The sequence below is a fragment of the Microcaecilia unicolor genome, chromosome 9, assembly GCF_901765095.1.
Source record: "Microcaecilia unicolor chromosome 9, aMicUni1.1, whole genome shotgun sequence".
NCBI lineage: Eukaryota > Metazoa > Chordata > Amphibia > Gymnophiona > Siphonopidae > Microcaecilia > Microcaecilia unicolor.
Genome location: NC_044039.1, coordinates 88632834 through 89209549, shown reverse-complemented (window position 1 = coordinate 89209549; position 576716 = coordinate 88632834). Strand labels below are relative to the sequence as shown.

Below are 576716 nucleotides of genomic sequence, written 5' to 3'. Positions count from 1 at the left end.
GATAGTGAACGGTTTCTGTGTCAGGTTTTTTCAGTTAAAGCAATGAATAAATAACTAGATTCACAGCTTCATTCAAATTGGATGTTTATTTAAATTCAAACTAAACTGTGTTATAATGTATAATTAAAATTAAATTTAGAATCATATGGAAGGGCATAATCGAAAGGGACGTCCAAGTTTTGTTGAGGATGTCCGCGCAAAACGTCTTGATGGAGGGGCGGGGAAACCCGTATTATCAAAACAAGATGGATGTCCATCTTTCGTTTCAATAATATGGTCGTCCTCAGAGATAGTCGTCCCCAGACTTGGACGTTTCTGATTTTTGGCGATAATGTTAACCAAGGACACCCGTCTCAGAAACGCCAAAATGCAAGCCCTTTAGTGCTGGGAAGAACCAGTATTTCTAGTGCACTGGTCCCCCTGACGTGCCAGGACACCAACTGGGCACCCTAGGGGGCACTGCAGTGGACTTCATAAAATTCTCCGAGAAACATAGCTCCCTTACCTTGAGTGCTGAGCCCCCCAAACCCCCCTAAAACCCACTCCCCACAACTGTACACCACTACCATAGCCCTTACAGGTGAAGGGGGCACCTAGATGTGGTTACAGTGGGTTTCTGGTGGGTTTTGGAGGGCTCACTGTTTCTTCCACAAACATAATGGGTAGGGCCTGGGCCCGCCTGCCTGAAGTGCCCTGCACCCACTAAAACTGCTCCAGGGACCTGCATACTGCTGTGATGGACCTGAGTATGACATCTGAGGCTGGCATAGAGGCTGGCAGGACATATATTTAAAGATTTCTTTGAGGGTGGGAGGGGGTTAGTGACCACTGGGGGGGAGTAAGGGGAGGTCATCCCCAATTCTCTCCGGTGGTCATCTGGTCATTTCGGCCATCTTTTTGTGCCTTGGTCGTAAGAAAAACAGGACTAGGTAAAGTCATCCAAGTGCTCATCAGGGACGCCCTTTTTTTTCCATTATGGGTCAAGGACGTCCATGTGTTAGGCACACCCAAGTCCCGCCTTCGCTACGCCTCCAATACGCCCCCTTGAACTTTGGCTGTCCCTGCGACGGAAAGCAGTTGGGGACGTCCAAAATCAGCTTTCGATTATACCGATTTGAACGACCCTGTGAGAAGGATGCCCATCTTCCTATTTGTGTTGAAAGATGGGCGTCCTTCTCTTTCGAAAATGAGCCTGATGGTATCAAGTGTGCGCAGTTGGTAAATTATAGAAATTAGCACATTATTGTGTACTGGATTCCCAGATAGTTTGGAGTTAAAATTTAGTGCCAAGAAGCAAAGAGTAATGCACTTTGGGTGCAGAAATCCAAAGGAGATGTACCAGATAGGAGGAGAGAGTTGATAAGCACAGCTCAGGAGACGAACCTTGGAGTGATAGTGTCTGAGGATCTCAAGGTAATAAAACAATGTGACAAAGCAATGGCCACAGCCACAAGGATGCTAGGCTACAAAGAGAGTGGTAATGTAGAACTTTCACAGTATAACCAGCAGAAAAAAAAATAGGTGTTGATGCCCCTGTACAAGTCATTGGTGAGGCCCCACATGGAGTACTGTGTTCAGTTTTGGAGGCCGTATCTTGCTAAGGACATAAAATGACTTGAAGTGGTGTAGAGAAACGTGACAAAAATGGAAGGGGGTTTGCAACACAAGACGTATGAAGAGAATCTTGATGACCTGAAGATATACACCCTGGAGGAAAGGGGAGATGAGACAGGGGTGATATGATACAGACTTTCAAATATTTGAAAGGTATTAATATACAAACAAGTCTTTTCCAGAGGAGGGTAGGTGGTAGAACTAGAAAACAATTGAGCTTGCAAGGAGGGCCGACTCAGGAATAACATCAGGAAGTACTTTTTCACGGACAGGGTGGTAGATGCCTGGAATGCAGTCCTCCTCCAGGGTGGCAGGGATAACTGGCATCTGTGGGTCTGTGGGGTCCTGAAACTAGGGTGTCAGCCATGTAGAGCCAGCTTGTCAAAAATTGATTCCCAAAACAATCTCTGGTAAAAATCTCAATAATGACTTGCAAGAACCAGAGTATAATCTAAAGGAGACAAAACAGTGAAAGGATTGACCCAGAAAACCTGTGCAAAAAATATATGAAAACATTTTTGAAAATAAAATTTTTGAAAGTGATAGGGAAGTTCTAAGAGTATTAACTCACCCAAATGAGGCTACACCAAAGTGAATTACGCCTCTAAGGGTGGACAAGTTTCTCAATCATAGAACCTCTCCATAAATACACACCAGTGCTCTTGAAATGTTTATTATTATTTAAAATAAAAAATTTAATTACTAGGTCAATCCTGTCACTTACTCCATAAAACCTCATGCACACAATTTTCAAAAAAGTTGAAAATATACTTCTTTCAAACGTTCTTAATCATATTTGTGTGCTATCTCTATATCTAATAAACCTTTCCTTTCACTAATTACAACTATAAACAATAATGATAATTCTAGGCACTTAACGTAATGTGGTCTGGTGTGTGCATACACCCGAACGATATTCAGTTCGTATTTGCAGCTTTTTGCTTCATCAAGCAGCACTCCAGTGCTGCGTTTCTCACTCTGGAGTTATTCCTGTTGTTTCTGTGTCTCAGCGTTCCAACATTCCTAAGCTTTAATGTGTTGCCTTCATTAGTAGAATCATAATGAGTCCGACTCTGCAGGGTTTCGTAAAACTTCTTCAGGAACTCAAGATATGATTAATTTTCACTAACGAAAAGAAAAGTGCCCCTACTCTGATGGTGCACAGCTCAAACCAATCAAAGGTTTTTAAATGTTCCCTGGCAGGAAATGATGTCATCACACGCTCCCCCCCCCCCCCCCCCCCCCCGCTACATTTGAGTTAATACGCAAGGAAATATACAAACATCTAACTACTAACTGATTACTTTTTCCAGAGATTTAAATGACAGTATTCCATTCAATGAAGTCATTGAGTCCATTAGGAACTATCGTATCCAATTCAAAAATCCAGAATTGTTCTTTCCTGTTTAAAACTTGATCTGTATCTCCGCCCCTGATAGAACAATACTACCTGATCTGCCTCCACATTCCTTAGCCCTCTCTTGAAACCAGATGTCCACCTTGATGCATAGGAAAATCAGGTCATCCAAACTGAAAATCAGTTCATCCTTATTGTGCCCCATCAGACCCTGCCAAAAGTCAGCCACTTGGGCTTCCTGATTCCACTGCAGGTCTGAAATCAGGGTCCAGAACAGACCACAGATAGTGTCCCTTCTGGTAGGCACAGGAGCTTGGAAGCCGAGGAAAGACGCCCTGACTCATCAAATACCTGCCATAAGCATGTAAGGAAGGTTGCCAGGTTGGTCATAAGTGGGTCATTCTGCTCCCACAGGGGAGATGCCCAAGCCAGCTCTTGCCCAGAAATGAGAGAGACAATAAAGGTAATCTTGACCCGATCAGATGGAAAGCTAGAGGGCTGTAGTTCAAAGTTCATCAAGCACTGATTAACAAACCCTCGGCACACCTTGGGGTTCCCAAAGTGCAGCAGTTCCAAGACTCGAGGCTGAGGCACCGAGTAAGCCAGAGTCGGCATCACTGGAGTGGGCCCCGGAGGCAGGTTCAGGACTGGAGGACCTGTGGTTTGCATTGCAGCAAGCTGAACGCAGACCCCCTGAAGGGTTTCTGTAAACTATTGAAGTTGAGTCCGTTGTAGCTGGACCTCCTGAGTGAGGTCCTGGAGGAGGCCCAAATGGAGTTACAGAGCCAGTTTCTGGAGCAGCTGCAAAGCGGGTGACTTGCCCAAGCTCATGGCCTTTTGCAATCTGTCACGGCTCAGGGTGGGTTTATGCTGTCTATCCAACCTGAAGCTCAGCGGGCCCTGACAAAGTCAAAGACCAGATCAGAGAGTGGCTCTTAAAAGAGCCTTTGGGGGGCACCACAAGTCAGGGTGGAGGGTGGCTCTTAAGAGAACTCATTGGAGGCTGGCCCGATGAAGTTGAGGCCAAGGAGTAGCTGAAACAAAGCTGGAGGCACAGACTTGAACAAGACTAGAACAGGGCTGGAACAAGGCTGCAACACACACTAGATCAGGCTAGACGACCTGTTGCAAAGGCACTGGTTAGAATCAGGAACTTCCTTATATACCAATAGACAGGAAGTGTTAACATCAGTCATCACCCTCTTACAGGGCTATAAAGGAAGTGCAGAATTTCTAGGAAGTAAATCAGACACTTTTGGCATGTAATGCTGCTGGAGAACACAGAAAACAGGTAAGGGTCATGATGTAAGCTAACTGCTTTTACCATATTCTCTGGCTATGAATTACGTGTTGAGTGAAAAAATATTTTCTCCATTTTAAAGGAATGCAAGAAGATGAACTATTTTTTTTAATGCAAAAACACCCATGAGATGGAGAATAATCCATGAGTGGTTTACATCTTTTGACTATCCTGAGGGAAGGAGTGGTTTAGGCTAGGCTACTCCAAGCTATATTTCATATAAAGCCAGCTTTTAAGCACTAAAGCACTGTATAAAGGATTAATTCAAGAATTGTTTAGTAAATATTACTAAATGAATAGATAGATAATCTATGGACTAAAAAGTGAGATATTACCTAACCAAAGGTTAGAGAATATTATTGAACTTGAAAGAACTGTGTCTCAAAAGGTTTTAGCAGTTTTGTCTTGTAGATTTCCTTAAAGAACCTATGTAACCTATTTTCAGAGTCCTGGTTTTGAACCTACATTCCAAAGCAGTTTGGGATTTGTAGTGCCTGATCTTGGTCATTGAAATCAGTGCAGCAGATCCTGTAATGCACTAGGATGGGTTGGTGAGAAATCTAGGACTGTCCCAAAATTTCCAGCTTGGAACTGGACAACTTGGCATCTCTATATTTCCCATGCAGAAGCAGAGAGGCAGAATTTTTGGCCCTATTAGGACATTAATTGTGAAGACTTCACAATTAATGTCCCAATAGACTTGAAGTGGCTAGTGGAACTAATTTGCATATGTGTTTACCTATACGAATCCGCTCTTTTTTCTATTCTTTATGAGAGAAAAGACACTCTGAAAAATACTGAGAAGTATCCTGAAATCTTTTCAACAGTTAATTTCTTATTCTATATTTGAATGCTTGAAGTTGAACTGACTTTCACCCTGAGAAGAAAAATGAATGAAATTAAAGACTACTGCAGCTAAAGAGACTTGCTTTGGGAATTCTTCTGAGTGTCTACAATGGAGCTGAGTCACTAACACTTTGTTCTGCATGCCTGTGGTTGGTACAAATGACAATATAAATACAGTTTTCTACTTGTTAGCTTCATTCATGGGTATTTACTAATACAAAACACATTTCTTTAGTATTGCCTTTTTAACCTTAGAATAAAATGACTAGCCTCAAGGAGCAATGAGTCCTGATAAATTTCTACATACGTGAGGTGATGTTCAAAGTTTGATTTGTGTCAACTCTGTCTGTATTCTGAGTTTGGTTAAGGGATGAGTCTTGAATGAATGCATATTAAGTCCTATTTAAATTATGGAGTTAATTTCCCACTTTTAGTTTTATACTTTTAGAATGTGTAAATAGCTTTGCTGTACCCATATGAAGGCCGGGGAGCGGACGGAGTCTCCATGCACAGGAGCACCGAACTGTGAGTAGCTCGTGGGCGGTTGACAATAGAGGGAAGCGCCGGGAGTGGAAGACCTCGGGTGCCTTTGGTACCACAAGCGCTGCTAGATATGCACAGCGCTGCGTACTTGAACATGGGAAGATGGTCCCAACTGGGACAGAGCTTACAATCTAACTACATCCCCGCAGCCAAATTGTCTTGCACTGGCAGTGAGGCAAGGAGCTGAAACCCCTCCGATCACCTTCCCACATGTGTATTGTTGACTAGCTCTCATAGTCCTCGCATATGTGTGCATGCATGTGAGTATGTGTTTGCACCTAAATTATACAAGTGTTGGTCCTGCTTTCACCCTACCTGCAGTCAGAGGGATGAAACCTGGCTCCCCTCTGGCTCCCAGCCAAAGCCTAAAGCGAGCTTGAAGACCCCCTGGGCAAAGAGGGAGGAGGGCAATCATTTGCTGAGAGACGGACTGAGGGAGGACCAATCTCGGAGCAGCCCCCCTCATCTCCAGGGTCCACTGAACCCCACACTAACCTCAATACTGCTCTCAACAGCTGGAAGGCAAAAAAAAATAACACACAAGACCAGAACACCAGCCTCCACACCTAAGAACAAAGATCTCAAACGCAACCAATCATCAGAACACGGTCTTACTAGCAGCTACTACTACTACTTAACATTTCTAAAGCGCTACTAGGGTTACGCAGCGCTGTACAATTTAACATAAAAGGACAGGCCCTGCTCAAAGAGCTTACAATCTAAAGGACAAGTGAGTAGTCAATAGGATAGGGGCAGTCAAATTGGGGCAGTCTGGATATCCTGAAGGTAAGAGTTAGGTGCCGAAGGCAGCATTGAAGAGGTGGGCTTTAAGCAGAGACTTGAAGCTGGACAGGGAGGGGGCTTGACGTAAGGGCTCAGGAAGGTTGTTCCAGGCATAGGGTGAGGCGAGGCAGAATGGGCGGAGCCTGGAGTTGGCAGTGGTGGAGAAGGGTACTGAGAGGAGGGATTTGTCCTGTGAACGGAGGTTTCGGGTGGGAACATAAGGGGAGATGAGGGTAGAGAGGTAGTGAGGGGCAGCAGATTGAGTACATTTGTAGGTAAGAAGGAGAAGCTTGAACTGAATGCGGTATCGGATTGGAAGCCAGTCAAGTGACCTGAGAAGAGGGGTGATATGAGTATATCGGTTCTGGCGGAATATAAGACGTGCAGCAGCATACTGAACAGATTGAAGGGGGGATAGATGGCTAAGTGGGAGTCCGGTGAGGAGTAAGTTGCAGTAGTCAAGGCGAGAGGTAATGAGAGCGTGGACGAGAGTTTGGGTGGTGTGTTCAGAGAGGAAAGGGCGAATTTTGCTGATGTTGAAGAGGAAGAAGCGACAGGTCTTAGCTATCTGCTGGATGTGTGCCGAGAAGGAGAGGGAGGAGTCGAAGATGACTCCGAGGTTGCGGGCAGATGAGACGGGGAGGATGAGGGTGTTATCAACTGAGATAGAAAGTGGAGGAAGAGGAGAAGTGGGTTTTGGTGGAAAGACGATGAGCTCAGTCTTGGACATGTTCAGTTTCAGGTGGCGGTTGGACATCCATGTAGCAATGTCGGTTAAGCAGGCCGATACCTTTGCCTGGGTCTCCGCGGTGATGTCTGGTGTGGAGAGATACAGCTGAGTGTCGTCCGCATAGAGATGATACTGGAAGCCATGAGATGAGATGAGGGAGCCCAGGGAAGAGGTATAGATTGAGAAGAGAAGGGGTCCAAGGACAGATCCCTGGGGAACACCAACAGATAGCGGAATGGGGGTGGAGGAAGATCCATGAGAGTGAACTCTGAAGGTGCGGTGGGAGAGATAGGAGGAGAACCAGGAGAGGAGAGAGCCCTGGAACCCGAATGAGGACAGTGTGGCAAGGAGTAGATCATGATTGACAGTGTCAAAAGCGGCAGATAGATCGAGGAGGATGAGGATGGAGTAGTGGCATCTGGATTTGGCAAGGAACAGGTCATTACAGACTTTAGAGAGTGCTGTTTCTGTCGAGTGTAGAGGGCGAAAACCGGATTGAAGTGGATCGAGGATGGCATGAGAGGAGAGAAAATCAAGGCAGCGGCTGTGAACGGCACGCTCAAGTATTTTGGAGAGGAAGGGTAGGAGGGAGATGGGGTGGTAGTTGGAGGGACAGGTAGGGTCAAGTGATGGTTTTTTGAGGAGAGGTGTGACTACGGCGTGCTTGAAGGTGTCAGGGACAGTTGCAGTGGAGAGAGAGAGGTTGAGGATATGACAGATGGAGGGGGTGACAGTATGAGAGATGGTGTTAAGTAAGTTGGTGGGGATGGGATCAGAGGAACAGGTGGTACTTTCGAGGAGGAAAGAAGGTGAGCGGTTTCCTCCTCGGTGATGTCAGGAAAGGAGGAGAAAGAGGCCTGGGTTGGTTGGTCGAGGGTTGAAGGGTGAAAAGGAGGAGATGGTTTGGTAGTGAACTCAAGGTTGATCTTTTGCACCTTGTCGCGGAAGTAATCGGCCAGTGAGTAGAAACCAAAATGAAAGTCCACTCCTTAACACTGATTCACTTAACATTAACCACCTCACTATCAGAAAGCAACATTATACCAATACTACAAAATCATCAAAGGCTGATTAGAGACACCACACCTCATCGAATTGACAACCGCCTAAACAAAGGAAGAACACCAACATCCGAACAATCACAACAGAAAGGAAAGAAGGGCCCTAATAAACTCACCTTAACAAAGACACGACAACTAATAAAAATCCACACAACATCAAACACAGGAACTCCATTCCAAACAATCCAATTGGGCTACATCAACGCCAGATCCACTGTAAATAAAACATAAATACTAACAGACTGGATCATGTCAGAAAACCTTGACCTACTCTTCATCATTGAAACCTGGATCCATGACCAAACGGACTGTCATGTCTGTGGCCGTGACCACCCTCATACTTACCCTGTTTCTGGGAGTCAGTGGCTGTGCTGGCTTCTGCTTGTCTCTGTGTCTGTCTCTGTCTTAGTTTCTCTCTGGCTCTGTGTGCTGATTGCCTTACTGGACCTCATCTGTGTGGGCTATGCCTCTTCCAAGATGGCTGCCGCCTCCTCTATGCCAGTATCCAAGATGGCTCCTGCTTGTCCTTCCTGTGGGCTCTCTTTCTCTGTGTGTCAAGCATCTCTTTGGAGGCAAGGAACTTCCTTCTTCTGTCCTGCTGACAGTGACTCATCAGTGAGAGCCTTCATAAGGAAGTGCTAGGCTTGCAGTCAGGGCCTTTGCATGAAGTGTTATGCTCTTAGGCCAGGGCAGGTTAGTGGGTGTCTGCTGCACTACTGCGTAGCCTCTCTCTGGGTTCCAGCCCAGCTTCTTTCTCTGTCTGTGTCTGTTGTCTTTCCGTGGGGGGCTTTCCTGCCTCTGTTCCTGGCATACTCTGTGTTTGGGGTGTTGCCTCTGTTCCTGGCTTACTCTGTGTTTGGGGTGAAGCCTCTGTTCCTGGCTTACTCTGTGTTTGGGGTGAAGCCTCTGCTCCTGGCTTACTCTGTGTTTGGGGTGAAGCCTATGTTCCTGGCTTACTCTGTGTTTGGGGGTGAAGCCTCTGTCTGTGTTTGTTCTCTGTCTGCATGTGAAGCCTCAGCCTTTGTGAGTTCCCACTAGGTGTGTGGAGCGGCTGTGGCTTCAGACCCTTGGCTTGATATTCCTGGTTTACTCTGTTCGCTCTGTTGCCTATCTTGAACCCTGCTTATATTTCCTGAGTGTATATCCTGAATCCTGCCTTGCCTAGTCTGTGTGCTTCCCCTGCTTGTATTTCCTGTGTGTATATCCTGAATCCTGTCTCTCTGTCTAGCTAGTGTTTATTGCCAGGGCGTGGTCCCTGTTTCCTGCTGCTTCCTAGCTAGTGGGTTTACCCGCTGGGTATTCCCTGATCCCCAGTCTGCCTTGCTGGCATGTTGCCCTAGTCCTTGTTCCTATGTCTTGTCTCCTTGGTCTGCCTTCTGGTTCTTGCTAGTGGCGGTGCAGCTGCTCCCTGTCTGAGTTTAGTTCCTAGTCTAGTTTCCCTCGTGTTTCCTAGACCCGGGGGAGTCCTCTGGGTCTCCGGTTCCGGCCCTGTCCTTCAAGTCCTGCCGGCCACCTGCACGCTAGAGCTCAACTCTAGCGGAACGGTGGCCAAGCGCAGGTGAAGCGGATCCTGTCCTGCCAGTTCCAGTTGCCTACTTCCGATCCCGAGTTCCAGTCCTGTTCTTCCATATGTCCGATTCCAAGATGGTCTTGCCTGCCTCTGCCGCTCCTCGGCAGGGGCCCAAGGGCTCACGATTCCCAGTGCGGCCCCGAGGACCTGACAGCATACCAAGGGCCTCGAGAACGCGACACGGACCCTATAATCCTAGACCTGTGCCCACCAGGATATAAAATCACACACTGGACCAGGAAGGAAAAGAGAGGTGGTGGCATAGCACTAATCTATCAATCCCACTTCACCACTGAAACCACTGCCGAGTCCATAACACCTCAACTCGAAATTGCCTCAATCAGAATTCACAACAAAACTCTACGTGATCATTTGAATTGTGTCCTGTTCTACAGACCTCCAGGTAACTGGAATGAAGGCCAGATAAACTTCATGGACTTCATCTCAAACACATGTGTAACCAACTTAAATATACTAATATTAGGAGATATCAACCTTCACTTAGAAGACACAAACTCGACTAACGCACGAGAATGTAAGGAACTCTTCCACCTATGGGATCTCGACTGGCCACAAATGCAAGAGACCTGTGTCAAAGGGCACACACTCAATCTCATTTCACATAAACTTTCAACAGATCTGAACTTAACTGTTACAGATACTAAATGGACAGAAACACCCTGGTCCGATCACTACAAACTAAACTTATCCTTACACTGGCAGAAGAAAGATCTACAGCGAATACAAGAACACACATCCTACAGCACAAGAGGTCAAGTAGACTTGAAAACGTTCTGGCAACTGATGTACAATAACGAATGGACAGCACAAACGGACTCCATATACTACCTCACAGATTGGGACAAAAGATGCAAAAGCATATTAGATGAAATAGCACCCTTACGAACAAAAACCTTGCATAAGCACAACTCGATACCATGGTTCAACAGGAACTAAAAAAAAATTAAAACACAATACAGGAAACTCAAACGAGCATGGAGAAAAGCAAAAGATGATCATACACACAACGCTTGGAAACAAATACAAAGAAAATACAAATACGCAATAAGATGGACCAAAAGATCATACTATAAAACTAAAATAGGAACAGATTACAAAGACACGAAGAAACTATACCAACTTGTGAATAAACTCCTAGATACCAACTTGGTCACTACAACGAATACAGACATCCCATCTGCAGATGAACTTGCCTAGTACTTTAAGGAAAAGATTATAAACCTACGCAACACGCTACCTCAAGACAACACTGACATCGAAAACTTCCTTGATGAGTTGGACCCAACCTCTGGTGAATACCCAGCTGACCGAACATGGTCAAACTTTGACCTCCTGAAACAGTTAACCAGGTGATCACCAAGTTCTCCAACACCCACTGCAAACTAGATACCTGTCCTAACTACCTAATGAAATCCGCCCCTAATCGCTTCATAGCAGACCTTACATCCCACCTAAATTACATGCTCCAACAAGGTCTCTTCTCCAAGGAATATGGCAATATCCTACTTACCCCAATACCAAAAGACATCAAGAAAAAAACTATTGAAATTACTAACTACCACCCAGTAGCATCTATCCCGTTGGTAATCAAACTGATGAAAAGCATAGTAACCAAACAACTTACAGATTATATAAGCAAATTCTCAATATTACACGAATCACAATCAGGATTTCGTCCCCTCCACAGCACCAAAACAGTACTAATCACCCTCCTAGCCAAATTCAAACAAGAAATTGCAACAGGCAAAAACATCCTACTCCTACAATTCGACATGTCAAGCGCATTCGACATGGTAAACCACAATATATTAATAAGACTACTAGACAAGTTCGGGATCGGTGGAAACATACTCAAATGGATCAAGGGTTTCCTAACCATGAGAACACATCAAGTAAACATATCACCATGGAGGGCAGACTGTGGAGTACCACAGGGATCACCGCTATCTCCAACCCTCTTCAACCTAATGATGACCCCACTAGCCAAGTCCTTATCCAACCAAGGCCTTAACCCTTCCATCTACACAGACGATGTCATAATATACATTCCTTACAAAAATAAACTGACAGATATCACCAACGAAATCAAACTAAGCTTAAACATCATAGACTCGTGGGCAAATTCATTTCAGCTAAAACTCAATAAAGAAAGACACACTGTCTCATCCTCTCATCCCACCACAGCATGGACAACCCAAGTATCGACATCCCAAATTACACCCACCCTATCTCAGACAGCCTGAAAATCCTCGGCGTTATAATGGACCGTAACCTAACACTGGAGAGCCAAGTGAAATCTACTGCAAAGAAAATGTTCCACTCAATGAGGAAACTCAAACGCGTGAAACAATTCTTCCCGAGGGAAACTTTTTGCAACCTGATACAATCAATGGTAATAAGCCAATTAGACTACTGCAAAAGAATCTATGCAGGATGCAAAGAACAAACCTTAAAGAAACTTCAGACCACTCAAAACACGGCAGCTAGGCTTATATTTGGAAAAACGTGATTTGAAAGTGCAAAACCCCTCCGCAAAAAATTACACTGGCTCCCAATCAAAGAATGCATTGCCTTCAAAATCTGCACACTGGTTCACAAAATCATCTACGGCGAAGCCCCTGGATATGACAGACCTAATTGACTTACCAACCAGAAACACATCTGAATTAACACAACATATCTAAATCTGCACTACCCAAGCTGTAAAGGACTTAAATACAGATCTACCAACGCATCCAGCTTTTCCTACATAAGCACACAACTGTGGAACGCACTACCAAAAGCTTTGAAAATGACGTACGACCACCTTTACTTCCGGAAAACACTAAAAACCACCGTGTTTAAAAAGGCATACCCTACCGATCCAACTTAAATGCCTGATCTCGGCTACACAAGAAAACTAAAGCACGTAATGAACATAACACAACTCTTCCACTCTACAATTCCTATTGTGGCTTCTGCCACATGAACTCCTATCTTACCACAAATCACATTGTATTTGTTTACACCGGAGTCGGCTAACGCCTCTCCATTACTATGTAAGCCACATTGACCCTGCAAATAGGTTGGAAAATGTGGGATACAAATGTAACAAATAAATAAAATACTAAAACAATAAATATAAACAATTCCCACTAGGTAGGTCCAAAATGAAGAACCAATTAATTCCATTTAGAGAATCAAGGACATCTTCAGTTTGGGTACTGGTTCGATGTAGTCCTGAAGTGTAATAATTAACACGTGGAGGGGCATAATCGAACGGGGTGCCCAAGTTTTCCTGAGGGCGTCCTCATAGGACATCCCCACAAAGGGACGGGGAAACCCGTATTATCGAAACAAGATGGGCGTCCATCTTTCGTTTTGATAATACAGTCGGGGACGCCCAAATCTCAACATTTAGGTCGACCTTAGAGATGGTCATCCTTAGAGATGGTCGTCCCCAGTTTTCGGCAATAATGGAAACCGAGGATGCCCATCTCAGAAACAACCAAATCCTAGCTATTTGATCGTGGGAGGAGCCAGCATTCATAGTGAACTGGTCCCCCTCACATGCCAAGACACCAACCGGGCACCCTAGGGGGCACTGCAGTGGACTTCAGAAATTGCTCCCAGGTGCATTGCTCCCTTACCTTGTGTGCTGAGCCCCCCAAAACCCACTCCCCACAACTGTACAACACTACCATAGCCCTAAGGGGAGAAAGAGGGTACCTACATGTGGGTACAGTGGGTTTGTGGTGGGTTTTGAAGGGCTCACATTTACCACCACAAGTATAACAGGTGGGGGGGATGGGCCTGGGTCCACCTGCCTGAAGTGCACTGCAGTACACACTAAAACTGCTCCAGGGACCTGCATGCTGCTGTCAGGGAGCTGGGTATGACATTTGAGGCTGGCATAGAGGCTGGCAAAAAATATTTTTAAAGTTTTTTTTAGGGTGGGAGGGGGTTAGTGACCACTGGGGGAAGTAAGGGGAGGTCATCCCCGATTTCCTCCAGTGGTCATCTGGTCAGTCCGTGCACCTTTTTGAAGATTGATCGCAAGAAAAAATGGACCAAGTCGGCCAAGTGTTCATCAGGGACGCCCTTCTTTTTTCCATTATCGGCCAAGGACGCCCATGTGTTAAGCACGCCCCAGTCCCGTCTTCACTACGCTTCCGACATGCCCCCAGGAACTTTGGTCGTCCCCGTGATGGAAAGCAGTTGGGGATGCCCAAAATCGGCTTTCGATTATGCCGATTTGGGCGACCCTGGGAGAAGGACGTCCATCTTCCAATTTGCGTCGAAAGACGAGTGTCCTTCTCTTTCGAAAATAAGCCTGAAAGTCTCACTGACCCATTCTTTTCCATACAACTACAATAGGGAAGCATATAATTCAGAGATATTGTAAATCCCTATCATAAATCCTTCACATTCCTTCTCATAATCAGCCCAGTCACCTGCAGCTAGCCTTCACCTTTTCTAGAATGAGGTGTCATCTATAAGGCATATGTAATACTCTACACCTTTTGTATATCCTATATTCCATTCCGACAATGAAAACACGCTGGTTCATTGTGCCTTTTGCTGCAATCAGGCTTTCCAATATAAAGGCACTGGGGTGTCCCCAAACTGGAAAACATTGGGGTCAACTCTCTGTGCCCACCACCTTTTTTGTCTTAACTTTCTGCACAGCTTCCACCTTGCTTATTATTGCCACTTTATCCCGTCAGATATATGACTAGGATGGTCAGATTCATTTTTCAGTCTAACAAGCACCCTTGTCCAGTGAAAGTGCACTATGCTGCACTAGTAAGCCTGGTGACAATCATCTGTGGAGTCCTCAATAATTGCAATTTTATGTGTGAATTGCATCAAAGGTCAAGAAATTACTTAACTCCTTGATTATTCCAGGGGGTATTTCCATAGGGTATCTACTCCATTGCCTTATTTCCCCAGCCTGGTCTAACCTCCTATCTCTGTTTCTCCCATCTGTAAAATAGGCCTGTAACAACATAATGCCTGGGGAAAGATACCAGTTTTGTCTTCTCATGGTTTTCTGGTACGCTTGTACCAGTTGGCAAAACATATTTGAATTTGTTCCTAACAATACCAGTGTCTTGGATCCAAGCTGGGAATTTGGGCACACTAACATCAGTGTCCTTAGTCACTGAGTTTGCCCAATATAATACTGGGGGAATTCCACAGTTACCACAATATATCCCTTGTAGGGGCAACTATGATTTTTATTCCCCTCAGAGTTAATCCCTTCAATGGTTAAATGAGAATGTGAGGCAAAAAAAAAGTATACAGGCCTCAAGAATGGTTATGAAGAACAACCTTTATTTTTCTTCGTGCCCATTCTTGAGGCCTATGTAAATGTTAGCATCCAGTTTAAATGAGGGTTAAATGAAAAGTAATGCCTCCACCTCCATAATTCATCAACAGATGGCAGCACTATACCTGTTCACTTGTTCTTTGAAATCTCTTCCTTCACTTCAGCTGGCGAGAAGTCTGTGTGATGAGGCTGTTTTATTATTGCTTCTGAAATGGAAGCAAGCAGTCGGTGCCATTTAAGCAGCATGCCATGATAGAATTTCTGATTGTTGAAGGAGTCCCCTCCAATTGAAATTCACCACTACATGCAGGTTGTTTATGGAGATTACCACATTGATCTGAGTATTGTGCATCTCTGGCCCAAAATATATAAATTGTGGATCAGGAAAAACTGATTTGTGTTATCAAAAATGAAATGGTCAACCCATGACAGCAGCAGATGAGTATCATACAAGAAAGGATGATGAACTTGTAAAGGACAATAGGAGGATGATTCAAAGCATTATGTTGCAACTCTGAACACTTTGAAAGAACTGAGAAGAGTTTGAAAGCATAAGAAGGAAATTTTGTTGCAACATGACAACGCTAGGCCTCACACAGCATGAAATACCACAGAGGCACTTGCAAAGATGGGTTTACAGTCTTATCCCATCTGTCATACAGCCCAAACTTAGTGCCTTGCAATTTCCATATTCCAAAATTGAAGGAACACCTTTGGGGGCATTCTGTTCAACTGGAATGAAGAGGTGGAAAGGACTGTGAACAACTAGTTGAAGAGAAAAGATGTGCAGTTCATTCATGACAGTTTTCAAAAACTTGTCCATTGTTGGCACAAATGTGTGGTGAATGGTGGCAACTATGTAGAAAGGTAAATACATGTAATAGAAGCAAATTTCAAGCATTATTTTCATTTTTTTATTCATTACAATATTTTCATTGAAACAAGTTATGGAGGTGAAGGCATTATTTTTTATTTAACCCTCATAGAATTGCCATTCACACCGCCAGAGCACCGGGAACCCAAAGTTGCCACATACATATATAAAGGTTCATCACCCATCATCTACTGCCACCTAAGGTGCCAGGTTTCGCACCCATTACATGCCCAACCCCCCACAATATACAATTACTGAGTAATATGCCGTTACACACACAGGCTGCATCACCATTTTGGTATACACAAGACAGTATCTCAAAGCCAACCATTCCATTATGAACTCACCTACTGTAACCCCCACTCTTCTGGGATGAGGACACTCAGTCTTACTTTACCAATTTATTTATTTATTTGGATATTGCTCACAATTTTTTCAGTAGTAGCTCAAGGTGAGTTACATTCAGGTACACTGGGTATTTCCGTGACCCTGGAGGGCTCACAATCTAAGTTTGTACCTGAGACAATACCGTGTTAAGTGACTTATGTTACTACCCCTCTGGGCTGGACTTTAGTGGTGTGCTCCCAGATACCTGCTGTTGTAGTTGTGGCAAATATCCAGGAAACACACCGTTACAGCAAACAAATAGACTAACCTCGCCCTTTACTCTCAAAGAATAAAGGAGGAAAAGAAGGTAAAATTTAGGATTTGTTCCTGATATGGAAGAACCAAACTTTCAGATTTGCAAATTATCTTTTTCTTTATTGCATATAAATGCAAGCAAATTTTCATTTAAATAATCTCAAATTCAAAGTTAGTTTGTGGCTTAATAGAACTGCAATAACATATTCAACATTCAAATGTGGAACTACATTTATACCCTTTACTTTTTAGGTTTCTTTCAACAGAATCACCTCAAAAGGCAGAAAGGAATCCTTTCAGATGAGTATTTAAATTGTCTTTTATCAAAATCAGATGTTTGTTGTTATTCTACTTTCCTTGCTATTGATTTAAGAATTTGAGTCTTTGTGTATATTATTGATGTTTTTGCAGGGATCTCACTGGAACCAGAACACTTAGCCCAGGTCAGATAAGTATGGATTTTTGGGTATTTGAAGTTGTTCTTTTCCCACTTTTCCCTTAAAATGTTGTAAAAAAAAAATATATATATATATATATATATATATTTCTTTCAACACTCTTTGCAAATGTCACTTAGCTGTAGTTGAATTGATTTGGGTGATTTCTTTCTTGCTAAACCTAAAGTCCTAAACCACACTTTAAAGAAATCAAATAGGTGGCAAAACCCTGACTACCTAATGATTCCGCTCCTTCCTTTAGGACTTTTAAGGAATAATAATACTGTGGCTTAATTACTAATCAAAATAAACTTAACAAAATATCCTTTTCTCTCAAACCTGCGCTTCACTGTTTCTTCCTATTCTAAAAAGAGTAGGCAGCCGTGTGTCCACATAGTACCTTAGCATACAGACTCTCATTCAACCTTCCATGACCTTAAATTCCCTATAACTTAACCATTCCATTCACTGTATGCAGGGACATACCTTTTTTCCACTCAAAACCAAATTAAATTCGGTTTAAAATTTCTCACTGCTTTCTCTTAGGACAGCTCTCACTCACCCAAAACACATCAGTTTTCCACAAATGGATTCAGTAATACAGCTATGTCAAGGGGCTGTTTATTTAATTACTCACTTTTCAGCCCAAATCACCTCATTATCAGTACCAAGGTTCATTTATTCCTTTCTCCCCAAAATGGTAACTCACTTTTTATCTCTTGAAATCCAGTTCTATCACTGGAACATCATTAACACTCACCTCAGCTCACTTTCAATATCAAAGTACCCTCTTTCAAACTGGCACACATAAGCCTGTGTCTTAATTGCTCTTCCTGTCACTTATATCACTTTAAACCAATAAAATCTATACTTTTTCTCCTTTATGTCCCAGACACCCAGCATACGCTTCCTCTCACTCTCAGTGCTTCAGCCTTCTCTCCTCTCCCAGCTCAGAAGTCTCCCAGGCAACTCCCCCCTCCCCCCAGAGAGGAACATCTGACGTCCCTCAACCAATCAGACTGTCAGTTAAAGGCTGTTTCCCTCCCCCCTTTTTTTTCTACAATCTTGACTGTCCTAACTGAATCTCCATTTTGGATTTCCCTTTCTCCATAGAAATTAATATAAAACTTACTATATAGAGAGTTTTAAAGTCAATTTTAACCTAAACTGTACCCAAAACACCCAGAAACATTTTATATTACAATCCCCTCCTAATCATGGTTTTATTTTTCTAAAAAAACAATTTTTAAGAAATGTCTCACAATTCCTTCACCTAACTCTATTAAAAATTCCCAAACTAAATTTAAACCTTTCAAAAATCAAATTAACCACTCCTGCACCTGCTCCGTTGAACTTAGAATTTTAAACCTCAAACTTGGACCCTTATTTAAGCCCCTCCTTTAAAACTCCCACTTTAAGCCATAAAACTAAATTTTAAACCCCCAGTAATTATCATTAAATTCTCCAGAACCCATAATTACCAAAAAAAAAAAAAACGCACAAAATTTCAATTAACCCCTTGCTTTCCAAAGCCTAAACATCCCAAACACACAATTTAAAAATAAACTAAATAAAATCCTGGACCACAAGACCCCTTATCATGTTCCTGAGAATCTTCTAACCTGAAGACCACCAACAAATCCGGTCCCACGACGACTCAAAAAAAAATGGAGCTAAAACAAAAAAACACCCCAAAAATCGCCGAATTCTCTGGAGCTCCGGCTAGGCCTCAAAAATCGAGCCCCCGTCTTCTGCCTAACTGGACCCAGAGACTACCCCAAGTGGGCACGCCCCCCACGCTGACGCACCGCCAGCGACTAACCCTGCCACAACAGCGCCTCTCCTACGCGCTTCTATTAAACCTGGACCCGAACAGCTGGCCACCGATAGTGGCCCCCTCATGATCCCAGGTCCGACCATCGCCCGCAATCACACACTCCCACGGCCCCCCAACAACAGCGCCTCCTCCCACAGTGCACCGAACTTCAAGCCACCTCACAGGCAGCCAGCACCAGCCACCAAAAACCCCGGAACGGCCTCCCCAGAACCCCAAGTAAGTAGAAAGAATTTTTTATATATATCTTACCATATATTACACTTTCCCAAGATCAAAAGGAGCAGCAGTGGGAATTGAACCAGGCACCTCTGGATATCAAGACCAGTCATCTGACCACAAAGCTACTCCTCCACAATTTATGTAGTCTGTACCTACTGGTATACCTCAGACTAAGCCCCTATTTCAGAGAGGAAGGAAACAGATAAGAAATGGATCGACAAAATTATGTATGGAGAATCAGAAAGGTGTTGCATGATTCTCTTGAATGTGTTACAGGTGTTTGTCATAAATAAATGTAACACTAAAGTAAACTTGTTCAAAATGGCTGTTTTTATTGCACGTTGATTAAGTTAAAAAAGAACTCTGTATAACAATTTATAACCTTAAGTTAAAATCATTAAAATCTTTTAAAACCTTTAGAAACTGGATCAAGTGAAATTTAAAATTTCTATTGCTGCAGTAGCAACCACTTACACTTACACATTTCTTCACTGAAGTGACTTTTGTTAACAAAAATATGTCATCAGATTAGTACAGAATCTTTATTTTCAATATTTAAATATTAATAGTGCCAAGAATTTGACACTTTTTCTTAAAATATTTTTTCTCTTTACAGGTACCCTTACAGAACATAAACATTGCCATACTGGAACAGACTGAAGGTCCAACAAGCCCAGTATCTTACTTCCATCAGTGGTCAATCCAGGTCACAAGTACCTGGCAAGATCCCAAAAGAATAAAACAGATTTTATGCTGCTTATTGTAGAAATAAGAAGTGGATTTTCCCACATCCATCTTATTAATGACATAGACTTTTCTTTCAGGAAATTAGCCAAACCTTTTTAAAACCCTGCTAAGCTAACTGCTTTTACCACATTCTCTGGCAATGAATTCCAGAGTTTAATTACATATTGAGTGAAGAAATATTTTCTCTGGTTTGTTTTAAATTTACTACTTAGTAACTTCATTGCGTGCCCCCCAGGCCTTGTGTTTTTGGAAATAGTAAACATGTGATTCATGTCTACCCATTCCACTCATCTTACCTCCCTGTTTACTAAGCCATGCACTAATGCCGACACAGCCCATTCACTTTAAGTGGGCCGTATTGGCATTGCCGCACAGCAGCCAGTAGCATGGCTTAGTAAACAGGGTTAGTATTTTATAGACCTCTATCATATCTCCCTTCAGCTCTCTTCTCCAAGCTGAAGAGCTCTAGCCTCTTTAGCCTTTCCTCATATGGAACTCGTTCCATCCGCTTTATCATTTTTGTCGCCCTTTTCTGTACTTTTTCTAATTCCGCTATATCTTTTTTTGAGATGTGGTGACCAAAATTGCACACAGTCTTTGCGGTGTGGTCGCACCATGGCATTATAATATTCTCAATTTTGTTTTCCATTCCTTTCCTAGCAATTCCTAACATTCTATTTGCTTTCTTAGCCACCACTGAAAACTGAACGCGGGTTTCAATGTATCAATGATGACACCTAGATCCTTTCCTTGCTCAATGACTCCTAATGTGGAACTTTGCATCATGTAGTTATAGTTTGGTTTCCTCTTTCCTACGTGCATCACTTCGCACTTGCTCACCTTAGATGTCATCTGCTATTCAGACTCTCTACAAGGCCTCTGCTAGCATTGCTTGCATTCTTTTTAACAAGTCAATGGCTTCTTCAGCGGTTGGTAAGGATTTCAAACCATCTTTCACATAAAAGTCTCTTTCTACAAAATGCCTGTCATCTGTGCCATACTCTTTTTCTCCTTCTTGGTCTGTCCTTCTGAGCCCATAATTAGCTACTGCCAGAGATGAACTGTTACCAAAGACGTGGACTCGCATTCTGTAATCCATAATCTCTTAGCTGATATTGTCATCGTGGTACCACAGGAATCTCAAGTAATTTCTGTAGTCTGGATGTATAAAAAAACAGTAGTACACATAAACTATGGAGTAAGGAAGACTGGCTCCTCCGAAGAATGCAAGATGTAATTCACCAAAGACTTGACACAGCAGCCATGTTTCGGCGCAGAAGTGTCTGCCCCAGGAGTCTATAAAATATGTAAATACACATGTATTCAATAACCACAATGGAAACTTAATCTTTAACCTCAAAATCATAAAATAAATGTAAAAACCAAAAGAGATAAAAATGAGAACATATGAAAATGTATAAACATTAATACTTTGGCAGGATACAAATTGAATAAAATCAAACTATAAACATCTTTAACATGAATATATGAAATGGCAAATAACATAACATAGTTTAGTTACTTCCAATAGAGATATAAATTAACTCTGGTACCAGGTCTTTTTTAAGTTTCTCATAAAAAGCATTATCACTCAATTGTCTATTGATTTCTGCTATGTAGTCTGATTTATTTATGAGCACCACAGCACCCCCCCCCCCCCCCCGCCTTGTCTGCCTGCTTGATGACAATAGTAGAATCATTCTTAAGGAAATTCATAGCCAATCTCTCATTCTTAGATATATTGATAAACAGTTTCTTATCCTGAGTTTCCAAATTCTCAATATCTTTAAGCATCAATGTTTCATATGTTACTATAAGGGGATTACTACTACTACTTAACATTTCTATAGCACCACTAGACGTACGCAGTGCTGTACACTTGAACATGAAGAGACAGTCCCTGCTCGAAAGAGCTTACAATATCAGGTCAGACAAACAGGACAAATAAGGGATAAGTGGGATTAATGGCACATAGGGGGTTTCTTATCAGTATTACATGTATTCCTGCCTGAAAAATAATCTGAAATCTTCAATTTTCTTGTAAATTTAAACAATTCAACCGATGTATTGAAAGTGTTATAGGATGGGGTGAGGACAGAAGAAAGTCCTTTCTCCAACAGTGATATCTCATTCAATATTCTGCTTGAGAGATTCACCACTTTTGATTTCTGTTCCATCCATCATTCTCATACCTCACTTTCTCCCCCTTTCTCTTCCCGTTCCTCTGTACGTTGAATAATTGCTGGCTTGTTGTAGATGTGTATCTGTCGTAGACCCTCTTCTCCACATTTTTCCTAGTCGAAAAACCTAGTGGAGTGGTATAAAGTGAAGCAGAGGGGTCAAACACGTCATCAGAATTTCTCCTAACCCTCTTATTTGTTCTTTCAGCTGGAGGGCTTTTAGCAGTTTCATGACTATTCAAGGGTTCCTGGGGAGGGGCTCTGGGTTTATTAAAAGTAACCTGCCTATAACCCCCAGAGGTTTTTCTTTTATTATGCCATGGCTAAATTGTCTTATATCTATAATCCGTTTCATCATGTTTTAATTTATTCAATTTTATTTTTATAATTTCACTCCTAAAGGTATCCGTTTGTTATAGTCTCTAATAAACTTAGGAGGTCTTTTACTAAGACATGCTAGCATTTTTAGTGCATGCTAAAAATAGGTGTGCGCGAAACGCTAAAGATGCTAATGTATTCCTATGGGCATCTTTAGCATTTAGTGCACACCTATTTTTAACACGCGCTAAAATCACCAGTGCGCCTTTAGTAAAAGACCCTCTTAATTCTTTACTAATTCTTCCTTAACTTGTTCTAACTTTTATTAGAAGTCTGAATCAATAATATCATGAGATCTAGCTAACATTTGTTTAAAATCGCTTCCTTTGTCATTAAAAATTCTTTGTGTTCATTATACATACAAAATACACTATACTTTGAATAGCAATACCTATGCCACCATAAATGGATATTTCCTATACCACATAATCTGATAAAATGTTTTGGATTAAATATATAAACTCTTTTCCATTATATCTATGTAATGATAAAATGCAAGTGAAACAGTGATGAATAAATAACAGTAATATAATAGTTTCAAAAATAATTTTTAATTTGATCTCTGGCAAGATAGCGTTGTGAGGAGACACACTACTGAATACTGTTCACCTCTCTTTTGGAATCTGTCTCTCTACATGATCTCAACATTCTTTCCTGATAGGGAAGAAGAAGAAGGGGACCTTCTACCAAGTCCCCTCATTGCTGGGTGGTGTTCCAAAATTGAGTCAGCCTACCTTGGAGTGGTTTGGGCTTTCAGAGGTTACCAGTTCACTGTTTTCTTGGGCTATGCTGCTGGAGTGTTCCCTCGGCAGCAGTGGAAACGAGGTTTCTTTAAGCCCCGTGCAGCAGGAGACTCTACCGCAACCTGGAACAGTTTCTTGATTAAAGGAGTTTGAATTAGGGGAAGCAGCGGATCTTGCATCCCCACCACAATTTGAGGGGTCTCCTCCATCAGTGTCCTCTCCTGTTGTGATCTATTCCCAGCCGAGGCACAAGATTTGCAGCATGATTCCAAGTCGGCAGTGGTGAGTCAGGGTGAAGGAAGATCTGGGCAGGCAGTGAGAAAGCTGCAAAAACCCACTAAAGTCACTTTGGACTCTCTTTGGGATGCCATTCAGGCACTGAATATTTCTTTAAATCAACTAAGTCTGTGGGTGATTATGAGAGGGTATACAGAACACTGCCCCTCACCCTTAAAAAGGATCCCTCAGGCACTGCGAGCCACCTTAAAACTCTTAGCCCCACCCAGGGAGGAAGTGAGATGGAAGGGGTGGAGCCAAATCCTGGAACTATAAAAAGAAGGGTCAGAGTGGGGTTAAGAGGTCCCAGAGGGAAGGGGCAAAGACCTACTGCATACGCCCCATCAGGTACCTGAAAGGAACCGCAACAGTCAGGTAGGCCAAGTTAAACTTGGACCTGGTAGCCTGAGGCAGGTTGGCTGATGAAGTACTAAGAACTGTACTGATAACTCTTGGAATCAGTCCAGAGTCAAAAGAAAGTATAGACTTACCAAGAGAAAAAAAGCAGATCAAAAAAGACAAAAAAATAGAACAGGAGGGTAACAGAAGAAGTGGTTTATTACAAGTTACCCGACGTGGCCACGTTTCGCCCTCAGGCTGCGTCAGGGGTAAAAAAACTAATAAGGGTAAAAAGCAAAGTGAACCCCTAAAAGTAGTCATACAACCACCTTACATAAGTGCTTCCCAAGCTTATTCAGCAAACTTCACAATGCTATGTTGACTGGCAGTCCAGAGTCAAAAGAAAGTATAGACTTACCAAGAGACTGTATTGCATGCAGTGGTCCTGCAGGAGCAGGCCAAGGAGGACATTCAAAGACTGGTTTTGCATTTGATTTCTCCTTCCTGTGTGAGTTGAACAGGACCCCCTTCCAAATGCCCTTAATAAATATTAATTTTGCTCACTCTAACCAGCTGCGTGGTGTTACTTTATCTGGGCCTCAAGCCCTCACTCACGGGTATTGCAGAGATATTGAGACTATCAGACAGAATGCAGAGGCTCAGGCTTTTAAGTTGGAACAACATACTGGTATTTTGAGTTCTTTGGAAACTATGGTTTTGAATATTCAGTCTGTGACTGAGTTGCTGAATAAAGATAAGAACTTTATAAATAAGAGACTGGAGTATAAGGAGACTCAATTCAGGAAGAATACATTGAGATTCTTAAACTTCTCCAAGTTACCAATAATATTTCCTTTGGATATGGTAATATTAAAGCTACCATCTGAGTCTTTGCCACCTATAATCAGGGCTCAGTATTTATCGTTGGTGAAACATTCTGAACCTGAGGGTCAGCGGAATGATAATTCTTCAGTGATGAACCTTATAGATGTTTTGGAGCCATCTTTCGAAGTTATAACCCAGAGAACCACTGTATTTATTTGTAACCTCTGCATTTGAGAATGATAGGAATGCTGTGTTATGTTTATATTTCCGTACTATTAATTCTCTGTTTTTGGGATCTAAGGTTAGAGGGTCCTGTGAAAGAGCTTCTGTTCAGTCTAAAGTAGAGAGACAGAAATGTTCGTCAGTTTTTCTATATGTCATGTGACACATATCCCTGTGTCATTTGACCTTGATTGAAGTCTGGTCCCCCATCCACCACCATCTTTGGTTAAGAGCATCACCATCTAGGCATGCATGAGGCACAGTAATGGGCACTGAGCCCTATCTAATAGTTGATAAGTCCCATCACATATGCCTTAATTGGTATGGGATGAGGACAGGATGTGATCATGCAGCACAGGACCCAGCATTTGGTTATCATGGATGCGCATGGAAGCCAGTTCTAAAATTCCCATGACATGTGCAAATAATATAACCATAGCCAATCCCCTTCTAAAACAGAAACATGACGGCAGAAAAGGGCCAAGTGGACCATCCAGTCTGCCCATCCTCAGTAACTCTACTTTTCCTAAGGGAGCTCATGCCTGTCCCATGCTTTCTTAAATTCTGACACAATCCTCATCTCCACGACCTCCACCGGGAGGCCATTCCACACATCCACCACCTTTTCCATGAAAGAATATTTTAGATTCCTCCTAAGTCTATTTCCTCTTAACTTCATCATATGACCCCTCATTCCAGAGTTTTCCTTCATTTGAAAAAGGCTCAACTCCTGTACATTAAGGCTACTGAGGTACCATATCCCCTCTCTCCCACCTCTCTTCCAGCGTATCCATGTTGAGGTTCCTAAGCCTGTCCCTACATGTTTTATGACTGAGATCACTTACCAATTTTGTAGCCGCCCTCTGGACTGACTCCATCCTGTTTATATCCTTCTATAGGTGCGGTCTCCAGAATTGCACACAGTACTCTAAATGGGACCTCACCAGAGACTTAAATAAGGGCACTATCACCTCTTTTTTCCTGCTGGTCATTCCCCTCCTTATGCATCCAAGCATCCTTCTAGCTTTGACTGTCACTTTTTCTACCTGTTTGGAGACCTTAAGGTCATCAGACACTATCACCCCCAAGTCCTGCTCTTCTTTCGTACACAGAAGCACTTCACCCCCTATATTGTACTGCTCCCATGGATTCTTGTAACCCAAGTGCATGACCCTGCATTTCTTAGCAAACATTCCTAGTTGCCAATTATTGGACAATTCTTCCAACTTTGCTAGATCCTTCCTCATGCCATCCACACCTCTAGGGTATCCACCCTATTACAGAATTTAGTATAATCTGCAAAGAGACAAACCTTACGACAGCCCTTTTATAATATCAATCACAAAGACATTAAAAAGAGCCATCCCAAGGACTGACCCCTGCAGTACGCCACTGATATCATCCCTTTCCTCAGAGCAAGCTCCATTTACCACTACCCTCTGTCTCCTTTCATTTAACCAGTTTTTAACACAGTCAGTCACTTTAGGTCCCATACTGAGGACACTCAGTTTATTTATCAGTTGCTTGTGCAGAACCATGTCAAAAGCTTTGCTAAAATCCAAATATACCATGTCTAATGAACCTCCCATCTGTTTGGTCACCCAGCCAAAAAAATCAATCAGGTTTGTCTGACACGACCTGCCTCTAGTGAAGCCATGCTGCTTCGGGTCCTGCAGTCCATTTGATTCTAGAAACCTCAGAATCCTCCACTTTAGAAGCATTTCCATTAGTTTGCTTACCATCAACTAACAGGTTTGCAATTTCCAACCTCCTCCTTATTTCCACTCTTATGCAGAAGGGCCACATCTGCCCTTCTCCAGGACCATTCCAGACTCTAAGGAAGCATTGAAGATATCAGATAGCGGAGCTGCCAGAACCTCTCTGAGTTCCTTGAGCACCCTCAGATGTATCCCATCAGGTCCCATCGCTTTGTCTACTTTTAGTTTAGTTAGCGCCTCACGAATACAGTCTTCTGAGAATCGGCCCTAATCTACCATCCATCCACCCCCATTTGCATTTGTTTTCTGCGGTCCTAACTCTGGCCTTTCATCCATGGACACAGAACAGAAATAACTGTTAAGCAGTTCAGCTTTATCCTTATCAGCGTCTACATATTCCTCCCCTTCAGCTCTGAGCCTCACAATGCTATTATGGCACTTTCTCCTGTCATTTATATATCTGAAAAATGTCTTGTCCCTCATATCAGCTATCTTTTCTTCCATTTGCCTCTTCACATTCCTGACAGCTTTTCCAGCTTCTCTTAGCTTTTACAGGTATTTTTACCTGTCCTTCTCTTTCTGAGTCATCTTGTAATATATGATGGCTGACCTACTTTACCTTTTCAGCTACTACATTCGAGAACCAGAGTGGCCTTCTTTTCCTCTTACTTTTATGTAATTTTCTTACATAAAGGTTTGTTGCCTTTAAAATAGATCCTTTCAGTTTCACCCACTGCTGTTCTACTTCCTTTAGTTGTTCCCATCTGACTCTTTCCTGAGAAATTCCCCCATCCCAGCAAAGTTAGTTCCTTTGAAATCTAGGACCTTCAATCTCAAATAAGCCCTCTCCTCCTTTGTCTTAATATTGAACCACATCATTTGATGACCACTAGATGCCAAATGATCTCCCACTGTAACATCAGAAACATTCTCCCCATTTGTGAGCACCAGGTCTAGGATAGCTCCATCCTACATTGGTTCCATTACCCACTGCTGAAACTGCTTCCTGTAGAAAATCCAATATCTCTTTGCTTCTAGATGACTATGCAGCAGGGATGCCCCAATCAATGTCCAACATGTTAAAATCACCTATCAGTAGTACTTCCCCTTTCCTAGCTATTTTGTGGGTGTCTTCAATTAAGTCTCTGGCCATTTCTTCTGACTGTGAAGGTGACCTGTATATTATTCCAACGTTTTCCTTTCTCTCTTACCAGTTTAACCCACAGTGCTTCTTCCTTACCTCATACATCCTGCAGTTCTGTCACTTTAATATTATTCTTAACATATAATGCTAGTGGAGGAGTAGCCTAGTGGTTAGTGCAGTGGATTTTAATACTGGGAAACTGAGTTCAATTCCCACTGCAGCTCCTTGAGACTCTGGGCAAGTCACTTAACCTTCCATTGCCCCTGGTACAAAATAAGTACCTGAATATATGTAAACCACTTTGAATGTAGTTGCAAAAAACCTCAGAAAGGTGGTTTATCAAGTCCCATTTCCCCTTTTCCTACCCTGTCCTTCCGGAATAGATTATAGCCAGATATAACTACATCTCAGTTGTGGCTCTCTGTGAACCACATCTCCATGACTGCCACTAAATCCAAGTCAACGTCTATCATGTCTAGATCTAGAAATTTGTTTCCCATACTTCGGGCATTGATATACAAGGCTCTACAGATGTTGCTATTTTTACCCTTTTCTATAAGGATATTTGATGTCTTACCTTCCTGAGGGTTATTATTTACTTTTGGGGCTTTTCTCACCCTTCCCCAGTAAATTTAGTTTAAAGTCTTCTTAGTACCTTGGCCAGTCTGTTACTGAAGATACTTCGTCCCTTCCTTGAAAGATGGACACCATCACTGCTCAGTCACTCTTGGAAAATCCTCCCATGGTCTAGGAAACCGAAGCACTCGAATTGGCACCATTCATGCAGCCACACATTTATCTCCAGGATGCGAGCTTCCCTCATTCAGTCTTTTCCTTCAACAGGAAGGATCAATGAGAACACTGTCTGTGCACCTAGGAGCTTTACCCTCTGACCCAGAGCCATGAAGTCACGTTTGATATGTTCAGTAGAATACCTAGCAGTATCATTTGTGCCAACATGGATAAGAGGCATAGTAGGCTTGATGAGTCTTGACAATCTTTCCACTATATCTCGAATCTTGGCACCAGACAGACAGCACACCTCCCTGGACAATATGTCTGGTCGGCAGATGGGCGCCTCATTACCCCTCAGAAGAGAATCACCAACAACCACTACCTTTTATTTCTTATTGGTCACCAATCCAGCAGCACTGGGATTATTGATGTTTTCAGCTCCTCTGCCTCCAGGGTTGCAAGCCAATTCTTCAGTTCAACAGAAGATGGAGTGGGGGGTTGATTTTGCAGGATCTGGTGACTTGTGTCAGCTGTCCTCTTGTTGCTCAAGATCTTCTCTTCCTTTGCTAGAGATCCCCAATGTTTCAACATGCATCTCCGGGATGAATTTCTGGTTGTCACAGATGCTTCTTACTCTTGCCACCTCCTCTCTTATTTCTTGTACTTCTTTCATGAGGGATTCAATGTGTAGACATTTATCACATGAAACCAGAACCTTGCCTTGGATCAAGCATTCAGTCTGGACAGAGGCAATAACTGTAATGGGAGCTGCAGCTTTAGGGGCATGGTATTGCTTTGCAATATTTCAAGTGTAGGAGTTTTTTGTGCCTGTGGATCAAAGGAAATGAAAGGGCTACAATTTTTTTCTTACACCAGTTCTGAGGGATATGGGAAGCAGATAGATTTATTGTGAGATAGCTAGGAAGTTGTTCAGATTTAATCTGTGGGTGTAGTTCAATGTACTTCCTTGAGAACAATTTTAAGGGAAGGAGAAGGTAAATTAATATCCTTGATATATAAAAGAGCAACAAACTAGCGTATATGTTAAATGAGATCCTTTTAATCTAAAAAGAGGAAAGGCTGCTGATCCAAAGCAGAAGGCTTGAGAGTTACTGCAATCAAAACTAATTTGCTTTGAAAAGACAGATGCAATTAGGATAGAATTAACTGCTAGAGATAAACAGTGGATTAGGCAAACTATATAAGCACGTGTTACACTTTGGGTGGGTGGGCTAAGGGGTAGGGTGGAAGGGGCTAAATAACATAGTAACTGTAGAATGTGTTAGTTATGAAATCTATTTCCAATGCTGTATCAACCACCTTACTACACTGCTGTTTGGGCTGAGGGGTAGGGTGGGAGGGCTTAAGAAGATCTGTGGTGTGTGCTAGCTCTGAAGTTATAAAATAGTTTCTAAAAACAGAAAACAGAAACTCAACAGAATTGTCCAAGCCACAGTGCAGAGGTAAGAATTAGCCAGGTAGAAATTAGGAGAGGGAATGGCTGAGATACTGTAGATATGTGTTAGATATCAACATGCATAGCTGCCATTGATTTCAGAAGAAAAGTGCAAAATCATGCCATACAAACTCTGCCTTTAGGATATCCAGAAAGACTCTATATACAAGTCTATCCAATCATTTTAGGAGAACAGACAGCTGTGCAGGCACAGTATTCAAGAAGCATACCTTTTTCAGACAGGTCAACTTCAGTACAGCAGAAGTAGATGTCATGGTGCGAGAGGTGATCAAGCATTGCAGGATTTTCTTTGGCCAGCCTGGTCAGCAAATAAGCACTTACACAAATCAGAAGCTGTGGGATGATCTGCCACAAGGTCAACTCCATCTGAGAAGTTTGAAAGTGGCCAGTTCACTGACAACTGGCTTCTCAGTAAGCCACTCACACCTCTGCTTGCAAAAGTGATGAAGTTTCTCTGCCCTCAAAAACCTCCCAATGTATACCCTCAGACATCTTTGTAGTGCCCACACACCACAGCTCATAGCATCTTACTCACCTTAAGACTGTTGTCTGCTTCTTTCCACCCAACACAAGTGACAAGGGGTATCCCCAAAGGATGCTAATGATGAGGAGCCTTACAATAGGGCCCACTGCCAAACCAGGGCAATCATCAAGAGGACCTTTGGCCTGCTTAAAAGCCGCTTCCAGTGCCTGGAATGATCAAGGGGAAAACAGCTCTATAGGCTGGACAAAGTCTTTCACATTTTCATGGCCTGCTGCATGTTCCACAATTTCACACTAAGCCATAGACAGCCCCTTCCAGAGGAAGTGGAGGTACCACACCAAGACACAGAGGAGGATGCTGAACCATCCACACAGAAGCTATTCTGTCCCTACCATCTAGGCCAGGCAGCAAGAAATCAACTCTTAAATAGGCATTTTCAATGATGGTAAATGAGTATATTTCAACAAACCATTCCCATCCCCCCAATAATGACGGCAGTTCAATATCCTCATCGTCCCATCTTCCACATGTGGCATTAATACCTCTTTCCCCTTCCCTTCTTGACAGTTCCACCCTCTGCAAACCCTGGCTCTCACCACATTCTGGGGAGCTGGATAGGGTGGCACTGCTCTCAGAGGAGCTTGATGACACATCATCTATCATCCCAGCTTGTAGGAAAATCCAAATCGTGCACAAAACAGATGGCAAACACAATGCAGGAATTCAGTAACAGACTGTTTGCAATCCCTTTACAGCAAAAAAGATGGAATGTAGGAAGAAGTGACATGCAGGGCATAATCTGTACGGAGACAGTGGGTCCAGTCCTAAGCAAAGACTTAAGAATGTAATATGCGTGGTCAGCACGGCACAGAAGGCACAACCACATCTATCCCTCTGGCCAGCTAGTTCTTCATCTGCCATCTGTCAATATGGCAGAATGTTGCCATGTGTGGTAATGACAAACATGTAAAACCTGTACATAGGAAAAAAGAATTCATGTGTTCATTTGGATACTGTGTAAAATAGGATCTTGTTCAATACAATACAGAGAAATAATAGAGATCACTAGATGAAACCACAGCCTGAGGAAGCATCATATTGATTGAATGGTTTATCACTGTGACATAGGAGGCATTTGGTTAGAAAATTATACTCATATCCTTGACCTATGTGTACCAAATTAACTAATCAACAGATAAAATTATCAAGGGATTACAGTTGCACTAGAATGAGAACAGATATTAATGGGTGTACCAAGGTAATGGTGTTTCTTTCAGCCACAGACATCATCAACCACCACCTGAGGAAGAATCATATTGATTGCATGGTTTCTCTGTGCAACATAGGAGGCATTTGGTTAGGGTCTTCTAGTTCCCAGTCTCCTGCTTTAACCATTAGGCTACTCCTCTGCTCTGATTATATTCCTAACCTTAACCCCTAGGGGACAAATTAAATAATGAATAGGCAAACTCTATATTTAGGACTATGTAGCTTATTTTTCATGGCGTACTAAAAGTCAGGGATTATGGTAATTTGTGCAGACCTTTAAAATGAAAATATCAATAAATGAAGGATGGTCTTTAAGCTGGTGAGTTGTCTAAAGATGAAATACATTATAATTTAACCAGCTTAACACGTTTCATGGGAAAGTAAAGTTAGGAAATAAAAACGTTTCCCACACCACAGCTGAAACATCCGACAAAAGCAATAGGTTGTGGTATATGCAGCTAGAATGGGACATGGTGTCCTCTCAAGAGTGGTTGCTGAATCAGAAGGAGCCATCCCCAATGTGGCCACCACCAGCACAAGGACCCTATCGGCAGGGGCGTATCTGCGTGGGGCCACAGGGGCCTGGGCCCCCGCAGATTTCGCCCTGGCCCCCCTCCCGCCGCCAACCTTCCCCCACTAATGTTGTTTACCTTTGCTGGCGGGGGACCCCCAACCCCCGCCAGCCGCCGAGGTCTTCAAAGTTCTTGTTCGTCGTCCTCCTCCGTGGCCATGCTGTACCCTGTTGATTCGGAGTCTGTCTGACGTCGCACCACGTTGTACACGCGTACAACGTGGTGCGACGTCAGACAGACTCCAAATCAGCAGCGTACAGCATGGCCACGGAGGAGGATGACGAACAAGAACTTTGAAGACCTCGGCGGCTGGCGGGGGTTGGGGTCCCCCGCCAGCTGAAGAATTATTTTTAAAAGCAGGCAGAAGCGGACCTCGGCTGGCGGGGGTTGGGGTCCCCGCCAGCAAAGGTAAACAGCGTCAGCGGGGGAGGGTTGGCGGCGGGAGAGGAGGTGGAGAGAGTCGTTGGTGGCAGGGGGGGGCTCTGGCAATGGCGGGGGAGGAGTCGTTGGTGGCAGGGGGGGCTCTGGCAAAGGCGGGGGGGTCGGTGGTGCCGGGGGGGGGCTAAATGTGCCCCCTCCCTCTGGCCCTGGCCCCCCTACTGCCAGAGTCCAGATACGCCCCTGCCTATCGGGCTCATTTTCGAAAGAGAAGGACGCCCATCTTTCACCACAAATCGGAAGATGGGTGTCCTTATCACAGGGTCGTCCACATCGGTATAATCGAAAGCCGATTTTGGATGTCCCCAATTGCTTTCCGTCACAGGGGCGGCCAAAGTTCAAGGGGGCGTATCGGAGGCATAGCGAAGGCGGGACTTGAGCGTGTCTAACACATGGACGTCCTTGACCCATAATGGAAAAAAAGGGCATCCCTGATGAGCACTTGGACAACTTTACCTGATCATGTTTGTCTTTCGACCAAGGTACAAAAATGTGGCCAAAATGACCAGATGACCACCGGAGAGAATCGGGGATGACCTCCCCTTACTCCCCCAGTGGTCACTAACCCCCCTCCCACCCTCAAAAAATATCTTTCAAAATATTTTTTGCCAGCCTCTATGCCAGCCTCAGATGTCATGCTCAGGTCCATCACAGCAGTATGCAGGTCCCTGAGCAGTTTTAGTGGGTGCAGCGCATTTCAGACAGGCGGACCCAGGCCCATCCACCTCCCTACCTGTTACATTTGTGGAGGAAACAGCGACCTCCAAAACCCACCAGAAACCCACTGTACCCACATCTAGATGCCCCCCTTCACCCATAAGGGCTATGGTAGTGGTGTACAGTTGTGGGTAGTGGGTTTTAGGGGGGTTTGGGGGGCTCAGCAGACAAGGTAAGGGAGCTATGTTCCTGGGAGCATTTTATGAAGTCCCCTGCAGTGCCCCCTAGGGTGCCCGGTTGGTGTCCTGGCATGTCAGGGGGACCAGTGCACTACAAATGCTGGCTCCTCCCACAACCAAAGGGCTTGCATTTGGTCATTTCTGAGATGGGCGTCCATGGTTTCCATTATCGCCGAAAATCTGAAACGACCAAGTCTGAGGACGACCATCTCTAAGGACGACCAAAATTTCAAGATTTGGATGTCCCCGACCGTATTATCGAAACGAAAGATGAACGTCCATCTTGTTTCAATAATACGGGTTTCCCCGCTTCTCCATCGGGACGTATTGCGAGGACGTCCTGAAGAAAACTTAGGCTTCCCTTTCGATTATGCCCCTCCATATGTTCAAATCCTGTTGCCCTTTACCCCTTACCCTTTAAAACATTAAAATATTGCAATTATTTCAAGGGAGACAGCTAACACATAACTGGTGAGAAAAACCCAGGCAAATTGGAATTCCATGCCCCTACAATAACCAGCATTAAATGCAGCAGAACAAGCACAACTGCACAGCAGGGGCAGAGCTGGGAGATTGAAAATACAGTCATGTTACCTCACAGCCCTCTTGTGTACCCTGGACTGCCAAAAACAATTTTTCAGTATGAGTAATAGCCTCAACATACACACCCCTCAAGGACCATGCTGCCCCTTCCCTCATAATGGAGCAAGAAGTAGTTTACTGGCATACCTAGAGCCCTAAGCAAACACATATCTGCCTGGTTTAACAGCAAACTCATCATAGGAAGCCTATACAATGGTGTGAATCCACAAGGCGACTGACAACCAGACACAAACAGTACTGACACAACACTCTTATGCCAAGCCTGTGGAGCCCAGAATCTCTGGAAGGCAGCAATGAACCTGCTGTCTGAAGCTAATGGGGGCACACAATTCAGGACTGACCTGAAAAAATGAAAGGTAAGAAGGAAAAATACAAAGCCAGTGATGCAGTGGCCCAAAAGCAACCACAAAGGCAGGAAAAAAGAGGGACCAACATTAGCAAACACACTCTTTATGCCAGGCCCTAGCTGGTGATCAAGCTCTGCCCCCTCTCCAATGAACCTCCACCAATCATCACCCGGGATCCCCCTTGACATCACAGCATCAGGCTCAGTGATGTCATAGGAAGGAGGGAGACCAAATCAGGCACAAGAGTGGGCAGAATGAGTCGCTGGCACTGAGCGTTGTTGCCACCATGTTACAAACAGCCATGCTCACCATATGGTTTCACAGCCCTTCACTTAGTATATCCTTCAGTACACAAAGACGAGCTCAAAGCTATCTCCGTGTTTTCTTTGAGCAAAAGTCTACCACAGGAGTCCAGATTTTAAGTAGAGACAAACACCCTCTTTTTCCTGCTACAATTGATTCATACTTTTGGATATGACAGATTGACCTTACTATATACACAGATTTAAGTTAGCATTTATATAGTGTATCTAGATTTTCAGAAAGCTTTTGACAAAGTTCCTCATGAGAGATTCCTGAGAAATTTTAAAAAGTCATGGGATAGGAGGCAATGTTCTGTTGATTGGGAATTGGTTATTAGGCATGGAAATGGACAGAAAACAGAGGGTAGGGTTAAATGGCCGTTTATCTCAATAGAGCAGGGTGAATAGTGGAATGCCACAGGGATCTGTATTGGGACTGGTGCTATGTAACATATTTATAAATGATCTGGAAATCAGAACGACGAGTGAGGTGATTAAATTTGCAGATGACACAAAGTTGTCAAAAACTGTGCAGATTGTGAAAAATTGCAGGAAAACTTTAGGAAACTGGAAGACGGGGGCATCCAAATGGCAGATGAAATTTAATGTGGATAAATGCAAAGCAATACACATTGGGAAGAATAATCCAAATCATAGTTACCTGATCACCATATGTCAAAAAAGATATAGTGGAATTAGAAAAGGTTCAAAGAAGAGCAACCAAAATGATAAACGGGATAGAACGGCTAAAGAGGTTAGGGCTTTTCAGCTTGGAAAAGAGATAGCTGAGGGGGGATATGATTGAGATCTACAAAATCCTGAGTGATGTAGAATGGGTAAAAGTGATTTCACTCTTTCAAAAAGTACAAAGACCAGGGGATACCCAATGAAACTACATAGAAATATTTTTAAAACAACTAGGAAGAAATATTTTTCCACTCAAAGAATAGTTAAGCCCTGGAAATCATTGCTAGAGGATGTGGTAACAGCGGTTGGTGTATCTGGGTTTAAATAAGGTTTGGATCCTGGAGGAAAAGTCTGTTATTGAGATGGACATGAGGGAAGGCACTGCTTGCTCTGGGATTGGTAGCATGGAATGTTGCTACTAATTGGGTATCTGCCAGGTACTTGTGACCTGGATTGGCCACTGCTGAAAGCAGGATACTGGGCTAGGTGGACCATTGGTCTGACCCAGTATGGCCATTTTTATGTTCTTATTTTCCTTCCAGTTGTTCAGTATTTGCTTAATAGTCCAAAAAGAAGCACAAAGGGCTCTCAAGAATGGAACAAGTACACTTTTATTAATGACCCACCCTAAAGACAGAATCAGTTCCTGGTATGCCTGCTCTCCAGAAACTGATTCTGTCTTTAGTGCGGATTATCATCATGATGAGTTACTGCTTTATGAGCAACTATTCAAGCATTTAATGTTCCTTGATTGAATTGACCCCTGAGGCAGGCGTTAGGTTATACCGAAACACAGCCCATGTCGGCTCATTAATAAAAGTGTTCCATTCTTAAGAGCCCTTTGTGCTTCTTTTTGGACTACTTGTGCCTGTGTATTTGGTCCTCTCTGTTGCATGCTGAAGTATTTGCTTAATGCCATTACAATCACAACATCCACTAATCTGGCCTCATTGCTTGATAATAGAAACAAAGAAAATGATGGCAGATAAAGACTATATGGCCTATACAGTCTGCCCATCCATACCAACTGCTAATCTCTACTATCCCTTCCTCTTCCTTAGAGATCCTATGACCTTGTCCCATGCTTTCTGGAAGTCAGATACAGTCTGCATCTCTACCACCTGCAATGGAAAGCTGTTCCACACTTCCACCAGGTTTCAGGTTTATTTCAGCTTAATATATTTCCCATGAAAAGAACTTTCAGAGCAGTTTACAATTACAAAATATAATGAAAGAGGAAAGGGAAGAAAGAGGAACGACATCTTTGGCTAAGACAGAGAGAGAGAGAGAGAGAGAGACAGGAGTTCTGTAAAGCAGGCATTCACGCCGTTCGCCCAAGATCTCTCCAAAGTTAAGAAACTTGAAGCGGGATTAGTCAAGGAATGCATCTCTAAATAAGAATATATTTAGGCTAGATTCAAATTTCAGCAGGGAGTGTTCCAGACATAAGTGTGGCAGGAGGACATTCCATAGAGAGGGGCCTATTACATAAAAAATCTTAGCCCTAACAAACTCATAACACATATGTTGAAAGGACAGTACAAAAAGATTGTTAGATTTGGAGGTTTGGAGGGTTCTGGATGGTGTGCAGGGGATCAAGAGGTGAAAGAGGTATGGGGTGAGCCCGAGTATTGCACTTTATGCATGATGGTCAGAATTTTAAAGGAGATCCGGTGGGTTATTGGTAGCCATGTTCATCACGTAAGAGAGAGGTTACATGATTCACCACCCTTTTCATAAGGCAGTATTTCCTTAGATTACTCCTGAGATTATCAGGCTCATTTTCAAAAGAGAAAAACGTCTAAAAAGTGGCAAAAGCAGCATTTGGACGTTTTTCTCACAAAAACGTCCAAATCAGTATTTTCGAAACCTATTTTTAGATGTTTTTCTATGAAGCCCGTCAGAAGTATTTCCAATTTTCAAGGGGCATGTTCAGGGCGGGACTTGGGCATTCCCAAGACTTAGATGTTTTTCAACCATAATGGAACAAAACAAAAATGTCCAGGACTAAAACTTAGACGTTTTGAACTAGACCTGTTTTTATAACGAATAAGGCACAAAAAAGTGCCCTAAATAACCAAGATGACCGCTGGAGGGAATCAGGGGTGACCTCCCCTTACTCCCCCAGTGGTCACTAACCTCCTCCCAACCCCAAAAAATGTGATTAAAAATATCATCATTCACCTACACTGCTCTATGTCTCCTGATATTCATCATTCACCGGCACTGCTCTATGGCTCCTGATATTTCTACTGTACTGCTCTGTCTTTGCCGCTCTTTCACATTTAAATGTCTTCTTTTGCACAGCTCACTTGCCATTTTCTCCTGCTTGTTGTAACCAGGTACCTCTCTTGTGCAGCCAAGGATAGAACAATCTCCTCCAGCCACAGGCTCCCGGTACAGTGAAGAAACAGATGTCCACCAGCAACTTCAATCTTAAGAACTTTTATTCCATGCAGGTTTCTAGTACACAGTTCCAATAGCAGCATAGCACATACCAGGATTCAATACAGGCTTACAGGCTCCAGTCTGGGGCTCTTTATCCAGTGCACACTAAACAGTAATTCAATTCCCAAGACAAACAGTTCTTTCAGTTCATCATCACAGTTCAGTCACCCAGTAGCAGTTTCTACCTTCTATCCTTTTTACCTTCAGGAGAGTTCAATATTTTAGGGACTCCTTCTACCCAAGGGTTTTCCCCTGCATCAGCTTCACAGTAAATTCAATCCTTTTGGGACTTCCTCTCACCCAAGGAATCTCAGCCTGCTTCAGTACTTTAGGGACCTCCCTGCCCAAGGATTTTCAGCCTGCAAATACTTCTCTCCTTCTGCTTCTCTCTCCTGAACTGAACTCCTCTCCTGGGACTCCTTCCCACCTGCCTAATCAATCCCTGGCTTCAGCTACCACCACCAATCATTCTCCTTCCATTAGCTTCCTCACACCCCAAACCAGCTGAGTTGAGCATTAAACCAATGAGACCAATGATGAGCTCCTGCACACAGGGTTTCCTAACTCTCTTTCCCCCTAGTGGCAGCCAATCTACACCTCCTGTTAGCTTACACCCATGTCCTCCCTGATTGCAGCTAGGAGTCCAGTCCGGGTTCTTCATCTCACCCCCTGGCTCCTGGCCTGCAATGTCTTCTGAGACTTGTAGTTCAGACTGAAGCTGCCTTAACCCAACTATCCTGGATGTGACTTTATCACATTGTTAAACTCGCATTCCTCTCAGTGATTACTTTCTCTTCAGTATCCACTGCCCTTATCTACATATTAATCTCCTGCACTGTTTCACAGCACCTGAGATTTTTACTTCACCACACTGCTTCTATTCTCACACCTTCTTCAGCCCTTGCTCACTCTGTTGTGACCTTTTTCTTTGCTCCTGTGCATTCTGTTTAGATATTATATTGGTCTTCCTCTTAGCCATCTCTCTCCTCTCCAGTCTGTCCAAACTTCTGCAGCACGACTTATTTTCCGTCAAAATCGTTATACCCACACTAGCCCACTCCTCAAGACACTTCACTGACTTCCTGTCCGCTTCCGCATACAGTTCAAACTTCTCTTACTGACCTTTAAATGCATCCACTCTGCAGCCCCCCATTACCTCTCCACTCTCATCTCTCCCTACATTCCTCCCCGTGAACTCCGCTCACTGGACAAATCCCTCTTGTTGTCCCCCTTCTCCTCCACTGCTAACTCCAGGCTTCGTTCCTTTTCCCTCGCGGCACCTAATGCCTGGAATAGACTTCCTGAGCCTGTACGTCTAGCTCCACCTCTACCTATTTTCAAATCTATGCTGAAAACCCACCTTTTCACCACTGCTTTTGGCTCCTAGCCACTACTCAATTGCCACCCCCCCTGTTCCTTCTCACCCAGTACTTCCCTCACCCCTAATTGTCTTGTCTGTCTATATTACTTTTAGATTGTAAGCTCTATTGAGCAGGGACTGTCTCTCTCTGTGTCAGGTGTTCAGCACTGCGTGCGTCTGGTAGCGCTATAGAAATGTAAGTAATAATAATATTACATAAGTACTTAAGTAGTGCCATACTGGGAAAGACCAAAGGTCCATCTAGCCCAGCATCCTGTCACCGACAGTGGCCAATCCAGGTCAAGGGCACCTGGCACGCTCCCCAAACGTAAAAACATTCCAGACAAGTTATACCTAAAAATGCGGAATTTTTCCAAGTCCATTTAATAGCGGTCTATGGACTTGTCCTTTAGGAATCTATCTAACCCCTTTTTAAACTCCGTCAAGCTAACCGCCCGTACCACGTTCTCCGGCAACGAATTCCAGAGTCTAATTACACGTTGGGTGAAGAAAAATTTTCTCCGATTCGTTTTAAATTTACCACACTGTAGCTTCAACTCATGCCCTCTAGTCCTAGTATTTTTGGATAGCGTGAACAGTCGCTTCACATCCACCCGATCCATTCCACTCATTATTTTATACACTTCTATCATATCTCCCCTCAGCCGTCTCTTCTCCAAGCTGAAAAGCCCTAGCCTTCTCAGCCTCTCTTCATAGGAAAGTCGTCCCATCCCCACTATCATTTTCGTCGCCCTTCGCTGTACCTTTTCCAATTCTACTATATCTTTTTTGAGATACGGAGACCAGTACTGAACACAATACTCCAGGTGCGGTCGCACCATGGAGCGATACAACGGCATTATAACATCCGCACACCTGGACTCCATACCCCCTTCCTAATAACACCCAACATTCTATTCGCTTTCCTAGCCGCAGCAGCACACTGAGCAGAAGGTTTCAGCGTATCATCGACGACGACACCCAGATCCCTTTCTTGATCCGTAACTCCTAACGCGGAACCTTGCAAGACGTAGCTATAATTCGGGTTCCTCTTACCCACATGCATCACTTTGCACTTGTCAACATTGAACTTCATCTGCCACTTGCACGCCCATTCTCCCAGTCTCGCAAGGTCCTCCTGTAATTGTTCACATTCCTCCTGCGACTTGACGACCCTGAATAATTTTGTGTCATCGGCGAATTTAATTACCTCACTAGTTATTCCCATCTCTAGGTCATTTATAAATACATTAAAAAGCAACGGACCCAGCACAGACCCCTGCGGGACCCCACTAACTACCCTCCTCCACTGAGAATACTGGCCACGCAATCCTACTCTCTGCTTCCTATCTTTCAACCAGTTCTTAATCCATAATAATACCCTACCTCCGATTCCATGACTCTGCAATTTCTTCAGGAGTCTTTCGTGCGGCACTTTGTCAAACGCCTTCTGAAAATCCAGATATACAATATCAACCGGCTCCCCATTGTCCACATGTTTGCTTACCCCCTCAAAAAAATGCATTAGATTGGTGCGGCAAGACTTCCCTTCACTAAATCCGTGCTGACTTTGTCTCATCAGTCCATGTTTTTGTATATGCTCTGCAATTTTATTCTTAATAATAGCCTCCACCATCTTGCCCGGCACCGACGTCAGACTCACCGGTCTATAATTTCCCGGATCTCCTCTGGAACCCTTCTTAAAAATCGGAGTAACATTGGCTACCCTCCAGTCTTCCGGTACTACACTCGATTTTAGGGACAGATTGCATATTTCTAACAGTAGCTCCGCAAGTTCATTTTTTAGTTCTATTAATACTCTGGGATGAATACCATCAGGTCCCGGTGATTTACTACTCTTCAGCTTGCTGAACTGACCCATTACATCCTCCAAGGTTACAGAGAATTTGTTTAGTTTCTCCGACTCCCCCGCTTCAAATATTCTTTCCAGCACCGGTGTCCCCCCCAAATCCTCCTCGGTGAAGACCGAAGCAAAGAATTCATTTAATTTCTCCGCTACGGCTTTGTCCTCCTTGATCGCCCCTTTAACACCATTTTCGTCCAGCGGCCCAACCGACTCTTTGGCCGGTTTCCTGCTTTTAATGTATCTAAAAAAATTTTTACTATGTATTTTTGCTTCCAACGCTAATTTCTTCTCAAAGTCCTTTTTTGCCCTCCTTATCTCCGCTTTGCATTTGGCTTGGCATTCCTTATGATCTATCCTGTTACTTTCAGTTGGTTCTCTTCTCCACTTTCTGAAGGATTGTTTTTTGGCTCTAATGTTAGTACTCTCCACACCGTTCTATCATCTCACTATGTCTTCACATTCACACCCCTCCTGCACTGTACCACGGCTCCTCACATTTTCACTTCATATCTATGTTACATTTAAATATCTCCCTCAGTCCTTACCCACGTGCTAGGGAGTTGATCTTTCACTCCTGTGTATCCAGTTTAGATGCTACCACTTTATCTACACTGCTTCTGTATATTTCTTTCTCCTTCCTTCGGCACCCTGGCGTTCACTCTCACACCTGGTTGGACTCCGGTCTAGGTATTACTGATGTCTATTCGGTCCTTATCTGTACCTTATGGTTTTATGAAATCCAGTGCAGTGCCCCCTAGGGTGCCCTATTGCTGTGTTAGGATGTCAGGGGGAACAGTTTACTAAAAATGTTGGCTCCTCCTACATCCCAGTGGCTTGATTTTGTACGTTTTGCTCTAGGACGTTGTTTTTTTCCAAAATGGACCAAAAAATAAGTCCAAATCACAAAACATCCAAAATACAAAACGTCCATAGTATTAAAAAAAAAAAAAGATAGACGTTTTTTCTTTTTCGAAAATGACCTTCTTTCCTGTTCAGAATTTGGACGTTTTGTGTAAAATGTCCAAATTCAGATTTAGACGTCATATCGAAAATACCCCTCTGTCTTTTCACCTTCATCCTCTTATTCCAGAGCTTCTTTTCAATTGAAAAAGACTTGCCTCCTCTAAGCCAAGCAATGCTGACTTCCATATTATATAATTTTGTAAGTTAATGGAGTATCAAGGTTCATGACCACACTTACACAGTCCCATATTTTTGGCAAAACCTGAAAAGGCTATCACAAAAAAATATCATGTAAAGGGATAAGGTTCTGTTTACAGGGGTACAAGACCAACACATATTAGTAGTTTCTGTAAAAATTACTGATACGTTTGCAGAGGCCCATATTGCTCTATGAAATACAAAGTGTGAGGACTGTGTTACTGCCATAGAAAGTGAGTTCCTCAAGGACTCAGACCAAAATTTATGCCAATATCCGGGGACCTTTTACTAAGAGGTGGCAAGCACTAACGTGTGCTCCCCAAAGGAGGCTCTTGAATAAACTTGACAGGCTGAAGAAAGGACCTGACGTGGTGAACTGGATTAGGAACTAGTTGATGGATAGACGCCAGAGGGTGGTGATTAATGGAATTCACTCGGATGAGGAAAAGGTGAACAGTGGAGTGCCTCAGGGATCGGTGCTAGGGCCGATTCTGTTCAATATATTTGTGAGTGACATTGCCGAAGGGTTAGAAGGTAAAGTTTGCCTTTTGCGGATGATACTAAGATTTGTAACAGAGTAGACATCCAGGAGGGAGTGGAAAACATGAAAAGGATCTGCAGAAGCTAGAAGAATGGTCTAAGGTTTGGCAATTAAAATTCAATGCGAAGAAATGCAAAGTGATGCACTTAAGGAGTAGAAATCCACAGGAGAGTCTGATATGTACAGACGGGGAGAGGGATCTTGGGGTGATAGTATCTGAGGATCTGAAGGCGACGAAACAGTGTGACAAGGCGGTGGCCGTAGCTAGAAGGTTGCTAGGCTGTGTAGAGAGAGGTGTGACCAGCAGAAGAAAGGAAGTGTTGATGCCCCTGTATAAGTCATTGGTGAGGCCCCACCTGGAGTATTGTGTTCAGTTTTGGAGGCCGTGTCTTGCTAAGGATGTAAAAAGAATTGAAGCGGTGCAAAGAAAAGTTACAAAAATGGTATGGGATTTGCGTTACAAGACATATGAGGAGAGACTTGCTGACCTGAACATGTATACCCTGGAGGAAAGGAGAAACAGGGGTGATATGATACAGATGTTCAAATATTTGAAAGGTATTAATCCGCAAATGAACCTTTTCCATAGATGGGAAGGTGCTAGAACTAGAGAGGACATGAAATGAGATTGAAGGGGGGCAGACTCAAGAAAACTGTCAGGAAGTATTTTTTCACGGAGAGAGTGGTGGATACTTGGAATGCCCTCCTGCGGGAGGTGGTGGAGATGAAAAAGGTAACGGAATTCAAAAATGCGTGGGATAAACATAAAGGAATCCTGTTCAGAAGGAATGGATCCTCAGAAGCTTAGCGGAGATTGGGTGGCAGAGCCGGTGGTGGGAGGCAGGGCTAGTGGTTGGGAGGTGGGACTAGTGCTGGGCAGACTTCTACGGTCTGTGCCCTGAAAATGGCAGATACAAATCAAAGTCAGGTATACACATAAAGTAGCACATATGAGTTTATCTTGTTGAGCAGACTGGATGGACAGTACAGGTCTTTCTCTGATGTCATCTAGTATGTGTGTTGACCACGCTAAACAATTCACTACTGCTGGGCATCTCATAGCAGTTTTGGCATCTTTGCACACTTCCCATGCTCTAAAAAATACTTTTTTAGCACTGGGGGTGTTTGGGGGCGCAGAGAATAGGCATACCCAGCTACATCACCGTGCGCCAACCAATTTGTGCATGATTATTAGCATGGGAGCCCTTAGCGCCTTGTAAATAGGTGTCAGTAAGGGCTCCCGCACTAATGGTCAAGCGGTAATTGGGAAATTAGCATGTGGACATTAATTGAAGAAATGAAAAATTGGCCATTTTACAGACATGCTAAAAGTTGCCTCAGTACGTGAGGAAACCCACGTGCTAGTCATAGCACAGGCCACCTTTTAGCGCAGCTCAGTAAAAGGGCCGCTCTGTGTGTTAAACTAAAATTAAGATCATTCTCCCTCATATCACTTTCTAATCATCAAATATCTACTGTATCTGTTCATTTATTATCTTACAGAACTAGGAGGCCATCTTGTGGAAGCTAGCAGCTGTGTACAAATTGTTCCCAGGTCAAAATCATTCCAAGGATATATAGCAAAGAAGGGGTAAATACAAGCAAATCTATATATGTAAAACTCACCCTCAACGTTCTATTGTCTGACGTCACTGAAGCCAAGGTTCGTAAGTTCGAAGCTCTGAAGCCACGAAAAACACAGTCTTGGGGCCCCGCCCTCGCGTCAAACGTTATGACATTGAGGGCGGAGCAATTCACTCACATCGACGGCGGCCAGGGCGGCACAATGGCGTCACTGACGACGAAGGTGTGTTGGGTGGGGGGGGCAGAGTCACACATCAACGGCGACCACGGCGGCACAATGGTGTCACTAACAACGAAGGTGCGTTGGGTGGGGGGGTCAGAGGAAAGCCTTGCTAGCGCCCGTTTCATTGGCTCCAGAAATGGGCCTTTTTTTACTATCATATAATGAAAAATAATAAAAGATTTTAGGGGCCCTTTTACTAAGCTGAGTTAGTAAAAGGGCCCCTAAAATCACACACCTGACACAGCTAAAAATGGAGTACCACGGGACGCACTCAGTAACTCTGAAATGTGCGTGCACTAAAAAATATTTCAATTTTTTTTTTAGATGTGGAATGGGCGGAAAGTGAGCATTCTTGTACTAACTAGTTAGAACATCTAACCAGTTAGCACTAACTCAGGAATACTGTGTGAGACCTTACTGCCTACAAAATGGTTGACAGTAAGTGCTCACATAGTAATTTTTTTAAATGGCCATGCTGACCTTTAATACAAAAAATAGAAACTCAGCCATTTTATGGCTATGGTAAAAATGGCCTTAGCATGCAGGAAAGATCCTTGTAAAGGTGCAGTAAGGTCACATTTTGCTGCTACTTAGTAATGAGAACCTAAAAATCAACAAACGTTATGAAAAAAAATGAAGGAAAGAATGAAACCTCTGGTTGTTACCAAGTGCTCGAAGCACAACCCCTGAGGAAGCTGTTAAAGTGAAACGGGTCTGGCTGCTGTCAGGTGTCAGTTAAGTGCTCGCTTTTTTAATTCATTTGAGATGCTCAAAAGGAGTATGCTGTATTGAAGATTGTGCATTCAAATCAAGTCAATGACTGAATTTCAAATATGATAAGTAAATAAACCAGATTTTGTTAAAAAATAGAATAAAAAGAAAATAATTACAAGGTTTTTCTGACCAATGATAAGTATAAAACACGAAAATAAAAGTAAGCGTTTGGGTGTTTGAGGTCTTTTCCTCATCCTATCCTATCCTATATAATAAAAAGCACCTCCAACGTTCTGAGGCTGGCAGCGTGGACAAAAACCTTGAAGCGTTCGTGCTCCTGTATACAACTCCTTACATGATGACGTCTCCCACTCCCCGAAATGTCAACAACGACTGTGCCCAATCACAGCACAGCAACGCGAGCCAACGTGACCTCCAACATTTAAAAAATAAACCCGGCAAAAGCGCAATACATTCAACACACGAAGAAGAAAGAAGAAGGGCATCAAGTTCCCACCGCTAAAGATGCTCCCCCCGCCTGATAGCGTGCTGCAACTGGCCCCAAAGTTCCCCGATACGCCACCGCCACTTACCACACCTCCATCCTTAAGCACCACCCGCGAGACACTCGCATCCCATCATGGTGTCTACGAATTTACCATTCACAGGCACGAGATAGAAAACTCCAAGCGAACTACAGCGGGGAAAGGGAGCAGAATCAAACAAACAACTCCACTCCTCATTTGAGTGTCCATTAACGCAATGCACACAAAAACTTTGTTTGTCAGGGCTCATGTGGTCTGATCTATGAAATGCTAATGTAATATATGGTTTACACTAAACAGTTTTGCGCTGTCAAGGAACCAGTTTGCACTGCCGGATAAATTCTAAAAGAATTTTCTCAGACAGTGTGCTTAAAGCTTCCTGTTATGCAAGTTATAGTGTTAGTCTGTGTTATGACAGAGTGTGGTCATCTGCTTTGGCAGAAGTTGGAAATATTGCACAAAAATCCTCTTTCTGCTATCTAATGGATGCAATTCGACGAGCAAATTTTCTGCTCAAGTGATAAAACAATTGCATTGGATTTCGGATTTAACTCAGACCTTTCCAGTTGTACCTGAAGTCGAGTTACCTTACAGACAGTCGATCACAGTGGCAAATACAGAGTCGTAGTGGCCAAGGAGGTAGCAGAAAAAACAATGAGACATCATGATAACTCGGAGCCTCTCATTCTCTCTCACATACACACTCCATCTCTTACCCATACACACTCTGAGGAAAGGGGGGCATGCAACACGCTGGGGAAGAGAGGGAGGGGGCATGGAACTCCGAGGGAAGGAGGGGGCAACAATTCGGAGAGGAGGAAAGAGAGGGAGAGTGGGAGGGAGGGGGGCCTGGACCTCAGAGGAGAGGGAGGAAGGGAAGGAAGGGGTCATGGAACTCCAAACCTCACACACACACACTCACTCTCTGTCTCTCACATACACTCTCTCTCACACACTCTCACACACACACACAGTCTCTCTGTCACTCTCACACACACATACACTCTGTCTCTCACACACTTTCAGACACAAACACACACTCTGTCTGTCTCTCACTCATTCTCTCTGTCTGTCACTCACACACACACACTCCATCTATCACACACACTTTATCTCTCACACACTCTCTCTCTCTCTCTCTCTCTCAAACATACACACTCCGAGGAAAACCTTGCTAGCGCCCGTTTCATTTGTGTCAGAAACGGGCCTTTTTTACTAGTGCTTTAATAAAGCAATTGAAACAAATATTATGACTTAAATCATTGGGTTCTTCAATTTATGTGCCTTAAGAAACTCACTCCCCAGTTTACTAAGCCACGCTAGCATTTGCCATGCGGCAATGCTGACACAGTCCATTCAAAGTGAATGGGCTGTGTCAGCATTAGCACACGGAAACTGCTAGTGCAGCTTAGTAAACACGGGGGTCTATCTCTTTTTGGGTGAGAAATTGTCCATCCTTTGCTAGCTCTGGTAGAGAACTGATCTCTTCCTTGATGATAGGAATGGGATCTTTTTTCTATTTCTTAAAGAATGTCTGATCACTTAACTATCTTTTGATCTTGGATATGTATGCATCTTTGCAGTGACAATCCTACGTCGGCTGCCACCCGGGGCGGATTGCCGCTGCGCACCCCCCCCCCGGGTGCAGCGGCGTCCGTCCCCCCAAGGTGCAGCAGGACACACACCCCCACACCCCCCGCCCAGGGTGCATTCTTAGCTGCTGGGAGCAGCCGCGCGGCTGTCAGCTCCGCTGGCTCCCTGCTCCCTCTGCCCCGGAACAGGAAGTAACCTGTTCCGGGTCAGAGGGAGCAGGGAACCAGCGGAGCCGACAGACACGCGACTGCTCTCTGTACCCCTCCAGCAGCATGCATCCGGGGCGGACCGCCCCGCCCTCGGTACGCCACTGCTGGTTTTATAACTATAACTATAACTATTATTCTTTGTTCAAGCTTTAAGTGTCCTTCAGGACCAAACTTTCGTACGCCTGAATTAGATGATTACTAGCCCCTGGAGGTAGCCATCTACTATCATTCTTAATGATAGATATATCAATTTTGCTAGCTGTGTGGAAAAATGACGAGTAATTCTCAATTGTCTCACAAATTTGAACAGATCCACCCTGATGTTTTCAATTTTTTTTTACGTGTTTGTATGAAGTTTATGGCTTATGGTTTTGATTATTCTATTTCTTATTTATTGATTTGAACTAACAAATTTTATGGTTTATACTAACTTACTTTTTAAGTGTCTATTACAGCCCTTGTGAGGGTGAAATGTGGCCTTTATGTGGTGAATAAATGTGGACCTTTTTGTTATCATTGATCTGCTGTTTTGCAGCATACATTGGATCTTGTAGATTGCCTGCCTGCTTGTTTCTTGGGACCAGCAGGAACTGATACAGGATCAAGGAGCTTTGAATCAGAATCTAGAGAGTAACAGGCAACCAAAGCACAGGGCAACACCAGGAAGTACAGAATAATGACTGATGGAGATGGGATGGGAATGGTACTTGATATACTGCCTTTCTGTGGTTTTTGCAACTACATTCAAAGCGGTTTACATAGTATATACAGGTACTTATTTGTACCTGGGGCAATGGAGGGTTAAGTGACTTGTCCATAGTCACAAGGAGCTGCAGTGGGAATTAAACCCAGTTCCCCAGGATCAGAGTCCAGTGCACTAACCACGGCTACTCCTCCACTTCTGATAAAGGGCTACGAGTAGGACTGCAAAAGACTAACACAAATAGGAATGGAAATGTGATAGACCTTCAACAATTTTCAGAAGACTAGTTAAACTAAATCTAGACAAAGTGGTGAGGCCAGATAAGATACAACCGAGGATACTGAAGGAACTTAGGGGAGTTCTGGTGACTCTGCTGTCTGACCTTTTCAGTGCTTCTCTAGAGTCAGGAGTGGTTCTGGTCGATCTGGTCCCTCTCCACAAAAGCAGAAATAAGGAGGAGGTTGGGAACTACACGCCTCTTAGTCTATGATGAGTAAATTAATTGGAATGCTTCTAAAACAGAGAATAGTGACATTTCTAGAATCCAATAAAATGCAGGCACTGAGGCAGCATGGTTTTACAAAAGATAGATGTTTTCAGACAATTCTAATTAATTTCTATGATTGGGTGACCAAACAATAGGATCAAGGGAGATGTGGTTTACTTAGATTTTAGCAAAGGCATTTGGCTTGGTTTCACATAGGCAACTTCCAAATAAACTGAGTGCCCAAGTAGTTCAGCACTCATTCTACAAACTCCACTTGATCAGATCCATTCAACACTTGCTACATCCTCCTGCACCAAGGCGAGGCGCTGCGCTGCCAATCTAGAGATTTTTTTTTTAAAGCAGGGGCCCCGGTGGCAGACAGAAGGAGGCTGTCGAGGGAGCTAAGGGCAGGCAGGTGGAGACTGGGGATTGCGGCGCCGGCGGCCTGGGAGCAGGTGAAGGAGGGAGACCCTGGTGCCGGGCCCCCCTTGGAGACCCGAGAAATTTTGCCCCCCCCTCTCGGCGGCCCTGGGTACAGGGTCCCGAACTCTGCAATTCTCTTCCCATACATTTACGCCAGCTCTCTTCCTTAGCACAATTCAAATCTGACCTCAAAGCTTTCCTGATTCAAGATGCATACTCCTAAAGTTAAGATTATTTCCACCATTTTGATTACCCTCCTCATTAAGGACCTGATGGACCTCTGGCGGAGCCCCGCAACAGGGGCAGCCTTTTGTTTTATCCCTCCCCTCTGTCCTATCGAAGATTGTAGTTCTCCCTTCTTACCTATCATATGTTGTTTAGTTCAACAGTTCAACTTCTTCATATTTAGAATGTACATCACCTAGATAGTATCCACTCTAGTGCGGGATAGGACATTTTTAATAAACTTGAAACTATAGAACCTTAAGTGACGGACTGGGTTAAGAACTGGTTGAGTGGAAGGTGACAAAGGTTAGTGATAGATGGAGTTCACTCTGAGGAAAGGAATGTTACCAGTGATGTGCTGCAAGGATCAGTTCTTGCTCTAGTTCTTGTTAACATTTTTGTAAGCGATATTGTAGAATGGCTAAATGGTAAGGTAAATATGTCTGATGGTGTGAAGCTTGAAGAATGGTCCAGAATATGGCAACTAAGATTTAATCATTTTAAAACAAGGTCATGCATTTGGGCTGCAAAAGCCCAACAAAGAGGTACAGTATAGGGGTGAAGTACTTCTGTGCACTAAAGAAGAGTGGGACTTGGGGGTGATCATATACAGTGATCTTAAGGAGACCAAAGAAGTAGAAAAGGTGATGGCAAAAGCCATAAGGATGCTTGGGTGCCTAGGAAGAGGATTAAATCCAATAGATTGGACCAAAACTACATACAGTGGGGGAAATAAGTATTTGATCCCTTGCTGATTTTGTAAGTTTGCCCACTGACAAAGACATGAGCAGCCCATAATTGAAGGGTAGGTTATTGGTAACAGTGAGAGATAGCACATCACAAATTAAATCCGGAAAATCACATTGTGGAAAGTATATGAATTTATTTGCATTCTGCAGAGGGAAATAAGTATTTGATCCCCCACCAACCAGTAAGAGATCTGGCCCCTACAGACCAGGTAGATGCTCCAAATCAACTCGTTACCTGCATGACAGACAGCTGTCGGCAATGGTCACCTGTATGAAAGACACCTGTCCACAGACTCAGTGAATCAGTCAGACTCTAACCTCTACAAAATGGCCAAGAGCAAGGAGCTGTCTAAGGATGTCAGGGACAAGATCATACACCTGCACAAGGCTGGAATGGGCTACAAAACCATCAGTAAGACGCTGGGCGAGAAGGAGACAACTGTTGGTGCCATAGTAAGAAAATGGAAGAAGTACAAAATGACTGTCAATCGACAAAGATCTGGGGCTCCACGCAAAATCTCACCTCGTGGGGTATCCTTGATCATGAGGAAGGTTAGAAATCAGCCTACAACTACAAGGGGGGAACTTGTCAATGATCTCAAGGCAGCTGGGACCACTGTCACCACGAAAACCATTGGTAACACATTACGACATAACGGATTGCAATCCTGCAGTGCCCGCAAGGTCCCCCTGCTCCGGAAGGCACATGTGACGGCCCGTCTGAAGTTTGCCAGTGAACACCTGGATGATGCCGAGAGTGATTGGGAGAAGGTGCTGTGGTCAGATGAGACAAAAATTGAGCTCTTTGGCATGAACTCAACTCGCCGTGTTTGGAGGAAGAGAAATGCTGCCTATGACCCAAAGAACACCGTCCCCACTGTCAAGCATGGAGGTGGAAATGTTATGTTTTGGGGGTGTTTCTCTGCTAAGGGCACAGGACTACTTCACCGCATCAATGGGAGAATGGATGGGGCCATGTACCGTACAATTCTGAGTGACAACCTCCTTCCCTCCGCCAGGGCCTTAAAAATGGGTCGTGGCTGGGTCTTCCAGCACGACAATGACCCAAAACATACAGCCAAGGCAACAAAGGAGTGGCTCAGGAAGAAGCACATTAGGGTCATGGAGTGGCCTAGCCAGTCACCAGACCTTAATCCCATTGAAAACTTATGGAGGGAGCTGAAGCTGCGAGTTGCCAAGCGACAGCCCAGAACTCTTAATGATTTAGAGATGATCTGCAAAGAGGAGTGGACCAAAATTCCTCCTGACATGTGTGCAAACCTCATCATCAACTACAGAAGACATCTGACCGCTGTGCTTGCCAACAAGGGTTTTGCCACCAAGTATTAGGTCTTGTTTGCCAGAAGGATTAAATACTTATTTCCCTCTGCAGAATGCAAATAAATTCATATACTTTCCACAATGTGATTTTCCGGATTTAATTTGTGATGTGCTATATCTCACTGTTACCAATAACCTACCCTTCAATTATGGGCTGCTCATGTCTTTGTCAGTGGGCAAACTTACAAAATCAGCAAGGGATCAAATACTTATTTCCCCCACTGTATGCGGGGATCCAAGGCACAAATCTAGATAAATTCTCCCAGCATTCAATACTCTCATCCAGCAGATCAGGTGTCACCAAAATTCTTCAGGTGTCAATCAAAATTCTTCAGCAATTCTTCAGACTTATATTTAAATACATTTTTAAATAAAATTTTTATGTGCAGCACTGCATAATCCTTATTGATCCCAAATTTTAATTGAACATTTTTGTTTCAAAAATTCAAAAGCCACTTAGTTTAGAAAAAAAACTGGAGCCTCTGCCAACATGACCAGGTTTCAAAATCTCTTTCAGGGTATAAGTCCAAAATAGCGCAGTCTCTCACACTGGGAGAACTGATCTAGATTAGGGAGAGGAATAGACAACAGGAAAAGGAGACCTCATTTGGAGTACTGTATAAAATTCTGGAGACCTCACCTTTAAAATATATAAACAGGAAAGAGTCAAGCCAGAAGGCAGCTACTAAAATGATCAGACGTCTTTGTTTTAGAGCATATTGGGACAGGTTTAAAGATCTCCATATGTATACTTTGAAAGAAAGGCGGGAGAGGAGAGACATGATAGAGACATTTAAATATCTCCATTGTATAAATGCACATTAGGTGAGTCTCTTTCAGTTGAAAGGAAGCTCTGGAATGAGGGGATACAGGATGAAGGTGAAAATTAATAGGCTCAGGAATCTAAGGAATTACTTTTTTTATGGAAAGGGTGATAGATGCATAGAATGGCCTCCTGGTGGAGATGGTGAAGATGAAAACTATCTGAAATCAAGAAAGCTTGGGACAGGCACATAAGATCACTAAGGGAGAGAAAGGGATAGTAGACAGTATGAACAGGCAGACTTGACGGACCATATGGCCTTTATCTTCCATCATTTCTCTCTGTTTCTTTGGGGCTCATTTTCAAAGTACTTAGACTTACAAAGTTCCACATTACAATGTAACTTTTGTAAGTCTAAGTGCTTTGAAAATACACCTCCACGTAACTTTGTAAGTGCTTCGAAAATATGCCTCTTTGTACTCTTTGACAAAGAGGCCTAGTCAGGGCTGGGTTTTTATATGGATCCAGGCAGGAAAAAGATGGCCTCTGAAAGAAACTTAGTGTGTGTTAAAAATTAGTATGTGCTAATGCTAGAGACACCCAGAGGAATATAATGGGTGTCTCTATTGTTAATACGTGCTAAAACATTTGCACACCTATAGTGTGACTTAGTAAACAGGGCCCATAGACAGGGCTGCCCCCGGGCCCTCGGCCCCGCCCCCACTGCCACCCCTCCAGGTTGTCGCCGCCCCCCCTGAGGGGGGCCCAGCGCCACAGTCCCACCCGCCTCCGCCACCGGGCCAGGCCCCTTCCACCAGAACCCCAGCCAGCAGAAGTGCTGTACTTTGCAGGGTTTCTGTGCATCTGACGTCCTGCACTTGCAGGAAGTCAGATGCACAGAAGCCCTGCAGAGTACAGCGAAGATCAGTTGAGAGGAGCGCGTCTGTGTGGGCCGTGCACGCCGGAGTCAGAAGACAGCACTTCTGCTGGCGGGGGTTCAGGTGGAAGGGGCCCGGTGGCGGGTGAGACTGCGGTGCCAGGCCCCCCTTGGAGGCCCGGGCCCCGGGAATTTTGTCCCCCCTGTCCCCCCCTCTCGGCGGCCCTGCCCATAGATAGATAGATTCAATGTGGGGCCATTTCCAGTGACCAGCACTGAATATCCATGGGGTTTTTTGGCCAGTTTAAACTTAACCGGCCAAGTCAACATTCAGTGCTGGCAGGTTAAGTTTATAGCAGCCAAAGATAGGACTTGGCCACCCAACTTAGCCAGCCAAGCGCTGTATATTCACAGCTTGCCAATTATATCGCATGACATAACCGGTTAGCTGCTAATCCTGGGATTCTATATATGGTGCCTTAATTTCCGTGAGAAAATCGAAGCATATTCTACAACAATGTGTATAACTTAATTGGTTTACTAGCTAATCAGTGCTCTTAGTTGGATGTTAACAAGCAATTATCAGCACTAATTGGCATTAATTAAAATGTAAACGCACAACTCACTAAACGAATTCTGTAATGTGGTGCACCTAAATTCTAAGTCGCACACTTGAAAAGGAGGCGTTGCCGTGGGCAGGGTGTGGGCGATTCTAAAATCTATGTGCACTGTTATAGAATACACCTGCTCTGTGCCTAATTTAGGTGTTGGATTTACACCATGGCATACATGGCCACGACTACATTTGATCACGTGGAGAGGTGTCATGTTTGTGGCCGTTTCCTTGTCTGTGCTCACCTCGCCCTCTGGTGGCCACACCTGGTGTATGCAATGGACTGTCTGTTTACTGTCACCCGTTCCAGACTTCAGCCCAGTTCAGTCCAGATCTTCCGGGCTGCCAGAATTGCTTTCCTTGTTTGTACCTGAACAGCACCCGTAGTTGCTTTGTGAATGCTGCAGTGAGCTTCAGCAGCTGATGGGCTTTATTAATCACCTAGAAACTTCTGTGTTTGCCTTGGAATCATCTAAGGTCCCTGGTATGTGGGTGTGCTCTGTGCACTTCTGCCTAGTCCAGTTTTATTCTGAGTTCTTGCCTGGTTCTTGTTTGTTTGTGTGTAGTTAGCTTTGGTTTTATTGTTTAGTTCCTAGTCTTGTTTCTGGTCAGTATTTCCTTGTCTTGTGTCTGTGTTCTTTATTAGTGGCTGCTTGGCAGCTTTTAGTCCTGACTCCCTCCTGTCTGTGTTTCTGTCTTAGTGGCTGCCTGGCAGCTTGTAGTCTTGAATCTGTTGTGTGTTTCCTGCTGGTATTCAGTTCCTGCCCAGTCCGATAAGTCCTGCCGGCCGCCTGCACCCAGGGGCTCAACTCCTGGGGAAGGGTGATCAAGTGCAGGTGAAGCCTTGCTCCAGTCCTGTGTTCCAGTCCAAGTGTTCTTGTCCAGTGTGTTTCTGCTTTGCTTATCCCTATCTGCAGTCCCTTCTTTGTGTGTGTGTTAGCCCAGTGCTGGTTAGGGTGGTTTTGCCTGCCACTGCCGCTCCTTGGCAGCGGCCCAAGGGCTCACAAACCTAGTTGCTGCTTTGAGACCTAACAGAGAGGCATTCGGCGTTATTCTATATACCACGTGGAAATTTAAGCCTATTCTATAAAATTTAGGCATACTTTACAGACTACTCCTAGGCATATTTTGTTTTCCGCATGGAATTTTCAGGCACTATATATAGAATTTAGCTAGTGTTCAGTGGAGATAACTGGCTATCTTGCTCTGAATATTAGCACTTAGCCAGTTTAGCGTTATTTAACCGGCCAGGAGCCATTCCTGGCCAGTTAAATATCGCTGAATATCGGCCAGACTGGGACCAGTGTGGCTTTTCTCTTTCAAGCACTGGCTTCCAGTGTTTGGGGGGAGCACTGCTCGCCTATCCTTCCAAAACTACATCCATGCTTAGGTGACTCAATTTCTGGGATGCTTTGGATTGAAAGCTAAATGACCCTTTCCTCCTTTTATGTATATTTATATCAAACATTTTTGTAGTGCACTTGAAAAACTGAATAGGACCTATGATTATATTAATGGCGGATTGGAGGCATGAGTGATTAGAATCTCTGAAGGCCAAAGATATGATGGTCCTCAAAAATAACTAAAAGGAATTGAAATTAATATATTTATTATTTGGACCTCTTAGCACAATGAAACATTTTTGTTTTCTTAGTTATATTTTTGTATTGGCCTTTATAGCATAGGTACCCTTCTGGACTTCTCACATAAACAAATCAAACTCTATATGTAGCCTCACTAAGTGTATTTCTCCTTTTACTAAGGTGCGCTGAAAAACGGCCTGCGCTGGTGTAACTGCGTGTATTGGACGCAAGCAAGTCCATTTTTCAGAACACCTGCAAAAAGGCCTTTTTTGGCTGAAAATGGACGTGTGGCAAAATAAAAATTGGTGCATGTCAATTTTGGGCCTGAGACCTTACCACCATCCATTGACATAGCAGTAAGGTGTCATGCGTTAACTGGACGGTAATGGTCTATGTGCGTAGAATGATGATTATCGCCCGGTTTCCACCATGCAGACACACGTAAAAATCAAAATTACCACTCAGGCCACACGGTAGCCAGGTGGTAATTCCGAATTGACGCGTGTTGGGTGTGCGTAGGCGCCTACGCGGCTTAAAGGGCCTCTAAGTGAAGAAGCAGCTACTATTTTAGGTTTGTCTTATTTTATGAGATTTTCACTATATTAAGACAAAAAGAAGAGATGCCAGATGGATACTGTTTTTTTCAAAATTCCCCTCTGCCTGTATAAGAATTAACAAGAGGCACTGCTGTAGTTACGTTAGCACACTCTCTTCTGTATTTTCAACCTAAAAGATATTTTGCCACTTTTGTTTGCGAAGAAAAGGATCCTATTCCTATACCCCTACTTTTTCCTCCCTCCTAAATACCTACCCCCACTTAACTGTCTTCCTAGAAGTCATTATTGTAGCAAATGTGATCTGCCTGAGATTCTGTACCAGCATTCATAGTTTGCAAGTCTGAGAAGAGAATAGAAACTACTATGTGTTGAAGCTTTAGAAAATCTATTTGCTTTTTTTCTGTTTTCTCATAAAAGTGAATTTATTTTCTGAAGCGTAATGTCTGCAAAAAAAGAGTCCTCTTTGATTAAAGAGCAACAGTTGGCTAAACAGGAGTTCCACCCTTTCAAGTTCCTGTGGTCTCCTAACATTAATCTAAGCCTGACCAGTGGTGGTGGTGAAGTTTGTTTTCAGAATGGTTTTCTCTGTTGGGTTGTTTTTTGGTTTTTTTTTACAGTTGCTGTAGGGCAGAGTGATTCATCAGAGCTTAGGAAAACCCTACAGTGGGCACCAAGCCCAGGAAGGCAGCCTCACAGCAATCTCACAGACATCCTGGCAATGTGAGGGGCTATTTACTAATCTTAATGACAGACATGTTCATAAACTTTCAGTTTGAATACACCATAAAATTCACACAAAAGAGGAAAAAAGAGGAAATGTGACCTTTTCAGCTTTATGCCAAATAAAAAAGAGGGAATATGGAAGTAAAGATAAAAGCAATGGAAAGGAAACTTTCTTCTGTTTCATCTGTAGAAATAGAAATAAGGGTCAATACTTAGCAGCGATAAGGGTTACTAAGCAGCGATAAGCTCACCACATGCTTGCCATGCGGCAATCTGGAACTACCGCAAGCCCAACGCATAGAGGGGTCCTTTTACTAAGGTGCGCTGAAAATGGCCTGCGGTAGTTTAGACGCTGTTTTGGACACACACAGAATCATTTTTCAGCGCACCTGCAAAAAATGTCTTTATTTTTGCCAAAAATGGACGTGTGGCTAAATGAAAATTGCTGCGCATCCATTTTCGGTCTGAGTCTTTACCACCAGCAATTAACCTAGCGATAAAGACTCATGTGGTAACTGGGCGGTAATGACCTACGCATGTCAAATGCCACTTGGCGCACACCCAACATGCACATCTGAAAATAAAGATTATTTTCCACATGCGTGTATCGGATGCACGCCAAAACTGGAATTACCACAAGAGCCACACAGTAGCCGGGCAGTACCTCCATTTTGGTGCACGTTGGATGAGTGTAGACGCTTACGCGGCTTCGTAAAAGGGCCCCACATTCACTTACATCCATTACTAACAGTATGGGGTATTATGATGCCCCTTTTCCATCCACGTTGACACTTTATTTTAAGGCCAAAGGTAGATAAAATTAGAGATTCATTGAGTGGTAAGGGAGATATTTATTAATATCTTTTTATTGATTCCTCTGAAATTCCAGCAGATAGGCTTTGGGATGTTCTTAAGTTTATTACACCAAATGAAACCTGAAGAAATATCTAGTTCTCATTGTTCACTGGATATATGTTCTGCTTATTTGTTAAGATCACCTAGTTTACCGTTTGTGAATTTATTAACAGACTGACTTAATTTACAACTTCAGGCTGGTTGTTTTCCGGTATCAAAGTCTGAGATAGTGCTTACTCTTATTTTGAAAAACCCAAAGGGATATATGCAAGAACTGTCTAATTAAAGGTTAGACTGATGGAGGGTTGGGTCATGGAACAACTGGTTAATTATTTGGAAAAATTTTAAATATTGCACCAGTCAAAGTCTGGCTTTCGGTAATCAGGCAGTGGTTACCACCGGGTTAGCGTGGGAGCCCTTACCACCACCTCAATGGGTGGTGGTAAGGGCTCCCCCCCCCCCCCCCCGAAATAGCCATACAGCAAGTGCTTTAATTGCCACATGGTCATTTCCTGCAAGAAAGAGAGGCTTCCTTTTTACCCGCTGCGGTAAAAAGGGGCCTCAGCATGCATGAAAAACATGCACTGACGCCAGCGCAGCCCCCTTTTGCCGCAGCTTGGTAAAAGGGGTCCAGTGTGTTTTAAGCATGTAAAATGTATTGGATATTTTCCTGCATTATGTTACATGGAGGGGCACTTTCGAAAGAAAAGTCCAAGTTGCGATTTGGACATCCTTGCAAAACGTCCAAATCCAGGGGCGGGGAAAACCGTATTTTCAAAAAAAGATGGACGTCCATCTTTCATTTCGAAAATACCGTCAGAGATGTCCAAATCCTTAAATTTGGACTGCCCTAGATTTGGACGGCCTAGACATGGATGTTTCTGACTTTCGGCGATTTTCGAAACCAAAGACGTCCATGTCAAAAACAACCAAATGCAAGCCATTTAGAGGTGGGAGGAGCCAGCATTCGTAGTGCACTGGTCCCCCTGCCATGCCAGGACACCAACCGGGCACCCTAGGGGGCACTGCAGTGGACTTCATAAAATGCTCCCAGGAACATAGCTCCCTTACCTTGTCTGCTGAGCCCCCCAAAACCCACTCCCCACAACTGTACACCACTACCATAGCCCTTACGGGTGAAAGAGGGCACTTATATATGGGTACAGTGGGTTTGTGGTGAGTTTTGGAGAGCTTGCTGTTTCCTCCACAAATGTAACAGGTAGGAGGGGTATGGGCAGTGCTTTTTTTTGTGCCAGTACGCACCGGTACGGTGTACTGGCACCTTTTTTGCTGGTCCCTCCCTCCCCCCGAGCTAGCCTACAGGGTCCTCCGCGCCGCCAGACGACCCTTCTGCCACCCAACCTGGCCGGCACCTGACCCAGCATTTTAAAAAAATCTACAAAGTGGCGGCGTGGTGCCTCACGTCTGAGAGTAAAAGAAGGAAAATCGCTTCATCGGCCGGCCTTCCCTCACTGTGTCCCGCCCTTGCGGAAGTTACATCAGAGGGTGGGACACATTGAGGGAAGGCTGGCCGACGAAGCAATTCTCCTTCTTTTACTCTCAGACGCGAGGCACCACGCCGCCGCTTCGTAGATTTTTTTTTAATGCTGGGTCAGGTGCCGGCCGGGTCGGGTTTGCAGAAGAGGGTCGTCTGGCGGCACGGAGCTGGTATGCAGGTGGGGACTGGGTCGGGGAGGGGGGGCTCAGACGGGAGGGAGGCTCAGATGGATATGGGTGGCTGGAGGGAGGGGGAGCAGGGGAACGAGGAGAGTCGCTGGACATGGGTGGAGGGCAGGGGGACGGGGGGTTGCTGGACATGGGAGGATGGCAGGGGAGGGCAGGGGGGACAGGAGGGTCGCTGGACATGGGTGGATGGAGGGGAGGGGGGTTTCTGGACATAGGTGGATGGCAGGGGAGGGCAGAGGGGGGCAGGAGGGTCGCTGGACATGGGTGGATGGAGGGGAGGGGGGTTTCTGGACATAGGTTGATGGCAGGGGAGGGCAGGGGGACAGGAGGGTCGCTGGACATGGGTGGATGGAGGGGAGGGGGGTTTCTGGACATAGGTGGATGGCAGGGGAGGGCAGAGGCAGGTTGCTGGACATGGGTGGATGGAGGAGAGGGCAGGGGGGAGAGGAGGGTTGCTGGACATGCATGGATGGAGGAGAGGGCAAGAAATAAAGAAGAAAGGCGGAAAGTAAAGAAATAAATTGAAAGGCAGCCCTGGAAACGGAGTTAAGAGGACAGATAGCAGCATAATCGGATACTGAGCCACCAGACAACAAAGGTAGAAAAAATCCTTTTATTTTCATTTTAGTGTCTGGAATATGTCCAATTTGAGAATTTATATCTGCTGTCTTATTTTGCACTGGGTATACTGGAGCTGTAACAGCTTACAGAAATTATTTATAATGAAAAAAAGATCACATTATTTTTTCTCCTATACTAGTATAATATTTTCAATGATGTCTGTTTATATGCGCTATGGCTGGTATAAGGGGTGTGGCTAACATGGGTGTGGATATAATAGGGGTGGAGTCATATGTGGTGACTCTGCCCACAATGAGTACCGGCACCTTTTTTTCTACAAAAAAAGCACTGGGTATGGGCCTGGGTCCGCCTGTCTGAAGTGCACTGCAGTACCCACTAAAACTGCTCCTGGCACCTGCATGCGCTGTCATGGTCCTGAGTATGACATCTGAGGCTGGCATAGAGGCTGGCACGACATATTTTTAAAGATATTTTTTGAGGGTGGGAGGGGGTTAGTGACCACTGGGGGGAGTAACGGGAGGTCATCCTCAATTCTCTCCGGTGGTCATCAAGTCATTTCGGGCACCTTTTTGTGCCTTATTTGTAATAAAAACACATCCAGGTGAAAACGTTACGTGTTTGTCAGGAACGTCCTTGTTTTTTTTTATTATGGGTCAAAGACGTCCAAGTGTTAAGCACGCCCAAGTCCCACCTTCGCTACACCTCCAACACACCCCCTTGAAATTTGGACGTCCTTACGACGGACTGCAGTTGGAGACGTCCAAAATCGGGTTTTGATTATACCGATTTCGACGTCTCTGGGAGAAGGACGCCCATCTTCTGATTTATGTTGAAAGATGGACATCCTTCTCTTTCAAAAATAAGCCCGATAGTAACATAGTAAATGACGGCAGATAAATACCTGTACAGTCCATCCAGTCTGCCCAACAAGATAAACTCATTTTACATGGTATGTAATACTTTATATGTGTACCCGAGTTTGATTTGTCCCTGCCTTTCTCAGGGCACAAACCGTAAAAGTCTGCCCAGCACTGTTCCTGTACTAAAAGTTCTGAAGCTTATGTCAAAGCCCCTTAAAATTTACACTCCAGCCCATCCATATCTATTCAGTCATGATCAGGGCACAGACCGTAGAAGTCCGCCCTGCACTGGTTTTACTCTTCAAATACCAGCATTGCCACCCAATCTCCGCTAAGATTCCGTAGATCCATTCCTTCTAAACAGGATTCCTTTGTGTTTATCCCACGCATGTTTGAATTCTATTACCGTTTTCATCTCCACCACCTCCTGCGGGAGGGCACTCCACATATCTACCACCTTCTCTGTGAAAAAATAGTTCCTGACATTATTCCTGAGTCTGCCCCCCTTCAACCTCAATTTATGTCCTCTGGTTCTACCACCTTCCCATCTCCGGAAAAGGTTCATTTGCGGATTAATACCTTTCAAATATTTGAATGTCTGTATCATGTCACCCCTGTTTCTCCTTTCCTCCAAAGTATACATGTTCAGGTCGGCAAGTCTCTCCTCATACGGTTTGCAACGCAAATCCCATATCATTTTTGTAGCTTTTCTTTGCACCACTTCCAGTATTTTTACATCTTTAGCAAGATATGGCCTCCAAAACTGAACACAATACTCCAAATGGGGCCTCACCAATGACTTGTAGAGAGGCATCAACACCTCCTTTCTTCTGCTGGTTATACCCCTCTCTATGCAGCCTAGCATCTTTCTGGCCACGCCTGTCGCCTTGTCACATTGTTTCTTCACCTTCATATCCTCTGACATCAATACTCCAAGGTCTCTCTCCTGAGGAGAGATTAGTAAGCTCCATGCACCATCTGCTGGCCAAAAAGGAGAAGTGTATTTCTCCTATTTGGCCAACAGGTGGTGCATGTTTATGCTTAAAGCTGTTACAGAGGACTGACTTATCTTTCTTTATTTGGCATACAGATAATAGGAAGTACCTGTAGTGATGTAACCAGTTTTTATTAGAAACTTGACTGTTCTGGGCTTTGATTGGCCTGGAGTTTGAAAAATTACCCAGTAGTGCTAGCTGTTGCTTCAGTCTTAGCCAGGAAGAAAGAGAGACCGATCTCTTTGCAGAGGCTTGGTGAATTATATGTGCTGATCTTCCCAGGTACTGTTTAGATAGTATATAGATGTTTAGATATTGTTATAATTGATCCATATTTCAGTTACCTGTTACTGTTTGCCAATTGCACATTTTTGTCCACTGTTCCAAGCTCTGAGAATAAACACATTTGTTTGTTCATTCTGCCTGCCTGGACTGATAAAGAATCCTGGTGGTTTGTGTGTTGGGTCTGTGACTGCTTTCTGGGAACTGTTGGACACTGGGAGTGTGGCTCCAGTAACCTAGAAATCACAATCCTTATGAATAGCTTTGTTTAAAATCAAAAAACTTCCAAAACAATCACAAGAAAAAGAAAGCAGAGGCTTTCTAGTCTGCCTAGCACTATCTTCATATCTCCTGGAGTCTATTCCTCATTCCAGAGATACATCCTCCCACTGGTAGATAGTTAGCAAAACAAAAAAAAAAAAGACGTTTCCAGTTTATAAATATTGAGATTTTTAAGTCTGTCCCCATACATTTTATAACGAAAACCACTGACCATTTTAGTAGCTGCTCTCTGGACCAACTCCATCCTGTTTAGATCTTTTTGAAGGTGTGGTCTCCTGAATTGTACACAGTGTTCTAAATTAAGTTTTGCCAGAGAATTCCCTGATGTCTGGTAGCACCTCTCCCTCCCTCTCCTCAGCCTAACTCCCTTCCCCACAACTTAAAAAAATGACTTCTCTGGTGTCTAGGTTACCCTACCACCTCTCTCCACTGCGAATCCCAGGCCATCCAAAGCCTCTCTCCCCCAAGCATACTTTAAAAGAAGCAGGAGTGATTCCCACTCACTCCTGCCTCGATGCTGCCATGTTGAAAAATTATAGTGCCTGGCTCCACGCAATGCATCCTGTGATGTGCCAAACAGGATCAGTCTGCCATATAGAGGAATTTTTCCATTATTTGGAAGTACAGGCAGAGACTATCAAATAAGGGGAAAAAAATCCATTTCTATGGCAGACTCACCCCACTCGATACATCCCATTTTTTTGTTGCCACCATTTTTCAAGATGGTGGTGCCGGACACAGGAATCAGTGGGCACCGCTTTGCTCTTCTAAGATACATGTTAGTTGGGGGGGGGAGAAGGAAACTTGGGAAAAGCCTGGAGAAGTTGCAAGGGGGTGGGAGGGTAACTTAGACACCAGGGATTTCATTTTTTTAAGTCGGGAGTTGGGTCTGGGAGGGGGAGGGGCCGACACCAGGGGAAGGGGGATCAAGTCAGGGGGAGGGAGGGAGGGAGCTAGTAGACTATGAGGGATTTTTATTATTAATTCCTTGTCAATGCATGAACCAATCACTGCTAATGCACTGACAGGAATGGGAACATTTTGTAATGAGTTGCATTACTGCCATGATTTTAACGCAGCAGTAATTTGCATGCTCGCTGCTCGCAGCACAGGGTGGAAAGTTTTCATCAGTAATTTCGCATTAGAAGCCATAGGCTGATCTGGTTCTACTGCAGGACTTTCTGCATTGGTCTCAGTATAATTGTGGTGTTATCTCACTGACCTGAAAATTCTCTAAATCTAGCCACAGATATATAAACTAATCCAATTAAAAGATACAACCTATGGCACGCCATTTGTTATGCAGACTTTTGAAAGACCATATAATTCTGTCCCCTCCCACCAGAGGTTCTGCCCATGTAAAATTAATACTTAATCATAAAAGGCAAGTAGCATTGTGTGAATAAACAATCACTGATTGTTACATCAGGTTTGACACATCTTAGACATCTAAGTGATGAACCAAAGCTGAATCAAATGCTGAAGGACACAGGTGAGTCGGAAGGGAGTGGAAAGATTTGGTTACAGAACTGGTTAGGATACAGAAGAACAAAAATCAGTTGAGTCTAATTGTTTGTTAATTTGCTCTCAGGGCCTGAACTAAACTTTAGATGGAGCAATAAAGAAATGAGCTGTAGCAGCAAAGAAAGCAAATAGAATGTTAGGAATTATTAGGAAAGGAATAGAAAACAAAACTGAGAATGTTATAATGCTTTTCTATCGCTCCATGGTGCGACTGCACCTCGAAAAATGTATGCAATTCTGGTCACTGCATCTCAAAAAAGATATAGCAGAATTTAAAAAGGTACAGAGAAGGGCGACCAAAATGATAAAGGGAATGGAATGACTTCCCTATGAGGAAAGGCTAAAGCGGCTAGGGCTCTTCAGCTTGGAGAAGACATGGCTGAGGGGAGATATGATAGAGAGCTATAAATACTAAGTGGAGAGGAACGAGTAGACGTGAATTGCTTGTTTACTCTTTCCAAAAAACCTATGACTAGGGGGCACGCAATGAAGCTACTAAGCAGTGAATTTAAAACAAACTGGAGAAAATATTTCTCCATTCAATGTGTATTAAACTCTGGAATTCATTGTCAGAGAATGTGGTAAAAGCAGTTAGCTTAGCAGTTTTTTAAAAAGGTTTGGATAATTTCCTGAAAGAATAACCCATAAGCCATTATTAAGATGATCATGGGAAAATACATTACTTATTTCTAGGATAAGCAGCATAAAAGCTGTTTTACTATTCTGGGATCTTGCCAGGTATTTGTGATACTGATAAACACTGATATTTTGTACACTATCCAGCTTATTTTTGAAAGAGAAGGGCGCCCATCTTTCGACACAAATCGGGAGACGGGCGCCCTTTTCTCTGGGGCTCCCAAATCGGCATAATCGAAAGCCGATTTTGGGCGCCCTCAAATGCAGTCCATCGCAGGGACAACGAAAGTTCCCGGGGGCATGTCGGAAGCGTAGGGAAGGCAGGACAAGGGCGTGCTGGGGCATGCTTAAGAGATGGGCGCCCTCGGCCGATAATGGAAAAAAAGAAGGGCGTCCCTGGCAAGAATTTGGTCCACTTTATTTGGTCCCTTTTTTTTCAGGTCCAAGTCCCAAACAAGTGCCCGAACTGACCAGATGACCTCCCCTGACTCCCCTAGTGGTCACTAACCCCCTCCCACCCTTTTTTTGCCAGCCTCTATGCCAGCCTCAAATGTCATACCCAGGTCCATCGCAGAAATATACAGGTCCCTGGAGCAGTTTTAGTGGGTGCAGTGGACTTCAGGCAGGCGGACCCAGGCCCACCCCCCCCCCTTCCTGTTACACTTGTGGTGGAAAATGGGATCCCTTCAAAACCCACCCGAAACCCACTGTACCCACATGGAGGTGCCCCCCTTAACCCCTTAGGGCTATGGTAGTGGTGTACAGTTGTGGGGAGTGGGTTTTGGGGGGGTTGGGGGGCTCAGCACCCAAGGTAAGGGAGCTATGCATCTGGAACCAATTTGCGAAGTCCACTGTAGTGCCCCCTAGGGTGCCCGGTTAGTGCCCTGGCATGTGAGGGGGACCAGTGCACTATGAATCCTGGCCCATCCCATGACCAAATGCCTTGAATTTGTTCATTTTTGAGATGGGTGCCATCGGTTTCCATTATCGGCGAAAACCGAGGGCACCCATCTCTAAATCCGGCGATCTAAGCATTTAGGTTGACTAATTGTTGAGATTTGGGTGCCCCCAACCGTATTTTGAAACAAAAGATGGACGCCCATCTCGTTTTGAAAATACAGTTGGCCCTGCCCCTTCGCGGCACCGTCCTCGAAGATGGGCGCCCTTAGAGATGGGCGTCCCCGATTGAAAATGCCCCTCCACATGAACCTCTAAAATAATCATTAATATTCATTTATAAATTCATAAAACCTGACAATAGAAGGCCTAAATATATTCTACCCTATGATTTCTTAATGAATCTTATCTGATTCTTTCTTTATCATATGACTGAAAATAGAGAACGATGGAAGATTTGCTGGATGCTGAGGAAACGAGATCTGAGCAACGGATCCAGGAACTCAGAACACTGAGACGGCAACTAGTAAGAAGATATTTTCTACATTATAAGGAGTGTAATTTTATACCAGGGCACCCAGGCATCTATTTTACAAAAGCAACATATGCACTTATAGTCACTGTTCCCTCTAAGCTGAGCGGGATTCCTCCAACTACAGTTCTGCCAGTGGGTGGCACTGTTTCACTATTACATTTTCAGTAGTAAGAGACAGGCAAGTTCTGCAGGAGTCCAGGGAACTTGCCACTCCCTAGTGATTGAAAACACAATTTCGAAGCACTACCCCCCACTGACAGCAATGCAGTTGGAGGATTCCCGCTCAGCTTAGAAGGCTTACAGTATGTGCTAATAAAAAATAGCCTATCTGAAAGCTCCCACACAAAATTATACCTGCTCAGTTCATGACATTTAGGTGTCATCGTTTACACACCATTGTTTAGGCACCAGGATGTTTAAGCACCAAAGAGCAGTGCCTAAAGGTCACATTCCCCTATAGCAGGTTGCCAAACAATTGGGACCGGGACCGAGGCAGAGCCAATCTATTTGCAGCCGTACCCCTTCAAGCATGTCAGATGCCTTCCTCTGCTCCCTTTCCTGGCTCTTGCTCACCTCGTCACTGTGCCACTACTCTAGCTGCCACAAGTTTTGCCCAGTTGCCACCCCTACCACTACCACTACCTCTTCTACTTCTATCCCTCTGCCTGTCGGCGTACCTCAGGGTTCTGTTCTTGGTCCCCTCCTCTTTTCTATCTACACTTCTTCCCTTGGTTCATTAATCTCATCCCATGGCTTTTCCTACCATCTCTATGCTGATGACTCCCAAATCTACCTTTCTACCCCTGATATCTCACCTTGCATCCAAACCAAAGTTTCAGCGTGATTGTCTGACATTGCTGTCTGGATGTCTCAACGCCACCTGAAATTAAATATGACCAAAACCGAGTTTCTCATTTCCCCCCCAAACCCACCTCCCCGCTCCCCCCGTTTTCTATTTCTGTTGATGGCTCTCTCATTCTCCCTGTCTCCTCAGCTCGAACCTTGGGGTCATCTTTGACTCTTCTCTCTCCTTCTCTGCTCATATCCAGCAGATTGCCAAGACCTGTCGTTTCTTTCTTTACAACATCCGTAAAATCCGCCCCTTTCTTTCCGAGCACTCTACCAAAACCCTCATCCACACCCTTGTCACCTCTCGTTTAGACTACTGCAATCTGCTTCTTGCTGGCCTCCCACTTAGTCACCTCTCCCCTCTCCAGTCGGTTCAAAACTCTGCTGCCCGTCTCGTCTTCCGCCAGGGTCGCTTTACTCATACTACCCCTCTCCTCAAGACCCTTCACTGGCTCCCTATCCGTTTTCGCATCCTGTTCAAACTTCTTCTACTAACCTATAAATGTACTCACTCTGCTGCTCCCCAGTATCTCTCCACACTCGTCCTTCCCTACACCCCTTCCCGTGCACTCCGCTCCATGGATAAATCCTTCTTATCTGTTCCCTTCTCCACTACTGCCAACTCCAGACTTCGCGCCTTCTGTTCTGTCTCGCTGCACCCTACGCCTGGAATAAACTTCCTGAGCCCCTACGTCTTGCCCCATCCTTGGCCACCTTTAAATCTAGACTGAAAGCCCACCTCTTTAACATTGCTTTTGACTCGTAACCACTTGTAACCACTTGCCTCCACCTACCCTCCTCTCTTCCTTCCCGTTCACATTAATTGATTTGATTTGCTTACTTTATTTATTTTTTGTCTATTAGATTGTAAGCTCTTTGAGCAGGGACTGTCTTTCTTCTATGTTTGTGCAGCGCTGCGTACGCCTTGTAGCGCTATAGAAATGCTAAATAGTAGTAGTAGTAGTAGTATTAAGCATCTAGCGCAGAATTTTTACCCCACAGGCTGTTTTAGCATTCAGTAGATATTAGCATGAGTGCGCGCTAGCATCTACTGAGCAGTAAAACCCATATTATCTGCTTAATACAGCTTAGTAAAAGACCCTCCTAATATCTGATGGATAATTAACTAATGTAGTTTAGAGGGGAAAGGAGCTGAAGCATCAATAACCTAATTAAAACTCATTTATTACTATGCTTTGAAATTAACCCCCTCCCCTGTTTACAAAGCCACACTAGCGGTGCGGTACTGCCGACATGTCAGCAATGTCGTGCTGCAGCCGCTAGCGCAGCTTTGAAAACAAGGGAGAGGGTAAAAAAATTAAAATGTCATAAATGTTCGAACAAGTTTGGGTTAAAGAGGTGTTTAATATACAAGAAAAGTTTTGTTATTTAACTGGAAATACTTTTTGTACGGTTTTTAAAGTGTTTATTAAAGCTGGTATATGCGTAGTTTAGCTGCAAAACCTTTCTGTTCAGTGTTTGATTACCTACCCCCCTCCTCACAACTTTCACCCATCACAGGCTCAATCTTTGGTTTATAGGCTGTTGAGCTAATTAAGAGGATAGGAGGAAACATTTTTTTAATTCACAATTTCATTGGGTATCTTCATTAGCAAGTTATTGTCCTTAGGAATAGATTAGTTTTGGGGTCTTGCAGTTCAACTTGAACCATACAAAAAATATACAGCATACAATATACCTACTAAGCTTAAGAGTCTATATATTAGTTTAAGTATTCCTATTCCCTTATCAACTTTAAATAAGTAACCAATTCCCAACACCAATATGCAGACAGAAATCCAGCAGCAAGATAGGGGCTGTCCAGTCCTATGCAGCGAGTGCTAATCTAATCTAAAACAATGCTTATATTTTGCAAATACCTATATAAATTATATACATAAAAAGATTTGAGGAATGCCTGGGAATTACACATATACCCCCAGATTCTATATATGGCGACTAGAATTCTGCGCACAAATTGTCATACGTAGCCAATCTGTGCGCAGAACGTAATTGGTTAACAAGACAATCATTGCTGATAATTGGATGCTAACAAGCAATTATCAGTACTAACTGGCACTGATTAGGATTTACACTCATAGTTCACCACGGGCCCTGTTTAAGCCTCGCTGTAGGCGCGCTAGCGTTTTTAGCGCACACTAAAAATGATCACAGACTAACACTAGAGACACCCATATATTCCTATGGATGTCTCTAGCGTTAGTGCAGGCTAAAAATTAGTGCATGCTAAAAACACTAGTGCACCTTAGTAAACAGGGTCCTAAATGTATTCTATAAAGCAATGCACATAAATCAGACCATGTGGATCTCAAAAGGGGGCATGTCCATAGGAGGGGCATGGGTGGGTCATCGGCGTTCCTAAACATTACGCGCAGTGTTAGAGAATATACCCAATCCGCATCTAAATTAGTTGTCTAGTTTTATACCAGGTTTTAGTTGGGGTAAATGGCCACAACTTAAATTTAGTTGCAGGAATAGGCTCTATGTGTATTCTATAAACTGCGCCTAACTTTAGGCGAGGTTTATAAAATAGCGCTAAACACATTTTTTTCAGCGCCGATTTTTTTTTTAGGCATCATGTATAGAATCTAGTCCATAACTTTTACATTATATATAAAATCTTAAAGGTTTCAAATATATAAAAGACCTTTAAAAATCCATATAACATATTATTCACTGAAGCAAATATCTATTAAACAGCATAGTTTTTAAAAATTTTCTGGAACAAAAGATGACTATTAAAATATCTAATATCCACCGGAAGATCATTCCACATTTTTGCTGCCACAAAGAAAAAAGAGGACTGAAACATCTTTTTAAATCTAACTCTTAAATGACAGGAGGTGCAAACCCCCAAAAAAATTTCTTAACCTTATGACAGAATCATGAATTGGAAAAATTATCAACGAAAGCACGTAATGAGGAGCCAAACCATGTAATATGTTGAAAATCATGACACAAACTTTAAAGTAAATTCTAGTCTTAATAGGCAGCCAATGGGTCTTACTCAACAGTGGTGTTACTCTGTCAAATTTATCAGCAGAGTAGACCAGCCTAACCGCCATATTTTGCAATGTCTGCAACTTCTTTAAAAGTGTGTTAGTACATCCCACAAATAGCAGATTACAGTAATCCAGCTAATTTAGTATTAATGCTTGTACAATCAATTTAAATTGAACATACTCGAAACAATACCGAATTCTTCTTAATCATCTCAAATAAAGAAAACTGGGTGAAGACGTGGAACTTAAATTAAGGGTGAGTACACATGTGCCTCATCATTTTGCTTACTGCTCTGGCCGTTCTCCCATCCCACCTACCCCAGAGAGATTGCTAGGAGAGATAGGAACACCATGTCGGTAGCATAGGGGTCTATCCAAATAGAGCACACAGTATTTATTTATTTATTTATTTATTCATTCATTCATGTATTTAGCCCACTCTACTGATAATGCCCAGAACAGGTTACAAATATGCATACATGTTAACACACATTTAATTAAAACATCATGATATAAATCAAAAATATCAAATAACAAAATAGAACACACACAAACTAGCTTATAATTTTTGGAATCTCTAGCTAGTTAAACAGCCAATGTTAATACACCTACGGAACTCTAAAACATTATCGATGCTCCTACTGAATACAGGAAGATGATTCCACAGAGATATCAACGAACAAGCATAAGCACACCTATAAAAATTCTGTTTTAGCTGTATTCTATTGGAACTTATTCATAGTCACCCATTCCTTTATAGCTGTCAAACAATATAGTAACTTATCAAGCTGTCACAAGAAGCACCCAAAGAACATATAATTGTATGTTATCAGCAAAGGAATGAACTTGAAAACTACAATCAAAAACAATATCCACAACCAGCTTAACATACAGATTAAACCGTAATGGCGATAAAAGGGTGCCTTGAGGAACTCCAAACAACAATGGCTTAGGGTTGGTTAAATCTGAGCCTACAAGAACCTGCTGAGTTCTACCTTCCAAATAAGATTTAAATCAGCGCAAGGCTGTACCACAAATATCAAATTTAGCCAACCGCAGTAACATAACCGAATGATACAAAGTATCAAATGCTGCGCTCATAACAGCACCAAAAGAACATCTGTTCCATTATCAATATATCTCCAACACTAGTAAAACCTCTTCAAAAGACTGCAAAGAAGCAATCAACTTATCTTCAATAGCCTGTTCAGATGGAAAAACAAAGGAACTAGAAACAGATTCATTACATTGTACATCCAACCCAGCTCGAATTTTAACAATTTTCTCATGGAAAAGTCTGATAGCACTTCACAACTCAATGGAGAAGAGGACAAAGTACTTTGAGAAGAAGAAAACAATTACTTTGTTGAAGAGAAAACAATCCTAGATGTATCAGGGACCTTTGACAATAAGCTGGAATAATAACCTTTTTAGCCTCTAAAATTGCAGTCATATATTCATCAGCTAAAGTTCTCCAAATTGCCCTATTACAGAAATTTTTCTCTCTACTCCAAACCCTCTCAGCTTTCCTCATAGATCTCTTCAGAGATCTAAGCTAGTCATTAAACCAATGGGGAAGAAGGTGCTGAGACCAATTTTGAAAAAGCCTGTTCCATTTTCATGTCATTTTGATGATTTGTATTGGTGATTGTTTAATAAAGATAAATATGTAGGCAGGTTGCTGAAACATGGACGATGTTGGGTCTTTTAATAAAGTCACATCTTGATGCCAAAAAAAAAGATAAGTATGTATTGATTGATTGATTGGGATTTATTAACCACCTTTATTAAGAGATTCGCCCAAGGCGGTGTACAGCAGGTACAGTTTAACATAAAATTTACAATTTTGTCAACAGCATAACATTAGTAAAATAACCAAGTATAAATATAAATACAATGAATGAGGTAAACCTGAAAACAGTAAATTGAAACCTAATAATAAGACTACCATGAAACAGGATCAAAAATATACATATTTAACAGCGCTGAAATTCAAACAACAGAGAGATATAATATGATGTCAGCATAATACTAACGAAATATCTAATAAGCACACAATTAGAACATTCAAATAACATTGCTATGGTACTAATGCTTTTCTACAATACATCTTACCATATAGCTGAGGGGACAAGTGCAGATATATAGATGGGGACAAGATGGGTGGTACAGTGTCAGTTGGGATAAATATGAGTGACTAAACTAAAGGCAAGTTCTTTGTACAGTTAAACAAATATAAGGAACTGATCTAAGTTACAGTGTGTGTATCAAGCTAGTTTAGGTGCAGAGTGAGTGTATAATCTATTTCCCTATGTATTAAAGGCTTGGGAGAAGAGCCAGGCTTTTACCTGCTTCCTGAAGTACAGGTAGTCTCGAGTTATACATAGCTCCTCTGGGAGTAAATTCCAAAGCATGGGGGCTACTCCTGAGAAGACTCGCTGGCAGGTATCACACGGTACAATTTCTTTTGATGAGGGGACAGATAGTGATGCTCCTTGAAAGGAGCTTAGAGGTCTCAAAGGTGTATAAATGGCTAACTTATTTTTTAAGTACACTGGCCCATTTTGTCTGAGGGCCTTGAAAATCAAGCATAGAGTTTTAAATGTAGCTCTGTAAGGTACTGGTAACCAGTGTAGTTTTTGCAGGAAGGGTGTGATATGGCAGCAGTTGTGCTGCAGCATTCTGAATTAGTTGGAGCTGAAGCAAACTCTTTTTGGTTGACCAATGTACAGGGCATTACAGTAGTCTAGTCGTGATGTTATCATGGCATGGACCACTGTGGTCAGACTCTTCAATATATTGAGAGAGATTTCTTAGCTGCTCTAGGTGATAGAGATCATTTTTAAAGGTTGTTTGAATTTGCGGGATCAGAGTGAGTGATGGATCTACCAGTATCCCAAGATTCCTGACCTGTGATTATAGGGTGAGTTCATACTTCCCAAAAGATATTTTAAAGTCAGGTATTTGTCCACTTGTGTTAGGTACCCAAAGAATCTCTGTTTTGCTTGGGTTCAGGCAGAGCTTGTTGTTGTTTGCCCATTCCTGAGTTGGTAAGGCAGACACTTTACTCAGAGCTGTGAGTAGATCTGGTTCAATGTGTATGACTAGTTGCACATCATCAGCATAGGTGTAGAACTGGTCATAAGTACATAAGTAATGCCATACTGGGAAAAGACCAAGGGTCCATCGAGCCCAGCATCTTGTCCACGACAGCAGCCAATCCAGGCCAAGGGCACCTGGCAAGCTTCCCAAACGTACAAACATTTTATACATGTTATTCCTGGGATTTTGGATTTTTCCAAGTCCGTTTAGTAGCGGTTTATGGACTTGTCATTTAGGAAACCGTCCAACCCCTTTTTAAACTCTGCTAAGCTAACCGCCTTCACCACATTTTCCGGCAATGAATTCCAGAGTTTAATTACACGTTGGGTGAAGAAAAATTTTCTACGATTTGTTTTAAATTTACTACACCGTAGTTTAATCGCATGCCCCCTAGTCCTAGTATTTTTGGAAAGCTTGAACAGACGCTTCACATCCACCTGTTCCACTCCACTCATTATTTTATATACCTCTATCATGTCTCCCCTCAGCCGTCTCTTCTCCAAGCTGAATAGCCCTAGCCTCCTTAGTCTTTCTTCATAGGGAAGTTGTCCCATCCCCGCTATCATTTTAGTCGCCCTTCGCTGCACCTTTTCCAATTCTACTATATCTTTCTTGAGATGCGGCGACCAGAATTGAACACAATACTCAAGGTGCGGTCGCACCATGGAGCGATACAATGGCATTATAACATCCTCACACCTGTTTTCCATACCTTTCCTAATAATACCCAACATTCTATTCGCTTTCCTAGCCGCAGCAGCACACTGAGCAGAAGGTTTCAGCGTGTTATCGACGACGACACCCAGATCCCTTTCTTGGTCCGTAACTCCTATCGTGGAACCTTGCAGTAGTACAGTTGTTGCCAGGTTTTAATGATAAGACTCGATAGCACACACTATATCTAGAAATCTAGAACTTCTTATTAATTGGACTGGCAAATCCTGTGCCAAGAGTGAAGGAGAGCATCGTCAATGTCAACACTGTATTTACTGCCAATATGCACTAGTTACTAAATCTGTAGTTAATCCTCATACTGAAAAATAATTTTTCTTACAATATTACTGACTGTAAGTCGTCAGGTGATTTATGCTATTAGATTCCCTTGTCCTCTCTGGTATACAGGTCAAACCAAACTGAAGATAAAACAAAGAATAGCGAAATTAGGAGCATAAAGGTGGAATCAAGATGGTGGCATGGTAGCTCTGGCGTTCTTACCTTTCCTTATGCGTTACAGATTTCTATGGCCTTTTGACTCAAAATGCCTTATACCAAGCAGAAGGGAGTTCTCAAGGCTATCCAATCACTGGCCTTGACCTCTTCTCCACTGCAACAGACAATGGAGCGGTACGTCACCAGGCTTCCCCCTAATGTTCCGTGAGAAGAGAGCCCTGCTACAAGGGTGGACAAGGGAGCGCCACTCTTCTGGGGTACAAAACATCTCTGTCCCCTCCGGATTCCAGCGCCCCGCCATGTCCAGCAGCCTCAAGGTCTCTTCCAGTGAGAAGTGTGGGAGTGACAGACGCCGCACAAATCTCTCTCATTGAGGGGGGAATGACCGATGAAGTAGCTGCTGAATTGGAACAATTAGGAACTACTACTGCAGTAGAAGCTCCCACAGCGGTATCCCTGGAGAGTATTTGACAGATCCTAAAGAAGTTCGATGGAATAGTTTTTAAGGCAATGGGTGAGATTTCAACTCTTGTTAGTAAGCTGGATTTGCTATCTCTTGGTATGGATAAGGTTAGACAAGACTGCATGGGACAGGTGCAACAAGTAAAGGTAGAAATTGAAGAACTTAAAAAGACTGTGAATGTTACAGCTACTGAGAGAACTGTGATTCAGCATAAATTTGAACAGCTGGAAAACTATAATAGAAGACTGAATTTAAAAGTATTAAATTTCCCCCAAAGTTTTGTTCTGAGTCCTGCAGAATCTTTTCAAAAATGTCTTATTGAAAACACAAGTAGCTAAAGATAATGAACTTAGAGGTCTCTCTACAATTCCAGGGCTACCAAGGAGGTGGGGGGGGGGCAAAATTCCCCCAGGCCTGGCCTCCAAGGGGGCTGGGTGCAAGGGTCCTTCTCTCTCCTGCTCCTGACAGGACCCGGGTGATAGTATTAACACAATCACTCGGGTCCCGACAGGAGCAGGAGATAGACCCCAGCACCATGCCCCCCTTAGAGGCCTGGTAGGGGAAGACACAGTTGGATTTGGGGTCCATGGTTTGGCTGGCAGGGGTTCCCAAGCCCGACAGCAGAAGCCTTCCCTACAGCGCTGTTCGCTGTATTGCGCCTGCCCTGCTTCCACTCACATTGCACATGCTCAGTTTTGATGAAACTGAGCATGAGCGACATGAGGAGAAGCAGTTGCACTGGGCAGTCAATGCGGTGGAGAACAGCACTGGAGGGAAGGTTTCTGCTGGTGGGAATTGGGGACCCCAGCCAGCCATGGTATGTGGAGTTGCGGCAGGGAGGTGGGGCAAAATGTGCCCCCTCCCACATACACACACACTTTGGGCTGTGGGCCCCCCAATCTGGCCTGGCTATGCGACGTCCAGGGGGCAACAGGAGCGGCATCCTGGGGTGGGGCGGTATCCTAGGGGGGTGGCGGTCCTGCCCCATGCCCAGCTCAGTCTCTCAATTCTAGAAAATTTGTTATCAGATATTCAGGATAGAGCAACTTTACTAGTCTCTTTCATATTCAAATAAGATTTAAGTGTTGTTTTGAAGTTGTTCTTTAAATATTCACAAATGACTTTTTGTGAACAAAAATTATGGATGTATCCTGATGTGACAAAGTTAGCACAAGCCAGACGGAAGTAATTTTTGACAATGTGAGCAGAGACTAAAAGTTTGGGAGCTACCTTCTTGTTGGCATACCCATGCAAATACTTGGTTTGTTATTTGTGGGAATAAATGCACCTTTTTTGTTCTGGCACAATTGAGGGCTTTTTTGGATCCTAAAAAGATCTCCAGATGATAAAGAAGTATCTAGGCTGGATAGTTAAAGTGATATGGGAGGATAATACTGTTTCTTTTTATATATATTTTTTTTATTTATTGAATTTCATATATTTCAAACGCATATCAGTTTGTAAGGCAATACAGAGAAATATAAAGAAAAGAAGAAAAAATAATGGAATATAAACATAAACATCTTTTTACTCTTCCTTAGACCGCCAATTATTAAAGAAGGGGGGAGTGGTCTATAAAAATTAAGGAGAATTATTATTAAAGAAAAGTTCTCTATTTCAAATTGGCATAGTCCTGTTCTTCTTCTCATTGGTTTAACTTATCGCTGATTCAGTTGCTCCACTTAATCAGCTAGATGGATTTTTAGCGTCCAGGAAAATCCTTAACTGAGTTGGCTCAAAAAATACACATTAAGTTCCCGACATTCAAATCAAACATTTGCACGGGTATGCCAATTAAAAGTTGCCCCCAAATTCCTCACTTCATCTCTCAGAATCAAAAATTGTTTTTGTCTCTGCTGAGTTATTTTAGTCACATCGGGATAAACCCATATTTTTTGACCACAAAATAAAGCAGAGGAGTATTTGAAGTATAACTTCATGATCATATTCAAATCTTGTTCAAAAACCAGAGATACTATCAGAGTCGCTCTAGATGATATTTCTATCATTGAGTCCTCTAATAGTGCCGTCAAATTCTGTATATCAATACCTGCGGATTCGGAGACTTCTCCACGTTTTTGAATATTAGGCAAATAGTAAATTTTATTACAAGGAGGAATATCTGATGGAGATAGTTTCAAAATCTCTTGTAAATATTTTTTAAGAAAATCTTGAGGCATCAAGGCTGGTGATATAGGAAAATTCAACATTCTAAGAGTGAGACGTCGGTTGTAATTTTCTATTTGCTCTATTTTGCGGGCAGTAAAAGTCTTATCTTTCACTAAAGAATCCACAGTTGTTTTAACAGTATTAACTTCTTCTTTCAATATAGTTAATTGATTTGCAGATTCTCTTTTAACTTCTTCCAAAGATTCAGACATTATAGTCAGTTTACTTACAATTGTAGACATTTCTCTAGTAGATTTGGCCACCTCAGTAGTTAATCTCTGAAGCGCGCTCCAAATAGCTTTCATGGAGGGGCATAATCGAACAGAAACGCCTATCTCCATGGGCGTTTATCTCCGAGAACGGGTCCGTGAAGGGGCGGGGCGGATCGTATTTTTTAAAAGAAAAAGACGCCCATGTTTTATTCGTCAAGGTGTGAGCTGGGCGTTTTTGCTTTTCAGCGATAATGGAAAATGAAATCGCCCAGCTCAAAAACGAATAAATCCAAGACATTTATTCGTGGGAGGGGCCAGGATTCATAGTGCACTGGTCCCCCTCACATGCCAGGACACCAACCGGGCACCCTAGGGGGCACTTTTACAAAACCAAAAAAAACAGGTAAAAGAGCTCCCAGGTGCATAGCACCCTTCCCTTGGGTGTTGAGCCCCCCAAATCCCCCTCAAAACCCACTGCCCACAAGTCTACACCATTACTATAGCCCTAAGAGGTGAAGGGGGGCACCTACATGTGGGTACAGTGGGTTTGGGGGGGTTGGACGACTAGTAGCATTAAGCAGCACAATTGTAACAGGTAGGGGGGGGATGGGCCTGGGTCCACCTGCCTGACGTCCACTGCACCCCCTAACAACTGCTCCAGGGACCTGCATACTGCTGCTTGGGAGGAGGGTATGACATTTGAGGGTGAAAGTAAAAAGTTGTGAAACATCATTTGTTGTGGTGGGAGGGGGTTAGTGACCACTGGGGGAGTCAGGGGAGGTCATCCCCGACTCCCTCTGGGGGTCATCTGGTCATTTAGGGCACTTTTGGGGGCCTTATTCGTGAAAAAACAGGGTCCAGGAAAAGTGTCCTAAATTCTAGCTCAAAACTGTTCCATTATCGGCGAAGGGCGCCCATCTCTGTTCGCCCGATAACCACGCCCCAGTTCCGCCTTCACCACGCCTCCGACACGCCCCCGTCAACTTTGTCCGCACCCGCGACGGAGTGCAGTTGAAAGCGTCCAAAGTTCGGCTTTCGATTATACCGCTTTATTTGTTTTTGTGAGAAGAACGCCCATCTCCCGATTTAGGTCGGAACTTGGGCGTTATTCTCGTTCGATTATAAGCTGGATAGTCACCTCTTGGGGCATTTCTTGCACCAGAGTATTCTCGACCGCTTGTCCAGGGGAAAGACCGCCAAACGGGGGCAAACCAACGACCTCTTCGGACCCAGTTTGAACCCTTGACTCCACTCTAGCTCCGGCGGGACAAGGAGGTGGATTCAACGCCGGTGGCTATAGTGTGGTATCTAGGCCCTGGATTGGCGTCGCTCCTTCAACGTCAATCAGTGAGGGACTTGCCAATCCGGTCTCCAACGGTGAGCTTCTCATGAAGCGGTCTAATGTTTGCTGGATTGGGGACAACGTTAGTGCTGTTGGTCGTCCCCTTTCTTTTCGTATGAGGCATATCAAATTAGCGGAGAAATCTTAGGAATTACCAGCAAGCAGTTAGAGAGCATTCGCGGATTCAGTTAGGACTCCATCTTGCCACGCCCCTTATTTCTTTATTGATTCTTCTTTTTATATTTTTATTCTCTGTTATAATCTCCATATGATTTCTTAACTCTTCCCCCTGAATATGGTGGTCTAAGAAAGTTTGTTTCCTAATATCTTATTAAGATTTTTTTTTCTTTATTGTTTTTGCTATGTTTCTCAACAAGTATTCATTGCTTATATAAATGTTGCAAAAATTATAAATAAAGAAAAAAAAACAAAGAATTAGTTGGTCATTTAAGTAATATTTGAGTTCAAAGATTAGAAGCGTCCCTAGTGGACCACTGGTTAAAGGCAGGGCACAGCCTAAAAGACCTAAGGTTTGTAGTTTTTATATAAGTGATGCTCTCTAGAGGTAGGAACATATCTGATATTTTGGAGAGGAAGAAGAGATGCTTTATTTTTCAATGGAACACTATGGATTAGAGACACTGATAGGTAAGGTATATCTTTAAGGGCATAGGTAGCAGATGGGCATTATAGGCTTCTTTTACAAAGCCACGCCAACGATTCCCATGCGGCACATGAGAGGAAACCCAAAGGAACTGAATGGGATTCCTCTAATTTGCCAAACCAAGAATTGGGTTGTTTTGAGCATGTGCTGGCATTTTTTGGTGACCTTCACTGGGGACTGGTATAGATTTTCCTCTGTAGCTCTGTTGTTTCAACATTGGAAGTATTGGAAGCATTTTCGTAAAGTTGTAATGCTGTATTTTTTCATTTGATTTTGTTCTGTGAGATATTTATATGGAGATTGGGTTTTAGAGTGTGTTTTTATGTTTTTTTTTTCAGTTTAACTCTGCTGATTCACAAGAGGGCCCTTTTACAGAGTGGTGGTAAGCCCAATATGGGCTTATCGCTCACTCTTTTGGGACTACCGCCGGTACAACACTGCCATCTGTGGTAGTCCCACCCTGAGTGCATGCCATTTCCAAGGGAAAAAGAAAACTTCCCTGTCACGAAATGCCTAGCCACCCACCTAAGGTTACCACTTAGAGGATCTATCCCCAACACAACTCAGGTCCACCTGCACCTGCTGCTTGTGCTCTACACTAGCACCCTCCTCCCAATGACTGGGTCACAACCGCCTCTGGGCAACTCTCCTTCTCTCCAATTATCCCCAGTGATTTCTATGTTACTGAAGCCACACTCCCAGTGATCCCACAGTTCCCAGAAAGCATTCACAGACCCAACACGCAAACCACCAGGATTCTTTATCAGTCCAGACAGGCAGAATGAACAAACAAATGTGTTTATTCTCAGAACTTGGAATAGTGGCCATAAAAATGTGCAAATAGTAACAAGTAACTGAAAAACCAGACCAATTAGAAAACTAACTAAACATTTGCATACTTCCTAGAAAGTATCTGGGGAGATCAGGGCATATATCTGTTCACAGAGCTTCAGCAAAGAGATCTTTCTTTCTCTTCTCCCAGGCTGAAACTGAAGCAACCACCAGCATCTGCTGGGTAATTTCAAACTCCAGACCAATCAGAGCCCAGAGCAGTGAAGCTTCATATAAAAACTACTTATATCTCTACAGGCACATCCTATTATCTGTGTGCCAACTAAAAGAAAGAGAAGTCAGTCCTCTGTACCAGCTTTAAGCATAAACATGCACCATCTGCTGGCCAGACAGAAGAAATAAACTTCAGACATATTTAAGACAGGAAAATATCCAATACATTTTACAGGCTTAAAACACACTGTTTCTTCACACTCTAGAAATGGCTTGTGCAGGGTAACCCGGCAGTAATCAGGCATCATTGCGTGCTGCCCAGTTACCGCCGGGTTAGCACGGGAGCCCTTATCGCCACCTCAGTGGGTGGCGGTAAGGGATCCCCATCGCATGTCCTATGTTTGGAGCAGACAGTGAAATAGTGAGGAAACATGAGTTAAGATAAATTAGCTCCTGTCTGCTTGTTTACATTCTAGTGATTTTTTTAGTATTTTGTATGGACTTACAATTTTTGATCAGATTACTTTTGGATTGGTTTTTCAGCAACAAATATTTTGAGGGAAGGGTGTATAGTATAATATTTCTATTGAAGTGTTCACACTCCTGTTTGGAATTTTATGTTTAGCACGAGTTTGGTAGATATATATATATATATAGAGAGAGAGAGAGATAAAATTAAGGGATAATATTACAGAGCATAAATGATGAATAGAGCGTTCAAGTGAGCCGTTTTTCAGCTAAACTCACTGAAATTAAAGCTCAGCTGTGGGTGCAGCCTATACTGAATTCTCCTTTTGTACCTTTTTCAATCAAGATTGGATTGTGCATTTCTCTAGATATTTCTATTTTGTTTTTGCATTAGGATTGACTATTTTTGAATTTGGATTTTCACTGTTTGTCTCTCCCTTGGGATTTATTTTATGTTTTATTTCAAGCTGAAGGAGACATAGGATGAAGATCAACTTTTGGGCCCCCTCCCTGGTTTCTGCCTTGGACCCCTGAATGCCTAACACCAGCCCTGGTTGGGCCCACAGTCTAAGGATTAGAAATTGTCTCCTCCTTCATTACATGGCCCTAACCACATCCAGAAATACCCACAGCTTTGCATTATAAAAACATTTTATATGTGCCTGAAAAACATTCTCAAATTTAAATCTTGATCTGATACCATAGCTAATGAAACAATCAAAGTAGCTACTTGAACATGATCTCTATGCATATTAAACAATCCAATACTATTTAAACTATCTGAAAATTCCAATGTTGCTACAACGTGGTCATCTAACTGTTATTCTCAGAAGACAGGAACATAATAAGCCCAAGCTATCAAAGGCAAAAAATTTACAGATAAACCTAAAATCTCCCGCATATACGTTTTTAACATTTCCTTTGGAACACTAATAAACCTCAAATTTTACTTCTGAAAATATTCTCCATAGTTTTGATCTATTTCTATATGATCCCAGTATCTTTAATAAGTAGAGCATCAATTCTAATTTAGCAATTCTGGATTCCAAAGTTTCCAAGTTCTTCCCATGATCTGCTAAAGTAATCACATGCTCAGAGGTTATATCAGAAAGTTTAGGCAATTGAGATTGCTTAGTCTGAACAGAGGTTATCAATTGCTAACCATAGTGATTCCAAGGTCACCATGTGATGGTACAAGGCAGGGTTTCCTTGACACTCCCTCACTGAGGCTGGAACTGAGCTACTTTCAAACAGGGACTAGCTTAGGTAGTTGCTGAGTGAGGGAGTGGAGGAGTGGCCTAGTGGTTAGGGTGGTGGACTTTGGTCCTGGGGAACTGAGGAACTGAGTTCAATTCCAGGCACAGGCAGCTCCTTGTGACTCTGGGCAAGTCACTTAACCCTCCATTGCCTGCCGCATTGAGCCTGCCATGAGTGGGAAAGCGCGGGGTACAAATGTAACAAAAAAAAAGGGGGCAGGACTCAAAGGGACTAGGAAGTAGAGAGCTGCATGGGAATAGGGACTGCGGGAATCCCACAGAACTCACAGGATTCCCATGGGTATAGAAGAAGTTACCATGGGTTTTCCGTAGGGATAGAAATTGCCATGTGAGAGTGTAGTGAAAATCTCTGGTGACTCCAGAATGAAGCTTGGAATGCAGAGGCAACTGGAACACCAGCATGAGACCTGAAACATACAGACAGATGCCATTGGAGCACCAGAATGAAACTTGGAATACCCAGAAAGACAGCAGTGAATACCACTAAAAAAACATGGGAGGCTGTTGGAGTTGGGAGGAAATAGAGGGCTACAAGCAAGTAGATAATAGTGTTGACTCCTGCAGGTACAGATGGGGATGAAAGCGGTTAATTGTGAGGATGGAATGGATCTTAGCAGGTATGGGTTAGATTCCATTGGGGATGGGTGAAATTTCTGTCCCGTGTAACTCTCTAGTAGGAAATTAAAAGCCCTGTGGCAGGACAGAACAAGGAGGCCCTGAAGAGAAAAGAGAAGTCCTCCACCACAGAAGTGTAAGCTGCAGAAGCTCTAATAAAGTAGGGCAAGTTTATCATGGAATCCTGCTGAGAAGTTTAACTTTGGATTTTAGGACTAAGTAAGACCCAACTGTTTGAATACTGAAGCACAGAACGTTAACTCTGAACTCCAGGCCAGAGACATGGTGTTTGTTTTGAGTGACCGACTAGTGCAGGATTGCTAAATTGATAAATTTTGTCTATATAACTTAATTATGCACTAAAGGTATCAATTTAATTTGAGAAGGGACCAGGGGCATCCTAGGGATGAGGCCTAAATTTATGCTGATGGCAGCAATATTTAGCTGCTCTCCAGATAAATCTATTCATGTAAGTAGACCATATAAATAGCAGTCCTAGCTTTTTAAAGATAACTCATTTGGATAATTTTAGGACCACATATTCAGCGGTCCAACTTATATGAACAAATTGGCTAAATATTAGCATAAAAATATCTGTATAACTTATACTGATATCTTTATGCAGTGATTGTCCCCTGAATATTGCTCCAAAGGGTCTAGAATTGAAACTCCCCCCCCCCCCCCCCCCCCCCCCCCCCGCCATTCCTACAGCTTCCTTTTACAATGAGGAAACAGGAAAGGGTCTACAAGATCAAAAGTCTGTAATTTGTGCCTGTGATGTTTCTGGCCAAAATGTACACGTTAATTGTATTGAAACCAAGAAAAGTTTTTGTGTGTGAGTTTAGATGCAGAGTAAGGAAGTTATCAATGTGGGCTATCATTAAGACATGTTATTTTACTGTTAACCCCAGTTATTAGTAACTAGGTCTCATCATTACATCAAATGGGACCTGTGCTAAAGTAGCATGTCTTAAGGGTCACCCCTAAGAGCTTGTGTTTGTATAAAATACTAACAATGTTAAAAGGCTTCAAAGAACTGCTTGTTAGGTTTTTTTGAGACTATTTTCCAGATTTTGTTGAAATCCCAGCCTGACCATGGTCTGAAACGCAGATCTTTCTATTTTACAGGCTAAAACTCTGAAAAATGATAAAAAACGTCTGCAGCATCTGACAGAGGAGGTATGTGGGGTACATTGCCCTAGTTCACCACATGACACAAACAAACACACACAAAAAAAGAACCACTGAATGGTACCCAACAACATTAGAAACTGGAATGTTTGATCGCATTATAATTCAAATTTTAATTTTAAAGCTCCTTGCACCTTCTTTTATAACCATGAACTAGTTTGATTAGTTCCAACAGTCTGACCTGGGAAAGTGAAAGAAGGGGTCAGAAGAGAAAAAGCAATGTCTTTAACTTTAGACAGCAGAGAGGGCTGGCAGAGGAAGCAGAAAGGAGCCAGGGCATGAATGAGGTCTGTAGTTGAAGCAGCAGTGAACCTCCTTTGGGCTAGAAGGGCTCAGAAGAATGAGCAGGGTCAGTAGAGAAGAACACAGTGGTCTGCCTGGAGCCTGTAGGAAAAACAGCAGTCACCCCAGCACTGAGAACAATGTGAGATATGGGAAAAAGAATGAGATTGGGGGAGGGGGGAGGATTGGGTGATATAAAGGAAATGATAAGGAAGAGAAAGAGGGGGGAAAAAAGAAAGGGAGATGGAAGAGAAACAAAGGGGAAGATGGAAGGACAGAAAGAGGAGTTTATATTTTTATAATTTGTTTTACGATGGGAAAGTGAGTTGTCTTATATATGAGTCCATTCTTTATATTCTGGCCAATACAGTTCTATTTAAAAAAAAAAAAGAAATGCTCCCTAGAAGTCATTTGGTTATACAACAGTTCTCACACCCACAGACTCATATAGATTGACTTCCAGAGATACAGCATACCACACGCATCTGTTGATTCCCAAAGTCAGTACTCTTACATGCTCTATCTTAACCCAAACCACAAATATCACTGACTCACCATGCCAATATGGTCACACATTCCACCGTCCTTGCCGCATCACACATGCATATCCACTTACTTCCTGGGTCTGACAGTTGCACACATTATCTCACCCAAATAAGACCCGCTTCACTAAGAAGCAGGAACTCTACTGCCATCTACTGGGTGATGTTAGTAAATACATATTTGTGCAAATGAAGAGACCTATTGAACTTGAAAGAAGAATCAATAAACTACGCTTTAAGGAACAGGTTTGGTCTCTGGACCCTAAAAATAGGTGATATTAGGAAGGAATTGTTCCCAGAAAATTGAAAGCTGTTCAGCATTTGGGGGGCTGCCTAGCCCCAGGCTACAGCAGAGCAAAGCTGACTAACCCCAAGCTAAAAAGCCTAACCTGAAAGTGAATATTCTGACTCAAACTACTTAACTTAAAACTGACTGCTTTGAACTGAATTGGACTTGTTACTTTTCTGTTTGATTTTTATTTTTCAACTTAAGAAGCTGAGCATAATCCTGGCTCCATGTCCTAAGGAAGCCCGTATTTCAGCTTGGGACTGTACACCGCCTTGACTGAATTCCTTCAAAAAAGCAGTAAATAAATGCTAATAAATAAATAAATAATTGCCTTGGTGAAGGAATGTGTTAGTTATTTGTCATTTTTATGATTTGAAAATTAATCCTAATTGGAATTGGACAATAAATTCTTCAGTTTAAACTTGCACTTGAAACCATGCATTTTACTGGGAACCTAATACTCCACCTTCTCCAATGATTACATAGAGGCGTATTTTCAAAGCAATTAGACTTACGAAGTTCCATAGTAACCTATGGAACTTTGTAAGTCTAAGGGCTTTGAAAATGAGCCCCATAGTAACAACAAAAACCAGCCTGCCCAGTCAAAACTGAACTGCAATGATTATGCTGCATACTTTGCCAACAAAATTAAAAGTCTCCACCAGGATTTGCAGGCAGTCCCTCCCAGCCTCCAATCAGTTAACCAGGAGTGCACAAACTCACCCCCTCCTGACAGAGACATATGAGACGCTCTTAACCCAATAACAGAGGAGAGCCTTGACAAAATACTAAGAGATCTTCAACCAACTACTTGCTCCCTCAACCCCTGCCCATCAAAGATAGTGCAGCAGGCAGTATGGGCCTCATAGAAGGTGCCACTAAAACTGTGAACTCCTCTCTTTCTAATGGGCAACAACCAACAGCACTGAAAAGGGCAGTGGTTCACCCTTTGCTAAAGAACAACCTTGACCATGACAAACTTGAAAGTTACTGGCCAGTATCCAACATCTCATTTCTAGAAAAACTTCTATGTTCAACTCATTGATTGGCTAGAAGTGAGAAACTGGCTAGATCCATGTCAATCTGGATTCAGACCTGGTTATGGAACAGAAACATTCTTCATATCCCTACTAGATGATCTTCACAGAAACCGAGACGGGGGTTTGCCTTGGTGTTAGTACTACTAGATTTCTCAGCAGCTTTTGACACTGTGGATCATGATATCATGCTAGCATGACTGGCAGAAACAGGTATCAACAGTACTTGCGTGGTTCAGATCCTATCTATCAGAAAGGCAACAATCCATAATATTTGGCAGCACCTCATCGCCACCATGGGCATTTAACTGTGGGGTACCACCAGTGCTTTTTTTGTGCCGATGCACACCGGTACAGCATACCGGCACCTTTTTCGTGAGGCCCCGCTCCCATCCGTTCCTGCCCCACGCTCCGTTTAAATAACATTACCCGTCGCGATTCTCCGTCCCCTCCTCTTCCCTCCCCTCACCTACCCTCCATCAGCACATCGCCTCTCTCCACTGCCCTCCCCTCTGCAAGTCGCGCGAACTGGTCCGGAAGTGAAGGCAGCAAGGCAGGCACGCAGCAGACAGGTTCCTCTCCTCTTGTGTCGCTTCCCTTTAGCGCCTTCGTAGGCGGGACGCACTGAGAGGGAAGCAACGCGAGAAGAGAGGAACCTGTCTGCTGCGTGCCTGCCTTGCTGCTTTCACTTCCGGACCGGTTCGCACAACTTGCAGAGGGGAGGGCAGGGCAGTGGAGAGAGGCGACGTGCTGGACATGGAGGGTAGGTGAGGGGAGGGGAGAGAGAATCGCTGGACTTGCAGAGGAGAGGGCAGGGGAGAGAGGAGAAGTGCTGGGCATAGCTGAGGGGAGGGAGGAGAAGTGCTGGACATGGATGAGGGGAGGGAGGCGACATGCTGGGCATGGAGAGGAGGGGAGAGAGAATCGCTGGACAAGGAGGGGAGGGCAGAGGAGAGATGAGAAGTGCTGGGCATAGCTGAGGGGAGGGCAGGGGAGGGAGGAGAAGTGCTGGACATGGATGAGGGGAGGGAGGCGACATGTTGGGCATGGAGGGGAGGGGAGAGAGAATCGCTGGACAAGGAGGGGAGGGCAGAGGAGAGATGAGAAGTGCTGGGCATGGATGAGGGGAGGGCAGGAGGGAGAGGAGACATGCTGGACATGGGCAGGGGAGGGAGGCGATGTGCTGGGCATGGAGGGGAGGGGAGAGAGAATCGCTGGACATGGAGGGGAGGGCAGGGGGGAGAGGAGAGATGAGAAGTGCTGGGCATGGCTGAGGGGAGGGCAAGGGAGGGAGGAGAAGTGCTGGACATGGATTAGGGGAGGGAGGCGACATGTTGGGCATGGAGGGGAGGGGAGAGAGAATCGCTGGACAAGGAGGGGAGGGCAGAGGGGAGATGAGAAGTGCTGGGCATGGATGAGGGGAGGGCAGGGGAGGGAGGCGACATGCTGGGCATGGAGGGGAGGGCAGGGGGAGAGGAGACATGCTGGACATGGGCAGGGGAGGGCAGGGGAGAGAGGAGAATTGCTGGGCATGGATGAGGGAAGCAACATGCTGGGCATGGAGGGCAGAAGATGGAGGCGACATGCTGGGCATGGAGGGGAGAGGAGAGAGAATCACTGGACATGGAGGGGAGGGCAGGGGAGAGAGGAGAATCACTGGGCATGGGTGGCTGGAGGGGGCAGAGGGAGAGGAGGGTTGCTGGACATGGGTGGATGGAGGGGAGGGAAGAGTGAGGAAGGAGATGAGATGAGGGAAAAGGAAGAGAGGAGAAAAACTGCACATGGATGAAGAAAATAGGCAGAAGCTGGATCCACTGGACAGTCAAGTCTGCGGAGTAGGACCCAGCTTTTACTTACGGATGTAGGGCAAGAAATGATGAAGAAAAGTGGAAAGTAAAGAAATAAATGCAAAGGAAGCCCTGGAAACAGAGTTAAGAGGACAGATAGCAGCAGAATCGGATACTGGGCTAGCATGATCAGAAAAACAGTCACCAGACAACAAAGGTAGAAAAAATCATTTTATTTTCATTTTAGTGTCTGGAATATGTCCAATTTGAGAATTTACATCTGCTGTTACAGGTCTAGTATCCCACTGGGGATACTGGACCTGTAACAGCTTACAGAAATTATTTATAATAAAAATCACATTATTTTTTTCTCCTATACTACTATAATATTTTCAATGTCTGTTTATATGTGCCATGGCTGGTATAAGGGGTGTGGCTAATGTGGGTGTGGCTATAACAGGGGTGGAGCCATATGTGGTGACCCCGCCCACAATGAGTACCGGCACCTTTTTTTCTACAAAAAAAGCACTGGGTACCACAAACATCGATACTGTCACTTATTCTGTTCAATATCTAACTCAAGCCACTAGCCAAGCTGATTAGATCAATGTATACTCAGTTCTACATCTAAGCGGACGATGTGCAGCTACTCATATCCTTTGAACCTGACTTACCTATAGCCCTGAATAAACTGATTGCCTGTCTGACATCAATTCAATAATGGGCTAAACACAACAAACTTTGCCTGAACCCAAGTAAAGCCAAGATTCTCTGGGTCCCTAACACAAGTGGACGCGTACCTGACATCAAAATCTCTTTTGGGAAGTATGAACTCCCCCTCAAATCACAAGTCAGGAACCTCGGAATACAGTTAGATTCAACACTTACTCTGATTCCCCAAATCCAAGCAACCTTCAAGAACTGCTTCTACTGTTTATGACAACTATGCTGCCTCTCTCCTTACACTGAGAAGGAAAATCTTATCCCAGTTGTGCATGCTGTGATAACATCAAGACTAGATTACTGTAGTGCACTCTACAATTGTCTGACTACAAAGGGTCTGCACCAGCTCCAATTGATTCAGAATGCTGCAGCAAGACTCATAGAAGGTTGCAAGCAACGTGACCACATCACACCATTTTGCAAAAACTTCATTGTCTACCAGTACAATAGAGGGCTAAATTTAAAACTCTATGTCTGATCTTCAGGGCCCTTAAAGAGAATGGCCCCAAGTACTTGAAGGACAGAATGACCCTCTACACACCTCCAAGGACACTAAAGCCCTCCCAACGGGTATCCCTAACCACACCCTCTCCAAAAGACATTACACGATGTGATTCCCGCAAGCAAGCCTTCTCCAGAGTAGCCTCCACATTCTGGAATGCATTCCCTGAAAGGCTCCGCTTAACACAAGACTATCTCTGCTTCAGGAAGCAGGTGAAAGCTTAGCTCTTCAATCAGGTCTTTAATGGAAGAAGTAACTAACTTATTAGTCTCACACACAAACAAGGAGTGACACAGGCTACACATATTGCAGCAGGACATGTTTATCCACTCCCCTAGCTGAGATAACATTTAATCATCTCTCTGACCTCATGAGTAACTTTCTTTAAATTAGTCACCTTATTTTCTAACTCCTTTTACTCTCTTACCTATCTATATGTTCCATCTTTCCTTATACCCTACACTGTCTATTACAATGTTCTATTACATGTTGTGTTGACATTGTAAGTAGTATACTATACCATATTTTGTATTGTTATTTAAATACTTTTACTGCTGTAATTGTCTATTGCTTATGTTTGATTTATTCTTACTGTACACCGCTTTGAGTGAATTCTTTCAAAAAGACGGTAAATAAATCCTAATAAATACATAAATATAGAAAATGATGCAGATAGTAACATAGTAAATGTCGTCAGATAAAGACCTGCAACGGTCCATTCAGTCTGTCCATCAAGGTGGCCAGAGTTGAATCTGGGGCACAGACCATAGAAGTCTACCCGGCACCAACCCTATTTCTCAACTACTGGAGTTGCCGTCGAAGCCCACTCCAGCCTCGATCCATATGGCCTATCTAGTCTGCCGAACTACTATGCTATACTATCCCTTTCTTTTCCTAAGAGAACTTTTGTACTTGGTCCTTACTTTCTTAAATTCAAATATTGTCCTCATCTCTAGCACCTCCACTGGAAGGTTGTTCCATGCATCTACCATCCTTTCTGTAAAGAAATGTTTCCTTAGACTATTCCTGGTTCTTCTCCCTTTCACCATGGCCAGAGCATTTGCAAATCAAATTCCAGCTTCAGCTTTTACCCTGCAGCCAGCTGAACACATTGCAAGTTATTTTTACTGGTAGCTCCAATGCCCCGTGTTTTTGCTGCCCTTCAATGCTACTATTAAGAGACGTTTCCTATGTTTCTGACTCCAGTTCAGTTCTCCTATCACTGTAAGATCTTATACTCTTGTTACAAGTATGTACAGTGCTTCTGGATTGGTTTATGGTTCTGTTTGGCAGTAATTATCATGTGTTTTCTGCAGTTTAGTCTGTCTTCGTCAAGGCAAGATTTACACCATGTACTTTCCAGTTTTCTTCCATAATGCTTAAGAATCTGTAGTTGTAATTGCTGCTCTGTGCAGAGAGTGAATTGGCTGATATGGTGTTTCTGGATTTTCAGATGGTATTTGACAAAGTTTCACATGATTGACACCTCAGGAATTTAAAAAGTCATAGGATAAGGGTCAAGGCCCTGCTGTGACTTGGCAGCTTCTTAAAGGCGAGTGTTTGTTTATCATGCTTATAGCTTTTTTCATCTTTTGAACTCCATTGAGATAGTCTAGTGCCTCTAAGAAATTCTCAGATTTCTCTTCCTTTTGATCTCCTTCCAAACTCTGGAAGGACCCATATGTTTTAGGTTGTCAATTAGAGAAACTCTGATTAGAAAGTGGTCTGTTCATGCTGAGAGGGAAGATACCCAGTAAGGGAAGGTAGGGATGCCGCTAGGACAGATTTAGGGGCCCTTTTACTAAGCCATGTCGGTGCCTATGTGCACCGAACGCGTGCCAAATTGGAGTTACCGCCCGGTTACCACATGGCCCTTGCAGTAATTTCAACTTTGGCACTACGTGTGTCTGAAAAATATTTTTTATTTTCTGGTGCACGGAATGGACGCGCACAAAGTGGCATTTGATGCGTGTAGGTCATTACCGCCCAGATTCTTTACCGCTACATCAATGGCCGGTGGTAAGGTCTCAGACCCAAAATGAACGCACATCCATTTTGATTTTGCCGCACGTCCATTTTCGGCAAAAAAGAGGCCTTTTTTACAGGCGCGCTAAAAAATGGATCGGCGTGCACCCAAAACCTGAGCCTACACTACCGCAAGCCATTTTTCAGCACTCCATTGTAAAAGGACCCCTTATTGTTCTAAATGCACAGCTCTAACTGTATGTTTCTATGTTATGCTGCCACCTATTGGTCATATCAAATATTGCATTTGCCTATGTTAGAAGACATTTGCCCTACCGCAGGAGCCCAGCAGTAGTTCCAGTGTACGCTGCACGCCATTTCCAGCGCTGAAAAAAAACTTTTTAGCGCTAGGTGCTTACCCAGTGCTGGTTACCGCTGGGTTAGTGTGGAAGCCCTTACTGCCTCCTAAATAGGAGGCAATAAGGGCTCCCCTAGGAAATGGCCGCACAGCAAGTGCTTAACTTACCGCACGGTCATTTCCTTCATTCAAAAAAAAACCTTCTTTACCTCCTTTTCCCCACTATGATAAAAAGGGGCCTTGGCGCATGGCAAACTTGCACACTGATGCCACCGCAGGGGTCATTTTACCACAGCTTGGTAAAAGGACCCCTTGATTTGCTCAGTTAACTCTAGCATGTGCCATCGTGCATTTTGGGAGTCCTGGCTTCACTACGTAAGAACCCCTCCATTTTCTGTCAATAACTTTTAGCTAAGCCTGCAGCTCTTATGGCTTCTATTTTTTATGAGACCCTGCAGAAAGCGCTGCTTTTTCACCAGATTCCACTGAATATTTCAAGAATACCTCAAGCCGTTTGTGACACAGATCAGAGCTTTTTTTTAAGTTAGTTCTGTTTCCATTTCATTTTATTGTAAACTGCAAGCTTCCAGTTGTATTTACAATTGTATTCACAATAAATATATATGGAGTTTAAGAACTGGAGGGGCACTTTTACAAAGGAGCGTTAGGCGCTATGCGCATGCAGCATGCGCTAAAATGAGACTACCACCAGGCTACCATGCCCCCTGGTGGTAATTTCAGATTTGGTGTGCGCCCATACCGCCTGGATGATTTATTTATTTATTTATTTCCTCCCATGCGCATCGTTTCCAGCGGTAATCGCCACTTGACATGCACTGACCAGTCACCGCACATGTAACGCATGAGCCCTTACCACTAGAACAATGGGTGGTGTTAAGGGCTTAGGCTGGGTTTGTGTATGCGCTGGTTTCAGTTTTACCACAGGCCCTTTTCCCATCCCATTAAAAAAAGGCCTTTTTTGCAGACGGGGTAAAAACTGACCTGGCGCACACTAAATACAGGCACCTACACTACTTCAGGCCACTTTTTACCACAGCTTAGTAAAAGGACCCCTGAATGTCTTTATGTGTGAAGCTGAATTAAAATAAATCTATTTGTATTGTTGTGCAGAGTGAAGTGCTAGTCAAGATAGAATACTTTTGCTTGAAGATGTTTCCTCTAATTTTTAGTAGGCTGGGTGCACAAAAATTTCATTTGTGCAGCTTTTTGGAATCAGAGTTCAAATGTTCTCTATACCATGAGACAAGCGCACCCAAGCAACTATAATGTCAATAATATATAGATGTTTTAAACAATTTTCTGAGGGGCCCTTTTTCTAAGCAGTGCTAAAAAGTGGCCTGTGCTATTACTAGCGTGTGGGTCTGCTGCACACTAAGGCCACATTTAGCCAGTGGCGGCCCTACCATTAGGTCACCTGAGGCGGGGGCCTCCGGTTGCACTCTTTTGGAACGGCATCCAACCCCATGCCCGCTGCACACTGACATCGCCCTCCCCTTCCCCAAATTTACCTTCTTTTCTTGCTTTCCAGAAGTCATGGCAGCAGCGGTTGCCATATGCTGCCCTGCCACCGACTCTTTCTCTCTTACAGCCCGCCTCTCTGATGTACTTCCTGTTTCCTCAGAAGCAGGGTGGGTCGCAGTAGAGAGAAGGGACCAAGGCCGGTGACAGGGCAGCATATGGGAACCGCTGCCAACCTGACTGTTGGAAAGCCAGAAAAGAAGGTAAATTCATGGAAGGATGGGGAAGATGTCAGACTGGGGGGGAGGGGGGGAGTCAGGGCGGCAGACCATCCCCTTGCCTCAGGCGACAGACTGTCTTGGGCTGCCCCTGCACTTAGCGTGGCATAGTGGCATAGCTACGGAGGGCCTTGGGGGCCTGGACCCCCCAAATTAGATCCGTGGCCCCTGGTTTGGCTGGCGGGGGTCCCCAACCCACACCAGCTGAAGCCTTTCTCCAGCCCTTTTCTCTCTGCATTGCCTGCCCTGCTTCCTCTCATGTCATGTGCATGCTCGGTTTTAATGAAACTAAGCATGCTCGACACTTCGTGCAAGCTCAGTTTCACTAAAACCAAGCATGCACGCAATGTGAGGGGAAGCAAAGCAAGCAATGCACAGAGAACAGTGCTGGAGAAAGGCTTCAGCTGGCAGGATTGGGGACCCCCACCAGCTAAGGTATGTGGGGTTGCAGCGGGGCGGGGGTTTGCTGCAGGTAGGCGGGCCAAACTATGCCCCTCCACTTTGGTCTCCGAACCCCCCACCCCCCCAAACATTGAGTTCTGACTACACCCCTGGTGTGTCAGTAAAATGGCCACATTTTCTATTTCCCCCATTCATGGTCATGCGCTAATTTCCCAGTTAGCACATGAGCCATTGCTAACCATGCGCTAATTGGTTAGTGTGCAGGGGTGCAGCTGCGCTAACTGATTAGCGCTGGGCATGCTTACTCTCTGCCCCCAAATACACCCCCAGCACTAAAAAATATTTTATATACCTGTGCCAAACACAAAACTACCACGGGATGCCTGAGTGCGCCTCACAGTGGTGGATTCTAATGTGTAGTAAGCACACATTAGTGCTTACCGCAATATATTACGTTATGTTACGTTATGTTACTTTATGTTAACAGGGACTTATTACTCACCAAGTCTCTTAAATTAGATTGAAGGCGAGTTACAATATACAAAAATTCAAAACTGATAACTATCAGGAATTACAAATAAAACAAATTCAAAAGCTGAATACAATAATACTAAAACCCCCAAGTCTTTAGGACTTTATGGAACAAGAAATAATTATCTATTAGTCGAAGATCAGAAGGAAGTTTATTCCAGTATTGAACTGCAACAAAAAAGAAAGCTTTAGAAAAAATAGTTTTAAACCATATACCCTTGACAGACTGGAGAGCTAACAGCAAGTAGTTGCAACTCCTAGTAGTCTCTCTAAATTTTAACAAGTTCACCAACTGGGAGCCATCTTCAGGGCAGGTATCATCTAAAATTTAAATACAAAGCAAAGTGCTTTAAAAACAACCCTGCTTTTGGAAGGCAGTTCAAAATAGACTCCAGAAATGGCTTTCAAAATCTATTAAGTGGTCCCCAGAATTTTTCTTGTTTCCGGGTACTCCTCCAGGTCTAACCACATCCCAGGGTGTTTTGGTTCATCATGCTATGTCAGCTGCTAGAGTTACGCTCGCTGCTCAGTGGAAGTCTCCACAAGTTCCTTCCTTGATTTCCTGGTTGAATAAGTTGTGGTATATTTGTGAAATGGAGAGGTTGTGGGCTATAAGATATCAAACTTTGATACAGTGGGAGGTTACTCGGATGCCTTTTATAACTCACTGTTCGGTTTGAGTTTTTGAAAATTGAATGGGATGAGAGGGAGAGGAGGTTTTTTTTTTCCTTTGGGGGGGAAGGGTTAGAGGGTGTTTTAATAAAATTAAATTACAAAGTGTAGAAGTTGTTTTTAAGGTGTACTTGGATACTTATCAGAGATTTATTACTGATGTTCTGTAATGCGAGTGCATGAAGATGTATTTCTTTGGACGTCTTTGTGATATTCTGAATACTTAATAAATATTTCTTTAAATTTAAAAAAAAACCCGAGCCTGCACAGGCAACCAGTGTAGAGTACTCAATAAAAGTGTTATATGATCCCACCAAGACTTCTAAAATATCAGCCGTGCAGCTGAATTCTGAATCATCTGAATTCTAGAAAATTGTTTAGAAGACAGACCCATGTAGAGAGAGATCCCATAATCCAATAAAGATAAAATAGTCAACTGAACAATAATCCTAAAATGATCAGGTAAAAAATATGATTGCAACAAGCGTAGTTGTATCAGTTTAAAATATGCTTTTCTAATTAGACTATTAATTTGTGGTTCCATACTCAGGGGTCCTTTTACTAAGCCACATAAGCCTGCCAGAATGAAGTTACCACCCAGCTACAGCATGGCTGTTGAGGTCATTTCATTTTTATTTTTGGACGCGCATATCGGACGCGCCAAGCGGCATTTGACACACTTAGGTCATTACTGCCTAGTTACTGTGTGAGACTTTAACACTAGGTCAATGGCTGGCGGTAAGATCTCAGATCCAAAATGAACGCGCGCCGATTTCCATTTTGCCGCATGTCCATTTTCAGCAAAAATTTTAAAAAGGCCTTTTTTCCAGGCGCTCTGAAAAATGGACCGGCTCATGCCCAAAACCCGTGCCTACAATAACGCAAGTCATTTTTCAGCGCACTTTAGTAAAAGGAACCCTTAATAAGGAGTCCAAACCACTCCCAAAACTCTGGAAGTTTTCTCAGTCTTAAAATGAGACCCATCAGCACCTAAAATTATCTATGGAACCATAGCTAAATTCACAGAGAACCATAACAATTTAGTCTTGTCAGTATTTAAGTTTAACCTTTGTAGACTATTCTTTTATCCTAAATATATAATTATTTATACAGGAAAATAAAGAATTCATGCCTTGAGTAATAGGAATCAGAAAGAAAATGTCATCTGCATGTGATAAAAAGAGTTTAGTAGAAGGACCCCTTAATTTGTATTGAAAATCAATTTTGCAACATGTTGTTTTAAACATGTCATTTGTTTTAAATAAATACATGGGAACAACACCAAGAAACTCACAATTATTTCCAAAAATATAGAGATCTCTAATCTACTCATCCACAGTTAATATTTTACGCCAAGGCCAAGATCATTCTGCTCACTTTGTATTAGTAGGTTTGGATATTGCTGCAACATTTGATACTATTTTCTATTATATTCTTTCAAAACAAATAGAGAGGGTAATACAGCATACATAGAAGGTATACAGACAAAAAAAGAAAAGCCGATAAAGAACTCCTGTTGTCCCAGTCTTGAAGGCCCAGTGTTGCTTTTTTTGTCTATTATTTTCTTTTGCAGAAATTGAAAATTGCTGGTGTTACTGGTATTGTTCTGAAATGGTTTCATTCTTATTTTTCTAAGAGATCTTTTTAAGCCAGATTGGATGAAATGCTCATCTTTGTGTCTGATGACTTTTAGGGTATCTCAAGGATCTGCTGTGTCGACCTTGTTGTTTAATATATATCTGAGGCCCATCTGTCAGATTTTCCAAAATCTTGATTCACGTGGAGGGGCATAATCGAACGTCGCCGGCGAAATAGGTCGCTGGCGATCTATTTTGCCAGCGGCGCAACAGCTGGCCGGAACTGTATTTTCGAAAGAGATGGCCGGCCATCTTTTTTTTCAATAATACGGTTTAGCCTGGCCAAATGCCAGAGTTCACCGTGTTTGAGTTAGCCGGTTTTGTTTTTCAGCGATAATGGAAAAAACTGCCGGCCATCTCAAACCCGGCGAAATCCAAGGCATTTGGTCATGGGAGGAGCCAGCATTTGTAGTGCACTGGTCCCTCTGACATGCCAGGACACCAACCGGGCACCCTAGGGAGCACTTCTAAAAATGTTCAAAAAATACACAAATAGCTCCCAGGTGCATAGCACCCTTCCCTTGGGTGCTGAGCCCCCCAAATCCCCCCAAACCCACAACTCTACACCATTACCATAGCCCTTATGGGTGAAGGGGGCACCTACATGTGGGTACAGTGGGTTTTAGGGGCGGGGGTTGGAGGGCTAAACACTTAGCACCACAAGTGTAACAGGTGGGGGGGATGGACCTGGGTCTGCCTGCCTGAAGTGCACTGCACCCATTAAAAACTGCTCCAGGGACCTGCATACTGCTGTCAGGGAGCTGGGTATGACATTTGAGGCTGGCATACAGTGTGGGAGGGGGTTGGTGACCACTGGGGGACTATGTGGAGGTCATCCCCCATTCCCTCCGGTGGTCATCTGGTCAGTTGGGGCACCTTTTTGAGGCTTGGTCGTGAAAATAAAAGGACCAAGTAAACCCAGTGAAATACTGATGAACGCTGCTTTTTTTTTTCCATTATCCGCGAAAGCCGGCTATCTGGTAGCCACGCCTTCACTACACTGCCGACACGCCCCCTTGAACTTTCGTCGGCGCAGCGATGGGAAAGCGGCGATGGTGTCAAAAACGCCAATTTCGATTATACCGATTTCGCCGCTTTTGAGAGATCACCGACGATCTCCCGATTTGTGTCGGAAGATCGCCGCAATCACTTTTGAAAATAAGCCTGAATTATCACCTATATATGGACGATATTCAATTCTTTTTTTCCTTTTCATGGTGAAATAACTATTGCATTTACAAGGTTACAATCAAACACGTGTACTATCGTGAAATGAATTTGAATATGCGAAAAACAAAGAGTATTTGTCAGTCATTTTGCTTTGCCTGAAATAGCAACTAGTTCTTCCTTTCAAGGAACAGAGATAAGGATTTCACATCAGATCTCTGCCTTAGGAGTGATTCTTGATCAGAATCTTTCAGTGAACCACAAGATAGATCTGTCGTTTGCTAGGTAAATTAAAACCAATGCTCTCTTGTGATGACTTTAGAACAGTTTTTCAGTCTGCCTGCCTGAGTAAACTATTTTGAGTAAACTATTACACTAGCTTTGATCTCATTACATTGGTTACCAGTGGAGTTTAGAATCTAATATAAGATTTTGTTGCTAGTCTTCAAAGTTTTGACTAGTAAGTTTTCTCCTGTTATTGCTTCTAGTCTTCATGTGCTTCAGCCTGTAAGAATCTAATAATGTTTTAGATGTTCCCTCATTTAAATTGATTTATCTGGATGAGTATAGGAACTCGATTTTTTATGTAGCTGAGGCAAAAATTTGGAACACCTTGCCTTTAGAGGTAAGGTCTGTGAAAAGCCTGTCTGACTTTAAGAAAGTCTTGAAAACTGTTTTGTTTCAGAGGGCATTTTTTATTCCCTAAATGGTCCTTTTACTAAGGTACGCTGAAAAATGGCCTTTGCTAGTGTAGGCGCGTGTTTTTGGCGCGTGCAGATCCATTTTTCAGCACTCCTGTAAAAAAAGGCATTTTTAAAATTTTTGCCCAAAATGGACATGCGGCAAAATAAAAATTAGCGCATGTCCATTTTGGGTCTGAGACCTTACTGCCAGCCATTGACTTAGCGGTAAGGTCTTTCACATTAACTGTGCAGTAATCACCTACGCGTGTTAAGTCAAAGTTACTGCTCAATTTTCACCATGTGCCAGAAAATATATCTTCCGGCGCGTGTAGCGGACACCCGTCAAAAATGAAATTACCACACAGGCTATGCTGTAGCCGGGTAGTAACTCCGAATTGATGTGCATTGGGTACACGTGGGCACCTACGCAGCTTAGTAAAAGGGCCCCTCAGTTAGAAATTTTGAAGTAGGATTGCTGCTATGATAGATTTTAGATGATCTTGATGATATATTTGTTGTGTATTTGTTTTATGTTTATAGCTATGATTGTTCTTTGTGGCCTGCTCAGAATTGTAGATGATGCAGGCTAAAAATGTTATAAATAAATAAAAATGATTGTAATGCTTTGCTCCTGCATTCACCTACATATTTCTTGGGAGCACGTCACAAAGTAATATTGCAACAGAATTTTGCACTAACTGTAAAATTAAAAATCAGCAAATAATACCAATTCTTTTTAAATTACATTGGCCCCCCCCCTGTAGTCCAGAGAGTCAAATGTAAAAGGCTTGGCAATATAAGAAATATATTAATAAATATTAGATATAAACATAAAACTGTATTGTTGATTCACAAAAACATTACAAAGCAATACTCCTTCTTATCTATGCTAAAAATATATCAACCCACAAGGACACTTTGTTCATAAGGAATACAATTGTCAACCTTTCCCGCTATATATAAATCTTATTTGGTAGTAAAAAAGTTATTTAAAGTTGTTAAATCACAAGAGGATTGTGAAAAATTGCAAGACAACCTTACAAGACTGGGAGACTGGACATCCAAATGGCAGATGATGTTTAATATGAGCAAGTGCAAAGTGATGCATGTGGAAAAGAGGAACCCAAACTATAGCTACGTGATGGAAGGTTCCACATTAGAAGTCACTGACCAGGAAAAGGATCTAGGAATCATCATTGACGATACTTTGAAACCCTCTGCTCAGTGAGCTGTAGCAGCAAAGAAAGCAAATAGAATGTTAGGTATTATTAGGAAAGGAATGGAAAATAAAATCGAGAATGCTATAATGCCTTTGTATCGCTTCATGGTGCAACCGCACCTTGAACACTGTGTTGAATTCTGGTCGCTGCATCTCAAAAAAGATATAGTGGAATTAGAAAAGGTACAGAGAAGGGTGACGAAAATGATAGAGGAGATGGGACAACTTCCCTAAGAGGAAAGGCTGAAACTGCTTGGGCTCTTCAGATTGGAGAAAACACACTTGAGGGGAGATATGATAGAGATATATAAAATACTGAGTGGAGTGGAACAGATAGACGTGAATCGCTTGTTTATTCTTTCCAAAAATACTAGGACTAGGGGGCACGCAATGAAGCTTCAAAGTAGTAAATTTAAAACAAATCAGAGAAAATATTTCTTCACTCAATGTACGATTAAACTCTGGAATTCGTTGCTAGAGAATGTGGTAAATGCAGTTAGCTTGGCGGGGTTTTAAAAAGATTTGAATGGCTTCCTAAAAGAAAAGTCCATAAGCCATTATTAAAATGGACTTCGGAAACTCCACTGCTTATTTCTGAGATAAGCAGCATAAAATGTATTGAACTGTTTTGGGATCTTGCCAGTTACTTGTGACCTGGATTGGCCACTGTTGGAAACAGGATACTGGGCTTAATGGACCTTCGGTCTGTCCCAGTATGGTAATACTTATGTACTTTTTCAATTGCTGGACCCATGTTATGGAATCAACTTCCTGTGACATTAAGAGGTCCTATTAATTAGTTGCACACAGATTTATCACTCGCAAAGGGACCCTTATACTAAAGAGTTGGCATGCAGCAATGGGCTTGCTGCATGCCATTCCGGAACTACCGCTGGGCTACCACAGGAGCCCAGCAGTAGTTCCCACTCCCAGCACGCACCATTTCCGGCGCTATAAAAATATTTTTTATTTTTGTAGTGCTGGTGCTTACCCGGTAGTAATCAGTTTACCAGCAGGTTAGCACGGGTGCCCTTACCACCACCACTTCAATGGGTGGCGATAATTGCTTCCCCCTGAAATGGCCATACAGTGAGTGGTTCACTTACCACATGGCCATTTTTCTTCAAAAAAGTAAAAAAAAACAGACAGCCTTTCACCTGCTGTGGTAAAAGGGGTCCAACAAACAAACCACACACTGCCCAGCCACACCTACCTGCAAATCCATTGAATCAACAGTACTCCACACTCAGGAGTGCTTTTTGCCATTGGTTGCTCTTCGCTGGCAGTGAGCAGAGACCAGTGGCATAGCTAGGGGGGGTGCAAGGGGAGTGGCTGTTCCCCCAATCAGATTTCACATGAAAACAGTGCCTACCTCTGCTGGTGCTGGGCCACCACACAGTAGTATGGACTAAACACCGCTTCGGCGCTTTCACTTTCACTACCCCCTCCCCCTCGGTCCCTCAAACCTGCTTTATTTAGCGGCGCCCCTCCCTGCTGCCATGTAGCGATCACAGGCTGCCTGAGCCGGCGCCGAATGCTTCCTTCTGCTCCGCCCCTCTGACACAACTTCCTGTGTACGCGAGGTGGGACGGAGCAGAGGGAAGGATTTGGGACTGGCTCAGGCAGCTTGTTATCGCCGCAGGGGCTCCCTGCTAAAGAAAATCAGGTTTGAGGAGGGATGGATGGGGAGGAACAAGGAGGTTAGATTGAGAACAGGAGTAGGTATCAGCCAAGGAGGTTGGACGGAAACAGAAGACAGGGTGAGCTCTCTAGCCCATTATTTGAAATAAAAATTGAATATCGCTACATCTTTAAAAAAAAAAAAGTGTAGCTGATAGAAACAGCAGTTAAAAACTTTGTATTTTGTGCTCATTTTTCTACACTATTCTATATAATATAGGTTGTAATCTGCCTTGGGAAGCCTGGTGTTATAAAGATAATGGAATATATTGAAACTAAATGGAAGTAAAATTAAACTCTCCTTTCATTGGGGCTCATGGAATCACCATCTTCAGGTTTTGTAGAAGGTTATAGTTTAGATACACAGATTATTCTGTTTTGAGCAAATTTCACAGACAAGTGGTTTTATAACTCCAAATATTTTGTTTTATGCAAATTTCTTTTGTTTAAACATAACTAAATGAGCTATAAGCCCCTAATTCAGCCCACCGGTTTTCTTATATTTTGTTCTTGTGATGACTTATACTGTGCCAAAACTGAAAACTCATTATCTCTTCTATTAACTCAATAATAAAAGGAGCTCATTGTGAACACTATCCACCCTAAAAGGTTGTTTTGTGGCTGTACATGAGGAATTGTGATATTGAATAAATAAGTTTGTTTTTGTTCCTAGTCATGCATCCAAATGTTATATAATCCTTTCAAGAAAGCCAGTTAATAATTTATTAGTGGAACATAACCATAGAGGCATGGTATGGTCGCATTTTCAATATACTAGAGCCCAGCTAAGGAACAGGTTATTTTGAGTTAGTCTTCACTGGACCAAACTTGCTTTTCTTGTGCCATCACCATCCTGCTGGATAGGCAGTGTCTTAAAAGGTGGAGGATAAAGGATTTTTTTTTAATATTTATATCCCACATTATCCCAAGCAAACTTGGGTTACCACCCTTTGGATTTGCCTAAAGCAAATGACCTTAATATGTAATACTTGGTAGCAGTAATGAAACAGTGATGGAATATTCACATAGCAAGCAGCCTGAGCAAATAGATTTATTTTCCACTGATCACACATATGCCTATGAGGATTTTAACCGTTCCCTCTCTCTCGGCCCTTCAAGCCTCGCACTGGCGCCTATTTTACAAAAGTCTGCTCCCCCTGATGTCAAAACCTGGCTATGCCTCTGGCAGGGACTCCTACCCACTGTTCATGTCATCCCCAAGCCTTCACGCTGATGCAACTTTCTGTTCACTGGACCAGGAAGTTACATCAGAGGGAAGGCACAGGGCCGGTACGAGCAGCAGGTAGGAGTTGCTATTTGCTGCCAGTAAAAAACAGAAGGCTTTAAAAAGTACCAAGTAGCCTCAATTTTTACAAAAACAAATCGACTAGAATCAATTCACCAAAAATGAATCGGTGAATCAATTTGAATCATGAATAGGACACTAGTCCCATGTGCTGCAGCAAGGAAAAAGAAAAATGCAAGTAGGGAGAGCTCAGCAGTTGTTAGAAAACTGGCACATACACTGGCAGGATTTTTTTATCCTGCTGGCTGCCAACCTTCCTTCAGAAAACCAGCCAGGTCTGCCATATACAGGACATTTAGGGATATTAGAGAATGAATCTTAAACTACTTTTACTATTCTTATCAGAATTTGAGATGGATGAGCTGCTCTTGGAAAGAAAATAGGAAGAAAGAACTTGAAGAAGTTTTGCGGGAGCTTGAGGTGAGTTGAATTACAATCCCCTTCTATGAACACACAGAAAAATAGCAGTCAATCCAATTAGTCCACATTTAGAAGGAAAACCCTGACCTAAACAGTATATTCTATGAAGAAAGTCAATGTCTAAACAGCAATTTATGGTGGAATTCTAACAAACAAATGACATTCTTTATCTGAGTAATTGAATATAAAAACTGTAAATTATAGGATTAACTAATATATATATAGGTTGATATTCAGACAAATCAGATACAAATAAAAGAATTCTAGAAACTTGCATGTGAAGGAGCATATTAACATCCTCAGGAGCTTAGTCAAGATCGGGAAGCGGGACTGGTGGTTGAGAGGCGGGGATAGTGCTGGGCAGACTTGTACGGTCTGTGCCAGAGCCGGTGGTTGGGAGGCAGGGATGGTGGTTGGGAGGCGGGGATAGTGCTTTGATTTATACCTGAAGAGCACAGGTATAAATCAAAGTAGGGTATACACAAAAAGTAGCAAATATGAGTTATCTTGTTGGGCAGACTGGATAGACCGTGCAGGTCTTTTTCTGCCATCATCTACTATGTTACTATGTTAAAACACAATCAAATATTGGTAAGAATAGCAGTATCTTAGCCAGACCATGGAATCATGTACTAAATTGCTAGTGGTATATGAACAACATGATAATTAAATAGTTCCCTAATACAAATGAGTCATAACAAATAAGAAGACATGTTAAGAGATCCAAGTCAAAAAATGCACGTCTAACAATGAAGAACCAAACAAATCGCCCAATAACTGAAATAGAGCAATGGGCGTTGTTCACACTGTTCTAAAATAATCTAGTGAGAACAGCCAAGGGCAGAAGAGGTCGTCCACTGGTTAGGCTGCATAGGCCGTGACAAGGTGGGACATCCAGTTCCTGTGCACGTGGAACAGAGTCCTCTATAGAGCACAAGAATGTCTAAAAGGAGTGAGTTGAACTTAAGTGAGGAAGACAGCAACCTCCTAGCAGTTCTGTGCATTATACATAGGAACAGCTCTTCAGGCACTACAGAAGGCTGCCATTCCATGCACCGAGCCATGTGTGCCTGAAGGAACATCAAGTTTCAGGTTTATTATATACATTTTATCCCGCTCTACAGACGTTCCATCTAGGCGGTTTACAAGCTAAAAATAGGGGAAAGTATAAACGTGAATATGACAAGAGAAGGGCGACAAAGATGATACACGGGATGGGACGACTTCCCTGTGAGGAAAGGCTGAAGATGCTGGGGCTCTTCAGCTTGGAGAAAAGGCGGCTGAGGGGAGATATGATAGAGGTCTATAAGATAATGAGTGGAATGGAACGGGTAGATGTGGAGCGTCTGTTTACACTTTCCAAAAACACTAGGACAAGGGGGCATGCGATGACGCTGCAGTGTGGTACATTTAAAACAAATCAGAGGCAATTTTTCTTCACTCAACGCGTAATTAAACTCTGGAATTTGCTGCCGGAAAAAGTGGTTAAGGCGGTTAACTTAGCGGACTTCAAAAAAAGGTTGGACGGCTTCCTGGAGGAAAAGGCCATAAAATGTTACTGAATGGATGAGGGAATAATACACTATTTCTAGGATGGGCGGGACAAATTGTTCTTTTGGCCACTGTCGGTGACAGGGTGCTGGGCTCGATGGACCCTTGGTCCGTCCCAGCATGGTGATGCTTATGTACTTATGTAGTTAAGAGAACACAAGGAAGGAGTGAAGAGTAGAACTACAATATTGGACAGGAAAGTGTGGAAGGTTCACATATAAGGTGGCACTGGTATCCTCAGGGCACACTCAGTCAGGTAATTTCAAGCCCAGAGCTGTTAATGAAGAAATAAAAGCAAAGTTCTCACCAGTACCTCCTGTAAAGAAGAAACACCTCCTGACTCTTCTTTGGTTAACTTGCCTTCTCCAACGCTGGATAACTTTGCTGCAGACCCCTCAGGAAACCCTGTATGACAAGGTTCCCTGTATCGCCAGCTCGCTGAACTGCAACCTCTCATAAATTGGTGTACTGAGCACTTCCTGGTAAGGATGTCACCACTGCCCTAAGAATCAAACTACTGCTTTGCAGCTGTGAAGAATGGGCTGTCCAGTCAGAGCTTAATAAGACATCAAGCCCAAAAGACATCAATGACTCTCCACTTTCCACCTGCATTCCAGGCAGGTCACTCTATAACCAAATTGATGAAGACCTGGTTCTCCTCACAAAACAATCCATCGGACCAGGCTCAGGCACTTGCCTCTGCTGAGAGTCCCGAGCAGAGGACTCGCCTCTATGATTGAACATGGTCAGGAAAAGCCAAGAAGGAAGTGAGCAGAATTGCACAGCATGTCAAGCAGTGCAGCCATCTTGGCTCCCCCTGGCCAGCCCCATATCCATTCTTTCACTCTCCCCATCTCACACAGGTGATCAGGACTACCCATAAAGGAGGTGGCTAATGATTCCTATTCTCAGACCCCACAATGAGGCTGAGGAATGCTACAACAGGGCACACTGACCAGAGCTATCATAGAACACACCTTTGGACTGCTCAAGACCCAAATCAGGTGCCTAGACGGATCCAGAGGGGAGGTGCTCTACAAACCAGAAAAGGTCTGCAAGACATTCATGGGCAGCAGTACCTTTACAACCTGATATTAAAGCACAGAATACCACTCCCTGAGGGACTGGAGCCACAGGACGAGGACACAAAGGACGAGGACCCTGTACCACCAGCAGGGTACTGCAGCAAGGAATGAACTCATGCACTGCTAATTTCTGTAAAGGTATCTTTTTTTTAGTAACTGAACAAGTGAGGTATGTGTACAAAATGTGTCCCACATCAACTAAGCTTTTCTGATTTCTCATCCCATCAGTGCTAGCCCCCACCACCAACACCCCACAAGCGCTACCTTCTCCCTCGCCGCATTTAAGTATATTCTTTATTTCAGTTTGGAAGTTAGATACCTTTCAAAAGTTGTTTGAATACGCTTCATAATCAAGTGCTATTATTTTAATATGCATTTTAGTATGGAACTTAGGTGTTTTTAATTTTGAATATATTTTATTATTAAGTAAATCTGAAATGATATTTATGTTTTTCTACATTGTTCACTAGTATGACCATTTTCCTTATAATCAATTTGATATTTTTGTTGTAAATTTGTCATGTCTGTTTTGATTTTAGAAATCAAACTCCTGATACAGCCATTTTCCAAAACATGGCTGCGACAGGTTTTGAATTATTCAACAAACTTTAATGTGCCATAATAGCGTTTTCACTGTTATTGCCACTACCCTGTTGACTAGGTGGTAATCCCCATGCCTGCCTAGTTAATAAATATTGATAGGAATCTTCTCCAGAAACTTACACAGATCTTTTTAATACCTAGCAATGCTATTAATTTTGGCACATCTTCTGGCAACAGAGCCCAAAGTTTAATTGAGAATGGAGTGAAAAATAGTCTTAAATTTCTTTTACATAAGCTACCAAAGTAAAAGAAAAGGGAATCTGGGTATGAGGACATTTCAAAAGGAAACAATTTCTGGCATATTTGTTGATATGTGTTTCAACTAATATATGTAAAATTCTATGTGACAACTCAGAGTTTAATCAGGAACTCACAAGTGTGAAAGAGGTTCTTATACTAGTATCTAGGAATGGTAAGACAACATACCGTACAGATTTTGGACTATTTCAATAAGTATTCCACAGTGGTGTTATTCAGTTATTGCTCTTCTACTACCTTGTTGACTACTGTTCATCTTTTGCCTCTCTTTTGGACCAGGGGGATTGCCACTTCCTGTTTCTGGGAAAGAGCAACAAGGATCCTCTGAGTGCTTCTGTGGAAACAAATTCTACCTTAGAAATATACTTAATATAGTATTAATAGTAGGTTAGAATATAGTAAGTATGACCACTTTCTGAATGTGTATTACTTCACTGTTTAACTATAAAGAACAGAGTGATCAGAGTGTTAAGTGGCCTAGGGACCTTTAGGAATGGAAAAACATTGTAAGTCATTTGTATCAACTTGGGAGCAATTTAGGACTCCAATATATTATGGATAATATAATGATCAAGGTGTGAAGGTGACTATCATGGAAACGATAAACCTTAGTAAACTAGCCAATGCTCCTGTAATAATGAATCTTTTTATGTATTCTTTTGATCCTTTTGTGTTCAAGATGCCAAATTCCCTAAATAAGGAACTGGCCTCTGTCCAGAATTTAGAACATACCTTGTCTGCCATTAAGACTTGTATGTTCTCATATATGACTCCAATTGGCCATGTTTGGAGGAAGCTGCTGGCTGAGCTTGCTTATTATCAATCTATCTATTTATTTTAAAACTTATAACCCACTCAATCCACAATGTTCTAGGCAGCTGACAATTAAACATTTACAGTATTAACAAAAAAAAATATATATATATATACAAACAGACCAAACAAACAATAGATGTCCACATATCTCAAAATTACATATCATCTCCATCATGTTATACAGCTCCAAAATTCAACCCAGGAGTTCTCTCAATATCTTTTAATTATCAGATGCTTATGAAATAACAAGGTTTTTAAACCTCTTTTAAACTGATCTGATCTGTTCAGGTAACTCATTCCATAGTTCTAATTACTCTAAATGATGGTACATCACATAAATTGACTTTAGTAGATCTCAAAGCTCTCGCAGGCTGGTACAATCTCAATGTTGTTGAGATAACAGGAGATACCAAATTGTTCCTAACTTTAAAAATTAACAACAAGATTTTAAATACAATTCGCTGCCTAATCAGAAGCCAATGCAAAGACTTCAAAATTGGAGTAATGTGCATGCAGTGGGGTTACCCACAAAGCACCCGAACTGCTGCATTTTGAGCAACCTGCAAGGCTTTGAGAAAACAACCATGCAAACCTAACAGCAAACCATTGCAATAATCAAAGCAAGGGATAACTGTACTCTGAATAATCATCCGAAAGTTCAAAAATGTAAGAAACCTACACAGACATCTGATCAAGTGTAATCTGAAAAATACATGTTTAATAATTTTTTGAACTTGTATATTCATGGTCAAACTAGAATCCTGCATTGCCCCTAAATTTCTAGCTTTCTATACAATGGGCATTGTCAATATTACACTCCACAGGAACACCCTCAAAGGAAGAACTAGATAAAATAAAAATTTGCATCTTAGCCATATTTAATTAAAGATGATTATCCTATAACCACTGATAAACATAATTCAAATAGAGAGTGAGCGAATTAAATGTCTCCTTCACTGAATCACCCACTTGAATCAAAAATTGAATATCATCTACATAAAGTTTAAACTTCAATTGAATATCATTCAACAACCTACAAAGAGGTAATAAAAAATGTTAAATAACATAGCAGATCCTTGTGGTACTCCAGAATGACATTTAAACTCAACTGATGTTTCTGAATTAGCTGAATCACAAATAGTCCTATTCTTCACAAATGATTCAAACCAATTGAGCCCTTCACCACTCACACCTATAGAATGAAATCTAGTAATCAAAATAGTATGATCTATTTTGTTGTGTCAAAGAAGTTTGATGAAATATCCAAATTTACCAAAAAAACACTGAGTGTCCTTATCAAAACCTTCTTTAATGGTATCTAACATAGAAATCAGCAATGTTTCAGTGTCATGTAATGACCTGAAACCAAACTGTCTCATATCAAGAATATTATTCTTCTCAATGAAATCAGACAATTGGTCAGACTGAGCCTGACATTTCTTATATCTTATGTTTTTCGTATCAGGAAGAGGGTAAAGCAACCCGGATAGTGGCAGAAGAAATAGCAGATGTCATTGAAGAGGTAAGAACATTTCTTAATCCGGCTATAAACACATGGAGACTGGCATGTGAACAAGTGTTTCCTGAAATTTAGACAAGAGAAGAAGATTTGATAAAACATGGCAAACATGACTAGTTGAGAAACCCCCTGACATCTCCTGAAAATATATTGTAAATCAGATGTAAAATGGATGCAAAAAAAATAATAAAGTTCAGGAGCCAACATTTACACACATGTATTAATAGTATATATGGAATCACCAAAAATACTGCATGGATCTCGTTATCATAATGGACCCCATGACATCTAGAAATTTTGTGTGGATAAGATGTAAAACCGAAAATGTATTAATAGATAAAAATTTGCATGCATATTCACAGAATTTGGCTTAAACAAGTACCCTTATCAGGAATCCTCATTGCTTCTCAATGTATCCCAAAATTTTGGTGTAAATTGGATAGAAAATAAAAAAATGTAGTTGCAAATTATTTATTAAGTGGCATAATTGCACGCATGTAGTCATAAAATGTGTAGGTACCCCACCCCCCCAAAAAAATACCCTTATCATGATCTTCATGTAGCCACCTCCCTGATACCACTGAAAATCTAGTATGGGTCAGATGCAAAATGGGTGCAAAACAAAAAAATTATTAGAGTCCAACAATTGCACAGAATCAGCCTTGTTAGAAGCAAGGAGTTTATTCCAAAATAAAGGTTATCAATAGAAATCAAACAAAATAAAACATGGAAAAGAAAATAAGATGATACCTTTTTTATTGACCATAACTTAATACATTTCTTGATTAGCTTTCGAAGGTTGCCCTTCTTCGTCAGATCGGAAATAAGCAAATGTGGTAGATGACAGTATATTTATAAGTGAAACATCCAAGCATTTCATTGACAGTCTAACAGGGTGGGGGTGGGTAAGAGGTATGCATGGGAACATCAAAGCATTGCATTGATAGTCTAACAGGATGGGTGTGGATAGGAGAGAGGAGGGTGATAAACAGAGAAATACAACTTTATGGTCTATAATGGGCTAGAAAACCCAGATCCTTGTTAATTCCTGTCTGTTGGGTGTCAAAATATTCAATCATTCTGACTTCAAAGGTCTTACGTTCCTGTATTGTTTTAAAGTTATCTTTCAGGATTCTTACTATGAAATCACTGGTACAGTGTCCTGGTCTTGTAAAGTGTTGGCCCATAGGGGTCAGCGTCTGACTGGCACCAGCGTTCTTCAAGTGATGTCTATGTAAATTAAATCTTGTCTTAAGCATCTGGCCTGTTTCCCCAATATAGCATCCTTCGTTACATTTTTTACATTGAATGATATATACCACATTGGAAGATGCGCAAGTGAAAGATTCCTTTATGTTGAATATTTTTCCTTTGTGAATGACTGTGGGGTCCTGTGAGATGTTTTGGCATAGCTTGCAGCTGGATATATTACAGGGGAATGTGCCTTTGTCTTCCTTTTCAGTCTGTGTTGGGAGTTAACTTCTGATTAGTTTGTGTTTTAAGTTGGGTGGCTGTCGGAAGGCCAGCACTGATGGGGATGGGAATATCTCTTTCAGTAATTCATCCTCCTGGAGTAGAGGCTGTAGGTCTCTTATGATTTTTCTCAGATCCATTATTTACAGCCAAGCCACAAGATACCACCGTATCTGCTCTGACCCAGGGGACAGAGACAGACACCTAGAAATCCTGACTGCATCCTTCAAACAGAAAGGCTACAACCCCAAAATAATCTCCAAGAATATTGCCTCCTCCCTCAAAGCACCCAGGGAAAACCTGCTACAGTACAAGGGAAAAAAAGCCACAGACAGAATCCCTCTGGTAGTGACATACATCCCAGAGCTGGAAAAACTGAGGAAAATCATAAGAGATCTACAGCCTCTACTCCAGGAGGATGAATTACTGAAAGAGATATTCCCATCCCCATCAGTGCTGGCCTTCCGACAGCCACCCAACTTAAAACACAAACTAATCAGAAGTAGACTCCCAACACAGACTGAAAAGAAAGACAAAGGCACATTCCCCTGTAATATATCCAGCTGCAAGCTATGCCAAAACATCTCACAGGACCCCACAGTCATTCACAAAGGAAAAATATTCAACATAAAAGGAATCTTTCACTTGCGCATCTTCCAATGTGGTATATATCATTCAGTGTAAAAAATGTAACGAAGGATGCTATATTGGGGAAACAGGCCAGATGCTTAAGACAAGATTTAATTTACATAGACATCACATGAAGAACGCTGGTGCCAGTCAGACCCTGACCCCTGTGGGCCAACACTTTACAAGACCAGGACACTGTACCAGTGATTTCATAGTAAGAATCCTGAAAGGTAACTTTAAAACAATACAGGAACATAAGACCATTGAAATCAGAATGATTGAATATTTTGACACCCAACAGACAGGACTTAACATGGATTTGGGTTTTCTAGCCCATTATAGACCATAAAGTTGTATTGCTCTGTTTGTCACCCTCCTCTCACCTATCCACCCCCATCCTGTTAGACTATCAATGCAATGCTTTGATGTTCCCATGCATACCTCTTACCCACCCCCACCCTGTTAGACTGTCAATGAAATGCTTGGATGTTTCACTTATAAATATACTGTCATCTACCACATTTGCTTATTTCCGATCTGACGAAGAAGGGCAACCTTTGAAAGCTAATCAAGAAATGTATTAAGTTATGTCCAATAAAAAAGGTATCATCTTATTTTCTTTTCCATGTTTTATTTTGTTTGATTTCTATTGATAACCTTTAAGAGTACACTAACACGGCTACCACACCTCTCTTCCAAAATAAAATAACTTTAGGACAAATACAGTCTAGCCAATATTCAAAAGAAGAGTCCATCTTCTTCCCATACTTTACCTGACCACTGTCTCCCAACCTATCCTGGATTCCATCAAGCAACTTGGATCTTCTCTGCCAGAACCAGCCAATACCTTCTCCCCTCTGCCTGTCATCAGAGGCATCACCGGTTCATACATCTCTCCCCCGCCTTAGTGATTCCCCAGAAACCAATTAATAAAGCAAGTAATCTACCAGCGCTCAATGAATATGCAGCAAACTAGAAGAGATGGCAAGGTAGTGGAGGTCTGAGAGGTACTCAATTGCCCTGGAGTGGTCTGGCTGCTCCTGAACTGGAAGGCAATTGGGACAGGAAGTGATCTGGCACTGGTGGCAGGCAAGGACAATGGACCAAATTGGTGTTACAAAAGAAGCCATTCAGGGAAGAAGCTATTAAAGCACCCACTCCATTGCTGCCCTGTTCCTTTTTTTTCAGAGCTTCTTTTAATTTTGATTCTTTCCCTTGAGAATCAGGAAATGGAAGATAAAAATACATGGAAATCTATTCTGAATTAAAGGGAACAGGCCAATGACATGGATCAAAGAAGCAGAGTAGTGAGCAGATCTCTTGTGGGGCAGAAGAGAAAGGGTAGAGGAAAAGCTTCTCTCTGCTTTATAGCCCTGTCACTTCTGTCCCTTACCCCTTCATGACCACCCAACAGAGAATATGCTGGTTGACTACAAGGGTGCATGCACAGCACAGCATGCCAGGACAAAACTTGGAATTTGACATGCAGCCACATGGTTTCAGCCACCACGTGGCAAGCTTTAATGGTAGATGGGCCATCATTTGGCATGCACATTGAGACACTGAAACAATTCTAACCATGTCACCTGAAGTGGGATATAGGGCAATGCTGCCCTGTTATCGATGATGATGCCCATGCACCACAAGGGGTTAGAGAGGAATAGAGCGTTGCCCATTTTCCCCAGCTTTCTCAAGCAAAGAGAAACCATGGTATGAAAAACTGGCTCAAAAAAAAGATCAAGGACAATCTCTGTGAATCCTATTCTCCTTTGTAGTGGGCTGTATTACATTTATTTCTGTTATTTGTACCATCAGTTCTTTTTCTTTGGGTTTTGAACTCTCTCCATTTTTCAGATCAGATGTGATATGTTGCCATTGTATATTATTTCTTGGCTGGTTGACATAATTATTATCTTTATTATTCTATTCCGAATATATATATAATGTTGAATTCATAAAGACTTAGAGTAAAGATTTGCAGAAATTAATTGTGTTGGCATTATATTTTTTTGTGCTCTTTCAGAAGAAAGATTATATCGAGAGGGACTGCTGGGCCATTAAGAACTATATGACTGAAAGAGAGGTGATTAAAATATTCTACTTAATGAGACATTGGTTAGTAGATTTGAAGGAGAGACGCTGTGCCCTGGTGCTCCTAAGTGTCTCAGGATTCTGCATATATATGAGATCATGCACATATATATGTGCCTATGTTGTCTTCTGGAGGAGTGGCCTAATGGTTAGTGCAGCGACCTGGGAACTAGGTTCAATTCCCACTGGAGTTCCTTGTGACTCCAGGCAAGTCACTGCCCCAGGTACAAAATAAGTGCCTGTATATAATATGTAAACCACCTTGATTGTAACCACAGAAAGGCAATATATCAAATCCCATCCCTTTTCCCTTTACAGCTTTACAGTGCTAGCAACATGCATGTCTAATAATTCCCAATCTCACAATAAATCAGCACTCAGTCAAAAATACCAACATGGATAAGCAACATGGAGAAGTAGTTAGAGCCTGAGTCTTAGAAATCTTTACATTACATCTCAGATTTGGGCTCCTGACAAACAATTTGCCTCTCTCGGCAACAGGTTTGCTCAGTGGAAGAGTTCCTCTGTCCACAATAATAAATCATCCCATATTTCCCAGCTTCTGGCTGAACCTTTTTACTAGAAAAAACAGGAAAAGGTGGAAACAGTACATCTGCTTTTTAATTAATTTGGCATTTGGCGTGCTATAGCGTTCAGATTTTGGAGGCTTGGTGTCTTGCAAGGTTATACTTTGTTATACATTCTGTGTACTGGAGGTATGTGCCCTTCATTTAGGGGCCCTTTTACAATGCGGCAGTAGGGCTACCACGCGTGTAGAGCTACCACGCATGTAGAGTGTGCCAAATCGACACTACCGCTCAGTTAGCGGACCCACATACAGTAATTTTAGTTGGCATGTGCTGTTTCCTGCAGTAGAAAATATTTTTCTATTTCCTACTGAGGGGGAATTCCTGATGGTAATCAGCAGCAAGGCTACATTGGCGCAAGCTGAATGAGTATCATGCATGTAGCGTGTGAGCACTTACCACTAGGTCAATGGGTGGCAGTAAGAGCTCAGGCAGTAAATAGTCGTGCACTACCTTTAAGTGTAGCACACGCCATTTACTGTCCCCATTAAACAAGGCCTTTTTTCCTAGCCGCAGTAAAAAAATGGCCCAGCGCGTACCAAAAACACGTGCCCATACTACCACAGGTCACTTTTTACCATGGCTTAGTAAAAGGAGCTCTTATTGTTTTTGTTCATGGTACAGCACTTTTTTCTGACACTTTCTCTTCATTATATGCATTTACTTGTATGTTTCTTAGGTATCATCTTTCTGTATTACACTTTGGGGCTTATTTTCGAAAGAGAAAAACATCTAAAAAGTGGTAAAAAGCAGCATTTGGACGTTTTTCTCTACTAAAAATGCTGGCTCCTCCTACATCCCAATGGCACGAATCTCTACATTTTGCACTTATTCAGTTTTTACTTTTTTTGAAAATGGACCAAAAAACAAAACATTCAAAGTACAAAACCTTGTTCGAAACAGTATTTAAAAAGAAAAATAGATGTTTTTCTTTTTTGAAAATGAACTTCTTTCCTTTGGACAAATTGTCCAAAGTCGGACTTAAACGTCATATCAAAACTGCCCCTCTTTGTATCCCTGTATATACGTTAGCTTAAGCATGGATGTTTTTTACTTCTTCCGTTTTATTTATTTAGACTTTGCTCACACCTTTTTCAGTAGTAGCACAAGGTGAATTACATTTAGGTACTCTGGGTATTTTGCTGTTGCTAGAGGCCTAACAATCTCATTTTGTACCTGAGACAATGAAGGGTTAAGTAACTTTCCAAAAATCACAAGGAGTAGCATTGTAAGCTCTGTCGAGCAGGGACTGTCTCTTCATGTTCAAGTGTACAGCAGTGCATACATCTAGTAGCGCTATAGAAATGATAAGTAGTAGTGGGATTTGAACTGGCCATCTTGGGATGTCAAGACCAGTGCTCTAGCCAATAGGCCACTCCTCCACTTGTGTTGTTTTGCTCATTATATGTATCTTTTGCTGTTTGGTGTTCAAGACGTAATTGTTAGTATATTCATACTGATGAATATCCAACACTTGCTTTATAATACTTTGGAACCCAGTTTGTTTCTGGATGCATCGGAAGCAAAGTTTTTTGTTCATGCCACCAGATCGACAATACTTTGTACTATTGAATGTTTTTTCACTTTTCATCGCATTATATCCAGGTTTTGGCAATTTAAGTTGGCTAAACCCCTATTATTTTTAATAGACTGCTTGGTTGTAGCACTTTGCACTATACGTCAATTTCGTTAACAGTTTGACATGGTGGGAACCTGTTTTTTATGACTAGTACCATTGATGCTGCAAGTTCAGTTTGCTTTTATACATCATAGCACTTTTATCTTTCAATGTTTGACGCCCTTCTGGGATATGAATTGGAGGAGTTTTTCATACATGTATTTTCACTTTGCAATGCAATTTTTGTTTCTTTTTTGTGGTCTGCATGACGCATTTAGTATTTTACATACTTTGGAGCCTTTTACTAAGCTGCAGTAGGCTCTAAGCGTGTGCAGCGTGCACCCAAATGAGACTACCGCCAGGCCAGCATGCCCCCCGGTAGTAATTTCAGATTTGGCGCAAACCCGTAACACCTGGATGATTTATTTATTTCCTCCCACGCAGGTCATTTCCGGCAGTAATCAGCACTTGCCACTTGCTGACCAGTCACCGTATGTGTAGCTAGTGAGCCCTTACTGCTAGATCAATGGGTGGCGTTAAGGGCTCAGGCCGGTTTTGGGCATGCGCTGGTTTCAGTTTTACTGCAGAGCCTTTTCCCATCCCATTAAAAAAAAGCCCTTTTCTGCAGACGCAGTAAAAACTGGACCGGTGAGCGCCCGATACACATGCCTACACTACCGCAGGCCACTTTTTACTGCAGCTTAGTAAATGGACCTCTTTATTAGGTGTTTTCTTCAATAGTGACAAAGGCTTTGCATTTGTTTACACACTAATATATTTAATAGTTGTTTTTCCCTTTTTGTATAACACATCTCCATGATTGTCACCTTCACTTTTGCACTGCATGGTTTTCACTGTTTTTCTATTTTTATTATTCCTTTTTTCTAAGCATTTTACAACATGTCGCTTTTATGGCTAAGACATGGGGCTGTTTACATATTTCTCTTTTGTTCTTGACAGTTTAACTATTTGGTGCTAGGAGCACTACCTTTCAATTAATTTGTTTCCTTTCTAGCATTTGTGGAAGGTAAAAAGTTTTTAGTTACTTTTTTATGCACTTTTTTCATTTCTTGCTTTTAATTTCTTATCTCTTTTTCTTTTTACATACGGTATATCTCTTCTATATACCTTTTCCTTATCATTTAATCTACTATTATTATTATTTCATTGTTGTTTCTATGTATAATATGTTGTTCTGATGTCATTGATAGACCCCTGAAGAACGCTTTTTATGTCGAATCATGGCCCATGTTAGGTCAAGACTTTATACGCTTTTTTATACACTTTTGATGGGTCAAGATTGTATGCACGTTGGAAAATTGTTGGCGAATAAAGAATTTTTAGAAGCTTTAAACTTCACATTTTAGACTGGTTTCCTGGAACATGACTCTTCCACCTTTTCCTGTTTCTCTTTGAGGACTGTGGAAGTTTGCTCTTCCTGTTTTTTTTCCGTTGAACTATTTTTACTATAATTTTCTATTTTAAAAGTGTATTGACCTAGAGGAAATTGCCTTCTTTTTCTTGTTCTGTTTGTTGTCAACCTCTCTAGCTATTCATAGTAGTGAAAGTCTATAGTTACATCTTATCAGTAAACTCCTTATGCTCTGGGTTGCTTCTATTCTGCGCTCCACCTTCTTCCAATCCTTATCTGTTCCCTGGCGGACACCACCTGCAATGAATACTCTCCATATACTAACTGTCCTTGGTTGGAATAAAAGGGCTTTACAGTTAGCTTCAGCATAGGTCTCAGAGCTGTAGGATCAAGAACTGTTAACAGAGGTGATAGTTTGAGCAATCTGGCCATTATTTTCCCTCCATTACATAGAAAAAGCAGGTTATAGGTCAGAAATGTTCATATTGTGTTCTTTTTTTACTGTATAGATATTAATGAAAAACAAGAGATGCCTCCAGAAGGATACAGAAGGACTACAAGAAAATATAGCTTTGTAAGCTTCAAAGAAAAACTTGTTGTTTGCATGTAAGGAGGGGGGCGGGGTGACAGTTTCCACAGTGGTATAACCAAATAAATAACAGCTTGTCTGGGTAAAAGGGCTTGGCTAAACATTGTCTTGCTTTAATGGCTACATGAACTTTCAATTTTCCATGGTGCGTGTTTCATACTGTTAGTGTGTTCTCAGAAGAGTCAGATCAAGGGAGGAAAATAACACAGATGCATATTTTCACAAGTACATGAAGTGTTTTACCCATCTCAGTCACACATACAAGATCGTGTGCCAAGTATATGGCCAATTTCAGTGCACAGGCTATATACTAATTTTTCACAGAAACCCTACCTGCTTTAGCATAACATATGCATGCTGAAAGCAATTAGGGGCCCTTTTTCTTACCACGTGGTAATCCGGAATTATCATTGACCCAACGCAGGTGCCGGTGGTAGTTCTACCACCAGCATGGACTTAACACGTGGGAAAGTCTATGTTAAAACATGCTAAGCCCATTTCTTAATTCTTTTTAGAAAAAGGGCCCCTAAAATACTTATATACCACCTATACAACATTTCACCTCTTGGGAGATGCCTTCTCAAATTATAGGTAGAGCTATGTGTATACAAGCCATTTTTATGAGAGACCATTTCTTTTGGTAAAGCAGTACTTTCACAGAAAAATGGCTTTGAAAATTGCTATGTGGGCAGTTTGAAAATTATCACTCTGTAACTTTTCTCTGAAATTCCAGTTCAGGAGACTTTGGGTAATCAACCATTGGGTTACTCATTTTGTACTGGAGATATTTCATTAGTGGTCAAGAGCAATATTCAACAAAAAGTGATTGTAATTGCTTAGCCCATATCAGAGGTAACTTCAAGCAGCAGTTAGATCAGTGCCAGAAAGTCTATGAACCACCGAGAAGAGGCCCTTTGAGCGAGCCTGTTTTAAACTGAAAGAGGGATGGGCTGATAAGTGCTCTATAGCTGATTCAGGGATTAGTCTTTTATAATTAGCTATGATTGGGAGGATCTGATTTAACTACTGTGTTCAGCACATTTTTAGTCCTGTAAGATATCATGGAGTGGCCCAATCTGATAGTTTTTAACTTGCTTCTCTATCCTATTCACAGGCTAGAAATGGAGGTTCGTACAGGCTTCCTCCGGCCCCCGGTCCCAGCTACAGACAGTGTAATGTATGAGATTATTAAAGCAGAATGGGTAAATAAATCTCTGTTAGATTCCCTCATGAGTATTTGACATTCACTATAGTACTATAGAATACTGTAACATATTACTCCACTGATGACTTCAGAACTTGCAATGTTCTGATTCTGAGCCAGAAACTATAGCACCTAAAAAAAGGAACAACTCCCCAGAGTCCATAAAAGAATCTTATCAACTTTAGTCTAACTGCTAAATTCCCTCCACTTGTTAATCAGCTAGAGTTTTTTTTAGACATAAAACATAAGAATTGCCAAACTGGGATAGACCAAAGGTCCATCTAGCCCAATATCCTCCTTCTAATAGTGGCCATTCCAAGTCACAAGTACCTGGAAGAATCCCAAAGAGGAGCAAGATTCCATGTTACCTATCCTCAGGGATAAGCAATGGCTTTTCCCAGGTCTACCTCAAAAATGGTTTATGAACTTTACCTAAAGGAATGTATCTAAGCATAGAAGAAGCATATAGCTAGGTAAGAGAGTAAGAGAAGTTAGAAAATAAGGTGACTAATTTGAAGAAAGTTGCATATGAGGTCAGAGAAATGATAAAAGTAGATAAACATGTCCTGCTGCAGTACGTGCAGCCCGTGTCACTCCTTGTATGTGTGAGTGAGACTAACCAGTTACTTCTTACATTAAAGGCCTGGTTGAAGAACTCAGCTTTCATCTATTTCCTGAAGTAGAGATAGTCTTGTGTTAAGCGGAGTCTTTCAGGGAATGCATTCCAGAGTGTGGGGGCTACTCAGGAGAAGGCTCGCTTGCGGGTATCACGTGTAATATCTTTTGGAGAGGGTGTAGTTAGGGATACCCCTTGGGAGAACCATAGAGCCTCTTAACCAGATAGTGCCAATATTTACTGCTATCTCTAAAAGTAACCTGTTAGGTCAGGCTATTATAATAGCAGATACAAACATAACTGGAAAAGTTATATGGTTAACGTTAGTTTGAAAGTGTACCATTGAAGACCGACCATACAGACTCTGGGACAAGTTAAAGAGATATAAGGCATAAATGAAAAGTAAACCCTCAAGGAGGGCACCAACCAAATTTAATATTGAATACATGGGCGTACTTTGACTGTTTCATTTGGAGGGGGAACAAAGGATGGGGCGGGGCATATTAGCATATATATATATATATATATATATATATATATATACAGTGCAATCCGCTTAACTGGAGCGTGCAAACCGTTGTGACCCAAAGAAGCTTGACATCTGATAAACATATGTACAGTACTGTTTATTATATGTACAGTATACAGTCTCCGTTAACTGACGTTAGGCTTACTTGAAGTAATCAGTCATAGTCCTCTGTACACTCTTGTGTCTGAGTTCCATAGACTATGTCTGCCAGACGGTAAAAACTGTCATAGCACTGACATTCAGTGGCCTCCAGAAAGGCCTGCACGGTGTTGGGACTCTCCAGCGCTCTTGCATGTTGTAGAAAAGAACCTGCTGGTCCTCAGCTCCGAGCCCTTTTCCTCTGTTGTCCCACTTCCTTAGGGATCTTTCCACTCAAAACCCGGCTCCCTGGGGAGACAGGCTGTTTCCAGCACCTTTCAATTTACAGCAAGGCTTTTAAACACAGTTCCACTTGCAGCAGGGCCTTTCCAAACACAGCCCTAAATGTAGCCTGGCCTTCCAAACACAGTCTCAAAAAGTAGCAAGGCTTTTAAACACAGTTCCACTTGCAGCAGGGCTTTTCCAAACACAGCCCTAAAGGTAGCCAGGCTTTTCAAATACAGTATCACAAAGTAGCAAGGCTTTTAAACACAGTTCCACTTGCAGCAGGGCCTTTCCAAACACAGCCCTAAATGTAGCCTGGCTTTTCAAACACAGTCTCAAAAAGTAGCAAGGCCTTTAAACACAGTTCCACTTGCAGCAGGGCTTTTCCAAACCCAGCCCTAAATGTAGCCTGGCTTTTCAAACACAGTCTCAAAAAGTAGCAAGGCCTTTAAACACAGTTCCACTTGCAGCAGGGCTTTTCCAAACACAGCCCTAAATGTAGCCTGGCTTTTCAAACCCAGTCTCAAAAAGTAGCAAGGCCTTTAAACACAGTTCCACTTGCAGCAGGGCTTTTCCAAACACAGCCCTAAATGTAGCCAGGCTTTTCAAACACAGTATCACAAAGTAGCAAGGTTTTTAAACACCGTTCCACTTGCAGCAGGGCCTTTCCAAACACAGCCCTAAATGTAGCCTGGCTTTTCAAACACAGTATCACTAAGTAGCAAGGCTTTGCGCGGGCTCAAAGCCTCCGGGTCCCACCCTCTTGGTCAGCCTTTTCTCCTGACCTCCTCCCGCTTGACCCGGACAGCCCCCTATACCTCCTGCTCTGACTGAGTCAGAGCCAACAGCTCCATCGGTTCCTCAGGGACCTCCTCTGGCTCTCCTTGTTCCATTGCCTCTGGCTCCTCTCCTCCTCTCTCTTCTGGAGCCCAGTCCATTTTCTCCTCTTCCCTCCCCCCCTCCAGCTGATTCCCTTTTTCCTCATTAACCGGGTTCTGGGGTTGTTCTTTCTCCGCCCCTTTTTTCCACCACCACCTTTTCCACCAGGGTAGAGCTTCAGCTTTCTCCCTTTTTGGTTGGCCCCCTTTTGGAGCCTCTGGGAGGTGCACCCTATTTCTCCCCCTTACCAGGTGCTCTCCTGGGGCTTTCTGGGACTTGTAGTGTGCTACTCTTATGTCCCTTTTTGGCAGGATCGGAACCCCCACCGTGTCATCTTTCCCTTTTTGGTAGCTGGGGTTCCTCCCCACCCCCTTTCTTTCTCCAAACTCCTTACCATACTCCTTACATACCCCCCCCCCTTAAGCTTTCACTCCCCCCCCCCCCCCGTTTTCCTTTTTCCTCTGTATCGTCCCCTACCCGGGATAGGGCGTCCACATTCGCCAGACACCTCCCCGGACGATGCTCCACTGTGTACTGGAAGGGTTGCAAGGCTAAATACCAGCGCATCAGCCTTCCATTGTTGTTTTTCATTAAATTAAGCCACTTCAGTGGAGCATGATCCGTCACCAACTTGAAGGGTCGCCCTTCCAGATAGACTGTACATTCCTGCACCGCCCATCTTATGGCTAGACACTCCTTCTCTATGGTGGAATAATGGGTCTCATGTGGTAGGAGTTTTCTGCTCAGATACAGAACAGGGTGCTCTGCCTCTTCGTGTTCTTGAGACAGCACCGCCCCTAGCCCCCTACCCGAAGCATCAGTTTGCAGGATAAAATGTTTTCTGAAATCTACTGCCTTCAACACCGGTTCCTGGCACAGGGCATTCTGCATCTGCTCTAGGGCCCGCAACTCCTCCTCCCCCCATCTCAGCTGATCGGGGTTCTTACCCTTCAACATATCTGTTAAGGGAGTAGCGATTTCGGAAAAGTGAGGGATGAATCGCCTGTAATAGCCCACCATACCTAGGAATCGCCGCAACTGTTTTTTCCAGCTAGGCCGAGGAAATTCTTGGATGCTTTGAACTTTGTTCAATAAAGGCCGCACCTCTCCCCGGCCTACGTTATAGCCTAAGTACTTGACCCTATATTGGGCAAAGCAGCACTTTTTAGGGTTAAGGGTAAGACCCGCCTCCCGTAAAGCTTGCAGCACTGCCCCTACCTGCTTTAAATGGGTGTCCCAGTCCTCACTGTGGATTACCACATCATCCATATACGCTGCAGCATAGGTCTGATGTGGTCTGAGGACTTGGTCAAGCAAGCGTTGGCAGCTGGCCGCAGCTGAATTGAGGCCAAAAGGCAGCCTTTTAAATTGGTATAAGCCCATGGGGGTACTAAAAGCGGTCTTCGCTTGGGCCTCGTGAGACAGGGGGATTTGCCAGTACCCTTTTGTTAAATCTAGAGTAGTCAAATACTGGGCCGCTCCCAACCGGTCCACTAGCTCTTCTATATACGGCATAGGATAAGCATCCGTTTGGGAGATCGTATTAAGCTGCCTGAAATCAATACAAAATCTCCATTCGCCTTCAGGCTTAGGTACTAACACTACCGGGCTGGACCAAGGACTATGGGACTCCTCAATTACCCCAAAGTCTAACATTTCTTGTACTTAGGTAATGACTTCCCTCCTCTTCATCGGGGAGAGTCTATAGGGCCTTTGCCTTACGATCTTCCCCGGCTCGGTGATTATCTCGTGCTCTATTAAGTGGGTACTCCCCGGACAGGCCGTCAACACATCCTTAAAGCGCTCTAAGAGCCTTCCTATTTCCTTCCTTTTCTCCTGGGGTAACTGGGGATTAACCCCGGGCTCGCCGTGCTTAAAAATCTCCCTTATTTGAGGCCCTAACTCCTCGCCCCCCCTTTCTTCCTCATAGGTTTGATACCCTACCCTAGCTACCCAGGGCTTCATTAGATTAACGTGAAATGTTTGTACTCTACCCCTCTCATTCGCCACCTCATATGTGAGGGGACCGAGTCTCCTCCTTACCACCCAAGGTCCTTTCCACCGGGAGGAGAACCTATGTGGATCTTCCGAAATTAATATCAAGACCTTATCCCCTGGGGAAAACTCCCTTCCCCGGGTCCCTTTGTCATAATACCCCTTCTGTTGTTCTTGGCTATGTTCTAGTTGGTCTTGGGCATATTCTTGTATCCTGTCTAACCGGCCCCTTAGATCCTGTAAATACTCCACCACGGTTTTATCGGTTGTTTCGGGGGGCACCCAGTGCTCCTGCACTATATCTAACATACCCCTGGGGCGCCTCCCAAACATTAATTCAAAAGGAGAAACCCCTAAGGAGGCTTGCACCTTTTCCCGGTAGGCGTACAACACGAATGGTAAAAGCTGGTCCCACCCGGTCCTATCCGCCCCCAAGGCTTTTTTTAGCATACCCTTTAAGGTCCGGTTAAAGCGTTCCACCATCCCATTTGTTTGGGGGTGGTAAGCCGCCGTGCGTATATGTTTTATTCCAAAGGCTTCCCATACCTGCCTCAATGTCTGCGACATAAAATTGGACCCCCGGTCGGTCAATACTTCTTGGGGGAACCCTACCTCGCAGAAAATTTTTATAAGCTCCCTAGCGATATTCCTCGCCGAAATATTCCTTAAGGGCAGGGCCCATGGATATCGGGTGGCCATGTCCATCACCACTAACACGTAGAGGAACCCTCTCTGTGACCTTGTCACCGGCCCCACGATATCCATGGCCATTCTCCTCCCAGGTTGGTCTACCCTAGGCAGCGGCATTAAAGGGGCTTTTGGAGGGAATCTGTCTGATACCTTTTGACAGTTGGGACAGGATTTACAGTATCTTTCCACCTCCCCATAAACCCCTGGCCAATAAAATCGGGCCAATATTTGGTTTAGTGTAGCTTGGGAGCCCTTATGCCCCCCCAGGGGATGATCATGGGCCAGTCTTACCACCAGCGAACGGAACGCCCGGGGTACCACTAGCTGTTTCCCTCCCCCCGAGTTCTCCCAGCTAGGCACCTTCCTATACAATATATTCCCGTCCACCATGAACCCGGAGGCTGCCTGGCCTTCCCCCTGGTGGGCCCTCTCCCACGCATACTCCAGAGTAGGGTCTGTGGCCTGCTCTCGGTGAAATTGGGGAAACTGTTCCCTCAATTCCTCCGGGGCCACCGGCAGGTAACTTTCCCTCTGTACCCTCTGAAGAGCCTCCCTTCTATCCTTCTGTTCCTTTCTTTTCAAGGATTTTCCTTTCCTTTCTCGGCCTGGATCCCCCAGGACCTCGCCTTGAAAAGGAAAACCCCCCCCCCGAGGTCCTCCCCGCCCCTATCTGCCTCACGGCTAGACTGAGCTCTGGTGGTAACCAACACTTTTTTTTCTCCCATACATTCCCTAAACTGGGGCCAATCCCTTCCTAGGATCATATCTTGGGGTAATCTGGGCAGAATAGCCACCGCAAGCTTTATGTCCCCCAGGAGTCCCTGTAAGTTGACCCTGTGGAGGGCATACGGCATCTTAGCCCCATGAATACATTGTATGGCCACTTTTCCTTCATAGATCTCCCTCCCCGGGTGTCTCCTCCTCCGTATCTGTTCCCAGAGCCCTCTGGAGATCATGGACTGATCTGCGCCTGAGTCTAACATGGCCGTAACGGGTACCCCCTCTACCTTAACCTGAGTCAGGTACCGGGGCATACCCCCTTTTTCCAGACGCGAGATCCATCCCTCCCGCCACTGGCAATCCTTTTTTAAATGTCCAGCGCTACCACACTTAAAACACCCCCTGTTCCCAAAAGGGGCAGCCTTTTTACTCGGGCCTGCAACTACCTCGGGCTTCCTACCCCAAGTCGGGGTCTCTGGCTTGATGAGGGAAACTTTGGGGGACCCCTCTTTCTCTACCACCCGGGCTTTTCCTCCTTCCAGCCCTGGGGTACCCCACTGCTGGGCCTCTAGGTAGCACTCCAACCCAGCCGTCACCCCCTCCACCGTCTTACCTCCCCTCTTTATTAATTCAGCCCTAATTCCTTCGGGAAGCCCCTGAAGGAATTGCTCCACCACCAACTCCTGCAATACCTCTTGCAGGCTATGTTGCTCGGGCTCCAGCCATTTTTTTACTAAATCCATAAGTTTATTTGCTACGGCTCTAGGGGGGGTACCCTTTTCCCACTTTGTGGCTCTAAACTTGCGTCTGTAAGCTTGGGTACTGAGGCCATATCGATCTTTAATAGCCTCTTTCAGTCTTGCATAATTGGCAGCATCTACAGGAGATAAATCCCTAAAGGCTGCCAATGCCTCCCCTGACAAAGAAGGCACTAACCTCATAGCCCATTGCTCTCCTGGCCACCCCGCCGCCCCAGCCACCCTCTCAAATGCCGTTAAAAAATCGTCTACATTATCTTGTTCTGACAATTTTCCCCAGTTAAGTGAATGTAGGGATACAGGTCCTACCGCTCCTCCTGCTCCGATCCCTTGTCCATTAGTTCCAGCTCCCTCCTCCCGGGGAGTAGCAGCTCCTCTCTGAAAAAAATCCTGCAGCATGTTCAGTACGGGTTGCTGTTGATCGCGAGCGGCGGTCAGGGAGTCTTCGACTATTTTGGCGGTCAGCTCCTGTTGTTTTTGAAATTGCAGAGTCATCCATCCGAAGATCTCCTTGGGGTCCATCTCGAGGCCGGCACCACCACCTGGGGAAAAACAACAGAGAAAACTCCTCCAAGGGCGATTACCCCTTTTTATGTTGGGCTCTTTTCCTGACCCCTTTTTTATCTCCCCTCCCCCGTCCGGCCCGCTTACCGGAACCCCAGATGGGTCTGCTCCTTTCTCCGCGTTGGCCCTCCCGAGGGGCTTCTCCCTCCGTCTGATTCCAGTCTCTTCGGAGGCGTGGGTTCGTATCCCACCACTGCCACCATTTGTAGAAAAGAACCTGCTGGTCCTCAGCTCCGAGCCCTTTTCCTCTGTTGTCCCACTTCCTTAGGGATCTTTCCACTCAAAACCCGGCTCCCTGGGGAGACAGGCTGTTTCCAGCACCTTTCAATTTACAGCAAGGCTTTTAAACACAGTTCCACTTGCAGCAGGGCCTTTCCAAACACAGCCCTAAATGTAGCCTGGCCTTCCAAACACAGTCTCAAAAAGTAGCAAGGCTTTTCAACACAGTTCCACTTGCAGCAGGGCCTTTCCAAACACAGCCCTAAATGTAGCCTGGCTTTTCAAACACAGTCTCAAAAAGTAGCAAGGCCTTTAAACACAGTTCCACTTGCAGCAGGGCTTTTCCAAACCCAGCCCTAAATGTAGCCTGGCTTTTCAAACACAGTCTCAAAAAGTAGCAAGGCCTTTAAACACAGTTCCACTTGCAGCAGGGCTTTTCCAAACACCGCCCAAAATGTAGCCAGGCTTTTCAAACACAGTCTCAAAAAGTAGCAAGGCCTTTAAACACAGTTCCACTTGCAGTAGGGCTTTTCCAAACACCACCCTAAATGTAGCCAGGCTTTTCAAACACAGTATCACAAAGTAGCAAGGTTTTTAAACACAGTTCCACTTGCAGCAGGGCCTTTCCAAACACAGCCCTAAATGTAGCCTGGCTTTTCAAACCCAGTCTCAAAAAGTAGCAAGGCCTTTAAACACAGTTCCACTTGCAGCAGGGCTTTTCCAAACACAGCCCTAAATGTAGCCAGGCTTTTCAAACACAGTATCACAAAGTAGCAAGGTTTTTAAACACCGTTCCACTTGCAGCAGGGCCTTTCCAAACACAGCCCTAAATGTAGCCTGGCTTTTCAAACACAGTATCACTAAGTAGCAAGGCTTTGCGCGGGCTCAAAGCCTCCGGGTCCCACCCTCTTGGTCAGCCTTTTCTCCTGACCTCCTCCCGCTTGACCCGGACAGCCCCCTATACCTCCTGCTCTGACTGAGTCAGAGCCAACAGCTCCATCGGTTCCTCAGGGACCTCCTCTGGCTCTCCTTGTTCCATTGCCTCTGGCTCCTCTCCTCCTCTCTCTTCTGGAGCCCAGTCCATTTTCTCCTCTTCCCTCCCCCCCTCCAGCTGATTCCCTTTTTCCTCATTAACCGGGTTCTGGGGTTGTTCTTTCTCCGCCCCTTTTTTCCACCACCACCTTTTCCACCAGGGTAGAGCTTCAGCTTTCTCCCTTTTTGGTTGGCCCCCTTTTGGAGCCTCTGGGAGGTGCACCCTATTTCTCCCCCTTACCAGGTGCTCTCCTGGGGCTTTCTGGGACTTGTAGTGTGCTACTCTTATGTCCCTTTTTGGCAGGATCGGAACCCCCACCGTGTCATCTTTCCCTTTTTGGTAGCTGGGGTTCCTCCCCACCCCCTTTCTTTCTCCAAACTCCTTACCATACTCCTTACAATGTACCTCGCTGCTCATTTCATCATCTGTTTCATCATCAGCCGTTGCCTGCGTGTAGGCACATATCTCCACATCAGTGCTGTCATCAGCTGTTTGTAGATTGTAATCAACAGCTACGTAGTGATGAAACTCCTCTTCAGTAACACCGGCTGGGATGTCAATAGATGTTCTTCTGACGCATTTGCAACAGCTGCATCTGTTTTGTCCCTCTCCACTTCCCTAACAAAGCTTGCCCGCTTGTAGCAGTTCACAATGGTTGCCTGTGTAACATGATTCCAGGCTTCTTTCTGCATATGTAGGGAATCCAACAGTGATAGATTACGTGCCAGTTCAACAGCACGTTTATCCTTGCCAGTCTGGTCATCCATAACGCTCATCAGACGACGTAGCACAAGAGCCCGATAATATTGTTTGGATCAGAGAGGTAGTGTTTGGTGGCAGGAAAACCACCTTGACATTAGACAGCCTGACATCATCACTGTGTGCAGCACAATTATCACAAAGCAACAAAATCTGACGCTTTTGTGCCCGCATTCTAGTGTCTAACTTCTTTAGCCACTGCTTCCAAATTTCCCCAGTCATCCATGAATTTGCATTAGCCTCTTATGACACAGGAAGTCGCTTAACATTCTTGAGGCAATGGGGCTGTTTGCTCTTTCCAATGACGAGGGGTTCCAACTTCTCACTCCCATCCATATTGCAGCAAAGGAGGATCGTCAGTCGGTGCTTCGACGTTTTACCTCCTGTAGTTTCGGCTTGTTTGAATGCAAGTGTTCCATCAGGACTCGCTCGCCAGTAGAGACCGTTTTTGTCAGCACTGAAAATGTCACGAGGTGCAAACTCGTTCAAGATGGTAGGAAGAACTGAAACAACCCAATTTTCAGCACCAACGTCATCAGCTTCTTCACCATGCTGTTTCTTGAATTTTATGTTGTTCCTCTCCTTCCATCTTTCCAACCATCCAACAGTGGCTTTGAATTCAGTTAGCCCAAGACTTTCAGCTAGCTGATTAGCTTTCTCCATAAGCAGTGGACCACTGACAGGAAACTGTCTACTCCTGACTTGAGAAAACCACCGAAGAAGAGCATCTTCTACCTCCTCAGCTTTTCCCGCCCGGTTTCGTTTCCAATGTGGATTTGTATTGTTTTGCCAGTCTTACAGAAGCTGGTCTTTCTGCTTCAAGATACATGAAATTTGACTGGGATTGACACCATATTCTTTAGCAATAGATGCTTGACTTTGTTTTCTAATTTTTTAAGAACTTCTATTCGTTCAGCCAGTGTTAAAGTCTTACAGTTGCGCGACGACGATGACGACTCCAGTGTACATTCTAACAACATTCTTTTGCTTATTCTGCCTGTGGCAGTTAAAGGGGTGGTAAATTTGAAATCTCGTTGGTTGTCATGCGCCAATCGGCTTCCATATTCCGTGCATGCGCTTATGCGGAGTCTTTCCTGCAGAGGAGTGGTCTTAAACCATGCATATAAGCGAATCTTGCACTTATCAGTGGTGCGCTAAACCGAAGTTTGTCCCCATAGAAATTGATGGCGCCAAAAACGGGACTAAAGTACGGCATGCAGTTAAACAGAGCATGCGCTTATCCGACGTGCAGTTAAATGGAGTGCACTATATATATGCAAATGTATATGTTAATATGGAGGAAGGAAGGGAGAAAGAGCTGGCTTTTTTGGGAATAACTATAATGAAAGCCAGCTCTTTCTCCCTTCCTTCCTTCCTTCCTTCCTTCCTTCCTTCCTTCCTTCCTTCCTTCCTTCCTTCCTTCCTTCCTTCCTCCTTATCCAGAACTCTCTCTTCCTCTCCAGTAGTATTTCCCCACCCCCTTTCCCATATCATGCCAGTGTAGACCTTCGAAATGCATACGCTCTATATGTGGATCCTTCAATAGGTAGTGTGTCATGATTTAGGCTCTAAAACTCTTTCTGATGTTTTGGTGCCACCTCAGTAAGGCCAACACACAGTCTCTCCACTGCAAAACACTATACACAAACTTGTGCAAAAACACAATCATAACCTTACCAAACCATAACAGCACTAATTCGAAGGACAGGACGAGCTACAACCTTATGCGTGGAAAGGCAGCACTGTAATTACACCGAGCTCTAAAACACTAGTACACTACCTAGTGAAAAAACAAAACAAAAAGGGCTGCAAATACTACACGCTAGCAGAATACTTCACCATGATCACACATGAAAAACACATGACACAACAGATATGACACAAGGAACTAGAAATAAAAAAAAATATGAAGTCAAAACACTGATCTGGAAAGTTACCTCAAGAAGTCAGGCTCAGCATGCAGCAATACTCGAAAAATTGAAACTTACATGCAAAATGTCACAGATGCACATTTCCAAAAGCTGACATATTCCAATTAATGCATTCCGAATAAAATACTTTTTCTGCCTTTGTTGTCTGATCATTTAGTTTTTCCATTCGCCTTGGTCCCAGTGTCTTCTTTCCATTTGACAATTTTTTCACTCATCATGTCCACCATCCTCCTGTGTACAAAATAAGTACCTGAATATATGTAAACCGCTTTGAATGTAATTGCAAAAACCTCAGAAAGGCGGTATATCAAGTCCCATTTCCCTTCCCCCCTTCCCCTTATGCATCCTGTCTACCATCTGTAGCCCTGTCCCTATCCTTCCTCCAGTTTCAGCATCTGCCCTCAAAGTGTTCCGATCCAGCCCTTAAATCCAGCAGTTTTCCCTCCATCCATATCTAGCATTTCTCCTCACTCCCCTCCCCTCCATCCATGTGCATCTACTTCCTCTGTCTTCCCTCCCCTCCATCCATGTCCAGCATTTCTCCTCTCTCCCCTTCCCCTCCATCCGTGTGCATCTCCTTCCTGACTTTCCTCCCCTCCATCCATCCATGTCCGGCAACTCTCCATTCTCTCCTGCCCTCCCCTCCATCCATGTGCATCTCCTTCCTGTCTTCCCTCCCCTCCATCCATGTCCAGCAACTCTCCTGTCTCCCCTGCCCTCCCCTACATCCATCCATGTCCAGCAACTCTCCATTCTCCCCTGCCCTCTCCTCCATCCATATCCAGCAAATTTCCTCTCTCCTGTTTTGTTACTGTTTTGTTTGACCTCGTTTTCGTCCTCCTTGGGCTATTCCATATGGAGGATTGAACGTACTAAGTTCATCCAGAAGATTCTGAATTGTTTTTCTTACTTCCATTGTCACCCAGTCCCATGGGGGTCTGGTCTGGGCAGGCATCAGCAGGCGTAATTCAAAACTGATTCCCATGACCACTGCTTTCTGTCTCTCTAGGTCTAGGTGTATTCTGGGCCATTTATGTTCCCACATATAGTCTATTAGAATCTATCAGTAGTTTGTGCACAAAATGAGTGTCTAGTGTGTGTTTAGTTTAGTTTGTAAAATAAGTGACAGGTAAGGAATACTTGAAAATGAAGACAGAGATAGGTTTCAGATAGAAAGCATTTATTCTTACCAAAGTTTCAAAGTAGTACAGACATCGGACAGATTCTGGGTTCAATGGCACAGCGCTCTGCCGTCTGAGATGCGTTGGGGACGACTCCGAACTTAAGCCAAAATCACCCTTCTTTTATACTCTCATCTCTCTATTGAAGTCTATGGCAGCACCTATTTTGGGACCTGTTTTTTTCAAATATTTCTCAATTTCTGCGGTTAAACTGTCGCGTCCTGCCATCTGTGCATTTTGTACCCAGCTCTTCCGTTCCATGTATTTCACAAGGTTGCAACATTTTCCGGTAATATCAACATGTTTTTTGGAACAAACTGTTTTTGCGGTTACTAACATTTTTTTCTGTTGAGATACCAGTTTCACATATTTCATCAACACCTTTCACAACACCTTCTGATCTCTGTATCAGTATCATTTTATACAAAAATATACTTAAAATAGGCCCCATTTTGAGAACCACATTTTATTCATTTTATCCATCATTCTTTCATTTCAGGTGCTATATATTATTTGAATATTGTACCTGTACCTGTTTGTGTCAAGACTCATTGTTTAGACCTGCTTTCTGCAGATTATCTAATATTATTTCATTCGTTAGTTATTTGGCCTAGTCAGTTCTTTTTCTGATGTTTTAGGCCCTGTGGCCCTGTCCATCACTATTCCAGTGGTAGATCTAAAACCAGGCCATATATTAACATTCCCCTCTTCACCCTATCCCATAGGGTGACACCAGGGTAAATATACCATGGTACCATCCATTCCAGAAGGTATCCTACAAGGCCATAAAATTTTCTGAGTCTCAGTGCAAACTGGCACAGTCTGAGTTATTTGGTTTCTGATTACCATTCTGGCACCACTTCAATTATTTCAATCATTTCTACTTATCAATATCTATGGTTATACAAAAACTACTATACTTCTACCCTTTAACATGCAAATTCTATCTTATTCTTACCTATTTTATCATTAATTCTTTGGTTATATACTGATTATATCTTATCTTATAAAGCTTTATATGGTTATATTGTATCCCTGTGTGTGCTATTGCCTGATTATACAGATGCAGACATCTCTCTAGTGTCTCTAGCAGTTGCATAGCGATTGGTCCTTCTCAGAGGGAGATAGTCCAATGTGTCATCTCCTGTGGTGTTGGGAAGGAGATTTTCGTACAGGACATATTGTCCTGCTGTTGTCTTTTTCGTGATTGCGGTTTCAATTAAGCGTTCTACTAAGCCTCTAGCACAAGGGATTATGCAACACCCTACTAGCACAAAAATTGCTACCACTATGATTATAGTTGTGGCTGCTGAAATGATAAATGTCTTCCATTTACCAAAAGCTTTATCCATCCAACCAGTCCAGGATGTATCAACGCCAGAGTTTTCTGCCAATTCTTGTGACAGTGAGGTTAAGCCTTCCAAAGCTCTGGTGATTGATCCATCTGGAGCTGTATTGTTGGGGATAAAGGTGCAACACTGTGTACCTATCTTTTGGCACACCCCGCCATCCGCTGCTAGAAGTTGGTCAAGAACTAATCTATTTTCCAACGTCATCCTGCTGGTGGCGTCTAATTGTGTTGCAATTCCTTTAACTGCGTCCCTAGTGTAGTTCACAAATCTCTGCTGGTTGTAATATATATAATTAATCCAGTCTACGTTCTTATTGATAGTAGCCCACCAAAAGAAGGTAGATTCGAATCCTGCAGCTATTTGGTTTCTGGCTTTGAACTCATCAGGGACCCCTCTTGGCACACCAATAGCATCTATATAGACCCGATCATCAAAAGATCCAGGCATTGCATTTCTCTTCACTCGTGAGGAAGAGCTGCTGTGAGGAGGGAGTAAGGATGCTATTATGATTGGAATTACCAATTTTACCAAGGCACATCTGCCTGTCCAACTGTTAGGAAGTGTATGGCGAATAGTACGGGTTCCACAGTACCACCATATGTCTGCTCTACCTTGTGAGAACTGGGTTAGGTTCAGATTTTTCAGAGTCCCATTTCCTAAGGTTGTATTACAATTGGTTAAGTTTCCTAAAAACCGTGTCTTTTTCACCCCATATCGCTCCAGACATGTATGATATCTGGTAGCAGGATTTGGAATCCTGAATACAGGTGGAACCCTCATCCGAGGGGGTAAGTAGGGGTGGTGCTCGTCAAGATATTGACAAGACTGATTTATGTCCTCTTTAACCTGCAATAACTGCAACATACACCAAAAACCATCTGGATCATTGTGGAGATCTAAAGGGAAAGGAACTACCGTTGGTTCTGCTCTTGCATGGGAACAAAAATAGCAATTAGAGACATTCAAGCTCTTTGTAGTATAATGTGCCCATTCGAGCCATAGGTTTGTTTCTCCAAATCCTGTTTCTAATGCTATTAAATCTTTGGAATTATTAATTGGCACGATCTGGTAAGGAATTTTTACTTCTGGGATCTTTGTTGGCATCAAAGGATTGGTCGCTGTAGGTTGGGCTGGGGGTGGAATAATCTTGAACGTTCCAACTGGATCTCTACCTGTGGCATCAATTCCTATGGAATAAGTTCTGTATGTAGTGGATGTTACTCCTCTGAAAGTGATAGCCACTTGGTTACATTTGGTCATTGGACAGAGGCCATTCACTCGCACTTTCATGATAGAAATGCTCTTCTTGAGATCTGGAATCTCACTACCTGAGTAGGGGACCCACGAACCTGTATACCACCATACTTGTGCCCAACTCCCGCAATTGGAGAAGGGACACAGGTATACCTCAAAAGCAGACAAATACTGCTGTACTGGATGTTCCCCACACATAGTATAAGAACATACATCAAGGGTTATTGTGGTTGTGTCCTTGGTAGTGGGTAATGTTATTTCGTAAGTGGTCATGAATTGTTGCAGAAAACTTGCTAGATATTGTGTTCCTTGTATCATGGGCATGGTGAGCATACATAACAGGAGGAAGACTAAGGACTTCATGTTGGTAGTTTTCATGGTTAAATGTAAGATCTGGATTGTAGCAAAGGTAATTGGCGGTTAATGAAAATGAGTTACACAATAAATCCTAGGGTCTTAACCAGAACTGTAATTGCTATAATTACTATTCCTAGGTATACCAAAGCTCGATATATCATTAGGAAGTATTTGGGTTGGGTTGGTACATTCTAATAACTGGGTAGGGTGGGTAAATTCTAATAGCTCCTCTTTCAGGAGTGTCGGGGATAACAAAAAGACTGTATACTTCCAAAGGTCCCAATCCAACCTCTCTAATGAACACAAAGGGTATCCAATCAGTGCCCAGTACGGCGTATGTGATAATCCAAAAATCTACAACGTCACCAGTTTCTGGTCTTATTAGGAGGTCGTCGGTTTGTTCTATTTGTAAACCTAAGGTTCCTCCAAACAGTATCACAGTGTCTGTGACCGTTCGGCTAGGACCTAGTGTCCAATTCTCAAACAAAGGTTCACACAATGTCAGATAGCGGGTGAAGGGGTCCCAATTGGGATCGTCTTCTGGAGCTGGGTCCCAATGAGGATGTATTAACTCTCTTAAATCAAAAAGGTACTCTGGGGGTTCAGGGATTAAGTGTACACCTATACTAAAAGGCGATGGTGGGGGAGAATCAGGTGGAGAGGGCGGGTTATCTGGTAAATTCTGGGACATATATTGATGGTTACTTAAGGATGATGAGCTATCTGGGAGGTCGAGTGGCTGGGACGGTGATGTTTGAAGTGGCTAAAGTAGTATTCGTGGGAGGAGGAGCGTCACTAGGAGGAACCAGAGAATAAGGAGGAGGGGTGGGTCGTAATTCAAGCAAGGTAATATTATCCTCAAAAGTAGTTGTAAGATTGGGGACAATATGGACCGAGCTACTGATATTATTGGGAACAGTTGTAGAATGCAAAACAGGAGAATCAGTGAGGACAGGAGTAGTCGCAGAGGTTTCAATAGGCTCTGGAGGATAGCCAGTCGAAAAGTCTGTCGTGGCAGATGTATCTGCCCAGGGGGTGGGATGACTGGTGGCAATGGGACCTATCTTTGAGGTCGTCTGGAGGGATCTGTATCCAAACAGGCGGGTAAATGCGGTGTATTGTTGGGGCTCTGTGTAGGCTGCTGTAGTAGGTGATGGAGCAGGAGTAGATGTAAGTACCGAAGTAGTTACAAGTACTGCTGGAGTAGTTGCAAGTACAGAAGTAGTTGCAAGTACCGTGGCGTTTCCGGCTGGCAAGGTAACGTTGCCAGTGGGAAAGGCAGTAAGTGTGATCCAAAGATCCAGGAGGTTACTGTCAGCAGTATAGGTAAACAGGGTAGTGAAAAACAAAACCAAACCTATACAAAGTAGGATGATGCACACGAGTCCAACAGCAAACAATCGAGCAGATGGGAAGCAGAAGAAGAGGGTGTACTGATGTAACACCGTTACTGCTGCTGAGACAACACTTGGGCGGGTACTGGTTCCGTCCGTGTCGTCAGGATTGGTGTCGCCTTCCAAATAAGTGTCGTCGAAGTCGTTCGACCAATGGGAATTGGTTTCAGATACCTGCTCAGAGTTACACTTATCAACAGGGTAAAGTCCAATGTCCAGTGGGTCTGGTGGATCAGGTTCCTTGATATTGTCGAGGGCAGCAAGGTTCTCAGCAGTTGGTTCCCTGCGGAGACTCTTGCCAGCGGGGGAGGGTGGTGGTATCAACACTTTCACAGGAGTGGTTGGGAAAGGTGGTATTGGAATAGGAACTTTATGTAGAGAAATAGTCTGTAAGGGAATGAGTTCTTCTGGAGTGAAAATCGGCGGAAATTGCTGTGGCATTTATCTGGCTTGATTCGGGAAGTACAAATGTAGAATGTCAAGCAGCTCACAGATGTTGCTGTGCAGATTCTGTACTGTGGAAACCGCAACAGACTCTCGTTCTTCCGGATTCAATTGTCCTGCTAAGTTGCGGATTTGGGTGAGATCTTCTGCAAGGTTACGGATTCGGATGAGACGGATGTGAAGATCTACATATGGAAGTGGGAGTGCTGGAACAGTTGGAGGAAGAGGTGATGACGGCAACTCAAAAGCAGGTTCCAATACAGGTGGTTGTTCAGATGGTGACTCTGGAGAATCAGCGAAGGTTTGGATGACAATGTCAGCCAGATCAAGGAGGTGGGATTCAGGAGATGGATGGTCTAAGTTGATTAAGTGGTTAAGTCTTTGGTCGAGTTGGTCAAGATGGTTCAAGAGTGTTGGATGTGGGGTCGGTGGTCTTGGGCTCAGTGGTGGTGGAGATGGAGTTTGTGGTGGGACTGGTCTCTCCAGTGACTGTTGTGCTGGAAACATCAATGGAAACATCCAGGAGGCCTGATTGGGTATTTGGATAGGCGCGGATATCTTTCAGATGGACCCAGGATGTGTGGTCCTCAAGCTTGGCAGCTGTGGCTGACAGAGCTTCTATCTTGAAGGGCCCAACGTAGATGGGATCTCGCCAGGTCTTGTGCGTGTAATAACGCCGGTGCACTAGATCGCCCACTTTATAAGGGGGGGATCTATTGGCATCACAATCCCCTCTTCTGTCCGAAATGGCCTGTGGAATTGAGGACAGAGAACTTACAATAGTCTGCAAGATATCCCAATATACTGAGTATTGATCGGGTACTTGAGTGTCTGGATTGCCAGGTAGGAGTCGCATCTGGCGACCTGTACATAATTGGAACGGCGTCAGTTTAAGGGAAGAGGATGGAGTGGCACGGAGAGATAACAGTGCCAAAGGGAGGGCATCAAGCCAATTCTTTATCCCATTTGCCATAAGCTGACGCATTTTTGTTTTGAGCAACCCATTGTATCTTTCAACCAAACCATTACTGGTGGGTTTGTAAACACAGACAGTTCTATGTGTAATGCCAAGTGCTGGAAGGAGGTTCTGCAAGAGTTCATTCACAAAGTGTGTACCATTATCTGTGGTAATTTTGCCAGGAATACCAAATCGAGGAATAATTTCGTTACACAGTGACTGTGCCATGGTTTGTGCGGTTTCTCTAGTGCAAGGGAAAGCTTCCACCCACTTAGAGAAACTGTCCACGCAGACAAGCAGATACCGTTTACCACGAACGGGTGTCTGCATATCTGTGAAATCAATATACCAGTGTTGGCCAGGTCCCTGGACAACAGGCAAATGACCGGAAGGGATGACAGGTCCTCGTTTAGGTGTATACAGAAAACATTTGTAGCAATTATGAACTACGGTGTGACACATGGGCATCATTTGGGGAGCCCATAGCTTGGAAGACAATTGATCATACAGTGTATTAGCATTTAAATGTAAAGGATAATGGAGGGCATGCAAAAGAAGGGATAAAACATGCTGTGAAACACATAATTGACCATTAGGATGGGTCCAAAGACCATTTGGATTAAGAAAACATCCAGCTTGCTTCCACAAAGTGAGTTCTGCTTGTGAAAGAGAGGAAGTGAGGGTAGTAGAGAAGTCTGAGGTTAGGGATTCAGGGGGAGGGGACGTAACAGGGGGCTCTGATTCAGGAGATAGTAAAGAGGTTATGACAGGAGGTACAGGGAAATTAGGTGGGGTGTTTGGAGAGGAGGATTCAGAGTGTGTGGAGTCCGAAGGAGTAGAAGGAGGTGTGTCAAGGGGAGGTACTTCGGTTGCAATTACCGGAAGCGCCACATCAGTAGGGGACACGGAAGGAAGGCAGGAAAAGGAAGTGACCTCACGGGCTAGTTCATCAGCAGCATGGTTACCATTAATGGCGAAAGAAAAAACTGTCTCCTGATGAGCTTTAATCCAAGAGATACTGGTGCGGAGGCCTTTTTGATGGCGCTTCTCCAACGCATCAAAAAGTGCAGTCCACAAAGGTAAGTGACTGAGAGGTTGTCCCGTAGAGGAAATCATACCCCTCTGGTTCCATTTGCGAACATGGGAATGCAAGGAAGCAAAAACATAGTCTGAGTCGGTGACAATGCTCAAATCAGAGTGTAATGCTTTATACAGTAGGACGTATAAAACCGCTGCAAGTTCTGCGGTTTGGGCTGTAAATGCATCTGGTAACCTGAATTGTATAGGATCCAGTATATGTTCTTCCGGTGTATAATGGAGGGCGGCAAAACCAGCAACTCCGTTTTGCTGAGAACCATCTGTAAACCAAACCTCACCACTCTGCAAGATTTCTGAATGCAGATGGAGGGATTCGGGAACAGACAATTGGGTAGTGCACTCATGGGGAAAGATGGCATTCTGTGCTGTCTCTGTTACCGTGAGTAATGGATCTAGGCGTTGAAGGTCAGTTAAAGTTAATGGGTGAATAGAGTGCACTACACTGAACAAAAGTACTTGATACTTTTGCAATCGGCAGACAGTCATGTGACTAATCTGTTTGTCCAACAGATATTTTACATCATGGGACGTGTGAAGAATCACCGGAAGGTGAGGAATGTAGCTGTATAATTTCGTGACAGCTGTGCTGGCGGCAACAAGGCCTTTCTCACAAGTGGCAAAGGCTCTTTCAACAGGGGAAAAAGTACCTGAAAGGTAACCACAGGCAAGATCATCATGTTCTTGAGTGATTAGGCAAGACCAAGTAGTTTCAGTATGCACGACCCAAAGGTGTACATCCTGAGAAACATCAATGGTGGCCAATGGTGAGGAAAGCATAACATCTTTTACAAGAGCCATAAGATCAGTTGTTTCTTGAGTTGTGAAGTTTAAGGGTTCTCGTTTAACTTTCTGTTTACCCTGTAGTTTCATATAAAATGGCTGTGTTCGAGCAGAATAATTGGGTATCCAAAGGCGACAAAAATTCAACATGCCAAGGACACCTCTGAGATCAGAAACAGTAGTGGGCATCCGCAAGGAGGATACATGTTGGAGAGTATCGGGACCTAGGCCCTTCTGACGGGGGCCTATGTGGTGTCCAAGGAAGGTAACATGTGTCTGAGCTACTTTCAATTTCTTTCTGTTAACTTTATAGCCTTTCGTAGCAAGAAAGCCAAGACAGTCACAGGTGACCTGAACGCATGTGTCAAATTCAGGGCAGGTAATGAGCATATCGTCTACATATTGAACGATAGAGGTTTGTGGTGGGAGATCATATCTATACTGTTTGAATTCCTGTATGTGTGCTGCTAAAGTTTGGGAAAAGACTGTAGGACTATCTGTAAATCCCTGGGGAAGACGGGTCCATTGGTAGGTTGTATTGTTGAATTGGAAAGCCGTTAGCGGGCGGCTTACAGGGTCAAGGGTGATGGAAAAGAAGGCATTGGATAGGTCAATGGTGGAATGATATGTCTGCAAGGAAATACTGTTGAGGAGTGTAGTTGGGTTTTCCACGTTTGGAAATACCGCGTAAGTGAGGTCATTTAACGCGCGTAAGTCCTGTACTATACGGAAGGCGCCAGGTTCCTTCTTTGGAACAGGGAATAAAGGGGTATTGTATGGTGAATTACACTTTTCAATGATACCTTGCTGTAATAAGGAATCAATTTGTTCCTGAGCTCCAGCAATAACTTCAGGTTTTAGCGGATACTGGGCAATTTTAGGGCCTTTGCAACCCGGTAGCAGCTGAATACGATGGGGAGGGCCTTTAACCTCACCATAGGGTTTCTCAGGTGTGGCCCAAAGAAAACTTGGTAGGTCATTCAGAGCGACCTCTATTTGTTTCTCCACCATAGAGGTGACAGCCATCATGAGTGAAGTGGTTTCATTAGGGGAAGGATCAAAATGAATTTCAAAGTGAAACAATGTCAACAGGTCTCTCCCAAGTAAGTTGACAGGGCACAACGGAGCATACAAAAAGGGAGCAGATAGTTGTTGATCCGCATAGGTAATTGGCAAGGGCTCAAGCAGGGGTGTGTCTGTAGGGACACCATCAAAGCCTGTGGTGGTAATATTGTTAGGGGAAACTTTAAGAAGTTTCTGCAATTTGTGCGGGACATGGGCTAGCACAGAGCGAGAGGCGCCCGTGTCTATTAAAAAGGGAACGGGGACATCACAGATTAACAAGGTGATCATGGGATCATCCAATCCTGCAGCAGTGTGGACCACGCCTAGTCACTGTGGGCGGCGTTGATCCGGGTTCCATAATGGGAATGACTGTCGTTCTGGAGACCTCTGCCGCGTGCGACGAGGCATAAGTCGTTGGGGGTGAGAGCATTGAGCAGCATAGTGCCCATACTGCTGGCAGCGATAACACTGGACATCAGGATAGCGATCAGGACTGGGTCGGGAACGATAGTCTCTGGATCGTCTGTTATCATCCAGAGGACCCCTTGGGGGACCTCGCTGAGGTTGGGAGCTACGACCTCTTTCTTCTGGGTAATCAGTTCTACGGTCTGGGCGGTAGGGCCGTGGGCCCTGATTTCGGGTGTTATTGTCATAGCGTTGGTCAGCATACATAACAATAACAGGGGGAGAGGTCTCGGGGGTATTGGGTTCTGTGTCAGTGTTCTTAGAGGCTCTCTTTTCTTTGAGATCTTCAGTCTGTAGCACCTCCAGGTTAGTGTGTACTGTCTTACGATGTTGGGCTTCATCTTGCTTGTTTTTAATAAGCTTTCTGCAATGATGAAGGATGTGTTCACGAATCTTTGGCCATTTTTCTAGTTGGAGACCAACTGTGTCCTCTAGTTTGTTTTTGATCTGTGAAGGTAGGGTTCCCTTAAGTAAATGATAGAACACCGGAAGAGCATTATCGGAGTCAAATTTTTCCTCCGTCTCTTCTTTATAGAGATCTTGGAGTCTGAGTAAGTAAGCCTCAATAGGCTCTGAATCCATTTCCCATCTCTGAGAAGTGATAACTGAAAAATCTTTAAGGGTCGGATACATGGTCCGGATTTCCTGGAATACTTTGGTCTGAATCTCTGTTAAAGGATTGCCATCATACTCGGTATCTGTTACAAATTTGGCATAGCCCGATTGAGTGAATATGTCAGTGACACTGGCGTGTGGGGTTCTGCCCAAAAGCGCTTTCATGTCTCCAACTGACAGAGTGGTACCTAGTGTGATGTCCTGAAATTTCTTCAACCATCGGTTACCTCCTAATGTAATATCCGGGAGTTGCAGTATGAGGCTATTTAATTCAACTGCTGAAAGTGGAGTGTACTCCGTATGAGGAACACCACCTGACATCTTATTCAGCAGGGGAAAGAGTTTTACTTTCTCAAAGGGTTTTGCCAATGAAGATGTAAGAAGATCGATCGCAGCGGTTGGGGGAAATTGATTCTCGTACTTTTTCCAAACCTGAAGACCTTGGATTAGGTAGAGGGTCGTTTTCTGATCCCAATGGGGGTCAGGGTGGTCATAAATAAGATCTCTCACTAGTGAGAGCTTATCAGACCGCAAGGATCCTTCACGTGGGAAGAGGGCGGACTGGGGCTGAAGCGCCTCAGACCATCCTGCAAGATTATCAATCCATGGTTGAACATAATACCATGAATTTTCATGTAATGCTACATATTGGGCGGGTGTGCTAGGTGGACCAGATAAGCCAGGTTCTGTATCAATGTTCAGACCTGTAGGGTGACGGGGACCGTCAATGACTGCAAGGCAGCGACTAGATCCCTCATCAGTAAGATAACTTTGAGGGTGGCGCTGTCTGGTATGATGTGAAATAACATCATGTTGTTGGGGCATTTTGGATTTTGATGCAGCAGATGCAATAGTATCCGGGAGTTCTGAAATGGACTTACGTAAGGAACGAAGTCCTTCTGAAACGAATGCGAGGTCATCTCCCATACTGGCCAATGTGGTGCCATGTTGTGGTATACAACATGCCCCTGAAGGAATGTGAGTGTCAGGGGGACGGGTCTTGGGTAGTTCCAGGTGCGATGAATCTCCTTCCACCGAGGAGGAGAAATTTAGCACTGGGGGAGGTTCATTTCGAATATCCTCCAGGTCAGATTTAGCTGGGAGTTGTTGTTGTAAAACTTCCCATGCTGCGTCTAATGGGGAGGATATTATTTTTGGTAGATCCCCAGTACCTGGTTTGGCTGGAAGTATGAGAGGACGGCGGAGACGAGCCAGTTCCTCTGCTAATTGGGGAATTTTACCCTTGGGGCGTGCACCCAATTGCTCCCATCTAGGGGGAGTAGAACACTCAGGTTCTAGAGTCGGCATGGAAGGGTTCATTGGAACAGGGGGCGCTGTAATAAAACCCCGATCACAGAGTTCCTGACAAATAGCCCGTGTCTGTGTAGCAGGACTACATGGAATGAAGCCCATCTGTCGTAACTGAGACAGAATAGGGTAATGCAGGGATGCGGGAGGCAAGAAACCAGTTTGGACAGAGGAGTCCAAATGTGGCGGTGGAGGTGATGTCTGAGTTGAATGTCCCATGTATGGGTAGGTAGCCGTTTGAGTAGTCATGTGTGAGGTCAATCCTGATCCTGGCACAGGACAGGTGGAGGTCTGGGCAGCCGCATCAATCTGACTGATGGTTGGGTGGTGAATGGTGACCGGAACCAAAGGGTCCTGGACACAAGGGCAATGTTCAATAATGGGGGGGGTATGTCAATCTCATAACCACCAATAGTACGATAGACATGAGGTTGTGGAGTTAGCGTTTGGGTAGTTGCTTGCATCGTTGGGGCAGTCGTGACCGTGGGCGACTGAGCAACAGTCTGAGCCACTGGCATTGTTGAAGGGGTTAAGGGCGTCTGAGTTTGTGCTGACCCCTGAGATATTGGGTTTGAGTTTTGTTGTGATGAGGGAAGAGATAGATCAACAACACCGGCAATGCGCACGGTAGTGGGTGGGTCAAATACCATAGGAGCGGGAGATACCGCAGGTAGCGGGGGTGTCACTGTCTGAGATCCTTGAGAATTCTGCAGCAGAGGACTTGTGACCGGTTTATCACAATATCCTGGGGGTATCGGGGTATATCCCACTGCACATGGTAGAAGCTTTGTCGTACCTGCAGCGGTAGCAGCATCATAAGGTGGTGGGGCAGTAGGTATTACTGCCTCCTGGTAGGGGGCTTGGTCGGTATCTGACTTACCTAAACTCCTATCGTGTTGATTTCGTGCAATAAGTATGAACTTATTAATAGCAGCTAAATGTTTATCCCTAGATTTTCCTGTTTTGTGGGACTCATTGTAGCAGACCAAAGCTTGGAGTTTGCCCTGATCAAAGGAGCCCTTTGATGGCCATTCCAGTCCTTGATCCTTAGCGGACCAACCGGTATGCCAGGTTTGACATAAGCGGGTAAGTTCTTTTCTATCAGCGGGAAAGAAATTAAGGACTCTTTCCAGGGGACTAGGGGATGAGGAGGGGGACATAGTGGGATCTGAAATAGGGGGAAGACAATCCACATAGGAACTCATAAAAGAGTGTATTCTATATAATGCAATATCTTTAAGTAAGACGGTTCAAGTCAAAAATCTGAGGTCTATAACAGGGGCAACTAAACAAAACCATGCACGGGAAAATTATCTAAACAAAAACATGCATCATGCATATACAAAACACAGTTATACTCACGCGTCTTCAAGAGCGTCCCGGTGGCGGAACCTAGAACATAAATTACTAATTGGCGGAAAGCTCAATGCTTTTGCCGCAGGTTACATGAACAGAGAAATGGAAGTAACAGGATAAAAGCAGTGTAATAAATAAATAAAAAAAAAATATAGTGTCAGCCTTTATATATTTATACTACTCTATCCCAAATTACTTATCCTCCAGGGTAGACTGCAAATGTTAGAACCCAAAAAAACAAATGGGGGTTGCTACTACCCTTAAAGAATATGGGAGACGCGGAAGAAAGGCTCCCATAGTCGGAGGACACGGGTCTCAGGGGTCTCCGCTGGTTAGGAGTTCATCTACAACTAAAACCTCCCCTGGATCCTGGTTAGGAGTTCATCTACAACTAACCTTTAATAAATTTAAATCAGTCAGGAGTTCGTCTACAACTAACTGTCCTAAAAGCCCTGGTTAGGAGTTCATCTACAACTAACCTTTATAAGATTTTTAGATGCCCGAGTCAACCTGTATACAATCTCAACCAATGTCGTTAGGCGTCCCTGTATTGTCACGGTGATCATCTATACAGGTAACCCATATGTGGGCAATATTGCCGAATCCGCAGGCCACTCTGAAAATAGAATGGAGATCTGCTTTAAATCTGGAATTTATGATACCGTCATCCATTGAAGGTTTTGTGGCCCTCAAATGGGTGTGAGTCGCAGACATCAGACATCGGTATCTAGTCCAATAGTTATAGCGTGACACTGGTATATAAGGGGAGAAAAAACAAACAAAAAAATAAAATCTTAAAGTAGAATAAAAGGTATAGCCCATCCCAGGGAAGAGCCCCTGTAACAAACTACAAGATAAAATAGTAGAAATAAAGTAAATCTTGTTCAAAGAAAATGGTAAGAAAGATTTAACACTGAACACATGTAAGCTCTCGGGGGAAGGTACCTTAAAAGAGTAACAAGACAAGATTTGCTTATCAAATAATAATTCAATAAGAAATCATGAAGAGGAACTAAAAAGCAATGAAATAAGGCCGCCGACAGTGAAGAGGGCCGCAAAACCAGGACAATACAAAATAAAAGCTGTTTGTGGGAGAGGGTACATTCAAAGAAGCTAAGGTAATTTAAAGGAATATGTACCATGACATGGAATTATCATGACGCATACAGAGACTATGAACCATAAAACAGGATTAAACTTTTAAATATATGATAGGACTGAGAACATTGCCGCACACTACCTATTTATAGAACGCAGGCACAGTATCGTAAGCCTAAATCACTTGTATGCAGGAAAGTAACGGGCAAGCATTTCTACAGGAAATGAGTGCACATTAATCATGCCGGGCAGAAATCATGCCAGAAGCTCAGTCCCAAGGTGCATGCATCAGTGGCCAATAAAAACAAAGCAAGTGTTTGAAAAGGACCGTAGAAAAAGGTTGATTACTAAATATGTTTAAGTTAGGCTCCAAGGTCAAACAGATGCAGGTCTAAAATTCTTAGTATGCAAACTGTGGCGTACGATAGCAATTAGAGAATAGCATTGTCCATTTCAAATACGATAATAGCCAGGTGGCAGGCAATACCCCTAATGGGAGTTTTAGCAGAAAAAGAAAAATAATTAACAGCACGGACGACGGTAGCAGTCTGTCAAAAGTGATGACACACAATCTCTACAACGTACGACCTGACAATAAGCTCTCAAAGACAAAAAAATTAAAACGACGGGCTGACAATACTTAAACTTGCAACAGACCTGTCACCGGGTATATGTATAGTTAAAGCAATAAATAACAAAATGATATAGCAAAGAAATCACAGACAGAGATAAGAACGTCACCTTGCTGACATAAGGGCGGGGAATATAGGCAAGAGAAAAAGTAGATTCCAATGCGGGAAACACCGGAAGCGGTACCAAGTGCAGGGCAAGAAGTTATAACAGAAATTATTTTGAAACAAAATGTTACAAGAGATGCCCAAGCTAAAGATTAGCAGAGTCAAGAAAGAGAGAATATTGAGGAAGTGGCCACCGCCCAAAAAGGAGAAGTGGAGCATCTACGCACTTTTAATGTGAAAGGAAAAAGGAGAAAAAACTGAAAGACAGGACTTATAAATAATTGATTTATGAACAAGGTTCCATACAGAAAGAGTGAACAATATGTAGATATGTTAGGCCAAAGAAAGAAATATTTTAAAGCCAAGTAAGCATATATAAGCTCTTTGGAAAAGGTACGTTCACTATACTCTGGATTACAGGCTTGCCACATGACACACAATGAAACCACTAAACACACAATGAAATGGAAACTCTAAAGCAATAGAGCGGAACAGCTGACAGGAAGGGAGCTAGGGCAAGCAGTACGAAATCCAAAACGAGCCAGGCAGAGATAAGGCTGAGAAATACTGTAACATTGTAGAACCTTTAAATAAGCAACTTAGTGTTTTTCCTTTATGGCTGACATCATACAAAGGTATCTGTACAGGGCAAAGGAATCATGAAGTATAAATCATAGGAAGGGGCCATACAGATAAGTTGAAACGGCAAGGTAAATGGGGTTTTATTTTTGTCAAAAAAGTAATACTACGATGCAGTGCCATAACTTTAAAAGTGAAAGCAAAGATACATCCGCATATTCTTACATGCTCAGAAGTGCGCGTAGAACGGACTTGGCAGCATGAGGCAAGAAAAGATAAGTAATTTAACAACTTTAATACCAAAAATTCATATAAAGCAGTTTAGGCTTGTGTAAAGCATGCTTTTTGTAACCGGAAGCAACAAAAACTGTGTTGCATGAGTCTGTCAGCAAAAAAGAATAGCTTTGAAAGGCATGAAAGGTGATCTTTTTAGGCATGCGAACGAAGTGAAGGGGAGTGTATGTAAGGTGTGAGGTTAATCCAATAGGCACTATAATGTTCACTATAATGGGAGACTAGGAGAAAGAGGATTATCTAGAGGAAAGGTGGTTATCAAAGGGGAGGACAATAGGGAACGGGATACAGAGGATGTACAAACAGAGATATTTGTTGAAGTCCGATTCTAGCAGAAAAACGGACAACGCCCAAAAAGTAACAAAATGTAAAGCATAGCAGCTGTAAAAAAGAGAAGTCAGATTGACTACGCAGTTAAAGAACAGGAAATGGGCTTTATAGTGAGAAGACAAGCAATGTAGGGAGATTTTACTGCAATACAGTTTGAGAGAAGGGGAAAACCCAAATCAGAGGTTTCAGCGAAGCCGAAGTATTTTGAGATGACAGGCAAGGGCAACAAAAAGTAAAGAAACAGAAGTGTTTGGGCAGGAAGGGGGGGCCATGGGCTGTCAGAAGGACAGAAGATAGGACATAAAATACACAGGGGTTCAGGGAAAAAGAAGGAGGAAAACAAATGTTGGACAGAGACTTAAGACACGAAATGTCAAGGCGTTAGGCAAAGAACAGCCCGCATAAGACCGCTTACTGACAATCGTGCTGAAAAAGAAAATACAGTCACCATCTGCTAAGTATGGTCTCCCAAAACTCAGAATCGAGATGGCATACATATTCTTTCATACAGCAAACACTCAAAAGGAACAGTATATAGGTGATGAATACAAGATAAAGTATACGGACAGTCAGAAAGAAGAACCAAGATACAGATGTATTAGTTCAGTATAGAAAGCCAGCAAAATAGGAGAAAATGGGGAGAGAGGTGAGAGGTAAGAAAGGAACGGACAGAATAATAGTGCCCAATACCCCTCAAGTGGGCAATGCCCGTAAGAGGCAGAAGTAAGGAGGGAAATAAAGGAATGCAGGAGATTAAGACATGCAGGAGACAAAGGAAGAAGGCAGAAACATAGGAGAGTATTTAATGCAGGGGTGAGAAAAAGAAACGGACAGAACATAAGTGCCCATTACCCCGCAATAGGGCCATGTCCGTAGGAGGCAGAAGGAGAGAGAGGAAGAGGGAAAAAACGAAGGAATGACAGAGGGGGGACACGAAAGAGATAATGGCCACGGGGAGAAAGAAAAAATAGGACATTGAACGCACAGATTAAACATCCCCTCTTGCGTTCAAATGGGGGGGGGGAAGGTCAGCGAGTACGCTCAGCGACCGGGGCTCACCACTGTTTTGTTACTGTTTTGTTTGACCTCGTTTTCGTCCTCCTTGGGCTATTCCATATGGAGGATTGAACGTACTAAGTTCATCCAGAAGATTCTGAATTGTTTTTCTTACTTCCATTGTCACCCAGTCCCATGGGGGTCTGGTCTGGGCAGGCATCAGCAGGCGTAATTCAAAACTGATTCCCATGACCACTGCTTTCTGTCTCTCTAGGTCTAGGTGTATTCTGGGCCATTTATGTTCCCACATATAGTCTATTAGAATCTATCAGTAGTTTGTGCACAAAATGAGTGTCTAGTGTGTGTTTAGTTTAGTTTGTAAAATAAGTGACAGGTAAGGAATACTTGAAAATGAAGACAGAGATAGGTTTCAGATAGAAAGCATTTATTCTTACCAAAGTTTCAAAGTAGTACAGACATCGGACAGATTCTGGGTTCAATGGCACAGCGCTCTGCCGTCTGAGATGCGTTGGGGACGACTCCGAACTTAAGCCAAAATCACCCTTCTTTTATACTCTCATCTCTCTATTGAAGTCTATGGCAGCACCTATTTTGGGACCTGTTTTTTTCAAATATTTCTCAATTTCTGCGGTTAAACTGTCGCGTCCTGCCATCTGTGCATTTTGTACCCAGCTCTTCCGTTCCATGTATTTCACAAGGTTGCAACATTTTCCGGTAATATCAACATGTTTTTTGGAACAAACTGTTTTTGCGGTTACTAACATTTTTTTCTGTTGAGATACCAGTTTCACATATTTCATCAACACCTTTCACAACACCTTCTGATCTCTGTATCAGTATCATTTTATACAAAAATATACTTAAAATAGGCCCCATTTTGAGAACCACATTTTATTCATTTTATCCATCATTCTTTCATTTCAGGTGCTATATATTATTTGAATATTGTACCTGTACCTGTTTGTGTCAAGACTCATTGTTTAGACCTGCTTTCTGCAGATTATCTAATATTATTTCATTCGTTAGTTATTTGGCCTAGTCAGTTCTTTTTCTGATGTTTTAGGCCCTGTGGCCCTGTCCATCACTATTCCAGTGGTAGATCTAAAACCAGGCCATATATTAACACTCCCCTGCCCCCACCATCCATCCATGTCCAGCAATTCTCATCTCTCCCCTGAAGTTTTCTTTTTGTTCTTCCATACAGAAACTGGGCAAATGATCTTCACAGATGCTACAAATTAAAGGTTTAAGCCAAAAAGTGCACAAATTAAACAATGCAGCGAATACTGCCAAACTCACACCCAGTGCCGTAGCAAGGGCGGCTGCCACCCGGGGCAGTTCGCCACTGAGCACCCCCCCCTTGGCGCATCGACACCCCCCCCCCTCGGTGCATCGACACCCCCCTCCTCGGCACACATTCTTACCTAGTGGCGTAGGAAGGGGAGGCCGGGAGGGCCGGTCCGCCCCGAGTACACGCTGCTGGGAGCTGCGGCGGCTCCGCTGGTTCCCTGCTCTCTCTGCCCAGGAACAGGAAGTAACCTGTTCCGGGGCAGAGGGAGCAGGGAACCAGCGGAGCCGACACTCTCCCAGCAGCGTGCACCCGGGGCGGACCGCCCCTCCCACCCACCCCTTCCTACGCCACTGCTCACACCAGCTTGATATATGATCCTCGATGTTACCCAAACATTATTGTAAATGGATAGTTACCAGTCAATATTCAGTCCATGGTGGTCAGTGTTTTTTAAATGCCTGGTCATGTCCGGGCACCAGCACTGAATATCTGGGGCTAATTAAGCATGTGCTGGCTACTGGAGTATATGTGAGTCCCAGCCAATATTCAGCCAGGACCTGCATGACACTTATGCAGGCCCAGACTGAATATTGGCCAGGACATGCATAAGAGATGCAAGTGCCCTTACCACCTACAATTTTCTCTTCCTTCCCCTGGGATCCCAATCTTCCTTCCTCCCACCCTCAACATCATGAAGGCCTGACCGAGCAACCCCCATATACCCCAAAGGCCCCTCCCCTCCCCAAGACCTACCTTGTACATTTCTGGTGGTCTAGTGGGGTCCTAAGGGCAGAAGCAATGTCCACTCGCTCCTGACTGTCATGGATCCATTCACAAAATAAGCCGAGTAGAAGCTGAACACAAAAGTCCCACAGAGAAACAGCAGGAGACAAAGAAGTGGGAGACAGAAGAAGACTGATAGGCAATGGGACTTGCAACGACACAATACTTTATTTACAAAAAAAGTTCTAAAGTTGTGAAAAGTACTCTTCTTTCATAAGAGACTCGACACGGCACCATGTTTCAGCTAGTGTCTGCCTCAGGACTCTTACAGTAATGGATAAAAGCATAAACGATAGACAGCTACCAAAAGAGTAGACTGGAGGTCTTTAACAAGACCATTGTGAATTTGTAAAATATAGTAACACTCAGTTCTTTTCTACAACAGCAAAAAAAAAAAAGCTTTAGACGAGAAGTCACATAGATCATGGAATGACAATGCACTCCCTTCTAATCTCTACAAACTGCTCCATTTTTGGTAGCTGTCTATTGCTTATGCTTGTATCCATTACTGTAAGATTCCTGAGGCAGGAACTAGCCGAAACATGGTGCCTTGTCAAGTCTCTTATGATAGAAGTGTGTTTTTCACAACAAGAACTTTTTGTGCCAAAGTATTGTGTCATCGCAAGTCCCATTGCCTGCTGAATCTTCTTCCATTGCCCACTTCTTTGTCTCCATTCTCAAGAATGGCCAGCGCGATCTCTAGTGGTTGCCTCATGGTACTAGCCTTTTTGCTGTCCTAACATTAGTCACTTACTTAACCAGTTAGCGGTCTAAATATAGCTGCTAACCAATTAAGTACTGGTTCTGCCCAAGCACCGCCTTTGGACCGCCCCAGCATTAATCAGACAGTAGAGAGGCGGTTAGTGCTGATTTTCAGTGGCATTTTCTGGTTAAGTGCATCTGAATATCAGTGGTTAGGCAAGAATAAGTGATTTAGGGGGTCTTTTACTAGAGTTATCTGCAGCAGGGTCCATTTTATTCCTATGGGCCCTGCTGCAGATAACTCAAGCTAAGTTTTAGTAAAGGACCCCCTTAACTGGGTAGGATGCTCACCTGCCTGGTTAAATTGCTTTGAAAATTGACTGGTTAAGTTTTAAAGTTGATGTTGCAGCATTGACCTTTCCATCTACAGCCCTTCTGAGCATAGGCACTGACTCCGTGGGTGCTGTGGGTGCTCGAGCACCCCCAATATTTCATCCACCGGAAGTTCGTTCACCCACCAGAAGTTCGTTCCCTCCCTCCCTCCCTCCTCCCTTCGAGTTCCAGGCCCCCTCCCTCTGAATTTTAAAAGTCATCTATTTTACCTCGTTGGGGTTAGGGCGGCAGCAGCAGTAAAAAGCATGCAGGCTCGGCTCGGTGCTTAGTTCCGTTTTCCCTTCTCTCTCTCTCAGCTCTGGTCCCGCCCTCATTTCCTGTTTCCGCAAAGGGCGGGGCCAGAGCTGAGAGAGAGAGAAGGGAAAACGGAACTAAGCATCGAGCCAAGCCTGCATGATTTTTACCGCTGCTGCCGCCCTAACCCCGACGAAGTAAGATAGATGGCTTTTAAAATTTGGAGGGAAGGGGCCTGGAATTCAAAGGGAGGGAGGGACGATGACTCTGGAACTGGGAGAGAGGGAGGGGGACCCTGGAACTTAGAGGGAGGGAGGGGGGCCTGGAACTGGGAGGGACTGAAACTCGGAGGGAGGTGGAGGGGGGAGAGTGGGAGGGGTCAAGGGGGAGGGGAGGGGGACAGGGGGAGGGGGAATGCACCACCTGTAAAAAAAAAAAATTAGCACCCCCAATCATTTTGAAAAGTTGGCTCCTATGCTCCTGAGCCTAGGGATACTGTTCTTTCATTTCTAATGCTTTCTTAATCTGCAGGATGAGGAGATGAGGAAAGAGGCACAAAGAGAAAGACAAGAAGAACAGCAAAGTCAAAGACACAAGTAGGTGAAAGGGATCATAAAAAGGCTGTTCAGAGCCTGTGGAACAGTGGTTCCAAAACCAGTTATATTGGCCCAATGTGCAGTTTTCAGGATATCCACATTGAATATATACATATTGCATTTAGGAGCAAATCAGATGTACACTGACTGCCTCCTATGGGACAGTGCACTTAGGGACGTTAGCACTCTGGATTGATAGGATCATAGTGTGACGTCCCCTGATTGAGCAATCTAAGGGCTCTTTTTACTAAGCGGCGGTAAGGGCTACCCCCTGAAATGGCCACACGGGAAGTACTTTACTTGCCGCCCGGCCATTTCCTGTCGGAAAGCAAGAGTTCCCTTTTACCATCTGCGGTAAAAGGGGGCTTTGGCGTGCATGTAAAACATGCACCAGCGCCAGCAGTAGCCCCCTGAATAATAGTTTATAGAATTGCACTAAGTGCATGGCTTTTCAGCGCCAATTTTTAAGGTGCCATTTATAGAATTTGGCCCAATATCCATAAGACAAGGACAGGACTTCTAGGGTAAGCTCAGCAATCATCATGGATATGAAAAAAATTTCTTCTAAGTACCGCCTTAGTAAAAGGGGGTAATTTAGACAACCTTAGTAAAAACTTAGTAAAAAAACTTTTAATTTAGACCCCCTTTCACTAAGGCACGCTCACGTTTTTGGCAAGTACTAAAATTGGGCGCGCGCTAAACGTTAGACACGCCAATGCATTCCTATGGACATCTCTAATGTTTAGCACATGCCAAAAACGTGAGCATGCCTTAGTAAAAGACCCCCTTAGTATCTTCAATTATAGTCAAGTAAGTTCAAATCTTTAACTTTTCACTTTGCTCACAAATAATTCTATCATGTTTATACCTTTTATAACTTATCTTTTCTGCGTCAAGCCAGGACACAAAAATACCAACCCAAAACTGCAACAACAGCTATAACTCATATCACACCTCCTCCAATTTTCCCTATACTTACCCCGACCTTTTCTCTGATTATCTCTATCTAGCTTAAAACTAGTTCTTAATAATATTACTACTATTATTAATAATAATATTACCTATCCACACACCTCCATTATTCTGCATCTCCATTACTCTGCTAAGATTTACCTGTTTTTCTCTACACTTTGCTTTGTAATCCTTTTATTATGTAAGCCGCATTGAACCTGCCATGAGTGGGAAAGTGCGGGGTACAAATGTAACAAATAAATAAATAAAACATGATATCGTGTCTGTATTTTTGTGCTTGTCTTACAACCATAGTCCACAGGAATGATAACAAAATAAAACAGATCAAAAAACTGTGGGGCCCTTTTACAAAGCCGCGGGAGGGCTAACGCACAGGTAGCATGTGCCAAATCAGCAATACCACCAAGTTAGTCCATGTGCCTGGCGGTAATTTAGAGTTTGGCACATGCTGAATCCTGTGGTAGAAAATATTTTTCTATTTTCTACCGTGGGGTGTGTTCCCGGTGGTAATCATAAGCGTGGCCACATTAGTGTATGCTGCATGGTTACTGCACGGGTAGCACATGAACCCTTCCCGCTAAGTCAATGGCTGCCGGTAAGGGCTCAGGCCCTAAATAGGCATGTGCTAGTTTTAATTTTTGTACATGTCCATTTTCCGGCCCATTAAATAATGGCTTAGCGCGTGCCCAAAAGATGTGCCCACATTACCACAGGCCACTTTTTACCGCAGCTTTGTAAAAGGACCCTGTATTTTTTATAAGGCATATGTTTTCTGCAATCCATAATAAGAGATCATTTGGTTCTTTTTGAACATTGGACTGTGTGTGGTCCAGAGACTGTAGGAAGCATTGCACAAGAGGATTCTGTCACCTGATAACCTTTCTTAAATAGGCATCATACCAAAACACAGCTCGGGTCAGGTCCCCAATACACTTGCTTCCATTATTTCATCTTGTGGCTGACTTCACTTAGTTGTGCTTTCAATGCTGTGTTGCTGATTCTCTCTGATTTGGTGTGTGAAAAAAATTAAATTAAAAAAATTAAAAAATCATTTCTGTTTTTGAAGAATTGATGAAAAACAATAGCAGAACTGGACCAGGTCTTTTTCTTCTTCTTAGGGATTTCTTCTTAGGGAGTGAATTGTTTATTCTTAATTATTCCTTCCAAGTTTTATGGGGTCCTAGGTATTGAGGGCCTGATGGGGTGGGGGGGGGGAAGAGTGTCCCTCTATCCTTTTTTTTCTTCTATGAATGATGTAATTTTTATTAGTTTCTGTAATTATTCCTTTCCTGATTTCTGAGCAAGTGTATTTCTTGTATTATTTTGTTAAATTTACTACAAATAAAAATAAAAATAGCAATATCAGAAAAATATAGGAGAGCTTTTTGAGTCCATTTGGCAGATCACAACAAGCAAAACAGCAGAATGAGGAGATCACAGCACACAGGAAGAGCCTAGTGTGCTCAGAACTTTACACTAATTCCAGGACAGGTGTTCCACCTGGCACCTTATGATGACATGACCCACTTGTGCGCTGATTATATCCTGCTTGTCAACAGAAATGCCTTCATTATTGCCTAAGGAAAAATTAGCTACAAGAATGTGCTCATACTTTCTCTATAAGTTATTTTTCCAGCTAAAAGTACCCAAATCCAAAATTATGGAGCCCTTTTACTAAAGCTTAGTACGCGCTAATTGACATTAGCATGTACTATACCCCTAATTCCAGGGCCACCAAAAGACAAAGCCAGGCCTAGAGCAAATACTCCCTGGCCCCCACGCCCTGTGCAGGCCCCCCATGCCGGTACCCCACCCCCATGCAGCCCCCCCCCCCCCCACACCAACCCTCCACCCACCAGGCTTCCTTACTTACTTAATATTTGGCTCCTGTGTGCCAGGACTCACTTTAACTCTGCTCTGCCAAGTCAGGTCCTTCATGCTACCGCATTCCCTCCTGTCTATGTGGAAACAGGAACTACTTGAGGCGGGATGAAGCAGGAAGAAGGACCTGTGGCCAGCAGATCAGAGTTAACGTGATAACGTGATAACCCAGCACTGCGGCACACTGGAGCAGAATACCAATCAGCTTTACCGGTGCTGGGTAGGCCCCCCCTTGGAAGCCAGGCCCAGGGGAATCTTGCTCCCCTGACCCCCCTCTCAGCGACTCTGCCTAATTCTATAAAAGTCGCTAAAAATTGCACATGTAATTTAATTGAATAACAAGCTAATTGGTGTCAATAATTGGCTTGATAGCAGGCAATTATTGGCACTAATTAGTTAATTGGAATATACACACGTAAATTTAGGTGCAAGATCCATGCCTACATTTCATGAAGAAGTCCAAAAAGGAGGTGTGGAAACGGGAGGGTCATAGGCAGAACGGGATGTTTCTAAAATTAACACGCATAGTTATAGAATAAGAGGGAAACATGCCTAATTTAGTCACAAAGATTTGCACCACGTTTCAGCTTGTGCAGATGGCCACGCAAAAAGTTAGATGCAATTCCCAGGCATTAGCGCTATTCTATAAACCATGCCTAACTTTAAGCACGGCTTATAGAATAGCGATGTTTTAGGCACCATATAATAGAATTCACCCCTATATGTGTTGTTTCCCTACCCAACATAACCCCAGTCTCAGAAATGCTTCATTGCTGATTGAACAACATGTGTAATTTTACCTGCATTGACTGGTAGACACTATTGCTCTCCATTTGTGAATATCCCGAAAACTCACTGGCTGTAGGATCAATGGGACATATTTTGAAATCACTGCTTTTAAAGGAAAGTCCTATGTTCAGGAGTGTTAACGGAATTTAAGACAGAGAATAATGTAATGTAATGTCTGTGGAATAAGTTATAACTAAGATCGAGGATTATAGAGTCACTATCATTGAACAAGGTCTATGGGAAAAGTAGGACAGTAAGGCTAGAGATACAGAGTATTCATTTTTTTTTTCATATGTGTGCAAGCATATCATGAAACTTTCATTATCCTGATATAAGAGAGAATTTTCAATTTTGTTATGCAATAAGGTAGGCCTGCTGCAATTATATTGACTCTTACCTCACACCTTTGTCAGAATATTGAACAGTCTTTGTGATTACTAATAGAAGTATTATGTGGAGTCCATGTGAGGTTTTGTAATTTTGTAGTTTTTTGCTCTAATGAGATAGAACAGATACCAGACAATCCTCGGTTCTAGTAAGAGTTTTCTTTGGTTTTCTAAAATGATAGCAAAAATCTTCAATAACATATTTTCTCAGTTCTTTTCTTTGTGTCGTAGTCTTTTGTAATTTAATTGCTTAACGTAGAGAGTGAAGATTATGAATATGAAGCATGAATTATTTTATTCCTCTTGTTCTGTTGTTCTCTATATTGTTGAAGGGCTATCCATTTCATCTTTTTCTCTTTAATTTTCAGATTCCTGAACTTTATTTTGACACGGCTGTTAAGGTGCCTTGGGAACATTACATTAACCTTTGTCTCCTATATGGTTCTCTGGCTGGCTGTGGATAGTTGCAAATTTCAGGACCAAAGTTTCTGGGCAGTCTTTTTTGAAGATTTTATCCCCCTACATGCCAGCGGTCTGAAGCCCATTTAAACCTTAATGAAGAAATGCCAAGGGGCAGGGGCAGCACACAAAAGTCATGCACTCGTTTACTCACTCCATGAGGAATGAAAATGAATATATTAAATTATAAAGTATATTAAATTGAGCCACTTCTTGTTCTGGAGTGTTTGGTTTAATTACTGCAATGAATACAATTTTCAAATAAGTTTACTTAGATAAAGAAGCAGGCACCTTACAAAAATGGGGGTATCATAATTGTCTTTCTCCTCTGTGGGAATATCTGTATTTGAAAAAGAAGTAATAAAAAAAATCAAGTGCATTTTTAAAATATACCACTGCATTCCACAAAACAAAAGGAACAAGTTCCCACATACCCTCTTTCTCTTTTGATATACACACAAGAAAAAAATATTTTAAATGCTCCCGGGTTTCAACCTAATTTACATTTTTAAAAAAACGGGGGGGGGGGGGGGGGGCTGCTGAACAGCATGAGTGATGGCAGCTTAGACACTGAGCTCTCACTGACCAGTTTTATAATCTAAAGGCATCCATTAACATTGAGCTGAAATCTTGCTTTGCAAACTTTCTACATGCTTTATAGGCATCATAGCATCAAGCAAATCCAAAAAAAGGTACCGAATGATTACACATTGCCAAAAAAGATACAGCTAACAAAGCAGAGGATGCTTCCTTCTTGATCATACTGACAGACACCAAAGAAGACATAAATGAAATTAAGGAGGACATTTTGTTGATTGAGATGTTCCAATATCAACACCACATTGAGAAGATAGAGAATAAACAAAGTGCAACTGAAGAAAATATTAAATACCTACAAAAACAGTGCAATAGTATCAATATCCTGGAGAGAGAACTTGAAGACAGTAATAATCGATCACGAATGAATAACATCACGATTTTGGGTATACCTGAAGCTGCAGAGGACAACAACATGGTGAAGTATTTAGAGGATTTAATACCTTCACATTTGGATCTTAAATTCAATCAAGCGTTTGAAATAGAACATGCACATCACGTCTCATCATAGTGTTCTCCTCATGGCAAGTATCCTCACCCTATTGTGCTACGTGTACTTCCCCGCAATCATGTGGTGGATATAATGCAAAGAGCTAGACTTAGAGCTCCGGTGAAGTTGGAAAGTAATATTATCACAATTTTTCCCAGATCTACGTAAAAACACTGCTAAGCTATGTTAACAATTGCTGGAGTTTAGACCAAAGCTCAAGGAACTCAATGCCCGCTTTGGGATTTTCTACCCGGCACAAATGCGTATTACCCTTAATAATCTCACTAAAGTCTTAATCAAGCCATATGCTCTAGCAGCCTTCCTAATAGAAATCTCTCTATCACCTATAGATGCAGTATGACTGTGAGAACCCCATATATTTACATTTGCATTAACTGTCTTGAGAAGCATTTGTCCTTGCGATGTGTACTTAATGCGTGCAATTTGTGGTTATGCTGTGTTGTTCAGTAGTCCTATTCCTTGCAAACCTAAGGATATCAGTTATAATGCCTTTCTTTATTATTTTTTGTATGCTTACAATGGCTCTTTTCTATTTGGTTAGTATTGCCATGGCGATAAAAACTGGTTTCTTTTAGCCTTATGTGTCAACTGTTTTAGATATATTTTTCAATGTGATCACCTTCCTCGGTACCCCATTTTTCACATTTGTTCTGCGTTGTTTGTTTTGTAAAATGGATATGTTTTTAGCTCATGGGCATCCTCACTTTTGTCTATTTTCACTAATTTACATATCAAGGTACTTTTTGTTACTAGGGGGCCCCTTTACTAAGCCATGGTAAAAAGTGGACTGTGGTAGTGTGAGTGCATCTTTTGGGCACGTACCGGGCCATTTTTTACTGTGTCTAGGAAAAAGGACCTTTTTTTTAAAGGACTGGAAAATGGACTCCCACTAAAATTGAAACCAGTGGGCATCCATTTTTGGCCTGAGACCTTACCGCCACCCAGTGACCTAACGGTAAGGTCTCACACGCTACCCACGCTGTAAGCATGCAGCATGTGCCAACTGCTGTTTACCACTGGGTAAAATAGAAAATTATTTTCTACCACGGGATTCAGTGTGCGCCGAATTCAGAATTACTGCCCAGCTCATGCGCTAGCCGGGCGATAGTGACAATTTGGCGCATGCTGTATGCATATAGGCCCTCCCGCACTTTTGTAAAAGGACCCCTGGGTAAGGTATTTTACTCCAGTAATGGTATTAATACATATATAATTCAACATAAATCTTCATATTGTGTCCCTTAATGTAAAGGAATTAAACAACCTTATCAAAAGGAAAAAATAATAACCACATTAGCCAAAGACTCGCCTGATATCCATTTTTTTCAAGAGACTCATTCTGTATACTTCTCACCTGCTGATGACAAAAAGAATGGGGTAGCTATTTTGATTAGAGAAAGAACAGATAATACTATACTGTCTCATTCAGCTGATAAAAATGGGAGCTGGATAATGGTTGATCTATTAGTGAATGACCTTCATCTTACTTTAATTAATATGTATGTCCCCAACTCTGACAACCTTGAATTTTTTTACAATTAGCTGATAAGATTGCACAGATTGGTCTGCATCAATGTTTCATTGGAGGAGATTTTTTTTTTTTTTTATATATATATTTTTATTCACACAATAACAAGTTGTAAATGCAAAATACAAGCAACACTGCTCATTGTACAGTCCAAACGCTCTGTGCTGATCGCTGCTCCGCCATCTTGCTGGGCCCGTGCTTCATAGAAGTCGTCGCTTTCTTGTGTGATCTCGGGGGCATACCGCCCCAGCAGCTCCCTCAACTTTCGCCCGCGATTTCTCGCTATTTAGGCAGTTTTTTTTTGTGCTGTTTGTTGTTGGGTTTTAACCCGTAATATAGCAGATTTGGGGTGGTTAGGGGCGGAGCCTCGTCTTCCCGTGTCCTCTCAAGTAGCAGGCATCACGTGACCCCCCATTGGAGGAGATTTTAATATGATGTTGACTCCTTCCCTTTAGAGAAAATTCATATTTCCTTTTATGTCAACTAAGGCATGGCATGCCTTAATTGATCAAAAAAACTCTGAGCAACACTCTTTTATTCAATCTATAGTTGGACGTGGGGCTTTGATCAAACATAAATTGTATTATATAAATAAAAATAGCCTCAACAGCCCAGGGAACCTAACATCATAGGCTCCTCTCGCCTTCCGAAAAAAATCACAGAAATCCAAAAAACTCCCGAACACTACTTACTCAGGGAGAAAAAGATTCTGTGAACAAAAAACGGAAAGCGGAGTGTTTTTCAATATCAAAAAATGATCAAAGTCTACACCCCCCTCTATATTAAATATAAATGGATCTGAAAAACCCCAGTATCCACTGTTAAACCTTCTTAAATGAAAATAAACTGAAAAATATCAAAATGCAATTGCAATATTAGTCACTCATCACATAATAACCACTGCAGAACTCAAAAAATAGATGACTTAACTTAAATCGTTGTTCAATAACTCTTCTGGAGTACTTTGTCTTGACTCAGAATAGCAAGAAATGATGACTGGAGTTCCTGCCTCGATCTTTCCAGTCTCATTTACAAGAAAGTCTTGAAATCAAATGTGATTTGTCATGTCAGTCTTTCAAGTGGGTGTAAGCTTTCAATTTCTCACACTCGCAATGCCTTATAACTTTTCTCCACAGCAAGGGACCCCACTGTTTCGCAACCTTCATCAGGAGAAATGCAAAAAACAAAAACTGTTTTTCTTTTCTTTTCAATCCATTGATATCATGACTTAGTTGTCTCTCATTGATAATTGGAGAACACAACATAACATGGAAAGAGAATATACATTTTTCTCCAACCCACACAATACTTATTCACGCATTGATTTTTTCCTCAAAAGTCATTCCTTAATTGATAAAACTGACTTTTTTACAGAATAACTCCATAGTTCATAACAAATCCTGGATGTTCAATGCCTCCGTCCTTGAAAATCCAGATTTTCATCCTGCAATAACAAAGGCCTTGAAGAATTCTTTCAATTTAACTCCACACAAGAAATAAATTGGATTACTTTATGGGGCACCTTTAAATCTTATATAAGAGGTATGATTATTTCTTATTCTGCAACTATAAATAAAAAATTGCACAAAACAATTGTAGATTATTGGGCTCATTTTCGAAAGAGAAGGACGCCCATCTTTCGACATAAATCGGAAGATGGGTGTCCTTCTCACAGGGTCGTCCAAATCGGTATAATCAAAAGCTGATTTTGGAAGTCCGCAACTGCTTTCCGTCACAGGGATGGCCAACGTTCAAGGGGCGTGTCCATAGACGCCCCATATAAGAGGCTTGGGGAGGCTAAGCCTCCCCAACCTGAACCGCAACCTTCCCTGCCCGTCGGACCCACGAACCGCAACTTTCCCTGCCTGTCAGACCCACTGCCTTTCTCCTCCCATCCACCCCTATTCTGGGCAAAAGGTAAAAAACAGATACAGCGGGATCCTCAGAGTTTGGCTCCCTCCCATTGCACTGCTGCTACCGGACCCTCCGCGCTCATAATCAATGATGGAAAAGCGTAGGACCCGGCTCTCTGCAACGCCGCTAGCACTTCTTGTGCTGGTCCCGGAAGTTTATATCGGAAGAGGCAGAACCGTCACAGGAAGTGCTAGCATCGCTGTAGAATCTGGTCCCGCGCTCTTCTATCATTGCTTATTAGTGCAGGACCGGTGGCAGCTGGCAGAGGCAGAACAAGGCTCCCCCCCCCCCCCCAGCCTGCGCGCGCCCCCTTGAATTCTGGAGACTCGGGCCCGGCTCTCTGCTGCCTAATCCCGCCGCCCGCTGGGACCGCTGAAAACTTTTCCTCCTCTTCGATGCACACTATGAGAGCAGATGGCTGTGTTCAGGGGATACCTGCGCCTGGCGCTTCCCTGTCTGTTGCTCTCAATGGGGTCGTGCGCTTCTGGGTCCAGGAGAACCATCCCACGAGAACCAGGTGGTGAGAAAGAAAGAGACAAGAGAGGGGATGCAGGATGGCAGGTGTGGGGAGTAGAGGAGAGAGAGAGAGTGAGAGAATGGGCATTGCTGCATGCTGGGGGAGAGAGACAGGCACTGCTGGATGACAGGGGTATGGTGGTAGGGGCAGAGAGACAAGAAGGGATGCTAGCTGGCGGGAGGGGGTGAGAAAGAGAGGAGAGGGGATGCAAGATGGCAGGTGGGAGAGAAAGATGAGAGGTAATGCTAGATGGTGGTGGGAGAGAAGATACTGGATTGCAGGTGATAGAAACAGAAAGGGAGGAGTTGCTGGATGAAAGGGGTAGAGAGAGGAGATGCAATGCTGGGTGGTGGTGGTGGGAGAGAGACAGAGAAATGCTGGATGGCAGTTGATAGATACAGAAAAGGAGGAGATGCTAGATGGCAGAGGTACAGAGAGAGGAGGTGCTGAATGGCAGTGGGGAGAGGAAAGTCTAGTGAAAGACTGGGGAATAACAGAAAGGAGAATCAGAGGGCCAGAGTGAGGAAAAGAGATGAAAAGCTATAGGTAGATGCAGTAAAAAGAGGGAGATGGAAGACTAGATAATATGAATGAAATCTGAGTGGCTAGGTAACAAAAAAAAATGGAAGAAAGCTGAAAGGAACAGATTAGTGTTGATGATAGTTGTTATGGAAGAGGTGAAGAAGACAGAAGAAGAGAAAAAAATGAAACATGGACAGGAGACCCATGGAAAGAGAGTTAAAAGAAAACATGGAAGCAGTAACCGGAGACCAGGACCAACACAATTAGAAACATTAAATGGGCAGACAGCAAAGGTAGAAAAAATAATTTTATTTTTAATTTAGGATGAAGTAATGTGGCAGTCCACTTTAAAAGTTAATAAATAGTTATAAAATTAAAAAAATTAAAAAACTAAATACATTGTTGTGACTTGCTTTAGGAGACCAAAACCTAATTCTCCAGGTCAGGACAGTATACTGCTATAACAGTATGCTCATCCTGACTTTAAGAAGGAGTTTTTGGCCTCTGAAAACGAGCCAAAAATGTTGTTAGTTGAATAAGAAGATATCACCTTATTTTTTTGGTTTTGTTTTATTTGCTAATTTTTAATGTAGCAATTGAAATGTGTTAGTTTTTTGAAATTTACATCTGCTCTCTAGATTTTCCACAGTACAAAGGGATGTGTCACTGTTTCTATTTCTTTGGTTTTGCATTGTATGCAGAGTATGGCTTCTTGGGGTTCAGTTTAATTTTTGTCTACATATTTCTATTTTTAGTTTGTGGTTACTTATTCTATACTTGATTAGGGTCTACTTGTGATCATGTATGAAAAAGGCTGGGTATTCTGTTAGCACTGAGTGTCTGTGTAGGACTGATCTGTACTAATCCAGCTTGTTTAGCTTTCTAATGGGTATATTGATGATGTTCTGCCCACTGCAATTTTCCTATCTCTGGAGGACTTACAAATCTGTGCTAAATAATTGTATATATTTCCAGAATACTGCAAGTATTGTCCTGTTTAATAGGTTGTATTGTTTTGGTTCACTATATTCATTTTTTTTGGGACATAATTCCTGGATTGTATTCAGTGTGCATATTACAGAGGTACTGGGGAGACAGCTGATAGAGCTGCACCAGAACCACACAGTGAAGGATTAATTCTTAGCAGTGTTCAAATGTTCTCCACTATCGTTTTACTGCTGACATAGGTGTTTCCCCCCACTGCAAGCATTTTAACGTACTCTGTTCTATTCCATCTGTCCCATACCCTGATCTTAGCCCCACCCTATAATTTAATCTAGCCCCATCCACTTTAGCCTCCCCAAACAGCTGAGTCACCGACCACCTATGGGCGTGTCGGAGGTATAGCGAAGGTGGGACTTGGGTGTGCCTAACACATGGACATCCTCGACCCATAATGAAAAAAAAAGGGCGTCCCTGATGAGCACTTGGACGACTTTACCTGGTCCTGTCTTTCTTATGACCAAGGCACAAAAAGGTGCCCAAAATGACCAGATGACCATCGGAGAGAATCGGGGATGACCTCCCCTTACTCCACCAGTGGTCACTAACCCCCCTCCCACCCTCAAAAAATATCTTTCAAAATATTTTTTGCCAGCCTCAGATGTCATACTCAGCTCCATCACAGCAGTATGCAGGTCCCTGGAGCAGTTTGTGGAGGAAACAGCGAGCCCTCAAAAACCCACCACAAACCCACTGTACCCGCATCTAGGTGCCCACCTTCACTTGTAAGGGCTATTGTAGTGGTGTACAGTTGTGGGTAGTGGGTTTTGGGGGGTTGGGGGGCTCAGCACACAAAGTAAGGGAGCTATGTACCTGGGAGCAATTTATGAAGTCCACTGCAGTGCCCCCTAGGGTGACCGGTTGGTGTCCTAGCATGTCAGGGGGACCAGTGCACTACAAATGCTGGTTTCTCCCATGACCAAAGGGCTTGCATTCGGTCATTTCTGAGATGAACATCCTTGGTTTCCATTATCACCGAAAATCGGAAACGACCAAGTCTAGGGACGACCATCTCTAGGGACAACCTAAATTTCAAGATTTGGACATCCCTGACCGTATTATCGAAAAGAAAGATGGACGTCCATCTTGTTTTGATAATATTTAAAATCTCATGTGAAATGGAACAATACAGCTGCTATTAAGGATGACACTAAAAATATTTTACTAACTGATCACACCACCATTACAAAATGTTTTCATGAATTCTGTACTACCTTATACAGATCAGAATTTGTTGAATTGAATGACACTGTGCCTTTCTCGATGCAAAAGCACACCCTACTCTGAACTCTACTGATAATTTAGCACTCATTAAACCAATCATAGAAAAGGAAATTGATCTAACTTTGAAGGGTATGGCACCACTGAGGCAAACGATATAGATCTATATCTTGGTATCTTTTGACAAGATTGGTGATCTGCACAATATTACTTGATATCTGGTTGACACTAGATCATCTGAAGTATGCCTGAATTTGAATGGTTTTGTACAATTGAAACATTGCATTTCTACTAAATTAAGTATTGCAGCTATTACTTCAACAGAACCAAGCTCGTGGTCTCTTTGGAAATTTACTTCTGCAACCAACATCAAAGAAGCTTGATCACAAGATTTAGAACAACTCATCTCGGATGACCAATGGAAAACCTTATGGCCATCTTTGACAAATCTTCTCACTCTGCTACCATGACACAATCTATATATTTTCTGATGCACAGGGCATATTGGACCCCCACCAAGATTGCAAAAGTAAGCAAATCTGAAGATGATTATTGCTGGTCACCCCAAACTAAAACTGGCACTTTAAGACATATACTTTTTAAGTGCACTCACCTGCACCATTTCTGGGCTACTGTTTGGAAATCATGCAAATTATTACAGATCATCAAACCTACTGTTTGGAAATCTATAAGCAAATTATTACAGATCATCAAACCTTTAACATATAAAATTCTTACATGTCAGCTGGATTGCATACTACTCTAGATAACTTTCAAGACATATTTCTACTCATCTTACTCCATGCGGCAATAAAGTTAATACTTTTGGGCTCAAGAGAAGGACGCCCATCTTTCGACATAAATCGGAAGATGGACGTCCTTCTCTCAGAAACATCCAAATTAGTATAATCGAAAGCCGATTTTGGACGTCCCCAACTGCACTCCGTCGCAGGGATGGCCAAAGTTCAAGGGGGCATGGTGAAGGCATAGCAAAGGCAGAACTTGGGCGTGCCTAACACTTGGATGTCCTTGACCCATAATGGAAAAAAAGAAGGACGTCCCTGATGAACACTTGGACATTTTCACCCGGACATGTTTTTATTATGACTAAGGCACAAAAAGGTGCCCAAACTGACCAGATGACCACCAGAGAGAATCGGGGATGACCTCCCGTTACTCCCCCAGTGGTCACTAACCCCCTCTCACCCTCAAAAACATCTTTAAAAATATGTCGTGCCAGCCTCTATGCCAGCCTCAGATGTCATACTCAGGTCCATCACAGCAGTATGCAGGTCCCTGGCGCAGTTTTAGTGGGTGAATGCACTTCAGACAGGCAGACCCAGCACCACCACCCCATACCTGTTATGTGTGTGTAGGAAACAGCGAGCCCTCCAAAACCCACCACAAACCCCCTGTACCCACATCTAGTTGCCCCCCCCCCCATTCACCCTTAAGGGCTATGGTAGTGGTGTACAGTTGGGGGTAGTGGGTTTTGGGGAAATTTGGGGGGGGGCTCAGTACACAAGGTAAGGGAGCAATTTATGAAGTCCACTGCAGTGCCCCCTAGGGTGCACAGTTGGTGTCCTGGCATGTCAGGGGGACCAGTGCACTACAAATGCTAGTTTCTCCCACGACCAAATGGCTTGCATTTGGTCGTTTCTGAGATGGACATCCTTGGTTTCGAAAATAGCCGAAAATCAGAAATGTCCATGTCTAGGAACGACCAAATTTAAGGATTTGGATGTCCCTGACGGTATTTTCAAAACAAAAGATGGACGTCCATCTTGTTTCGAAAATACGGGTTTCTCCGCCCCTGGATCAGGATGTTTTGCGAGGACATCCAAATCAAAACTTGGATGTCCCTTTCGAAAATGCCCCTCCGCATCACTGGAAAGATTTTACTAAATTAGAATTTTTTCAATGGTGTAACTTCATTTGTTTAACAGTTAAGTATGAACGTGTTGCTGCAGAGAAAAAGTGGAGTACTTAAGTCCTTTGATAGGATTTGGTCCCCTTTACAAGAGTTTGCTCTGTTACCTGATTAAGGGGCATGTTTACTAAGGTGCATTAGCGTTTTTAACGTGCCTGTAAATTTATGGCGTGTTAAACGCTAACACGCCTATACATTTCTATGGGCGCATTATCATTTAACGTGCGAACACCATTTACGTGCATTTAAAATGCTAATGTGCCCATAGCGCTGCTTAGTTAACATAGGTGTAAAATTGCTGTTCATCATATGTACCTAATATGTGAATAGATTATGGACATTCATGAGCTGTCATTTCCTGTTTTGTGTTGTTTTCAATTGGTCACCTTGTGACTGCAATGTAAATTTTCATGTTCATATATTTTATATAACCTTTTCACTTATAAAACCGATAAAACATGTGAACTTAAAAAAAAGTTTTAAAAAGCCTTTGTACTTAAAAGTATATATTTATTTATTTATTGTTTGCATTTGTATCCCACATTTTCCCACCTCTTTGCGGGCTCAGTGTGGCTTACAATAAGATATGAATAATGAGAATACAGTTGTTACAAATTGGTTATGGGTTACATTGTACAAGTTATGCGAGATAATCAAATTATCATTAGGAATATCACAATGTCACAATGGGACATCAACATTGAGTCTTTGGGAGGAGACAATGGGAAGCTTAAGGGCAGTGTTAAGACACAGAGGCACATGGTGTACATATTTCTGTAAGTATATGTATGAGTAATGTGGAATTAGGGGGGATGAGAGATCATAAGTGGATGTGTGATGCATTGATGTAAGTGAGTTTGGACTCTATGTGTTTTGTTTTGTGAATGTTGAGCACCTGATTCTCATAAGATGATGTCTGTTTTGGTGGTCCTTTACTACATGAAAAAATCTCAGGAACAATAAAACGTCTACTAGGGTTGTACAGTATCCCTATAACCAGCCCCTCCAAATGACATAATGATTATGATTTAGGAGAAATTACTACTCTAAACCAATGAAAGGTTATTCCGTTGTGTTAGTTCATCTGTGTACATCCGTATGCTACACAAGCCAGCATGTTTCTAAATATAACTGAGATAAAATAATAATGAACAATGATAGCGTGGATACAGCAGCTTATAACCCAAGGAGGTTTAATAAACATGAATGGACGTGAGCCTATCTAGTCCATTGTAAACAAGGAAGCCAATTAGGACAATCTGAGTTTCTCCTTCTCAGCACAGCCATCATTCCCATTTACTCAAAACAAAGCAAGCAAACAAACCTATGAGCTGCTGCATCCACATTGTCGTTTTTTTTTATTGCTGGTCCATCTGTAACTAGTCTAAAACTGTTTCAATTGGGTAGGCAGTGCCTTAAAAGGTGGAGGACAAAAGTTTTTTTGTTTTTTTTTTTACTTATTGGACAGCTTTTTAATTTATTTGAAAGCTTCCCATATGTAGATATAAATATCATAGAAAAAACTCTAATTTTTTAAAGGAGAAGGCAAACCCAATATAAAATATATCAACCTAATAAGAGGAATTTGACTATTATATGTAGCGATAGTATGGAGGTGTCCCTTCAAATTGGTGAAAAAACAAATTAATTCACCCCTTGAAACAATTAAGTTTTAACAAAAGGAACCTCAAATCTCCTAGCAAGGAACCATACAAAAGTATTCACAATCACTTGCATAAATAGGAGTAGGATAATATCATAGGTTCTGTTTGAGAGAGGAAAGAGAAAAAAACCCCAACGCAAAAACTCATGCTACATGAGAAAACCGTATGGGATAAAAAACTCACTACCTCTCTCAAACTGTATTGTAATTATAAATTCAAACGGACACCACAAACCAAACTACCCCTAAAAAAACTGACCTAAGTCAGTAAAGGACTATCTAGATGAGCCCCCTAATGGAAAGGGCACCTGAAGTTCAATTGTCATACAGCTTTAAATAGATTAAGTAGATTTTAAACAGTGTTGAGGAAAACCCTCTGCAATATACTTAACTTAATCCAGATAAATCCCCCTCAGGAAAACTCTCGATCGAAAAAGTACCCCCCACGTTGGGACTCCGGAGTCCTGTGAAAATGCTATAGTGGCGAAAAAAACCGCCAACCCTTCAACAAGAGCGCCTTGTTTCGCCAACTTCGTGGCTGCTTCAGGAAGGGCGCTAAATAACCATCTTAAAAGACCAGATTCACACTGAAAATTAAACTGTCAGTCGCATGGATCACAAAGATGGCGCAGAAACTGGAACTCTGAGTAGTTTGGTTTGTGGTGTCCGTTTGAATTTATACTTACAATACAGTTTGAGAGAGGTAGTGAGTTTTTTATCCCATACGGTTTTCTCATGTAGCATGAGTTTTTGCGTTGGGTTTTTTTTCTCTTTCATCTCTCAAACAGAACCTATGATATTATCCTACTCCTATTTATGCAAGTGATTGTGAATACTTTTGTATGGTTCCTTGCTAGGAGATTTGAGGTTCCTTTTGTTAAAACTTAATTGTTTCAAGGGGTGAATTAATTTGTTTTTTCACCAATTTGAAGGGACACCTCCATACTATCGCTACATATAATAGTCAAATTCCTCTTATTAGGTTGATATAAATATCATGAAATAATAATTGAATATCACTAAAACAGCTTAAAAATTATTATAGCTGCTAGAAACAGCAATTTTAAACTCTGTATTTTGTGTTCATTGTTCTACACTAAAAACTAAACAAATACACTGTATACAATACAGATGGCCAAATTTCAGTGAGGATATCCTGTTCCTGATGGGTTCATCTTAAATGTTGTTGTAATCTACTTTAGGAAGCATGGTGTTATAAAGATGATGGAACATATTGAAATTAAATGGAAGTAGAATTAAACTCTCCTTTCATTGGGACACATGTAATCACATCTTCATCTGTTTTGTAGAACTTAATCTTTTAGATACACAAATGGATTATTCTGTTGTTTGAGCATGTTTCAGGGACAAGTGGTTTATAAGTCAAAATAATAAAAAAAATTTCTGTCAAACAGATCTCTCATTTGTGGAAACATAACTAAATGGGCTATAAGCCCCTAATGCAGCCCATTGGTTTTCTTATATTTTGTTCTTCTGATGGCTCATACTGTGCCAAAACTGGAAATACAGTGAGACAGAATAATAGAATTCAGTAACATCCAAAACTTATCTTTTATGTTTTAATCATCTTTATTAAAAGCGAAACATGTTGGTTGATACGTTTCATACAGAACAAGAAAAAACAGTAAACCATCCAACGTGGCACAATAAAATCTTTTACTTTTACCCCAAGAACCTTTCCCCTCCGGTACTCCCCTCCCTCCCTATAAGCCCACCTGATTGTTTCCACTCGCCAAAATAACATAACAGATGTACAGATCAGTAGGACTCAAAGCATTTCATAACAAGTCATAAACAACACAGTTTATACCAAATTGTTTAACCACACTTTGGTTTTGCCTTCTGGTTTAATAATACCATGTGCATGTTAGGTCTAGATAAACAAATGTAAACAATCTATGTTTAAAGCACATACCCTAAATATGTAATACTTGGTAGCAATAATTAAACAGTGATGGAATATTCATATAGCAGGCAGCCAACAGATTTATTTTCCACTGAAAATAACCAACTTTGTATAAACTTTGCGACTAATACTGTGCTGCTTGTTATTTTGTATTTTGGCGGTGCATAAGAATGTAAGAACATGAGTAGCCATACTGGATAAGACCAATGGTCCATCTAGCCCAGTATTCTGTTTTCCAAACAGTGGCCAAGCCAGGTCACAAGTACCTGGTAGAAACCCAAATCATGGCAACACTCTATACTACAAATCCCAGGGCAAGCAGTTGATTCTCATGTCTGTCTCTATAACAGACTATGGACTTTTCCTCCAAGAATCTGTCCAAACCTTTTTTAAACCCAGATACGCTAACCGCTGTTACCACGTCCTCCGGCAAAGAGTTCCAGAGCATAACTATTCGTTGAGTGAAAAAACATTTTCTCCTATTTGTTTAACAAGTATTTCCATGTAACTTCCTTGAGTGTCCCCTAGTCTTTGTACTTTTGGAATGAGTAAAAAATGAATTTACTCCACTTGTTCTACACCACTCAGGATTTTGTGGACCTCAATCAAATCTCCCCTCAGCCATCTCTTTTCCAAACGGAAGAGCCCTAACCTCTTTAGCCTTTCCTCATACAAGAGGAGTTCCATCCCCTTTATCATTTTAGACCATTATTAAATGGACTTGGGGAAAATCCACTATTTCTGGGATAAGCAGTATAAAATGTTTTGTACATTTTGGGATCTTGCCGGGTATTTGTGACCTGGATTGGCCACTGTTAGAAACAGGATGCTGGGCTCGATGGACCTTTGGTCTTTCCTAGTATGGCAATACTTATATACTTATGTACTTAGTCGCTCTTCTTTGAACCTTTTCTAATTGCGCTATATCTTTTTTGAGATACGGTGACCAGAACTGAATGCGATACTCAAGGTGCGGATGCACCATGGAGCGATACAGAGGCATTATAGTTTTTTTGGTCTTATTCATCATCCCTTTCCTAACAATTCCTAGCATCCTGTTTGCTTTTTTGGCTGCCGCCACACACTGAGCAAAAGATTTCAGCATATTATCTAGAACAACTAGATCTTTTTCTTGAGTGCTGACCCCTAAGGTGGACCCTAGCATCAGGTAACTATGATTTGGATTATTCTTTCCAATGTGCATCACCTTGCATTTGTCCACATTAAATTTCATCTGCCATTTGGACGCCCAGTCTTCCAATTTTCTAAGGTCTTCCTGCAATATTTCACAGTCCGCATGTGTTTTAACAACCGTGAATAGTTTTGTATCAGCTGCAAATTTGATCACCTCACTCGTTGTTCCGATTTCCATATCATGTACAATATGTTAAATAGCACCGGTCCCAATTCAGATCCCTGCAGCACTGCACTGTTCACTCTTCTCCATTGAGAGAAATGACCATTTAACCCTACCTTCTGTTTTCTGTCCAATAACCAATTCCTAATGCACACCAGAACCTTGCCTCCTATCCCTTGACTCTTTAATTTTCTCAGGAGTCTCTCATGAGGAACTTGTCAAAAGCTTTCTGAAAATCTAGATACACTACATCAACTGGCTCACCTTTATCCACATGTTTATTCATGCCTTCAAAGAAAAGAAGCAAATTGGTGAGGCACGACTTCCCTTGGCTCTTCATATATTGATTCATTCTCTGGTAATCAGTTGCTTAGACTATTGCAATTCCTTGTTTCATGGTCTTTGTGATCAGGATTTGAATCGCCTTCAATTGTTGCAGAATACGGCAGTTAAGCTTATCCATACTCCCTTGTTCCAGAAGGAACACTAGCTGCCTATTAGTCATAGAATCCCTTTCAAAATTCTTTCGCTTGTACATCAAGTTAGTTCATCTGTTTTTCCATTATTCTTATCGGAATATTTGTTCTCTTACATACCAGGCAGAAACATATGCTCTGCTTACCAAAATCAATTAATAGTTCCTACTTTTTGCAAGATTTGCTATGAGCATATTATGGAATTTTTGTTTTCAGTAGTAGGTCCCTTGCTTTGGAATTCCCTACCCCTCACCCTGCACATGGAGAGCTTTTCTTGTGATTTAAAGCACAGCTGAAAGCATCTTTTTTTTAATGAAGAAACATATGTGTCCAGATGCTGGTTTAGTGCTTTTGGGTCCTGTATGATGCCCTGCTTTGTGGCATACAGACTCCTCACTTTTTCTCTTGTTTTTCTCTACTGACTATGGATATGTAACTGTTTTTTTTTTTCAATCTAATATTATTGTTTGTATTTGTAAACCGTTAGCTGTATTTATGACAGTGTATCAAGAATAAAGTGATATTCGATACTAGGTGAGACTTTGGGTAGTTGACCGTGAACCCCTAGTAGCTCCAGCACCCAAATAGTCTTCCATATGGACTCAAGAGGACACTCCTTCAACGTGCTCTTGACCAGTCAATCATCCAAGTAGGGAAACACATGCACTCCCACTCTGTGCAGTAACGCTGTGACAGCACTAGACATTTAGCGAAGACCCTGGGAGCTGACGTGAGGTCAAAGGGCAGTATGCAGGAAGTGGCATTTTTCAGTGTGAATTCTGAGAGGCTCATCCACACTGGCCTTTAGTAAGGTGGAGAGTTCCTTTGCAAATACCTACTTGTGCAGAGAGCTGAGATAAGAAGCTCTCAGTGGGCAATTTGGAGGACGTCTGAAACCAATGGAGGGCATAACCGTGGTGGACAATTTGAAGAACCCACTGGTTGGAGGTTACAAGGGACCTCCTTCCCTGGAAAAAGTTCAGTCTGCCCCCTGCCAGTTGGTCATCCAGAACGGCTACTTGGATGGTGGCTACTTGGATGGTGGAGTATTGTTTGCCTGCATAATAAAATTGCACTTGCAAATATTTTTCTGACACTGCTTTAATTAACAAAAGCTACCATAAGAGGCAGACACGGTCGAATAATTAACATTACAATTTTATCTGTACTTGGATAATGACTGAGAAAAATGCTATTAAAAATTATATTACAAAATATGAAGTTGACTTAGTTCTGCTATATATCAATCAGTAGTAAATCATAGTAATAATATTAAGTGCATTTTTATAAAATACCACTGCATTCTTCAAAACAGGAGAAAGTTCTCACAAACCATCTAGGCACAGGTTGTCCCGTTCCCCAGTCCTACCTGTGCTCCAGGGGGAGGGGGCGCTGTTCAGCGACCCCCGCGACGCCCGGGGTGGCGAGGGGGGACCTCCGGGAAGACCGACGCGGTCGCGGGGACCGGCGACCCGCTTGAGCGAGCGCCGGCCTCAGAGAGCGGGGCGTTGCGCCAACGAAGATGGCGGCGCCAGCATCGACGCCTCCAAGGGCGGACCAGCGCACAGGCTCCGCCCATCTCACGCGAGATTGGTGCGCCGGTCCAGAGGCCCCGCCTGGAGAGCGGGCCGACCAATCCCGAGGCCCATTGCCTCCTGGGGTCGGGTTGGTTGGTTCCTCTCCCGGGGAGGGGGCGGGACGGCGCGATATTTAAACCTGGAGACAGGGGAACTCACTGCTTCCGGTTCGTTGGTTGCTGAAGCCGTCACAGTGGTTCCCTGTGCTAACTTGCTAGCTGTCCTGCTAGCCCTCCTCCAGAGACTGTGACTTTTGCTAGCTGTCCTGCTAGCCCTCCTGCGGAGATTGTGCTTTTGGCTAGCCGTCCTGCTAGCCCCTCCTTCAGAGATTGTGCCTTCGGCTAGCTGTCCTGCTAGCCCTCCTCCAGAGACTGTGACTTCTACTAGCTGTCCTGCTAGCCCTCCTGCGGAGATTGTGCTTTGGCTAGCCGTCCTGCTAGCCCCTCCTTCAGAGATTGTGCCTTCGGCTAGCCGTCCTGCTAGCCCTCCTCCAGAGACTGTGACTTCTACTAGCTGTCCTGCTAGCCCTCCTGCGGAGATTGTGCTTTGGCTAGCCGTCCTGCTAGCCCCTCCTTCAGAGATTGTGCCTTCGGCTAGCCGTCCTGCTAGCCCTCCTTCAGAGACTGTGACTTTTGCTAGCCGTCCTGCTAGCCCTCCTACAGAGACTGTACTTTTGGCTAGCCGTCCTGCTAGCCTCTCCTTCAGAGATTGTGTCTTTGGCTAGCCGTCCTGCTAGCCCTCTTCCAAAGACTGTGCTACTTGCTGGCCGCCCTTGCCAGCTATCCTCCAGAGACTGTGCTTGGGCTAGCCGTCCGCTAGCCCTCATTCTGAGACAGTGCTTTTCCCTCTCGGAGTGCTAGCCGCCCTTGCTAGTCCTCCCTTAAAGACTGCGTTACTGACTACCAGCCAGGTCAGCCATCACCCCGCGGTTCCAGCAGTCCTGCTGGCCACCTGCAGCTGAGGGCTCAACCCTCGGTGAACGGCGGTCGCCGCGGGTGAAGATTCGGGGTGCTCGGCTGTCCTCTGGGGCCTTGCGGGGCCTTAGGGAACCTAAGGGCTCACCAATAGAAACAGGACAGGAACCGGAAGCCATGAGCTCGCCGACGCAGCCTGATCTACGGGACCTGGCCAAGGTACTTCAGCAGCAGCAGGAGCAGCTGAACGCCCTGTCCGGGGCGCTCCAGAACGTATGCTCTCAACTTTCAACGCTTCAGGTACAGAACCAGGCCGCTGCGGTCCAGGGGGCCGCAGCAGCTCCCCGTTTGGGAGGGTTCCGCACGGGACCTCGGTTCCCTGAACCGGCACGATATGATGGGGCCCCCGGAGGTTGTCGGGGGTTCCTCAACCAGTGCAACTTGGCCTTCCGGATGCAACCGGAGGCATTTGCTTCGGACCAAAGTAAAGTGGGCTACATTATGGGCCTCTGTGAAGGGAAAGCCCTGGCCTGGGTGGCCCCACTAAACGAACAACAGGACCCCATCTTGGATGACTACAGTGAATTTCAGCGCCGGTTCCGGATGGTGTTCGACCTTCCTGGCAGACCATCTTCTGTGGCGTCGGAACTGCTGCAGATCCATCAGGGTGAAGGGACGGTGGCCGATTATGCCATTCGCTTTCGGACCCTAGCCACGGAGCTGCGTTGGAATCCGGAGTCCTTGATGGCCATTTTTATGGAAGGGTTACAAGAACGGATCAAGGACGAATTGGCAGGACGAGAGGTCCCAGGACAATTGGATGCCCTGATTTCGCTCTGTATACGAGTAGATACCCGGTTCCAGGAGCGAGCTAGAGCCTGGGCGGAGCGGCAAAAGTGGGCGTGGGGGACGTCCCGGATGGGCAAAGGGACGTCTCCTCGCCGTGGGAACCGGGACTCCAAGGAGAATGGGGAGGAGCCGATGGTAATGGGCCGTCAACGGCTGGCTCCCTCCGACAGGAAGAAACGCTTGTCGAACGGATTATGCCTCTATTGTGGTGAGGCTGGACATTTCATCCGGACCTGTCCCGCCCGGGCGGGAAACGCCTCCCCCAAGGCACCTTGAGGGGAGGGGTCTTGGGGCACTCCGCTCCCCTACCGGACTACCTGATAACACTGCCGGTAATCTTACGATGGCACGAGACCACAATCCAGACCCGGGCCCTGGTGGACTCTGGGTCAGGGGGTAACTTCATCGGGCACAAACTGCTGCAACAAATGGGCTGGCCTACGCTCCCGCGGAGGCCGGCGCTGCAAATAACCTCCATCCAGGGAACTACTCTACCGCAGCCGGTCACGGAGATCACCCCCTTTTTGGGATTGCAGGTGGGGGAGGATCACCGGGAGGAAGTGCAATTCCTGGTACTATCCCGGACCATTCACCCAGTGGTCCTAGGATTGCCGTGGCTACGGTGTCACAGTCCTGTTATTGACTGGACCGGGGGAAGTATCCAGGCTTGGGGTAGTTCCTGTCAGGAGAACTGTTGTAAGGGCCGGACCGGCAGCTGCCCTGCATTAAATATTGTGCCCGGTGGGGGACGGGTAGAGCTGGGCTCCCTGCCTATGGATTATAGAGACTTTGCAGATGTGTTTAGTCCAAGGGAAGCGGAGGTGCTACCGCCTCATCGGTCCTTCGACTGTGCCATTAATCTGATGGCAGATACCATGCCACCTCGGGGCCGACTGTATACCCTATCCCGGGGAGAGTCCAAGGTAATGCAGGAATACATCCGGGAGAACCTGCGGAGAGGGTTCATCCGGCCCTCTACGTCCCCTGCCGGGGCGGGATTCTTTTTTGTCACCAAGAAGGATGGATCCTTGAGGCCCTGTATTGACTATCGAGGGTTAAATGCCATCACAGTGAAGGATCGCTTTCCTCTACCGCTCATTCCCGAACTCTTTGACAGGCTGCAAGGAGCCCAGATGTTTACTAAGTTGGACTTGCGGGGGGCCTACAATTTAGTTCGAATCCGGCAAGGGGACGAATGGAAGACGGCCTTCAACACCCACGAGGGACATTTCGAGTACCGGGTGATGCCGTTCGGCCTATGTAATGCCCCTGCGGTGTTTCAGCGACTTATCAACTATGTGCTTGAGGATTTGCTGAACTCCACGGTGATTGTATACCTGGACGACATCCTGGTTTTTTCCAAAGACCCCGCTGAGCATACGGGCCACGTCCGCGCAGTGCTGCAACGGTTACGACAAGCCCGTCTATTCGCTAAACTCAGTAAGTGCGCCTTTCATCAGCGGTCGCTACCCTTTTTAGGACACATTCTGTTACCCGGGGGGCTACAGATGGAGCCGGACAAACTCCGTGCAATTCGGGAGTGGCCACAACCGCTGGGATTGAAAGCACTACAACGTTTCCTGGGATTCGCGAACTATTATCGCCAGTTTATCCCTCAGTATTCTCAACTGACAGCTCCGCTGACGGCGCTCACCAAAAAGAACGCGAAAGTCCGGGATTGGCCGCTAGAGGCGCAAGCGGCCTTTCGTCAGGTAAAGGAGGCGTTCAATTCAGCGTCCATCCTGTTGGCTCCAGATCCCGAGAAACCTTTTATTGTGGAAGTGGACGCGTCCGCCTTAGGGGCCGGGGCAGTCATCTCTCAAGTCAACCCCGAAGGCCGGCGTCAACTTTGCTCCTCCTTCTCGCGTAAATTCTCCACGGCAGAACGTAATTATACGGTAGGGGATAGAGAACTCTTGGCATTGAAACTAGCCCTGCAGGAATGGAGGCATCTGCTGGAGGGGGCGGAACACCGATTTACGGTGATCACTGATCACAAGAATCTCCTGTATCTTCAAGAGGCTCAGCGGTTAAATCCCCGACAGGCCCGATGGTCGTTATTTTTTGCCAGATTTCACTTTCAGTTAGTGTTTCGGGCGGCTACTCAGAATACCCCGGCAGACTCTCTCTCCCGAGCATTTGAGGTTCCTGAGGAGACCAAGGAGGTCCACCCTATATTAAATCCGGCATGTCTCAGTGCGGCTACGGGGGAGGTCGCGCCGACAAAGGAGTTAGTGCCGGCCGCCGACCGAGAAAGAATAATGCAATGGGGACATTCATCTAGATGGGCCGGGCATTTCGGGTATCAAAAGACCCTCCGGTTCATTGCTAGACAGTATCAATGGTCTCATATGAGGCGGGATATTCTCCAATTCGTTACTACGTGCCCTGTGTGTGCACGGACTAAGCCCTCCCGTGGGGGACCTGCAACCACTGTCCGTACCGACCGCCCCCTGGACGGAGTTATCCATGGATTTTATCACCGACCTCCCCAGCTCCCGGGGTCACACCGTGATTTGGGTGGTGGTGGACCGTTTCTCCAAAATGGCTCATTTTGTTCCATTACCAAGCCTTCCATCGGCGGCATCTTTAGCACAGTACTTCATTCAACACATTTTTCGGTTACATGGGCTGCCCATTCGGATCGTCAGTGACCGAGGACCCCAATTCACCTCACGCTTCTGGAGAGCCTTGTGCATGGCTTTAGGGGTAGAGACTCACTTTTCATCCGCCTACCACCCCCAAACCAACGGCATGGTCGAAAGGATTAACCAAACATTGAAAGGATTCTTGCGGGCATTTGTCAACAAACGTCAAGATAACTGGGCCTCTCTGCTTCCATGGGCCGAGTTTGCATATAACCAGAGTGACCACTCATCCTCAGGACACTCTCCGTTGTTCTTGGTATACGGACGACATCCTCGGCTTCCAGCCCCGTTCCCTTCTACAGCTCTAACCCCCGTGGGGAACCAAACTCTAGCAGATCTGCAGAAGGTCTGGGAGATGGCCCGGGAACAACTACAAAAAACAGCTGCCAAATATAAAGTCTTTGCAGATCGCCGCCGGCGACCCGCCCCAGTGTTCCAGCCGGGGCAGAAGGTTTGGTTAAGCACAAGGTACCTGAGACTCCGGGTGCCCTCCCGGAGGTTGGGACCTCGGTACATTGGACCTTTTGCTATCCAAGCACGAATTGGAACAGTAACGTACCGGTTGCGGTTACCGAGGACCCTACGGGTACACAACGCCTTCCACATTTCCTTATTGAAGAAATTTCGTGGGTCCCGATGGCACCCTCACCAACACGAGGATGAAGCTCTCGAGGTTACTCCTGATCCGGAGTATAAAGTGGAGGAGGTGCTAGATTCAAAGAAGCGGCGGGGAAGGCTGTATTATTTGTTATCCTAGAAGCATTTTGGTCCCGAAGACAACTCCTGGGAGCCCGCGGCGAACGTCCATGCGCCAGACCTGATCAGAGCTTTCCACGCCCGGTTTCCGTCTAAACCCGGCCCCGGGGGAAAGGGGGCATCCGGGGAGGATACTGTCCCGTTCCCCGGTCCTACCTGTGCTCCAGGGGGAGGGGGCGCTGTTCAGCGACCCCCGCGACGCCCGGGCTGGCGAGGGGGGACCTCCGGGAAGACCGACGCGGTCGCGGGGACCGGCGACCCGCTTGAGCGAGCGCCGGCCTCGGAGAGCGGGGCATTGCGCCAACGAAGATGGCGGCGCCAGCATCGACGCCTCCAAGGGCGGACCAGCGCACAGGCTCCGCCCATCTCACGCGGGATTGGTGCGCCGGTCCAGAGGCCCCGCCTGGAGAGCGGGCCGACCAATCCCGAGGCCCATTGCCTCCTGGGGTCGGGTTGGTTGGTTCCTCTCCCGGGGAGGGGGCGGGACGGCGCGATATTTAAACCTGGAGACAGGGGAACTCACTGCTTCCAGTTCGTTGGTTGCTGAAGCTGTCACAGTGGTTCCCTGTGCTAACTTGCTAGCTGTCCTGCTAGCCCTCCTCCAGAGACTGTGACTTTTGCTAGCTGTCCTGCTAGCCCTCCTGCGGAGATTGTGCTTTTGGCTAGCCGTCCTGCTAGCCTCTCCTTCAGAGATTGTGCCTTCGGCTAGCCGTCCTGCTAGCCCTCCTCCAGAGACTGTGACTTCTACTAGCTGTCCTGCTAGCCCTCCTGCGGAGATTGTGCTTTGGCTAGCCGTCCTGCTAGCCCCTCCTTCAGAGATTGTGCCTTCGGCTAGCCGTCCTGCTAGCCCTCCTCCAGAGACTGTGACTTTTGCTAGCTGTCCTGCTAGCCCTCCTGCGGAGATTGTGCTTTTGGCTAGCCGTCCTGCTAGCCCCTCCTTCAGAGATTGTGCCTTCGGCTAGCCGTCCTGCTAGCCCTCCTCCAGAGACTGTGACTTCTACTAGCTGTCCTGCTAGCCCTCCTGCGGAGATTGTGCTTTGGCTAGCCGTCCTGCTAGCCCCTCCTTCAGAGATTGTGCCTTCGGCTAGCCGTCCTGCTAGCCCTCCTCCAGAGACTGTGACTTCTACTAGCTGTCCTGCTAGCCCTCCTGCGGAGATTGTGCTTTGGCTAGCCGTCCTGCTAGCCCCTCCTTCAGAGATTGTGCCTTCGGCTAGCCGTCCTGCTAGCCCTCCTTCAGAGACTGTGACTTTTGCTAGCCGTCCTGCTAGCCCTCCTACAGAGACTGTACTTTTGGCTAGCCGTCCTGCTAGCCTCTCCTTCAAAGATTGTGTCTTTGGCTAGCCGTCCTGCTAGCCCTCTTCCAAAGACTGTGCTACTTGCTGGCCGCCCTTGCCAGCTATCCTCCAGAGACTGTGCTACTTGCTGGCCGCCCTTGCCAGCTATCCTCCAGAGACTGTGCTTGGGCTAGCCGTCCGCTAGCCCTCATTCTGAGACAGTGCTTTTCCCTCTCGGAGTGCTAGCCGCCCTTGCTAGTCCTCCCTTAAAGACTGCGTTACTGACTACCAGCCAGGTCAGCCGTCACCCCGCGGTTCCAGCAGTCCTGCTGGCCACCTGCAGCTGAGGGCTCAACCCTCGGTGAACGGCGGTCGCCGCGGGTGAAGATTCGGGGTGCTCGGCTGTCCTCTGGGGCCTTGCGGGGCCTTAGAGAACCTAAGGGCTCACCAATAGAAACAGGACACAGGTTAAAAAAAAAAAAAAAGCTTTCAAATGCTCCCAGATTTCAACCTAATGCATGTTAAATGTGGGATATGAATGTCATAAATAAATAGAAACTCTGAATGTTAAAACACCTGATTCTCATAACATGATGTCTGTTTTAGTGGTCCATTACCAGCTCTGGGCACATCCACAATTTCCACAGGGAAGGGGATGGCCTCAGACATCTCCCGAACAAAAGATGAGAAAGACAAGCTCTCGGGAGGAGAAAGCTGTCTTTGGGGCGAGGGAGTAGAATCAGATGGGCTGCCTTGAGAGTCCTCACCAGAGAACTCCTCATGCATTTCATCATCATCCTAAAAGCTCAGACAGAGCCGCCCGGATCTGAGCCCGTCTCGATGAAGAGGCTTGACGGCCTTTATGATGGTGTCGAGAAGTTGACGGTCCCTGAGACTCCGGCGAAGCTTCCTGCCCCGATGTCTCGGGAGAGCCAACCCGGGAAGTCAAAGACACCGGCGCCGGAGGCGGCACCGTTGAGACAGACCTCACCACAGGCTGAAGGCCTGATGCATAAACATCCGGCACCGGCAATGTCGATACCTCCGACGCCGTCGGCACCGGTGCCTCTGAAATCATCGACACCGGCACCACCGGCACCGTCGGCACTGAGGTTGCCACTGCTGCATCATTTCCATAAAAAAAGGAAATAGGGCCTGCATACGCTCATCAAGAGCTGCTGCCGGAAGATGCTGAGGGGTCGGTTGAGGCATTGGAGGCAAAGTCTGCTGAGGTTGGGGAGTGGGGACTCGGCTGTCAGTGACCCCACGCGTCGGTACCTCAGTAATAGAGGGGGAGCGATCCTCTTGGCACCGACGCTTCTCGGGTATCGAATGTATCGATGACCCGGAGCTCCCGGTGCCGTGACGCGAAGGAGAATGACGACGGTGCCTCTTAGCCTTCGCCCGACGCCCGTCGTCGAGACTCCTCGGCACCGGAGAAGAGGACGTGGAATCCACATATCTCTTCGGGGCCGGGTCCGATGCAGGACGGTCCCGGGGGGTCTGCAAAGCAGGAGGCGCCGAGGCGGGCGGAGACCCACTCGATGCATCACTGCTCCCAGTGTGCATCGGTCGAATGGCAGCCTGTCCCCGGTCTCCCGGTGCCGACGCCTCCTTCGACGTCGACCTCGACGACGCCGGCTTCGAAGGCATCGTCCTCGACGGCACCGACTTCACCGGCACTGACTTCAGTGGCACCGATTTGGATGGCGCCGACTTAGACGACGTCGACGGAGCCGACGCCGAAGCACCGGGCCCAAAAATCTTCTCCCTCTGGGCATCTCGGGAGAGCAGTGTCCGCTTCTTCATAGCGAGACACAGTTTGCAGCCCTCCGAGTGGTGGTCCGGCCCAAGGCACTGTAAACACCACGAGTGTGGGTCAGTGCTGGAGATGGCCCGATGACAGCGGGCACAAGGCTTAAAGCTGCTGGGCGTCTTCGATGACATATCGGGAAAAACAGCCCCTGCCAAATCAAAAGACGCGATTGTGTCGTTAAAAGAAAAGGACACAAAAAAAAAGGGAAAAAAAGCCCCGGACGAGCGATTTAAATAAAATCGCAGGCTAAAAGAAAGAAAACTTAAATAATGAAAAAATATACTAATATACACTAAAAAAGGATACTTTTTGAAGTTCTTCTTCACCTCCGGGCACAGCAACACGAAGACGATATCAATCACCGTGTCACCTCTGACGCGGAGAAGAAAAAACTGAGGAATGTGTCCTCGCGGCGGGCGGGAAAACGGACGCGCGCATGTGCACTGCATCCGCCCTCGCGACGAGGGACATTTTTTTATTTTGATGTAGACTTTGCTAGAAAGTCCTCCGGGCTGACGTGACGTCACCCAATTGTGAGAATATTGGCCTGCTTGTCTTTGGAGAACCTTGCGGTACAAATTATTGTAGTAGATTACTACTCTTCATATGAAAAGTTATCCCGTTTTTATGCTTCCTCTGTGTACATCCGTATGCTGCAGAAGCTGGCATGTTTGAAAACATAAGTGAGATTAAATAAAAATGCTACCACCACCACGACAACGTAGATGTAGCAGCTCATAGATTTTTGCTTGCTTTGTTTTGAGTATATGTCGGGGACGACGGCTGCGCGGGGAAGGGAAAACTCAGATTTACTTAATTGGTTTCAGCGTTTTGACGTCACTTCATCTCCTGTCTAATAAAACGCCTTGTGATAACCTCCTTTCTTTGTTTTAGGTGTACGAACATGGCGGCTGCGGGGCAACCAACTTCAACATTTTGACGTCATGCCGGCTCCTGTGTTTTTCCAATCTCCTGATCCCACCCTCTTCTGACGCGTTTTCCTGTTTCTCTGACAGGGTGGGACGCGCCCCAGGAAGAGAGAGAAGTTGCGACAAAGGGGGCGGGGTCCCGGAGAAGGAAATCATTGAGGCCGGTGTGGTGGGTGACCCAAAGCATGAGTTTGAAGGTAGGATGGTGGGAGTGGGAAGTTTCAGATTGAGGGAGTGGTGCTGGATTGCTGATGAGGAGAGAGATAGGAAGAGATGACAGGTTGTTGGGAACGGAACGGGACCGGACCGGACCGGACCTTGGTTCCGGGATGCTTATAGAGAGGGGTTCTTGGTGTGTGAGTGCTGTCAAATGTGAGTGATTTGGTATCTTTATTTCGGTTTTGAAAAGGAGTTCAGTTTTTCTGCATATATTTTGTCTTGTAGACTGACAGTTGGACCCTCTTAAAAAGTTACACATGACAACACTGCTGCAGAAGGAGAGGGCCCCTGCAGACCTGCAAGTAGCTGCTGAGAAGTGGAACTTGTGGCATGGCCAATAAAGAGAATGAACTGGCTTGTGCAGCAAACTTGCAGGAAAAACTAGTAAACTCCAATAACTCTAGTTCCTCCCAGACTGAAGAGCCATCCTTTAAGTACAGTGGTTTCTTTACAGAGGTGAGCAATGTTTTCCTCAATCCATTTTTCCTTGTATATGTAAAGTTTGAATAATTTCTCTGACTGCAGGTGGGTCACAAATGCTTTAATTTTGAGACTTTTTAGTAAGGAGGACAGCAGTTCTTATTCTTCCCTCAGTTACTTTTACCATGAAGCTAATAGTATGTGTAGGGCATGTGGAATTTATACAACACAAGTCCATTTGGTCATTAAAAATGATATGTATTAAACTGGTGCACATAAATTGAGCTGCACTTTTCTAGCTGCACTGAGCTAAAAGACAAGAAGAGCAGGGAGACGACTAGTGGTGTACAGATGAGATGGATAGGAAGAACAAGAAGGAAGAGGATATAAGGAGTAGAAAAGAGGAGGGAACATAGAGAGGGCAGAAGGGATTTGCCTTATAATCGGCCTATGGAACAGAACAGACCTTGAGCTTTATTGTTTCCATAATTTTGTTGTTGCTTGTATATTCTGGGCCCTGTTCCAATACCTGCTTCTGGCTGAGATTGGTTCATGTGCTTTTTTTTTTTTTGGGGGGGGGGGGGGGGCATATCATGACATTTGGAGTCCCAAACTTGCAGCAATGGCAATTGAGTTAAATAATTGATTTTGCAGTGAGGGCACCCTTGATATTACCTTGCAGAAGCTGACTGTGTATCAGACAAACCAGGTCTGTAAAAATAAATATATATACAGTATTGGTGACTTTCATATCCAAAGGGTCTTCATCATTGTAGATAGAAAAAAGATACCACAGCCTACAAACACTACATATGTTAACTTTGAAGACCCCCTACATCCTTTTTCATTGATTTTTTAACTATGTCTGCAGATGATGCTTAGATTTTTCTCTTCTCTCCTATCATTCCCTCCTTTTTCGGAGTGGAAAAATAGCAGAAATCAAGGGTTCAGCTCTCACTGACACTCCTTGTGACCTTGGGCAAGCCATTTTACCCTCTTTTACTTCAGGTACCTACTTAAATTTTAAGCACTCTGGGGCAGGGAAATACGTTTTAAACCTGAATGAGACTTGCCTTGAGCTACTAATGAAAACTGAGCTAAATCTAAATTTGATATCGGACCAGTTGCTTGTTTTGACGTAGACAGTGAGTTGGGACTTGGTGGTCTAGGTAATGTAATAATTTATTTAGCATTTATTTATTGGGATTTATTAACTGCCTTTATGAAGAGATTCACCCAAATTGGTGTACAGCAGGTACAGTTTAACATAAAACTTACAATAGTTTTATATTACATAACAGTAGTAAAATGACCAAGTATAAACATACAGTAAATGAGGTAAACTTGAAAACAGAAAATTGAAAACCTAATAAAAGGATTACCATGAAACAGGATCAAAAATATATACATTTAACAGCATTGAAATTCAAATAAAGAGAAATGTATTTATTTTGACATTTATATCCCACATCAATCCTAAACAATGTTTAGGTTCAATGTGGCTTACAGATACAAATACATAAAAGTACATAATGTAAAGTACAATTAGTAGTGTAATTCTACAATAAGTCGTAAAGTTCATTTTAGAAAAACAAGCAAAAATTGTTTCCTAAAGTTACAGAGTGGTTAAATTTCAACTTAATGTACAGGAAGGTTGACAGAAATGTCCAAAGACCATATAGGAATGAATTAGGATTCATCATTATTTAGTAAAAAAAAAAAAAAATGAGCACACAATTAGAACGTTTAAATAACATAGCTATGATACAAATGCTTTTCTACAGTGCAACTTACCATATAGCTGAGGGTTCTAGTGCAGATGTATAGGTGGGGACAAAGATGGTTGTACATAGATGGGATAAATGTATGGCTAAACTAAAAGCAAGTTCTTTGTACAGTTAAACAAGATATAAGGAATTATGATACTGTGTTCTGTCTTTATCTGATTTCATTTCATGTTTACTGTGAGTGCAGGCTTTGCATGTGTTGTATGATACAGAAAAGCACATACTTTTAAATTGTCATCTTGTCTTTTTTGTTATATGGATGTATCCTTAGTTCTGGTTTTTACCGGTGGGAGATTGTGTCATACAAATCTGATGTCTTGGACTGGGTGACTAGAGAACTAGGTCAGAGGCATGTACCCAATGTGGTCTACTTGCGTTTCAGCAAAGTATTTGATATTGTTTCTCATAGGAAGCTCGTTAATAGAGTGAGCAGCCTGGGGGGTTGTCTCAAGGTGTTGAACTGGATCTAAAATTGATTAACAGACAACAGAGGGTACTGAAACATAGAAAGACCACCTGATTGAGGTTGATGCTAGCTTCAGGATTCACTCTGTTTGTTTTCCATTCTTCTGTGGTCTTCCTTCAATCCAGTTAAACTTTGCTTAGTTACTAAAGCTGCTACTGCTTCCAGAGCTGCAATATACTTTTTGGATCCTTTTCCTAATGCATGTGTCAAAGTTCCTGAGCGTGGTTCATTGCCATTCATCCTATAGATCTTTAACGATAGTTTCAAGTTTAACTTAGTGGTATAGCAAATACTAAATAGTGTGTTTATTGTAATCCGCTCAGAAAGTCCATCAGGCACTTTTCTAGCTGCATATAAACAGGCTTATGTTTGTCTGTTCTTGAAGAGTCCAAACTTAAATGCTTCTGTTTGTGTAAATTATTAGTCTCTATTTTAGTTAGTATTCTTATCCAAAGTACTTGAGAAACTGGTTTTTAACAGCTTTCTCAATTTTCAGAAAACTTAGTTCTGCATCCACATCAGTTGGTCTTTAGGCTGGGACATATCAATCATATTAACCTCCCTCTTGAGCGAGGTCCACAGTGCTCTCAACCAGAACAAAGTAGCTCTGATAGTATTACTGGACTTCTCTGCTGCTTTTGACTTGGTCAATCATGAGCTTCTTATAGCTAGGCTTGCGTCCATCAGTTTATCAGGTTGTGTATTGGAGTGGTTCTCATCTTTTCTTTTTGACCATTTTCTTTCATGTTGCTTCTCATCACTCTGTTTCTTCAGCTATTAAATTGTCCTGCAGGGTTTCTCAGGGCCCTGTGCTTTCTCTACTGTTGTTCAACATATTCCTAAGCCAATTAGCCCGCTTAGTTCAATCTTTAGGCAGAAGTGTTTACTATTATGCTGATGACATTCTTGTACACTGTGCAGATTGTTAACCCTGACCTTACACTCCACTTGCGGCTTGTCTGGACCAAGTTTCTCCTTGGCTACAAGAAAATTGGCATGTATTGAATGTGTCTAAAACAGTGGCTGCTTGGATGATTAGCTGGCCTTCACCATCAACTCTTGTTCCTTTAATACTAGGTTATACTATTTAAATTGTTGAATCCTTTAGATATTTAGGGTTCCTTATAGACCAGCAATTACAATTTGATCTTCATGTTTCTTCAGTGATCAGATGTTGCTTATTTGCTGTTTTTCAGTTCTGAATTGTCCAGATTTTTCTGGACAAAAATAACCAGCAGCATTCTTCAGTCCCTCGTTAAATCATGTTTAGACAATATTCTGTTAAACATTTGCAATCCATTCAAAATATGGCAATCAGAGTTCTATGCTGGGTGTGTGTTTGACCATATTTTACCTTTAATTTGTTTTATTGGCTTCCCATCGGTTATTGTTTTCAGTTCAAGATTTTTGAGTGGTATGGTCTACTGGGTCCAGCAGTGTGGAGCCAGCATCTAATCCTGCTCTTATTTACTGGTGAAGTTTTCCCTCATGTCTGACCTGAACTATTAATTGTCTTTTCTTTCTCTAACTTTGAGGATCTTAGATTATAAACTGCATAGTAAATACCAAGTAAGCAATACATAATAGAATGTTAGCAGAAAAGGCTCATTTTGGCACACGCAGTCAAATCATTTTTAACTGCCTGCTATTTGATTGCAGGTGTTATTAGTTTTGCTGTCAAACCCCATGCTTTGCCATTATGGTCCCTCTAAGGGCAATTCTATAATTTTAACATAAGAACATAAGCGTTGCCATATTGGGACAGACCAAAGGTCTATCCAGCCCAGCATCCTGTTTTCAACAGTAGCCAATCTAGGTCACAAGTACCTGGCAAGATCGCAAAACAGTACAATCCATTTTATGCTGCTTATCCTAGAAATAAGCAGTGGATTTTCCCATGTCCATCTTGATAATGGCTTATGGAGTTTTCTTTTAGGAAATTATCCAAACCTTTTTTAAACACTGCTAAGCTAACTGCTTTTACCATATTCTCTGGTATCAAATTCCACAGTTTGATTACATGTTGAATGAAGAAATATTTTCTCCGATTTGTTTTAAAGTTTAAAGAGTAAACAAGTGATTCATGTCTACCTGTTCCACTCCATTCATTGTTTTATACACCTCTATCATCTCCCCTCAGCCGTCTTTTCTCCAAGCTGAAGAATCCTATCTGCTTTAGCCTTTCCTCATAGAAAAGTCATCCCATCCCCCTTATTTTCATTGCCCTTCTCTGTACCTTTTCTAATTCCACTGTTGGACTCATTTTCAAAAGAGAAAAATGTCTAAAAAGTGGCATAAAGCAGCATTTGGACGTTTTTCTCACAAAAACATCCAAATTGATGTTTTCGAAACAAACTTTTAGACGTTTTTCTATGAAGTCTGTCAGATGTGCGTTCAAAACACAAGGGGGCGTGTCAGGGCGTGTTAAGGGCGGGATTTGAGCGTTCCTAAGACTTGGATGTTTTTCAGCCATAATGGAACAAAGCAAAACCGTCCAGGACTAATTATAACGAATAAGGCACAAAAGGGTACCCTAAATTACCAGATGACCACTGGAGGGAATCAGGGATGAACCCCCCCCCCCAATAACCTCCTGTGGTCATTGACCCCCTCCCACCCCCCCTCAAAATATGTAAATACAAATATGACTTACAAGCCTCTATGACAGACTCAGAGGCAGGTCTATTAGAGCAGCATGCAGGTCCCTGGACTAGTGTAGTGGTCAGTGCTGTGTATCATGGAGTGGGGAACTCGAGTCTATCTCCCTCTACTTGATACATATGTGGTGAAAACTGTGACCCCCTCCCCTCCAAAACTCACCAGAAACCCACTGTACACACATATAAGTACCCCCTTCACCCATAAGGTCTATTGTAGTGGTTTATAGTTGTGGAAAGTGGGTTTTGGGTAGGTTCTGGGGGGGCTCAGCAGACAAGATAAAGGAGCAACGGTGAGATGTGTACCTGGGAGCATGTTTTTGAAGTCCTTTAGGGTGCCCCATTTATCTCCTGGGATGTTTTGGGGGACCAGTCTACTAAAATTGCTGGCCCCTCCTACAACCCAATGGCTTGATTTTCTACGTTTTTCACTTCAGCATTTTTTTTTTTGAAAATGGACCAAAAAACAAAATGTCCAAAGCACAAAACAGTATTTAAAAAAAAATTGTTTTTGAAAACGACCTCCTTTCCTATTCAAATTTTGGATGCTTTTTGCAAAACGTCCAAAGTCAGACTTAGACGTCATATCAAAAATGCCCCTCGAAATTCAGTGACCAGAATTGCAAACAGGTGGTGTCGCACCATGGAGTGATGCAAAGGCATTGTAATGTCATTTTTGTTTTTCAATCCTTTCCTAATAATACCTAACATTCCATTTGCTTTCTTAGCTGCCCCTGCACATGGAGTAGAGGGTTTCAATGTATTATCAACAATGACACCTAAATCTCTTTCCTGGTCGATGACTCCTAATGTGGAACCTTGCATCATGTAGTTATAGTTTGGGTTCCTCTTTCCCACATGCATCACTTTGCACTCGCTCACATTAAACATGTGCCATTTGGATTCCCAGTCTCCCAATCTGATAAGATCCTCTTGTAATTTTTCACAATCCTCTTGCGATGTAACAACTTTTAATAACTTTTGGGCTCATTTTCAAAACAGAAAAATGTCTAAAAAGTGGCATAAAGCAGCATTTAAACGTTTTTCTCACAAAAACATCCAAATCAGTATTTTCAAAATCTATTTTTAGATATTTTTCTATGAAGTCTGTCAGAAGTGCGTCCAAATCTCAAGGGGCGTGTCAGGGGCGTGTTCAGGCCAGGACTTGGGCATTCCTAAGATTTAGACATTTTTCAGCCATAATGGAACAAAACAAAATCGTCCAGGACTAAAACTTAGACGTTTTGAGCTAGACCTGTTTTTATAACGAATAAGGCACAAACAGGTGCCCTAAATACCCAGATGACCACTGGAGGGAATCAGGGATGACCACCCCTTATTCTCCCAGTGGTCACTAACACCCTCCTACTCCCTAAAAATGTGATGAAAAACATTACTTGCTAGTCTCTGTGCCAGCTTCAGATGTTATGCTGAGGTCCATTAGAACAGCATTCAGGTCCTTAGAGTAGTCTAGTGGTGGGTACAGTGCACTGCAGACAGGTGGACCCAGGCTCCTACCTCCCCCTACCTGTTACAATTGTGAACAAAATTGTAAGCCCTCCAAAACTCACCAGAAACCCACTGTACCCACATATAGGTGCCCCCTTCACCCGTAAGGGCTATGGTAGTGGTGTACAGTTGGGGGTGGTGGGTTTTGTGGGGCTCAGCAGACAAGATAAGGGAGCAATGGTGAAATATGTACCTGGGAGATTTTATGAAGTCCACTTCAGTGCCCCCCTAGGGTGCCCTATTGCTTTCCTGGGATATCAGGGGGACCAGTCTACTAAAAATGCTGGCTCCTCCTACATCCCAATGGCTTGATTTTGTGCGTTTTGCACTTGGACGTTGATTTTTTTTTTTTTTTTTTGTCGAAAATGGACCAAGAAACCAAATGTCCAAATCACAAAACCTTGTGGCCTAGTGGTTAGGGTGGTGGACTTTGGTCCTGGGGAACTGAGGGAACTGAGTTCAATTACCACTTCAGGCACAGGCAGCTCCTTGTGACTCTGGGCAAGTCACTTAACCCTCCATTGCCCCATGTAAGCCGCATTGAGCCTGCCATGAGTGGGAAAGCGCAGGGTACAAATGTAACAACAACAAAAAAACAGTATTTAAAAAAAAAAAGACAGACGTTTTTCTTTTTTGAAAATGGCCTTCTTTCCTATTCAGAATGTGGACATTATTTTGCAAAACGTCCAAAGTCGGACTTAGACATATCAAAAATGCCCCTCTTTGTGTCATCAGTAAATTTAATTACCCTCTCTAGATCATTTATAAATATGTTAAAAAGCAGCGGTCCCAGCATAGACCCCTGGGGAACCCTACTATCTACCCTTCTCCATTGAGAATACTGACCATTTAACCCTACTCTCTGTTTTCTATCTTTAAATTAGTTTTAATTAACAATAGAACACTACCTCCTTTCATGTGACTCGCCAATTTCCTCTGGAGTCTTTTATGAGGTACTTTTTGTCAAAGGCCTTTTGAAAATCCAGATACACAGTATCAACTGGCTCACCTTTATCCAAATGTTCACTCCTTCAAAGAAATGTAATGTATTGGTGAGACAAGATTTCCCTCCACTAAATCCATGTTGGCTTTGTCTCATTAATTTATGCTTTTGAGTATGATTTGTAATTTTGTTCTTTATAATAGTCCCTACCATTTTGCCTGGCACCGACATCAGGCATACCTTTCAGTGCTTCCATATTAGAAATCATTCTTCCTGATTGCGTGTAGGATCAAATTTTCCTTCTCACTTTTAATAGCAGAATTTGCAGCACTATTTAGTTCATGTAGGTGCACATTTTGATATATTCCTTTCAAGGATGTGTTTGCAATAAATCTTGTCTTAATGTTGCCCCAGTGCTGCAGGTGGTGTTATTGTGTTCTTATGTGCAAGTCCACTGTGCTGAGAAAAATTTCTTCCCTTTGAAAGGCGAGAGGTTTTTATATTGTTCCAAGATAGTTACATAGAAAAATGTAGATAGATAAAGATCATATGGCCCATCCATGTCATCTCCTCTCCCTATCACTCCCTTCGAAATCTTGTGTACTTATCTCAAGCTCTTTTGAATTCAGATACTGTTTTTTCTCCACTGCTTCTACCGGGAAGCTGTTCCACCTTTTACCTTCATCTTATGCCCCCTTATTCCAGATATTCCTTTCAATTGAACGAGACTTGCCTCCTGTGCATTTATGCCGCATAGTTATTTAAAGGTCTTTATCACATCTCCCCTCTTCTTCCTTTCTTCAAAAGAATACATATTGAGATCTTTGTCCCCATATGCTTTTTGATGAAGACCACTGGCCATTTTAGTAGCCACCTTCTGGACTGATTCCATCCTGTTTAAATCTTTTTGAAGGTGCGATCTCCAGAATTGTACACAATATTCTACATTTATGAGTTATTTAAAAAATGTATACCCTGCTTACAACCTAAATGACTCTGATGAGGTTTCACAAGAGTCTTATACAGGGGCATCATCGTCTCCTTTTCCCTACTGGCCATTCCTCTCCCTATGCACCCAAGCATCCTAGCTTTCACTGCCTTTTCTATCTGTTTGGCCACCTTAAGATCATCACATACGATCACACCCAAATTCAAGAGAAGATAGTGCATATGGACAAAGGTGAAATCTGTTTTAGCTTTCTCTGCAAACCCTTTGCAACTGCAGAAATCTTGTCTCTTTCTGATGTCTTTCCAGTCTGTTACAAATGCAGAGAGAACACCTACTTCCTTTTTCGTCATACCAGACCAGTCCAGACAAATGGGTTATGTTCATCAACCAGCTGATGAAAGGGAAAGTGTCACGGTTGTACCCATGTTTCGTGCTCTCCTTCCTCTCGCCACCTGGTGGCTGCAATGGACTGTCTGGTTATTGTCACCCGTTCCAGATTTTAGTCCGGTCCGGATCTTTCGGGCTGCCAGACTTGCTTGCTTGGATTGAACCTACACAGCACCCGTAGTTGCCTGGTGATTGCTGCAGCTTGAGCCTCAGCTGCTGCGGGGCTTATTAGTCAGTTGGAAATTCTCTGTCTTTGCCTTTGCATTGCCTTAGGCCCTGGTATGTTGGTGCTTGTTGCACTTCTGTTTAAGTTCTTGCCTGAGTTTCTTGGTTGTTTCTAGTTAGGCTGTGTGTAGTTTAGATTAGGTTGTTGTTTGTTTGCTAGTCCTGTCTCTGGGTTATAGTTTTGTGTTTAGTCTTTGTCTGTTTGTGTCTTTGTGGCTGCTCTGCAGCTTTCAGTTCTGTGTCTTGTTATCAGTGTTTTGTTCCCTGTTTTAGTGGCTGCTTGCAGCTTTCAGTCCTGCCCTTTAGCTTTCCCTTCCTTGCCCTGCTGCCCCTGTATGTTCCTTTCCCCTCTGACCCTCAGTCCTGGTTCAGCCTAGTGGGTATCCAGTCCTGCCTTGCCCAGTAAGTCCTGCCAGCCACCTGCAGTCAGGGGCTCAACTCCTGGTGAAAGGCGGCCAAGTGCAGGTGAAGTTTAAGTGTGCCTGCTTTGCTTATTCCTGCTTGTTTGCCTTTGCTGCAACTCCAGTCCGGGGTTCCAGTCCTGTTCTGCCTAGTCTCCGGTGTGGGGTGGTTTTGCCTGCCACTGCCGCTCCTCAGCAGTGGCCCAAGGGCTCACAAACCTAGTTTCAGCTTTGAAAATGTGACAGAAAGGGACTTGATATACAGCCTTTCTGTGGTTTTTACAACTACAATCAAAGTGGTTTATATAGTACTAGTAAAAAAGGCCTTTTTCTGACACAAATGAAATGGGCGCTAGCAAGGTTTTCCTCGGAGTTTGTATGTTTGAGAGAGTGTATGTGAGAGTGACTGTGTGTGAGAGAGAGAGTGACTGTGCGAGTGTGTGTGAGAGAGAGTGAGTCTGGGTGCGAGTGTGTCCTTGAGAGAGTGTGTGTGAGAAAATGAGTGTGTGCAAGTGAGTATGTGAGACACAGTGTGAGAGAGAGAGAGTGTGTTTCACACAGATACAGTGTGTGCGAGAGAGAGAGATTGTGTGTGAGACACAGACTCTGTGAGACTGAGTGTATGAGACCAAGAGAGTGTGTGAGTGACTGTGTGACACATAGAGAGTGAATGTGATACAGTGTGAGACATAGAGTGTGTGAGAGAGAGTGTATGAGAGTGAGAGCGAGAAAGACATTGACTGTGAGAGAGAGAGAGTGTGTGTGACAGAGATACCTCCCCCCCCCCCCCCCCCCACCCTTTCTGGTGTCAGGCCCCCCTCTCTCTCTGGTGTCTGAGCGTTACTGTGCAGGACGCTGAGCTCTGGCTGTGCTTCAAGGAACTGACCAATCCTATTTAATAGAATGCACCTCCAACATTCTGAAGCCAAGAAACCTCATGTGGTTGGTCATTTCTGCTTGTGACGAACCCAGAAGTACGTGATGTCAATTCAGGAGATGGATACAGACAGCAGGAATGCCTCAGCCATGCAGTCAGCTTCAGAATGTTGGAGATGCGTTTTATTATATAGGATATACAGGTACTTATTTGTACCTGGGGCAATGGAAGGTTAAGTGACTTGCCCAGAGCCACAAGGAGCAGCACTTGAGAATCGAACCTAGTCTCCCAGGATCAAAGTCTGCTGCCCTAATCACTAGGCAACTCCTCTACAGAGAAAAAATTATTCTTGTGATTCGCCCCTTAAGGGTGTTGTACAGCCTGGAATGTTCAGTATTTTCTCTGTCTCCAAGCGGATGGTTGAAGCATAATGCAGCCCCTTTGTGGTGCTTTTCAGCCAGCTCCTGCCCCAGTTGAAACTGGGTGTCATTTGAGCAGGGGGCATCTTCTTGGAGGATGTATGCTGCTTTACTTTATGAGGTAATTCTGGATGGAGCTGGGTGACAACCGGTAGTTTAAACAACCAATCAACCGCTAGACATCTACGTATGTAAGGATAGGTGCTTTAAACGGACGAAAAAGCCTCAAACGAACCGCTAAGGTACTCCTTATGTTAACGAATCAACTTTAGGGAGACCTGTGGACTCATCACAGGCAAAAAACTTCCTGACTTTATTTTACAGCTCTTCAATTCTCTAGTTGAAATACTTAAAGTAGTTATGAGGAAACTTAGCTCTCCAGCTGTCCAGTCATTCATTGAAGCTCTTTTCAGCTACCACTGCCCGACTTTGGCCAAGGTTTCGATCTCTGCTTCAGGGTTACCGTGGACTGAAGCTGGTCAGTTCTGAAAGAGAGCAATACAATTGAGATTCTACAAGCTTCACCACGATGTTTAGCTAGTGACAACCGGTAGTGCCAGGTCCCTTCCCCTCTCCTCCCCTCCCCTTGCTTTTAAGCTGTTGCTGAGAGTTTTCAGCAGGCTGTAGGCTAATATTAAAAACTTACTTATGTGAGTTGGATAACAATTTCATGCTCTTTTTATGGGCTCCTGCTCAACCAGTGAGTACTTTCACTGGCTGCTCTTACTGTCGTGTTCCTGTGTTTAAGGGAAGGCCTATGTGCTTTTTCCTTTACTTCCTCACTTGTTTAGCTGAGCAGTCGTATGGTTTCTGCTTTGGCCTTCCCGTGTGCCTCTCAAAGCAGCTGATTATCCCATGCAACTTTTGCAACTGCTATATACGGTAGCATCGGCCTTGGTGCTCTTTATTTGGGCTCAAGTCTCTGCGGATTCTCTTTGGCTACGATTTTGATGATTATTTGGAGCCTTCAGTCAGAAAGGGCTAAGGAGGTGTGCGGAGCCACTGCTCCCTGTGATGCCTTAAGTCATTAGTTCCTCGTCAGTCCCTGGTTGGTGTCATTTTTTGTTTTGGGGCTCTGCCGACTTGTTTGTTAGCAGACTTGTTTCTTATCGGGTTGGACACTACTCTTTTGGTGGTTGGCGTTTGAGCCCTTTCTCTGCAGACTTTGCTACCTTTACTGTGGCAACTTTTTTTTTAAGTCTGGTTTACGCCAGTACATTTTCTCTCTAATGCCAAATTGCAGAGTGTGTCTGAGTCTGCCACAGTTTGTGGCTTATTGTCTTCAGCCCTGGGCGCAATGTTTTTGGGTTTTTTTTTCCATCTAGCATGCATGCAACATGTTTAGCCCATCACAACTATGGGACAGCGACCTTAATGGCATCTTTCTTCTGGAACTTTCCCTAGCTCTCTGTCTCAGATTATCTTGACACCTATATTAATTTTTAAAATATTGCAGTCACCAAGGAAGATACATAGTAACATAGTAGATGACGGCAGAAAAAGACCTGCACGGTCCATCCAGTCTGCCCAAGAAGATAAATTCATATGTGCTACTTTTTATTATTTGTACTGTCCTCTTCAGTGCACAGACCGTATAAGTCTGGCCAGCCCTATCCCCGCCTCCCAACCACCAGCTCTGGCACAGACCGTATAAGTCTGCCCAGCACTATCCCTGCCACCCACCACCGGCTCTGACACAGACCGTATAAGTCTGCCCAGCACTATCCCCGCCTCCCAACCACCAGCTCTGGCACAGACCGTATAAGTCTGCCCAGCACTATCCCTGCCACCCACCACCGGCTCTGGCACAGACCGTATAAGTCTGCCCAGCACTAGTCCCGCCTCCCAACCACCAGCCCCAGCACAGACCGTATATGTCTGCCCACACTAGCCCCACCTCCCAACCACCAGCTCTGCCACCCATTCTAGGCTAAGCTCCTGAGGATCCCTTTCTTCTGCACAGGATTCTTTTATGTTTATCCCACGCATGTTTGAATTCCATTACCGTTTTCATCTCCACCACCTCCCGCGGGAGGGCATTCCAAGCATCCACCACCCTCTCCGTGAAAAAATACTTCCTGACATTCTTCTTGAGTCTGCCCCCCTTCAATCTCATTTCATGCCCTCTCGTTCTACCGCCTTCCCATCTCCGGAAAAGGTTCGTTTGCGGATTAATACCTTTCAAATATTTGAACATCTGTATCATATCACCCCTGTTCCTCCTTTCCTCCAGGGTATACATGTTCAGGTCCGCAAGTCTCTCCTCATACGTCTTGTAACACAAATCCCATACCATCCTCGTAGCTTTTCTTTGCACCGCTTCAATTCTTTTTAGCAAGATACGGCCTCCAAAACTGAACACAATACTCCAGGTGGGGCCTCACCAACGACTTGTACAGGGGCATCAACACCTCTTTTCTTCTGCTGGTCACACCTCTCTCTATACAGCCTAGTAACCTTCTAGCTACGGCCACCGCCTTGTCACACTGTTTCATCGCCTTCAGATCCTCAGATACTATCACCCCAAGATCCCTCTCCCCATCCGTACCTAGCAGACTCTCACCGCCTAACACATACGCCTCTCTTGGATTTCTACTCCCTAAGTGTATCACTTTGCATTTCTTCGCATTGAATTTTAATTGCCAAACCTTAGACCATTCTTCTAGCTTTTTCAGATCCTTTTTCATGTTTTCCACTCCCTCCGGGGTGTCCACTGTGTTACAAATCTTAGTATCATCCGCAAATAGGCAAACTTTACCTTCTAACCCTTCGGCAATGTCACTCACAAATATATTGAACAGAATCGGCCCCAGCACCGATCCCTGAGGCACTCCACTACTCACCTTTCCCTCCTCCGAGCGAACTCCATTCACCACCACCCTCTGGCGCCTGTCCGTCAACCAGTTCCTAATCCAGTTCACCACTTTGGGTCCTATCTTCAGCCCATCCAGTTTATTTAAGAGCCTCCTGTGGGGAACCGTGTCAAAAGCCTTGCTGAAATCCAAGTAGATTACGTCTACAGCACTTCCACGGTTCAATTCTCCGGTCACCCAATCAAAGAATTCAATGAGATTCGTTTGGCACGATTTCCCTTTGGTAAAATCTTGTCTCGGATCTTGCAACTCATTTTCTTCCAGGAAATTCACTATCCTTTCCTACAGCATCGCTTCCATTACTTTTCCAATAATCAAAGTGAGGCTTACCGGCCTGTAGTTTCCAGCTTCTTCCCTATCACCACTTTTGTGAAGAGGGACCACCTGCGCCGTTCTCCAATCCCTCGGAACCTCTCCCATTTCTAAGGATTTATTAAACAAATCTTTAAGAGGACCCGCCAGAACCTCTCTGAGCTCCCTCAATATCCTGGAGTGGATCCCATCCGGTCCCATGGCTTTGTCCACCTTTAGTTTTTCTAGTTGTTGATACACACTCTCTTTCGTGAACGGTGCTATATCCACTCCATTCTCAAATGAACTTTTGCCAGTCCATCATGGTCCTTCTCCCGGATTTTCTTCAGTAAAAACAGAACAAAAGTATCTATTTAGCAAATTTGCCTTTTCTTCATCATTATCTACGTAGCGGTTTGCAGTATCTTTTAGTCTCACAATTCCCTTTTAAGTCATTCTCCTTTCACTAATATACCTGAAGAAATTTTTGTCACCCCTCCTTGCCTTTCTAGCCATTTGTTCTTCCGCTTTCGCCAGACGTACCTCTCTCTTGGCTTCTTTCAGTTTCCTCCGGTATTCCTCCCCGTGTTTCTCGTGTTGAGTTTTTTTTGTATTTCTGGAATGCGAACTCTTTAGCCTTTATTTTCTCAGCCACTTGCTTGGAGAACCATAGCGGTTTCCTTTTTCTCTTGCTTTTATTTACTTTCCTTACATAAAGGTTTGTGGCCCTATTTATAGCTTCTTTCAGCCTGGACACTTCCACTTCTCGTACGTCCTCCCAGCCCATCAGCTCCCTCCTTAGGTATTCCCCCATTTTACTAAAATCAGCACACTTGAAATCCAGGACTTTGAGTTTTGAGTGGCCACCCTCCTCTTCAGCCGTCATATCAAACCAAACTGTTTGATGGTCACTGCCGCCCAGGTGGGCACCCACTCGGATATTTGACACGCTATCCGCATTTGTGAGCACCAGATCCAGCGTTGCTCCCTCCCTCGTGGGTTCCATGACCATTTGTCTGAGCAGAGCACTTTGGAAAGCATCCACAATCTCTCTACTTCTTTCCGATTCCGCAGACGGAACCTTCCAATCTACATCTGGCAGATTGAAATCTCCTAGCAACAGCACCTCTCTCTTCTTTCCCAACTTTTGAATATCTGCGATCAGGTCTTTATCTAATTCTTCCAATTGTGTTGGAGGTCTGTAGACAACACCCACGTGGACAGAGGTTCTATCATCTCTTTTTAAGGTGATCCATATCGCTTCTTCCTTACCCCAGGTCCCTGTCATTTCGGTTGCTGTGATATCATTTCTCACATATAGAGCTACTCCTCCACCTTTACGACCCTCTCTATCCTTCCTAAATAGATTATAGCCTGGTATGTTTGCATCCCATTCATGGGAACCATTGAGCCATGTCTCTGTGATTGCAACAACGTCCAAGTCTGCCTCCAACATCAGGGCTTGAAGGTCATGAACTTTGTTACCAAGACTGTGAGCATTTGTGGTCATCACTTTCCATTTACATTTCCATTTCCTGGTATGTGTTTCAACATTTGATATTTTGGTGTGTTTTCTGTCTTTGGGTCCCTCCATATCTTTTTGTTCCACCTTAATTTCTTTTGGTGTTTCTTCTGGCTCAGTTCTATTTTTAGGAACCTCACAGAGCTCTAATGGAGTAAAAGAATTCTGTAGGGGTAACACTTTTGAGGGTGTATGCCTCTGTGTCACATGACGAAGTCTGCCTGAGCCTACTATGAACCATCTATTCTTAGGCGGTTTTATCCTTTGAGGCAGTGGTGTGAATTTGGTTTGATTTTGTGCAGTCTTAGAAGTTGCTTTAAGTGCATCTAATTCCTGCTTTAATTTACTGACCTCTTGTTTTAAACTAGCGAGCTGATTACAGATAGGACAAGCCTTAAGTTTCCAGATGATTGGCCTTGAAACTAAAGCTCCACAATTATTACAGAGAATAAAAGTCATCTTGATTTGTTGAATGGGTATGAATAGGTATTTTATGATGAGGCTTGACAGTGTACAAGATTAACTTTACTCCTCAGCAATTTGAGACAGTTGTAATTCGGGTGGAGTTAAGTTGTGATAAGTAGTATAGTTAGAATAGGGATTTAGGAAGTGTCAGTCTTGGGGTGGGTGGGTATAAACCTAAACTTGTGGAATGTGATTGCTGTAAAACCTCTCTTAGGCCTGTATTAAGCCTCTTTTCTACAAAGCTGATTGGGACAAGGGGAGGACAAGGATAGTAGGTAGAGATGTGCAAAAAAAAACCACAGTTCTAGGGTAGGAAAAGCCACAAATATAGCCAGCACAGATCTTATCTGAGTTTCTCCCAGCCAGAGACCAGCAACACAGCTCTCCACAGAAAACACACTTGTGCTTTTAAAATGGCTGCAGAAAAAAAAAACCAGGTGAACTGAGATAGATGGGGTGGGGGAAGGAAGGAGCTCAGAAACTTGGCAAAAGAAAGATTTCTAATACTTGCTGGCAGTTTGAAAGCAGAAATCTAGTTTTCAGATTCACAGATATCAATAAACCAGTTTGAAACACAGTTTGAAACACAGTCAGATTATACAATCAGATCAAACAGGGCTTTTTTTTTTTTTAATCTTTTTAGGAAAATATATCTGCAGGGACACAGACAGACAAGGATAGTAGGTAGAGATGTGCAAAAAAAACCACAGTTCTAGGGTAGGAAAAGCCACAAATATAGCCAGCACAAATCTTATCTGAGTTTCTCCCAGCCAGAGACCAGCAACACAGCTCTCCACAGAAAACACACGGCTAACTATAGACCGGTGGTGTCTATTCCTTATTTTGTTTAGGTAATGGAGTCCATAGTAACAAGACCATTAGTGGCTTACTTAGACCAGTTTAATCTGTTACACTCATCACAATCAGGATTCTGTGCACGGAAACCTCATTAATTTCATCATTGGATTATATCAGGTCTTTTTAAAATCCTAGTCGTAGAGCTGTTATTATGCATTTGGATTTATCAAGCGCTTTTGATGTGGTTGATCATAAGGTTTTATTAGAAATTCTTGGTAACTTTGGTGTTACAGGCAATGTTATAGTTTAAGGGTTTCCTAACTACCAGATCGTACTGTGTTAAATTTCAGGATCAAATATCTGGAAATCGGTCATTACCTTCAGGTGTCCCATAGGGATCCCAACTGTCCCCGGTATTGTTTAATGTCCTTTTTTCATATCTGGGAAAGCACTTAGAGAAGGAAGGTTTTGCAAGTTATATCTATGCTGATGACATTACCATAGTTTTCTGTTTTAAATCTAGCTTACAAGACCTGTATGATTCAACAGCCCATTGTCTCTCTATTGTAACCAAGTGGATGTCACCTCACTATTTAAAAATAAATAGAAAAAAAAAAACAAATTCATGTTAGTAGACACAAAGAAAAAACAAACAGTGAGTTTGATTTGGATTATCAATGGTGAATGTTTTCCATTAGACCAATCAATACACATTTTAGGCATGGTTGTAGACAATAAGCTATCTATGGAACATCAGGTTAATGCTGTTGTTAGAAGTTCATTTTTTATTTTGTGAAAGCAAAGCGCAGTTTGTAAATATCTAGCTGAAGATATGTTTAGACTTGTTCAATCATTGATACTTAGCAAACTAGATTACTGTAATATTGTATATTTGGGATCAACACAAAACCTCTTAAAGAAGATGCAGACAATACAAAATGTAACGGTTCACCTAATTTATTGCCTTAAAAAATCAGAAAGGATTACACTCTATTTTGTTAAGCCTAATAAGTAGAGGCAAGAATACTTTTTAAATTGGGTAATTTGCTTTGGAAAACTACGAATGGGAACCACAATATATGATACACATGCTTTATTACTCATCAGCAAGACATTTGTATGGTCTACGAATCTCTCTTGTAATTTGGTTTCCTTAATCCTCGGGGAATTATATCTAAAAAGCTTTTTACCCATTTATTTATGGCATTTCTATCTTACATTAGCCTAAGTGGAACTCAGGTTCAACTTGGCTTACAATATAAACTTAAAAGAAATCTTCAGCACTGACTTCTAACATTGTTGAAGATTGAGCTAAAAAAGTAAGTTTTCAATAAATTACAAAATAACCCATAATCACTAGTATATCTAATTTGTTTAGGAAAAGAGTTCCAGATTTTTGTACATAAGTTAGCATTGTGGATTGTAAGATACGTTTCTGCAACTGGGGGAATGTAAAATGAGAGATTCTCTGGATGACACGGAAGCACTGCATGGAGGTAATTCAATTAGTTCATTCATTTAGGACGGTGACGTACCAAATAAAATTTAATGGACCAATGCACATAGCTTGAACAAAATTCTGCTCTTTATAGGTAACCAGTGGGGTACAAATGTAACAATAAATAAATAAAATAAGATTATGAAGGAGTGGGGTAGCTTTAGCAAAGAACGGTGATTTACAAATTAGACAGGCAGCCAGTCGTGTTTTGAACAATTTGTAGTTTTTTAAGAAGACTGCATTTAATTCTAGCATAGATGGAATTATAATAGTCGATTTTTGTTAGAACAAGATATTGGGTTAAGGTACGGAAGACTGGTCTTGTGAAAAATAATCACAACCTCTTTAGATTCCAAAGCATATGGAAGGGACCAAAGACAACATTTGAGACTTGACTTTCTAAGGATAAAAACTGATCAACTATAACCTCTAAGATTTTCATTGAGGATACAAGAGGATAGGTTATATTATCAATTGTAAAATCTTTGAGATAAGGATTTATTAATAAAAATTTAGTCTTCTCAGTATTAAGTTTCAGTTTAAAATTAGAAGCCCAGGATTCAGTTAATGTGATACCTAATCTGATTTTGTTAATGATATCATATAAAAGAGTTTTGGAAAATGAGATGTAAGTAGTGATGTCATCAGCATCAATAAAAATAGAAAGACCATTGCTCTCAAGTAGATTACCAAGATTATCATGATGTTAAATAAGATGGGAGACAAGGGAGAACCCTGTGGTACTCCACAACTAGAAATCCAGGATGAAGAGAGAGTGCATAATTGTTTAACTTGGTATGATCTAGATTTCAGAAATCCTGAGAACCAATCATGGACAGCACCACAAATACTATAACGGTCAAGAATATTTAAGAGAATATTGTGGTCGACTTTATCAAATGCGCTAGACATATCGAATTGGAGTACTATAATTTTATTACCAATATTGAGCTGGCTAAGAGTGGTAAGAACAGTTTCGGTGCTGTAGGAAGGTCTAAATCCAGATTGTGATTTGTGCAGTTGGAGATATTCCATTAGTTGTTGCAAGACCAGTTTTTCCATGACCTTGACAAATAAAGGGATTGAAGCTACAGGTCTGTAATTGGAAACAATGCTTTGGCTTGTTTGGGAATTTTTAGGGATAGAAGTCGGTAATATTGCCACTTCTTAAAGGAAATAGACCCAGGGAGAACATTAAAGTAAGACAGAAGTGTAGATAATAAAAAAACAGTGTGGGGGCTGACCTAAGCAGATAGTTGGGACAAATGTCAAGCAGGCATTGCGTTTAATCCACTGAAAAAGAATGAAATGCAGACTGACGACTGATCATGTTGATTAGGAAATGCTCAATTGAAGAGGAGGAACTATATAGTTCATCTGATTTTAATTATTTTCTTTTCAAGTTTGCCAATAGATCTGCTGAAGGCAAGGATTCATTAATTTTAGAAATACACTGTGAGTTAAATAAGTTGTTAACCAAAGAATATAATTTCCTAGGGTTGACTTTTATTTCACCTTTAAACTGCTACCCATTCCTGCACTTAATTGTGCACAGCAAGTGCAAAATTTCCCCAAGAGTAATACTGTGATAGCTAAGAGGGAAAGAATGTAAAGTCCCCACAGAAACACAAATGAAGAATAACAGTGATGACCAAGGGGAGGAAACGATAAACAAATCAGGAGACCACCTTGGTTCTAATATTTATTGTATTGTTCATTAAAGCTTCGTGATCACCTGACACGGCCTGCGTTATGGTCAACACAATATATAATGCATATAAAACAATCAAAATGCTAATAATTATATAACATAAAAAATAATTAAAATTGACCAGAAACAAATACCAATTGAGAATTACCAAATATGTTTCATGAAAACATTCATAGATTACAAATAAAAGCATATGGTATAATACAACCTATAAATTGCCAGATCCTATACACTTAGTGGTTCATAGGATACTCCACGCTGTAACAGGAAAAAAAATGACAAGACAGATTATGGTGGGCTTTGAGGACAACACTGGTTTTCCCCATTTGTTTCCAGTTAAGTTTAAAGCTGAATTTAAATGTCCTGATTTCAAACCTCTAAAGGAGTCATTTTATATAAATATATATATTTTTTAGTGTATAAAAGGCCTAATAAAAGTTTTTGTGATGACAAGATACGTACATTTCCGCGACCTAAGGGTAGGTGTATTTGAAGGAAGAATTTGGGAAGAGTGCAGGAAAAGTCAGAAAGTACTCATGTAGATTATAAAATGCTTGCCTATACAGTTGAGGTAAATGTATGTGGCTACATATTAACAGCAATTTTTGGCTGATTTTTGTGATGCCATTTTGTAGACACAGATGTTTATATGTCTGTAATAGATTCAAAATAGGCTACTACTTTGCCTTCCAAATTAGGCAACCTATTATGTATGCATTTTACAGGGCTGACTAGACCACCTCTATCTTTCAGATCTCATAGCTGATCGCTTACGTGCATTTCCCAATCATTTACTCTCCGCACTGTCTCATTTACCAACCAGTTGAATCTCCTTTCTATACCCTTTTGTTTTTTGTGAATTCACTTTATTAAGTAAGGGGCCCTTTTACTAAGCCATGTAAGCGTCTATGTACACCCAATGCGCTCCAAAATGGGGTTAGCGCGTGACTGTTGTGGTAATTTCATTTTTGGCGCATGCCGAGTCTGAAAATAATTTTTATTTTCGGACGCACGTAGGTCATTACTGCCCGGTTACCGCATGAGTCTTTATCACTAGATCAGTGGTTGGCAGTAAAGTCTCAGGCTCAAAATGGACACACGGCAAATTTAATTTTGCTGCATTTCCATTTTTGGGAAAATTTTTTACAGGTGCACTGAAGAATGATTCTGCGTGTGCCCAAAACACGCATCTACACTACCGCATGCCATTTTGTAAAAGGGCCCCTAAATTTCCTATCCATGCAAAACATTAATACTGTACTAGTTGAAACTTTACTTTTTCAAACTGGAATTTCCCCTAACATTCTTTTGCTCCTTGCAGTCTTGATTCTTATCATTTGAACCAAGTATTGGGTAGAATACAAATAGTATGGAGTATACAGTTTCTTGGCAGGGCTCAAATTAAATATCAGTTTAATTGAACATGGAGAAGGCAATTTTGAAAGCAGATTTTTATGCATGAAAATCACTTTTTGAAAACTGCACATCCCCACTGTCATCAAAAATATAATAAATATTGGTCCCAGAGTGATTGCTCAGTTCTACCAAGGCTCAAGAGCTAAATCTGGAGTTCTCCGAAAACTAAACTATTTACCATAGATTTAAGGCAGTCTGGGTTTGTAGAGGTGTCCTCCTTGCCCCTCTCAGCTTTGGGGGGGGGGGGGAGAATGCGATGCCCCCTCCTCCCCCTAAAATTTGTCTTTGTTCCCAGGCTTTGCGAAAAGCTATAAAGAAATGGTTTGGTGCCCAAAATGAAAGCTAGTTGCTCCCCCAAATAATGAGTGCTTTTAAAAAAGTTAAAAATTTGATTTTATTCACTGAAATTTGTATAAAAATAAAATTGCCGGGCAATTTTTGCCTTGTTTTAATAATTACTGGATTCTTTACAAGATGTGTGAGCTTTATTAGACCAGTGTAAGAATTTCTACATAGGCTACTGCTTTGCCTTTAAAAATAACAGAACAAAAACCCTTTACACATACATAACATTTTTGGATAACTATTTTCTTCCAATGAAAGGTTTTGCTGTCTACAATGAATCACTTTTCTTTAAAGTTGATATGGCTGCTAGAAGTCTGCACAGGGCAAAATTAGAAAACAAACATTTATTTCCACCCTCTCCCCAAATCCACTTGCCCTGCCTCATTAATTTGTTAAGTGAGATGTGAATCAAAGTGGTGTACTAGTTTGAATTTCAAGGCTACTTCATCTGGCCTAGAGATCTTCAACTTAATTTTGTGTATGTAGAATTGTGATTAGAAATAAGGCCATTTAATTGAAGTAGTATATTTAGCATAATGTGTTTCCTGAAAGATATGTCACGAGGTTAAAAAGTTAAGGTTGAGTCAATTTATGTGACTTGTTGGGGGTGGGAAGGGGATAGGAGAGCATTGAAGCAGTTTTATTTACTGCACCCTGTGCTTTTCTGTTGCAGGTATCAAAGGACCATGAGACTATGTCACAGGTGCTTTTTAGCCGAAACCTCAGACTTAGTGTTGCATTGACTTTCTGGAGAAAGAGGCGCACAAGTGAACTCATTGCCTACCTGGTCAGGTAAATACAGTTCCCTGTCATTTTACTAGACCAATCAACACCAGCAGGTTATGTCCTTTCCCAACCAGGAGATAGAGGTAGAGAAACTGAACATTTCCAGTGACATCACCAGTATAAGGAGATGGTGCAGGCTGGAATCCTTCAATATTTCTCTATCTCCAGTAGATGCTAGGATTTATTTTATTTTTGTTATTTTTGTTACATTTGTACCCCGCGCTTTCCCACTCATGGCAGGCTCAATGGGCTGGTGCAATAGCTGTTACCACATCCTCTGGCAAATAGGTGCAATAGGGTAATAGGATAAGTGAGGCTTCCTGGTTCATAAACCACAATGTGCATTTCTTGGGCTAGTCCTTGGGTCTTATTGCGGTCCTTACCCAGTTAAGGTGGGAGAACTGTCGTGAATCTCATAAGAACATAAGAGTAGCCATACTAGGTCAGACGTCCATGTAGCCCAGTATTCCATTTCCAACAGTGACTAAGCCAGGTCACAAGTACCTAGCAGAAACCCAAATTGTGGCAACATTCTACAAATCCAGGGCAAGCAGTTGCTTCCCCATGTCTGTCTCAATAGCAAACTATGGCCTTTTCCTTCAGGAACGTGTCCAAACCTTTTTTTTTAACCCAGATATGCTAACTGCTGTTACCACATCCTCTGGCAAAGAGTTACAGAGCTTAACTATTCGTTGAGTGAAAAAATATTTCCTCCTAAGTATTTCCATGTAACTTCCTTGAGTGTTCCCTAGTCTTTGTTCTTTTGGAACAAGCAAAAAATCGATTTACCTCTACTCATTCTTCACCACTCAGGATTTTGTAGACCTCAGTCATCTGTCTCTTTTCCAAGCTGAAGAGCACTAACCTCTTTTAACCTTTCCTCCTTTATCATTCTGGTCACTCTTCTTTGAACCTTTTCTAACTCCATTATATCTCTTTTGAGATACGGCGACCAGAACTGAACACAGTACTCAAGGTGCAATCGTACTATGGAGTGATGCAGAGGCATTATAGTATTTTTTGTCTTATTCACCATCCCTTTCCTAATAATTCCTAGCATCCTGTTTGGTTTTTTGGCCGCCGTCACACACTGAGAAGAAATTTTCAGCGTATTATCTACAACAACACCTGTATCTTTTTCTTGAGTGCTAATCCCCTAGGTAGACCCTAGCATCAGGTAACTATGATTCAGATTATTCTTTCCAATGTGCATCACCTTGCATTTGTCCACATTAAATTTCATCTGCCATTTGGATGCCCAGTCTTCCAATTTCCTAAGGTCTTCCTTCAATATTTCACAGTCCACACGTGTTTTAACAACCTTGAATAGTTTTGAGTCATCTGCAAATTTAATCACCTCACTCATCGTTTTGATTTCCAGATCATTTATAAATATGTTAAATAGCACCAGTCCCAATACTGATCTCAGTGGCATGCCACTGTTCACCCTCCTCCATTGAGAGAAATGACCTTTTAACCCTACACTCTGTTTTCTGTCCAATTACCAGTTTCTTATCCACACCAGAACCTTGCCTCCTATCCTATCTGATGACTCTTTAATTTTCTCAGGAGCCTCTCATGAGGAATATCTCCTTGCCCTGAGCTTCAGCTTGCAGGGTGGGCTGGCACAGGTTCCTCTGGGGCCCCTATCAGTAGTGGGGTGGGGGGGGGGGGCTGTGTTATTCTCCTATCCCCTTTTAAATGCCTCCACAAACAAAAATGAAAAAGGTATTTGTAAGCTTGTCTAGGAGAATAAAGTCGTGGGGGGGGGGGGGACAAAAAGCAGCAGTCAAAAGTATTTGGGCCCTGTGGACTGCCTGCTTGGTCTGCTCTTCCCCCATATCAGCCAATCCTAGCAGCAGGTAAGTGCAAGGCTGGGATTTTGAGGGAGTGGGGAGGGACCAAGTGCACACAAGGGGAGAATTGTACACAGCCACGTCTCTTGATGCTATAGGCCCAATGCTTGGGTAGCAAGTGTGACTGCTAAGGCAGATGCTTTTCATGGGTAGCTGCTCTTCATAGAGGATCTTGAAAAGCTTGTCAAGGATCTGGGGTAGGCTAGCCCAATGGTTCCTGGAGCACCACCTGCAGGAGTCCTCTAGAGCTTCTAGCTCAAAAGCACACCTTGGGACTGGGGGTCGTTTTGTTATAGCATGCAAGGCCCAGGGGCACCAGGTTTCATTCCGGAACTTCAGCCCACAAAGAATCACAATGTGAGTGCACCAGGCCCCTCAGAGATGGAGATGGGTGGCAGACTGTCCTACAACAAGTGGGCTCTAATCACCTCACATCACTGGGTTCTGAAGGTTGCACAACAAGGATATACTCCGCAGATTGCAAAACCCATTTTCTATGCCTTTATGGTATCCCCTTGTGGGTCACCAGTCAAGGCCCAGGTGGTGCAGGTTATGTTAGACTGACTAATTTGCTTAGGATTGGCAGACCTAGTCCGTTTTCCAAATACTTTGTGATCTCAAAGGAGGGAGCTTCCTTCTGGCTCATCTTGAACCTGAAGGGGTCAGTGCCTCTCTTTGAGTTCCCCCAGTTCTGCATGGAAACCCTTCACTCTGTGATCACATATCCATTCGGTAGCACCACAAGAGTTTTTTTTTTCCGGGGTTCTGTGTCTTCAGGTCCCACTTTCAATTCAAGTCGCTGCCCTTTGGACTTGCAACAGCAACTGAACTAGCACCCTGCACATAAGCAAGGTATTCGAGTGCGCCCCAACCTGGACAATTAGCTGATCCAAGCCAACTCAAAAGCAGACTGTAGGACTGTCTCCTGATTGTTCAAATTGAAATGATTTCTTTTTTTTTCAAGAGAAGTGAGCTCTTTCATCACAATGTTCTCATAAGCAATAATCAAAGGATTCACACTACCGGGTGGCATCCATCTGCAGTCATGCTTCGTGATAGACATATCAGTCTCATTTGTAGTTTGTTTGGCAAAATCTATATATATAAAACTCACCCTCAACGTTCTATTGGCTTCTGACATCACTGAAGCCAAGGTTCGTATGTTCGAAGCTCTGAAGCCTCGAAAAACACAGTCTCTGGGCCCCGTCCTCGCTTCAAACGTTATGACGTTGAGGGCGGAGGCGGAGCAATTCACCAACATCGACGACGGGTTGCGGGGGGGGGGGGGGGCACAGGAAAGCCTTACTAGCGCCCGTTTCATTGGCTCCAGAAACGGGCCTTTTTGAGCCACATTGAACTTTTGTGGTAACTGTGGAATACAAGTGTCATGTATTGTTGTTTTTATTATTAATAAAAGAAAGATCTTTATTCAAAACCGCAACTTCATCTTTATTTAGCTGTCTCTCAGAAAGCTTGTACACCTTATTTACTGTTCCTCTTGTGCGAATGGTAGGAAACGATCATAAAAACTGTCTATTTTTGTTTTGAAAATTGGTAACTCTCCCTTGTTCTGTGCCTGTCCTTCCCCCCCCCCCCCCCCCCCCTCCCTTTCTATATACACATTATTTGGATATGCCCTTTCGATCCTCTCTGACACTGAATCTCTTTTTTCCAACCTTTTCCTAATTGAAAACCTGTTCAATATTCTGCTTGGGAGGAGTTGTATATAGGGTGGCTGATGGTCAAATACTTTGTCTGATTCTTTCCTACTCCTTTTTGTACTGTTTTCATAATTCTGCCTATCCACAATTCTATTGTAATCTCTTCTCATCTCATTACTGTTTCTTTATTCTCATCCCTTCTAGGTTCATTATTCTTCTATTATCAAAACTAGGGTATTTTCTATGACCTTGATACCTTCTAGGTTTTTGCCATTAATAAACATTACCATATCTATAGTCCAAGTCCTCTCTATTAAATTCTTCTTAAAATATTCTACCTGTACATTAGAATGCAGTAACAGCTCAAAGTAAGCATCATGTTCTTTTAAAAATATAAGCTCTTTATCTAACTTCTCTTTTGCAGTTTCCACTTTATTTATTAGACGTCTGTATTATCAAGATCATAAGATCTAGAAAACCTTTATTGAGGATAGCCTCCCACTTAATTTGGGTACTTTAGCAATTCTGAAACATCAAGGGATCCTCTTAAATCTACAATAGTCCAACAAAGTGGAGGCGTGTAACTCACTGCTTATCTTCTTACTTAACTTAATCATCTCCTCTCAATGATTAGGTAGTCATTATCAATCCTCGTATCTTGGAAGAACACTTCTTTTGGGAGAAGATTTTGCAGAACTTCTTCATTGATGCTTAGTATGTTCTTTCCTGGAGAAGAATACATCTCAGCCTCAAACAAACGTTCACAAAACACCTGAGAGGCACTTCAGATTTGCACCAGTAGAAATACAGGAAACTACAGATCCCAATATAAGCCAAATAGCAATTTTATTAAAACAGAACCCGATGTGGTCCACACCTGTGCAATATTACCTAAAAAAACATTTGAGAGGAACCAATATGCCAGAAAAGCAATTGTGAGATGTGCTTGCCAAACCAAAAGAGGTGACATTCTTAATCGGTGTACTAATGGTGGGTCTGATAGTCCTTTAAATTAAAAAGATTACAATACTCAAAACTGGGGTAAATGATCTTTTTACTCCCAACTCCACTGTGATAAAAACTCAGCAGCACTACAAGATCACACAAACTTGTTTGTTCTTTTTATTTTTCTTATATATTTTTTTGTTTTTATACACAAGTTAATGTTTCATTTGTTTCTTCTTCTTATATTGTGAATGTTATTTGTATGGGAATCCTTATACTTTGTATATTTTAAAATTTAGGTTATGTATTTATAATTATGTTTTGGTTATTCTTTTAGTATTGTACCCTGAGGCAGCCCTTGAAAGGGCAAAACATGGACCACGTCAGGTTCTGATTAATAAAATTGCTGTTTAGATCTTACATTTGGATCCACTTTTTCCTGCAAATCAAGAGAAAATGCCAGGGTTATATGACCTTTATCCAAATGAGAGTGGCCATCACTATGAACAGACGTAATAATGGTCTCTGTACTATATTGTAGCCCAAAACCAGATCGATTAAGGGTGAAGGGCTAAATCTTTTTCCATGAATTGGAAGAGTTGAGCAAATACCACTTTTTCAACCATTTTAGATAAATAGCAAGGTTAGACTGTATATCATTCACATTTAAAATAAAATGGGGGTAATACCCCAATTCAAGAATTAGAGACCAAAGGCACAAAATAGAAATTAAACAATGTTAGGGAAAGAGAGGGACCCTGAGAGACCCCTATTTGCATAGTCCTTAAAGCAGAAAGCCCATCCTGTCCTAATACCTGAAAACTATGATCAGTTAAAGATTCAAACCAACACCAAGCTGTACCCCTAACTCCAGCCTCCCACAACCTTTTCAACAAATACCCATTCTTCAAGGTATCATGCCAAAGAGATGTCCAATAACACCAACACCCCAGTTCCCTTCTTATCCAAACATTGGTGCATTTCATGTAATAAAGCCACCAACACAGTTTCTGTACTAAATCTGGTTCTAAAACAGAAAACAACCATACCAAACAACCATCCACTGTACTCCTCCCCCCCCCCACCCCCCCCCCCCCCCCCACCCCCAGCCAATTTAGCAGCCAACCCTCACAAAGCCTTCTTAGGTGGAGCCACCAACTTCAATAAACTACCCTGACCCTCCCCTTCCCAAGAATTCTGTTTTCTCCAAACAGTGGCCACTAACTGCTTCTAACCCCTCTCTCAACCATACAGAGGCCTGGAGTAAGTTTAGATCAAAGCAAAAAAAGCAGGAGCAAAACCTCTACATGTGCAGAACAAAGTCTAAGAAAGAGTAGAGGATGAAACAAATGACGATCAACCATGGGGATGTAGTCTTCAAATCTTTATTGAAAAACATCATTGAAATCGGACCCATCAAGGGCCGTGTTTCGGTGGGCACAACCACTTGCCTCAGGGGTCACAAATATAACTCTGAGCTAGAGACAAGTAGAAAAATGTCTCTGGTGCTCTAAAGCAAACAAGACTGGCCATTACTGTGAGCTCTGTGCACAGTGTAACAGGAGTGAAAGTGCTGAAAACGCCATCACAGAACCTGAAACAATTGTGCTTTCGCTCCTGTTGCACTGAGCTCATAGTAATGCCCAGTCTTGTTTGCTTTTGAGTACTAGAGACATTATTTTTCTGCTTGATTCAAGCTCAGAGTTATATTTGTGATCTCTGAGGCAGGTGGCTGTGCACACTGAAACATGGCCCATGTCAGGTCTGATTTTACTGATGCTTTGCAATAAAGATTTGAAGACTGATTGTCATTTGTTTCATCTTCTACTCTTTCTTGGACTTTCACATTCTATGGCCCAGATGCACAAAACTTTAACGACCCTTTAACGAAGAAAATTTCAACCATAGCATGCATTAAAGCACATTTTCCGACCACGCTAGCAGCTAACGAAAACGGAATGCAAACGAGTCACTTCCAATTGAAATGTGAACAATTCGCAATGCACTAACCATACCGACGATTGCAATGAATCATTTACCATGATATATTTAACGTGAAGTCAGACCTGTCGTTAAGGCCTGAGCTGTCATACAGACACTGCTCCCCGCTTCTCCCTGCAGCATAAAAATCCAAGCTGGCATGTTTGAAAATAAAAAAAAATCCACATAAACACGTGGCTCCCCGCTTAAAATTGAAAAAAAACCCCAAAAAGCAAAAAAGGATCGGGAGGGGGCAAAGGCGCTCGTCAAGAGCGTCCTGTATGGATGCCCTTGCCCCCCCCCCCCCCCCGCCCGAGGTCAGTGCTGCTCCCTGCTTCCCCCTGTATTAAATTAAAAAAAAATTAAAAGGAAACTCCAAACTGTAGCAGCCATGGCCCCCCTCCCTTCCTCTCTCTCTATTTCTCCTTCTCCCACACAGGTCCGCCCCCCTGAGGTCGTCGCCGTCGCTCCTCTCCTCCACCGGACCCTCCCCCCCCGCCTTAGCGGGCCCGCGCAGCGCCTCTCACCTCTGTGTGAAGGCGCTGCATGGGCAAGAACAGCTGATCCGTGATCAGTGATGCCTCCTCCGACGTCCCTCCGTTCTTCCTGGGCCCATGTACACGGTTAACGCATGTACATGGTTAACCCACGTTAAAAACGCTAACACGCTTATAACACGGCTTGGTAAACAGGGACCTAAGTTTTAAAATCATGACTCCCATGTCTTTCTACTGCTTTTAAAGATTTATTCCCCCCCTCCCCCCCCCCCCCCCCCCCCACACACACACACACACTGGTTCCTTGAGGTCACAGAGTCAGAGTTTGTTTGAAGTTCCATCATTCAGACAAAGGAAACCGAATGAATATAGAGAAGCAACCTTTTATAGTCGCAGCTCCCAAATTGTGGAATTTCCTGCCATTAAATCTACAAGTCCAGTCAGTACTTTCTTTTAGGAAACAGCTAAAAGCTCTTTTTTATTTTTTTCAGCAAGCCATTGATTAATTTTAAATTTTGTATTGCTACATGTATTTTTCTTATCTCAATTTTGTAAAGTTTTTAGGGATGTTATTATGTAAGCCGCCTAGAATACTAGTTAAGGTGGATTATAAATTTAAAAATAAAGTAAGTTAGAGTTTTCTAAACGGGGTGGGATAGTGATTAAAGAAAGTTGTTATTGTATTTTAATTTGTATTTTGTATATATATAATATATATATTTAAATTGTACATCACATGGAGTTTGTTTTAGTGTATGGTATGTATAAGTTAAATGAATTGAGTAGTAGAGTATAAATGATCTTAACACATAGTAGGAGTTATTTTGTTTATGAGTAATAGCACCTCTGCAGGTAAAGTGTTTTCTTAATTTCATGATTTAATTTAACTTTGAAGGACCCCACCCTTGTTTTGTTGCTTTAACAATGAGGACTGTGTGATCTTTGTAATTTAAGTTGCTATTCATCCAAGGTTTTACATATGCTAGTGTTTTTTGCATTAGAAAAGGATATATGAGTGTGCTTTCTGCACACTTACTCATAGCACACTATCAACTAATATAATCAGATCAGTAACTTCAGGTACTGTCTTATTTTTTTTTTTTTGTAAGTGCATTACACTGCAATTCAAAACATTAAGGGGCCCTTTTACTAAACCATGGTAACATTTGCAGTTACTGTGGCTTAATGCAGGTCTTTACCATTCTGTGGCTGCAGATGAAACGTACCACCTATTAGGGGCATTCCCTGTATTTTCAATTGCAAGTTGTGCGTCCGTATTCACATGAACACACGGTACCTCTTTCCATTTATCACAGAAGCACTTGGCCTCTCCTATTTAAGGAGGTAGTAAGTGGCTCTGCCTTAACTCCATGTTAGTCAATTTAACAAGCGGTAAGTGCAGCGCTTCAACCAGTTTTATGCCTACTCTCTGCCTATGCCTCCCCCCTCCCCCCCCCCTCCGATACAAAAAGCACTTAACAGAAGGACTACCATGCAATAACTGCCAATTTACCACAAAGCCCCTTAACGCAGTTTAGTAAAAGAGCTTCTCTGCCACTTGTCGATCCACATGTCTGAGATAATTGTTTTCAGCAGTTTGTTTATATATGTTTTTTGTAAAGCACTCCACCTGTCATATTGTTCTAGTTGGAGTATGCTCCATCAATTTTGTCTTATTGATGTCCTCCTTACGCTAATTACTTAACCATTCATATATGATATGCCTATTGCACTTGGGGTGAAAAAGTAGGCCATGTTTTTCATGGCTGTTGGGATGGACTCTGGGCAGTTTTCCGAAATGACGATTTTGGAATCTCTGTTACTAGCAATTATGAGCCATATTTGCATAACTAAAAAAAAAAGTGATATTTTGGGCTGTTAAGAGCAGCAGGCACAAGGAGATGAGGGCGGCAGGCCAAAGGTGCTAGATTTGTGTCAGCTACTCATAGCCCATGGCAGGTGATTTCCATAGGATTAGATAGTACTTGCTCACACAGTTTTGTGTATTTCCAGGATGCAGGACCTGGGTGTAGTTGCTGACTGCCTCCCTGTACTTATGAATAGGTAAGATAAAAATATTTATCTTCTAATGAATCTGATAGCTTATTATCTTCCCCCATATTTCCATGATCTTTCTTTCCTAGTTTGCAGGAAGAAAAACCTTGCATCTCCGTGGGATGCTGTGTAGATTTATTGCCATTAATAAAGTCCTTGCTGAAAAGTAAATATGAAGAGTGAGTATCAACATCATTCAGATTTAAGAGAATTTCATGGGAAACTCTTATGTAGAATATATTTTACTTCAGTCATGCTTCTGACCACCAGTCTAAAAGTAAGACCTGATAAAATGTTTACATTATTAGAATATTTTTGTACAGTACTGTTGTGTTCTGGTGCTCTGCAAGTAAGGGACTTTAAGCTGGCAGGAGAGGCTCCTGACTGTTTAAATTGCACTTAGCAGGCCAGCTGCTGATATTCAGCAGCATTTAACCTGGCAGTGCCTCTAAATATCAGCACTGACTGGCTATCTTGGAACCAGACAGAAGAGGGCTGTTAACAGGGTGGAGTCAGGGAGGAGCCAGTAATTATGTGGGTACCTGCAATATTCAGTGTCTGCTTGCTAAGCAAGGAGATAGGCCTACACAAAAAGCAGTTCTAACTATATACCCAATTAGCTGTGCAGGTGCCGGCACTTAATATCAACTGCCACCTGTTTTACTTTTGGTTTGCCAAGCTGATGTCCCCCTCCCCCACCTTTCCATGCTTCCCCGATTACTCCGCACTGCTTATCCAACCCCTCCCCATTCAGATGTTGCCACTGATCCCCTTAATATCAACCCTCCTCTGATCCCCAACTCCCCCTCTGATCCTTCTCCAAACTGGAGGCCCTTCCACAATCACAAACCTTCTCCCCGACCTCTCCAGAACCCCCTTTACCCCAGGACTTACCCAAGGTAGATCCCTGGTGTCTAGTAGGACAGTGGTGCAGTCCCCTTTCCGCTCCTGGTCTAAAAATGGTGGCGCCCCTGGTAGTAGTCTTAGCATTTAACATTTAATGAAAAATCAGATTTCTCCAGATAAAAAGTGTAATACAGTTCCATAGACCTGGGACTAGGAACACAGTCCTTGATGAAGAGTAAAACTCAAGTCATTTTGTCCTTTTCCCCTCCCCCTTCTTAATGTCTCACAGTTCTCTCCTGCAGTAACAATTTAAAAAAAACAAACGTTATTGCTTAACAAAACTTCGGGTCACCCACTTGCCAGAATTTTCACTCTAAGTAGCTGGAAATCATTCGCTGGGCTGTTTGTTAAATTGTATCCAACTGAAATTCAGTTGTCACAGTTCAAGAATAATCTCATTCTGTTTTGATCTCCATTGGTTCCTCAGGGCATACCTCCCATTCCTCCAACTGCTCAGGAGTAGTGCTACTAGTCTGCCTTTCTTCTTCCCTGAAGACTTTTTACCATGGTGTAGTGATCTGCCCCTCCCCTTTCCAGCCTCTCTCTCTTTGATTTTAATGCATACTGTTTGATAACCCAAGAAAACTGAACCTTCTCTTTGCTCCTTCCGTTGCCTGCAGACTGACACTTGCCCTTGTGGGGGAGCTACTGAGTGCTGCAAGCCACTCCCTTCCTGAGGCCAAGCCAAATCTTCCTTATTCCCCTGGGTTCCATCCGATCCTGAGACAGCCTGGAGAGTTCTTTCGCCAGGAAATGCTTTGCTCTCTGAGAGCCTCTGTCCTGACCACTATAATATTCTCTGTCAGAAACAGAGAAGTAGAGAGAAATGACGTTATCATGTTGTGTAGGATAGCTCCTTATATTCTAAGACCATAGTGTAAACTGTGGGTTTAATAGTTGTGCAAGCTGCTTCATCACTCAACCCCCCTCCCCTATCTGCCATGCCTTCAAAGGCGTTCAGAGTGAAGTCAGATTTACTGCCTTGCTCTCCTTGGTGACCCACTTCCATTTGAGGATTTCTTTCTATTGAGTGGTGCTTAATGTCGGTGAGAGATCCTAGAATTCTATAGCTCCTGCCTCTTGTGCTCTCAGTGCTTCCTCCAAAGTGATGACATGCCTACTGATTCCACTCAGTGAAAGAGTTAACCAAGGGAAAGGTTCAGCAGTATTGAACGTTCTTAGCTTTTAACTTCGTACTAAAGTCTTGGAATTCACATCTGTGTGTCAGTCACTGGTGGCAGGTGCGAGAAATCCTCACTCCCTATTAAAGTGTAAAACCTTATTAAGTATTCTCTTTCAGCATGAAATCAGGAGATAGTATCCTTAAGTAAGTTTCTACATGCTGCACCAAGACCATGATAGGCATGCTTAATCTTAAATTTTCCAATTTCAGAGACCGCTTTCAATTATTGCATGTGGGGACTGTACATAACATATATCCTAACACTGTCCCAAACACCATGTATTCCTGATTACGTGCAAATTTAATAGTAAAGATCAAGCAGTAAACATTCCATACCGAATGAAATTACTTGCCATTATGTGTCATATATTTGCTTCATATTTTGCTACATATTACTTTGAGTGCTTTTAAATTTTCTTAGGGGGATCATCAGAATATCCTGCAACTCACACTGTTAGAAAACATTTTTTTTCTCCAAAAGCAGTATGGTGCAAATCGTCATTGATCCACAGAACTTTTTCTTTTCTATTATGTTTGCTCTTATGCTCAATATTATATCAATGTATAAGACAATTTTCTTTATACAGCTATTTTATCCATGCTTTCTGTGATCGAATAATAAGCTCTAGTATAGGTTGTATATCACTTAACTGGCAGCTCTTTCACCAAGAGAGGTTAACAGTGTGAGTTGCAGGACATTCTGATGATCCCCCTTAGAAAATGTAAAAACACTGAAAGTAATATGAAGCAAATATTACAGATAATGGCAAGTAATTTCATTGGATTTGGCATGTTTACTGCTTGATCTTTACTTTTAAATTTGCACGTAATCAGGAATACATGGTGTTTGGGACAGTGTTATCAGGATAATCTTAAATTTTGGCATTGTCACCATATCTTATTATTGGGCAGGGACTGTGGTGCTGCAGGTTTTTTATTTTGTTTTGCACTGCAGCAGTAGTCCATATTTTATTTATTTATTAGGATTTATTTACTGCTTTTTTTTAAAGAAATCCACCCAAGGAGGTGTGCAACGGATATAACTTAGACATAAGCAATAATTACAAATGGTAAAATATTCCAATAACAGTACTCATTATAGTATGGTATGCTACTTACAATGCCAACACAATACACATTAAAACATTCTAATAGAGAGGAAAGGGGACAAGTGGAAGTGGAACATATAGGTGGAGTAAAAGAAGTTTACGTAAATAAGGGTGACTAACTTGACAAATTTAGGGCCTCTTTTACAAAGTCGTTCTAGCAATTCCTGCATGGTAAATGAGAGGAAGCCTATTCAATTCCTATGGGCTTCCACTCATTTGCCATTTGGGAATCGCTAGCATGGTGTTGTAAAAGATGCCCTTAATGTGCAGCCAGAAAAAGTACATACAGGGATCTCAACTAGGGTACATGTGGCAAGCAAGTCTTTCTGCAGTATTATGTGCAGCTGTGTTGAACCTTGTGTAGGTGACTAGATAATTTGTTGCTTCTTCCATTAATGACTTGGTAGAACTGCCTCTTGAAGTAGAGATAGGCTTATGTTATGCCAAGCCTTTCTGGAAGTGCGTTAAAGAGTGTGGGGGCTAATCCTGAGAAGGCTTGCTGGTAGGTGTTGCATCACACAGTTTCCTTTGGAGGAGCATAGAAAGAGATCCTGTCTTCTTCAAGTACTCTGGCCCATTTACTATGTGGGTCTTGAAGATCAGTCAAATATCTGCATTCTCTCATTTTATCTATTTGGCTAATCTTTACTGTTCTGAGATTTCTGGCTTTTTGCTCTGTTGCTTTAAATTCTTTCTGTGCTTACTAAAAAAAACAAAAACAAAAAAAAAGTAACATAAGAATAACCATACTGGGTCAGACCAATGGTCCATCTAGTCCATTATCCTGTTTCCAACAGTGGCCCGTCCAGGTCACAAGTACCTGGCAGAAACCCAAATAGTAGGGACATTCCATACTACCAATCCCAGGTCAAGCTGTGGCTTCCCCATGTCTGTCTCAGTGCAGACTATGGATTTTCCTCCAGGAACTTGTCCAAACCTTCTTTAACTCCAGATACACTAACTACTGTTGCCACATTCTCCAGCAATGAGTTCCAGAGCTTAACTGTTCATTGAGTGAACAAATATTTCCTCCTATTTGTTTTAAAAGTATTTCCATGTAACCTTTTGAGTGTCCCCTAGTCTTTTTATTTTTTGAAAGAGTAAAAAATCGATTCACTTCTACTCGTTCTACACCACTCAGTATTTTGTAGGCCTCAATCTCCCCTCAGCCATCTCTTTTCAAAGCTGAAGAGCCCTAACCTCCATTAACCTTTCAGATGCCTTCCGCCTTCATTGGGGGACTGGTCTTCTGAATGTGTATCCTCCTATCCCTCTTGTGGGGAAGACTTTGCTGAAACTCAAGCAAGACCGAGGAACCATGATCCTCATTTCTCCATACTGTCCCAGGCAGATCTGGTTCCCACTTCTTCTGGAGTTGTCCTCTGAAGAATCTTGGCGATTGGAGTGTTGTCCAACTGTCATTACGCAGCATGAAGGATCTCTTCTACATCCCAACCTCCAGTCTCTGGCCCTCACAGCCTGGATGTTGAGAGCTTAGAATTTTCTTCCTTGCATCTTTCCAGCAAAGTCTTGCTGGCTTCCAGCAAAGATTCCATTAAGAGGTGTTGCTTTTTCAAATGGAGGAGGTTTACCGTCTGCTGTGAGGGCAGGGCCCTAGATTCTCTTTCTTACCCAACACAAACCCTGCTTTGAATACCTTCTATACTTCTCTGAGTCTGATGTCAATACCAACTCTGTAAGGGTTCGCCTCAGAGCAGTTAGTGCTTATCACCGTGTAGAGGATACATTTGTACCCCACACTTTCCCACTCATGGCAGGCTCAATGTGGCTTACATGGGGCAATGGAGGGTTAAGTGACTTGCCCAGAGTCACAAGGAGCTGCCTGTGCCTGAGGTGGGAATTGAACTCAGTTCCTCAGTTTCCCAGGACCAAAGTCCACCACCCTAACCACTAGGCCACTCCTCCACTCCACTTTTGACAAAGCCCTCTGTTAAACCTCCACCTGTGTCATGGGACCTCAACAGTCATCCTAACCCAGCTGCTGAAAGCTCCTTTTGAGCCACTGGATTCCTGTCATCTGAAGTACTTGACCTGGAAGGTCTTGTTTTTGGTGGATATTACTTTACCTGGCAGGGTCAGTGAGCTTCAGGCTCTAGTGGTGGATCTACCTTACACTAAGTTTCATCGCAACAGAGTAGTTCTCTGCATGCACCCTAAGTAGCCTAAGGTTGTTTCGGAGTTCCTTCTGAACAAGTTGATTGTTCTGCCAACGTTCTTTCCCAATCCCCATGTCCATTCTGGTTAAAACGCACTGCACACTTTGGACTGCAAGCAAGCATTGGTCTTTTACTTGGACTAAGCCCTAAAGACAGTCCACCCAGCTTTTTGTTTCTTTTGATCCCAACTGGATAGGAGTTACAATTGGAAAAATACACAGTCTCCAATTGGCTGGTAGATTTCGTTTCTTTCACTTATGTCCAGGCTGGGCTGAGTCTTGAGGATTATGACAAGGCTCATGATGTTGGAGGTATGGTGGCATTGGTAGCCCACTTGAGGTCAGCCTCCATTGTAGAGATTTGCAAGGCTGCAACGTGGTCTTCAATCCACACATTCATATCCCACTACTGCCTTGAGCAGGATACCTGATGCGATAGTCAGTTTGGACAGACAGCGCTTGTAGAAGTTTTGTGGGTCTAGAATCCAGCTCCGCCCTCCTAGGTCCATTTTGTTCTGTTCCAGGCTGCATTCTTACACAGTTCTATATAGTTTGAGGTTAATCAGTATTTTGGCCTCCCTGTTGCAAGGTTCAGTTGACCATTGGTTGTTGTTTACATGACCCTGGTAGCTGGGGATTCCCACATGTGAGAATATGGCCTTCTTGTCCTCGTAAAAAGTGAAGATACTTACCTGTAGCAGGTATTCTCTGAGGACAGCGGGTCATGCATTCTCACATACCCTCCCTGCTCCCCTTGAAGCTGATTCCATGCTTTAGTATTGTACTGATGGTCCCGTGCTCTTGCGGTAGGCAAGAAGGCATTCACTCAACGCATGCTCATAAGAGCATACTAACTTTTTAATGCTCTGTACTGGTTGATGTGGATGACATCACCTACATGTGAGAGAGAGAATGTTCTGCTGTCCTCTGAGCATATCTGCTAAAGGTAGATATCATTGCTTTACTGTGAATTTTTGTCTTTTAGGAAAGATTCTCTTCATAATTCTCTTTTAGCCTTCTTTATCAATGCTTTGCATCTAACTCACCAGTGCTTTTATTGCTTTAGGTCCTTTTTCCATTCTTTGAAGGACATTCTTTGGCTCTGATAGCCTCTTTCATTTCACCTTTTAACCATGCTGGCTGTTCTTTTCTCTTCTTTCTACCATTGTAAATATGTGGAATGCATCTGGTCTGGGCTTCCAAGATGGTATTTTTAAACAATGTCCATGCCTGATTGAAAGTCCTGACAGATGTAATGAAAGTTTGTAACCACATTAATAGCCGGGCTTTAAATGTTGGAGAGGCAGCTTTCATTATACTAGGAGGACAAGGGTCAAGTGAACCATGTGAAACTGTAGTAGCTATGGACAGCTGTGTGCCGAGCTCCTGTTCCATCTCAAACTAATCTGCAACCTGAAACTTTGCTTACAGATATGTGCTAGTTGGCTTGAACTGGCTTCAAGCTGTCATCAAAAGATGGTGGTCACAGCTGTCTAAAAATACAGATGACCTGGAGGATGAGTAAGTACTTAATACTTTGCACTAAAGTGATAATGAATTTGTGAGTCTGTGGGTAGGAACTGTCACTGAGAGGCAGAAAAATGAGCATAGAGCAAAGTATTAGGGTGCCTGAGTAAGTGCCAAGAATTAGGGTTATTATGGGGAGACAGGGCAATTGGTTATGACTTTATCTCTTTTTACTGTGTGATAATTTGAAATGCCACCCTTGTTTTTAATCTGTACGGATTACTTTTACAAAGAATGGATGTGGTTTGGTCTTTGTTCTTTTTCTCACAGTAATTCTGTGGGCTTCTAGCTCAAATAGAGCTGTTATCTATTGGAATTACAGCACCAGGAATCTTTGTTTTCCATGCACAGGATTTCACCACATTTTTCACTCATACTCCATCTTTCCTCATGTCTAGCCCAGCCATTGTAGAGATTGTCATTGACTGTCTCTGTCTCCAAAATTTGGTGCCTGTCTTGAAGCTGGCTAGTAGATGTCACTGTTATTTGCTGGCTAAGACTCTCCACCCCCGTGAGCCTTAAACACGTCCACTTCCGAACCCCCCGCCCATTTAAGGAGCAGAATCTGGACTTGGAAACTAAACTTGATTTTCCCACATAGTGTTGAAAGGAGAAATGAGAAATCCTTGGGAAGAGTTTAGAATGGATATGTTGAGTGCTGTGGATCTGGAGAGATTGCAAGAGTGGATTAAGATCAACTTGTTGCAGAGAAGATTCGTGCCCTTCTTAGCTGCTTAAAGGAGTAGGGATGATAGTCTTGAAATGACTAGAGATGATTTTGAGTACCTACCTACATACATACAAGAGGAAATATGTCCCACAGATTTGAACAACATGAATCTTCTTTTTCTGGGGAAGGAATTGAAGAATGTAAGCATTGCCATACTAGGAGAGACTGAAGGCCCATCAAACCCAGTGTTCTGATCCTTTCAGTGGCTAATCCAGGTCACAAGTACCTGGCAAGATCCCAAAAGAGTAAAATAGATTTTATGCTGCTTGTCCTGGAAATAAGCAGTGGATTTTCCCAATCCCATCTTAATAATGGCTTATGAACTTTTCTGTTAGGAAATAATCCAAACCTTTTTTTAAACCCTGCTCAGCTTACTGCTTTTATCATATTCTCTGGCAACTTCCAGAGTTTTAATTACGTGTTGAGCAAAGAAATATTTTTCCAATTTGTTTTAAATTTACTACTTAGTAGCTTCATTGCATTTCCACTAGTCCTTCTGTTTTTGGCAAGAGTAAACAAGTTATTCACGTCTAACCTTTCTACTCCACTCAGTATTTTATAGACCTCAATAGTATCTCCCCTCAGCCGTCTCAAGCTGAAGAGCCCTAGCCTTTTTTGTCTTTCCTAATAGGTAAGTTGCCTCATGCCTTTATGATTTTTGTTTCCCTTCTCTGTATCTTTTCTAATTCCATTTATAAGATGCAGTGACGAGAATTGCAGAAAGTATTTGAGTTGCTGTCAGACCATGCATTGATACAAAGGAACAATTAGTGGAATACTTTGATGCAGAAAGTGTGTGAGATGATTGTGTCAGCCCATGGTACAGGAACTATAGCGTTAGCAACCTTGGATCATTTGTAATGCTATTTATTTATTTAGATTTGCTCATACCTTTATCTATATATCTATATCTATCTATATATATATATCTATCTATATCTATCTATCTATATAGATAGATAGATAGATAGATATAGATATATATTGGTTTCAGATTTTTCCTCTGCATTCAGGACTATGAGCCATCAGTTATTGTTTTGGTAGTTAGACACTTTAGGACTGATAGGGTAGTCCGGAAATGGATGTTATTTTTGAAGAGTACAGGGTATAGTACGAGAGGTAACAGCGTTGATTCTGCTGGGAAACAGTGATCATAACATGATCAAGTTTGAACTACTTTCTGGAATGAAGCCACAAAGAAAATCTACTGTAGCAACATTTAATTTTCAAAAGGGCAACTATAATAAAATGAGAAAAATGGTTAAAAAGAAGCTAAAAGGATCGGCTTCAAAGGTTAGGACATTAAATCAGGCATGGATATTGTTTAAAAATACCCAGACTATGTCAGAATTAAGGGGTGGGAGAAGGTAGGGGGGGTAGTGAACTACATGACTGATGAGGGAGAGAGGGGAGGGATGAGACTGTAAAAATGTTTCATAAGGTTTGGGATGTTTTCATATAATTTATTAACCACGGTTCTATGGGTGGTACACAGGAGGGTTCTGGGTAAGTAAAGGGGATACCCCTTATAAAAGTTTGCTGACGGATCTTACTATTCTGCTGTTATGCAATAAGATACAATTTTTGCAATGATGTACATTCATCTGGCTTCATATATTGTTGTTATTGGTTAGTCATCAATAAAAATGTTGAACTATAAAAATACCCAGACTAAATGCAATCCATGCATTAACAAAGGTGGACAGAAGAGCAAATGACAGCCAGCATGGTTAAAAGTTAAATTGAATGAGGCTATTAGAGCCAAAAGAATGTCCTTCAAAGAATGGAAAAAGGACCAAATAAAGAAAATAAGAAGCAGCATAAGCACTGTTAAGTTAGATGCAAAGCATTGATAAAGAAGGCTAAAAGAGAATATGAAGAGAAACTTGCCACAGAGGCAAAACTCACAGGAACAACTTTTTCAGGTATTAGTATTGTACAGAAAACAGAGGGTAGGATTCAGTGGCCATTTCTCTCAATGGAGGAGATGAATAGTGGAGTGCCGCGGGGATCTGTACTGGGACTGATGCTATTTAACATATCTCTCTATATAAAACACACCTCCAACGTTCTGAAGCCTCACTTTCTCAACGTTCTAAAAGTGAGGCGCCAGAGATCAATTTTACACCATGAGTGTCTGCCCCGCCCACGCGTCGAACATGATGACGTCTAGGGCAGGACACCGACACAGAAGGAATGGCACCGACAACCCCTTACTACGCGACCGCCAAACCGTTGCCACGCAACGAAATGCATTGTAAAGGAACCAATGAAAACAAGCAGAAAAAGAGAAGAGAAAGAACAGCGCAAACGAGCAGATTCTGTGGAGCTGGGACACAAGGAATATCACTGACGCCCGTGCTCCTTCTCCAGGTATGTAATGCCTACAGCACAAATGCCTCTCACAGCGCTCTGGCCCCAAAAAAAGCCTCAACCAGCTGCCACAGCCACTCCATCGGTGGAATGGGATGCAAGCAACAGACGCTCAGCAGCACAACATGTTGCCACAACTCCACCCCTCCACCCACACCCCGAAAACACTGCACCCGCTCGCTGCAGCACTTCACTCCCAGGGACGTGCCCAATCGTCCCCGGGAGTACAAAAACTACACGCTGGCTATCGCAGCACTCCTCAAAGAACCGGCCCTCACCACTGCCTCACCTGTCGAAAAAATGCAAACGGAACATCCAGCCCCGCTCGGGGACCTACACAATCGTCCCCGAGTACAAAAAAAAAAAAAAAAACGCCCCAGGAAAAAAGATCCACCCAACAAAATATCGGCACAGCAGCAGCAAAACAAAAGGAAACTTTCCACAGCGTTTCAGCAACTCTATCTAACCTTCTCCGAGGACAAGCAGGCTGCTTGTTCTCACTGATGGGTGACGTCCACGGCAGCCCCTCCAATCGGAAACTTCACTAGCAAAGTCCTTTGCTAGCCCTCGCGCGCCCGCGCGCACCGCGCATGCGCGGCCGTCTTCCCGCCCGAAACCGGCTCGAGCCGGCCAGTCTTCTTTTGTCCGCACTCGGTACGGTCGTGTTTTCGCCGTGTCGAGCCCCGGAAAGTCGACCTCGCGCGTCCAATTTATTTTGAGCGTGTTTTTTTCCTTCGGGAAAGTTTTCTCTTAGTCGGGAAGTGCTCCGGAAACCCCCCGCCGGGTTTCGTGTAAATCCTCCCCGTACTTCCAGCTTTTTGCCCCGGTAAGTTTTCTTTCGTCGTCGGGGTAGGCCTCTTTTTGGCCTCGGTCGAGATTTTTCTCCCTCTAAATTTTGGTGCTTCAAATTTCGCCATTTCGGCTTTTGATTTCGCCGGCGTGATTTTTCCGCCCATGACATCGAAGCCTTCCAGCGGCTTCAAGAAGTGCACCCAGTGCGCCCGGGTTATCTCGCTCACTGATCGACACTCGTCGTGTCTTCAGTGTCTGGGGGCCGAGCACCGCCCTCAGAACTGCAGTCTGTGTTCCCTGCTTCAAAGGCGGACTCAGGTAGCGAGACTAGCCCAGTGGAACGTGTTGTTCTCGGGCTCTTCGTCGGCATCGGCACCGGGATCTTCGAGTGCATCGACGTCGTCAGCGTCCAGACCATCTTCCTCGGCCGCCCCTGCATCGAGTGCATCGAGGCATCGGGCCTCTGCATCGGCGCCGAGACATCGGATAGCTGCATCGACGTCGGTGGTACCAGGACCTCGTCTGCTGATGTCGTCGGACGGTGGTGCATCGGGTGGAGTGCAGGTGAGGGCTGTCCATTCCCCTGCTGGTGGCGGTGAGCCCTCGGGTGGGTCTCCGCCTACCCTGAGGGCTCCTGCGGTTCAGCCCCCCCGAGATCGACCTTCTTCAGTCTCGGCCCCGAGGAAGCGACGGATGGATTCGACGTCCTCCTCGTCGGTGCCGGGGAGCTCCGGTGACATGCTTCGGAAGAAATCGAAGAAGCATCGACACCGGTCTCCTCCCCGTGTCGGCACCGAGAGCTCTGGGTCGCCGAAGGATTCGGCACCCAGCAGGCATCGGCACCGAGAGGACCGCTCACCCTCTGTTCAAGAGGTGTCGATGCGCTCCGCTCTGGACAGCCCGGAACAGCCTCCACGCCCGGAACAGGTACTGACGTCGACGCCTGCATCGACCTCTCAGCCTTTCTCTGCAGCCACTCTAAACGAGAGCCTCCGGGCCGTTCTCCAAGAGATTCTGGGAGAGCTGTTGCGCCCTACCCCTCCGGTACCGGCGGTGCTTGCGCCTCCGGTACCGTCGAGCGTGGCGCCGGCTGGCCCATCGCCCAGGTTGAGGTCCCCGACGTCGGTACCACGTGCGGTGCCGACCGCGGCCACCTCCCAGGAAGGCTCCCCGACCACGTCGGCGGAGGGAGCTTCGCCGATGCGGGCAAGGGAGTCTACCTCTCGACGCCCCCATCGTGGACGGGGTTCCACGGAGTCGAGCAGGGCGAGGTTGCAGACACAGGTCCGGGAACTCGTGTCTGACACCGAGGGTGAGGCCTCGTGGGAGGAAGAGGAAGATCCCAGATATTTCTCTGACGAGGAGTCTGAGGGTCTTCCGTCTGATCCCACTCCCTCTCCTGAGAGACAGCTTTCTCCTCCCGAGAGTCTGTCTTTCGCTTCCTTTGTCCGGGAGATGTCTACGGCCATCCCCTTCCCGGTGGTTGTGGAGGACGAGCCCAGGGCTGAAATGTTTGAGCTCCTGGACTATCCTTCTCCACCTAAGGAAGCGTCCACTGTTCCCTTGCACCATGTCCTGAAGAAGACATTGCTTGCGAACTGGACCAAGCCATTAACTAATCCCCACATTCCCAAGAAGATCGAGTCCCAGTACCGGATCCATGGGGACCCAGAGCTGATGCGCACTCAGTTGCCTCATGACTCTGGAGTTGTGGATTTGGCCCTAAAGAAGGCTAAGAGTTCTAGGGAACATGCTTCGGCGCCCCCGGGCAAGGACGCTAGAACCTTAGACTCCTTTGGGAGGAAGGCCTACCATTCCTCTATGCTCGTGTCCAAGATCCAGTCCTACCAGCTCTACACGAGCATACACATGCGGAACAATGGGCGGCAGTTGGCGGGCTTGGTTGATGCTCTTCCCCCTGAGCAAGCCAAGCCTTTTCAGGAGGTGGTCAGGCAGCTGAAGGCGTGCAGAAAATTCCTGGCCAGAGGAGTTTATGACACTTTTGATGTTGCGTCCAGGGCCGCTGCTCAAGGTGTGGTGATGCGCAGGCTCTCATGGCTGCGTGCCGCCGACCTGGAGAATAGAATCCAGCAGCGGATTGCGGACTCGCCTTGCCGTGCGGATAACATTTTTGGCGAAAAAGTCGAACAGGTGGTAGAGTCTCTCCACCAGCGGGACACCGCATTCGACAAGTTCGCCCGCCGGCAGCCTTCAGCTTCTACCTCTACAGGTAGACGATTTTTCGGGGGAAGGAAGACTGTTCCCTATACTTCTGGCAAGCGTAGGTACAATCCTCCTTCCCGACAGCCTGCGGCCCAGGCTAAGCCCCAGCGCGCTCGCTCTCGTCAGCAGCGTGCGACTCAGCAAGGCCCCGCGGCTCCCCAGCAAAAGCAAGGGGCGAGCTTTTGACTGGCTCCAGCAGAGCATAGCCGACATCCAAGTGTCAGTGCCGGGCGACCTGCCTGTCGGAGGGAGGTTGAAAGCTTTTCACCAAAGGTGGCCTCTCATAACCTCCGATCAGTGGGTTCTCCAAATAGTCCGGCAAGGATACACCCTCAATTTGGCCTCAAAACCTCCAAATTGTCCTCCGGGAGCTCAGTCCTACAGCTTCCAGCACAAGCAGGTACTTGCAGAGGAACTCTCCGCCCTTCTCAGCGCCAATGCGGTCGAGCCCGTGCCATCCGGGCAAGAAGGGCTGGGATTCTATTCCAGGTACTTCCTTGTGGAAAAGAAAACAGGGGGGATGCGTCCCATCCTAGACCTAAGGGCCCTGAACAAATATCTCGTAAAAGAAAAGTTCAGGATGCTTTCCCTGGGCACCCTTCTCCCCATGATTCAGCAAAACGATTGGCTATGCTCTCTGGACTTGAAGGATGCCTACACACACATCCCGATACTGCCAGCTCACAGACAGTATCTGCGATTTCAGCTGGGCACACGCCACTTCCAGTACTGTGTGCTACCCTTTGGGCTCGCCTCCGCGCCCAGGGTGTTCACAAAGTGCCTAGCTGTGGTAGCAGCGGCGCTTCGCAGGCTGGGGGTGCACGTGTTCCCATATCTCGACGATTGGCTGGTGAAGAACACATCCGAGGCAGGAGCCCTGCAGTCCATGCAGATGACTATTCGCCTCCTGGAGCTACTGGGGTTTGTGATAAATTACCCAAAGTCCCATCTTCTCCCAGTGCAGAAACTCGAATTCATCGGAGCCCTGCTGGATTCTCGGACGGCTCGCGCCTATCTCCCAGAGACGAGAGCCAACAACTTGTTGTCCCTCGTCTCGCGGGTGCGAGCGTCCCAGCAGATCACAGCTCGGCAGATGTTGAGATTGCTGGGCCACATGGCCTCCACAGTTCATGTGACTCCCATGGCCCGCCTTCACATGAGATCTGCTCAATGGACCCTAGCCTCCCAGTGGTATCAGGCCGCTGGGGGTCTAGAGGACGTGATCCACCTGTCCACGAGTTTTCTCGAATCCCTGTTTTGGTGGACGATTTGCTCCAATTTGACTCTGGGACGTCCCTTCCAAATTCCTCAGCCACAAAAAGTGCTGACCACGGATGCGTCTCTCCTGGGATGGGGAGCTCATGTCGATGGGCTTCACACCCAAGGAAGTTGGTCCCTCCAAGAACGCGATCTACAGATCAATCTTCTGGAGTTGCGAGCGATCTGGAACGCTCTGAAGGCTTTCAGAGATCGGCTGTCCCACCAAATTATCCAAATTCAGACAGACAATCAGGTTGCCATGTACTATGTCAACAAGCAGGGGGGCACCGGATCTCGCCCCCTGTGTCAGGAAGCCGTCAGCATGTGGCTCTGGGCTCGCCGTCAGGGCATGGTGCTCCAAGCCACATATCTGGCAGGCGTAAACAACAGTCTGGCCGACAGGTTGAGCAGGATTATGCAACCTCACGAGTGGTCGCTCAATTCCCGTGTGGTGCGACAGATCTTCCAGGCGTGGGGCACCCCCCTGGTGGATCTCTTCGCATCTCAAGTGAACCACAAGGTCCCTCAGTTCTGTTGCAGGCTTCAGGCCCACGGCAGACTGGCGTCGGATGCCTTCCTCCTGGATTGGGGGGAAGGTCTGCTGTATGCTTATCCTCCCATACCTCTGGTGGGGAAGACTTTGTTGAAACTCAAGCAAGACCGAGGCACCATGATTCTGATTGCTCCCTTTTGGCCGCGTCAGATCTGGTTCCCTCTTCTTCTGGAGTTATCCTCCGAAGAACCGTGGAGATTGGAGTGTTTTCCGACCCTCATCACGCAGGACGACGGGGCTCTTCTGCATCCCAACCTCCAGTCCCTGGCTCTCACGGCCTGGATGTTGAGGGCGTAGACTTTGCCTCTTTGGGTCTGCCAGAGGGTGTCTCCCGCATCTTGCTTGCTTCCAGGAAAGACTCCACTAAGAGAAGTTACTTCTTTCATTGGAGGAGGTTTGCCGTCTGGTGTGACAGCAAGGCCCTAGATCCTCGCTCTTGTCCTACACAGACCCTGCTTGAATACCTTCTGCACTTGTCTGAGTCTGGTCTCAAGACCAACTCCGTAAGGGTTCACCTTAGTGCAATCAGTGCATACCATTACCAAGTGGAAGGTAAGCCGATCTCAGGACAGCCTTTAGTTGTTCGCTTCATGAGAGGTTTGCTTTTGTCAAAGCCCCCTGTCAAGCCTCCTACAGTGTCATGGGATCTCAATGTCGTTCTCACCCAGCTGATGAAACCTCCTTTTGAGCCACTGAATTCCTGCCATCCGAAGTACTTGACCTGGAAGGTCATTTTCTTGGTGGCAGTTACTTCGGCTCGTAGAGTCAGTGAGCTTCAGGCCCTGGTAGCCCAGGCTCCTTACACCAAATTTCATCACAACAGAGTAGTCCTCCGCACTCACCCTAAGTTTCTGCCAAAGGTCGTGTCGGAGTTCCATCTGAACCAGTCAATTGTCTTGCCAACATTTTTTCCCCGTCCTCATTCCTGCCCTGCTGAACGTCAGCTGCACACATTGGACTGCAAGAGAGCATTGGCCTTCTATCTGGAGCGGACACAGCCCCACAGACAGTCCGCCCAATTGTTTGTTTCTTTTGACCCCAATAGGAGGGGAGTGGCTGTAGGGAAACGCACCATATCCAATTGGCTAGCAGATTGCATTTCCTTCACTTACGCCCAGGCGGGGCTGGCTCTTGAGGGTCATGTCACGGCTCATAATGTTAGAGCCATGGCTGCGTCGGTAGCCCACTTGAAGTCAGCCTCCATTGAAGAAATTTGCAAAGCTGCGACGTGGTCATCTGTCCACACATTCACATCTCATTACTGCCTGCAGCAGGATACCCGACGCGACAGTCGGTTCGGGCAGTCAGTTCTTCAGAACCTGTTTGGGCTTTAGGATCCAACTCCACCCCCCGAGGGCCCTGTTTGTTCTGTTCCAGGCTGCACTCTCAGTTAGTTGGTAAATTTTTTAGGTCAATCTCAGTTATGTCCTCGCCGTTGCGAGGTCCAATTGACCATGGTTGTTGTTTTGAGTGAGCCTGGGGGCTAGGGATACCCCATCAGTGAGAACAAGCAGCCTGCTTGTCCTCGGAGAAAGCGAATGCTACATACCTGTAGAAGGTATTCTCCGAGGACAGCAGGCTGATTGTTCTCACAAACCCGCCCGCCTCCCCTTTGGAGTTGTGTCTTCCCTTGAAGTGTATTGTCTTGCTACATACTGGACTGGCCGGCTCGAGCCGGTTTCGGGCGGGAAGACGGCCGCGCATGCGCGGTGCGCGCGGGCGCGCGAGGGCTAGCAAAGGACTTTGCTAGTGAAGTTTCCGATTGGAGGGGCTGCCGTGGACGTCACCCATCAGTGAGAACAATCAGCCTGCTGTCCTCGGAGAATACCTTCTACAGGTATGTAGCATTCACTACCCAGCAACAACTTTAAACGAACCCCCTTCAAAATATCGGCACAGCAGCAGCCAAATAAAAGGGAAATGCACAGACCCTTTCAGCAAATACATCTAACCACCCAGCAACAACTTTAAACGAACCCCCCTTCAAAATATCAGCACAGCAGCAGCCAAATAAAAGGGAAATGCACAGACCCTTTCAGCAAATACATCTAACCACCCAGCAACTTTAAAAGAAACCCCCTTCGAAATATAGGCATAGCAGCAGAAACACAAAAGGGAAATGCCCAGAGTGAACCCCCCTTCAAAATATCAGCCAAGCAGCAGCAACAACCAACACTCCTGCCCACAAAAGGAGGGGGGTCATGGAACTTAAAACTACACACATACACTCACTGACACACTGTATCTCTCTGACAAACACTCTTTCATACACTCAGTCACTCTTACACACACAATATGTTTCCCATACACTCTGTAACACACACTCTGACACAGTCACACTCTCTCACTATCCACACATAACAGCAATAGGAAAAAAAAAACCCTGCAAACTCCTGTAACACAATAAAGGCTAACTTCCCTTCAAACAAACAAGGTACAGCTTTATTTAACCAAACAAAAAAAAACCCCACTTCAATCAAAAACTGCCTCACACACACAGACACTCATGCACAGTCACAGTTCCCCAACCCCAAAAAACCACAACTGTGACTCTCACACCCATATACAATTACTGATGTCTCGCACACACACTCGTGCACTCTGACTCATCGCCCACCATGGTGGTCCTGCCCACACCAGGGGCGTATCTGCGTGGGGCCACAGGGGCCTGGGCCACCGCAGATTTCACCCTGGACCCCCCTACCATCGACCCTCACCACCACCCCCTCCCTCCCGCACACCCGCCACCAACCCGTCGCCGATCTTTGCTGGCGGGGGACCCTAAGCCCCCGCCAGCCGAAGTCCTCTCTTCCGTGCAGGATGCAAGTTGCAACGCTTCCTGTTCTTCTGAGTCTGACGTCGTGCAGGATGTCAGACTCAGAATTTGGAACTCAGTCTGACGTCCTGCGCGTTGTACGTGCAGGACGTCAGACTCAGAAGAACAGGAAGCATTGCAACTTGCAGCCTGCATGGAAGAGAGGACCTCGGCTGGCGGGGGGTTGGGGTCCCCCGCCAGCAAAGGTAAGTGACAGCAGCGGGGGAGGGTTGGCGGCGGCGGGAGGGGGTGGAGAGTGTCATTGGTGGCGAGGGGGGGGTCCAGAAATGGCGGGGGGAATCGGTGGCGCCGGGGGGGGGGGCTAAAATGTGCCCCCTCCCTCTGGCTCTGGCCCCACCTACCGCCAGAGTCCAGATACGCCCCTGGCCCACACACTCTCTCTCATCAGACAGAAGGAGTGGAAGGGAAGAAAAGGAGGGGGTCATGGAACTTAGAACTACACACACACACACTCTCTGACAAACACACTTTCATACACTCAGTCACTCTTACACACACAATATGTCTCCCAAACACTCTGTGACACACACTCTGACACAGACACACTCTCTCACTCTCCACACATAACAGCAATAGGAAAAAAAAAACCATGCAAACTCCTGTAACACAATAAAGGCTGACTTCCCTACAAACAAACAAGGTACAGCTTTATTTAACCAAACAAAAAAAAACAAAACACTTCAATCTAAAACTGCCCCCCACACACAGACACTCATGCACAGTCACAGTTCCCCAACCCCAAAAAAACCCTACTGTGACTCTCACACCCATATACAATTACTGATGTCTCGCACACACACTCATGCACTCTGACTCATCGCCCACCACTGTGGACATCTGTATGTTTTTTCAACAGTAAATAACTCTTCTAATGCATTTGAAAAACAGATTAATACAACTCAACAAACACACCTTTTACCTGATTGTAACAAAAATTATACAAAACATATTGTTGACAATGAAATGTTCATAATGTAAGAAACAATTACAATACAAATACAACTGTTAAAAAAAAAGTGGGCTTTTTTAAAAACACTTATATCCCTTAATCTCAAACAGAAAAAAAAAAACAAAAATAAAAACCACATGCTAGCGCCCGTTTCATTTGTTTTGGAAACGGGCCTTTTTTACTAGTTTATAAATAAACTGGAAATCAGAACGACGAGGTGATTAAATTTGCAGATGACACAAAACTATTTAAGGTTGTTAAAACACGTGCGGACTGTGAAAAATTGCAGGAAGGCTGGGCATCCAAATTGCAGATGAAATTTAATGTGGACAAATGAAAAGTGATGAACATTGGCTAGAATAATCTGAATCATAGTTACCTAATGCTAGATTTCACATTTTAGTGCACCAATGTTGCTACTGACAAATGTATCAGAGCAATATCTTGTAAATACCACTGTAAAGGAAGCTTGGTCTTGTTACTGTGACAGTTAAATGGCTCCCTTATGATATTTTGTTTTCTTGCTATTTGCTATGTTTTTTTCAAAATTTGGAAGATGTGTTCTTTGCGATCATAGCCAAGTTTTTCAGCATTGTTGTTTCCTTTATCAGCACATCTTACACTGACTAAAGCTCCAGACTCCTGATGAAGGCATAGGCTGAAACACGGACTGTTGAGTCCATCTTTAAGTGAAGCTTGCTGTTCTCCAATGATGTGTTGTCTTCAAGCAAATGCTAGTGTATAATCTCAATAAAGACTTGTACTTTTGCATTGACTCATTGCATTGGCCATTCCTACCCCTTTTTTGTCTACTGTGACTTGTTAGTCATCAGTAGCAATTGGTTTTGTTTTAATTTGGTTAGTTCAAATATCAAATTTATTAGTAGATGTTTAAGATTTCTTAAATTTTACATTTAAAATCTCTATCATTACTGTCTGATTTTGGCTCAGTAAGCAAGTCTTTATTTTACATTAATTGTACTTCTGTATTGTGTGGGGTTTTTTAAATCACCAGTATCATTGCAGATGTTCATGGTCAATTGCTAGTTCGCCCCTTATTTTTCTTGCAGACACATGGCACTCATTTTTCAACACACATTTTAGTAAGTGGGTGGTGGTTGACAAAAGGAAGGAGCTTGACTTTGTCACAGCAGTTGGCGCATATTCTTACAGTGATTTACTTTTGTGATAACCCTGATGTCTGTGTTGTCTTCAGTTGTGTTTTAATTGCTGGATGGTGTTATTGCTAAGAAAGTCTCCCAGGGTTATAACATGGATTCTTCTTATGCTACCCATTTAGCAAAGTGATGCTGAAATACAGAGTGGTTTTGCAATATTAAAACCATATTAACCCATCTCCAAGAAGAGAGGTGTATCACAAAAGTACTTCAACACATGTATCAACTGGACTGAAATGCTGCTCCTTTGAGAGTGGATATAAAAAAGAATAAGCACTAAAAATTCAGGATTGAGGGTGTCGATGCATAGTATCCTGCAGCCTTGTGTGTGAGTGCGCATTTTGGGGATTGTATCCAAATGAGACTTCTGTTTGGCTCTTTATAAAAATCACAGGTTGTGTAGAAAACCCAGAAAACAGAACTAGGGTTGCCAGCACCAAGAACTGTACTAGAATTCTAACCATTCATCAGAATAAAGAATCGGACTTCAGTGATAGCCATAAACCAGTTGAAATAAATACACAGGCAAGTTATCACAAGCCAAACTTTCCTAAACTTTGAATTTATTTTACAGGAATATTCAGGTTTTAAAATGGCAATTGATTGACCTATGGAAAAAAGAAAAGCAACTAATTCAAGTTCCAGGATACACTGGGAATATAGCTAAGGTAATGCACTGGGATTATTGTATATTATTATTTGGAATTGATGAAGTAAAGCATTCTTGCACAATTGTGTAACAGTATGATATGAAAAATTGATGCGGTTACAGAAGAATGTAACTGGGGGTAAGATGGATGTGAAAATATTCTGGCACAATGTTAAAGCATAAATCCACTCTCTGGGTTCTCTGCATGATTTCTGTTTTTGAACTTCTGCAGTAAACTACAAATATATGCCAAAGGGTAAGTTAGAAAAAGCTACCAGACCTCCCATTTCACTAAAGGACATCCATTTTTAATTTTTAAGAACTTAAAATTAACTGCTCTAAAAAAACAAAAACTCCAGTGGTTTGCTTCTGTTACTCCCTTAGGGGGGGGGGGGGGGGGTCTTTTACAGTTGTGCTAGCTTTTTTAGCTCATGCTAAAAATTCATGTGTGCTAAATGCTAAGATGCCCATAGGAATATAATGGGCATCTTAGCATTTAATGCACATGAATTCTTAGCACGAGCTAAAAACACTAGAGCACCTTTGTAAAAAGATCCCCCTTCCTTGATTCCAAATTTAAATTCAAAATGAAATTTTAAAAAGTCTGTTCTTCAGGTCTATGCAGACTCTGACTCTTAAAACATTAACAAAAATGTATTATTCCATGAAGCACTGAAAAATGAAGAAAGTGACATGCAGCTCAGCATGTTGAGATGAGTCTGATATTAAATACATTATTGTGATTGACTAATTGTCTGCAATAATAATAATTTATTTATTTATCTGTATTTGAGGCCTTTATCTGAGGTATTTATCCAGAGTACAGAATTAATGGGAAGATTAGTTTGTGAAAACTAGAGGGTATTTAAAAGCAAAATTGTATAACTGGGATTTGAGTTTGCATTGAAGGGAAGACTGTTTAGAAATATGCACATGGAAGAGAAATGCAAAAACAATAAATGGTGCAGATGGAAAATCAAATGATAAAACACAAAACCATTCAAAAATCCAATAATGAAAAGGGAACCAGATACCAATCATAGGGCCCTATTTACTAAGGTGCGCTATCGTTTTTAGCGCACGCTAAACACTAGAGACACGCATATATTCCTATGGGTGTGTCTAGCATTTAGCAAGTGCTAAAATTGCTAGTGCACCTATAGCATGGCTTAGTAAACAGGGCCCATAATTTCTTAAAAATATTAAAGGAGGTAAACCACTAAAATCGTGCCCAGCACCACTGTACAAAATAGACCAATAAATTTGAAAAGTCCATATCTTTTTAATATTTTATACATTTTTCTTCCATAAGGTTTAATTATTTTCCAGGTTTTTCAAAATCCTATAGGTTTTCTTTTCAGATATGGAGAAATTCCTAGAGGGGGCCCAAATAACAAAACAACAATTCAAATATATCTTTTCATAATCTCTTCATTTTCTTCCAGGAATGTTCAACAAACTTCACCTTCGAAAATCCAGTGTTGACCAGCACTCTGCTAAAAAGTTGTGTCAAGGGTTCTAAATCCAAACATGGCAGTAAACAGTACCTTAGACTTCAAGATTTATAAATCATTGTCAAAATTCTTCTTAGCACCTCAATAAAAACAAAATAGCGAGCAGAAGTCAAAAAAGATGATAACCTGGGGTTTTGGGTTTGTTTGTTTTTTTTTTTTTTGGGGGGGGGGGGTTGAGATTTACTTGAAACAATTTTTATTGATGGCAGTGGAAACAACCAACAGCAGACCTAGACAATAAGAGCAATAAGCAAAAACAGAAAATTATGCACAATTGAAAATAGGAACATAAGACATCTCATCATCAGGCCTTTTACATTAAAGTGAACCCACCCCCATCCCTACCCTCCAAACATGCGTGGGATATGCATAAAGGAATCCTGTGCAGTAGGAATGGATCCTCAGAAGCTTAGCCAAAATTGGGTGGCAGAGCAGGTGGGGGAAGAGAGGTTGGTGGTTGGGAGGCGAGGATAGTGGAGGGCAGACTTATACGGTCCGTGCCAGAGCCGATGATGGGAGGCGGGACTGGCGGTTGGGAGGTGGGAAATAATGCTGGGCAGACTTGTACGGTCTGTGCCCTGAAAGAGGCAGGTACAAATCAAGGTAAGGTATACACACATGAGTTTATCTTGTTGGGCAGACTGGATGGACCATGCAGGTCTTTTTCTGCCGTCATCTACTATGTTACTATGTTACTATATTGTAAAACTAGCAGAGCATAGAACAAAACAGAAATACACAACCAAAAGTAAGACTCAACCAGATGCCAGAATAACCGCAATCCAGCAAGATCCCACAATACTCATACATAACCAAAACACCCACCATGGAGGGTCTGGATTCTTATAACGCTCCACCAGACAAAATAATGAGTATCAGCAAGACAGGAACCACTTCTGACTGTCTGAAAGAGAAGGGAAAAAATGGGAAGACTTCACCCTATGGCACCTGAGAGAGCACTCAGTTGATTTAAAATATGACTTAAGGGCACGGGGAGCCAAAGACTGTACATATAGTACCAAGCAGAATAAAGTTGACATTGAGGTTTAAAAGTTAACTGCGTGGCTCTAAGCTCTATCAAGAGCAGCCCATGGGACCTATTCCTCCAGTGCCAATTTCATATGGTGAATACATTTGTTTTTTAAGTAAGCTTTGTGGCAATTTCCTTTTTTTTTTTTTCTTTGCTGCATGCTGGATCTTGTAAGTCGCCTGCATGCTTGTCTTGGGCCAATTCTGCAAAATAGATTTCTTCCTCCCTGTGCAAGCCTTCATTACCCAAGCTGTCAGATGTTTAGCTGTAACATCTAAGGAGGAGACCTGGCACAATAGGATACCACCAGGAAGAAATGAAATAGTGTGGTGTCAAATTCACTCCAGATATCAGATCAAAGACCTCCAAAAGAACTTATTAAACATACATTCCCAAAAAGCGTGATGAAAAAGTATTAAGAAGCTCTCCACATTTAAGGCAAAGGGATGTATCGGTGTATCCCATGACATGTAATGTAGATTGCGAAACATAAGCCCAAAGGATCACCTGGTATTGGCACTTTCTAAGTTCTGCACTGTGTACCCATAAGGAAATATAACGGATACAATGCAGGAGGTCCTGAGAACAAATCGGAAGATGTAAGTCTTCCAACCAACGACCTGCTAAATCCCCAAGATCTCGCAGAGGGCAAGTAACAAGCAACCATTTATAAAACAATGAAATAGAAACAGGGTTTCCTAATGGCACATCAAAAAATTTCTGAAATCTAGAAGCCAAATAAATGCTAAAATGTGAGGGATCCAAAGAGGAAATAATGGGTGAGTTGCCAAATGCACGTTGAGCAGCAAAATCCAACCCATCTGGGAATAAAGCAGTTGATGTTTGCATGGAGCAGTCTGGTAAAGGAAAATGACACACACACACACACACCCTCCCAAATTAACAACCTAGGTGTCCCGGAACGTCTGTACCTGGAGGGAAATCCAAGTTACCTCATAAAGGCAACAAACCACTACAGTGAGGATTAAACTTCCACGATCTAGTGGTATCCCACCAGACCACCTGAACAAGTTTAATCAACACGTTGTTGCGCAGATGATACGGTAAAACAGAAGCTTGAGCATACAATACATAAAGAAGATGTAGGGGAAAACAGAAAGCAGATTCCATGTCCCATGGCATATAGACGCTTCCCTGAGAAATCCAATCACAAAGATGTTGCAGCATGCAAGCCATATTATATAACTTAACATCTGGAAGACCTAAATCCCCCCCCCCCCCCCCCCCCCGGCACACACACCAATTACCCATTTGGTTTCTTGCCTCCCCAGCAAAAATTAGAAACTAAACTCAAGAGAGCCTTCGAATCCATGGAGGTCAAATACAAAGGTACGGTTTGCAAATCATACAACCATTTAGGAAAAATAATCATGTTGAAGAGACTAATGCACCCCAACAAAGACTAAGGAAGGCCAACCCATTGCCACAATTTGTGTTTAGTTAAAAAAACAAAACAATTGAGACAAATTGATATTATATAATTGTAAAGGGTCCACTCACAGCTGAATCCCTAAATAGGTAAAAGAATCAGAAGCTCTAAGCAAAGGACAGCCCAGGGCCTCCCATGCCACTTTATCATGAGAACCTCAGACTTTGTATAATTGATACGAAATCCAGAGAAGTCTCCAAATTCCTTAAGAATGTCTAGCAAGGCTGGCAAATAGGACTTGGGTTCACTAAGAAGAATGAAAAGATCATCTGCAAAAGCAGGTAACTTCGCTAATCTGACCCCCTTCCCCCCCCCCCCCCCCCCCGAACATCTCCAGCCCCCAAGATGTCCCAAATTAAGGGGTCTAGAATAAGAATGAAAAGCGTGGCAAGAGGAAGCACCCCTGTTGCTTCCCACGACCTGTAGGGAAAGAAAAGACGGCACCCCATTCATCCAATGTCCACCCTGGGGTTCTTATGAAGCTCGAACCACTGCAAAAAAAAATATTCCAAAAAACTATAAAAACATAAAACCTCAAACATAAAGGACCAATGTACCCTATCAAATGCCTTCTCTGCATCAAAACTAATAAGCAGAAAAGGCAACAAGTGATGACGCACCACCTCCGAAGACGCCAAGATCTCTCGTATGTTCTTCACTGCTGATCGGAATCTCTCAAATACCACCTAAGGGCTGCCACCAATCCTTTATGGTATTCCCGGGGTGAACTCCTGTATTCTCCCATGGATATATTTACAGATGCTTTTCAGCTGGACTTTGTACACTTTTTTACAGACTCCTGTCCATGCCTATCCCAGAGAATAGTGTCTGAAAAGCTGTGCTCCTCTCAGTTTCACAGGTCCAGACCCCCTATGGCTTGATCTCCCTCCAGGGTGACCTTTACTTCAGATCTACCCTGGTCTTGGGATAGCTCACTCTCCCCATTGACTCTCCATAGGAACTTACTCTCTTAGTAATCCCCAACCTAACAGGGTATTATGTATGTAATAAAGGCTTGGGGAAGAGCCAGGCTTTCACCTGATTCCAGAAGTAGAGGTAGTCTCGAGTTAGACATAGGCCCTCTGGGAGTAAGTTCTAGAGTGTGGGAGTTACTGCTGAGAAGGCTGACTGGTAGGTATCACATCATACAATTTCTTTTGATGAGGATACAGATAGTGATGTAGCCTAGTGGTTAGTGCAGTGGACTTTGATCCTGGGGAACTGAGTTCGATTCCCACTGCAGCTCCTTGTGACTCTGGGCAAGTCACTTAACCCTCCATTGCCCCTGGTACAAAATATGTACCTGAATATATGTAAACCGCTTTGAATGTAGTTGCAAAAACCTCAAAAAGGCAGTATATCAAGTCCAATTTCCATTCCCCTTTCCCCTTGTGAGAACTTTAGAGGTCTCAATGGTGTATAAAGGGCTAACTTATTCTTTAAGTACTCTGGCCCATTTTGGCTCAGGACCTTGAAAATCAAACAGAGTTTTAAATTTAGCCCTGTAAGATAGGAACATAGGAAAATAAGTGTTGCCATACTGGGACAGAGCAAAGGTCCATCATGCCCAGTCACAAGTACCTGGCAAGATACCAGAACAGTAAAACAGATTTTATGCTGCATAGCTTAGAAATAAGCAGTGTATTTTCCCACGTCCATCTTAATAATGGCTTATGGCCTTTTCTTTTAGGAAATTATCCAAACCTTTTTTAAACCCCACTAAGCTAACTACTTTTACCACATTCTCTGGCAACGAATTCCAGAGTTTAACTACACGTTGCGTGAAGAAATATTTTCTCCGGTTTTAAATTTACTTAGTAGCTTCAGTGTGTGCCCCCTAGTCCTAACATTTTGGAAAAAGTAAAGCAATTCACGTCTACCCATCCCACTCCACTCAGTATTTTATAGATCTCTACTAGCCGTTGAGCCCGTGAGAATGGGCTACTTTTGGAATGGGGGGGGGTATCCGAGCCCCCCCCCCCCGAAGTTGGCGCCACCCCGCCTCCCCCGGAGTCGCCGCCGCCGCCCCTCCACCCGGCCCGAGCAGCACTGTAAACTTACCATGCAGCAGCAGGCACATCAGCAAAGCTGCCGTCAGGGCGGGCTTCCTTCTCTGTGTCCCGCCCTCGTGTGACGTAACGTCGGCGAGGGCGGGACAAAGGCAGAGAAGGAAGCCCGACGGCAGCTTTGCTGATGTGCCTGCTGCTGCGTGGTGATGTAAGTTCACAGTGCTCGGGCCAGATGGAGGGGCGGCAGCGATCCTGGGGGAGGGGGAGTGGTTCCGACGTCTGCAGCATGCCAGTAGAGACTTCCCTCTCTGTCCCGCCCCCGTCAGCACGTATTGACGCGGGGGCGGGGCAGAGAGGGAAGTCTCTACTGCGTATTTGCGAGTGAGTACGGTCACTCGCTGTTTATATGTTTGATGATATCTCCCCTCAGCTGTTGCTTCTCCAAACTGAAGAGCCCTAGCCACTTTTACCTTTTCTCACAGAGAAATCAGCCCATCCCCTTTAGAATTTTCATCACCCTTCTCTATACCTTTTCTGATTTTTATATATCTTTTTTGAGATGCAGTGACCAAAATTGCACACAGTATTCGAGGTGTGGTCACACCATGGAGCAATACAAAGGCATTATAACATTCTCATTTTTGTTTTCCATTCCTTACCTAATAATTCCTAACATTTTATTTGCTTTTTTAGCTGCCACTACACATTGAGCAGAGGGTTTCGGCATATCATCAACGATGGCACCTAGATTCTTTTCCTGGGCAATGATTCCTAATGTGGGACCTTGCAGCGCTTAGCAATAGTTTGGGTTCCTCTTTCCCACATGCATCACTTTACACTTGCTTACATTAAACATCATCTGACATTTGGATGCCCAGTCTCATAAGGTTCTCTTGCAATTTTTCACGCTCCTCTTGTGATTTAACAACTTAGAATAACTGTGCGTCAACAGCAAATTTAATTATCTGACCAGTTATTCCCATCTCTAGATCATTTATAAATATGTTAAAAGCATCAGTCCCAGCACAGACCCCTGGGGAACCCCAACTATCTATCCTCCTCCATTGAGAATACTGACCATTTAACCCTACTCTCTTTTTTTCTATCTTTTAACCATTTTTTAATCCACAGTAGGACATTTTTTTTTAGTTACATTTGTACCCCGCGCTTTCCCACTCTTGGCAGGCTCAATGCGATTTACATGGGGCAATGGAGGGTTAAGTGACTTGCCCAGAGTCACAAGGAGCTGCCTGTGCCTGAAGTGGGAATCGAACTCAGTTCCTCAGTTCCCCAGGACCAAAGTCCACCACCCTAACCACTAGGCCACTCCTCCACTCCATTACCTCTTGTCCACATGACTTTCTGATTTCCTCGGGAGTCTTTCATGAGGTAATTTGTAAAATGCCTTTTGAAAATCTAGATACACAATATTGACCGGCTCGCCTTTATCCATATGTTTATTCACCCCTTCACAGAAATGTAGTAGACTGGTGAGGCAAGATTTCCTTAACTGAATCCATGTTGACATTGTCTCATTAATCCATGCTTACGTATATGCTCTGTAATTTTGTTTTTTACAATAGTTTCTACCATTTTGCCTAGCACCGATGTAATGTAAATGTTGTGCTGCTTATACTTCTGCCAGCCTTGTAAGCATAATATGATCCACTGTGTTGAAGGCTGCTGAGAAATCCAGCAACACACTAGTATCTAGGCAGATCCCCTGTCACTGTTTTTGTACAGTTAATCAAGAAGGGACACAAGAATGGTATCTGGTCACTACCCAGGTCTGAAGCCAGATTGACATGGGTCTGGCCAGTCACTTTCATTTAGCCTTTCATTGATTGAATGCATCTTGTCTGTCTATAAGTTTTGTCAGGAAAAGAATGTTAGAGACTGATTGTTAGTTTTCAAGCTTCTCCTGGTCAAGGGAGCTCTTTTTCAGCAGGGGGCACAGTACATCTCTCTTTAGTGTTGCTGGCAACTGCCCTTCTACAAGAGAGGAATTAATTTTAATGGCCCCTTCAATGAGGTCTGTTCTTGCTTATTGTACTGTCTTTGCTGGGCAGGGAGTCAGGATTTTTTCAAGAGCTTCCTCGGTGACCTGGTTGAATGAGTCCCAGATGGCTGTGCATGGGGGAGGAGAGTACTTTTGCTGGTAGGAGCTTTGATAGGACTTTCTATCGGTCCTGATGGGCACCTTCAATTTTGTTGGCAAAAGTATGTAGCAAAATAATTGCTGGTTAGTTGTGACTGGGAAGGCTGGTTGTGTTGTGAGGTTTTGCAGTAGGCCACTTACTATTTTGTATTGTTGCTTGGTTGAATTTGCAGCTTCTTTGATGGGTTGAGAGAAATATTTGTTTTTTTGGCTATTAAGGCCTGGTGGTACACTGCCATGTGTTTCTTACAGTTGAGCCTGTCTTCATCTAGGTGAGATTTTCACTATTTTCTTTCAAGTTGACATCCTTGAGCTTAAGGACTTTAGAGGTAATATAAGTTAAAGGTGTGAACATCCTGATGTCCTTTGATTCAATTGATGCAGATCACTGGAGGCTTTTTTTGTTGTAGATTGCTCAGATCATAAGCAAAGAGAAAGATTGCTTGAAAAGTTCAGGAAGGGAGAATTTCCTTTATTCAAACAAAATAAATTAACAAATCTCAGTAAATAAACTCCTGCACCCCCTAGTCGCTATAGCGATAATTCATACCTGTCCAACATCTCTCCAAACATTCTTGCAACCCTAATACTGAAGATATTTCTTCATATTCTTTAAAATGCTGGAGGTCCCGAGGTAAAGATTCCTGGGGGTCTCTCAACATCATCAATAGATCATCTGCACAAAAGTACCTCTTTCAGCTCATAGGTTCCCATCTCTGTCCCATGTACTTGTTCATCATACACCAGTTTCTGGGCTAGTGGTTCCAAACAAAAAACAAGGTGTTATAGCAATTACCAAAGAGTTCAGCACTTTTGATAAGAAGCTTTTATCAATTAAAATATTTCTCTGTGTGTTTCCTTGTTTGTTATTTACATTATCAGATGTCCCTGTAATACATTTTTAATGAACATAATGTGGAACCTGTGCAGAGTTCCAGATTCAACTCTGACCACCTTGTTGGGCAAACTGGATGGACCATGCTGGTTTTTATCTGCTAAGATGTACTAAGTTACTATCTTATATCTATTAGATTTTTTAACACTATGGGCCTCTTTTACCAAACCACGCTAGTGATTCCCGGTACGGCAATGCGAACAAAACCTATTCACTTTGAATGGGTTTCATCAGCATTGCTGCACAGGATTCGCTAGAGCGGTTTAGTAAAATAGGTCCTGTAATAGGTAAACATAGAAGTGCCTTTACAAATCTATATATATATAAAAGGCAAGACCAACGTTCTATGAAGCCTCCAGCCGGAAGTGTGAAGCGCCAGAGATATCCGGTTTCCCCATGAGTGAAGGAAAACAGCACAGCACGAAATCTCACACAGTGAAGGACTCAGAGGGTGGGGGGGGAGAGAGATGCCCTCACTCTCTCTGTAACAAAAACACAGAACAGCAGGAAACTTAACACTGAAGGACTGGATTGGGAGGGGGGAGGGAGAGAGGGCAGGGACACACACTCCCACATGCACACTCTGAAGAAAACCTTGCTAGCCCCCGTTTCATTTGCATCAGAAACGGGGCTTTTTTACTAGTAGTTAAATAAGCCCCCTGAGTGGGTCATTATTTGAAGGCACAGAATTGATTTGAAAATTCATGATGCTTTGAAATTGATATGGTTCAGAGAAATTTCCAAGGAGGAGACTGAGTTAAGATATTACTACTACTACTACTATTTAGCATTTCTATAGCGCTACAAGGCATACGCAGCGCTGCACAAACATAGAAGAAAGACAGTCCCTGCTCAAAGAGCTTACAATCTAATAGACAAAAAATAAATAAAGTAAGCAAATCAAATCAATTAATGTGAACGGGAAGGAAGAGAGGAGGGTAGGTGGAGGCGAGTGGTTACGAGTCAAAAGCAATGTTAAAGAGGTGGGCTTTCAGTCTAGATTTAAAGGTGGCCAAGGATGGGGCAAGACGTAGGGGCAGAAATGAATTTTTTGATTGCACAGTTTAGATCCACAAGGTTTGAGTACTTCAGTTGAATGGAGGTGTTTCTTCTGATTGGTTTGAAGATCTGATCTGTGATTGGCTAATGTGCTGTTGGCATCTTTTTAGACTTCTACTCGTCATTTTGTTTTTATTGAGGCATTGTGAATGATCTACCTGTTTTTTTAGAACGTTAACTTTTGAAGGTAAGATTATTAAATCTTGAAGTTTATCCGAGGTGCTGTTTTCTGCCAAGTTAGGTTGATTATTTTTTTATATAGAAATTTTGACACAGATTCTTAGCGAAATGCTGCCCAACATTGAGTTTTCAAAGAGGAAGTTCAAGATTATTCTAAAATGGTTAGATTCTTGGAAGAAATTGGAGAGATTATTAACTGAAGTTTGTTATTATTTTGTGATTCTAGCTTCCTCTAGGAATTTCTCCATATCTAAAAAGGTTGTAGTATTTTGAAAAATCTGGGAAGAAATTAAATCTTATGAAAAAAAAATATATAAAATGTTAAAGAAGATGAGATATGGGCCTTTCAGTTTTTGGAAGATTTATCATTTTAAGGCGTGTTTTAGGTTTTTGTTTGAGTCATCTTCGACTCCTCCCTCTCCTTCTCTGCACATATCCAGCAGACAGCCAAGACCTGTCGCTTCTTTCTCTTTAACATCAGCAAAATTCGCCCTTTCCTCTCTGAGCACACCACCCGAACTCTCATCCACGCTCTCATCACCTCTCGCCTCGACTACTGCAACCTACTCCTCACTGGCCTCCCAGTTAACCATCTATCCCCCCTTCAATCCATTCAGAACTCTGCTGCACGTCTTATATTCCGCCTGAACCGATATACTCATATCACCCCTCTCCTCAGGTCACTTCACTGGCTTCTGATCAAATACCGCATACAGTTCAAGCTTCTCCTTCTTACCTACAAATGCATTCAGTCTGCAGCCCCTCATTACCTCTCCACCCTCATCTCCCCTTACGTTCCCGCCCGAAACCTCCGCTCACAGGACAAATCCCTCCTCTCAGTACCCTTCTCCACCACCGCCAACTCCAGGCTCCGCTCATTCTGCCTCGCCTCTCCCTATGCTTGGAATAAACTTCCTGAGCCCTTACGCCAAGCCCCCTCCCTACCCATCTTCAAATCCTTACTCAAAGCCCACCTCTTCAATGTTGCTTTCGGCACCTAACCTTTATACCTTTCACAAAATCTAGACCGCCCCAATTTGACTACCCCTACTTGACTGACTGTACATTTGTCCTTTAGATTGTAAGCTCTTTGAGCAGGGACTGTCCTTCTATGTTAAATTGTACAGTGCTGCGTAACCCTAGTAGCGCTTTATAAACGTCAAATAGTAGTAGTAGTAGTTTGTTTTTGACTGGTGAAATAACCCAGTGGATTAGTTTATAGTTTTCTACACCAGTGCTGACTGTAATTTTAGTGGTTTATCTCTGAGGTCTTTTTCCTCCTCTAATATTTTTAAGAAAGTGAGGATGATATCTGGTTCCCTTTTCACCAAGCAGCGGTAAAAGGTGACCCTCAGTGGTGACAACTCACGGGATTGCCATATGCCAAAGCCACTTTTTACCGCAATGGGTAAAAAGGCATTTTTTGAATAAAGGCAGTAAATGGCCGTGTATTACATTAAAAAAGTGGCACGTGGCCATTTACTGCCGGAGCCCTTACTACCTCCTACTCCCTGCCCACCAGTGCTAGAAACTAAAACTATTTTCTAGCACCAAAAATGGAACTACCATCGGATTCCTGGGCGAGCCCGATAGTAGGACCGATTTACCAAGCGGTAGCCCTACCACTGGTTGATAAAAAGGGCCCTTTAGTGTTATAGTTGGTTTTGAGTTTTGTTACTAGCTAGAACAGAAAATGAGAGTTGGACAGTGCCTCTTTGACAAGAGATTTAACCTCTTCCAGTCTGTTGCTACTTACAGTTAAGGGTAGAGGAATAGTGTAAGACTTTCTATAGCTGTCCCGAGGAACCCACATCCTTTCGCATTTTCAAGTTATTTACATGACTATAAATGAAATTAATTTGTTTTCATTGGAGACTTGGTAAATTTATAAGCTGCCTTTCAATTAAAACATTCTCAAAATTGATTTACAAATCAGCCATATGAAACCATATGAAACAGTTATATAGTGATACAGCATCATAGCATGAATGAGAGAGACAGTTGCTATATTTCTATCAACCCTGCCAGCTGCAAGGCTGATTGTTGCTGCTTTCATTGGATTTTAGCTCTGTTTTGTGTATGTGCCCTTCAGGACTGCAATAGCTATTTTACCCCTGATGTAGCCTCTAGTGAGGCAAAACAAGGCCACATCAGGACATTTTGCAGAGTGGCACAAATGAAGTTTTTTAACAGATTAGATGTGTATTCTGCTCTTCTTTGGACTGCTTTCTGCACTGCAAAACATTTTGTTCCTCTTCTGGTGTTTACAGTTATATAGTGATACAGGACATAAATGTATAAAGCTAACGATTGCAAATAGAACATTGTAAGAACTTTAAAAATAGAAGTAAACAAACAGGTGAAATAATATATTGTACAGTGTATATAAAACAAATCATGAAAATGAAGTATAAACAAGGTCTAGCTGAAAGCAGACTGAAATAACCTAGCTTTTTGCTAACTTGCAAAATCACAAGTGAAATGATCATTTTAGGTTTGGAAGCAAGCATAAAGGGATTTGGATTTTAGCTCATGCCTTTCTCAATAGTTCACAGTGAGTTACATTTATCAGAGGGCTTACAATTTACTGTAAGTTTGTGCATGAGGCAATGGACTGTTAAGTATTTACCTAAGGTCACAAGGAGCCTACTGGAACCCATATCTTAAACGTACACAAAGATGACCCGGCGTCTGGGCTCTGATAACCCCAGGCCATCTATGAGAAGCTAATGTGTAATATTCCCAAGCCACCCTCCCCTACCCAGGCAGAAAACCCCAAAATAACCCCTAATATTTATTTATTTAGATCATTTATACCCCACCTATTACCACATAAAGCAGCCCCTAAACGGCTTACAATGAACTAATGAAGCAGTTACAATGACAGTAGAGAGGGACTGGAGGAAGAAGGGAATATTAATACAATATTTTATCAAATAAGTAGGCAAGGAATAGAAAACAAAAAGAAGAGAAAGTAGGAGTCCAAAATCAGATCCAAAATCTAATAGTACCAACTTAGGAAACGCTCTGAAACTTATTCAGTACTACACTTCTTGCTTTATGGGAGATAGTTTGCAAATAACAATTCCAGGTAGACATGAAAGCCCGTCTTTCCTTTGGGGAATTCCTAACAGCCCTTGCCTCCCATAACATAAAAGCATGCCATCTATTTCTCCAGTACCAAAAAGAGGGAGGCTCCTCCTGCATCCAGTGCTTAAGTATGCACTTCAGGGGCGTAGCTATGGGTGGGCCTGGATGGGCCCAGGCCCACCCAGTTTTGTCTCAGGCCCATCCTCACCTTCTCCCACCCCCCGTCGTAGCGCTGCCTCCTCTCCTGCACTTCACGGTCTCTGTCTCCCACCCTCGCGGCAGCGCTTTCAATTTGCTATCAGCGCTGCCTGCCTGACAGCTGACAGACGCGGCACGACGTCCTCCTGCTCCGGGGCCTTCCCTCTGCCGCGTTGATTCAAATTCCTGTTTACGCAGGGCGGATTGCATGCGGCAGAGGGAAGGTCCCGGAGCAGGACGTCGTCGCGCCGCGTCTGTCAGCTGTCAGGCAGGCAGCGCCGATAGAGCGCTGCCGCGGGGGTGGGAGACGGAGACCATGAAGTGCAGGAGAGGAGGCAGCGCCACGGTGGGAGAAGGTGAGTGGAGGCAGCGCCGATAACTTTAAATGTGCTGGACAGACGCTGGCGTGTGGGGGGGGGGTTGTAGTGCCCACCCATCCAACCCACTGGCCCACCCAAAAATTGTCTTCTGGCTACGCCACTGATGCACTTGTTCCCCAATGCATAAGCTTTACTCAGTAATAAGCGCAAAATTTTATCAGAGATCCCATGTGCCTCCCATTTATTTAGCAGAACTCCCTTCTAGGAAAAAAATACACAATGACCGAAAAGAATCCCTAAGTATCGATGGAGCAACCTCCCAAATGCTTGAATGCCACTACATTGCCAAAAGGCAAGAAAAAAGGTATTGTCCCCCCCCCCCCCCCCCCCCCCGCTAACATTTGGGGCATTGATCAGTAGGCATCCAACCTGCTCTAGCTGCCTCATATTGTGATATATATGCCCTGTGGAGTAAGTTCAGCATTTCCAACCTGCTTTGGAACCTGCTTTAATCAGTTTTAGAAAATCACATGATTTGTTATAATTTCACTACAATATGTGCTATATAATTTTGAATCAACTTCTATCCATGAGTTGCCTTGACAGTAGTCAGTCCTTAAAGTAATTAAAGCATAAGTTTAAAGGTGGTATGTGAAATATAAATTTCTAATGCATAATCATGTTGGATATCCTAAAACCCATCAAGTTATGTGGTCACCAGATAGATTTAGAAAACCCTGTGAAATAATAGTGGACAGAGGGAGTCGCAAAATTGTGAATACATTGAGCCTCTGTCTCAGATGCATGTAGAGAGAGTGAATGAAGACATATTTAAAATTAGGCTGGGAGACCAGGAAGGAATCACTGTAGAGGTGGAAAACTTTAAATGTCATCAACAAAACAATGGTATTGGTAGCCATATGAGAAGATGAAAGAACAGAGCTTCTGAAGATAGATCTAGAAAAGTAAGAGCTCCTTTTTCCAAGCTGTGGGAAAAAGGGCCCTGCAGTGGCTGCAGGGGCCGTTTTTCCCTCTTTCCAGGGCCATTTATTTTGCAGCTGGTAAAAACCTCCTCCCCCCCCCCCCCCATAAACAAACATGGCCACATGGTGGAGATAACTCTTACCATGTGGCCATATCATGGGGAGCCCTTACCACCACCCATTAATGTGGCAATAAGGGCTCCCGCAGTAACCAGGCAGCGCGCATCGATGCTCAGTTACCTCCAGGTTATCACCATGCAAGCCATTTCCAGGGATTTTGTTTTTAACCAGAAATGGTGCTTGTTGGGTCAGCGGTAGTCCCGGAAGAGCTGCTCTGTAAAAGGGCCCCTAAGAGACTGAAGACAAGGACTTGGAGTAACTCTATCAGAAAGAAATGAAATATTTGAAGCAATATTAGCATAACTTGTATGTACATGCACTTATGTGGATGGGTGTGACAGGAATGAGTGTATGTGGGGAGGGTAAGCATGATACCGGAGGAGGAGGTAGAGAGATGTCCACATCAGCTATAAAAAGGAAGTAAGGGAAGACCAACAAAAAATTGGAAAAAGGGAACCCTGGAGTCAAATGTCAAGTTCATTGTAAAATATAATTTAAAAAATAGGCCAACAGGTCCACATAAAACAAATCCCCAAAGACCGTGAGAATTCAGAAGACGGACTTGACACAGTGCCATGTTTCGGCATAACCGCCTGCCTCAGGAGTCATAACATTCTGACAACTTCTAAACATAAGTGTCTGTAGTTTGAGAGCTAAATATTCCTCAAAGGAAATCAGTTTAAATGCTTTTACTACTAAATGCTCTGAAAAGGTTTAGTAGATGGCACCCAGATTCCACTATAGAATACAGGCATAAACCCACATTGGCGCACCTAAAGTTAGGGGGATGGGTCTGTTTTCCACCTGTGCCTGTAACATACAGAATAATGTAAGTTATGCATGTTGCATTTAGGTGCGCCCAGTTACGCCTGCCATTGGCCTGGTGTAAATGGGTGTACCCCTTATAAAATAGCATAGTTCATTTAACACATGTAAGTACCACTTTTCTGTATACTTGCACATGCAGTTGTAGCATTGCCTTTCATGTGTGTCCATGTATTCTAATAATTTTCATAATTTCTCTCGTAGGATGTAGATGCATATTTACTACAGCTGCATTGAATGAGATACTGGATTTACCCACACATACAGCTTTAAAAAAATCCTTTCAAGTGTCTCCTGAAAGATGTCATTTCTAAAAATGTCAGTTGAGGAGGCAGAATGAAGGCCTTTCATATAACAAGTGATGTGAAACTACTAGTGAGAAGAAGGAAGACCATTGGCCCTTCATATGTCATGAGGTATAAATCCAGTAGCAAAAATATGAAAAAAGGTGGGGCCTTCATGAACTACATGGTATAAAAGCACTACTGAAAAGTGGAGGAATGTGGGCCCAATATGCACTACTGAGAGACTGTACTCCCCCATCCCTTCAAGGAGAGGAAGGGAATGTGTCATAACACCTCAGTGATGGTTCTTGAAAGACTGAACTTTTGTAACATTTAGAAGTGGACTGGAGTCCTTTGCTGATAGATGTTCAACTGCCAAAGTGATTCCTTGATACTGTCAAGCAGACGATAATATTTAGCTGTATCAGGAAAAGACTGAATTGGAAACCTTGGTGCTGAGAGACATTATGTATAGCTGATAATTGACTATCTCAGCTTATCCCTGGTAGAATGTTGAGAATCTTGCAGCTGTTATCAGATCACGTCAAAACGTTTTGCTGTATTTTATTCAAATGTTTTGTTAGCACTGTTACTGTACATAGTGTACAATCAAGTGCCTTATTTTTTTAGTGCTATTAAATGCAGCAGTGTATTAAGCTGTCGTCAAATCAGTCAAGAATGTGTAAAAATGCCTTTTAAAAAATTTTTTTTGTACATGTAGAATATTCTGAGGTCAATGTTCAAAGGATCAGGCTGGCTAAATTATTTAGGGGCCCTTTTACAGAGCCGCAAGAGGGCTAAGGCATGAGTAGCGCACGCTAAATCGGCACTTCTGCCAGGGTGCACCCAGCAGTAATTCCGAGTTTGGTGACGAATCCTGCGATAGAAAATATCTTTCTATTTTCTATCACGGGGGCGTTCCCGGTGATAATCAGCGCAGCCACGTTGGCACGCAGTGCATGGTTATGCGCGGGTAGTGTGAGCCCTTTCTGTTAGGTCAGTGGCTGGCACTAAGGGCTCAAACCGTAAACAGACACGTGCTAGTTTTAATTTTTGCACACCCATTTCCCGACCCATAAAATAATGGCCGTTTTCTCAGCCATGGTAAAAAGTGGTCTGACGCGCCCACTCTACTGCGGTCCACTTTTTACTGCGGCTTTTTAAAAGGACCCCTTAACCAGTTATATCAAAGCTTTTGAAAACTGACTGAGCTGACCCAGCTAAATTTTAGCTTCAGAAAATTCACAAGGGGGTTGAATCTAACTGGTCAAATTCTGGGCAAGATGCTATATGATGCAGGTGCCAGGACTAATTTGGCTAGCCAGCTTGTTTTCCCATATACTTCCCTCTATTCTCCCAGTGGTTCTTTAGAAAATCAGAAAAAGACCCCCATCCCATTCCCTTCCTCTTTTCTCCTCCCTATCATTCTTTAACAAAAATCCCAGTGACTCCATCTGTGTGGATTTTCAAAGCATGGGTGCGGTGCATCTGCATTTGTTTTTTGCTTTATTTTATTTATATATTTATTTTATATACCATCTTTGCTCCAGGACTACAAAGTGCTTTACAACAAATAAAATTACATTCAAAATCAGTGCATCAGTGTCATATGAATAGATAAAGTGTTAATCATAAGTAGCCTCAAACAAAAAGGATAAGATTGCAGAGACCAGTTTTCGTCTTTATTTGAGCTTGTTATTAACATTTAGTAAAACATCAGTTGAGGTTTTTCTGTTCGGATTCTGCATTTCAGCATTAATGAAATTTAGATATTAATATACTCCACTAGAAATTTTCATTTATCCACAGAATAATTATGCAATCTTCTGCCACAGTAGGGCTTATTTGTTTATTTCTGTTCTCTGTTCCACTAATGAAGTTACAGAGCAGGTGTACAACAGCTTGATCTGAAAGTTCAATCCACAGGGGCAAGAGAGATGTTCTGCCTTCAAAAGTATATGCCCCCTCATTCTATAACATGAGCGCCTAAATTTAAGTGCCATTTGTGCACTGAGGGTTCCTTTTCTATGCTGTGGTAAAAAATGACCTTAACGCATCCTCATGCACAGTATTTGTTTTATTAATGGCCATGCGTTAATGTTGAAACTCAAACAGTGGAAGAAGGTTCACTCAAACAAATGTACCTCAGCAATCATAAGGATTCACAGGCTATAGGGCAGGAGGAAAAAGACCTCAGAAATTGCAGAGTGTTTAACCACGAACTCAAGTGCGGTCCACAAATAACTACTTTTAGCGAAACTTTGTGCTTTCAATTGAAGTTGATTGACTATAGAGATTTAAAAAGTTAAAATGGAAAATACAAATGAAAAAATAAATTTATTAAGATATTAGTTACCCAGCGTGATTAAAGTTTAAAAGGCTGGCAAGAAGGAGGTTTATTCAGACCAGTGATTGATTTATCGCTAAAAGTAATTATTTGTGGACCATGCTTGAGTTCATGGTTAAAAGCTCTGTGATTTTTGAGGTCTTTTTCCTCCTGCCCTGTAGCCTGTGAATCCTTAATGATTGCTGAGGTACATGTTTTGAGTGGATCTTCTTCCACTGTTTGAGTTTCAGTATAGCACTATAGAAATGATAAGTAGTAGTAGTTTTTGAGTCACTGTGGAAGGTTTTTTGCCTGTTTTTTTGTGTCATGCGTTAATGTTGCCAATAGCGCACGGCAATTTTAAAAAATACCGAATGTGCACTGACCGCCACCCATTTTGTAAGCAGTAGGGGCTCATACACTATCCTTATACTAACCAGTTAGTGTGGGAACACCCAGTCTCCACCACCCTGCCTCGCCCCCTCAAACAACATTTTTTTTAAGCCCATGGTTAGCATGCGCACATTTGGCAGTTACCACAGGACACCTAAGCACATCCCATGGTACACCATTTTAAGCTGCATTAGGCATGCGTAAGTGCCTAACGCAGCTTAGTAAAAGGGATCCTAAAATTTTAACAGACTAGCACTTAAGCACGCAGGTGCTGTGTGTGCGTTTGGTGCTATTTTACAAATGATGTGGACAAATTGCTTATTTCATAAATGCAAGGGGGTGTTCTCACGGGAGGAAGGACAGGACCAACATTTGCATGCACAGCTTGCAGAATACTGTAGGTTAGTGCTAAAGGGCCACATTTAGGTGCATGCATTTAAGCCTGTTGTTAACATGGCATAAGTGAGGATACCTAAAGCTAGCATTCTATAATGAAATCTTGGTGCACAGATGCTGTTAAAGATGTGCTGCATCTAGGTGCTAACTTGTGGTACTCAGTTATAGAATTGCCCCCATAGAGGGCAATAATTTGTCGCCTCCATTTAGGTACTCTGAGGGCACATGGTAGGGACCTATTCTGTGGCGGAACCTAGGTTTTGTTATGGAATACTAGTATAACCTGGTATCAATGTGCTTAACCTTTTTATTTAAGATTTTATAATTAAATAAAAGTTGAAAGAAATAAAACAAGCTCAATATCAACCATGACCCTTTGACACACATCCTTAGATACATACACTCTATATTAAACACCCTACCCATCCCATTACATATTAACCAAGGAGTGTATGGTCCATATAATAAAGGTAGGGGCCATCCTGCTAGAGATGATAAAGAGGAAGAAAGTGAGTATAGGGACAACATAAAATCAGACCCCGCTGATGTTTCTTCCATTTACCATAAACATCCCATGTCTTCACAAAGTTCAAGAGTCTTTTCCTTCGCAAGGCTGTTAATTTAATCATTAAGTAGACAAAATCTATTTTATTGACTACTTGCTGAATGGTCAGCATCTCAGGTTTCTTCCGAGTTGAGGCCAGCACCAATCTGCTAGCCGTATTTATAGGCCCCACAAGTTGTAATCTGGCTGGGAGGCCCTGTGGGCCTCTATTAAACAAGCAACAATCTTTGGTTTTTATCAGTGGAGTCCTCAAAATATGTGTTATAAGTTCAAATACCGAGTCCCAGAAGCATTGCATCTTGGGAAAGGTCCACCAAATGTATAAGAAAGTACCCATTCACCACATGATTACCAGCACAGATCACCGCCTGCCACATACATGCATTTCGGTCTTCAGGAATATAGTACCATCAATAAATAATCTTGTACCAGTTCTCCACCATAATACTCACTACAGACACCTTAAGCAATTTTTGAAATATTTTGTCCCATTCTCTGATTTCAAAGGTATGCCTCAACAATTTCTTCTAGATAGCCACATATTTTAGGGACGAGTGAGTATCTTGCAGGAGCAGGGCCTGATAAAATCTCATTCTCCAAGCAGGACATTGATTCTCACATATAGGTGTTGTCATTCAACGGAGCCCCAGTGCAGACAGTGCCCAGCATAATATCTGTTTTTAAGAGGCTTTTGGCAGCATCCAACTGCGCATGCACAAGTGCCTTCCCGCCCAGCATGAGTACACAGGACCAACAGTTTTCCACAGAGCTCAGAAGGTTGCATTTTCTCAGTCTCTTCTCAGCGTGTCAAACTTTTGCAATTTTTCTCTTCTACAATGCCTTCCCTTTTAGTACATTTTCTGATTTTCTCTTTTTTGAGCTCCTTAACCCTTTTTTTTTTTTTTTTTTTAATTTTCATCCTAGGAGTTTGTGGCAGCTTTAATTTTTTTTTCTTTTCCATAAGAACATAAACATACATAAGCGTTGCCATACTGGGACAGACCAAAGGTCTATCAAGCCCAGTATCCTGTTTCCAACAGTAGCCAATCCAGGTCACAAGTACCTGGCAACTTCCCAAAACAGTAAAAGAGATTTTATGCTGCTTATACTATCTCTACTAGCAATGGCAATATTCTACTAAAATGTGGTAAACATACCTCTTGTTACTTAGTAGAATTGTTATACGTATGCAATCAACATAGCATTTTTGAAAGTAGGGGAGTCTCATAAGTCGCTGGGGTTTAAATTGCAATTCTTATATACCCCTATTTTGCGACAGTTGTAATCATTGACTCACCCTACCAACCTCCTAAGTTATTATTTTTTATATAAATTTTTATCTTTTTCTTCTATCAATGCCTAATGTGCGGCTATACTTGGTGTTGCATACACATCAGGAGCTTCACAGTGAAACAGTCTGACAATATGACAAGGCTGTAAATGTGCTCAAAAAACAGCTCAACTTAGCTTTTGTTTTGAAGTGTGGAACTCTCCCCGGCAGGTGCCTGTTTCGCACAACCACCACCTATGGTTAAGAATTGTGACTTGGCTGAGGATTGGTGCGACAACAACCCCTTGAGAAAGCCAAGTTGTGCGAAACAGGCTACTCCTCCACTACTTGTATATACTATGTAAACCACTTTGAATGTACAGTAGTTGCAAAAAATCACAGAAAGGCGGTATATAAAGTCCCATTTCCCCTAAAGGTACATTGCTGAAAATATTTGCAATTGTCAAATACTTTCACCAAAGTTTGTTGACACCGCTTTTTACCTGTTTAACTCTCTATCTTGTCTCTCACTTTGACACTCTTTTGAGTCACTGTCAAATAAAAGTTTTTAACTACACATCAAGAGTATGATCTGTTTTGAAGAGCTTGAACTCGTTCCCATTTTCCTGCTTGTTTAGGGTCCAAGGCCATATGTACTCATTTAGTCACTAGCAGGGAACACCACCACTGGCTCCGCTGCCAACATAAATTTGACATACTGTAAGCATAATCTCCATGGTGTTTTGCTCCTTCTGAGCTTCTGGTACACCATGCATGCACGCAAGTTGTTTCTGCACTCATGGTTCTCTCCATCTTCTAGTTTCAATAAAGGCTCTTCCTGATTGCTCTCTAATTCAGCATGTCTTATCTGTAAATTGGCAAAGTCATTATATTCAATAAATGTATTTTCAAAATCATTCAGTTGTAGACCCATGTCTTCCATCTACCAAAGGAGGCTCTCAGTATCCACATACTGAGTATTATACAAGATTTGCCTCTCTGTTTTTAACTCTGCCAACCAGCTTCACAGGCCCTCATGGCTCGCCAGATGTGATGTTTCCTTTTGCTGGCTGCTCAAGTAGGCGCCTGATCTGCTCGCTCTCCTGCTCCACGTGCATGACTGCCATAGTGATTGTTGGTGGCGCCCCGCTGTGTCTGAAGGGCTGTTATGCAAAGGCTTTGAGGTCATGCCAGGCCAAGGTAACCACATAAATAGGACTGACTTTTATGTAGTCCTATCTTTATGCAGTGCCCCATAGCCAGTTAAGCGTTGAGTATCACACTTAATTGGCTATGGTGCAGATGGCTCTAGAAACCTGGAAATTCAGGGGCCCTTTACAAAGGCGTGTCAAAATGAGACTACTGCCAGGTGGTAATTTTGGATTTGGCACGCGCCCTTACCGCCAGGACAAATTATTTTTTTATTTCATACTGCACGTGGCATTTCCTCCATTAATTGACAAGTTGGCACACACTGAGCAGTCACTACGTGTGTAGCGCATGAGCCCTTACCGCTAGATCACTGGTTTCAGTTTTACCGCAGGCCCTTTTCCTGGACCATTGAAAAAAAAATCTTTTTCCCAGACGCAGTAAAAACTGGCCCAGCATTCATCAAAAACATGCGCCCACACTACTGCAGGCCACATTTTGCCACGGCTTAGTAAAAGGATCCCTCAGTGCCAAAGCTGGAACATGGTCCAGCATTAATTTTCCAAGCATAACGCCGGTGGTGGTTAGCACACACTGAGTGCCACTGGCTGAATATTGACCCCTTAGCTTTTATATGCTTGTCCAAAAATATATTGAGGATAAACCTCTCTTAAGAATTAATGAAACAGATTTCTGACTTTATTTCAAATCTTCCATATACTTGTACATCTAATGATAAGTTGACATGCATGCTTCTTTACTTAAATATGTCCCATTCTTTGGTTAGCTATATATTTTTAAACATCGGCACATATAGGCATTGCAGGAGGAATTTGTGGAATATCCAGTTGTTTTTCATCAACGTAGTAAAAATCTCATAGAATATATTTCATGCAAGTCTGAGATGGGGGGAAAAAAGAATGGAATCATTTCAGCCACTCTTTCTATGGTCTGTGCCAGTGGTGTGCCTAGTGCCAGTGGTGTGCCTGTAAGATTGCGCGTACCTCTTGGTATCATCCAACTACTTAAAAAAAGGTTGGACGACTGAATATGCTACTAATTGTAAGTTGGTATATGTGGTAACATATTCTTTTGTCCAAGTGATTTGATGTACTTTGTGAGGAACAAGCACTACATGCATTTATGACTGAATAAGACTGCAGCGTTAGGGGGTCATGGGTTACAGAGTCAACGCAAAATTGATTCTAAAATAGGTACTCTCAGTCATACTAAAAATGATTGGAGAAGAGCTGACAGGAATAGTCATTCAACTCTCAGGAACAGTTCTGGATTTATAAATCTCAAACAATGTACCCAGGTGGATTAAATGTTGAAATACAGCATGTCTTGATTATCAGGTGTAAACGGAACCGGCCCGGTGTCAGATAAATGAAAAGTCGGATAATACGGAAAACATACTTTATGCACGAAGAACAGATATAGGGTATCTTTAATTGAAATACTGCTTATTAACACTAATCTACAATGAATAAGAATTGTACAGCAGGCAACTTGAGCACAAATACAGAGCAGTATACACATCACAGCAATTATACAGCAGGCAATGTGAACAGAAATACTCTATAGGTACAGAACCGAGCAAGAGAAATTATATTTATCAATTGCATATATAGAACCAAGCAGAGCCTCATTCCTCAAGATCACTGCATGTTCAGCCTCACTTGAGTTTGTTTATTTATTGATGGCATTTCTCTCCTACATTAGCCCAAGTGGAACTCCGGTTTAATGTGGCTTACAATATAAACATAAAAGAAAATAAATAAATTAGAGTTACATATAAAGAATACATCACAAAAAATATTATATAGGAAGTGATAGGGGCAAATTCAGTGGGGCGTCAGGAAGAAGTGAAATATAAGGAACTAAATAATATTCAACGCTGAGTTCTAACATTGTTGAAAACTGAGCTAAAAAAGTAAGTTTTCAATAAATTAAGAAATAACCCATAATCATTAATATAGGAAGAGAAGTCCAGATTTTGATGCATTGATAAGAAAAGTTAGCATTGTGGATTGTTTTCTAAGATACATTTCTGCAACAGGGGAAATGTAAAATGAGATATTCTCTGGATGACACAGAAGCATTGTGTGGAGGTAAATCAATTAATTCATTCATATAGGATGGTGACATACCAAATAAAATTTAATGGACCAATGCATATAACTTGAATGAAATTCTTTTCTTTATAGGTAACCAGTGTAGATTATGAAGGAGTGGGGTAGCTTTAGCAAAGCGTGGTGATTTACAAATTAGACAGGCAGCCGTGTTTTGAACAGTTTGTAGTTTAAGAAGGCCGCATTTAATTCCAGCATAGATGGAATTACAGTAGTCAATTTTTGTTAGAACAAGAGATAGGGTTAAAGTATGGAAGACTGGTCTTATGAAAAATGATCGCAATCTCTCTAGTTTCAAAAGCATATGGAAGGAACTAGAGACAGCATTCGATACTTGGCTTTCTAAGGATAAAAAAGTCAGATGATAAAGATTTGTTATTAATAAAAATGTAGTCTTCTCAGTATTCAGTTTCAATTTAAAATTAGAAGCCCAGGATTCAGTTAATGTGATACCTAATCTGATTTTGTTAATAATATCATAAAGAGTTTTGGAAAATGGGATGTAAATAGTGATGTCATCAGCATAAATTAGAAAGACCATTGCTGTCAAGTAGATTACCAAGATTACCATTATCTTAAATAAGGGAAACAAGGGAGAACCCTGTGGTACTCCACAACTAGAAAGCCAGGATGAAGAGACAGTGCCTAATTATTTAACTAGGTATGATCTAGATTTCAAAAACCCTGAAAATCTATCATGGACAACACCACAAATACCATAATGGTCAAGAATATGTAAGAGAATATTGTGATCAACGGTATCGAATGCACTAGACATATCAAATTGGCGTACTATAATTTTATTACCAATACTGAGCTCCCATCTGAAGCTGGCTAAGAGAGTCTTAAGAAGAGTTTCGGTGCTGTAGGAAGGTCTAAATCCAGTTGTGATTTGTGCAGAATGGAATGGAGTTGGAGATAGTCCATTAGTTGTTGTGAGACCAGTTCTTCTATGACCTTGACAAATGAAGGGATTCAGACTACAGATCTGTAATTGGAAACAACACTTCGGCTTCTTTGGGAAATTTTAGGGATAGAAGCCAGGTTAATATTGCCTTTTCATAGAGGAAATAGACCCAGGGATACCATTAAAGTTGTTTTGGTTGGCCTCTGCTCTACCTACATAAGAAAGTGACTTTGAAAACAAATTTATTAAACCTTCAAACCAAAAGATATAGTCTACTTATGGTTTCACCATTAGATCATAGACACATTAACTTCAATTCATATTCATAGTCCATCAATTCTTGAAAGACATTAAATTTATCTCCATCTGAGCTTCATAAATATAAGTTTCTCATCAAGTTCTGACATGATCGTGTTTCAAAAACACATCATTTCTTCTGGTGGTCTTTTCATAACATCTTTAATCCTACAAAGAATATGGCATCAAAGTCTTTTCACCATTCCATGATTCAGCATAATCAATCTAGCCCCATCTACTCCAGACGTTTTGCAAATTATCTTGGAATATTCTTACTCATTGATTCATGTCAAGGTCATTTATACTACAGTACAGTCTTGATTATCCGACCTTTGCAAATCTGACCATCCGGCATATCCAACAAACCCCCTCCCCCTTGACATCATTGTATCGCCGTTAAGAAGTGCATGGCTTCTCTTCATGTTTTCCAGCTTCATATGCTGCAAGGAAGCCATTTTTGAGCTGAGACCATGCTTCTCTGCAGGGGAACTATGCATTGCAGCTAATAATCCTTCATGCATCCTTCATCCAAATTAAGAAGTTTATAGCTTCTCTTCCTGTCTGTGATTTGAACCCATGCTTCTATGCATGAAGTTTTGGATCTAAGACCCCACATTTACAGCAAAGGAACCATTTTTTTCTTTCTTTCTTTTTTTTTTTTACCATGGTTCTACGCAAGGGAGCCATAATTTTTGGATCTGGGACCCTGCTTGTGCAGCTGAAACCTTGCTTTTACAGTACGGCATTAAATTTTGTCCAGTTGAAAGAAGAAAAAAGTTGTTTTAATCTATAGAGCAGAAACTTTTGCAGAAAGGAAGTGCTAAAGAAAGTGCATATCAAAGATGTTTTGAGCTGAAACTTTGCTTTCCTGCCAGGGGAGCCATTTTTGAGCTGAGACTGTGCTTTTGCAGAAATATTTGGACCTGCACTATGTGACCCAGGAGCCTGTTTTTCTTGCCAGGGATCCATTTTTCATCTGAGGCTGTGCTTTTGCAGGAATGGACACACAGAAAAGAGTAGAGGCTGGCCAAAGGATGATCCACCACAGAAAACGTTGTTTAGACGCACTTATTCACAGCACCAGTAAAAGGACCAGGCACGGTCTGCATTTCAGAAAACAACAAAACATCTGGTTTTAGGCTGCTCTGTTTGCCCAGTACAAAGTTTTCTCGTGCTTACCTGTGTTTTCACAAGCATTTGTGCAAAAGCATTTTATACACCTTTCTTTGCCTTTAGAGAGTTTAATTATGACCCCTGAGACAGGCAGATTGTTCCGCCGAAACACAGACTGTGTCAGGTCCTTTTATTGGTGCTAAGAATAAGGTATGTCTTAGCAACATTTTCTGTGGATCATTCTTTGTCCAGCCTCTACAATTTTCTGCATGTGCTGTTTCCTGTAGAGCTTCCTCCTGTTTTCCTGCATTTGGTTTGCAGGAATGGAACTATGGTAGGATTCTTGTGCACGAGTTGTATTCAGTACTATATTTACACCTACTGTATTCCTGTTCATTTACATTTACTGCACATTCTTTATTCTTACTATCATTCTTAGATCCAGAGGGTTTCCAGTTGCATTTCTGCTGTCTTGAGATATGGGGCTCTGCTTGGATCTCCTGTCTAGATTTCTGCTTTATATAGTACTGTCATTGACTATATAGCTCCCCCTCTTCAGTTGAGCATTTCCTTAATCAACATGATCAGTCATCCTCTTGCTTGCAAGCTGACAGAGTTTGGTCTACATTTCATTCTTTTTCAGTGGATCGTCAGACAGTTATTATACAAATATGCCACATGACAATGTCTACTTGATATTTGTCCCATCTGCTTAGGTCAGCCCCCACACTGTTTTATTATCTACACTCCTTGCAGTCTGTAGCCCTCTGCTAAACCCATAGGACATTATTATCCTCCAGTCCCAGGAACTGAAAGCACAGGCTGACAACTGGGAGAACTGTTTTAACAAGGACTTCACAACTTGTACTTGAAAACAATCACTTCTGCATGTCATAAGTTTGATTAAAATGCTGCATCTTCATCATACCCAACAGTCTGGAAATTCTTTAGAATCACCCAAATAGTATCCATGCCAGAATATATATAATTTAAATAATGAAAGACCACATGTGCTTTTACAATGGCTGACTTGTGCCACATTTGGTGTGACAGCTGATGTCATATCTCCACAAACAGGTTAGTTTCTAAGAAGTTTATCATCCCAAATTTAGGGGCTCTTTTACAAAGCTGGGTAAGCACTAACATGTGCTTACCATAGCAAAAAATGGCTTACTGTGGGGCGTGCTGAGATATCTCACAGTAATTTGAGGATGTGTGCACTACCCATGTACAAAAAATTGCATTTATTTTTTAGTACTGGGGGTGGAGAATGGGCGTGGTTTGTGTTAATCAGCACGTGGACATTGCTGCATGCTACTCGATTAACGCAGGTTTAGCGCATGGCTCTCTATTGTCTACAAAATAGGTGGCACTAGGGGCTCACGTGCTAATGGGAAAATTCATGCGTGGCCATTAGTAGGAAAAATAGGAAAATTGTCTATTTTACTCCAGTGGTAAAACTGGCCTTAGCATGTAGGAATAACCCGTATAAAGGCGCACTAAGACCACTTTTTACTGCTGTTTAGTTAAAGGGCCCCTTACAGACTTAAATTCCTGCTAAACTTTTATATCAAAATCATTTATTTGGAGCACTGTTTACCATATAAACTACTGTGCAAGATCATAACTGCATTACTTGCAATTGCATTATACAAAAAAGAAGAATGCAAAGAGTAGTTCCCCCTCCCCCCCAACTACTTTACAATCTCTGGTGGTCTAGTGGTATATTCAGGGTAGAAGTGATCACCAGTCACACTTGCCCATGTCAGCTGTGCTCTCAAAATGGCTGCGATCACCTCTTGAAGCAGTCTCGCAAGATTGCCACTAGTAGTCATGGCAGCCATTTTGAGAGCAGAGCAGCATGGGCAGGAGCAACTGGGGACCACTCTGCCCTGACTACACCCATACACCACCAGGGATTGTAAGATAGGCCTTAAGGGAGCACCTACAGGTGGTCATGGGGTGAGACAACTCCTGTTCGGAGGGGAGAGGGAGGGGAGACAAACAGGATAAAGCACAAATTTTTGGCTTCCACTGAAACAATATGGTCAGTTTCAGCTGAAACCATGGCCATAGCCTTTCGGCTGAAACTGGGCAGAAAAAGGATTTTGGGCCAGTTTCAGCACCGTAACCAAAACTGAAATTCAGTCAGCCTCTAAAGTGGAGACTGATAATTGGCCTTTATAAAATAAGAATGCAATAGGCACTTTTTTCTTACTTTGACATAGTTATCATCTTATAAAATTACCTCCTCCGGTATCTGTCAAAAATTCATTTTTGCTTGTCATTATTATGGGTTTTGATTATTTAAATACATGTCCTTTGAGAAACAGACTGACTTTTTAATAAATATGGTCACCAGAATGTAGTGGTTAAAGAAGCTGTTGTACATCTTGCTGTGCCTTTATTCCTTCACATTCCATTTCTAAATATTTGATAAATGGTAAATTGTGATTAATAAAATTCAGACTTATGTATATAGATTTCCATTTACTGTTTGGTATACACAGTTCCTCAGTGATTGGAGGAGTAGCCTAATGGTTACTGCAGTGGGCTTTGAGTCTGGCAAACTGGGTTCAATTCCCACCGCACCTCCTTGTGAACTTGGGCAAGTCACTTAACCCTCCATTGCCCCAGGTACAAAAATTTAGATTGTGAGCCCTCTGTGGACAGAGAAAATACCTGCATATGATGTGTACAGTGCTGTGTATGTCTTGTAGCGTTATAGAAATGATTAGTAGTAGTAAAATATATGAGCATACATTTCAGATTAAACATATACATGCCAAGTGTATGTCTGACCATACTATCCCTCCCCTGCATATCAGATGTACTGTGGGCTTTACTTGTGGAAATACCTTTGAAAATGTTCCTATTAGAGAGCAAGCTAATATAGTGGGTTAGTATGTGAAGGCCCATAGGTGCATATGTTACACCTGTGTTAGAAAGGCAACACATGTACCTTTGTGCTTTAGCGTGCAGATACCTATACCTGCTGTAAGGTAGGCGCACATTTTCCACATAAGTTTGTGCAGATAACATGCATATTGTTTATTTACATTTACATAAATTTGCATTGCATGCCTTATTATTGTGAAAGATCCGTGCTGCTCTACCTTGGAGACTCCAGCTAGGGACCAGTATTCATGTCCAGTCTCATAGCCCCATTGTAATCCACAGGGCCGGACTTCAGGTAATCAAAGCTCCAAAAGACAATCAGCAAGTTTTTATTTCCTTGGAGTTCACAGTTCAGCAGTTCCAAACAAAACAGGAATCCAAAACACAGCCCCACTGTTTTCCCTTCTCAGGGCATAAGCACAGCAGGGGTGCAAGCAACACAAACCCCAGGGCTTCCAGACCTCAGTTTGTTCCACCTTAAACAGTCCTACAGTTCAGTGCTCCCCTCCCCCCTCTGAGGGAAGAGCGTCTGCAGGCTGCAGTCAAAAAAAAAACACAAAGAAAGACACCACTGCTACCTGTCTTCTCCAGGTGCACTGGCAAACAGTTCCAAAAAAAACCAGCTTCCTTTTTGCTGTGCACAGTTCACACAGGGGGAAACAATAATCCCTCCTCAAAACAACACACTTTTTTACTCTGAACAGTTCAGTAATCCACAGTTCAAAAAACAGCCTGAACTCTCTCTGGGGAGATGCAAAGGGTCCCACCCTTTCTGGGTCACACCTGCAATATCACTGACCCTTCTCCCGCATGACCCTTCTTCTTTCCCTTTCAGTCCAGCTGCCATACCACGAGGTTACCTGCTTTCTCAGCTTTTTCCCCAATGATTGGGGAAGTAGCAAGGGGGCAAGGCTCTGTTCTGTCTCCCTTTTCTCTTGACCCTCCTCACTTCTTCCTCTTCCACTTCCATTTTATCCACCCCCTCGCCCTCCTCTTCACATTATACAAGCTTCAAGTAAGTTACAGACAATAAAAAATATAGGTACTCTCACTGTAAACTAAGTCCTATTTCTAATCCCTCTCCCCCATTCCCTGCACTTAAATATATGCAACCCTCCCAATCCATTACACCAAGGCTACTCAACTCTTCCTTTCTCCTTTATACCTTAAAACTAGGACTGACATAGACAGTGAAAACTGTAAGGCTGTTTATAGCTATTCTGCATGTTGTTTTAGATTCTTTAATTTGTAAACTTTCAGTTTGTCTTTTGTATTTCTTATCTTTTTATTCTTTAATGTTTTTAGGGCTGCATTTTGATTACAATTTGTAGTTGCGATTAATCACGCAATTAACAGTCTATTATGTATTTATTTTTTATTCCCACTGCAGCTCCTTTTGACTCTGGCAATGGAGGGTTAAGTGACTTGCTTGGAATCACAAGGAGCTGCAGTGGGAACAAAACTAAGGGCCCTGTTTACTAAGCTGTGCTATAGGCACGCTAATGTTTTCAGTGCACACTAAAAATTAGCATGTGCTAACACTGGAGACACCCAAAGGAATATATGGTTGTCTCTAGCATTAGCGCACTAATTTTTAGCATGCGCTAAAAACTAGTACGTCTTAGTAAACAGGGCCCTAAATAAATAACATACCTTTAATTGAACAATTAATCATTACATTTTTAATCAAAATGCAATCCGACTTAAAACTAGCCCAAAAACAGATCTAGACTACTGAAACCTTGAGTTGAAAAGACTTAGCAGGTCAAGAGCAACTGCAACTACGTAAGGGCCTCTTTTATCAAACCGCATTAGCGGTCCTCGGTGCGGTAATGCCAACAAAGCCCGGTATTACCACATAGGAACCACTAGCGCAGCTTGATAAAAGAGGCCTTAAGTCTTATGCTGTTTTGTTTTTGACAAATGCTTTTTTTTTTTTTCTAAACAGAAGATAACTTCCTTCATGTTGGAATTCATTTGGCAGTGAGGTCCAGAGTTTAAGGCCAAAGTAAGCAAAGGTTGTCTATCTTGTTATAAAAACTTATGAATATTTTTCACAGTGCTGCCCCAGCTCCATCCAATCTCCACCCCTGGGAATAGCTATCCTCATTCCATGGGAAAATACTCATTACTCTTCAGTAGCACACATTTTTATGCACCTCGGACGTAATTTTGTAAATGTTGTTTATCAAATATGCCTATAGAAATGGCATGGATGCCTGTATTTAGAGGACTATGCATTGCACACCATTTTATAAACGGGAATGATATGCTCATACATTGGGAGAAATGTGGAAATGTCAACACCTATAAAGGATCAAAAAATGAAGTACACAATCAAAAATGAACTAAACCACAGGGGAAAAACACACATTATCCAAATTAAATGTTTTTTAGATAAAAAGGAAAAAATTGTATTAACATCTGCATTTGATATCCCAGATGAAATGCAGAATAGCATTAAGAGTATTCTGTTTATCCAATAATAGCCCTGATATGAGCATGTTATGTCTTTTTCAGATGTTGATGTAAATTAAATTTGTTTTCTTTCTGTCTGGATAACGTATGGTACTTTTGGCAACTGCAGTTTTTTTCCTTTGCTAAGGGCACCTATAAAAGAGGTATGTTCTGGGAGGGGATGGAATGTGTACTGGATAGGACACATATGTGCAGTCAATACCACTCAAGCATACATCTATATCATCAGCCATGTGTGTTAAACTTGCTATAAATAACACTGGAACAGCTTGGCTTTTCGGATCCAGGGCATAGATTACTTGTTGGAGCTACAGATTTGCTTCAGTGTTAGTGGCCAGTCAGTCTTGTCCTTCATATTTGTTCTCGTCTTCCTCTCACCCTCCTTTTTACTGTAATAGTACTTCTGCTGTCTGCCCATCTGTTTTTGCTCTGTGAATACTTTATTTGGATTTAGCTCACACCTTTTTTATAGTATTTCAAAGCAAGCTACATCAGGTACAGTAGGTATTTCCCAGTCCACAGGAGACATACAATCTAATTTTGTACCTGAGACAAGGGAGGATTAAATTTATTATTAGGATCAGGATTTATTTAACTGCCTTTTGAAAGAATTCAAGGCGGTGTACAGTAAGAATAAATCAAACATGAGCAATAGACAATTACAACAGTAAAATATTCAAATAATACAAAGTATGGCATAGTATACTACTTACAATGTCAACACAATACGTAATAGAACAATAGAACATTTTAATTGGCAGTGAAGGGTAAAGCAAAGATGGAACATATAGCTAGGTAAGACAGTAAGAGAAAATAAGGTGACTAATTTAAAGCAAGGTGCACATGAGGTCAGAGAGATGGTTAAATATTATGTCAGCTAGGGTAGGAATGGATAAACATGATGTGTGAGACACCTAGCTTGCATGGCCAAACTGTCCATGTCTCATGGCTTCAGGTGCATGCAAAAATGATGAGGGATATATCGGACCAGGTTTGCTGCATCCAGTCCTTTCATGTATAAATAAAATGCTTTCTTTTTTTAAACTGCTGTGTAAACAGCTCTTGTATGTCCCGAGGTCAAAAGGAGCAGTAGTAGGTTTGAACCTAGCTTCCCTAGCTGTCAATTTGCTGCTCTATCGTTACACTATGCTACTTCTCCACTTCTCTGACCACCTGTTGCTTATCTCCCTACCCTTCCTCTGTGTGCTTGTCCATATGATTATGATAACAGTGGAAGATATGGTGGTGTTGGTATGCACTTGGTACACCACAATGAGTGACATGTACTAGTGGTTCATGTATGTTCTGGCTCAGAGGAAGGAGGGGCAACAGGATAGGGAGGTGCCTGTGCAGATTCTACAGCAGGCATGTGGGAGTGCAATCATGGAGGACTGCAAGCCAGTCAGGTTTTTCAGGATATCCCTAATGAATATTCATGAGATATATTTGCATGCATCACTCCCATTGTTTGCAAATATATCTCATGAATATTTATTATAGGAGTCTTGAAAACCTGAATGGTTTGCAGTTCTCCACAATTGTACTTTGACACCCCTGGTCTATAGGCCCAGAACCCCCGTTTCTAGACTTTTCCGAGGAACAATACATATGCAAGTTTAGTTTTAGTGAAAAGACCATTCTCCCCCTATGCCATCAGCTAGAAGCTCAGCTCTAGCCTGCTGTTTGGAGAGGACACACCATGTCATTGCAACTGAAGGCATAGCCCTCCCCTTCTTGGTCACTGCAAGCTTCCAGACAATGTTGGGGGCCACAGAGGGCATAAGCTAGTTAGTCAGCTTCTTCTACATTGCTCAGATACTGAATGGTTGGTTTTTGTTTATTGTTTTCAGGCAAGCCTACCAAATATATTTATTTATTGGGATTTATTAACATACTTTATGAAGAGATTCACCCAAGGCGGTTGTCACGTCTATGGCCGTGACCACTCTCAGCCTTACCTTCTTTCTGGGGGTCAGCAGCTCTGCTGGCTTCTGTCTGTGTTTGTGTTTGTCTTGTCTCTAGTCTCTGGCCTGATTGCTTCACTAGACCTCACCTGTGTGGGCTATGCCTCTCTAGGGAGCCAGCATCTAAGATGGCTGCCACCGGCTCTGTGTCAGCTTCCAAGATGGCTCCTGCTTGTCTTTCCTGTGGGCTCACTTCCTATGTGTGTCAAGCCTCTCTTTGGGGTCAGTGTACTTCCTGCTTCTGTCCTGTTGCTGGTGACTCATCAGTGAGAGCCTTCATAAGGAAGTGCTGTGCTTGCAGTCAGGGCCTTTGCATAAGTGTTATGCTCTTAGGCCAGGTCAGGTTAGTAAGTGTCTGCTGCACTACTGCTTAGCCCCTCTCTGGGTTCCTGCCCAGTTTCTTTCTGTGTCTCTGTTGTCCTTCCGTGGGGGGTCTTCCCTGCCACTGTCTGTCTGTGGACTGCGGGTTCTTCCTGGCTTACCCTGTGTTTGGGGTGAAGCCTCTGTTCCTGGCTTACCCTGTGTTTGGGGTGAAGCCTCTGTTCCTGGCTTACCCTGTGTTTGGGGTGAAGCCTCTGCTCCAGGCTTACCCTGTGTTGGGGTGAAGCCTCTGTTCCTGGCTTACCCTGGGTTGGGGTGAAGCCTTTCTCCGGGTTTGTTCTCTGTCTGTATGCGAAGCCTCAGCCTTTATGGGTTCCCCAGTCAGTGTGTGGAACGGCTTTGGCTTCAGACCCTTGGCCTGTTCTTCCTGGTTACTCTGTTTGCTGTGCTGCCTGCCCAAGACTCTTGGCCTGTTATTCCTGGTTTGCTGTCTTTACCCTGAACCCTGCCTTGCCTAGCCTGTGTGCCTTCCCTGCTTGTATATCCTGAGGGTATATCCTGAATCCTGTATCTGTCTGGCTAGTGTGTTTTCCTGGGTGATTTCCTGTATCCTGTCTCCACCTAGCTAGAGGGTGTACCCTGTGGGTATTCCCGGATCCCCGTTCTGCCTAGTGTGTTGCTGCCCTAGTCCTTGCTCCTGCTTGCTTCTGTACGCCTTGTGTTCCTTGGTCTGTCTTCTGGGTCTTGCTAGTGGCTGTGCAGCAGCACACTGTCTGAGTCTAGTTCCGTGCCCTGTTGCCCTCGTGTATCCTAGACCCAGGGTGGGTCCTCTGGATCTTCAGTTCCTGCCTTATCCTGCAAGTCCTGCCAGCCGCCTGCACTTCGGAGCTCAACTCCGGAGGAACGGTGGCTAGGTGCAGGTGAAGCTGTTCCTGTCTCATCTGTTCTAGTTGCTTGCCTTGTACTACTCCAGTCCAGAGTTCCAGTACTGTTCTTCTGTGTTTCCAGTCCCGAGGTGGTCTTGCCTGCCGCTGCCGCTCCTCGGCAGTGGCTCAAGGGCTCACGAACTGCAGGCCTGCCTCGAGGACCTGACAGAATGCCAAGGCCCTCGAGAACGCAACAGCGGTGTATACCTTCACATAAAACTTACAATTTTGTTACCAGCCCTCCAAGGACAGAGAAATACCTAGTGTACCTGAATTTAACTCACCTTGAGCTACTACAGAAAAGGTGTGAGCAAAATCCAAATGCATATGTACATAAATAATGCCACACTGGGAAAAGACCAAGGGTCCATCAAGCCCAGCATCCTGTCCATTACAGTGGCCAATCCAGGCCAAGGGCACCTGGCGAGCTTCCCAAACGTACAAACATTCTACACGTTATTCCTGGAATTGTGGATTTTTCCCAAGTCACCACGTTCTCCGGCAACGAATTCCAGAGTTTAATTACGCATAGATATTAACATATAGCATTGGAAATATACACAGCTAAACAGAATAGTAAAACAGTCATATAATAAAAATAAGTGTCAACAGAGTGCAAATGATACATCAGAATAGGCAGCACAGAAGGCACATTTATGTAACATAGATATGATATGATGTCTGCACAATACAAATGATACAACTGAACAGAAATGCATTAGAACATTCAAATGGAAAAATTAGTTAATTACCTGATAGTTTTCTTTCCTTTAGTCCCAAAGGATTAGTCCAGTCAAATGGGTTGTGACCATCCACCAGCAGGTGGAGATAAAGAAATCTAACAAATTGTGCCTCATAAGCTCCTGCACTTAGCAAACAAGCCAGTATTCAATAACAAAGCAGTGAAAGAGTGTGACTTCCAGAGGAAAAAACTCCAGCCTCTAGATAGAAAAAGAATTATGAAATAAAGGGCAAAACTCATGCCTTAGAAAAAATGGAACTAGAACAATACAAATTCCCGAAATTACATAGAACCTGGAAAAACCAAAACTATCACAGAAGGATGAGTTCTGGACTGATTATTTGGGACTAAAGGAAAGAAAATTATCAGGTCTGTTGATGTAAGATACGGCTGTGACATTGTCCAAGAGCACGTGCACCGGCCTCCCTTGAAGAAGAGGCACAAAGGCTAGTAGAGCTTTCCAGACAGCCAATCTGTTGATGGACCAGAAAGCCTCCACTCTCAACCAGCGGCCCTGAGGCACTGAAAAAGGCATCTGAAGAGGTTGGCATCGCAGGTGAGAACACACCAACTGTGAGTTTGTAAGGGCAACCCTGAATGTGCACAGGGAGAAGCCACCAAGTCAGACTCCATCTGGCTTGAGGCATCCACAGCACCAGTTGATCGTAAGTCCCTGAGACCACCAGCTCAACAGGGACAACTGTAGAGGGCTGCATGTGGAACGTCACCCAAGGCAGAACATCCAAAGTTGTCACCATAGAACTGAGAACCTGAGCATAATCCCATGCCCACGGGCAGGGAAGAGAGAGAAGCTTGAGAATTTGCTGTTTGAACTTGAGCTGACGATGCCGAGACAGGAAAACCTTCCCCGCCCGGGTACTGAAACACATTCACAAACTGGGTGAGATGACTTTTGCTGTAATTCACCACCCAACCTAGCGCAGAAAGAAAAGATAGGACTGTGTAAATACTTTCCAAATTTGTACTTTGTTACAGGGGCGTAGCCACGGGTGGGCCTGGATGGGCCTGGGCCCACCCACCCAACATCCCTCAGTGCTGGTGCGGCAATGGAGGTTCCGTTCCGGCGGGCGTCCCCTCCCTCCAACTAGTGGGATGTATCGTTCTCCCTTTTCGCTCCACCTTCGCCCGCCCGCCCCGCTCTGCTCTCGCTCCTCGCTCTGCAGGCCTTTAACTACCAGACCTTCGGGAGTGTACCTCAGCAATACAAGCGCTGCCTTTGGCCAACCCCGGAAGCTGTACAGAGAACACTTCCGAGGCAGGCTAAAGGCAGCTTTTACATTGCTGATGCTGCCGATGGGCCTGGAAAGCTTGGAGGTCTGCAGAGCGCGATAGGGGTGGAGAGAGCCGAGGTAGAAGCGCGATGCCAAGTCAACCTGACTGCACGGAAAGGATACGGGGGAGTGAAGAGAGGAGGAAGATCACCTGGCGAGTTTGAAGGGGAAGAAGGGGTGGAAAGAAGAGGAAGAGCAATGCCAGACCTCAGGGGAATGGAAAAGGAGGGTGGAGAGAGAAGGAAAAGCAATGCCAAACCGAGGGGGTGGAGAGGCAGAGAGCGATCCCAGACCTCAGGGGAAGGGGAAATAAGGGTGGAAAGAGGAGGGAAAGTGATACCAGACCACAGGGGAAGGAGAAAAGTAAAATATTCAGGAGATACTGGAAAGCAGAAGATGGATGGGGAGAGGAGAGATAAAGATGGAGAGAGGGGGAGATGCTGGAGTGCATCATGTAAAAAGGAGAGGGGGCACAGGCTGAAAGAAAGGGCAGGCAGTGGATGGAAAGGGCAGAGAAAGCAGGCAGACACCACGTGGAAAGGGGGATATGGCAGACACAGGATAGAAGAGAGGGCAACAGTGGATGGACGGGTCAGAGAAAGCAGGCAAACGCTGGATGGAAGGGAGAAAGAAAGAAAGAGGGCAGACGCTGTATGGAAGGGAGCGAGAAAGAGGGTAGACGCTGGGTGGAAGGGGCAGAGAAAGTGGTCAAATGCTGGATAGAAGCGAGGGAGCAGATTCTGGATAGAAGGGAGAGAGTGAAGAGAAGATGAGGAAAGCAGAAACCAGAGACAACAAAGGTAGAAAAAAGATTTATTATTATTATATTTTATTTTTTGCTTTAGGATAAAGTAGTATTACAGTTGTGGTGATAAATAGAAAATGAAAATAAGGTGATCTTTCTATTAGACTACTTTAATACATTATTGACTAACTTTCAGACCAAAAACCCATCCTCAGATCAGGACAGGATAACATAACAGCAGTACACTGTACTGACCTGAGGAAGGAGGTTTTGGCCTCTGAAAGCTAATTGAAAAATGTATTAGTCCAATATCATGGTATCATCTTATTTTCCATTTTTTTGTTTTATTTCTGTTTGTTAATTTGTAAAGTGGTGATTGGTATTTGTCAGTTTTTTCACATTTACATGAGCTATCTTTATATTGCACAGTACTAGGGGACATGCATCACTGTTTCTGTGGTGTTGCATCTGACTTATTGGGGGTTCAGTTTAACTTTTGCCTACATATTTCTGTTTTTAGTTTGTGGTTACTTATTCTATACTTGGTGAGGATGTATCTGGACATGGTTTTGTGTTGGCAGGATCATTTTTACTAATGTCTTGTGTTGTTTTACAATTGGTGTTTTGATGTTCTAGTGCTCACTGCAACATTTAAGATGCTGCCTTTTCCTAGGTGTTCTTCTGTATTTTGGTTGTTTTCGTAGGTACACCCTTGTTGTGTGAGTCGTGGATTATTATTAAAAATATTTTTTTCATACAGAGGAGGGGGTGTTTTTTTCGCCTTTCGCCAGCAGTGCTCTGCTGCCATTCACACAGGCAGCTCCGCTCCCCCCACCGCTTCCATCTGGCCCTGCATAAACAGGAAGTGCACCAGAGAGGGCCGTATAGATGCAGCAAAGGGGAGTGGAGTGCCTGTGTGAATTGCAGCGCTGCCGAGGAACGAAAAAAGCAAACCTTTCTACAAGTAAAAGTTGATTTGTTTTAGTTTTGCTGGTGGTGGGGGTTTGTGTTTTATTTGTTTTACACTTTCTGCATCCAGGATGGCAACTCTGACCCAGTATGGTTACCTTTATGTTTTTGCTGAAAACAGCTGCAAAGGAAAAGTGACTTGTTACTGGAGAATAATGAGGCAGCATTGTATTTTATTATGGTGACTTATTTTGGCTTATCGTGTGTTGTGTGTGTGGGTGGGTTTTTTTTTTCTCCTGGGGCTTTAGCTACTTTTAAGAGAGCCTGAAAACTGTGCCTATTTGAATTAGTTATTCACTCACAGATTTGTAAGTTATTGGGAGTGGGGTAGGTGTGCGGCAGGAGTAGGGGCGTGGGCAGGGCATATCAGGTGCCCATCCATCCAACCTGTTGTCCCACCCAAAAATTGCCTTCTGGCTATGCCACTGCTTTGTTACTAAGTACAAAAGTACTTTGTTACTACCCAGCTCTGGTGATAATTGTCCACAATCTTGCAGAGTGAAGGTTGAAGGGAGAGGTAAGCTGTCAAAAAAGGAACCAATTGTATATTTTACAGCAGCAGAACATGCATAATAAATTTTGTTGATAATCCCCAACTTCAATGATATTTATTAATTAGGTTTTATGTTAGGAGGAGGAGAATAAATACCTTTCCTTTGCCCTGTAGGTTCTCAAAGATGTGTAAAACATTTTGCTTTAAACTTATATATTTTGGAAACAATCCAAGTCTCAAAAATAAAAATGGGAGTACTTTGAAAAAAAAATCTTATGTGTACCAAGGGGAATAACATCAAACCATGGGGTCCTTTACAAAGCTGCGGTTGAAAGGGCCCTGCTGGTGGCAGCAGTGCCCGTTTTTGTTGGGCTCTGAGGCCCCTTTTACCACAGAGAGAAAAAGGAAGAATGCTGCACAATAAGTCCACACCTGCCTTGCAACCATTTTGAAGGAAGCAATTACTGCCACCCATTTTTTCGTATGCTAAAGATCGAGAGGTGTTCTCCACCTTATGATTTTTAGGAAAAATAAATAAAATTTGTACATCTGTGGAATACATCTTCCAGAGGGATCACTTTTCTGTTAAAGATATACAGGTGTTAGGAAAAGCATTGGCTTGCTACTTATTGCCAAGTTCTGCATGGCAGAGAAATAGAAAGACATTGTTTTACACACCAAGTGATCCTGGTTTTGGATAATTGCTAGAATGGAAAGATTAATCAGATTCACAAAGACTAGATATACTCTCTTTTTGAGCCCCTCTTTTCCAGGCTTCTACAGCGCTTAAATTAGCATGTTGACAGGTTAAACTGTTATGGCTTGCATACAATTTTTCCAACAGAGTATATCATTTATTATATCTACCTGCAGTGTTTGGTGGATTGTGCTTCCCTTCCTGATCCTCTACCTCTAGCATTTACAGCAGGCTTGTACAACTTTTTCTATCTGGAGCCAGAAATTCAGAGGATAAAAACATGCACCATCCTCTTTTGCCACGTTTTGTGAAATTTATTTTATTTTATTTATTGCATTTGTATCCCACATTTTCCCACCTTTTTGCAGGCTCAATGTGGCTTACAATGTATTGTGCTTGGTGGTACTAGATTAGAACGTAATCAGTTATTATTACATAGAGGTTTTGAGTAACATGGTAGAAGTTTAAAGCAAGTAGATATTATAAAAATAATTACACATTATTACATAGAGATTTAGAATAACATAGTAGAAGTTTAAAACAAGCAGATCTTATAAAATAGTTCTGTGTAAAGGTATAGGAGATGCATGTATTTATGTTTGTTGTTCTGTGTAGTATGCCTTATTAAAAAGATGGGTCTTCAATGATATTCGAAAGTTTGTTAGTTCGAAGATCTTTCTCAGGTTGTGTGGCAGTGCGTTCCATAGCTTGGCACTCAAGTAGGTAAAGTTTGCTGCGTGCATAAGTTTGTATTTTAGATCTTTGCAGCTTGGGAGATGTAGGTTAAGGAATGTGCGGGCTGATCTTTTGGCATTCCTAGTCGGTAAGTCTATCAGGTCTGACATATAGGCTGGAGCATCTCCATGGATGATTTTATGAACTAGGGTACAGATCTTGAACGTGATGCGTTCTTTGAGTGGGAGCCAGTGTAACGTTTCTCGTAGTGGTTTGGCACTTTCATATTTTGCTTTTCCGAATATAAGTCTGGCTGCTGTGTTTTGGGCTGTGAAGTTTCTTGATTGTCTGCTCTTTACATCCAGCGTAGAGTGCATTACAGGTGACTGAGCACCATTGATTGTACCAGGTTGTGGAAGATTGTCATTGGGAAGAAATGTTTTACTCATTTTAATTTCCACATTGAGTGGAACATCTTCTTGGTTGTGTTTTTCGTATGACTCTCTAGTGTAAGATGACGATCGATAGTCACTCCAAGAATTTTTAGGGTGTCCGAGATAGGGAGTGTCAAGTTTGGTGTGTTTATGGTGGTGAATTTACTCGTATTGTGTTGAGAGGTAAGTATTAAGCATTGGGTTTTTTCTGCATTAAGTTTCAGCTTGAATGCATCCGCCCATGATTGCATGATGTAAAGACTTTGGTTAATATCGCTGGAGATTTCCTGTATATCTTGTTTGAATGGGATGTAGATCGTTACGTCATCTGCGTATATGTATGGGTTGAGGTGTTGGTTGGTTAGTAGTTTAGCCAAGGGTATCATGATTAAGTTGAATAGAGTCAGTGAGAGGGGGGATCCCTGTGGAACTCCACATTCAGGTGTCCATGTGGCAGATGTAGTCGATTTAGTTGTCACTTGGTAAGATCTTGTGGTTAGGAATCCCTTGAACCAGTTAAGAACGTTGCCTCCAATTCCAAAGTATTCAAGGAGATGTAGTAGAATACTGTGATCAACCATATTGAAAGCGCTGGACAAGTCAAACTGTAGAAATAGTATGTTTTTGCCAGTTGCGATCAATTGTCTAAATTTGGACATGAGAGTAACTAGTACTGTTTCAGTGCTGTGGTTAGAACGAAATCCTGATTGGGAATCATGGAGTATTGAGAACTTATTTAAATAGTCAGTAAGTTGTTTGGTTACCATTCCCTCCGTTAGTTTGGTTATTAGGGGGATAGATGCTACTGGTCTGTAGTTAGTTATTTCGCTAGCATTTTTCTTTGTGTCTTTGGGTATGGGGGTGAGTAGAATATTTCCTTTCTCCTTTGGGAAGAGACCATTTTCTAGCATATAGTTCAGATGATCCGTGAGGTCTGTTATAAATTGTTGAGGGGCAAATGTTATAAGGTTGTTGGGACATATGTCTAATTTACAGTGAGATTTAGCAAATCTTTTGAGCGTTTGGGAGACGATGCCTTCTGATAGTGTCTCGAAGTTTGTCCAGGTTCTGTCCGCTGGGTATACGCCATGGTCTGGGTCTAGACAGTCGAGGATTGTAACTTAGTCGGTGGTGCTGATAGGTATCTGAAGTCGTAGTTTTACGATTTTCTCATTGAAGTGTTTCGCAAAGCTGTCTGCTGTTGGTGCATCTGTACTGTTAGAAGTGACCGGTATGGTGTGTAGCAATTTGTTCGCTAGTTAGAAGAGTTTGTGTGTGTCCTTGTAATTTGGTCCAATTATGGTTTTGTCCAATTATGGTGTTGTCCCCCTTCCCCAGTCTTCATCCAGTCTCTCTCTCTCTCTCTCATTTACCCCCCCCCCCAAAAAAAAATCTTCACCTAGCCTCTTTGCACTCACCTGACTTCAGCTGCAGAAGAAGCAGCAGGATTCCTGCTTCTCCACCACAACATGGCTCTCTGCAAGCTTGAAACTGCAAGACCTAGCCGAACTTCCAGTACTATATGGCTCAGACTTAAAGAAAGCAGAGTTATGGTGAGGACACAGGGATCCTGATGCAAGCACCAAAAAAACTGCCAAGTTTCCGAGGGCCACAAAAAACTACTTGGTGGGCCACATTCTGACCCAAGGGCCATAGGTTGGACAAGCTTGATTTAGAATATGGAGGAGTGGCCTAGTAGTTAGGGTGGTGGACTTTGGTCCTGGGGAACTGAGTTCAATTCCCACTTCAGGCACAGGCAGCTCCTTGTGACTCTGGGCAAGTCACTTAACCCTCCATTGCCTCATGTAAGCCACATTGAGCCTGCCATGAGTGGGAAAGCACAGGGTACAAATGTAACAAAAAAAATATCTCCCCTTTTAGCTCTCAGTTTGTCTCTGTTACTCTTGGTTCCCATATGTACAGAATTGGTTATTTGTTATATCTTGCAGCCTTTCTGAAAACATTTATACAATTTATAATGTCCTATATCGGGTGTATTTTTGATTAGTTGCATTGTTATTGTTCTGGTTTTTAGTAACAGACATAAACATTATTGATTACAAGAAAATAAGCCATTTGCTTTGATAAACATTTCTGGGGGTTGTAGCATTTCCTTTATCACTGAGGCTGCACACACTACGAGTTAGTTTGGTGCTATTCTCAGATGGGAAACAATCACATCAGTGGCTCCCCTGGAGTACAAGCCTGACTTTCAATTATCAGGTTTTTAGGTGTGGAAATGGTTGATGGTTAGGTGTGGAAAAGATTTTGTTTATTGAATGGATAATGCCTAACCCATCACCTGCATGTTTATTATGCAATCCATTCATTGTTTGTTCTTTTAATGCTTTGGATCCTTTTAATGTACATATATATCATAGGTTACTGAAATAGTAGGTGACCCCATGTCTACGTTTCTTTTGCTTGACTTTGGGGCTCATTTTCAAAAGAGAAAAATGTCCAAAAAGTGACAAGTCTGCATTCGGACGTTTATCTCACAGAAACATCCTACTCAGTATTTTCAAAACCTCTTTTTAGATGTTTTTCTCTGTCCATCAGAAAGACGTCTAAATCTCAAGGGGGTGTGTTCAAGATGGGACTTGGGTATTCCGATGTTTTTCAACCATAATGGAACAAAACAAAAAATGTTTTGAGCTATATGAGCTAGACCTGTTTTTTAACCCACTGCCCCAGGATCAAGGTCCACTGCACTAGCCACTGGGCTACTCCTCCACTCCCCCAGTGGTCACTAACCCCCTCCCAACCCCCAAAAATGTGATTAAAATATTACTAACTCAGATCCATTAGAATAGCAGCAGGTCCCTGGAGTAGTCTGTAGTGGTGCAGTGCACTGCAGACAGGTGGACCCAAGCTTCTACCTCTCCTTACCTGTTACACTTGTGGAGGAAACTGCGAGTCCTCCGAAACCCACTGTACCCACATATTGATGCTCCCTTCACCTGTAAGGGCTATGGTAGTGGTGTGCAGTTGGGGGTAGTGGGTTTTGGTTGGACTTTGGGGGGGGGGGGGGGGCTCAGCAGACAAGGTAAAGGAGCAGTGGTGAGGTGTGTACCTGGGAGCATTTTATAAAGTCCACTGCAGTGCCAAGGATGTCCTATTGCTTTCCTGGGATGTCACTTTTCCACTATTCTACCTGATGCCAAGCTTTCTATTTTTTTTTTATAACATCTGTGCCTTTTGTCTATTGTTTATCAGTAGATTTGGGCTTTGAATTCAGATCTATAGATAAAAAAAAGAGGTCTCATATATATCTAAATACCAGAGTGCTATTTTTCTACACTTCATAGCAAGAGTGTACATTTCCTAATTATCTGTCCCAATACAACTGAAGCTTTTACCTCCTCAGTGCATGCAAATGCTGTGTGAAGCTTTCTTTCCAACCAAAGCTTTAACCACACTCAGTACATGTAAATGGTTTCACTCCTGTATTCTCCAGTGCATTGTGAGGTTTACTTCTGACCAAAGCTTTTACCAGACTCTATACATGCAAATGGTTTCTCTTCCGTGTGGACTTTCTGATGCACTTTGAGATTTACATTACAACCAAAGATTTTACCACAGAACATGTGAATGGTTTCACTCTATTGTAGATTTTCTTGTATATTTTGTACGTTTTGCATTTGGACGTTTTTTGTTTGAAAATGGACCAAACAATAAAACGTCCAAACACAAAATGTTTTTCCAAACAGTATTTTCAAAAGGAAAATACTTTTTTTTGTAGAAAATGACCTTTCCTGTTCTGATTTTGGATGTTTTACAAAAACCGCCCAAATTCAGACTTACATGCCATATCAAAAATGCCCCTTGTGCATTTGACTTGCCCAAAGTTACAAGGAGCAGCAGTGGGAATTGAACCCATGTTGACAGGATTAAAGCCCACTGCACTAACCATTAAGCCACTCCTCCTCTGTTTTGGATGTTTTTTGTTCGAATATGGACCAAAAAAAAGTCCAAATCACAAGACATCCATAGTATTTTCGAACACAAAGGATAGACGTCTATCTTTTTCGAAAATGACTTTTTTCCTGTTCAGAAATTGGAAATTTTTGTAAAACATCCAAATTCTGATTTAGACGTTCTATCGAAAATGCCCCTCTTTGTGAATTATTTAAGTTTTCTCTATTGCTCCTGTGATTCAATGATTATGAAATGGAGATAAATGAAGCATGGCACATCAGGGATAGTGTTAAAGAAGTACCTCTGCTGCTATATGGAGTTATATTTTTTCACACTGCTTTTGGCACATTTTCCTAGGCTTCCATGCTCCCCCCCCCAAACTGATTTTCAATATTATCAATGAAAATATTTGATGGCAGGAGGGGAATTTTCTGCCAATAGACAGTAGTACTCTTCTGTGATGCATGATGCTCGTAGCATTGTTGTCTTGTTGCACGGTTGTTATAATTTCCAAAGGATGAATGAAATACATTGAATACTATTTATTTTTTTACTCAATCCTTTTTATTGTATCAAAGCACCTGTAAATGCAGGATTTGTTGTATAGATTTCCTTTGATGTTACAATTAGTTTGTTATAACTTGCACTTTTCCACAAAGCCTAAAGCAGTTATTTTTAACGTGTATATGGTATAAAAAAAAGAAGGTATAAGGTATAAAAAAGAAGCATGTTTGTACTTCTTATACCTAGTAATGTTCTATCTATTGCTGCAACATTTTCGGTTTCCGTATCTCTACATTCAAAAAAAACACTGCAATGTATAACTGTTGTGCTTTGCAGGATAAATTTAAAAAAAATGTAGTGTTTGTCTCTTCTTTAAAAAAAAAAAATATATATATATATAGGTTCAATGCACACTTTGGCAGCAAGTTTAACAGGATATTGCTTACTTATATGTATGATTTCAAATTTCATACATTAGGCAATATATGAAAATGTAGGTCATACATGGTTTTGGGGAGTATGTGTTAACCCTGACTTGCAAAGTATGTCCTAAGTATTTGTACAAAACCACACAGTCATTCGTATATGTATCTATCTTATCTACATTTCTTTTACATCTATCTGAAACTCTCTCTCCTCAGTATGAATCATCGCAGATCCATCACTTCTAGTAATCTGGTATGCAAATTATGTGTATATATATAGATAGATAGCCACGATATATCAATAACCATCTCTGTCTCTGGTAGGAATTGGTACTGGATCCATGATGGTCCATCACTTATGGAATGCAATTGCTTTATATATATATATATCTGTATCTGTGGAGCTCTCTCTCTGGTAGGAATCAGTACTGCATCCACGTGAGTATATATATATATATATATATATATATATATATATATATATATATATATATATATATATATATATATATATATATATATATACACACACACACACACATACTCCAGTAGGAATCAGTCCTGGAACCATGAGGGTCCATCACTAATAGTATTAGAAAGTGCAGGATACATCACTTAATGGTGGAAAAAAAAGAGGGAATATTTTCCAGTTTAAGCCACATTGAGCCAGAGTGTGCATGGGATAATGTGGGACACAAATTTAAATTGGAAAAAAAAGTACATATTTTATCCTCCACATTTTAAGACACTGCCTATCCAACTGGATAGTGATGACACAAGGAAGGGAAGTTCAATCCAGTGAAGACTAACTCAAAATAACCTGTTCTTTACCTGGGCTCCAGACTAACCATATTGTAAATGCAATCATGCAATGGATTTGTGGTTATGTCCCACTAATAAATGGAAAAACTAACTGGCTTTCTTGAAAGGATTATATAACCTTTGAATGCATAACTAGGACCCCCCCCCCACACACACACACTTATTAATGCAGTATCACAGTTCCTCATGTACAGACACAAAACAAAACTTTTAGGATGGATAGATTACAATGGCCTCTTTTTAAAACAGAATATTAAAAAAAAGAGATGAGAATTTTCAGTTTTTGGCACAGTATAAGTCATCCCAAAAGCAAAATATAAGAGTCTGATGTACCACAAAGTAAATGGAGTAATGACCTCGGCCACACTCCTCCAGGTTATGGGCTGCAATGCCCCTAGGTGCAGCAATTCCACCAGTGTCTCTTGTACTGCTGCTACCTTGGTCACTGCTTTGCATGAAGATTCCAGAAAAAAATCTGACAAGGGCCAGACAAACTGTAGCTTGTTTACCTGTCTCGTATTACCTCCAAGACCCATTCATCTGAAGTTACCCTGGCCCATTCCCCCAGAAAATGGGACAGCCGACCCCCTACCACTGGAAAGGAATGAGCCAGGGCCCCATCACTGCGGACAGAGGCAGAGGGCCGGCACTCGCTCCAAAAGGACTGCATCTTCTGCTGGAACCTAGCCCTCTGAAAGGACCCCATGCACCCTGGGTGGTAATGTCTTGCTTCCCAGAATCGAGAACGGGGAGGCCCTGATGAAGATCCGGTCTTCGATCTGAAGTGCTGACCCTTAGAGTCACCCAATGCTTTTACGATCTTTGCCAAAGAAAAGCTTCCTCTGAAGGGCAACTTCACCAGTCTTGACTTTTGAGGCCACATCCATTGCCCAATGGTGCAACCATATCCAGTAACAAGCAGATCCGCCAGGTAGGCTAGCCCGAATTCCGGGGCCAGGAGATCCTGAATAAGATCCTCTGCCAAGGAAGCTCTTTGCACCCACGAAAGGCAGGCTCTTGCCATGTAGGAGCTACAGATGGATGACTGCAGACTTACCACCACCACCACCTTGAATGCATTTTGAGGGCTAACTCCAACTCGTGCTCCTGAGGATCCTTAAGGGCTGTCCCACCCTCCACTGATACAGTGGTCTTTTTTGGTCACTGCAGTGATCAAAGACTCAATGGTAAGAAGCCGCAAGGACTCCAAATCTGACACTGGCAGGGTGTAGAGACGTGCCATCGCCCTCGCCACCCTCAGTCCCACATCCGGTGTATCCTATTTCGCCGAGATCAGGACCTTCATAGCTTCATGGATATGGAAAGACTTTGCGGGACTATTGGTTCCTGACATGATAGAGAGGGCGTGAGGTGGACGAGCCTCAGAATCAGGCAAGGAAATATTCAATACCTCAAGCGCTCTTAGAATCGGGGGGGGGGGGGGGGCATAAGAAGCACAAATTTTGGGGAGAAAGGGGCCTCCCTTTTAACCTCATGGCCCCCTAAGGCTTGCCCTGGGCCTTTTGCCCGATCGGCATCCAACCCACACAAGGTTGATCAGGCTGTGCCTCTCCTGCCGCCAAGTGTGGAGCCGAGTGCGGTAGAGCCGAAAAAATGGCGCCCGCAGCAGAGCGCTTCACAATTCTGTCAAAACTAAGACTGGGTTATCAGCGCTGTTAGATAACTCTGGGCTCCCTGTAATCGACAGTCCCACCTCAGGCGCACTTTGCTGCGCACAGGCATCACATCCACCGGTCGCTGCTCTCCGGTTTCAACACTGGGAGCAGCACTTTGCGGCTTCCAACGGCGCCAACATCCATGCTCCAAAACCAGTAGCAGATGACTTCCCTACACAGAGATTGCAACGCTGTTAAGCGCTCCTCCGTTTGGTTCTCTTCCCGCTGTTTTTTTTTTTTTACTGCAAAGCAGTGCTTACCTCAGCTGACCGAAGTAGAGATCTCCAGCTCTGTTTCTTTTTTTAATGAGGCAGGAAAGAAGAGCCGAGGCCAAGGTGAGCAGGGTACTGATGACCGGGGGAACCAAGAGGTCATCAGGGGGAGAAACCTGGCACAACCAGATATACCCCCAAACAAGAATCCCAAGCACCAGGACCTCAACGCCGATCCAGGCTCAATAGAAACCCGTGGGCCGGGCTAGGAGCCAGATCAATCCAGAGCTGCAATGTTATGATCCTCCACCTGAAAGATAGAATACTAAAGAGAAGCCAGCTGCACATGACCACATATAGCTATCTCTGAAGTTCTCTATCTCCATCTGCTGGTAGAGGGACATAACGACAAGTCTCTGGATTGATCTGTGGGACACCATGGAATAAGGTTGAGTTTTGTTTAAACCAATGAGAGATCAGCATGAAATGTTTATTTGTAATATTTTGATTTATAAAACTACTTGTTCCAGGAACATGCTCAAAACAGAATAATCCATTTGTGTACGCAAAATGTATACTACAAATGAGATGAACTGAAGATGCGATTCCATGTGTCACAACTAAAGGAGAGTTTAATTTTGCTTCCATTTCATTTCAATATATTCCATCTTTATAACACCTGGCTTCCCAAAGGAAGATTACAACAGTTAAGAGGAACCTATCAAGAAACGGGATATCATCATTAAGATTTAGCCATTTATTACTATACACTATCAAACACTAGGGGGGGGGGGGGGGGGAAGCACAAAATACAGACAGCACCAATGCCAAGCTTTCAATTAAGTTAAAAAAGCTGTCAAATAAAAAAAATATAACCCACACATTAGAAGTCATATGAGTTTGCTATTCTTTTTATATATAAATATCTTTTACTGTCATAATAAGCAAAAATTAAGGCATATAGGGCAGGACTACAAACCACAATACAACATTTTATATAAAGCAGAGAACACTGCCAAAAAAGCATTTTGAATATAATCCTGCTTATTTTCGAACGAGAAGGGCGCTCATCTTCCGACACAAATCGGGAGATGGGTGCCATTCTCTCAGGTGCGGCCAAATTGGCATAATCGAAGGCCGATTTTGGCCGCCCTCAACTGCAGTCCGTCGCAGGAGCGGCCAAAGTTTAAAGGAGCGTAGCGAAGGCGGGGGCATGGTTAACACATGGGTGCCCTCGGCCGATAATGGAAAAAAGGCTGGCCCTGACGAGCATTTGGCTGACTTTACTTGGTCTTTATTTTCAGGACCAAGCCTCAAAAAGATGGTCAAACTGACCAGATGACCACCGGAGGGAATCGGGGATCATCTCCCCGTACTCCCCCAGTGGTCACCACCCCCCTACCACCCAAAAAACCCCCACTTTTTTGCCAGCCTCTATGCCAGCCTGAAATGTCATACCCAGCTCCATGACAGCAGTATGCAGGTCCCTGGAGCAGTTTTAGTGGGTGCAGTGCACTTCAGGTAGGCGGACCCAGGCCCATCCCCCCCCTACATGTTACACTTGTGCTGGTAAATGGGAGCCCTTTAAAACCCACCCGAAACCCACTGTACCCACATGTAGGTGCCCCCCTTCACCCATAAGCGCTATGGTAGTGGTGTATAGTTGTGGGGAGTGGGTTTTGGGGGGGGGATTTGGGGGGCTCAGCACCCAAGGGAAGGGAGCTATGTACCTGGGAGCAATTAATGAAGTCCACTGCAGTGCCCCCTAGGGTGCCCAGTTGGTGTCCTGGCATGCGAGGGGGACCAGTGCACTACAAATGCTGGCTCCTCCCACGACCAAATGGCTTGGATTTGGCCGGATTTGAGATGGCTGGCCTCAGTTTCCATTAGCGGCAAAAACAGAGGCCGGTGATCTCAACATTTAGGTCGACCACCTCTCTAAGGTTGACCTAAATGTTGAGATTTGGTTGGCCTCGACCTATTATCGAAACGAAAGATGGCTGCCCATCTTCTTGTTGATATGGTTGGCTCCGCCCCTTCTCAGGGCCGTCCCTGGAGATGGGCGCCCACGTTCGATTATGCCCCTCCCTCTCTGCCACAACCAGATGAATATATATCCCTGGACTCCCCCAGTGTTGCCAGGTGGGCGGTTTTACCGCCCAATTGGGCGGTTTTCCGCAACCCGCCGCGGGAAATTTTTGCCCGCGGCGGGTTGCGGTTTTTTTGGGCTCCTTTTTGGCTTCGGGGCGGTTTTTTCGCCGGCTTTTTTCGGCCGCGGTGGGCGGGGTTAATGACGTTTCTGGGCGGGGTTAGTGACGTGGAGGCGGGGTTAGTGACGGGGAGGCGGGGCCGATGACGGGGGAGGCGGGGCCGATGACGGCGGGGGTGTCAGGGGCGGGGTTTGAGTTTGGGCGGGTTTTGGGCTGGATTTTGGGCTCCTTTAGGCTGGAAAAAAATTTTACACCTGGCAACCCTGCTCCCCCACAACATGCCACACGTGATCCACTCAAGAAAGAATGACAATCCAGGGAAGTTTGATAAAATAGAAAGTGCAAAAGTTTCCCATCGTTTTTCAATAGCATCCGCAGTGCCAGAAGCTCCGTCCTCTTCCTGGTGTCTTTTTAAGGCCGTTAACGGCTGATGACGTCTCCTATTATCAAAGCTCCTTGTTTCGGTGCCGGCCGTCGGACCGGGACTGATTTGCTCTCGTTCTTTGACGGGCACACTCTCGGACTCCAAGAACTGCCGGCAAAGATTTTTAAGGCCGTGCCGTTTAGATCCGTGGGGTCCACAGGATTCACGTTTTACCCAAACCCACGATTAATTACTGTGTTAAATTCTGAAAATATATTTGAATATGATTATGTCCCTTGCTCTATCTGTCCCATTAAAAAAAAAAATCAGTTCCTCTATATTACATTGGATTTGTTTGAGCATTTTTCTTACCACTTTCCTTTCCCCCGTGCGCTGTTATTGATACTATTTTCCTTCTCTTTTTTTCGGTCTTAAAACACGGAGGGGTGGGAGGCGCTTTTACTAAGCTTAGAACGAGTTATCTGCAGCAGTGCCCATTTTATTCCTATGGGCCCTGCTGATGATAACTGGAGCTAAGCTTTAGTAAAAAGACCACCTACAGCAACTACGCTAGCTAAATTCTATCAGGAAAAAACACCCTTCACGCTAGCGCTGTGCGCAACAGGTTCCACATGGGTCGCCACAATCCAGAGAGCCACGTATCTGTCACTCAAACACCGCATCTTTCGTGGCAAATAATGATTGTTAATGCAGAATAGGGTCTTCCAAACCGTACGAGGCCTGACTCTCACTGCCAGTCTTCTGAATACAGACTCTGAAGATTGCTAAGCCTGGCTGCAATTGGTGGATGACAGTGAGGTTTGTCACCTTCTTCCGCATTGGCTCAAAGCAACCTGCTACGCGGAGGGGCGGGACCGTACAAGGAAGATGTCCGGTGGGGATGGGGATTTTGCTGCCTGCCTTGCGGTTACCGATAATTTATTTTCGGAATGTGATCCTGAGACGTATGGCCAGCGGCAACACAACGAGCTGCAAGTGTTGGAGTCTATTTATGGGCGCGACTTTACTAATCTGCGATGCAGCAACACTCCCTGGAAGGTATGTTCACCTTTCTGATAGTCCCATCTCTCTTCCAAAGTATTTCTAATTCTTTACACAACACTGTTTGCTCCTGTACGTCCTCGTTTATTCTTCCACGAGACCCGCAGGTGAAGGGGAGAGAAATAAAAAGATGACAGTGAGGGAGTAGTGGGGAAACGACAAGACTGGTGTGCATCGTTATTCAGGATAGTGCGAGGATCCCGGAGGCAGTGGAGCAACCAATTCAGACAGTTCCCGAAAGTAATTTAAACCACCCCCATCATGTTGTATTATGGGACCAGCACCAGGGATTTTTCAGTGGGTAGAATCGGGGACTTCAAATACTATGCTGCTTTGGGATTTACATTGAAACTCACAACTGGCCAAAAGATCTTCCTCCAGGAACTGGGTAGCTTTGGCAACTTTGGATAGGTTGAGTTCAGAGTCTCAGGCCCTAGATGAGTTGGTGGTCTAGGGCAGTGTTTCCCAAGTCTAGTCCTGGAGTACCCCTTGCCAATCAGGTTTTCAGGATATCTACAATAAATATGCATGAACTTGATTTGCATACAGCACCTCCATTATATGCAAATGTATTTCATGCATATTCATTGTGGATATCCTGAAATCCTGACTGGCAAGGGGCATGCCAGGACCGGGCTTTGGAAACACTGATGTAGGGGAAAAGAGTTTAAGATGTCTACATTGATAGATGTCAAGATAGAGAGATAGATAGATGTCTAGCTGTCTACGTATAGATGTCTACATTGATAGATGTCTGGCAGGCCAGTATTCAGACAATGGGAGTTTACCTATTTTGTAATTCTTATGTGTCTTGATTGACAAGAGAAATAACATTTCAGGAGCTTTTCACAGGGACAGAACTACTCAAACGTTGAACAAGCCTTGGGCAGTAGATGTCTAAATAGATGTCTACATAAATATCTAGATAGATAGATAGTGTCTAGATATCAACATAGATGTCTAGCTAGATAAATGTCTAGAAGTCTGCATAGATGTCTATATAGATTTCTTGATATCTGCATAGATGTCCAGATGTATATATAGATCATTTATGCAGATCATTAATGCAGGTGCCCCACTCTATATGCTAAACCTAGTGGACCTACCGCCCAGGAATGCCAAAAGATCGGCCCGCAAATTCCTCAACCTGAACTTCCCCAGCTGTAAAGGAATGAAATACAAACAGGCGTATGCTACTACCTTTGCGTACAAAAGCACACAATATTGGAACGCACTACCCATGGCCCTGAAAACCATAACCAATCTAACAAGCTATCGCAAAGCTCTGAAAACACATCTGTTCAACAGAGCCTACAAAAGTCACCCTCAATGAAACATATCATTCCGTAAACTACATAAGGCACCTACAACACCTCTCACACGACCTTACCTAACACCTTTCCATCTGAATTCCTCTTTCACCTCAGCTTATGATTGACTGTTTTTTGTTCTTTCAAATCATGTAACGACGTTTTCATTTCCATACTCTGTAAGCCACATTGAGCCTGCAAAAAGGTGGGAAAATGTGGGGTATAAATAAAATAGATGATAGCTCTCTACACAGATGTCTAGAAGACTACATAGTTATCTATATAAATGTCTACATAGATTTTAGATATCTAGATAGATGTCTTGATACATGTTTAGATAAATAAGTGTCGAGATAGATAGATGTCTAGCAGGAATCTATTCAGACCACAGGAGTTTACCCGTTTTCTAATGCTTATGGCTCTTGATTGACAAAAGAAATAACATTTCAAGAGCCCTTCACAGGGACAGAAATGTTCATACGGTGAAAGGGACTCCGGCGTAGATGTATACATACATGACTAGATTGATGTCCTACAATTCGACATGTCCAGTGCCTTCGACATGGTTAATCATGGAATACTATTACATATACTAGAATACTTCGGAGTAGGAGGTACAGTTCTCAAATGGTTCAAAGGATTCCTGATCACTAGATCATACCAAGTAACAATGAATGTGGACATATCACCCCCATGGATACCGGAATGTGGAGTTCCCCAAGGATCCCCCCTATCACCAACTCTCTTCAACCTAATGATGATACCTTTAGCCAAACTTCTAGCCGATCAAAACCTCAACCCCTACATATATGCAGACGATGTCACGATTTACATCCCATTCAAACATGATCTAAACGAAATCACCAACAAAATCAACTAAAGCCTCCAAATCATGCACTCCTGGGCGGATGCATTCCAGCTGAAACTCAACGCAGAGAAAACTCAATGTCTTGTACTCACCTCACAACACAACAAAAACAACTACTCCACCATAATCACACCATACTGTTCTCTCCCAGTTGCACAACATCTAAAAATTCTTGGAGTTACCATTGACCGAAACCTCACACCCGATGCTCACGTGAAGAACACAACGAAAAAGATGTTCCACTCCATGTGGAAACTCAAAAGAGTAAAACCTTTCTTCCCGAGACATATCTTCTGCACCCTGGTACAGTCAATGGTAATAAGTCACCTGGACTACTGTAACACACTGTACGTTGGCTGCAAAGAACAGACTATCAAAAAACTCCAAACAGCCCAGAACACCGCCGCCAGACTCATATTTGGAAAAACTAAATATGAAAGTGCAAAACCCCTAAGAGAGAAACTTCACTGGCTCTCACTCAAGGAACGCGTTGCATTCAAGATCTGCACGATTGTACAGAAAATAATTCACCCAGACGCCCCAATCTACATGCTAAACCTTGTGGACTTGCCTCCCAGAAATGCCATAAGATCATCCCGCAAATTTCTCAATCTGCACTTCCCCAACTGTAAAGGACTAAAATACAAGCAGATACATGCCACCACCTTCTCTTACATGAGCACGCAGTTGTGGAATGCGTTACCAACAGCCCTGAAAGCGAGTGACGAAATAACTAACTTCCGCAAATCCTTGAAGACACCTCTTGAACAAAGCCTACAAAGAGAACCCATAGCCTTACAAAAATACCTCACCAATCCACCCAGGTATTAAAGTCCACCTTCTATCCTGCCTAACACCTTCCTTCTCGCTTCCCTTACTTAATCTTTGTACATTACTAATTGTATCTGAGATCATGGAATGATTATGTCATAACCAAATTCTGTAAGCCACATTGAGCCTGCAAATAGGTGGGAAAATGTGGGATACAAATGCAATAAATAAATAAATAAATAAATAAATATCTACATAGATGGAAGTCCACATAAATAGAATTCTACATAGATATCTACATAGGTAGATGTCTTGATTGTCACGAGAAATAATATTTCAGGAGCTCTTGTCCAGTTAAATAGTGCTCAATATCGGGCTGTAGATGTCTAGCTAGATAGACGTCTAGAAAGATATCTAGACGACCACATTGATAGGTGTCTAGATGTCTTCAAAGATAGATGTCTAGGTAGATAGAAGTCTAGATGTCAACAATTCCTTCAAAAAGGCAGTAAATAAATCCTAATAAATAAATAAATAGATGTCTAAATAGATGTTTGGATGTCTACATAAATAACGTCTAGATAGGTTTAATGGAGTACAAATTGTATCACAATGATAGGATCAGATTGTTGGGGGGTTGCATTATATCTTAAAAGAGTTGGGAATTGGGTCAAATAAAATAAACATTCCACATGAAACAGATAGCAGTGTGGGATTACTATGGATAGAAATTCCATGTGTGAAGGGAAGGAGATTTTTGTAGGGCTGTACTACCGTCCACCGGGACAGAACGAACAGACAGATGAAGAAATTTTTAAGAGATTAGGAAAGATATCTAGATAGATGTATAGACGTCTACATTGATGGATGTCTAGATTGATGTCTATGTAGGTAGATATCTATATAGATAGATATGTATATAAATAGATGTCTTGATTGACAAGAGAAATAACATTTCAGGAGTTCAATACTGGGTGGTAGATGTCTAGGTAGATAGATGTCTAGAAAGATGTCTACATTGATACATGTCTAGGTAGATTGGTGTTTAGATGTCTACATACAGTGGTGGAAATAAGTATTTGATCCCTTGCTGATTTTGTAAGTTTGCCCACTGACAAAGACATGAGCAGCCCATAATTGAAGGGTAGGTTATTGGTAACAGTGAGAGATAGCACATCACAAATTAAATCCGGAAAATCACATTGTGGAAAGTATATGAATTTATTTGCATTCTGCAGAGGGAAATAAGTATTTAATCCCTGTGGCAAACAAGACCTAATACTTGGTGGCAAAACCCTTGTTGGCAAGCACAGCGGTCAGACGTCTTCTGTAGTTGATGATGAGGTTTGCACACATGTCAGGAGGAATTTTGGTCCACTCCTCTTTGCAGATCATCTCTAAATCATTAAGAGTTCTGGGCTGTCGCTTGGCAACTCGCAGCTTCAGCTCCCTCCATAAGTTTTCAATGGGATTAAGGTCTGGTGACTGGCTAGGCCACTCCATGACCCTAATGTGCTTCTTCCTGAGCCACTCCTTTGTTGCCTTGGCTGTATGTTTTGGGTCATTGTCGTGCTGGAAGACCCAGCCACGACCCATTTTTAAGGCCCTGGCGGAGGGAAGGAGGTTGTCACTCAGAATTGTACGGTATATGGCCCCATCCATTCTCCCATTGATGCGGTGAAGTAGTCCTGTGCCCTTAGCAGAGAAACACCCCCAAAACATAACATTTCCACCTCCATGCTTGACAGTGGGGACGGTGTTCTTTGGGTCATAGGCAGCATTTCTCTTCCTCCAAACACGGCGAGTTGAGTTCATGCCAAAGAGCTCAATTTTTGTCTCATCTGACTACAGCACCTTCTCCCAATCACTCTCGGCATCATCCAGGTGTTCACTGGCAAACTTCAGACGGGCCGTCACATGTGCCTTCCGGAGCAGGGGGACCTTGCGGGCACTGCAGGATTGCAATCCGTTATGTCGTAATGTGTTACCAATGGTTTTCGTGGTGACAGTGGTCCCAGCTGCCTTGAGATCATTGACAAGTTCCCCCCTTGTAGTTGTAGGCTGATTTCTAACCTTCCTCATGATCAAGGATACCCCACGAGGTGAGATTTTGCGTGGAGCCCCAGATCTTTGTCGATTGACAGTCATTTTGTACTTCTTCCATTTTCTTACTATGGCACCAACAGTTGTCTCCTTCTCGCCCAGCGTCTTACTGATGGTTTTGTAGCCCATTCCAGCCTTGTGCAGGTGTATGATCTTGTCCCTGACATCCTTAGACAGCTCCTTGCTCTTGGCCATTTTGTAGAGGTTAGAGTCTGACTGATTCACTGAGTCTGTGGACAGGTGTCTTTCATACAGGTGACCATTGCCGACAGCTGTCTGTCATGCAGGTAACGAGTTGATTTGGAGCATCTACCTAGTCTGTAGGGGCCAGATCTCTTACTGGTTGGTGGGGGATCAAATACTTATTTCCCTCTGCAGAATGCAAATAAATTCATATACTTTCCACAATGTGATTTTCCGGATTTAATTTGTGATGTGCTATCTCTCACTGTTACCAATAACCTACCCTTCAATTATGGGCTGCTCATGTCTTTGTCAGTGGGCAAACTTACAAAATCAGCAAGGGATCAAATACTTATTTCCACCACTGTAGATAGATGTCTTAGATGTCTACTAGGATAGATGTCTGAATGGATATCTAGATGTTTAGATAGATTTATACAAATTCAAGAGACCTATCAATTCTAGTGTGGGGATTTTCTCTGTATGTTTATAATAATATCCCAAACACTATCAGATATATTGAATTCATAGATAGTAATTTCTTTCACAGTCTAACACCAGTGTCAACTTATTAACAGCACATTAATTAGTTATTAAACGGGGATCTTCAGAGTTGTTGACAGCATACATCATCAGGGAACAACACACCACTATAGTCATGGCGCTGCACACATCATCATTGATCTGCCCATATCTGCCATATCTCTTCTATTATAACAGTTTTTCAATTTTTTTTAGTTTTCTATAGTTTTTATATTGTTCTCCTTAATAAACATCTTCCAGGTTTATTTCAAAATTTAGCATTCGAGATGCGTTTATAGTAACACTTAACTTTAAGCAGCTTCAAGCAGCAGTTTTTCACCCGACTCAAACCTCTGCCGACATGGCCATGTTTCGAAATCCTTCTTCAGGGAAGAGGTTCATATCACTATACTTGCTCCTGCATATAGAAAAATGGCTGCCATAGGTTGAAAGAGCCTCTGGCGGTAGATGTCTACATAGATAGATATTTAGATAAATAGATGTCTAGATGGATGTCTAGAGACTGGACATCCAAATCACAGATGGCATTTAATATGAGCAAGTGCAAAGTGATGCATGTAGGGAAGAGTAATCCAAACTATAGCAATGGATGTAGGGTTCCACATTAGGATTCGGCATCCAGGAAAAAGTCAACAAAATCCTGAGTGGTGTAGAATGAGTAGAAGTAAATTGATTATTTACTTGTTCCAAAAGTACAAAGACTAGGGGACACTCAAGAAAGTTACATGGAAATACTTTTAAAACAAATAGGAGGAAATATTTTTTCACTCAATGAATACTTAAGCTCTGGAACTCTTTGCCAGAGGATGTAGTAACAGCGGTTAGCCTATCTGGGTTTAAAAAAGGTTTGGACAAGTTCCTGGAGGAAAAGTCCATAGTCTGCTATTGAGACAGACATGGGGAAGCAACTGCTTGCCCTGGGATTTGTAGCATGGAATGTTGCCACGACTTGTGACCTGGCTTGGCCACTGTTGGAAACAGGATACTAGGCTAGATGGACCATTGGTCTGACCCAGTGTGGCTACTCTTATGTTCTTATTGTTGATATGTTGAAACCCTCTGGTCAGTATACAGCAGTGGCTAAGAAAGCAAATAGAATATTAGGAGTTATTAAAGGAATGGAGAACAAAACTGAGAATATTATAATGCTACACATCTAATATTGTGTGCAATTTTGATCATTGCATCTCAAAAAAGGCATAGCAGAATTATAAAAGGTACAGAGAAGAGAGTTGAAAATGATAAAGATAATGGGATGACTTCCTCAAGAGGAAAGGCTAAAGAGGATAGAGCTCTTTAGCTTAGGGACGAGATGATTGAGGGGAGATACGATTGAGGTGTATAAAATCATGATTGTAGTGAAATGGGTATCTATATTTTTGGAAAGAGTAAATAAGCAACTCACAAGAACTAGGCAGCACACAATGAAGCTACTAGGTAGTAAATTTAAAACAAATTGGAGAAAATATTTCTTCACTCAGTGTGTAAAAGAAAAAAAATGCAGTAGGTATAATTTCCCACGTTAAATATTGAAATACTTCTATGCAGGTTATCACTGAATGCAACTTAAGGCTGCAAACTCTGGTGACGGATATTTGTGTGGTGCCAGCAGGCATGATTATTTCACTCCATTGCTTACTGAATTGTATTGGATCTGGTTTAAAATGTTGTGCTTGGGCCTATAAGACTTCTAAATATAGGTAAACACTTGTCCACATTGTTTGTTCCATGTACATAGTCACTCCATTAAATCAATTTAACAGTTGTTTTTGTTGTCCTGGCTCCAGCGTACGCATACTATGAATTTACCAGGCATTCTTTTTCTTTGTAGCTCCAATAGTATGGAATGGCTACTAGGCCATCTTACTGAACAATCTTTGTCTAGATTCTAGACACTTCTTAAAACCTTTGGTTGTCAATTGCTGGATGCAAGGGTGTGAATGTGGTGTCTGCTTGTGAGGCACAGATTTTTGCTTTTATATATCTTCTGAATATTTGTTCTCTGTTCTGTTCACTTATGGCATTCCTTTCCCTGACTTTATTTTGACCTGTGCACAAGATAAGGAATATATCAAGTACTGATAACAAACATGAACATAGGTAGTAGGATTTCTCATAATCATTACTGAAATGTTTTAAGCTGATTTAAAATTGAAAAAAGTGGTCAAAGATGTTTGTCCAAAAACCTGATGGTCTGTAGTGGAACATGGTCTCTACGGAACGAGCGTCTATCTCCTACAGTATTTCTAGAACCTGGATATGTGTGTATGGAGGGGGGGAGGGGCATCTTGTGGGAAGCAGGCTAATATTTCTTATTGATAGATATGAAGTAATGAGTAATGTGGTCTGTCCTGTTTTTCCAGATAAAAGAGCTAACTGAAATAATCTTAAATCTGCGTCCCCAAGGAGAAGAAGTATATGTTACAGCGGATTTGTGGGTCAGGTGCCCCCAGACATATCCAGATGTGTAAGTAGCTATTAGAATGGAGTCCTTCTTCTACCCCTTAAGCAAAATCTTCTACCCCTGCCAGAGTATTAAGATCACTTAGGGCTCCTTTTACAAAGCTGTGCTAGCGATTTTAGTGTGGCAAATGCAGCGAAGCCCATTCTGTTCCTATGGGCTTCGGCACAAGTGTTGCACAGAAATTGCTAGCACAGCTTTGTAAAAGGAGCTCTTAATGATCACCGTTTAGCTCTTCTCCCCCCCCCCCCCCATCCCAGTCAGTGGGCGTGGCTTGATATTATGAGTGGAAGTGGCTTTTTTTTCTAGCTCCCTCCTTGTGGAATAGCTTGCCTCATTATTTGAGAGTAAAGCCCCGCTTGAAATCCTTCAAGACAGCCTTAAAAACTAACTTTTTTCAGCAAGCTTCAGGGCAGGATGTCTTAGGTTTTGTGATGATAACCTGCTTGTATTTTGCGTAATCTCTCTCTCTGTTTCTCTGATTTTCTGTTCCTTAGTTTTTCTTTACTTTTAGAGTTTGGATTGCGTGTATACCTATCCTGTTGCATACTATAGTTCCTTTCCATTTCTATAAATATTTTATTTTCTCTTTTGTAAACCGCTTCGATCTGTTTATCAGCTGAGATGGTATATTAAATCCAACTAAACTAAACAACTGCTGTGCTAAGAGAGTACATATAGAGGCGTATTTTCAAAGCACATAGACTTACAAGGTAACTTTGTAAATCTATGTGTTTTGGAAATGAGCACCTTGGTGTGGGGGTGATGGCTACACTACCTTCCTTTTTTTTTTTTTAATTAGAAATTTTTATTGAGAAACAAGAATTCTACATAACAGCAGAATATTAAAGCCTGATGTAATCTTCCTTTAATTATGTTTTCTTCCCAAATGCTCATTTTTTTTCCAGCCCTCCTGATGTGGATTTAAAGAATGTGAAAGGTCTCTCAAATGAAAATGTAAATTTGTTGAAGTCAAGACTGCAGCAGTTGGCCAAAGAGCTGTGTGGTGAGGTAAGAGGTGCACCAACAGAGGCCTCAGTGGGTGGTGAAGTGAGAAGTACATGGATAGGTCATCCTGTCTTCCACTGATGTCCTAACACAAAGCTAGCTAACCTTTTCATACATCAAGAGCCAAGGAATCAGAATACACCGTATTGGGACCTTACATTTTGAAAAGATGGGGAGGGGCTTCAGTGCAGACCTATTCATCCCCTTTAGGTTCTATACACCAGTGAGACCTACACGACAGGAAGAGTCTGTCTTAAGTCTTTTTCCAGGTCACATAGTTGTGCGCTGGCTGTGGTGACAGTCTAATTCTGGCTTTAGTGATATTAGGCTGGTGGAGAGCTTTGAAGCTTAAAGCTTCTGCACATCATAATACTCCCTATTTCTCAGCAGCCAAAGTGCAGTCCTAAGTAGTAAGTCCCATTTTCCTTTGACAAGCAGGATGTGGTAGTCTGGCTGATGGTTGACGTCACTAACAGAGCCCTGACATGGAGATACTTCCCAGTGTTCTAGTTCTGGAAGCAATCCACCACGTATGTGTGTGTTCCTGCCTACCATAATTGCTTGGAACCAGGTATCTTTCTGTGGAGCATAGAGGTTGCATCCAGCTGATTTTCTCAGCTTGCATGTCACCATTTTCATCATGGTAATTGAGGTTTGTTTTCAGTGAATTGTCCAGTAATGTAAGTGTTCATTTGAGGCAGGGAGAGAAGTATTAGAGGTCTTGAGAAGCAGCACAAACTTATTTTTGCCGCTGAGTAGTCTAGTCCATTGACTTTGGTGTCAACAGCATTGGTCCCAATGGCTCTGGAGTTGCATCGGACACTGAGGATGCATCGACATCAAGAAGGTCTCCACCTGCCTTGACATTGAACATTGGTAGTAGCCACCGGGATTGTGCATTGTCCAGTCCTACCCCAAGGACAAGGAAGGATTCAACTTCATCCTCATTGATGCTGAGGAATCCCAATGCCTTACATCAGGTGGAGGCCAGGAAAGACTGACACAGACTTCCTGGATACCCGAGAACCACCTGCACTGTGAGGGTTGCTCAGTCTCTAAGGATTTCGAGTGGACACAACAGCCTCCATTGAGCTGGGTCCAGGCCTTCAATTCAACTCCAGTGACTGACAACCTGACTGCACCGGCTAAACACCTCCCTTTGCGGATGGCTCCCATTGAGGAGCGGATCCGAGCCATTCTCCAGGAGGAGATGAGGGTGCCTGCTGGCTCGATGCAATGGCCATGCATTCAAAGCTTTGATTTTGGAGTCACTGGAGCTTCAGCCTATCTTAGAGGCCCATCCTGGAGGGCCATGCAGTACCTGTTGATATACATTGAGATGGTGTCGGTCCCCAGTCCATTGGGAGAGAAAACTTTCTCGGGGCACTGGAGATCACCTGTACGACCATATGTATATTTTTTGTTTGTTTGTTTCATTGGACTTACATGGTTGTCATTATTATTTTCATCACATGTTTTTAATTGTTTTACTTCTAAAGCTTGTTAATTTTAAATAACATGTTAAACCCTCTTTTGTTATAACTTTTTTAATCATGTATACAGTATTGTTTGTATGTTTTGTTATTTATTGTTCATTATTCTTAATCAGTGAATTTTTTTTTTGTTACATTTGTACCCCGCGCTTTCCCACTCATAGCCGGTTCAATGTGGCTTGCATATTATATACAGGTACTTATTTGTACCTGGGGCAATGGAGGGTTAAGTGACTTGCCCAGAGTCACAAGGAGCTGCCTGTGCCTATTCTAACACATTGAGGGGCATAATCGAAAGGGGCGCCCAAGTTTTCCTGAGGACGTCCTCGCAGGACGTCCCGGCGAAGGGGCGGGAAAACCTGTATTATCAAAACAAGATGGGCGTCCATCTTTCGTTTTGATAATACGGTCGGGGACGCCCAAATCACGAAATTTAGGTCTACCTTAGAGATGGTCGTCCCCGATTTTCGGCGATAATGGAAACCAAGGATGCCCATCTCAGAAACGACCAAATGCAAGCCCTTTGGTCGTGGGAGGAGCCAGCATTCGTAGTGCACTGGTCCCCCTGACGTGCCAGGACACCAACCGGGCACCCTAGGGGGCACTGCAGTGGACTTCATAAATTGCTCCCAGGTACATAGCTCCCTTACCTTGTGTGCTGAGCCCCCCAAAACCCACTCCCCACAACTGTACACCACTACCATAGCCCTTATGGGTGAAGGGGGGCGCCTAGATATGGGTACAGTGGGTTTGTGGTGGGTTTTGAAGGGCTCGCATTTACCACCACAAGTGTAACAGGTAGGGGGGATAGGCCTGGGTCCACCTGCCTGAAGTGCATTGCACCCACTAAAACTGCTCCAGGGACCTGCATACTGCTGTCATGGAGCTGGGTATGATATTTGAGGCTGGCATGGAGGCTGGAAAAAATATTTAAAAAACATTTTTTTAGTGTGGGAAGGGGTTAGTGACCACTGGGGGAGTAAGGGGAGGTCATCCCCGATTCCCTCCGGTGGTCATCTGGTCATTTAGGGCACATTTTTGTGGCTTGGTCGTAAGAAAAAAAGGACCAGGTAAAGTTGTCCAACTGTTCGTCAGGGATGCCCTTCTTTTTTCCATTATGGGTCTAGGACGCCCATGTTTTAGGCACGCCCAAGTCCTGCCTTTGCTACGCCTCTGACATGCCCCCGTGAACTTTGGTTGTCCCCGCGACGGAAAGCAGTTGGCAATGCCCAAAATCGGCTTTTGATTATGCTGATTTGGGTGACCCTGGGAGAAGGACACCCATCGTCCGATTTGTGTCGAAAGATGGGCGCCCTTCTCTTTCAAAATAAGCCTGATGGTCATCTCTCTGAAGATACATGGTCATTCAGCCTGTTTTTAGTAATATTGTATCATAGTTTATGTTTTTAAGTCACTTGGGGCCCTGCTTACTAAGGTGCGCTAGCGTTTTTTACTTGTGCTAAAATTTAGCATGCATTAATGCTAGAGTAGGGTTACTAAATTTGCCATAAGGAAAAAGAGGAAACATGCCCCACTCCCTGTTAAACCCCCACCCCGTCCCATCACGTCACACCCTGCCACGCCCCTGTCACACTCCTGCCCTGTCACTTTGACCCCCCAAAGAAAGCCAGATTCCCTCTCCCCCCATATATTATTCCCTCCCCAGTTTTCCAGGTTCCCTCCAGCCACATGACTCCATTCACTACCTCTCCCCTTCTATACCTTATTGTAGTGCCCTGGTGGTCTAGTGGCCTCTTCAGGGCAGGAAAGAGCCCCTCTTTCCTGTTTGGTGCGCCTGTAGATCTCTCTTGCTCCTGGCGCTGATTCAAAATGGCTACCCGGCCGTGCCCTCAAAAATAGGACATGTCCAGATAAAACCGGACGTACGATAACCCTACACTAGAGACACCCATATATTCCTATGGGTGTCTCTAGCATTTGTACGTTCTAATTTTTACCATGTGCTAAAAATGATAACACACCTACAGCACAGCTTAGTAAACAGGGCCCTTGGCTTTTATATCGGCCCTCATTTTACTGCGTTTGCATCATTGGAACGGAACACGAAGCTGGCTGCCAGTACGTATACATTTTTTAAATTTAATCATGATTTTTGAACATTTTTGTAGCATTTTTTGTTAAAAATTAGCAATTCTAGGAGGGCACAACTAATTTTATCGAATCCCACCCTTCTTTTTTGAATTAAAAGATCTTATAATGATTATTTTTTTTAATGAAGTTTGTGGCATTTTAAAACAGATTTTTGTGTTTAAAATTACTTTTAAGAAGCTTTTCATCCATTCACTTTTGGTATCAACACATAGTAAGAACATATTGCAAAGGATTGAATTTTTGCTTGTTTTTATGAGTATGGTGAACTTTGACCTGTAGAGGAGCATATAAAGTCAGCTGCTGAAACAGGATGGCACTGTGCTGGTAGGAATGCTGTCCCTCTGAAGCCTGAAGTGCTGATTTGTAAGTACGTGTTATTATGTTTGCAGCCTTTTTTGCTTTCAGTCTGACTAGCAAGTGATTTCTTTTCAGTATTTTTCTTTTTAGCTACAGGAAAAGTATTTTGTGTTTTTTGTATTTTTTCAGGCTGTTTGGAATGCATCTGACTATTTGTTAGATTCCCCATTAAGTATCAGGCTTATTTTCGAAAGAGATCGCCGGTGATCTCCCGACATAAATCGGGAGATCGCCGGCGATCTCTCAAAAGCGGCAAAATTTGGTATAATCGAAAGCTGCTTTTTTGACACCATCACCGCTTTCCCGTCACCGAGCCGGCGAAAGTTCAAGGGGCGTGTTGGCGGCGTAGCGAAGGCGGGACATGGACGGGCATGGGCGTGGCTACCAGATGGCTGGCTTCAGCGCATAATGGAAAAAACAAAAGCGGCGTTAATCAGTATTTCGCCGGTTTTACTTGGTCCTTTTATTTTCACGACCAAGCCTCAAAAAGGTGCCCCAACTCACCAGATGACCACCGGAGGGAATGGGGGATGACCTCCCCGTACTCCCCCAGTGGTCACCAACCCTCCCCCCCACACTAAAAAAATAAAAACCTTTTTTGCCAGCCTGTATGCCAGCCTCAAATGTCATACCCAGCTCCCTGACAGCAGTATGCCTTCACTGGCTGTGACACAAACAATTTATTTTCAAATTTATAGGAATATTTCCGAAATAGTGCTGGCTTGATGTTTAACTGAATACATTCTCCCTGGAAATTCCACTAGTACTTTGAGGTCTTCTTTTAACCTATGCTCCATCTGAGGCTTATTACGTTGTATTAGTGTGTATGTGCATCCCGTTGATTACTTGGAAATAGCTTTGGTTGTTAGTTAGAAGCTATGGGGAGTTTTAGGAATATAGAAGATGACCAGACTTTTGCTTTTGTACAGTGAGCTACTGTGGGGTATTTTTACTTTTTAAACTGGTGCATGGCACATTGAAGTCTGCAGAGTGACAAACAGTGAGATCAGTTTTAACACTGAAACAGAAGAATAAATACAACACTATGTTCAGAGTGTTAGACCTTCTACTTGTTTGAAGAAACCCTTGGCTTCTTGGGGTTGATTCAGATAATTCATCCACCTCCTATCTGAGTTACTACTACTACTACTTAACATTTCTAGAGCACTACTAGGGTTACGCAGCGCTGTACAGTTTAACAAAGAAGGACAGTCCCTGCTCGAAGGAGCTTACAATCTAAAGGACGAAATGTCAAGTTTCCTGAATAGAGGTGTAGTGGTTAGTTCTTACTATAGTTTAAAAATCATCAGTTTATTTGATGAGCAGAAGGTTTGGTGGTAGAACTGTGATGTGCCTGTGCACATGGAAGCTCTGTATCCTGTTAAATAGATCGTGATGTGCTGAACTATATGGTTATGCTTTACTTTTTCAGTATTCAGTGTCATATGAATTTCTCATTTTCATATTGTGGGATATTATATATATTTCTTTCCTTTTCTGAAACCAAGTGTTTCTGATTTGCAGGTAATGATTTATGAACTTGCTGATTGTGTGCAATCATTTCTTGCTGAGTGCAATAAGCCACCATCCAAGTCCTTCCATGATGAAATGCTGCAGAACCTTCAAAAGCAGCAAGAGAAGCAGGCTCAGGAGGAGCAGCGCCGTGTTCAGGAAATCAAGCAAAAAGAAGAACAAATGGTAAGGAACTTCCTTATTTATTTCTTTCTCTGCTCTCCACTGTTTTGGGGAAATTGCATGAGGTTTGTGGATTGGGGTTGAAAAGACTTGTGGGACAGATAGGTGCATATGTGTCCAGGGGTATGTATGCAACTATCCCTTATGCACTCTGCTGACAATAAGGACCGCTCATAAAGATTCTGTAAATACGATAATTTTAGAATGGCAGCATAAAAAATAAAGCATGAAGTCAATTTCTAGCAGTAGTTCCATTACAAAATCCTATTTGAATGACAACGACTAGATTTTCTAATCTCTCTATATAAAAGGCACCTCCAGCGTTCTAATTGAAGCCTCCAGCCGGAAACTTGAGGTGGCATAGATATCCGGTTTAGCAAGTACACAAAGGAAACAAGCTGAGGGAGATAATTGTTTTCTCAGGCACCTGGAGTGGTTGCCCTGGGTGATTAACAAGGTCAGCTGGGGTCCAGACCTTCTTGCAAGTAAAGCAATTAACTCCTCCCAGACTCTTAGGTGCTTTCCTTCACTCAGCCAGGCTGCAGTCATTGCCATACACTCTAAACCAAACAAACCTAGCAGCTGCTGCTCCACATTGTCGTTTTTAAATTGTTGCTCCATCAGAAACAAGTCTACAGCTGTTTCAACTGGGAGGGAAGGTGGCCCTAGAACTGGGAGGGTGGGGACTCAAACTCTGAGGGACGGAGGGTGGGGGGACCCTGAAACTCGGACGGACCCTGGGGCTGGGAGGTGGGACGACCCTGGAACTGGGAGGGAGGGAGGGAGGGGATGGCCCTGGAACTCGGAGGGAGGGAGGGGGACCCTGCAACTGGGAGGGAGGAGGGAGTGATGGGCCCCTGGCACACACTCTGATTCTCATTCCCTGTCTCTCACATAGTCAATCTCACACACACTCTCTCAAACATACACACTCCAAGGAAAACCTTGCTAGCGCCCGTTTCATTTGTCAGAAACGGGCCTTTTTTACTAGTAAAATATAACCCAGGTATCAATTTGGTCTGATCCACGCTTTTAGACTAAAGAACCTTTTCTAAATAACCCCTGATTTCTAGGAGTTTACATTATGCAGCCATACAGCTTTTTAGTGGCAGGCTCCAGGTCCAGTAACATTTTTATTTGCACAATGGTGGGCTGAAATATGTCCAACTCATCTTGTATTAGTCTGTTCACCTCAGCTCACTGACAGGAAAATACAATGACTAGTGAAATTGATGAGTCACAGGTGTGCTTTCATGGATGGCAGCTCAGAAATAAGATCACTTTAATGTCTTGGTCAATGCCTGTAGAAATAGCAATGGCAAGGTACAAAAGCAGCCCAAGCAAAATTCTTAATGAACTTGTCTTTGTCAAGTAATCTGTAGTTAATCAATTTTGTTTTAATGATGTAATTTAATCCTTTCTGTAAAGCACTTGCAGGTAGTATATAAGTGCTGAATGTACTATACTGTATGTATTAGCATAAAGGATTAAATTACATCATTAAAACAAAATTGATTAACTACAGATTTGTTATATTATGTAAACTTGAGAGACCCTTCCAAATATTTAGCAAACAACCACGTTTTCAGCATCTTAAGAAATTTAAAACAATTTCCTTTAGAACACAATACTGCAGGTAGAATATTCCAGTATTCTGTAATTTGATGAAGTATTACTGTAATATATCAATTTAAGTTAAATCCAGTAAATATATTGATTACATTTATGCAACCTAAAGTTTAAATTTATATAAGTAATGATATGAGTTGTAAGTGCAAACTTTATATTTAATTGATATAAGTAATAAAACCAGTAAGGCTTAATGATATCTGGTAGATAAACAACTTAATAAACCAATATAAATCAGTGTAAAATTTATGAGTAACTCTAAATGGAGTCATAATTGGTTATGATGGTACTTAATAAAATCATTCAGCATCATGAACAAAGTCATGTAATTCATGGACAGATGTGTAGGTCCACTGGGAGAAATATGTTCTGTATCACACTCTGGTAGGTGGTAATCACAAATTTGGACAGTAAATAAATGCATGACAAATGTGATAACTTTATCATGTAAATCAAAATTGTAGTCAGAAATCTGTATATTGTCTTAGTTTACAGACAACCCAAAATATAACGGTCCTTATACTTCAACTAGTAATTCAGTTTTTATGTAAACTAATCTCATGTCCATGAAAATGTCCAAAATCTCTGTGTAGACAGGATCTAGTTCAAGGTAAACAATGATACTCACCAGCATTAACAATAGGATGTCTGAAAACAGTAGTATAACAAACATTATTGGGTGGACTTCATAAAAAGCTCCCAGCTACACATCTCACCATTACTCCCTTTCTGCTGAGCCCCCTAAACCTACCCCCAACTGTACACCACTACCATAGCCCTTATGGGTGGGTACAGTGGGTTTCTGGTGAGTTTTGGAGAGCTCACAGTTTCGTCCACAAGTGTAACAGGTAGGGTGAGGTAGGAGCCTGGGTCCATCTGTCTGCAGTGCACTGCACCCAACACTAGACTACTCTAGGAACCTGCATGCTGTTCTAATGGACCTGAGGATAACATCTGAGGTTGGCTTAGAGGCTGGCAAGTAATGTTCTGCGTCACATTTTTTGGGAGTGGGAGGGGTTTAGTGTCCACTGAGGGAATAAGGGGAGGTCATCCCTGATTCCCTCTAGTGGTCATCTGGTTATTTAGGGCACCTTTTGTGCCTTATTTATTATAAAAACAGGTCTAGCTCAAAACGTCTTAGTTTTAGTCCTGGACGTTTTGTTTTGTTCCATTATGGCTGAAAAACGTCTAAGTCTTAGGAATGCCCAAGTCCCACCCTGAACATGCCCCTGATGGACTTCGTAGAAAAATGTCCAAAAAGAGGTTTCGAAAATACTGATTTGGACGTTTTTGTGAGAAAAACGTCCAAATGCTGCTTTATGCCATTTTTTAGATTTCTGTTTTGAAAATGAGCCCAACATCAATATAGTAGGTGATGGTAGATAAAGACCTATATGATCCATCTAGTCTGGCCAACAAGATAACCTCATTGTAAAAGGTGTGATACGTACACTTGATTTTGATTTGTCCTTACCATTTTCAGGGCACAGACAGTAGAAGTCTGCCCAGCACTGGCCTTGTTCTCCAGTTATAGAAGCTGATTCTGTCCAGCCACGATCAGGGCACAGACCAAAGAAGTCTGCCCAGCACTGGCTTCACTTCCTAATTACTGGTGTGGACATCTAATCACTGCTTATCTTGTTTGGTTCCATGCCTTCTGTACAGGATTCCTTTTTGTTTATCCCATTCATTTTTGAATTCTGTTACCATTTTCATCTCCATCACCTCATGCGGAGGCATTCCATGTATCTGCCACAGTCTCTGTGAACGAGGATGGGTAGATACTATGCTATGTTAGGGGACTTCGGTTTACACACTCCCACTCCATTAGCAACTTAATTAACATATCACCAATACTAAGATACAGGTCACAGTCCAGCACCAAGATGGGGGATATCCAGTCTTTTGCACTTTGTCATATTGTAACTCTTGGTTTGTATAAGGATATAATAGAGTGAGCCCTGTGTAGCAGGTCATTAGGGGAGTGACTGGAGGATCCAGAAGGAGCTCAGAGGTTATGAAAGGAGTACCTCAGAGAAAAGATTTGTCTCTGGTTTTGCCTCTTGATAGAGTAACTACGTCCTTGGCTGCCTGAGTTCTGAGGTACCTATAGCCTCCGCCAGGTGACCCATTGAAATTAAGGGGGGTCTTGTAGTGCTGTATAACCAGCAGATTGAAGCCATGGACAGTGAGCTGTTACATTGTATCTGCCATTTGAGGAATCAGTAACTGGGTCTGGGGTGGAGTGTGGTCTACCCCTGGCTGAGGTGAGACCTTCAGGGTGGCAGCCCAAAGGGAAAAGACAGTTACATCGAGTCTGGCTCAGATGGTATTGAAGTATATCGGGAGAGTGAAATCCGTTTTGGGTTCCAGTTAGACTGCAGGACAGGCATACGAGTTGTGCACGTGTGTTTACCCAGAAATGTATTATTACTTGTGACCACCTTGAAAGCAATTATGATTTACATCTGAACTGTATGAAGGTCAATGCAGTGGTACCATCAGTTAAATAAATATTCCAGTTACTTTTTAATCCTCTGAGTGTCATGGTTCCTGATTGAATGAGCTGATGGGATCTGGACCTAAGTAATAATGGGTGATTTCAATTACCCCAATATTGACTAGGTAAATGTAACATTGGGGCACGCTAGGCAGGTAAAATTCCTTGATGAAATCAAGGACAGCTATATGGAGCAGCTGGTACAGGAGCCAACGAGAGAAGGAAAAATTCTAGACCTAGTCCTTAGTGGAGAGCATGATCTGGTGCGGGATGTAATGGTGGCCAAGCCAGGTCACAGGTACCTGGCAGAAACCCAAATTGTGGCAGCATTCTATGCTATAAATCCCAGGATAAGCAGTTGATTCCCCATGTCTGTCTCAATAGCAGACCACTTTTACCACATCCTCCAGCAAAGAGTTTGAGAGCTTAACTATTCGTTGAGTGAAAAAATATCTTGAGTGTCCCCTAGTCTTTGTACTTTTGTAATGAGAAACAGAGAACATAGAAACATGATGGCAGATAAAGGCCATATGGCCCATCCAGTCTGCCCATCCTCGGTAACCCCTAACTCTTCCTTTTCCTAAGGGATCCCACATGCTTATCCCATGCCTTTTTAAATTCTGACACAGTCCTCAACTCCACAACCTCCACCGGGAGGCCATTCCATGCCTCCACCACCCTTTTGTGTAAAATAATACTTTCTTAGATTGCTCCTAAGCCTGTTCCCTCTTACCTTCATTGTATGCCCCCTCGTTCTAGTGCTCTTCTTCAGTTGAAAAAGGCTCACTTCCTGTACATAAATGCCCTTGAGATATTTAAAATTCTCTATCATGTCTCCTCTCTCCCTCCTCTCTTCCAGCGTATGCATATTGAGGTTCATAAGCCTGTCCCTATATTTTTTGTGTTCAAGACCGCTTACTAATTTTGTAGCCACCCTCTGGACCGACTCCATCCTTCATATCTTTTCGTAGGTGCGGTCTCCAGAACTGCACATAGTACTCTAAATGGGGCCTCACCAGAGACTTGTACAATGGCACTATCACCTCCTTTTTCCTGCTGGTCATCCCTCTTTTTATGCACCCTCAGACCCTGCTATTTGTTCTGGGTCTTGGCAGGTCGAATGGTCCTGCCTTCCCCCGGTGTAGAATTCTTCACTATAGACCTCATGTAAGTCTGGGCTAGGTCCCAGCTGCTTACATCACGGCTGAGCACCATGGTGTAATGTCCTCTTTATGGGACTCTGATATGCCTTTCTTTTGGAGGGCTCATGCTTTCACAGTTTTGTCACAGAGGTCAGTTGCTTCTACCATGAATTTCTCTTATTTCCCTGGTGGAATTTTTCATTTATTTTGGGGGTGCAACTGTTTCTTCTTCTTCAGTCCCCTTGCAGGAAGTTGGAGCCAGTGTTACCCTTAGGGCTCTGGTATGCTGTGGGAGTTTTAACAACTCCCTTCCTTTTCTGGGCATTGTACCCTGTCTCTCTTTCTCTGCTGAGCTCCGTGATACCCTGGTTGGCTTGACATGGATTGCCATGGATTGTCCTACTTGGATTTTCTCCAGTGGCAGTCTGTTCAGGGTTGCTCAGCAGCATGGATTTCTGTCTGGTGGCTGGCCTTTACCCTATAGGTCTCACGTTCTAGGCTGGCCTGTTCGGGTGGATTCCATAGAGCTCTGCTCTTTTTCTGTTGGGGCTTATTTTCTTTTCGCTCCTAGGTTGCTTCCATTGGAGGCTGGGCATCGCATGGCTGGACCAGTTATCCCTTTGTTCACTGCTGTTCAGTGGCTGGGTGAGTTTTTTTCATTGTCCCTGATATTCTGTAGTACATGCTGGCATTCTCATGTCAGGTATTAGTGGCTACTCTGGCTGGATACGGTGGTGTCCTTAAATGCTTTGCAGCACCTTGTCATCTAAGAACATAAGGATAGCTAGCCATTCTGGGTCAGACCTATTAGCCTTCTAGCCCAGTATCCTGTTTCCAGCAGGGGCCAAGCCAGGTCACCATTGCCTGACAGGAACCCAAATAGTGCTGACATTTCATGCTGCCAGTTCCAGGGCAAGCAGTAACTTTCCCATGTCTGTCCCTAGCAGACTATGAACTTTTCTTGCAGGAATGAATCCAGGTATTCTAATCCCTGTTTATTTGGATGCCTTCCAAGGTGGCACATTTCCTCTATGGTAGCATTTTGCCTTTCTGATGGTAGCACCTATAAAAGGATGGACACGGGGTTCCAATGATGTTAATTCAGTCCTTCTGCAGATTGCCTTCCATAGTGCCTTCTGTGACCTACTCTCCTCTTCTACAGCTCTGTCTATCTCCGCCCCTAAGCCTAGCTGGCTTCACCTCCAATACCCAACCTGCAGCCAGTTCTACTGCAACGGCCATGTAGGTGATTTTTTTTTTTGGCATCTCGGTGACATGATAGTTCGGTTTCTGTGTTGGGCAACTGTTTAGTCTTCTGGGTAACTTTTCACATACTGCCTTTTTAGAGGGCCCTGGTTTGGGGCTTGGGTGCTTGGTTGCAGAACTGGAGGACTCCGCGTCTCGGCTCTGCCAAGGCCAAGCATTCAGATTAGGTTCCATCCTGTTCGTCCGTCTTGGTTTTTGGTGGCCAGGTGGCACAGTTCATGCAGGTCTCCTGTGACTTTTCCTACCACATGACAGGCACCTCTGTCTTGTGTCACTCCTCGGGTGCAGGAGAGCAGAACACCTAAGCATCCACGTATTGGATTCACCACTTTGCCTCTGTCCGCTGTCTTCCTCAGGGTTCAACTCTGCTCTTCTCCTGTTCCATTGCGATTTTTTATGGGCACCTTATGTAGGGTTTAGTTCTGCTTTCCAGCAGTGTTGGCCTCCTGGCCATGCTTCTGCATTTACGCACAGTAACCCCACTTCCCAGCTTTGCTTGGGGTCTGGACCATGTTTCCTCCAATTTGCTCTATCTTCAGCTAATGAGGTTTGTAACTAACATAGATTAAAGTTCAGGAGAAGGATTTGAACGGTTTGCTTCAAGAGGAGGAATGGGAGGAAATCTATACATCAGTAGCAAAACTGAATATATCTGCTAGTCTGCCTCCCCCCCCCCCCCCCCCCCAAAAAGAAAAAAATTGAGGTTTTATATCATATGTACATAACCCAAGTGAATTATGAAGTGGAGGAATGGCAGATATGGTTTGTTCTGGGTAAGGCATGGTCTGGAGGGGAGTTCCTTTCATGGTTAGAAGTGTATTAAGGTCTAGCTATTTTGGGAAGATGTGTTGGATTTGGTGCAAATGATAATGGGGATAGAAATTTTTAAAAAGACCTGAAAATATGCTTGCTGATGAAGATTCCAACTGAGGGGAAGGACCCCAAAGTGGGTACATTTTGTAGCATGTAGCATATTGCCTAGTTGCAGCACGAAGTTTAATTATAGCAAGGTGGAAACAGGAGGAGAATCCCTGCAAAAGAGTTGGAATGACTAAAAGATAAGTGTGCTGTGTAGGATAACAGTATAGAGGTATCACTCAGCTACTGCTGAATAATTTGGAAGGGGTGTGTTTTATGTATATATAACAGTGCTGTAAGATTGTAATGTGGGAAGATGGAGATTCTGTAGAGGGTGGGTGGTGTGGGAGGGAAGTAAGAGGAAAGATCCTAGAAAGTAGAATGGGCGATTGCTTTTTTTAAAGTACTTAATATTGGAAGACTGAGGGAAATGCTAGCTAGATTGTTAAAGAAGTCTTGTATTGTAGTGTTGCTCATTGGATCTCATAAAATTAAAGTGTCAAAAAAACCCAAACTAACCAAAAACCCAGACGAAATTGATAGGGCTGCATCAGTAAAAAGGTTTAAGTGTTGGTTTTTAAAGGCCTGGGGGTATGTTTACTGAGGCATGTTAACATTTTAAGGCACGTTAAACGCTAACACTCCAATACATTCCTATGGGTGCATTGTAGTAGTTTATATTGTACCTGGGGCAATTATCATTTGCACCAAATCCAACACATCTTCCCAATGACTTTAAATGGAAATGTGCAAAACTGGTTCCTGAATTCCCAAGCTTTCTATATGTAGCTCAGTTTCTTTGTATTCCACAAGCAGTTTTACTTTATGAATGTGTAACCCAGAGGTGTTCAACCTTGATCCTCGATGGCCGCAATCCAGTCGGGCTTTAAGGATTTCTGCAATGAATATGCATGAGATCTGTTTGCATGCACTGCCTCCATTGTATGCAAATATTCATTGTGGAAATCTTGAAATCCTGACCTGGTGAGGGCCAAGGTTGGACACCTCGGTATAATTTGTTTTGCCAATATCTGTGAATCATATTATAGCAGTACCAACCCCTAAATAATTCCAAAAACATTTTTTTCAGAAATGGGAAATCTTGAATGAGATTCATAAAAGGGAAGAAGAGAAGAGAGAAGAAAGAAAAAAGAAAGAGATGGCAAAACAGGTAAGAGGATTGGAGCCATGTATGTAGTTGTTAGCTGAGGATAGTAAATCCACTTGGGAGGATGAACAACTAAATCCCACGTAACCAACAAACAGAAAAGAAAAGTGGGAAGTGGACCAGTGACTCTAGAGACTGGGACAGCTGGGTCAAACTGTAGTTATTAGCTGGTCATTTGCCTCTGTGATGTCTTTAGGAAAAGGTCTTAGGACTTCTAACAATTAAGATTTGCAAAATACGGGTTAATATTTGTTACTTCAAATATTTCTCAGAGGGAATGCTTTTTAGAATGTTTAATGAATTTATTTAAGAATTAGGATTTAGTTTATGCTTTATCAGGAGTAGTTCGACATAAGTCACACTCCGGTACAGTAGCATTTTCTTATCAGTTGTAGGGCTTACAGACTAGGCTTGAACCTGAGGCTATGGAGGGTTAAGTGATTTATCCAAGGCCACAAGGAATATTGCTAGGATCTGAAAACCTGGTTTCTCTGGTTCTCAGCCGCTAGGCTACACTTGACCACTTTGTTGCAAAACAGCTTCATGCATTTATTGATTTGCTTTTAGTAACAAAAGTTTGATTTATTCTTACTGTACACCGCCTTGAGTGAATTTCTTCAAAAAGGTGATAAATAAATCCTAATAAAATAAATAAATATTAACTGGTTAGGTAGTTCATGCTGCCCACTACACTATTGCAACTAATGAACAGAACACTTTCATTAATACACTCTCACTCTTCCCATGGCTGTTTATTTTGGATCGTCTATCTTGACATTTCCCAACTGATGCAAACATATATATATACCCTACCCCCCCGCCGAAAAGATACCCAGCATTAGTACCAGTGCTGCAAAACCACAGATTTTTTTGTACCCTCAAAGAACTCTTAATGAGCTAGAAAATAAACACCTACAATTACAATTCGTTAACACCTAAGAATAGAAGCTTTTAAATTATATTTATACTTTTACCCTATAGTTGGATAAACTAAGACATAGAGAGATAGTGACTTCTTCACAGTGACAGAGATCTGTTTCGTTCCTTGTCCAATACTCTTAACTGCCAGCGCCATTTGACAGCAATTCATTTTCCCAGGAACGGCTGGAGAGTGCCAGTTTTTCAAACCAGGAGGATTTACCTTGTGCTGGATTGAAGCCCTACACGGTCATCAGTGGAACCTCCGAAAGCAATGGAGACAGACATCGAATGAATTCCACAGGACGCTCCAGGTGTGGCAATGTTCGTTTTTGTATTATGGAGAAGTGCACATTAAGATCAAGAAAGAATATTGTGTCAAGAAGCTTCTCTATTAAACATAAAAATTAGTTTTGCCATTATAGTTGCATGTTTTTAACCAATACCATATGTAGTGCAACAAGTATCGGTGGAAAATGCACAGAAAAACAAGGGTGCAAGAAAGCAAGGAGAACTAGTAAGTTTTGAGCTTCTTTTTAAAATACAGATGAGAAGACAAAAGTCTAGTGGTCGGTGCAGTGGATTTGGGGCAGAGGCTGACAGGCTGCTGACTGATAAACCGTCTGTCAAATGGGTACCACGGTTTTGCTGCCCTAGGATAGGGTTGGGCAAGCGACAGTGGAGGTGTGGCGGAGCCCTCATGCCTCAAACCCAAGTACAATGGTTGTGCCGTTGTTTGGGGGAATGGTCGGCTGAGGCTCACAAAGAATCAAACAGAGAACTGCTGCTTCCTAGGATGGCTGTAGTGGATCACAGCTGAGCTGCACGACTGTCTGGGCTCACACTCAGCCACAGTCTTTTTTTCACATGGCTGAGACGAGTTACCGATCATAAGTGCAGCTCGGCTGTGATTGATCAGGGAGCCTGTCTGTCACCTAAAAAGGCGCTCCTTATTGGCCCTGTCAGGAATTGACTCAGAGGTTGGTTCGCAGCACTGTCAGCAACTGCAGGAGTAGACATCAAAGAGTGAAGTCTGGGCCTGCACAGGTTAGAGGGAACATTGCGGTGAGGGGCCACGGCCCCCCAACTCACAATGTTCCCTCTAACCTGTGCGGGCCTGGGCCATACTCCTTGCTTCCCACTCCGTGTCAGCAGCAGTTGCTTTCTGTGTGGGGAGGGAGGGGGTGTTCTTAGACAGTGGACTCTGGACATGCTGGGGCCACGGAGCCCGTAGGAGTACGAGGCCCTGTGTGGCCACCGTCCCTGTCATCCCTTCCTAAGACCGGCCCAGTTTCTGTCTCTCAAACCGGTTTCTTCTTCTTTCACTTACTAAACACCACAGTTGCTTTTGATTATTTAGTGCAGAATGAAACTAAAAAAACAGATAAAATTGTTTTCTTGCCTAACCTGATGTTACTAGAAAATAGTTCATTCCAATTCTGCATCTGACTTGTGCTTTGATCTTTGTTCATTTTGTACAGTAGCTATAAATTGAAGCTAATGATTTGTTACTAATAGATGTGTTTTAAAAAATTTTTAAGGCGAGAACGTCAGCTCTCTATACATGGTAATGAAGACTCTTGCACATCCTATAAATGTCTACATTTTCAGATAGGTGGCTCTGGTCAGCACACTGTGCACAGAGGAAAATGTATAGGTAAGTAGACAATGGGAATGTTCTTAGTGTAGAGATATGGACAGAATGTAAGTAGGTAATGTGTCCATAAAATCCAATTGCCTAATGTAGGAGAGACTCAACATGGCCATGTTTCGGCAGATGTGCCTGCATCAGGAGTCATAATACCTGTACATTCAGTGATTCAATATATAATCTGTACATATACTGGAACAGGAGTAAAGCGACAAGCACTTGGCAGCGCTAGCATGAAAAATCTGGATTTTCTCATACTGGTGCCGTGACTGTATGTGATATTCCTGTGCTACCAGTGAGAGGCTCCATTAGTTGCTTACACTGCTCATTTTTTCCTTTTTTTATTCAATTACATATGTGAATTTTCTGTTTGATTTTATTTGCTTATGAATTCTATCTGCCTGCTCAGGAGTATTTAAAAAAAAAAAAAAAAAGAATGAGACTGGCAGGTACCACCTTACCAATTAACCAGTTTATTCAGGCATGAGCTTTTGAGGGCCAGAATCCACTTAAGCGAAGTTTAGGAGGAGGGTAAATATACATGAAGAGGCCTGGATGGGGATGGGATAAAGAGGGGCCTATGCAGACAACTTTCCACGCGGTTACAGTGAGTTTAACATAGATTTACCACGAGATAGCAATACAGAAAGGGTTTCAATGGGGGTGTTAACAGTCAGAAATCCTTACCACGGACTATATTAAAATACATTAAAATGCATGTCAATGTGATGATTAACTATCTTGTGGCCGTATAGAAAAGAAAAGAAAAGTGTTTCCAACGCGTTGTGTGTGGGAAACTTTGCATCAGGTCCAGGGCAGGGTGGAAGGGTTCCTGAAGATAGGAGCGATGCCCACTTGCTCCTGCCTCCAGCAGAGCCATCTTCAAAATGGAATGTGCCCTGCCCCACCTCGCCCTGCGTGGGGCATCCTAGAATGCACTGGGTAGGGCCAGTGTATTATATAAAGGAATTTCTCCCTTATATGATAAACTGGCCCTGCCCAGTGCATGCCAGCGTGCACCCTGTAGGACAGGGTGCGCCACCATTTTGAGGGTGGTGGCGCTTGGGGCAGGAGAAAGTGCACATCGCTTCTGCCTTCATGCATAGGGGAGGGGGTGATAGTCTGGGAAGCTTGCAAAAGGGGGGCAGGGGTTAGAGGGTGCTACTAGACACTAGAGAGGTTTATTTTACAATTGGATCTCTTTTGGCTTACAATCTGGCTATTGAAAGGAGGCATTTAGAGAAGCACGGGATTTCACCCATGGTGGTTTCTATATTAATCCAATCCAGGAAGTTCTCTACATCCTTGGTTTACATTAGAGTCTGGCATGTTTTTGAGTCCTGGTATGGGGAGCAGCCTCTATCTCCCTGGAGGGCTCAGATCCTGGATATTTTGGGATTTCTGAAGCAAGGTCTGAATCAGGGGCTGGCTTTGAGCTCCCTGAGTGTCCAGGTGGCTGCTCTATCCAGCTTTCGGGGGAAAGTGAAGGGCATTTCTCTGGCCTTGCATAGAGAAGTGGCTTGGTTCCCGAAGGGAGTAGTACATCTGTGCTCCCCCATTTTGCTCTTCCTTTTTTGGGACCTCGACCTAGTTCTGGGTGCTGTCCAAGGCTTTGTTTGAGCCTCTGTGCTCGGCCTCTATCAGGGCCATAACTGTCAAGGTGGTATTTTTGGTGGCCATCACTTCTGTTCATAGGGTCTCGCAGTTGCAGGCCTTGTTGTATTGGGACCTGTAACCTGTCCTTCTTGGAGGATTCGGTGTCCTTGCATACAATTCTCTTCTTTCTGCCTAAAGTGGTGTCTTCATTCCATGTGAATCAGGAAGTCTGCTTCTCTCTTTTGGGGCGGAAGCCTCATCTTCTGTGGACTGGAGGCTTCACAAATATGGATGTCTGGAGGTTGCTTCTCTGGTACCTGGAGGAGACAAATGATTTTCATCTCTGACAACCTGTTTGTGCTTTTTTATGGCTCTAGGAAGGGCCAGGCAGCCTCTAAATCCTCAGTTGCGAAGTGGATTAAGATGGTTATTGAGTTTGCCTACATCTGTAAGAATCGTCTGATGCCTCAGAGGCTTAAGGCCCACTCTGCTAGGGCTCAGGTTGCTTCTTGGGTAGAGGCCCGGGTGGTGTCCCTTGAGGAGATTTTCAGGGTGGCGACTTGGTCGTCACTCCATTCCTTTGCTAGATCTTACAGATTGGACGTGTTGGCCATTGTCCATTTGGATTTTGGCAGAGCGAAGGAAGGACAAATTCTTAACTGATAGTTTTCTTTCCTTTAGTCTGTGACACTGTTCTGCAGTCCTGCCCTTGAAAGACCTTGGCCCGGGGTTCTGGGTATGCTCTGTGGTTCTTTTTTCAGTTCATGCAAAAAAAAAAAATTCTTATTGCAATTGCAGCAATATGGGGTTCCCATGATATTGCTATATCCTGGTATATGCTGGTAGCGAGTACCATTCTGTGGTGTTTTGCTCGCTTGGTTATCATTGCAGCTGCAGTGGTTGGTGGGGCATGGGTGCATTAGAAAGGGACCTTTTGCTGCTTGGGAAGATGCATACTGGATTGTTCCAGGGAGCACACCAGCTTATACCAGTGATGTCACTGATTGAGTTCAATTTTCTCTACCTCCACCTGCTGATAGGAAGGGATAACACTCATTAGTACAGAACAGGCAATGAAATCTGGTAAGACATAGTTTCTCCTTCATTGTCTCCTGCATATTGCTCAGGTACATGTAATTTATCGTAATACTCCCTGTATCTCCTCCTCTTTAGTTAGCAACTCATCCCCTTACCCCTAATTGACAAAATATTCAATTTAGTTTGCTGAATTTTCAGTCTCTTTGCTAAGAGCTTGCCCGCTTTATCCCCAGCCTCGGAGTATTTTTGGTTTACTTGCTCCAGTTTAAAGCTTATTTCCTTATCATACAATTCCCCCCAAAGCTGCCCTGATATTTTGAATCTGTCTCAACATCTCATTATCCCCCTATCCTCATTTGTGATGCTTTGTCATCTTCTCAAGGTCTTCCCTCAAATTCCCTCTCTATTTGTACCTTCCTTAGCTGCTGTGATGGCTATCAGTTCACCTGTAAGTACTGCATTTAGTCATTTCCATAGTGTTTGAGCAGAAGATTCCTCCATGTTGTTAAATGTTAAATACTCTCTAATTTTCCCTTCTATATACTGGATGAGTTGTGGATCCTTAAGGACACTGTCATTCAGATACCAGTACTTGGTGCATTCTCCTGCCTGACCTATCCTTAGGTCCATCCGTACTGGCACATGGTCAGACCAAATAATGGGTTCAATTGATGTAGGATGATAGGGGATGCGTGTGCATTTGTGTATTGGGAAGGTGTGCATGCATGTGGACACATGGAGAAATACATTTCCTTAGCTTCAACAGCAGATGAATCCAGGAACTGGTGGGTTGTATCCGTCTACCAGCAGGTGGAGATAGAGAACACTGAAAGAAGGCAGTGACCCAGAGAGCCCAGATCCTTCCCTCTTTAGTTTATCTCTATCTCCAGCAAGTGTTAGGCGGATCTTCAGAGCTCCTGGATTCTGGTGGGAAGAAGTAGGCTTCTGGTCTACCCAGTTGAGCTTGGGTTGTGTGGCTGGTGGTGCCCACTTTAAAGGCATAACGTTTTGCAAGTCCCTGCCTTACCCTTGTATTCTTTCTCCTCTGTTGCCTGTCTGTGCTGTCCTTGCTGTTTGATCGGACCTTCCTCACAGCAAAAAAAAAAAAAAAAAAGGACACAGCATGTTGCCAGACCCAAGCTCCCATGTGCTTTTTGGCGGTGGGGTGAGTCACGCGATCTCGTTCCCTTCAGTGCTAGCGCCGTTCCGACGGGGTTATGACAGCAGAGACTATTAAGCGCTGCTCGTGCTGTGGCAAGCGGCGCAATGCGGTGTGAGTTTGCAGTTCGGCCTGCCTGGAAGGCTTGGGGGCTCCGGGTGTGGCGGCAACTGTAGAGGCTGAATTTTCCCGCGCACCCGCTTTTGGTGCGGGCGCCATCTTGGACACGCCGGAGCAGACCAACCATGCGGCTCCTCAAGTGGAGCCCTTCGGGAGGACGGCGGTCACAGTAACTGAGGGAGGTTTTGTGCCCAGGGATCCTCGAGGGGCTGCAGCTGCCACTGTTTCTGGTATGGGGGAGCAGGGGAATCCTTTTTCCCTTGAGTTCATTTTATTAATGCACCAGGCCTTTTTAATGAGACAGGCCTCTCCCTTGGCTGTCCAACTGCCTTTGCAGTCTACTGTTTCTGCAGCCCATGATGTTCCTGCTCCTGATGATGAGGTCTTTTCCTCCCTTGCGGGAGATGTTCCTGCGCTGAAGCGTATGCGGGTCCACTCTGTTTCGGCGGCAGACTCACTAAGAGCGCGTTTTCCTTCTCAGTCCCTTGGTGGGGGCGCGGAAGGTTCCTCCAGACCGTCTTGGATGGAGGATCTGGAAGAGGGAGAGATTCTGCAGGATGAGCAGGACAACAAATCTGCGGTGCAGATTTTTCCTAGGGAAGAACTTCCCTCACTTATTTCAGATGCCTTACAGACTCTGAATATTGAAGACCCAGAGGGGGCAGCAGCCACATCTGTTAACGTTAAGATGGCCAGCACTAGAAAGCCTTCCCAGGCTTTTCCCTTGCATGAGGCTGTTCAGGACCTCATTACAGCACAGTGGACGGAGCCGGATGGGGCCCTGAAAGTTTCTCGGGCTATGTCCCAGCTCTACCCAGTGGGGGAGCCTCATCTTTCTCGATTTACCTTTCTGCGCTTAGATGCGCTTGTGACGGCTGTCACGAAGAAGACCACCCTCCCGGTAGAAGGAGGGGTGGCAGTGAAGGATATGCAGGATCGTCGATTAGAAGCTTCTTTAAAGCATTCCTTTGAGGTTTCAGCCCTTGCTCTGCATGCTTCTATTTGCAGTTCGTATGCAGCCAGAGCTTCCCTGGCCTGGCTGCAGCAGGCAGTGCAATCCAGTTTGGATTCCGCAGACGCTCTGGCGGACGTGGCCCCTCACATGGAATCAGGGCTGGCGTTTTTTTGGCTGATGCCCTGTATGATTTGGCGAGGGCCTCCGCCAAACAGATGTCGTTGGCGGTGATAGCGCGATGCTTGCTATGGCTGCGTCATTGGTTAGCGGATATAGCTTCTAAACAACGTCTTACCAAGTTACCCTTTCGGGGAAAGCTTTTATTTGGTGAAGATTTGAAGAAGCTGGTGTGAGATTTGGGAGATTCCAAATCTCAATGGCTGCCTGAGGATCGAGCACGGGCGACTTTCATGGGTTCCTCCTCGAAACCTAGGTTTTGTGACGCTTGTCCCTCTTTTTCGAGGAGTGGGCCAAAATCACCACGGACCAATGGGTTCTCAATGTGGTCAGAACAGGGTACAAGTTGGAGTTTGCAGCTCCGTTTGGAGACGTCTTTTTGGAATCCCGTTGCGCTATGACCGCCAAACGGGTGGCGGTGCGTGAAACGTTGGCATCAGTACTGCAATTTGGAGTGGTAGGGCCCGTTTCCCAGGCCGAGTAGGGTACAGGCTGTTACTCCATTTATTTTGTGGTGCCTTGGAAGGGAGGGTCTTTCAGACTGGTGCTCCACTTGCGCAAAGTAAACGAGTGCTTGACAGTGAGGCATTTCCGCATGGAGACTCTGCGTTCAGTGATTGCGGCAGTGCAACCAGGGGAGTTTCTTACTTCGCTGGATCTCAAAGAGGCATATTTGCATATTCCAATTTGGCCTCCTCATCACCGATTCCTGCGCTTCACAATTCTAGGTCAGCATTTTCGGTTTCAGGCTCTGCCGTTTGGGCTGGCCACAGCACCCCGCACCTTTTCGAAGGTGATGGTGGTGGTGGCTGCGTTTCTTCGGAAATAGGGGAGAGTCGGTTGGCCACAGCCCGGGTTATCAAGGTTCTTCAGGCCCTCGGTTGGGTCGTCAGTTTCACCAAGAGTCGGCTGATCCTCTCTCAGTCACTCGATTATTTGGGAGTGTCTTTCAACACAGCACTGGGCTGCATTTTCCTTCCCGACGACAGGCGGTTCAAGTTGCAGTCTCACATTCTTCATTTGCTCAGGGTGCCTCACCCCCAGGCTTGGGATTATGTTCAGGTGCTCGGTTTGATGGTAGCCACCTTGGAAGTGGATCTGTGGGTGAGATTTCACATGAGGCCCCTGCAGCATGCCTTGCTCAGTCGGTGGTCTCTGATGTCTCAGGAATATTAGTGACGTCTTCCTTGGAGGCCGCAGGCCAGGGACAGCTTGTCTTGGTGGCTCTCCGAGGCCAATCTGTGGTGGGGGATGCCGTTTGCTACCCCACAATGAATTCTGATGACTACTGATGCCAATCTGTCGGGATGGGGGGCGCACTGCCTGCACCACTGTGCTCAGGGTCTTTGGACAGTGCTGGAGTCAAGTTGGTCCATCAACCGTTTGGAGTTGAGGGCTGTTCGGCAAGCCTTTCTGGCGTTCCACACAATTCTGGAGGGGCGCGCTGTGCAAGTGCTGTCAGACAATATGACAGAGGTGGCTTATATCAACCGTCAAGGCAGCACTCAAAACCGACACTTGGCCGCAGAAGCAGCAGCCATTCTCTCTTGGGCAGAGCGACATCTTCTGTTTGTGTCGGCGGCGCACATTGCCAGGGCAAGCAATGTACAGGCCGATTTTCTCAATCGCCATTCTCTAGATTCAGCGGAATGGGAACTGGCGACGGAAGTGTTTCAGCAGATTTGCCTCAAGTGGGGCACTCCTCAGATCGATCTCATGGCATCCAGCAAGAATGCCAAGGTGAAGCTGTTCTTCAGCAGACGAAGGGAGCCCGGCTCCATAGGGTTAGACGCCGTAGCGCAACAGTGGCCATTGTCCCCGCTTCTCTATGAGTTTCATCTGTGGCTCTTGATCGGACAGGTTCTTCATTGAATTCGACGCCACCCAGGTCGTCTTGACGCGAGGGCGGGACAGTGAGAAGAATGGAACATTGGAGGCTGGCTGACGTCAGGAGATGTTACGAACCCAGGCAGCCAGACATGGAACGTTGGAGGTGCAAATTATTATATAGGCTAACTAAGCTAAAAATAATAATGACGGTAAAACATACTCTAATTTTTTAACTATTAAAAGAACATTTGAAAAACAGAGTAGTCATGGCACTTTTATGTTTTATTTGTCAACTTGCCCAAAACTTCTCTGAGTCCTTCATACAGAGAAGCCTGAGCCTGCTGAAAGAGGAAAGGTATGCATATCAGTGTGTCCCACTGTAAGTGTGCATTTTATAACTTACTAAAAATTAGTGTTAAATTGCTCATCATTCTGCAGGCATAGTATATCATCTACTTAAGTTATTTTTTTCAGGATAATTCTAGGTAGAGTGCTGTTGAGATAGTCATGATTGCAGAGGTTAAAATCTCATGGGGTAAGGAGGGTGGGGTGAGTCATGATTGCAGAGGTTAAAATCTCATGGGGTAAGGAGGGTGGGGTGGGAGCCAGAAGCCCAAAAGTTAATTGGGATATTTACCTAGGGCAGCAATTATGTTCAAATCCTGGACCACTTCGGGAGGAATTTGCTCTAGAGTGCTATGCTCATATCCATTATGACTCTAGCATTCAAGAAAGGACGTGATAAACCCATTTTTTTACTGTATCTTAGTAAATTGGCCCCTTAGTAAAATGGCCCACTCCTGGAAGAGTGGCCTAGTGGTTAGAGTGGTGGACTTTGGTCCTGGGGAACTGGGTTCGATTCCCACTGCAGGCACAGGCAGCTCCTTGTGACTCTGGGCAAGTCACTTAACCCTCCATTGCCCCAGGTACAAATAAGTACCTGTATATGTAAGCCGCATTGAGCCTATTATGAGTGGGAAAGCATGGGGTACAAATTTAAATTAAAAAAAAAAAAGTATCTTATTTTGAAGGGGGTGTTACAGTGGAATATACTGAGATTCCTCCTCACTTCTAATTTAGTGTTTGACATATAATTCTTCTTGGTGCAACTAGATGTTCCAGACAATAGTAAGCAAAATGCTCAGGCTGTTAGATTTTATGGCTCGGTGTCAAGCCAGTAATGCAATTATCTATAGTATTTGCAGGTATGTGAATATTATAGAAATCTATATATTTTACACAGGCAAGAATGAGCAGCTTGGAAAAACAGTTTACAATGCCCTGGAAGTTTCTACGGGAAACTTTGTTGTTGTACATGAGTGGATACTTCAGTGGCGGAAGAAGATGGGAAAGTTTCTTACCAGCCAGGAAATGGAAAAGGTTGAAAAATGTAAAAAGCAGGTAATGTATTTTATGTGTCTGTGGTTAAGGATTTCTGGCTGAGTCATAGTCTTTGCTCTATTTTCTGATTCAGAATCCTGGGACTGATAAATAGGGACTAGTTGGTTGATGTACTGTAGAAGAATTTGAGCAGGAGATTTATAAATGTTTTCATTAGTTTTATAACAAGCATGTTTTGTTTCTTAGAAGTATAACAAGGTGCACTAATTGGCATTGCACACTTATACTTTTCAGCCTCTGAAAACTTGATTTGCAGATGTAGAAACCTCTAAGGCAGGGGTTTTCAACCCAGTCCTTGGGGCACACCCAGTCAGTCAGGATTTTCAGGATATCCCCTTTACTTCAATGGGTATATGCGGGGAAAACACTGACTGGCTGGGTGTGCCCCAAGGGCTGGGTTGAAAACCTCTGATGCATTGAGAGAATGACATAGAACTCAAGTGGCTCTATGAAAATACTAGACTGTTACTTGTAAATACACCCACCATTTCCAGACTAAGGAGGGGGGGGGGGGGCTCTTTTGACTGAGGTAATGGAGGAGGAGACCCCTTTTGAAGGGCTACTGTGATTAGTATAAAACCTTAGCCAGTTTGATTTTTTTTGTTTTTGACTCCTTCTTCCCTAGCCATTGTACCAAAGAGTGAGGGGAAGGGTTGTTGGTAGTGATACCCCAGCCATTGCACCAAGTTTTTTTTTTGTTACATTTGTACCCCGCGCTTTCCCTTCTGGAGGGAATCAAAGACTTTGGCTAGCCTAGCCATATGCCATAAGGATTAAAGAAGTGGTAAGCAGTGATAGGGTTGCTGAGGCTTCTGCACCTGCTCAGAAGTATAAGCTAAAATGGAGAACTAGCCTACCCTTACTTCCGAGGAAATGGAGAAAGGAGAGAAGCAGCTGGAGAAATAGGGATCCTGGTCCGGAGATATAGAAGGGTACACAGAGGGACCTATGAAGTAGTACAGGAATAAAAGAAATAGACTGTCTAAAGAGTAGACAGTCCTGAAGGAACAAATAAGTGACTGTAGTTGTTGCTGTTATTTTTGCTTTCTGCCTCTGCCTGTAGTTTTGCTATTGTTGTGACTTTTGTCCAGATTGTTTAGTCTCTGTTTTAAGTAAACCCGGATATAAGTTCTGGCCTGGACTGAGTTATTGTGAGCTAGAGGAGAGTGATTACTGGTCCTGACCTGGTCCCACCAACAAAATAAACAAAAAATATAAGTGACCCGCTTAGGATTGATCTAGGCAGGAAGGGATTATACCAATATAGGTTCCTTGAGTTCATTATTTTTGAATGTTGGATTGTCCTCTGGAGACAAATAGAATCACCAAGCCAAATAGCAACACTTTTTGCCAAATAGATGATTTTTTTCACAGCTTTCTAGAAAAGCAAAAGACACTTACTACTCATGCTTGGGAGTCCCTTGATCTCACAGCATCTCTTAGTTTCTCTTTGTCTTCTGAAAGACATTCTAAGTGATTCTTCAATAGCGTTTTTATCTTTTCTGTTCATTTGCCTATATTTTAGGCTTTTATTCTTAAAAAAAAAAAAAAAAAAGGACCCTCCCCCCCCCCCCCCCCCCCCCAAACATGGATTTGTTTTTTTTTAATTTTGGCATTTTTTGTTGTCTGCAGTCAGTCTGTGAAATATATTTTATTTCTTCATTGTAGCAATGCTGAGCTGTTTATCTGGGCTATTCTACATAGAAATATAGAACACGTTTGTAGAAAAAGACCATATGGCCTATCCAGTCTGCCTACTCAGTGGGAACATTTAAACCTACAGGTGTCACTGTTTGCGAGCGAGAAATCCATCATTGTTCACACTGATGCAATAACTTTGAAATATCACCACCACGGTGATTGTCCAAGATGTGATCTATTCCCATACATTTAAGTTCAATTTAATGCCACTAACAAAGTACCCATTTGAATCCTGGTGTAATAAGTTTGTATACTTTCAAGGTGAGCCAGAAACAAATTAGCCACAGACGGAGCGAATGACACCCCTAGGGCTACACCCCTCAGTTGTTGAAACAATTTATCATCAAATAAGAAAGTTGGGTCAGCGTGAACAATGATGGATTTATAGCTTGCAAACAGTGACACCTGTAGATTTAAATGTTCCATTGAGTGAGACACCTTTTTCTAAAATGAGCAGCTGTCCCTTTAAGTTTTTTATTTTGTTTGATTGGAGGCTTTGACAGTGTTTTTAATACTGGTTGCCATTTTCAAGTCATTTTGCATTAGTGAAGTGACTCCTGAAGCAGACTACAAAACAATGTGGCCCTTGTTGGGGTTATGGATTTGAACTGTGGCAGCCTTTATGTGCATGGAGTGGCTTGAAGAAATTTGAAATCCAGAAAATGAACATTCATGCTACTGGATAAGTGGTATTGTTGGCATGCCTTTTCTATCCAGTGGAACTGTTTTTTGTCAGAGTTTATAAGATTAAATAAAGAGGACATTTCCATTTTGTCTATTTAATTGTGGTGTGGGTCTGCTTTTTTTTCGGCAGTGGTTTTTTTTTCTCCAGTTTTTTTGGAGTTGTTTTCCATTACTGTTTTTGCTGCTTACCACACTGAGCCGATGAGAGAAGCCCTTGAGTAAAGGTAAAGTAAAGGTCAGTGACTTGTACCAGACAGTTGAGGGTCATTTGTTCAAAGTTATTTAGAGCGTGGTATATGCCCTCTTTCTTAATCTTTAAAGCAAACAATTATATTTTGTTTAAGTAGTCATGATAAAAGCTGTAATTTTACAGATCTTATTGCGACACTGGTCCTGCGGCAGTAGGAGATGATGTCTCATTAAGCTTTTCTGCGTCTAGTGGGAGGGGAAGGAGGCTACACGGTGGGTAGAGGGAACAGATTAAGATGATAGAGTGGCTGAGTAATGGGGAGAGGGATCCTGTGGGTTAATAGAAAGACTGCTGATTCCACCCAATGAATTAGAGCTTTTCTAGGTCCCACTGGTTCTTATTGTTAGGAAGTATAATAGGAATTTACTGGCATACTTGTGGCTGTCCTGTCCAAATTGTATCTGCTGATTATATTTTGAAATACTGTGTTTCTAATCTCAGGATTGTGGGAGTAGTGCTTAGACTAGACAATAAAATAAAAATACCTCCTATGGTTGCCGGTCTGCTATGTTTCCTGAGATGCAGTATCTAGTGGTATTTACTATTGAAGGAATGAATAGAAAGGAATTTGCAGTGAGAATTCCTGTGTTTCTGTGTGGCAAGTTAACTTTATAGTCTTGTCATATTCTCACAGACATTTTGTGATGGGGCTGTAGACCAGGCTACAGCTTCTTATTGGCTGTGATACTACTACTACTACTACTATTTAGCATTTCTATAGCGCTACAAGGCATACGCAGCGCTGCACAAACATAGAAGAAAGACAGTCCCTGCTCAAAGAGCTTACAATCTAATAGACAAAAAATAAAGTAAGCAAATTAAATCAATTAATGTGAACGGGAAGGAAGAGAGGAGGGTAGGTGGAGGCGAGTGGTTACAAGTGGTTACGAGTCAAAAGCAATGTTAAAGAGGTGGGCTTTCAGTCTAGATTTAAAGGTGGCCAAGGATGGGGCAAGATGTAGGGGCTCAGGAAGTTTATTCCAGGCGTAGGGTGCAGCGAGACAGAAGGCGCGAAGTCTGGAGTTGGCAGTAGTGGAGAAGGGAACAGATAAGAAGGATTTATCCATGGAGCGGAGTGCACGGGAAGGGGTGTAGGGAAGGACGAGTGTGGAGAGATACTGGGGAGCAGCAGAGTGAATAGAAGACAACTCAAGAGGAAGATCTTACTTTTATCCATCTTTTAAGTCTCTTTCATAAAATCTGAGTTTCTTTTGATTTGTGTTTTTATCGCAAACAGATTTGGGGAGCAGAAACGGAGTTTGGATCCCTGCTGAAACTTAAGCACCCTGGACTGGTACAGTACATTGCCATGAACTTCCAGGATCAAGAAGACTGCTTCCTGGTACATGTGGTAGTAGAGCATGTGAATGGATCCAGTCTCAAATCTTGTTATCTCAACCAACAGCTGCTGGTCCCCATGGATCAGCTTCGCTCCTATGCCTCCCAGCTGCTGTCCGCCCTGGATTATTTGCATACTAATTCTGTGGTACACAAGATGTTAACTGCTTCCAGTGTCCTCTTAGATAGTGTGGGGAACATAAAGCTAACGGATTATAGCCTTTCCAAACGCTTGGCGGATATTTGCAAGGAAGATGTTTTTGAGCAGACAAAAGTTCGGTTTAGTGAAGATCCTTTGCCTAGTAAATCGGGAAAAAAAGGAGATATATGGCAGCTGGGCCTTTTGCTGCTGTCTCTTAGCCAGAGCAAAGTAGTTGCTGAGTATCCTGTTGTCATTCCTAATGATTTGCCCTCAGACTTCCAAGACTTCTTGAAAAAGTAAGTAAAAGGTTTTTATAACATCTTTATTGTAATTAATGTTAATTAATATCCTAATATGGATCAGAAACAGATATAGAACCAGGCTAGCCTGGTGGCTCAGATGTGTATTACCATGTGGAAGTTCCCCTTGTAATTCATGGATGAGAATTTCTGCTCCCTGGGTTTGCTGGAGATACAGTGATGGCAGCGTTCACAGCTCTTAGAGAGGGGAAGTTGTGGTTATTGCAAGGGAGTAACAAATTGGTGGTTGTATGGAATGATTGCTATAAGCTGAATATTTTTTTTTCAATTTTTGCTAATTTTATATGTCATGTTCAACAACAGTGCACTACACTGCTCACAGTTCAACATGCATAAATAATAAACTCTACAATACCATAAGACAAATTACTGTAATAGAAAAAAAATACAAACCCAATTGATAAAACAATACAGCTAAAACATAAAACCAAGTCAGGTAGATAACTCACCCAATCCTCCCGCCCCCCAAAAAAACCCTCACATCTTAAAATTAACTCTCAAAACAGTGCAATGAAATCCATCCTGCCTATCATGTTTGATAAGATAGGAATGTAAATAATGGAAAATATTCCCAGGTAGTTTGAATGACACCAGACTACAGCCTGGTTCCAATGTTTGTAGAGAGAAAAGGAGCAGGAGAGACCTGGGTCAAAAATGAAGCCAGTTCAGTGATAGAAGCCTGCTAGCATATTTCTGTTATCAATCATTTTGCCTTTTCTGTTTCAAAACAGGTTTTTAGATGCTTATTTTTCTCTTGTTTCTGGCTTCTGACATACCTCTGGTGTTTTTCTTTTCTTCTGGTTGTCTTCGAAAGTTTTGTTTAGCCTACTTTGTATGTGTTTGTACCTGTCTTTGTCCCCTACTAAGGGCCCTGTTTGCTAAGCTGCGTTGTAGGCATGCAAACTTTTTAGCGCACTATTAGAGACACCCATAGGAATATAATGGGTGTCTCTATCATTATCGTGCTCTAAAATGTTAGCATGCCTACAATGCAGCTTAGTAAATAGGGTCCTAATATTATTACTAATCTGTGTCCTTTCCCAGGCCTTGATAGATCTTCTTTAGATCTAAGAGCTAGCTCAAAAATCTGGTTTCAAGTGGCTAGAAGCTCTCTCAGCCCCATGTTGGAAAAGAGACAGATGAGGTGAGATATGATTGAGGTCTACAAAATCATGATTGAGGTCTAGAATATCCTGAGTGGTGTAGAACGAGTAGAAGTAAATCAATTTTTTACTCGTTCCAAAAGTACAAAGACAAGGGGACACTCGAGGAAGTTACATGGAAATACTTTTAAAACAAATAGAAATATTTTTTCATTCAACGAATAGTTAAGCTCTGGAACTCTGTGCCAGAGGATGTGGTAACAGCAGTTAGTGTATCTGGGTTTAAAAAAAGTTTGGACAAATTCCTGAAGGAAAAATCCGTAGTTTGCTATTGAGACAGACATGGGGAAGCAACTTCTTGCCCTGGGATTTGTAGTGTGGAGTGTTGCCAAGATTTGGGTTTCTGCTAGGTACCTGTGACCTGGCTTGACCCCACTGTTTGGATAGCAGGATGCTTGGCTAGATGGACCATTGGTCTGACCCAGTATGGCTACTCTTATGTTCTTGTGTTCGTCAGTGTTAAGTTGTAGTTGGCAGGGAGGGAAATGGAGGCAACATGTCCATTCCCATTTTTATTTATTCAGTTTTCTTAATCACCCATTCTTCTAAAGCTCAGAGCAACATAAGAATTTTTCAAAAAAGCACACAACAATAAATGAGCCACAAACTAATTACAAGTAATACAATTTAAAAAAAAAAACCTTACAGGAAATGTTCAAAATGCTAACCTAATGAGTTAAATCTACCAGAAAAAAAATTATCAAATCAGAACACTCTGAATAGACTGAAATAACCAAGTCTTACACTTTTACCAAAATCAAGCCAAGGTGCACAGAGTATGATTTCAGTCTCATATTTTCTGCTAACATTTACATAGTACTTGCATCGTGCCAAAGAGAACTCCCTTCTGAAGTTCATAATATATAAGATGCATAGGTTTGAGTATTCATTTAATCAAGCCTATGGCACACTAAAATGATTGGAAATATGTCTGTATCTTTCTGCCAGAGTTGGCATCTTATGGAAAATGCTGCCAAATAAAATGAAGCACCGCTGACTTTGAGTAAAGAATACCCAGGAATCTTTAATGTTCAGAGTTAAATTTTGATTAGTCATAGTTCTTGGACTCGTGGAGGGGCATAATCAAAAGGAACGTCCAAGTTTTGTTGAGGGCGTCCATCTTGTTTCAATATTACACGTTACCCCGCCCCTTCGCGGCACCGTCCTTAGAGTTGGGCGCCCTTAGAGATGGTCGTCCCCGTTCGAAAATGCCCCTCTATGTGCTTCAAATAAAGACTGCATATTTTGACAAGACATCTTCCATAGCCTGTGTTGTCCTTTCTTTTCATCTGTCCTATATTACATAGAATAATATTCAAAATTCTTATGTCAGTACATTAAGTACATTCTCTGAGGACAAGCAGGCTCTCATATTCTCACGTGTGGGTAGTCGCCAATCCGCGTCGTCCGGTCTGGCATTTATGCCAAAGTAAAAAAACAGAGCTTTGTGAAGCGCGAGCTGTATGTCACTGCACATGCGGGAGTGCCTTCCCGCCCGCCGAGATAACACGGTTCTCTCAGTTTAGTTTTTTCCGTGTGAAGAGAAGCTGCTCTTTTTGGTCTCTCTTCACATGTCTGGTAAAGAGCTTTCATGAGTGCCTTCGGCCTTTCTTTAGTTTTGTTTCTTTAAAAAAAACAAAAAAACAACTCTTATTAGTCTAGTTTTGCCCGCATTTAAGTCTTCTTTTATTTTCAACGTGGGCTACTTTTAGGCCCTGACTCTGGTTGGGTACTTCATTTTATTCCTGCCTTCGCCCCTTCTTCAGGCACCATCGAGTTCTTTGATTTGGCTGGCAAGGTCTTCCTGTCCATGTCCACGAAGACTCCAAATGGCCTCAAGCATTGTACCCGGTGCAACCGGACCATCTCGGGGAAGGACACCCATTCTTGGTGTCTGCAGTGTCTTGGGCCCGACCATAGTCCTGCTGTGTTCTCTGTCTTCATAAGAAGAGGACCCAGGTTTCCTGGGAGGCTCAACGCAAAGATTTTGGAGCCAGGTCCGGTTCCCCAATGTCTGTTTCGGCATCGAGGTTGGAGGTGTCATCATCAATGTTGAGTGTCACACCAGCATCGGGAGCATCGGTAAGCATGGCTGCTTCGAGACCTCAAGACACTGGGAGCAGTGAGGCTGACAGGCTGGCTTTGGTGTTGGTCATCCTGGCTGCTAGGGTGGGGAGCTGCTGCATCACTGGCCCAGCCCCCTTGCAGGTGGAATAACCACATCCTCCTGCTCTTGGCTAGTTTATGTTTTGCTGCTTTCCACTCCCAGCTGCTGGTTATAACACACTGGTTGAGAATCGCTGCTCTAAGATAAAGCTGGTAAACTGATTACATAGGTGAACATTTATTTTCACTGAACTTGTTTCAGATACTCCTGGAGCATCCTCATTTTCCAGGACAGAGAAGGTATTACTCAAGGGTATGCTTTGGGGGACTGGATGTTTCTGTGTAACAGTTCTAACCGTGCCAGAACCCACAGTAATTCATTTATTTAGGAGTTGTTTGATCTTTGTGGAAGTGGGATTGGAAAGGCTTCACTTTAAGACAATAGTTGACCGTTGACTGAATAAAGGTGGCCAGACCCAACTGAGAATTTTGAACCAGTTGAGAAGGAAGTGGGTCCAAGGAAGGGAAAGGTAATGGGACTTGATATACTGCCTTTCTGTGTTTTTTTTGCAACTACATTCAAACAGTTTACATAGTATATACAGGTACGTATTTGTACCTGGGGCAACAGAGGGTTAAGTGACTTGCCCAGAGTCACAAGGAGCTGCAGTGAGACTCGAACCCAGTTCCCCAGGATCATAGTCCGCTGCATTAACCACTAGACTGCTAGAAGAGATAGAAAGTCTCATTGAAGTAAGAATCTTTGACAATACAGTAAGATCAAAAGAATGCCAAGAAACTTAAGATCTGGACTCAAAAGCCTGCATTAGTGGAGACTGAGAGAATGATGAGCAATTAGTGCTTACCAAAGATAGTGAAGGCAAAAGAGCTTTGATAAGACAGCATCTTAGTGTGGAAAAAAAAAATCTGCCAGTTGTTCAGCTGTCAGTTAAGTCAAATGTGATGTCTGCAAATGTGTAGGAGGACCAGAGAGCCTAGCAAGAGTATTAAATAGGTTTTTAGAACAGTTGTTCTGAGAAATGGATAAGGAAAGAAAAATATATTCTTTTTACGAAAGCCACTTCAGATTCATAGCTACAGAGGTGTTCTCTATAGAGTGTAAGATAAGCATGAGTCCTAGTTTTTCTCAATTTCCTTTCATCCCTATGAAATTGTCTCTTGAGTAAAGAGAGATCAGGATGATACCATGACAGTTAAGGAGTAGCATGGCCAAGAACCTCTTTAGAGGCAGCAACATGGTCAGAAGCAGTCTGGAGTGTGTTGTTCTAACAATTGGCGTGACACTTCAGAGGCACTGCCATAAAATTAGGAGGAAGAGAATTACATGTCTTCTGTAGTAGCTCCATATTCAAGTTTTTAAAATTACAGGAAGCGTCTGTGCTTTAGGGGAGCAGAATAGGTATAAAACAGTAGAGGAAGTTAACTTAAACCACACAAGATAGCGATCTAATGAAGAGAACTATTAAGAGGATAAGCTAGACAAAAGAATTGGAAGTAAAAAACAAAACGGTAACGATAGCGAGACTGATTCAAGATGGCGTCAGGTTAGGACGTGGCGATCCTACCTCGGATGGTCTTTTTTCTAATCTGTTTATTTTCTTCTCAAACTATGCCCAAAAGGAAGGGAAAGACGAGGGGAGGTAAAAGCTCCTTACCCTCCACGATACCTCCTCGAGGGCAAATTCCGATTACGGACTTCACTGTCTCCGTCGCTAATTTGGGCGATCCGTTAGCCGAGGCAGAGAGGAGCCTTGGCCAGGAGAGTGAATTATCACTCAGCCCAAGAAGCCCGCGTTTGCCTCGTGTAGCAGGAAGTGACGCTGGAGGAAGTCCCGTCCAGCAGCCCGAACTCGAAGCTGCGGTCTTGGGGAAGGAGCACTCCTCCGACGCTACGCTGTTCCCGCTGAGTTTTTCCAGCGAAGACCCGAGCCAAACATCCACCCCCAGGAGTAGGGGTAACATGGATAACATCCAGGTGGAAGCCCGAACCGCACAGGAGATGGCGGATCGACAGCTGGGACCTGCACTGCAACTCCTACCCCTGGAGAAGCCACCTAAGGTGACGTTGGAGTCTTTGTGGGGGGCGATGGAATCTTTACACAAAATATGTTTAACTTTTGTCTCTAGTTCTCAAGCTAACACTTTAAAGATAGAATCTCTTCAGACTAATTTGGCTTCTCAAGCTAGTAATTTAAAGCAATATGAGATAACTATTTCCTCACTGAAAGAACAAGAGTGTAAACTGTTCCAAAATGTGGACTTGATGCATAGGAAGATTGAAAATCTAGAAAATGGGGCTAGAAATCTAAACTTGAGGTTTTTGAACTTCCCCTTTGTTAAATACACCCCATTAAGAGACATGTTTCATAAACTGTTGAAGGAAATTTTCAACTATTCTGAGACGAGCTTTCCCCCAATACAAAAACTTTATATGATACCTGCTCGAGCACCTAAGGAAAAGGATAAAGAGCTCACTGAAAAAGTTTTGGAAGAATTGGATGTATCCGCGCTGCTCGAGCAGTCACAAGAGGTGGTTGAATATAGATCCACTTTGGTGGTATCTTTTGTCTTTTTGGCGGATAAGGAAGCTATCCTGAGGCAATATCTGAGACAAACCTCCTCTATCTTTTTTTGGGGGGAACGATTTCAACTATTTCCAGACGTATCGAGAACCACACAGGAACGGAGGAAAAAATTTCTGACGATGAAACAAGAGACAGTACAGATGGGAGCTAAGTTCCAGCTTCGATTTCCTTGCAAATGTGTAGTTTTTTATGAAAATAAGACTTATTTCTTTGAGCCTTTGCAACTTCGTTCATTTTTGAATGCAAAGCCACCTAACCCGCCATAAGGACCCAACAGAACGGACTTAATATTTGTTTATTAGTGACAACCTGATGCCATACTTGTATTATATTTTTATATTTCTTCGTTAAATATCCTTATCCTCTTGTAAGGTTTCATTTCAGTCTCCCTAAGTAGAGGACTATGAAGATTAATAGTTTCCTATGGGACTTTTGCCAAATAATGATTATTGTCATTGATATTATTGTGTTGTTTCTTGACAAAGCTTTGCTTTGGTATGTAATTTAAAAGTTATAAATAAATAAAAAAACAACAACAAAAAAAAACAAAACGGTAACAACAATGAAGGAAAAACAAAGTCAAGTATGTGGCCACCAGCATGAGCAGGGAAAAACATGCCATGAAAGACCAGGTCATTCATGAATTTTAAAAAGTCCAACTAAAAGGCACTAGAAGGATGATTAACCTGAATATTCAGATCATCCAAAACTACATTCTGCAACTTAGCACAAACATCAGAAACTACTGACTTCAGGTAATCTGAAATGGCAGTAGTGGAATGTGGGGGGAAGTAAACAAGAAGAAGGAAAAGTGATTGGTGAGTAGTCATACCAAAATTGAGCTTCATTAGCAAGACCTCAAGCATACAAATTGGACCCAGAGGCAGCTTCCTAACGTTAAGCTGCAGCAAGCAGAAACAAGCAACTCCTCCCCCCTTCTTTCGACATGACCCTTATGAAAATAAGTAAGAGGGCAGGAAGGCCTAATTTAAATAGACCTCTTCCTCTCCCAGCCATTCTAAGGTCTCCTTTGGTACTCACATCTCACATTTGGTACGGGTCACCTTTGGTTGCTTCCCACTGCCTCTGGTTATTGATTCTGTGTATCAATAGCAACCACTCCATGGTGACTACCAGAATAAACTACAACTCTTTTTACCAGGGTCTCACTGGATGGTGCATACACCAGATGTATTGTTGCAGAATATGGCTGCTGGATTGTTGAGGGGGGCAGAGCAAGGGGCTACATGCACTAATCATAGCTCATGACCTTTTTTAGTGCCGGTTAGTAAAAGGGCCCCATATAGAGAGAAGGCAACCAAACTGATAAAAGTGATGAAATGACTCTTCTGTGAAGAAAGGCTAAGCAGGTTAGAGCTCAAACACGGAGACGAGAAGACTGAGAGGTAATATAATAAAGATCTGCAGAATCATGAGTGAGGTAAAATGGGTAAATAAGAAACAATAATCTAACCTTTCAGTTTGTACTAGGATTAAGGAATGCACCATGAAACTAATAGAAAATAATTTTTCACTCAATGCACAGATAGATGTGGAATTTGTTGCCAGAGGATGTGGTAAAAGCAGTAAGCATAGCTAGGTTTTTAAAAATGGTGTAGACAAGTTCCTGGACGAAGAGTCTGCAAACCTACTATTAGCCATGTAGTTTTGGGAAAGCCACCACTTACCTCTTGAGTGTGGGGTGGGGGAAAGGGAATGGATTTATTGATGAGATTTCTTCCAGGTACTTGTGACAGACAAAATGTTGACCTTGATGAGTCACCAGTTTTTCTTAGTGTAGCAGATCTTATGTACAATATTATCAGTATATTTTTCAAGTTCAATTGCTGTGCCCAATACTATAAATTAAAAATTTCCAAATATTTATTGAATACATATTTTGGAATACAAATTTTAAATATAATCACAGGTTAAATATACAGTAAAGTAATTTATAAAGTGATTCCTAGATAATGCCACAATTAACAAACCGTATATGGCAAGTATATTAGTAGGACGTCTTCCAGAAGGTCAGTAGAGGCATGGAATCCTGAAAGTGTGGCTTCAAATGAAGTGATGATAAAAGTTGATTTAGGTAAAGAATAAATAATAAGAAATCACTAGAGCAAGGTGGCATTTCTCTCAAATTCTAAAGTTGCTTATATATGAAATTACAGAGCTACTCACAATAGCCTTTGAATTTTGAATTTGCATGTAACTTATCACTATAAGTCAGCTTAGGCCCAGAGAACTAGAGAGCAGCCAATATAAAACAGTCTATGAAAGGGCTCCTGTATTGCCTGTAAGAACTACAGACCGGTATTACTGACTTCTAGTCTGTGTGTATAGCACTGTTTAAAATGAAAAGCTTGCCAGTTCTAGTATTTGAGAAAATTCATACCTCTGCAATGTCTTTTTCTCCAGATGTGTCTGCCTGGAAGACAGGGAGAGGTGGAACACACAACAGCTGCTGAAGCACAGCTTCATTAACCCCCCTGTTCAGAGTCCTATTGTGGAAGAGAGTCCTGAAGGTAATTTTGATGTATTTTGTGTGTTCTTCAACACAAGTTTTGAGAGAGGATATATTGGCTAGTTGGCTGGCCTCATAACAATAAACAGATACCCCCAGATCCCATAAACAGCGACTAAAGTTGCATGCACAAATCTGCATGTGTTTCCGATTTATGCGTGCAACTTAATTGTTTAACAAGCTAATCAATGCTGATAATTGGCCACTAGCAATTTTATTTGTTTTATTTATTTGGATTTTGCTCACACCTTTTTTAGTAGTAGCTTAAGCTGAGTTACATTCACTACTAGTAGCGATTATTGGCACTAATTAGAATTTACGTGCACAACTGTCTAAGCTTATTCTGTAAAGTGGTGCGCATAAATTTAATGCACAGATCACAAAGGGGGCGTGGTCATGGGAGGGGCATAGGCGGGTCATGGGCATTCCTAAAAATTACATGCACTGTTACAGAATATGCCCAGTCTGCACCTAAATAAGACATGGGCATTCACGCCAGGTTTTAGTTGGTGTAAATGGCGGCACCTAAATTATAGTTGTGGGCCAGCTGCTATATGTATTCTACAAACCGCGCCTAACTAGATGAGGTTTACAGAATAGTGCTAAGTGCTGGGTTTTTTCAGCACCAATTGTTTTGGCACCATATATAGAATCCGGCCCATAATTCTATAAGTGTACCAATAAATAAGTATCCAGACGATGTCTGCTAGGAGCCTACTTTCCTTTATAGAATACTAGTAAAAAAGGCCCGTTTCTGACACAAATGAAACGGGCGCTAGCAAGGTTTTCCTCGGAGTGTGTATGTTTGGGAGAGTGTATGTGAGAGTGACTGTTTGAGAGTCAGAGTGAAAGTGTGATTGTGTGAGAGAGAGCGTGAGTCTGGGTGTGAGTGTGTTTGTGAGAGAGTGTGTGTGTGAGAATGAGAGTGTGTGCAAGTGTGTATGTGAGACACAGTGTGAGTGAGAGTGTGTGTGTGTGGGCGAGAGAGAGAGTGTGTGTGAGACACAGATTCTCTGTTTGAGTGAGTGTATGAGACCAAGCGAGTGTGTGAGTGACTGTGTGGCACATAGAGAGTGAATGTGATACAGTGTGAGACAGAGTGTGTGAGAGTGAGAGTCAGAAAGACATTGTATATGAGAGAGAGAGTGTGAGCCGTGCCCTCCCAATCCATGGCCATCTGTCCCCTGCCCCCTCCATTCATCCTTTTCCAGCAATTCCCCTCTGTCCCTGAGCCCTGCCCTCCCAATCCATGGCCATCCATGTTTGTCTGTCACCTGCCCCCTCCATTCATCCCTATCCAGCATTTCCCCTCTCTGCCTGAGGCCTGCCCTGCAATCCATATCCATCCATGCCCATCTGTCCCCTCCATTCATCCCTATGCAGCAATTCCCCTCTCCCTGAGTCCTGCCCTTCCAATCCATTACCATCCATGCTCCTCTGTCACCTGGCCCCTCCATTTTTCCCTATCCAGCATTTCCCCTCTCTGCCTGAGGCCTGCTCTGCAATCCATATCCATCCATGCCCATCTGTCCCCTCCATTCATCCCTATCCAGCAATTCCCCTCTCCCTGAGTCCTGCCCTTCCAATCCATGCCCATCCATGCTCCTCTGTCACCTGGCCCCTCCATTTTTCCCTATCTAGCATTTTCCCTCTCTGCCTGAGGCCTGCTCTGCAATCCATATCCATCCATGCCCATCTGTCCCCTCCATTCATCCCTATCCAGCAATTCCCCTCTCCCTGAGTCCTGCCCTTCCAATCCATGCCCATCCATGCTCCTCTGTCACCTGGCCCCTCCATTTTTCCCTATCCAGCATTTCCCCTCTCTGCCTGAGGCCTGCTCTGCAATCCATATCCATCCATGCCCATCTGTCCCCTCCATTCATCCCTATCCAGCAATTCCCCTCTCCCTGAGTCCTGCCCTTCCAATCCATGCCCATCCATGCTCCTCTGTCACCTGGTCCCTCCATTTTTCCCTATCCAGCATTTCCCCTCTCTGCCTGAGGCCTGCTCTGCAATCCATATCCATCCATGCCCATCTGTCCCCTCCATTCATCCCTATCCAGCAATTCCCCTCTCCCTGAGTCCTGCCCTTCCAATCCATGCCCATCCATGCTCCTCTGTCACCTGGTCCCTCCATTTTTCCCTATCCAGCATTTCCCCTCTCTGCCTGAGGCCTGCTCTGCAATCCATATCCATCCATGCCCATCTGTCCCCTCCATTCATCCCTATCCAGCAATTCCCCTCTCCCTGAGTCCTGCCCTTGCAATCCATGCCCATCCATGCTCATCTGTCACCTGGCCCCTCCATTTTTCCCTATCCAGCAATTTCCCTCTCTCCCTGAGTCCTGCCCTCCCAATCCATGCCCATCCATGCTCCTCTGTCCCCTGCCGCCTCCATTCATCCTTTTCCAGCAAGTCCCCTCTCGCCCTTCCATGTTCCCCCCCACCCCCTCGCATCCATGCTACGCTCTCTCCCATGTCCCAGCCTGGCCCGCCCTCTTCTCCCCCCCCCCCCCTTCGCATCCATGCCCCCCCCCCCTTCGCATCCATGCATCCTTTTTTTTTTTTTTATTCTTTTTAACTTTACCTCCGTGGCGGTTCGTGCAGCGAAGCGTCAGGGAAGGAGGCGGCGCTCCCGACGTCTAGCTTTCCCTTCGCTGTGTTCCGCCTTGTTTTGAAGGCGGAACACAGCGAAGGGAAGGCTAGACGTCGGGAGCGCCGCCTCCTTCCCTGACGTTTCGCTTCCGGATTTGTTTGTTTTGTCGCGAGGGCGGGGCAGAGACGGCAGGCTGAACCCTTCAGCCTCAGCCTGGGAGTGACGTCAGATGGCTTCAAGGCTTCAGGCTTCAAGGCTTCAGGCTTCCGGCTTCAAGTTTCCGGCTTCACAGAACTCAGGCTTCCGGCTTCAAGTTTCCGGCTTCACAGAACGTTGGCTTCAGAACGTTCACGGTGCGTTTTATTATATTAGATTAGCATTAAAAGATACAATTCTCCTTAACCCCTATCATAAAGAGCTGACATAAATGTTCATGCCTAAATGCTGGAGATACATGCATATAACTTACAGTATTCTATAATATATAATTGTAAATATATATTACAAACAGACTTGGCCTATGTGTTTGCCTACCTCAAATATATGCCAGAATAGTGCTGAGGTGGAATTTTTGGCATTTATATGCATATATAAACAACTGCAAGGAGTAAAAAATATCTAAAGAAACTGCTACTATCACTCCTTATACATAATAATGCTAGTGTAGTGTTATGATCAAAAAATGAATAAAATATAATTGAAAAACTTAGCCTCAGATGTCCAGGGAACCTGTACATAGGACTCCACTGTATTGGCTAACATCACAGGCCCTACCACCTTCCGAAAAAAAAAACACAGTAATAAAAAAAAACTCCTCTATAGACCAAAGTTGGGGAGAAAAAATATTGTGGTCAAAAAAACGGAACGTGGAAAATATATCAGTTATCAAAATTCTGATCAAACCACCCACACCAAACATCTATGAATAGTGATGGATCTGTGAAATACACAACAATCCACTCACTTAGCTCATACACTCTAACTGACCCTAAACAATCAGAAGTTCAATAACTACACCGTTCTTAATTCTCAACAGTCTAATAACCAGTGTAAAACGTCACTGATAACACTGTGAATGACAACTGTTGTCTTCAAACTTATCTGAGTAGTTCTTTGTAGCACCTTCCGTCTCATGCAGTCTCTAGTACATGAATGAGCATAGTCTGTACTTCGATGGTGGATTATATTCAATCACCCAATTCAATCGTTGTATATCCTCAAATAAATATTTTGAGGGTTTAATACTTCCAAACTCGCAATGTCTCTTTAATTTCTCGACAGCAAGGGACCCAACTGTTTCACTAATTCATCAGGAGAAATACAATGAAACAAAAAATTGCTTTTCATTGCAATCCATCACGAACATCACTTCTCAAAATGGCGGACATTTAAGTAGGACGCCATCAGCAGAGCTCCTCCCATAGAAGGATACGTAAAAAGCAGACGCATCCAATCACATGCTCCTAATCAGAGACGCTAACAAATTAGAACTCAAGCAGAAACGTCCAAATAGACAGATAGTCTTAACAGAAATACATCCAAATGTTCATTTCCAAATATTATACATGTGTATATATTTCTTGAGAATACAATTTCAACCAGAATTGCTAATGGCACTAATAGAACGCTTCCCATTCCATTGGGCTATTCAATCCATTAGGACTCACAGTACGTAAATAGTAAATCCACTTCTGCTCTTTTTGATGGAGAATACGAGAAACATCTACTCTTCTACCATTGTCCTTTAATTGTTCAATGACTAAACATCGCAGTTCCGTAAAGGAATGGTTCTTATCCATACAGTGTTTTGCCAAAGGCATGTGCATTTTTTTACACTGAATACAATGTTTATGTTCAGATAATCTCACTTTGACCATGCGCTTAGTTTGTCCTATATAACACAATCCACAAGGACATGTGATCATATATATCACTGCTTTGGAATTACAAGAAGTCTTGCTTCGTAACAAAATCCATTTCTTCTTGACCGGATCCCAAAATCTGTCCGTTACTTCCTTTATATCGCACATTACACATTTCCCACATTTTCCATGTCCAATCAGCTCAACTTCTCTGGACTGCCTTGTGCCTGCATTGATGCATCTGCTGCCTGTTTTCCGGTTATTCAAGCCTCACTCTGGGGTTCCTGCATCCAAGCATCACTCCACAGTCCATCCAAGCCTTACTTTGGTGTTCTTGCATCCAAGCCTCACTCTGCTCTAAGCGTCTAAACCTTTTCAGGACACCAGGGGTTCTGACATCATCAGTGAGGACTTTTATAAGGAACTCTAGGACTTTCATTCTTTTGCCGTTGCAAAGAGGCCTCTTAGCCTTGTCTTTGTGTTTCTTGCTTGCTTTGTTTCCTGCCTAGATTTGTTCCTGTGAGTCTTGTCCCTGAATCCTTGTTCCTGTGTGTCGTGTTTCTGAATCCTTGTTCCTGAAAATCCTGCTCCTGGTTTCTGTTACAATTTGACCCTGCTTCTGGCTCCTGTTAAAGTCTAACCGTCCTTTTGACTCTTGCTACAATCTGACCCTGCTCCTAGCTCTTGCTACAGTTAAACCTTGTTATTGGCTTCTGCTACAGTCTAGCTCTGTTCCTGGCTCCTAATTTAGCCTAACCCTGCTCTTGGCTCCTGCTACAGCCAAACCCCATTCCTAGTTCTTTCTGCAACCAAGCTCTGCTCCTGGTTCCTGCTACAGCCAAGTTCTGTTCCTGGTTCCTGCTACAGCCAAGTTCCGTTCCTGGTTCCTGCTACAGCCAAGTTCTGTTCCTGCCTTGCCTTTAGTCTTGCTTCTGTTTGTTCCTGTTGCCTAGCTCCAGCCCTGCCTTGTTTCTGCCGTGTCTTGTGCCATGTCTTGTTCTGCTGTTTCTTGTGGCTGGATCCAGTTCGTGTCTGAACCTAGTTCTAACCTTTGTTTCTGTGTCTTGCCTTGTTTCTGTCTGGGTTCAGTTCTAGCCCTGTTGTCTTGCTCTCCTTTCTTCGTCTGGATCCAGCTTCTGTCTTGCCTGTCTGCTTTGTTCAGCCCTGTTTGGATCCAGTTCTTTCCTTGTCCTTGTTTAACCTAGTTCTGTGTCTTGCCTTTTCTGGTCCCAGTTTTAACCTAGTTCTGTGTCTTGCCTTGTTCTGCCTGGGGTTCAGTTCTGTCTTGCCTGTTCTGAATCTACTAATGGACTTACAGGGATTAAATCCTGATGTTAATACAAATCTGTAAATATATCCCTAACTATAAAAAAAATAATCAAATAATAAAAATTTGTTTACACATATTTTTTTAGTGAAGGGAAAAGACCTCAGTGGCTCCCATACTTCCAGTAAGGAACGCATGGAAGAACCTTACAATCATACCACCATCATTGGTCATAAAAACCCCAAATGAAGGTAATTAAAAAACATGGAGGGTTTTTGATTATCTTTCTATAGTTAGGGGTCTTATTTACAGATTTGCCTATTCTGAACCCAGTTTTAACTAGTTTTAAGCCTTGCCTTGTTCTGCCTGGGTTCCAGTTCGCCCCTTTGCCTTGCTTTCCTTGCCTCGTCTGGATCCGGTCTTTACTTCTTTGTCTTGTTTGTTGTATCTTGTTATTCCTGCCAGCCCAGAAGACTTGTCTGCCGCAGCTCCGGCTGTGGCCCAAGGGTTCACCATCCCTGAATCCGTGACAGATTGAAAATGCCCCCTGCCATAGTTGATGCATAAAAGTTAGTGCATACTTTATAGCAGTGGTTCCCAACCCTAGTCCTGGAGGCATCCTAGCCAGTTGGGTTTTCAGGATATCGACAATGAATATGAATATTCATGAGACAGCTTTGCATGCACTGCTCTTATGAATATTCATTGTGAAGAGCAGTGCATTCAAAGCTGTCTCATGAATGTAGATATCCTGAAAACCTGACTGGCTGGGCTGCCTTCAGGACCAGGTTGGGAACCACTGCTGTTAGAATATCAATGATATGCTTTGATGTCCCCATGCATACCTCCGACCCACCCCCATCCCCCCACCCTGTCAGACTGTCATAGTAATGCTTGAATGTTTTCACTTATATACACTGTCAGCTAGCACATTTGCTTATTTCCAATCTGATGAAGAAGGGCAACCTTCGAAAGCTAGTCAAGAAATGTATTAAGTTATGTCCTATAAAAAAGGTATCATCTTATTTTCTTTTCCATGTTTTATTTTGTTTGATTTCTATTGATAACCTTAAGAGTGGACTAACACGGCTACCACACTCCTCTACTTAAGATGGAAGATGACCCCCTACCATAAACCCCAGTTTACTTTTCTCAGCCTCCCTCCCCCATAGAGTCATACTTACTCTTTCCGTGCCCCCTCCCTTGGGATCTTTGTTCATGGTCTTCCCAAACTTTACCTCTCCAGTAGTAATGTAGAGAAAACAGCAAGGTCTAGTTATAGGTGTGGTAACAGTGGCGGGTTGCACGTGAGCATGGGGAGACTGGTAGAGAAATTCAGATTAATCCTGTGACAGTTTGTCATGTAACAAGTCAACCACAATCTCAGCAGAGAGTGAAGAGGGATGGGAAGTAGAAACAATTTGAGGAAGGGAGTGAATGTGGTAAAAAGACATTGGGAGTTGGAGTTAAAAGCTATTTATCAGATGGAGATAGAGGTCTCAGTTGGCAAGCTCAATAAAATATGAGGAGATGAGCATGAATTTGAAAAATATGAAGTTTCAAGTGTATTAAAAATTCACTATCCTGCCCAATAGATGAACAATTTGGGTGGTTTACAATCAAAACGTAGGGGGCCAGGATAGTGCTGTTCAAACATGACAAGACAAAGTGGGATAGGAGGTAGAACGACAGTAACAAGATAATATGGGAATGGGATTTAGACAGACATACTCTGCAGAGTGGGTGAAAGAAAGTAGTAAGCCGCTACTAATCTAAAGTTGAGGTTTGATCTAGCTTACATGATGGGGAAAGGTTAAAGCAGGAGTGCCCAAAACAGTGAAGTGTAATGTAAGAAGCAACTGTCTCATGAATAGATTTATATAAAAATATAGAGGAGTGATGAGACAAAAGTTGAGGGTATGTAATCATCAACAGCCTGGTGGTTCCTCAAGTTGTTGGAGGTGATTGGGTGAGGAGTGGTTAAGTATGAATTATCCAGTGATAAAGAGGGTATGAACAGAGGTGGAGATGTTTGGGAGCAGTTTGAAGAAAAGACTATATATATGGCTATACCCATGCTGATGAGTGAAAGTAATAAATTATAGTTGGAGATCAAGTTGGAGTTTTAAGGCACAAGAGTCAGAGGAAACATTAGTGTGGATGTTTGTAATTTAAAGGGGTAGATTGTTCATGAAAGCAGTAACATCTACTTCACAAATGACGTACACTTCAAAATGACTTTTCAAGGGGAAGAATAGGTGACAGCTACTCGTAGGGATAGTGATATGAATAAGCACAGATAAAATGGAGAGTGGGTGAGAAGGAAAAAAAAGTGGATACCTTCAGTAAGGGGAGAGCAGTAGCTCAAGACTGCTTCTGTGGCTTACTGATTGAGATGTGTGGAAAGTAGCACATGTCACAGCTGAAAATCAGGTTTTGGACAAAGCAAGAACAGGAAGAGAAAGAGATTCAGAGGTAATGAATATAGCCAAGAACATTAGAAGTACAACAAGCACTCCAACTATCTGTAGTTTAACAGACTAAATAGATCTTGCTATTGTTATTTGTGGTCGCATTCTCTTTCTGTGAAGGACTATGCTGAGGGCTTTACTGGTCAGGAGCCTTGCTCCTAAGTATACAGAGTCCAGGTCAGCACATGAGAGAAGGAGCCACTTGTCTAAGGGAACAGCACATAACTGCAACTCTGCACAGGAGTCTAGATGTCCAGTGGACTAATATCAGCTTTACTTCCTTTGTCCAGGGAGTAGCCTCATGGTTAGTGCAGTGGGCTGAGAACCTGGGGAGCTGGGTTGAATTCCCACTGCAGCTGCTGGTGATCCTGGGAAGTCACTTTAACCGTACATTGCCCCAGGTACAAAAATTTAGATTGTCAACACACTAGGGACAGAGAAAGTGGAAAAATAGAAACATGACGGCAGATAATGGCCAAAAGGCCCATCCAGTCTGCCTGTTCTCAGTAACCACTAACTCTTCCTTTCCTAAGGGATCCCACATGCCTGTCCCATGCTTTCTTAAATTCTGACACAGTTCTTGTCTCCACGATCTCCATCGGGAGGCCATTCCACGCATCCACCACCCTTTCCGTGAAAGAGTATTTTCTTAGATTCCTCCTAAGTCTCTTTCCTCTTAACGTCATCATGTGCCCCATCATTCCAGAGTTTTTCTTCATTTGAAAAAGGCTCACCTCCATTTAAGTTTTAAACGTCTCTATCGTATCCCCTCTCTCCCACCTCTTTTCCAGCGTATACATGTTGAAGTTCTTAAGCCTGTCACTATATGTTTTATGACCAAGATCGCTTATCAATTTTGTAGCCGCCCCCTGGACCGACTCCATCTTGTTTATATCCTTTTGTAGGTGTGGTCTACATAATTGCACACAGTATTCTAAATGGGGCCTCACCAGAGACTTATATAAGGGCACCATCACCTCTTTTTTCCTGCTGGTCATTCCTCTCCTTATGCAGCCAAGCATCCTTCTGGCTTTGACCATACTTTTTTCTACCTGTTTGGAGACCTTAAGGTCATCAGACACAATCACCCCCAGGTTCTGCTTTTCTTTTGTACACATTTCACCCCCTATATTGTACCACTCCCCCGGATTCTTGTAACCCAAGTGCATGACCCTGCATTTCTTAGCATTAAATCGTAGTTGCCAATTATCAGACCATTCTTCAAACTTTGCTAGATCCTTCCTCATACCATCCACACCCTCTAGGGTGTCCACCCTATTACAGAGTTTGTATCATCCGCAAAGAGACAAACCTTACCAGCCAGCCCTTATGCAATATCAACCACAAAGATGCTTAAAAAGAGCCGTCCCAAGGACTGACCCCTGCGGTATACCACTGATAACATCCCTTTCCTCAGAACAAGCTCCATTTACCACTACCCTCTGTCTCCTTCCATTTAACAAGTTTTTAACCCAGTCAGTCACTTTAGGTCCCATACCAAGGTCACTCAGTTTATTTATCAGTTGCCTGTGTGGAACTGTGTCAAAGGTTTTGCTAAAATCCAAGTATACCACATCTAGAGCATCTCCCAAGTCCATCTGTTTGGTCACCCAGTCAAAGAAATCAATCTGGTTTGTCTGACACGACCTGCATCTAGTGAAGCCATGCTGCCTCGGGTCCTGCAGTCCATTCAGTTCTATAAACCTAAATATCTTCCACTTACGAAGCATTTTCATTAGTTTGCTCACCACCAAGGTCAGATTGACAGGTCTGTAATATCCAGCCTCCTCTTTACTTTCATTCTTGTGCAGAGGGACCACATCCGCCGTTCTCCAGTCCTCTGGGACCATTCCAGACTCTAAGGAAGCATTGAAGATATCAGACAGTGGAGCCGCCAGAACCTCTCTGAGTTCCTTGAGCATCCTCGGATGTATCCCATCAGGCCCTATCGCTTTGTCTACTTTTATTAGTTTAGATAGCTCCTCACAAGCACACTCTTCTGAGAATCGGTCCCAGTCTACCATACTTACATCCCCATTTGCATTTGTTTTCTGCAGTCCTACCCCTGGCCTTTCATCCATGAATGCAGAACAGAAATCATTATTAAGCAGTTCAGCTTTATCCTTATCAGCTTCTACATATTCTCCTCTCCCTCAGCTTTGAGCCTCACGATGCTATTCTCCTGTCACTTACATATCTGAAAAATGTCTTGTCCCCCAATTTTAGGTTTTCCAAATATTTTTGCCTGCCCTCCTTTTTCTGAGTTGTTTTGTAACGTATGAAAGCTAACCTTCTTTCCCTTACCTTTTCAGCTACTATGTGCGAGAACCAGAGCGGCCTTCTTTTCCTCTTACTTTTATGTAATTTTCTAATATAAGGGTTTGTCGCCTTTAAAATAGCTTCTTTCAGTTTCTCCTACTGTTGTTCATAAATGACCGAATCTTGAAAGTGGCCTGCATATAATACATGTAAATTAGTGTGGTTGAACCACAGAAAAGTGATATGTCAAATGCATGACACTTTACCCCTTTTACTCATAATTTTTTTTTTTTTTTAATTCTTTATTTATGGTTTTTCATAACTATCAACATTAAACATTTTTGCTTCTGCAAAGTACATAACATTTGGGATGATTGCTTATTACAATGTGTCATCTTTTCCATTTTAAGCATCCTTAAGCTTATCCCCCATTTCCCTCCTCCCCTCCCCTCCCCTCTCCCTCCCCCTCCCATTCCCTACCCGCAGTCTTTATCCTCTTGCATGTTCACTGGTGGTTCCGACCAACTGAGATATGCTTCCCAAATCTTGTGGTGTTGGGCCATTCGTCCGTTATTCAAAGCCGTGAGCTTGGACATCAAGTGGATATATTTCAATTTTTCTTGAACCCTTGAGATGTCCGGCAGGCTGGGCTTTTTCCATTCCGCCGCCAGTACCAATTTACCCGCCACAAATACTTGCGTAGCAAACCGATGCACATGTGGCTGGACCGCTGGTGGTTTAAAATGAAGCAAGCAATATTCTGCCTTTTGTTCAAAGTGTGTGGCCGTCACTAGATTTATGTAGTCCACAATAGTCTTCCAATACCTCTGTGCATGTGCACAAGACCACCACACATGATACATATCGCCCTCACATCCACATCCCCTCCAGCATTGGGAGGAGCCTGACCCAAACATCTTAACTAAGCGACTTGGGGTTTGGTACCAGCCATATAGTATTTTATGCCCATTTTCAATCATGGTGCTAGAGATTGATACTCTAAGTAAGGATTTGATCGCCCTTTTCCATTGTGCTGGTTCAAACATAACACCTATTGCCATCTCCCACTTATGTGTATACCTCTCTACCGGATTTTCTCGGGCTATGAGTGCTTTGTAGATTCTAGATATACCTCCCTTATTCCCCCCCCTGGTCATGCCTTTTTCAAGTTGTGTCTCAGTCAGCTCAAGTTCTTCTTTCGCTTTACATTTAATAAAGTTCTGCACTTGATGGTAATGGAAGGCCTGTATGGGGGATAGTCCATGTTCCTGGCATAAGTGTGAATAAGAGGGGACCTCTCCCTCCTCGCACATCTGTCCTAACGCATACAGTCCCATTTCTTCCCAATCTTTATATACACTGTTTGTAGTTCCTGGGCCAAATTGGGGTGCATATCTGAGATATGTGTGTTTAAAGTATTTGCGTTCGGGGAAAAACTGTTCTCTAACCCTGTCCCATGTCTTCAGTGGCCCCTGTAGCAAAGGGGGGCTTCTCTTGATCAGGTCTCGCAGAGTGTGCCTCGGTAGCCATGGTATAGCTTTCAATGGATATGGTTCTAGCCAGCTTTGTTCTATATCTGTCCATAATTTCCCTGTGTTTTGGGACCAAAGTGCTAGGATTCGTAGGTGTGCTGCCCTATAATAGTCCTGAAAGGATGGAACCCCCATGCCCCCCCTATCTCGGGGTTGGTACATCATTTCCCGCCTTACTCGGGGTGGCCTTTTTTTCCAGATGAATGAGAATATTCTGCCCTGCAGACCCCTGAAAAAGGAGTCCGGTATCTCGATTGGGAGGGCCGTAAATAGGTAGAGCAATTTCGGGAGAATTATCATCTTAATTGCATTCACTCTTCCTACCCAGGATATAGTTAATCCCTCCCACCGTTCCAGTTCCCTGAAAAGTTCCCGCACCTTATTCGGATAATTATACTCAAATATTTCTTCCATTTGGCGTGGTATGTTGACCCCGAGGTATCTAACATACTTGGTTGCCCATCTATATGGATATTGTTTCTTTAGTATATCTAAGGAGGTTTTAGATAGATTTATATCAAGTGCCTCAGACTTCTCGAAATTAATCTTGAAGCCCGATAGCTCTCCATATGTCTGAATTTCATCCTCCAGTACTGGGAACGCAGTCAGGGGATCCTTCAAAAGAAGCAAAATATCGTCTGCAAAAAGCAGTATCTTTGTCTCAATGCCCCCTCCCACTAGACCCCGTATTTGATGATGGGCTCGTATCTTTATTGCCAGTGGCTCCATTACTAGAGCAAATAGTAGGGGCGATAGTGCGCAGCCCTGTCTCGTTCCTCTATGCAGGGGAAAAGGGCTAGTCAGTATACCATTAACCCGCACAGCTGCGCTGGGCGTTTTATATATTAGGTGTATCCATTCCGCAAAACGCCCTCCCACCCCCATCTCTTGTAATACTGCAAATAGGAATGGCCAGCTGACCCGGTCAAAGGCCTTCTCCGCATCTAATGATAATATACAAAGAGGTGATTGAAGCGCACGGGCTCCTTGGATAACCTGTAGGGCCCTCCTAATATTATCAAAGGTTTGTCGGTCTTGCACAAAACCTGCCTGGTCTTCATGGATGAGTTGTGGGAGATATTTCTGCAGCCTAGTGGCCATAATTTTGGAGAATATTTTGTAATCAACTCCCAGTAAGGATATGGGCCTGTAAGAGCTGCATTGTTGTGGGTCTTTGCCTTGTTTGTGGAGAACCGTGATCGTGGCCAGGTTCCATGTCGGTGGGAGGCCTGTGGTTTCGTTCAAGGAGTTAAATACCCGTACCAGTAAGGGGGCCAAATATTTTCCAAACGTTTTATAGAATTTATTTGTGTACCCATCTGGCCCTGGTGCTTTGTGGATGGCGAGCCCCTTGATCGTTTGTTCCACCTCTTCTTGTGTTATGGGTTTCCCTAATATTTGATTTGCTGATTCTGGGAGTCGTGGAAGATCTACATTTGTTAAATAAGCCCTAATTTCTTCTGTTCCACTGCTCCCCTCGGAGCTATATAAGTGTTGGTAATAGCTGCTAAAGGCCGTATCTAGAAATTCTGGCTCAGTGTGTGTCTTTCCCTCTGCGTCTCTAAGGCCGCTGATCATGTTTCTGCTAGTGTGTTGAGCTAGTTTGTGAGCCAATAGTCTGCTGGGTTTATTCCCAAATTCGAAATATGATTGGCGCACTTTCTGCAGTTTTTCTGCTATATCTGCTAGCTCCAGTTCCTGTATCTGCGTGCGGATGTTATGCGCCTGTCCCCTGAGCTCCTGTTGGTTTTGCTCAATTCCCTCCTGAATTAACTGCTCAGTCTGGGCTAGTAACTGGCGCAGTTCAGTTTCTTTAGCACATCGTTCCTTCCATCTCTTAGATCGCAAAGCTATCAAGTGTCCTCTTATCACCGCTTTCAATCCCTCCCATAGCACTGTTGGGGAGACCTCCTCATTATCATTGAATTGAATATATTCCTGAATTTTCGCTTCTATCTGGGGTATGTTAGATGGGTCTGCCAATAGGGCGTCATCAAGGCGCCATTGCCGTGTCTTCTTACCAGAAACTGGCTCTCTGATTATTAGTGTCACCGGTGAGTGATCCGACCATGTGTGAGGAAGTATAGATTGCGCACCTATTGAGCCCAGTAGGGAGGTATCCCCCAGCCACATGTCTATTCTGGATGACGACTGATGTGATAGAGAATGGCATGTATATGCCCGCTGAACGGGATTGTCTTTTCGCCAATAATCTACAAGCTGCCAGCGTGTTATAAACTCGTGTAGTTTCCTCCTGTCCTGTTTGGCATAGTTTGCCTTACTTGCTGTATTATCTAATAAGGGATTCAGGGTAAGGTTAAAGTCGCCTCCCACCAATAAAGTTCCCTCTACATGTCTGGTGATAGTCTGGTCTACCTTTTGGAGAAACTCCCCCTGATCTGCGTTGGGGCAGTACACATTCACTAGTGTATATGTTCTTTCCCCCAGTGCAACTACTATCAGCAGGTATCTCCCCTCTTTGTCTTTTATAACCTTTTTTATTTCCCATGGCTTACCACTACAGAATGCCACCAGTACCCCCTTGCTTTTTGTGTTGTCTGTATTTGAGGCAAAATGAATGATAGGGTATTTCTTGTTGGTGCATAGATATTCATATCTAGGTTTGAGGTGAGTCTCCTGTATCAATCCTATGTCTACCCCAAGTCGCTTTAGTTCCCGAAACAGAAGCTGCCGTTTTCTGGGTATATTCAGCCCTCTGACATTCAGCAACATACATTTAATATCCCCCATTAAGATTGATCACATAGTTTTACGCCCCTCCACCATGTTTTAATTTGGTCAACAACCACTTCCATACCCCTTACTTGCTCCACACTTAGACTGTCTTTGTTCCCTATGATCCCCTTAATAACCTCCCCTCTCCCCCCTCCCATCCTCCCCCCACACAATCTAGGCATCACTTTACAATCTACTCGTGTGCCTACTCAGAGGAAGGAACAGCTGGCGCTTCCTCGGGGCCTCGCCGCAACAGCATTTTTTTTTTTTTCAAAAAACTACCTCATGTCCAGCGCTGGGGTGGTAGTCCACATAGTTAACTTCAACTTCAACAACAACTTTAGAGTTATTAATTTTTCCTGGTGCCTGTCCTTTTCCTCCTCAGGTGATCTGCGATGCGGATTGCTGGCGCTGTAGTCTTTTTGGTCCTTTCCCTGCTCTCTGCCATTTCGGCGGGATAGCTCTAGTAGTGAGTTTTCCTCCCGGGCCTGCTTCTCGCCGCTCCTCCAACTCAGCCGTTTCCGGGCAAAGCACCCTGGCTTCTGCGAGTGACCGTATTTGGTGCTGTTTGCCATCTTTATAGAATACCAGGGCAAAAGGATGCCTCCATCTGTACTGTATTTTAAGTTCTCTAAGGTGTCTCGTGAAGGGTCTCAGCTCTCCTCTCCGTCGCAGCGTCGCCGCTGCTAGGTCCTGATATATTTCAATATTGTAAGAGTCCCATTTGAGGTCCTGTGTTTGTCGCGCCAGGTTTAGTATTTGTTCTTTTAGTTTATAGCTTGTGAAACAGGCTATGATATCTTTGGGTTTGTTGCCTCGTGTCGGTCCCAACGCCCGGTGCGCTCTTTCAAGTTGCACTGTCGCATTTTCCTGCGTAGCTCCGCTCTTGGCGAATAGTTCTTGCACAATTTGCTGTATTACTTGCTCGCTATCCTGATATAATGGAGTTTCGGGTACGCCTCGGAACCGCAAATTGCTACGGCGGCCTCGATTCTCTAGGTCCTCTATTTTATCTTGTAGCAGTTGTTGGTCACCCCGCATTTCAACGATTGTCTGATCTAGCGAGCTCAGGGCCTCACTATGGACATCTATTTGTGTCTCCGTTTCTTCCAGCCGTACTCCCAGCTCCCTGATCTCACCTCGCAGATCCTGGCCCAGCTTTGCCACCTCTGTACGCAGTGCTTTAAGTTCAGCACTGATATTTTGCAGCCATACTTGTAAGCCAGGTTGCTCTTCCTCTGCGGGGTCACCCATCGCCTGCTGATCCGCTTGTAGCCCCTGCATTTTGGGCTGTTCCGTGGTCACTGACTCTCTCCCTTTTCGGACGTCCGCCATTTTGTTTTTCGGCAGTGCCGCGGATCCCGCGAACGCGAATCTTGAGAGATCAGCTGTTGTCCGGCAGGAAGTCATAGACTGACGAAGCGCCTTTGCTCAGGTTAGTGTTGTTGTTATTTTTAGTGCCCCAGCGTTGTCTTAAAGCACAGTTTTATTCGTTTCCGCTACGAGGCCACCGGAGCTTTCAATTCAAGCGTCCATGCTGTTGGTGACGTCACTTCTTTTACTCATAATTTTTACTTGCTTTTGTTTATTGAACTTGGATTTGTCATGACTTTTAATTGACATGTTGTTGCTTAGCTACTAAACATGATTGCAAAGTGATTTAACTGGCCAAAAATTGCTCCTGGCTGGTTAAATCGCCTGTTAGGGGCTAACCAGTCATTTTCAGTACTTTGGGGGCATTCTGGGAGTGGAGTCAGCAATTGACCGGTTAAGTGCCGATATTCGCCACTAACCAGCCAAAGTAACTGCATAACTAGGACCGCATAAAATACAGTCCTATCTTTTTATGCAGTTCTTAACCAGCTATGGTGTAGCCTGCTCTGGAAACCCAGAAATTCAATGCCAAAAGCCCAGATGTGGCCCGGTATTGAATTTCTGGGCATAACACCAGTGACAGTCAGCAAAACGCTGTGCTGCAGGCTGAATATTGGGCCCAGACTTTTTAGATGCATTTAGATTCCAAAAGAAAATCAGTAGAAGTAAATGTATGATATTCTGCAAGTTTCTTTAGCAGTGAATAGGATGTTTCTTAGTAGGCATATGCCTCACTGTCAAAAAGGGCAAATTTCATAGCTGCAAATGCAGAAAGATTACAAAATAGGGGTATATTTCCTGCATTGATAGAAGACCTCCTCTTCCTTTCCAGATTACATGGGTGCAGACTACATTGAGACAGTGATACCCAGGAACATGCTTTCCAGCACTGCATTCTACACACCTGCACAGCCACAGTTTTCCCGCTATTTGAATGAATTTGAAGAGTTGCAGCTTTTGGGGAAAGGTGCATTTGGAGATGTCATCAAGGTAGATCTCAGAAAGATTATCTTCTGAAACTTAGGGTTTTTTCAAATACAGTATAAAGACTGTGCAGGCTGTCTTCTGATTAGTAGGATGGTACCTCTAAGTGCAGTTGCAGCATGTGCTGGTCCTGTGTTTGAAGATAAATAGAATCACCATTCATAAAAGTGGGTGGTGACGCTGTTCTAATTGCCACTCATCTCTTTTCAGAGTTTTTAAAGGTTTTTTTTTTTTTTTAACTAAAGTTTAACTCGAGTTACCTGCAGCAGGATCCATTTTATTCCTATGGGTCCTGCTGCAGATAACTCGAGCTAAGCTTTAGTAAAAGACCCCCTAAGAAATGTATTAATGTCTGGTCATTATTAGTCCATATGAACATGTAGAACTAAAAGTCAACAAACAAAATATGTATGTAACTGGTACAGTTGCTTATACTCACATGTGTAAACCGGCAGAGGCGCCAGACAGCATTTGTACATGGAAGCGCTACCAATTTCTGTAACATACATGTGTATTTTGAGCTGATGTCTCTTTTTTTTTAGTTGCATATATATTTTATTTTACAAAAGACTCAGCATTGAACCAAGCCTTTTGAAAAATATGCGGCCTGATCTTAAAAAAAAAAAAAAAAAGCTGAGCTCCTAAATAAGGCTCCTAAATTTATGCCCTATTTTCAGCCAAACTTAGGATCCTAGGCTTAACAACTGAAAACTTATCTTAATTTAGGAGCTTAAATGTTATGCTTATAAATTCAGGCCTGCCTTTCGTTTGCTTAGATTTATGAGTCTAATTTGTGAGCATAGAGAGCAGTTCTATAAAGGGGCACCTATATGGTGCCTATTTTATAAAGGAACGTCCAACGGAGATCACGTGATGTGCTGAGGAGGGCGGCAGCAGGAAGCTCTCCTCTTAGGCCCCGTCCTTCCCCCCACGCCACCAGCGACTGACATCCTGACCAGCGCTCAATAAAATCGACGCGGAAACCGGAGGGAGTGTATGGACAACTTCGTAACGCGTGGGGAACAAATCATGCCGGCGAAAACAGCGCGGAAAGAAGCAGAAAAGCCCCGTGCGACGGAGCCAAAGATGGCCGCCAGCCCCGCACCAGAGACGCCCGAAACAAAATTCACGGCACCGCAACTACAACAACTAACTGAAGCGGTGCAGCAGGCGCTAGCCCCACAGTTCCAACAATTATCAAGTCAACTTACGGCAGTGGAGACACGGCTAGAGGACACCACGCGACGCACGGGAGAACTGGAGCAGCGAATGTCGGCAGTGGAGGATGAGGGGACCGGAACAACAGCTGAACTAAAAGAGCTACGCGACTTGGTGCAAAAATAGGCCCTGCAGATTGACGACCTCGAAAACAGGTCACGAAGAGATAACCTGCAGATTCTTGGCATTCCAGAGTCCGTTTCAGAACATCTACTGCCCAGCATCTTAGAGAAATGGATGCAGGAGGAATTCGCCTTGTCAGATGGAGTGGGACCCTTGTGCTTAGAGCGGGCACATCGTGTGGGCAGAAAGCCGGATAGCACACAGAGACCCCGAGTGATCATGATTAAGGTGCACAATTTCATCCATAAAGTAGAAATTCTCAGAGGGGCACGGCTGAAGAGAGACAAACTGACCTTTGAAAACTCCCCGGTAAAAATCTTTCAAGATTTCTCGGTGTCCTTGCCGGAGAAGAGGCGAACATATGGACCAATATGTAAAACATTGGCGGAAGCAAATAAGAGATTCATGCTGGTATACCCAGCCACATTGCGGATTCAACACCAGGACAAATGGCACTCATTCAAAACCGCAAAAGAGGCACAAGATTGGCTGACAGATTCTCTAAGATTAAAGCCTTGATGACAAAGCCTGATAGATCATAGATGGATATAAGCAGATCAATACATACATGCCCTGGTGGTGGAGTATCGACAAAGAATTTACAAGACCGGGATAATTCCCCGGGTGGGGGAGGGGTGGGGCTACACATCATTGATCCTTTCTCTCCCTTTCCGGTGTTAGAATTGGGAGGGGGTAGAAATAGGGGATGAAGAAAAGGGAATGGGATGGGTTAAGGGACAGAGGGGGGTGGGAAGGGAGGGCTGGGAGGCAAGGGGGAAAGGGAGAAAGGCAGGAGCAAGACTTGATACGTAATAACAGAACTCAACAGCTGGAGGAGGGAGAATACACTGTAGACCCTTTGAGAGCCACTATAAACATCCGTTTGTGTGCCATGGGTGAGGCTGGGCATCTGAGGCACCGGGAATTTGTAGGACCACGCAGGTTAACACAAATAGAACAGAGGAATAGTTAAGGCTACACGTTTTGCCACTTGGAACGTGGGTGGGATCTCCACACCTGTTAAACGGGCAAAAATATTATCAGCCCTTCAGAGGCACAAAGTAGATATATGCTGCTTGCAGGAGACAAAATTAACAACACTGGAACATAGTAAACTAAAAAGACGATGGGTGGGTGAAGTTCATGCAGCTTCCTCCGGGGACCGGAAAAGCGGGGTAGCAATATTAATCAGAAAGGGACTAGCCGCCAAATCCGAATTAATAGAGGCTGACAAGCAGGGCCGATATGTGGTAGTGCAGTTATGGCTACAGCAGAGAGAATATTTGCTTTTAGGCCTATATGGCCCAAATATATATGATGCTAAGTTCTACGCGAAGCTAATTCAGCTATGCCTCCCATACAAAACTGCACAGTTGTTAGTACTAGGCGATTTTAACCTGGTGGCAGACCCCGCTAGGGACTGTTCCAATCCTAGAGGGGCACATAGAGGAGGACCAAGAGCACATGCTTTATCAGCTTTTCAACGCTCACTGTACCTGGTGGACACCTGGCGCAGCTTACACCCGGAAGAGCGTGATTACACACACCTTTCTAGAGCCCACGGGACATTCTCAAGAATAGACTACATATTAGTGGCCCAAGTGATATTTCCCTGGGTGGTTAACGCGGAAATAGGCCCGGAAGAGGTATCAGACCACACATTCCTCAGCAACCCTCCAGACCGGTCAAGACGCTTGGGTTATGCATGCCTACCAGCAGAGGGAGACTGAGAAAACTAACTTCAAACTGAGTACATATAACCTGTGCTAGCCCTCTATCTCCAGTATTTTCTCAGTCTCAGCAGAGGGTAGACATGCAGCTGTGCAGCTTGTCCGGTCTGGCAGGATTTAGGTCCATTTTGTGAGACTAGTTTATTTTCAGTTGTTTCTAAGGAGAAGTTGGTGAAAGATCAGTTGATCCCTGTGCCTGGAACTCTGTGGTGTGCAAGGGGTTGGTAGGTCCGGTGGGGCCTACCATTGTCCCCTCTGGGGTGTCACACCCGGGTGGCCGGGTCCCTCCCCCGACTGGCTCTCCCGTTTTGGGCAGCTTTGTGCCTCGGCTGCAGTGTTAATCCTGCAGCCTTGAGTGCCATTCAGATTATAGCAGCAGGGCTCAAATAAAGTTAAAAAAAAAAAAAAAAACCTCGTGTGGAGAGCTGCAGCAGCTGCACTCCGGGGTTTCCGGAGTTGTTCAGCCGGTCTGGGAGAGCTGGGCCAGTGATTCAGCGCCGGTGAGTGTTATTTCTTGATTTTTACTTCGCCGGTAGTAATCAGCTGTTTAAGAGGCGCGAGTATGTCGGGGAAGTTTCTTCGTTGCCGGCTGTGCGCGCGTCGGGGTGTTGAAGCGGCTGGCGGTCCCTGCCGCTTTTGTGGAGAGCCCAAGGCCTCATCTCCCGCGCCTCCGGTGTTAGCAGCGGAGATTCCTTCTGCGGGAGCGCAGGAGGGTGGTGCGGCTCAGTTTGGCGCTTCAACGGCGGTCCCGATTTTGGCGGGAACCGCCGCCATCTTGGATTCGGGTCTTTTGGGTGCTGAGACGGTCGTGGGACCGCAGCCTTTCCCGATTTCGAGTCCCGCTGGGGGGGAAGCCTCGGGCAGCATGGGGTTCCCTCCAGAGTTTGTTTGGAGTTTGTTTCAGGCTTGGAAGGCGGGCCCATCGGGTGCGGAGTCCCTTAGTCCAAGGTTGGGGGGGGCTACCGCTAAAAGACCGCGAGTGGAGTGCTCTGAAGATGTAGAGGTCTTTTCTCCTCCAGACTCGGAGGGTGATTTTAGCCCCCTGGAAGAGGAAGAGGGGTCGGTGGCAGGGCAGGATGGGGACCTGTCTTTGCCGGGGGAGGACCCCTCGGTGGTTAGAATTTTTCACAGGGATGAATTGTCGGAACTCATTGAGCAGGTGTCTGCCACTTTAAGGTTTGATTCTGCGGCAGCTCCCATTGGGGATGGGAAGCAGGTGGATCCTTTGGTTAAGGGGATCAGGCGGGTCTCTCGCTCCTTTCCTATGAATGCGGACTTGAGAGATATGATCTCGCAGGAGTGGCAGTCGCCGGAGGCTCAGTGTAAGGTAGCTCGGGCTATGGCCAAGCTCTATCCCCTTCCTCAGGAGGACAGAGAGTCTCTCAGGCCTCCGACGGTGGATGCCGTGGTTACGGCAGTGACTAAGGCTACTGCTATTCCAGTGGATGGGGGGGCCGCGTTGCGGGACCCTCAGGATAGGAAATTGGAGACCTTCCTAAAGCGGAGTTTTGATCTGTCTGCCTTGGCGCTGCAAGCGTCTGTTTGTGGAGGTCTGGTGGCGCGGGCTTGTTTTCGTTGGGCGGAGAGGCTCCTGGATGGCCCGCAGGCTGATAGGGCTTCTCTGGTTCAAGATCTGGCCAAGTTGGAGATGGGGTCGTCGTTCTTGGCGGATGCACTGTACGATTTGTTGAGGGCATCGGCTAAGAACATGACTTTTGCCGTGGCGGCTCGGCGGGCCCTGTGGTTGCGGGGCTGGGTGGCTGATGCCGCTTCCAAGACTAAACTTTGTTCCCTCCCCTTTAGAGGCTCTTTGCTTTTCGGGGAGGAATTGGATAAATTGGTGAAGGGTCTTGGTGATGCTAAGGCGCCTCGGCTTCCTGAGCTTCGTCCCAAGGTGTCTAAGGGGGCAGCAGGACGGGGGCGTTTTCAGGAGGCTCGGCGGTATCGACCCGGTAGGTCTTCTGGGGGGACTAGGGGTCGGTTTTTCCAGAGAACCCAGTCCTTTCGAGGTGGCCGTCGCGGGGGGCGAGGCTCCTCTTCGGGAGCGTCCGGTACGTCCCGTGTGTCTCAATGATGGTTTGGGGACCCAGCCTCTGGTTCGCGTGGGGGCTCGCTTACGCTTGTTTTACCAGAGGTGGGTCCATATCACGTCAGACCAGTGGGTACTGCAGATAGTGCGAGACGGGTACGCCCTAGAATTCGACAGTCCCCTCTCCGACTTCTTTCTCGTGTCTCCCTGTCATTCAAGAGGCAAGGCGAGAGCAATAAGGGACACTCTGTCGCGTCTCATCGGTTTGGGGGCGGTGGTACCGGTCCCCAGGTTAGAAAGAGGTACGGGCTGTTACTCCATTTATTTCGTGGTGCCCAAGAAGGAAGAAGGTGCCTTCCGGCCCATTTTAGACCTCAAAAAGGTCAATGCGGCCCTAAAGGTTCCCTCCTTTCGGATGGAGACTTTGCGCTCAGTGATTGTAGCGGTGCAAGAAGGAGAGTTTCTGACGTCTCTGGACCTGACAGAGGCTTACTTACACATTCCCATCCTAGAGGCGCACCAGCGTTTTCTTCGCTTTGTGGTCTTAGGGAGGCATTTTCAGTTTTGTGCACTACCTTTCGGCCTGGCGACTGCGCCTCGCACCTTCTCCAAGGTGATGGTTGTGGTGGCGGCGGCGCTGCGCTTGCAGGGCATTTTGGTGCATCCATATCTGGACGACTGGTTGATTCGGGCCAAATCAAGGTCAGAGAGCGAGGAGGCCACCGGCCGTGTGGTGACCTTCTTGCAGTCGCTCGGTTGGGTGGTCAATCTGGCAAAGTGTCACCTGGTGCCTTCCCAGTCTCTGGAGTATCTGGGAGTTCGCTTCGACACGAAGAAGGGCCGGGTGTTTTTGACAGCTCCTCGCATCTCCAAGCTGCAGGGACAGATCAGGCGGCTCCGAGCACAGAGAGCGCCTTCGGCTCGGGCGTATCTTCAGGTGTTGGGTCTGATGGCAGCAACAATAGAGGTGGTTCCTTGGGCCAGGGCCCATATGAGAGAGTTACAGAGAGCCTTGTTGTCTCGTTGGTCCCCTCAGTCTCAGGACCTGGAGGAGAGGTTCCCTCTGTCGGGGGTTGCCCTTCGCAGCCTTCGCTGGTGGCTACACTCTCCGAATCTGGTGAAAGGAATGCCGCTGGACTCTCCCACTTGGACGGTTCTGACCACGGATGCGAGTCTCTCGGGCTGGGGAGCGCATTGCCTGGGGCAGGTAGCTCAAGGACTTTGGACGGTGGAGGAAGCATCGTGGTCCATCAATCGCCTGGAGACTCGAGCAATTCGGTTGGCTCTTCGGTCCTTTCACAGCCTGATAGAAGGCAAGGCAGTCAGGGTTCTTTCCGACAATGCCACGGCCGTCGCTTATGTAAATCGGCAGGGGGGAACGAAGAGCCAAGCGTTAGCTGTGGAGGCGGCGGAGTTAATGTTGTGGGCAGAAGCTCATCTGCAGAGCATCTCGGCGGGCCACGTGGCAGGGGTGGACAACGTGAGCGCGGATTTCCTAAGCAGACACACGTTAGACCCCGGAGAGTGGTCCCTCCATCCCTCAGTGTTCAATCGACTGGTGTTGGCATGGGGGCGGCCGGTGCTGGATCTCATGGCATCGGCCGACAACGCTCAGGCCCCTCGCTTCTTCAGTCGTCGAAGAGATCCTCGGGCCGAGGGCATCGACGCGTTAGTGCTCCCGTGGCCGACTCAGCAGTTGCTTTATGTATTTCCGCCATGGCCGCTGGTGGGCCGCGTGGTGCAGCGGATCGGGCACCATGCAGGTCTAGTGGTTCTGATTGCGCCCAATTGGCCTCGACGTCCGTGGTACGGAGACCTGGTTCGGTTATTGGTGCAGGATCCCATTCCGTTGGGCTCCAGGGTGAGATTGGTTCAGGGGCCGATCGAGATGGCCGACCCTGCTCCATTCTCGCTTACGGCCTGGCTCTTGAGAGGCTCAGATTAAGGAAGAAAGGTTTTTCAGCCAGGGTAATTGATACCATGCTGCGTTCTCGTAAGAGGTCTACTTCTTTGGCTTATGTGCGGGTGTGGCGCATTTTTGAGAACTGGTGTCAAGAGCGGCAGTATGTTCCTCTACGGGTTTCCATCGCGGAAGTTTTGGAGTTCCTGCAGGACGGTCTGGACAGGGGGCTCTCGCTCTCTTCCCTGAAAGTGCAGGTTTCAGCGTTGTCTTGTTTCCGTGGAAAGATTCAGGGGATTTCCTTGGCGGCTTCGCCGGACGTGGGGCGGTTCTTGAAAGCTGTCAAGTTGCTTCGTCCACCTCGTCGGCCGACGGTTCCGCCTTGGGATTTGAATTTGGTGTTGGAGGCTCTGGTAGGTCCTCCGTTTGAACCGTTGGCGTCCATCTCGTGTAAAGATCTTACGTTAAAGACAGTGTTTCTGGTGGCCATTGCTTCGGCGCGTAGAATTTCGGAGCTACAGGCTTTGTCTTGTAGAGAGCCTTTTCTCTCCTTGGCTAAGGAGAAAGTGACTTTGCGGACAGTTCCTTCGTTTGTTCCTAAGGTGGTATCCTCCTTTCATGTTAATCAGGTGATTTCGTTACCAGTGTTGGGGGATAGGTCGGGTGATCTCTCTCAACGCCGTTTGGCTAAGTTAGATGTTCGACGCATTTTGCGGTCGTATTTGAGCAGAACGCAGGACTTCCGAGCGTCGGATCGTTTGTTCATTTTGTATGGAGGTCCCAGAAAGGGGGAAGCGGCTTCCAAGGCCACTTTGGCTAGATGGTTAAAGGAGACTATTGCCTCGGCGTATTTGTTGAAACGTCGGGCAGTTCCCTCGGTACTGAAGGCACACTCTACTCGGGGGGTAGCCGCCTCTTGGGCGGAAAGTAGTTTTATTCCCCCTCAGGACATTTGTAAGGCGGCGGTGTGGTCGTCCATTCATTCTTTTGTAAAGCATTATAGAATTGATGTGCAGGCAAAAGAGGATGCTCGGTTTGGAGCGGCTGTGTTGTCTTCTGCTTTTCGTGGGTCCCACCCTTAATGTGTCTACTGCTTTGGTACTTCCCAAGCGTCTTGACCGGTCTGGAGGGTTGCTGAGGAAGGTGAAATTAGGCCTTACCTGCTAATTTTCTTTCCTCTAGACCCTCCAGACCGGTCAAGAGCCCACCCTGGTTCGTATCAGAAGTAATTCAGCAAAAGTAATTTTCAGCCGGGTCAGTTATCAGAAGTATTTTGAGCCGTGTTCTGCTATGTCTGTTCATTTGATATTCAGTATGGTCGGAGACATTTTCTTTGACTCTAATGTTCTGCAGAGTGGGACGCCTGAGCGTTTCATCTGTTTAAGCACACTGTTGGTGTTTACCTATTAGTTTTCCAGGTACAGGGGTTTTATTAGTTTCGGAGTTACTGTTACAGGGATGTGTTTCTCTGCTTTGCTAACTGTATACTGGAGATAGAGGGCTAGCACAGGTTATATGTACTCAGTTTGAAGTTAGTTTTCTCAGTCTCCCTCTGCTGGTAGGCATGCATAACCCAAGCGTCTTGACCGGTCTGGAGGGTCTAGAGGAAAGAAAATTAGCAGGTAAGGCCTAATTTCACCATAGTGTGGATTGATATAGAGGCCCCAAGTTTCTATCAACAACAAAGGGGTTGGCGATTCCCAGCATATCTGTGCCGAGATAGAGAATTCAAAGAATTTATACAAAAGAAATGGGAAGATTACGCCCTCCATAATAAAGAATATAAGGATAAACCTGGGGTCTTCTGGGAGGCCGCAAAGGTGGTATTACGGGGCGAGATAATCGCCTTTGCCTATGCGAGAAGGAAGAAACATTCCATAGCGATTTTAAGGCTAGAGCATAGTCTGAAGAAAGCCAAGTCACAGCTTATCAAACACCCGTCTATTAAACCTTAAATACCTTACTTCACGAGCGTAGTAGTAGAGCATTAGCTTGGCAAAAATTTAAATTGAATAAGTATGGCAATAGGACGGGGGCAATGTTGGCGAGGCTGGTAACGGCTTGGGGACCCCGTAGACCCATAATTACCCTTAAAGATGACAAGGGAATTATCCACAATAAAAGCGAAAAGATAGCAGGAATACTTACCAGCTACTTCTCCTCCCTCTACACAGCTTCCCAAGACCCGGAGGACGAGGCTATTCGAGATTTCCTTGATAGGGCAGATATACCAAAATTAACCAAGGCAGAGATAGAAGCTTTGGCAGCGCCACTAGATATCAAAGAGATACAGGCAGTAATTAAATCCCTACCAACGGGATCCGCCCCGGGACCTGACGGGTATTCAGGGGAATTTTATAAAATGCTGCCTAGCTCATCTTATCTTTCACTATGTGATTATTTAGATCAGGCTGTCGGTGAGGGGAGGTTTCCACTGCACGCAAACTCTGCCCTGATCACATTGATATTGAAACCGGGACGCCCAGAGGACCAAGCGGGTTCCTATAGACCCATCTCCCTTTTAAATTTAGATCAAAAGATTTTGGCGAAGGTATTAGCCAGTCGACTGGCAGAGGTTTTACCAAGGTTAGTAGGGGAGGAACAAGTAGGATTCATCAGGTCCAGGCAAGCAGCAAAAAACGTACGCCGACTCCTGTTGGCGATGGCTACAGGCCAACTGACAGAGACCCCAACAAATCTTTATTCAATTGACGCAGAAAAAGCATTCAACCAGGTGGGGTGGAAATACCTCTTTACAGTCCTTCAATATATGGGTTTTAATGGCTGGTTTTATAGGGCAGTGCAGGCGCTTTACACAGAACCCATGGCCACTATACTGGTGAATGGTATCAAAGCAAACCCATTCAAGATCCTAAGGGGGTCAAGACAGGGCTGCCCACTTTCCCCAGCACTATTCATATTATCACTGGAGCCACTACTGCGAGCACTAAAGAATATGGGTGGAGTACCAGGAGTGCAGGTAGGGGGGAAGGTAATCAAAGCACTTGCCTTTGCAGACGATTTAATGGTAATCACAACACACCCATATAGTGCCTTGTCCAGGGTGTTAGAGATAATACAGAACTTTGGGCACCTCTCGGGCTTTACCTTGAATGCACAGAAGTCCTTGGCTTTGGAGGTATACCCTGCACAAAACAAGCCAGATGCCTCAACATTTCCTCTGACCTGGGCGGGAGACAAGATCAAATACTTAGGCACGTATATAACTCAAGATCTATCGAGACTGTACCAAGAGAACATCACACCGTTGCTGGCTATTACGAGTTTAAAGCTTAGCTTGTGGGAAACCCTACCCCTGTCACTTATGGGTCGCATCTCACTATATAACATGATGATAGTGCCGAAATGGCTATACATTTTTCAGACCCTACCACTATACCTGCGCAGAGAAGATGAAAAGTCATTGAACAAGAGGATTCAGCGGTTCCTCTGGAGAGGAAGGAAGCCACGCATAGCGATTTCAACTTTGCAGATACCACGTGAATTTGGAGGACTCGGGCTATTGAGTATATGTCATCTCACGGTGGCCAGCGGCATGAGACATATCTCAGACTGGTACAGGACCACCTCCGAGTTTTCAGACACAGAGCTAGAAATCTCTTTAACGAATGGAGTGCATTTTAGTAGCCTATTACATGGAAAAGGTGGGGAAAACTTAGATGCTTTACAATGGTCGGACATACTTCCCACCGCAAAAGCGGTATGGCAGTGGACTTGCAGATATCATCATTTTTCAAGCAACATCACTCCCTTCCTGTCTATATGTGGCAATCCCCAATTCCCTCCTGGGGAACTACATCGCGCGTTTCGGAGTTGGAAAAGCAAAGGCTTAGTGTATATCTTACAGGTCCTGACGGAAAAGGGTCAGTTGAAATCCTTTAAAGATCTTCAAAGCCAGTTTGCCTTACCGATTGGAGACTATTTCCATTATATGCAGCTCCGCCATTACATAAACAGCTTGCCTAGGGAACACCTCACGGAGGATGTGCAAGAAGAACTTTCGTCTGCTTATTCACTGCAGGCACAAACTAAAGTGCCAATGAAAATGCATCATAGGCATATAAGAGACATGATTATGGAGATAGATTATCAATCACTAGCCCAGGCTTGGAGTTTGGACCTGTCAATTAAGATAACACCACAATTACTCAAGGATTACATATACTCGATTCAGAGATCTTCAAAATTGATAACCTATAGTGAAATGGAATACAAGTTTGCGTTACGAACACATATCCCACCAAGGAGGGCGTTTCACATGGGGGTCTCCCCGGATGGGGCATGCCCCAAATGTGCGGCTCCTGGAGCACTCTTGGGCCATATGTTTTGGTCCTGCCCACCAATTCAACAGTTTTGGAAAACACTACTGCAAGCCATAACAGCAATGTGGGGTGCGACATGGCGAAGAGAAGCTAGGCTGTTGTTTGGACAAGTTACAGTGATTAGACCCTATCCAGCAGGATTTAAGAGTTTTACACACAGAGCCACAGTAGTGGCGAAGAAAATTATTCTCCGAGAGTGGATTACAAATAAAGCGCCTACTTTACAGCAATGGCATAGCTGCATGATGGACTTTATGAAATTTGAACGACGATTGGCAGAGCTCCAACAAGACTCCAGCTTCACAGAGAAAGATTTCTTCAGAATTGGCATCCATTCTGGCAGACAATACCTAAGGGGGGGCAGAAATCGTATTCTCAACCTCTAATGACTGATGACTAGAGACACTGACAAAGAGTTAACCTAATCAATCTCCCGGGGTGGAGCAGATAGAGGGATGGGTTTTTGGAGGGGGGGGGGGGGGGGAAGAAATAGGGAGGGGGGTAGGGAGGGATTGATGTGGGTAATGGTTATACACAGTTTAGTTTGGTAGGTGATAATATAGGTTAGATAAGGTGGTTTATTTCCTAGCAATTTTGTTGTCTAGCATATAAGTAGATGAGATCGGCAGTAGAATAAGCAATGTGCGAGTGATTACGTTTGTACAAAGTAACAACGTTCAATTAACATGTAAAACCACCTTTACTATATGTAAGATGAATGACAACACCCAATAAACAAATTTGAAAATAAATAAAGGAACGTCCAACATCTATCCTCTCTTCCCTCGGTCATCTCTGCTCCCCCCACCCCCGCATCCCCACTAGTCAAACATCTATTCTTCTCTCTTTCTTCCTTTTACCCCTATCCCGGTCCAGCCTGCCAGCATCTTATTTCTGCCCTATGTCCATCTGTTCCTTCCGCCCTTCTTTTCTGTTCTTCCCGCTGGGTCCAACATTTACTGAGGCTTTTGACCCATCTCCCTCCTAAATTTCTTTCTTTCCTATTTACCCACTGAAGGGTCCTTTTATTAAGGTGCGCCAAAAAATGGCATGTGCTGGTGTAGACACGTGTATTGGATGCGCGCAGGTCCATTTTTCAGCGCGCCTGTAAAAAAAATACCTTTTTTTTTTTTGGCCGAAAATGGACGTGCAGCAAAATACAAATTGGCGCGCATCCATTTTGGGCCTGAAACCTTACCGCCACCCATTGACCTAGTGGTAAAGTCTCATGTGTTAACCGGGCGGTAATGGTCTATGCATGTACAATGCTGATTACTGCCCGGTTAGCACTGAGTGCTGTAAAATTTCCGGCGCGCTTAGTGGATGTACATAAAAAATGAAATTACCACCTGGGCCATGCGGTAGCCAGGCAGTAGTTCAAAATTTGCACGTATAGGGACGTACGTACGTGGCTACATAAAAGGGCCCCCCCTTACCCTTGTTTTCATTGCCTCCTTCCCTTTTTTTTTTTCAACCTATGCTTATCTTTTTTTTTTTTTTAGTTCTTAACTGCATAGTCACCATTGATGACTCCCTTGCATTGTGAAGAAAGAAAGAAAGAAAGAAAGGCATTTTTGTACTCTAAATAGTATCTCAGAACTTGAGCTCAAACTACTATACTCCAAACTGGTCTGCAGAACCTGCTGAAGCCACTGTACTCCAAATCAAATCACAGAACCTGTGCACAACAAATCTGTTCACTTTAATCTAAATCCAGCAAAAACACAAGTGCAGCAAACTTATTTCAGCAAATAGACAGTGATATGACAACAGTTTCTAGGTTATGAAATTATGCCCATAAATGCTCATCATAAGCACCAAAAAAACCCATTGTTTTTTGTTTTTTTTTAAATTTAACTCACATTTTTATGCTTGTTCAAACTTCTGCACTGAAAATTCTGTGCTGAACATAAATTCCCATTTGTCATAGGCAGTATTACGTACACTCAAGTAAAAAAAACAACAAAAAACTATGCAGATGCTACCACACAAGAACCAGCAATTTTACACCACCCCAGACCTAGCGTTCACTTTCTTGCGTGTGCTCATCTGAAAATCTTCTGTTTTTCTCTGCATCGTGGCAGAATAGCTAATAGCCTCATTACTATGCATTTTAATATGCTGATGTGTACCACCACAGTGAATTGCCACAGTGAATCCCTTTCTTCATCATGTGGCCAGTAAAATGCGTGCAGAATGCTCATTAACTGCATGCTTCTACTCATGCTAGCTTTCTGCATCACCCTCAGTGTAAGGGAGTCAAACTGTGTTGGCAGTTAAGCTCATCTCATCAGTCTTGAAATAGCCCTCTCTAAACTTAGATCAGTGTGTTATTTAAACCAGGATACCTTATATACACTATTCCATGCATTTGTAGAATCTCATTTCGATTATTGTAATGCTGTTTACACTGATGTTTCAAAAACTGATTGAAAAAGACTCCAAACATTACAAAATACAGCAACGCATGTCCTACAAGTCTGGAAACCTCCATCAGTATGATGTTATTTTTTAAATCTTTCCTTCAACATATAGAGGCAGTGCATGTTTTGCACCCATGTCAGTCAGGCTTAGTCCAGGTTTTTCCACAGAAACAGTAATAGTACAACATAGAGGCAGCGATCTGCATGTGAACAGTCCACAAACAGAACAGAGCAGACCACTATATTGAAGAAACAGATATTCAGTGCTCAAGATGCCCGATGTGGCCACGTTTTCCCTTCCGAGAGGCTGTGTCAGGGGCTATACTGTTCAATCAGAACATATATACAGTTAAAATCAAACTTTATCTCACAACTAAATAAATAAATTGAAACCATGCACATGCAAGTACTTAAAACAGATGCAAATAATATGCCAAATGATGAAACAAGAGGAGAGTACAGTCATAAAATATTGTATGAAAATCATAAGTCTTAAAAGTTTAGAACACGATACATTTATTTATTTTTTTTAATTTATAAGAATTTGTAAATACAATTCCAAGGAAAACTCTTGATACAGGAAAAGTCAGAGCAATATCACCAAACACAGATTACATGAAATAATAATATAAAGAAATATAGATTATTATTGCAATGTCTTACAGTCCACAAAATTGAGGGAGCAAGGCACAATTCAAGGAAAGTATCTATCGCGGATATTGAAAGAAAATAGAAGCAATCTAAAAAGCAAAACTCAGCATAATCATATCAATCAAGGAGTAGATGTTGTAATATTAGATACAGGTCATACAGGTGATCCAACACTTCTGGTACTAAGAAATTTAAATTATCTGGATGAAAAAAAGATATATTTCAAAGAATTCAAGAAAAGTTTAACCAAAATATCCCTCCTAGTTGCAACACACTTGTGGGCTCATTTTCAAAAGAGAAGGATGTCCATCTTTTGACATAAATCGGAAGATGGACATCCTTCTCCCAGGGTCGTCCAAATCTGTATTTTATTTTTAATATTGTTTATTGGCACAACACAATATGTTACAGAATGCCAAAACCACAAAAACATTTCACTAGGTAACAAGAACAGAATAGGGCCTGTATATGAAAGGTGCCATCAAGAATTTTCATTTACCACTTATGCCCCCCTACCCCCCGCATAACCCCCCCCCCCACCAAACCCTCCAACTGTACTCCGTCGCAAGGACGGCCAAAGTTCAAGAGGGCGTGTCGGAGGCGTAGCGAAGGCAGGACTTGGGGGGTGCTTAACACTTGGACGTCTTTGACCCATAATAAAAAAAAACAAGGACATCCCTGACGAACACTTGGACGTTTTCACCCGGACTTGTTTTTCTTACAACTAAGGCACAAAAAGGTGCCCGAAATGACCAGATGACCACCGGAGAGAATCGGGGATGAACTCCTGTTACTCCCCCAGTGGTCACTAACCCCCTCCCACCCTCAAAAAACATCTTTCAAAATATGTCGTGCCAGCCTCAGATGTCATACTCAGGTCCATGACAGCGCATGCAGGTCCCTGGAGCAGTTTTAGTGGGTACTCTAGTGCACTTCAGACAGATAGACGCAGGCCCATACCCCCCTTGCCTGTTACATTTGTGGAGGGAACAGCAAGCTCTCCAAAACCCACCACAAACCCACTATACCCATATATAGGTGCCTCCTTCACCCGTACGGGCTATGGTAGTGGTATACAGTTGTGGGTAGTGGGTTTTGGGGGGGGGGTTGGGGGGCTCAGCGCACAAAGTAAGGGAGCTATGTTCCTGGGAGCAATTTATGAAGTACACTGCAGTGCCCCCTAGGGTGCCCAGTTGGTGTCCTGGCATGTCAGGGGGACCAGTGCACTATAAATGATGGCTCCTCCCAAGACCAAATGGCTTGCATTTGGCCGTCTTTGTCTTTGGTTTCGAAAATTGCTGAAAGTCAGAAACGTCCATGTCTAGGGACGACCAAATCCAGGGATGTCCAAATTTAAGGATTTGGATGTCTCTGACAGTATTTTTGAAATGAAAGATGGACGTCCATCTTGTTTTGAAAATATGGGTTTCCACGCCCCTGGATTTTGCCATTTTGCAAGGATGTCCAAATCGCAACTTGACGTCCCTTTCGAAAATGCCCCTCCACGTCTCAACTTTAGGAAAAGTTGCCTACGCCTCTGTGTAGCCCTGGCAATGTCTGGAAAAATTCTTATCTTAGAATTTAAGAAGAGGACATCTTGATGACGAAAAATTAAACGTGGAACCCAATCATGATCAGGCTCCAGGACAAAGTTCACAATTAAAGTTGAAGGCTTAACCCCTTTATTGTCCTCTTCCAAAGTCTGAGTCAAATTTAAAATGTCAAATGAAGCTTCTAAATTTGATGTTACTGGTTGACCAGTCTCTTTCTTCAGGTAAGGTGGTAGATGATATATCTGAGATATTGGTGGACAAGCTTGTTTAGGCACTTTAAAAATTTCAGTAAGATAACGTTTAAACATAAAGAGAAGTGCTACAGAGGGGACTTTTGGGAAATTCAGAATACACAATGTCTTCCTTCTGAGAATATTTTCCATATTTTCAATGTTCCTATTTAAATCTTCATCCCCCTTAACCAACATAGTTTGTTTATTAATCACCTTTTTTTAACATCCTTTTCCATAATACCAAGTCTATTTTCCAATGCCAAAATCTTCTGTTCCATTAGAGTAACTTTACCAGCATGATCAGCTAATTGCACAAATAACGACTCAAATTTCTGAGACAAAGAATTCTCCATTTGGGCCAGTGCGACCCAGAAGGAATCAAGCGTAAAAATAGAGGGTTTTGAGGCAAAAATAGACTTACTAGAATCCAGTGATAGAACTTGTAAAGTCCCAGGTTGGGTAACGTGGTGAACTAAGTGTGGGGTAACGTGATCGTGTTGGTCAGCATGTGTGAGTAACCTAATAGAGGTATTTTGAACAGACTGTAGTTTTTGAGGAGGGAAAACCTGCACAGACGATGTTACAGTAGTCTAACCAGGATGCCACAGAAGAACATAGATGGGTGGTACATGCAGCTTTATCTAGGTAACTACGCCCCTACATTGTCTCTGGTTGGCAGTCATTCCCTTACTTTGCATTTTTAAAAGTTTGCACTTAAGGTTATACAGAAAATTACCTACATAAATAACAGTGAAGAAGTTTATTGGTTAAAAAATGAGTGTAAAGTTAGTCTGGCTGTTTCTTTTGCATTTGGCAGATACCTTTGTTTCAGATATTATTTTTTAAACCTTTAATTACTCGCCTTTTCGCATTCAGGCTCATGCACCTACTGCTGGATAAATCTCACTGAAATGCCATGTCCTTTTTAATTTTTATTTTATTGCTGGATAAGCCTTAGTGATGCACAGTGTGTGTTCATTGTTGCTTGTGTCTCTGGGAAGCACTGTAGTTTTTCTTTGCCTTCACCGTCTATTTTCATTGCTGGATTAGTGACTGAGAAATGCTCTATTTTTGTTGCTAGGTGCAGAACAAGCTAGATGGCTGTTACTACGCTGTTAAACGTGTTCAGATCAATCCCACTAGCAAGCAGTTCCGCAGAATTAAAGGAGAAGTTACCCTGCTTTCCCGGTTGAACCATGAGAACATTGTGCGCTACTACAATGCCTGGATTGAAAAGCATCAATGCCCAATTCCTAGCAAACATATATCGGATACTTCTGAGATGCAGCAAGTGTCGTCCAGTTGTGAGCAAAGCCTGCACAATGAATTGGGCATGATTGATGATGTGGAAACAAATGCCCCTCCCCCAATCCTGACCAGTTCTGTGGAATGGAGCACGTCATGTGAGATATCCAGTACCAAGTGCAGTGGATCTCATGAGGATTCTAGTGATGACGATGATGATGAAGAAGGCGTCTTCTCTCAGTCTTTCTTGTAAGTAATGTAGGAGAGAGAAGCTAAGACAAAAGTTGAAAAGTGCATGCTTAATAGTGTGACAAAATTGCGCATTTCCCCTTCTTCCATTTGCAAACTCATGCATGTCTCTTAGGGGACTGGGTATGAAAAGACTTGGTAAAGTGTTCCTTGTTAGGGTAATAGGCGCTGTATGGAACACATGTATGTGTGTGTGTCTTTGTCTACAAGATAATGAGCGGATTAGAGTGGACAGACGTGAAGTGTTTGTTTACACTTTCAAACAACAACAAAACCAGGGGACACAAGATGAAGTTATAATATGGTAGATTTAAAACAAATAGGAGAAAGTTTTTCTTTACTCAGCGTGTAATTAGACTCTGGAACTTGTTGCCGGAGAATGTAGTGACAGCAGCTGGCCTTACGGAATTTAAAGGGAGTTTGGACAGATTCCTGAGGGAAAAGTCCATTGAACATTATTAATTAAAAACAAATTTTTTTTGGGGGGGGGAGGGGGGGTTGCCGGGTTCTTGAAGCCTGGATTGGCCGCTGTCGGAGACAGGATGCTGGGCTTGATGGACCCTTGGTCTTTTCCCAGTATGGCAGTACTTATGTACTTATGTATAGATAGATGGAGCTTCCGCAGTAGGTGCTGCTGCTTAGGTGAGATACACTTAAAAAAACAGCGAGATATACAACTAGTTTCAAAATGTGAACTGTACATTAGTCCGTTACTTTCCATTTTCCTTTTTCACTTGAACATCTTTATTTCATGAACAAGAGCTCTCATGATCACAGACTCAGCACTCCATCTCAAGAACAAAACCTCTTATCTTTGTTGTTTTTACTTTCTATGATGATGATAATCTGCAGAGCTAGTAAAATCCTTCATTTTGCTTGAACTTGTCCTAGAGCGTATGAAGTATGTAAAAGAGGCCAGCCATGCAGTGGTACCTAGGTTTGATTTCTGGATCAAGTTTTCTGTTCTCAGGTTGATCAGGGCTGGGGGTACTTCTTTTGCCTATAGTCCAAAAGGTCAGCTGCCCCAGGTGCCCACAAAACAGGGGTACTGTAGATAAGAACTGGCCCAAAGTGCCTCTGGACTCTTAACACAACTGACAGGTTGAGCAGGATAATGCAACCTCACGAGTGGTCACTGAACATGGGCGTAGGCCACAAGATCTTCCAGGCGTGGGGCACCCCCTCAGTGGATCTTTTTGCCACTCAGATCAATCACAAGGTCCCTCAGTTCTGTTCCAGGCTTCAGGCCCACAACAGACTAGCATCAGATGCTTTTCTCCTGCATTGGGGGATAGACCTTCTGTATGCGTATCCTCCCATACCTCTAGTAGGGAAGACTTTGCTTAAACTCAAGCAAGACTGCGGAACCATGATCCTGATTGCACCCTTCTGGCCGCACCAGATTTGGTTTCCTCTTCTTCTGGAGTTGTCCGAGGAACCGTGGAGATTGGAATGTTTTCCAACCCTCATCACCCAGAACGAGGGGTCGCTTCTACATCCTAACCTCCAGTCTCTGGCTCTCACGGTCTGGATGTTGAGAACTTAGAATTCAACTCTTTGGGTCTTTCAGAGGGTGTCTCCTGAGTCTTGCTTCCAGAAAAGATTCCACGAAGAGGTACTACTCTTTCAAATGGAGGAGGTTTGCCATCTGGTGTGACAGCAAGGCCCTAGATCCTCTTTCTTGTCCTACACAGACCCTGCTTGAATTCCTTCCACACTTATCAGAGTCTGGCCTCAAAACCAATTCAGTAAGGGTTCATCTTAGTGCAATTAGTGCCTATCATTGCCGTGTAGAGAGTAAGCCTATCTCTGGACAGCCTTTAGTTGTTCGCTTCATGAGAGGTTTGCTTTTGTCAAAGCCCCCTGTCAAACCTCCACCAGTGTCATGGGATCTCAACGTCGTTCTCACCCAGCTGATGAAAGCTCCTTTTGAGCCACTGAATTCCTGTCATCTGAAGTACTTGACCTGGAAGGTCACGTTCTTGGTTGCTATTACTTCAGTTCGTAGAGTTAGTGAGCTTCAGGCCCTGGTAGTGCATGCACCTTTTATCAAATTTCATCACAACAGAGTAGTCCTCCACACTCACCCTAAGTTTCTGCCAAAGGTGGTGTCGGAGTTCCATCTGAACCAGTCTATTGTCTTGCCAACATTCTTTCCCCGTCCTCATACCCGCCCTGGCGAAAGCAGTTTGCATATCTTGGACTGCAAGAGAGCATTGGCCTTTTACGTGGAGTGGACGAAGCCCTTCAGACAGTCCGCCTAGTTGTTTGTCTCTTTCGATCCCAACAGGAGGGGAGTCGCTGTCGGAAAACGCACAGTCTCCAGTTGGCTAGCAGATTGCATTTCCTTTACTTATGCCCAAGCTGGTCTGACTGTTGAGGGCCATGTCAAGGCTCATAATGTTAGAGCCATGGCTGCGTCAGTGGCTCTTTTGAAGTCAGCTTCCATTGAAGAGATTTGCAAGGCTGCAACGTGGTCATCAGTCCATACATTCACATCTCACTACTGCCTTCAGCAGGATACCCGACGCGACAGTCGCTTTGGGCAGTCGGTGCTGCAGAATCTGTTCAGGGTTTAGAATCCAACTCCACCCCCTTAGACCCATTTTTGTTCTGTTCCAGGCTGCACTCTCAGTTACTTGTTTATGGTTTTAGGTCAATCTATGTTATGTCCTCGCCGTTGCGAGACCAAATTGACCAGTGTTCATTGTTTTGAGTGAGCCTGGTTGCTAGGGATACCCCACATGTGAGAACAAGCAGCCTGCTTGTCCTCGGAGAAAGCGAAGGTACTTACCTGTAGCAGGTATTCTCAGAGGACAGCAGGCTGGTTGTTCTCACAAACCCGCCCACCTCCCCTTTGGAGTTGTTATTTATTTCTTTATATGCTTTTTGATTTAACTGACTAGACGTGCTCACGCGACGGGCGGGAAATCAGTCCTCACATGTGCGCTGCACGCGCGCCAGAAGACTCTGGCAAAATTTTGTTTATATTTTGCTTGCAAAATGCCAATTCCTGGGCCGACACGGACCCATATGTAAGAACAATCAGCCTGCTGTTCTCGGAGAATACCTGCCACAGGTAAGTATCTTTGCTTTATCTAGGGCAGTTCTATTAAGGGACTCCAAAAATTGGGTGCTGGGTGTTCCCAAATTATGGAATTACTACCGAGCAGCACAAGCCAGAGCAGCCATTGAATGGTTTCAAAACCACGATTATAAATTATTGGTGCGTATAGAGCAGACTCAGGCAGGTTGGGTCCCTCTGAATTTTTTTGATTTAGCTCCCTCGGTTGTCAGAAGGGATGTCTCCAACTATTTTACACACTTTTCACATTTGGGATACTATTGGGCTCATTTTCGAAAGAGAAGGGCGCCCATCTTTCGACACAAATTGGGAGATGGGCGTTCTCCCAGGGTCGCCCTAATCGAAAGCCGATTTTGGGCGCCCTGAACTGCTCTCCATCGCGGGGACAACCAAAGTTCCCGGGGGCTTGTCAAGCATAGCGAAGGCAGGACTGGGGCATGCTTAACACATGGGCATCCTCGGCCAGTAATGGAAAAAAGAAAGGGGGCCCTGATGAGCACTTGGCCGACTTTAAGTGGTCCATTTTTTCTTGTGACCAAGCCTCAAAAAGGTGCCTGAACTGACCAGATGACCACCGAAGAGAATCAGGGATGACTTCCCCTTACTCCCCCAGTGGTCACTAACCCCCTCCCACCCTAAAAACAACTTTAAAAATATTTTTTGCCAGCCTCAAATGTCATACCCAGGTCCCTGGAGCAGTTTTATTGGGTGCAGTGCACTTCAGGCAGGCGGACCCAGGCCCATCCCCCCCACCTTTTACACTTGTGGTGGTAAATGTGAGCCCTTCAAAACCCACCACAAACCCACTGTACCCAAATGTAGGTGCTCCCCTTCACCCCTTATGGCTATGGTAGTGTTGTACAGTTGTGGGTAGTGGGTTTTGAGGGGGGTTCGGGGGCTCAGCACCCAAGGTAAGGGAGCTATGCACCTGGGAGCAATTTCTGAAGTCCACTGCAGTGCCTCCTAGGGTGCTCGGTTGGTGTCTTGGCATGTGAGGGGGACCAGTGCACTACGAATGCTGGCTCCTCCCATGACCAAATGGCTTGTATTTGGTCGTTTCTGAGATGGCCATCCTCGGTTTACATTATCGCCGAAAACCGGGGACGACAATCTCTAAGGTCGACCTAAATGTGGAGATTTGGGCATCCCCGACGAAAGATGGCCAACCATCTTGTTTCGATAATACGGGTTTCCCCGCCCCTTCACCGGGACATCCTGCGAGGACGTCCTCAGGAAAACTTGGGCGCCCCGTTCGATTATGCCCCTCCATGAGTCCTATAAGGGATTTTCAGTTCTCATGCTATACACCTATTTATTTAAATCCAGAATTCCCACCACGGATGGTTCCTGTGGTTTACAGGACCTGGAGGCAAAATGGCTTGGTTAGATGGGGTCATTTGTATGATGAGGACATCTACTGTCCTCAAAGCAATTCAACCTTGCTTGATGGGACCCATATACCTTTTTAGAGGATGTTTGAGAGGATTTTCAATTTACCAAACATTTGGCCATCTTAGAGATCGTAGGGTACCTGGTTTGAACATAGTAACATAGTAGATGACGGCAGAAAAAGACCTGCACGGTCCATCCAGTCTGCCCAACAAGATCTCATATTTGCTGCTTTTTGTGTATACCCTACTTTGATTTGTACCTGTGCTCTTCAGGGCACAGACCGTATAAGTCTGCCCAGCACTATCCCCGCCTCCCAACCACCAGCCCCTCCTCCCAACCACCGGCTCTGGCACAGACCGTATAAGTCTGCCCAGCACTATCCTCACCTCCCAACCACCAGCCCTGCCTCCCAACCACCGGCTCTGGCACAGACCGTACAAGTCTGTCCAGCACTATCCCTCCCTCCCAACCACCAGTCCCGCTGCCCACCACTGGCTCTGGCACAGACCGTATAAGTCTGCCCAGCACTATCCCCACCTCCCAACCACCAGCCCCGCCTCCCGATCTTGACTAAGCTCCTGAGGATCCATTCCTTCGGCACAGGATTCCTTTATGCTTATCCCACACATGTTTGAATTCCGTTACCGTTTTCATTTCCACCACCTCCTGCGGGAGGACATTCCAAGCATCCACTACTCTCTCTGTGAAAAAATACTTCCTGACATTTTTCTTGAGTCTGCCCCCCTTCAATCTCATTTCATGTCCTCTTGTTCTACCACCTTCCCATCTCTGGAAAAGGTTCGTTTGCAGATTAATACCTTTCAAATATTTGAACGTCTGTATCATATCACCCCTGTTTCTCCTTTCCTCCAGAGTATACATGTTTAGTTCAGCAAGTCTCTCCTCATACGTCTTGTAACGCAAATCCCATACCATTCTCGTAGCTTTTCTTTGCACCGCTTCAATTCTTTTTACATCCTTAACAAGATACGGCCTCCAAAACTGAACACAATACTCCAGGTGGGGCCTCACCAACGACTTATACAGGGGCATCAACACCCCCTTTCTTCTGCTGGTCACATCTCTCTCTATACAGCCTAACAACCTTCTAGCTACGGCCACCGCCTTGTCACACTGTTTCGTCACCTTCAAATCCTCAGATACTGTCACCCCAAGATCCCTCTCTCCGCCCGTACCTATCAGACTCTCCCCGCCTAACACATACGTCTCCCGTGGATTTCTATTCCCTAAGTGCATCACTTTGCATTTCTTGGCATTGAATTTTAATTGCCAAACCTTAGACCATTCCTCTAGCTTCCTCAGATCCTTTTTCATGTTTTCCACTCCCTCCCGGGTGTCCACTCTGTTACAGATCTTAGTATCATCCGCAAATAGGCAAACTTTACCTTCTAACCCTTCGGCAATGTCACTCACAAATATATTGAACAGAATCGGCCCCAGCACCGATCCCTGAGGCACTCCACTACTCACCTTTCCTTTCTCCGAGCGAATTCCATTCACCACCACCCTCTGGCGTCTGTCTGTCAACCAGTTCTTAATCCAGTTCACCACTTCAGGTCTTATCTTCAGCCCCTTCAGTTTATTTAAGAGCCTCCTGTGGGGAACCGTGTCAAAAGCTTTGCTGAAATCTAAGTAGATTACGTCCATAGCTCGTCCCTGATTCAATTCTCCTGTCACCCAAAGAACTCAATGAGATTCGTTTGGCACGATTTCCCTTTCGTAAAACCATGTTGTCTCGGATCTTGCAACTTATTGGCTTCCAGGAAATTCACTATTCTTTTCTTCAGCATCGCTTCCATTACTTTTCCAATAACCAAAGTGAGGCTTACCGGCCTGTAGTTTCCAGCTTCTTCCCTAGCACCACTTTTGTGAAGTGGGACCACCTCTGCCGTTCTCCAATCCCTTGGAACCTTTCCCGTCTGCAAGGATATATTAAACAAATCTTTAAGAGGACCCGCCAAAACCTCTCTGAGCTCCCTCAATATCCTGGGGTGGATCCCGTCCGATCCCATGGCTTTGTCCACCTTTAGCTTTTCAAGTTGTTGATACACACTTTCTTCTGTGAACGGTGCTCTATCCACTTCATTCTCAATAGTATTATTTCCAGTCCATCTGAAACAAAGGTATCTGCTTTTTCTTCATCATTTTCCACATAGCGGTTCGCAGTATCTTTTAGTCTCACAATTCCCTTTTTAGTCATTCTCCTTTCACTAATATACCTGAAGAAATATTTGTCACCCCTCCTTACATTTCTAGCCATTTGTTCTTCCGCTTGCGCTTTTGCCAGTCATCTCTCTCTCTTGGCTTCTTTCATTTTCATCCGGTATTCCACCATGTGTTCCTTTTCTTGAGTTTTTCTGTATTTCTGGAACGCCAACTCTTTAGCCTTTATTTTCTCAACCACTTGCTTGGAGAACCATATCGGTTTCCTTTTTCTCATGCTTTTATTTACTTTGGGAGCAAGAATTTGGGGTAACCTATTCTCCTGCAGAGTGGGATTTTATGAAGCAATCCTTGGCAAAAATAGGGATTACTTAGAATGTTAAAGAAAACAATGTTAAGCTTCTTTAATGTTGTTATTTAACTTCTGCTAAGTCAGTGTTATCTTCATGTGTCTCCCTTGTGGTGGAGGAATTGTGGATCCAGAGGCACTATGCGAGATACCTAGTGGACCTGCCCGAAAGCTATAGCTTTTTAGAAAATTATCCAGTTTACTACTACTACTATTACTTGACATTTCTAAAGCGCTACTAGGGTTACGCAGCGCTGTACAATTTAACATAGAAGGACAGTCCCTGCTCAAAGGAGCTTACAATTTCAGATTGTATGACCTTGGGACCCTGGTATATTTCTTTTCAATAGGGACATACCTAGACTTTGCAAACATCAGACTTACTTGGTTCATTATCTGCTGCATCCTGCTAAACTTACTTTGGCATCAGCATGAAAGGACCCAGGTGTTCCTAAATTGCTAGAATGGAGACTAAGATTACATTACTACTATAAAATGGAAAAACTTACTGCCATCAGGTGAGACACTTTAGCTGGTTGGCAGAAGATTTGGGGTTCTGTTTGAAATTTGAGACAAGTGGATGATTGAAAAAACACTGCTCTTCTTCTACTGGTAAATGATTGTCAGTTTCCCCCTCTACTTTTTTCATTTTTTTGAGGTCCCCCCCCCCCTTTTTTTTAAGGGTGGGAGATTTGGGGGGGGGGGGGGGCAGCTGAATATTGTCCTGGACCCACAAAAGCTCTGGTGGCCACAGCCATCTCAATTAGGGCCAGATATTCAGTGCCAGTGCCCTAACATGGCCTGGCACTGAATATGTGGGCCTAATTCTGCTTGCGGCTGCTGGCATTTAAAAGAGTGCTGACTGCTGCGGGCTGAATATCGACTGGTATGTTACTATTACTCTGGTTGTTAAGGGAAGAGGAGACTCTTAATATCCTAGCTACTATACAGCTTCTCTCTCACCAACAGAGAATAAGCTTGTAATAAATATTTTCTTTTCCCTTTGTCTAACATCCTCTTTTGTTCTCTACTGCAGGCCGGCCACCGATTCTGACAGCAACATCATTTTTGAAAATAAGGATGAAAACAGTAAAAGCACGCAGGTAAATAAGTGCAACTGTAAAAGAAATTTTTAAAAATATCTTTACATTTTTCAACAATCTGCAGTGTTGGTGATTGCAGGATTCAGTAACGCTGTTCGATTTGGTAATGAGTAACGCCAGAGAAAAAACAAAAACATTACTCTGTGATCTCTAGTTTCTTGAAAACACTTCTTTGTAAATTTTGCTTATTAATATGTAGCATCTGTATGAAATAGTTGGTGATATAAATGCCAAACAGCCAAAGTGTCTGTGTTACTGGGAGGAACCTGTTCATGCTTCCCCTAGCACCCATTAGAGATCTGCATGGGAACGGGGTTTGCGGGAATCTCCTCTGGGACTGCGGGGTTCCCATGGAGGTGGAAAAGGTTTCTGCTGGATTCCCGTGGAAGTGTAAGCTGTACGTACACCAGCCTCGTATATACTAAATTCTTTGAATTCTGCCTCCTCTTTGCTTTAACAGTGCAGATGCGGAAAGTCTTCCATTAACCCTCTCTACTCCCGGGCTGGTGCGCAGGCCTCAGCTTTGACACAGGCAGGAGCATCAGAGGTCACCTGACCTTTTGGCGTGTGCATGTGGTGACCTCTCAGCACACAGTGCCAACAAAACAGAGACAAGTCTTCAATGTGTACACCAGAGTGTTCCTAGTTCTGTTCCTTCCTTGCCTGCAGTGCTGAGACTCAAACCCAGAGAGAGATTGAGAGAGCCAACTGTAATTTTTTTATTTTAGGTACAATTAAATTCTTGCAGGGATGAGTAGGGACAGGTTAGATTCCATCCCCCGTACAGCTCTAGCACCCATCCCCCCCCCCCCCCCCCCCCACACCCCAGCACCGATCAAAGGATTCCTTTCGGATTGGAGAACATTTTTCTGAGGCACTGCATTATCCAGCGTACTTCCCCTCCTCACAGACAGCTACTTGACCATCGAACCCTAAAGCTCTTCAATTCTTCAACACACCCAGGCTTTTGGGGGCAATTCTACAAGGAACCGCATGATTTTAGGTGGCAAGAATGCACATACATTCTGGTATTCTACTTATTTATGTGCATATGAGAACACACACGCATTTAAGTAAGCAATTTCCAGCATCTAGGTATTTTATTGATTGATTTTCACATTTGTTATATCATCATGGCAGTTTATAAGATACTGGTATAAAGCAGATTCTAAAATTTCCAGAAAAAAAACATTAAAACAACCGCAATTAAAACAAAGTCAGTAGAGGAGTCACAACAGGCATCCTCATAAAAGGAAAAAGGCCATTCATTTGCCCAGAGATTTTAAAATCATATGTAAGGCAAAGAAACAGCTTTGGAAAACAGCAAAGTCTTTACGGGTGCCTTAAATTTGCTTTCAGAAGGCTCTAAACACAAGATAGGAGGAAGGATATTTCAGTGAGTAGGACCAACAGAGCAAAACACTGGGCAGGCATTATAGGTAAGTCTGAGTGTGGTGGGGCACATATCTGCATTTGTATAGTATAAAACCTGATCTATGTGCAGCCTTTTACAATCTAGGCGCAAGCATTTACACAAGTTTTTGGCAGCTTAGGCTAGTATTCCCAATTTTGTTTAATCTATAGATAAGATCATTGGGCATGCTATTAGATAAATCTCAATTTATATAACCTTATTTATTTATTTAGATTTTGCTCACACCTTTTCAGTAGTAGCTCAAGGTAAGTTACATTCAGATACACTGGGTTACATTTATGCCGATGACATCACTGTTTTCTTACCATGTCTTTCATCTTGGGCGTGTCTCATATACAATTGTGTATGTCTTTAATTGATTCTTGGATTTCTAAACATCATTTGAAAATGAGCAAGGAGAAAACTGAGTTTCTCTGGATTGATTCTGACCATAATAGAAGATTTACACTTAGTTTTGTAATTGATGGAAATTAATTCACACTAGACCTTCAGTCAAAAATCCTAGGGGTTGAACTAGATAATCTGCTGACAATGCAACCCCATGTTTTAGTGATTCTGCAGAAAATCTACATTACTCTGAGCCATTAAGAAATATTTTTCCATTGAAACTTTTAGGATATTTGTCCAGTTGCTTGTTTTGGCCAGATTTGATTACTGTAACAGGCTGTTCAAAGATTATGCAAAATATGATGGTCAGGCTAATCTATGGGCTGGCATGTTATTACTCAGAGAATACTATCTGAAATTACACTGGTTGCCAATCAAAGAATGCATCCTATTCAAAACCTGTGTAATACTATTTAACAATTTGTCAGGTGCAGCTCCTTTGAATATGATGTATCTTGTGAGTTTTCTTCATAGATCCAATACACAAAACCAACTTTTCTTACAATTTCCTAGTGTTACTGCTTTAAAATCAGTTAGACATTTCTCTACATCGCTTTATTATTAGATGGCTTCATCATGGAATTCACTTTCCATATTTTTGCAGTTGCCAACACTATGCATTATTTAGGAAAAATTTTAAAACATTTTTATTTCCGCAAACTTGATTCTAGTTATGGTTTAGGAAGGAATATGTCTTTAAAATGTTGTTATTGTACTTCCCAGAAAGTTGTATCTAGTTTCTTTAGTTCCTGTAACTCGCCTTGAACAGATAAGGTATGTGGCGGGCTAGAAAACATGTTATAACATAACATACTTTCTTCAAATAGGTTCTTTCCTAGCATCTAAATCTAGACATCCTCCTTACCCTTTTTGTGTCAGTCAAAAACAGCATCCGGTTTTCCCAGATTAAATATTGCTGGAATCCCTTTGCATTCCCAGTTAAACTGCACTTTCCTTGGCTCCTTACAAATAATTGTTGTTTTCTGTACAGGATGAAGAATGCAAAGAGAAGAAGAATCTTAGTGAAGACTGCGGAGATTCAGAGAGACTGCCAGGAACACAGACTGTACACTATCTTTATATTCAGGTGAGACGCTTGTACACCCAGAACATACACCACGTTCGTATTTAAGAGCAAAGCATTCATGAGAGTCATAGGAAAAGAGTATATTGCATTTTTCTCCATAAGCAGGATGAATCAGCCACATTTCTGGCTTGCGTCATTGGACATAATTAATAGTCTTTTAGAGATGAAGTCTCCAGCTTTTAGTATCTTTGATTTTGATTTTTCGGATCTGCATCTCTAGTTTCTTATTCTTGATCGTAACCCCTCCACTGCCTCTCCTTCCTCCTTTATTCATCCTTTCAGTTTGTGCTTCTTCTTCCTACTTTTCTCTATTCTTCTAGTCTCATCTTTCTAATCTTTGTTTGCTCTCTTTTCCCTATTCATCCTCCTCTCCTGTGCACTCTTTTCCATTCCTCCTTCCCTTCCTCCTACATTATTTCTCGGTTCCTCTTTTTATATTCTCAAATATAAAAATATTCTCAAAGAAGGCAAGTAGAATGTTAGGTATTATTAGGAAAGGAATGGAAAACAAAAATGAGGATGTTATAATGCCTTTGTATCGCTCCATGGTGCGACCGCACCTTGAATATTGTGTTCAATTCTGGTCGCCGTATCTCAAAAAAGATATAGTGGAATTAGAAAAGGTGCAGAGAAGGGCGATGAAAATGATAAAGGGGATGGGACGACTTCCCTATGAGGAAAGGCTAAAGCGGCTAGGGCTCTTCAGCTTGGAGAAAAAGGTGGCTGAGGGGAGATATGATAGAAGTCTATAAAATAATGAGTGGAATTGAAGGGGTAGATGTGAAGCGTCTGTTCACGCTTTCCAAAAATACTAGGACTAGGGGGCATGCGATGAAGCTACAATGTAGTAAATTTAAAATGAATCGGAGAAAATATTTCTTCACTCAACGTGTAATTAAACTCTGGAATTCGTTGCCAGAGAATGTGGTAAAGGTGGTTAGCTTAGCGGAGTTTAAAAAAGGTTTGGACGGTTTCCTAAAGGAAAAGTCCATAAACCGTTATTAAATGGACTTGGGGAAAATCCACTATTTCTGGGATAAGCAGTATAAATGTTTTGTATTTTGGGGGGATCTTGCCAGGTATTTGTGATCCGGATTGGCCACTGTTGGAAACAGGATGCTGGGCTTCATGGACCTTTGGTCTTTCCCAGTATGGCAACACTTATATACTAGAGTTATTTATTTGTCATCCTAGCTCCAGTCTCCCCCCCCCCCCCCCCCCCCCCCCCCCCCATTTTCTGGCCCTCTCCTCCTCCCCCACCCAGTCTTCTCTATTTTTCTGTTTCCCTGTATAAGAACATAAGAATAGCCATACTGCGTCAGAACAATGGTCCATCTAGCCCAGTATCCTTCTTCCAACAGTGGACAATCTAGGTCACAAGTACCTGTCAGAAACCCAAATAGTAGCAACATTCCATGCTGCCGATCCCAGAGCAAAATACTCTGGGATCAGCAGCATGGAAATACTAGGACTAGGGGGGCATGCGATGAAGCTACAAAGTAGTAAATGTAAAACAAATAGGAGAAAATGTTTCTTCATCCAACTTGTAAACTCTGGAATTCGTTGCCAGAGAATCTGGTAGAAGCAGTTAGCTTAGTAGGGTTTAAAAAAAGTTTGGATAACTTAAAGTTAAGAAAAATTCATAAGCCATTATTAAGGTGGTCTTGGGGAAAATCCACTACTTATTTCTAGGCTAAGCAGCATAAAATCTGTTTTACTGTTTTGGGATCTGACCAGGTACTTGTAATCTGGATTGGCCACTGTTAGAAACAGGATCCTGGGCTTGATGGACCTTCGGTCTGTCCCAGTAGGACTACACTTATGTTCATATGGACCAATTGCTTTCATGAAGCAGTTGTTTATTACTCCTTGGAATTTTACCTCACTAGCACTCCCTGATGTAACATTTATTCAGTCAGTATTGGGGTAATTGAAATCATCCATTATTATAGTGTTGCCCAGTTTGCCAGCTTTCCTAATTTCTGTAAACATTTCTTCAGATTCAGCCACTTCTCAACCCTATACCTGGCCCTCTCTTCCTTCTCCAATCTACAGCTAGTTTCCTCTCTACCTCTGTCCTTGGTTCCCTTTCCACCTCTGTCCTTGGTTCCCTCTCCCTTCTTTCAGTTGTGCTGTCTCTCTTTTTCCTCCCTCCATTGTCCACTGTCTTCCTGCTCTCCATTCCAGTTTTGGCCTCTCTTCTGTAATGGAGATTGGTGCCTGCAGACTAACCTCGCTGCAGGCCTCAGACATGATGTGCTGGAGATTCTTGCTGATGAACTGTGCCATGGCATGCTATGAAGAGATCTTTTTGTAGATAAGGTACAAAAGGCTGCTATTTTTATTAATCAGCATATTGCCACCCTTAAAACCCTCTCCAGCCCTCTTCTGACCCAATCTCCTTCTCCAGGAGAGATTGGAACACAGAGCAACAGAGGTCCTATTATTCTTATAGACATATGTATCGACCATCCTCCTGCTCCTCCCAGTCTTTATATGGTTTTCACTTTCATCCCAGACAGCAGAGGGCCAAAAAGCCACAATCTGCAGCAGCCAAAACCAAGAGTTGGGTTTTGACTGCCTCCACAAGAGCATAGCTTAATTTCTCAAATCTATTCTGGATGGCCTACAGTAGGAAGGAGGCTAAATTGTTTTGTAAACAGATGGTCTTCTTATAACCTTAGAAAAGTAGTTTCTCAAGATAGTCCATTAATTTACTATCTTCATTTGGCAGACTAGCCTCCAATTTACCCACTGAGAGCATAAAGGTTAAGCTCTCAGCATCAGGAAATACTTAAAAAAGGAACTCTGTTTCCTCTTACAGACGAAGGCAGCCAAGCCCATTCCACTAAGGGAAAGAGGGCAAGGTATTTTCTGATCACAAAAAAAGACAGGAGGATATCTCTCAGTCCTAGACCTGAGGATTTTGAAAAGATATCTCACAAAACAAAAGTTCAGGATGTTTTCCTAGGCTCCTTTACACCACTTCTTCAAAAAGAGGTTGACTATGTTCTCTGGATCTAAAAGATGACTACAGTCATTTTCAGATATATCCAGGCTATAGGGAGTATTTGCGACGTCATAGGGAACTACCAGTACTGTATACTGTGGCTCTGTTGCAAATCTTTGTGTTATCCGCAAAGAGCCAAACTTTTCCTTCTAATCCTTCAGCCATATTTCTCATAGACCTTGAATAGAATCAGTTCTAGGACTGATCCCTGAGGCACACCACTATTCATCTGTCTGTCTTCTAAGTGAATTCCATTTACCACCACATTCTGTGTTCTGATAGTCAACCAATTTCTGATCCAGTCTACCACCTTGGGCCTACAGTATTTCCAACGCACTCGGTTTACTTATGAGCCTCCTACGAGGATCAGTATCAAAAGCTTTGCTGAAATCTAAGTAGACCACATTTAGCACATGCCCTTACATAAGTACATAAGTAATGCCATACTGGGAAAAGACCAAGGGTCCATCGAGCCCAGCATCCTGTCCACGACAGCGGCCAATCCAGGCCATGGGCACCTGGCAAGCTTCCCAAACGTACAAACATTCTATACATGTGATTCCTGGAATTTTGGATTTTTCCAAGTCCGTTTAGTAGCGGTTTATGGACTTGTCCTTTAGGAAACCGTCCAACCCCTTTTTAAACTCTGCTAAGCTAACCGCCTTCACCACTTTCTCCGGCAACAAATTCCAGAGTTTAATTACACGTTGGGTGAAGAAAAATTTTCTCCGATTTTGTTTTAAATTTACTACACTGTAGTTTCATCGCATGCCCCCTAATCCTAGTATTTTTGGAAAGCGTGAACAGACGCTTCACATCCACCTGTTCCACTCCACTCATTATTTTATATACCTCTATCATGTCTCCCCTCAGCCGTCTCTTCTCCAAGCTGTATAGCCCTAGCCTCCTTAGTCTTTCTTCATAGGGAAGTCGTCCCATCCCCGCTATCATTTTAGTCGCCCTTCGCTGCACCTTTTCCAATTCTACTATATCTTCCTTGAGATGCGGCGACCAGAATTGAACACAATACTCAAGGTGCGGTCGCACCATGGAGCGATACAACGGCATTATAACATCCTCACACCTGTTTTCCATACCTTTTCTAATAATACCCAACATTCTATTCGCTTTCTTAGCCGCAGCAGCACACTGAGCAGAAGGTTTCAGTGTGTTATCGACGACGACACCCAGATCCCTTTCTTGGTCTGTAACTCCTAACGTGGAACCTTGCATGACGTAGCTATAATTCGGGTTCTTTTTTCCCACATGCATCACCTTGCACTTGCTCACATTAAACGTCATCTGCCATTTAGCCGCCCAGTCTCCCAGTCTCGTAAGGTCCTCTTGTAATTTTTCACAATCCTGTCGCGATTTAACGACTTTGAATAACTTTGTGTCATCAGCAAATTTAATTACCTCGCTAGTTACTCCAATCTCTAAATCATTTATAAATATATTAAAAAGCAGGGGTCCTAGCACGGACCCCTGAGGATCCCCACTAACTACCCTTCTCCATTGTGAATACTGCCCATTTAACCCCACTCTCTGTTTCCTATCCTTTAACCAGTTTTTAATCCACAATAGGACATTTCCTCCTATCCCATGACCCTCCAATTTCTTCTGTAGCCTTTCATGAGGTACCTTGTCAAACGCCTTTTGAAAATCCAGATACACAATATCAACCGACTCCCCTTTGTCCACATGTTTGTTCACTCCTTCAAAGAATTGAAGTAAATTGGTCAGGCAAGATTTCCCCACACAAAAGCCATGCTGATCTAGTTCTTTGGTCATTCAGTCAAAGAAATTAATCAGATTCATTTGGGAAGATCTTGCTTGAAATATTCTTTGCTGGATCTTCTTGTTATGAATTTCAAATTGCCCATCTTCATAACTAGAGGGAGGGAGGGAGGGGGGACGACCATGGAACTGGGAGGGAGGGAGGGGGGACGACCATGGAACTGGGAGGGAGGGAGGGAGGGAGGGAGGGAGGAGGACCCTGGAACTGGGAGGGAGCCACACACTCATTCTCTCACACACACTCGCACCCAGTCTCACTCTCTCACACTCACACACTCGCACATTCACTCTCTCTCTCACACAGTCACTCTCACACACACTCTGTCAAACATACACACTCCGAGGAAAACCTTCCTAGCGCCCGTTTCATTTGTGTCAGAAACGGGCCTTTTTTACTAGTCTTTGATAATACGTTGTTGAAAGTTTCTTATAGTCAGTCTCTGTCATGCTGAACTTCACTTCAGATTTTTTTTTTAAATTTTTACAGCTGGTCATATGGCTTTGAGCATCATCTGATCGTAGGTTCCATGTGCTTTTCTTTTGCTGTCCTTCTGTTCTTGTTGAGGGCAACTGGAAGGGATTGCATGGATGGGCTCAGGAGAGCTACTGTGGAGAAGGAGAATGGTGATCAATGAGGATTGGATACTCAATTGGAATCTTAGAGGCCACACCTGAAGAATTATTGGTCACCACCTGTTGCCAGTTCTGCTCAGATATAGTGATTGATAGAGTGATCTTAGGGGTAAAAGGTCTGGAAAAGTCCCTGGAGATAGGTCACTTGAGCACCAACAATTTGGCTCCTGATGTCTAAAATTCAGAAAAACAAAAAAAGAGCAGAAACAAAAGTCATTAAAAAAAAAAAAAACCCTAAAGCCCCCTTTTATCAAGCTGCATAAAAGGGGGCCTAAGGCGAGACAAAATAGAGACAGTAAGTAAACTAACCAAAACAAGAAAAAAAGAATAAAGCAAGCAAAAGTAAAGAAAAAAATGTCCTAGCTCCTAACATGTACTGATAGTAAGTTCCTAAATATATTTTCAGCCCTGGAAGGAAATATGCTGGAGGGGATGAGGAAAAGGAATGGTTACAGAGAAATGTACATGTGTGTGTGAGAGAGAGGGGAAACTTGGTGTTGGGGCAGGTAGTATTGACGTGGGGAATGAAAGAGTTGTGGGCTAGAGTGATATTGGGGATGTAAAGGGGGGGAGAGCAGAGTCAGAATAAGGATATGAACAGTTACCTTCCACCTTCCCAATCATTCCAGATTCTGTCCCCCCAGATCCTGGAATATCCCTCTCTTCTCTGCCTAGATCTAGGAAACTTATTGTTTATTGTAGGATTTGATATACCACCTTTACTAGCAAAAGCTCAATTAGTTTACAAGTACATACTAAAAAAAATAGTAAGGAAAAGAACTTCAAAATTAAAATAGGACAGATTATACAATCATACATAAAATTAATCAGGTAAATTGGGCAAAGGAGTACTGGATACTTCCCATTTCACCTTCCTCTAGGCCTGCTCCTACTCCTCTTTTTTTTTTTTTCTTTTTTTCTTAGTAGTCTTCCCGATTTGTCATTCTTGGTCTTCTTTACTTTTCCATTTTCCTCTGTCATCCCTGCTCCTCTCATCCTCCTGCTCTTTGTATGTTGATACTTGAGCGATTTCTTTTCTCTACTCAAAAAAATGTCAAATATTAGCTCTGTGTTTATATATTTTTAATTATATAATGTTTGTTTTATCACTTTATTTAAAAATATAATGCAAAAAAAATGCAAATTTTGTGTTGGTTCAATACATACCTTCCAAAAATTGCTCACCAGTCCTCGTGAATGAGAGAAAATTGTAATTTAGGACTCCAACAAAAAAAATAATTTGAACAGGAAGGTGTATACCAGAGTTGTCCAATATTTTTGTGCGGGAGGCCATGTTAGATATTGGAATAGTATCTCAAAATATTTTCTTTCTTGCTGGGTCTTGTTCCTGGCACTGGTTTGTCTGTATATTGACTGTCTTCTATTACTGAATGTAGATGGAGTACTGTGAGAAGAGCACACTACGTGATACCATTGACCAGGGACTGCATCTGGATACCAGTCGGCTGTGGAGGCTTTTCCGAGAGATTTTGGAGGGATTAGCTTATATTCATGATCAAGTTAGTAACAAAGCTCAAATTTTATGCAAAATTTTCATTTACATTTTGGTGGTCAGACGTGAATGGATAAGTTATGCTTTAGGAGTATATATTCACTTTGGGCACAATCATTTTGTTAGATTGCTGTAAAGAGTTTAGTGCAAGCAAAAGCAATTAAACACACATCTCCCTACACTCCTAAAGTATATTTGTGTGCATTAAAGTTATTATTGGCAACAGAAATGTATGAAATAAAAATTCAAAAAGTCCAAAATCAGAGAAAAAGAGTCAAAGTGATTTCCCCCCCTATATAGGTCCCTCTTATTTGTATTGCAGTTGAATATTTCTGCTCTACAGATATAACTCTACCCCCGGAATGCCCCCTGGTATAGGTAGACATTTTGGTTGTTTAATGATTTATAGGAGCAAAATCTTTTTGTATCGGTACCCAGAAAAGTTTTTTAAAAGCATGGACTTCATAACTGCTTTTGAATTTTGACTTGGATATATTTAAAGAAATCTTTTTGCAGCCACTGCAAAAAAACCTCTCTGAAAGAATAAAAACCTCAGCCAATCAGAAAAGTCCTTTTGCCAGATCTGTTAATCTACTTATTACTCATGTTTTACTTTCCTTGATATTCATACTGCAGAAGTAATCCAGGATTAAGTGAGGGCTTGTTTCCTTTTTTTGTTTACCCTTAATACTCAAATTGACCCCAATGTTGCTTGTTCTTATATTGAATAATCCAATAACATTTGCACCTGTAGCAATTAATCTTGGAGCAAATCCATGTCCCTCAGTGGCATGAATTATTTTAGTACTGAAACCTTGATTGAGTCATCTTCCAGTATGTTTGCAAACAGCAGTGAATTAATCACCGGTGCTTGTACTGAAAACATTTCTGATTTCAGAATAGCCATAGTGAATGTTTGAGATTTATTTTTCATGTAGTGGCTTAAATCTGTAGCAACTTTACATATTTTGATTATTCTGAAAAACATCCGCGAAGGACTGGATCCTGAGACCTATGATATAGAACAAATATGTATTCATGATTGCATTAAAGGTGCTGTTCTCTGAGAACAAACAGGATGTAGTCTTTTTACTGATGGATGATGTCATCCAGTAGAGCCCAGCACAAGAAATGCTTCCCAGCATCTATTCGAAAAGCCTTTGAAAGCAGCTTACCGTGCATGCATTTGCCATCCTGCCTGCCATTGATGAGCAGGACCAGCTCAGTCTTCAGCTTTCTGTGGAGCAGTGAAGACATCAAGGCTGTTCTGGTGTTTTTCTCTTTCAGCACTGTGGTTTCCTGGCACTCAATTATTTTTATCTGTTGGAATGGGGATGTCCCAACAGATCCCAGCACTTTTCCAGTACAAAGATGTAGTGCTTTCAAAGTTTCTAATAGATGTAACGCACCACCTTGTCGTGCCTTTCTGTAGATTTTCTGCCACCAAAACTTCACAGCCAGCTACAAGACAAGTAACCATTTCCAATTCCTTCTTTCAGAACCTACATTTGTTTATTGCACCAGTTTTTACTATGCTTGCAGTAAACTGTCTCGTCTGCAATCTGCTATCCGGGGCTGCAGCTTTCAATCCCTCATCCTTAGGTTTCAATTCACTTCTCTTTAACCATTTATGTGTCTAATTTTGATCAATGAATGATTCCTGGAGTAGCATTTTGTATTTTCCGCTGTACTTATGCATATGCCACTTGTGCCTTTCCTGCTGGTCTAATTCCTCTGTATTGAGAGTGTGCATGTTCTGTGTGCTTTATTTTGTAGGAGTGCTAGTGAGAATCTTTTGCATCCTGTGACTGTAGACCGAAAATTAACATAGGGATACTTCCTGATTAAGCGGTCGTGTGACCACCGTTGGACACTAGAGCACCTGATTATAAATTCGATTATAGTAGCAGTGTCAGCACTGCGGTGGCTCATGCCCAAGGAGCAGGTCATGCTTTTTGGGATTGCTCCTTGGGGTGAGGTTCGGGGCAAGCTTACTTAACTGGGAGCCCCTGTTGTTTAAAGGATATGAGGTATGTTATTACCGTTTTTAAGGCTTCTGTTGCTAGGTACCCTAATATGTGTTGCTGGATTTCAGATGGCTGTGGACTTTATCCTGGTTAGGTGGGGTTATCGTTTGGCGTTTCTGGGCCCTTGTTGTAGGGACGCTCCTGGGTCAAACTATGATTTGCTTCTCCCCTACTTTACTAAGCCTCTGCAGGGTACACAAATAAACTCCCTAAATATGGGAGTTTTGAACTGTCTAGCATTGAAATTAAAGACAGCTTTAGTATTAGATATGATACAGGAATATAATCTTTAAATTTTGGGCCTAACTGAAACTTGGTTCAGGCACGGAGAGGAGTACTACTTAGTGCCATGTCAATGGGTTTCTCCTATCTTTCCATGACTAGGGGGTCTAAGAAAGGTGGTGGATTAACTTGCTTTTTTTGGAAGAATTTGAGGTGGTAGAAATTCCTGCTCTCTCTCTCCCCTATAGAGAAGTACTTATTGTTAAACAGCAGTGTCCCTATATTTGTTATTTTGCTTTATTTTATTGCCCCCCCCCCCCCCCCCCCCCAGGGCTGTTGGTAGCAATATGGGATGACATATTTCACACAGTTGCGGAATTGGTGGTAAAACATTGTTATAATGGGAGATTTTAATGTATAGTTTGAGGAAAAGTGTGCACATACTAATAAATTTAGTACATTTTTATCTATTTGGGGATTGAAACAGTGGGTCACTGGCCCTACTCATATTGGGGGCTACAGATTGGACGTACTGCTTACGTCACTGAATAGCAATTGTGGGGTAAGTGATTTTAAAAGTTAACCCCCTTTCCTGGTAGGACCACTATATTGTGGTCAGTATGCTTACATTACTGTATCTGGATAGAAGGGGGAGGGTACCTGAGGATAGTAAAACCATAATACCCGTCTGGCCAATCGAGGGTGTCTGCCGCCCCAAATAAACTGTAATATGTGGCCCTGAAGTTGTTTAAGTATCTGCCTCGGGACCGCCACCGACAAGGACTGGAACAAGAATAACAACCTAGGCAACACATTCATCTTCATCACTGCCATGTGTCCCACCAAGATAACCACAAGCCCTTCCACCTAGATAACTCCACCCTAATTTGATCCACTATTTTCCCAATTCAGTTCATACACTCTACCCAAATCCCTGAGTATCGGAATCCCCAAGTATCGGATGCTGTGCTTAGCCCATTTAAAAACAAACTTGGCTCTCAAGCTGTGTTCCTCTCCATGAGTCAAAGAGACCCCCAGCAACTGCATATTTTTCAAATTCCCAAAGGATCTTCAATATCGTAGGCAGTGTCCGCCCCGGATCCACCACATCATCGGCAAACAAAGCAATACGATGCTCCCCCTTCCCCACCTTTATACCCCGTAAATCTGGATGGCGACACATCAATTCAGCTAGAGGCTCAACATATATCGCAAATAGCAGTGGTGACAAAGGGCACCCCTGCCTAGTTCCTCTACAAATGGGGAAGAAGGAGGTGTAACGTCCATTAATATTAAGGTAGGCCCTCGGGTCCCTATATAAGGCTGCCAACCAGGTGCTAAAATTTTCTCCCACCCCCATCCGGTTCAGCACTTCCCTCAAAACCCCCCAGTTAGCTGGTCAAAGGCCTTTTCTGCATCTATGGCCATCATGGCCATACCAGGTACACTTCTTTGTGCTTCCCAGATCAAGTGGAGGGTGTGCCTAATATTGTCCCCTACCTGTCTCCCAGGCACAAACCCCGACTGGTCCCTATGAATCAGCTTTGGTAGAACCCTTCCCAACCTATTAGCCAAAATTTTGGCCATTATCTTTGCATCAATATTCAACAAAGAAATAGGCCTGTAAGAGCCACACATCGCTGGGTCCTTTCCCGGTTTAGGCAAGACAGTCACCCCTGCCTCTAACATAGATTTGGGAAACTCATTACCTTCCAACAAACCATTCCCCACCCGAACCAAAAGATCCCCTAGTTCACTCACAAAACATTTATAAAACCGCGCTGAATACCCCTCTAGCCCGGGAGCCTTCCCATTCGGAAGCCTCTTAATCACCCCCTGCACTTCACCCAAACTAATGGGTTCCCCAATCTGCGCTCTTTCTGATTCACTCAATCGTTGTAATTTCACCTGATCTAAATATCTACCTATGGCCACTTCCGTTTCCTCCTCCGGGGCCTTATACAGATCTTGATAATACTTCATAAAACAGCTTGCTATCTCAGAATCAACATAGTGCCATCCTCTCCTGTCGTCCCTCATCTTTTGGATAAGGGATTTAACTCTTCTGGCCCTTAAATACCTTGCTAGCATTGCACTGGATTTATTAGCAAACTCAAAGTATTGCTGTTGAAGCTTAATTCTCATAAAGTCCACTTCCATCATCTGCAACTGATCTAAATCCCCCCTAACTTTTTAAAGTTCCTCCCATACCTGCAATGTGGGGTTTCATTTGTGCAATTTTTCCAAGTACACCAAGCGCATGCGAAGGTCTAAGGAACGCTGTCCCCTTTCCCTCTTCCTGCACGACCCCCACTTGATCAGCGTTCCCCGCACCACCGCCTTCAGTGCATCCTACAATACATCTTCTGTAACCTCACCATTATCATTAAAGCAACAAAACTCGTGAATAGTCAACTTGATCTCTTCCCGCACTTTCTCATCCCCCAATAGGGAATCATTCAGCTTCCACCTACTCCTCCGCTCCCCTTGACCCAGCCCCTTGAGCCTAATCCACACTGGAGCATGATCCGAAATTTGAATGTCCTCTATTTCCGTCTCCCCCACCATATGCCAGCTATTTTGATGCACCCATAACCCTTCCAGGCGGGTGTATGATTGTGCTGCATGGGAGTAGAAGGTGTAATTCTGCTGCACTCCATGCAACAACCTCCAACAATCCACTACTTCTAGTTCTTTCATAAACTGTAACAATGCTTTCCTCCCGGGCCCACCCTGATGTCCCCCTCCCACAGAATGATCTAATCGTGCATCCGGGGCAACATTAAAGTCCCCTCCTGCCACCACTTGCCCTCCAACAAATCCCTGAAGCTCTTCCTTTAACGTCTGGAAAAATCCCCTTTGACCCACATTTGGGGCATAAATATTAATCAGTGTCAACTCCTTACCCTGCATCAGCCCTCTAATGGCCCCACAGCGACCGCTAGTATCCCGAAACTCCTTTTTAATTACAAACCCACAGTCCTGTCTTATCAAAATGGCCACACCCCCCATCCTTTTGGGTCCTCTTCCCTGGTAAACTACAACCTCCCAAAAGGGCCTATGATGCAACATATGCGCGCCTCTTGGTCTCAAATGTGTTTCTTGCAATAACATTACAACCCACTTCAATCTACTCAGTTCCATAAAGATTCTACTCCGCTTCCCTTGATTATTGAGCCAATTTACATTCCAAGAACCGACCAACAATGTCTCTCCCCCTCCCTTGTGCTGATCTCTGTGTCATTTGATCAGCCATCCCTCGAGGAACAACCTCACTCCTCCAGAGGCACAAACCCTACTAGATCTATCCTATGACCACCCTGTAGTTCTTCTCTCACACTTACCGCCACACTCATTCATCTCTGTACTCCTACCAGACTTCCTTCCACTCCTCCCCCATCCCACAAATTACAGACATGACACCCATCGTCCCATCCATCTTATCCTCGCCTCCTCCCTCCTTCACAGTCATTCAACATGCTCCCATTATCCCCATTCTCTTTGGAGACTCTTACCCCTCCTCCCCTCTCCCCATCAAACTCCCTACAGGGCTCACACCCTAAATTCCCTCTTATCTGCAAACTGTCCTCAGTTAATCAAAGAATCGTCCAGCAGTCCTTTTAAATCTTCTCTCTTCATGAAGCATGCTTGTTGGACTTCTTCCCAAGATCCACCACCAGCTGCCAGGCTGAATCCGCCCTAGGTTCTATAGCGGCAACTGGTTACTTTGCCTGGGCCGGAACTCCACTACATCCCAAAGTGCGCAATGCTGACCATGCCTCTTCTGGAGTCCTGACTTTGCGTGATTTCCCTTCCACAGTCAGCCACATCGCAAATGGAAAAAGCCACCTGTGATCTCATAAACTCCGTAACTTCCCGAAAAGATCTGCGTTTTTGCAAAGTTGACCCTGCCAGATCCTGATACACGCCAATCTTATAGTTTTTCCACAGGATCTCCTTTTGCTGCCTTGCTTTACTCAAGATCTTCTCCTTAGTGGGAAAGTCCGCAAAACAAACCACAATGTCCCTCGTTTTTGACTCTCGTTGAGGACCCGCAACTCGATGCGCTCTCTGTATGCGAAGGTTCACCGACTGATTGTTATCCTCTAGAGTCAATATATAACCACACAACTCCCGTATCACTGCTTCACAATTACTAAATATGTCCAGGTCCAGAATTCCTTTAAATCTCAGGTTATTATGCTGTGACCTGTTTTCCAGGTCCTCTGTATGTTCCTTAAGTTGCTGCAATTCGGAATTGACCTTATCCACTTTCTGACGAAGGGTTCCCATGTCCAATTTGATAGTCACCATCCCCTCCTCCACCTCGCCGACGCGTGCACCAAGTTCCTGAATTTCCGCTGTAATATTTTTCATGGCATTCTGCACATCTTTCCGGACCCCTGCCAAATCCGCCTTCAATCCTGGAACCATCCCACAACATCCGATTTAGTAATCTGGCTGTTCTCTGCCACACCATCCGTGGGGCGTTCTTCCTCCGCCTCAGAGGGAATCTGCGCCATCTTGCTCTCCCTAGGCTCAGGCCCTGCCATGCTCGCCTTTGTCTTCTCGCTCTGCGCCATTGTATAACAGAACTTCTCCAAGCTCTTTTTCGGCGGCATAGCAGAAGGAGCCTTCCCCTTTTATCTGGGACTTAGAGGAGTCGGCAAATCAACGGGATATAATTGATTAAACAACAGCCCCGACCGAGCTCTGCGGTTATGTTGCCATCCCGGTCAATGGCGTCACTTCCTCAAAGTCTTATTTGTTTTTATGTAATAAATTTTATTTGTCGACCCTTTGGTTTATTTAGCCTTCCCTCATTTCCCACCCTCGAGACAGCCCATGAGAGCAAAATGTGAACCACATCGATGATTCTTTTAATAAAAGAATTTTATATTTGGAGTATTCTGTTTGTGATCTGCTCTTTATTGCACATAGCATTCATAAACTACAGGAAATCACAAAAGTAAGACTGGCTATCTGAAAAAGCTAAAAGATGCAAATGGAAAAAAAAACCTCAGCTAATACAATCAAGCTGTGGAGTCGGTACACCAACTCCTATTCCAACTCGACTCCTACTATGTGTAGTAAATCTAAAAGAAATTTGATTAATTAAAAAAACATTGAATATTTCTTTCTGCACTTAATTAGTGCTAATAGACTTCAAAATATATTTATTTGAAGTTTGAACAAAGAACCTAAACAAAAAAATATGAAATGCTAATTTTACCGTATATTTTAATGTTGAAAGTTTTTATTTTGAAGCTGGAGATGGTTTTTAATGACCCCCAACTCTACCCAAAATTGCTTCCAACTCTGATTTCACAGCCCTGAATAAAATAAAATGGGGACAACAAGACTTTTATTTAGATATAGTTAGTGAAAAAAGGAAGTGCAAAAGTGGCATTGTGAGACTTAGGGGGCAGTCATCAACATGGGTTATTTTACTACAACTCATGCTGTTTTAGCACAGGTCCCATTTTAGTGCAGTGAGACCTAGTTAAACTGGGTTAATAGTAAAACAACCTGTCTGGATGGTAGCTCACATTAATAATTTCCCCCCTTAAAGAGGAGGCCCATGTAGAATCTGATGAGGAAATAGTGGAATTGACAAATATTTCTCTTTGTTGTTCATTGAGGACGTTCTGGAAGTAGGGTAGAAGAAGCAATTGTTTGTGAGGAGCATAGGTGCCCCGTATAAGAGGCTTGGGGAGGCTAAGCCTCCCCAGCCCAGCTCTGACCTTTACCGCCCATGCTGCAGTGCCCTGCCCCCCAAACGTAGCCACTTTCCCTCCAGGTCCAAGGGCCACTCATCCAGACCTGCCAAGTCGGGAGTCTCCCGCACTCCCGAGTCTTGGCCGGCAAAGTAGGAAAGTCTCCTCTTCAGCGCGAGTCGCGCGATAAAACAAAAAAAAGAAGCAAGAGCGGGCGGGGCCGTGGCAGCCTTCAAGCATGGGCTGTCTGCGCTGCAGCCGCTCCTCTCTCTGCCCCTGGAGGAGCAGGAAGGAAGTTGACATCGACTTCCTGCTCTGCTCCGGGGACAGAGAGGAGCGGCTGCAGTGACGATAGCCCATGCTGAAAGCTGCTACGGTACAGCCCCACGCTTGTTCCAGCAGCCAGCTGTTGCTCCTGGGGGCTCGAAAGCGGTTGAAGCTGCGTGTGGTGTCGGTCCTCCCAGGCTTTGGGGGCATGTAACGGGTGTTACCTTTTTTTTTTTTGTCGGGACTCGGGGCGCTGCTGCTGAAGAGGAGAAGCAGCAGCAGTGGCCAACAAATTAATACCGGGTGGAAGGGGGAGCGGGAGAGAAGGAGGGGACATGGAGAAGGGCTGGAGTCCTGGAGAAAGGGAGAAGCTGCTTAAAATTAGGAGAAAGTGGGGGGGGGGAGGGGTGAAAGAGGGTAGACACTGGAAGGAAGGGTAGGGAGAGAGAAACTAACAGGAGGAGAAACATTGAAGGATGGGGAGAGAGAGGGGGGCATGATGAATGGGAAAGGGTAGAGAGAGAGACACTGGATGGAAAAGGGGATAGAGAGAGAGAGAGAGACGTTGGATGGCAAGATCGGGAGAGGGGGTAGACGAATGGAAGGACATGGAGAGAAAGAGGGAAGAGGAAGACAGAAGGATGGGGAGATAAAGAGGGAAAACGGATGGAAGGATGAGGATGGGGGGTAGACGGGACAGGGGAGAGAAGAGAAATCACTGGACTGGACATGTAGGGGAGGGCAGGGGAGAGAGGAGAATTGCTAAATATGGAAGGGTGGAGGGGTCAGGGGAGAGAGGAGATTTGCTAGATGGATGGATGGAAGGACCAGGGGAGGGAGGAGAGTTGCTGGACACGGATGGATGGATGAATGGAGGGGAGGGCAGGGGAGAGAGAAGAGTTGCTGGACATGGATGGATGAATGGAGGGGAGGGGAGTGAGGAGAAATGCTGAATATGGATGGAGGGGAAACTGCTGAATTTAAGGACTGGATCGAAATGCTTTGAGGGCAGATGCTGCAACTGGAGGAAGGATAGGGATAGGGTGCCACAGATGGTAGACAGAACGCATAAGGACACAGGAGGATGGTGGACATGGTGAGTGAAAGAATATCAAATGGAAAGAAGACACCATAAAACAGACGACACTGGGACCAAAGCGAATAGAAAAACTAAATGCTCAGAAAACAAAGGTAGAAAAAAGTATTTTATTCAGAATGTATTAATTGGAATATGTCAGCTTTTGGAAATGTGCATCTGTGATATTTTGCACGTAAGTTTCAATTTCTCTAGTATTGCAGCATGCCAAGTCTGACTTCTTGAGGTAATTTTCCAGTTCAATATTTTGCCTTCATGTCTTTTGATTTCTAGTTCCTTTTGTCATATCTGTTGTCATGTGTTTTTCATGTGTGATCAAGGTGCAGTATTCTGCTAGCGTGTACTATTTCCAGCCCTTTTGGTTTTGGTTTTTTCACTAGGTAGTGTATTGGTGTTTTAGAGCCTGGTGTAATTACAGTGCTGCCTTTCCACGCATAAGATTGTAGCTCGTCCTGCCCTTGGAATTAGTGCTGTTATGATTTGATAAGTTTCTGAGTGTGTTTTTGCACAAATTTGTGTATAGTGTTTTGCAGTGGAAAGATTGTGTGTTGGCCGTCCTAAGTTGACATCAACACTTTAAATTCATTTTAGTTTGTTTGTCATAACATCAGACATGGTTTTATAATATTTTGGAGGATCTGATGTTGAATTGTTAAAGGTATTAATTGTGACTTTTACTTTTATTTATTTATTTTTCCTGTGTGTTGGACAATTATAGATGTAAGCCCCGCCCCCTGGTACCACCCATAACCCCGCCCCCTTTAGCCTCTACAAACAGTTGGGCCACCGACCGCCTATGGTGAGGAGCTACCAAAACTAAGAGTAGATAACATGAGGAGTTGGACAGGATACATACAGACTATTAACAAATCTTTGAGAAATTCTGGTATCTCTACTAATTGGTATTTTCAGTACATCTTTAGAGTCAGGAGAGGTCTCAGAGAACTGAAGAAAGGTAGGTGGGGTCTCAAGTGGAAGGAGACAGCTGGTAACTTAATTGAATCACTCCTAAAACAAAGAATAGTGCAGTTTCTGGAATTCAGTTGATTGCATTATCCAAATCACAGGAATATTTCTTTTTTGACTGGGTGACCAGAGAGTTGAATTTGTGGGAGGAGCTAGATTTCAGAAAGACTTTTCATATCGCATAAACTGATCATCCTTGGTAGGGACCTTAAAGTAACCTACTGGGTTGAGTGGTAAGCATTAGCCTATGAACTGGTTGAGTGGGAGGTGACAAAGAATAGTGGTAAATGGAGTCCACACCAAAGAAAAGGGTCATTACTAGTGGAGTGCCACAGCTGGGTCCAAGGTCCAGTTTTTTTCAGTGTTTTTGTAGGAGATTTTGAAGAAGAATTATTGGGAAAGGTTTGCCTTTTGATGGATGATATCAAAATCTGCAACAGGATAGACACCCTAGGAGGTGTGGAAAACATGAGGAGCATGGTAAAGTTTTGCAATGAAGATTTAATGATAAAAAAAGAGCATGGTACAGTATAGGGGATAATGTTCAATGTGCAATCTTATCTGATCATCCTAAGGTGCCCAAAGAGGTAGATAAAGCAATGGCAAAAGCCAGAAGGATGCTTGAATACATAGGGAGAGGAATGACCAGCAGGACAAAGGAGTTGATCATTTTTTTAAAATACGTCTTTGGTGAGACCTCATTTGGAGCTCTATGTGCAGTTTTGGAGACCTCACTTTCAAAAGGATATAGACCAGAATGTAGCTAATGGGAACAAATGGTGATTTTTATCATAAAGCATATGGGGACAAAGTAAACTTGTATAACCTGGAAGAAAGACCGGATAGAAGAGAGATGATAGAGACATGTGAATGACTCCATCATATAAATGCACTCCCAGTGGAGGTGGTTTAGATCAGGATTGTATTTCAGTTCAAGAAAGCATGGGATAAGCATTGAAGGAGAAAAAGGGATTTTATAACTGAGCAGTTGGTGCAAGTGGGCAAACTGGATAGATCTTATGGTTTTTATCTGTCATTCTTTTCTATGTTTCATCATGCAACATCAGCTGCTGAAACTATAGCAATCAAATTATACCAAGAATTTCTCTCTTTTCGAAAGTAGAGGAGTGTGGTAGCCGTGTTAGTCCACTCTTAAGGTTATCAATAGAAATCAAACAAAATAAAACATGGAAAAGAAAATAAAATGATACCTTTTTTATTGGACATACCTTAATACATTTCTTGATTAGCTTTCGAAGGTTGCCCTTCTTCATCAGATCGGAAATAAGCAAATGTGCTAGCTGACAGTGTATATAAGTGAAAACATTCAAGCATTACTATGACAGTCTGACAGGGTGGGGGGATGGGGGTGGGTCGGAGGTATGCATGGGGACATCAAAGCATATCATTGATATTCTAACAGGATGGGTGTGGATAGGTGAGGGGTGGGGTGATCAACCGAGACATACAGCTTTATGGTTTATAATGGGCTAGGAACCCCAGATCCTTGTTAAGTCCTTTCTGTTGGGTGTTAAAATGACCTTTGAAGTCAGAATGATTGAATATTTTAACACCCAACAGAAAGGACTTAACAAGGATCTGGGGTTCCTAGCCCATTATAAACCATAAAGCTGTATGTCTCTGTTGATCACCCCACCCCTCACCTATCCACACCCATCCTGTTAGAATATCAATTATATGCTTTGATGTCCCCATGCATACCTCCTACCCACCCCCATCCTCCCACCCTGTCAGACTGTCATAGTAATGCTTGAATGTTTTCACTTATATACACTGTCAGCTAGCACATTTGCTTTTTTCCGATCTGACGAAGAAGGGCAACCTTCAAAAGCTAATCAAGAAATGTATTAAGTTATGTCCAATAAAAAAAGGTATCATCTTATTTTCTTTTCCATGTTTTATTTTGTTTGATCTCTTTTCGAAATAAACTCAGTAAGAACAGTTCCTTCCTCAGCCTGTCCTTAGAGGTCGTACCACACATTGCCACAAGTTACACCTTCTGTCTATCAGCCATTCAGATTCAGGTGACAACTCACTAGTCTGGTTTTCCAGAAAAATCCTTTCTTTAGGAAGAATAGGATGATTTGTTTCTCATTCTGAAACTTATTATTCCAGACCACCTCATATGGAAGAGTTGAACACAAGCCTTCCTAACCTTCTCTTGCACCATCTTGAAATACTTTACTTTATGAAGAGATCTCCTATCCTATCCCAAGTTTTTCTCAGATTAGCAAAGAAAAATACACTTCTTAATCCTGCCAGAACACTGAAATAAACATTTTTGGTTTTCTAAAAGTTCCAAGACGATCTCTAAGTTATCAATTTGTAATAAGAGTCAAGTAGTTATGTGCAAACTCTCCACCATACTTATAGTGTACATTCTTTTTTCACACTTCAGCTTGGTGGGATCCCATATGTAAGTGTGGTTTGGGAAGCTGGGGTATTACATTCATATGTGGTGGGGCAGTTCTGAGGTCCAGAATTTCTACAGAGATCATCTGTTACAAGTTAGCATATTTTATTTTATCTTCTTGGTCTTTTTTTTCTCCTGCGCCCTGAACTTCCTCTTTCTAGTTTGTCCTTTACAACTAGTCCTTGATGATAGAGAAATGGACTCAAGAAGTCTGCTGAATGACTAGTGAAGCCAACTAGGCTGTCCTGTTTCCCAAGATCAGATCCTCTAAACTTGAGATCTATATCTATTCCCTCAGACATGGACATTCTAACCTTTTAAAAGTAGTGGTTACTTTCCCTTCAATCAAAAAATTTCCTGGACTCAGCTCTTGAAAATTGATCCCAGGTTTGTTGTTTGACCATGTCCTGGGCCATTCCTTCTGGTCACTATCTCTCTTGTATTTGTCAGGGGATGATTCACCGAGATTTGAAGCCAGTAAATATTTTTTTGGATTCAGATGATCATGTGAAAATCGGAGATTTTGGTCTTGCCACAGATCATCCAGCTTCCATGGTAAGTGATTTTATGAAGTAAGCCAACAAGGTTTTTAAAGCATAATATACAATATAGATCACTGAAGTAGAAATATGCTAATTTGGGGGCTAATTTTGGGACTAGTGTATTTGTAGTGATATAGTCCAAAAAGATAAAATTATATTGGGATGATGTTCAGTGGCATGCAATCCAATTAAAATTATCCATTAACTTGTATTCAGCTGACTAGAGGCGCACTGAAACAAGTGTTTTTGGTTCCAACTGAAACCGAATCCACAGCCAAAATTCGCTGCTCGGTTTTGGCCAAAACTGAAAATCAAAACTGCGACCCCCACCCTCTGCTGCTGCCTCAAGCCTATCCACCCCCTCCCTGAGCAAGGCCCGCCCCTGACATAAAACCCAGTTCCCCCCCTAGGGCCGCTCACTTACTACACCCTCTCCCCCTCCCCTCGCTGTAGGCCCTCCATGAGACTATTTTCTAAAAGCCTGGGTGCTGACTGCGTTGTGAAAATGATTGTCACTCTACCCTGTTATGTCTGTTACCACTCCCTAAGTTATTGGTTATATTTTAATTAGATGAATTGTCCAGTTAAAATTTGTGGGCCTGATATTCAAAAGGATTTATCTGGGTAGCAGTAGCTGCTACCCAGATAAATCAAAGTGACTGGGCTCAAACCTACATTTTCATCAGCGTTATCCAGATAATTAAACTGACAATCATCTCTGGCCACCCTGGCCCTGTCTGGATAGCACCAGGACTGTCTGGGAGCAAAACTGAAAGTTAATCATGTACTGCTGACATTCAGTACTAGTACACAAATAAGCTACCTGATTAACTCAGGACAGTTATATGACTGCCCTGAATTGACCAGGAAGCTACCTGATTATGGGCCCTGAATGTTAGCAGTACTCAGCGGCAGTGACAGTCTGCTTTATATCTGGGTAACAGCTGGCACTGAATATCCCATATAGCTTGAATGTAAAAGCACTGCACCTGGAATTTAAAGGCAGTGATACCTGTAGAGTTTAAATTTATTTATTTATGGCATTTCTATCCCACATTAGCCCAAGTGGAACTCAGGTTCAATGTGGCTTACTATATAAACATAAAAGAAATAGCCTTTCATTTAAAGAATACATCATAAAAAATATTATGTAGATTGCGATAGGAGCAAATTCAGTAGGACGTCCGGAAGAAATGAAATATAAGGTACTGTGGCAAAATGGTGAAATTTCCAGCATATGAATTACAAGAATATTTCATGAAGTGTATTTCTCTAGTTTGGCCAGCAGGTAGTGCATGTTTATGTTTAAAGCTGTTACAGAGAAATGACTGTTCCTTCTTTAGGTTAACACAGAGAAGAAGTTAACCTGCAGTGGTGTGGCCAGCTTCTTTTTAAAAAAATGTTTGTTCTGGGCTCTGATTGGCCCAGGAGTTCAAATTCAGCTAGGATGTACTGGCTTTTTCTCCAGTCTTAGCCAGGGAGAAGAGAGAGAAAGATAAGTACATAAGTAATGCCACACTGGGAAAAGACCAAGGGTCCATCAAGCCCAGCATCCTGTCCACGACAGCGGCCAATCCAAGCCAAGGGCACCTGGCAAGCTTCCCAAACGTACAAACATTCTATACATGTTATTCCTGGAATTGTGGATTTTTCCCAAGTCCATTTAGTAGTGGTTTATTTTATTTTTTTTGTTTCATTTGTACCCTGCGCTCTCCCACTCATGGCAGGCTGAATGCGGCTTACATGGGGCAATGGAGGGTTAAGTGACTTGCCCAGAGTCACAAGGAGCTGCCTGTGCCTGAAGTGGGAATCGAACTCAGTTCCTCAGTTCCCCAAGACTAAAGTCCACCACCCTAACCACTAGGCCACTCCTCCACTCTCATGGACTTGTCCTTTAGGAAACCGTCTAACCCCTTTTTAAACTCTGCCAAGCTAACCACCTTCACCATGTTCTCTGGCAATGAATTCCAGAGTTTAATTATGCGTTGGGTGAAGAAACATTTTCTCCGATTTGTTTTAAATTTACTACACTGTAGTTTCATCGCATGCCCCCTAGTCCTAGTATTTTTGGAAAGCGTGAACAGACGCTTCATATCCATCTGTTCCACTCCACTCATTATTTTATATACCTCTAACATGTCTCCCCTCAGCCGTCTCTTCTCCAAGCTGAAAAGCCCTAGCCTCCTTAGTCTTTCTTCATAAGGAAGTCGTCCCATCCCCGCTATCATTTTAGTCGTCCTTCGCTGCACCTTTTCCAATTCTACTTTATCTTTCTTGAGATGCAGCGACCAGAATTGAACACAATATTCAAGGTGTGGTCGCACCATGGAGTGATACAACGGCATTATAACATCCTCACACCTGTTTTCCATACCTTTCTTAATAATACCCAACATTCTATTCACTTTCCTAGCCATAGCAGCACACTGAGCAGAAAGTTTCAGTGTATTATCAACGACGACACCCAGATCGCTTTCTTGGTCCATAACTCCTAGCGTGGAACCTTGCATGACGTAGCTATAATTCGGGTTCTTTTTTCCCACATGCATCACCTTGCACTTGTTCACATTAAATGTCATCTGCGATTTAGCCTCCCAGTCTCGTAAGGTCCTTCTGTAATATTTTACAATCCTGTCGTGAGTTAACGACTTTGAATAACTTTGTGTCATCAGCAAATTTAATTACCTCGCTAGTTACTCCCATCTCTAAATCATTTATAAATATATTAAAAAGCAACGGTCCTAGCACAGACCCCTGAGGAACCCCACTAACTACCCTTCTCCATTGTGAATACTGCCCATTTAACCCCACTCTCTGTTTCCTATCCTTCAACCAATTTTTAATCCACAATAGGACATTTCCTCCTATCCCATGACCCTCCAATTTCCTCTGTAGCCTTTCATGAGGTACCTTGTCAAACGCCTTTTGAAAATCCAGATATGTTACAAGAAATGATTTATCTTGGGGGAAAGAGCTCTAGAGCACTCGCTACGGTTTACGGCTCCCCTTTGTCCACATGTTTACTCCTTCAAAGAATTGAAGTAAATTGGTCAGGCAAGATTTCCCCACACAAAAGCCATGTTAACTTGGTCTCAGTAATCCATGTCCTTGGATGTGATCTGTAATTTTGTTTTTAATAATAGCCTCTACCATTTTTCCCGGCACCGACGTCAGACTCACCAGTCTATAATTTCCCGGATCTCCCCTGGAACCTTTTTAAAAAATCGGCGTTACATTGGCCACCCTCCAATCTTCCGGTACCACGCTCGATTTTAAGGATAAATTGCATATCACTAACAGTAGCTCCGCAAGCTCATTTTTCAGTTCTATCACTACTCTAGGATGAATACCATCTGGTCCAGGAGATTTGCTACTCTTCAGTTTGCTGAATTGCCCCATTACGTCCTCCAGGTTTACTGTGAAGTCAGTAAGTTTCTCTGACTCGTCCGCTTGAAATACCATTTCCGACACCGGTATCCCACCCAAATCTTCCTCGGTGAAGACGGAAACAAAGAATTCATTCAATCTCTCTGCTACGTCTTTATCTTCCTTGATCACCCCTTTTACCCCTCGGTCATCCAGCAGCCCAACTGATTCTTTTGCTGGCTTCCTGCTTTTAATATACCGAAAAAAATGTTTGCTATGTTTTTTTTGCCTCTAATGCTATCTTTTTTCATAATCCCTCTTGGCCTTCTTTATCTGCACCTTGCATTTGTTTTGACACTCCTTATGCTGCTTCTTGTTATTTTCAGACGATTCCTTCCATTTTTTGAAGGCGTTTCTTTTCGCCCTAATAGCTTCCTTCACCTCACTTTTCAACCACGCCGGCTGTCTTTTGGACTTCCGTCTTTCTTTTCTAATTCGCAGAATATGTTTGGCCTGGGCCTCCAGGATGGTATTTTTGAACAGCGTCCATGCCTGTTGTACAGTTTTCACCCTCTCAGTTGTCCCCCTAAGTTTTTTTTTTTTTTAACCGTTCTTCTCATTTTATCATAGTCTCCTTTTTTAAAGTTAAATGCTAATGTATTTGACTTCCTGTGTATAGTTAACTTCAAGGTTGATATCAAAAATATTATGATCACTGTTATCAAGTGGCCCCAGTACCATAACGTCCCTCACCAGATCATACGCTCCACTAAGGACCAAGATCTCTTTGCTGAGGCCTTGTGAAAAGTTATATTTGATAACCTGTGAGCAGCTATATGTCCTGAACTCCCCAGGTACTATCTGGATTGTAAACAAATGTTTAAATAGTGTTATAATTGATCCATATTGCAGTTACCTGTTATTGTTTGCTGATTGCACCTTTTCTGTTCATTGTTCTAATTTTTCATGACAATAAACATTTTTAGTTTATTGCCTCTGTTTGTCTGGACTGACTAAGAATCTTGGTGGTTTGTAGGTTGAATCTGTGAGTGCTTTCTAGGAGCTGTGGGACCACTGGGAGTGTGGCCCCAGCAACCTAGAAATCACTGGGGGATACCTTGAGAGAGGGAGACTTGCCCAGAGGCAGTTGGGACCCAGTCGGTGGGAGGAGGGTGCTAGTGTAGAGCACATGCCCAGGTACAGGCAGACCTGAGCTGTTGTGGGATAGACCCTCCCTCTAAGTGGCCACAGGCTTAGTCTTAGGCGGGTGGCTAGGCGTTTCGTGACATGAACTAAATAATATTTAGCACCGAGTTCTAACATTGTTGAAGATTGAGCTAAAAAGCTTAAGTTTTCATTAAATTACGAAAAAAACCATAATCACTAGTATATTTAATTTGCTTGGAAAGAGAATTCCAGATTTTGGTGCATTGATAAGATGGTGGATTGTTTTGTAAGATATATTTCTGTAACTGGGGAAATGTAAAATGAGTTCTCCGAGGACAAGCAGGCTGCTTGTTCTCACGACTGGGGTGACGTCCGCGTCAGCCCCCACCAACCGGAAGAAGCTTCGCGGGCGGTCCGCACGCAGGGCACGCCTACCGCGCATGCACGGCCGTCTTCCCGCCCGTGCGCGACCGTTCCCGCCGCTCTCTCTTCGTCAGCCCCGGAAAGCCGTCGCGTTTACGCGAATTCTGTTTATTTTTCATTTAGTTTGATTGCTGCGCGCTCCGATTTTCTTTTCAAAAAAAAAAAAAAAAGAGCACGCGCTCTATTTTTCCCTCGTTTTCGAGCGGGGGCGTCGCGCTGCGGCCTTGTGGCCGCGCGGTCGATTACTTTTTCGGGGTGTGATTACCGCCACCATCGACGACTTTAACTTCGCCGACGCGATTTTTTCGTCGATGTCCTCGAAGGTCCCGAGTGGATTTAAGAAGTGTGGTCGGTGCGGCCGGCCGATCTCGCAGACCGACACCCACGCTTGGTGCCTCCAGTGCCTCGGGCCAGAGCACAATATCAAGTCGTGTTCTCTGTGTCTTGGTCTCCGGAAACGGACTCAGGTTGCGAGGCAAGTTCTGCGGGACCGTCTTTTTGGAACTTGCGCCGGCCCCTCGACGTCGACCTCGACGGCATCGGTATCGAAGGCCGGTTCTTCGGTACCGGTATCGATGCCCGAGAAATCGGCACCGATGGCATCGACCCCAGGAGCACAGGTCCCGTCGGCCCGCCGGTCCTCCGGCGAGGGTAGGGGTGAGAGGCCGCGTGGGCAATCGGCCCCGGTCACTCCCTCGGCCCATGGCCCTCAGGACCGAACCCTGTCTGACCCGGTTCCTCGGGACCGAGGGGGATCGACCTCCTCCTCCTCCATGCCACCTGGCACCGATGACGGGCACCGCAAGAAATCTAAAAAGCACCGTCATCGGTCGCCTTCCATGCATCCGGCTCTCGGTACCGGAGAGGAGTCGACGCCGAAACGTCCGCGTCGAGAGGAAAGGTCCCCCTCGGTAGTGGAGGTACCGACACGTCAGGGTCCAAGCACTTCGGTGCAGTCTCCTGGACCCGACCAGCTTCCGGCACCGACGCCTCTACCGGCCCCCCCGTCTTTCCCGGCAGCGGGCCTGGACGAGTGCCTCCGAGCCATCCTTCCGGGGATCCTGGAAGGGCTGATGCGCCAGGCTGTGCCGGCGCCGGGGGTGCTTGCGCCCTCGGCGCCGTTGACTGTGGCGACGGCGAGCTCTAGCCCGGTGCCGAGGTCGTCGACACCGCCGCCGCTTGCGGCGCCGGTCTCGACCGCCACGCAGGTGGAGTCCCCGTCGACGTCGATGGAGGGAGCTTCGTCCCCGCCGGCGCGGGAGTCCACCGCTCGACGACACCGAGGCCTCGGTGCCTCGACGTCGAGCCGGGCCCGGTTAAGGACTCAGCTACATGAGCTCATGTCCGATACCGAGGAAGAGGCCTCGTGGGGGGAAGAGGAGGACCCCAGATATTTCTCCTCAGAGGAGTCTGCGGGTCTTCCCTCGGACCCCACGCCTTCAACAGAGAGGAAGCTCTCGCCCCCTGAGAGCCTCTCCTTTGCCTCCTTTGTAAGGGACATGTCTATTTGCATTCCCTTCCCCGTGGTCTCTGTGGATGAGCCGAGGGCTGAGATGCTCGAGGTCCTCGACTATCCATCACCACCTAGAGAGTCCTCCACGGTACCGTTGCACAATGTCCTCAAGGAGACACTGCTTCGGAACTGGATGAGACCACTATCTAATCCCATCATTCCCAAGAAAGCAGAGTCCCAGTACAGAATCCACTCGGACCCAGAGTTAATGCGGCCCCAATTGCCCCATGAGTCGGCGGTCGTGGATTCTGCTCTCGAGGGCACGGAGTTCGAGGGATACCGCCTCGGCGCCCCCGGGGCGGGAGTCTCGCACTCTGGACTCGTTTGGGAGGAAGGCCTACCAATCCTCCATGCTCGTGACCCGCATCCAGTCGTACCAGCTCTATACGAGCATCCACATGCAGAACAATGTGAAGCAGCTGGCGGACCTGGTCGATAAGCTCCCGCCGGAGCAGTCCAGGCCTTATCAGGAGGTGGTCAGGCAGCTGAAGGCGTGCAGAAAGTTCCTGTCCAGGGGTATCTATGACACCTGTGACGTGGCATCTCGTGCTGCGGCCCAAGGTATAGTGATGCGCAGGCTCTCATGGCTGCGTGCCTCTGACCTGGACAACCGCACCCAGCAGAGACTGGCCAAAGTCCCTTGCCGGGGGGATAATATTTTTGGTGAGAAGGTCGAGCAGCTGGTGGACCAACTGCATCAGCGGGAAACCGCCCTCGACAAGCTCTCCCACCGGGCGCCTTCAGCATCCACCTCAGCAGGTGGACGTTTTTCCCGGGCCCGGCAGGCTGTGCCCTATTCTTTTGCAAAGCGTAGGTACACCCAGCCGGCCCGAAGGCCTCGTCAGGCACAGGGACAGCCCCAGCGCGCTCGTTCTCGTCAACAGCGTGCGCCTAAGCAGCCCCCTGCGCCTCCATAGCAAAAGCCGGGGACGGGCTTTTGACTGGATCCACGGGAACATAGCCGCCCTCAAAGTGTCCGTACCGGACGGTCGGCCGGTCGGAGGGAGGTTAAAATTTTTTCACCAAAGGTGGCCTCTCATAACCTCCGACCAGTGGGTTCTCCAAATAGTGCGGTGCGGATACGCCCTGAATTTGGCCTCCCTGCCACCAAATTGTCCTCTGGGAGCTCAATCCTTCAGCTCCCATCACAAGCAGGTACTTTTAGAGGAACTCTCCGCCCTTCTCAGCGCCAATGCGGTCGAGCCCGTACCACCCGGGCAAGAAGGGCAGGGATTCTATTCCAGGTACTTCCTTGTGGAAAAGAAAACGGGGGGGATGCGTCCCATCCTAGACCTGAGAGGCCTGAACAAATTCCTGGTCAAAGAAAAGTTCAGGATGCTTTCCTTGGGCACCCTTCTGCCAATGATTCAGAAAAACGATTGGCTATGTTCCCTGGATTTAAAGGACGCATACACTCACATCCCAATACTGCCAGCTCACAGACAGTATCTCAGATTCCGCCTGGGCGCACGGCACTTTCAGTATTGTGTGCTGCCCTTTGGGCTCGCCTCTGCCCCACGAGTGTTTACAAAGTGCCTCGTGGTGGTAGCGGCCTACCTAAGCAAGCTGGGAGTGCACGTGTTCCCATATCTCGACGATTGGCTGGTCAAGAGCACCTCGGAGGCAGGAGCCCTCCGGTCTATGCAGTGCACTATTCAACTTCTGGAGCTGCTGGGGTTTGTGATAAATTACCCAAAGTCCCATCTCCAGCCAACACAGTCTCTGGAATTCATAGGAGCTCTGCTGAATACCCAGACGGCTCAGGCCTTCCTTCCCGAAGCGAGGGCCAACAACCTCCTAGCCCTGGCTTCGCAGACCAGAGCGTCTCAGCAGGTCACAGCTCGGCAGATGTTGAGACTTCTGGGTCATATGGCCTCCACAGTTCATGTGACTCCCATGGCTCGTCTTCACATGAGATCTGCTCAATGGACCCTAGCTTCCCAGTGGTTTCAGGCCACCGGGAATCTAGAAGATGGTCATCCGCCTCTCCACCAGTTGCCGCATTTCACTGCTCTGGTGGACCATCAGGACCAATCTGACCCTGGGACGTCCATTCCAAATTCCGCAGCCCACGAAAGTGCTGACGTCGGATGCATCTCGCCTGGGGTGGGGAGCTCATGTCGATGGGCTTCACACCCAGGGTCGGTGGTCCCTCCAGGAAAGGGATTTGCAGATCAACCTCCTGGAGCTCCGAGCGATCTGGAACGCACTGAAGGCTTTCAGAGATCGGCTGTCCTACCAAATTATCCAAATTCGGACAGACAATCAGGTTGCAATGTATTACACCAACAAGCAGGGGGGCACCGGATCTCGCCCCTTGTGTCAGGAAGCCGTCGGCATGTGGCATTGGGCTCGTCAGTTCGGCATGCTCCTCCAAGCCACATACCTGGCAGGTGTAAACAACAGTCTGGCCGACAGACTGAGCAGAGTCATGCAACCGCACGAGTGGTCGCTTCATTCCAGAGTGGTACGCAAGATCTTCCGAGAGTGGGGCACCCCCTCGGTGGACCTTTTCGCCTCTCAGACCAACCACAAGCTGCCTCTGTTCTGTTCCAGACTACAGGCACACGGCAGACTAGCGTCGGATGCCTTTCTCCTCCATTGGGGGACCGGCCTCCTGTATGCTTATCCTCCCATACCTTTGGTGGGGAAGACCTTACTGAAGCTCAAACAAGACCACGGCACCATGATTCTGATAGCGCCCTTTTGGCCCCGTCAGATCTGGTTCCCTCTTCTTCTGGAGTTGTCCTCAGAAGAAACGTGGAGATTGGAGTGTTTTCCGACTCTCATCTCGCAGAACGACGGGGCGTTGCTGCACCCCAACCTTCAGTCCCTGGCTCTCACGGCCTGGATGTTGAGGGCGTAGACTTCACTGCGTTGGGTCTGTCTGAGGGTGTCTCCCGTGTCTTGCTTGCCTCTAGGAAGGATTCCACTAAAAAGAGTTACTTTTTCAAGTGGAGGAGGTTTGTCGTTTGGTGTGAGAGCAAGGCCCTAGAACCTCGTTCTTGCCCTGCACAGAACCTGCTTGAATACCTTCTGCACTTATCAGAGTCTGGCCTCAAGACCAACTCAGTAAGGAATCACCTTAGTGCGATTAGTGCTTACCATTATCGTGTGGAGGGTAAAGCCATCTCTGGAGAGCCTTTAGTCGTTCGATTCATGAGAGGCTTGCTTTTGTCAAAGCCCCCTATCAAGCCTCCTACAGTGTCATGGGATCTCAACGTCGTCCTCACCCAGCTGATGAAACCTCCTTTTGAGCCACTGAATACCTGCCATCTGAAGTACTTGACCTGGAAGGTCATTTTCTTGGTGGCAGTTACTTCAGCTCGTAGGGTCAGTGAGCTTCAAGCCCTAGTAGCTCATGCTCCATATACCAAATTCCATCACAACAGAGTAGTGCTCCGCACCCACCCAAAGTTCCTGCCGAAGGTGGTGTCGGAGTTCCATCTTAACCAGTCAATTGTCTTGCCAACATTCTTCCCCAGGCCGCATACCCGCCCTGCTGAACGTCAGTTGCACACATTGGACTGCAAGAGAGCATTGGCCTTCTACTTGGAGCGGACACAGCCCCACAGACAGTCCGCCCAATTGTTTATTTCTTTCGACCCTAACAGGCTAGGGGTCGCTGTCGGGAAACGCACCATCTCCAATTGGCTAGCAGATTGCATTTCCTTCACTTACGCCCAGGCTGGGCTGGCTCTTGAGGGTCATGTCACGGCTCATAGTGTTAGAGCCATGGCAGCGTCAGTGGCCCACTTGAAGTCAGCCACTATTGAAGAGATTTGCAAGGCTGCGACGTGGTCATCTGTCCACACATTCACATCGCATTACTGCCTCCAGCAGGATACCCGACGCGACAGTCTGTTCGGGCAGTCGGTGCTGCAGAATCTGTTTGGGGTGTAAATCCAACTCCACCCTCCAGGACCCGCATTTATTCTGGTCAGGTGCACTCTCAGTTAGTTGTTCTTCATAGGTCAATTTCTGTTGTATCCTCGCCGTTGCGAGGTTCAATTGACCGGGGTTCTTGTTTTGAGTGAGCCTGAGAGCTAGGGATACCCCAGTCGTGAGAACAAGCAGCCTGCTTGTCCTCGGAGAAAGTGAATGATACATACCTGTAGCAGGTGTTCTCCGAGGACAGCAGGCTGATTGTTCTCACCTACCCTCCCTCCTCCCCTTTGGAGTTGCGTTTTCATCTTTTTGCTTGTTATTCAACTGGCGGGAACGGTCGCGCACGGGCGGGAAGACGGCCGCGCATGCCCGGTGGGCGTGCCCTGCGTGCGGACCGCCTGCGAAGCTTCTTCCGGTTGGTGGGGGCTGACGCGGACGTCATCCCAGTCGTGAGAACAATCAGCCTGCTGTCCTCGGAGAACACCTGCTACAGGTATGTATCATTCACTATATTCTCTGGATGACACGGAAGCATTGCGTGTAGGTCAACTAATGAATTCATTCATATAGGACGGTGACATGCTTTCTAAGGATAAAAACTGATCAATTAAATATAAATATTGATCAGTAAGTCTTTGTCATTGCAAAAAATATAAATCCAGCATTTTGTATGGGTAACTTCTAGTTTACAGGTTACTCAAACACAATGCTAAGAATATTGACCTCATAAAACACACACGTGTCAGTATTTAGCACTGGCAGCAATCGGAATAAATTAAATACCAGCCATGATATTTAACTTATTCCGTATATTCAGAGCTACTGAACCTTTAGTCAGCAGTGCTGAGTATAGGTGTAATGTGGTCACCATCTGTGCCATTATCCCCCAAATTGTTTAGAAGTAGCTAAAAATTGCACACATGCCCAATTTGTTCATGCAATTTAATTGAATAATGAGCCAACTAGTGCCTATAATTGAGGTCTTAACAAGCAATTATTGCTAATAGGATTTAACTAAAATTTAAATGCGTAAATGTAGGTGTGGATCCCAAAAATGGACGTGGCCTGGGAGGATTGGGGAAGATCAGGGGCGTTCCTTGGATTTACGCATGTTGTTATAGAATAAATGGGATCCATGCCTAATTTAGGCATGGGGATTTATACCAAGGTTTTGTTGATGTAAATGGCCGTGCCTAAATATAACTGTGGTTCCCAGCACCTAAATTTAAAAGCCATTTATAGAATGGCGCTAAGTGCTAATTTTTCGTTGCAATTTGTAGAATTTAGTCCTATATGTTTACTTTGGGCTTGCTATTCGGCACTAACCTGATAATTTCAAAACCTGCCTTTCCTTTGCTTTCTTTTCCATGTGGATAGTATGTGACTGTTTAGACAGAGTTGTGGCCTCGTATCTATATAAAGTCTGAAAATTTACAGTGAGTGTACTTAAACGTTCATCAGTGGCTGGCGAATATTTAACTCTGTAACTGTGTTGAGCTAGCACCTAACATAAAAGGTATGACTTCAAAATGAAGGAAGGGTCTGTTGGCCAGTCTCATGGCTCAGTGGTAGTGTTCTGCCTTGCCGTGTGGAGAACATGGGTTCTGTTTGCAGCAGCAAAACAAGAAAAAACAACAAAACTAACCCCCTAGAGCTTTTTGCTATACTTTCAGCAACCACTTGGAATTTCATTGTGAAATCTTACAGCTTTATTTGCTGTTCCATTTGTTTATGTGCTAAGTGGGATGAGATTATCTTTAAACATGGCGAGTTACAGACTTTTTAGCATGACCACTCAGTGATTTTCGTGCGTTCAAAAATGTTTACACTGTAAAACTACCATTGTGTGAAAAAAAAATGGGTTACCAGATTTCTGTGAATGATGTTACAGTGGCGTAGACATTTGTCTAGGGAGCAATGTTGGAGGTCTATGATAAGCTCCACTCAAAGCCATAAACAATCACCAAACTCAAAGAAGCGCTGCAGGTGATCTGGGACAGCCTGCCACAGGGACCAATTGACAAACATTGTAACATAGTAAGTGATGGCAGTTAAAGACCTGAATGGTGCATCCAGTTTGCCTACCAGTCACATTCATTCTCAATTTCTAGATTAAATCAACAATGAACATGATATTATATACTTGAACATGATCTTCCTTTGTTGTTTCTGGTACATAGACCGTAGAAGTCCGCCTGGCTCTGTCCTTATATTCCAACTACAGGAGTTGCCATCAAAGTTTATTTGAATCCATCTTGTCATTTGCGGGACACAGACTGTAAAGTCTGCTTGACACTATCCTCACATTCCAAATTACTGTAGTTTCCATCAAAGCTGTCTGCAGCCCATCATAAGAACATACATAAGAACATAATTGTTGTCATACTGTGACAGATCGAAGGTCCATCAAGCCCAGCACCCTGTTTCCAACAGTGGCCAATCGAGATTACAGGTACCTTGTATGATCTCAAAACAGTACATTTTATGCTGCTTATCCTAGAAATAAGCAGTGCATTTTCCCCAAGTCCATCTTAATAATGGCTTATGGAATTTGCTTTTAGGAAGTTATCCAAACCTTTTTAAAACCCTGCTAAGCTAACTGCTTTTACCACATTCTCTGGCAACAAATTCCAGAGTTTAACAACATGTTGAGTGAAGAAATAGTTTCTCCGATTTGTTTTAAATTTACTACTTTGTAGCTTCATTGCATGCCCTCTAGTTCTAGTATTTTTGGAAAGAGTAAACAAGCGATTCATGTCTACCCGTTCTGCTCCACTCATTAATTTATAGACCTCTATCATATCTCCCCTCAGCTGTCTTTTCTCCAAGCTGAAGAGCCCTACCTGCTTTAGCCTTTCCTCATAGGGAAGTTGTCCCATCCCCTTTATCAGTTTCCTAACCGGATTGCTATATGCGGGACTTGGATCATACATGCCAGCCCAGCAGCAGCCTTAGTTGATACATCCAGAGTTGCCATTTAAGCACCACTTGATATGCAAAGACATATGCAGCCCTTTAATTTTTCTCTTTTTATACCACTCATTTTCTAATTAGAGATCCTCTGTGTCCATCCTACTTTCTGGAATGAACACAGAGGATCTCTAATTAGAAACCATTTTGAATTCCGCCAGAGCTTTTTTTCTCCACTACCTCCCTCGGAGGGCATTCCAGACATCAACCACCCTCTAATTTTCTGACATTACTCCTAAGTTTACCACCTTGCAGCCTCAATTCATGTCCTCTAGTTTTATCATTTTCCCTTCTTTGGAAAATGTTTGTTTCTATAGTAATACCTTTCAAGTATTTAAATGTCTGTATCATATCTCCCTTGGCCCTCCTCTCCTCTAGGGTATACATATTCAGGTCTTCCAGTCTCTTTTCGTGTATCTTTTGGCGCAATCCCCATATCATTTTTGTCGCCTTCCTCTGGACCGCTTCAAGTCTTCTTACATCTTTAGCAAGATACGACCTCCAAACTGAACACAGTGCTCCAGGTGGGGCCTCACCGACTTGTATAGGGGCATCAACACCTCCTTTCTTCTGCTGATTATGCCTCGCGCTGTGCAGCCTAGTATATTTCTGTCTACAGCCACCGCCTTGTCACACTGTTTCATCGCCTTCAGATCCTCAGATACTATCAGCCCAAGGTCCCTTTTTGTGTCTGTGCATGTTTTCCTTGGATTTCTACTCCCTAAGTGTATCACTCTGCACTTCTTTGCATTGAATTTTAATTGCCAAACATTAGACAATTCTGCTTACTTTTGCAGATTCTTTTTCATGTTTTCCACTCCCTCAGGGGTGTCCACTCTGTTACGAATCTTGGTATCCACAAAAAGGCAAACCTTACTGTCACGAAACACCTAGCCACAGGCCTGGGGTTACCCCATGGCCTCTATCCCGAGCACAGCTCAGGTCTGTCTGCACTTGCCACTTGTGCTGTACTAGCACCGTCCTCCCACCGACTGGGTCACAACCGCCTCTGGGTGAGTCTCCTGCTCCCAAATTATCCCCAGTGATTTCTAGGTTACTGGGACCACATTCCCAGTGGTCCCACAGTTCCCAGAAAGCACTCACAGACCCACCACACAAACTACCAGGATTCTTTATCAGTCCAAAGAAGCAAACAAACAATTTTGTTTATTCTCATAAAAATTGAACACTGAACAAAAATGTGCAAATAGCAAACATCAACAAGTAACTGAAAAATGGTTCAATTAGAAAACTAACTAAAACATCTATATACCGTCTATGAGGGCGGGACCAGAGCTTCAGAAGGGAAGGCCGAAGGCGCGCCGAGTGAAGAACACGCTTTTCGCTGCCGACGCCGCCATAACCCCGAGGGCAAGACTTCTACGGTCTGTGTCCTGAGCCCCTACGTCTTGCCCCATCCTTGGCCACCTTTAAATCTAGACTGAAAGCCCACCTCTTTAACATTGCTTTTGACTCGTAACCACTTGTAACCACTCACCTCCACCTACCCTCCTCTCCTCCTTCCTGTACACATTAATTGATTTGATTATTTTTTGTCTATTAGATTGTAAGCTCTTTGAGCAGGGACTGTCTTTCTTCTATATTTGTGCAGCGCTGCATACGCCTTGTAGCGCTATAGAAATGCTAAATAGTAGTAGTAGTAGAGAGGAGGGTAGGTGGAGGTGAGTGGTTACAAGTGGTTACGAGTCAAAAGCAATGTTAAAGAGGTGGGCTTTCAGTCTAGATTTAAAGGTGGCAAAGGATGGGGCAAGACGTAGGGGCTCAGGAAGTTTATTCCAGGCGTAGGGTGCAGCGAGACAGAAGGCGCGAAGTCTGGAGTTGGCAGTAGTGGAGAAGGGAACAGATAAGAAGGATTTATCCATGGAGTGGAGTGCACGGGAAGGGGTGTAGGGAAGGACGAGTGTGGAGAGATACCGGGGAGCAGCAGAGTGAGTACATTTATAGGTTAGTAGAAGAAGTTTGAACAGGATGCGAAAACGGATAGGGAGCCAGTGAAGCGACTTGAGGAGAGGGGTAGTATGAGTAAAGCGACCCTGGCGGAAGACGATGCTAAAAGTAAGCATCTTCCAAGTCATATACATTGATATAACTTCCAAATATGAAGATACATCTATGATACCTTTAGGCCTGGCTCCTGCCACACCCTGCTGTTTAGAAAATGCCCACCACTCCAGTTTTTTTGTACCCTGTATCTTCATTTGTAGTTGTTAGGCTTGCATGCTCCACTTCTTAGAGCAGAACCTTATACTCATTTATTTATTTACTAGTAAAAAAGGCCCGTTTCTGACACAAATGAAACGGGCGCTAGCAAGGTTTTCCTCGGAGTGTGTATGTTTGAGAGAGAGTGTGTGTGAATGTGAGAGAAAGAGAGTGCATGTGTGTGTGACAGAGAGTTTTTTTTATGTGTGTTTGTTTTGTGGCGGGAGGGGGGGGGTTGAGAGGGGTGTTTGAATGAGTGTCTGTGTGTGTTAGTGATAGAGGTGTTTTTTGGGAACTCCCTGGGGGGGGGGGGGGTTGGAGGCATGGATGGTGGGGTTGGAGGGGGTGGTGTTGGGCTTGTGTGTCTCTGTGTGTCAGAGAAAGAGAGACAGTGCAGCTTATTTTCAAAAGAGAGACGCCCATATTTTGACCCAAATCGGGAGATGGACGCCTTTCTCTCATGGGCGCCCAAATCGATATAATCGAAAGCCGATTTTGGGCACCTCCAACTGCAGTCTGTCACGGGAACGAACAAAATTGATGGGAGCTTGTCGGAGGCGTGGTGAAGGTGGGACTGGGGCGTGTTTATCGGTCGACGAGAGATGGGCGCGCTCGGCCGATAATGGAAAAAAGAAGGGCGGCAGTAGCGAGAATTTGGGCCGCTTTTTTTGGACTCTTTTTTTTTTTTTTTTTTCACGAACAAGTCCCCAAAAAGTGCCCCAACTGCCCAGATGACCACCGGAGGGAATCGGGGATGACCTCCCCTGACTCCCCCAGTGATCACTAACCCCCTCCCACCAAAAAAAAAAAAGAACTTTAAAACTTTTTTTTTCCAGCCTGTATGCCAGCCTCAAATGTCATACCCAGCTCCATCACAGCAGTATGCAGGTCCATGGAGCAGTTGTTAGTGGGTGCAGTGGACTTCAGGCAGGTGGACCCTGGCCCCCCCCCCCCCCCCCACCTGTTACACTTGTGCTGGTAAATGGGAGCCCTCCAAACCGCCCCCAAAACTCACTGTACACACAACTAGGTGCCCCCCTTCACCCATAAGTGCAATGGTATTGGTGTAGAGTTGTGGGGGAGTGGATTTTGGGGGGGATTGTGGGGCTCAGCACCCAAGGGAAGGGAGCTATGGACTTGGGAGGTATTTTAAATTTTTTTTTTTTTACTTTTTACAAGTGCCCCCTAGGGTGCCCGGTTGGTGTCCTGGCATGTGAGGGGGACCAGTGCACTACGAATCCTGGCCCCTCCCATGACCAAATGCCTTGGAGTTGTTCGTTTTTGAGCTAGGCGGCTTCGGTTTCCATTATCGCTGAAAACCGATACCGCCCAGCTCAAATCCGCCCAAATCCAATGCATTTGCCCGGCACCAACCATATTATCGAAGCAAAGATGGACGCCCATCTTTTTCGAAAATGCGGTCTGTCCCACCCCTTCACGGACCCGTCTTCGGAGATAGTCGCCCATGGAGATGGGCGTTCGTGTTCGATTATGCCCGTCAGTGTGTATGAGTGTTAGACTGTGTCTGTGACAAATAGAGTGAATGTTTTATTGTCTGGGGTGTCAGTGATACAGACATTGAGAGTGAGGGCATCTTTTCATTTTTAAAAATGTTTTTTTAGTTAAATTAAGCTGTACCTTCTGTTTCTTTATAGGGGAGTCAGTCTTTATGGTGGCACAGGTGCTTGCAGAACTGTTTTTTTTCCTATCCTACTGGTATGTGTGGAGAGAGAGAGAGAGTGTGTGTGTCTGAGAGAGAGAGAGAGAGTGTGACTGTGTCACAGAGTGTATGAGAGAGATATTGTGTGTGTGAGAGTGACTGTGTATATGAGAGAGGTGGAGTGTCAGAGTAAGTCACATTTTTTGTTTGAGAGACACATTTAGATTCACTGTGTGATATGGACATAATTTTTTTGTGTAAAACTGTACCTTGTCCAACACTTGTTGTGGCAGCGTAGAAGGGCTTCGTTGAAGTTTTTTTTTAATTCTTTGTTGCTTTTCGCTTTCGTTTGTGGTCAGTCATTAACCGCGAGGGCGGCTAATTCGCCAGGCAGGCAGGCTTGAGCCACAGCGGGAAGTCCGGAGGGAGGCCGTTGCGTGGGTCAGTGGCGTTAGGCTGGCTTGTGCCGTTTTTTTTTTTGCTGTCAACCTGTTGGTTGTTTCGGGAGGGCGACTGTTGAGCGTGTCAGTGGCGTCAGGCAGGCTTGTGGCTTTTTTTGTTTATTTGCTGGTTCAAATGTGTGCTAGTCAGTGTGGGGGGTTGGTGGATAAGCTGTTAGGCTTTTTTTGTGTGTTTTCGCGGGGTCTGATGTTGACGTACGCGAGTCATTTGGGGGGGGGGGGGTCAGCTGTGAGGCATGTTTTCTTTTTTTGTTTTTTTGTAGGTTCTGATGTTGATGTGTGTGAGTCATTTGGGGGCGGGGGGGTCTGCTGTGAGGCATGTTCCCCCCCCCCCTCCGGGTTCTGATGTTGACCGCATAATGGTAACGGTGATGTCAGGGGAGAGAGGCGTGGGCGCGTTGAACTCGGAGGACAGGGGGAGCGTGGAACTCGGAGGGAAGGGGAGGGGCGTCATCATCCTGCAACTTGAAGGGGAGGGAGGGAGGGCATCCTGGAACTTGAAGGGGAGGATGGGAGGGCGTCCTGGAACTTGAAGGGGAGGGTGGTGGGCGTCCTAGAACTTGAAGGGGAGCGTAGGCGTGTAACTCGGAGGGGCGCTATGAATGAGGAGGGGGAGGAGAGTAGAGCAGGAGGTTGGCTGCTAAAGCCAAGAGGTTTAATAGACAGAAGTGGAAGTGAGCCTATGTAGTCCACTGTAAGCGAGGAAGCCATTTAGGTTAATCTCTGTTTCCACTCTCTCTCGCAGCTGTCATCACTGACTGTGGGAGAGTGACGTCAGGAGAGGTTACGATCCCAGTGAGACACATTCGAACGTTAAAGGAGCAAATTATTATATTAGATGGCATTTAATCCCACATTTTCCCAAGAATTCTCGAGTTCAGTGTGGTTTACCACAGAGATTATTCACAGCATCAAGAAAGTAGGATATCTATGATACAATAACAGCATAAGGATGGTTAATCATAATACAATTGTAGTAGGTAGTAGAAATGAAGGGCAACTGAACATCAAGTAAAGTATACAGAGAATTAAAGAATGGGGATAAGAGGAACATTATAAACCAAAATTAACATCAGAACTAGTTAATCCAGGAGTTGGGAGTTCGTTTTCTGTTAATAGAATTTTTTAAAGAGGAAAGCTTTTAAAATTTTACAGAACTTCAGGTAGTTATGTTGCCATTTAATGGGTGTAGGTAAGGAGTGCCTCCATTGTGTGCTCTGATCAGTGAAATCTGCTGCATGAACTGACTTATAAACTAGATTTGTTCAGTTTGGGATGTGAAGTGATAAGTAATCTTGAGTCCCAAGCACAGCATTTCATGAAGGGAGTTCTAAAAGGTGTTGCATGTAGTCAGGGGCTAAGCCACTTAAAATATGGAAGATGAAGGTACAGAGTTTGAAGGTGAGTCTGACTTTAATTGGGAGTTGTGAAGAAACAGTGTGTTTTAAGCCTATTGATTCTTGAAGTGCATTTAGTTTGGCCAGCAGGTGGTGCATGTTATGTTTTAAACTGTTATAAAGAACTGACCTCTCCCTTCTGTAGTTAACACAGATAAAGGAAATGCCTGTAGTGATGCAGCCAGCTTTTGGTGAATGTTGTTATTCTGGGCTCTGATTGGCCTGGAGTTTGAAATTACCCAGCAGTTACTGGCTGTTGCTTCAGTCTTATCCAGGAAGAAAAGAACATAGGATCTCTTTGCTGAGGCTCAGTGAACAGTTATATGTCCTGATCTTCCCAGGTACTACTTAGATAGTAAAAAAAGTTTAGTTAGTGTTATAATTTATCCATATTTCATTGTTTGCTGATTGCACTTTTTCTGTCCACTGTTCAATATTTTTATGAGAATTGTTTGTTTGCCCTGCTTGTCTGGACTGATGAAGAATCCTGGTGGTGTGTATGTTGGGTCTGTGAGTGCTTTCTGGGAACCGTGGGACCACTGAGAGTGTGGCCTCCAGTAACCTAGACATCACTGGGGATAATTTGAGAGTGGGAGACTCACCCAGAGGCGGTTGTGACCCAGTTGGTGGGAAGAGGGTGCTAGTGTAGCACACAAGCGGCAGGGCAGACAAACCTGAGCTGTGCTGGGGATAGACCCTCTAAGTGACTGTGTGGTAACCCCAGGCAGGTGGCTAGGCGTTTTATGACAGGAGTTATTTTAATTTAAGTAATAAAGGTGAAGCTCTTTTAAAATGAGATACTCAGTGTTTTGAGGAGTTTGAAGTTTTTAAAATATCTTTTTTGTTTGTTTGTTTTTTTTTGTTACATTTGTACCCCGCGCTGTTCCCAGTCATGGCAGGCTCAATGCGGCTTACATGGGGCAATGGAGGGTTAAGTGACTTGCCCAGAGTCACAAGGAGCTGCCTGTGCCTGAAGTGGGAATCGAACTCAGTTCCTCAGTTCCCCAGTACCAAAGTCCACCACCCTAACCACTAAGCCACTCCTCCACTCATCTTCTTTCCTTAGGTCCTAATATTCAATGCCTCTTTACTCGAGAACACCACACCCTGATTCTTAGGGCTTGATGCCCCTGTGCTCCACTTTTTAGCAAGGGTATGGTGCTTTTGTGGCTGGTTTAATTGTGTAAACAATCCAAAGCATCAATATTCCTTTCCTTTTGTTGTATAAAATTGTCAGGCTGATGTGAAGCTGGAAAGAGACGAGCTGGCAGGAGATCAACAAGTTATACATGATCCTGCAGGTAAGCGAAAAGATTTTTCTTTCTGCTACATAAGAGCCAAGTAAGTCTGTTATCTTCTCTAGGTGTTTTGGAATACAGCTCTTTCACTAATTATTTTAAAGAGAGACATCTTAACATTTATATGGAAGTATTCTGACATCCCATTTTGTTCTGTTTACAGTTAGCACATTCTCCTAGAGATTGGACCAGGCTGTGATTGCAGCTCATAGCTGGAAAACTTGTAGCCCAGTATTTGATCAAATGTCCTGTACTCATTTATATATATGTGTATATTTTTGATACTGTTTCACGGTAGATCTATTATTAGGTTTCAATTTACTGTTTTCAAATTTACCTAATTTTTGTATTTATGTTTATTCTTGGTAGAGGAGTGTGGTAGCCGTGTTAGTCCACTCTTAAGGTTATCAATAGAAATCAAACAAAATAAAACATGGAAAAGAAAATAAGATGATACCTTTTTTATTGGACATAACTTAATACATTTCTTGATTAGCTTTCGAAGGTTGCCCTTCTTCGTCAGATCGGAAATAAGCAAATGTGCTAGCTGACAGTGTATATAAGTTTATTCTTGGTTATTTTACTATTGTTATGCTGTTAGCAAAACTGTAATTTGATGTGAAGCTGTACCAGCTGTACACTGCCTTGGATGAATCTCTTCATATAGGTGATTAATAAATCCCAATAAATAAAATTAAATAAATAAAACTTTCAACATACTACTTTTCTGAGCTTGCAAATGGATTATGAGCTCTGTAGGAATGTATCTAGAAGCTATGTGACTTACCCTATGCACTGCTAAATACCTTGTGTTAACCGGTGTTTCTCAAGCTGATCCTAGCATACACACTAGGCAGTCTGGCTTTCAGGATCCCCCCACTTAACTAAGCATGACAGATTTCCATGCAGAGCATGTATTGTATTGGAAATCTAGTTCATGCATATTTATTGTGGATGTCCTGAAAACAAGAGTGGCTAGGGAGTACTCCAGGTATGACTTTCAAAACACTGGTGTAGATAGTAAAGATGTAGCATATTTGAAACATGTTTTATGTGTTAGTTTGCTGCTAGGAAACATCTGGCATAGGTTAAAAATTATATGTGCCCAAAGGTTTGGAGTATCACAGTCCCTCATTTCATTGTATCCCAACAGCCACTCTTTTAATGAATCTTGAATAGTTGTGGTCTGTGCGGTATTTCAGAAGTATATGACTAGTAGTAATATCCCTTATCAGTTAAAAAAAAATAAAATAGTTCCTAAGTTCTTTTTAAAATTAAGTTGCATCTGTGAAATTCCCTTGCTTTCTTGAGAGTCTTCCACTTCAGCACATTGTCACAGCTTAAATCACAAAGGGACCCTTTTACTAAAGCTTAGTGCGTGCTAAATGCTAAAATACCTACAGGTATAAAATGGGTCTCTTAGCATTTACTGCCGGATTCTATATATTGCGCCTTAATTTCTGCTTGGAAATCGAAGTGTATTCTGTAACAATGAACGTAACTTAATTGGTTAACTAGCTAATCAGCGCTGTCAAATGGATGTTAAGCGATTATCAGCACTAATTGGCATTAATTAAAATTTACGCACACAACTCGCTAAGCGTATTATGTAATGTGGTGTGCGTAAATTCTAAGCCACATGGTTGAGAAGGGGACTGGGCGTGGGCATTTCTAAAATCTATGCACGTTCTAGAAAACACCCGTTCTGCGCCTAATTTAGGGGTCGGGATTTACGCCAAGTAAAATGTGGCGTAAATGGCTGCAACTAAATTTGGTCACGTGGAGAGATGTTTGGCGTATTCTATATACCGCGTGGAAATTTAAGCCTATTTTATAAAATTTAGGCGTACTTTAGAGAATATGCCTAGAGGCACTTTTTTTTCACATGGAATTTTCAGACACCATGTATAGAATCTAGCCCTAAGTGTGCACTAATTCTGTTAGGACATACTAAACTTTAATAAATGGGCCACAAAGTTAATTAGGCTGAGTATTGCAAGTTCACATATGCACTTTTAGAACTTCATACAGCATGTACAGCTGTTCAAATCCTTCACAGATACTTTATAGTATGTTGCTGAGTTTGTATGGCACTGTAAAAAAAAAAAGAAAAAAATCTACCTACAAAATTAAAAAAAAAAATTATAGCTGCGTTTGTACGACACTGTAAAAAAAAATCTACCTACAAAATAATAATAATAATAATTAAAAAAATATATATATATGTTAAAGTTTTGCAAATATACAATAAGGGGTCTGTTTACGAAACAGCGCTAGCAGCTGTCCATGCGCTAGTGCCAACACTGCCCATTCAAAATCAGTGGGCTGTGTCGGCACTAGTGCATGGACAGCCGTTAGCGCTGCTTAGTAAACCAGAGCATAAGTTTTTTTGTTTTTTTTTATTTGAAGCTTCTTGATATTTCCAATAGAAAAAAGGTTTTAGACATTTAATATTAAAAATACCTCAGCATATTAGTTTTCCACTGATTTGGATCTTAAAATATTTTCTGTTTCAACACTGTGGGCTCCTTTTACAAAGCTGCACTAGCGATTCTGGTGTGGCAAATGCGGTAACGCCCATTCAATTCCTATTGGCGTTGCCACATTTGCCATGCGGGAATCACTAGCATGGCTTTGTAAAAGGAGCCATATATGTATTCAATGTTAACATGAAAGAACTGAGTTAGGAAGATTCTTCTTATCCTTGCTCCCCTATCCCCCTCCCCCATTAAGACTGGTTTTGTCTAAAATGGATATTTTCTGTGTGTGCATTGCTGGTAGAAAACAGGAAGATTGGAAGGGTTTGAGTTATATACCAAAGTGATCAAAACTGTGCCAGATTAAATGCAGGATACCATTAGTCTTTTACATAAAAATACTTTTAACATGCAGTTAAAGAGGAGAGAGGAACATAAGCTAAAATATAATTTAATTGTAGACATTGAAGTATAGAAATAAAGTGAACATATCACAATATAAGTGTATAGAAATAACTCATTTGCAGTGATGAACATCAATTATGATATATGTATTCTAAAACTTTTTGTAGGGCATAGGTATTACCAAGAAAAAAAGGCCTGCATCATGCAACACATAATATAATTTGAGAAGTTTTAACATGTAAACTGTATGACGTAATTACCTGTCTGTACACAGGCACCTTGACAGGGATGGTTGGCACTGCTTTGTATGTGAGCCCAGAGGTGCAAGGGAATGCCAAAGCCAGCTATAACCAGGTAAGAGTTGACATTACCTTCCACTTCCTAATAATGCTTTAGCCTCTGTCTGTACTTTGGTGGGGGGTTTTTTGTCTCAACAGTAGCTCAAGTGACCTTTCCCAGCCCAAAAGCTTAAAGGAGTAATCCAAAGCACATTACCCATACCATTTTGGCCTTTACCAGCAAAGGCTTCCCTAAAGAAGAAGGTTTCTTACTATAGGCTTAAAAAATTGTTTGATAGATCACAGGTTAATAATTTGTCTATCTCCTTTGCAAAAATATTACAAAATGCTTAATTGTAGGAATACCACAGCTATAATCCCATCAACATAAATACTTCTTCTATCACCACATTCTCTTTATACTTCAACTAATATAGAAACATATTCTTTAAGGAGAACTATCTTCATATCTTACTACACAAATGCTGCAGAATCAGCTTTTCTGAAGCAGCAATTGTCATTGATCTAAAAATTTTAAGCTGTTCTTTAATAAATTGTATTGCAATAAAATATAAAGGGCCCCTTTTACCAAGCGCTGGCATTGGCGCATGTTTTTGATGCATGCCAAGGCCCACTTTTACCACAGCAGATAAAAGGTAGGTCTTTCTTTTTTTTCAGGAAATGGCCATTCGATAAGTGAAGCACTTGCCACGCAGCAATTTCAGGAGGGAGCTCTTACCACCACCCATTGAGGTGGCAGTAAGGGCTCCTGCGCATTCCCACGCTTACCCGATATTTTTGTAGTGCCAGATATGTTGGCAGTCTGGGGGTGGGAATTGCCACCGGGCTGCTGTGGTAGCCCAGCAGTACTTCCTTTTTAACGAGCGGTAAGCCTGCATTGGGCTTATCACCGCTTTATAAAAGGGGCCTAAAGCTACTTAGCTTCCAACAGCAGTCAGAACCTCTGCCAACATGTCCAGGTTTTGTTATCTTCAGGGAAGAGGTTCGCTGAAAAAACACACACATACGCTATGTTTAAAGCTCAAAACCAAAGACTTTCAAAACACAAAAATACAACATGGTAATAGCTCACATTTAGTACATCCGACTTCCTTCTTAACAGCCTTGTTTGACTCCATTTGGGGTCCTGACCACCCAGGATTATCTGTGTATCATGCTAGAGGACAGTTCTCTTATACACAATGCCTATATTTGTTGAAGAAAAAAGGGGAGAATTGGAGTTGTGATGATGGTTCTAGCATAGTGCTGAGAGTATAGACAGACTTAATGTGATTCTCCAGGAGATGTAATGCTCAGGGACTTTAGTTTGCTAAGGGACTGTTGGTAGACGTTTGCAATGTGGCAGAATTAGTAGGTTTGTATTCTTTTTTTATTTGGAATTTACATTCTTGATTTTTCTTCTGTGTAGAAAGTGGATCTGTTCAGTCTGGGTATAATATTCTTTGAGATGTCTTACCGTGCCATGAACACTGCCTCAGAAAGGATTTCTGTAGTAAGCCAGCTGAGACAGGTAAGGAGAACTTTTCCATTGTTTTGATTTGTACATTTATTCAATACTAATGCTCATTATCTTGTTGACAGTAAAAACAGAACAACAGAGTCCTTTCTGGTATACAAGTCAGTCAAACACAGCAAAGATGACACCAAAAATGAAGCTAGATGATATGTAAATCATGCAGAAGATTTATTCAAACATCCAAAGACTTGTTTCAACCACAGTGGCCTGCCTCAGGAGTCTTCAAAATGGATGTTCTGAAAACACCATCTTTCAGTTAATTTCGTTTAAGTATTTATATACCACTTAGACCTAAGCAGTTGATACATTTATTTGCAGGTACTGGGTCTGTCCCTAGTGGGCTCACAGTGTAAGTAATACATTGTACTACTGTTGTACCTGGGACAATGGAGGGTGAAATGACTTGCCCAGGTCACAAGGAGCTGCAGAGGGAATTGATCCTGGTTCCCCAGGATCTCAATTCACTCCTGACCATCAGACAGCAGTGGAAATTGAACCCAATTCCCCAGGTCTACAATCCGCTGCAGTAACCATTAGGCCATTCCTCTACTTCAGTCCTAGCACCAGGTACCAATGCACCCAAGTGGTGTTTACAAGCCACTTCACCACCTTGGTAAAAAGCAGTCTATGCCAAAAGGTGGCACAGCATTTCAGTAATGCAACTAGCTAGCTGAATTACTGAAATGCCGTGTGAGGCTGTCATCTTTTGGCACAGATTGCTGTCATTATGTTGTTGAGAAATACTGTACTTCAAGGTTCTGGAGAGGAGTTATGTGGAATGGTCTATCTGGCATGCCGTAAATCACCTCTGTATTCAATTTGGCAGGTTAGAAGCTGACATGGCAAACTTATCAAACTTGAGACCTTTGAGTGTGTGACACTGAGGATGGCTCTTAAATGGCTGGATAAATTCACAAGTGCTGAAATATGTTTGTTAGTGGAAAGAAATGTGACTTTGGTGGCTGGACATAAGACAAAGATCCACTAGATGGAGTTTATGAATAACAAAATATAGATGGATAGAATATGATGGGAGATAAGACAATCTAATCTGCCCAGTTTCATTCCTGCTGCATTGACATAGACCCCAGTTGATTTCTGACTTTTTCCCTTCCTTATTCTCAAAGAGAGGTGTTCTGTGTTCATCCCTTAAATTATATTTTTAATTCATTTAGGGCATGATGTCATATGATGCCTAAGTGAGAAGTCTAAAAAGGCTATTTTAGAAAGGCAGCTTCCTTAGCGTCCATACCAAACCAGTTAAGAATCTATGGGTTATGTCCATCAACCAGTGGATAGATGCAGAGAAACAAAGTAGTTCTATATGATTCGTCCCTTAAGGGCACCGTACAGCTTAACAGCCTTAGAATGCTCAGTATTTCTCTGTCTCAAGCAGATGGGATGGACAGACCATGTAGCTCCTGACCTAATTGGAGAACTGGGTGTCAAATTGAGCGATGGACAGGTTGCTGCCTGATTACTTTTCAGTCATTTTAGCTGATATTCAGCTGGTGGTGATCAGCATTTTTATGTCCGCCAACAGCTGTATTCCCCACTGTTAAGTGCTTCGCCATGTCCAGGCAAGGGAATTGAATATCTGGTTTTAGGTTGGCTGCTAAAACTTATGCGGTCAAGTGCAATATTCAGCCCTTGACCACATAAGATAACTGCTTAAATTGGGCCACATAAATAGCAGTCCTATCTTTAAGTAGTTCAGCTTATGCAGTCAAGGGCTGAATATCGACACTTAACCACATAAGTTCCAATACTGCCCCTGGAACCACCCACAAGGTAGCCAGTTTTGGCACAGGTGCTAACCAGTTAAGTGCCTCTGAATATCAGTGATTAACCACAGACAAGCGATTTAAGCTTAAATTGTTTTGAATATCGGCCGGATTGTGCTCCAGTCCTGGTGACAACAGTGCACACTGTACTACTGTTCTTTCTAGACTGAGGAGCAGTGAAATGGCTTCCAGAAGTATCCGGAAAACTGGAATATACCCCTAGAGCCATCCCTTTCCTTTTTGATTAACATAGTAAATGATGGCAGATAAAGACCTGTATGGTCCTTCCAGTCTGCCCAACAAGATAAACTCATTTTACGTGGTATGTGATACTTTATATGTATAGCCAAGTTTGATTTGTCCTTGCCATTCTCAGGGCAGAGACTGTAGAAGTCTGCCCAGCATGGTTCTTGTACTTACTGAAGCTAACGTCGAAGCCCTTTAAAATTTACACTCCAGTCCATCCATATCTATTCAGTCACGATCAGATCGTAGACTGTAGAAGTCTGAGCAGCACCGATTTTGCTTCTCAATTACCGGCGTCACCACCTAATCTCCGCTAAGCTTCCATGGATCCATTCCTTCTAAATAGGATTCCTTTGTGTTTATCCCACGCACGTTTGAATTTCATTACCGTTTTCATCTCCACCACCTCCTGCGGGAGGGCATTCCACATATCCACCACCCTCTCTGTGAAAAAATACTTCCTGACATTACTCCTGAGTCTGCTCCCCTTCAATCTCAATTCATGTCCTCTAGTTCTACCGTCTTCCCATCTCCGGAAAAGGTTCATTTGTGGATTAATACCTTTCAAATATTTGAACATCTGTATCCTGTCACCCCTGTTTCTCCTTTCCTCCAAGGTATACATGTTCAGGTCAGCAAGTCTCTCCTCTTACAGTTTGCAACACAAATCCCATACCATTTTTGTAACTTTTCTTTGCATTGCTTCCAGTCTTTTTACATCTTTAGCAAGAAACGGCCTCCAAAACTGAACACAATACTCCAAGTGGGGCCTCTCCAACGACTTGTAGAGGGGCATCAACATCTTCTTTCTTCTGCTGGTTATACCCCTCTCTATGCAGCCTAGCATCCTCCTGGCCACGGCTGTCGCCTTGTCACATTGTTTCTTCACCTTTAGATCCACAGGCACCAACACCCCAAGGTCTCTCTCCTGAGTTGAGTTTACTAATGTCTCCCCTCCTATCCGGTGTCTCTCTTTTGGGTTTCTGCACCCCGTACATCACTCTGCACTTATTGGCATTATTTTTTAACTACAAAGTATCAGAAATCCAAACTATGATAAAAAATTTTTTTGTGTATTTTAAATATGCAAATAGTGCTCAGTAACAAGGCTGTCACTGACTGGCAGTATTTATAGTGTCAAGCCCATCCAGCCATCATTGCACCAGTTGCCTCCTATCCTATGTATTGCATTCAGCTGGAGCTGATGATTAACCATAGCCCCCACAGTACTTGTAACATGTGGGTATAATAACTTAGAGTCACTTATTAGGCTTCACAGCATTCGGTGGTAGCCAACACAAACAGTGAATGAAAGCATAAAGTGAAAAAAGTGATAAAAACAAGGTTTCCCTTGTTAAAGCTTCAGTTTCATGTCAATGCTGCTGTTCCTTGCTCCCGACATGCTGGCATGTTTCGCTATTCTTGCGTCATCAGGGGAACCAGTGTTAGTGGTATCTAAACAGGAGCAGAGCATAAAATAAAGAACAAAAGCCAAAACAAAAATCCTAACATTCATGGGTCACAAAAACCTAACAGTCTTGTATAATCATCCTATACGATTTACAGCAATACTAACTTTTTCAATAATAAAAATGTTCAGCAAACTTGTACAGAAACTGCTATCTCACACTCCCAACCAGCAGAGAATGCCCAAGTCCATCTTAATAATAGCTTATCGACTTTTCGTTTAGGAAATTATCCAAACCTTTTTTAAACCCTGCTAAGCTAACTGATTTTACCACAGTCTTTAGCAATGAATTCCAGAGTTTAATTACACATTGAGTGAAGAAATATTTTCTCCAGTTTGTTTTATATTTACTATTTAGTAGCCTTATTGCGCGTTCCCTAGTCCTAGTATTTTTGGAAAGAGTAAACAAGCAATTCATTTCTACCTGTTCCACTAATATTTTATAGACCTCTGACATATCTCCCCTCAGCCATTGCTTCTCCAAGCTGAAGAGCCCTAGCCGCTTTAGCCTTTCCTCATAGGGAAGTCATCCCATCCCCTTTTTTGTTTTCATCGCCCTTTTCTGTACCTTTTCTAATGCCCACTATATCTTTTTTAAGATGCAGTGACCAGAATTGCACATAGTATTCGAGGTGCAGTCGCACCATGGAGCAATACAAAGGCAATATAACATCCTCATTTTTGTTTTCAATTCCTTTCCTAATAATTACTATCATTCTGTTTGCTTTCTTAGCCACTTCACACTGAGCAGAGGGTTTCAATGTATCATCGATGACACCCAGATCCCTTTCCTGGTCAGTGACTTCTAATGTGGAACCTTGCATCATGTAGCTATAGTTTGGGTTCCCACATCTCAAAAAAGATATAGTGGAATTAGAAAAGGTGCAGAGAAGGGTGACGAAAATGATAAAGGGGATAGGACAACTGCCCTATGAGGAAAGGCTAAAGCGGCTAGGGCTCATCAGCTTGGAGAAAAGGTGGCTGAGGGGAGATATGATAGAGGTCTATAAAATAATGAGTGGAGTTGAACGGGTAGATGTGAAGCATCTGTTTACGCTTTCCAAAAATACTAGGACTAGGGGGCATGCGATGAAGCTACAATGTAGTAAATTTAAAATGAATTGGAGAAACTTTTTCTTCACTCAATCTGTAATTAAACTCTGGATTTGTTGCCAGAGAATATGGTAAAGGCGAATAGCTTAGCGGAGTTTTAAAAAGGTTTGGACAGCTTCATAAAGGAAAAGTCCATAGACCATTATTTAATGGACTTGGAGAAAATCCACTATTTCTGGGATGAGCAGTATAGAATGTTTTGTACTTTTTTGGGATCTTGCCAGGTATTTGTGATCTGGATTGGCCACTGTTGCAAACAGGATGCTGGGTTTGATGGACCTTTGGTCTTTCCCAGTATGGCAACACTTACAGTGGGGGAAATAAGTATTTGATCCCTTGCTGATTTTGTAAGTTTGCCCACTGACAAAGACATGAGCAGCCCATAATTGAAGGGTAGGTTATTGGTAACAGTGAGAGATAGCACATCACAAATTAAATCCAGAAAATCACATTGTGGAAAGTATATGAATTTATTTGCATTCTGCAGAGGGAAATAAGTATTTGATCCCCCACCAACCAGTAAGAGATCTGGCCCCTACAGACCAGGTAGATGCTCCAAATCAACTCGTTACCTGCATGACAGACAGCTGTCGGCAATGGTCACCTGTATGAAAGACACCTGTCCACAGACTCAGTGAATCAGTCAGACTCTAACCTCTACAAAATGGCCAAGAGCAAGGAGCTGTCTAAGGATGTCAGGGACAAGATCATACACCTGCACAAGGCTGGAATGGGCTACAAAACCATCAGTAAGACGCTGGGCGAGAAGGAGACAACTGTTGGTGCCATAGTAAGAAAATGGAAGAAGTACAAAATGACTGTCAATCGACAAAGATCTGGGGCTCCACGCAAAAATCTCACCTCGTGGGATATCCTTGATCATGAGGAAGGTTAGAAATCAGCCTACAACTACAAGGGGGGAACTTGTCAATGATCTCAAGGCAGCTGGGACCACTGTCACCACGAAAACCATTGGTAACACATTACGACATAACGGATTGCAATCCTGCAGTGCCCGCAAGGTCCCCCTGCTCCGGAAGGCACATGTGACGGCCCGTCTGAAGTTTGCCAGTGAACACCTGGATGATGCCGAGAGTGATTGGGAGAAGGTGCTGTGGTCAGATGAGACAAAAATTGAGCTCTTTGGCATGAACTCAACTCGCCGTGTTTGGAGGAAGAGAAATGCTGCCTATGACCCAAAGAACACCGTCCCCACTGTCAAGCATGGAGGTGGAAATGTTATGTTTTGGGGGTGTTTCTCTGCTAAGGGCACAGGACTACTTCACCGCATCAATGGGAGAATGGATGGGGCCATGTACCGTACAATTCTGAGTGACAACCTCCTTCCCTCCGCCAGGGCCTTAAAAATGGGTCGTGGCTGGGTCTTCCAGCACGACAATGACCCAAAACATACAGCCAAGGCAACAAAGGAGTGGCTCAGGAAGAAGCACATTAGGGTCATGGAGTGGCCTAGCCAGTCACCAGACCTTAATCCCATTGAAAACTTATGGAGGGAGCTGAAGCTGCGAGTTGCCAAGCGACAGCCCAGAACTCTTAATGATTTAGAGATGATCTGCAAAGAGGAGTGGACCAAAATTCCTCCTGACATGTGTGCAAACCTCATCATCAACTACAGAAGACGTCTGACCGCTGTGCTTGCCAACAAGGGTTTTGCCACCAAGTATTAGGTCTTGTTTGCCAGAGGGATTAAATACTTATTTCCCTCTGCAGAATGCAAATAAATTCATATACTTTCCACAATGTGATTTTCCGGATTTAATTTGTGATGTGCTATCTCTCACTGTTACCAATAACCTACCCTTCAATTATGGGCTGCTCATGTCTTTGTCAGTGGGCAAACTTACAAAATCAGCAAGGGATCAAATACTTATTTCCCCCACTGTAAGTACTTATGTATCACTTTGTGCTTGCTCACATTAGTTTCCCAGTCTCATAAGGTCCTCTCATTTTTTCACAATCGTATTGCAATTTAACAACTTTGAATAACTTTGTGTCCTCAGCAGATTTAATGACCTCACTGATTATTCCCTTCTCTAGATCATTTATAAATATGTTAAAAAGCAATGATCCCAGCACAGACCCCCTTGGGAACCCCACTATCTACTCTTCTCCATTGAGAATACTGACCATTTAACCCTAATGTTTTCTATCTTTTAACCAGTTTTTTGTTTCGATAAATTTTTATTGAAGTACTCATCAATACATGGAAACATTCAAGAATACATTGAGGCATATTTTCAAAGCACTTTGGGAGGCTAAGTTCCATAGGTTTCTATGGAACTTTGGGAGGCTAAGTGCTTTGAAAATGAGCCTCATTGCCTGACTCGCACGTCGGATAAACAACACCAAATGACCCCCCTCCATAACCATACATTATCAATAAAGCAACCCAACCTTCAATCTTGCTTTAGTTTCCCCCCCCCCCCCCCATCCAATACTTCCCCACTTCAAACAATAAGTTTTTAATCTCAAACTCACATGTATAGAAACCCCTCAACAACTTGTTCACACCCTTCTAACCGATTACGATACGCCTCAACCCCCTTAACCCCCCCTCCCCCTACTCCCCCCCACCCCCCTTACCCACTTTTAACCAGTTTTTTATCCACAGTAGGACACTGCCTCCTATCCCATGACTCTCCAGTTTCCTCTGGAGTCTTTCATGAGATACTTTGTCAAACGCATTTTGACAATCCAGATACACAAAATCGACTGGCTCACCTTTATCCACATGTTTGTTAACCCCTTCAAAGAAATGTAATAGATTGGTGAGACAAGATTTCCCTTCACTAAATCCATGTTGGCTTTGTCTCATTAATCTGTGCTTTTGAATATGCTTGTTTATTTTGTTCTTTATAATAGTCTCTACCATTTTGCCCAGCACCAATGTCAGGCTCACTGGTCTATAATTTCTCGGATCTCCCCTGGAAACTTTTTTAAAAATCGGCGTTACATGGCCACCCTCCAATCTTCCGGTACCATGCTTGATTTTAAAGATAAATTACATATTACTAACAATAGTTCTGTAAGTTCATTTTTCAATTCTGTCAGTACTCTGGGATGAATACCATCTGTTCCAGGAGATTTGCTACTTTTCAGTTTGTCAAATTGCACCATTACATCCTCCAAGTTTATTTATTTTTGTTACATTTGTACCCCGCACTTTCCCATGGCAGGCTCAATGCGGCTTATATATTGTATACAGGTACTTATTTGTACCAGGGGCAATAGAGATTTTATTCAGTTTCTCTGACTTGTCAGCTTGGAATACCATTTCTGGCACCGGTATCTCTCCCAAATCTTCCTCGGTGAAGACCAAAGCAAAGAATTCATTTAATCTCTCCGCTATGGCTTTTGTCTTCCCTGATTGCCCCTTTTATCCCTCGGTCATCTAGCAGTTCAACTGATTATTTTGCTGGCTTCTTGCTTTTAATATACCTAAAACATTTTTTACTATGTTTTTGCCTCCAACGCAGTCTTTTTTGCAAAGTCCCTCTTTGCCTTCCTTATCATCGCTTTGTATTTGACTTGACATTCCTTATGCTGTTTCTCATTTTTTTCAGTCAGTTCCTTCTTTCCTTTTCTGAAGGATTTTTCTTTTATGTCTAATAGCTTTCTTCACTTTAATTTTTAACCATGCTGGCTGTTGTTTGATCTTCCTTCCTTCCTTCCTTCTTTATTAATATATGGAATACATTTGGCCTGGGCTACCAGGATGGTATTTTTGAACAGCATCCACACCTGATATAAATGTTTGACTTTTGCAGCTGCTCCTCTAGTTTTTTTTTTCACAGTTCTTCTCATTTTATCATAGTCTCCTTTTTGAAAGTTAAATGCTAATGTATTGGATTTCTTGTGTGTATTTACTCCAATGCCAATATCAAATCTGATCATATTATGATCACTGTTATCATGCGGCCTCATCACCATTACCTCCTGCACCAGATCATGTGCTCCACTAAAGGCTAGGTCTAGAATTTTTCCTCCTCTTGTTGGCTCCTGTACCTGCTGCTCCGTAAAGCAGTCCTCGATTTCGTCAAGGAATTATACCTCCCTAGCATGTCCTGATAATATATTTACCTAGTTAATATTGAGGTAGTTGAAATCACTCATTATTATTGTGTTCCCCAGTTTGTTAGCCTTCCTAATTTCTGATAATGTTTCTAAATCTGTCTGTTTATCCTGGCCAGGTGGATGGTAGTACACTCCTATCACTATCCTTTTCCCCTTTACACATGGAATTTCAATCCTTGGGTATACCAAGATGTGTTTTGTGTCCTGCAGAATTTTCAATCTATTTGATTCAAGGCGCTCCTTAACATACAATGCTACCTCTCCACCAATTCAATCCACCTTATCACTGTGTTATCCCTCCTCTCAGTACCCTTCTCCACCACCACCACTGCCAACTCCAGACTCCGCCCTTTCTGCCTCGCCTCACCCTATGCTTGGAATAAACTCCCTGAGCCCATACGCCAAGCCCCCTCCCTACCCATCTTCAAATCCTTGCTCAAAGCCCACCTCTTCAATGTCGCTTTCGGCACCTAACCGTTGTACCTCTATCCAGGAAATCTAGACTGCCTCAATTTTGATTGACTGCACTTTTTGTCCTTTAGATTGTAAGCTCCTTTGAGCAGGGACTGTCCTTCTTTGTTAATTGTACAGCGCTGCGCAACCCTGGTAGCGCTTTAGAAATGTTAAATAGTAGTAGTAGTAGTAGTAGTGTTATAATTTGTACACTGGTATGACAGTATTTAGCAGGGTGCTATCTGGTAACGGATAACCAAATAACTTATATTGTAATCACTAAGCAGATATTCAACTAAATATTTGATTAATTCTGAATATATATTAGCCCAGTTAATTTTGATCTGTAATTTGTTCGATCCAAATTAATTGGTTGAAGTCAACTATATAGTGTTGAAGGTTGGCACTCTCAGGTTAACCTTTAGGCTTGCCCAGTGTTTCCCAAACCTGGTACTGGAGGTGCCCTAGTCAGTCAGGTTTTCAGGATATCCACAGTGAATATTTATGAGAGATTTGCAAGCAGTGGAGGCAGTGCACGCAGATCTTTCTCATGATTATTCATTGTAGATAGTCTGAAAACCTGACTGGCTGGAATGCCTCCAAGGCCAGGTTTGGGAACCACTGGACATTCCCCTTGCTCCTAAAGTTAATTTAGTTTATCGATATTTATTGTGCATATCCAGACCAGTTAAGTGTGCCTGTGGGGCAGGATTGGGTTAAATGAGTATCTTGTAATTGACACTTTGGGGGTTATTTTATGTGGCAGCTTCCTTGTGTAAAACTTGCCATACATGTAGAAAATCGCTCATATAAAATGTCATGCTTATATACCTATACCTGTGTAAAAATATGCATGCTGACAAGAGCATTCCCAGCTAAGATTTCCTGAGGAGCAAAGTTCCAATGTACAGCTCTACATTCTAAAATATACATGTGCATACCCCCTTCCCCCAAATTCTATATATGGCGCCTTACGTTCTGTGCGCTAATGTGGCCGTATGGACAAATTGTGTGCACAACTTAATTGATTAACAAGCCAGTCAGTGCTGATAATTGGTACTTAACCAATTAGCAGCACTAATTGCATTTAAGTAGAATTAATGTGCACAGCTTTCTAGGCATATTCTATAACAAGGTACATGTAAATTCTAATGCACGCAGTTGAAGAGGGGGCATGGAATGGGCAGGTTTTGGGCATTTGCACTGTTGGACATTATTATAGGAATCTATTTTATAAAGGCAGATAGGCCTATGTGGCATGCATAAAATAGTTAGTTATTTTGTGAGAATTTTCATGTGTACCTAATTTTGAAATTACCTCCTTTGTGCAATACTTGGCCCACACACTCTCAGGGTGAAGAGATTGTTGTCAAATATGTACCTTTCTGTAAGGACATATTGAATTCTTGTGTGCATCAGGGACTCAAACAGCTCCCCAGAGCTCTTTTACATTAGAGTACTGCATATTTGACGTATCACTAAGAAATGTAAGGAATTACTGGTGCTGATATTGAAAAAATGAACCAAAACAGCAACCAGGTAGCCAGCTTTTTTTTTGTGTTGATATACTATATCTGTGGGATGCTCTGTCAGATACACAATACAGAAGAGCAAAAACCTCGCAGAAAAGATATCACAGGGTGAACAGCGAAGATGACTCAATAAAAATGATTTATTGATCAACAACAACGGTGCACCGTTGCTGTTGATCAGTAAATCTTCTAGACCATATACAGCATAACATACATAAAGTAACATAGTAGATGACGGCAGAAAAAGATCTGTACGGTCCATCCAGTCTGCCCAACAAGACAACTCACATGTGCTACTTTTTGTGTATACCCTACTTTCATTTGTACCTGTGCTCTTCAGGGCACAGACCGTATAAGTCTGCCCAGCACTATCCCCACCTCCCAACTACCAGCCCCGCCTCCCAACCACCGGCTCTGGCACAGACCGTATAAGTCTGCCCAGCACTATCCCCACCTCCCAACTACCAGCCCCGCCTCCCAACCACCGGCTCTGGCACAGACCGTATAAGTCTGCCCAGCACTATCCCCGCCTCCCGATCTAAGCATCATCGTTTTTATTGAGTCACCTTCGCTGTTCACCCTATGATGTTCTGTCCGGTAACCAGCTTTGTGTTTTGTGTTGATATACTGTATCTGTGGAATGCTCTGTCATTGTTGAATCATTTATTTTATTTCAGTTGAGCCATAAATGGAGGGGGGGTGTCTGTGTGTGTGTTTTTTTAAGACTTGATTGTTTGTACTATAAGTACCAATATTTTCATTTGAATTCTCTCTTCAGCCCTCAATTATCTTCCCTGAAGATTTTGATCCTGTGAAGAAAGAAAAGCAGGTACTGTTCTCCCAGACTTTTCCTTCTTCCTCTTTCCCTGTCACTTCACCCATCACTGTAAGTGATAGAGGTCTAGAAACAACAATAGCACAAGCTATGCCAGAGCAGTCATTCTTGTACAGGCTCAGGAGTACCATCTCACAGCCTACTCACACCAGACCATCATGATATTCCTCATTTTAGAATAGTAAGCCCGCCACGGGGGGGGGGGGGGGGGATGCAGAGTCAAGGGAGAAGCGTGATCACCAGGACACTTCCAAGCAAGACCAAGGAGACGAGAGATGGAAAAAATATTCTTTAATAATTGATAAGACTCTACGATTTTCATGCTTGGTTTATCTCGAACTCGATTCCAATCTAAGTTCTGTTTGTACTTTTAGCCACACAGCTTGTATGTTTACCATTCACTAGCCTTTTTAAAGGCTTGATTTGGTTTGCTTGCTCTTTATCTGCATCTACGAGTAATGTCCACACACAGACTCCTGAGGCAGGCGTTCGCCAAAACAGAGCGCCCTGTTGAGGTTTGTCTACTGAGTCTTATGCATTATTAAAGAATATTTTTTCCATCTCTCGTCTCCTTGGTCTTGCTTGGAAGTGTCCTCTTTATCATGCTACTCCTTTGTCTCCTCATTTTAGAATGGCACTTTCTATAGAAAGAGCATTGGAAAAAGGAGAGGAACTTTTTCACTGGATTATTGTAAAGTATGCTTTTGTTTGCCAGTTTACTTTGTGAACTAGTTTGATAAAGGGCCACTTTAACAGGTTATCTACATCAGTGTTTCCCAAGTCCGATCCTGGTTGCCAGTCAGGTTTTCAGGATATCCACAATGAATATGCATACAAGATATTTGCATGTAATGGAGGCAGTGTATGCAAATCAACTTCATGCATATTCATTGTGGATATCCTGAAAACCTGACTGGGAAGGGGATACTCCAGGACTGGACTTTGGGCATACTCAGAACTAATGTCAGGAAGTATTTTTTCACAGAGAGGGTGGTGGAAATGTGGAATGCCCTCCCGCGGGAGGGAGGTGGTGGAGATGAAAATGGTAATGGAATTCAAACATGCATGGGATAAACACAAAGGAATCCTGTTTACAAGGAATGGTTCTGTGGAATCTTAGTGGAGATTGGGTGGCGACACCGGTAATTGGGAAACAAAATGGGAGCTGGGCAGACTTCTATGGTCTACGCCCTGATCATGACTGAATAGATAGGGATGGGCTGGAGTGTAAATTTTAAGGGGCTTCAATGTTAGCTTCAGAACTTAGTACAAGAACAGTACTGGGCAGACTTCTACGGTCTGTGCCCTGAGAAAGGCAAGGACAAATCAAACTCAGGTATACATATAAAGTATCACATACCACGTAAAATGAGTTTGTCTTGTTGGGCAGACTGGATGGACCATACAGGTCTTTCTTTATCTGCCATCATTTACTATGTTTAGGACTTGGGAAACACTGATCTACATCATAAGAGATATATTGTTTTGAATTATAGAGAGAGAAGCTCTTGCCTCTTCTTCATTTGTTCCTAGAGGTGGACTGAGGAGACTTCCTTCTTCCTTTGTGCACTTAGAGATGATATTATGTAGTGATGTCTTCTTTGCCTGTGTGTTGCAGGGCAGTATGGAGGACACTGTACATGTGATTGAGATAGGGATGCTTGGAGTTGAGGTGGAAAGTGCTCTACTCGTCACCTATGCACATAGAACTCTCTCTATATCTGCCTCTTCATCCAAAGGTCTATTCGTGAGAAATGTCACTCTGTGATAGCCCCACTATCACATTCGGGGGCCCTTTTACAGAAAGGTGGTAAGCCCAACGTGGGCTTACCGCTCGCTCTTTCGGGACTTTCGCCGGCCCAACACAGCTGCCGGCAGTAGTCCCGAACCGAGCGCGCACCATTTCCGGGGTAAAAAAGAACCCCCCCCCCCCCCCCCCCCCCATGTGGCTTGCACAGCGATAACCCGGCGATAATTGGGCATCACTGCACACTGCCCGGTTACCGCCGGGTTAGCATGGGAGCCCTTATTGCCACCTCAGTGGGTGGCGGTAAGGGCTCCCCATCGTATGGCCATGCAGTAAGAGTTCTCTTTCCGCATGGCTATGTATGCCTGGGGTCTTTTAGCCCGCTGCAGTAAAAAGGGCTCTGGCGCACGGGGAAAAAAGGCTCCCGCTGCCAGTGCAGAGCCCTTTTTCCCACAACTTAGAAAAAGGGCCCCTTGGTTCCTTTTACTAAGAGACAGGTTATTCCTTTCTCACTGCTACCTGCCCAGGAGCTGGCTATAACGTTATCTTCTAGGATTTCCATTAAAAGCGTGCCTTGTGCCATACTCAAAACAAATTGGCCATAACATGCATTTTTAATGTCATTTCCCTAAGAAAACTGACCATAACACAAATTTTAATACTGTTCCCTGTAGGGCCTAGTTAGAACATGTTTAATGCTGAACACCACCTTCCCAACCCACTGACCCAAGGGACTGTGCTGTTCAAGAGAGTCTCCCCATGTCTGTATGAAAGGGAGTTCAGTTAACCCTATGTGGACCCTATTTACTACTACTACTACTATTTAGCATTTCTATAGCGCTACAAGGCATACGCAGCGCTGTACAAACATAGAAGAAAGACAGTCCCTGCTCAAAGAGCTTACAATCTATTTACTGTAATAGAGTGCAGTAAGATTTTGCAGCTATCATTCTTTGTCACAATTAATGCATAACTGCAAAGCCTCAGCAGGTTCCCATTCAGTTAACAGAGAGGTAGCTGCTGTAGTTAGCTACAGTGTTAACTGTGCCACATTGTTTATGCCCTTATGCAAAGGTACCTGCATCCATTCTCTGCTCCTTTCCATATTAGGTTTTGACATGCATTATCTGCCATATTAACTGCTATTAACTATTAGCATGCATAGCTCATAGTTTTATTTGATGTACTGCTTATAAAGGGGTCCTTTTACTAAGTTATGGTAAGCATTAGTGCGCGCTTGCCGCAACTTAAAATGGCTTACCATGGGACACGTTCAGGCACCCTGCGGTTAGTTTCCAATCAGTGCGTGCTACCCTCACACTAAAAAATATTTTCTATTTTAACGTGGAGGGGAACTATCAGGGGACAGAGTGAGGGTGTTCCAATGCTAATCAGGTAACACGTTCACATTACGACACACTAAATGATTAGTGCAGGATTACCGCAGGAGTTATTACTGCTTACAAATAGGAGTTGGTAAGTTCTTCTGCAGTCATTTTTTTAATGGCTGTGCACTAAGTGTATGGCCATTAATAGGAGAAATAGAAAATCAGACATTTTACTGCTGTGGTAAAAATGGTTTTAGCGCTCAGAAAAAATACACATATGGGCACACTAAAGCCACTTTCTACCGCAGCTAAGTAAAAGGACCCCAAAGTTACTTATTTAGGTGGGGGGAAATCACAGAAAGCTACATAAGGAGGTCTAATTTACAGTGATAAAAGTATGCTTAATTCATTACCCTGAGAAACAGAAAGGTGAGAATGGGAATCCACAATAAAACATGATAGGGTCACAGCGAAAACAGCAAGTACATGTAGCAAAGCTAAGACAAACTATCAGAGGCAAAAGGTAAGGTAAAGTAATAAGTAACGCATTAATTGCCATGTTAACAGCTAAAGCAAATTATTATATAGGCCCCTGTGTATCTTCTTTATAGAGATTGGTAATCACTTGGCTGTTGAACCATGATCCTGCATTGCGACCTACAGCAACGGAGCTACTAAAGAGCGAGCACCTTCCTCCACCACAGTTGGAAGAATCTGAGCTCCATGAGGTTCTCCATCACACTTTAGCAAACGTGGATGGCAAAGCTTACCGTACCATGGTGAACCAAATGTTCTCCCAGCGCATCTCTCCAGCAATGGATTATATCTATGACAGTGACTTACAGAAGGTAATTTTAATCTGGTCGCTTTAGTATTTCTAATCAAATGCAAGCTAAATAGTGGGTTGAAGCCATCAGGCCCACTGCTAGATACATTTATAAAGTTTATTGCCTTTTTTTCATGATCGACATGCAAGTTATTAACATTCCCTAAAATAGCCTTTTTGAAAAGTGGTAAAATCTTTAGTATAGTATGGGGCCTATTTTCAAAGCACATGGATGTCTCAAAATAGCAAAAAAAAAAAAAAAAAAAACAAGTAATCTGCCAAAAATATCTAAATTACAATTTGCAGTTGGCAGAATTTGGATGTCCTACACTGCAGTTCATCCAATTAACAGGATGGTGTATTATGGACATGTTTTGAGCGGGACTAGGGCGGGACCAAAATTCGGACATCCAACAACAATAACTGAATGGGAAGAAACATCCAAATCTAAAAACAAGGACATTTTTATTTAGACCTGTTTCAGTCACACCTGCTTTATCACAATTTGGCCTACATTGTGGAATTCCTTACCTTTAGAACTTAGACTAGAACATTCATTTAAAAAATTTAAGTCACTTCTAAAAACTTACTACTTTACTCAAGCTTTTAATCTTAAGTAATCCAACTAACATATTTGATTCATTGAGGCCAGTCAACGTGAGGTGCTGCTGTGGCTTCAAGGACTGTCACTTTTGTCTTGTATAATTTTCACATATCATATATTTCTTTATATTTGTTAAATTTAACCAGACCCTAGCCTTCCTTATAATCATTTATTGTAATTTTCCTTTGTATCTTCCCCCCTTTTTCTTTTTAATTATATTTTAAATATTGCAAATCACTTAGAGGTTTTTTTTTTAATATTAACAGTATATAAAATAAAGGGCCCCGTTTACCAAGCTGTGCCAGAGGCACGCTAGTGTTTTTAAGTATGTGCTAACCATGTAGATGCCCATAATATTCCTGTGACTTCGTGGCTCTGGGTCAGAAGTTGAAGCACCTAGGTGCACATGTGGTGTTCTCATCGACCCTTCCTGTAGAAGGTATAGGCCAAATGAGGGAAGCTCATATCCTGGAGCTGAAAGTGTGGATGGGTCCAACGTGAGCGCTTCAGTTTTCTTGTCTATTGGATGATTTTCCAAGAGCTATTGAGCAGTGATGGTGTCTATCTTTCAAGGAAGATACGAAGTGTCTTCAGTAACAAACTGGCTAAAGTACTAAAGAGAAAAGCCCCAAAGTCATTGATAAGCCTCAGGAAGGAAAGACATCATAGTAACCTAGTAAATGACGGCAGATAAATACCTGAACGGTCCATCCAGTCTGCCCAACAAGATAAACTCATTTTACATGGTATGTAATACTTTATATGTATATCCGAGTTTGATTTGTCCCTGCCTTTCTCAGGGCACAGACCGTAAAAGTCCGCCCTGCACCAGTTTTATTCTCCAAATACCGGCGTCACCACCCAATGTTCACTAAGATTCCATAGATCCATTCCTTCTAAACAGAATTCTTTTGTGTTTATCCCACGCATGTTTGAATTCCATTACCGTTTTCATCTCCACCACCTCCCGCGGGAGGGCATTCCACGTATCCACCACCCTCTCTGTGAAAAAAATACTTCCTGACATTACTCCTGAGTCTGTCCCCTGCAACCTCAATTCATGTCCTCTAGTTCTACCACCTTCCCATCTCCAGAAAAGGTTCATTTGCGGATTAATACCTTTCAAATATTTGAACGTCTGTATCATATCACCCCTGTTTCTCCTTTCCTCCAGGGTATACATGTTCAGGTCAGCAAGTCTCTCCTCGTATGGTTTGCAACGCAAATCCAATCAAATACTGTTATAGAAAGGGGATAAAAGGGTAACATCTGGAGAGCTTTATATACCAATTCCCATAATATGGGAAACAAATGTCTAGATCTAGAGCCTGCAATGATAGAAGCCGACTTGGATTCAGTAGTGGTCACAGAGACATGGTTCACGGAGAACCATGACTGGGATATAGTCATACCTGGCTATAATCTATTCAGGAAGGACAGGATAGGATAAAAGGGTGAAGGAATGGCATTATATGTTAAGAATAATATTAAATTGACAGAACTGCAGGACACATGGGGTAAGGAAGAAGCGTTGTGTTTTAAACTGGCAAGAGGGAAAGGAAAATGTATTTACATTGGTGTAATATACAGGTCACCTTCACAGTCAGAAATGAACAGAGACTTAATTGAAGATATCCACAAGATAGCTAGGAAAGGGGAAGTACTGCGGATAGGTGGATTTTAATATGCCTGATGTTGATTGGAAAGTCCCTGCTGTGGGGACGCCTAGAAACAAAGGGATCTTGGATTCTTTACAGGAAGAATTGTTTCAGCAGTGGGTAATGGAACTGATGCAGGATGGAGCAATTCTAGACCTAGTGCTTATAAACAAAGACATTGTTTCTGATGTTACAGTGGGAGATCATTTGGCATCTAGTGATCACTGAATGACATGGTTTAATATGAAGACGAAGGAGGAGATGGCTTATTCATGATTGAAGTTCCTGCCCTGTCCAGGGATACTACCGCTAGGGGTGCCATTTTGAAGGGATACTACCACTAGACACAGGGCAGGAGCAACTAGGCATCATTTCTGCCCGAAGAGCCCCCCGAACTTTGGGAGACCCCCACCCTGGACCACCAACCTTTCAGGTGGGGGAGGTGGAATGGTGGACTTCAACTTTGGGAGGATGCTTGCGTAGGGGGTTCTGGAGGGGGGAGGTAGAAGACTGGGTGGACCCTCAGTTAGTAGCCCAGGAGCATCTGGCCACTGTTTTGCGCCCCGATGTTCCTAGGTGGTAAAATAACTCCAATAAAAAGCCAAGGTTATTTTACCGTGTTATTTTTGGGCCCTAATGCAACTTGCGATGTATCACCGCACGTTGCGATAGGGTATTTGCATAGTAACATAGCAACTTAAATATCGCTGTAGTATTTTTAGAAAAGTTGTATTCCATATCATCAAGCTGATCAATCCATAGACTGGTGGGTTGTGTCCATCTACCAGCAGGTGGAGATAGAGAGCAAACTTTTGCCTCCCTATATGTGGTCATGTGCTGCCGGAAACTCCCCAGTATGTTCTCTATCTCAGCAGGTGGTGGTCACACACAGCAGCAGCTCTGGCTAGGCCTCCAAGCCTAATCCTTAGGTTTTGTTGAGGCCTGGGGTTGAGGGCTCTTTTGAGCAAGTGCAAACCTGGTGGTGCCAGGTCCCTCCTTTTCTCCCCCCTCCCGCTGGCTCCGTTTAAAAAAAAAAAAAAAATATTTTTAAACGTCTTTAAAGGCATTTAATTCGACGTTTCTTTAAACGTTCATTGCAACTACTCACTGGGACACCAGTTCGTTACAGCTCGGAGCGGCAAGCAGGTAATTTTACCTTTTTATAGCGGGCAGGGGGTTCCCCGATTCTTCTCCTCGTGGCAATGGCGTCGGAGGGCGAGGGCGCAAAGGGTCGCTCCCCGGATCGCTGGAGCGCTTCTAGAGGGGATGCGGGGGTTTTACAACCTGATTCGCCCTTGATGGGTGATAGTTTAGTGACCGATGAATGTCCCGGTCGTTCCTCCGGCGTGGCGGTTTTTTCCCGCCATAAACGCCCATCCCCCGCTCCTCGCCTCCGCCATCTTGGCCGGCCACGCGGCTCGGACGGCTTCTTCGGGGCCGCCCTTGAGGTTGGAGACATTAATGCCATGAACGCCCTTAATTTGGGCCACGGCACAAAAGCGGCTAAAGTTAAGCGCCGTTCTTCCCGCGCGGCTCCTTCACGGAGTTTCGCGCCGGACGCCATTTTGGATGCGCAGCATGTCTCTCCCCCGCTATTGCGAGCGCCGGTTGAGAGTGCGTCTAGGGCTGTTGCCCAGGCTGCGGAAGTGCACAGTCTGGGGGGTTTCTCCCCCGAGTTTGTTTTGCTGCTGCATCAGGCTTTCCTCATGCAAAACGCTGCCCCTGCTCCCTCTTCTGATAAAAGAGGTTGAGGTTCCCAGAGGTAAACGCCCTCGGGTTGATTTCCAGGCCTTGGAGGACTTTTGTCTCCTCCGATGTAGATGAGGGCAGCGTGTCTGAGGTCTCCCAACGATCCTTTGCGGATTCCTTGGAGGAGATAGATCCCCGCTCGGATGGAGCGGATGACCCCTCTGCAGCGCGGCTTTTTAGCCCAGAGGATTTGCCCAACCTGTTGTTACAGGCCATGGACACTTTGAAGATTTCCTCTCCGGAGGACGTCTCTCCCTCAGCCCCTGTTGGCTCTGCCATTATGCTGGGGATGAAGCGCCCGCCTAGAACCTTCCACGTGCATGATGCCATGCACACCTTAATTGCGGCTCAATGGGATGTCCCGGAAACGAGCCTTAAAGTGGCTAGGGCTATGTCCCGCCTCTATCCTTTGGCTGTGAGTGAACGTGAGGCCTATCTGTGGCCTACCGTGGATTCTTTAATCACTGCGGTGACTAAGAAAACGGCGTTGCCGGTGGAAGGTGGCACGGCCCTAAAGGACGCCCAAGACAGAAGATTGGAGGCGGCCTTAAGGTCGTCCTTGGAGGCATCTGCTTTAAGTTTGCAGGCCTCAGTTTGCGGCTCCTATGTGGCCAGGGCGTGCCGGACTATGGTGCAGCGGGCTTCCCCCTCGGATCATTCCTTGAGGGCTGATTGGCTGGCCCTGGAATCGGGCTTAGCCTATTTGGCAGACTTGCTGTATGATGTCTGGAGAGCCTCAGCTAAAGGCATGGCTCAGACAGTCTCTGCGCGGCGGTGGCTTTGGCTGAAACATTGGTCTGCTGACCACGCCTCTAAATCCCGCCTGGCTAGATTGCCTTTTAAAGGCAAGCTGCTCTTTGGGGTCGAGCTGGACAAAATCGTGACCGATCTCGGCACGTCTAAGGGCAAGAAATTACCAGAGGTCAGGGCTCGGGTTAGTACTCGTCCCGATACCTCCATACCGCCCGGGCAAGTCGGGTTCCTCTGCCCCCTCTTCCTTCAAGAGGAATTTCTCCCCCAAGCAGCATTCCTTTCGCAGAGACCGCCGTCCCGGAGGTGCTCCCTCCGGTCCTCCCCCAGGGTCTCGTACCCAATGACGGGGCCTTGGTCCACGCCCCAGTGCAGATTGGAGGACGGCTGTCCTCGTTTCTGGGCGAGTGGACCACTATAACTTCAGACGCGTGGGTGCTGGAAGTCATCAGAGACGGCTACAAGCTAGAGTTCTGCCAACCCTTAAGAGACGGGTTTGTACTCTCTCCCTGCAAGTCTCCGGTCAAGCTGTGGTAGTGCAGCAGACCTTGGACAACCTGATCCGCCTGGGTGCGGTCGTTCCGGTGCCAAAAAATCAGATTGGCAAGGGACGTTACTCCATTTACTTTGTGGTTCCAAAGAAAGGAGGTTTTGTCCGGCCTATCCTCGACCTCAAAGGGGTCAATCGGGCCTGGAAAGTGAGGCACTTTCGCATGGAGACTCTCCGCTCTGTTATAGCGGCAGTGAAGGCAGGAGAGTTCTTGGCTTCCTTGGACATCAAGGAAGCGTACCTGCATATTCCCATCTGGCCTCCTCTCCAACGCTTTCTGCGTTTTACAGTCCTGAGACGACACTTCCAGTTCAGAGCCCTCCCTTTCGGGTTGGCTACTGCTCCGCGGACCTTTTCCAAAGTAATGGGGGTCATAGCAGCCTTCCTGCTAAAGGAAGGAGTACAAGTCCATCCTTATCTGGACGACTGGTTGATCCGAGCCCCCTCTTATGCAGAGTGCGGCAAAGCTATGGACCGGGTAGTTGCTCTTTTGAGCTCCCTGGGATGGATCATCAACTGGAAGAAGAGCCAGCTGCGCCCGACTCAGTCCCTGGTGTATCTGGGAGTTCGATTCGACACCCAAGTGGGCAGAGTGTTCCTGCCAGACAATCGGATTGTCAAGCTTCAGGCTCAGGTGGACTAGTTCCTAGTAGCCTCTCCTATTCGGGCTTGGGACTACGTGCAGCCGTTGGGCTCTATGACGGCCACGATGGAAGTAGTGCCTTGGGCCAGGGCTCATATGAGACCACTACAGCTATCTCTGCTGCTGCGCTGGACTCCGATGTCGGAGGATTATGCTGTGCGCCTTCCCGTGGACCCAGCAGTGCGCAAGGCGCTGAGCTGGTGGACGCAGACAGACAAGTTGTCTGCAGGATTGCCTCTGGTGACCCCGGAGTGGATTGTCGTCACGACAGACGCCTCTTTGATGGGCTGGGGAGCCCACTGCTTGGGAAGGACAGCGCAGGGGCTCTAGTCTCCTGCAGAGGCAAGTGGTCTATCAACCTCCTGGAACTCAGAGCCATTCGGTTGGTGTTATTGGAGTTCATCCCGGTACTGGTGTTGAAGCCTGTACGGGTCCTGTCGGACAATGCCACGGCTGTGGCCTATATCAACCGCCAGGGAGGTACCAAGAGCGCCCCTCTAGCCAGGAGGCTATGAGTCTTTGCCAGTGGGCGGAAGCGAACCTGGAGCAGCTTTCAGCGGCCCACATTGCCGGAGTCATGAATGTCAAGGCGGACTTTCTCAGTCGCCATACCTTGGAGCCCGGAGAGTGGCAACTATCTGCTCAGGCGTTCTTGGACATCACGAAGCGCTGGGGCCAGCCGAGCCTAGATCTGATGGCGTCATCGGCCAATGGCCAAGTGCCGCGCTTTTTCAGCAGAGGACGGGACCCTCGATCCCTGGGAGTAGATGCTCTTCCCCAACAGTGGCCGACACAAGAGCTCCTCTATGTGTTCCCGCCCTGGCCCATGTTGGGCAGGGTGCTAGACCGGGTGGCAAAGCATCCCGGCAGGGTAATCCTGGTGGGTCCGGATTGGCCCAGACGTCCCTGGTATGCGGACTTGTTCAGGCTCTCAGTCGACGATCCTCTGCGGCTGTCAGTGGAGCAGGGCCTGTTACATCAGGGTCCCGTGGTGATGGAGGATCCCTCTCCCTTTGGTCTTACGGCCTGGCTATTGAGCGGCAGCGTCTGAGGAAGAAGGGCTTCTCAGACAAGGTCATCGCCACTATGCTGAGAGCGAGGAAGCGCTCTACTTCTACTGCTTACGCCAGGGTTTGGCGTATCTTTGCAGCATGGTGTGAAGCAGGCTCACTTTCTCCCTTCACTGCTCCAATTTCTTCAGTGTTGGCGTTCCTGCAAGAAGGTCTGGAGAAAGGCCTGTCGCTCAGTTCCCTTAAAGTCCAGGTAGCGGCTCTGGCTTGCTTCAGGGGCCGCCTGAAGGGTGCTTCCCTGGCTTCGCAGCCAGATGTGGTGCGCTTTCTCAAGGGAGTTAATCACCTGCGCCCTCCTCTGCACTCAGTGGTGCCTGCGTGGAATCTCAACCTGGTGCTAAGAGCATTGCAGAAGCCGCCTTTGGAACCCTTGTCGAGGGCATCTCTGAAAGACCTGACGTTGAAAGCAGTCTTTTTGGTGGCTATCACTTCAGCCAGAAGAGTTTCCGAGCTCCAGGCGCTCTCATGTCGAGAGCCTTTTCTGCAGTTCACTGAGGCAGGAGTGACTATTCGCACAGTGCCTGCCTTCCTGCCCAAGATTGGTTCTCGCTTCCATGTGAATCAGCAGCTCTGTCTCCCTTCCTTTCGTAGGGAGGACTACCCAGAGGAGTACTCCGCTCTTGAATATCTGGATGTGAGACGAGTCATCATCAGATACTTGGAAGTGACCAATGATTTCCGGAAATCGGATCATCTGTTTGTCCTGTTTGCAGGTCCTCGTAAGGGTCTGCAGGCTGCTAAGCCTACAGTGGCAAGATGGGTCAAGGAAGCCATTGCAGCGGCTTATGTGGCCGCGGGGAAGGTGCCGCCTATCCAGCTGAAGGCTCACTCCACGAGAGCTCAGGCGGCCTCGATGGCAGAGGCCGGATCCGTCTCCTTGGCAGAGATATGCAAGGCGGCAACGTGGGCTTCGGCTCATACATTCTCCAAGCATTACCGTTTGACTGTGGCTGCACGGGCGGAGGCCCGGTTTGGAGCTTCAGTGTTGAGGTCAGGGATTTCTATGTCCCGCCCTGGGTGAGTACTGCTTCGGTACATCCCACCAGTCTATGGATTGATCAGCTTGATGATATGGAAGGTAAAATTATGTATAATCATACCTGATAATTTTCTTTCCATTAATCATAGCTGATCAATCCATAGCCCCTCCCAGATATCTGTACTGTTTATATTCTGGTTGAATTTTAGGTTCAAGTTTAGCCTTCAGTTACTTCAGGAGGACTTCGTGTTCAAGTTCTTCTTTCACTTGGATTCTTCAAGAGTTGAGACGAGTTTGTGTTACAGTGAGCTGCTGCATTCCTCTCCCCTCCGTTTTACGGGGCTGGATTGAGATATAAATTCTGCCGGCACTCCCTCCCGCTTCGTGCGGCTGTAGGGCAGCTTTGTACTCCTCCCGCTTCGGCGGTGTTAGGGTCAGTCAGCTCCTCCCGCGGTTGCGGTTGCAGGATAAGCCAGATCCCCCCGCATCGGCGGGTGTGGTGTCCCTCCCCCGCTCCGCGGGGATGAGCTGGACGGATTCCCCTCCCCCACTTGTGTGGGGATGAGCTGGGTTAATTCCCCTCCCCCGTTTCGGCGGTGGTGAGCTGGGCAGAGTGTCCCTTCGTGGGTGTAATTCTCTAAGTGCTGAGTCCTGCGGATGGAGCTTTGATATCGACATACTGAGGAGTTTCCGGCAGCACATGACCACATATAGGGAGGCAAAAGTTTGCTCTCTATCTCCACCTGCTGGTAGATGGACACAACCCACCAGTCTATGGATTGATCAGCTATGATTAATGGAAAGAAAATTATCAGGTATGATTATACATAATTTTACCTTAGAGCTGTTTAAGTCATGTTAGGGACCAATTAACATGACTTAAAGCCCTTGTAAATTTTAAAGGTCCTCTTTGCGCCCCAGGGATACCCTTCTCCGGGGACAAAAGGTCTGCGCTTCCACTATCTGTTGGGCCGACTGCCTAAATTCTTTTGATATTCCATCCCAGTGATATTTCTGTTGTGGAAGCACCAGAAGGCGTAACTCTAGGATAATGCCCATGACCATGGCCTTCTGTCTATCAGAATCTAAGTGAGTCCTTGGTCATCCATGTACCCACATGTATTCTATTAAAATGCAACAGTAATCTATATACACACTGAGTGTCAGTTGTGTGTGTAGCTTAGTTTGTAGTATCAATGACAGGTGAAGAATACTTGAAAATGAAGACAGAGATAGATTTCAGAAAGAAGGCTTACCAAGTTTTCAATTAAGTACAGACATCAAACAGATTCTGGGTTCAATTGCATAGAGCTCTGCCGTCTGAGAAGTGTTGGGGAAGACTCCAACTCTCTGTCAAAATCTTATCTCTTTTATAGCCCCAGGTCCCAATACAAGTCAATTGTGAGGTACCTTTTTTTCTAATATTTCTCAATTTCTGAGATCATATTTTCGTATCCGGCCAGATGTTCATCTGTACCCATTTCTTTTCCGTTCTATCTATTTCTAGAGATTGCCACACTTCCGTCAATGTCAACATGTTTTTGGAACAAGTTGTTTTTCTCGTTTACTAAAATATCTTTATATTAAGATATCCGTTTCACATCTTCCTTTTGTAATACCTTTCATAACATCTTATGATCTGTGTGCCATCTTATGGAAAATAAGTCCCATTTTAAGAACATCATTTTATTCCTTTTACCCATTATTTTTTCATTATAGGTGCTATTTCCAATTAGAAAGTTGTACCTGGTTGTGTTAAGACTCATTGTTCAGACCTGCTTTTTGCAGATTCTCAAATATGACATCATTAGCTTGTTATTTGGCCTAGTCAATACTTTTTCAGTTGCCTTAGGTTGTGTAGCTTAGCCCACCACTATTCCAGTGGTAGGTCTGAAGCCAGGCCACATATTAACATTCCCCTCTTCACCCTATCCCATAGGGTGACACTAGGGTTCATACACCATGGTACCATCCATTCCAGAAGGTATCCTATAAGGCCATCAAATTTCCTGAGTCTTACGGTTAACCGGTACAGTCAGATTTGTTTTTGGTTTGAGATTACCATCTTGGCACCACTTCAATTATTTCAATCCTTCTTATCTATATCTGTGGTTATACAAAAACTTATAATTACTATAATAATATTTTTGATTCAACCCTTTAATATGCAGGTTTTAACTTATTCTTACCTATGTGAGTATATATTGTTATCAATCATAAATTCTTTGGTTATATACTGATTATATCTTGAGTATACATTTGCATAGATTTGCATAGGTTATGTAGACATTTTGCTCATGTATCACATCATCTTATAAAGCTTTATATGGTTATATTGTATCCCTGTGTGCTATTACCTGATTATACAGTTGCAGACATCTCTCTAGTGTCTCTAGCATTTGCATAGCGATTGGTCCTTCTCAGAGGGAGATAGTCCAAGGTGTTCTCTCCTGTGGTGTTGGGAAGGAGATTTTCGTACAGGACATATTGTCCTGCTGTTGTCTTTTTCATTATTGCAGTTTCTATTAAGCGTTCTACTAAGCCTCTAGCACAAGGGATTATGCAACATCCTACTAATACAAAAATTGCTACCACTATAATTATAGTAGTGGCTGCTGAAATGATAAATGTCTTCCATTTACCAAAAGCTCTATCCATCCAACCAGTCCAGGATGTGTCAACACCAGAGTTCTCTGCCAATTCTTGTGACAGTGAGGTTAAGCCTTCCAAAGCTCTGGTGATTGATCCATCTGGAGCAGTATTGTTAGGGATATAGGTGCAACACTGTGTACCTATTTTCCGGCACACTCCGCCATCCGATGCCAAAATCTGGTCAAGAACTAATCTATTTTCTAACGTCATTCTGCTGGTGGCATCTAATTGTGTTGCAATTCCTTGAACCGCGTCTCTGGTGTAATTGACAAATCTCTGCTGGTTGTAATATATATAGTTGATCCAGTCTAAATTCTTATTTATAGTAGCCCACCAAAAGAAAGCTGATTCGAATCCTGCAGCTATTTGGTTTCTGGCTTTGAACTCATCAGGAACCCCTCTTGGAACTCCAATTGCATCTATATAGACCCGATCATCAAAAGATCCAGGCATTGCATTTCTCTTCACTCGTGAGGAAGAGCTGCTATGAGGAGGGAGCAAAGATGCTATTACAATTGGAATTACCAATTTGACTAAGGCACATCTGCCTGTCCAACTTCTGTGAAGTGTATGGTGGATAGTATGGGTTCCACAATACCACCATATGTCGGCTCTAGCCTGTGAAAATTCTGTAAGGTTCAGATTTCGCAGAGTCCCTTTTTCTAGGGTTGTGTTACATTGGTGTAATATACAGGTCACCTTCACAGTCAGAAATGAACAGAGACTTAATTGAAGATATCCACAAGATAGCTAGGAAAGGGGAAGTACTGCAGATAGGTGGATTTTAATATGCCTGATGTTGATTGGAAAGTCCCTGCTGTGGGGACGCCTAGAAACAAAGGGATCTTGGATTCTTTACAGGAAGAATTGTTTCAGCAGTGGGTAATGGAACTGATGCAGGATGGAGCAATTCTAGACCTAGGGCTTATAAACAAAGACATTGTTTCTGATGTTACAGTGGGAGATCATTTGGCATCTAGTGATCACTGAATGGCATGGTTTAATATGAAGACGAAGGAGGAGATGGCTTATTCATGATTGAAGTTCCTGCCCTGTCCAGGGATACTACCGCTAGGGGTGCCATTTTGAAGGGATACTACCACTAGACACAGGGCAGGAGCAACTAGGCATCATTTCTGCCCGAAGAGCCCCCCGAACTTTGGGAGACCCCCACCCTGGACCACCAACCTTTCAGGTGGGGGAGGTGGAATGGTGGACTTCAACTTTGGGAGGATGCTTGCGTAGGGGGTTCTGGAGGGGGGAGGTAGAAGACTGGGTGGACCCTCAGTTAGTAGCCCAGGAGCATCTGGCCACTGTTTTGCGCCCCGATGTTCCTAGATGGTAAAATAACTCCAATAAAAAGCCAAGGTTATTTTACCGTGTTATTTTTGGGCCCTAATGCAACTTGCGATATATCACCGCACGTTGCGATAGGGTATTTGCATAGTAACATAGCAACTTAAATATCGCTGTAGTATTTTTAGAAAAGTTGTATTAGAGCTGTTTAAGTCATGTTAGGGACCAATTAACATGACTTAAAGCCCTAATGCCTCTTGATGAACCCTCCCCCCCCATAGTGAAACTGATTGATAGCACATTTAAAACATCAAATAATATTTTTTTCAGTTACCCTTGGATTCTATATATCTCGCTGAGATTTCCGTGTGGAACTCTAAGCATATTCTATAAAAATGTGCTTAATCTAATCAGTGCTGATAATTGCCACTTAAACAATTATTAACACTAATTGACATTAATTAGAATTTACATGCAGAACTGTCTAAGCAAATTCTATAACATGCTGTGTGTAAATTCTAAGTTGCATAGTTGAAAAGGGGGCATGGCCAGGGCAAGGAATGGGTGGGTTGTGAGCGTTTCTAAAATATGTGCGTGTTATAGAATGAACCCGGTCTGCGCCTAATTTAGGCATCAGCATTTACACCCAGTTTTACTTGGCATAACTGCCCGCAACTAAACTTAGTTGCGCTGACTGGTACTTGGTGTATTCTATAATCCATGCAGAAATGTAGGCTTATTCTATAAAGCTCGCCTAAATTAAGGTGTACTTTATGGAATGCGCTTAGGCGAATCTCATTTCAGCGCCTAATTTTTAGGCATGGTATATACAATCTAGTCCTTAATGTGCAATTAAGCTGTGGCTTTTGTTGCTGGAAGATGTGGTCAAGGCAGTTAGCATAACTGGGCTTAAAAAGGGTTTATGCAAGTTCCATAAGGAAAAGTGGAGGAGTAGCCTAGTGGTCGGAGCAGTGAGCTGAAAACCAGGGAAGCCAGAGTTCAAATCTTACTGATGTTGCTTGTGTCCCTAAGTAAGTCACTTACCCTTCTTTGCTTCCTCATGGGTCTCAGGGATACTTTTGTGAGGAAGTATGGGATAGAGACTTGGTGCACCATTTTTTGGTACAAGACATGCGTTAAGGTTGATGCTATTCAACATTCAACCCCCATTACATTTTATTTCTTTCTCGGGGAGTAATTGGCCTACTATATGAATACTTTTCTGGGCTCTGTAAAACAAAACCTTTATGGACATTGATGCTGATCACTCATACAAAACATGCAGTAAATGTACCCATGGAGTTTGCATCAATATAGGCAGTTTTAATTATTGTTCACTGAATAAGCAGAAATCTTGGCTCAATATAGAGTAAGTTTTATATCAATAACTATGCTAGCACGTCCACATTAGTTTCTAATTATTCCAGTTCTGAGCTCTGTATTTAATGTTGTAGCTCTCCTTGAACTCCTTAGAGTCTTCTGTTAATGGTGTCTTCTTGTTTTAGGGTAGTTCTGCAGTCCATGCAAGGATCTTGCAGTATGTATCAGAGTCTGTATGCCGCATCTTTAAAAGACATGGTAGGTTTGCCCTCATTATTCCTATAGATTCTGTTTTGAGGTAGTTAATTTAATTTAATTTTTCATTTAATGTATTAAAATTTATATTTCACCCTTATCCAGGGCGGATTACAAACAAATTTATATAATCAATTTAATACAAAAAAGACTTATACACTATAATATAATCCATTATAATAGCCAACACTGGCTGTCAATAAACGCACTCATATCAATCATCATAAATTCATCATTCATTCAATCTGCACAGAGAGCAATCAGTAACTGTTCCCAGAAGTACTAAGCTGCTTGTTCTAGCAAATGCTGATTCAGTAGTCTTTTAAAAACCTGATAATTCATTTGCATTCTAAGAGTATTCCTTGAATTGCAAAAACTCTAAATGAATGAGATTATCTGTTTCCCAAAGATGAGATTCAAGTTACATTTCCAGCAGGAATACTAGCTAATGGTGGCTCTTTCGGTGGCCAAATCAAGCAAACTCACTAGGACTTCTTTTTGTATTTCGTTTTTGATGGAGAACTGTAGCAGTCATATTGGTTTTGAAGAAAAGTGGATTCTTTTCAAGCTGCGATCCCTTTCATTTGACCAACAAAAATATTATCTAAAGAGAATTTCATGAGCTTTGAAGACTCCATGCGTCTATGCTTAAGATGTAAATGTTCATCAGTTTCTGAATGTTCCTTTAATTAAATCAGTTCTATCAGTACATATCTAAATAAATAAGAGTGCTGTTATGCTAGATCAGAACTTAAACATTGCTAGTTGCATCCTTATATACCCAACATATGATCACATCATAAAGAGCTGAAGAGAGACCTAAGGGAGGAGAGAGCAGCAATCTCAGCCAAAATATGACAAGAGCACTGCATGAAAGGCTGATTCGCAAGTTAAGAGAGATTGGGTATAAGGACAATTTTTGCCAATATTAACAGGAGGCTTAGAAAGAGTCATTGTACATATCTTTTTAAAAAAAAATTTCTTCTCTTCGAAGATTCAGAAAAGCAAGAGGAACAATGTTCCAGTCAAGAAAGCAAATAAAAGATGTAAAAATATCAAATTGAGACAATACCAGAGTCCCAAACTTGGAGAGAGAAGTATTTATGACCAATAATTTATAAGAACATTACAAATAAGCCAGTAACCTAGAGTTATGTTTACAAAGAAGAGAGAAATTAAGTATTACACATCTACTGTAGATATTGCCAGTTAACCTGAGGGGGTTGAAAAATCTTGCTTTTCTGAAATACTGATCTAATCTGGAGGATTTGTTTGGATCATGCTTTTTAATTGTTTTTTTTTTAATCAATAGCAGCTCATAGTGAATTATATTCCGGTACAAAGGCGTTTCCTATACCCAGAGGGCAGACTTTAGTAACTGAGGCCTTAGTGCATGGGAATGACCCATGTAAGAACACACTAAGGCCATTTTTAATGCAGCTTAGTAAAAGGACCCCTTAGTGATCTTCTCTTCTCTTCCTCAATAAGTTAGTTTAATAATTTGCATATGGCTGTGACCCTTCTCCTGTAGCTTACATTGAGAGGTCAAAAGGAAAGTTGCTAGGGAGAAAAAAGAAGATACTTTTCAACTGGCAGCCTGTCCCCCAGCACACAAACATGATTCATTAAAAACCGCTCCACAGAGAGGTCCCATGAGCCAGTCTGCTTTCAAACCATATCTTATTAAAACCTCTTTGTGGAAGGGTTTCATACATGGACTATTAAATTTAGGAAAATATTTATTTTTACTGATTCAAATCATCACTTAAACCTCCATTACCTCAGGTACAGTCTGCCCTCTGAGGACAGGAAATGCCTACTATACTGGAATGTAACTCACTGTGAACATCTGTACATCTAAAATGTTTATAGCAGCTGGATGGAAAAGATCATATGTTTGGAGAGGGGCACATATTGTACATGGGAAGTGGAGTCATTTTTGGTACGCTAAATGCCTCATCCTGATGCTTAGAGAGAGGGCAAGTGAAGTGGTCCTAGAGGAGCTGGGCAGTTTTCAGCAATGGAGGGATAGTGCTGATGAATGAAGTGATGGGTTGGTGAGTGAGAAACAGGAACTGGATGATTATTAGAGCAGGATTTGATTGAAGGAAAACCAGAAGTTAGGATAACAGGGACTTTCTGTTTTACGGTTAGAACTTGGTGAAATTGCAAGTTTATGAATCCAAACTAACTAACTAACTAACATTTCTAAAGCGCTACTAGGGTTACGCAGCGCTGTACAATTTAAACATAGAAGGACAGTCCCTGCTCAAAGAGCTTACAATCTAAAAGGCGGAGGAGGAGGAGTCGTCGGGCTCGGAGGAGGGGGTCCTCGTAATAGATGAGGACTATATGGAGGCCCCCTCCCCACCTGTTCCACCAGCAGAGCCCTCTCCCTCCCCATCCCCTGCAGCAGCTCCATCACCTGCTCCACAGCCTTCCCATGGGTCTGCAAGTTTATGAATCCAAACAACTGCATAGACAAATGGTCATTTGCCTACCTGGTGTGAAGGTGGCAGCCCTCGCGTGTCACCTAGATAAGATTTTAGACAGCACTGGGGAGAAATTGGCTGTCTTGGTACGTGTCGGTATCGAAAACTTAGGAAAATATGGGAGGAGCGTTCTGGAAACCAAATTTAAGCTGTTAGAAAGTTAAATTCCAGGTCCTCCAGGGCAGCAATTTCAGAAATGCTCCCCATTCAATGTTCAGAGCCCGAGAGACAGTCAGAGCTCCAAAATCTCAATGTTTGGTTTATATATATATTTTGTTATATTTGTATCCCACATTTTCCCACCTTTTTGCAGGCTCAATGTGGCTTACATAGTACCGTAAACGGCATTGGCCGATTCCGGTATGAACAAATACAAGATGATATATTGATAGGATGAGGTACATGTATGGTAAATACAGTTGGGGGAACTTAGAGAGGGAGAGGAAGAGTTAGGATATGTTCATTACGGTCTTTGGTTACGTTATGTCACAGGTATCCAGGTATGTTATGTTGGGTCGGTGGGGATGAGGGATTTAGATTTGTTAGGAACTGGACAACTTTTGGGAAAGGGGGAGCCTATTCCTAAAGGATAGAATGCACCTTAACCAGAATGGAATCAGGTTACTGATGCTAACATTTAAAAAGGAGATGGAGAAATTAGGTCTTACTTGATAATTTTCTTTCCATTAGTCTTTTCCACTATTCCAGAACCTGTGGGATAGTTGTGTCCATCAACTAATGGGGAGATAGAAAACTGAGCTGAGACATATCTCTCTTGGCATCCAGTCTAGCCCCTCAGCATTTACGTAGATGAGCCGTAAGGAGAAACTCAGAATAAACACAACAACTTTAAACAACTCGCTAACCTCTCATCACTGGACATCTTGTAGAGAACAAGAGATATGCAGGAAGCTCCATAGATTGGTTGAGATTTATTTATTTATGAACATTTATACCCCACTTTTTCCACATGAAGCAGACTCAAAGTGGCTTACAATGCACAAGTGAATCAATTACATTAGATAGGGGAGAAGGAACAGGGTAAGAAGGAAAAGGGAAAGGGAAGAGAGACCATGATGGGCGGTGGTAATCCAGATGCTGAGATGGACCTGAGTGGTACAAACAGTTCTCGGCAAGGCGATCCACAATTGGGAACTGTAGCAATACCCAGGAAGCGCAGACGAAGCGCAGAAGAAACAGCAGTATGCTGCCTGGAGAGTAATAGTGGTCACCAGAGGCAGTTTATATGCCAGTTCATATTTTGATACTACTTTCAGAAGAAAGGAAGGAATCGTGCGCAGGGAGACCCCCGCCTCTGAAAAGTAGAGAAAGGGATCTCGACAAGAGAGTCTGAAGCTCTACGTTCTGATGCAACACCCACCAAGAATAGTGTCTTTAGCATAAGATCTTTTAAGGAGGCCTTCCAGAGTGACTCAAAAGGAGGCTTCTGAAGAGCCCGAAGGACTAAATTAAGGTTCCACTCTGGACACTTTGTGCAAAAGGGAGGCTGCAAGCGGCCCCACAAGAATCGAAGGATGTCTGGGTGAGCCACAAGAGATGTGTTCTGTAGTCGGCCCCTGAAACAGGCCAAAGCTGTAACCTGAACGTTTAGAGAACCCAATGCCAATCCTTCCCTGAAGACATGCCTGGAGAAACACTAGGATGTGCGCAATCTGAACAAAGGGTGAAGGTCCGCGCTCAGAACAAGAGTCCTCAAACATCCTCCACACCCTCACATATGCCATGGATATAGAGTGTTTCCGAGCCTGAAGCAAGATAGCAAAAACTGAATCAGAATAACCTTTTCTTCTCAACCGAGCCCTTTCAATGGCCAAGCCTTAAGACCAAAGGGCACAGATCCTTCATGAGCACCAGACCTTGCTTCAGTAGGCTGTATATCTGCAGAAGACATAAAGGACCGCCATCCAGCCGTCAAATCAGGTCCACATACCACAGCCTCCACAGCCAATCCGGGACTACAAGAATTGTTCAACCCCAGTGCAATGAGATCCTTTTCAGCATGCGGCATACTATGGGCCAAGGACAATACAATAGATGTGTCTCTGGCCAGAGCTGCAATAGGGCATTGATCCCCATCAAGCCTGGGTCTTTCCAGTGGCTGAAGAACTTGGGCACCTTGGCATTCCTTTTTGTCGCCATCAAGTCCAGAAGCAGAGAACCCCATTTGTCTACTATCAGCTGAAAACCCTTCCTGGATAGCTTCCATTCTCCCAGGTCCAAGGAATGCCTGCTGAGAGAGACTACATAAAACAGAGGAATTCAGCAAGTGCCTTGAAGCTTGGTGTAAAGATGAAGGTTTTAGTTACATAGGAGAATGTGGGCAGTACATGGAAAAATAACAGGCTGTACTGTAATGGTGGACTACATCTTTCTGTGACAGAAAAAAGGATCCTTGAGGAGAAATTCAGACTTTGTGTCTAGACATTTAAACTAGAGGGTGGAAATGACAAAAGGAAGCAAGGGAATTCAGAATGTCACCCCCAGGGAAAACATGATGGCAGTGGGGAAGGTAATGTTCATATAGAAAACTATCTAAACTCACTTAATAGCACATGGAAAGCAATGAGCACAAATACTTGTAGCCTAAGTAAAGAAGTTTAAGATTTGCAAGCCCTGATATTTGAGGAAGACTTGGATATTGTTGCTATTACAAAGACATGGTTCAATGATTCCCATGAATGGGATGCAACCATACCAGGATATAATCTTTATAGGAAGGATAGGGAGGGCCAAAGAAGTGGAAGAGTGGCACTGTATGTGAAAAATATCAGAGCAGCTGAAATGCAGGGAACCTAGGGAAAAGGAAAAAGCTATATATGGATCATCCTGGAAAGAGAAGATGGGACCAGTATCTAGGTGGGTGTTATTTACAAACCTCCAACACAAATGGAGAAGCTGAACGAGGATCTGATAGAAAATATCCATAAGCTTGGAATGAAAAGGGAGGCACCGTTGCTGGAAGATTTCAACTTTCCTGTGGTGGATTGGAACGTCCCTTCGGAAGAATCGGGGAAAAAAACACAGAGATTGTGAATCCTTGTCAAAGTGCTTTGCTCAGACGAATGGTGATGGAACACATGAGGTAAGGATTGACATTGGATCTAGTTCTCACAAATGGAGGAAATGTTTCCAAGTTCGGGTGGGTGCCCACTTAGGCAATAGTGATCATCACACGATATGGTTTATAAGAGCAATAGAAGAGTGCAGACGCATAAAATTCAAAGTACTGGATTTCAGACGTGCTGATTTTGGTAAAATGCGGGAATACCTGAAAAAGGAGCTAATGGCATGTGTAGGCATAGGAGAAGTAGAAGCCACAGCAATGGAAAGTCCCAGATTTGTTAATCTGAACAGCATAGCTCTCTAAACCCAAGTAAATTGTATAAGAAACTCTTCCTCAAGTATAACGTTACCTTTGGGTGTTACCTTGAGCAGCTCACGAGGGAGCTGCCTTCCGTGGATCAGATCACGACCTTGGTCCAAGCCAGCGACATGATGAACAGCATCTGAGGCTCGTAAAACGTGGCTCCTGCCCACCTTCTCCTGCTCACCACGGTTTCCTGCCTGCGAGAGAAAGGCCATCTGCCTTCCTGTGCCATGAGAGATCCTACAGCCTGCCCACCTCCCTCTACAACGTCTTGTGTGTGAGAGAGAGAGAGCTTAAGTACATAAGTATTGCCATACTGGGAAAGACCAAAGGTCCATCAAGCCCAGCACAGTGGTCAATCCAGGTCACAAATACCCAGCAAGATCCTAAAAAAGTGCAAAACATTCTATACTGCTTATCCCAGAAATAGTGGATTTTCTCCAAGTCCATTTAATAATGGTCTATGGACTTTTTCTTTAGGAAGCCGTCCAAACCATTTTTAAACTCCGCTAAACTAACCGCCTTTACAACATTCTTTGGCAACGAATTCCAGAGTTTAATTAAATGTTGAGTGAAAAAAAGTTTCTCTGATTCGTTTTAAATTTACTACATTGTAGCTTCATCGCATGCCCCCTTGTCCTAGTATTTTTAGAAAGCCTAAACAGACGTTTCCCATCTACCCGTTCAACTCCACTCATTATTTTATAGACCTCTATCATATCTCCCCTCAGCCGCCTTTTCTCCAAGCTGAAAAGCCCTAGCCGCTTTAGCCTTTCCTCATAGGGAAGTTGTCCCATCCCCTTTATCATTTTCGTCGCCCTTCTCTGTACCTTTTCTAATTCCACTATATCTTTTTTGAGATGCAGCGACCATCATGCGGTGACTATCATGAAGTCAGGTTGTATTTGTTTTTTCTCTAAGGGGGTCTTAAGCCGTGGTAAGGTTCTTAGCTCGTGGTAGAAATCAGCTGGCGGTAAATGCCGAGACGCCCATTATATTCCAATGGGTGTCTTGGCGTTTATCACCAGCTGATTTCTAGCTAAAAACACTACAACATATTAGTAAAAGATCCCTCTTAGTGCCTTAGGTAGAAGTCCTAATTAGTTTTAGGACTAGGGCATAAGTACGTTCTCTACCCTGCCTTGACAGGTACATAAATACTCTGTGCTTTACCATCATTTTGAGTATATTAGCATAAGAGCATTTGTCCCTGCTTTCACTGCTACCAATACCTAATAAATCAGCTTTTATTTTATATAACACTTGAGTCTTGTGTCTTTATCTGTGCACTGGGCCATTAGAATTCGGATCTGACCTCAGTGGGACGTTTTGTTCTAATCAGAGTGCTACCTTTTATATTTTTCCCATCTTCCATGTGTCACCTGATTTCCTGTCCTCTACCTGAGGCTAGGTATTTGTAGTAATAGCCCCTGCAGTATCACATTATACTTTATGCTATGAGTTTATCTTGTTGGGCAGACTGGATGGACCGTACAGGTTGTTATTTATTTATTGCATTTGTACCCCACATTTTCCCACCTATTTGCAGGCTATTTGTTATCTGCCGTCATGTACTATGTTAATATAAGGGGCATTTTCGATATGACATCCAAGTCCAACTTTGGATCCTTGGAGTAATTCTGGCAGGTCCAAGTCTTCTCTGTTGCAGATAATGGCGCTCATGTGGTTCAGTGGAATCCCAAAGCTTTAGAAATGGCTTTGTCACCCTTCTAAACTGATATATTTCAACAGCCTTTTTTTCTCTCATCTCTTCTGGAATTTCCTTTGATTGTGGCATAGAATTTGTTTAAAGAATTTTACCAATGATACTCACGAACACCACGAGACCAAGTCAGGCTTAAAAGCAGTTTTATTTCTTGCAAGGAGACAAATCCAGCATACCCTCAATAAGTTGTCTGCCCTCCCCATACCTTCCCGTTTCTTATATACCTTTTTAGACTCTCATCTACATGCAGCTGTACATGAAGCATATCGTTTAAGCTTGGATGAATATGTTACAGTTTTAGGAGGTTTTTACAAGCTAGCCAAAAAGCATATCTAAGAACATTCAGTTCTTCTTGTAACACACAAGGTCAGAATCCGTTTCTTTTCTTATAATCTACACTTGTTTAGTATATGTTAAAATGATTAACTCAATAATTTCCCTACAGCATTCTTGTAGAAACTTTGTGGTGACTGCTTCACTCTCGTTGTAAGGTTAGAAAGGGTTAGATTCAACAGGGCTGGCTGTTTTCAGTCAGCTGAATAAATTTAGTTAATTGGTTGAGTACCTAAGGGAGCAGTTACCCATATCACTCTTGTGAAAAAGTATCAGATAACTTTGTTCTTTAAAATAAATGAAGTAATGAGTAAACACATAACAGTTTTTATATTAAGATCCCTTTTCTAATATTACATTTTGTTTAAAGATCAGAACCCATTCAGTTTGACATATATGCTAACAGAGTGAGAACTGGGCAGTGGCGTACCAAGGTGGGGGCGGTCCGCCCCGGGTGCACTCCGCTCAGCGTCGTTCGTTTCCATGCTCCCTCTGCCCCGGAACAGGAAGTAACCTGTTCTGGGGCAGAGGGAGCATGGAAACGAATGACGCTGACCGGCGCGCAGCACCCCCCCCCCCCCCCAGCGGCGTGCACCCGGGGGGAGGGTCTTTCGCTGGGGTGGGGGGGGCGCATCGGCTATCTGCCCTGGGTGTCAGCCCATCTAGGAACGCCACTGGAACTGGGGTAGTTTTCACATCACTGTATTGTAGGGAAAAGTGCTAATCTTGCTATTTTCAACTCATTGGACATAGATTTGAGGAACAATTTTTAGACTGTTACAGAATTGGCTAAATTTTTTTTTTTTTGCCCTCAATTATCAAGAAGGTTGGACTTCATGAACATTTGATCTTCTTTCAACTTAAGCAACTACGGAACAGTTGAGTTTAGGTTTGACCCTCTTTTGAATGTCTTATACTGGCTGATGTTGCATCTAATTTTCTGTCATCTGTACTGTAAAGAAAATCTCGCTCAATTTAAAAGTGAATTATCCCCAAGGAAACTGTGAAATATGATTGTTTTGTACCTGAATGAAATCTGAGTTCAAGAGCAGGTACTGTAGATTAGGGTCTGCATCTTAGTATGTTAGAAACTGTGATATGTGTATTTTCAAGCTGATGGTTTCCTTCTTTCTATAGGAGCTGTGAAGTTGCATACCCCTCTTCTAATGCCCCAGAACAGGAAACTGTATGAGAATAATGAGGCAGCTTGTTTCATGGACCATAGTGGGATGCTGGCCATCCTGCCCTATGACCTCAGGGTAAAGTATATCCTCCTTTTACACTTTGACTTCCTATGTTTGGGTCTTATCCAAAAATATGGATAAGGATTATGTATAGTCTTTAGCTCACATTCTCTTAGGATGAATGATACAAAGAAAGAGATCAAAAATGGAAGAGATGGAACACAGATGAAGAAAGGAATAACAAGTTAAGGGGCTCTTTTACTAAGTGCCATATGGCCTGTAGGTAGAAAATAGGACGCGCAGCTTATAGCAAGCATTAATCTTTAATAAAGGGCCCCTAACATGGTTATTTTAGAAGCCCAATTTACATTTATTCAAACTGACATTTGTACGTGTATATCAAGTACACATAGAAAACCTGATTTTTGAAAGCCAGGATTTAAACATGTAAAGCTGCACTAGGTGCAGATGGCAAGGGAGCAGGACCAGAACATACACTTGTATTCTGCATTTAAGAAAGGGGATTACACGTGGATTTCTTATTATATCAGTGCCAGGATTTATAGCTGCTCCTGAACACATGTTGGTTACCTAAAAGTGCTCATTTTGGACACTGTTTTACAGGAGGGATTTTAGGGAAGTCTCCTCCTTAATCCCCCATTGTTTTTGTTTCCCCCCCCCCCCCCCCTCAAAATTACTCATGAAGAAAGATTGTGGCCTCTGTACTTATTTACGAGCATTTACCTGTGTAGGATTCTAAAATGGCACATGTAAGTCCTGACATACCCTTTTATGCATGCCGGCACTTAACATGTGTAAGTTGCAGTTCCCTTTGTTGATATTTTCCACAATGACAGTTGTAAAATGGTTACTTCCGTCGCATATACTCGCAATATACACCTGCATTCCTACATGTATCTTAGAAAATACTACCAGAGTTGTACGCATTCAGACCTGGACATATCAATTCCAGTTTCTCTGTTTTACCTTGAGTAGAGAGGTGTGGTAGCTGTGTTAGTCCACTTTTAAAGGTGATGCCTCTTTGTTCCCTACACTTCCTCTTGTCCATTAGCTCCTCTGCTGTTGGTCTGTATCTGTCATCCGCCTGGACACTACCCGTGCTATGCCATCACTTATGCTGGACTTAAACTTTGGAATCATTACCTGCTCAACTCTGGTTGAAACCCTCCTTTTTTAAGTTTAAAGTTGCCTTAAAAACCTACCTCTTCAGTCTTGCGTATCCTGCTAAGCCTAAATCTCTACCCCTCCTCTTTTTTTTTTCTCTTCTTTCTCTGGCAGTTAATTTTTGTTTTTGTAAACCACTTAGAAGCCAGTTTTTTGCATATTCAGTATATCAAGCGCTTGTAAATAAATAAATTTAAAACAAATTTTAAAAGATATTGTGATCACTTGGGATATTCCTATTTGAACCAATAAGAAGCTTGGTTCAAGAAAACTATACAGTGTAATAAAGGATAAAAACACAAGAACTGCATTGATAATAGAAGTATCTTTGCCACTGGAACAAAATAATGCAAATAGGCAAACAATAACAGGTAACTGAAATATGGATCAATTATAACACTATCTAAACGTTTGTAAACTGGCTAAACAATACCTGGGAAGATCAGGACATATAATTCACTGAGCCTCAGCAAAGAGATCTGTCTCTCTTTCTTCTTGGCTAAGACTGAAGCAACAACCAGCAACAACTGCTGCGTAATTTCAAAACGCCAGGCCAATCAGAGCCCAGAACAGTCAAGTTTCAAATAAAAACTGTTTACATTACTAGAGGCACTTCCTATTATCTGTGTTCCAAATAAAAGAAAGAGAAGTCAGTGCTCTGTAACAGCTTTTAGCATAAACATGCACCGTCTGCTGGCCAAATAGGAGAAATACACTTCAGACATAATTAAAACAGGAAAATATCCAATACATTTTACAAGCTTAAAACACACTGTTTCTTCACAGTGTATATATCACATCCTAAATGTTTCTACTGTTTACTTTTCAGATCCCGTTTGCAAGATTTGTAGCCAGAAATAATATATCAAATCTGAAAAGGTAAGAGGGTGAAGACTAGCGCGGGGTACAAATATAATAAATAAATAATTCTGTTCTGTTTGTTTTCCATACCACATCCTGGATTTGCTTAATGTCTTCATGGAGTGTTAACAAGGAGACTTTAGCTTTCAGCCACTCTTTCTGAGGAGACAGTTACAGTGGGCCAAAAGGCTTTCATACAATAGAAGCTACTGTTTCCAAGGAAAGGAAGCAGATTATAGTGGCTGGTTGGCAGTCAGTCTGCATGCTTTTAAGGGGATTTCACACAAGCTGTCAGGAGTGCTTTAGAAATTAGGACAGTTGTGAATAGCTGATAGTTGAATAAATGAAGTCACAGGAAATATATATTTTGATAAGTCATATCACAGATTGTCTCCTTGTATCCCCTCTTAAAATAATTCCGAGCCTTACCCAGAACACCATTAAAAGGTGACTTGTGCAGCTGTGCTTTATTACATTAATGACCCCTTTAACAGGACCGGGGGTTACATGATATTTTACAACCCAACAACTTCAGAAGAGTAGTTCAGAGTGTTGTAATTCCACATTTTGTTTTTATTTTCATTTTCAGAAGTCTCTTTATTGATATATTTACCAGGTATGTTGCACACGTGGAAAAAAAAACTGCTTCCAGCATAGAATTTACATTACAAAGCATAACTACAAATATTCTACTACGTACATAAGCCCCCCTCAAAAAAGTTGTTTTCTCAGAGCAGGATCTTCTATGTCCCCTAGAGCAGCCAGACTCAAACTGTTTAGAGCCGCTCCCTCCCCCTCAAAGAGATGAACTGGTTGTCTCCAACATAGTTCTGTATGTCTTTTCAGTTGAGACCTGCAGCTTAATACAGAGCAGAGCCTAGCAACAAAACATAGCTACATTTGGGGGGGAGGGGGGGAACTGGTCTGGAGAGATTATTAGGGAGTGGAAACTAGATCTTGCTTGCTAATTTTCTTTCCTTGAGTCCCTCTAGACCAGTTCATAACCTGCCCATAGAGTTTTGGTAGGTGAAGAACAGATCATCTCTTCTTTTTTTTTTTTGAGGGGGGGAGGGGGGTTGGCAGGCATGAGATCCTCTCTTTTCAGTTTGCCCCACTCTTCAGTATTACTCAAGATAATTTTTACACCATGATAGCTAGACATAAGCAACCTTTAGCTGCTCCCAGGTCTGATGTCAAATTCCTAGAGTAGTACTGCATGCTACCCATCAATTGTTAGCATATTATCCTGGACACAACTTCACAACACCCTGACCCTTACAGGTCACACTTTCACTCCCCTGATAAACCCCCGATGCACTCAACCCTGCACAACACGCACCGTTACCCAACCATTTAATCATCTCACTTGGAACCCTACACTATCTGTGCAGGGAGATCTTTGAGCTCTCTCTTTCAAATTCCTGCTTGAAGCACAGTTTCAGCAGCTCATTGGAAAAGTCCTTTGGGCACATCCAAGGATGCCAGCACCCTGATGTTATTGTTGCCTGAGTGCTTTAGGTCTTCCATTCCCCTCTCAAGAGTGCAATTTATGTTAACTTTGTGCCACAATGCAGAACTTGCCTCTGTGTTTGCCTTGTTCTTTATCGCCAACTGTTCTATGCAACAAGCTGTTCCTTCATCTGACCTAACTCTGCTTTCAGGCCAGGCAAGATATCTTTATTTCTCTTCAAATGTTTTTACCCATGTATTTCTGCATGAGAGACTACAGTCTCTTTCATTGTCAACATTTTCTGCAGACAGACTGGCTCTTGTTTGGCCCTTTTTACTCCATAGGAAGCCACCATAGCAAGCCCATCTTTCCCACTTTGGAGGTTGACATCCCAGAAAACTAAAGCAGGGTTCCACCATCCAAATCATCTAATTTTGAGAAACGGTATTTACTATTTGCAGGCTCTCTGCAGCACTCTCTCCAAGAGCAGCCATCTTGCAGCCTGCTCTTTGACACCCTACACCCAATCCCCCAAACCTTTAATACATTCCATAATAATCCTGCCTCATCTCTGGGAAGAGGAAATAGACTGTGAGTTCCTTTAGATCACTTGTAGGCTATTTATGTGGTTCTCCTGCTGCTGAGCTGGATGGGGTAAGTAAAGAACAAGGTCAGGAGATAGAATGACTGTATTGTTAGAACAGGGGTCTCATCTTTGTTGTTTAATTTGTCAAATTGGGCTGAGCTGTAATTTAAATTGTTGCTGCACTGCATTATAAACAGTATTACCTACTTGCAGAAAACACCTTATGTTGTATAGTAAACTCTGATCACATAAGTTAATTCTTATAGTAACATAGCATATCTCACTATCATTATTCTGATCTCTCATTAGGTATTGCATTGAGAGAGTGTTCAGATCAAGGAGACTAGACAGAAGTCATCCCAAAGAGCTGCTAGAATGTGCATTTGATATTGTCACTTCATGTACCAACAGTCTTCTGCCTATGGCGGAAACCATTTACAGCATCACTGAGATCATCCAGGAGTTTCCAGTACTGCAGGTGCCACCTATATGGTTTATACACAAAGATGTTAGTGGTGTCAAGAGTATTAGGGTTTGTAATGTGTGTTTCTGAGCTTCTGTGAAGCAAAAGTGGGCAATAAAGTAGTTTCTCAAGTTTCAGGATTAACAAATGCAAAGTAGTGCACCTGAACAAAACAATTCAAATGTTTTGAACGCAGAGGATCCCTAATTAGAACATGGATGGCATTAAAAAACCCCAAAACTTAAATGACTGCGTGTGTGATGTGTTGAGTGGTGCTTAGATGGTGGCTCTGGCTGTGAAGAACTAAGGCTAGTGGCAGGCAGACTTCTGTGGTCTGTGTCCCATATATGTCAAGTCAGTTTAGGATTGACTGGAGAGGTCTTCAATTGCAAATCCAGTGTTTGGAATGTGAGGACAGTGCCGGGCGGACTTCTACTGTCTGTTTCCCAGAAATGGCAACGAAAGACCAGAGTCAAGTATTTTATAGCATGTTCATTATTGGTTTAACAACGAATTGATAATGAGTGTGAATGTTGGGCAAACTGGGTGGACCATTCAGGTCTTTATCTGCCATCATCTACTATGTTACTATATTATGTTTTTTTGTTGTTTTTTTAATGCACAAAAATGAGCTCAGGTTTGACTTTTCTCATAAAGGTCATGAAGTCACTGTGGATAGTTTTCTAAAAACATTGACCTAATGTGCAATAGTGGCCAAAAAAAGCAAGTAGAATGTTATTAGAAACAGAATTAAAATCGAGTACATACCGATAAATGGCCAAATTCAGAAAAATGCTTGGGACTCAGAAGTGTGCACAGGGAGAGGTATAACCAGTAGAAACAAATAGGAAAGGATGCAGAGGTATGACTTAAGGTATGACTCCAATGTACATTTGCAGAAATGGATGGTGAGGTTCTTACATTACACATCAAGTTCATGCTATGCCTCAGTATGCTTTTTCCACTTCTTGCAAACCTTTATATCAGAAGATTAAAGACAAGAAAAAATGTTTCTGTGTGCATATTAGTGTGAGGTCAAATTTCAAAAGATTTAATAGACTAAATTTGACAGTATAGGGGGCAACAAGAGGCAAGGATGGTGGTTCTTACTTCTGTGTCACCTCTGCTGTTAAAGGTCCCCAATGAGGGAATATGGACCTTCTCTCTGGAGGTCCAGATGGAAGTATATGACAGTATATGGGAAGGGGCATTTTTGATATGATGTCTAAATCCGATTTTGAACGTGTTGCTGAAAATGACCAAAAATCATAACCATTTTCGAACCAGACAAAACATTTTTGTTTGGAAAATGGCTATTTCATTGATGTTTTATGCTCCATGTGTATTACTTTTGTGACCATTTTTGGAAAAAAAAAAGTCCAAGGGAAAAACGCACAAAAACAAGACAATGGCACGTCTGGGGGGGTCAGCATTCTTAGTAGACTGGTACCACAGACATCCCAGCAGATCAGTGGGCACCCTAGAGGGCACTGCAGTGAACTTCACGTAAAGGGTCCCAGGTACACATCTCACCGTTACCCCCTTATATTGTATGTTGAGCCCTCCAAAACCCACAAGAAACCTAGTATACCCAATTGTACACCACTACAATAGCCCTTATGGCTGCAGGTGTCATCTGTATGTGGGTACAGTAGGTTTTTAGTGGGCTCACACTTTCCACCACAAGTGTGCCAGTTGGAGTGGGATATGGACCTGGGTCCCCTTCTCTACAGTGCACTGCACCAACCATTAGGCTACTCCAGGGACCTGCTTGCTCCTCTAATCAAACTGACCATAACATCTGAAGCTGTCATAGAGGCTGGTATATTCTGTTTCTTCACATCTTTGGGGGGTGGAAGGGGGAGGTAAGGGAGGGTTGTGAGCTCTTTGAGCAGGGACTGTCCTTCTATGTTTAAATTGTACAGCGCTGCGTAACCCTAGTAGCGCTTTAGAAATGTTTGTTAGTAGTAGTAGGGTCATGCCTTAATCCCTCCAGTGGTCATCTGGTCATTTAGGGTACTTTTTTGTGACTTATTCATGATTGAAACAAGTCTAGACCAAAACATTTAACTTTTAGCCCAGGACGTTCTGGATTTGTTCCATTATGGCAGAAAAATGTCCGAGTTTTGGGATCGCCCAAAATCCTGCCCCTGCCCTTGTGATTTGGATATACTGCAGATGAACTGCATAGATAAAGTCTTAAAATTTTGTTTTGACATGAGCCCCTAAATGTTCTTGATTTAAACATTCCCCTCCTCTGGTCTTGACTGGTGAAATTTGTACACAAATTTAGCCAGACTGAAATGGTACTGGTTTGGCAGTACCGGATGCCAGAACAGTGAAAACGATCCACCATGGACCCTGAGGAAGGATTGAAACTCTGGCCATAGTCGGCCGTGGCGCTTTGAGAACACTAAGTCCTGTTATCAAGAAATATATTTGAATCAAAATTGAGTGATAACGGACAGCTATTGGCGGTTGGAGGTTTTTTGTCTGTGATGAGAAAGCAAGCTCCTTGATATGGAAAGCTTTTTGCTATATTATGTAGGAGCTGCCCTCGTTGAGGCTTTTTCCTCCACATTTTTCTTTTTCTTTTTGATATATATTTAATTACCTATGGTAGATAGGAATATGATTGATGCCGCTAGACTGTAAAAGCTTAAAGATAGTCGTGTTTTGAAGGGGACTACACAAGTGGATGATTTAGGAGTATCCTCTCTAGCTCATAATACAAGTAATAGAAGAAGCTTTATGGTTTATATGACCAGAAGGAGAATGGAAGTCTAAAATTTCCAGAAGTGTATAGAGATTGGCTACTTTAGGCTTAGAAAGTGATTCCAAATGTAAATTTATATCTCCTAATAGTAGAGTATACAATGAAATCATTGTTTCTAGACAGAAACTCATAAAAATCATCTTTTGCTAGAGATAATTTTGTTTGGAGGGCAGTAAAGTAAAATGCAAGTCCAGAAACAGATATAAAAATTTTGGAAGTATCATCATTTTTATGGCTTGTATTCTACCTATCCACGAAAGCTCCATCCCTTCCCAACGATCTAACTCCTGAAATAGTTCCCGCAGCTTAGAGGGAATGTTTGCCCCAAATAAGCCCTATAATGTAGGTGTCAAGTTGACTCCCAGATAGCGAAGAGAGCATGTGGTCCATCTAAAAGGGAATCATTGTAAGCTCAGAGTCATGTCAGGAGGCAAGTTTAAACCCATGGTTTCCGACTTGGCCATATTGATCTGAAGGCCTGATATAGACCCAAATTGTTGAAGACTCTGCATCACCACCTGTATAGAATTCTGGGGGTTGGTCAGTGTCAATAGAATGTCATCTGTGAATAACATGATCTTATGTTCTCCTGGCCCTATACGGATGCCCTGTATGTCCGATTGTGCTCTGACTACTTGGGCCAGTGGTTCAATGGTGAGAGCAAATAGCAGCGGGGATAGAGCGCATCCCTGGTGTGTCCCCCGCCCTAGCTTAAAGGCGTTTGACTGCGCCCCATTGATAATTAAAGAGGCCAGCAGTTGAGCGTATAGGCGCTGCAGCCATGTTATGAAATGGCCTGCTAACCCCATGTTTTCCAATACCCAAAACATATAAGGCCAATGGACCCGATCGAACGCCTTCTCTGCGTCCAGGGAAAGCATTAATGTGGGCTGGTGTGTAGTATTTACCTCCTGTATCAGGTGAATGGCCCATCTGTTATCAAACGTTTGCCGTCCCTCTATAAAACCTGTCTGGTCCACATGTACCAAGTCGGGCATCAGTCTTTGTAGAAGCTTGGCCAAAATCTTAGTAAATATTTTATAATCGAAGTCAAGCAATGATATCAGGCAGTAGGATCCACACAGCGATGGATCCTTTCCCGGTTTTAAAAGGACAATAATATTTGCCAGTCGCCATGAGTTGGGCAATTCTATCTGCATTTCTAGAGAATTAAGAATCCATGTCAATAGTGGAGCCAAGAGTTTCCCATAGCATTTGTAAAATTTATTCGTAAAGCCATCCGGCCCCAGGTCTTTTCCATTGGGCAAGTCCTGAATAGCCCAAGTCTTCTGTAGTGATAGACGCAGACAACGGTATGCTTTGGGCTGGGGAGTTCAATTGTAGGTAAGTATTCCTGTATCTCATGGGCCCCAGGTGCTATATCGTCTTGGTATAGATGTTTAGAAAAGCTAGGCTAATGTCTTCGGTGCTGGTTAAGCGTTGACCTGCCCTTTCTTCCATTGCATGTATATAGTTTTGCGTATTGCATTTTTTCAGTTTATCTGCTAACAGCCGGGAGGCCTTATTGCCAAATTCAAAGTACATTTGTCGGGCCCATTGAAGATGTTCCGTCACTTCTGCTAGATGCAGCTCTCAAAGCTCCATTTGTATCTAGTGGATGCGAGAGATCACCCAAGGTGGGAGTGTCTGTGCTATCTGTGTTTGGAGATTTTCCAGTTCTGCATGTAACTTGTGTGACTGGGCCACCTTCTGACGTCGTATATGTGTTTGCAGTGATATGATCTGTCCCCGGATTACTGCCTTAAGGCTTTCCCACAGCACCCCATCCCTGACCTCCCCATTATCATTGATTGTCTTTTTCTTTTTTTTCTTGTTTTACTTAAATTACACAAGTAATAACTTGTTACATGCAACACAGGGAAATAATACAAATTCAATATGTCTTCACATACAAAGAAAAAAGGAAACTTTTAACTTCATTTTTGTTACGTATTTAACCCTTCCTTAGACCACAAACTTGGGGAGTGACCAAAACATTTAAGGAAATCAAAGTGGAATACAATAAACAAGGAAAGGACCTTTATGTCTTTTTCTAACCGTGACACTATATTTGGGTCTGCCAGTAAGCTATCGTCCAGGCGCCACTGTGCAGGCGAGGGCCTTGTGATGTTACAAATTATCTTTATGGTAAGAGGGGCGTGATCTGACCAAGTTCTGGAATGTATCTGCACAGTGTGTACTCTCTGTGCAAGGGCATGACCCCCCAGCCAAGGATCTATCCGTGAATGAGAGTCATGCACCGCTGAATAATAAGTATAGCTGCGAGAAAGAGGGTTAAAATGCCTCCAGAGGTCAAGCAATTGCCAGGTACCCATGAATCTATGTAGTTTAGCACGGTCTGATCGAGCATAATGGACTCTTGCGGCCGAATTATCCAAGGGGGGGGGGGTGCAGAGTTAGGTTAAAGTCTCCCCCCACTAGTAGTGTGCCCTCAATGTGGCAGGAAAGGACACAAAGCTCATCAAAAAAGGAACCTTGGCTTTCATTGGGAGCATATATGTTTAATAGGGATAAGGTTTCTGCCCCTACTCGCACAATCAGCAACACATATCGACCACCCTGGTCCTGCACAACCTGCTTCACCTGCCATGGGTGTATATGCGATAGTGCTATCATCATCCCCTTTTTCTTTTATCAGTTTGGCTAGATGCGAAGTAAAGATCTTTAAATTGGCCATGGTGACATACTTGTTCATGATTTGGTAGTAAATGGGTCTCCTGTATAAAAACCACATCCGCCCCCAGGCGGAGCATTTCTTTGAACAAGAGCTGTCTCTTCACAGGAGAGTTTAGTTCCTTTGAATTAAGAGTAAGAAAAGTCAAAGTGCTCATGTTATCTAGACAAGTACTCTAATTTATCTCTGGACCCAGAATCCCATTTTCTCCCGACTTCAGTAGGCCATATGCCCCCTAAAGGTACTTCCAACATTAACTCATTAACATTAACTCATCCCTTCTTGTCCCTTCCCCCCACTCTCCCCTCAACCTAGCATCACCCTCCATAGTAAGGTAGGGTGTTTCCAGAGGATTTGAACCGACCCCAAGCCCTAAATCAGATAGAGCAAGAGCTAAACATAAACTGATACAACCATGTAAATTAACCATAAAGCCTATGAACCATACACGGCTAAACTTTAGCCTAACAGTATTTTGCATATAGCACACTTTAACAGTCCCCCTCCCTCCGTTTCCATACATTCATGAGCATTTTGCAATCTTACAAACTTGAAGAACATGTAGCGCTAATCGTCTGCAAGGGTAACCTCGACCATCTTTGTCTCTTCATTTTGCAAATTATGAAACTGCTACAGAATCTGTCCTCCTTATGGCAGAATCAGACTGTTGGATTTGCAGGCGACCTTTGCCTGGGGTCACCCTTTGCCACCGTGGTTTTTCTGAGCAGGGTACCGCCATCTTCCGTATTGTAGTTGTTAATTTGTTCATGTCTTTATCAGGGAATATCATTGCTGCCTCCGACGCCCTGAGGATCTGGTGAAGCTTGCCATCCTTATAGAAGCGTAATGCAAACGAGTGGCTCCATTTGTATTGGATATTTTGAGAGCTGAGAAATTGTGTTAGCGGCCTGAGCTCCGCCCGTCGTTGCAAAGTAGAGAGGGCCAAATCTTGAAAACCTCAATGTGATAAGTGTCCCATTTGAAGTCTGGAGATGCTTGCAAGGCATGCATTATTTTTTCTTTTAAAGTCAGCAAAACATGCAATCAAATCGCGAGGTTGGTTGTTTCTGGGCACTTCCAGAGATCGGTGAGCCTGATCTACATGAATCTTGGCAGGGTCTTTGTCTATTTGTATCTCCTTTAAAAGTGCACTTGCCATTTGTTGCACCACCAACTCACAGTTTGCATAAAGTGGGGTGTCTGGTAAACCCCAGAATCTTATGTTATGGCGTCGGCTCCAATTTTCCAGATCTTCTATTTTATCCCAAAGCTGTTGGAATACCTGTCTATCCTCTGTAGCCTGTATGTTTAAGGTTTGTAGCATGTCCATCTGCTCCTCCAAACGTTCCTCAGTCTCTACCACACATTGCCCAAGTGCACTAATTTCCTCGCGGAGATCAGCTCCCAGCGTATTAAGTTCAGTGCGAACTACCTTCAGATCGTTTTTTATCTCTCTCATCCATGCTGTGATCTCTTGTAGGGGTTCGCTTACCTTTTCCGGCGGTTCCTCTGTCGTGAAGAGTGGCGGGGAACACTGTGAGGCATGTTGCAGCTGTTGTAAGTCTGGTGTTTGGTCTTCCAGGGCTCCTTTGTTAGCTTGCGTGGCCGACACGACTGGACCCCAGTATGCAAACCCAGCAAACGATTGCACCGCCGCTTGTGAGGCCATAAGAAATCGGTACTGGGATCTGTTCTGGGACTGATGATGCCGAAATGGTCTGAGTGTCGCTGAAATAGCCGCTACGGTGCTTAAGTTTTGCTTGAGGTCGACCGGAGCTCTGCGCTTAAGCTGCCATTTCTCCCGGTGATATCACTTCCTCTATTTGAAGTCCTTTGAAAAGGAAGGAAAGCACCAGAATTAAGGAGCAAGCATGAAACACATCTACAGGCAGTGTGGGCCCCTTTTACTAAGCCGTTTAGGCGCCTACGCGTGCCTAATGTGCGCCAAATTGGAGTTACCACCAGGTTACTGCGTGGCCCTTGTGGTAATTTCAATTTTGGCACACATCCGCGAAATATTTTTTATTTTCTGGCACGCGTAGTGGACGCGTGCCAAGTGGCATCTGATGCACATAGGTGAATACCGCCCAAATTCTAAGGCTAGCGGTAAGGTCTCAGACCCAAAATGGACGTGCGACGATTTTGATTTTGCCGCACATCCATTTTCGGGGAAAAGCATTTTTTACAGGTGCGCTGAAAAATGATCCTGCGCGTGCCCAAAACCCGTGCCTACACTACCGCAGGCCATTTTTCAGCACGCCTTTGTAAAAGGACCCCTCAGTGCACTAAATGGTCTCCTCATTTCATTATGTTACAGGATCATTTTTTTGTTTTTGAATGTGTGATTCGTTAAGTTATTGACTTAAGCTAAACGGAGTTACTTGTCAAATTTGTTAAAATCTTTTAACTTCCTATTTCTCTTTCGCCTGTTTTCCAGTGTATTTTTTATTCTTGTAATGCTAATAAAGCCATTGTTCTATCTTCCTTTAGGAGCGGAATTACAATATATACCTAAATCACACATCCCTGCTAAAAGCCATTTTGTTATATTGTGGTGTACCGGAAGATAAACTCACACAGACGTATAACTTTCTGTACGATGCAATGGTATGTAACACACTTGCAGAAAATAAACCCCACATGTCTAGGCATTCTCTGATATATGAACATGAGAAGTAGGGACAAGAACAACAGTTTTATGCATATATTTCATAAAATACATGCACAAGCACTGATCCTTGCAAAGTTATTCCTTTCTTGGAGCAGGCATAATTTGTGTAAGAAATTTTGGGGAGTCTGTTTTATAAACTACATAAGGCCTTATTGTATAAAGGTTATGCACCTAAATTTACGCTTCTAAAATTTAGGCTCATAAGTTTACACTCCTAAATTTAGGCTCCTAAATTACAAGCATAATCTGTGCTCCAAAATAGATAATTGCAAAGGACTTAAGTACAAGACATATTATGCATCCAACTTCTCTGTAATAGGCAGTCAAATATGGAATGCCTTACCAAGATCCATTCGAATAGTTAATAACCTTCTACCTTTCCGGAAGTTGCTAAAAACTTACCTCTTCAAGCAAGCCTACACAAATAACCTGAATTAAATAATGAGTCCATGTGTACCATTAGATCAGTCCAAGAATTGAGAACTGGAATGTACTCCCCTATTTTTCCTTTAACATATCCCTCTTTTTACCCATCTCCACACAATCTATTATATCCTTCTTCCTACCCCTTCCCTACTACTACTACTACTATTTAGCATTTCTATAGCGCTACAAGGAGTACGCAGCGCTGCACAAACATAGAAGAAAGACAATCCCTGCTCAAAGAGCTTACAATCTAAAAGACAAAAAATAAAGTAATCAAATCAATTAATGTGTACAGGAAGGAGGAGAGGAGGATAGGTGGAGGTGAGTGGTTACAAGTGGTTACGAGTCAAAAGCAATGTTAAAGAGGTGGACTTTCAGTCTAGATTTAAAGGTGGCCCTGGATGGGGCAAGACGTAGGGGCTCAGGAAGTTTATTCCAGGCGTAGGGTGCAGCGAGACAGAAGGCGCGAAGTCTGGAGTTGGCAGTAGTGGAGAAGGGAACAGATAAGAAGGATTTATCCATGGAGCGGAGTGCACGGGAAGGGGTGTAGGGAAGGACTAGTGTGGAGAGATACTGGGGAGCAGCAGAGTGAGTACATTTATAGGTTAGTAGAAGAAGTTTGAACAGGATGCGAAAACGGATAGGGAGCCAGTTGAAGGGACTTGAGGAGAGGGGTAGTATGAGTAAAGCGACCCTGGCGGAAGACGACACGGACAGCAAAGTTTTGAACCGACTGGAGAGGGGAGAGGTGACTAAGTGGGAGGCCAGCAAGAAGCAGATTGCTTCTTGCTGGCCTCCCCTACAATTTTTCCCATAATAACTACATGCTAACTCTCATTACTCACCCGCCATTCTCATACCACTTTCATCCTCCTTTCCTTACCTTTCTTACATTTCCACACATAAACGACAACCTCTCTACTTATAATATTACCACACATAAATGACCACCTTATTACTTATAATTCACAGTTGCATCCATTCTATATCACTTTGTTAACCTGTATTACTTTGTAAGCCGCATTGAGCCTGCTATTGAGTGGGAAAGTGCGGGGTACAAATGTTATAAATAAATAAAATTATTAAGCTCGTAATTTAGGAACATAACCTTTATAGAATAAGGCCCATAGCACTTATATGTTGTTATTGTAAAATAAGTAAAACATATTCACTTATGTGCCATTCCTGCCTAATCTCCCTGTTAAGGAATGACTCTCTCATGAGGTGTTTATAAGGATTTTGAGCAAGTAGAACAGCATCTTATGCATTCAACTAGGCTTTTGTAAAATTGCCAGTGATCAAAGTAGATTTGCAGTCACTAGCAGCTACGTATATGTGATATATGCATGCAGGCACATCCTATATAATAATTCTCACCACTAACGTTCTAATGTGGGACTGCCTGTGTCCGTGGCTCCTGGAGTTGCTGAGCTAGGCTCCGTAGCCAGGATGACGTCACTCGTGTTTCCCTACTCCTCCCCCTGCCTGGGAATCAGCTGTCAGTGCGCCGCTTCCTTAAGCGCGGCACCACAGAACCCCCCCTCCGCATCACCCAAGCCCCCCCCAAGCACATGAAACACCCCCCCACCCGAAGCACATCAACACCCCCCCCTCACACACATGTCACAGTCCCTCCCTCCCAGATCCCCGAGTTTCACGGTCTGCCTCCCACTTCCAGGATCCTCCCTCCCTCCCTCCCTCCCAGTTACAGGATCCCACTCACCCACAGTTCCAGGGTCGTTGTGCCTCCCTTCCTCCCTCCCGTCCACTGCCAGCCCCCCTCACGAATTTTTGAAGTCTCAGTTACCCAGTTGGGGTTACGGCGGACGATGGCGCCGACACCAGCAGCAGCAGCAGCATTGGTAAACGGCGAACAGGCTCAGCCCGTGTGTCTCTCAGCTCTGGTCCCGCCCTTGCGGAAGCAGGAAATGAGGGCGGGACCAGAGCTGAGAGACAGAGACGCCCCGAGCCTGTACACCGTTTACCGATGCCGCCACCGCCGTCGTCTGCCGTAACCCCAACTGGGTAAGTGAGACTTCAAAAAATCATAAGCAGGGGGGCTGGCAATGGACGGGAGGGAGGAAGGGAGGCACGATGACCCTGGAACTGTGAGCAAAACAATCCTCAAGATTCATGTCCTATTAAAAAAGTGTTATTTAATCTAAGAATTTGTCCACATTAAGTTCTCTGGAAAAAGGAAGTCTACCAAAGACGGCTGACTTCAAGGAATTCCAATCTTCTTTCAAACTTTGTTTCCACAGTAACTGAAAAAGCCAATCAGATCATCCACCAAGGGTATGCCCCAGCTGTCAGCCATACCAGTACGATATATCACTTCTCCAAGATGGGTTTTTGTCATCTTACTCCAATGTACTCCACCTTTCTAAGTGGCCAAGTACACAAGACATCCTTTTAAGTTAACACTCAACACCTGTTCCATGTTCAGTGAGAAAGTCCCTAAAAAAAAAACCTGCGACCAACATGTTTTCATTGTACTTTGAGCCTGTCAGAATTCAAACAGTTGAGTCTCTTTGGCAGTCTGTGTCTTTCTCCCACACACACACACACTCTGTCACACACACACTCTCGCACATTGACTCTCTCTCACACACAGTCACTGTCAAACACACTCTGTCAAACATACACACTCAAAGGAAAACCTTGCTAGCACCCATTTCATTTCTTACAGAAACAAGCCTTTTTTACTAGTTTTAAATAGTATGTAACTGCAGAACCGTGCAGAGAATCCAGCCCTTCTTGCTGCTTTGCATTCGGCGGTGCTTGGCATAGTTTATGTTTAATAAAGAACTTGTTATACCGCCTTCATATGTCAATATCAAAGCAGCTTGTAGACTAAGAAAGAAGCACCAGTATAAAATAGCGGATACAGAAGGCAGGCTCAGCTTAGGAAATGGTGGGATGTCATACCATACCATGCCACCACCCTCCAGTATTTAAAAGCAAGGCTGAACAAATATGTCTTCAGCACCATTCTAACTTTAATCTAGAAGCCTGCCTCCCTAACTGAGAGTGGTAAGGAGTTTCATATTGATGGCACCAAATATAAAAATGAGTCGAGATTAATTTTGTATGGGAAACCGGGGGATGGGCACTTTTAGATGTAATCTACAGCCAGACTGCAGAAGTCGGGCAGGGCAATAGGGGATGAGCGTAGAGAGGAATCTGTAGTCATGGATTTATAGGTGAGAACCAGAATCTTAAATTGTATAAGATAATAGACCAACAGCTAGTGATATTGATACAGAAGCGAGGCTATGTGGTCAAACTTGCCAGCATGACAATAATATTCTAACAGCAGTGTTTTGCACAGTTTGTAGTCTCTTAGTTTTAAGGTATGTGGCTGTTGTGGGTGCACCATTACTACCGACTGACTGTTATTCCAGGCACACAAATATGTCAAAAGTAGGTGGCGTCTCTAGCAGAAAGCCAGTGTTGTCCAGCATAGCCCTGACTGGATCAGTGAGGGCTGCATCCACCCTGTTATGATGCACGTGCTGCTGTGATTTGATTAGAAATTCAAGGTGCCACCTGCCTCTGCCATACCTGTGACTTCAGATTCAGGAGAGCTGCCCTTGTGGGGTCTCATGTATGTGTGTCAGTGTGCCAAAGATCTGTGGCCTGAACAAGGGGAACCACACATGCTTTAGGGGTATGCCATACATCTAGGAGACAGACACATGTGAACAGCTGCACATGCTGCCACTGATTATTAGCCATAAGGCTTGGAATAAGACTGGGAGGCAGACATACATGCTCTACACCTCCACAAACAACACGTTATTTCTCCCATCACCCACCAGACAGCTTGACATTATTTCAGAATTAATGCTGTCACTCTTGAGCCACTCTGACACTGGTCTGTCTGCTGAAGAGAAAGCAAAGAACTTGAGAAATATGTGCATACAGTACCACCTCAAGTTCTGTTTAATGCAGAGCAATCCAGTAGAGTGACCCCTATTTTTTTTACTTTAGACTGAGAAACTAACAAGAAGAGAGGTGGAAGCCAAGCTCTGCAATCTCCCACTGTCCTCAACCAATGTAAGTGTCATTACATTATGATGGTTCATTTGTATAACATTACGACTATGCCTTTGATTATAATATTATGGATTTATTGTATTTCATATTGTGTGTAAACCTGAAATTTTAAAAAAAAAAGTTTCTCAAGCGCACTCAATACCTTTCCCATCCCATGTATAATACTGGTTCTGTTGTGTGCTTTATTTCTTGTGTTAATGAGATACTTGTTTATTTCTGTTTAAATTCTCAGCTAGCTCGTCTGTATCGGCTCTTGGAGCAGAAGGGAGATATTCAGGATCTCAGCCCAATGTTAAACTCACTTATCAGGCAGAAAATTGGTGTCTCCCAGCTGATAAAACATGGCATGAAGGAGCTGGAGGAAGTTGTGAACCTTTTAAAGAGAATGGGTGTGAAACTGCAGGTTTGTAAATTTTACCTTCCAAATGCAAGAGGCTTACCGTGCTCTATGTAGTTATTTTTGAGATAAAAATGTTAAATATGTTTGTTTAACCATAACAGTGCAACTTTGTCTAGTATTCTTTCAAATGATGCATTACTGAGAACATTCTGGCCACTATTCAGCCAGCGGCGATCAGCATTTTTAAAAAATGCGTACCATCACCAGCTAGATTAGCACCCAATATTCCATTCCGGGCCGGGGCCATGTGTGGGCACCATCACTGACTATCAGGTGCTATCAGTGCTTTTTTTGTAGAAAAAAGGTGCCGGTGCTCATTATGGGCGGGGTCACCACATATGGCTCCACCCCGGATAGCCACACCCACATTAGCCACACCCCTTATACCAGCCATGGCGCATATAAACAGACATCATTGAAAATATACTAGTATAGGAGAAAAACAACTTGTGATTTTTTTCATTATAAATCATTTCTGTAAGATGTTACAGCTCCAGTATACCCAGTGCAAAATAAGACAGCAGATGTAAATTCTCAAATTGGACAAATTCCAAACACTAAAATGAAAATAAAATGATTTTTTTCTACCTTTGTTGTCTGGTGACTGTTTTCTATCCATACTGGTCCAAGTGTCTGATTCTGCTGCTCTCTATCTGTTCTCTTAACTCCGTTTCCAGGGCTTCCTTTCCATTTATTTCTTTACTTTCCTCCTTCCACGTCCAGCATTTCTCCTCTCTCCCCGCCAACCCCTCCATCCATCCATGTCCAGCAATTCTCCTCTGTCTCCTGCTCTGCTCTCCTCTCCAACCATTTCCAGCATTTCTCCTTCCTCCCCTGCCATCCCATCCATGTGCATCTCCTTCCTATATTCCCTCCCCTCCATCCGTGTCCAGCATGTCTCCTCTCTCCCCTGCCCTCCCCTCCCATGTCCAGTGATTCTCCTCTCTCCCCTGCCCTCCCCTCCTCTCCTCTCCAAATCCAGCAATTCTCTGTTCCCTGCCTTCTCCTTCCATCCATGTCCAGCAATTCTCCTTTCTCCTCTCTCCTCTGCCCAGCAATTCTTCATTCTCCTCTCCCCTGCCCTGCCATCCCATCCAATCCATGTACAGAATGATTCTCCTCTCTCCCCTGTCCTCCTCTCCTATCCCCTCCTATCCAAGTCCAGCAATTCTCTCTTTCCTGCCTTCCCCTCCCATCCATGTCCAGCGATTCTCTTTTGCCCCCTATTCTCCCCCTCCCTTTCATGTCCAGTGACTCAACCCAGCCTCCACCTGCCCCCGAGATCATTCAAACCCCAGCCCCACTTGCCCACACACACACCCCCAGCCTCACTTGCCTACACACACACCCCCAGCCTCACTTGCCTACACACACACCCCCAGCCTCACTTGCCTACACACACACCCCCAGCCCTACTGGCCCACACACACCCCAGCCCCACTGGCCCACACACACACACCCAGCCCTACTTGCCCACACACACCCCAGCCCCACTTGCCCACCCTCCCCTGCCCGCTCCCTTCCGTTTGCTCCTAGCTGTGTTCCCTGCCTTACAAAACTTTTCTTTTTTACCAAAGTTGCGAACCGGCAGCCTGAAGACTGAAGAAAGCAAACAGCAGGCAGGCTCGCCTCCTTGCATCGCGTCGCTTCATTTCCCTGCATTCTCAGCACGGAAAGGAAATTACATCAGAGGAGGGCGGGACGTGCTGAGAATGCAGGGAAACGAAGCGACGCGATGCAAGGAGGCGAGCCTGCCTCCTGTTTGCTTTCTTCAGGCTGCCGGTTTGCGACTTCGGTAAAAAAAGAAAAGTTTTACAAGGCAGGGATCACGGCCGGGTGCAAACAGCAGGGAGCAGGCAGGTGAGCTCTCGGACCCAGAAAAAAGGTGCCAGTACGCCATACCGGCACGTACGGGCATAAAAAAAGCATTGGGTGCTATATTTGGAGGGGATGGCCATGGAGCCTTTGTGGGTCCCGGCCAATATTTAGATGGGGCCCCTTGTGGCTGGCCTCTGTAAATGCACGTGAGATAACGGCAGCCATTTACAGAGTCCAGCTGCAAGGGGCAGAAGCGAAGGGGCTTCACTCCTGCCCCCAGCACCCTCACTAGGACCACCAAAAATACAGGTAGGCCTGGGGGGGTGTACCTTGACTTACTACTACTTATCATTTTTATAGCGCTAGACATACGCAGCGCTGTACACTAAGCATGAAGAGACAGTCCCTGCTTGACAGAGCTTACAATCTAATTAGGACATGCAAACAGGACAAATAAGGTAGGAATGATAAAACATGGGTACTGAAGAAGTGAGTAAGGGTTAGGAGTTAAAAGCAGCATCATAAAGGTGGGCTTTTAGTCTAGATTTGAAGATGGCCAAAGATGGAGCTTGATATACCGACTCAGGAAGTCTATTCCAGGCATATGGTGCAGCAAGATAAAAGGAACGGAGTCTGAAGTTAGCAGTGGAGAAGAAGGGGGCAGATAAGAGAGATTTACCCAGTGAACGGACCTCGGGGGGTTAGGGGGACTCATTCCTGGGGGAAAGGATTTTGATTCTCGCAGACTGGGGAGGAGGGGGTAGGAAGGGAGGGAGCTTTTTGAAGACTGGGAGGGGGTGTGAGGCTTCTTTAAAGGTAAAATATAGTTATGTAGGTGCTGGCCAGTATTCAGTGCCAGCAGCCACATAGCTAAGTGGGTAGAATTAGGACAGCTTTTGAGCTGTCCTAAATTAGCCCATTTAACTATGCAGGTACTGACAATATTGCTAGCACCTGCATAGCTGCCGGCTCCTCCCAAGCACCACCACCTGTACCGCCCTCGGACCAGCCCATTTTTTTAAATGGATGGTCAAAAGCAATATTCAGCAGCACTGCCCAGTTTAGTGCCGCTGAATATTGGGGCACAGGCAGCCACAGGTGATTTAAATGGGCAGGAGTCTCTCCTGCCAGCTTAAGTTGCTTTTAAAGATGTTCAGTGGATTTTACATATTGAGGTTTTGAATTAGGAAGTTGTTCAGTCAGTTTTGAGGGTGCCTTAAACTGAATATTAAATATTAGGGGAGTTTTTTGTGACCAAGGATGTTGTATGTTCACTAGTTAGTGTTTTGTTTAGAATGAATTTGGAAGCAGATTTGCTGTCGTCCGGGTCAGCGCCACCTCCTAAATAGTACATGTCCCCTAATGGTAGTATTGTGGACTACCACTAGAGGTCATCCATCCATAAAAGGAAGGGGGTGGAGAAGGGTAGGGCACGGGAGACAGGGTTTCTGTGGCAGGGCACAAGGCTTAACTGTTGGCAAGCGGGATTTTGCCTGAGGAGTCAGGAACTTATGAATTGGGGAGTTGGGAGGCTTGACAGGGGGAAGGAACTTGTGAGTTTGATCAGGAGCATGACTAGGGGTGACAGGGACTTGAGAATTGGGGGGTTTGGGGGGCATGGCTGGGGGACCTGGATCTTGTGTTGGGGGGAGTCTGGAGGCTTGACTGGGGGTGTTTCTGGGTCTTGTGGGGTGGGGGTTCTGACTTGCTGGGGGGGATGAACAGGAGGTGGGGTATGTATTAGGGGTGGTAGGGTGTGCTACTGCAGCTTTATGCTTCTCCGTTTATTTAATTATGGTCTGGGCCTGCATAGCATTACATGTGGTGCCTGATAGGTGCATGAGGTAACCTTCTGCCAGTGTGGTAAATAAAGGGCAGATGATGACCATGTCACCTGAATTTAGCCTTTGCACCTACTACACGTTATTTCTTGTGTTAATGTGCAGTAAGTGCAAAATATGGTGCGCTTCAGTGAAAGGGCCCTATTATTTATTCTTTTCATGTATTTTGATTTCCCCATCTCTTATTATTGATTAACCCTAGAAAGCATGACGTTAAAAATATACATATTAACGTCATGCAAAAATGTAAGCATGGGGGCCTAAAAGGCCCCCAATATGCGTTCTAGGGTTAAGGTTCTTCTGTGGACGTAGTTGTATTATGGAAAATTCATTAAAGATTTTCAAAAGTATAAATTGAAAAAGCTAAAATAGAATACTGACCTGCGTAAAAGTACATGTATGGCATGTACTTTGCCGGTAAGCATGTTCAGGGCCAGAGATTGGGCGGAGTCTGAGTTTGCAAGTATGTGCATAGATTATAAAATACGCTAATTTATGCACATACATGAATAATCTAGGCACAGACACCTGCTCAAGAGCGCTTTCATTTATACATTCGATTGTAAAGGGATTGTGTGAGAGGCACATAGTCACACATAGTGATATTGTTTTATAGGTAATTATAAACCTGGGCTTGGTGTACAAGATGCAGCAGCACAGTGGTATCATCTTTCAGTTTGTAGCATTTATCAGGCGCCGGCAAAGGATTGTGCCAGAGATACTTGCAGCTGGTGGAAGATATGATCACCTGGTAAGTACAGTGCTTTACAATATTACACAAATTTGCAGCTATTTAATGACTTTTTTACATTACTGTGGGTAAAACACACTTTTACATGCAGAAATAGGATTTTAAGAAATTGCCTGTCTGATATGCAGGTAAATTTACACTTTGTCTGTGTGTGTGTAGTTTGTATGCACATAAGCAGGAGTGTAATTACCATTGAGCAAGCCCCACAAAATGACCAGGGCTGGCAAGTGGTAGGGGTTACCTGCAATGGAATCTACCCCCCTCCCTTGCAAGTCCAGCATCTCTCCCTTCCTTTGCCCCCCCCCCCCTCCCCCCGCGGGCATGTTTGGCATCTTTCTAACTTCCTCCCCCTCTGCATTCTTCTGTCTCTGTAGCCCCATACCCCCTTTCTGTCCTCCATCTCTCTAGCTCCTTCCACTCCCCCCCTGCAGTCCTTCATCTCTTTAGTCCCCTCCCCCCCCAATGATCCTCCTATCTCTCTAGACCCCTGCCCCCTCCCCCATGGTGTAGTGAGTGGCCAGCAGAGGCAGTGGTGAAAACAGGCTTCCTCTAGCTAATCCCCTCCAAGAACTTTTCTCTGCCACGTCCTGCACACTGGAATTTTCATCAGAGGAGGCAGGATGTTGGTGTACAGGCCGGGTGAGGGGGGAAAAGAGAGATGCTGGACCTGAGTGGGGGGAGGAGATGCCAGGCAGCCTTACCACTTTCGAGGCTCTGTGTGGACCAGTTTGGGGGGGGGACCCTTTGTGGTCCAGTATGTCGTGTCCCCCCCCCTCCCCCCAACTTGTGCATTTCTCTGTAGAGGGTTCTGGGCAGCAGCAGCAATTCACATAGTCTGTCTGCTGCCTACCCTAGAGTCTACTTTCTGCTGCATCCAGCACTAGAGGAAGCAGGAAGTTATGTCAAAAGGAGGTGGGACACAGCAGAGAGCAGGCTCCAGGGTCAGCGGCAGACAGCTTTTGCTATGCCACTAGGATTTACACACACAAGAAATTCCATTTTCTCAATACAAGGTCCTCGCCTATGGAATGCTCTGCCTAATTTTCTATGCTCCAAAACTGCTTTTGATATCTGTAAAACTGACAAAACATAATTTTTTTATAGATGCCTATGATAATTGATGCAGTGGTTCTGCAAGTCCTGATATTCTATGGAGCTTCATTACCCCCTTCATCATGTCTTTCCCTACCTGCTATTCTATTATGTTATTGTAGTTCTGCCCCTCTTTCCTGCTGAGTCTCCTTGTTTGTCCTCTTCCTTTCTATCACTTCCCTCTCTTATTTCCATTTTTAGTTCCCTATGAATTATTTTAGGGGTTCAGTGTTCCCCCAAACCTATTGTTCTGCCCAAATACATTCACCTATTAGATTGTAAGCCACTCTGATGTTATCCCGAGGGTGAGATAAGAAATTCTAAATAAATTTGGAAACTTGATAAACTTGGATTCATTGAGGTCACAGCAGTGTACACAATCAAATAAATAAAGAAAAGAAAAATACTAAAAAGAACTCCAAAACATGATAGAAAAGACCTACTCATACTCAAGGTAAACAACCAAACAGTCCAAAAGTCTTTCAAACATTCCCTTAAGAATTCTCAATGGAAATCACTGCCACTGCCCTGAGCCCTCTACGAAGAAACACTGTTTTAAGGAAGGGTAGGGAGGTTCACAGACAGGGGGACATGTCAATACCCCTGTCACACCTGCTTAAGGCTTGCTTTGCCGTGCCTGCATTGGAAAGGGGAGAGAGAAGGAAAGATGCTGAACGGGGGAGCAGAGGGAGAGAGAGACCTGGACCAAAAAAAGGGGGAAGTGAGGGAAAGAGATGCTGGATCTGGGGGAGGAGAGATGAGAGACAGAGGGTGGAGTGGGGACACAGAATGAGGAGAGATGCTGGACCAGTTTAAGGAGGAAGAAAGAGATGCCAGACCACAGGGGAGGGGGATCAAGGTGTGAGGGGAAGAAATTCTGGCTCTGTAGTGGGGAGTGCAGGAAGAAGGGAAGAAAGAGGGGAGAAACTGGACAGTGAGCATGCCAAGGGACACAGAAGAGATGATTGGCATGTGGTGTATCTCGATTTTCAGAAAGCTTTTGACAAGGTACCTCATGAGAGACTCGTGAAAAAATTAAGGAGTCATTGGATAGGAGGCAATGTCCTTCTGTGGATTAAGAATTGGTTATTGGATAGAAAGCAGAGGGTAGGGTTAAATGGTCATAAGTATTGCCACAATGGGACAGACCAAAGGTCCATCAAGCCCAATATCCTGTTTCCAACAGTGGCCAGTCCAGGTCACAAATACCTGGCAAGATCCCAGAAAAGCTCAATACATTTTATGATGCTTATCCCAGAAATAAGCAGTGGATTTTCCAAGTCAATTTAATAATGGTCTATGGACTTTTCCTTTAGGAAGGCGTCCAGACCCTTTTTAAAACCCGCTAAGCTAACCGCTTTACCACATTCTCTGGCAAAGAATTCCAGAGTTTAATTGCACGTTGAGTGAAGAAAACGTTTTTCCGATCCGTATTAAATTTACTACTTTGTAGCTTCATCGCATGCCCGCTAGTCCTAGTATTTTTGAAAGAGTAAACAAAAGATTCACGTCTACCCATTCCACTCATTATTTTATTAGACCTCAATCATATCACCCCTCAGCCGTGTCTTCTCCAAGCTGAAGAGCCCTAGACGCTTCAGCCTTTCCTCATAGGCAATTCGTCCCATCCCCTTTATCATTTTCGTTGCCCTTCTCTGTACCTTTTCTAATTCCACTATATCTTTTTTGAGAGGAGTTAATGGCTCAAATGGAGCTTTCATCAGCTGGATGAGGATGACATTGAAGTCCTGAGACACTGTGGGAGGTTTGAGAAGGGGCTTCGTCCACATCAAACCTTGCATGAAGCAAACAATTAGAGGTTGTACAGAGATGGGCTTGCCCTCAACCCAGTGGTGATAAGCACTAATTGCAGAGAGGTGAACCCTTACATATTTGGTCTTTAAACAGACTCAGAGAGGTGGAGAAGGTACTCAAGCAGTTTTTGTATAAAACAAGATAGCAGATCTAGGGCCATGCCCTCATACCAGATGGTAAACCTTCTCCATTTGAATGTGTAACATCTCATAGTGGAATCTTTTCTGGAAGCCAGCAAAATCCTGAAGATATCCTCAGGCAGTTGCAAGGAGGCAGACTCTACACCTTCAACATCCAGGCTGTGAGGACCAGAGTCTGGAGCTTGGTATGCAGAAGGGACCCCTCATTCTGCATGATGAGGTTTGGAAAACAGTACAATCTCCATAGATCTTCAGAGGACAACTCCAGAAGTAGAGGGAGCAAGATCTACCTCAGCCAGTAGGGTGTGATTAAGATCACGGTTCCCTTATCTTGCTTGAGTTTCAACAAAGTCTTCACTGTGAGAGGAATGGGAGAATATGCATACAGGAGGCCCTCCCCCCATTGCGGAAGAAAGGCATCTGATGCTAGTCTGCTGTATGGTCTGAGTCTGGAACAGAACTGAGAGACTTTGTTGTTGAGATGAGTGGCAAAGAGGTCTACTGAGGGGGTGCCCCACACTCGGAAGATCTTGTGGGCTATGCCCATATTGAGAGACCACTGATGTAGTTACATGATCCTGCTCAGCCTAACCACCAGACAGTTGTCTTTCCCCACTAGGTATGTGGCTCTGAGCACCATATCACACTTGAAAGCCCATTGCCATGTTCTGACTGCTTCCTGACACAAGGGGTAGGATCCTGTACCCCTCTGCTTGTTGACATAGCACATTGCAACCTGATTGTCAGTTTGAATTAGAATAATTTGGTTTGTCAGATGATCTCTGAAAGCTTTTAGAGCATTCCATATTGCCCGCAATTCTAGGAGATTGATATGGAAGGACATCTACTGGGAGGACCAAGTCCCTTGAGTGTGAAGCCCATCTACATGAACTCCCCATCCCAGGTTGGATGCTTCTGTGGTCAGTATCTTTTTGGGAAGGCTGAATTTAGAATCGCAGTCCCAAGGTCAATTGGACTGAATTAGCCACCAGCAAAGAGACTGTTTGAGCTGTTGCGTGACCTTGATGACATCCACTAGGTTCCCTGTGGCCTGATGCCATTGAGAAGCTAGGATCAATTAGGCTCTCCCGAAATGGAGACATGCCAAGGGTATAACATGTACTGTAGAGGCCATGTTGCCCAAGTTGTTATCTGTTGACTGCTGCAGAACTGATCGGCAATCGTCATGAGAGCAGTCGCTTGATCCTGAGGAAGGAATGAAGGCTTGAGTGTGCTTTGTATCTAGCAGGTTCTTATGTACTCCAATTACTGAAGGTGTTGGAAATGGGACTTTGGGTAATTGATTACAAACCCTAGCAGCTCCAACATCTGGCTAATTCTCTGCATTGATGCTTGAGCACCCTCCAGAGATGTGCTCTTGACCACCCAATCATAGGGAAACACATGCACTCCCAGCCTGTGTAGTGATGCTGCGACTACTGCAAGACTTTTGATGAATTCCCTGGGCGTGGATGTGAGACCAAACATCAGGACACGGTACTAGTAGTGTGCTTCCCTGTTAGAAATCTGAGATGCGTCCAGTGTCTGGGAAGTATCTGGATGTGGGTATATGCATCCTTTAAGTCCAGAGAGCACAGCCAATCGTTTTCTGAATCTTGGGAAGAAGGGTACCCAGGGAAACCATCCTGAACTTTTCCTTGGCCAAATATCTGTTCAGGGTTCTTAGGTCTAGGATTGGGCAAAATCCTCTCCCCCCCCCCCCCCCCCCCCCCATTCTCTTGGTTACAAGGAAGTACCTGGAATAGAATCCCTGCTCTTCCTGCCCTGGTGGAACAGGCTTGACCGCTTGGGCCTGGAGGGCAGAAAGTTCCTCTAAGTGCCTGCTCTTGCCGAATGCTAGGAAGAGATGCTCGTGGTGGGCAATTTGGAGGTGTTAATTGCGAATTGACAGCATATCCTGCTTGCACTAATTGGAGAAACCACTGGTTGGAGGTTTTCAAGGGGCCATCTGTCTTGGAAAAAATTTAGCCTCCCTCCTACCAGGAATCAGTCAAAACCTCTACACCACCTTTGCATGGGAAACAGGTTGTGACTTCTATGGACATTGGTGGCAGACCAAAGAAGAAGTAGTAAACCTATGAGGCCTGCTAGGGAACCTCCTAGTAGAGGACGATGCAGAAGGAGGCCACTGGGAGATGGACCAGATGGTGTCATTGTGTTTTTTGATGATGTCAGCAACCTCCTCCATCTTGTCCCCAAAAGGTTGTCTCTCTGGCAAGACACATATCCGCTAGCCTCTCCTGAACCACAGGTTCAAGATCAGAGACACGCAGCCATGAGATGCATCCCCACACCCAAAGCTGAGAGTCTAGATGCAATATCAAAAGTATCCTATGGACCCCTGGCCAAATATTTTTGACACTCCTTCTGCCTCTTGACCAACTGATGGAGCTCAGTAGCCCGTACCTATGGGAGAAGGTCTGTAAAATTTAGCACACTACAAACCAAGGACTGCAAGTAAATGCTCGTGTAAAGCTGGTACTCCTGGACATGGGAGAATAGCATTGAGGCCTCATAAACCTTCTTCCCAAAAGAATCTGGGTTCCCTGCCTGGAGGCACCAAGGCATGAGACTTGGAACTCCTAGCCCTTTTGAGAGCAGATTCAACCTCCAGGGAGTGGTGTGGCAATTGGACCTTCTCAAATCCAGAAGCCTACTGGATCTGATACATGGAATTCACCTTCAGCATGACTTACACAGAGAGAAGGGTCTCCCAATTCTTCATTTGTGCATCCGTGAGAATCTTGTGCAGAGGGACTGTCACAGCATCTCTGGGTGGAGAATCAAACTCCAGGACCTGAAATAACTCAGCCCTAGATTTGTCCTCCATTAAATTAAAGGGAAGGGCATCCTCCATTTCCTTAAAAAAAAAAACAGGTAAAAGAGAGGCTCAGGTGGAGACTTTCTTCTCTCATCAGGTGGAGAGTGGTCCTGGGAGTATGCTATAAAACCCCTCCTCCAAGAGGTAATCTAGCCCTCTGTCTCCCATAACCAGTCCGTGTCAGCAAAATAGATGGGACTCCTGAGGCTACACCTGTCTTGGCCGAATGGAAGGTTATCCAGGACTTGGGGCTAGGCGCAGAGGTGCCTACTTATGTCTTCACCTTGAGGGAGATTCTTCTCCCAATGTCGAGTGATGCTGTGCACGGAGAGGTGCCAACACCAATGCTTCTCAAAGCAATGGAGCAGGAGATCGCTCCACAGGTGATTCGTGAGTCTTGGGGCTGGAGTGGCTGAGTGCTGCGGCTGGTGCAAGCGTCTTCAATGCCTGAGCACTTTGGAGATTTTTATTTATTTTATTTTTTATTTTTATTAGCAAGCCTGCTAACTCCTCCCTCAGCATGGCCTTGGACCGACCATTGAGGACAGGCATCGTTAAGGCTGGAGCCGAAGTTGGTGTGAAGCCTGCTGAGTTGTCAGTGCCAAATCGGAAGCAGAGGCAATGGCACCGTTATTAGAAAGGGGGAACAGTCCTTTCGATGCTTCTCAGGTGCCGGCGATACTGATGCCACAGAGCTCCTGGCACCGTGCATCGAAGGAGACTGATGTTGATGCTTCTTGACCTTCACCTTTTGTCAGACATTGGGATCCCTCGGTGACAATGAGGAGAACTTTAAATCCCCAAAAGTCCTCAGTGTTGGGTTCAATGCAGATCGGTCCCAAGGCTTCCTACTAGTGCACTACTTGGATAGAGGTGGAGACCTATCATTTATTAGGTTTGATATACCACTTAAATTGCAATGCAGAACAAAGCGGTTTACAATATAAACATGCACAGATAATATAAAATAGAAAGGAACGCCATTAATTAATTGGAAAGAAACATCCAATCTCACAAGAAACACCCACAAAAACATTTAAAATTTCCCATGCTCCAGTCTGTAGTTAGTCTGTCCCTTTTCCCATAGGTCAAACATGAATCATAGATAGTTGTAAACCACTTGAAAAAATAAGATTTACCTAAAGAACGAAAAGTAATATAAAACTTTTCAAGTCTGATTTAATGTGGTAAGGAATTTTACATAGCTGGAGCCAGAAAATAGAATGTACGTTTCCTTGATAATTCCCATCTTACACTAGATGGGTTAGATAGAACTAACCTATTGTTTAGAGATCAAAGCGTCCGTGTTGGAGTATAATGAATGATAAGTGCATTAAGATATCGAGGTACTCCTCCATATAGAACCTTGTGTGTTAAAGTCAATATTTTATTTTATTTATTTATTTATTTATTTATTTATTGCATTTGTATCCCACATTATCCCAACTTTTTTGCGGGCTCAATGTGGCTTACAATTCATCGTGGATATGGGAAATAGAAGGGAACATACATTTATTATTAACAGAGAATTCTGGGTTAAATGATAGTATTAAAGCAAAAGATAGTATAAAACATTTCTGGATAAGTCAAAGATTATACAGTTACATGTGTTGATCTTTGTTGTATATCTTAAATATAAATATCTTATATAAATATAAAAGATATCTTAAATGGGATTCTATATTCGATTGGAAGCCAATGTAACTGTTTCAAAAGTGGGGTAACATGGTCTCTTCGTTTCGGGTGACACAGTACTCTAGCAGTAATGTTTTGTACCGTCTGTAATATCTTCAAATTAAATTTGGTTATACCTGCAAATACATGTTACAATAATCATAGTTGAATATTAAGAATAGCAAAAAAGAGTATATGTAGGATGTCGGTGTCTAAATAGTTACAAATTGATCATAAACATTGCAGAGCAAGAAAACCTGATTTTAATACTGCAGAAATCTTAGGAGAAAAAGTGAGTTCTGAATCCAATATAACACCCAGATAGATATTTGAAGAAGGGAACAGTAGGAAGAAGTCTGTTGAAGAGAAATGGGACCACAGTGGGGGGTGAAGTTGTCCCAGTTAACCAAAAGCCAACAACCTTGTCAAGATTTCACAGTAAGCAATTACTTTGTAACCAAACAACTACTTCCTGAAGACAATTCTGCAAGGGAGAATGGTCGATAGAATCCTTAGAAATGTAGTGAATCAGAAGAAAGTCATCTGCATATGAGTAAGCACTGATACAAAATCTTTGAATTAATATGGCTAATAGGCTAACAAAGAGATTGAAAAACAAAGGAGAAAGAACTGATCCCTGAGGTACTCCACACTCAGTAGAATAAATGGAGGATACTGAAGATGACTGAGCTACCTAAAAGGTACGATTATGAAGAAAAGAAGAGAACCAGTTCTAAACTGTACTTTAAATACCAAGAGATGTAAACCTATCAAGCAATAATGTGTGATTAACTAAATCAGAGGCCACAGAAAGATCTAATGAAACTGCCAGTGCAATATATCCATCATCAAGTTTACTACGAAGTTTACTCAGTAAGGCAGTGAGAACAGTTTCTGTGCTAAAAGGGTTCTAAAACCTGATTGCCAAGGATGAAGTGCATTTATAGATTCAACGTGAGTCTGGCATTCATCAAAAACTACTGATTCAAAAATTTTAGACAAAAAAGGCAAGTTAGAGACTGGATGATAACTTGAAGAAAGCAAAGGATCCAAATTGCTCTTTTTCAGAACAGGTAAAGTAATTTATGTGGGTTTATAGAGGAGACTATTTCCTCTTATTACCTGAAATATGTGTACTAAAAACTAGGACTAGTCAGGAGCCATGTAATAAGCATAACATCTGAGATGTATTAGTTTGCCTAGAGTACGTTAATGCTCTTTAACAACTGTCTTTTGAATTTGCAGTCTGTGTATGAGCCATTGAGAGAGGCCCAAACAGAATCCATTAAAGTAGTTCTGCTGTGATATCACCATTAATTACATCACTGATTTTGATATTTTTATGAGTTTCTAACATGTCTGATTTTTTTTTCAGATTCCACAGTTCAGAGCGCCTGAGACTGTAGGGCCTGTTCCCTCTGCTGTTGGTGTTAGTATAGCTATTGATAAAATATCAGCAGCACTCTCTACCATGGATGAACCAGTAAGATTTAGTTCTACAAGTTTGATGAGCAGACTTCTATAGTGTACTACCTAGTTGCTTAGCATAATAAAAAAAATTGTGTGTCAATGCAAGAGCTCCAGTTATGATTTTGGAATGTATAGATAAAGGTTTGCTGGTTATTCATGTTGTACTAGTTATTTGTGTTGGAATATATGGGAGAAGAATGCAGGTTACTTACCCTTGCTGCTTGTGTTGGACCATGTGAGAAAGGACCATTATTTGATTATGCTGAAACATTTAGAAGGGTACCAGTTGCTGCTCCTGAATCCAATGAAGCCAACAACAGTTACTTGTAATTCCTACATTTAGGCAAATCAAATATGACCATATCCGAAATAGAATCCTTAGCATTGTTGGTCCCAGTCTATGAAACACTCTTCTGGCTCAATTACGATTAGAAATCTTTCTTCAGAAATCTGACAGGCCTGATTCTTTTTTCAAAACACTTTCATATAATTCCATTTAGTTTCAATGCTTTTACTTTTCTTCCTGGGCAGGGGAGGTGGTTAAGCAAGCTGGAGGTCTGGGATGCACAGGAATTCAACTCTTTTTTTTTTTTTCCTTACAAATTTCCTATAAAATATGAAGTTCCTTTTTTCTCTGTCCTTCACTTTCCTCGTATTTTCTATACCTTGATTTAATTGGAAAATGTCAACTGCTCAGAAGGAACCTGGTGGACAGTATAGCAAGTAATGATTAAACTTGAAATTTGATTACTAATTCTAGAGAGTATTGGAAAGAAATGACTAATACTTGGAATGTATGGAAGAGGAATGCAGTTTGCCTGTGTTAGAGGCTCTAGAAGCTATTTCAGCTTTGAGGCTCCATAGTATATATTAAATCCCTCATTTTTTTTCTGTCCAGCCATTTTATCATGCTCTTTTAGGCTTACAGCTGATTTAGTAAATGGAACAGTTTCTGGTATCATTAGCCTTCATTCGTATCTACCAAGGGACTTCCACTGTTTTATATCCCCTACCCAGGTTCTTTATTGCAGTGACAGTCCTCAGCCAGAACCTTGCAATCATGAGCCCTAAATTCATCTGTTAGATGTCACCATTGCATGACTGGGCTCATACATTCAGGCAACTTGGGGAATAGAAGACCCAGAAATCTAACTTGTGTTCTCCAAGTCACTAGGCCAGCTCATAAAGCAGTGCTTCCCAGACATTTTTCCTGTGTGCCCCCTTTTAAGCATTGAAAATTCACATGACCCCAGATGATAAGTAAAACAAACTATTACTCAAATAAGCAGCATATTCATTGTTTCTTAAAGATTAAGTACCATATAAATATATAAATTTATGTTTGTTAAAGCAGTTATCTGATGTACTCACCATGCTAGAGACACACAAGTTTGCAAGCACATAGATTCAAATTTTCAGACTCTCTCGCAGCATGGCCACTAAGCCATTGATTGGGTCAGCCTTCCTTTTTTGTTTAGGTAGAGGCTGTGGGTGGGGAGAGGGAAAAAATGAGAGGGTACCTACAAGTACACAGCTGAGGTCTCTGTGTGTATGTGAGTGAGTGCAAGGTGTATGTGTTCATGTATAAATAAATGGACTTAGGTAGATGTGTGTTACTGTGCCAGGAGGGAGTGGTTGCAATGCACTTCATAGTTGCAATCTGTGTATGAAAGTAAATGGGGGGGGGGGGGGTTCAAGCCTATGAATTGTAGTATTTTCATGCAGTGTTCTTCTCTTGTTTGACCAGCAGGTGGTGTTTGTGCTGTGTTTTAAGGCTGTTGCAGAGAAGACTGTGTCTTTTAGGTTAAGATCACTTCAGCTCAAATACTCTTTTATAGAAATACAAACTCTTTTTAAACCCAGACTGTAGATATAAATCATGGTGCTGAGGAAACTGTTATGATTCTGCTGGATAGGCAGGGAAAGGTTTGGGACTCACTCCTGATTGGCTTGTCAGGGGCTGAACCAGCAGATGTCAGTAGCCTGAAACATTTAAGCCTGCCTTTCCCCTGCAATCATTGCTTTGGCATTTGATTGCTCTGATTGCTTGCTGAAGCCAGTCTGCGCTTGGTCGTTTGTGTGCATGGTGGAGTCTAGTCTCACTCCTCATGCTTGCTTTGTGTGTATGTGTGTGCTGGGTTCTCCCAGCATGAGCCTGATTGCCTCACTCCCCACACCTGGTTTGCTTTCTCCTTCTCTAAGGTAGTGCTGTCTGGGGTAAGCCTGTGCCTTGAGTCATTTTAGTTTGTTTGGTTAAATTTCTCTCCCTCTTTCCCTTTGTTGTGCTGAGCTTCTGCTCTGCCCCCTGTGGTTCTACCTCCCCCTGTCCTTGTAGTCTGCTCTTGTTTGTTTGTTTTAGTTCTCTTTGTTTGCTGTAGCTGTCTCCTGTGTATGGGGAGCAGTGTTCCTTTTCTGGTCTCTGTGTGTCAAGGCAGCTTCCTCTATCTTTGTCTGCTGAGTGCTCTGCCCTGTTTTTTTCCCTTTAGCAGTTCCCTTTTTCCCTTGCGGGTTGTGGGGCCAGCTTTGTATATTCCTTAGGTAGTTCTCCCTTTCCCTTTGTATGCTGTATATTCAGCCTAGTGTGTTCCCTGTAATGTTGTATGCTGTAGGTACAGCCTAGTTTCCTTGTATGCTGTATATTCAGCCTAGTGTGTTCCCTGTAATGTTGTATGCTGTAGGTACAGCCTAGTTCCCTTGTATGCTGAAAGGTTCAGCCTAGTGTGTATTCCTTGGGTAGTTCTCCCTTTCCCTTTTGTATGCTGTATAGTCAGCCTTCCCATAATTGGTTTCCTTTTTCCTTGAGTGCTGTGTAGTATAAGCCTAGAGTGGTTCCTTCTGGGGCTTCCTGTATTCTTGTTCGCCTGTGGCACAGCCTTGTATTCCTTTAGAGGCTTCTGCCTCTCACTCTTCCCTTTGTGACTCTCCTCTACACTGTGTGTGCTGCTTGTGGCCCAGTTCCGTGTGAAACCCTTATTTTTCTTTCTCCCATCCCAGAGTGTGTCTCGGTTCCCAGTCAGCTGTGAGGCCCACTTGGTCTCTGCTTGAGTGGGTTCCCGATTGGCCGTGAGGCCCGCCTGAATGCTCTATCTTCCCCTTTCTGGTGGTGCCTGTTGGATGTTGTGAGTGTGCGGAGTTTAGTGGCTGGGGTAGTGCGTAGGGCCTGTTCAGTCCACCCCTAAATCCTATACTAGGCCTCGGCCTGGGCTCAAGGGCTCATGTCCGGAATAACAGAAACTACCTTCAATATAAAATGAAGGAAAAAGACCTCAATTTCCCTGGGTGCTCAGACAGACTATGCTGCTTCCATCTTTGTAGCACTCACCAGGTTCATCAATCATCATCGGTCGGTGGAGGTTTTTTTAGACTGATGATGATTGACGAACCTGGTGAGTGCTACAAAGATGGAAGCAGCATAGACCTTTTTAGATGGCGCGGTTTGGGCATCACCACTAGCCATTCAACCAGTGCGGCAATTTTAAAGGGGGCCTGAGCCCAAATTGAGGGGTCCAGGCTCCCAAAACCCCTTTGTAGCCACGCCATTGGTCCTCAATATCACCAATTAAAATCAGCACTTAGGTCCCACAATAAGGCATATTTTCAAAGCACTTAGCTTTCCAAAGTTCCATAGGTTTCTATGGAACTTTGGAAGGCTAAGTGCTTTCAAAATATGCCTCTATAGTGAACCAGGATAGGGTTGTCGGAAATCAAGGACTGGCTCGGAATTTCAATCCTAGAACTAGGTAACTTTGCAGCTCTCCAGCTGTACCATTAAGCCTCTCTATTCAGAGCATGTGCTTGCCTAATCTCCATGTTGACTCACAAACTATTACGGCCACCATGCCCACAGCTAGGCTGTGCACTTTTTTCACTGCTATTTCGGGAGAGGATAAATGTGGTAGTGAGGAGGGTAGGGGTGAGAAAAAAAGGTAAATCTGGGAGGAGGGGTCAGTGGAAGAGGGGCTAACAAGTATATATTTGCCTAGGCCTCAATATATTGTTAATTCGGCCCTACCTTCATTCTGTTTGCGCTCTGGATTCCATAGAGTTATAGCTGCCTGATACTTTGCCTTGTCTTGCAGGTAACTGTTGGCTGCACCGACCTTCTGGTTGTAAGTGTTGGGCAGATGTCCATGGGCCGAGCTATCAGCATTATTCAGAAGCTCTGGAATGCGGGAATCACTGCTGAGATTATGTATGACTGTTCTCAGGTAACTAAAGAATCATAGTTAGAATTGTGCAACTGGTGTAAGCTATCTATAGATTCCTGGCTGGCATTGTGCAAATGGTATCTAGGATTATATTTCACTGATTTCATACTAATGTATTAAATGGCAGTAGATAAAGACTAATTGGCCCACACAGTCTGCCATATTTTCCCCATCCTCCCTGCACCGAATAATAATTTTAGTTGTCAGGCCCACATGCTTGATCATTGGCCAGATATTGCTCTTCATCCAAGTCAGTTTTGTTTCTGCTTCCAAACCTTTGAGTATTTTCTTGTAATCCTTTTCATTTTTCCCATTCATTTTTATATGTTTAACCAGTTACTATTTTCAAACATCTGTACTTCATCCGTAAGTTCCTTTGTTATGTTACTCATAAAGATATTAGGCTGATATTGAGCCGGTACAATCGCTGGTTTAAGTTAAATTCTTATGTCAGCATCTAACTTATTCCAGGTGTTCAACAAATAGGTAGCGGTGCTGAATATCTGCATAGCAGACCTAAACTAAATGTATAAGTTATCCAGGTAATTTTCAGCATGCCTTCACAGATAGTATAAGGCCATTCAGTCAGCCTACAGATAAGCCAGTTATTCATTCACCAGCCACCAATGAACGTAAAACTGGCTTTGAATATCGTGAAGATTTGAAAGAAAATGAGCCCTGCAGTGTCCCATTGAAAACTGTATATTCATCAATGTGCACTACATTGAGTATCATTCCCTAAATTCTGTTGCTCAAACAATTCCTCAGCCAATTAACTTACTCTCCTGCTGACACAGTAATATGTATACTTACCAGTCTTCTATATGGAACAGTGTAAAAGGCCTTAATAAAGTCCAGTTAGATAGAAATTGCTGGACCTGCTTGATCTTTAGTCACTTGTTGGGATCCTGCACATTGGGATTAAAGAAACTGCAATATTTATTGGGATTATTTGGTTTAAAGGAGAAAAGTTAGATTTCTAGCAAAGCTTGGACTTTGTTTCACACATTGTCTCATTGTTTGCCCCTCCAAGAGAACAGTTTTAATTGTGGTATTTGGCTGAATCACTGTAGGACTTATAGTCCCACCCACCCCTTTCTAGTCAGGGGTGTACATTCTAGTCGAATGTAGTAGCTGAAAAGATAAGAGAAAGGAGGCTAGCCTTTGTACGTTATAAGACGACTCAGAAAGATGAAGACAGGAGAGAATACCTAAATAAGTGAAGAGAAGCTGGAAAAGCTATCAGGAAAGTGAAGCGACAAATGGAGGAAAAGATAGCTAATACGGTAAAATTGGGGGACAAGACCTTTTTCAGATATGTAAGTGACAAGAGGAAGTGCCATAATAGCACTGTGACGCTCAAAGCTGAAGGAGAGAAATATGTGGATGATGATAAGGATAAAGCTGAACTGCTTAACGATTATTTTAGCTCTGTGTTCACAAAGGAAAAACCGGGGGTAGGGCTGCAGAAAACAAAGGCTAAAGGGGATGGATGTATGGTAGACCAAGACCGGTTTACGGAGGACTGTGTTTGTGAGGAGCTTGCCAAACTAAAAGTAGACAGAGCGATGGGGCCTGATGGGATACTCCCGAGGGTGCTTAAGGAACTCGGAGAAGTTCTGTCAGCGCTGCTGACAGACCTCTTCAATACTTCCTTAGAAACTAGAGTGGTCCCGGTGGACTGGAGAAGGGCGGATGTGGTTCCTTTGCACAAGAGCGGAAGTAAGGAGGAGGTAGGGAATTACAGACCTGTCAGTCTGACCTCGGTGGTGAGTAAGCTAATGGAAACGCTTCTAAAGAGGAGGATTGTGACATTTCTTGAACTACATGGAATGCGGGACCCAAGGCAGCATGGCTTCACTAGTGGCAGGTCGTGTCAGACGAATCTGACTGTCTTCTTCGACTGGGTGACCAAACAGTTGGATGTGGGAGGAGCGCTTGATGTGGTATACTTGGATTTCAGCAAAGCCTTTGGCATGGTTCCGCACAGACGCCTGATAAATAAATTGAGTGCCCTCGGTGTGGGACCTAGAGTAACTGATTGGGTAAAAATTTGGTTGAATGGTAGAAGACAGAGGATGGTGTTAAATGGAGCTTGCTCTGAAGAAAAGGATGTTGTCAGTGGAGTACCGCAGGGATCAGTCCTAGGGCTGGCTCTTTTTAACGTCTTTGTGAGCGATATTGCGGAAGGGCTGTCTGGTAAGGTTTGTCTTATTGCGGATGATACTAAACTCTGCAACAAGGTGGACATCCTGGAGGGTGTGAATGACATAAGGAAGGACCTAGCGAAGCTAGAGGAATGGACCGATATTTGGCAACTAAGGTTTAATCCCAAAAAATGCAGGGTCATGCACTTGGGTCGGAAAAATCCGAGGGAACGGTACAATATAGGGAGTGTAGTGCTTCAGTGTGCGAAGGAAGAGCGGGACTTGGGGGTGATTGTGGCTGACGACCTTAAAGCTTTCAAGCAGGTAGAAAAAGCGACGGCCAAAGCCAGAAGGATGCTTGGGTGCATAAAGAGAGGCATGACCAGCAGGAAAAAAGAGGTGATAGTTGTCAGGATTGCTAGACATACTTAGATTAATATGAAACCAGTACATAAAAAAAAAAACAAGCTTTTAAGACTTAGAATACCATGCAACGGGCAACAGACCTGTCGCAGGGAATAATTATAGATAGATGTCAGAGAAATAACTGACAGGGAAGAGATCGTAATCTTACAATGAGTATTGCAACATACAAAGTAATGAAGCATTATCGGACATGTAAGAGGGAGATACAGATGTAAAGGAATTGATGGCAGAGCTGGGAACTCAGCCAACGAAAAAGGAATGTGCCGCTCTAGTCAAATACAGAATACAGGGCAGGACGTTAGTGAAGGAGATTACCAGAGAAAGGATTTAAAGACAGGTTCTAAGGTTTAAGAATAGCTAAAGTTTAACAGAAAGGAGAGAGAGAAAATGCAAGGGGGGGGGGGGGGGAATTGGACAACGCCCAAAGAGCCTGGCACTTACAGAGAAAAGGGAAGCAAAGTAGCTACGCACTTGTAAATTGAGCCAAAAAAAAATGGGACTACAAATAGAAAGAAAGATCTAGATAGAAATCCCAAAAGCAGTAAGAAAGCAGTGGCGTGTACACTTACAGCCACAAGTTACATAGATCATAAAAGGGAGAATAACACTGGAAAGAGCAGAGAACTGTAAAATAGTACTGGGGGAAAAAAAAACAACAGCCGTAAATAGGAAACAGACATTTCCTTTATCTATGGCGTAGTGAGAAAAAGGAAAGCAGAAGTAGAATGACAGTAAGTAGCTAGGGTGCCGAGCGCCGTAAACCGGAGCTTCCAGCCGACGGTGAGAGCAAGTTACCCCACTCTAACACCAGATTTGGACAATATGAAGGGAAATCAATAAACAGAAGTATGGAGGAGCGAAAAGAACATGCATAAGGATGCAAGAAATGAGGGGCACGCCCTAGCCATTTTTATAAAGGCTGTGTCGCACTTACAAAAGGAAAAAGCAGAAGTGGATAGTGGATAGGAACGGGAGGGGGCATTCTGGGTTGTCAGCGGTCACAAAACACACAGACCAAAATGATTTAAAGGAGAGAAATAGGATTTCAGGGACTTTAGGAACTCAGACAGAAGTAAGACCACAGGATCTACAGATAGGGATGGGGGGGAAACATAACGGAAATACACAGATTAGGCGAGTGAGACAGAAGGGAGGACGGAAATGAAGATACCCTCCTAGCGAACAGTCTCTATAGAAACAGACAGACAGAGGACAGGAGGTGCAATCTGTGAGCGCAATGCCGCACAGAAGTGCACCAAGAATAAAGCAGATAAGCACACAAAGCAGGTAATCACAGGTGACACAGATAAGTAAGAAGATAGACCCTATCACCAGAGCAACAGGTAAACCGAGTAAGGGGAAAGAGAAAGGGAGAGTAGGGAGAAAAGAAACAGAATCAAACCACAGGAAAGAGTGAAATCATAGAAAGAGAAAGCAGAATGTTTTAATTAGGGACATAAGACACCGGAGAGAAACTTCTGGATCGCAGTTAGCCCACGATCAACAGAATAACACAGAACAAAAACCTGTCTGGATCTTACTTAACCCAAGATCTACAGACAGATAGGCATGGGGGAGACATACCAGAAATAAAGCAACGCACACACCAAATAGACAAAAAGAGGCAGGTACAGGTGCATTGAGGGGAGGACAAAGAGTTAAGAAGGACAGAAAAGGAGGCATCAAAGAAACCTTACAGGAAAAAAAAAAACAGGGGATGACACTGGGACAACTAGGAGAGCTCAAATAACACCTCAAAGACACAGGTAGAGACAGAAAATGTAAGTCTAAAGGAGAACAGTTAAAAGGATGGGGACAGAAACCCATCCAAAGAAGACAGAACATCAGTAGAGAGCAAGAAAGAAAGAACAGAATACATACAAAGAACAGGACAACAGGAATACAAAGATGAGGGCTAAAGACAGAGAGTAGGGTGTGAAGTAGAAAACGCACAACCTCTAAGGACCGTTAAGCAAGAAGCTAGCATAAGACCGATCCAAAGAATTGAACGTGATATAAGCAAACAGCAAACGCGAGATCGCAGTCTCCTGGTCTCGCAGTTATGCACCAATCATACAACAATCACACACTTGCGCACATCACGCAAATCAAAAAGGGACAGAGTAGAAGAAAGAGAAGGAGATGAGAAGACACAGAACAGAATATTAAAAGACATGAAAGAGCCCACAAACGGCTAGAAACACAGACCAAGTAGGCTACTAGACGTGGGACAGGGAGTGAGGGAAAGAAGGTGAAGTGGACGCCAGTAGCAGCATCCCCAGTAGACCTTGGACGCCCAGGAACTCCCCTCTGCGTCCAAGGATGGACAAAACATGGATTAAAAGAACAGGAAAGCGTGGAAATAGGGGAAAAGACAAGCAGCGGACGGGACTCACCACTGTTTTTATTCACCCCTCTCTAGACCCCCGCAGGACCCTTCCCCACGGAGGTGTACAGAGGGTTTGCTCTTCTAAAATCCTGTTAATCACCCCCTCCCTGAATTTCAGCGACACCCCATTCCCTGATGTTATATCATGGGGTTCTAAGGAGTGCCTCCGGTCATGGAGGCGCAGGGGGGGGTGACAGAAGGCGCAGTTCAAATCTAATTCCCATGACCACAGCTTTCTGTCTATCTGGATCTAAGTGAATCTTTGGCCATTTATGTTCCCACATGAAATCTATGTGAGTGAGAAAGAAAGAATCTTACTCGTGTGTGTGTGTGTTATTCTGTGAAACAGGTGGAGGAGAGAGAATAGATTGAAACAAAGACTGAAACAGTTTAGTGAAAGAAATAAGCTTTATTCTCACCCAAATCAGGACTTCAATTTGATACAGACATCAGACAGATTCTGGGTTCAACCGGCCAGAGCTTCGCCGTTGGAAGATTAGTTGGGGAAAAATGTTCCAACGATAGCTCTGATGCCCACTTCTTATATAGTATTTGGTCCCTATACAAATCTATGGAGAGGGATTTTTTTTTTCTCTTAACCACAGGTCAGGTGTCCACCTGTTTCTTAATCTTTCTCCTGTCTTGCAACTAACTCCTAATATGGACTGTTCCTAATCTTGTGCAACCATCTCTTCTAAGATGAAGAGATCAGTTCCATATCTTGTGACTCTGGCTGCCATTTTATAAAGACAAACTCCATTTTGAGAACCAAGCTTTTTACCATTTTTGTCATTAATTTCTACATCTTAAGTGTTACACTCAATTTGAAAGTTGTACCAGGTTTCAATAAGACTCACCAAGCAGTCCTGCTCTTGCAGGCTCTCTGCTATAAGGCCATCAGCTGGTTATCAGGCCTAGTTAGTGCTTTTCAGCTGGTTTAAGCTATATAGCATGGCCCACCACTATTCCAGTGGATTGGTCTCAAGCTATAACACATATTAACAGTATTCTTTGGGAACCCACTGCCTTTGTGAACTGGACCCAGGACCATCCCTAGACAATGATTGCTGACAATAGTGCCGTTGTAGAAGTCTCTGGTGAGGCCTCATTTGGAGTACTGTGTGCAGTTCTGGAGACCACACCTACGGAAAGATATAAACAGGATGGAGTCGGTCCAGAGGGCAGCTACGAAATTAGTAAGCGGTCTTGAATGCAAAAATTATAGGGACAGGCTTATGAATCTCAACATGTATACGCTGGAAGAGAGGAAGGAGAGAGGAGACATGATAGAAACGTTTAAATATCTCAAGGGCATCTATGTACAGGAAGAGAGCCTTTTTCAAATGAAGTCGAGCTCTGGAATGAGGTGGCATATGACAAAGTGAAGAGGGAATAGGCTTAGGAGTAACCTAAGGAAGTATTATTTCACAGAAAGGGTGATGGAAGCATGGAATGGCCTCCCAGTGGAGGTGGTGGAGTCGAGGACTGTTCCAGAATTTAAAAAGGCATGGGATAAGCATGTGGGATCGCTTAGGAACAGGAAGAATTAGGAGTTACAGAGGATGGGCAGACTGGATGGGTCATATGGCCTTTATCTGCCTTCATGTTTATGTTTCTATAAATAGGCAACAAATCCATAATAGTCCTCAACTACATCATAGTACACCTGTGCATACCATCTCCAACCAATCAAAATGACTTTTATTCATTGTAATAATTGTGGTGCTTTAGTTCCAAGGTACACCATCTGTCAGCATAGGTCTTGCCCCATCTGTCTTCAGCTTGCTAGCTAAAAGAGGAGCTCAGCAAACTTAGGCAAGAATTGAATACAATTAAAGCAGCTTTCACCACTACACAGAATCATACCAATTTATACCCCTGCCTCAAAGAATAAAACAACCCAGGAATAGATGGGTCACAGTAGGCTCAGGCAGATTAAGACATGTGACACAGAAGCATCCGCCCTCACAACTGCTGCCCCCATATAATTATTTTGCTGTTCTAGAGCATTGCGAGGCACAAGAAAATAGAACAGAGATGGAACCAGCACCAATGAAAGTAGCTCGAGAGAAAAGACACTCCCAAAGCACAAATAAAACTCAAACCAGAAAATTCTTCCTAATAGGGGATTCCATTATCAGAGGCATTAACTTTGGAACACAGTTCAAGGGGTCCAGCAAAGTAAAATGCCTTCCAGGATCCTCAGCTAGCAGGAGTACCAGGCAAATACCAACTATAATCAGAGAAGAGAATAAGGGTTCTAACACTGATGTTGTTATCCACCTGGGCACAAATGATCTGGCCAATAATACCCTGCTTGTAGCACAGAGAGCTTTCCAAGAGTTGTGGGAGGAGTTAAAACCTTTGATATAGACTGTAGCTTTTTCTGAAGTTCTACCTACTTATGGAAAGGGAGAGGAAAGACCACAAAATACTGGAACTTTAATAAGTGGCTCAAAGCCTGGTGTTATCAAGAAGGTTTTAAGTACTTTGGAGGATGGGACAATATACGGACAAATAAAAAAAACTATATTGTAAAGATGGGCTGCATCTCACTGTGGCAGGACGCAAACAAACTGGGCAACACAATAATAATGGGGGATTTCAATTACCCGCATATAGACTGGGTTAATGTAACATCTGTACACGCAAGGGACATAAGATTTCTTGATGAAATCAAGGACAGCTTCATGGAACAGCTAGTTCAGGAGCCGACAAGAGAAGGAAAAATACTAGACTTAGTCCTTAGTGGTGCTCATGATCTAGTGCAGGGGGTAACGATACGAGGGCCGCTTGATAACAGTGATCATAATATGATCGGTTTTGATATTGGCATTGAAGGAAGTGAAACTAGGAAATCAAGTACGCTAGCGTTTAACTATAGAAAAGGTGATTACGACAAAATGAGAAAAATGGTGAAAAAAAGACTGAAAGGAGCAGCTCGCAGAGTAAAAAACTTGCATCAGGCGTGGATGCTGTTTAAAAACACCATCCTGGAGGTTCAGGACAAATATATTCCACGTATTAGAAAAAAGGGAAAAAAGACTAAACGTCAGCCGGCGTGGCTAAACAGTAAGATAAAGGAAATCATTAGAGCCAAAAAACAATCCTTCAGAAAGTGGAGAAGAGAACCAACTGAAAGTAACAGGATAGATCATAAGGAATGCCAAGCCAAATGCAAAGCGGAGATAAGGAGGGCAAAAAAGGACTTTGAGAAGAAATTAGCGTTGGAAGCAAAAATACATAGTAAAAATTTTTTTAGATACATTAAAAGCAGGAAACCGGCCAAAGAGTCGGTTGGGCCGCTGGACGAAAATGGTGTTAAAGGGGCGATCAAGGAGGACAAAGCCGTAGCGGAGAAATTAAATGAATTCTTTGCTTCGGTCTTCACCGAGGAGGATTTGGGGGGGACACCGGTGCCGGAAAGAATATTTGAAGCGGGGGAGTCGGCGAAACTAAACAAATTCTCTGTAACCTTGGAGGATGTAATGGGTCAGTTCAGCAAGCTGAAGAGTAGTAAATCACTGGGACCTGATGGTATTCATCCCAGAGTATTAATAGAACTAAAAAATGAACTTGCGGAGCTACTGTTAGAAATATGCAATCTGTCCCTAAAATCGAGTGTAGTACCGGAAGACTGGAGGGTAGCCAATGTTACTCCGATTTTTAAGAAGGGTTCCAGAGGAGATCCGGGAAATTATAGACCGGTGAGTCTGACGTCGGTGCCGGGCAAGATGGTGGAGGCTATTATTAAGAATAAAATTGCAGAGCATATACAAAAACATGGACTGATGAGACAAAGTCAGCACGGATTTAGTGAAGGGAAGTCTTGCCTCACCAATCTAATGCATTTTTTTGAGGGGGTAAGCAAACATGTGGACAATGGGGAGCCGGTTGATATTGTATATCTGGATTTTCAGAAGGCGTTTGACAAAGTGCCGCACGAAAGACTCCTGAAGAAATTGCAGAGTCATGGAATCGGAGGTAGGGTATTATTATGGATTAAGAACTGGTTGAAAGATAGGAAGCAGAGAGTAGGATTGCGTGGCCAGTATTCTCAGTGGAGGAGGGTAGTTAGTGGGGTCCCGCAGGGGTCTGTGCTGGGTCCGTTGCTTTTTAATGTATTTATAAATGACCTAGAGATGGGAATAACTAGTGAGGTAATTAAATTCGCCGATGACACAAAATTATTCAGGGTCGTCAAGTCGCAGGAGGAATGTGAACGATTACAGGAGGACCTTGCGAGACTGGGAGAATGGGCGTGCAAGTGGCAGATGAAGTTCAATGTTGACAAGTGCAAAGTGATGCATGTGGGTAAGAGGAACCCAAATTATAGCTACGTCTTGCAAGGTTCCGCATTAGGAGTTACGGATCAAGAAAGGGATCTGGGTGTCGTCGTCGATGATACGCTGAAACCTTCTGCTCAGTGTGCTGCTGCGGCTAGGAAAGCGAATAGAATGTTGGGTGTTATTAGGAAGGGTATGGAGTCCAGGTGTGCGGATGTTATAATGCCGTTGTATCGCTCCATGGTGCGACCGCACCTGGAGTATTGTGTTCAGTACTGGTCTCCGTATCTCAAAAAAGATATAGTAGAATTGGAAAAGGTACAGCGAAGGGCGACGAAAATGATAGTGGGGATGGGACGACTTTCCTATGAAGAGAGGCTGAGAAGGCTAGGGCTTTTCAGCTTGGAGAAGAGACGGCTGAGGGGAGATATGATAGAAGTGTATAAAATAATGAGTGGAATGGATCGGGTGGATGTGAAGCGACTGTTCACGCTATCCAAAAATACTAGGACTAGAGGGCATGAGTTGAAGCTACAGTGTGGTAAATTTAAAACGAATCGGAGAAAATTTTTCTTCACCCAACGTGTAATTAGACTCTGGAATTCGTTGCCGGAGAACGTGGTACGGGCGGTTAGCTTGACGGAGTTTAAAAAGGGGTTAGATAGATTCCTAAAGGACAAGTCCATAGACCGCTATTAAATGGACTTGGAAAAATTCCGCATTTTTAGGTATAACTTGTCTGGAATGTTTTTACGTTTGGGGAGCGTGCCAGGTGCCCTTGACCTGGATTGGCCACTGTCGGTGACAGGATGCTGGGCTAGATGGACCTTTGGTCTTTCCCAGTATGGCACTACTTATGTACTTATGTACTTATGTAATTCTTGGTGAGAGATTCAGACAATATGTGTCTAGGCATTTAAACTAGAAGTTGGGGGTGGCAGTTGGAAGCAGGTCAATTCAGGTAGTCACCCCCAGCAAAAGACAAGCTATGGCAGTAGTAAAGAAAGCAATGAAAACAATAATCTTAGCAATTCACTTCTTAGCAGTGCCACAGTAGGTGAGACTAAACAAAAAACTACCTAGATGAGACTGCCACTGAAATGTAGCTGGAAAGCAATGACCACAAATGCTCGCAGTCTAAGCAACAAAGTTCATGATCTGCAAGCCCTGATGGTAGAGGCAGATTTAAATGTTGTCACTATCACAGAGACATGATTCAATGATTCCCATGAATGGGATGCAAACATACCGGGCTATAATCTATTTAGGAAGCATAGAGATAGTCAAAGAGGTGGAGGAGTAGCTCTGTATGTCAGAGAAACAATATTAAAGTGACTGAAATGCAGTGTGTCTGAGGAAAGGAAGAAGCAATATGGATTGCCTTGAAATGAGAAGACGGAACCTCTTTCCACATGGGTGTTGTCTACAGACCTCTGACACAATCATAGCAGCTTGATAAAAGATCTGGTTGCAGATGTCCAAAAGTTGGGAAAGAAAGAGGAAGTGCTGTTACTGGGTGATTTCAAATTGCCAGATGTGGACTGGAAAGTTCCATCTGCAGAATCAGAAAGAAGTAGGAAGATAGTGGATGCCTTTCAAAGTGCTCTGCTCAGATAATGGTGATGGATCCCACGAGGGAAGGAGCAGTGCTGGATCTGGTGCTCACAAATGGGGAAAGTGTGTCCAATGTCAGAGTAGGCACCCACCTGGGCAGTAGTGATCATCAAACGGTTTAGTTTGATATAACAACTAGAGCGGAGGGCAGCCACTCAAAGTCCTGGATTTCAAACATACTGACTAACAAATGGGGCTGTACCTGAAGAAAGAGCTGATGGGATGGGAAGACATACGAGAAGTGGAAAGATAGTGGTCCAGGCTGAAAGCTATTAAAATGGCTACTGACCTGTATGTAAGGAGAACAAATGAAAGCAAGAAGAAAGGAAACCAATAAGATTCTCCAAACAATCCTTCTTTATAGGGATTCATTGATACTGGTTGGCTGGGTTCACATCAGGCTCTGCAACTTAGATTAAATAATTACATTTTCTGCCTATTTACAACCCAAACTTTTATTGACTGCTGCTCAGTCTGTCTTTAGGCACCAGTCCTCAGTCTTACTTTGAACGTCTTCAATTTATTTTGGATGGAGAAATACAATTTTATCTTCCCTTCACATTGCAAATAACTCTCCTCATGCCCTGTGATTGGAACTGGATCCTTATTTACATCTAACCCTCCTGGACAACAAAGAAAAGGCCTACAGCAATCTGCATCAATTGGACCATCCAAGGATATCAGAACCAGAAACTGTAAAATTCATACCTATAATCCGTGAGTCAAAACTTTATTTTAACTGTATAATCTATTGCTAAAATTCTGAATCTGTTAGATTCCTTAAAACTAAAGGCAAGTATCATCAATCCCCCCTGCAAAGCAATTCACATAGAAGTGGTAACTACAGCCAGTTGTTCCTCTGTTGCTAATAACTTTTGATCTCACAGGCCTGGTGTGAATTTACAACTTTAAAAAGGTCTGTTTCTTTCAAAATATTTAAAGCCTTAACCCTGCATTTGTCTGTCTTCTTGATGTATAGGTTTGTTATGTCCTTTCGTTCCTTCCTGTTGATGGTGACCGTGGCTAGTGGATTTTTCGTGCCATAGTTTAAATTTTTGGATAGGCATGTTGTGTGTGTGTTGTGTGGATGGTTTGAGAATTGTGGGAGTAGTGATGCCTATGTTAGGGGTTGTGGTTGTGTGGTGGATTAGGGAGAGATAGTAGGCAATTAGGAATAATAATTTGCTGGGGTTCATATCAGTGTTAGTTATTTAGGGAGTGTTTAGCAAATTACAGTTCAGATGCAGTATAAGATTATGAGATGCCTATTAAGCATTTAGAAGGTATTTAGTAGGTTATGAATCATGCTTCAATATGGTACTATTAGGTACATGGTAAGCATTTAACCGACATTTAAATTACAGTTTAGATGCAATATTATGATGTGAGACGCCTAGTAAGTAGTTAAAAGCATTACATATCTTGCTTCAGTAAAATGCTATGGAAGACCTAGCAAACATTTAAAAGGCATTTAAATTACAGTTTTAGATGCAATATTATGATATTTAACCGATATTTAACTTACAGTTTTAGAAGCAATATAATGTTATATGCTTAATAAGCAGTTAAAAAGCATTACAGATCTTGCTTCATTAAAATTCTATGGAAGACCTAGCAAACATTTAAAGGCATTTAAATTACAGTTTTAGATGCAATATTATGATATGAGATGCCTACTAAGCAGTTAAAAGCTTTACAGATCTTGCTTCAGTATAATTCTATAGACAACCTAGCAATCTTAGCGAACATTTACAATTTTAGATGCAATGATTTGATATGAGATGCCTAATAAGCAGTTAAAAAGCATTACAGATTTTGCTTCGATATAGTGCTATGGAAAACCTAGCAACAGATAAATTACAGGTGTATAATGATCATTAGAAGCATTATAGATCTTGCTTCATTGTGGTGCTACGAGATATAAAGCAAGCAATTAAGACCTGGAAGCACGGAAGCATGCTTGGAAGAACACTGGCCCTTCCACATGGAGTCAGTTCAGCGGTTCGCGTCCGGCGCCTATAAGTCTCAGAGGCTCGCCCCGAAGGTCATGATCATGTTCTACTGCCCATACTGGGATGGTTGCTGCACAACGCCTCGAGGGACAAAGAGAAAGTCTAAAAACAAAATGTAAAGAGAAGTAAAGTTTTAGTCCTTAATACAAGAACTTAGGCGGTAAAAAAAAAAAGGGGGGCAACTGAGAGAGTAAAAACTGTACAACAGGCGTGGACGCTGTTCAAAAATACCATCCTGGAGGCCCAGGCCATACATATTCCGCGAATTAGAAAAGAAAGACGGAACTCCAAAAGACAGCCGGCCTGGTTGAAAAGTGAGGTGAAGGAAGCTATTAGGGCTAAAAGAAACGCCTTCAGAAAATGGAAGAAGGAACCGTCTGAAAATAACAAGAAGCAGCATAAGGAGTGTCAAAGCAAATGCAAGGTGCAGATAAAGAAGGCCAAGAGGGATTACGAAAAAAAGATAGCATTAGAGGCAAAAAAACATAGTAAAAAAATTTTTCGGTATATTAAAAACAGGAAGCCGGCAAAAGAATCGGTTGGGCCGCTGGATGACCGAGGGGTAAAAGGGGCGATCAAGGAAGACAAAGACGTAGCGGAGAGACTGAATGAATTCTTTGCTTCGGTCTTCACCGAGGAAGATTTGGGTGGGATACCGGTGTCGGAAATGGTATTTCAAGCGGACGAGTCAGAGAAACTTACTGACTTCACGGTAAACCTGGAGGACGTAATGGGGCAGTTCGGCAAACTGAAGAGTAGCAAATCTCCTGGACCGGATGGTATTCATCCTAGAGTACTGATAGAACTGAAAAATGAGCTTGCGGAGCTACTGCTAGTGATATGCAACTTATCCTTAAAATCGAGCGTGGTACCGGAAGACTGGAGGGTGGCCAATGTAACGCCCATTTTTTAAAAAGGCTCCAGGGGAGATCCGGGAAATTATAGACCGGTGAGTCTGACATCGGTGCCGGGGAAAATGGTAGAGGCTATTATTAAAAACAAAATTACAGAGCACATCCGAGGACATGGATTAATGAGACCGAGTCAGCACGGCTTTTATGTGGGGAAATCTTGCCTGACCAATTTACTTCAATTCTTTGAAGGAGTAAACAAACATGTGGACAAAGGGGAGCCGGTTGATATTGTGTATCTGGATTTTCAAAAGGCGTTTGACAAGGTACCTCATGAAAGGCTACAGAGGAAATTGGAGGTTCATGGGATAGGAGGAAATGTCCTATTGTGGATTAAAAACTGGTTGAAGGATAGGAAACAGAGAGTGGGGTTAAATGGGCAATATTCACAATGGAGAAGGGTAGTTAGTGGGGTTCCTCAGGGGTCTGTGCTAGGACCGCTGCTTTTTAATATATTTATAAATGATTTAGAGATGGGAGTAACTAGCGAGGTAATTAAATTTGCTGATGACACAAAGTTATTCAAAGTCGTTAACTCGCGACAGGATTGTGAAAAATTACAAGAGGACCTTACGAGACTGGGAGACTGGGCGGCTAAATGGCAGATGACGTTTAATGTGAGCAAGTGCAAGGTGATGCATGTGGGAAAAAAGAACCCGAATTATAGCTACGTCATGCAAGGTTCCACGTTAGGAGTTACGGACCAAGAAAGGGATCTGGGTGTCGTTGTCGATAACACGCTGAAACCTTCTGCTCAGTGTGCTGCTGCGGCTAGGAAAGCGAATAGAATGTTGGGTATTATTAGGAAAGGTATGGAAAACAGGTGTGAGGATGTTATAATGCCGTTGTTTCGCTCCATGGTGCGACCGCACCTTGAGTATTGTGTTCAATTCTGGTCACCGCATCTCAAGAAAGATATAGTAGAATTTGAAAAGGTGCAGCGAAGGGCGACTAAAATGATAGCGGGAATGGGACGACTTCCCTATGAAGAAAGACTAAGGAGGCTAGGGCTATTCAGCTTGGAGAAGAGACGGCTGAGGGGAGACATGATAGAGGTATATAAAATAATGAGTGGAGTGGAACAGGTGGATGTGAAGCGTCTGTTCACGCTTTCCAAAAATTCTAGGACTAGGGGGCATGCGATTAAACTACAGTGTAGTAAATTTAAAACAAATCGGAGAAAATGTTTCTTCATCCAACGTGTAATTAAACTCTGGAATTCATTGCCGGAAAATGTGGTGAAGGCGGTTAGCTTAGCAGAGTTTAAAAAGGGGTTGGACGGTTTCCTAAAGGACAAGTCCATAAACCGCTACTAAACGGACTTGGAAAAATCCAAAATCCCAGGAATAACATGTATAGAATGTTTGTACGTTTGGGAAGCTTGCCAGGTGCCCTTGGCCTGAATTGGCCGCTGTCGTGGACAAGATGCTGGGCTCGATGGACCCTTGGTCTTTTCCCAGTATGGCATTACTTATGTACTTATGTACAATCAACAGAAGTCAGATGGAATAACACCACCACCCCTTACTGGCAAAAGCTACCTGTAGAACCCAGCTTGGAATAGTGATCTCAGAACTTAAGTAATACAACCTCAGTATGTTGATGGTCATCTCCTCATGATAACAACTGGAACAAGGCAATGGTAATCTGTTGTTGTATCAGTGCACAGTCATTGTGTTTATGTTCTGCTCTTTATGTTCCCTTTGCAGGTGCATCTTATATAGGATTTCTTATCAGAGGTGGCCTTCATTTTATGATACCTACATAATAGGTGATTGGTTTGTGCCGATTCGTTGTAGTTATAGTAAACCACGAGGATGTCTCTGACATCATCTCAGATTTCCCCTTCAATTTCTGGGGCACCAAGTAGTCTGGGGCTGCATAAACAATAGTCCTTGTCCAAGGTTATCTGTATGCCTCTGGAATGAGCCAGATAAGCCATGTGATAGGTGATTCCAGGGTCACAGCCAGGAGTCCTTCTCGGATGTAAGACAGGCACAGAGCTTTCAGGTGACAATATAAGCCAGCATCAAAGGTTAAAATGAGGTCTGTGATACACTGGTTATATTGTGACAGAGGGCTTTACCCCCTGCAGCCAGAGAGGGAATATAATAAACTCTTAATAGCAATAGGTAAATATTCTATTGATACTCTCAGAATCTCAATTATATATTTTTTTCAACATTTCCACCAAAGAGTGTCCACTATTCTGGGAACATTTTTAAATCGCAATTTATTTTTTTATCTAGACCAGTTTTCTAGTGCATCCAACCTTCTCTGTGTAACCAACCCATCCTTTGCTGCAAGTGACTCAAAAATGTCAAACTTAGAGACCTTTAATGCTTCCAAACTTTATTCCTGAGCAGCAATCTTATGGGATCACATTTACAAAAAAAAAAAAAAAAGAGTTAAGTGGGATTTAAACCTATGTTCCTTGATTTACAGTCCACTGCACTAACCACTAGGCTGCTCCTCTGTTCTGCAGGGAATGGGATGTCTGTAGGGCCATTTTCATAAGAATGCTTCCATACAGATATCCCTGTGCCTTGTTTTCCCCCATTTATAATTTACAGGTTTCAGTTTCTAAAATAGTTGTTAAGGATGGACTTCTCCAGCATAAGGGTGTTATGAGTAGGATGTCCCAATTTTGACTTGTGCGTTCTTTCAAAAATGCCTCTTTGGGAGCCCTGTTTACTAAGCTGTGCTATAGGCACGCTAGCATTTTTAGCACATGCTAAAAATTAGCGCGTGCTAACACTAGAGACACCTATATATTCCTATGGGTGTTTCTAGCATTAGCGTACGCTAATTTTTAGCATGTGCTAAAAACACTAGCGCACCTTAGTAAACAGGGTCCTTGGTGCCATCTCAGTTGATTGTACTTTGTCCTTGTTTTGACTACATTGAGGGCAATTCTATATAGGGATGCTTATTTTTAGATCCCTTTCTGGAATCACTTCTACTTTCCATCATAGCAGAGATCTTCACTATATTTCAAGCAGAGACCAGATTACAAAAAAAAAAAAGTTCAGTGTGAAAGCCAAGACCATCACCCAAAAAAAAGCAGACACTCTTGTCAACCTCTACCACCCTGCCTCCACTTCTATCATCTTCAGTATTTAATCTCCCCCTATACTTCCTCTGGAGGCTGAAATATTGGCATTTATGCACATGTGTGCACATACATGTGTGTATATGCCAATATTCTGGTCATTTATATGCATTTATGTGCCTAAATGGTGCCCTCTTTATAGATTTACCCCTCCATAATGTCTCTGGTACAGTTATTTATTCAATGTGAAATGATTGTTCGTAACACCAGAGCTCCGAAAATCTATGAAATTAGGGAGGTATTACTGCTTGCTGTATTGGTTTGGAATAGTACAATATTCAGAGAGACGTAATTTATCTTACACTTCAAGTCTGACTATTAGATATTTTAGAACTCATGATTTTTGTTTGTTTGTTTGTCTTCAGTCTCAGGAAGAACTACAGGAATACTGCCGAAACGCCAGTATTATGTACATTGCGTTCGTCTCGGACAAGGAAGGCAGCCATGTAAAGGTAAACTCAAGTTAACCTTTCTCCAAAACTTGTACAACCTGTACTAATTCTGCCTTTCTTTCATGGCTTTAAAACATTTATCCTCCTTGCACTATTATGATTTGGATGATTTTTAAAAAGATTTAACTGCTACCCTTTTAGAAATCCATGCTCAAGGTGAGATACAAGCAAGTACACACCCCAGAGAGGCAGGTCGATAGCATCTCTATGGAGGATCCGCCCAGGTCACATCCCCAAATGCAACCCACAGTTTGGGAAGTACTAGTCTAAGCTGTACCTAATCTTGCCTAAGATCACAAGGAGTGCCACTGAGAGAAGTAGGCTTTGAACCTTGGCTTTCCTGTTTTTCAGCTTTCTGCTGTAATCACTGGGCTACAGTATTACTGTGCAACAACATTCATTATATCATTATCCAGCACCCTCTGATAACACCCATAGCAGAGGCTCAAAAATGGGGGTGGGGACACATAAACAATCTTGGAGGGGGTGTGCCAGTCAGGATAGGAAAGCAAGTCGCCATCTGTTAGGTCCTCTAAGGTGTGTGCATGGACACTCATTCATCCATTCTCATTTAGCCACAGAACCCAGAAAAGAAGTGTCAGAAACTCAAGTAAAGGTCAACAGCTTATTGGTGTTTTTTCAGCACTGCAGCAGGTTCAACATTTGCAGGATGGCACCTTTTGTCTAGTAATCTTTTCAAAACAGTTCTAGTGGAGTAGAGGTATAGGAATGGCTCTTCCAGTACAGAACAGGAAGTCGAGAGATCTTGATACACACAGTGTTTATCATCAAACTTACATCTTGAAGACTTGACACTGAGCCATGTTTTGGTGTGACTGCCTGCCTCAGGAGTCTGTAGATATATGAATATGGTGAATAATGATGTACAGCATCGCTATGTGTCGAAATATATGAATGCACAAGGGCAATCTCAAAAGTTCTGGAGACTGTTACGCGCTATGGATTGGAGATCAGTTTTACAGAATAATGAAGCTATCACCAGTTTTGAAAAGTCCACGCTTTACTTGGATAGCACCAAGCGATTGTCTCATTTTGTGAGAACTTTTGGAGGAACATCCGTATATGCCAATTTGTAGACCCCTGAAGAAGGCCTTTTTGGCTGAAACACGGACCATGTTAGGGTCCTAATAAATCATTCTGGTTTCTCCACATCTGTGATTTCAGTTTGGTCTTTCTGGATATCTTCCACTTGTTTTGTTGCTTTCTTGTGTTTTTTGCGGGAGATTTGGACTCTCTTTGTTGTTCTTAGGTTCTTTGGAAGATCAGGCCTCTGGGAGCTTGTGGAGGGGGTAGGAGGAAGGTCAAAGATTCCAGGAAAGGATTCTTCTGAAGATTTGGCTGCCAGGCTTTGGAGAGAGAACAGTAACTATCAGTTCAGAGAGAGAAAGGTCATTTCGTTTGAAGGTGTAGCTGTAAAAATTTGGGCTGGAGGTTAACTTGAAAACTGACTGACTAGATCCTTTTGAAAATCTGTTCCTTGTTAGATAAATGATCTGATTATTTCAGTGTATGTCACTTTTAACCAATGGGAGTGATATATATCAAAGGCATCTCTTACACTAGCTCTATATCTAAAAGCAATCTAGGACTCGGTCACTGACCTGCCCTGTGTTTCTTGAAAGCACCTGTATCTATAAACCCACAGTACAAGATTTCTTCTTTACTGTTACATATTTTATTTTCATTATAGGTGAAATCTTTTGATAAGGAAAGACAAACAGAGAAGAGGATATTAGAGTCTGAGCTTGTGGATCACATGGTGCAGAAACTGAGGACAAAAGTTTTTGAAGAAAAAAGTATCAGGTAATAAATTGAATCCAACGATACTCCCAGGGAAGTCCAGAACAGAATTAGCTTTTCATAGTACCAGGTTAGGACCTCATATCAAGAAGTCAGTGAAAATCCGCCTGGGTGGAGAAACGCTGATTCCCACAGCAAACAAACAGGAACAAACAAGTAGTGGAAAATAGACCAAGTGATCTTTGGATTACTTCGTCTATATCCCACTACTTGTTTGTCATATTGAGCATCTATATCTGGTAATAGTACATGTGGAACCCCCTTTTGAAAGGGATATCTAAGTAGGCATTGGGATGTCCATGTTGGAACATTCTCAATTCCATGAATATTTTACAAAAGGCTTTGCCAAGTGTGGAGCGAGGACAGCAAATACATATGTATTTGCAGGCATGTAACACAGGAACATCAGTTTAAAAAAAATATGTTGAAAATATCACTAACGGAGACCCAAGGTCCAAACAAGCATGTAGCGGAAACTGACATGTGCCTCAGAGCAGGTGTAAATGCTAACGGAGAAAGAAATATATGCACATATTCCCATTGTAAAATAGGGAATAAATGTATAACTTTTTGGACCACCTAAAATATGCCTCTTAATCTGTGTGTCTTGCAGCATCTACACATGTAAATAGTGGCATTATTTACACAAGCATATGCCACATGACTGTTCTAAAAAGGCCTCCTAGGTTTCAGCAGTCCAGTGTAGAAAGAAGCGCCATTAAAAATAATGCCCAGTGAATGATTTCACTTCTTATCTGAAGTTATTGTATATGAAATTATTTTTTTGGAACAGAGCACAACATTCTGTAAACCTCTGTAACATAATGTGCCACCATTAGATGATAAATGGTCTGTGTCATATGCTACTGAATGTTTCTATGCCTACACTTTGAGTAGATGAATAGTTCCCTTTGACATGCAAGGGATGCTTTCTTTGCTGTACTGAGTGAAAGATTTTCTCTGCCTTAGTATCTTCAGATGGCAGTATATCAAGAATCTCATAAACAAGAAACCAGATACAGTATTTGTCTGTGTTTCTGTGAACTGTTGCTGTGATTGTTATACTTTAAGATATTGGATAGTCTCCTTTTCTCAGACATTGGGGGAAGGCCCTTTCTGTAATAATTAGGGCCATTGAGGCTGTTTATTATAAGTCACATGGTTTGTATCATGTACAGCATCAGAGGAAAAAATTGAACTGCATTCTAGAAAAAGCATTTGAGCAGGTGTGGAATGGGATCCATGTGATAGCAGATCAACTGCTATTCTCCTGCACAAAGGGCATTTTGCTGGACTACCACTTTTTGTACAAGTGTATTTGGGGACATAATTTTATAAAAAGATATATACAAAACATCTCAAAAAATATTTGTTATAACTGCCACATAAGCACATATGTGCCTTTATAAAAATAGGCTCCTAAAATAATCCCAAATAGCACACAAATGCATTTGAACAAATTTACACCTGTTCCAAGACAAGTGTAAATGTGTGCAATTACTATCTTTGTTTATATGCACTCCTGCTCTGCCCAAACAATACCTCACCTGCATACCGGTTGTGTAAAAGTATGAATGCTCTTACTGAAGAAGCTAGAAGAATGGTCTAACGTTTGGCAATTAAAATTCAATGCGAAGAAATGCAAAGTGATGCACTTAGGGAGTAGAAATCCAAGGGAGACGTATATGTTAGGCGGGGAGAGTCTGATTGGCACGGACGGGGAGAGGGATCTTGGGGTGATAGTATCCGAGGACTTGAAGGCGACGAAACAGTGTGACAAGGCGGTGGCCGTAGCTAGAAGATTGCTAGGCTGTATAGGGAGAGGTGTGACCAGCAGAAGAAGGGAGCTTTTAATGCCCCTGTATAAGACGTTGGTGAGGCCCCACCTGGAGTACTGTGTTCAGTTTTGGAGGCCGTACCTTGCGAAGGATGTCAAAAAAATGGAAGCGGTGCAAAGAAAAGCTACGAGGATGGTATGGGATTTGCGTTCCAAAACGTATGAAGAGAGACTTGCTAACCTGAACATGTATACCCTGGAGGAAAGGAGGAACAGGGGTGATATGATACAGACGTTCAAATATTTGAAAGGTATTAATCCGCAAACAAATCTTTTCCGGAGATTGGAAGGTGGTAGAACGAGAGGACATGAAATGAGATTGAAGGGGGGCAGACTCAGAAAAGATGTCAGGAAGTATTTTTTCACGGAGAGGGTGGTGGATGCTTGGAATGCCCTCCCGCGGGAGGTGGTGGCGATGAAAACAGTAACGGAATTCAAACATGCGTGGGATGTGCATAAAGGAATCCTGTGCAGAAGGAATGGATCCTCAGAAGCTTAGCTACAATTGGGTGGCAGAGCAGGTGGGGGGAAGAGGGGTTGGTGGTTGGGAGGCGAGGATAGGGGAGGGCAGACTTTTATATGGTCTGTGCCAGAGCCGGTGATGGAAGGCGGGACTGGTGGTTGGGAGGCAGGAAAAACTGCTGGGCAGACTTATACGGTCTGTGCCCTGAGAAAGACAGGTACAAATCAAGGTAAGGTATACACATGAGTTTATCTTGGGCAGACTGGATGGGACCGTGCAGGTCTTTTTCTGCCGTCATCTACTATGTTACTATGTTACTATAAGCACACATACTTGTACATATTAGTATACCCTTGCAGTTTTATAAGACCCGTTGTTCACAGGAGGTGCTGATGCATCGGTCTCCCAGCAGCCAAGATCCAGCTCCCGTATCGACCCCCGCAGCATGGCCATTGATCATTATTAAATTTGGGGGTTTTGCCAAGTTCTTGGGGCCTGGATTGGCTGCTGTCGGAGACAGAGTGCTGGGCTTGATGGATCTTTGGTCTTTTCCCAGCATGGCAGTGCTTATGTACTTATGGTGTGCATTGGCATTGGGGGCACTTGCACCTACCCTGTCTCCTGTTGCGACCCGGCTTGGCCCTCAGCCTGCGTTGCGGCCTCTGACACCACATGTGACCCTGGTGTTGACTGCCACCCAAGCCAACACTCCCTCAACGTCAGTGGAGGAAGCTTCGCCGGAGTCAAGGCAGGAGCCGGCTTCTCAATGCCATTCTGGAAGACATGGCTCCTCCACGTCGAGGCAGGTTTGGTCTCGGTACTCCCACCTGGAGGTATTGTTTGACACCAAAGAGGAGTGCTCATGGGATTTCCTCATATTAGTCCTATGGAATTTCTTCTGAACCCTCCCCTCCACTTGAAAGGAGAAAGTCTCCTCTGGAGAGCCTTTCATTCCCTTCTTTTGTTAAGGAAATGGCTGCAGCCATTCCATTTCCTTTGGATGTGGAGGACGAACCCATGGCCAAGATGCTTAAGTTCCTGGACTACAAGTCTCCTCCTAGGGAGGCTGTGACTGTCCCTCTCCACGAGGTACTCCAGGAAGTACTTGTTTGGAATTGGGAGTTCTCTCTGTCGGTCCCAGTACTGCCCAAGAAGATAGATTCTATGTACCAGATCCACAGCACACCTGGATTTGTTAAGCCTCAGTTGCCTCACAATTCCACGATGGTGGAATCCACCCTCAAAAGAGCCAGGAGTTTGAGTATGCCTCGTTGCCTCCAGGCAGAAAAGCTAGAACCTTGGATTCTTTTGGGAGGAAGATGTTCCAGGCCTCTATGCTCATCTCACATATCCAGCCTTACCAGCTTTTCACGAGCGTTTACTTGTGAGACTCGGTGCGGAATATGCTAGACTTAGCTGACACGCTTCCACCGGAGGAGGCTGAGTCACTTCGTCAGTTGGTCAAGCAGCAGAAGGTGTGTTGCAAGTTCTTGGCCATGGGCACTTATAGCACTTTTGATGTGGTATCCGGGATCTCTGCCCAAAGTACCCAATGTGTAGACTTTCATGGTTGCATGTTTTTGACTTGGAATAGTTGGTTCAGCAGAGGTTGGTGGATGCCCCATTCTGGTGGGCAGTGCCGTAGCGAGGGCTAATGACACCCGGGGCGGGTCGCCGCTGCGCACCCCCCCCCCCCCCCCCCCCCGGGTGCAGCACGGCTCGACCCCCCCCCCCCTCTGCGGCGCAACCCCCTCTCCGGAGCGAACCCCCCCCCCCCCCCCCCGGAGCACATTCTTACCTGCGGGAGGGCCGATCCGCCCCGAGTGCACGTCACTCGGAGCTGCGTCGGCCCCGCTGGTTCCCTGCTCTCTCTGCCCCGGAACAGGAAGTAAACTGTTCCGGGGCAGAGGGAGCAGGGAACCAGTGGGGCCGGCACCCCCCGAGCGCGTGCACCTGGGGCGGACCGCCCCTCCGGCCCCCCCCTCCCTTCCTACACCACTGCTGGTGGGATAACCTTTTTGGAGAGAAGGTTGAGGAGGTCGCTGACCAGATCAAAAAGCACATTTCTTCTCTCTCCCACTGGGTACCTTCTGCATCAGCCTTCTCAGCTAGGAGGTCTTTTGGCAAATTGAGGAGGGTTCCCTATTACTTTCAGAGGCATAAATATGCCGCTGTTCTCACCATCCTGTTGAGACTCATCCCAGTTTGCTCATTCTTGTCAACAGCATTTGCCCAAGGCCCTTGCTGGTCCCCAATCAAAATAGGAGATGGGTTTTTGATTGGGGCTGCAGCACAGCATAGCCACAGTACCAGTGTCTGTCCCAGACAACTTGCCAGTCAGGGGGAGGCTGAAACTTTTTCACAAAAGATGGCCCCTTATAACTTCCAACTGGTGGGTTCTTCAAATAGTCCATCTTGGATATGCCCTCAATTGATATCAGAAACCTCCAAATTGCCCACTGAGAGCTCATTCCTTCAGCTCTCAGCACAAGCAGGTACTTGCAGAGGAATTCTCAGCCCTTCTGAAGGCCCATGTGGTTGAGCCCATTCCACCAGGGGAAGAAGGGCAAGGATTCTATTCCAGGTACTTCCTTGTGCAGAAGAAAACAGGGAGGATGCATCCCATCCTAGAGCTAAGGGCCCTGAACAAATTCCTGGTCAAAGAAAAGTTCAGGATGGTTTCCCTGGGCACCCTTCTCCCCATGATTCAGGAAAACGATTGGCTATGTTCTCTGGACTTGAAGGATGCATACACCCACATTCTGATACTTCCAGCCCACCAGAAGTATCTTCACTTTCAGCTGGGAACACACCACTTCCAGGTCTGTGTGATCCCCTTTGGCCTCACGTCAGCTCCCATGGTCTTCAGCAAACATCTAGCAGTAGCTGCAGTGTCACTACACAGACTGGGAGTCAATGTGTTCCCTTATCTTGATGATTGGCTGCTGAAGAGCACCTCAGAGGATGGTGCTTGGGAGTCCATGCGGAGGACTATTTGGGCGCTCGAGCTACTAAGGTTCGTTTTAAACTATCCCAAGTCCCACCTACATCCTGCCCAACAATTGGAATTCATAGGAGCCCTGCTCAACACACAGAGGTTTTGCGCTCATCTCCCAGGGCCGAGAGTGGACAAATTAATTGCACTGACTTACCAGGTTTGAGTCTCTCAACAGGTCACGGCTCGGCAGACGTTGAGGTTGTTGGGCCATATGGCGTCTACAGTGTACGTAACACCCATGACATGTCTTCACGTGAGATCAGCCCAGTGGATCCTAGCTTCTCAGTGGTATGAAGCCACGAGAAATATGGAAGATGTCATCTGAGTGTCCCCATAGTTCGCTAACTTCACTTGTGGACCATTTGATCCAACTTGTCTCTGGGGCTACCATTCCAAATTCCTCAGCCACAAAAGGTGCTGATGATGGATGCATCTCTCTTGGGTTGGGGAGCTCATGTAGATGGGCTCCACACTCAAGGTACTTTATCTGCACATGAGCGCTAGATGCGGTGTTGGATTTCAGTAAAGGCTTTGACACGGTTCTGTATAGGCGACAGATAAATAAAACGAGTGCCCTTGGTCTGGACTGAAAAGTCACTAACTGGTTTAGGAACTGGTTAAGTGGAAGAAGACAGAGTGGTAAATGGCATTCACTCTGAGGAAAGGATGTTATCAGTGGTGTACCACAGGGATTGGTCCTTGGTTGGCTTTTTTTTTTTTTTTTAGCATCTTTGTGAGTGATATTGCGGAAGGACTGTCGGATAAAATTTGTCTATTTGCAGATGATACAAAACTCATGCTATTCACCCCTGATGGTATGGATAGCATGAAGAGAGATCTAGCTAAGCTAGAAGAATAGTTTAGAAATTGTTAACTAAGATTTAATTCTAAAAAATGCAGGGTCATGCATTCAGGCTACAGAAACCCAAGGCAGCAGCACCATTTAGAAGGAGAAGTACTTCTGTTCTCGAAAGAAGAGCAAGACTTTGGGGTGATCATTTCTGATGATCTTAAGGTGACCAACAGGTAGAAAGGGGGATAGCCAAAGCCAGAATGATGCTTGGGTACATAGGAAAAGGATTGGCGAGCAGGAGAAAGGAGGTCATAATACCTCTGTATAAGCCTCTAGTGAGGCCCTATTTAGCATACTGTGTGCAGTTCTGGAGACCACATCTTCAAAAAAATATAACCAGGATTGGAGTTGGTCCATAGGACTACTAAAACAGTCAGTGGTTTTCATCATAAAACATATACAGACAGACTCATAGACTTCAGTATGTATATTTTGGAATAAAGACGAGAGACAGGAGGTATGATTGAGACATTTAAATATCTCCACAGTATAAATGCACAGGAGGCAGGTCTCTTTCAACTGAAAGGAAACTCTTGAACAAGAGGGCATAAGATGAAGTTGAAGGGGGATAGACTCAAAAGTAATCTAAGGAAATATTTCCTTACAGAAAAGGTGGTGGATGCATGGAACGATCTCCCAATGGAGGTCGTGAAGATGATGATTGTATCTGAATTATAGAAAGCATGGGACAAGCACTTGTGGGCTCTCTTAGGGGGAGGAAGAGATAGCGGATGATATGGATGGGCAGACTGGATGGACCTTTATCTGCCATCATTTTCTGCGTTTCTGTGAATCTTCAGATCAATCTCCTGGAGCTCCGTGCGATCACTCTGAAGATTTTCAGAGATCGGCTGTCTCACCAAATTATACTCATTCAAAAAGACATGTATTGCACCAACAAGCAGGGGGGCACCGGATCACGCCGTCTGTGTCAGGAGGCCATTCGGATGTGACATTGGGCTCGCCAACATGGCATGTACCTGTGAGCCACTTATCTGGTGGGCAAAAACAACAGCCTGGCCGACAGACTGAACAGGGTTATGCAACCGCATGAGTGGTCTCTCAGCATGACTGAGTGGCAAAGAGATCTCCCTCAGTGGATCTCTTTGCCACTCACATGAATCACAAGTCCTTCAGTTCTGTTCCAGGCTTCAGGCCCATGGCAGACTAGCGTCTGATGCCTTCCTCTTACATTGGGGGGACAGGTTTCCTGTATGTGTATCCTCCCATACCTCTTGTATGGAAGACTTTGCTAAAACTCAAGCAAGACTGCAGAACCATGATTCTGATCACACCTTACTGGCCGCATCTGATCGCACCTTACTGGCCACAGCAGTTCTGGTTCCCTCCGCTTCTGTACTTATCCTCTGAAGAACCATGCAGATGGGAGTGTTTTTTGACCCTCGTAACCCAGAATGAGGGATCTCTTCTACATCCTAACCTTCAATCTCTGGCTCTCACAGCTTGGATGTTGAGAGCCTAGAATTTGCTTCCTTGGGTCTTTCGGACGGTGTCTCCCAGATCTTGCTGGCTTCCAGGAAAGATTCCACTAAGAGGAGGTTTGCCATCTGATGTGAGACCAAAGCCCTACATTACTTTGCTTGCCCTTCACAGACCCTGCTTGAATACCTTGTACACTTATCTGAGACTGTTCTCAAGACCAACTTTGTAAGAGTTCACCTCAGTGCAATTAGTGCTTATCATCATCGTGTAGATGGTAAGCCCATCTCTGGACAGCCTCTAGTTATTCGATTCATGTGAGGTTTGCTTTTGTCAAAGTCCCCTGTCAAACCACCACCAGTGTCATGGGACATCAACGTCATTCTTACCCAGTTGATGAAAGCTCCTTTCGAGCCACTGACTTCTTGCCACCTGAAGTACTTGACCTGGAAGGTCATTTTCTTGGTGGTTATTGCTTCAGCTTGTAGGGTCAGTGAGCTTCAGGCTCTAGTAGTGGATCACAACAGAGTAGTCCCCTACACATGCACCCTAAGTTCCTGCCAAAGGTGGTGTCGGAGTTCCATCTGAACCAGTTGATTGTCTTGCCATCATTCTTTCCCCAACCTTATGCCCATCCTGACGAGAGTGCCTTGGATTGTAAGACAGTATTGGCCTATTACATGGAGCGGACCAGGCCCCACAGATAGTGTGACCAACTTTTTCTTTCTTTTGATCCCAACAGGATCAGGGTTGCCACCGAGAAACTCACCATCTCTAATTGGCTAGCAGTCCACACATTCACATCTCATTACTGTGATGCGATAGTTGGATCAGGCAGACAGTGTTGCGGAATCTGATTGAGGTCTAGAATCCAACTTCATCACCCTAGGCCCGTTTTCTTCTGTTCCAGGCTGCACTCTTTTGTGTATAGTTTCAGGTTAATCTGAGTACTGTCCTTGCCATTGCAAGACCCAATTGATAAATGTTTGTTGTTTTCAGTGAGCCTGGATGCTAGGGATTCCCCACTTGTGAGAATAAATAGGCCCGCTTGTCCTCTAAGAAAGCGAAGATACTTACCTGTAGCAAGTATTCTCCGAGGACAGCAGGCCTTATATATTCTCACAATCCCTTCCACCTCCCCTTGGAGAGTCGTCTTCTTTCTTCTGTTTAACTTTTTGCTATAGTATATAACTGAGGTACCCGTGTTCTCGCAGCAGACAGGAAGGCACTCGCACATGTGCGGTGGAGCGTGTCTCACCTCCACAAAGCTCTACTTATGCTTGTCATAAGTCCGGGACTGGACGACGCTGTCGACATCACCCACTTGTGAGAATATAAGGCCTGCTGTCCTCGGAGAATGCCTGCTACAGGTAAGTATCTTCGCTGTACTATGGAATAAAAGAGGATATAGGAGGTAGCTGAAACCCAATAAAATAGGTAGATGAGGTGATGCTGGATTCTGAAAAGCTAGGTCCCATCACTATAAAGGCTGGATTCTGAAAGGGATTCAGAATTAATTTCTCAGAGTAAATCATTGCCAATCCCACCCCCTTTCTTCCAAGACTACTTTACAGATAAATGTGAATAGCCAAAAGGGCAGACCTGATTTAGATAAAAAAAATATCACTATCATCTCATCAGGATTCTGCCAGACAGAGCATACCAATATTATGCTTGGCAATTAAATCATATAAAAGAACACTGACGTTCCTAAGTGAGTTGAAGTAGGTCAGTTTTGAGGGAGGCTAAAGAAAGATCTTATTGAACAAACTGCAGCCCCTCAGATGGAGCGATAGGAATGGAAATCAGGGACTGAGGTCCTCTTACCTTAGAACCATACTTCCTACAGCCCCAGAAGGGCAAGACATATATCTTGAGTTCCAAAAAGAAAATTTGAGAATATTCTTACAGGATGCACACAAATGAGGAAATCTGCAGCTTCTGTGCACTCCTTAGGCACAGACCTGTGGTGTGTGCTGCAAAGGTTTATTAATTTTAAATAACAGAAGTGTTGATATGACTTCTGGAATGGGGAGTGAGAAGCCTAGGACAGTACAGAGGCACAAACTGCAATGTTGAGAGGGAAAACAAAGAGAGTTCAGAACAAACAATATAAATTAGATGAATTTGGTCTACAAGGAGGCTAATAACATGAACAACAGCTCTTGACATAAAGCATATGGAGACAGACGCAAAGATCTAAGAACGTATACCTAGAGGAGAGGCAGGAAAGGAGAGGCAATAGAGATTTTTAAATACTTATAACAAAAAACACTAGTGCATGAAACTTAAGTCAAGCTGTTGTTAATTTTAGAGGAGAAAGAGACCTCAGAAACCAATCAGAGAGCAGTCCTTGGTTGGATACAGCTAAATGTTCAGCCAGTATTACGTTTCTATCATTGGGCTCAGAAAACTCCTTTCAAGTACTATCTTTTATTGTGCATCAAAAAAATGTTTTTGTATATATATGTATATACTTCCAAGATATAAATGCATAGAAATCAGGCCTTTTTCAGTGTTTTAGAAAGAGGAGTCATAGGATGAGAGCGAAAGGGAGCAGACCTAAGAGTAATTTACGGAAAGGATAGTGGATGCGTGGGGGTGGAGACAATGACAGTATCAGAATTTAAGAAAGCACAAGATGAGCACCAGGAAGGGTAATAGAGACTGGGCTGTTGGTTTATATGAGCTAACTGGATAGATCAATGATCTTTCTCTACCATCATTTTCTGTTTCTATTTGTGGGGTAAACTGCTAAGGCAGCAGACAAGTAGGATGCAATCTGATTTGCTACCTCTTCTTTCTGTATCGTTGATCTAGATTGGCATGAGAGGAGGTTAAAGGAGTGAGTTAACTGGGTAGAAGGATGGATAGTGAATAGGGTATAGGAGGAAGGCAAATTCAGCAAGGAGGTTATGAGAGCGTGGGAGAACTGTGGGAGGATGAGAGAAGGGCTTTAGAGTAATAGGAAAGAACTGACGTGTGGGAGTAAGAGGCTATGAGGGGTCTAGTTTGGATTACACAGAGGGAACCTGGAGGTGAGGGGAGGTAGTGAAAGGGAACTGGCACAGGTGATAGCTGAGAGCAAGAATAGGGATTGGTGAAGAGGTGGATTCCAGAGTATAAGGTTGAAGGAGGCATGAGAGAATGCTCTAGGGATTTTGGATTTGGCTCACACCTTTTCAGTAGTATATTCAAGGTGAGTAGGTATTTTCCCAGAGGGCTTACAGTCTTAAGTTTATACGTGAAGCAGTGGAGGGTTAAGTGACTTTCCCAAGATTTAAAGGAGCACCAGTGGAATTTGAATCTGGATTTCTTGCTTCACAGCCAGCTGCTATAGTCACTAGGCTATTCCTCCACTCAGTATAAGGCTGTGTATGAAAAAAGGCATTATCATCAGAGTTAGGGGAGATAGGAGGTTGCAACTAGGTGTGGAGGAGAGAAAAGAAGAGGAGCCTGGTGCTGGGTGTTTGAGTTAAAGAGAGATTGGTACCTGAATTAAATAGCCAAAAGGGCAGGCCTGATTTAGGTAAAAAAAATATCACTGTCATTTAATCAGTATTCTCTCATGTAGAGCATGCCAATATTATGCTTGGCAATGAAATCATATAAAAGAACATTGACACTACTAAGAGGCATATTTTCAAAGCACTTAGCCTTCCAAAGTTCCACAGAAACCTATGTAACTTTGGAAGGCTAAGTGCTTTGAAAATATGCTAAGTGAGTTGGAGTAGGTCAATTCTGAGAGAGGCTAAAGGAAGATCATGATAAGCTGCAGCCCCTCAGATGGAGCAATAGGGAATGGAAATCAGGGACTGAGGGCTTCTTACCTTAGAAGCATACTTGCAACAGCCCCTACAGAGAGTAGGGTTAAATGGTCAGTATTCTCAATGGAGAAGAGTAGATAATGGAGTTCCTCAGGGGTCTATGTTGGGACTGCTGCATTTTTAACATATTTATAAATGATCTAGAGATGAGAATAACTAGTCAGGTTATTAAATCTGTTGATAACACAGTTATTCAAAGTTGTTAAGCCACAAAAGGATTGTGAAAAACTGCAAGAGGACCTTACAAGACTGGGAGACTGGGCATCCAAATGGCAGATGATGTTTAATGTGAGCAAGTGCAAAGTTATACACGTGGGAAAGAGGAAACCAAACTATAGCTATGTGATGCAAGGTTCTACATTAGGAATCATCACCCAGGAAAAGGATCTAAGTGATTATACATTGAAACCTTCTGCTCAGTGTGCAGTGGCAGCTAAGAAAGCAAATAGAATGTTAGGAATTGATAGAAAAGAAATGGAAAACAAAAATGAGAATGTTATAATGCCTTTGTATCACTACATAGTACAACCACACCTTGAATACTGTGTGAAGTTCTGGTCACTGCATTTCAAAAAATATATAGCAGAATTAGAAAAGGTACTGAGAATGGAGACGAAAATGATAAAGGGAATGGGATGGACTTCCCTATGAGGAAAAACTAAAGTGGCTATGGCGTTTCAGGTTGGAGAACAGAAGGCTGAGGGGTGGTATGATAGAGGTCTATAAAGTACTGAGTGGCATGAACCAGTTAGAATTAAATCACTTGTTTGTTCTTTCCAAAATACTAGGAATAGGGGGCATACAATAAAGCTACTGAGTAGTAAATTTAAAACAAACTAGAGAAAATATGTCTTCACTCAATGTCTAATTAAACTCTGGAATTCATTGCCAGTGAATGTGATAGAAAAGCAGTTAGTTTAGCAGGGTTTAAAAAGGTTTGGATAATTTACTAAAATAAAAGTCCATAAGTCATTATTAAGATGAACTTGAGAAAATCCACTGCTTATTTCTAGGATAAGAAGCATAAAATCTGTTTTACCTCTCTGGGATCTTGCCAGGTACTTGTGACCTGGATTGGCCACTGTTGAAAACAGGGTACTGGGCTTGATTGACCTTCGGTCTATCCCAGTAGGGCAACATTTATGTTCTTATGAAAGGGAAGACTATATGCTAGGGTATGAGAAAATGTATATGTGCCAGGTGGGAAAAAGGAATGAGAGAAGATCAATTACTTTAGCTGATGTTGTCAACAGGACAAGCAAGGAAAGATAGGTAGGTATAGTGGAGCCTAAGATGGGAGGAATAACAAGTGGGTAGAGTTAGGTAGTCAAGTTGAGAGCTCTTGTTAACCAGGATGTTGTCCTGAGCTCAGACTTGGGCATCCTGAAGCAGAGCCCCCTGTCTCTGGGATTGAGGGCTTGTCAGTGATTCTCTGATTTCTAAAAGTTAAAAACCATTTTTGGCATACTTGGAAAATATAAACAGATGCACAAAGATTAGCTCACCTTCTTATTACCATTTTAGTGCATATTTTGTCTCAGCATGCATTTTTTTGAACTCATAATATACTTGCAAATATTTTGTTTAATGCATCAGGAGTTGGGGTCTTTTTAAATACATGACAGGTAGAACAAAGGGAATCGGCAACACAGACAAGGAATCATAAAAACATGCAGTGTTCCACAGGTTGGATGAAGGAGACAGAAACTCTAGTTGAGGAAGCAGTATTTATTCAAACAGACAACATAGCCCATGTTTCGGCAGATTGCCTGCATCAGGGGTCTAAAACACAAATAAACAGACAATAATATTTAATAAATAAAACTTATAAAGACACGCACAAAGTATGCATAAAAATGTGTACAAATAAACCAATTAAACACATAGAAGTACTAAATAATATATGAACACTATGACTCATATAAACTCATACTGCCTCATAAAAAAACAGATACCATATGATAATCTAATGCATGGAGAACTTCTTTTATCAAATATCGGAGAACGTCATTCAGATAGTAATAGTATAATCACTGCAATACACAAATAACTTGCCTTAAACGTATCATGAAAACAGTGTACTAGATTATCATATAACTAGTATAAAAGGCCCGTTTCGGTAGGCAATGAAACGGGCGCTAGCAAGGTAATCCCCCCCCCCCCCCTGCAGCGTCCTTCCTGTCTCCCCTGCCCCCCCTGCAGCCACCCATCTGGTCTCAGGACCCCCTCCCCACCAACCCTCCTCTGCCCCTGCAGCCACGCATGTGCAGCAGCTCTCCTCTCTCCCCTGCTCCCCCTGCAGCCACACATGTGCAGCAGCTCTCCTCTCTCCCCTGCTCCCCCTGCAGCCACCCATGTCTAGCAACCCTCCTCTCCCCCTGCAGCTACTCATGTCCAGCGACCCTCCTCTCCGCTGCCCCCTGCAGCCACCCATGTCCAACGACCCTCCTCTCCTTTCCCCTTGCCGCCCCTGAAGCCACCCATGTCCAGCGACCCACCTCTCTCCCCTGCCCCCCTGCAGCCACCCATGTCCAACGACCCTCCTCTCCTTTCCCCTTGCCCCCCCGTAGCCACCCATGTCCAGTGATCCACCTCTCTCCCCTGCCCCCCCTGCAGCCACCCATGTCCAGCGACCCTCCTCTCCCCCTGCCCCCCCCCTGCAGCGTCCCTTCTGTCTCCCCTGCAGCCACCCATCTTGTCTCAGGACCCCATCCCCATCTCCCTCTTCCCTGCCCCCCCCCTGCAGCTATCCATGTCTAGCAACCCTCCTCTCCCCCTGCAGCCACCCATGTTCAGCGACCCTCCCCTCCTCCCTCGGCACATCACCCAACCCCCTACCCCCCCCCCCCCAGCGCATCACCCAAGCCCCTACCCCCCCCCCCCCCTCGGGCACATCAACCCCCTCACCACCCGCAGCCGCCAATACTAATGCTGTCCGGCCACTGCTGCATCTCCTATTGAGCAGCAGCGGCCGGTACAAAAAGAAAAAAGCCAAAAAAAGATTTTAAACCTGAAACACGGCTCCGTAGACAGCCATCTGGCATTGGCTGTCATCTCTGCAGCCGCTCCTCCTCTCCCCTCTGACGTCGCTGCGCTCCTCCGTGGTCTTCCTGCAGGGGCAGTGACGTGGAGGGGAGAGGAGGAGCGGCTGCAGTGACGACAGCCAATGCCAGATGGCTGTCTACGGAGCTGCGTTTCAGGTTAAAAATCTTTTTTTTGGCTTTTTTCTTTTTGTACCGGCCGCTGCTGTTCCACAGGAGAAGCAGCAGCGGCCGGACAGTGTTATTATTGGCGGCTGCGGGTGGCAAGGGAGTTGATGTGCCCGAGGGGGGGTAGGGTCTTGGGTGCTGCGCCGGGGCAGAGGGGCTTGGGAGTTGCGCCAAGGGGGGGCACTGAGAGCTGATTGGTAGGCAGGGGGAGGAGTAGGTACTCCTCCCCCTGCCTGGCTCGCAGTTTTGCAGGGCAGGGGCTTGGGTGTTGCGCCAAGAGGAGGGCACTGACAGCTGTTTCCCAGGCAGGGGGAGGAGTAGGGAAACACTTCTCCCCTTGCCTTGGAATCAGCTGTCAGTGACATCACTGACATCAGTGCATTCTAAACTGCCTAGCAGACCACCTCCGAGGGAGCCACGGTCCCAGGCACATTAGAACGTTGGAGGTGAGAATTATTATATAGGATGATACAAAATGGTAGATAGAAATTCATTTCAATTAAATATATCATAAAAAACCATGAGACTGTGCTATAATAAATGCCAATATGTAATACATATTATCTGACTGTAATAGGCATATTATTATATTATATTACATCAAAATAAAGCTAAACATAAAAATATAGCTGACAATGCTAATCAAAGTACAAAGGGGTATATAGTAGCCTAAGCAAGCAACTAGCAAGATATTGTATTAAAGGATACTACTATTATCGGAAAACATGGCATCATGGAAAACAAAAAGCATAAGCCAAAAAAAATACTCCCTGAAATCATAAAAATATTTAAATTAATTCTTTAATGAAACTTAAATTATAAGGTCAAATATATATCTCAAAACTCCATCAGCATAATCATTCCAAAAAAAAAAAAAACACTGACACTGCACATACTTAATTAGAAGAGCATCCAAGAAGAGCCATCCTTAAAGTACATAATGCCATTAAAAACTAGAATCTTAGAACATGGGTAGGTCATCACCCGTGTGGCAGTCACTAAAATTGCACAATTGTAGCAATGTCAGTATGAAAAGGATGATGGTACATTTTAGAAACTATGGGGTCCTTTCACTAAGTGGTGATTAAAAAGTGGCTTTAGCACACCTTTCATGGGTCATTCCTGCACACTAAGGCCATTTTTCCACTTCAGTGTGTTTTCCCAGTTAATGGCCATGTGCTAATGTTGCCATTAGTTTACTATGGGATATAAAACAAAAAGTGAGGAGAGTGGATGAGGATACCAACAATTATATATTTATTCACTTGAAAAATTTTTTAATCTTTTATTTTTCAAGTGAATAAATATATAATTGTTGGTATCCTCATCCACTCTCCTCACTTTTTGTTTTATATCCCACGGTTTCGTGAGGGTTTTTACTTCCTTTTTTGTTTTTGCCATTAGTTTACTGTCATTAACAAAAATTAGGGTGTGAGCCCTTATCTCCAGTCATTTTGTAGGTGATAAGGACTCACATGCTAACCAGTTAGTGTGCAATAATGTAGCTGCACTAATTGATTCACATTGTCATGCCCACTCTCTATCCCCAGATATGCCACTCCCAGAAAATGTAAAATATTTTTTAGTATGTGGCTTTCGCACACAGATACAAAACACACTAGTTCTTACCGCAGCTTAGTAAAATGACCCCTATATAATAATTGTGTTTGAGGCACAGATCAAATTACTCTAAGGAATAATTCAACACCACTGCATAAGAAAACCGATAAGACCCCCAAAAATGACAAGAATATATGCTTAAATCTGGTAAAATTGTATATCTAAAGACAGATTCAAATAATATACTAGCAGAGCTGTGTAATTTAATTATTGTTGGACATAATGTGGTAAAAATATATTCCAATCAAAATGAAGCCCTCTACATCCATAGAGCTTAATGATAACATCAAATAAAGTAAAATATATATTTGTAAAAACTTACTGGAGCTGCCATACCAGCACTGTAATTTCCCAAAAACAAAGTAAAAGATGTTGTGTATGCTCAGTGACTAATTATGTTCCTTCAAGTTGGCGCCAAAAGAGCTGTTTCAAAAGTACAAAATAACCTCTAAAACTAATAAAATTAAAAACTGCAAACCTACAAATTACATATCAACAGCTGAGTTTAGAATATTTTGCCAAAAATAATAAACCATGATAATAATAAAATATATTTGTATCGGACATTAGTCAACAAACAGTTTATAGTGATCTCCAGAACATTTAATTATAGTGGTTTTAATTTTGAAAAAACAATGGGACAGCCAACGCTGGATGTTTGTGTGTGTTAAAATGGGTGAGACCAAAAAAATTATTTTATTTATTTCTAGCATTTGTATCCCACATTTTCCCACCTATTTGCAGGCTCAATGTGGCTTACATTTGCCGTAATGGCGGTTGCCATTTCCGGGTAACAGGATTACAAATGGTGTTGCGTTAAGGTACATACATACATGTTAACCTAGATGGAACATCACATACATTAGGGGGTCCTTTACTAAGCTGCAGTATTCAGTAAGCGGTAGTGCACGCTTACTGCAAGTTAGAAAGGCTTACTGCAGGATGAGCTGAGGCACCCCACTGTAAATGTGCGCATGCAGATCACACACGCAACATTTGCGCATAGCCGTTAATTTGGAAAATAGAAGATTGGCCATTTTTTGGCTGCACTAAAATTGGGCTTAGTGTGTGGGAAAGGCCCATATAGGGGGAGATTGTATATATGGTGCCTAAAAAAATCCACACAGAAAACATTTCCGCCTAAATGTATTCTCTAAGTGGTGCCTAGATTTAGGTGCGGTATATAGAATATGCTTAGTTGATATGCCAGCACCTAAAACTACACGTGTCCATTTACACCAATGAAAACATAGCATAATTCCTGTGCGTAGATTTAGGCGCACTGAGCCACATTCTATAACTACTCTCGTAAATTTTACAATGCCCACAAAATGCTCAGAGTCACACCCCTTTTTGACTGCGCGCATTAAAATTTAAGCACTCTTCATTACAGAATACGCTTAGTAATTTGTGCGTGTAAATTATTATTGTGAATTAGTGCTCATTATTGCTTGTTCAGTGCTATTAAAATGCTGATTGGCTTGTTAAGCCAATTAAGTTAGGCGATGTTATAGAATCCGCTTGGATTTCAGCGTGGAACGCTAGGTGCGCTATATGGAATCAGGGGAATAAGGGTACGCTAAGGCCACTTTTTAGCACAGCTTAGTAAAAGGGTCCCTAGATGTGTGTAATAACTAAGGGCTTCTTTTACTAAACCGCACTATTGATTCCCGATGCAGCAAGTGCACCACAGCCTAATTGCATTTGCCACATGCAAATCGCTAAAGCTGTTTAGTAAAAAAAAAAAAAAAAAGGCCCTAAATAATATATGCTGTAAAAAAATATATATATATCAAGCACACAAATTAAAATGTTTTACAATAAACTTATTATTGTGTTGTCTCAGAATACAGTGGAATCATTGTTGCTATTAAGACCCATAGATATCTGAGTTTAGATTCATAAATGAGTCATTGTTCTTGTTACACTTCCTATCAATATTTCCCAAGAGAGAGATAATACCTTGTATACAAAGGCATAATTGTAAGACAGGCAGTGATTCACAAGTGATACTGTTAAGATTTTCCTTTTTAAATATCACATGTCTGTTTTTAATGAGTTTTATTGACTCGTATTGTCCATATGTTGTTTAGTATCTCTACATGCTTTAATTGTATACGTGTTTTTTATACATACTTTTGTGCATATCTTTGGGGCCCTTTTAGCAAACTGCTATAAAAAGTGGCCTTAGTACGCTTTATGCTTACTGTCACCTGTTTTGTAGGCGACAAGGGCTCACACATTAATCAGTTTGCAGGCAGCAATGTAACTGCGTTATTTGATTAGCACAGGTAGTGCTCACTCTGCCCCTCTCCCCCCGACATGCCCCCTCCGTGAAAATATTGTTAAAATATTTTTGCGTACATTCACAAGCTACTACAGGACACCTCAGCATGCACTACAGTACACTATTTTAAGCTGCAGTAAACATGCATTAGTGCTTACCGCTACTTGGTAAAAGGACCACTTTGTAAGTTTTGTTTATTAAATGTTATTGTTTGTATATTTGCATGTTTATTACCCCTGAAACAGGCAATTAGCCGAAACAGTGGCCATGTCAGGTCATTGAATACATGCTGCTTCCTCAGCTTAGAGTTTTTATTTATTTGTAGCATTTATACCCCGCTCTTTCCCACTCGATAGCAGGTTCAGTGCGGCTTACAATGTATGGGTACAAAATATCCCAGAGATAACACAATGTATGGGTACAAAGTATCCCATAGATAACACAATTGTATAGAGAAGGATGAGAGGAAGAGATATGAGGGGAGGAATGGGTTATGGTTAATGTTAGTGGTGTGGATTAGGTTCGTGAATTAAGTTGGGTCGTTTGGGTAGGCTTGTTTGAAGAGGTATGTTTTCAGCAGCTTTCGGAAGGGTAGATGTTCGTTGGTTGTTCGGTTGTATCTTGATATGGCGTTCCAGAGTTGGCCGCCTATAACGGAGAAGTTTACTGATGATTTACTGATGATCTGTTTGAATATTTACACAAGAGATTTGGTATAGACAGTTTGTTGTAGTGAATTGAGGAGTTTTGTTTATTATTTTCAATTTTTACTCCTCTGGGGAGTATATATTTGGAGAGTTGGCATATCAACTTTAGGCAGGCTTAATAGACCTACCTTCCCAATGGCTGCAGGCCAAAGGGAAGCTGCAGAATGTAATATCTGTCACAACTCCTCTCAGGGAATCCCTGTCCTGGTGGCTCACCCGCAATATGCCATTCCAAATTCCTCCAATTCAGCTGACAATAATGTCAGCTGAATCCAAACTAAATTGGGGGAGCTCATGGTTTCCTTAGGAGAGCATGCATCAGATAAACTGCTTGGAGCTAAGAGCAATCTGGAATCATCTAAAGGATTTGGTTGGAATCAAATTATTCTAATTCAAACAATCAGGTTGTGATGTCCTATATCAACAAGCAGGGAGACATGGGCTTGTTACCTCCTGTTTCAGGAAGCGGATGTGGAAATGGGCCATCTCGCATGGGATGGTGCTCAGAGTCACTTACCTGCCAAGGAAAGTGAGTGGAGGAGTGGCCTAGTGGTTAGGGCACCAGTCTTGCAATCCAGAGGTGGCCAGTTCAAATCCCGCTGCTGCTCCTTGTAATCTTGGGCAAGTCACCTAACCCTCCATTGCCTCAGGTACAAACAGATTGTGAGCCCTCCTGGGTCAGAGAAATATCCAGTGTACCTGAATGTAACTCACCTTGAGCTACTACTGAAAAAGGTGTGAGCAAAATATAATAAATAAAGGAAGACAACTGGCTGACCAACAAATCTTACAAGTGTTTTTTGGACATGGGCATAGGCCAGAACATCTTTTGAGAATGTGGCACCCCCTCGGGAAATCATTTTGCTACTCACTTCAACAAGAAAGTGTTATGATTCTGTTAGAATTCTGCTAGTCGAACAGGGGAATACTTACCTTTCCCTACAACCCCTGCTTTGGCGTTACTCCAATTCTGCTGAAGCCTTACCTTTGCTCTGTATGAGCTATTAGCTCTGTGCTTGCGTGGAGTTGTTACTCCTTTCTTTTGTCTCTGTCCTACCTCTGGCCCACTGCGCTTGTTTTTTGCACTTTTCTAATGCATGAAATGTGAGGTAAATTTTAGCACACAGTTGTTTACTCAAGTTTTATTATATTGGGCTGGTAGATTCCAAGCCTTTTTGGAAAGGGATATTTTTCATTTCTTATGCTTTCTAATCATCATTTTGTTTGCTTGTTTCTAGGGAGTCATCAGACAATCTTTCCACACAGAATCAGAAGGGGTCATTTTCTAATACATCAGGTTAGTATAAAATACTAATCCCTGGCACAGAGGAAAGAGCCCTGTATAAGCTTCTCTTCCCTCTTACCATTACAGCATTATAGGGGGAGGCACAGCCTCTGTTATGAGACTGCTGGAAACGAAATGAATCAGCATGTTTTTGGCCCTGTGGGCCTTCAAGTTGTGAGGAACTGCATGGGAGTTGACATTGTTTTTTAGAATTATGTGCTATTGTCAGAGAAATAATGCCTTAGTGTACCTGTGCAATATCTGGCCCTGCCTAGAAGTAAAGGAGAGGTTTGAAGCCCACGTTTGTGCAGTCTATACATGTGCATACCTAAGAATATAAACGTTGTGAGATAGTATTCGCAGGTGACATTCCTGTATCCTGTCTTGAGGTAATTTTATAAGCAGTCAACATATAGGACAGCTAAGCAGATTTTTATAAAGTTGTGCCAATGTGTACATGCATAAAAATAGGTACTTAGAAATCATAATGCCATCTGTAAACATTCCCAGGAATAGAGAATGAGTGGAGCAGAGATGGGATAGGCACTGATGTACAAGCGCATAAATGTACGCCTGTCTCAGTGGAAGTGTAACTTTACGCAGGAACTTTCAGGCAGACTATTTTATGAAATCACATAGGCGAACATGTTGCTTTTTTAAAATAGATACAACATACACATACTGTAAATGTGCCTTCAAAACCTATGTGCCCTGTTGTAAAATTGTGCTTGTTGAACTCATCTTGGTATTCATTCTTTTGTAAGTCAGTCAGTAGAAATGATATAGCTGGATTCTTTTTTGTTGTTGTTGTTGTTATATATCTTTATTGACAAATGGGTGAGACACAAAGGAAATTCGTACTTGCATGTGATTCTTGATCCCAAATTAACAGAACGTCAAGTCCTACAACACAATAACTTAAATACAAACGAGAATGATCTTAACTGGACTCCCCCGTTTAATTTTCATTTTTCATCTACCTTCTCTATCCCTTACTCCCTACCAATATATCCCTTCCCCTCCTCTCCCTGACCCCTCAAAAGCACCCTCACACTAAATTCTTCTTTGGGGGGAAACAGTGCTCTGTAATGTTGCCATATTCTGTTTGTTTAAATTACGGAGAGTTTTTCCTACGTTTAGTTTTGAAAAGAGAAGATACAGTAGTTGGTAACTGGGTGTTATGCTTTGCCATTTCTCTAGAAGAGGCGATCCTCTGTCCTTGCTGTGAGGACCTTCATCTGGCTTTGTCTCCCCTATCTTGGCATTCACAAGCCACTTGGCTTTCCTTGCTCTTAGCCACTTCTTTATCCTCTTATTCATTCATCCTGTCACAAAGGGAGTTGTGTGAAATTTAACAACAGAAGGGAAATGAATAAAGTCAGGGGTCCAAGAGAGCTAATGCTTAGGTAGCAGACCCCAAGGCTTGATAATTCTGGTGAATCTAGTTGCAGGATGAGAGAGTGCAAGAGCCAACTACAAACTACACCATCATTCAAGCAATTGGCTTACCTGCTTAGCAGATTTCTATTGAGTGGTTTGTAGTCTGAAGTTCAGACAGCATTTAGTGGCTTCCTCTGTTGTGAACCAGGCAGGAGCACCCCCGCCTCCCCCCACCCCCACCACCACTACTAGTAGTTGACATATCTCAGCCCCCACAATCGAGTTCAGTCTTCTCTACTCATGCTATAAAGGGGACATGCTGCCGTTAAGAATTGGTGGCAGAAGGGAAACTCTATGTAGTTGAAGATTAACTGCAGTTTGGAGACCTCTCAGTAGTTGGGGGTCAATGTTGCAGAAGGTAAGGCCCTTATGGTGGCTGAAGGAAAAACTGCATTTATTCGAGGGAGTTTACAATTAAAGTAGTGGTGCTAACTCTGGATTCCTTATGTTATGCTTTAGCCATACAGAAGAGTGCTACTTGATTTTTCAAGTATTCTGTTATTCATATTCAAGTATAGCAAAATGAATTGCAGCAAATTAATACACATGGGAGATGATGGAAATGTAGTTATATGCAAGTGCTTTGCAAGCAAAAAACACTAACTTGATTAAAGGCAAATCTGTTCGTAAGTGTAGAACATAGAAAACTAGCGACATCTGAAACCTTGTATTTTAAATGTTCATAGTGTTTTGGCTATGACCCCAAGTGAACTGAGGTTTTTACAATCCTACTGGAGGCTATTCTCCCTGTGGCTAAGTTACTCATTGCCTCAGGTTTATTTAAAGCTGGACTTTCTTGACATGTCTCATGTTTAGTAAAGGCTTAGATTAGAGGTAGAAAGTCCAGTCAGGCTGTGCTGCTGATTACCTTTGCATTTGAGAAGAAGTACAACTGGGTTCTTTATCCTTGTTTCAGAACTAAGAAAGGTCAGTTTTCTTTTTTGTTTTTTCCATTAACTGTTCATTGATTTTCAGATTGAGAACAGACATGCAGACTCATACAAATATGCAGCTTTGCCACAGAAATCCACAGCCTGTCCCCTATCCCAGCCCTGAGACAAGTGATTATGTGTTTGTACCCTGTCAACGTCTGTAGGATGTAATTCAAGCTTATGCTCAGTCTCAGACTTTATGTAGCTAGGCTTAGTACTTATCCTATATTGGTTCCTTCTCCTTCAGTTTTTCATGCTATATGGCAGTGAGCTTATTCCGTCATTTCTGCGCCTTGGATAGCCAGTTGTGGGGTGCCTCAAGGCTCGTCCCTTTCTCCAACCCTTTTCAACATTATGTTGATTCCATTAGCAAATGCATGATCAAAGCTTGGCCTAAATCCATTCATCTATGCAGATGATGTGACCATCTATATCCCATTCAAGTCCACATTAGCTGATATCACCGTTAAAGTAGACGCAAGTTTTTCCATCATGGAATCCTGGGCAAAGTCATTTCTGTTTAAACTTAACCAAGACAAAACACACTGCCTAATCCTTTCGACCCAGTACAATAAAGTAGTCCAAACTACACTCAACGTTAAGGATTACAAACTTTCGGTATCACCAAGCCTAAGAATCCTTGGAGTCGTGCTGGACAGCCATTTACAACTGGATACTCAAGTGCAAACCATCACAAAAAGAATGTTCCATGCCATGTGGAGGCTGAAGCGAATACGGCATTTCATAACCAGAGAGCTTTTCCGTACCCTTGTTCAGTGGCTAGTCCTATCACATATAGACTACTGCAGTGGGATCTATGCTGGATGCCGGGATTACATACTGAAAAGGCTTCAGACAGTCCAAAACACGGCTGCAAGGCTCATACTGGGGAAATTGCACTTTGAACCTGCTCAACCTCTTCGGTTTCAACTACACTGGCTCCCCGTTGCAGACCGTATCACATTCAAAATCTGTTCACTTACACACAAGATCATGTATGGTGAAGCTCCAGAATATATGCTCAATCTCATTGATGAAATGCTATATTATCTGCAAGGTCCTACCTCATTCTCCATTTTCCAACCTGCAGGAATGTTAAATACAAGACTCTTTTTGCATCATCCTTCCCTTACATCAGTCCGAAATGTTGGAATGTCCTACCAAAACAACTTAAGGAGCTCGCCGACCACCAACTGTTCAAGAAGTCCTTAAAGATGTTCTTATTCGACAAGGCTTACTCCACTGGCAACTTCACTGCTTAACCTCTCCCATTGGCCGTTGCACACCACTGTCATTTGCCCTGTGTTATCCCCTGTTTCTACCCCTCCTCTCACTTTCTGTTTCTGGGCCATCATTGTCTTGTTTTGTATCCACTTGATTTATTGTAAGCCACATTGCGCCTGCTCATGTGGGTAACTGTGGGGTAGAAATGTACTAAAATAAATAAATAAATATGCCTCTTTGTCACCCAGATATGAAAAATGTTTCCAAATGAGCCTGTAGGAAAGACTAAATTCCCCAGAAGAGGCAACCAGGCCGTTACTGCCCAATTTATTTGCTTTTGTTGGCAGTACCATTTCCATACGCTCCGAACTTGCTTCACCAAGCTGCTTCATTTAACCACCTATGGTAGTTTATTGGTTGGAGCATAAGTTTTTTGAATTTTAGGTAGCATGTAGAACGTGCCTATAGAAGGATGATTTGATATAAGTTTCTTTAGATATGGTTGTGCTTGTTTTGGAAGTGTCTTGATAAGACTTTTCATCTGCTTTGTGTAGGTTCCTGAGTCAGTTTCCTATAGTATGCATTGCCTGAGAGCTGCCTTTGCCCTTCCATGTATTTTTGCTGTTATAGTAGAGAAGCATAGTTCATTTATGCACCAACTTTAAGGTTTAAACCCCGCTAAGCTAACCGCCTTTACCACATTCCCTGGAAATGAATTCCAGAGTTTAATTACACGCTGCGTGTAGAAACATTTTCTCCGATTCGTTTTAAATTTACTGCTTTGTAGCTTCATCGAATGCCCCCTTGTCCTAGTTACAATAGTCCAAACGAGATAAAACAAGAGCATGAATTAATAAGTGCAAAGTAGCATCATCCAAAACATATTTTAATGAACACAGCTGACTTAAGATACAGTAACCCATTTGAATCGCACTAGTCAGTTGTTCCTAAAATGATAAATGGTAGTCAACAAGTACCCCCGGATATTTGAAGGAGTCAACTACTGCCAATGGTCAACCTAATAGCAACAGGCGAGCTAAGTGTCCAGAGAGCCAACAAACAGAAGTCTTCTCAAAGTTTAAAAGCAACACGTTGGCCTTAATCTACTCTGCAATTTTATCCAAACAATGTTGTAAATTGGAGAAATCCAGAAGAAACTGAAACCTTTGCTAACAACGGGATACCAAGGTCATGAATCAACATTAATATGAGAAACAGTACTGACCTCTGGTGACCCCACACTCAAAGGGAAACAGTTTTAATATTACGAATCCAGTCTGCACAACAAAAGACTGATCAATCAAGAAAGACTGAAACCACTTCAACCACTACACTCCCCACCCCAACCCCCAATGATGACAAATGTCTCGGAAGCAGCCCATAATTTATCAAATTGGCAGTATCAAATCCACTGATACTTCCAGGACCACATGACTATAATATATTTTATTTTATTGATTGTAACTCACTTTGAGCTAATTTCTTAAAACAAGAAATCAAATCCAGTTAAGTAAAGTATATGGTGTTTGAGCTGTTCAAACAACTTTTACCTCTGGTTGGCAGCTGCTACTTGAGACTTTGTGAGCTTGCCCACTGCCTGGATATTCTTTGAGGTCTACAGTTTTTCTCTTTGTAGTTTGCTTTTCCTTCAGTTACTCGGATCATAGCATGGCAGGGTTTTTATTGCCCTAAAGCTTAGGTCTTTCTCGCTTGGGTGTTACAGAGCTCTGGGGCTAGGTAGCCACTTCAGGCTATAATGTTAACTTCCTCCCAGTAAGGTCAGTTCTTATGGCTTATACATAAGATTTTTTCTGATTTCTCCCAGGAAGGTTCTTTATTCCCTATACTGTACTGCTCCCTCGGGTTTATGTAGCTCAAATACATGACCTATATATATTTTTTAACATTAAGTCTTAGCTGCCAAAATTTGGACTATTCTTCAAGCTTTTCTAGGTTCTTCCTCATCTTATCCACACCATAAGTGGTGTCTACCCTATTTCAGATTTTGGTATCATCTGCCAAGAGGCAAATTTTACCAGATAGTCTAACTGCAATCTCACTTACAAAAATGTTAAAAAAAGACCAGCTCCAAAACCAGTCCTTGTGGCACACCACTGATAATGTCCCTTTCCTCAGAGTGAGCTTTTCTTTTGCTTTCCCCTCAACCAGTTCCTAACCCTGCCATTCTCCTTAGGGTCCGTACCAACGGCGCTCAATCTGTTTCTTAGTCATCTAAGTGGAACCATGTGCCTCATTGCCAAAGCCACGTTTAAAAATCGTTGCTGGACCTTGGGGGGGACTTGCAGCAAAACAACCTTTATAATAACAGGGAGGGGTACTCCCATGATATCGGACAATAATTTTACACACTCCTTCCAGTATACTTTAACCAATGGTCATTCCCACCAAATGTTCTTAAACTTACTTAGTATGTCACACTCCCTCCAACTCGCTCTGACCACCCTGGGAACATTTTACCCAGTCGCTCTAAAACCTCTCACTCACCTTTTGCCGTTTAGCGCCAGCTCTGCTCTACAGTTAAAGGATCTTCCCCTTGCAAAGATGGCCACGGCGTCTCTCTAACCCCTTATTATAATCTATCAAACCTGACTTCACCTCTCTTCTTCCCGGCTCCTAACAGGGTAAAGCTGCTGAAATTTACCACCACCTATATAAGAGATGCCCACTCCAATTCTGCATTCAAGCCCAAAGGTGTCACTGACTGTAAAGTAAATATATACCACTGCTCCTTAAAATTTAAAACTTTATTATTTGATCCACCCTTCATCCTTTCATCTACATGCTCCAGCACCCTCCACCTCATATCTGCCACCTGATGACCCTTCTCCATCCAGTGCTCCACTAAATCTATTGGACATTAACCACTCTCCAATAGTTTTGCCTCTAGTGAAAGATATCAAGGGAGGGTCCTGGAAGCATGGATATAGCTGCACCACATGCCAGTGCGTCTTTATCACTTGAACCATCTTCTGGGACATATTCGTATATGGAAGTACACATGTCAGAAGTTCTTGTTCCACCCCAATCTTCTCCTGCAGCAACAATGGTCTCTGAGCAAACCGTGCTCGCAGATAAGCTTTTTTTATCTCAGACTTAGGATGGCCTCTATCCAAGAATCTGCTCTTCAACTCTTGAGAATGTTAATAAAATATCAACAGCATACAATGGTATTTTATATTCCATCTGCCCCACTTTAATACCCTGAATTGCCAGGTCATTCCATATCCTTGTGGCCAATGTTTCAATCACCAATGCAAATAGAAGGAGTAAGAGGGGACATCCCTATCTAGTACCTTGACCTAATGGAAAAATCTGGGAGTATCCTCCATTAATCCTTACCCTTGCATGGGGCTTCAAATAGAGCACTCCCACTCAGCTCATGAAATTAGGCCCAAACCCAAGCCTACAAAGGATAGCTATTAAAAACACCCACTCCACCTGGTCAAAGGCTTTCTCCACATCAGTTGCCACCAGGACCATTGGTATTTCCTTCTCCCATCCCTATGCCAAAAATTCACTAGTCGATGGACGTTGCCTCTGGCCACCCTCCCTGGTATGCATCCTGATTGGTCTCCGTGAATAATATGGGGAATAATTTTATTTAATCAATCGGTGAGGATTCTAGCTAGCAGTTTCACATCCAAATTCAATAATGAAATGGGCGTGTATGATTCACCTACATCGGATCTCTCCCCACTTTATGAGTAACTGAAATCCCAACTATAGACATAATCCACCAAAGCCTCCTCCCACCTTCTCCAGGATAGAGTTAAAGAGATCAGTCAGTGGTGCTATTAACTGAGGGACAAAAACTTTATAAATTTTTGAGGAGAGCCCATCCAAGCCAGGGACCTTCCTGGGCTTAAGCTCTCTAATAGCTGTGAGAACCTCTTCTATATCCTGCTCCAACCCCTCCCTTTGAACCTGAGACAGCCAAGGATGGACTGTGCCCTCCAAATAGCGATCAAGTTCTGCACGATCCCCATGGTGTTCTGAAGAATAGGACTTTTGATAGTTATTCACAAAGTCTCCTCAGATCCTTAGGATTCCTCATGGAGGTTGTAAGTCTGCTGAGGCAAATAAAGCCAAGGCAAGAAAGATTTTTTCTTTTGGTAAGTGTGGTTTTAGATCTTGCTACAAATATATTCACAAACACAGTCCTGTACTCTAAAGACATGGGTACAATGAAAACCATAGATAGCAGAGTGTTTCTCAAACAACCAAGATCAACTCCCATTCATACCTGCCCACTTACCTCAGGAAAATGAATAGATGGTAGATTCCAGGACAGCTGACCTTGGCTACTATGAATACTCCAGCAGCAACCAATGGGATCGTTTTCTGTTGCTCTATCCACAACTACTAACATTCAGGAAACAGAACTGCAGCCTGGATCAGATCTTCTCAATCCAAATCATTCAGCAGTGACAAATCCATGCAGAAGAGGACTCAGTAAGATTGAGAAGGGGTAATAGGGGGGGAGAAGGGATGAACCACTTATTAACCACTGCTGTACTGCCCAGCAAGCATATTCAAAACCCATGCATCACAAGATTAGCTTACAGGAATTGCTGGCCCTTAGGTTAAAAATATACATACAATGCCTGCACAACACAATTTAGCAGAACTAAAAGAGCCACAGTTTTTACATCAAGGGAGTCATATGTAGCTCACGAGCGCGGTCAGTGTTAACAGGGTGCAGACGGGGCAGTTGCTTGAAGCTATAGGAGAATACAGAGGCGTATTTTCAAAGCACTTAGACTTATGAAGTTACAAACCTATGGAACTTTGTAAGTCTAAGTTCTTTGAAAATGAGCCCCATAGTCTACTGAATGGGCTTTGGGGTCCCCTTCCAAATTGCTCCCCTATGCCCCAGCATATTTAACGCTGCTTGGCCAGCCTTGTTCAAATATTTAAAATGGCAAATGCAGCATGATTGACAATGTTTACATATTTTATATTCCAGAAGAAAAAAAATAAGAAAATGAGACAAAAAGTAACACATCCTTCTCTATATTTCAGGTTTATTTGAACAGCATGGAGCTGTCATAGTGCCAAATGTAAGTGTACTTTCCCCAGAGAAGTTATCTTCCAATGTCCGACGCCGCCATGAAATTCAGGTGAGTAGTTTGGAGGTGCCCACTTTTGAGCAGTGCTTTAGAATATGAAATGCACAATTCTACTGATGATACAAAATTGGCATACTTAATGACATTACAAGAGTCTGCAGCCCTCTTCCATTCCTCTATTACCTTTATATATCCAGTATTCCTCTATGAGTCTTAAATAATTTTTCACAGAATTTCATTTTGCTTCTCATTCCATTTGCTTTCTTCATTACAAAACTTTCTTATTATATGTATTTGCACATGTCTGTACTAGCAGAGAATGTTATGAAATGAAAAGGAGGGGAGACATGGGGCAAAGAGGATGTTTTGCAGGCAGGATATGGAGCAACAAGAAACAGGAGCCAGAGAGAGAGCTAAATGATTAGAGTGTCAGAAGTAGGGCAAGAGTAGTACAGATAGAAGAAATGGGAAGAGAAACCAGAGCAGGAAGAGACTTGTACAAGGAGAGAGCAGTAGGGGCAAGCAAGAGACGAGAGAAAAGCTGTGCAGGCTAGAAATGACCAAGACAGGAGCTGTCAGAAGAGAGCAGTCATGGAAGAGGTGAACTTCCTAATGCTATTCCAGTAATCCTTCCTTGTATCTAGTTATAAATGAGTAATAGTTACTCTATTGACTTATTTAATCATGCCATTTTCTTTCTTGTATCTTGAAACGGACAACTGCTGTTTCATCTTGTCAAACTTTTCTGTAAAGATGACACAGCAAGGGTTAAGCATTATGATGTAAGATGTTTTGAGTTCCTATGTCTGTGCGATTGACTTAAATGAACTTTTATTGCAGGTACTTTCACGACTCCAGACTTTCTTGAGCAGCCTGCAGCAATGTAGCAACGAGATAGAAATCTTGGCAGTAAGTTGGCTTGTGTTCTATTCTTCTATTCTGTAATATCTAACCTTACCCCATTTCCAATAAATTGTTAAGGAGAACAGAAATTTAACTTACTTTGGGCAGCTTTTCCAGCAGCAGATCCTGTCCTATATAAACAGACATTCTCCAGTTGCACCTGTTAATGATGTGTTTCAGTGATACTAAGCATGGAACATTCACTAGTTGGAGAGATGCTTAAAACATCTACAGTATCTGCTGCTGTACAGTTGACTTCACTCATTGTCCGAATATGAGATCCATTTTTCCCTTGAAACAAGATGGGAATGCTTTTTCTACATTAAAAAAAACTTCTCATTTTTCTTTGTGAATCTCTCCCAAATATGGATTTTTCTCATATTTTCTATTATCATTTGTTCTCCATTGATAGACACAAGGCCATTTTTTTCTAAAATGTTCCTTTCACTTTGACTGATGACGTATTTCCTTCAATGGCTTGTAGTGTATGAGACTTTAAATGATACCCTAGTTATAATCATAAAAATCTTTGCCAATGAGCATATGCACTGCCTAGGCCTCAAAAACTGATAATTCAAATTTGTTTACATTGTTCAAGAGGATATCAAGTGATGCACTGAGCACAGGGAGACGTTTGTTCTTGGTGCTTCTGAAGCCACCTGAAAATCCTACTTCATCTCTCCTTTTTAATAGCATCTTTTACCACTTTTGGTCAGTTGGTATAAAGGAGTAGACAGTCAATGGACAGAGTTTTGAGCACACAGCCTTCTGATATGACCACCAAACCTCAGTGCAAAAATAAAAGAGGATCTGATGACAGCAAGATGGCAGTCACTGGAGCACCCAGCATTTTCACAGGCCCATATAACTCAACTTATTTTGGCAGTGATTCAGGCCTTGGACAGTAAGTTTGAGCAGCTCTCATACCATATGCTATCAATCTCGCAAACATTAACTGCTTATGTGGTGTGTACAGGTGGGATTGAATACCACACTGAGGAAGCAGAAGAAGCACTGACGACCACGCAGGAACAGGTGAAAGCCTGCAAGCTAAGATGGAACAGTATAAGTTGAAGACTGATGATTAAGAAAATTGGACCCATTGTAGCAATACTAGGTTGGTGGGACTCCCATAGACTTTGAATGAGGTGGAGCTTCTTGGGTATTTGGGGCAGTGGCCACCTTCTGTACTGTAGCTGGGTCCACAGTGGGGAAAACTGTGCATTGAGTGGGCTTCTCTGGGCCCTAAACATGAAGGAGAGATGTGGCCTAAGTGATTAAGTTACTTACCTATGCTCACAAGGCTGCCATCCTTCGGGCCAACCACAAGGGAAGGGATCTCCATTATCAGCAGAGACGGGTGTATCTTTTTCAAGATTATTCAGTGAGAGTGACCTAAGGTGTGGAAAATCCAATTCACATTTGTGTATCCAGCCAACCTAAAGGTCTGGCATAAAAAAGTGACCAGTACTTTTGATGCACCAGACAAAACCATAAAGTGATTGGCTCTACCAAACAACAAAAACAAAAGAACAAACTCCCTCACACAAGTCAAGCAAGCAAAGCACAGCAAAGGTGACACCAAAAAATCAGGAGCTAAATAATATGTAGGTCATATAAAAGTTGTTTTTTTTTTATTTGTGAGAAGTCTTTATTTAGCTTTCACATTAAACAACATACAATGTATGACAAACTGTCTATGCATTATAACACCGAGATCCTAACAAAATTAGGACCAGCCAGTACAGTTTGCTACTACAACATTACAATCAAATGTACCCTTTATAAACTTCAGTACTTTATATAATATTTTTCCCCCATATCTAAACACTCCTCCCCCTCTAAACCCCTCCCCTCCCCTTCATCCCCCCCCTTCCCCCCTGTCCCGTACACATATAAAAGTTTTATTCACACATCTAACAGAATCAACATGAATCGTGTTTCGGCCACAAAGGCCGGCCTCAAGAGCCTCTAAACAGTGAAAGATACATACATATATAAATGATTAAAAATAATTTTAAAAAGAGAAGAAAAGAAAATGTCTAATTAAAAATGACACAGTTATTAAAATATTTTTTTAAAGAACATAAAACAATAAAATCATTATACATCACTGTAACCCAAATAAAAACATATCAAACATATGTAAGAAACGTAAAACACAAAAATCATTATACATCACTATAACTCAAATAAAAAAGTATCAAACACATGTAAGAAATAATAAAATAATGTAACATAACTAAAATACTTGCTGATGAGATCAATTTAACACATAAAAAAACTTATCAAATAAGTGTTCAATATAATAACATCTAAGCAGTTGTATATTGAGATATCTTATGTCAATAAAGATCATGTCTGTGAACTCAAACTAAAAGGCAGATTTATCGATCATTGAGAACCACATCGATGAGTAAATTGTTAAGCTGTATGAACAATACCTTCAGTATGGATGTGTTCAACACTCTAGCTCTCATATAGTATCAAATGTCAAATACCTAAAAAGTGAAGTAAAATGATATGACTACATAAAATCACACATTTATTATAAAAATGATGCCTTTGTTGAACCGGGATTGAAACTGAAAAAAACTTCTAATATGAAGAAACAAAATAATATGTGACTCCTGCCAAAGAGAGGAAGAAAAGATAATAATAAAGAATACTAGACTCATGCCATTAAAAAATGACATCATTGTCAAAACTGGACTCGTGCCGTTAAATGAAATAGTAACATAGTAGATGACGGCAGAAAAAGACCTGCATGGTCCATCCAGTCTACCCAACAAGATAAACTCATATGTGTATACCTTACCTTGATTTGTACTTGCCTTTTTCAGGGCACAGACCGTACAAGTCTGCCCAGCAGTATTTCCCACCTCCCAACCACCAGTCCCGCCTCCCATCACCGGCTCTGGCACAGACCGTATAAGTCTGCCCTCCACTATCCTCGCCCACCAACCCCTCTTCCCCCACCTGCTCCGCCACCCATCTTTATCGAACCTGGACTGAAGTACAAAAAAATTATGCGTCTCCCTAACGTCACAGTGGCTAGAAAGCCCACCAAAAAGAGGTTGAAAAAATGATTTAGCATCTGTGAAATGCACGGCGTATAAAAGGGACTAATGAATATGAATGAGGATACCGAGGCTAAAGAAGAACTATATCAAAAAGCCACAATGGTGCAAAAATCTTTCTGTATAATTCCTCTCTGCTCAAAAGTGTATCGCTGCCTTAAAACACTAAAAATACAATGAGACCAAAGGATCTTACCTTTACACATGCAGTCTATAACCGATGGCGCTATCAAAGTCACTGGTTTGTGTGTGAAACAGCAAAACGAACTAAAGAACCCGGTATCTGCAAAATATAATGCAATGCTAATGTATGCTGTGACATCACATTAACATGTCCCCTCCCCCCCCAAAAGTTTTTAAACATGCAGTTAGTGCACACAAATGACTAAACTAACACATCCTGTGTCCTGCATTAGGCCATTTTTCCAGCACTAAGCACACAGTAGCACCTTATTTAGTTTAGTAAAAGGGTCCCATTATTACTTAGAATGCATCTAAATAAAAAAAATTAAAGAGCTAAAAAAAATTGCAGTTCACCAAACAAGCCTTTTTGGAGTTTAGTTTATTAGGGGGTCCTTTTACTAAACCACGGTAAAAAGTGGCCTGCGGTAGTGTGGGTGTGTTTTTGGCGCACGCAGGCTTTTTTCAATGGGGGCAGTAAATGGCTGTGCACTAGAATTAAGCACGCAACTATTTAATGCCTGTGCCCTTATCATCACCCATTGACCTAGCGGTAAGGGCTCACACAGTACACGCTCAGTACTCATGTAGCATGCGCCGGTGTGGCTGTGCTGCCAATTACCGCCAGGAGTCCCCCCCCCCCCCAAAAAAAAACGGTAAAAGCGAATGCTACATACCTGTAGAAGGTATTCTCCGAGGACAGCAGGCTGATTGTTCTCACTGATGGGTTGACGTCCTCGGCAGCCCCCTCCATCGGAAAGTTTACTAGCAAAGGCCTTTGCTAGTCCTCGCGCACCCATGCGCACCGCGCATGCGCGGCCGTCTTCCCGCCCAAAACCGGCTCGAGCCGGCCAGTCCAGTATGTAGCAAGACAATACACTTCAAGGGAAGACTCAACTCCAAAGGGGAGGCGGGCGGGTTTGTGAGAACAATCAGCCTGCTGTCCTCGGAGAATACCTTCTACAGGTATGTAGCATTCGCTTTCTCCGAGGACAAGCAGGCTGCTTGTTCTCACTGATGGGGTATCCCTAGCCCCCAGGCTCACTCAAAACAACAACCATGGTCAATTGGGCCTCGCAACGGCGAGGACATAACTGAGATTGACCTAAAAAATTTACCAACTAACTGCGAGTGCAGCCTGGAACAGAACAAACAGGGCCCTCGGGGGGTGGAGTTGGATCCTAAAGCCCAAACAGGTTCTGAAGAACTGACTGCCCGAACCGACTGTCGCGTCGGGTATCCTGCTGCAGGCAGTAATGAGATGTGAATGTGTGGACAGATGACCACGTCGCAGCTTTGCAAATTTCTTCAATGGAGGCTGACTTCAAGTGGGCTACCGACGCAGCCATGGCTCTAACATTATGAGCCGTGACATGACCCTCAAGAGCCAGCCCCGCCTGGGCGTAAGTGAAGGAAATGCAATCTGCTAGCCAATTGGATATGGTGCGTTTCCCTACAGCCACTCCCCTCCTATTGGGGTCAAAAGAAACAAACAATTGGGCGGACTGTCTGTGGGGCTGTGTCCGCTCCAGGTAGAAGGCCAATGCTGTTTTGCAGTCCAATGTGTGCAGCTGACGTTCAGCAGGGCAGGAATGAGGACGGGGAAAGAATGTTGGCAAGACAATTGACTGGTTCAGATGGAACTCCGACACGACCTTTGGCAAGAACTTAGGGTGAGTGCGGAGGACTACTCTGTTATGATGAAATTTGGTGTAAGGGGCCTGGGCTACCAGGGCCTGAAGCTCACTGACTCTACGAGCTGAAGTAACTGCCACCAAGAAAATGACCTTCCAGGTCAAGTACTTCAGATGGCAGGAATCCAGTGGCTCAAAAGGAGGTTTCATCAGCTGGGTGAGAACGACATTGAGATCCCATGACACTGTAGGAGGTTTGACAGGGGGCTTTGACAAGAGCAAACCTCTCATGAAGCGAACAACTAAAGGCTGTCCTGAGATCGGCTTACCTTCCACATGGTAATGGTAAGCACTGATTGCGCTAAGGTGAACTCTTACAGAGTTGGTCTTGAGACCAGACTCAGACAAGTGCAGAAGGTATTCAAGCAGGGTCTGTGTCGGACAAGAGCGAGGAGCTAGGGCCTTGCTGTCACACCAGACGGCAAACCTCCTCCACAGAAAGAAGTAACTCCTCTTAGTGGAATCTTTCCTGGAAGCAAGCAAGATGCGGGAGACACCCTCTGACAGACCCAAAGAGGCAAAGTCTACGCCCTCAACATCCAGGCCGTGAGAGCCAGGGACCGGAGGCTGGGATGCAGAAGAGCCCCTTCGTCCTGCGTGATGAGGGTCGGAAAACACTCCAATCTCCACGGTTCTTCGGAGGATAACTCCAGAAGAAGAGGGAACCAGATCTGACGCGGCCAAAAGGGAGCAATCAGAATCATGGTGCCTCGGTCTTGCTTGAGTTTCAACAAAGTCTTCCCCACCAGAGGAATGGGAGGATAAGCATACAGCAGGCCCTCCCCCCAGTCCAGGAGGAAGGCATCCGATGCCAGTCTGCCGTGGGCCTGAAGCCTGGAACAGAACTGAGGGACTTTGTGGTTCGCTCGAGATGCGAAGAGATCCACCAAGGGGGTGCCCCACGCTTGGAAGATCTGGCGCACCACTCGGGAGTTGAGCGACCACTCGTGAGGTTGCATAATCCGGCTCAGTCTGTCGGCCAGACTGTTGTTTACGCCTGCCAGATATGTGGCTTGGAGCACCATGCCGAGACGGCGAGCCCAGAGCCACATGCTGACGGCTTCCTGACACAGGGGGCGAGATCCGGTGCCCCCCTGCTTGTTGACATAGTACATGGCAACCTGGTTGTCTGTCTGAATTTGGATAATTTGGTGGGACAGCCGATCTCTGAAAGCCTTCAGAGCGTTCCAGATCGCTCGCAACTCCAGAAGATTGATCTGTAGATCGCGTTCTTGGAGGGACCAACTTCCTTGGGTGTGAAGCCCATCGACATGAGCTCCCCATCCCAGGAGAGACGCATCCGTGGTCAGCACTTTTTGTGGCTGAGGAATTTGGAAGGGACGTCCCAGAGTCAAATTGGAGCAAATCGTCCACCAATACAGGGATTTGAGAAAACTCGTGGACAGGTGGATCACGTCCTCTAGACCCCCAGCGGCCTGATACCACTGGGAGGCTAGGGTCCATTGAGCAGATCTCATGTGAAGGCGGGCCATGGGAGTCACATGAACTGTGGAGGCCATGTGGCCCAGCAATCTCAACATCTGCCGAGCTGTGATCTGCTGGGACGCACGCACCCGCGAGACGAGGGACAACAAGTTGTTGGCTCTCGCCTCTGGGAGATAGGCGCGAGCCGTCCGAGAATCCAGCAGGGCTCCTATGAATTCGAGTTTCTGCACTGGGAGAAGATGGGACTTTGGGTAATTTATCACAAACCCCAGTAGCTCCAGGAGGCGAATAGTCATCTGCATGGACTGCAGGGCTCCTGCCTCGGATGTGTTCTTCACCAGCCAATCGTCGAGATATGGGAACACGTGCACCCCCAGCCTGCGAAGTGCCGCTGCTACCACAGCTAGGCACTTTGTGAACACCCTGGGCGCAGAGGCGAGCCCAAAGGGTAGCACACAGTACTGGAAGTGGCGTGTGCCCAACTGAAATCGCAGATACTGTCTGTGAGCTGGCAGTATCGGGATGTGTGTATAGGCATCCTTCAAGTCCAGAGAGCATAGCCAATCGTTTTGCTGAATCATAGGGAGAAGGGTGCCCAGGGAAAGCATCCTGAACTTTTCTTTTACGAGATATTTGTTCAGGGCCCTTAGGTCTAGGATGGGACGCATCCCCCCTGTTTTCTTTTCCACAAGGAAGTACCTGGAATAGAATCCCAGCCCTTCTTGCCCGGATGGCACGGGCTCGACCGCATTGGCGCTGAGAAGGGCGGAGAGTTCCTCTACAAGTACCTGCTTGTGTTGGAAGCTGTAAGACTGAGCCCCCGGTGGACAATTTGGAGGTTTTGATGCCAAATTGAGGGTGTATCCTTGCCGGACTATTTGGAGAACCCACTGATCGGAGGTTATGAGAGGCCACCTTTGGTGAAAAGCTTTCAACCTCCCCCCGACCGGCAGGCCGCCCGGCACTGACACTTGGATGTCGGCTATGCTCTGCTGGAGCCAGTCAAAAGCTCGCCCCTTGCTTTTACTGGGGAGCCGCGGGGCCTTGCTGAGGCGCACGCTGCTGACGAGAGCGAGCGCGCTGGGGCTTAGCCTGGGCCGCAGGCTGTCGGGAAGGAGGATTGTACCTACGCTTACCAGAAGCATAGGGACCAGTCTTCCTTCCCCCGAAAAATCTTCTACCTGTAGAGGTAGAGGCTGAAGGCTGCTGGCGGGAGAACTTGTCGAATGCGGTGTCCCGCTGGTGGAGAGACTCTACCACCTGCTCGACTTTTTCTCCAAAAATGTTGTCCGCACGGCAAGGCGAGTCCGCAATCCGCTGCTGGAGTCTATTCTCCAGGTCGGCGGCACGCAGCCATGAGAGCCTGCGCATCACCACACCTTGAGCAGCGGCCCTGGACGCAACATCAAAAGTGTCATAAACTCCTCTGGCCAGGAATTTTCTGCACGCCTTCAGCTGCCTGACCACCTCCTGAAAAGGCTTGGCTTGCTCAGGGGGAAGAGCATCAACCAAGCCCGCCAACTGCCGCACATTGTTCCGCATGTGTATGCTCGTGTAGAGCTGGTAAGACTGGATCTTGGCCACGAGCATAGAAGAATGGTAGGCCTTCCTCCCAAAGGAGTCTAAGGTTCTAGGGTCTTTGCCCGGGGTCGCCGAAGCATGCTCCCTAGAACTCTTAGCCTTCTTTAGGGCCAGATCCACAACTCCAGAGTCATGAGGCAACTGAGTGCGCATCAGCTCTGGATCCCCATGGATCCGGTACTGGGACTCAATCTTCTTGGGAATGTGGGGATTACTTAGTGGCTTGGTCCAGTTCGCAAGCAATGTCTTTTTCAGGACATGGTGCAAGGGAACAGTGGACGCTTCCTTAGGTGGAGAAGGATAGTCCAGGAGCTCAAACATTTCAGCCCTGGGCTCGTCCTCCACAACCACCGGGAAGGGGATGGCCGTAGACATCTCCCGGACAAAGGAAGCAAAAGACAGACTCTCGGGAGGAGAAAGCTGTCTCTCAGGAGAGGGAGTGGGATCAGAAGGAAGACCCTCAGACTCCTCGTCAGAGAAATATCTGGGGTCCTCCTCTTCCTCCCACGAGGCCTCACCCTCGGTGTCAGACACAAGTTCACGAACCTGCGTCTGCAACCTCGCCCTACTCGACTCGGTGGAACCCCGTCCACGGTGGGGGCGTCGAGAGGTAGACTCCCTCGCCCGCATCGGCGAAGCTCCCTCCGCCGACGTAGTCGGGGAGCCTTTCTGGGAGGTGGCTGCTGTCGGCACCGCACGCGGTACCGACGTCGGGGACCTCAACCTGGGCGATGGGCCAGCCGGCGCCACGCTCGACGGTACCGGAGGCGCAAGCACCGCCGGTACCGGAGGGGTAGGGCGCAACAGCTCTCCCAGAATCTCTGGGAGAACGGCCCGGAGGCTCTCGTTTAGAGCGGCTGCAGAGAAAGGCTGAGAGGTCGATGCAGGCGTCGACGTCAGAACCTGTTCCGGGCGAGGAGGCTGTTCCGGGCTGTCCAGAGTGGAGCACATCGACACCTCCTGAACAGAGGGTGAGCGGTCCTCTCGGTGCCGATGCCTGCTGGGTGCCGAATCCCTCGGCGACCCAGAGCTCTCGGTGCCGACATGGGGAGGAGACCGGTGTCGATGCTTCTTCGACTTCTTCCGAAGCATGTCACCGGAGCTCCCCGGCACCGACGAGGAGGACGTAGAATCCATCCGTCGCTTCCTCGGGGCCGAGACCGAAGAGGGTCGATCCCGGGGGGGCTGTACCGCAGGAGCCCTCAGGGTAGGAGGAGACCCACCCGAAGGCTCACCGCCACCAGCAGGGGAATGGACAGCCCTCACCTGCACTCCTGACGATGCACCTCCGTCCGACGACATCAGCAGACGAAGTCTCGGTACCACCGACGTCGATGCAGTCGCCCGATGCCTCGGCGCCGATGCAGAGGTCCGATGCCTCGATGCAGTCGATGGAGCGGCAGCCAAGGAAGATGGTCCGGACGCTGACGACGTCGATGCACTCGATGCACTCGATGCCTCCGGTGCCGATGCCGACGAAGAGCCCGAGAACAAAACGTTCCACTGGGCTAATCTCGCTACCTGAGTCCGCCTTTGTAACAGGGAACACAGACTGCAGTTCTGAGGGCGGTGCTGGGCCCCTAGACACTGAAGACACGCAGAGTGCCTATCAGTGAGCGAGATTACCCGGGCGCACTGGGTGCACTTCTTGAAGCCGCTGGAAGGCTTCGATGTCATGGGCGGAAAAATCACGCCGGCGAAATCAAAAGCCGAAATGGCGAAAATTGAAGCACCAAAATTTAGAGGGAGAAAAATCTCGACCGAGGCCAAAAGAGGCCTACCCCGACAACGAAAGAAAACTTACGGGGCAAAAACTGAGAAATACGGAAAGGGCAGAAAACCCGAAAGGGTCTTCCGGAACACTACCGGAGCGCTTCCCGAACTTTTTCAAGGAAAAAACAGCAAAAAACACGTCGAAAAGGACGCGCGAGGTCGACTCTCTGGGGCACGAACGGCGTAACACGACCGTACCGAGCGCGGACGAAAGAAGACTGGCCGGCTCGAGCCGGTTTCGGGCGGGAAGACGGCCGCGCATGCGCGGTGCGCATGGGCGCGTGAGGACTAGCAAAGGCCTTTGCTAGTAAACTTTCCGATGGAGGGGGCTGCCGAGGACGTCAACCCATCAGTGAGAACAAGCAGCCTGCTTGTCCTCAGAGAAAAATAGAAACACATTTTATACTACGGGAAACAGCAAGTGCCAACTTTTGACATTACCGCCGGGTGGGCACGCTAACCAGGCGGTAGTGTCGATTTGGCATGCACTACATGCGCAGTAGCCCTACCGCTACTTTGTAAAAGGGTCTACTACTACTATTTAGCATTTCTATAGCGCTACAAGGTGTACGGAGCTTCACAAACATAAAAGAAAGACAGTTCCTGCTCAAAGAGCTTACAATCTAATGGACAAAAAATAAAGTAATCAATTAATGTGTACAGGAAGGAGGAGAGGAGGGTAGGTGGAGGCGAGTGGTTACGAGTCAAAAGCAATGTTAAAGAGGTGGGCTTTCAGTCTAGATTTAAAGGTGGCAAAGGATGGGGCAAGACGTAGGGGCTCAGGAAGTTTATTCCAGGCGTAGGGTGCAGCGAGACAGAAGGCACGAAGTCTGGAGTTGGCAGTAGTGGAGAAGGGAACAGATAAGAAGGATTTATTCATGGAGCGGAGTGCACGGGAAGGGGTGTAGGGAAGGATGAGTGTGGAGAGATACTGGGGAGCAGCAAAGTGAGTACATTTATAGGTTAGTAGGAGAAGTTTGAACAGGATGCGAAAACGGATAGGGAGCCAGTGAAGCGACTTGAAAAGAGGGGTAGTATGAGTAAAGCGACCCTGACGGAAGACGAGACAGACAGCAGAGTTTTGAACCAATTGGAGAGGGGAGAGGTGACTAAGTGGGAGGCCAGCAAGAAGCAGATTGCAGTAGTCTAAACGAGAGGTGACAAGGGTGTGGATGAGGGTTTTGGTAGAGTGCTCGGAAAGAAACGGGTCCTTAGCTTACTTACAGACCTAAGACATGCATCAGTGTGGGAACTATTTCCCATGCACAAAGAGAGTTTTGAAGTCTGGAAACATCCATTGGTTACACAGGGGTGACTTCACTGTTGTGAGTGGCTGTTGAACTGGTGTCTTCAGAAAATGCCTGTTCCAATTAACCACTTCCTTGCTACCAGGTAAAGTTACTTTTCCAGAGCACTCAATATATTCTCAATATTAAATATTTTATATGTTTGTTTATTCAGACTTGATATACCGCAGTTACTTCAAACAAAGTCAAAGTGGTTTACAGTAGTATACTAAAAACATAAAATAAAACTAATAAGTTGTCAATTCCATTTGATTCTGTGCTTTTCTAGGTTGATCTGCCCAAAGAAACAATCCTAAGTTTTATGTCATTAGAGGTAAGTTACTACTACTAATCATTTCTATAGCACTACTAGATGTACGCAGCGCTGTATACATTATATGCAGGTACTTTCTCTGGGGCCCTTTTACTAAGCTGCGTAGGTGCCTACGCGCGCCCAACACATATCAATTTTGAGTTACCGCTCGGCCCTTCTGGTAATTTAATTTTTGATACGTGTGCCGGAAAATATTTTAACTTCCTGGCGCATGAGCAGTAATCAGCATTTTACATCCGTAGACCATTACCGCCCGGTTACCGCATGAGACCTTACTGCTAGGTTAATGGCTGACAGTAAGGTCTCGGACTCAAAATGGCCGCATGGCAATTTTCATTTTGCCGCACATCCATTTACAGCAAAATTTTTAAAAAGGCATTTTTATACAGGTGCGCTGAAAAATGATTCTGTGCGTGCCCAAAACTCGCATCTACCGCAAGGCACTTTTCAGTGCACCTTAGTAAAAGGGGCCCCTCTGTCCCTAGAGGGCTCACAATCTAAGTTTTTGTACCTGGGGCAATGGATGGTTAAGTGACTGCTCAAGGTCACAAGGAGCTGCAGTGGGAATTGAACCCAAGTTGTCAGGATCAAAGCCCGCTGCACTAACCATTAGGCTACTGCACTCTGTTAACCAGTTCCCAGTGGCGTTCCTAGGTTGGCTGGCACCCGGGGCGGATCGCCGCTGCGCCCCCCCTGCCCCCCCAGATGCAGCGGCGTCCGTCCCCCCAGGGTGCAGCATGACACCCCCCCCTCCCCGGTGCATCAAGCCCCCCCCCCCCCCCCCCCCCCCGGGTGCAGAGAGCAGCTGCGCGCATGTCGGCTCCCTGCTCCCTCTGCCCCGGAACAGGAAGTAACCCGTTCTGGGGCAGAGGGAGCAGGGAACCAGCAGAGCCGACAGGTGCGCTGCTGCTCTCTGCACCTTCCAGCAGCGTACACCCGAGGCGGACCGCCCCCACCACCCCGCCCTTGCTATGCCACTGCCAGTTCCTGTTCAGTCATGGAACAGATTATCACTAATACGTAAAGCCTTTGAAAATCACAGCTCTGAGATGAAGAGACAAGTGCATTCTTTTGTCAGATTTGACACTGAATAAGTAGCCGCCTTTTGGCCCCTAGTTTTGAGATTCTGGGATGATGCAGCCTGTGAGTTCTGTAGGCACTGTGTATGAAAACTGAAATCGACAACCCCTCTTTGATGGTGGCAGCTCCAGCACAGCACTTCCTCCTTCAGTAGTGGCAGTGACACCAGCACTGTATTCCCTTTTTGGTCTCTTTCTGCACAGCACCCCTTCTCTTTCCTTATCACCATCTGCTCAGCACCATTATCCCCACCCAACACCAACTTGGATAGTCTGCAATAATGAAGCATGGTGTTAAACTGCCTCAACCCCAACCACAGTGAAATGACTGCTTTGCGTTTCCAGGAAGGCACTGGAGTAACCTGTATGGAGTGGCAGTTAATAACCCTAAGCACCATATTGATCAGGCTGGTGGTCATTTTGGTCTTTATGAGCCATCACTTACTCTCATTTCCTCTACCCATGCGAGGTCTTATTTTATAATGGAGAAACTATGTGAAAAACCTAAAAAGGTGCTATTTTATGCTTATTTTATAACAGCAATCTATATAATGTGGTAATAATCCATTCAGATGAAAGCAACCATTCAAATCTCAGTAGATACATACTTCCACCATATACCAATGCTTAGCTTAGACCTCCAGAAGATTGGTAAAAGTGAAGATACTAATCCTGGGAAATTCTATCACCATACCTTTTTTATTGATCCATTTATCAAATTGCTTTTTGTTAAATTTTTATATTATCTCACTAACAAAATGATATGCATTCATTTAACTGAAAGAGAGGCTCAAAAATTCCCAGGAGACTTCTACACCAACATGATACCATGTTTTGCCCAGCTGCATCAGGGATAAGGCTCCTGTAGGCATTAAAAAGTCCCAGTCATTGTCCGACAAACTTCAAAATTTCATAAAATCTATTTTACACTTTTCATTCTCTTTCAGTGTCATTGTTTGTAATTCAGGAGGCAGTCATAATTTTGAAGTGTGCTTTTTTCCAGCATACAAATTCTAATTCATTAGCCTGCACTCACATTATACAATATAATAACAGGTAACCAATATTAGTTAAAATATAAGAACTAGCCAAACCAATAATATCAAGAATCTTACCTATAACAATTCAGAAATGTACAGTATGAAATAGGTATTTCGCCACTTACAAATTAAGCTGAAGCAAATCAATGCTACCTCAGCGTTTCATTTTATAAAGCTGATATTTCCTGCAGGTCAGGGATAATTGACAGCTAAATCAGGTCAAATTACAAAAACAAAAATAAAACTCAAAAAAATTACAAAAGCCTTTTAAAAGGTGAGAATTTTTCCAGTTTAAGTTAACCACATATTACACCACTAAGTATTATCCTCTTCATTCCTGGTTGGCTACTGTTGTTCTCATACTGTAGACAGTCCTCTGGATATTATTCTTTAAATACTTGTTCCTTAGTGTCTATACCAGACTAGTCCAGAGCCAGTGGTTATATCCTTTAACTAGCAGATGAAAATAAAGTAGGTCTAAGTGATTTGCTTCTTAAGGGCATCATGCAGCCTTAGAATGCTTAGTATTTCTCTTTCTCCAAGGGATGGTCGCAGACATATTGTGCAGCATCTAATTTGTTTACTGAGACAATTCCAAGCCCACTTGGCAGCTGGGTTTCATTGAGCACAGGGGTCCCTTTCTAAAAGGTTTGAGCTCTTTAAAGATTTGATGTTTATCTGGAGCAGGGATGTAACTCAGAGGTCTATGAGTCCCGCCACCCCTCTTGTCATGAAGGAAAAGGACTGGTGCATGAGGAGAAAGCTTTGGAGGTATATTGGACCTCCAAATCTCTTCCTCTATCCCCTGACAGGGTTTTTACTGGGGTTGAGATTCTGCTGAGATCTGGACAGGATATCTTTTCTTCAACACTGAACACCAAGCAAGCATGGAGGATCCAGCTTGGGTGCCGTTTCTGGAGTTCACTCGGAGCCCTCCGAGTCTCTTCCCCTCTTCTCCCATTCCTCCCTCCTGCTTTGGCTGTAGTAAGGTGTATTATATTAGTCCTTTTTTCAGCTTTGCAGTGTTTTGAAAAAAAATCTGTGGGTGAGTGCATGGAGTTCTAGAATTCCATGGTGATTCTAAACAGTACCCCAGCTTAGAGTGCACTGCATATGGGGCTGGAACTTTGGCAGGGGAGGTGGAGATGGAGTCTTACAGACCAAATTTGTTAGTAATATGAAGTATGTTGGTCAGACTATTATGCTGCTCTCTGGGGAATGTGAGGGTAATACCAGTAATCACTACTAAGCATGGATGAAATATAGACAAAAATGTGACAGTACAAAAGATTAGAATAAAAGTTCTTTAAATGCTAGAATGAACACCACTTAGGTATCAGCTGGAATAAATATACACTCGCTATGGCACAATGCCACCTGTTTATCTGCTGATAGGATAGTGACTACAGATCTTGACTTATAGAACCTGAGTAGGTGATGTAAGTCTCTTCCTTCTTGAGGACAATTGGAACAGCAGGTGTTTGCCTTGTCACAGATGGTTCTTGTCCTTCAACTATTGCTGGAGATCTGATGCTCTGAAGTCAAATGTTCCAAAGATTCTAGTGATAATCAGATGAGGTCTCTAATATGAAGTGGTCGAGGTAATCTCTTGCCACAACAGGTACACTTTTATATCACTGTGATAATTTGATAACATTGCAATAGGTGATTGGCTTGTGCCCTTTGTTGTGACTAAAAAAAAAAAAAAAACTTATGGGAATATCTTTTAATGATGATCTGGAGATTTTTCTCTGAATTCTGAGTTCCAAGCAGGCTAGGTCAATATGACCAAGGGTCCTAATCACAGTTGTTCACATCCCTTTGTTTTGCTACAAGCAAGTCTCTCTCTCTTCTCATATGCCAGTGTGTGGGGGGCTGTTCTTGAATGCTGATAAAATATGGACTCATTGGGGTTCTGTGCTATCCACTGTGCCAGATCTGTAAAGGCGGTAAATCAGCTCAACGCTTTGTGCACCTAATCAGTTTGCACATCTGTCTTCCTACCAAGATATTGGTACTAGCAAGATTGCCTTCAACATGTGCTCAACAGCTATCACCTGGCTGTTTATGAATAAATAAAGTATGTGCATTTCCCTTGAGGAGAATTTCTCGCCATGTGTATGTAGACCAAGGCAGTTGGTTGACATAAGGGTGAAATCCACACACCTGAGGTAATTGATGGACCTCTTCTCTGGTGACGCCCTAGCAGTGTGCACCATTTATGAACTTTAAGCACAAGCTGTTAAATTCCACAGATAGGAGACCTTTTTAGTGTCATGCTCTCTCACTGTCCTAGAATTGTCCATAGTCCACATTTATTCAATTTATTTTTATAATTCTGGTATTTTCATGACAGTGGTACAGATTTGCAGCTTGAATAGTTTCTGCAGGAATTTATTTATTTATTTATTTGTTACATTTGTGCCCCACATTTTCCCACCTATTTGCAGGCTCAATGTGGCTTACATAGTACCGACTTGGGTGTCTAACGTCTTAAGTTTACTTGGCATTTTCAGCGTTATTGCCACTGGCCACCAATACCAAGCAGTTTTTGATGTAAATTATCCTAGGGAAGCTGTCTGTGCAATTCTTTTTCTCTCCACTCTTACCTTCCAGTCAGAAGGTGGTTCAGTAGGTTGTCCTCCAATGAATCTAGCCTGAGAGCATAAATACTTTTTCATTAGAACTGAATTTCTCTATTCTTTCAAGAGCTAAATAGAACCAGTATCTTAGTTTTCCCTGTTTACATTCTTCAGCAAATAGCTCTGAAGGTGTGGCCTATTTGTGGTCCTTGAGGGCTGAACTTGGACAAGCCACAAAATAAACAGAGAAGGGCAACAAAAATAATAAACAGGATGGGACAACTTCCCTATAAGGAAAGGTTAAAGAGGCTAAGGCTCTTCAGCTTGGAGAAGAGTCGGCTGAGGGGAGATTTGATAGAAGTATATAAAATATTGAGTGGAGTGGAAACGGTAGACCTGAATTTCTTGTTTACTCTTAAGGGCTAGGGGGCATGCAATGAAGCTAATCGGAGAAAATATTTCTTCACTCAACATGTAATTAAACTCTGGAATTCATTGCCAGAGAATGTGGTAAAAGCAGTTAGTTTAGCAAGGTTTAAAAAAGGTTTGGATAATTTCCTAAAAGAATAGTCCATAAGCAATGTTCCCCTTTAAACTGAGTGGGAGTCCTCCACCTACAGTCGTGCCAGTGGAGGGTACTGTTTCACTAATGCATTTTTAATAGTGAAAGATAGGAAAGCCTTCAGGGAACCTGCCTGTCCCTAGAAATTGAAAACACAATATTGAAGCACTACCTCCTACTGCTCAGCTTAGAGGAAATGGTGTCCATAAGCCATTATTAAGATGGGCTTGGGAAAATACACTACTTTTTTCTAGGATAAACAGCATAAAATCTATCTCATTCTTTTGGTATATTGCCAGATACTTGTGACCTGGATTGGCCATTGTTGGAAACAGGATGCTGGGCTTGATGGACCTTTGGTCTATCCTAGTATGGCAATGTTTATGTTGTTATATTCTATCAATGCCTCCAACTTATTTCAGTGGATTTTCAGGTACCTCCTAACCCAGTTGGAGAGCTGTGTGTCAGTAGAGTACAGCAGCACCTTCTTGGTAAAGGTAATGGATTAATACATTTGACTGGAAGTATGAACATGAGCACCATTGCTAAGTCATTTGAAATACTGAGCATTCTAAAGCTGCACAGTGCACTTAAGGGGTAAATCACACTGAACTAATGTTGTTTCTATGTTTCCATCTGTTGATCAGTGAACATAACCACTGGTTCTGGACTTGTCTGGTAGGACTAAAAGAAAGAAAATGATCAGGTAAGATATATAATTTGTCCTGATTTGTTTATCCCAACAGTGTGAAGGAGATGAACAGACCTTTTATTCAACTGTGAAACAACTGATGTCTGGCTTGCCAAAGCAGAGATACTTAAAATCTGTCTGTGATGAAATCTACAAAATAAAAATGGAAAAAAGGTAAATATTGAATTCTGAGTTTTAGTCTGATTTGTAAACTGACTTGATATACAATGTATGAATGTCAGTATATCAAGTTTGCATAAATAAATACAATCCAAAAAGTGTCTAGAGAATAATGTGAAACATGTAATCTAAATTTTTCAAATGATTCCTTTTATTCAGTTGCACTGTACATAGAGCCAGCACAGTTGAATATGCCAGTATAAATTATACATTTAAGTACAAATATGCTTATATATAGAAACACTGAACATTAAAGCATTGTCCTATAAAGTTATGGACCCCCCAAAATATGCACTATGCATACAAATTATAAGTTTGACTCAGATGGTCCAAGTTATATCAGGTTTATGCATATAATTTTTACAAATTTTCAGCCCTTCCCCCAGAATGCCCCAACCCTTTCCTTCTCACTTTATGTATAGGTGGTTAATTTAGAAGCCCTATTCGTAATTTGCATTTCCTTGTCATCAGCAGCAGATGAATCCATTAACTGATGGGTTGTATCCGCCTACCAGCAGGTGGAGATAGAGAGCACTAAAGACCATAGTGCCTCTAGGACAGCTAGCCCCAACTGCCTTCAGTATTTCTCTATCTCCCAGCAGGTGTGGACGTAGCTTGATCAGCTCCTGGATTTCAGACTGCCTGGGGTGGCTCCTGAGCTTTGCCAGTTGAGCAGGGGTGTTGTGGCTGGTGGTGCCCACTTTAAAGGCATATAGGTTCGCCCTTTAAGTTGGGGTTTCTACCATGGTTCTGTTGTTTAAAGTCTACTGCACTGACCACTAGGCTGCAACTTTGCTGCAGTGTGCTGGGTAGGTGTGTGTGACGTGCCGGCCACTTTTCTTTTGGTCACAGGAGAGTGCTGTCCAACATCCCTTCCTCCCTCTCCCATTGCTTTCCATATCTCATAGGTTAGGGTTTGGCTGTAACACATAGTGGATATGGGGGGTTGAGGCCACACTGTCATGAGGGTAGCTGCATACTCAAGCCTCGATCCAGGACAGTGTTTTTACAGGGGTGCAGTGTCAGTAGTACTTAGTCGGGCCTTGAGGCACTCCTTCATGTGCTGTATGAGGCCTGGATCTTCCTGCCATATTTTATGATACTGGCACCTAAGCACCTCAAGGTCCCTGTAAATGCCAAATCTCATACAAAACAAAAGTTGGTGGAGACAGGGTCCAAGTGATGGGCCTTCTTGGCGTCACACACATTATTTTTTTAATGACATTTTGTGCAATGCTGCTCTCATAGCCTGTGACAGATGGCTACAGCCAGCTTGGGAGGTAGTTAGGGGGTGGGTATGCAGTACACGGACACAGATGCTGTGTGAGCTGAGGTAGCCGTGGGGACAAAGGGTGGCATGCAGACTTATTTTTGAAAGAGAAGGGCGCCCATCTTTCGACACAAATCGGGAGATGGGTGTCCTCCCAGGGTCGCCCACATCGGCATAATCGAAAGCCGATTTTGAGTGTCCTCTACTGCTTTCCGTCGTGGGGACAACCAAAGTTCACGGGGGGCGTGTCGGAAGCATAGCGAAGGCGGGACTGGGGCATGCTTAACACATGGGCATCATCGGCCGATAATGGAAAAAAGAAGGGTGTCCCTGACGAACATTTGGCCGACTTTACTTGGTCCTTTTTTTTTTTTTTTTTTACGACCAAGCCTCAAAAATGTGCCCTAAATGACCAGATGACCTCCCTTTACTCCCCCAGTGGTCACTAACCCCCTCCCACCCTCAAAAAAATGTTTTAAATATTTTTCCAGCCTCTATGCCAGCCTCAAATATACCCAGCTCCATGACAGCAGTATGCAGGTCCCTGGAGCAGTTTTAATGGGTACTGCAGTGCACTTCAGGCAAGCGGACCCAGGCCCATCCCCCCCCCCCCCCACCCTTCATGCTGTCTGTTTCATAGCCCCTCGTTCCTCTCCATGCTCCTCCTGGCCTTCATCATGCTCCCTTGTGCTTCTTGGTGTCTTTGGGCTCAGGAAGTGAAGTCACCACCTATGACTTCCTTCCATCCCACCACCCCCACAGTCGGTCTTCTCTCCCTTTTGCTCTTTTTCTCTAATGGCCTCCTTCCCTCTCCCCACCACCATACCTTTTCAAACCTGTCTTCTGTTTTAGAAGTTGCGAGCAGTGATTCACAACACACTGACATCGGAGCCTTCTGTCTGACACAACTCCCTGTTTCCACATAGGCGGGAAGATCAGACAAAAGGCTCCGATGCTGGCATGAGCAGCATGTTGTGAATCGCTGCTCACTGCCAGCAACCTCTAAAACAAGAAGGCAGCTTTGAAAAGGTATGGGGGTGGAGTGGAGAGAGGGAAGGAGCAAAGGATTTCATTACGCATGTGGTTATCAATAGAAATCAAACAAAATAAAACATGGAAAAGAAAATAAGATACCTTTTTTATTGGACATAACTTAATACATTTCTTGATTAGCTTTCGAAGGTTGCCCTTCTTCGTCAGATCGGAAATAAGCAAATATGCTAGCTGACAGTGTATATAAGTGAAAACATTCAAGCATTACTATGACAGTCTGACAGGGTGGGAGGATGGGGGTGGGTAGGAGCATGGGACATCAAAGCATATCATTGATATTCTAACAGGATGGGTGTGGATAGGTGAGGGGTGGGGTGATCAACAGAGACATACAGCTTTATGGTTTATAATGTGAAAAGGAGCAAAAGGGAAAGAAGCCTGATCATGGAGTGGAGGGGAGTTAGAAAAGCCAGACTAATAGTGGGTGGATAGGTAGGGTGGGGAGAAGGAGAAAAACTGGACAAATGGTTGGGGGGAGGCTGGAGAGAGGGAGAAAGAGAGAGAAATGGGTGGTGGGGAGAAGGAGAAAAGTAGAGTCAGGGTGGGGAGGAAAAAGGAAATAAAGCTGGACCATTGGTTGGTGGGTGGGGGTAAAAGCTGGACCAATAGTGGGTGTGGCGAAAGAAGGAGAACATCTGGATCAGTGGTAGGTGGGGGAGGAGAACAGCTGGACCAATGGGTGGGGTGGGGGAGGAGGAGAAGGAGAAATATTGGACCACTGGTTGAGGGAGAGGAGAAATGCTGGACAGGAAGGAGAGGGCATAATGGGGACAAGGGGAGGGAAGAGATTGTAGGATTCTAGATATGAAGTAGGAAAGAATGGGAAGATGCTGACTATTGGGGAACAGGAGAAGAATGGGAGAGAGGAGGGAGATGCCGACTATGAGGGGAAGGAGAAGAAAGGGATAGAGAGGGGAATGCTGACAATGGGAGGAAGTAGAGAAAAAAAGAGAAGCTTGTTGGCCAGAAAGGAGAGAAGGTGCACTGTTGGGTAGGGAATGAAGAGGGGACAGGGAGATGATAGGCTACAAATTTTGGGAGGGAGAGAGAGGGAAGATGTTTGGCTACAAGAGTATGGGGATGAAAGAAGGAGAGAGAAAGACGAGCTGCTGTTACAAAAGTGAAGGGCAGGGAAATGCTGAACATCATGTAGGAGAGGCCATGAGTGATTGTCAAGGAGATGAGTGAGAGAAGAGTGGCATGTACAGAGGTTAAAAATATGGTACTGGGCAGTGAAAGAAGGGAATAGGAGAATGGAGAAGATTTTAGATCGGTACCTCAAGCTGTCCTGTTACCACAACTGATCTACTGCAACTCACTTTACTTTCATATTTCAGTGAAACAGTTAAAACGCTTACAATACTGATTAGTGACAGTGAACGTTTTGACAAGTGTATCTCGTATCTTTTGAGAATAACATTGGTTAACGATAAAGAAACATATTGATTTTAAGGTTCTTTGGGCCAGATGCACTAAACTTAACGAGCCATTAACGAGCAAGTAGTAAACCCTGGCATGCAGTAAAGGCTTCTCCCAGCCATTTTCTGATCACGGTAGCAGCTAATGAAAACGGAATGCAGATGAGCAAATTAGTATTATAATGTGTAGAAACCGTATTGTAATGAGATGCACTACTGTTTTCCGATTGCCTAAATGTGGAAAATCTTACGAGAGGTCTGTATCTCTCGTTGGGGCGGCATGGGATTGAAAAACTTCTATAAATGTAACAAAAAAAAATTGGGGAAAAAACGTCCAAGTGCTCGTCAGGGACGTCCTTTATGGACGTCCTTCACTCAAAAAAAAAAAACCACCCTTAAGCCTTAGAGCTGGTTATTATTTGTCTTGTTTAATACTGTTGCATTTAAAACAGTGTTCCTGTAGATACTAATGGGCAGTGAGAGATGGTCCAGGAGGAAGTACCGGAGGCCAAATTGTTTGATTTTTAATCCGGGCTACTTTTTTTGTTCTCTGAAACTTCAGATGCTCCCGTTGTCTACCCCAAATGTGCCTGCATGTTTCCGCCAGATAATAAAAAGGAGTTTTCATGATTTCTAGAGACACCAAAGGCAAATAGCGTTTAGCGCTCCGCTTCAAAAAAGACATCCTTTTTGGAGGCCCCCCCCCCCCCCCCCCCCCCCGCAATAATAAAAACATCCTTTTTGGACGTGCTTCACTCAGCTGAGAGACCTGGAAGTCTCTGAGCCAATCACAGCGCGTTTAGCTCAGCTAAACACATTGTGATTGGCTCAGAGACTTCCAGGTCTCTCAGCTGAGTGAAGTACGTCCAAAAAGGACGTTTTTATAATTGCGGGGGGGGGGGGGGAGGGGAAGGACGTCCAAAAAGGACGTCTTTTTGGATGGACGTCCTCAACTGCACTCTTCTGCTAGGATCGAGCCGCTTCGGAGCCTTCCTGCAGCAGGCTGTGGAGGGGGTGAGCGGCGCGGTGTCTTTTGGGCGGCACAGAGGCGTATTTGGCATGCGCAGAGCAGCCAGCATAACGCTTGGCTGCTCTGCGCATGCTCGACTGGCCGACTTTACTGATGGAATAGAGAATGCAAGTGAGCTACAACGAGCAGCTCATTTGCATTCCTTTTCCTTGATGTATGCCCGTTGCTTACCGATTCACTAAGGGAATCGGTAAAGGAAGGGCTTTAACGAGTCTTTAGTGCATCTCCCCCTTTGTCTGATTTTTAAATCAATATTTGGTTTAAATTCTGAAGGCTTAAGTGAACTGCTGGTTTGTAGAAAGAACCTTGGGTTTCTTGAGAACTTTGAAGTTGTTTTTTCCCTCGTTAAAGAATATCCATTTTAAGTCTGTTTTTGAGGCCTCTTTTCCATTTGCTGGGGCCAGAATATGGAATAGATTGCCTCTGGAATTAAGGTTGGCACCTTCTTATTTTTCTTTTAGGAAAATGCTAAAAGCTTATTTGAACAATAATTTTATTTTGTTAATGTTTGTTTTAGATTTTAGATTTTGTTCTTTTTACATTTTTTGTCAATGTAATTTCATAAGATTGTTATTCTCTCCTGATTTTCGGAGTTTCCTTTATAAATCGTAAACCACTTTGAATCCTTTGGAATAACAGTGGTATAGAAAACTCTGATAGTATAGTATATTACAGTATAGTATAGTAAATGGGAGAGCTAGGGCCTGAGAGAAGGAGATGGAAAGTTGATAGGTATGTGAAAAGTAAAAGAAGAAATTCAAGAACTGGAGGGTGAAGGTAAGAAAGAGGGTGGAATCTGAATGGACAGAAAGGCAGAAAAGAAAAGGAGGAAAAAGCTAAATGCAAAGATAAATATGTCAGAGACATATGTGAGGAAATAGGAGGAGCAAGGAGAAAGTACAAATAGAGAAAGTTGGCAAATGACAGACAGGAAAGCAGAAGAGAGAATGTCACTTGGACTGACATGATTGGACAAATAAAATGCCCAGCCAACAAAGAAAGGAAAAAAGTGTTTTTATTCTGAATTTATGAACTGAAATATGTTAGTTTTAAGAAATGTGTATCTCAGGTATACTGTTTTCAGTATATGAGTTAATGAATGTGTTTTTATTTTTCCAGTGCTGAGTTTTGACTTCTTGGGTTCAATATTTTTTATATATTTCTATTTCTAATTTGTGATATCTATTTGATAAGAGTCTGTGACTGAGGTATGGTATGTTGTTTGCATATAGTTTCTATAAATATCTATAGAAATCCTACTTGTTCTGTTTGACCAGTAGTAGGTGTATTGGTGTTCTACAGCCCAGTGTAATATTTGTAGTGTTGCCTATTCATAGGTAGGGTTGTTGCTATTTGCATGTTAGGAATTAGTACTACGGTTGTATGTCAGGTTTGCTACATGTATGATCAGTCAGAATTTTTTTTACAGGTTTTGTATTTCATAGTGTGCCTGGTAGTGGAGGAATTTATTTTGCTGTTGCTCAGATGACATGAGAATCAGAATATTTTTTCTTGGTGGTTTCCAAGGAGAAATATCCCACCTCAGAAGAGGTTGGATTTTTGTGGATACAGAGCATGTTTACATTTAACTCATAAGGACTGCTATACTGTGAGGCATATTTTCAAAGCACTTAGCCTTCCAAAGTTCCATAGGTTTCTATGGAACTTTGGAAGGCTCAGTGCTTAGAAAATATGCCTCTGTGTCAGACCAAAGGTCTTTGGAAATTTAAGTATACCTCTGCCACAACCCAGCTACTCTGCCCTGCAATGGCAAAAGGAAGCAAATGCTTCAGTAAAAATAGACACTTGCTTCCTTTTGCCATTACAGGGCCACTACTCCTTCATGTCACCCGACTGCCAAAAATTCTGAGGAGAATACTATGGTATCAAATGTGTAAATGTTGAGAAAAACAGTGATTAGTCCAAACTTTTGTTGATAAGGTTCCAAATGTGTACTACTATGGGTGATTATTCCTTGATAACATTTTTAAAATTAATATATGCATTTTCCAAGTGTATATACATACCAACTTCCTTTTAATCCACAAACGAAGTATTGTGTATGTAGGGGTAAGTTCACTTCCAGCCTTGCCCCTGCCCACTTCCATTCATGGCCCACCCCAGTTCCACTTTCTTTTTGTCTACAAATTAAGCCCTGCTTTTACACTCACTCATTCTTCCCTGTCCTCTCTGAGTTGCTCTAGACTCATTCATTTTACTTTCTTTGCAGAGTATCCCTGCTGGTGCTGTACAGTTACAAAGATGACTTCTACAAGGTATTGTTTTAGTTCCAAAAGTCGTTGCTCCTTAATTGAGAACAGACATTTGCTGCCATATCCACCATCTCTGGACATTGGACTGAAACACAAGTGAAAGACATCATTCTAAGAACTGTAAAACAATGTTTTGTTGTTTGATAAAAACTGAAAATAACTCAATGGAAAATGTTATTGTAAATAAACTTGTGGAAAATATAGCTAATGCTTATATTAAGTATTCTATTAAAGAAAAACTTTCTTATAAAAAATAAAATTCCATGGTATTGAACTGAAGCTTAGTTTTCTGGAAGTTTTCTTGAGCTTGTTACTGAATTCAAACATTCAGAAAACAACTTTTTGAAATAAACTTTTCATAAATATATTGTGTGGTTTGATTTTCATAGTAAAGTGCTGTTTCTTCTCTTGCATTTTTAATTTAGAAGGGTAATTATTAAGGTGTGTTAAGACCATAGTGGGTGTTATTTGCCCCTTAGCACATGTTAAACAGCAATAAAGTGCATTATATTATCATATTGCAATTTAATATTAGTTACTATGGATACATAGTAATGAAATTAAAAGCATGCAAATGTGTGCAACTCATCATTGCTATATAAATCGAATAACATGGCTTGCAAGACTTTGAACCTGGTGCAGCAACTGGGGATTGCTCTTGCCTCTCACCTGCTAGGGATTAGTAAAGGTAGTCTCAGGAGGGAGGAGGGGCTTTGGAGATGAGGGATGTTATTTGGAGAGGTGGAAGTGACATAAGGGGATCTGGTATGGGGGAGGGCCTAAGTGGGGAGGGCAAACTAATACCCAACCTTTAATATGCAGCCGATCACCATGATCTAGAAGTATGAGTGGGAAGAACTGGAGAGTTACACTGATAAATATGCACAGGACACTCGAGCCATACAGACCAATTAGACTCCAACCTAGAAGGATTAATATATAAATAATGATCATTACAGTAGGGGTTGGCAAAAAACTTGTGCATCTGGGGTGTCTCAAAAGTGGCTGAGCTGGAGAATATGTGCACTATTATGCAACAGCTGTGCCAGTTCCTGCTTTGAACCAACACTACTGGCATAGAGATTGTAATTGAGTGAGCCCATAGAATACTAGCACAACCGCCAAACAAAACCCTCAGTACATCATAGTGCAATTTCTTAATTTTACTGACAAAGATTGTCTGCTTCACAAACCTGAGAAAATATGCAATTGCTGTACCAGGAAGCTACAATTCAAGTATACCAGGATGTTTCCCCTATTACACTACAGAAATGCAAAGCTATGAAACCTGTAGTGGACATCTTAAAGGAAAAATTTCATATCAGTGGATGTTCCATTTGCCCTTTGTTTTGTGCTAGTTGGAAAGATGCAACGGGTCAAGATTCTCAAAGAGGCATGGAATGTTCTGAGTGAAGCTGGTATAATGACAACCCCACTCCCTCCCTTGGTGGGGGCAGTGGCAGAGTTTCCTACTGGTCAAAGAAGACAAAGAGCAAGGCTCCAGAGGACATTGGACTGATATTTTGTACTTTTTCATGCAGGTCTTTTGACAAGACAGAAAGATTAGTTTAAACTGCGAGGACCTTTGGTAGAGTTATGAAGGAGAGAAAGGGACATTCAAACTGAGGTGGTTGAATGAGATGTGAATGCTGGGTGAATGGATGATTCTGATGGGGTCTGGGATTGAGATAATTGATTGTGAAATGGGAGTAGGGGGAAGAGGGAACAGGTTATGGGGTTCTTTGGTTCAGTTTGGACTGTAAGCTAGGATTTGTCTTGGGAAGCATAGTGCTGTTGGTGTGAGGGTTGTACATCTGATTCAAAGTGCTCTTATCCTTATTGTATTTCTAGGATATGTGTGCTAACATTAATGTAATTATGTTTAACATCAAAGACCTTAATTCCCCCAGGAAAACACAGCTTCTCTATTGGGAGCTGTCATCACTACAGGCTCATATTGTATTACTACTAATTAAAAAAAAAAAACGGGAGCCCAAAAATATAACACTCAACCTAACTAATAAATTCACTTCCATATAAAAGGTCAAGTTCTACTTTTGTACAATTATATAGTTCATAATAATAAATAAACATTAATTGCTGTGTGCTCAGTAAAAACGTGTGCCTTATTACAAATGTGCTTAATTAAACAAACACATATGAAAGCTAGTGAAATCACCATCACAGCACACTTACAAGGATCAAAGTACAAATCCAAAGTTCTTAATAAAAAAATGTATTTAATCACAGCTTCCCATAATCCAACTGAAGGTGGGTCCACATTGCCTTCATACTTCCATCCCAGAGTACTAGAATGGCATTAAGTCTTCAATGTAAACCAGCACAACACTGGGATCCGTGTTTCACAGGTTAAAATCCAGCTTGTTTAGGGGAGTGAAAAACAAACATCTTCAAAACACACACACACACAAAAAAAATTACAGCTTTTTAAGGGGCTCGTTTTCAAAAGAGAAAAATATCTCAAAAACGGCATAAAGTAGCATTTGGACATTTTTCTTAAAAAGGCGCCCTAAATGATAAGATGACCACTGGAGAGATTAAGGCATGCCCCCCCTTATTCCCCCAGTGGTCACTAACCCCCCTCCCACCCCCCAAATATGTAAAAGAAACAGTACATACCAACCTCTATTGCAGCTTCAGTTGTTATGGCCAGTCCTATTAGAGCAGGAAGCAGGTCCCTGGAGTACCGTAGTAGTCAGTGCACTGGACTGGAGAGAAGGGGACTTAGGCTCATATCCCACTCTAACTGTGTGAGCCTTCCAAAAATGCCCCAAAAACCTTCTGTACCTAAAGATAGGTGACACCTGCAGGCATAAGGGCTATTGTAATGGTGTACAACTTGGTGCCCTTGGTTTTTTGGAGGGCTCATCAGACAATATAAGGGTGTAATGGTGAGATGTGTACCTGGGACCTTTCATGTGTCCACTGCAATGCCCCCTAAGGTGCCCCACTGCTCTGCTGGGATGTCTGTGTGGCCAGTCTACTAAGAATGCTGACCCCCTCATATATCCTAATGGCTGGTTTTTGTGGGGTTTTCTGTTGGATACTTCCGAAAATATAATATATAATAGTTCCTTGAGAATCCAAAGGACCTATTCCCCAAAGAAACAATCAAAGAATTGTGATGCTTCAGAAGAAAAGACAAGGCAGCCCAGCAAAAGATCACATCCATACAGGCAAAGAATCAACACAGGGAAGTACCTGTGGAAGGAATCATAAGCCGATAGGGCACAAAATCACCCATGACTGAAAGGCTACCAAGGAAAGTGCACTAGAGAAAGCCAGAAACCAGCATGGCTAGGGAGAAACTAAAAACAAGTAACAGTGCACACACTGAGTACCGACAGGAAAGATACTGAGACCAGACAAGCATATTGAGCATGAGCTAACAGTGACAAAACACCTCTCTGACCCTAAGCAGCGCAGAACCCATGCCCTGCATGAATAAAACTGGAAAATAAACAGCCCACAAAGGCACTAGGCTAACAAGCCCAGCCAGTCCAGAAATCACCCAGAGCTGCAACGAAAAGAAAACCTGCAGCCCGACACTGCTTGATAACGGCTGACACTCTGCCAGAAACGAAAAGAAGGCTGAGTCAGGAAATAATCTGACTAAGAAGGTCACCCTTAACTTGTGTAATTTTTTTTTTTTTAAACAGCATGAAGAAATAGGACGGGAAAAAATGGCATAGACACTGAAAAAACACAATAATTGCCGCTGCTCTAAGATTCCTCATGAAGGAAAAAGGGCAAGTGGAAACTCAAAACGGCTTCCTGCAGCCAGCTGCCGCCAACCACCATGCACCACCAGCAGCCTGAACCATAAACGGTAGAGAGAAAACATGGCAAAAAGGAAATATCCCTGTGGTGGGATGAAGAGCGTCGCAACTAAAACAATGCCAGAAATGGCACCAATGCAGTGGACAAGCATACAGCACAGCGTAGGCCCGGCACCAACAGCAAAAGGCCGCCAAAAGGAAAGGGAAAGGCGCTCAGTCCTGACCAACCATGAACACTCTAAAGCCTGAAATCTTCTACTAAAAATCAGGGTAGCTGAGAAGAGACACAAAAACTCTCCTCCCCTCGTGATTCTCTTTGTTTTTTTAAACGGAAGAGATAGAAGGAGTAACTTACCACAGCAGAACTGCAAACAGCATGGCACAGCCTACCATGCAAGCCAAAAGAAATAAACTTACTGGTCCAGAAGTCCAAAACAATCCTGCACTTGCCACATTGAAGTCCACCGAGCCCCCAATGTCCTCAGGTGAGAGGGTGGCGGGGAGGGACCCAGTAATATTCCATGGCTAGAGATGAGGGACCAAATGATAATTCGAACAAGGTGCAGTGCGCTGTAGTAAAACGTATGAAACAATACAAAATAGACACTACAGCCTAAATAATTAGTGTTGTGTTGGTGTTAACAGAGAAAAAGCCCTCAGAAACCGTTGGCAAAAAATGTCTGCGGTTTAGTGCAAGGTTATGTTTGATTCAATTCATAGCTCTTGCAGCGTTTCTATCATTGGGCAAAAAACTCTGTGACCACAGGGCTATATTTATAAGCCTCAAGTGAAAATAAGGCTGACTAACAGCAATGATTTTTAAATCGTCCGGTCCCACTACTGTCCCGAAACACACATCAGCAAATCAGCAAAAAGAACTTAACTTTTAGAACTGAAATCAAGCACTCGTCTTTTTCCGTTCGACGGGGATCACCGTTTCACCTAAGAACGCGGCTTCATCAGGAACGGAGTGCTAGTATGCTGAAATCTGAAACACAAATTGCATGTAGTCATAAATGTTGTCTGAAAAATATGAAACACAAAGAAAATCACACCATGAACAGACGTACTGAGTTGAAGGCACAAACTCTTTCAAAAATGGCGCCTCAGCGTTAGCGCTCAAACAGCTGATTGAAATACTATCATCATCATGACGTATAAACGTCAGTAGAAATTGAACCAATCAATTGAGTTGTTTAGCCCATTGGGCTCTAAAGTGCCCCATTCAAAAATCCACTTCGCTTCTTTCCTTGCTAATATTAGCTTGCGGTTGCCACCTCGATGTGGCAATTTGATCCAGTCAATTGCGACGCATTGTAAATCCTCAAATTTGTGTTTAAATTGAATACAATGCTCAACAATAGGTTCTTTAATCGCTGACCTTCTGAGATTGGACCGATGTTCAAGAATTCTAACCTTTAGAGGTCTCGTAGTCATCCCTATGTATTTTTTGTTACAAGGGCACGTCAGACAGTATACTACATGATCAGAAAGGCAGTTAGTGAAATGCATTAGATCTTGAATTTTTTTGGTTTTTGGATTCATAATTTGTTTAGTTTGAGTGGTGATACTGCAAATCTGACAGCGGCCACACTTAAAGTGACCGCGTATTTTAGTTGAGTCTTTATAAATTGGTGGTCTAA

General features: G+C 43.6%; 3 protein-coding genes across 4 annotated transcripts; all 3 read left to right on the top strand.

The window, feature by feature from the left end:
• The first annotated feature begins 75242 nt into the window (after positions 1 to 75242).
• On the top strand, positions 75243 to 155169 carry LOC115477066. The gene is made up of 9 exons (XM_030213681.1): positions 75243 to 75374; positions 83438 to 83488; positions 102385 to 102459; positions 108238 to 108294; positions 112418 to 112477; positions 116572 to 116636; positions 117766 to 117853; positions 150528 to 150592; positions 154989 to 155169. The coding sequence occupies exons 1-9, from the start codon at positions 75243 to 75245 to the stop codon at positions 155167 to 155169; spliced, it is 774 nt and encodes a 257-aa protein (XP_030069541.1).
• Positions 155170 to 181116: 25947 nt separating this feature from the next.
• Positions 181117 to 251119, top strand: KATNBL1 (katanin regulatory subunit B1 like 1). Of its 2 annotated transcripts, none has more exons than XM_030215229.1 (8): positions 181117 to 181204; positions 181452 to 181682; positions 203859 to 203977; positions 212924 to 212974; positions 213055 to 213144; positions 219771 to 219860; positions 233335 to 233428; positions 249445 to 251119. In XM_030215229.1, the coding sequence occupies exons 2-8, from the start codon at positions 181557 to 181559 to the stop codon at positions 249475 to 249477; spliced, it is 603 nt and encodes a 200-aa protein (XP_030071089.1). In that variant the 5' UTR covers positions 181117 to 181204; positions 181452 to 181556; the 3' UTR covers positions 249478 to 251119. The 2 variants fall into 2 exon arrangements, with proteins under 2 accessions (XP_030071089.1, XP_030071088.1); XM_030215228.1 differs by lacking the exon at positions 249445 to 251119 and adding an exon at positions 234855 to 235016.
• A 34609-nt stretch (positions 251120 to 285728) lies between these two features.
• Positions 285729 to 571577, top strand: EIF2AK4 (eukaryotic translation initiation factor 2 alpha kinase 4). The gene is made up of 39 exons (XM_030213680.1): positions 285729 to 285899; positions 294044 to 294147; positions 295050 to 295152; positions 300636 to 300809; positions 309292 to 309372; positions 310468 to 310601; positions 311829 to 311944; positions 320057 to 320214; positions 324087 to 324625; positions 332949 to 333055; positions 349983 to 350140; positions 367419 to 367831; positions 375878 to 375944; positions 378758 to 378853; positions 385691 to 385813; positions 398986 to 399090; positions 419380 to 419443; positions 422597 to 422676; positions 424030 to 424131; positions 435607 to 435657; positions 439350 to 439586; positions 453021 to 453093; positions 462167 to 462288; positions 464228 to 464277; positions 466605 to 466773; positions 474720 to 474836; positions 479320 to 479385; positions 479618 to 479788; positions 484061 to 484195; positions 493134 to 493241; positions 497308 to 497436; positions 514699 to 514785; positions 516497 to 516609; positions 537086 to 537144; positions 545772 to 545869; positions 546659 to 546727; positions 558051 to 558095; positions 564105 to 564223; positions 571231 to 571577. Exons 1-39 carry the CDS (start codon positions 285729 to 285731, stop codon positions 571286 to 571288), a joined length of 4971 nt encoding a protein of 1656 aa, XP_030069540.1. The 3' UTR covers positions 571289 to 571577.
• Positions 571578 to 576716: the final 5139 nt, after the last annotated feature.

Excerpts from the sequence above, each read along its gene's own strand:
- KATNBL1 (XM_030215228.1), top strand. The coding sequence starts at position 181,557 with ATGGCCAATAAAGAGAATGAACTGGCTTGTGCAGCAAACTTGCAGGAA. Across the intron at positions 212,975-213,054 it reads CTCCCTGTACTTATGAATAG|TTTGCAGGAAGAAAAACCTT; the intron begins GTAAGATAAAAA and ends TTTCTTTCCTAG. Across the intron at positions 233,429-234,854 it reads ACACTGGGAATATAGCTAAG|GAATGTTCAACAAACTTCAC; the intron begins GTAATGCACTGG and ends ATTTTCTTCCAG.
- EIF2AK4 (XM_030213680.1), top strand. The coding sequence starts at position 285,729 with ATGTCCGGTGGGGATGGGGATTTTGCTGCCTGCCTTGCGGTTACCGAT. Across the intron at positions 324,626-332,948 it reads TTCCAAGACTTCTTGAAAAA|ATGTGTCTGCCTGGAAGACA; the intron begins GTAAGTAAAAGG and ends CTTTTTCTCCAG. Across the intron at positions 514,786-516,496 it reads AGGAAGGCAGCCATGTAAAG|GTGAAATCTTTTGATAAGGA; the intron begins GTAAACTCAAGT and ends TTTTCATTATAG.
- LOC115477066 (XM_030213681.1), top strand. The coding sequence starts at position 75,243 with ATGCTCAGTTTTGATGAAACTGAGCATGAGCGACATGAGGAGAAGCAG. Across the intron at positions 75,375-83,437 it reads GGGGACCCCAGCCAGCCATG|GCTAAAACTCTGAAAAATGA; the intron begins GTATGTGGAGTT and ends TCTATTTTACAG. Across the intron at positions 83,489-102,384 it reads TGCAGCATCTGACAGAGGAG|AATTTGAGATGGATGAGCTG; the intron begins GTATGTGGGGTA and ends TATTCTTATCAG.